This window comes from Ranitomeya variabilis, chromosome 8 (genome assembly GCF_051348905.1).
Source record: "Ranitomeya variabilis isolate aRanVar5 chromosome 8, aRanVar5.hap1, whole genome shotgun sequence".
In the NCBI taxonomy this organism is placed as follows: domain Eukaryota; kingdom Metazoa; phylum Chordata; class Amphibia; order Anura; family Dendrobatidae; genus Ranitomeya; species Ranitomeya variabilis.
The window spans coordinates 147,109,709-147,686,424 of record NC_135239.1 but is presented as its reverse complement, the minus strand read 5'-3'; positions in this window follow the sequence as shown (position 1 = coordinate 147,686,424).

Sequence of the window (576,716 nt, the reverse complement as noted above, 5' to 3'; positions counted from 1 at the left end):
TCACTCTGGATACATTGATGGCCAGCATTAGAATGACTGAGGAGCAAGGTTAAATAGGATACTCCCACATCCTGATAGGAACAGGTGAACTGAGAAGGCAAAGCTTGCAGGACACCAGTACCACAAGAGACCACCGGGGGAGCCCACGAACCGAATCACAACAGTACCCCCCCCTTAAGGAGGGGGCACCGAACCCTCACAAGAACCACCAGGGCGATCTGGATGAGCCCTATGAAAGGCACGGACCAAATCAGAAGCATGAACATCAGAAGCTGTAACCCAAGAATTATCCTCTTGACCGTAGCCCTTCCATTTCACCAGATATTGAAGTCTCCGTCTGGAAACACGGGAGTCCAAGATTTTCTCCACCACGTACTCCAATTCACCCTCAACCAGCACAGGAGCAGGAGGCTCAACAGAAGGCACAAGTGGTACCTCATACCTCCGCAATAATGACCGATGGAAGACATTATGGATAGCAAAGGATGCTGGGAGGTCCAAATGAAAAGACACAGGGTTAAGAATTTCCAAAATCTTATAAGGACCGATGAACCGAGGCTTAAACTTAGGAGAAGAGACCCTCATAGGGACAAAACGGGAGGACAACCACACCAAGTCCCCAACACGAAGACGAGGACCAACACGACGATGGCGATTAGCAAAACATTGAGTCTTCTCCTGGGACAACTCCAAATTGTCCACCACCTGCCCCCAAATACGATGCAACCTATCCACCATGGTATCCACTCCAGGACAATCCGAAGACTCCACCTGACCAGATGAAAAACGAGGATGGAACCCTGAATTGCAAAAGAAAGGGGAGACCAAAGTGGCAGAACTGGCCCGATTATTAAGGGCAAACTCAGCCAACGGCAAAAAGGAGACCCAGTCATCCTGATCAGCAGACACGAAACACCTCAAATAAGTCTCCAAGGTCTGATTAGTACGTTCCATCTGGCCATTTGTCTGGGGATGAAATGCAGACGAAAAAGACAAATCAATGCCCATCCTGGCACAAAACGCCCGCCAAAATCTGGACACAAACTGGGATCCCCTGTCGGAAACAATATTCTCCGGAATACCATGCAGCCGAACCACATTCTGAAAAAACAGGGGCACCAACTCAGATGAGGAAGGCAGCTTGGGCAAGGGCACCAAATGAACCATCTTAGAAAAGCGGTCACACACCACCCAAATGACGGACATCTTCTGAGAAACAGGGAGATCAGAAATAAAATCCATAGAGATGTGTGTCCAAGGCCTCTTAGGAACAGGCAAGGGCAACAACAACCCACTAGCCCGAGAACAACAAGGCTTGGCCCGAGCACAAACATCGCAAGACTGCACAAAAGTACGCACGTCCCGAGACAGGGAAGGCCACCAGAAGGACCTAGCCACCAAATCTCTGGTACCAAAAATTCCCGGATGACCTGCCAACGCAGAAGAATGAACCTCCGAGATGACTCTATTGGTCCACTCATCCGGCACAAACAATCTACCAGGCGGACAACGATCAGGCCGATCCGCCTGAAACTCTTGTAAAGCACGTCGCAGGTCTGGGAAGACAGCAGACAATATCACCCCATCCTTAAGTATACCCGTAGGTTTAGAATCACCAGGGGAATCAGGTTCAAAACTCCTAGAAAGGGCATCCGCCTTCACATTCTTAGTACCTGGCAGATACGAAACCACAAAATTAAACCGGGAGAAAAACAACGACCAGCGCGCCTGTCTAGGATTCAGACGTCTGGCCGACTCAAGATAAATCAAATTTTTGTGATCAGTCAAGACCACCACCTGATGTTTAGCACCCTCAAGCCAATGACGCCACTCCTCGAATGCCCACTTCATCGCCAAAAGCTCTCGATTACCGACGTCATAATTTCGCTCGGCGGGCGAAAATTTTCGAGAAAAGAACGCACAAGGTCTCATCACTGAACAATCTGAACTTTTCTGCGACAAAACCGCCCCCGCTCCGATCTCGGAAGCATCAACTTCCACCTGAAAAGGAAGAGAAACATCAGGCTGGCACAACACCGGAGCAGAAGAAAAACGGCGCTTAAGCTCCCGAAAGGCCTCCACAGCAGCAGGAGACCAATCTGCAACATCAGCACCCTTTTTAGTCAAATCAGTCAAAGGCCTGACAACGCTAGAAAAACCAGTTATGAATCGACGATAAAAGTTAGCAAAGCCCAAAAATTTCTGAAGGCCCTTAAGAGAAGTCGGTTGCGTCCAGTCACAAATAGCCCGAACCTTCACAGGATCCATCTCAATAGAAGAGGGGGAAAAAATGTACCCCAAAAAAGAAATCTTCTGAACCCCAAAAACACACTTTGAACCTTTAACAAACAGAGAATTGGTCCGCAAAACCTGAAAAACCCTCCTAACTTGTTGAACATGAGATTCCCAGTCATCCGAAAAAATCAAGATATCGTCCAAATACACAATCATAAATTTATCCAGATATTCACGAAAAATATTGTGCATAAAAGACTGAAAGACCGAAGGGGCATTTGACAGACCAAAGGCATCACCAAATACTCAAAATGGCCCTCGGGCGTATTAAATGCGGTTTTCCACTCATCCCCCTGCTTAATTCGCACCAAATTATACGCACCGCGAAGATCAATCTTAGAGAACCACTTCGCCCCCTCAATGCGAGCAAATAAATCTGTCAGCAATGGCAAAGGATACTGATACTTGACTGTGATCTTATTCAAGAGTCTATAATCAATACAAGGTCTCAAAGAACCATCGCTTTTAGCTACGAAAAAGAACCCCGCTCCAAGAGGAGACGAAGAAGGACGAATGTGTCCCTTTTCCAAGGACTCCCTAATATACTCTCGCATGGCAGCATGTTCAGGTACAGACAGATTGAATAGACGACCCTTAGGAAATTTACTGCCAGGGATCAAATCTATGGCGCAATCGCAATCTCTGTGAGGAGGAAGAGAATTAAGAGTAGATTCCTCAAAAACCTCACGATAATCAGACAAAAACTCAGGAATTTCAGAGGGAATAGATGAAGCAATGGAGACCAAAGATGTGTCCCCATGATTTCCCTGACATCCCCAGCTTAGTACAGACATTGTTTTCCAGTCAAGGACTGGGTTATGAGTTTGCAACCATGGCAATCCCAGCACCAACACATCATGTAGATTATACAGTACAAGGAAGCGAATCACCTCTTGATGGTCTGGAGTCATACGCATAGTCACTTGTGTCCAGTATTGTGGTTTATTACTAGCCAATGGTGTAGAATCAATACCCTTTAAAGGTATAGGAACTTCCAGAGGCTCTAGATCAAACCCACAGTGCCTGGCAAAGGACCAATCCATAAGACTCAAAGCAGCGCCAGAATCCACATACGCATCCGCAACAATAGAAGATAACGAACAAATTAGAGTTACAGACAAAATAAACTTGGACTGCAAAGTGCCAATAGCAGAGGATTTATCAACTTTCTTTGTTCGTTTAGAGCATGCTGATATAACATGAGTAGAATTTCCACAATAGAAGCACAAATGATTTTTGCGCCTATAAATCTGTCGTTCGCTTCTGGACAGAAAGCTATCACATTGCATACTCTGTGGTGCCTCTTCAAAAGACACCGCCAACTGGTGCACAGGTTTGCGTTCCCGTAAACGCCGATCAATCTGAATTGCCATTGTCATGGACTCATTCAGACCCGTAGGCGCAGGAAACCCCACCATGACGTCTTTTACAGCATCAGAGAGACCTTCTCTGAAAATTGCCGCCAGAGCGCACTCATTCCACTGAGTAAGCACAGACCATTTTCGAAATTTTTGGCAATATATTTCGGCTTCATCTTGCCCCTGAGAGAGGGCTATTAGGGCTTTCTCAGCCTGAATCTCCAAATTTGGTTCCTCATAAAGCAACCCCAAAGCCAGAAAAAACGCATCCACATTGAGCAACGCAGGATCCCCTGGTGCCAATGAAAATGCCCAATTTTGGGGGTCACCCCGCAGTAAAGAAATAACAATTTTTACTTGCTGGGCAGGATCTCCAGCAGAATGAGATCTCAGCGAAAGAAACAATTTACAATTGTATTTAAAATTTAGAAAACAAGATCGATCTCCAGAAAAAAACTCCGGTATAGGAATTTTAGGTTCAGACCGAGGAGCATGTAACAAAAAATCTTGTATATTCTGAACTTTAGAGGCAAGATTATTCAAATTGGTAGCCAGACTCTGGGGATCCATATTTCAACAGATAAAGTCTGAGCCATTCAGGGGTTAAGAGGAGAGGAAAACAGGAGACTGCAATTAGAGCTGGAGTACAACTTCAGAGGAAGTAAAAAAAAAAAAAAGGTTTCACACAGTTCCTTTTCTCTCCTGCTTCAGCCTATAGATTAAACATTTGTGCTGGCCATACTGTTATGGTTTCCAATGGCAAGGAAACATCAGAAGCATAGAATAAACGGACAAGCTCTCGGGTGATGGAAACTAGAGCTGACCGCGATGCTAAACCTACACACCACACTAGAAGTAGCCAGGGGGCATTCCTGCGTTGTCTCTAAATGCCGCGCGCCAGCCGGAGAACTAACTACCCCTGGTAGAAGAAAACACAGTCCTGGCTTGCCTCCAGAGAATGTCCCCACAGGAGATAGCAGCCCCCCACATATAATAACGGTGAGAGCAGATGAAAAGACACACGTAGTATGAAAGCAGATTTAGCACAGAGAGGCCCGCTAACTAAATAGCAAAAAGATACAACAGAGGACTTCGCGGTCAGCTGCAAAACCCTTCAAAACACCATCCTGAAATTACCTTAACTCATGTGACAACTCATGCCACTGGAGTGGTAATTTCAGCCCAACAAGAGCTTCCAGCTGCAGAGATTCACATAAGTGCAAACTGGACAAAACATACAAAAATAGACTTAAGGACTAAAGTGTCCAACTTAGCTGAGCAGAAAACTGGGAGCAGGAACATGCAACAGAATCACTCTGGATACATTGATGGCCAGCATTAGAATGACTGAGGAGCAAGGTTAAATAGGATACTCCCACATCCTGATAGGAACAGGTGAACTGAGAAGGCAAAGCTTGCAGGACACCAGTACCACAAGAGACCACCGGGGGAGCCCACGAACCGAATCACAACAGCCGGGGTCACATTTGCGAGAAACTCACATGAGTCTCTCGTCTCAATACCCGTCACTGCCGCCAGCACTCGGGACCGGAGTGTTCAGCTACATAGAAATACATGCAGCCGCACACTCCGGGCCCACGTGCCGGCGGCAGTGTCAGGTATTGAGGTGCGAGACTCGAGTTTCTTGCAAGTGTGGCTCCGGCCTAACGCAGATTTTGCGTGTTTGTGTCTTTATTTAAGGCCGGTATCACACATGCGAGAAACTCGGACGAGCCTCGCATCTTTATACCCGGCACTGCCGCCGGCACTTGGGAGCGGAGCGTGCGGCTACATAGAAATACATGCAACAGCACGCTCTGCTCCCGAATGCCGTCGGCAGTGCTATGTATTGAGGCGAGACTCGTCCGAGTTTCTCGCATGTGTGATCCCAACCTAACTCTTTAGTACCATTTTATTATATTTATTACTAAACATTGGGCTTGGTATTATCTATCTATCTATCTATCTATCTATCTATATATCTATAGATATATCTATTTAGGTATCGATAGATAAATATTTATAGATTGATAATAGATAGATAGATACGATAGAAAGATAGATACAATAGATATGATAGATAATAGATAGCTACGATAGATAAATACGATAGATACGATAGATCTATCTATCTGAACATGAAATGTGATGCCACGCTTGGGGGTTAGATAACCAGTGATGCTAGACTGAGTGTCACCAGTCACTAAGCATCACAAAGATGGAAACAATAGCAGAAATGGATAAAATAAGTTCCCCTTAATAACTGTAGGGCATGTGTAATCATACAGGTCGGTGCTTACCCTGTTAGTTGTGCACGTGCATACTTTGTATCAGGATGCCTAGAGCGGTATGTCCGGTCGGCGTTGAATATGCAAGAGGGTGGAAGGTCTAGAGTCCGCTGCTTGCTGCTAGAGAGTGTCAGGGACAGGGAGCGGGGAGGCGCGTGACAGCTTGCCATGCTTGTGAGGTCACAACTAGGCACGCGTGAGCAGGTACTGGCAGCCATCTTCCTCCAGCTGTAACCAGGGACGCCTTCGGCTGGGGCTCCCTTGGTGTTGCGCAAGCTGTCACGCGCTCCCCACTCAGCTGTCCCCACTCCCTGTTCCTGACACTCTCCAGCAGCGAGTAGCAAGCAGCGGACTCTAGACCTTCCACCCTCCTGCATATTCAACGCCGACCGGACATACCGCTCTAGGCATCCTGATACAGAGTATGCACGTGCACAACTAACAGGGTAAGCACCGACCTGTATGATTACACATGTACTACAGTTATTTAATAAGGGGAACTTATTTTATCCGTTTCTGCTATTGTTTCCATATTTGTGATGCTTAGTGACTGGTGACACTTAGTCTAGCATCACTGGTTATCTAACCCCCAACGCGGCATCACATTTCGTGTTCAGTATTATCCATATTCGTATACAGGATAGGCACAGATCCTGTTTCTGATCCCAGCAGCTAAGGGTGGTTTATATTCCTTAGGCCGGGATCACACACAGCGATATACGGCCGAGTTTTGCAGGTTAAAACCAATCTCTGGCACCGGCACTCCGGAGCGGAGCGTGCGGCCGCACAGCAATGCATGGAGCTGCACGCTCCGCTCCGGAGTGCCGGCGCCAGAGCTTGTTTTTAACCTGCGAGACTCGGCTGTATCTCGCTGTAGTGTGACTCTGGCCTTATTCTCTCTCTAGGTAGGCAATCGTCCACATTGAGGCGAGCGCCAGTGTGTTTTATCGTTTTCAGATCCATCTATCTATTATCTATCTATCCCATATCTATCTATCTATCATCTATCTATCTCTGTGTGTAAACATTATTCTTCGATGGAGTATGTAAATGAAGAGGTTGGACAAGAAATGACATCACAATTCTTTTTTTTTTGGTATATCTTTATTTAGCTTACAAAAACACACACAAATCTGCATGAAAAAATGAATGAAAAACACATCAAAAACACATGTAAAAACGCATCAAAAATGCAGATGACCTGCCAGTGACCTCAGGTGCAGATTTTACCTCTGTCAAATCCTGAGCAAATCCTGATGCAATCCTATCCTTCCCCAGCACACAGCTGAGTCATGTGAATGGCTGCTGTATCCTGCACATGTGACATGTACAGATGAAACGTATCCTCCTCTACATGCTTCCTGTTATGACCCCAGTGGACAGGGTCTCAGAGGTACGTGTAAGTCCGCGAGATACAAAAATCCAGCTCATAGGGCAGTGGTAACTGGGTCGACCAAATATCTACTCCTAACACCAACACTAGAAGTAGCCGGGGATCATGCCTACGGTGATCGCTAGATGACTCGCGCCAGCCGGAGAATCTAACTACCCCTAGGAGAAGAAAACAAAGACCTCTCTTGCCTCCAGAGAAAGGGACCCCAAAGCAAGATACAAGCCCCCCACAAATAATAACGGTGAGGTAAGAGGAAATGACAAACACAGAAATGAACCAGGTTCAGCAAAGAGAGGCCGGCTTACTAATAGCAGAATAAAGCAAGATAACTTATTTGGTCAACAAAAACCCTATAAAAATCCACGCTGGAGATTCAAGAACCCCCGAACCGTCTAACGGTCCGGGGGGAGAACACCAGCCCCCTAGAGCTTCCAGCAAAGGTCAGGATACAGATTGGAACAAGCTGGACAAAAATACAAAACAAAACCAAAAGCAAAAAGCAAGGAAGAGACTTAGCTTTAACAAGCAGGAACCAGGATCAGTACACAAGAGCACAACAGATTAGCTCTGATTTCAACGATGCCAGGCATAGAACTGAAGGTCCAGAGAGCTTATATAGCAACGCCCCTGAACTAACGGCCCAGGTGAGCATATAGGAGAAGACAGAAGCTCCAGTGTCAAATCACTAATGACCACTAGAGGGAGCAAAACACAAATTCACAACAGCTTCCATAGCTCCATCTAATATATATGTAAAAGCAGAGACACTTAGCAGCATATTCACAGCAATACATGCAGGAGAGGCAGGAGGTATTCGTCATGTCAGCCGCACTCTTGACCTTTTATGCCTCTGCTATACTACCATATAGAAATGACTACCTCCACAGGCCCTGATTGAATTTTTTTGTGAGATATTAAAGTTAAGAAAATGATGAGAAATAAAGTTGTGTTGTGTTTCATCACATGCTGTATTAGGTCGGTATTTTTGCCTAGTAGAAGCATTACTGGAGATCATGACGACCTATAAGGGCACACGGAGCAGTTAGTTTGAGTTTATTCTATTTTTCCAATTTAAAAGTAAAGTCTACACCAGCGCAGTGCCAGGACCATTACAGTACATATAAACCTCTATATAGGGAAAAAGCTGAGCAGAACTCTGGCCGACTTGTTCTTAGTGATTGTAGAGTCAGATCTATGTCATGTCATCCTTGTAATTGTGACATTGCCATCTCCATGTATCTATAACCTAGTGACAAGTAAAATAGAAATTGTAAATAAAATCAGTAAGAAACTGGAAACCTGAACCATCACTGAGATCTTGCACACTATGGAAATGATTCTGTAATATTTATGTTTCAGATCATACAGGGATTATACCTATAGGCCCACCATTAGTTCAGGCTGACTGCAGGTCACTACACTACATTACTATTTCACTGAACATTAAATAAACTGGCTTTTTAGAGAAAAAAAATAACAAAGAGAAAATGGCTCCAGAAATGCTCAGGTCTTACACTCTGCCACTAGAGGGCGCTTATTAAGAAGACAAAATAAATCTTCCAATTAATTGCTGAAATCCTGATACAGGAAAGCTATATATCTTGGTACCGTGTTAGCCAGTAGATGAATGCCTGATGAAGAGACCTGTGTAGTCTCGAAAGCTTGCAATTTGTTACCATCTTTTCAGTTAGCCATTAAAAGGTATCAACCACTGAGAACTCTCAATTCTAAATATTTTGCTGAAATCCTGAAATGCGTCAGTCAGTTATTTCTACTTTTTTTTAGCGATAATACTTATACATAAATTACACTAATGTTTGTAATAAAAATAGTTGTTTCTTTTAACTTTGACACGTATAAATATACTTCTAACATAATATAAACAGCAAAAAATGGGTTCATTTTTTAGTGTATTTTAAAATCCCTAAGCCTAAAAAAGGGGGCAGTATACTAATTAATTGGTAAAAACAAAAAGATGTTAAATTTGTCCACGCAAAGTAATGTTTCAGCTCAACCCCCTGTGAACCTTGATGGAGCTAAAAGAAAACAGTTGGAACTGAAACGCTGCTGTGTGGGCAAATAAAACACCATCTTATCCCTATATTTCTTCACAGGTTAATAGGAGAGTAGAATTTTCTAGACATTTAGATTAAATAGCGCCAACATTCTATGCAGCGCTGTACAGACATGTCATTCTCTTACTTCAGCATTATTGCTAGTGACTGCAATCTGAAAATCTACCTGCCTTAAAGGATGTGACTGTGAATTTATTACAGAATTTGATTCCACCACTAGAGGATTTTTAACAAAGAATTAGAATAATCTAAAAAACTAAACAGAATGATCTAGAAATGGCAGCAGAGTGAGAAAATGATCATAACAGGAACAAGGACGCGTCCTCCCTTCCCCCAGTGCTGAGTGTTGCATGAGCAAATAACAGGAAATGAGCCGACCCTCCCCCACACAGATCAGAGACTGAGCAGAGCAGAAGCCTGAGCACTGAGCCTATCCCTCCCCCACCACAAGGCTGGAAACATGAGCAGCACACAAAGAGAGATAACACCACTCCCTCACTATGGAAGTGTGTAATAAGCAGAGAGCCTGTGCCTCCTCCTTATACAGGGGGTCAGAAGCAGCAATATAACTCTATTGTATGGAATGGTTTTTATGACAAATACTCATTGTGTGCACATACCCTTATACATGGAGATTACAAGCAGCAGTGCAGAGTCCATACCCTCCCCCACATTACAGATAAATCACACAGACATAATACACAACCTCCCTATGACCTACAAAAATAACATTCCCAGCATGCCCGGCTTGTCACACCCTTACATATGACACGGATGTAAAAGCTATCCCTCCCCAGCACACAGCTGAGTCGTGTATGTTTAGTGCATCATCCATGTTTATTGATGGAACATATCCGCCTCTACGTGTGTCCATGGCTTTATCTAATATATAATCAAAAACAGAGCCAGCAGCATATCCACAGCAATACAGCTTGGAATTTGCCATATAGTTTGCTCCTTTCTTGCGAAAGGGGAATTCTCAAGTTTGCAAATTCTTCCCTATTGAAAAGATCAGGGATAAATTCCTGACAGCTGGGGTCCAACTGCTGGAAACCTACAATCTCCAGAACCTGTCATTTGGTTAATTAATTCTTAGCCATGTGCTAAAGACTAGCCTACTCCACTGTCTCTGACAGTACCTGTCACGGTTCACAAGAAGGATACCTTTATCATCCCCACCACTCACGGCAACTTGTCAAGAACAGGGGTTCTTTGGTTGCCCCTGGTTCTTTCTAAAAGGGATTTATCTATAGCCCACTTCCCAGTTCCAGTTTTTAACTTGCAGCTCTCTAGCGCTCCCCTTATCCTCAGGTCACACATGGTACGGCACCTAGGGTAATTAGTCGCCAGAAAGGCTGCCTCCTATGTACTGGCGATTGGGCACGCTGCAGCGAGGGCGATATAACTACTCCCACTAAGGCAGGAACAATAATTATCAAAGCCGTCCGTCGCTACACAGCCTCCCAAACGCACAGGACAAATCTGCTGCCACCAGCTCTGATTACTTAATTATTAACGGGTCGGGAGCCAACCCAGATTAGTAGCTTTATTCACTTCAGAGGACGTGACAGTTCATTATAGAGCAAGGAGAAACAAAGCTAGTAATTTTATATATTTTACTCCAAAAAAGGTAGGCAGTCAGTGATGAGCGAATATACTCATTACTCGAGATTTCTGCCTAGCAACCAGGCAACCCCCACATTTACTTATGCTGGCTAACAGATGTAAATCATTTAGCTGCGGCAAGAAAAAATAAATCTCCAAGCACTAAAAAATACTCAGAGGACCCCCAAGGATGCTCGAGAAATCTCGAGCAACGAGTATATTCTCTCATCACAATAGGCAGTGTTTACAGATGTATAAAAAGGTATTATAAAGAAGCCAATTAGCGTATGTACAGTACAATTATAAATAAAAGGGGATTAAAGTTGAAAAAAAATTACATTTCGTTCATATCATTTCATCTCATGGCTGACCATGTGTTCAGGGGACACATCCAGATGCATATCACACATCTGTATAGCAGCTAGACCCCAGACAAAAGACACTGGAAGACTGGATGTCCCACTCAGTTATCTCCCAGCCCAAAACCAAGGCACTCCCCTAGGTGGTGACCTCAGAGGCTGAATTCTCCCCTTTCTTAGAGCTGTGACAAACCATTTTTATACATAGCTCGCTGTATGAACCTCGTATACGAGCGACACAATGATCAGAATGTGTACCACATCAGGGGGATTCTTTTAAGTGTAAACACGGCATAGTTACATGACCCGCTTATGGAGAAACCTGCTCATTGCACTCGTTGGGTTTAGCTCCTTGCGATTTCCATGAGCTATAGATCTCTCAATGGACATCCGGAATATATAATCTCTAGCCCTGATCAGTTCCAATATACATAACCTTAAAAGAACAATAGAGTCCCATGCAGTTTCTGCACCAGTTTTGGCTGGTATTAGGCGGGGGTTAAAAAACTACAGGCTCAGGAAGACCTAACAGTTGTACTGGCAACTTCTGTCATGTTGGTGTTACGGGGAATGGTTGCCCACCTTCTGTCTGTGGCCACCACATTACTTCTTCCTGCCTGTTGGGGTGCTACGCCTCCCTCCCTCTGTGTGCTGCGGTCCTCGCTCTGCATGTCTTCCTGCCAGGTTGGGTCAGTTACTACATCATCCACCACCTTGTCTTCCACATCTGCACACTTTTCCTCCTCCTGACTTTCTGGCAATTGTGTCTCATCATCATCCACCTCTTGTGACACTTTCCCACAGTCACCTTCGTGTGACTGTGGGTGCTCAAATATTTGGCATCACTACATGCGATCTCATCTTGCCCCGCTTCAAGTGGACTGGGCGAGAGGCCCAAATATATAAATGGAAAAGTGAACAGCTCTTCGGAGTATCCTTTGTGGGATCAGTTGTCTCTGGGCACTCGACATGGTGGGAGGTTTTGGGATAAGTATGTGGTCCAGACTCATGGCTACTGAAACTTGACCTTGTGGAAGACAGGGTGGTGGTGGTGGCAAAGTGACTGGAAGCATTATCCACTTTCGAACCAACAACCTTTTGACACTGCTCTGGGTTCAATAGTGATGTGCTGTGATCCTCTAGTAATTGGGACAGGAAGGTTGGGCAAAAAGATGTGGGTGTTTGTTGTCGCACAATTTCAGCTAGCCCACGGCCTCGGCCTCTGCATGCAACACAGTTTTAAATAGCTGACCTGTAGGTAACTATTTTTAACAGCAAACTGGAGTCAATAACTTCGCTAACACCCTTACTTATATGTGATCCATGTGAGGGACAAACCACAGTTTTAAATAGATTAATTTTTAGTGCTGTAATATGGAAAGGATTTGGCTGTATTCTGCAGTGCCAACAAGCAAATTGAGCAGTAAAACAGTTTTCTCTGGATTGCTTTTTAAGCAAATAATCAGGATTAAGATCCAAGAAAAAATTATTCCTGGCCCCTGATACCTATCTATGTCTGGAAATATCTGTAAAATCAGCAGACAGAACCGGAATTGACCCTCTTGCTACATGCACTGCAGTCTGCCACATACACAGCCTGCCTGCGTAGCACTAATATCTATGCAGTTGGATTAGTCCTCATAAGTAGGGTTGAGCGACTTTTATTTTTATAGGATCGGGTCGGGTTTCACGAAACCCGACTTTCTCAAAAGTCGGGTCGAGTGAAATCGGCCGATCCTATAAAAAAGTCGGGGTCGGGGTCGGCCGAAACGCGAAACCCAATGCAGTGCAATGGGATACTATGGTTCCCAGGGTCTGAAGGAGAGGAAACTCTCCTTCAGGCCCTGGGATGCATATTTAAGTGTAAAACAAAGAATTAAAATAAAAAATATTGATATACTCACCCTCTGACGAGCCCTGGTAGTAATCGGCATCTTCCGTTCCTAAGAATGAGCGCGTCAGGGCCTTAGATGACGTCACGGCTTTGTGATTGGTCGCGGCGGCCCACGTGACCGCTCAGCGACCAATCACAAGCCGTGACGTAATTCTCTCAGGTCCTAAATTCCTCATTCTAGGAATTTAGGCCATGAGAATTACGTCACGGCTTGTGATTGGTCGCTGAGCGGTCACGTGGGCCGCCGCGACCAATCACAAAGCAGTGACGTCATCTAAGGCCCTGAACACGCTCATTCTTAAGAAGGAAGGCTGCCGGAAAGAAGCAGGGCACGTACGAGGGTGAGTATATACCTAATAGGAATATACTCACCCTCGGCTTCTTTCCGGCAGCCTTTCTTCTTAAGAATGAGCGCGTTCAGGGCCTTAGATGACGTCACGGCTTTGTGATTGGTCGCGGCGGCCCACGTGACCGCTCAGCGACCAATCACAAGCCGTGACGTAATTCTCATGGCCTAAATTCCTAGAATGAGGAATTTAGGACCTGAGAGAATTACGTCACGGCTTGTGATTGGTCGCTGAGCGGTCACGTGGGCCGCCGTGACCAATCGCAAAGCCGTGATATCTTCTAAGGCCCTGAATGCGCTCATTCTTAGGAGCGGAAGATGCCGATTACTACCAGGGCTCGTCGGAGAGGTGAGTATATCAATATTTTTTATTTTAATTATTTATTTTACACTTAAATGTGGATTCCGATACCGAGTTCCGATATCGCAAACATATCGGAACTCGGTATCAGAATTCCGATACCAGATTCAGAAGATCGCCGACCTCATGGCCGACCCCACACAGGGGTCGGGTCGGGTTTCATGAAACCCGACTTTGCCAAAAGTCGGCGACTTCTGAAAATGGTCGACCCGTTTCGCTCAACCCTACTCATAAGGACTGTTAGTTGAGATGGATAGGTGTATAATATATTGTGGTATACCTACAATAAGAAACAAGCAAATCTCTCCCTAGCTCAGCAGAACCTCTCCCTACAATGCCTGATTCCGGAGTAAACTGTGACGAGCATGGCGGTGCCAGGTCTGATATAGACCTGATGATGCTGTGCGGCCAGCCAATCACTGTAATGCCACAAACAACATGACTGTGGCATTACAGCGTGTGGCAAACAATCCCTGCATGTTCACTGGATCTCTCAAAAGCGCCAAACATGCAGGGAGGGGACCGGAGCTCCCACCGAGTAACCACAGAAATACTAGGCGAGCTCCAAGCATCTCAAGCAGTGAGATGCTCGGGCGAGTACCGAGGAGTGGCGAGCATGCTTGCTCATCACTACCAATTACCAGAGAGCGTTTGATGCTTGTCAGAATATAGATGCAACAGATGCGCGTCACAAGCTAGCTATAAAAGATACCCTTGAGAAATTGGATGTCAAAGATACACATAATCTAGAAGATGGGCTCAAACAATTTCAAACTCAGATCTCGGCTGCTGTATCACGTTTGCAAACAAAATAAAATAAATTTTAATGTGCAACAGCTCTGCACACAGAACAATTTCAACGTCCCTAAAAGAAAAGGTTGGATATAGCAGGCTGTATCACGTTTATCAACAGAAAAAATAAATATTTTAATGTACTTTAGGTCTGCAGACAGCTTCTTATAACTGCCACAAAATGACATTGTGGGATATGCCAGGATGTATCACATTCAGCAACAGAAAAAAATATTTTTTTTTAATGCTTCTTAGGTCTGCAGACAGGTTCATGTCACCTCCACAACATAACAACATGGGATACAGCGGGCTATATCACATTCATCAACAGAAAAAAATAAAAAAAATTTAATGCGCGTTAGGTCTGCAGACAGGTTCATATCACCTCCACAACATGACAATAAGGGCTACAGCAGGCTGGATCACATTCAGCAACAGAAAAAAATTTCAATTTTTTTAATGCGCGTTAGGTATCTATAACCTAGTGACAAGTAAAATAGAAATTGTAAATAAAATCAATAAGAAACTGGAAACCTGAACCATCACTGAGATCTTGCACAATATGGAAATGATTCTGTAATATTTATGTTTCAGATCATACAGGGATTATACCTATAGGCCCACCATTAGTTCAGGCTGACTGCAGGTCACTACACTACATTACTATTTCACTGAACATTAAATAAACTGGCTTTTTAGAGAAAAAAAATAACAAAGAGAAAATGGCTCCAGAAATGCTCAGGTCTTACACTCTGCCACTAGAGGGCGCTTATTAAGAAGACAAAATAAATCTTCCAATTAATTGCTGAAATCCTGATACAGGAAAGCTATATATCTTGGTACCGTGTTAGCCAGTAGATGAATGCCTGATGAAGAGACCTGTGTAGTCTCGAAAGCTTGCAATTTGTTACCATCTTTTCAGTTAGCCATTAAAAGGTATCAACCACTGAGAACTCTCAATTCTAAATATTTTGCTGAAATCCTGAAATGCGTCAGTCAGTTATTTCTACTTTTTTTTAGCGATAATACTTATACATAAATTACACTAATGTTTGTAATAAAAATAGTTGTTTCTTTTAACTTTGACACGTATAAATATACTTCTAACATAATATAAACAGCAAAAAATGGGTTCATTTTTTAGTGTATTTTAAAATCCCTAAGCCTAAAAAAGGGGGCAGTATACTAATTAATTGGTAAAAACAAAAAGATGTTAAATTTGTCCACGCAAAGTAATGTTTCAGCTCAACCCCCTGTGAACCTTGATGGAGCTAAAAGAAAACAGTTGGAACTGAAACGCTGCTGTGTGGGCAAATAAAACACCATCTTATCCCTATATTTCTTCACAGGTTAATAGGAGAGTAGAATTTTCTAGACATTTAGATTAAATAGCGCCAACATTCTATGCAGCGCTGTACAGACATGTCATTCTCTTACTTCAGCATTATTGCCAGTGACTGCAATCTGAAAATCTACCTGCCTTAAAGGATGTGACTGTGAATTTATTACAGAATTTGATTCCACCACTAGAGGATTTTTAACAAAGAATTAGAATAATCTAAAAGACTAAACAGAATGATCTAGAAATGGCAGCAGAGTGAGAAAACGATCATAACAGGAACAAGGACGCGTCCTCCCTTCCCCCAGTGCTGAATGTTGCATGAGCAAATAACAGGAAATGAGCCGACCCTCCCCCACACAGATCAGGGACTGAGCAGAGCAGAAGCCTGAGCACTGAGCCTATCCCTCCCCCACCACAAGGCTAGAAACATGAGCAGCACACAATGAGAGATAACGCCACTCCCTCACTATGGAAGTGTGTAATAAGCAGAGAGCCTGTGCCTCCTCCTTATACAGGGGGTCAGGAGCAGCAATATAACGCTATTGTATGGAATGGTTTTTATGACAAATACTCATTGTGTGCACATACCCTTATACATGGAGATTACAAGCAGCAGTGCAGAGTCCATACCCTCCCCCACATTACAGATAAATCACACAGACATAATACACAACCTCCCTATGACCTACAAAAATAACATTCCCAGCATGCCCGGCTTGTCACACCCTTACATATGACACGGATGTAAAAGCTATCCCTCCCCAGCACACAGCTGAGTCGTGTATGTTTAGTGCATCATCCATGTTTATTGATGGAACATATCCGCCTTTACGTGTGTCCATGGCGTTATCTAATATATAATCAAAAACAGAGCCAGCAGCATATCCACAGCAATACAGCTTGGAATTTGCCATATAGATTGCTCCTTTCTTGCGAAAGGGGAATTCTCAAGTTTGCAAATTCTTCCCTATTGAAAAGATCAGGGATAAATTCCTGACAGCTGGGGTCCAACTGCTGGAAACCTACAATCTCCAGAACCTGTCATTTGGTTAATTAATTCTTAGCCATGTGCTAAAGACTAGCCTACTCCACTGTCTCTGACAGTACCTGTCACGGTTCACAAGAAGGATACCTTTATCATCCCCACCACTCACGGCAACTTGTCACGAACAGGGGTTCTTTGGTTGCCCCTGGTTCTTTCTGAAAGGGATTTATCTATAGCCCACTTCCCAGTTCCAGTTTTTAACTTGCAGCTCTCTAGCGCTCCCCTTATCCTCAGGTCACACATGGTACTGCACCTAGGGTAATTAGTCGCCAGAAAGGCTGCCTCCTATGTACTGGCGATTGGGCACGCTGCAGCGAGGGCGATATAACTACTCCCACTAAGGCAGGAACAATAATTATCAAAGCCGTCCGTCGCTACACAGCCTCCCAAACGCACAGGACAAATCTGCTGCCACCAGCTCTGATTACTTAATTATTAACGGGTCGGGGGCCAACCCAGATTAGTAGCTTTATTCACTTCAGAGGACGTGACAGTTCATTATAGAGCAAGGAGAAACAAAGCTAGTAATTTTATATATTTTACTCCAAAAAAGGTAGGCAGTCAGTGATGAGCGAATATACTCATTACTCGAGATTTCTGCCTAGCAACCAGGCAACCCCCACATTTACTTATACTGGCTAACAGATGTAAATCATTTAGCTGCGGCAAGAAAAAATAAATCTCCAAGCACTAAAAAATACTCAGAGGACCCCCAAGGATGCTCGAGAAATCTCGAGTAACGAGTATATTCTCTCATCACAATAGGCAGTGTTTACAGATGTATAAAAAGGTGTTATAAAGAAGCCAATTAGCGTATGTACAGTACAATTATAAATAAAAGGGGATTAAAGTTGAAAAAAAATTACATTTCGTTCATATCATTTCATCTCATGGCTGACCATGTGCTCAGGGGACACATCCAGATGCATATCACACATCTGTATAGCAGCTAGACCCCAGACAAAAGACACTGGAAGACTGATGTCCCACTCAGTTATCTCCCACCCCAAAACCAAGGCACTCCCCTAGGTGGTGACATCAGAGGCTGAATTCTCCCCTTTCTTAGAGCTGTGACAAACCATTTTTATACATAGCTCGCTGTATGAACCTCGTATACAAATGACACAATTATCAGAATGTGCACCACATCAGGAGGATTCTTTTAAGTGTAAACACGGCATAGTTACATGACCCGCTTATGGAGAAACCTGCTCATTGCACTCGTTGGGTTTAGCTCCTAGCGATTTCCATGAGCTATAGATCTCTCAATGGACATCCGGAATATATAATCTCTAGCCCTGATCAGTTCCAATATACATAACCTTAAAAGAACAATAGAGTCCCATGCAGTTTCTGTACCAGTTCTGGCTGGTATTAGGCGGGGGTTAAAAAACTACAGGCTCAGGAAGACCTAACAGTTGTACTGGCAACTTCCGTCATGTTGGTGTTATGGGGAAAGGTTGCCCGCCTTCTGTCTGTGGCCACCACATTGCTTCTTCCTGCCTGTTGGGGTGCTACGCCTCCCTCCCCCTGTGTGCTGCGGTCCTCGCTCTGCATGTCTTCCTGCCAGGTTGGGTCAGTTACTACATCATCCACCACCTTGTCTTCCACATCTGCACACTTTTCCTCCTCCTGACTTTCTGGCAATTGTGTCTCATCATCATCCACCTCTTGTGACACTTTCCCACAGTCACCTTCGTGTGACTGTGGGTGCTCAAATATTTGGGCATCACTACATGCTATCTCATCTTGCCCTGCTTCAAGTGGACTGTCATGATCTCCATGGCCAGAGAACTAGCATAAGCCTCTATAGGAACAAGCTCTTGGAAGATGTAACTATACTGACCATGAACTAAACCTACCGCATCATCTAGAAGTAGCCAGGTAGCATGTCCTACTTTTTATCCCTATATGCCCAGCGCCGGCCGGAGAACTAAATAATGCTAGCAGAGGGAAATATAAGACCTGACTCACCTCTAGAGAAATGCCCAAAAAAAGGAGACAGAGGCCCCCCACATATATTGGCGGTGATATGAGATGAAACAACAAACGCAGCAGGAAAATAGTTTTAGCAAATTTGAGGTCCGCTTTCTAGATAGCAGAAGACAGAAAGCGTACTTTCATGGTCAGTAGAAAACCCTAACAAAACACATCCAGAAATTACTTTAGGACTCTGGCATTAACTCATAATACCAGAGTGGCAATTCCTGATCAACAAGAGCTTTCCAGACACAGTAACGAAACTGCAGCTGTGAACTGGAACCAAAATACAAAAACAAAACATGGACGAATGTCCAACTTATCTAGTAGATGTCTGGGAGCAGGAACAAGCACAGAGAGGCTTCTGATAACATTGTTGACCGGCAAGCATCTAACAGAGAAGCCAGGTTATATAGCGACACCCAGATCTAATCAGAACAGGTGAACAGGGAAGATGATGTCACAAGTTCAATTCCACCAGTAGCCACCGGGGGAGCCCAGAATCCAAATTCACAACAGTACCCCCCCCTCAAGGAGGGGGCACCGAACCCTCACCAGAACCACCAGGGCGATCAGGATGGGCCCTATGAAAGGCACGAACCAGATCAGAGGCATGAACATCAGATGCAGTGACCCAAGAATTATCCTCCTGGCCATATCCCTTCCACTTGACCAGATACTGGAGTCTCCGTCTGGAAACACGGGAGTCTAGGATTTTTTCCACAACGTACTCCAACTCACCCTCAACCAACACCGGAGCAGGAGGCTCAACGGAAGGCACAACCGGTGCCTCATACCTGCGCAATAACGACCGATGAAAAACGTTATGAATAGAAAAGGATGCAGGGAGGTCCAAACGGAAGGAAACAGGGTTAAGAATCTCCAATATTTTATACGGACCGATGAACCGAGGCTTAAACTTAGGAGATGAGACCCTCATAGGGACAAAACGAGAAGACAACCACACCAAATCTCCAACACAAAGCCGAGGACCAACACGACGGTGACGGTTGGCAAAAAGCTGAGTCTTCTCCTGGGACAACTTTAAATTGTCCATCACCTGCCCCCAGATATGATGCAATCTCTCCACCACCGCATCCACTCCAGGACAATCCGAGGATTCCAACTGACCGGAGGAAAATCGAGGATGGAACCCCGAATTACAGAAAAACGGGGAAACCAAGGTGGCAGAGCTGGCCCGATTATTGAGGGCGAACTCCGCCAATGGCAAAAAAGCAACCCAATCATCCTGGTCAGCAGACACAAAACACCTCAGATATGTCTCCAGGGTCTGATTAGTCCGCTCGGTCTGGCCATTAGTCTGAGGGTGAAAAGCAGACGAAAAAGACAAATCTATGCCCATCCTAGCACAAAATGCCCGCCAAAATCTAGACACAAATTGGGTTCCTCTGTCAGAAACGATATTCTCAGGAATACCATGCAAACGAACAACATTTTGAAAAAACAGGGGCACCAACTCGGAAGAAGAAGGCAATTTGGGCAGGGGAACCAAATGAACCATCTTAGAAAAACGGTCACACACCACCCAGATGACAGACATCTTCTGAGAAACAGGCAGATCTGAAATAAAATCCATCGAGATGTGTGTCCAAGGCCTCTTAGGAATAGGCAAGGGCAACAATAATCCACTAGCCCAAGAACAACAAGGCTTGGCCCGAGCACAAACGTCACAAGACTGCACAAAGCCTCGCACATCTCGTGACAGGGAAGGCCACCAGAAGGATCTTGCCACCAAATCCCTGGTACCAAAAATTCCAGGATGACCTGCCAACGCAGAAGAATGCACCTCAGAGATGACTTTACTGGTCCAATCATCAGGAACAAACAGCCTATCAGGCGGACAACGATCCGGTCTATCCGCCTGAAACTCCTGCAAGGCCCGCCGCAGGTCTGGAGAAACGGCTGACAAGATAACTCCCTCCTTAAGAATACCTGTGGGGTCAGAGTTGCCAGGTGAATCAGGCTCAAAACTCCTAGAAAGGGCATCCGCCTTAACATTCTTAGAACCTGGTAGGTACGATACCACAAAATTAAACCGAGAAAAAAATAATGACCAGCGCGCCTGTCTAGGATTCAGGCGCCTGGCGGTCTCAAGATAAATCAAATTTTTGTGGTCAGTCAATACCACCACCTGATGTCTGGCCCCCTCGAGCCAATGGCGCCACTCCTCAAACGCCCACTTCATGGCCAAAAGCTCCCGATTCCCAACATCATAATTCCGCTCAGCGGGCGAAAATTTACGGGAAAAGAAGGCACAAGGCCTCATCACGGCGCAGTCAGAACTCCTCTGCGACAACACTGCCCCAGCTCCGATCTCAGAAGCGTCGACCTCAACCTGAAAAGGAAGAGTCACATCAGGCTGACGCAACACAGGGGCAGAAGAAAAACAGCGCTTAAGCTCCTGAAAGGCCTCCACAGCATCAGGGGACCAATTAGCAACATCAGCACCCTGTCTAGTCAAATCGGTCAATGGCTTAACGACATCCGAAAAACCAGAAATAAATCGACGATAAAAGTTGGCAAAGCCCAAAAATTTCTGAAGACTTTTAAGAGAAGAGGGCTGCGTCCAATCACAAATAGCTTGAACCTTGACAGGATCCATCTCAATGGAAGAGGGAGAAAAAATATATCCCAAAAAGGAAATTCTCTGAACCCCAAAAACGCACTTAGAACCCTTGACACACAGAGAATTAGACCGCAAAACCTGAAAAACCCTCTTGACTTGCTGGACATGAGAGTCCCAGTCATCCGAAAAAATCAGAATATCATCCAGATACACTATCATAAATTTATCCAAAAAATCGCGGAAAATATCATGCATAAAGGACTGGAAGACTGAAGGGGCATTAGAAAGACCAAAAGGCATCACCAAATACTCAAAGTGGCCCTCGGGCGTATTAAATGCGGTTTTCCACTCATCCCCCTGCCTGATCCGCACCAAATTATACGCCCCACGGAGATCAATCTTAGAGAACCACTTGGCCCCCTTTATGCGAGCAAACAAATCAGTCAGCAACGGCAATGGGTATTGATATTTAACCGTGATTTTATTCAAAAGCCGATAATCAATACATGGTCTCAAAGAGCCGTCTTTTTTTGACACAAAGAAAAAACCGGCTCCTAAGGGAGATGACGATGGACGAATATGTCCCTTTTCCAAGGACTCCTTTATATATTCTCGCATAGCAGTATGTTCAGGCACAGACAGATTAAATAAACGACCCTTTGGGTATTTACTACCCGGAATTAAATCTATAGCACAATCGCACTCACGGTGCGGAGGTAGTGAACCCAGCTTGGGTTCTTCAAAGACGTCACGATAATCAGACAGGAACTCAGGGATTTCAGAGGGAATAGATGATGAAATGGACACCAAAGGTACGTCCCCATGAGTCCCCTTACATCCCCAGCTCAACACAGACATAGCTCTCCAGTCAAGGACTGGGTTGTGAGACTGCAGCCATGGCAATCCCAGCACCAAATCATCATGTAGATTATACAGCACCAGAAAACGAATAGTCTCCTGGTGATCCGGATTAATACACATAGTCACTTGTGTCCAGTATTGTGGTTTATTATTAGCCAATGGGGTGGAGTCAATCCCCTTCAGAGGAATAAGAGTTTCCAAAGGCTCTAAATCATACCCACAACGATTGGCAAAGGACCAATCCATAAGACTCAAAGCGGCGCCAGAGTCGATATAGGCGTCAGTAGTAATAGATGACAAAGAGCAAATCAGGGTCACAGACAAAATAAATTTAGACTGTAAAGTGCCAATGGAAACGGATTTATCAAGCTTTTTAGTACGCTTAGAGCATGCTGATATAACATGAGTAGAATCCCCACAATAGAAACACAACCCATTTTTCCGTCTAAAATTCTGCCGCTCGCTTCTGGACAGAATTCTATCACACTGCATGCTTTCTGGCGTCTTCTCAGTGGACACCGCCAGATGGTGCACTGGTTTGCGCTCCCGCAGACGCCTATCGATCTGAATGGCCATTGTCATGGACTCATTCAGACCCGCAGGCACAGGGAACCCCACCATAACATCCTTAATGGCATCAGAGAGACCCTCTCTGAAAGTAGCCGCCAAGGCACACTCATTCCACTGAGTAAGCACAGACCATTTACGGAATCTTTGGCAGTAAATTTCAGCTTCATCTTGCCCCTGCGATAGGGACATCAAAGTTTTTTCTGCCTGAAGTTCCAAATGAGGTTCCTCATACAGCAAGCCCAAGGCCAAAAAAAACGCATCCACATTGCGCAACGCAGGATCCCCTGGTGCCAATGCAAAAGCCCAGTCTTGAGGGTCGCCGCGGAGCAAGGAAATCACAATCCCAACCTGCTGTGCAGGGTCTCCAGCAGAACGAGATTTCAGGGACAAAAATAGCTTACAATTATTTCTAAAATTCTGAAAGCTAGATCTATTCCCTGAGAAGAATTCCGGCAAAGGAATTCTCGGCTCAGATACCGGAGCATGAATAATAAAATCTTGCAAATTTTGTACTTTCGTGGTGAGATTATTCAAACCTGCAGTTACACTCTGAAGATCCATTATTAACAGGTGAACACAAAGCCATTCAAAGATTATAAGGAGAGAGAAAAAAAAAGAAAGACTGCAGCATAGACAGACTGGCAAGTGATCCAATTAAGAGCACAGAGAAAAAAAAAAAAAAAAAAAACTCTCAGCAGACTTCTTATTTCTCTCCTTTCTCAGCCAAGGATTTTAACCCTTTAGTGGGCCGGTCAAACTGTCATGATCTCCATGGCCAGAGAACTAGCATAAGCCTCTATAGGAACAAGCTCTTGGAAGATGTAACTATACTGACCATGAACTAAACCTACCGCATCATCTAGAAGTAGCCAGGTAGCATGTCCTACTTTTTATCCCTATATGCCCAGCGCCGGCCGGAGAACTAAATAATGCTAGCAGAGGGAAATATAAGACCTGACTCACCTCTAGAGAAATGCCCAAAAAAAGGAGACAGAGGCCCCCCACATATATTGGCGGTGATATGAGATGAAACAACAAACGCAGCAGGAAAATAGTTTTAGCAAATTTGAGGTCCGCTTTCTAGATAGCAGAAGACAGAAAGCGTACTTTCATGGTCAGTAGAAAACCCTAACAAAACACATCCAGAAATTACTTTAGGACTCTGGCATTAACTCATAATACCAGAGTGGCAATTCCTGATCAACAAGAGCTTTCCAGACACAGTAACGAAACTGCAGCTGTGAACTGGAACCAAAATACAAAAACAAAACATGGACGAATGTCCAACTTATCTAGTAGATGTCTGGGAGCAGGAACAAGCACAGAGAGGCTTCTGATAACATTGTTGACCGGCAAGCATCTAACAGAGAAGCCAGGTTATATAGCGACACCCAGATCTAATCAGAACAGGTGAACAGGGAAGATGATGTCACAAGTTCAATTCCACCAGTAGCCACCGGGGGAGCCCAGAATCCAAATTCACAACAGTGGACTGGGCGAGAGGCCCAAATATATAAATGGAAAAGTGAACAGCTCTTCGGAGTATCCTTTGTGGGATCAGTTGTCTCTGGGCACTCGACATGGTGGGAGGTTTTAGGATCAGTATGTGATCCAGACTCATGGCTACTGAAACTTGACCTTGTGGAAGACAGGGTGGTGGTGGTGGCGGCAAAGTGACTGGAAGCATTATCCACTTTCAAACCAACAACCTTTTGACACTGCTCTGGGTTCAAAAGTGATGTGCTGTGATCCTCTAGTAATTGGGACATGAAGGTTGGGCGAGAAGATGTGGGTGTTTGTTGTCGCACAATTTCAGCTAGCCCACGGCCTTGGCCTCTGCATGCAACACATTTTAAATAGCTGACCTGTAGGTAACTATTTTTAACAGCAAACTGGAGTCAATAACTTCGCTAACACCCTGCAACAAAATTTAAATGGAGGCCAGAGATGGCAGAATTTTGAGCGTACTTATATAAGATTCATGTGAGGGACAAACCACAGTTTTAAATAGATTAATTTTTAGTGCTGTAATATGGAAAGGATTTGGCTGTATTCTGCAGTGCCAACAAGCAAATGGAGCAGTAAAACAGTTTTCTCTGGATTGGTTTTTAAGCAAATAATCAGGATTAAGATCCAAGAAAAAATTATTCCTGGCCCCTGATACCTATCTATGTCTGGAAATATCTGTAAAAGCAGCAGATAGAACTGGAATGGACCCTCTTGCTATATGCACTGCAGTCTGCCACATACACAGCCTGCCTGCGTAGCACTGATATCTATGCAGTTGGATTAGTCCTCATAAGGACTGTTAGTTGAGATGGATATGTGTATAATATATTGTGGTATACCTACACTAAGAAACAAGCAAATCTCTCCCTAGCTGAGCAGAACCTCTACCTACAATGCCTGATTCCGGAGTAAACTGTGGCGAGCATGGCGGTGCCAGGTCTGATATAGACCTGATGATGCTGTGCGGCCAGCCAATCACTGTAATGCCACAAACAACATGGCTGTAGCATTACAGCGTGTGACAAACAATCCCTGCATGTTCACTGGATCTCTCAAAAGCGCCAAACATGCAGGGAGGGGACCGGAGCTCCCACCGAGTAACCACAGATATACTAGGTGAGCTCCAAGCATCTCAAGCAGTGAGATGCTCGGGCAAGTACCGAGCAGTGGCGAGCATGCTTGCTCATCACTGCCAATTACCAGAGAGCGTTTGATGCTTGTCAGAATATAGGTGCAACAGATGCGCGTCACAAGCTAGCTATAAATGATACCCTTGAGAAATTGGATGTCAAAGATACACATAATCTAGAAGATGGGCTCAAACAATTTCAAACTCAGATGTCGGCTGCTGTATCACGTTTGCAAACAAAATAAAATAAATTTTAATGTGCAACAGCTCTGCACACAGAACAATTTCAACGTCCCTAAACGAAAAGGTTGGATATAGCAGGCTGTATCACGTTTATCAACAGAAAAAAAAAATATTTTAATGTACTTTAGGTCGGCAGACAGCTTCTTATAACTGCCACAAAATGACATTGTTGGATATGCCAGGATGTATCACATTCAGCAACAGAAACAATTATTTTTTTTTAATGCTTCTTAGGTCTGCAGACAGGTTCATATCACCTCCACAACATGACAATAAGGGCTACAGCAGGCTGGATCACATTCAGCAGCAGGAAAAATTATAATTTTTTTAATGCGCGTTAGGTATCTATAACCTAGTGACAAGTAAAATAGAAATTGTAAATAAAATCATTAAGAAACTGGAAACCTGAACCATCACTGAGATCTTGCACAATATGGAAATGATTCTGTAATATTTATGTTTCAGATCATACAGGGATTATACCTATAGGCCCACCATTAGTTCAGGCTGACTGCAGGTCACTACACTACATTACTATTTCACTGAACATTAAATAATCTGGCTTTTTAGAGAAAAAAACAAACAAAGAGAAAATGGCTCCAGGAACGCTCAGGTCTTACACTCTGCCACTAGAGGGCGCTTATTAACAAGACAAAATAAATCTTCCAATTAATTGCTGAAATCCTGATAGAGGAAAGCTATATATCTTGGTACCGTGTTAGCCAGTAGATGAATGCCTGATGAAGAGACCTGTGTAGTCTCGAAAGCTTGCAATTTGTTACCATCTTTTCAGTTAGCCATTAAAAGGTATCAACCACTGAGGACTCTCAATTCTAAATATTTTGCTGAAATCCTGAAATGCGTCAGTCATTTCTACTTTTTTTAGCGATAATACTTATACATAGATTACACTAATGTTTGTAATAAAAATAGTTGTTTCTTTTAACTTTGACACGTATAAATATACTTCTAACATAATATAAACAGCAAAAAATGGGTTCATTTTTTAGTGTATTCTAAAATCCCTAAGCCTAAAAAAGGGGGCAGTATACTAATTAATTGGTAAAAACAAAAAGATGTTAAATTTGTCCATGCAAAGTAATGTTTCAGCTCAACCCCCTGTGAACCTGAAGGACGACAGAAGGTGCGCATGTAGTGTTTTTTTTTTACATGGGGACTTCGGCATCGCTGAAGACAGTTTCAGCGATGCCGAAGTCGCTTGGTCGCTGGAGAGAGCTGTCTGTGTGACAGCTCCCCAGCGACCACACAGCAACTTACCAGCGATCACGTCGCTGGTCGCGATCGCTGGTAAGTTGCTTAGTGTAACGGTACCTTCACATTTTTTAGACAATTAGATTAAATAGCACCAACATATTATGCAGCGCTGTACAGACATGTCAATCTCTTACTTCAGCATAATTGCCAGTGACTGCAATCTGAAAATCTACCTGCCTTAGAGGATGTGACTGAATTTATTACACAATTTAATTTCACCACTAGAAAATAACAAAGAATTAGAATAATCTAAAAGACTAAACAGAATGATCTAGAAATGGCAGCAGAGTGAGAAAACGATCATATCAGGAACAAGGACGCGTCCTCCCTTCCCCCAGTGCTGAGTGTTGCATGAGCAAATAACAGGAAATGAGCCGACCCTCCCCCACACAGATCAGGGACTGAGCAGAGCAGAAGCCTGAGCACTGAGCCTATCCCTCCCCCACCACAAGGCTAGAAACATGAGCAGCACACAAAGAGAGATAACGCCACTCCCTCACTATGGAAGTGTGTAATAAGCAGAGAGCCTGTGCCTCCTCCTTATACAGGGGGTCAGGAGCAGCAATATAATGCTATTGTATGGAATGGTTTTTATGACAAATACTCATTGTGTGCACATACCCTTATACATGGAGATTACAAGCAGCAGTGCAGAGTCCATACCCTCCCCCACATTACAGATAAATCACACAGACATAATACACAACCTCCCTATGACCTACAAAAATAACATTCCCAGCATGCCCGGCTTGTCACACCCTTACATTTGACACGGATGTAAAAGCTATCCCTCCCCAGCACACAGCTGAGTCATGTATGTTTAGTGCATCATCCATGTTTATTGATGGAACATATCCGCCTCTACGTGTGTCCATGGCTTTATCTAATATATAATCAAAAACAGAGCACGCAGCATATCCACAGCAATACAGCTTGGAATTTGCCATATAGTTTGCTCCTTTCTTGCGAAAGGGGAATTCTCAAGTTTGCAAATTCTTCCCTATTGAAAAGATCAGGGATAAATTCCTGACAACTGAGGTCCAACTGCTGAAAACCTACAATCTCCAGAACCTGTCATTTGGTTAATTAATTCTTAGCCATGTGCTAAAGACTAGCCTACTCCACTGTCTCTGACAGTACCTGTCACGGTTCACAAGAAGGATAGCTATATCATCCCCACCACTCACACCAACTTGTCACGAACAGGGGTTCTTTGGTTGCCCCTGGTTCTTTCTGAAAGGGATTTATCTATATCCCACTTCCCAGTTCCAGTTTTTAATTTGCAGCTCTCTGGCGCTCCCCTTATCCTCAGGTCACACATGGTACTGCACCTAGGGTAATTAGTCGCCAGAAAGGCTGCCTCCTATGTACTGGCGATTGGGCACGCTGCAGCGAGGGCGATATAACTACTCCCACTAAGGCAGGAACAATAATTATCAAAGCCGTCCGTCGCTACACAGCCTCCCAAACGCACAGGACAAATCTGCTGCCACGAGCTCTGATTTCTTAATTATTAACGGGTCCGGAGCCAACCCAGATTAGTAGCTTTATTCACTTCAGAGGACGTGACAGTTCATTATAGAGCAAGGAGAAACAAAGCTAGTAATTTTATATATTTTACTCCAAAAAAGGTAGGCAGTTAGTGATGAGCGAACATACTCATTACTCGAGATTTCTGCCTAGCAACCAGGCAACCCCCACATGTACTTATGCTGGCTAACAGATGTAAATCATTTAGCTGCGGCAAGAAAAAATAAATCTCCAAGCACTAAAAAATACTCGCAGGACCCCCGAGGATGCTCGAGAAATCTCAAGTAACAAGTATATTCTCTCATCACTATAGGCAGTGTTTACAGAAGTATAAAAGGTATTATAAAGAAGACAATTAGCGTATGTACAGTACAATTATAAATAAAAGGGGATTAAAGTTGAAAAAAATTTTTAATTTCGTTCATATCATTTCATCTCATGGCTGACCATGTGCTCAGGGGACACATCCAGATGCATATCACACATCTGTATAGCAGCTAGACCCCAGACAAAAGACACTGGAAGACTGGATGTCCCACTCAGTTATCTCCCAGCCCAAAACCAAGGCACTCCCCTAGGTGGTGACATCAGAGGCTGAATTCTCCCCTTTCTTAGAGCTGTGACAAACCATTTTTATGCATAGCTCGCTGTATGAACCTCGTATACGAGCGACACAATGATCAGAATGTGAACCACATCAGGGGGATTCTTTTAAGTGTAAACACGGCATAGTTACATGACCCGCTTATGGAGAAACCTGCTCATTGCACTCGTTGGGTTTAGCTCCTAGCGATTTCCATGAGCTATATATCTCTCAATGGACATCCAGAATATATAATCTCTAGCCCTGATCAGTTCCAATATACATAACCTTAAAAGAACAATAGAGTCCCATGCAGTTTCTGTACCAGTTTTGGCTGGTATTAGGCGGGGGTTAAAAAACTACAGGCTCAGGAAGACCTAACAGTTGTACTGGCAACTTCCGTCATGTTGGTGTTATGGTGAACAGTTGCCCACCTTCTGTCTGACGCCACCACATTGCTTCTTCCTGCCTGTTGGGGTGCTACGCCTCCCTCCCCCTGTGTGCTGCGGTCCTCGCTCTGCATGTCTTCCTGCCAGGTTGGGTCAGTTACTACATGATCCACCACCTTGTCTTCCACATCTGCACACTTTTCCTCCTCCTGACTTTCTGGCAATTGTGTCTCATCATCATCCACCTCTTGTGACACTTTCCCACAGTCTCCGTCATGTGACTGTGGGTGCTCAAATATTTGGGCATCACTACATGCGATCTCATCTTGCCCCGCTTCAAGTGGACTGGGCAAGAGGCCCAAATATATAAATGGAAAAGTGAACAGCTCTTCGGAGTATCCTTTGTGGGATCAGTTGTCTCTGGGCACTCAACATGGTGGGAGGTTTTAGGATCAGTATGTGGTCCAGACTCATGGCTACTGAAACTTGACCTTGTGGAAGACAGGGTGGCGGTGGTGGCAAAGTGACTGGAAGCATTATCCACTTTCAAACCAACAACCTTTTGACACTGCTCTGGGTTCAATAGTGATGTGCTGTGATCCTCTAGTAATTGGGACAGGAAGGTTGGGCGAGAAGATGTGGGTGTTTGTTGTTGCACAATTTCAGCTAGCCCACGGCCTCGGCCTCTGCATGCAACACAGTTTTAAATAGCTGACCTGTAGGTAACTATTTTCAACAGCAAACTGGAGTCAATAACTTCGCTAGCACCCTGCAACAAAATTTAAATGGAGGCCAGAAATGGCAGAATTTTGAGCGTACTTATATGTGATCCATGTGAGGGACAAACCACAGTTTTAAATAGATTAATTTTTAGTGCTGTAATATGGAAAGGATTTGGCTGTATTCTGCAGTGCCAACAAGCAAATGGAGCAGTAAAACAGTTTTCTCTGGATTGCTTTTTAAGCAAATAATCAGGATTAAGATCCAAGAAAAAATTATTCCTGGTCCCTGATACCTATCTATGTCTGGAAATGTCTGTAAAAGCAGCAGACAGAACCGGAATGGACCCTCTTGCTATATGCACTGCAGTCTGCCACATACACAGCCTGCCTGCGTAGCACTGATATCTATACAGTTGGATTAGTCCTCATAAGGACTGTTAGTTGAGATGGATATGTGTATAATATATTGTGGTATACCTACACTAAGAAATAAGCAAATCTCTCCCTAGCTCAGCAGAACCTCTCCCTACAATGCCTGATTCCGGAGTAAACTGTGACGAGCATGGCGGTGCCAAGTCTGATATAGACCTGATGATGCTGTGCGGCCAGCCAATCACTGTAATGCCACAAACAACATGGCTGTGGCATTACAGCGTGTGGCAAACAATCCCTGCATGTTCACTGGATCTCTCAAAAGCGCCAAACATGCAGGGAGGGGACCGGAGCTCCCACCGAGTAACCACAGATATACTAGGCGAGCTCCAAGCATCTCAAGCAGTGAGATGCTGGGGCGAGTACCGAGCAGTGGCGAGCATGCTTGCTCATCACTACCAATTACCAGAGAGCGTTTGATGCTTGTCAGAATATAGATGCAACAGATGCGCGTCACAAGCTAGCTATAAAAGATACCCTTGAGAAATTGGATGTCAAAGATACACATAATCTAGAAGATGGGCTCATACAATTTCAAACTCAGATCTCGGCTGCTGTATCACGTTTGCAAACAAAATAAAATAAATTTTAATGTGCAACAGCTCTGCACACAAAACAATTTCAACGTCCCTAAAAGAAAAGGTTGGATATAGCAGGCTGTATCACGTTTATCAACAGAAAAAATAAATATTTTAATGTACTTTAGGTCTGCAGACAGCTTCTTATAACTGCCACAAAATGACATTGTGGGATATGCCAGGATGTATCACATTCAGCAACAGAAACAATTATTTTTTTTTAATGCTTCTTAGGTCTGCAGACAGGTTCATGTCACCTCCACAACATGACAATATGGGATACAGCGGGCTATATCACATTCATCAACAGAAAAAAATATAATTTTTTTAATGCGCGTTAGGTCTGCAGACAGGTTCATATCACCTCCACAACATGACAATAAGAGCTACAGCAGGCTGGATCACATTCAGCAACAGAAAAAATTATAATTTTTTTAATACGCGTTAGGTATCTATAACCTAGTGACAAGTAAAATAGAAATCGTAAATAAAATCAGTAAGAAACTGGAAACCTGAACCATCACTGAGATCTTGCACAATATGGAAATGATTCTGTAATATTTATGTTTCAGATCATACAGGGATTATACCTATAGGCCCACCATTAGTTCAGGCTGACTGCAGGTCACTACACTACATTACTATTTCACTGAACATTAAATAATCTGGCTTTTTAGAGAAAAAAAAAACAAAGAGAAAATGGCTCCAGAAATGCTCAGGTCTTACACTCTGCCACTAGAGGGCGCTTATTAACAAGACAAAATAAATCTTCCAATTAATTGCTGAAATCCTGATAGAGGAAAGCTATATATCTTGGTACCGTGTTAGCCAGTAGATGAATGCCTGATGAAGAGACCTGTGTAGTCTCGAAAGCTTGCAATTTGTTACCATCTTTTCAGTTAGCCATTAAAAGGTATCAACCACTGAGGACTCTCAATTCTAAATATTTTGCTGAAATCCTGAAATGCGTCAGTCAGTTATTTCTACTTTTTTTAGCGATAATAGCGATAATACTTATAAATTACACTAATGTTTGTAATAAAAATAGTTGTTTCTTTTAACTTTGACATGTATAAATATACTTCTAACATAATATAAACAGCAAAAAATGGGTTCATTTTTTAGTGTATTTTAAAATCCCTAAGCCTAAAAAAGGGGGCAGTATACTAATTAATTGGTAAAAACAAAAAGATGTTAAATTTGTCCACGCAAAGTAATGTTTCAGCTCAACCCCCTGTGAACCTTGATGGAGCTAAAAGAAAACAGTTGGAGCTGAAACGCTGCTGTGTGGGCAAATAAAACACCATCTTATCCCTATATTTCTTCACAGGTTAATAGGAGAGCAGAATTTTCTAGACATTTAGATTAAATAGCACCAACATATTATGCAGCGCTGTACAGACATGTCATTCTCTTACTTCAGCATTATTGCCAGTGACTGCAATCTGAAAATCTACCTGCCTTAGAGGATGTGACTGAATTTATTACAGAATTTGATTCCACCACTAGAGGATTTTTAACAACGAATTAGAATAATCTAAAAAACTAAACAGAATGATCTAGAAATGGCAGCAGGGAGAGAAAACGATCATTAACAGGAACAAGGACGCGTCCTCCCTTCCCCCAGTGCTGAATGTTGCATGAGCAAATAACAGGAAATGAGCCGACCCTCCCCCACACAGATCAGGGACTGAGCAGAGCAGAAGCCTGAGCACTGAGCCTATCCCTCCCCCACCACAAGGCTAGAAACATGAGCAGCACACAAAGAGAGATAACGCCACTCCCTCACTATGGAAGTGTGTAATAAGCGGAGAGCCTGTGCCTCCTCCTTATACAGGGGGTCAGAAGCAGCACTATAAGGCTATTGTATGGAATGGTTTTTATGACAAATACTCATTGTGTGCACATACCCTAAGGGTACTGTCTCACAGTGGCACTTTTGTCGCTACGACGGTACAATCCGTGACGTTCCAGCGATATCCATACGATATCGCTGTGTCTGACACGCAGCAGCGATCAGGGACCCTGCTGAGAACCGTACGTCGTAGCAGATCGTTTGGAACTTTCTTTCGTCGCTGGATCTCCCGCTGTCATCGTTGGATCGGTGTGTGTGACACCGATCCAACGATGCGTTCGCTTGTAACCAGGGTAAACATCGGGTTACTAAGCGCAGGGCCGCGCTTAGTAACCCGATGTTTACCCTGGTTACCATCGTAAAAGTAAAAAAAAACAGTACATACTCACATTCCGGTGTCCGTCAGGTCCCTCGCAGTCTGCTTCCCGCTCTGACTGACTGCCGGCCGGAAAGTAAGAGCAGAGCATAGCGGTGACGTCACCACTGTGATCTGCTTTCACTTTACGGCGGCACTCAGTTAGAGCGGGAAGCAGACGGCAAGGGACCTGACGGACACCGGAATGTGAGTATGTACTGTTTGTTTTTTTTTACTTTTACGATGGTAACCAGGGTAAACATCGGGTTACTAAGCGCGGCCCTGCGCTTAGTAACCCGATGTTTACTGTTGTGAATTTGGTTTTTGGGCTCCCCCGGTGGCCACTGGTGGTACTGGACTTGTGTGCTTCACTTTCTCTGTTCACCTGTTTCCATCAGGATATGGGTGTATCCTATTTAGCCTTGCTGCTCAGTTATTCTGGTGCCGGCCATCAATGTAACCAGAGCCTTTCTGTTGCATGTTCCTGCTTCTAGACTACTATCAGCTAAGTTGGACTCTTAGTCCTGAGTTTGTTTTGCATTTTTGTTCCAGTTCACAGTTATGTTATTTTTCTGTAGCTGGAAGCTCTTGTGGGCCGAAATTGCCACTCCGGTGTCATGAGTTGACACATGAGTCTTAAAGTAATTTCGGGATGGTATTTTAATAGGGTTTTCAGCTGACCGTGAAGTTCCCTATTGTATCTTCTTGCTATCTAGTAAGCGGACCTCGCTTTGCTGAACCTACCTTCATACTGCGTATGTCTTTTCCTCTGAACTCACCGTCAATATATGTGGGGGTGCTTCTGTCTCCTTTTTGGGGGAATTTCCCTAGAGGTAAGCCAGGTCTGTCTTTTCCTCTATTAGGGTTAGTTAGACCTCCGGCTGGCGCTAGGCGTCTAGGGATAAAACGTAGGTACGCCACCCGGCCACTGTTAGTTGTGTGGTAGGTTTAGCTCACGGTCAGCTCGAGATTCCATCACCCAAGAGCTAGTCTGTTGTTTAAGTTCTCTGACGTTCCCTTGCCATTGGGAACCATGACAGTATGGCCGGACAAGGGTTAAAACCGTTGGCAGAAGAAAGGAGAGAAAGAGAAGTCTGCAGATTTTTTTTTTTTTTTCTTCTGAGCTTGCTTTTTAGTTGACTCAGTTGCATTTCTGCTCTAATTGCAGCCTTTGTCTCTCTCTCTCCTTCTAATCCTTGAATGGCTCTGATCTCACCTGATTAAAATGGATCCTCAGAGTTTGGCTACAGGTTTGAATAATCTTGCTACGAAGGTTCAAAATTTACAGGATTTTGTTATTCATGCTCCTATATCTGAACCTAGAATTCCTATACCAGAATTTTTCTCCGGGGATAGATCTCGTTTCCTGAATTTCAAAAATAATTGTAAATTATTTCTTTCCCTGAGATCTCGCTCCGCTGGAGATCCCGCACAGCAGGTCAAGATAGTAATTTCCTTGCTGCGGGGTGACCCTCAAAACTGGGCATTTGCATTGGCACCCGGGGATCCTGCGTTGCTCAATGTGGATGCGTTTTTTCTGGCTTTGGGGTTGCTTTATGAGGAACCTAACTTAGAGATTCAGGCTGAAAAAGCCTTGATGGCCCTATCTCAAGGGCAAGATGAAGCTGAAATATACTGCCAAAAATTTCGTAGATGGTCTGTGCTTACTCAGTGGAATGAGTGCGCCCTGGCGGCGAATTTCAGAGAGGGTCTCTCTGATGCCATTAAAGATGTTATGGTGGGGTTCCCTGCTCCTACAGGTCTGAATGAGTCCATGACAATGGCTATTCAGATTGATCGGCGTTTGCGGGAGCGCAAACCTGTGCACCATTTGGTGGTGTCTTCTGAGAAGGCTCCAGAAAATATGCAATGTGATAGAATTCTGTCCAGAAGCGAACGGCAGAATTTTAGGCGAAAGAATGGGTTGTGCTTCTATTGTGGTGATTCGACTCATGTTATATCAGCATGCTCTAAACGTACAAAAAAGGTTGATAAGTCTATTTCAATTTGCACTTTACAGTCTAAGTTTATTCTGTCTGTGACCTTGATTTGTTCATTATCGTCAATTACCGCGGATGCCTATGTCGACTCTGGCGCCGCTTTGAGTCTAATGGATTGGTCCTTTGCCAGGCGCTGTGGGTTTGATCTAGAGCCTCTGGAAGTTCCTATACCTCTGAAGGGTATTGACTCTACACCATTGGCTAGTAATAAACCACAATACTGGACACAAGTGACTATGCGTATGAATCCAGACCATCAGGAGATGATTCGCTTCCTTGTGTTGTACAATCTACATGACGTTTTGGTGCTCGGATTACCATGGTTACAATCTCATAACCCAGTCCTTGACTGGAAAGCTATGTCTGTGTTAAGCTGGGGATGTCAGGGGGCTCATGGGGACGTACCTTTGGTTTCCATTTCGTCATCTATTCCCTCTGAGATTCCGGAATTTTTGTCTGATTATCGTGATGTTTTTGAGGAGCCTAAGCTTGGTTCACTACCTCCTCACAGAGATTGCGATTGTACCATAGATCTGATTCCGGGCAGTAAATTTCCAAAGGGTTGTTTATTTAATCTATCTGTACCTGAACATGCTGCTATGCGAGAATATATTAAGGAGTCCCTGGAAAAGGGACATATTCGTCCTTCTTCATCTCCTTTAGGAGCCGGTTTTTTCTTTGTAGCTAAAAAAGATGGCTCTTTGAGGCCGTGTATTGATTATCGACTCTTGAATAAAATTACAGTCAAATATCAGTATCCTCTGCCACTGCTGACTGATTTGTTTGCTCGAATAAAGGGGGCTAAGTGGTTCTCTAAGATTGATCTCCGTGGGGCGTATAATTTGGTGCGAATTAAGCAGGGGGATGAGTGGAAAACCGCATTTAATACGCCCGAGGGCCATTTTGAGTATTTAGTAATGCCTTTTGGTCTTTCAAATGCCCCTTCAGTCTTTCAGTCCTTTATGCATGACATTTTCCGTGAATATTTGGATAAATTTATGATCGTGTATCTGGATGATATTTTGATTTTTTCGGATGACTGGGATTCTCATGTCCAACAGGTCAGGAGGGTTTTTCAGGTTTTGCGGGCTAATTCCTTGTGTGTGAAGGGTTCTAAGTGTATTTTTGGGGTTCAAAAGATTTCTTTTTTGGGGTACATTTTTTCTCCCTCTTCCATTGAGATGGATCCTGTCAAGGTTTGGGCTATTTGTGATTGGACGCAACCTTCTTCTCTTAAGAGCCTTCAGAAATTTTTGGGCTTTGCTAATTTTTATCGTCGATTTATAACTGGTTTTTCTGATGTTGCTAAACCTTTGACTGATTTGACCAAAAAGGGTGCTGATGTTGCTGATTGGTCCCCTGCTGCTGTGGAGGCCTTTCGGGAGCTTAAGCGCCGCTTTTCTTCCGCCCCTGTGTTGCATCAGCCTGATGTTACTCTTCCTTTTCAGGTTGAGGTCGATGCTTCCGAGATCGGAGCTGGGGCGGTCTTGTCGCAGAAAAGTTCCGACTGCTCCGTGATGAGACCTTGTGCGTTCTTTTCTCGAAAATTTTCGCCCGCCGAGCGAAATTATGATATTGGTAATCGGGAGCTTTTGGCTATGAAGTGGGCTTTTGAGGAGTGGCGTCATTTGCTTGAGGGGGCTAGACATCAGGTGGTGGTATTGACCGATCACAAGAATTTGATTTATCTTGAGTCTGCCAGGCGCCTGAATCCTAGACAGGCGCGCTGGTCGTTGTTTTTCTCTCGGTTTAATTTTGTGGTCTCATACTTACCAGGTTCTAAAAATGTGAAGGCGGATGCCCTTTCTAGGAGTTTTGAGCCTGATTCCCCTAGTGATTCTGAACCTACAGGTATCCTTAAGGATGGGGTGATATTATCTGCTGTTTCCCCAGACCTGCGACGGGCTTTGCAGGAGTTTCAGGCGGATAGACCTGATCGTTGCCCGCCTGGTAGACTGTTTGTTCCTGATGATTGGACCAGTAGAGTCATCTCGGAGGTTCATTCTTCTGTGTTGGCAGGTCATCCCGGGATCTTTGGTACCAGGGATTTGGTGGCTAGGTCCTTCTGGTGGCCTTCCCTGTCTCGAGATGTACGAGTTTTTGTGCAGTCTTGTGATGTTTGTGCTCGGGCCAAACCTTGTTGTTCTCGTGCCAGCGGATTGTTGTTATCTTTGCCTATTCCGAAGAGGCCTTGGACTCACATCTCTATGGATTTTATTTCTGATCTCCCTGTTTCTCAGAAAATGTCTGTCATCTGGGTGGTGTGTGACCGTTTTTCAAAGATGGTCCATTTGGTGCCCTTGCCTAAGTTGCCTTCCTCATCCGAGTTGGTTCCTCTGTTTTTTCAAAATGTGGTTCGCTTGCATGGTATTCCGGAGAATATCGTTTCTGACAGGGGGACCCAGTTCGTGTCTAGATTTTGGCGGGCGTTCTGTGCTAGGATGGGCATTGAATTGTCTTTTTCGTCTGCGTTCCATCCTCAGACTAATGGCCAGACTGAGCGAACTAATCAGACCTTGGAGACTTATTTGAGGTGTTTTGTGTCTGCGGATCAGGATGACTGGGTTGCCTTTTTGCCGTTGGCGGAGTTTGCCCTCAATAATCGGGCTAGTTCTGCCACTTTGGTTTCTCCTTTCTTTTGCAATTCGGGGTTTCATCCTCGTTTTTCTTCCGGTCAGGTGGAGTCTTCGGATTGTCCTGGAGTGGATACTGTGGTGGATAAGTTGCATCGGATTTGGGGACAGGTGGTGGACAATTTGGAGTTGTCCCAGGAGAAGACTCGGCATTTTGCTAACCGCCGTCGTCGTGTTGGTCCTCGTCTTCGTGTTGGGGACTTGGTGTGGTTGTCTTCTCATTTTGTCCCTATGAGGGTTTCTTCTCCTAAGTTTAAGCCTCGGTTCATCGGCCCGTATAAGATTTTGGAGATTCTTAACCCCGTGTCCTTTCGATTGGACCTCCCAGCATCTTTTTCTATCCATAATGTCTTCCATCGGTCATTATTGCGCAGGTATGAGGTACCGGTTGTGCCTTCCGTTGAGCCTCCCGCTCCGGTGTTGGTTGAGGGTGAATTGGAGTACGTTGTGGAGAAGATCTTGGACTCCCGTGTTTCCAGACGGAAACTTCAGTATCTGGTCAAGTGGAAGGGCTACGGTCAGGAGGATAATTCTTGGGTGACAGCCTCTGATGTTCATGCCTCTGATTTGGTCCGTGCCTTTCATAGGGCTCATCCTGATCGCCCTGGTGGTTCTTGTGAGGGTTCGGTGCCCCCTCCTTGAGGGGGGGGTACTGTTGTGAATTTGGTTTTTGGGCTCCCCCGGTGGCCACTGGTGGTACTGGACTTGTGTGCTTCACTTTCTCTGTTCACCTGTTTCCATCAGGATATGGGTGTATCCTATTTAGCCTTGCTGCTCAGTTATTCTGGTGCCGGCCATCAATGTAACCAGAGCCTTTCTGTTGCATGTTCCTGCTTCTAGACTACTATCAGCTAAGTTGGACTCTTAGTCCTGAGTTTGTTTTGCATTTTTGTTCCAGTTCACAGTTATGTTATTTTTCTGTAGCTGGAAGCTCTTGTGGGCCGAAATTGCCACTCCGGTGTCATGAGTTGACACATGAGTCTTAAAGTAATTTCGGGATGGTATTTTAATAGGGTTTTCAGCTGACCGTGAAGTTCCCTATTGTATCTTCTTGCTATCTAGTAAGCGGACCTCGCTTTGCTGAACCTACCTTCATACTGCGTATGTCTTTTCCTCTGAACTCACCGTCAATATATGTGGGGGTGCTTCTGTCTCCTTTTTGGGGGAATTTCCCTAGAGGTAAGCCAGGTCTGTCTTTTCCTCTATTAGGGTTAGTTAGACCTCCGGCTGGCGCTAGGCGTCTAGGGATAAAACGTAGGTACGCCACCCGGCCACTGTTAGTTGTGTGGTAGGTTTAGCTCACGGTCAGCTCGAGATTCCATCACCCAAGAGCTAGTCTGTTGTTTAAGTTCTCTGACATTCCCTTGCCATTGGGAACCATGACAGTTTACCCTGGTTACCCGGGGCCTTCGGCATCGTTGGTCGCTGGAGAGCGGTCTGTGTGACAGCTCTCCAGCGACCACACAACGACTTTCCAACGATCATGGCCAGGTCATATCGCTGGTCGTGATCGTTGGAAAGTTGCAGAGTGTGACAGTACCCTTATACATGGAGATTACAAGCAGCAGTGCAGAGTCCATACCCTCCCCCACATTACAGATAAATCACACAGACATAATACACAACCTCCCTATGACCTACAAAAATAACATTCCCAGCATGCCCGGCTTGTCACACCCTTACATTTGACACGGATGTAAAAGCTATCCCTCCCCAGCACACAGCTGAGTCATGTATGTTTAGTGCATCATCCATGTTTATTGATGGAACATATCCGCCTCTACGTGTGTCGATGGCTTTATCTAATATATAATCAAAAGCAGAGCCAGCAGCATATCCACAGCAATACAGCTTGGAATTTGCCATATAGTTTGCTCCTTTCTTGCGAAAGGGGAATTCTCAAGTTGCAAATTCTTCCCTATTAAAAAGATCAGGGATAAATTCCTGACAGCTGGGGTTCAACTGCTGGAAACCTACAATCTCCAGAACCTGTCATTTGGTTAATTAATTCTTAGCCATGTGCTAAAGACTAGCCTACTCCACTGTCTCTGACAGTACCTGTCACGGTTCACAAGAAGGATACCTATATCATCCCCACCACTCACACCAACTTGTCACGAACAGGGGTTCTTTGGTTGCCCCTGGTTCTTTCTGAAAGGGATTTATCTATATCCCACTTCCCAGTTCCAGTTTTTAACTTGCAGCTCTCTGGCGCTCCCCTTATCCTCAGGTCACACATGGTACTGCACCTAGGGTAATTAGTCGCCAGAAAGGCTGCCTCCTATGTACTGGCGATTGGGCACACTGCAGCGAGGGCGATATAACTACTCCCACTAAGGCGGGAACAATAACTATCAAAGCCGTCCGTCGCTACACAGCCTCCCAAACACACAGGACAAATCCGCTGCCACCAGCTCTGATTTCTTAATTATTAACGGGTCCGGAGCCAACCCAGATTAGTAGCTTTATTCACTTTAGAGGACGTGAGAGTTCATTATAGAGCAAGGAGAAACAAAGCTAGTAATTTTATATATTTTACTCCAAAAAAGGTAGGCAGTTAGTGATGTGCGAATATACTCATTACTCGAGATTTCTGCCTAGCAACCAGGCAACCCCCACATGTATTTATGCTGGCTAACAGATGTAAATCATTTACCTGCGGCAAGAAAAAATAAATCTCCAAGCACTAAAAAATACTCGGAGGACCCCCGAGGATGCTCGAGAAATCTCAAGTAACAAGTATATTCTCTCATCACCATAGGCAGTGTTTACAGAAATATAAAAGGTATTATAAAGAAGACAATTAGCAAATGTACAGTACAGTTATAAATAAAAGGGGATTAAAGTTGAAAAAAAAATTACATTTCGATCATATCATTTCATCTCATGGCTGACCATGTGCTCAGGGGACACATCAAGATGCATATCACACATCTGTATAGCAGCTAGATCCCAGACAAAAGACACTGGAAGACTGGATGTCCCACTCAGTTATCTCCCAGCCCAAAACCAAGGCACTCCCCTAGGTGGTGACCTCAGAGGCTGAATTCTCCCTTTTCTTAGAGCTGTGACAAACCATTTTTATACATAGCTCCCTGTATGAACCTCGTATACGAGCGACACAATGATCAGAATGTGTACCACATCAGGGGGATTCTTTTAAGTGTAAACACGGCATAGTTACATGACCTGCTTATGGAGAAACCTGCTCATTGCACTCGTTGGGTTTAGCTCCTAGCGATTTCCATGAGCTATAGATCTCTCAATGGACATCCGGAATATATAATCTCTAGCCCTGATCAGTTCCAATATACATAACCTTAAAAGAACAATAGAGTCCCATGCAGTTTCTGTACCAGTTTTGGCTGGTATTAGGCGGGGGTTAAAAAACTACAGGCTCAGGAAGACCTAACAGTTGTACTGGCAACTTCCGTCATGTTGGTGTTATGGGGAACAGTTGCCCGCCTTCTGTCTGTGGCCACCACATTGCTTTTTCCTGCCTGTTGGGGTGCTACGCCTCCCTCCCCCTGTGTGCTGCGGTCCTCGCTCTGCATGTCTTCCTGTCAGGTTGGGTCAGTTACTACATCATCCACCACCTTGTCTTCCACATCTGCATACTTTTCCTCCTCCTGACTTTCTGGCAATTGTGTCTCATCATCATCCACCTCTTGTGACACTTTCCCACAGTCACCTTCATGTGGCTGTGGGTGCTCAAATATTTGGGCATCACTACATGCGATCTCATCTTGCCCCGCTTCAAGTGGACTGGGCGAGAGGCCCAAATATATAAATGGAAAAGTGAACAGCTCTTCAGAGTATACTTTGTGGGATCAGTTGTCTCTGGGCACTCGACATGGCGGGAGGTTTTAGGATCAGTATGTGGTCCAGACTCATGGCTACTGAAACTTGACCTTGTGGAAGACAGGGTGGTGGTGGTGGCAAAGTGACTGGAAGCATTATCCACTTTCAAACCAACAACCTTTTGACACTGCTCTGGGTTCAATAGTGATGTGCTGTGATCCTCTAGTAATTGGGACAGGAAGGTTGGGCGAGAAGATGTGGGTATTTGTTGTTGCACAATTTTAGCTAGCCCACGGCCTCGGCCTCTGCATGCAACACAGTTTTAAATAACTGATCTGTAGGTAACTATTTTTAACAGCAATCTGGAGTCAATAACTTCGCTAACACCCTGCAACAAAATTTAAATGGAGGCCAGAAATGGCAGAATTTTGAGCGTACTTATATGTGATCCACGTGAGGGACAAACCACAGTTTTAAATAGATTAATTTTTAGTGCTGTAATATGGAAAGGATTTGGCTGTATTCTGCAGTGCCAACAAGCAAATGGAGCAGTAAAACAGTTTTCTCTGGATTGGTTTTTAAGCAAATAATCAGGATTAAGATCCAAGAAAAAATTATTCCTGGCCCCTGATACCTATCTATGTCTGGAAATATCTGTAAAAGCAGCAGACAGAACCGGAATGGACCTTCTTGCTATATGCACTGCAGTCTGCCACATACACAGCCTGCCTGCGTAGCACTGATATCTATGCAGTTGGTTTAGTCCTCATAAGGACTGTTAGTTGAAATGGATATGTGTATAATATATTGTGGTATACCTACACTAAGAAACAAGCAAATCTCTCCCTAGCTCAGCAGAACCTCTCCTTATAATGCCTGATTCCAGAGTAAACTGTGACGAGCATGGCGGTGCCAGGTCTGATATAGACCTGATGATGCTGTGCGGCCAGCCAATCACTGTAATGCCACAAACAACATGGCGGTGGCATTACAGCGTGTGACAAACAATCCCTGCATGTTCACTGGATCTCTCAAAAGCGCCAAACATGCAGGGAGGGGACCGGAGCTCCCACCGAGTAACCACAGAAATACTAGGCGAGCTCCAAGCATCTCAAGCAGTGAGATGCTGGGGCGAGTACCAAGCAGTGGCGAGCATGCTTGCTCATCACTGCCAATTACCAGAGAGCGTTTGATGCTCGTCAGAATATAGGTGTAACAGATGTGCATCACAAGATAGCTATAAAAGATACCCTTGAGAAATTGGATGTCAAAGATACACATAATCTAGAAGATGGGCTCAAACAATTTCAAACTCAGATCTCGGCTGCTGTATCACGTTTGCAAACAAAATAAAATAAATTTTAATGTGCAACAGCTCTGCACACAAAACAATTTCAACGTCCCTAAAAGAAAAGGTTGGATATAGCAGGCTGTATCACGTTTATCAACAGAAAAAATAAATATTTTAATGTACTTTAGGTCTGCAGACAGCTTCTTATAACTGCCACAAAATGACATTGTGGGATATGCAACAGAAACAATTATTTTTTTTAATGCTTCTTAGGTCTGCAGACAGGTTCATGTCACCTCCACAACATGACAATATGGGATACAGCGGGCTATATCACATTCATTAACAGAAAAAAATATAATTTTTTTAATGCGCGTTAGGTTTGCAGACAGGTTCATATCACCTCCACAACATGACAATAAGGGCTACAGCAGGCTTGATCACATTCAGCAACAGAAAAAAATTATAATTTTTTTAATGCGCGTTAGGTCTGCAGACAGGTTCATATCACTGTCACAACATGATAAGGTGGGATACAGCAGGCTGTTTCATATTTAGCTAGTGAAAAATATTATTTAGAATGCTATACTTGAGCATGGAGCACAATAGAAGCAGCGCACAACACACTTGTAAGACATGTGCCCTGCTGGCTTTGTCTGTGGACCTCAGTAATGGCTAAAAAAAATTTGTTCTGGAAGGTAAATTTTACCCCCACAAAGGACATGAGGTAGCTACTCTATCTGACTGATATACAATCGCCTAGTTAACTAGCTAAAATCTTGCTGCTAATAGTGCCAGCGTCAGGAGCAGCCTCTCTGCACTGTTACAATGTCAAAATGACGCTAAAACAAGATGTCTGTTATTTATATGGAGAGGAACATGTGATTTTAGCAGCCAATGACACAAGCCGTTGTGTCAGGACATTGTGGGTGTTTTCTGCGCCCTGATTGGCTAGCCGCAATGTGCACACATAAAGTTAGGGGGGGAAAAAGACTGAAAGCCATGCCTCTGAGCTCTGCAAACTTCCTCTTGTCATTAAACATGCGCCAAACACTCATGATGCACCACTATTATCGTTGCTAAAGTGCTGAAAATACTTTTGTGGCAACACAAATATTTTCCCTCACTTTTACCGAATGTTACAAATTTTTTCAGATTTTATAAAATTTTGCTTATGTTTCCGATCATGAATCTGAATGTGCCATATTCGTGCCGAATTTATGTTTGGTGATCATTTTCCGAACAAATTCGCTCATCACTAATGTTGATGAAGTTGCATGACTGTAAAAAGAGTAGATATTAAAAACCACATCCCATTTATCAAGTCTCCCAGATTAATCCCATGGATTTTATCAGCAACGCAAAGGAACTATTTAATTTCTCCTTTCCACAATCACTATGTCATACCCTACTAATAAATGAGACATTGTCATCTCCGTGTTACTAAAATCTAGTGGTAACATAAAACTTGTAGGTAAAATCAGAAAGAGACTGTTAGGCTACGTGCACACGTTGCGGTTTAGGTATAGGAATTATTGGTGCGGATTGTGCATCTCTTGGCAGAAAACGCAGGTGCGAATTTGTTTATGTAGCAGATCATACAGGTATTATAACTATAGGCCTATCATTAGTTTAGGCTGACTGCAGGTCACTACACTTCCTGTGTCTTATTTTTATATCTATCCTATTTCCCTGTACATCAATTATATTGAACTAGATGGTGGCCCGATTCTAACGCATCAGGTATTCTAGAATGCACAGCCACGTAGTATATAACACAGTCCACGTGGTATATAGCATAGCCACGTAGTATATTGCACAGCCACATGGTATATAACACACCCCACGCAGTTTATAACACAGCCCACGCAGTATATAACACAGCCCACGCAGTATATAACACAGCCACGTACTATATTGCACAGGCAAGTAGTATATAGCACAGCCTATGCAGTATATAACACAGCCCATGCAGTATATAACACAGGCCACGTAGTACATAACACAGCCCACGTAGTATATAGCAATGTGGGCACCATATCCCTGTTAAAAAAACAATTAAAATAAAAATAGTTATATACTCACCTTCTGTCGGCCCCCAGATCCAGCTGAGGCCTTTCCCGATGCTCCTCGCGACGCTCCGTTCCCAGTAAAGCTTTTCGGCAATAACTTGTGATCATGTAGCGGTCTCGTGAGACCGCTACGTCATCATCTCGCGAGACCGCTACGTGATCTCGAGTCATTGCCACAATGCATTCTTGGGACCGGAGCGCGAGGAGCGGGAAAGGCTGCGGCGGACATCGGAAGGTGAGAATATAATGTTTTTTTTAAATTATTTTTAACATTCTATGTTTTTACTATTGGAGCTGCATAGGCAGGATCAATAGTAAAAAGTGAAGCGATGTTTAACTCCCACCCCAATCTCGCTGATTGGTCGTGGCCAGCCGCGACCAATCAGCGACGCAGGATTTCCGATACGGAAGTTACAGACAAACAGACAGAAGTACCCCTTAGGCAATTATATATATATATATATATATATATATATATATATATATATATATATATATATATATATATATATATTTGCAGAGAAAGAAAATAACAAAGAGAAAATGGCTCCAGAAATGCTTAGATCCTACACTCTGCCACTAGAGGGCGCTTATTAAGAGGAGAAAATAAATTTTCCACATCATTGCTGAAATCCTGAAATGCGTCAGTCACTTATTTGTACTTTTTTTTAGTCATAATACTTTTACCATAAATACCACTAATGCTTGTTATAAAAATAAAGATTTTTTTTAACTTTGACATTGAAATATATTTATATAATATAATATAAATGACAAAAATGTGATCATTTCTTTTCTTATTTATTTTAAAATTCCCAAGTCTAAAAAAAGGGGGCAGGATTCCAATGAATCGCGAAAAAGTGTAGTCTTTGTCTACACAAAGTAATGTTTCAGCTCAACCTCCTGTGAACCTTTGTCAAGCAAAACTATTGAAGCTGAAAAGCTGCTCTGTGGGCAAATAAAACACTGATTAATAGAAGAGCAGAATTTTCTATTAATTTAGATTAAATAGCGCCAACATATTATGCAGCGCTGTACAGACATGTCATTCTCTTACTTCAGTATTATTTGCAGTGACTGCAATCTGAAAATCTACCTGTCTTAAAGGATCTGAATGTGAATTTATTACTGAATTTTATTCCACAACTAGAGGATTTGTAACAAAGAATTAGAATAATCTAAAACACTAAACAGAATGATCTAGAAATGGCAGCAGAGTGAGAAAACGATCATTAACAGGAAGTAGAACGCGTCCTCCCTTCCCCCAGTGCTGAGTGTTGCAGTAGAAATGAGCCGACCCTCCCCCCACACAGATCAGGGACTGAGCAGAGCAGAAACCTGAGCGCTGAGCCTATCCCTCCCCACCACAAGGCTAGAAACATGAGCAGCACACAAAGAACAACTCAGAAAAACACGGAACGCCACTCCCTCACTATGGAAGTGTGTAATAACCAGAGAGCCTGTGCCTCCTCCTCACGCCACGTTTACACTTACAGTATTTTACTTCAGTATTTTACCTCAGTATTTGTAAGTCAAAACCAAGAGTGGGTAATAAATACAGAAGTGGTGACTTGTTTCTATTATACTTTTCCTCCGATTGTTCCAATCCTGGTTTGAGCTTACAAACACTGAGGTAAAAAACTGACCAAATTCTGCACGAGTAAATGTGCCCTTATACACAGGATTAAAAGCAGTACAGAAACATGAGTATTGTGAGCAGCATTTTTCCTGACAACTCTTTTGTTTTTTGTGCTGAAAAAGCAGCTGCAAATACTCCTTGTGTGCATACATCCTTATACATGGAGATCACAAGCAGCAGCATAAAGGCGTCAGTGTCCCTTCCCCAAACTACAGATGAGTCACACAGATATAATACACAACCCCCTATAATCTACAAAATAGAAATGTGCAGCATGTCCGGCCTGTCGCACCCTTACATATGACACAGATACAAAAGCTATCCCTCCCTAGCACACAGCTGAGTCATGTGAATGGCTGCTGTATTCTGCACATGTGCCATGTATAGATGAAATGCTTTCATGGCTCCATCTAATATATATGTAAAAGCAGAGACACTTAGCAGCATATTCACAGCAATACATGCAGGAGAGGCAGGAGGTATTCATCATGTCAGCCGCACTCTTGTCCTTTTATGCCTCTGCTATACTGCCATATATAAATGACTACCTCCACAAGCCCTGATTGAATTTATTTGTGAGAAATTGAAGTCCAGAAAATGATCAGAAATAAAGTTGTGTTTCATCACACCCTGTATTATGTCGGTATTTTTTCCTTAGTAGAAGCATTACTGGAGATCATGACAACATATAAGGGCACACGTAGCAGTTAGTTTGAGTTTATTCTATTTTTCCAATTTAAAAGTAAAGTCTACACCAGCGCAGTGCCAGGACCATTACAGTACATGTAAACCTCCATATAGGGAAAAAGCTGAGCAGAACTCTGGCCGACTTGTTCTTAGATCTGACTCTACAATCACTATGGTAGCACACTGTAGCGCTGAAACATGCAAACATGAAACATGAAAATTTAACTGCATTACTGCACTAGAAATATGAAAAATGAGAGCGTTTAGCGCATAAAAAAGGCCAATTTTATGTGTACCTGGTAGCCACTTTACGGCATCTCTCTTATACCAGGTCCTACGATTTCCTTCCTCACTGAGAATAAACGTCTCCATCTGAATGGGTGCCTATGAAAACCTCTTATGAGACTACCATTCTCTCTCTCTGTTCATATTTCTAGTGCAGTAATGCAGTTAAATTTTCATGTTTCATGTTTGCATGTTTCAGCGCTACAGTGTGCTACCTTATTTGCTTGAATGTATAGGAGTTGGCGACCCTAGGTTTAGCACCTGTTCACACTTAGTCTATGTATGTGCAGCGCCCCAGAGTCCTGGTCGTTGCAGTAACGTCGCTCTGCCACTAAGGGGAGTGATGTTACGTCTGATTGCACTAAAGGAGTTCACCTGACCAGGTATCACACACATTACACTTCACACTCCGGCCACCAGGGGGAGTGGTTCTATCTAGTAGGACACTCCTCACACTCTGGTAAAACTGGGGTTTGGACAACAAGACAGGGAGAAGAGGGAAGAGCTAGAGAGAGGACCTGTCAGGGATGGGATCCTGACAGATTCCTAAGAAAGGACAAACAGTGAGAAAAACGGGAATCCAGCAAAGAGGTGATAGGACCAGAGGGAGTCGTGCTGTAAGATCGAGGCAACATCCTTCTGAGGCGCAAACAGTCGGTGGCCGGAATGCCGAGCAAGTAAGAGACTCTAAGCATTACTGCAAACCACGGCAGGACAGTCAATTATAGGTTGGCTGTCTCACCCAAATCACCTAAGCAGACAACGGAGGCAGCTGTGGGAGAGGGGTGGCTCTAGGGTCCCAGAAGAACTCCAGGCCTACCCCGTCATACGGGTGCGTCCTAACCATATCATCTGGGGGATGGAGAGAATGAAGATCAGAGACAGACAGAATCAGTTGTGAGGACTATCCCGGGGTGCTCAGCAGGGAAGGACTACAACACATAGGCGCTAGAAGGTAGACGCTGATTCCCACCTGTTAAGGGGACTCCTGATGTGCCTTCGGACCGGCCGGTCGCAGACAGCCCGGTTAACAGTGTTCTGGATTGGGTACCTCCAAACCTTCAGTAAAAAGGTAAAGAGACTGCAACCTGGTGTCCTCGTTATTCACCGCGACCTGCACCACACCACAACAACATCACCCTCCACCTTCATTGGACACCCCTCAGCAGGGTCACGGGCCGGGTCTAGCCACAGTGACAACCCCAGAACTGAGACAGAGAGGCCCGGTACCGGGTACCCCTGGGCCCTGCGGCAGTGGGGGCGCTCCAACTTGGCGTCACGAACAGGATCTACTTAAGCCTGAAGAATCAGGTCATGGGTGCCTTGGAACTGTGATTTATTGTGCTTGGACTGTGACTTATTGCAAAGACTGTGCATTGCTAATTGCCGCCAAGAGTTCCCGCCACAATTCGCCATTGCCGTGCACGGAGGGAGGAGCCTTAGCTTCGTGGGTGGAACTGGTCAAGAGAAGCGCGGAACGAGGAAGTGCGGTAAAGTTCCAACTCTGGAAGAGGAACTCCGACCTCCAGCAGGTTAGTGGGAGGAAGGGACAGCCATGTCCGAGTCGGGAGGAGCGGAGGCGGCGGTCGCAGCCGTGGACACAGGGGCAGCTCCGGTCCCCGCAGCGGACGTAGCCGCTGCCCTAATACCACCACCGGTTGCCGCAGAACCCGCTGCCCCCATGAGCCAGTCGGACACTGCTGCTACCACAAAGGCCATAATGCCTTTCTCTATGCCGTACCTGCCCGGAGCGGCCTGGTTCCCACGATACTCCGGGGAGTCGCATACGTTCACTGACTTTAAAGAAGGGATCTGCAGCCTGCTTGAGTTCTATCCCCTGACAGAGCCTCAGAAGGTTCATATGATAATCGGCCAGCTCTTTGGGGCGGCTCTGAGAGAAGTGAAGTCCTGGCCCGCCGCGGATAAGGGAACGGCACAGCAGGTTTTTGCAAAGCTTAAAGCCACCTTCGATACCCGTACTGCTACAGAAATTAAATTGACTTTCTATGGATGCAAACAGAGACCGCAGGCGCAGGATAGCTTTCATCGGGACGGACGACCCATCTGCCACCACTGTCACCAGGTGGGCCACCTTGCAAGGTACTGTCCTTTAAATGAGCAACCCCTGGGGCAAAGGGCCACCCCCCAGGAGTAGGACGATCAGGCCCGCAGCATTGGAGAGCCAAATACGTTGGAGGGCGGCCAGTTCTTCCTGTTGTGATCAACGGTATCCCCATGAACGCTCTGCTGGACACCGGTTCTCAGGTGATGACTATGCCTTACGTGCTTTATAAACGGTATTGGGAGGACACCGATATTACTCGTGGCCCCGATGATGATTTCACCATCATAGCCAGTAATGGTCAGCCGTTGCCACAAGTGGGGTATAAAGAGGTCACCATCAATGTGGGGCGGGTGGAGTTAAAGGCCCAGGGGATTGTAATTGTTGATATTGACCGCCGTGAATGTAATCCCATGATGACTATTGGCACCAATGTTATAGAAAATTGTCTTGCAGAAGTTATCGTCTTGTTGCAACAGGTAGCAGAAACTGCTGGCTACAGTGAACAACGCGCCCTGCAAAAAGAAATCAGAGATCTGATGCAGAGACAGCAGGTAGAGCTGACTGGTGGTGAAATTGGTCGTGTCACTGTGAGTGATTCAAACCCTCTCGCGATACCTCCCAGGAGTGAGATGTTGATATGGTGTCGGGCAGCCATAGGCCTCAGGGGTAAGGACTACCAGGCCCTGGTGGAACCCGTCTATTCAGACAACAGGCCCACTCTCCTAACAGCCAGGGGGTGGTCGACGTCCGCCAGGGGAGGGTGCCCGTACGTGTCCTTAATTGTGGGGAGGAAGAGGTCCACCTCACCAAGTATGCCACGCTTGCCAAACTGTTTGCTGTCAATAATAGTGTGATACAGACACCTGGACCCTTGGCCCCGTCTAACCTGGCGGAGGACAACGGTTCTGCAGGGCACTCGAAAGATTGGTGTCGGGAATTGCATGTGGGCACTGACTCCACCCCATCCCATCAGAAACAGGGGGCCTACAGGGTGGTTCACGAGTACGAGCGGGTATTTAGCAAACACCCCTTAGATTTTGGACAGGTGAAAGGGATCCAACATCATATCCCCACGGGAGATCACCGGCCCATAAAGGAGAGATACCGCCCTGTACCCCCAGCTCATTACCAGTGTGCCAAGGACATGTTGCGAGAAATGAAGGAGGCTGGGGTGGTGAGAGACAGTTGTAGCCCCTGGGCATCTCCATTAGTCCTTGTTAAAAAGAAAGATGGCACAATGAGGATGTGCGTTGATTACAGGCAGTTGAATCGCATTACACATAAGGACGCATACCCACTGCCCAGGATAGAGGAGTCTCTGGCTGCCCTAAAGTCTGCTAACTATTTCTCTACCTTAGATCTCACCAGTGGGTACTGGCAAGTTCCCGTGGCGGAGGCGGACAAAGAGAAGACGGCCTTCACGACACCGATGGGTCTCTACGAATTCAACTACATGCCCTTCGGATTGTGCAATGCCCCGGGGACGTTCCAGAGGATGATGGAGTGCTGTCTGGGGCACAAGAACTTTGAAACCGTACTGCTGTATTTGGATGATGTCATTGTCTTCTCTAAGACCTACGAAGACCATCTGAAGCACCTGGCTGAGGTGTTTGAAGCCCTGTCCAACTTTGGCTTAAAGGTGAAACCATCCAAATGTCATCTGCTGAAACCCAAAGTGCAGTATCTGGGCCATGTGGTGAGCGCTGAAGGAGTAGCCCCAGACCCCGACAAGGTCACGGTGATCCAAGACTGGCTGAAGCCCAGCAACCTCCAGGAAGTCCGGCAGTTTCTCGGGCTGGGTAGGCTATTACCGAAGGTTCATCAAGGACTTCACCAAGAAGGCCGCACCCTTGCAAGACCTGTTGGTGGGCCAATCAAAGAAGACCAAGGGGAAGAACGCCCCATTTGACTGGAACGAGGGGCTGGAAGGATCCTTCACTTGTTTGAAGTCGGAAAAAAACCAGAACACAGGCAGAGATGCTTACCTGTTCAAGGCCTCCAACAATTGCACTAACTAAGATACAAGGACCCTTGACGTGGGTTGGCAGCTTAAATATTGTGGCCATAATATCAACCAATACCTTGCATACATTGTTATGTTTTTGGTGCACTGTATATTTTTCCAGGGTGCTTCTGGGCCCTAGATGGCTCTGTACACTGTGGCCTCTGTTCACACAGGATGCATCATGGTTAGCCCGCCATACATATGGCATCATTAATAGGCTTTGCACCATATACTTTGCATTCCTGTGTGAACATGCCACATACAGACTATTTTTTGCACGGGTGCTCCAAGCGGCCAATTCCTGATTGTAGGTTGGCTGCATAGGTATTATTTGCACCTGTGTATTTGCTATCTCTACTTGGGCCTGGTGCACCCTGGTTAGTGCAATTGTTGGAGGCCTTGAACAGGTAAGCATCTCTGCCTGTGTTCTGGTTTTTTTGCTTAGTATAGTGGAAGTTTTTCCTCTAATGGTGTTTTTTTAGATTAGGACTGCCAAGATACAAGGACCCTTGACGTGGGTTGGCAGCTTAAATATTGTGGCCATAATATCAACCAATACCTTGCATACATTGTTATGTTTTTGGTGCACTGTATATTTTTCCAGGGTGCTTCTGGGCCCTAGATGGCTCTGTACACTGTGGCCTCTGTTCACACAGGATGCATCATGGTTAGCCCGCCATACATATGGCATCATTAATAGGCTTTGCACCATATACTTTGCATTCCTGTGTGAACATGCCACATACAGACTATTTTTTGCACGGGTGCTCCAAGCGGCCAATTCCTGATTGTAGGTTGGCTGCATAGGTATTATTTGCACCTGTGTATTTGCTATCTCTACTTGGGCCTGGTGCACCCTGGTTAGTGCAATTGTTGGAGGCCTTGAACAGGTAAGCATCTCTGCCTCTGTTCTGGTTTTTTTGCTTAGTATAGTGGAGGTTTTTCCTCTAATGGTGTTTTTTTAGATTAGGACTGCCAAGATACAAGGACCCTTGACGTGGGTTGGCAGCTTAAATATTGTGGCCATAATATCAACCAATACCTTGCATACATTGTTATGTTTTTGGTGCACTGTATATTTTTCCAGGGTGCTTCTGGGCCCTAGATGGCTCTGTACACTGTGGCCTCTGTTCACACAGGATGCATCATGGTTAGCCCGCCATACATATGGCGTCATTAATAGGCTTTGCACCATATACTTTGCATTCCTGTGTGAACATGCCACATACAGACTATTTTTTGCACGGGTGCTCCAAGCGGCCAATTCCTGATTGTAGGTTGGCTGCATAGGTATTATTTGCACCTGTGTATTTGCTATCTCTACTTGGGCCTGGTGCACCCTGGTTAGTGCAATTGTTGGAGGCCTTGAACAGGTAAGCATCTCTGCCTGTGTTCTGGTTTTTTTGCTTAGTATAGTGGAGGTTTTTCCTCTAATGGTGTTTTTCTTGTTTGAAGTCGGCACTGACGGGAGAAGAGGTACTGGCCTACCCCGAATACGACCAACCATTTGTGCTGTACACGGATGCCAGCAATGTGGGATTGGGAGCCGTGCTGTCCCAGGTCCAGAAAGGCAAAGAGAGGGTGATCTGTTATGACCCCAATGGCGAGGGTCTCAGAGGAACGTGGAAGTCTGCAGAATACAAAAATCCAGCTCATAGGGCAGTGGTAACTGGGTTGACCATATATCTACTCCTAACGCCAACACTAGAAGTAGCCGGGGATCATTCCTACGTTGATTCTAGATGACACGCGCCAGCCGGAGAATCTAGCTACCCCTAGTAGAGGAAAACAAAAGACCTTTCTTGCCTCCAGAGAAGGGGACCCCAAAGCTGGATAGAAGCCCCCCACAAATAATGACGGTGAGGTAAGAGGAAATGACAAACACAGAAATGAACCAGGTTTAGCACAGAGAGGCCCGCTTACTGATAGCAGAATAAAGAAAGGTAACTTATATGGTCAACAAAAACCCTATCAAAATCCACACTGGAAATTCAAGAACCCCCGAACCGTCTAACGGTCCGGGGGGAGAACACCAGCCCCCTAGAGCTTCCAGCAAAGGTCAGGATATAGATTTGGAACAAGCTGGACAAAAATACAAAACCAAAACAAATAGCAAAAAGCAAAAGGCAGACTTAGCTGATATAACTGGAACCAGGATCAGTAGACAAGAGCACAGCAGACTAGCTCTGATAACTACGTTGCCAGGCATTGAACTGAAGGTCCAGGGAGCTTATATAGCAACACCCCTAACTAACGACCCAGGTGCGGATAAAAGGAATGACAGAAAAACCAGAGTCAAAAAACTAGTAACCACTAGAGGGAGCAAAAAGCAAATTCACAACAGTACCCCCCCCTTAGTGAGGGGTCACCGAACCCTCACCACGACCACCAGGGCGATCAGGATGAGCGGCATGAAAGGCACGAACTAAATCGGCCGCATGAACATCAGAGGCGACCACCCAGGAATTATCCTCCTGACCATAGCCCTTCCACTTGACCAGGTACTGAAGTCTCCGCCTGGAGAGGCGAGAATCCAAGATCTTCTCCACCACGTACTCCAACTCGCCCTCAACCAACACCGGAGTCCTTCTTGGTCATATCCGTCAAAGGTTTCACAATGCTAGAAAAATTAGCGATAAAACGACGGTAGAAGTTAGCGAAGCCCAAGAACTTCTGAAGACTCTTAACTGACGAGGGCTGAGTCCAATCAAGAATAGCTCGGACCTTGACTGGGTCCATCTCCACAGCAGAAGGGGAAAAAATGAACCCCAAAAAGGGAACCTTCTGCACACCAAAGAGACACTTTGAGCCCTTGACAAACAAAGAATTTTCACGCAAAATTTTAAAGACCAACCTGACCTGCTCCACATGCGAATCCCAATTATCAGAAAAAACCAAAATATCATCCAGATAAACAATCAAAAATTTATCCAGATACTTCCGGAAAATGTCATGCATAAAGGACTGAAAAACTGAAGGCGCATTGGAGAGCCCAAAAGGCATCACCAAGTACTCAAAATGACCTTCGGGCGTATTGAATGCGGTTTTCCATTCATCACCTTGCTTAATGCGCACAAGGTTGTACGCACCACGAAGGTCTATCTTGGTGAACCACTTGGCACCCTTAATCCGGGCAAACAAGTCAGACAACAGCGGTAAAGGATACTGAAATTTGACAGTGATCTTATTTAAAAGCCGATAATCAATACAAGGTCTCAAAGATCCGTCCTTTTTTGCCACAAAAAAGAATCCCGCACCAAGAGGGGAAGAAGACGGACGAATATGTCCTTTCTCCAGAGACTCCTTGATATATGAACGCATAGCGGTATGTTCAGGTACCGACAGATTAAACAGTCTTCCCTTAGGAAATTTACTGCCTGGGATCAAATCTATAGCACAGTCACAGTCCCTATGAGGAGGCAGTGCACTGGACTCAGACTCACTGAAGACATCCTGATAATCAGACAAATACTCCGGAACTTCCGAAGGCGTAGAAGAAGCAATAGACACAGGCAGGGAATCCCCATGAATACCACAACAGCCCCAACTTGAGACTGACATAGCCTTCCAGTCCAGGACTGGATTATGGGTCTGTAACCATGGCAGCCCTAAAACGACCAAATCATGCATTTTATGTAAAACCAGGAAACGTATCACCTCGCGGTGTTCAGGAGTCATGCACATGGTAACCTGTGTCCAATACTGCGGTTTATTTGCTGCCAATGGTGTAGCATCAATACCCCTAAGAGGGATAGGATTTTCTAATGGTTCAAGAGTAAAACCACAGCGCTTAGCAAATGAGAGATCCATGAGACTCAGGGCAGCACCTGAATCTACAAACGCCATGACAGGATAAGATGACAGTGAGCAAATCAAAGTTACAGACAGAATAAATTTAGGTTGCAAATTACCAACGGTGACAGGACTAACAACCTTAGCTATACGTTTAGAGCATGCTGAGATAACATGTGTAGAATCACCACAGTAGTAGCACAAGCCATTCCGGCGTCTATGAATTTTCCGCTCATTTCTAGTCAGGATTCTATCACATTGCATTAAATCAGGTGTCTGTTCAGACAACACCATGAGGGAATTTGCGGTTTTTCTATCACATTGCACCGAATTAGGTGTCTGTTCAGACAACACCATGAGGGAATTTGCGGTTTTGCGCTCCCGCAACCGCCGGTCAATTTGAATAGCCAGTGCCATAGTATCATTCAGACCTGTGGGAATGGGAAAACCCACCATAACATTCTTAATGGCTTCAGAAAGGCCATTTCTAAAATTAGCGGCCAGTGCACACTCGTTCCAATGTGTCAGCACGGACCATTTCCGAAATTTTTGGCAATACACTTCAGCCTCGTCCTGCCCCTGAGACATAGCCAGCAAGGCCTTTTCTGCCTGAATCTCAAGATTGGGTTCCTCATAAAGTAAACCGAGCGCCAGAAAAAACGCATCAAGATCAGCCAATGCCGGATCTCCTGGCGCCAGCGAAAAAGCCCAATCCTGAGGGTCGCCCCGTAAGAACGAAATAACAATTTTTACTTGCTGAGCAGAATCTCCAGATGAACAGGGTCTCAGGGACAGAAACAATTTACAATTATTCACGAAATTCCTAAACTTAAACCTGTCTCCGGAAAACAGTTCAGGAATCGGTATTTTAGGTTCTGACCTAGGATTTCTGATAACATAGTCTTGTATGCCCTGCACACGAGTAGCCAGCTGGTCCACACTTGTAATCAAGGTCTGGACATTCATGTCTGCAGCAAGCATAGCCACTCTGAGGTAAAGGGGAAGAAGAAAAAAAAAACTCAGAATCTTCTTTCTTATAATCCCTCTTCTGCAATGCATTAAACATTTAATACTGGCCTGGCAAACTGTTATGACCCCAATGGCGAGGGTCTCAGAGGAACATGGAAGTCTGCAGAATACAAAAATCCAGCTCATAGGGCAGTGGTAACTGGGTTGACCATATATCTACTCCTAACGCCAACACTAGAAGTAGCCGGGGATCATTCCTACGTTGATTCTAGATGACACGCGCCAGCCGGAGAATCTAGCTACCCCTAGTAGAGGAAAACAAAAGACCTTTCTTGCCTCCAGAGAAGGGGACCCCAAAGCTGGATAGAAGCCCCCCACAAATAATGATGGTGAGGTAAGAGGAAATGACAAACACAGAAATGAACCAGGTTTAGCACAGAGAGGCCCGCTTACTGATAGCAGAATAAAGAAAGGTAACTTATATGGTCAACAAAAACCCTATCAAAATCCACACTGGAAATTCAAGAACCCCCGAACCGTCTAACGGTCCGGGGGGAGAACACCAGCCCCCTAGAGCTTCCAGCAAAGGTCAGGATATAGATTTGGAACAAGCTGGACAAAAATACAAAACCAAAACAAATAGCAAAAAGCAAAAGGCAGACTTAGCTGATATAACTGGAACCAGGATCAGTAGACAAGAGCACAGCAGACTAGCTCTGATAACTACGTTGCCAGGCATTGAACTGAAGGTCCAGGGAGCTTATATAGCAACACCCCTAACTAACGACCCAGGTGCGGATAAAAGGAATGACAGAAAAACCAGAGTCAAAAAACTAGTAACCACTAGAGGGAGCAAAAAGCAAATTCACAACAGTGATCGCTTACACCAGCAGGAAGCTCCGTCCCACGGAAAGGAACCCTGACAACTACAGTTCCTTTAAACTGGAGTTCCTTGCCATCGTCTGGGCAGTGACAGAGAGGTTCAAACACTACCTGGTCTCGGCGAAGTTCACCGTCTTCACGGATAATCCGCTGACACACTTGGATACAGCCAAACTCGGGGCCTTGGAACAGCGGTGGATGGCTCGGCTGTCCAACTACGACTTCACCATCAAGTACCGGGCAGGACGCAAGAATGCGAACGACGATGCCTTGTCCCGGATGCCCAATTTGCCAGAAACGGGGGAGGACCCGGAGGCACTTGAAGAGATAGAAATGCCTGCGTTCCATCGCCCCAAAGCCGCTCAGTACTCCCATCATGTGAAGAACCGGTACAAGAACCAACAGAACGCCACGCTGAATCCCCTGCCCCATCACGGATGGGCGGAGACCCAGGATGGTGACCCCGCGGTCCGTCGAGTGAAAGAGCTCCTGACGCAGGCAGGGTTGCATCCCGGCCCAGATGATCCACAGGAGACCCGACAGCTGTGGAAGGGGAGAAGCAAACTGTTTATCCATGATGGCAAGCTGTGCCGGAGGAGTATCGACCCGCGTACTCATGAATTGGTATGGCAGATAGTGGTGCCGAGGCGAGATGCGCCCATGGTTCTGGGAGCCTACCACGATGGAGCCGGACACTTCGGATGGAAGAAGCTGGAGAGGCTACTCCGAGGGAGGTTCTATTGGATTGGCATGAAGAGAGCCATTGAGAAGTGGTGTCGGGAGTGCGGTCCATGTAGCCTACGCAGGAAGGACCGTGACAGCCAACGGGCTCCCTTGCAGCCCATCATCACCAAACGGCCGCTCGAACTGGTCGCGCTGGATCATGTGAAGCTGACACCTAGCCGGTCAGGCTATATCTACGCTCTTACCATCGTAGATCACTACTCCAGATTTTTGGTGGTTCTACCTGTCAAGGATCTAACGGCCAGGACGGCTGCCAAGGCCTTCCAGCAGTACTTTTGTAGGCCCCATGGGTACCCGGAGAAGGTACTGACCGATCAGGGACCAGCATTCGAAGCAGAGGTGTTCCAAGACTTCTGCCATCTGTACGGGTGTAAGAAGATTAGAACCACACCGTACCATCCCCAAACCAACGGGATGTGTGAAAAGATGAACCAAGTGGTGATCGACTTACTGAAGACCTTGCCCGTAGAGGAGCGGAACCTGTGGCCGACAAAATTGCCTGACTTGGTGGACATATACAATCATATCCCAGTAAATTCCACCAACTGCACTCCAGCGTACCTAATGCGAGGAAGATCTAGCAAGTTGCCCGTTGACCTGGACATGGGGGTCCTAGTCCCCGAAGATACCTCGCCGGATGCAGATTGGGATGCAGATTGGGATGCAGAAAGGCAGCGAAAGTACCGCAAAGTACAGGAATGCGTGGAAAGAAGTCTTGCCCAGGCTAGACAAAAACAAGAAAGGGACTACAACCAGCATGCTCCTGCGATTCCCTTGTCACCCGGTGAGCACGTACTCAAACGGAAGAGGAGGCTACACAAACTCGATGACCAATGGGAAGCGGAACCATATACCGTCCTGCCATCCGATTTCGACAACACGAAGGTTTGTCTCATCAGCAAGGATGGAGGGGAGACCTCGACGGCGATATCCAGGGACCACCTTAAAATCTGCCCTGATAAGTTGAGAGAGAGGGAGACGGTGTTATGATCCTAGTGGTAGAGGATCTCAGGAGTTCCAGCTGAGTCCGCAAACACAAAAACCAGCTCATAGGGAAGTGGTAACTTGGCTGACCGCATATCTGATCCTGGCACAACAACTAGAAGTAGCCGGGGAACGTACCTACGTTGATTCTAGACGTCTCGCACCAGCCGGAGAACTAACTAACCCTTTCAGAGAAAATAAGACCTCACTTGCCTCCAGAGAAAAGACCCCAAAGTTATTATACAAGCCCCCAACAAATAATAACGGTGAGGTAAGAAGAAAAGACAAACGTAAGAATGAACTAGATTTAGCAAAGAGAGGCCCACTAATTAATAGCAAAAAATAGGAAGAGGACTTATGGGGTCAGCAAAAAACCCTATAAAAATATCCATGCTGAAGATCCAAGAACCCCCGCACCGACTAACGGTGTGGGGGGAGAATATCAGCCCCCTAGAGCTTCCAGCAAAAACAGAAATCACATTTTGAACAAGCTGGAACAAAATAAGAGCAAATGCAAAAGGACAAAAATAAGAAAGCAGAACTTAGCTTATCTTGCAAAACTCAGGGACCAGGAGTCAGGAGGAAAACAGACATAGACTGATTACATCGATTCCAGGCACTAGACTGAGTTTCCAGGAAGTCTAAATAGGAACACCCAAGGCCTAACGAACCAGGTGGGTACCAACCTGGGGAAAGATAATCCATCCAAGTGCCATACCGCTAGTGACCACAAGAGGGAGCCAACAAATATAGTTCACAACAGTACCCCCCCTTTAAGGAGGGGTCACCGAACCCTCACCAAGACCACCAGGGCGATCAGGATGAGCAGCGTGAAAGGCACGAACCAAATCGGCCGCATGAACATCAGAGGCGGCCACCCAGGAATTATCCTCCTGACCATAGCCCTTCCATTTGACCAGATACTGAAGCCTCCGTCTAGAGAGACGAGAATCTAAGATCTTCTCCACCACGTACTCCAACTCGCCCTCAACCAACACCGGAGCAGGAGGCTCAACAGCAGGAACCATAGGCACAACGTACCGCCGCAACAAAGACCTATGGAACACATTGTGAATGGCAAACGATACAGGAAGATCCAAACGAAAAGACACCGGATTAAGGACTTCCAAAATTTTATAAGGACCAATAAAGCGAGGCTTAAACTTAGGAGAGGAAACCTTCAGAGGGACAAACCGAGAAGACAACCAAACCAAATCCCCAACACGAAGTCGGGGACCCACACCGCGGCGGCGGTTGGCAAAACGCTGAGCCTTCTCCTGTGACAACTTTAAGTTGTCCACCACGATTCCAAATCCGCTGCAACCTATCCACCACGGAATCCACCCCAGGACAGTCAGAAGGTTCAACATGACCAGAGGAAAAACGCGGATGAAAACCAGAGTTGCAGAAAAATGGCGAAACCAAAGTAGCGGAACTAGCCCGATTATTGAGGGCAAACTCAGCCAATGGCAAGAAGGTCACCCAATCATCCTGATCCGCAGAAACAAAACATCTCAAATAAGCCTCCAGCGTCTGATTAGTTCGCTCCGTTTGGCCATTAGTCTGAGGATGAAAGGCAGATGAAAGTGGCAAATCAATGCCCATCTTAGCACAAAAAGATCGCCAGAATCTGGACACAAACTGGGATCCTCTGTCAGACACGATATTCTCAGGAATGCTGTGCAAACGAACCACATTCTGAAAGAACAAAGGAACCAGATCGGAAGAGGAAGGCAACTTAGGCAAGGGCACCAAATGGACCATCTTGGAAAAACGATCACACACCACCCAGATGACAGACATTCCTTGAGACACCGGAAGATCTGAAATGAAATCCATGGAAATGTGCGTCCAAGGACTCTTCGGGACGGGCAAGGGCAAAAGCAACCCGCTGGCACGAGAACAGCAAGGCTTAGCCCGAGCACAAATCCCACAGGACTGCACAAAAGAACGCACATCCTGCGACAGGGAAGGCCACCAAAAGGACCTAGCCACCAAATCTCTGGTACCAAAAATCCCAGGATGCCCTGCCAGCACCGAGGAATGAACCTCAGAGACAACTCTGCTGGTCCATTTATCAGGAACAAACAATCTATCAGGTGGGCAAGGGTCAGGTCTACCAGCCTGAAATCTCTGCAACACACGTCGCAAATCAGGAGAAATGGCCGACAAGATTACTCCCTCTTTAAGAATACCAGCTGGCTCTGAGACGCCGGGAGAGTCAGGCACAAAGCTCCTAGAAAGAGCATCAGCCTTCACATTCTTTGAACCAGGCAGGTACGAGACCACAAAGTCAAAACGGGAGAAAAACAACGACCAACGAGCCTGTCTAGGATTCAGGCGCTTAGCAGACTCGAGATACATCAGATTTTTGTGATCAGTCAAGACCACCACACGATGCTTAGCTCCCTCGAGCCAATGACGCCACTCCTCAAATGCCCACTTCATGGCCAATAACTCCCGATTACCAACATCATAGTTCCGCTCAGCAGGCAAAAATTTCCTAGAGAAAAAAGCACATGGTCTCATCACAGAGCAACCAGGGCCTTTCTGCGACAAAACAGCTCCGGCACCGATCTCAGAAGCATCCACTTCAACCTGAAAGGGAAGTGAGACATCAGGCTGGCACAAAACAGGCGCCGAAGTAAACCGACGCTTCAGCTCCCGAAAAGCCTCCACGGCTGCAGGAGCCCAATTAGCAACATCAGAACCTTTCTTGGTCATATCCGTCAAAGGTTTAACAACGCTAGAAAAATTAGCAATAAAACGACGATAGAAATTAGCAAAACCCAAGAACTTCTGAAGACTCTTAACAGACGTGGGTTGAGTCCAATCATGAATAGCTCGGACCTTGATTGGGTCCATCTCCACAGTAGAAGGGGAGAAAATAAAACCCAAGAAGGATACCTTCTGCACTCCAAAGAGACACTTTGAGCCCTTCACAAACAAAGCATTATCACGCAAAACCTGAAACACCATCCTGACCTGCTTTACATGAGAATCCCAATCATCAGAAATAACCAGAATATCATCCAGATAAACAATCATAAATTTATCTAGATACTACCGGAAGATGTCATGCATAAAGGACTGAAACACTGAAGGAGCATTAGAGAGCCCAAAAGGCATCACCAAGTACTCAAAATGACCTTCGGGCGTATTGAACGCAGTTTTCCATTCATCTCCCTGCCTAATGCGCACAAGGTTGTACGCACCACGAAGATCTATCTTGGTGAACCAACTGGCACCCTTAATCCGAGCAAACAAGTCCGACAATAGTGGCAAAGGATACTGAAATTTGACAGTGATATTATTCAGAAGCCGATAGTCAATACAAGGTCTCAAAGACCCGTCTTTCTTGGCCACAAAAAAGAATCCCGCACCAAGAGGGGAAGAAGATGGACGAATATGTCCCTTCTCCAAAGACTCCTTTATATAAGAACGCATTGCGGCATGCTCAGGTACAGATAGATTAAATAATCGTCACTTAGGAAATTTACTACCAGGAATCAAATCTATAGCGCAGTCACAGTCCCTATGAGGAGGAAGGGCACTGGACCTGGACTCACTGAATACATCCTGATAGTCCAATAAATACTCCGGAACTTCAGAAGGAGTAGAAGAGGCAATAGAGACCGGCGGGGAATCGCAATGAATTCCCTGACAACCCCAACTTGACACAGACATAGCCTTCCAATCCAAAACTGGATTATGGGTCTGTAACCATGGCAGACCCAAAACGACCAAATCATGCATTTTATGCAGAACAAGAAAACGAATCACCTCCCGATGTTCAGGAGTCATGCACATGGTCACTTGTGTCCAATACTGCGGTTTATTCTCCGCCAATGGCGTAGCATCAATTCCTTTAAGAGGAATAGGATTTTCCAAAGGCTCCAGGACAAAACCACAGTGCTTGGCAAACGACAAGTCCATAAGACTCAGGGCTAGGGTTGAGCGAAACGGGTCGGCAATTTTCAGAAGTCGCCGACTTTTGGCAAAGTCGGGTTTCATGAAACCCGACCCGACCCCTGTGTGGGGTCGGCCATGAAGTCGGCGATCTTCTGAATCTGGAATCGGAATTCCGATACCGATTCCCGATATGTTTAAGATATCGGGAATTGGTATCGGAATTCAGATTTAAGTGTAAAATAAAGAATTAAAATAAAAAATATCGCTATACTTACCCTCTGACGGGCCCTGGTACTAAGCGGGAACCTTCCTTCCTTAGAATCAGCCTTCCATGACCTTGCGGTGACGTCACGGTGACGTCGCGGCTTGTGATTGGTCCGCGGCCACCCATGTGACCGCTCGCGCGACCAATCACAAGCCGCGACGTCACCGTGACGTCACCGAAGGTCCTTGAAGGGCTGATTCTTAGGAAGGAAAGCTGCCGGAAAGAAGTAGGGCATGTCCGAGGGTGATTATATACCTAATAGGAATATACTCACCCTCGGCTTCTTTCCGGCAGCCTTCCTTCCTAAGAATCAGCCCTTCAAGGACCTTCGGTGACGTCACGGTGACGTCGCAGCTTGTGATTGGTCCGCGGCCACCCATGTGACCACTCGCACGAGCAGTCACATGGGTGGCCTCGGACCAATCACAAGCCGCGACGTCACCGTGACGTCACCGCAAGGTCATGGAAGGCTGATTCTAAGGAAGGAAGGTTCCCGGTTAGTACCAGGGCCCGTCAGAGGGTAAGTATAGCGATATTTTTTATTTTAATTCTTTATTTTACACTTAAATATGGATCCCAGGGCCTGAAGGAGAGTTTCCGCTCCTTCAGACCCTGGGAACCATTGGAAACCCAATGCACTGCATTGGGTTTCGAGTTTCGGCCGACCCCGACTTTTTTATAGGATCGGCCGATTTCACTCGACCCGACTTTTGAAAAAGTCGGGTTTCTTGAAACCCGACCCAATCCTATAAAAGTAAAGGTCGCTCAACCCTACTCAGGGCAGCACCAGAATCCACAAATGCCATAACAGGGTAGGAAGACAATGAGCAAATTAAAGTCACAGACAGAATAAACTTAGGCTGCAAATTACCAATGGCGACAGGACTAACAACCGTTGTTAGGCGTTTAGAGCATGCTGAGATAACATGTGTAGAGTCACCGCAGTAAAAACACAACCCATTCTGACGTCTATGATTTTGTCGTTCAGTTTTAGTCTGAATTCTATCACATTGCATTGAGTCAGGTGTCCGTTCAGACAATACTGCCAGAGAATTAGCAGATTTGCGCTCCCGCAAACGCCGATCAATCTGAATGGCAAGAGTCATAGAATCATTCAGACTTGTAGGGATGGGAAACCCCACCATCACATTCTTAATGGCCTCAGAAAGGCCATCTCTGAAATTTGCAGCCAGAGCACACTCATTCCATTGAGTAAGCACGGACCATTTCCGAAATTTTTGGCAATACACTTCAGCTTCATCCTGGCCCTGAGAGATAGCCAGCAACGCTTTTTCTGCCTGAATTTCAAGATTAGGCTCCTCATAAAGCAATCCGAGCACCAGAAAAAACGCATCAATATTTGCCAATGCAGGATCTCCTGGCGCCAATGAGAAGGCCCAATCCTGAGGGTCACCACGCAAGAAGGAGATAACAATTTTAACTTGCTGAGCTGAGTCTCCAGACGAACGAGGTCTCAAAGATAGAAACAATGTACAATTATTCCTAAAATTCCTAAATTTAAATCGATCTCCAGAGAACAGCTCAGGAATAGGTATCTTAGGCTCTGACATAGGACTACAAGTAACAAAATCCTGAATGCCCTGCACTCGTGCAGCAAGCTGATCCACACTAGTAATCAGAGTCTGAACATTCATGTCTGCAGCAGGGCTTCAAGCCACTCAGAGAAAAAGGGGAAGGAGAAAAAAAAAACTCAGAACTCTTTTTTTTTCTTTTACTCCCGCTTCAGCAATGCATTAAATATTCTCTTTTTCGGCCTGGAATACTGTTATGATCCTAGTGGTAGAGGATCTCAGGAGTTCCAGCTGAGTCCGCAAACACAAAAACCAGCTCATAGGGAAGTGGTAACTTGGTTGACCGCATATCAGATCCTGGCACAACAACTAGAAGTAGCCGGGGAACGTACCTACGTTGATTCTAGACGTCTCGCACCAGCCGGAGAACTAACTAACCCTTTCAGAGAAAATAAGACCTCACTTGCCTCCAGAGAAAAGACCCCAAAGTTATTATACAAGCCCCCAACAAATAATAACGGTGAGGTAAGAAGAAAAGACAAACGTAAGAATGAACTAGATTTAGCAAAGAGAGGCCCACTAATTAATAGCAGAAAATAGGAAGAGGACTTATGTGGTCAGCAAAAAACCCTATAAAAATATCCACGCTGAAGATCCAAGAACCCCCGCACCGACTAACGGTGTGGGGGGAGAATATCAGCCCCCTAGAGCTTCCAGCAAAAACAGAAATCACATTTTGAACAAGCTGGAACAAAATAAGAGCAAATGCAAAAGGACAAAAATAAGAAAGCAGAACTTAGCTTATCTTGCAAAACTCAGGGACCAGGAGTCAGGAGGAAAACAGACATAGACTGATTACATCGATTCCAGGCACTAGACTGAGTTTCCAGGAAGTCTAAATAGGAACACCCAAGGCCTAACGAACCAGGTGGGTACCAACCTGGGGAAAGATAATCCAAGTACCGCTAGTGACCACAAGAGGGAGCCAACAAATATAGTTCACAACAGACGGATCCAGGAACCTCCCCACCTGTAGAAAAGGAGAAGATGAGAAGTTTAGGCGTGCAGGATTCATTAGTCCTTGCCAGTTGTCCATGGTTGTTGGGAGGTTTTGGTCCTGGTTTTGTTCCTTCTGCCTTCTGCCAAATCAGCAAAGATAAGTGTCTGGTTTTGTTTCTGTGGCACACATGCTGTGTGCTTAATAATTCTGTGCTATTCAGTGTTTTTTGTCCAGCTTAGATTGTGTCAGTATTTTCTCAGTCTTGTTGGATTCTCTGGAGTGGCGGATATACATTCCATGTCTTTAGTTAGATTGTGGAACTTTTTGTATTATCTGCTGTGGATATTTTTGGAAGGGTTTTAATACTGAACGCTTAGTATTCTGTCCTATCTTTCCCTATTTAGCTAGAGTGGCCTCTTTTGCTGAATCCTGTTTTCTGCCTGCGTGTGTCTTTCCTCTCCTACTCACAGTCAATATTTGTGGGGGGCTGCCTATCCTTTGGGGTTCTGCTCTGAGGCAAGGTAGTATTCCTATTTCTATCTATAGGGGTATTTAGTCCTCCGGCTGTGTCGAGGTGTCTAGGGTTTGTTAGGCACACCCCACGGCTACTTCTAGTTGCGGTGTTAGTTCAGGTTTTGTGGTCAGTACAGTTTCCACCTACTCCAGAGAAAGTTCATGCGGCTCCAAAGTCACCGGATCATAACAGAGGACTATCCCGGCGTGCTCAGCAGGGAAGGACTACAACACATAGGCGCTAGAAGGTAGACGCTGATTCCCACCTGTTAAGGGGACTCCTGATGTGCCTTCGGACCGGCCGGTCGCAGACAGCCTGGATAACAGTTTTCTGGATTGGGTACCTGCAAACCCTCAGTAAAAAGGTAAAGATACTGCAACCTGGTGTTTTTGTTATTCACCGCGACCTGCACCACACCACAACAACATCACCCTCCACCTTCATTGGACCCCCCTCAGCAGGGTCACGGGCCGGGTCTAGCCACCATGACAACCCCAGAACTGAGACAGAGGCCCGGTACCGGGTACCCTTGGGCCCGGCGGCAGTGGGGGCGCTCCATATGGATGTGACGGTCAGTTTTTTCAAATGTATTATTTTGCCTTCTGACCGAGCACTCCGCCTCCTAGTCACAGGTGTTTTAATTACAGCAGGTCCATTACCCCTCCACAAAGAGAGAGAATGGTAGTCTCATTAGAGGTTTTCATAGGCACCCACTCAGATGGAGACATTTATTCTCAGTGAGGAAGGAAATCGTAGGACCTGGTATAGGAGAGATGCCGTAAAGTGGTTACCAGGTACACATAAAATTGGCCTTTTTTATGCGCTAAACGCTCTCATTTTTCATATTTCTAGTGCAGTAATGCAGTTAAATTTTCATGTTTCATGTTTGCATGTTTCAGCGCTACAGTGTGCTACCTTATTTGCTTGAATGTATAGGAGTTGGCAACTCTAGGTTTAGCACCTGTTCACACTTAGTCTATGTATGGATGTGACGGTCAGTTTTTTCAAATGTATTATTTTGCCTTCTGACCGAGCACTCCACCTCCTAGTCACAGGTGTTTTAATTACAGCAGGTCCATTACCCCTCCACAGAGAGAGAGAATGGTAGTCTCATAAGAGGTTTTCATAGGCACCCATTCAGATGGAGACGTTTATTCTCAGTGAGGAAGGAAATCGTAGGACCTGGTATAAGAGAGATGCCATAAAGTGGCTACCAGGTACACATAAAATTGGCCTTTTTTATGTGCTAAACGCTCTCATTTTTCATATTTCTAGTGCAGTAATGCAGCTAAATTTTCATGTTTCATGTTTGCATGTTTCAGCGCTACAGTGTGCTACCTTATTTGCTTGAATGTATAGGAGTTGGCGACTCTAGGTTTAGCACCTGTTCACACTTAGTCTATGTATGGATGTGACTGTCAGTTTTTTCAAATGTATTATTTTGCCTTCTGACCGAGCACTCTGCCTCCTAGTCACAGGTGTTTTAATTACAGCAGGTCCATTACCCCTCCACAGAGAGAGAGAATGGTAGTCTCATAAGAGGTTTTCATAGGCACCCATTCAGATGGAGACGTTTATTCTGAGTGAGGAAGGAAATCGTAGGACCTGGTATAAGAGAGATGCCGTAAAGTGGCTACCAGGTACACATAAAATTGGCCTTTTTTATGCGCTAAACGCTCTCATTTTTCATATTTCTAGTGCAGTAATGCAGTTAAATTTTCATGTTTCATGTTTGCATGTTTCAGCGCTACAGTGTGCTACCTTATTTTTCTTGAATGTATAGGAGTTGGCGACTCTAGGTTTAGCACCTGTTCACACTTAGTCTATGTATGGATGTGACGGTCAGTTTTTTCAAATGTATTATTTTGCCTTCTGACCGAGCACTCCGCCTCCTAGTCACAGGTGTTTTAATTACAGCAGGTCCATTACCACTCCACAGAGAGAGAGAATGGTAGTCTCATAAGAGGTTTTCATAGGCACCCATTCAGATGGAGATGTTTATTCTCAGTGAGGAAGGAAATCGTAGGACCTGGTATAAGAGAGATGCCATAAAGTGGCTACCAGGTACACATAAAATTGGCCTTTTTTATGCGCTAAACGCTCTCATTTTTCATATTTCTAGTGCAGTAATGCAGTTAAATTTTCATGCTTTGTGGAAAAAGAAAAAAAAAAGAGCATGAACCGCACATCCCAAAATCATACGTTGATCTAACGCCCTAACGGAGCGGAGCCGTGCGGCGACCACCGCCGCAGCGGCCATGCACCAGCAGGGCGGACCGCCTGTTGCCCCACAGCACCCATGCTGCGAGACTGAGCCCCCAAGACTCCAGACCGCGCCGCCCCACCAGCACAAAGCCACAGCAACAAAGGCCGCCACACAGCACCAGCACAGCTCCGTTAGGGCGTTAGGACCCACTACGAGGTTTGCCGTGAAGGGGCAGTGGGCTTCATACAGTCTGATCAGAATGTTAAACTGAAAACCTCATATTCAGTATTTAAATTTTTGCCTAGCGGCTTTAGATCAACGTATGATTTTGGGATGTGCGGTTCATGCTCTTTTTTTTTCTTTTTCCACAAAGCATGTACTTGTCTCTTTTTTTGGACCAGCACTCCTCCCATTTGGCTCAGGTGATTTTAATTAGCAGGAGACTGCAAAGTAAGGGGTCTAGCCCATTTTGGCTCTCACTGAAGAGCTGGAGGAAGGTGAGTTTAAATGCTCCCTTCATTTTGGTGCTGGTGCTGTGTGGCGGCCATTGTTGCTGTGGCTTTGTGCTGGTGGGGCAGCGCGGTCTGGAGTCTTGGGGGCTCAGTCTCGCAGCATGGGTGCTGTGGGGCAACAGGCCGTCCGCCCTGCTGGTGCATGGCCGCTGCGGCGGTGGTCGCCCACGGCTCCGCTCCGTTAGGGCGTTAGGACCCACTACGAGGTTTGCCGTGAAGGGGCAGTGGGCTTCATACAGTCTGATCAGAATGTTAAACTGAAAACCTCATATTCAGTATTTAAATTTTTGCCTAGCGGCTTTAGATCAACGTATGATTTTGGGATGTGCGGTTCATGCTCTTTTTTTTTTCTTTTTCCACAAAGCAGTTAAATTTTCATGTTTCATGTTTGCATGTTTCAGCGCTACAGTGTGCTACCTTATTTGCTTGAATGTATAGGAGTTGGCGACTCTAGGTTTAGCACCTGTTCACACTTAGTCTATGTATGGATGTGACGGTCAGTTTTTTCAAATGTATTATTTTGCCTTCTGACCGAGCACTCCGCCTCCTAGTCACAGGTGTTTTAATTACAGCAGGTCCATTACCACTCCACAGAGAGAGAGAATGGTAGTCTCATAAGAGGTTTTCATAGGCACCCATTCAGATGGAGATGTTTATTCTCAGTGAGGAAGGAAATCGTAGGACCTGGTATAAGAGAGATGCCATAAAGTGGCTACCAGGTACACATAAAATTGGCCTTTTTTATGTGCTAAACACTCTCATTTTTCATATTTCTAGTGCAGTAATGCAGTTAGATTTTCATGTTTCATGTTTGCATGTTTCAGCGCTACAGTGTGCTACTTTATTTGCTTAAATGTATAGGAGTTGGCGACTGTAGGTTTAGCACCTGTTCACACTTAGTCTATGTATGGATGTGACGGTCAGTTTTTTCAAATGTATTATTTTGCCTTCTGACCGAGCACTCCGCCTCCTAGTCACAGGTGTTTTAATTACAGCAGGTCCATTACCCCTCCACAGAGAGAGAGAATGGTAGTCTCATAAGCGGTTTTCATAGGCACCCATTCAGATGGAGACGTTTATTCTCAGTGAGGAAGGAAATCGTAGGACCTGGTATAAGAGAGATGCCGTAAAGTGGCTACCAGGTACACATAAAATTGGACTTTTTTATGCGCTAAACGCTCTCATTTTTCATATTTCTAGTGCAGTAATGCAGTTAAATTTTCATGTTTGCATGTTTCAGCGCTACAGTGTGCTACCTTATTTGCTTGAATGTATAGGAGTTGGCAACTCTAGGTTTAGCACCTGTTCACACTTAGTCTATGTATGGATGTGACGGTCAGTTTTTTCAAATGTATTATTTTGCCTTCTGACCGAGCACTCCGCCTCCTAGTCACAGGTGTTTTAATTACAGTAGGTCCATTACCCCTCCACAGAGAGAGAGAATGGTAGTCTCATAAGAGGTTTTCATAGGCACCCATTCAGATGGAGACGTTTATTCTGAGTGAGGAAGGAAATCGTAGGACCTGGTATAAGAGAGATGCCGTAAAGTGGCTACCAGGTACACATAAAATTGGCCTTTTTTATGCGCTAAACGCTCTCATTTTTCATATTTCTAGTGCAGTAATGCAGCTAAATTTTCATGTTTCATGTTTGCATGTTTCAGCGCTACAGTGTGCTACCTTATTTGCTTGAATGTATAGGAGTTGGCGACTCTAGGTTTAGCACCTGTTCACACTTAGTCTATGTATGGATGTGACGGTCAGTTTTTTCAAATGTATTATTTTGCCTTCTGACCGAGCACTCTGCCTCCTAGTCACAGGTGTTTTAATTACAGCAGGTCCATTACCCCTCCACAGAGAGAGAGAATGGTAGTCTCATAAGAGGTTTTCATAGGCACCCATTCAGATGGAGACGTTTATTCTCAGTGAGGAAGGAAATCGTAGGACCTGGTATAAGAGAGATGCCGTAAAGTGGCTACCAGGTACACATAAAATTGGCTTTTTTTATGCGCTAAACGCTCTCATTTTTCATATTTCTAGTGCAGTAATGCAGTTAAATTTTCATGTTTCATGTTTGCATGTTTCAGAGCTACAGTGTGCTACTTTATTTGCTTGAATGTATAGGAGTTGGCGACTCTAGGTTTAGCACCTGTTCACACTTAGTCTATGTATGGATGTGACGGTCAGTTTTTTCAAATCTACAATCACTATGTCATGTCCTCCCTGTAATTGTGACATTGCCATCTCCATGTATCTATAACCTAGTGACAAGTAAAATAGAAATTGTAAATAAAATCAGTAAGAAACTGGAAACCTGAACCATCACTGAGATCTTACACAATATGGAAATGATTCTGTAATATGTCATATTTATGTTTCAGATCATACAGGGATTATGCCTATAGGCCCACCATTAGTTTAGGCTGACTGCAGGTCACTACACTACATTACTATTTCACTGAACATTAACCCCTTCCCGACATGTGACGGTATAGTACGTCACATGTCGGGACCCCCGCTTTGATGTGCGCTCCGGCGGTGAGCGCACATCAAAGTCGCGACATGTCAGCTGTTTCTTACAGCTGACATGTGCGCGCAATAGCGGCGGGTGAAATCGCGATCACCCGCCGCTATTAACTAGTTAAATGCCGCTGTCAAACACAGACAGCGGCATTTAACTACCGCATCCGGCCGTGCGGCCGGATATGAGCGCATCGCCGACCCCCGTCACATGATCGGGGGTCGGCGATGCATCAGGACAGTAACCATAGAGGTCCTTGAGACCTCTATGGTTACTGATTGCCGGTGGCTGTGAGCGCCCCCCTGTGGTCGGCGCTCACAGCACACCTGCAATTCTGCTGTGTAGCAGCGATCTTATGATCGGTGCTGCATAGCAGAGCCGATCGGGCTGTGCCTGCTTCTAGCCTCCCATGGAGGCTATTGAAGCATGGCAAAAGTAAAAAAAAAAAGTTTTTAAAAATGTGAAAAAAAAAAAAAAACATAAAAGTTTAAATCACCCCCCTTTCGCCCCAATCAAAATAAATCAATAAAAAAAGCGCCCAACCTACACATATTTGGTATCGCCGCGTTCAGAATCGCCCGATCTATCAATAAAAAAAAAGCATTAACCTGATCGCAAAACGGCGTAACGAGAAAAAAATCGGAACGCCAGAATTACGTTTTTTTGGTCGCCACGGCATTGCATTAAAATGCAATAACGGGCGATCAAAAGAACGTGTCTGCACCAAAATGCTATCATTAAAAACGCCAGCTCGGCATGCAAAAAATAAGCCCTCACCTGACCCCAGATCACGAAAAATGGAGACGCTACGAGTATCGGAAAATGGCGCAATTTTGTTTTGTTTTGTTTTTTGCAAAGTTTGGAATTTTTTTTCACCACTTAGGTGAAAAATAACCTAGTCATGTTAGGTGTCTATGAACTCGTACTGACCTGGAGAATCATAATGGCAGGTCAGTTTTAGCATTTAGTGAACCTAGCAAAATAGGCAAGCAAAAAACAAGTGTGCGATTGCACTTTTTTTGCAATTTCACTGCACTTGGAATTTTTTTCCCGTTTTCTAGTACACGACATGCTAAAACCAATGATGTCGTTGAAAAGTACAACTCGTCCCGCAAAAAATAAGCCCTCACATGGCCATATTGACGGAAAAATAAAAAAGTTATGGCTCTGGGAAGGAGGGGAGCGAAAAACGAAAACGGAAAAACGGAAAAAGCTCCGGGGGTGAAGGGGTTAAATACTGTATATTGGCTTTTTAGAGAAAATAAAATAACAAAGAGAAAATGGCTCCAGAAATGCTCAGGTCTTACACACTACCACTAGAGGGCGCTTATTAAGAAGACAAAATAAATCTTCCAATTAATTGCTGAAATCCTGAAATGCGTCAGTCAGTTAGTTCTACTTTTTTTAATGATAATACTTATACATAAATTACACTAATGTTTGTAATAAAAATAGTTGTTTCTTTTAACCTTGACACGTATAAATATACTTCTAACATAATATAAACAGCAAAAAATGAGTTCATTTTTTATGTCTATTTTAAAATCCCCAAGTCTAAAAAAGGGGGCAGTATTCTAATTAATTGTTAAAAAAATAGGATGTTAAATTTATCCATGCAAAGTAATGTTTCAGCTCAACCCCTGTGAATCTTGATGGAGCTAAAAGAAAACAGTTGGAGCTGAAACGCTGCTGTGTGGTAAATAAAACACTATCTTATCCCTATATTTCTTCACAGGTTAATAGGAGAGTAGAATTTTCTAGACATTTAGATTAAATAGCGCCAACATATTATGCAGCGCTGTACAGACATGTCATTCTCTTACTTCAGCATTATTTGCAGTGACTGCAATCTGAAAATCTACCTGCCTTAAAGGATGTGACTGAATTTATTACAGAATTTGATTCCACCACTAGAGGATTTTTAACAAACAATTAGAATAATCTAAAAGACTAAACAGAATGATCTAGAAATGGCAGCAGAGTGAGAAAACGATCATTAACAGGAACAAGGACGCGTCCTCCCTTCCCCCAGTGCTGAGTGTTGCATGAGCAAATAACAGGAAATGAGCCGACCCTCCCCCACACAGATCAGAGACTGAGCAGAGCAGAAGCCTGAGCACTGAGCCTATCCCTCCCCACCACAAGGCTAGAAACATGAGCAGCACACAAAGAGAGATAACGCCACTCCCTCACTATGGAAGTGTGTAATAAGCAGAGAGCCTGTGCCTCCTCCTTATACAGGGGGTCAGAAGCAGCACTATAACGCTATTGTATGGAATGGTTTTTATGACAAATACTCATTGTGTGCACATACCCTTATACATGGAGATTACAAGCAGCAGTGCAGAGTCCATACCCTCCCCCACATTACAGATAAATCACACAGACATAATACACAACCTCCCTATGACCTACAAAAATAACATTCCCAGCATGCCCGGCTTGTCACACCCTTACATATGACACGGATGTAAAAGCTATCCCTCCCCAGCACACAGCTGAGTCGTGTATGTTTAGTGCATCATCCATGTTTATTGATGGAACATATCCGCCTCTACGTGTGTCCATGGCTTTATCTAATATATAATCAAACGCAGAGCCAGCAGCATGTCCACAGCAATACAGCTTGGAATTTGCCATATAGTTTGCTCCTTTCTTGAGAAAGGGGAATTCTCAAGTTTACAATTTCTTCCCAATTGAAAAGATCAGGGATAAATTCCTGACAGCTGGGGTCCAACTGCTGGAAACCTACAATCTCCAGAACCTGTCATTTGGTTAATTAATTCTTAGCCATGTGCTAAAAACTAGCCTACTCCACTGTCTCTGACAGTATCATTAGGGGCTCATTTCCACTTGCGAGAAACACGTCCGTGTCTCGCATGTGGAAACCAAGCTCTGGCGACGGCACTTTGAAGCGGAGCGTGCAGCTCCATGTGTTCCTATGCGGCCGCACGCTCCGCTCTGGAGTGCCGGCGCCACAGCTTGGTTTCCACATGCAAGACACGGATGTTTATTTCACAAGTGGAAATGAGCCCTAAGACTAAGTTCGCACTAGGCATTTTTGCAGCGTTTTTTTATGCAAAATTTCAGCTGCGTTTTACAGTACCAGCAAAGTTTATGAGATTTCAGAAATCTCATGCACACACCTTGTTTTTCATGTCATCAGGAATTTGTGATTTGCTTTTTGTTTGCACCATGGAGCATGTCACTTCTTTTAGTGTTTTTGCAGCATTTTTTGCTCATTGAAATGAATGGGTGGTGAAGAAACGCACCAATAGACTCAGGTATCGACTTTTGCTGCGTTTTTTTTAGGTCAAAACCTGATTCTATAGAATAGGACTTTTTTCAACACTTTATCATTTTTCAACACTTTATCATGATGCACAAGAGACAAATCTGGCATTCCGAAACCGCAGCAAAAATGCACAAAAAGCGCAAAAAAACAAGCAAAAAGTGTGATTTTTTTTCTGTAGTTTCTTTCCTGCCAAGAGATCATGCTTTGTTACAGAAGAAACGCCCTAAGAGTATGTGCACACGTTGCAGATTTGCCTGTGTAATTTTCTGCTCCGTTTCTTCCTCTCTTAGCAGAAAGCACAGTTGAAAATCCACGCGGATTTGATGCCTTTTTGATGCAGATTTTCATGCATTTTTGTAAACTAAATAAAGATATATTATTTAACAACCTCTTCATTTACATACTCCATTGAAGAATAATGTTTACACATAGATAGATAGATAGATAGATAGATAGATAATAGATACATAGATAAATAGATATAGCTATAGATAGCTATATCTATAGATAGCTAAATAGATATATCTATAGACAGATAGATAGATATAGCTATAGATAGATATAGATAGATAGATCTATAGATAGATAATACCAAGCTCGATGTTTAGTAATAAACATAACAAAATGGTAAATAAAGAGTTAAATAAAGACACACACACAAAAAAATCTGCATTAGGTCGGGGTCACACTTGCGAGAAACTTGCACGAGTCTCGCACCTCAATACCCGGTACTGCCACCGGCACTCTGACTGGTGCATTCAGCTTCATAGAAATACATGCAGCCGCACACTCCGGTTCTGAGTGCCAGCGGCAGTACCGGGTATTGAGGTGCGAGACTCGCGTGAGTCTCGTGTGTCACCCCGGCCTTAAATGCAATAGCTGTTAAAATAAAAAAAAATGGCATTGGCTCCCACGCAATTTTCCAAACCAGAGAGGGAAAGCTAGAGTCTGGGGGCTGATGTTTATAGCCTGGGAAAGGGTTAATACCCATGGAGCTTCCCAGGCTATTAATATAAGCTCACAGCTGTATACTTAGCCTTTACTGGCTACTAAAATAGGGGAGCCACACCAAAAAATGACGTAGGGTAAAACGCTGCAAATCCGCATGGATTTTTCCGCAGCATGTGCACAACAATTCTAGATTTCCCATTGGTTAACATTGGTTGTGCACTACACTGCAGATTTGTTGCAATTCCGTGCTTCCAAAAATGCTGTGGATCCGCATCAAAATCCGCAACGTGTGCACATAACCTAAGTGTTCGTTCACTATAAGTCACTCTGATGTTCATCTGAAAAAGTTGGACAAGTGTCATGCGTATGTCACTTTATATGTCATGCAAGTGCAATGCGAGTGTGCAATTTTTTTGTCGCCTAGTATCCATATGCAATGCATTTTTACCCCACTGTCCAGTGTCACTTTTATATAATAACTCTGGAACGCTTCAACGGATCCCATTGATTCTGAGATTTTTTTTCGTGACATATTGTACTTCATGACAATGATAAAATTTGCTCGATATGACTTGCGTTTATTTGTGAAAAATGTGAATATAAAGCCTTTTACTTATCATCTTGTCTGAAGAATTGATTCACTCCAGCAACGCAGCCCACCTACATGTTTATCCAACTGGATACAATTCTAAAAACATCACCCCTCAAAGCCCTCAAAACCACATTTAAAAAGTTTGTTAACTATTCAGGTGCTTCACAGGAATTAATGGAATGTGGAAGGAAAAATGAAGATTTTACTTTTTTTTCACAAAAGTTTTACTTTAGCCCCAAACTTTTTATTTTCACAAGGGTACCAAGAGAAAATGCACCCCACAACTTGCTGTGCAATTTCTCCTGAGTACGACAATACCCAAAATGTGAAGGAAAACTACTGTTTGGTTGCACGGCAGGGCTCGGAAAGGAAGGAGCTACATTTGACTTTTGAATGCAAGATTGCTAGAATCATTTGTGGATGCCATATTGCGTTTAAAGAGCCACTGATGTAACTAAACAGTGGAAATGCCTCACTGCTGACTGCATTTGGAATTCTGTCTAAATATGCGGTGTGAACCTTGATCACCCAGGTGCTTCACAGAAGTTTAAGAAGTAGAGCCATGAAAATAAAAAAAAACAAAACACTTTTTTCCCACAAAGTCCTTTTGGCCCCAAACTTTTCATTTTCAAAAGGGTAACAGGAGAAAATCAAAGTGAAATTTGTTGTGCAATTTCTTCTGAGTACGCTGAATCCCCATTTATGGAGGAAAACTACTGTAAAGGCGCATGGCAGGGCTCAAAATTGAAGAAGCGCCATTTGACTTTTAACGCAAAATTTGCCAGAATCCTTAGCGGATGCCATGTCGTATGTGGAGCCTCAGATGCGCCAAAATCATGTTACCCTCCCACAAATGACCCATTTTGGAAACTAGATCCATCAAGAAATTTATCTAGATGAGTTGTGAGCACTTTGAACCCCCAGTTGCTTCACAGAAGTTTAGAATGTTGAACTGTGAAAAAGAATAAAAATACATTTTTCCCTGAAAAATGATGGTTTTCCGCCAAATGTTTCATTTTCACAATTGTAACATATACATCATAAGTGGTCAAAAACTATTTTTGAGGCACAGTGGAAAACTCAGAAGAGAAGCGTCATATTGGAGCTCAGATTTTGCTGGAATGGTTTGAGGGTGACATGTCACATTGGCAGAGGACCTGAGGTGACAGAACAGCAGAAACCCCCCATAAGTAAAGTCATTTTACAAACTATAACTTTCAATAAATTCATCTAGGGGTTCAATTAGCATGTTGACACCACATGGGCCTCATAGAAATTTGTATAATTGAGCTGTGAAGAAAGAACAATTACCACTAAAATGCTTTTAGCCCCAAATTTTTTATTTTTATAAGGCCTAATAGGAAACAATAGACCTTTCAGTTTGGTGGGCAATTTCTCCTGAGTCCGCCAGTACCCTACATGTAATCAAGAACTACTTTTGAGGAACAGCGCAAAGCTCAGAAGGGAAAGCACCATATTTTACTGCACATTTTACTGTTATGGTTTTCAGGTTTTATTGGGATAGCCTCTGCGGTGCCAGAACAGCAAAAAAAAAACAACACAAACTACATCTTTAAATGAATTCATATAGGGGTGCAGTGTATTTATACCATTGGGCAGTGAAGAAAAAAATATTTAATGTTTACCACAACAATTTAGTTTTAGCCCCAGATTTTATATTTTCACAATGGAAAATTGTTATAAATGGCAGCAAAAAATCTGCTGAATATGGGAATATCCCATTTGTGACTGTACAGTATTACTTAGCTACTCTCTGAAATTCAGGAGAGATGGAGCGCTATTGCATCCTGGAGCGCAAACTTTCCTAGAAAAGTTTGAAGAATCCACATACAGAGCCCCCAAGTGCTAGAAGAGAAAAATACCCCCTCAAGTAACCCCATTTTCAAAATTATACCCCTTTGAAAAATTATCTACAGGTGTAGTGATGATTTGAGCCTATGGGTGTTTTCCAGAAGCAAGCAGGAGTGGATGTTGCTGAGTGAAAATTGCAAATCTGACATAGTAGTGGCAGGACATTGTAGTACATTATGCCCAGCTTGTGGTTCTGGAGACATGCACCCGTAAATTAGGTGCACCCTGAACACTACAGAAATGCCAAACATTTGGATGTTAAATGTGGTTTAGGCACTCTGTGGGGGATCAGAAGGGAGAGGGGCATTTGACTTTGGTAACACAGAATTCCCTGGATTTCTTTAGGGGACCAGAAGCCATAGCACTTTTCTAGAGCCTTTCTACTACCTGTAAAGTTGAAGCCCCTTATATTTTCTTTGACAGATGATGGACCTGAGTGGGGACTCACTTTTTTATGGATTGAGTTGAAGATTTTATTGGGAACATTTTACATAGCATTTGGGATCACATTTATCCTGCCTTCTACACTGAGCACTATGGGGTTTCCATTTAAATCTCTGAGAGACATAATTCAAATGAAACCTCCGAGGGATCCATATTCAATATAATGAGGCAGCAGAGTTACTCTGGACTCAGTTTAGCCTCTGTTCAGCGGTGTCCTTCTTTTCAGAGGTGCACAGAACTGTGGCGGACCTCATTTTATGCACGCCTAAAAAGACTGACACTGCCAGATCACAGGTCAGACTGCGTCCACAGTGTCCCTATCTGCCTCATTATTGGGAATCTTCCATCAGGGGTTCCGTCTGAAACACATACAGTACAGACCACAAGTTTGGACACACCTTTTCATTTAAAGATTTTTCTGTATTTTCATGACTATGTGTTAGGGGTCGAGTTCCCGTCTCTGCACAGGGGGAATCTCGGGCCATCTCCGCGGCGGTCTTCCATTCTTCTCCTGCCGCAGTGGAGTCTGCTCAGCGGAGACGTCGGTCCCAGCGTCTCGCTCAGTCTGACTCTGTACAGAGAGTTACTGCTGCTTTTCCTGCTTCTGCCATTGAAGTCAGTGCTGGGCAGCGGCGAGCAGACGCTTCTGGGACTAAGTCCTGCTTTTCTCGCTCTGAGCATGCCCAGAGTAAGATCTCTCAGTGGAGATCGAGGGTCACATGATCAGACACTGCAGCTAAGGTCCTGTAGGTGCTCACACTCTGTGGCAGCCTCTCATTGGTCCTTCCAGGAAGGTCCTGTTCGTGCTGCAACTATTTAAGGCTTGCATGGCCACACGGCCATGCACTAGTATTGCTCTTTATTTATGTACTTTGCGCCAGTGTGGTCTTGTATGAGTGTGTTAAGGGACCCGGCTGAAATAAGCCCCTAGAATGCTGGCACCACCGGCGAGGAGTTTGTATGCTTGGGTATTCAGGGACCTGGCCGAAATAAGCCCCTAGAATGCTGGCACCTCCGGCGAGGAGTTTCGTGTGCATGCATGACCACTGACTGCTCTTGTTTAGGCAGTTAGCCTGTGCCTCTGTGGAGTCTAACAGGGTGCAGTGCTTTGAGTTCACGGCTGCTCTGTGAAGTAACAGAGTTAGCTAACACCGCCATTTAGTTCCGCTATTTGCTAGCAGCAGGTTCTCCTGCATGCTGGACCCTGGGCTGCGAAAGCATCTATCATAATAAAATCTATATATTCATTTGGTGCGTTCCGCTAGCCCTAACATAACACTATGAAAATTGTACATTCACACTGAAGGCATCAAAACTATGAATTAACACATGTGGAATTATATACTTAACAAAAAAGTGTGAAACAACTGAAAATATATCTTATATTCTAGGTTCTTCAAAGTAGCCACCTTTTGCTTTGATGACTGATTTGCAAACTCTTATTAATAATAATAATAATAATAATTTTTATTTTTATATAGTGCTATTATATTCCACAGCGCTTTACAGTTTGCACACATTATCATCGCTGTCCCCAATGGGGCTCACAATCTAAATTCCCTATCAGTATTGTCTTTGGAATGTGGGAGGAAACCGGAGAACCCAGAGGAAACCCACTCAAACACGGAGAGAACATACAAACTCTTTGAAGATGTTGTCCAGGGTGGGGCTTGAACCCTGGACTCCAGCGCTGCAAAGCTGCAGTGCTATCCACTGAGCCACCATGCTGCCACTGTTGGCATTCTCATGATGAGCTGCAAAAGGTAGTCACCGGGAATGGTTTTCACTTCACAGGTGTTCCTTGTCAGGTTTAGTAAGTGGGATTTCTTGCCTTATAAATGGGTTGGGACCATCAGTTGTGTTGAGCAGAAGTCTGGTGGATAAACAGCTAATAGTCCTACTGAATAGGCTAAGAATTTGTATTATGGCAAGAAAAAGCAGCTAAGTAAAGAAAAACGGGTGGCCATCATTACTTTAAGAAATGAAGGTCAGTCAGTCCAAAAAATTGGGAAAACTATGAAAGTGTCCCCACGCGTAGTGGTAAAAACCACCAAGCGCTACAAAGAAACTGACTTACATGAGGACCGCCCCAGTAAAGGAAGACCAAGAGTCACCTCTGCTTCTGAGGATAAGTTTATCCAAGTCACCAGCCTCAGAAATCGCAGGTTAACAGCACCACAGATTAGAGACCAGGTCAATGCCACACAGAGTTTTAGCAGCAGACATATCTCTACAACAACTGTTAAAAGGAGACTTTGTGCAGCAGGCCTTCATGGTAAAATAGCTGCTAGGAAACAACTACTAAGGACAGGCAACAAGCAGAAGAGACTTGTTTGGGCTAAATGACACAAGGAATGGACATTAGACCAGTAGAAATCTGTGCTTTGGTCTGATGAGTCCAAATTTGAGATCTTTGGTTCAAACCACCGTGTCTCTCTGCGACGCAGAAAAGGTGAACGGATGGACTCTACATGTCTGGTTCCCACCTTGAAGCATGGAGGAGGAGGTATGATGGTGTGCGGGTGCTTTGCTGGTGACACTGTTGGGGATTTATTCACAATTGAAGGCATACTGAACCAGCATGGCTACCACAGCATCTTGCAGCGGCATGCTATTCCATCCGGTTTGTGTTTAGTTGGACCATCATTTATTTTTCAACAGGACAATGACCCCAAACACACCTCCAGGCTGTGTAAGGGCTATTTGACCAAGAAGGAGAGTGATGGGGTGCTACGCCAGATGACATGGCCTCCACAGTCACCAGACCTGAACCCAATCGAGATGGTTTTGGGTGAGCTGGACCGCAGAATGAAGGCAAAAGGGCCAACAAGTGCTAAGCATCCCTGGGAACTCCTTTAAGATTGTTGGAAGACCATTCCCAGTGACTACCTCTTGAAGCTCATCAAGAGAATGCCAAGAATGTGCAAAGCAGTCATCAAAGCAAAAGGTGGCTACTTTGAAAAACCTAGAATATAAGACATATTTTCAGTTGTTTCACACTTTTTTGTTAAGTATATAATTCCACATGTGTTAATTCATAGTTTTGATACCTTCACTGTGAATGTACAATTTTCATAGTCATGAAAATGCAAAAAAATCTTTAAATGAGAAGGTGTGTCCAAACTTTTGGCCTGTATTGTATTTCAGAGATTTTCATGGAAACCCCGATGTAAGCTCTCAGGGTAGTGCGCAGGATAAATGTGAGTCAAGCTTTACTGCAATCTTTGTGAGGCAGAATGAACAAATCAACAGTAAATCAATAATTGGTTTTATTTATTTTTTAAGTCATTTCTCCTATGGTATAAGTGATTAGATGACTTTACTCCTCGGGTCGGTGCGATTACAGTGATATCAGATTTATATCTTTTTTATATTTGGCTGCTGTCAAACACTGAAAGTCACTTATTATTGCACATTGCCATATTTTGAGAGCTATAATTTTTCCATATTTCTACTGACAAAGTCATGTGCGGGTTGTTTTCTTTGCGGGCCGAGATGACATTTTTATAGGCACCATTTCTGGGAACATGACTTTTTTTTATCATTTTCTGTTCCAATTTTTGGGGGGCAGAATGAACAAAGACCAGCAATTCAGGAATAGGTTTTTTTTATGCTGCTCCGTGTGTGGTAAAATTGATAAATGAAGGAAACTGGGGGCACAACCGATGAAAAGTGGGATCACTCACAGCGACAACATTTTTTTAACATTTTTTTATCTCATTTTATTACACTTTTTGTTCCACAGTATGATGAAAAATTATAGTTTTTTGCCTCTCAATAAGATGCAAAAGCAATGGGATACATCTAAATATGCAAATAGTCAAAAATGGAAAGATCGCTAATAGATACCAATCAGACACCAAAATAGAATTAAATGCACAATTGATAAAGCAAAAACATCAAATAGCTGACAACACCTTAAGATCAAATGACGAACCCCTCGCATCTTGCCAACAAAAGCGTGGCTTCCTCAGGAGTGAAGGTGGTTAACCCCTTCCTGACATGCGCCGTACATAAAACTACTCTGCGAGAGCTGCGTTCCCGCAAGCAGCAGTATGTGTATGATGGCATGATCACTCGGCCTCACGCTGAGCACCGTGGCGATTAGGTGCTGGTGTCAGCTCTGTGTGAGAGCTAACACCACGCAGCAACACCCACGATCGGTGCTAGCACGATTCAGAGCATTTAATCCCTCTGATGCCGCTGTCAGTAGTGAATGGGTTCCCTGCACACTTCCATCAGTAAAACGAGATGCAATCACGTTGCTCTGATGGTCTCCATGGTACTCCCAGCCGTTAGATGCCCGTGAGTTCCTCCTGGGAAGGTGGCTTCGCAGTGCCTGCAGAGAGCAGGACCTGAGATGCCTCCTTCCCACCTGCCAGATTCTGCTCCAATGCTCTGCAGTGCAGAAGCATTGCAGAGGATCAGTTCAGTGATCTGACCCTATACAGTGATGTCCCAAGATGGGACAATGTAAAAAAGTTAAAAAAAAAAGCGTAAAAATATTTCTTTAACCCCTTTCTGACATTGGACGTAATATTCCGTCCATGTGACCTGGGCCTATTTGACCATGGACGGAATATTACATCACCGTGATCGCCCGAGCACACGGGAGGTGCGCGGGTGATTGCTGCCGGGTGTCAGCTGATTCTGACAGCTGACACCCGGAACTAGGTGCCAGGGGCAGTAACAGATTTCTCCTGGCACTTTATCCCCCGAAAAGCTGCGATCGAACATGATCACAGCATTCCAGAAGCTGACAGAGGGCTGCCTTGGCGATATCCAGGTCACCAGAGATAGGAAACTTGCTGATCATGCACAGTGCATGATCAGCAAGTTTCTCTGTCAGTGCAGAGCTGACAGTTTCTATAGCATGCAGATGCTGTTTCAGCTCCATGCTATAGAAGCGATCAGCCTGTAAACAATGATTGTCCCATAGTGGGACTAAGTAAAAAGGTTAGAAAAAGTCTTTAAAAAATTAAATAATTATAAAAATATATTTTTTTAGAAAATAAATAAATTAAAAAAATCAATATATACTGTATATTATACAGTGGGTACTGAAAGTGTTCAGACCCCTTCAAATTTTTCACTCTTTGTTTCATTGCAGCCATTTGGTAAATTCAAAAATGTTAATTTTTTTCTCATTTATGTACACTCTGCACCCCATCTTGACTGAAAAAAAAACAGAAATGTAGATTTTTATGCATATTTATTAAAAAATAAAAACTGAAATATCACATGGTCATAAGTATTCAGAAGTACTGGAAAGGTAAAAAATAAAATTACACCACCAAGATGGCTATTGGATCATAGCTATATACACCAATAGATAGTGCCATTTTCAAATAGATTTTTTTTCTAGCTGAATAACATGAGGGACAGTTTTATTGACACATAAAACATGCGATTATGCTGCAGAGCAGGTGCCACAGCTAGCACCTGCCTGCATAAGGTTTTTTTTTTTTTAATATGTACAGATATTCATTATGTAAACTAGGGTGCAGCTCACTGAGGGATCAGTGACCTGTCAGCAGTCTGCATTATGAATATCTATAATAACACTAGTCCCATAGACATCATCATGGGGCTAAGAAGAGATCCCACAAAATTCATATGAAATAAAAATATTTTTATTGACAATAGATAAAAGATAAAAAAACAATTGATTACGTTACCGGGCCTTATGTGGTCGTTGCAAAGACCCCCGAAAGGGATCCACACCTCAGCTCCTTTTACGTTTCACTCCTTGATGTTATGGAGGAAAGAAAGATTTAAACATTCCCTACAATCCAAAACTTCCTTATTGACGCATATTTTCCATAATCCAGCTTTCCCGCCAGGGTTGGAGCCTCGTCCCTTCCACTGGTGGGTTTCTAGGGGTTTAATTACCCTTAAACATCTTACTTCACCATTTAACATTCTACTTACCAAGCAGGAGTTCATCCAAAAATACTCCCCACCAAACTCTGAAATATTGCGTATCATCCAAATTTTTCACTTTGCCGAACAAATATTGGGACATGGTGTCACCCACCGCCCATCGGGATATGAGCAAATATGTTTAAATGACCCACTGGGCAGGGGAACTATCTCTTTAATATATTCGAATTTGAACGCAACACCAGAGGATGAAAAATTAAAATATATGATACAATGGGAAGGTGACTTTAATAAGACAATGTCCCCATTGGAGTGGCAAAAATGTTGTTGCTCTCTTACTAAGGGCAGTCTCCAAACCTCTATAGTAGAAACATCCATCAAACTCCTACATAGAACATATTTAGTTCCGAGCAAGCTACATGTTATTTACCCAAACTTATCGGACCGGTGTTTCAGAGGGTGTGGTGCCCTGGGCGATCTGAAGCACACGTGGTGGGACTGTCCGGTGGTTTCCACCTTTTGGTCTAAGATCAAATCTATTGTAGAGGAGTTATATGGTGGGGCAATCCAGTTAGATCCAACGGTATTCCTGCTGGGGGCCAGACACCCGGGCTTCTCCAGCAGGCTCCATAATTTAGTCAATCAACTGTTCCTCGCCGCTAAGTTACACATAGCAACGAAATGGAAAACAACTACCCTATCTCTTTCCTCAGTAATTGACAAGATGAACACTATCATGCTATGTGAACGATTACAAGCTACAAGAGACGACTCTTGGGAGCCTTACTTTCATTTATGGAGACCGTGGATTGAAAGGAACCCTAGCAGTAATCTTGACCAAGTCTTAACACTATCTATATGAGACCAATTTAACATCCGATAGTTTTTGTCGGGCTCGCTCCCTGTACCTGACCATTGATTGACTGATTAGTAATACCCTGATGCAGCAATAGATCTCTTACTCCCCCCCTCCCCTCTTGTCTTCTCCAACTACCTGTCTTTGTCTATGTGTTTAATTGTATTGTTTAAAAACCGTTACAATTAATCCGGAATTTGATTATATTCATGTAAATTCCCCTGCGTGGGATTTTGTTGTGAAGCTTTCTTAAATTTTTTTTTTGGAAAAATAAAAACTTGTTGAAACTAAAAAAACAATTGATATATTCTAAGGTAATAGGGGACGCCAATAAATAATATAGACACCAGTACTGAGCATAAGTATATTGCAACTACCTACATTTAATACATGGAAATGGATAACAGAAATCCTATATCAGTGGTGCTAAAAATATACCAGCTAAAGTCTATCCTATAAAGAAATAAATGGAGATCTGCAACAAATCTATATACCCGGGACCCTATGAGAATCTGTATCCCAATACCAAAGTCAGAATATCAAAATTACCCCAAGCCATAATAGGCACCAAATACAATAGGCTAAACCAGCCTCAAAATGCAGGGGAATATTGTGTTCAGTATAATATTGTAGAGTATATATTACCTGCTGCAGAGCTTCTCCAGGCGTCCCCTCACCCCGATGTGCGTTTCGCTGCCAGCTTCTTCCGGGGGCGTGCCAGGGTGAAGGGCGGCCGGATTTTTATATCAGTGATATCCAATAAAAATGGAGGGGTAAGAGTCAGGTGCCGGTGTTATCGGCGCATCGCGCATCTGCCCGCCTCCAGAAAACCTCACTTCCTGCCGCCGCTCAATGACACGAAAGCCGAAGGCTGCGTGTCAGTGTAAGAGCGTCACAGGAAGTGACGGAGGATCAGGACGGCACACATGCGCTCCATCAGCAGCGACTCCACTCCAGCCAGAACAGCGGTCTAAAAGACCAGGGGAGGAAAACCAACAAGGGAGAATATCAATACCGGACCGGGATATACCAATAGCAATGAAGAAATGCATACGAAGCCGATATAAATAAATAAATATACAGAAAATGTTGCTACTAATAAATGGTGCTACTAATAAATCCTGAAGTGATATAATCCAAAGAATATATATATATATATATATATATATATATATATATATATATAGTGGGGCAAAAAAGTATTTAGTCATTCAGCAATAGTGCAAGTTCCACCACTTAAAAAGATGAGAGGCGTCTGTAATTTACATCATAGGTAGACCTCAACTATGGGAGACAAACTGAGAAAAAAAAATCCAGAAAATCGCATTGTCTGTTTTTTTATCATTTTATTTGCATATTATGGTGGAAAATAAGTATTTGGTCAGAAACAAAATTTCATCTCAATACTTTGTAATATATCCTTTGTTAGCAATGACAGAGGTCAAACGTTTTCTGTAAGTCTTCACAAGGTTGCCACACACTGTTGTTGGTATGTTGGCCCATTCCTCCATGCAGATCTCCTCTAGAGCAGTGATGTTTTTGGCTTTTCGCTTGGCAACACGGACTTTCAACTCCCTCCAAAGGTTTTCTATAGGGTTGAGATCTGGAGACTGGCTAGGCCACTCCAGGACCTTGAAATGCTTCTTACGAAGCCACTCCTTCATTGCCCTGGCGGTGTGCTTTGGATCATTGTCATGTTGAAAGACCCAGCCACGTTTCATCTTCAATGCCCTTGCTGATGGAAGGAGGTTTGCACTCAAAATCTCACGATACATGGCCCCATTCATTCTTTCATGTACCCGGATCAGTCGTCCTGGCCCCTTTGCAGAGAAACAGCCCCAAAGCATGATGTTTCCACCACCATGCTTTACAGTAGGTATGGTGTTTGATGGATGCAACTCCGTATTCTTTTTCCTCCAAACACGACAAGTTGTGTTTCTACCAAACAGTTCCAGTTTGGTTTCATCAGACCATAGGACATTCTCCCAAAACTCCTCTGGATCATCCAAATGCTCTCTAGCAAACTTCAGACGGGCCCGGACATGTACTGGCTTAAGCAGTGGGACACGTCTGGCACTGCAGGATCTGAGTCCATGGTGGCGTAGTGTGTTACTTATGGTAGGCCTTGTTACATTGGTCCCAGCTCTCTGCAGTTCATTCACTAGGTCCCCCCGCGTGGTTCTGGGATTTTTGCTCACCGTTCTTGTGATCATTCTGACCCCACGGGGTGGGATTTTGCGTGGAGCCCCAGATCGAGGGAGATTATCAGTGGTCTTGAATGTCTTCCATTTTCTAATTATTGCTCCCACTGTTGATTTCTTCACTCCAAGCTGGTTGGCTATTGCAGATTCAGTCTTCCCAGCCTGGTGCAGGGCTACAATTGTGTTTCTGGTGTCCTTTGACAGCTCTTTGGTCTTCACCATAGTGGAGTTTGGAGTCAGACTGTTTGAGGGTGTGCACAGGTGTCTTTTTATACTGATAACAAGTTTAAACAGGTGCCATTACTACAGGTAATGAGTGGAGGAAAGAGGAGACTCTTAAAGAAGAAGTTACAGGTCTGTGAGAGCCAGAAATCTTGATTGTTTGTTTCTGACCAAATACTTATTTTCCACCATAATATGCAAATAAAATGATAAAAAAACAGACAATGTGATTTTCTGGATTTTTATTTCTCAGTTTGTCTCCCATAGTTGAGGTCTACCTATGATGTAAATTACAGACGCCTCTCATCTTTTTAAGTGGTGGAACTTGCACTATTGCTGAATGACTAAATACTTTTTTGCCCCACTGTGTATATATATATATATATATATATATATATATATATATATATATATATATAATTACATAAAGAAAGTGCATCAAATTCATATAATGTTGCTACTAATAAATAGTGCTACTTCTAAATCCTGAAGTGATGTAATCCAAAGAATATATATAGATATATATATCTATATGTATACAAAATTACATAAACAAAGTGAATCAAATTCATATTGATATTATAAAGCTAGTACAGTACAGACAAAATCAATACGTGCAATACTTATAATGGATCACTAGTTATTTTAAAGTGCATAGTGCTAATTATTCTTTTACCCTAAAGAATAATTAGCAGTGTGCACTTTAAAATAACTAGTGATTCATTATAAGTATTGAACGTATTGATTTTGTCTGTACTGTACTAAGCTTTATAATATCAATATGAATTTGATTCAATTCGTTTATGTAATTTTGTATATATATATTCTTTGGATTACATCACTTCAGGATTTAGTAGTAGCACTATTTATTAGTAGCAACATTATATGAATTTGATGCAGTTTGTTTATGTAATTTTGTATATATATACATATATATACACTCACCGGCCACTTTATTAGGTACACCTGTCCAACTTCTTGTTAACACTTAATTTCTAATCAGCCAATCACATGGCGGCAACTCAGTGCATTTAGGCATGTAGACATGGTCAAAACAATCTCCTGCAGTTCAAACCGAGCATCAGTATGGGGAAGAAAGGTGATTTGAGTGCCTTTGAACGTGGCATGGTTGTTGGTGCCAGAAGGGCTGGTCTGAGTATTTCAGAAACTGCTGATCTACTGGGATTTTCACGCACAACCATCTCTAGGGTTTACAGAGAATGGTCCGAAAAAGAAAAAAAATCCAGTGAGCGGCAGTTCTGTGGGCGGAAATGCCTTGTTGATGCCAGAGGTCAGAGGGGAATGGGCAGACTGGTTCGAGCTGATAGAAAGGCAACAGTGACTCAAATCGCCACCCGTTACAACCAAGGTAGGCCTAAGAGCATCTCTGAACGCACAGTGTGTCGAACTTTGAGGCAGATGGGCTACAGCAGCAGAAGACCACACCGGGTACCACTCCTTTCAGCTAAGAACAGGAAACTGAGGCTACAATTTGTACAAGCTCATCGAAATTGGACAGTAGAAGATTGGAAAAACGTTGCTTGGTCTGATGAGTCTCGATTTCTGCTGCGACATTCGGATGGTAGGGTCAGAATTTGGCGTAAACAACATGAAAGCATGGATCCATCCTGCCTTGTATGGAGCATCTTTGGGATGTGCAGCCGACAAATCTGCGGCAACTGTGTGATGCCATCATGTCAATATGGACCAAAATCTCTGAGGAATGCTTCCAGCACCTTGTTGAATCTATGCCACGAAGAATTGAGGCAGTTCTGAAGGCAAAAGGGGGTCCAACCCGTTACTAGCATGGTGTACCTAATAAAGTGGCCGGTGAGTGTATATATACAGTATATATATATATATATATATATATATATATATATATATAATATATATATGCACAGTATATATACACTGTTTTCCAAAATATTATGCAAATTGGATTTAAGTGTGTATAAGTATAGATTTAATTGTTTTGTTTTTCAAATAAACTCGTGGATGGTATTGTGTCTCATGGCTCAATGGATCACTGAAATCAATTTTAAACACATGGGATAATTAGTTTTCCAGGTGATTCTAATTAAAGGAAAACTACTTAAAAATGATGTTCCACATTATTAAGCAGATCACAGTTTTCAAGTAACATGGGAAAGAAAAAGGATCTCTCTGCTGCTGAAAAGCATCAAATAGTGCAATGCCTTGGTGAAGGGATGAAAACATTAGAAATGTCCCGAAAACTTAAGCGTGATCATCGTACTGTTAACAGATTTGTGGCTGTATCTGAGCACAGATATGTTTGTGCTGATAAAGGCATAATGAGGAAGATTTCTGCCAGGCAAGTTCATCGGATTAAGAGAGCAGCTGCTAAAAAGCCATTACAAAGCAGCAAACAGATATTTGAAGCTGCTGGTGCCTCTGGAGTCCCTCGAACCTCAAGGTGTTGGCTCCTTCAAAGGCTTGCTGTGGTGCATAAACCTACTATTCGGCCACCTTTAAACAGTGTTCACAAGCAGAAATGGTTGCATTGGGCCCACACATACATGAAGACTAATTTCCAAACATTCTTGTTTACTGATAAGTGTTGAGCAACCCTGGATGGTCCAAATGGATGGAGTAGTGGATGGTTGGTGTATGGCCACCATGTCCCAACAAGGCTGCAACAACAGCATGGAGGTGGAGGAGTCATGTTTTGTGCCGAAATCACGGAGAAACAGCTGGTAGGGCCCTTTAAGGTTCCTGAAGGTGTGAAAATGACCTCTGCAAAGTATATAGAGTTTCTGACTGACAACTTTCCTCCATGGCATAAAGAGCAGAAATGTGCCTTCAGGAGCAAAATCATCTTCATTCATGACAAGGCACCATCTCATGCTGCAAAGAAAACCTCTGAGTCATTCATAGCTCCCAACCGTCCCTCATTGTGTGGGACTGTTCCCATTTTGAGCCTTTGCTCCGTTGTCCAGCACGGGACGCTCTGCCTCCAGCAGACAGCAGGAGAAGCAGCCGACACGCCCCCTTGTGTTAAGCCATGCCCCGGGCCCTTACCCTTCTGTACGGCTGCCTGCTTTCTGCACACAGGACCTGTGATGAGGTCACAGGAGGGGAAGAGTCAGGGGTCACATGATCGGGACCTCCGTGGATTGCAGGACTCAGCTGTGCTGGTTGCCAACTTGCCACATGGTGCTGCAGGATGAGGTAAGTAATGCCTTGTGTGGGGTCAGGAGGTGTACAGTGTGTATGTAGCAGAACCATGTGTGTACGAGGTGTAAGGAGTGGAGCCATGTGTGTACGAGGTGTATGGAGTGGAGCCGTGTGTGTACGAGGTGTATGGAGCGGAGCCATGTGTGTGCGAGGTGTATGGAGCAGAGCCGTGTGTGTATGAGGTGCATGGAGCGGAACCGTTTGCGTACGAGGTGTATGGAGCAGAGCCGTGTGTGTACGAGGTGTATGGAGCAGAGCCGTGTGTGTATGAGGTGTATGGAGCGGAACCGTGTGTGTATGAGGTGTATGGAGCGGAGCCGTGTGTGTACGAGGTGTATGGAGTTGAGCCGTGTGTGTATGAGGTGTATGGAGTGGAGCCGTGTGTGTGCGAGGTGTATGGAGCGGAGCCATGTGTGTATGGTGTATAGAGCGGAGCCATGTGTGTGCGAGGTGTATGGAGCGGAGCCGCATGTGTGTATGAGGTGTATGAAGCGGAGCCGTGTGTGTGCGAGGTGTATAGAGCGGAACCGTGTGTGCATGAAATGTATGGAGTGGAGCCGTGTGTTTACAAGGTGTATGGAGCGGAGCCGTGTGTGTGCGAGGTGTATGGAGTGGAACCGTGTGTGTATGAGATGTATGGAGCAGAGCTGTGTGTGTATGAGGTGTATGGAGCGGAGACGTGTGTGCATGAGGTGTATGGAGTGGAGACGTGTATGTATGAGGTGTATGGAGCGGAGCCGTGTGTGTGCGAGGTGTATGGAGCGGAGCCACGTGTGTATGAGGTGTATGGAGCGGAGCCGCATGTGTATGAGGTGTATGGAGCAGAGCCGCATGTGTATTATGTGTATGGAGCGGAGCCGTGTGTGTATGAAGTGTATGGAGCGGAGCCGTGTGTATGAGGTGTATGGAGCTAAATGTGTACGAGGTGTATGGAGTGGAGCTGAATATGTACAAGGTGTGCAGAGCAGAGCCATGTGTGTATGAGGTGTATGGAGCGGAGCTGAATGTGTACGAGGTGTATGAAGCGGAGCGGAATGTGTACGAGGTGTACGGAGCGGAGCCGTGTGTGTATGAGATGTACGGAGCACGTGTGTACGGAGCGGAGCCTTGTGTGCAAAGTGTATGGAGCACAGCCGCGTGTGTAGGAGTAGCTATGTGTGGCCATTATATGGTACGAAGTATCATGTGGGGCTAATATACAGTATTGAGCATCATGTGCGGTCATTATACAGTATGGAGCATCATGTGTGGTCGTTATACAGAATGGAGCATCATGTGGGGCCATTATACAGTATGGAGCATCATGTGCGGTCATTATACAGTATTGAGCATCATGTGGGGTCATTATACAGTATGGAGCATCATGTGCGGTCATTACAGTATGGAACATCATGTGTGGCCCTTATACAGTATGGAGCATCATGTGTGGCCATTATACAGTATGGAGCACTGTGCGGTCATTATACAGTATGGAGCATCATGTGGGGTCATTATACAGTATGTAGCATCATGTGGGGCCATTATACAGTATGGAGCATCATGTGGGGCCCTTATACAGTATGGAGCATCATGTGTGGCCATTATACAGTATGGAGCACTGTGCGGTCATTATACAGTATGGAGCATCATGTGGGGTCATTATACAGTATGGAGCATCATGTGGGGCCATTATACAGTATGGAGCATCATGTGGGGCCATTATACAGATTGGAGCATCATGTGCAGACAATATACAGTATGGAGCATCATGTGCAGTCATTATACAGTATGGAGCATCATGTGCAGCCAGTGTACAGTATGGAGCATCATGTGCAGTCATTATACAGTATGGAGCATCATGTGCAGTCATTATACAGTATGGAGCATCATGTGCAGCCAGTATACAGTATGGAGCATCATGTGGGGCCATTATACAGTATGGAGCATCATGTGCAGCCAATATACAGTATGGAGCATCATGTGCAGTCATTATACAGTATGGAGCATCATGTGCAGCCAGTGTACAGTATGGAGCATCATGTGCAGTCATTATACAGTATGGAGCATCATGTGCAGTCATTATACAGTATGCAGTATCATGTGCGGTCATTATACAGTATGGAGCATCATGTGCAAACAGTATACAGTATGGAGCATCATGTGCAGTCATTATACAGTATGGAGCATCATGTGCAGTCATTATACAGTATGGAACATCTTGTGTGGTCATTATACAGTATGGAGCATCATGTGCGGTCATTATACAGTATGGACCATCATGTGGGGCAATTATACAGTATGGAGCATCATGTGGGGCCATTATACAGTATGGAGCATCATGTGCAGCCAATATACAGTATGGAGCATCATGTGCAGTCATTATACAGTATGGAGCATCATGTGCAGCCAGTGTACAGTATGGAGCATCATGTACAGTCATTATACAGTATGGAGCATCATGTGCAGTCATTATACAGTATGGAGTATCATGTGCGGTCATTATACAGTATGTAGCATCATGTGGGGCCATTATACAGTATGGAGCATCATGTGCAGTCATTATGCAGTATGGAGCATCATCGTGTGCGGTCATTATACAGTATGGAGCATCATGTGCAGCCAGTATACAGTATGGAGCATCATGTGGGGCCATTATACAGTATAAAGCATCATGTGCAGCCAATATACAGTATGGAGCATCATGTGCAGTCATTATACAGTATGGAGCATCATGTGCAGCAAGTGTACAGTATGGAGCATCATGTGCAGTCATTATACAGTATGGAGCATCATGTGCAGTCATTATACAGTATGGAGCATCATGTGCGGTCATTATACAGTATGGAGCATCATGTGCAGACAGTATACAGTATGGAGCATCATGTGCAGTCATTATACAGTATGGAGTATCATGTGCGGTCATTATACAGTATGTAGCATCATGTGGGGCCATTATACAGTATGGAGCATCATGTGCAGTCATTATGCAGTATGGAGCATCATGTGCGGTCATTATACAGTATGGAGCATCATGTGCAGCCAGTATACAGTATGGAGCATCATGTGGGGCCATTATACAGTATAAAGCATCATGTGCAGCCAATATACAGTATGGAGCATCATGTGCAGTCATTATACAGTATGGAGCATCATGTGCAGCAAGTGTACAGTATTGAGCATCATGTGCAGTCATTATACAGTATGGAGCATCATGTGCAGTCATTATACAGTATGGAGCATCATGTGCGGTCATTATACAGTATGGAGCATCATGTGCAGACAGTATACAGTATGGAGCATCATGTGCAGTCATTATACAGTATGGAGCATCATGTGCAGTCATTATACAGTATGGAACATCCTCTGTGGTCATTATACAGTATGGAGCATCATGTGCGGTCATTATACAGTATGGACCATCATGTAGGGCCATTATACAGTATGGAGCATCATGTGGGGCCATTATACAGTATGGAGCATCATGTGCAGCCAATATACAGTATGGAGCATCATGTGCAGTCATTATACAGTATGGAGCATCACGTGCAGCCAGTGTACAGTATGGAGCATCATGTACAGTCATTATACAGTATGGAGCATCATGTGCAGTCATTATACAGTATGGAGTATCATGGGTGGTCATTATACAGTATGGAGCATCATGTGCAGCCAGTATACAGTATGGAGCATCATGTGCAGTCATTATACAGTATGGAGCATCATGTGCGGTCATTATACAGTATGGAGCATCATGTGCGGTCATTACAGTATGGAGCATCATGTGTGGCCCTTATACAGTATGGAGCATTATGTGTGGCCATTATACAGTATGGAGCACTGTGTGGCCATTATACAGTATGGAGCATCATGTGGGGCCATTATATAGTATGGAGAATCATGTGGGGCCATTATACATTATGGAGCATCATGTGGGGTCATTATACAGTATGGACCATCATGTGGGGCCATTATACAGTATGGAGCATCATGTGGGGCCATTATACAGATTGGAGCATCATGTGCAGACAATATACAGTATGGAGCATCAAGTGCAGTCATTATACAGTATGGAGCATCCTGTGCAGCCAGTGTACAGTATGGAGCATCATGTGCAGTCATTATACAGTATGGAGCATCATGTGCAGTCATTATACAGTATGGAGTATCATGTGCGGTCATTATACAGTATGGAGCATCATGTGCAGCCAGTATACAGTATGGAGCATCATGTGGGGCCATTATACAGTATGGAGCATCATGTGCAGCCAATATACAGTATGGAGCATCATGTGCAGTCATTATACAGTATGGAGCATCATTTGCAGCCAGTGTACAGTATGGAGCATCATGTGCAGTCATTATACAGTATGGAGCATCATGTGCAGTCATTATACAGTATGGAGTATCATGTGCGGTCATTATACAGTATGGAGCATCATGTGCAGACAGTATACAGTATGGAGCATCATGTGCAGTCATTATACAGTATCGAGCATCATGTGTGGTCATTATACAGTATGGAGCACTGTGTGACTATTATACAGTATGGAGCATCATGTGCAGCCAATATACAGTATGGAGCATCATGTGCAGTCATTATACAGTATGGAGCATCATGTGCAGTCATTATACAGTATGGAGCATCATGTGCGGTCATTATACAGTATGGAGCATCATGTACAGTCATTATAAAGTATGGAGCATCATGTGCAGTCACTATACAGTACGGAGCATCATGTGCGGTCATTATACAGTACGGAGCATCATGTGCAGTCATTAAACAGTATGGAGCATCATGTGCAGTCATTATACAGTACGGAGCATCATGTGTGGTCATTATACAGTATGGAGCATCATGTTCAGTCATTATACAGTATGGAGCATCATGTGCGGTCATTATTAGTGTTGAGCATTCCGATACCGCAAGTATCGGGTATCGGCCGATACTTGCGGTATCGGAATTCCGATACCGGGATTCCGATACTTGGCGCGTATCGGATACCGGAATCGGAAGTTCCATGATTCAAAATTCAGAAATTCAGCCAATGAGAAAGATTCCAAGTGTGGGCACATCCTGTTTAGCATGGAGGGCATGAAACTACTGGCAAGGCTGTGATTGGCTGCTTAAATGATGTCATGATGCAGTTTAAAAGTCGCTGGCGCCATTTTGCGATCACTCTGCTGTGAATTCAGTTAGTGACAGGACGCTGTTTGCTGACTGAGGGACAGTTTAGAGATAGCGATTTGCTTCTTTGTGCTTTCCAAAGGCTAATTTAGCAACCGCTGTGTTCACCTACTATTCACCTTGCTTTTGCCTTGTAGCGCTGTTTTCACAGCGATCTGCAAGGTCTCTCTGTGTGTGTGTGTGAGTGCAGCCCACTCTCTAGTCTGAGTGCAGCCACATAGGCCATCCATAGCTGGTTGTATTCAGTTCAGGGAGGGTGGTTCATTGCCTCATACTGTCCTTTTTTTTTTTTTTTTTGAAGTAGTGCAGGCTGCTGCACATTTTTTCCAAAAATTCCTATTAGTGTCTTTCCACCCGTCTCCAGCTAATTTGTGGAAAAACACTACATAGGATAAAGTAGAGGAGGGTTTTTGGGCCTTGCAGCGCCGTTTACGGCTGTCTGCACGGTCTCCGTGTGACTGCAGCTCGCCCTGTAGTCTGTGAGCAGCCGTAGCTTGGTTGTCTCCAGCTCAGGGTTGTTCACTGCGTCATACCGCCAAATCAATTTTCATTTTGTTTTCAAGTAGTGTAGTCTGCTGCTAATTAATTTAAAAAAATCCTATTAGTGTCTTTCCACCCGTCTCCAGCTAATTTGTGGAAAAACACTACATAGGATAAAGTAGAGGAGGGTTTTTGGGCCTTGCAGCGCCGTTTACGGCTGTCTGCACGGTCTCCGTGTGACTGCAGCTCGCCCTGTAGTCTGTGAGCAGCCGTAGCTTGGTTGTCTCCAGCTCAGGGTTGTTCACTGCGTCATACCGCCAAATCAATTTTCATTTTGTTTTCAAGTAGTGTAGTCTGCTGCTAATTAATTTAAAAAAATCCTATTAGTGTCTTTCCACCCGTCTCCAGCTAATTTGTGGAAAAACACTACATAGGATAAAGTAGAGGAGGGTTTTTGGGCCTTGCAGCGCCGTTTACGGCTGTCTGCACGGTCTCCGTGTGACTGCAGCTCTATCCGTTGTCAGTTCAGCCCCAAAAAAATAAATAAATAATAAAGTTCACCAAACACACCAGTTACACCACTTTACATTTGTGTAGGCCACATTAGCTCATATTCAAGTCTAGTCCACACTTTAGAAAATTAGTGTGTCTTATACCTGTTAGGAGGAGTTGCTCAGGAATAAGCACACAAAGCCGTTAGTACTTTTCTGCTTATCTTTATCAGTCAACCAAGATGAAGAAGGCAGTGAGTAAGGCACGTGGGCGTGGGCGTGGGCGCGGAGCAGGGAGGGGACGTGGGGATTCTGTGCCTGCTGCGGGCACCGGTGAGTCATCAGCACCCACTTTCACAAGGGAACAGTCGTTCATGCGCAGCTTTGTCGCCGAGCGCCGTACACCGCTGCTGCGTCAAGACCAAATTGAAGCCGTTGTGGGATGGATGGCAGCTAATGCATCAACTTCCATTAGTGCCACATCCTCTCAGACACAGAGCACTGGAGAGCAGCCATCTGTCTCTTCACCACCTGCAAAATTGCCCAGGCAGACAGAGATCCCAGGACAGGAGCAGTCTCTACTTCTGTTCTCTGAATCATCTCTTGGCTTGGAAACAAGGGGCCAGCCAAGCAGCATTGGAGAAATGGAAGAAGAGGCAGGGTGCAGTGATGCCCAACCGCTTTTTCTGTCTTCCTCTGAAGAGGCGGGTGGGCCAGTGGCTCCGGTCACCACCTCGCAGGCCGCATCAGCTGATGATGACACTCAGGTGCCACTTACTGGTGCGTGCTCTGCTGCTGAGACTACCCAGGAGGAGCAGTTGGGGGCAGAGGGTAGTGTAGATGATGAGGTCCTTGACCCATCTTGGCGTCAGGGACAGGAAGGTGGTGGGAGCAGCTCTGAGGAAGAGATTCCCCGTACGGCCCAAAGAGGGAGAGGGAGGGGGAAGACTGCGGATCCTGCAGCCTCCGCTTTGGCACCCGTAAGGAGCATGTCTCTTCCAAAAGTCAAAAGGGGGGCTCCCAAGACTTGCAGTGCCTGGTCCTTTTTTGACACAGTTGCAGATGACATTTGCTATGTCAGATGCAAGGTGTGTCATCAAAAAATCAAAAGAGGTCAAAAAGTCGCCAACCTCAATACCTCCAACATGTGGAAACATGTGCGCAACAGGCACCCGGCGGAGTTAGACAAACACACTGAAGAGCTAGGCCAACCAACAGCGGCAGCTACCACCTCTTCAGCTCGTGTTGCCTCTTCCTCTAGCTCACACGCAGCTGGTTCGGCTTCCTCCCAGGATCGCCGTGGAAGAACCTCTGGCCCTGTTGTCCAGAGACCCGCTGTCATTCCACCCGCAGCACCACTTTCCCAGTCAACCACACACTCCCAGCCCAGTCTACAGCCATCGGTAGTACAGGCATGGGAGAAAAGGCGGCCTTTCTCGTCAAACCACCCACGAGCACAGGCTCTGACTGCAGGCATTGCCAAACTTCTGTCACTGGAAATGCTGTCATTCAGGCTGGTGGAGACTGACAGCTTCCGTGACTTGATGTCATTGGCAGTCCCACAGTACAGTGTGCCCAGCCGCTTTTACTTCAGCAGGCAAGCCATCCCTGCCCTGCACAAGCATGTTGAGGGACACATAAAACACGCGCTACTGAACGCCGTCAGTAGCAAGGTCCACCTCACCACCGATGCGTGGACCAGTCAACATGGACAGGGGCGATACCTTTCCCTCACTGCCCATTGGGTTAATGTAGTTGAGCCGGGTACAGACCGTGCGAGTGGCGCAGGACGTGTCCTGCCCACTCCAAGGATTGCAGGAATCCATTCTGTACGCATTGACTCCTCCTCTTACACCAGTTCCTCAGAATCATCGCTGCAGGAGCCGTCACAGTCCACCTCCACATGGACCCGTGATGAACGTGTACCTGTTACGACCGACATGAGCACAGCCGTGGCCAAACGTCAACAGGCCGTGTTGAAATTAATTTTTTTGGGGAATCGTAGCCACACAGCGCAGGAGCTCTGGAATGCCATCAAGCAGGAGAGCGATGTGTGGTTTGAGCCAGCGAATCTCCAGCCAGGCATGGTAGTGTGTGATAATGGCCGAAATCTGGTGGCAGCCCTGGGCCTCGGCAACCTCACTCACATCCCATGTCTGGCACATGTGCTCAATTTGGTCGTGCAGAGTTTTTTGAGGGACTATCCGGATCTTGATGCACTGCTGCACAAGGTCCGCCTAGAGTGTGCTCACTTGCGGCGTTCCAGCACGGCAAAAGCGCGCATTGCGGCTCTGCAGCGCCGACACCGCCTGCCGGAACATCGCATCATATGTGACCTACCTACCAGGTGGAATTCCACGTTACATATGTTGGAGCGGTTGTGTGAGCAGCAGCAAGCTGTAATGGAGTACCAGCTGTATCAGGCGCAAAAAAGTCGCAGTCAGCGCCGTACAGACTTCACAACCACAGAGTGGGCCACTATGAAGGATGTCTGCCAGGTTTTGCGTCCCTTTGATTATTCCACGCGGATGGCGAGTGCAGATGATGCACTAGTCAGCATGACTGTCCCCCTTATCTGCCTGCTTGAAAAATCACTGCAAGCGTTAAGGGATGATGTTGTGGAAGAGGTGGAGGATGAGGATTCACCACTTCCATCATCTTCTGGACAGTCAGCGCCACGTGGTTCCTCACAAACGCGTAGGCAGGGGACAGTTTGTGAGGAGGATGAGGAGGAGTCAATGGAGGAGGAAGACATCCGTCCAGAGGAGGGAGTTACACAATTGTCCAGTACTCAGTGTGTACAGCGAGGGTGGGGTGATGACGAGCGGGCAGAGATCACGCCTCCAGCTGGGGACAGCGTTTCTTGGGCAGTTGGCAGTCTGCAGCACATGGTGGATTACATGCTGCAGTGCCTGAGAAACAACCGCCGCATCGACCACATTCTCAACATGTCTGATTATTGGGTGTTCACCCTCCTCGATCCTCGCTACCGGGACAACGTAGAAAGCCTCATCACACCGTTGAACCGGGAGCGAAAAATGCGGGAGTACCAAGACACACTGGTCAGTTCCATCATCTTCTCCATTCCAACTGAGAGAAGTGCTGCTACTGCATTCCAAAGCAGCTCAGTGCGTCCAGGCAGTGGTGGAGGCTCTGCACAAAGAGGGAGCAGAAGCAGTGCCTCTGCCCAAGGCAAGACCAGTATGGCCCAACTGTGGCACAGTTTTGTGTGCCCCCCACAAAAGTCTACACCATCACAGACGGCTCCAGTCAGCAGGAGGCAACGGTTCCGTCAGATGGTGACAGACTACATGTCTTGCCCTCTTGCTGTACTCCCAGACGGCTCTTCCCCTTTCAAGTTTTGGGTCTCAAAGCTGGATACATGGCCAGAGCTAAGCCAGTATGCATTGGAGGTGCTGTCTTGCCCTGCGGCCAGTGTATTATCGGAACGTGTCTTTAGTGCTGCAGGTGGTGTACTAACTGACCGTCGCATGCGACTATCCTCCGATAACGTTGACCGGCTTACTTTCCTGAAAATGAACAAGGCCTGGATCTCGCAGGAATTTGCCACTCCTCCTCCTGATTAAAAAATTAGGTCACTGTATACGTTATCCAGGTCTCCTGTTGTGTTCATCTTTCTACCACCTGAACTTAAATTCCTGGGCTCCAACACCGCCAGTTGAGGCTCAGACGTGCCGTCTGCACAGTGAAAACATACGACCCAGTGTTATTGGGTTTCAGTAACGTCAGCTGATCCCCAGCTGTGTAGCCGGCAATGTGTCATGCGACCGCCACGCTGACACAACAACTGAAATGTAAGGGAATCTGTCCCCCCCCCCCCCCAAGGCGTTTGTTACTGAAAGAGCCACCTTGTGCAGCAGTAATGCTGCACAAGGAAAAAGGTAGCTATTTTGGTTTTGCTCCTTGCACACGCAAAACTTAACACTTATAAAATGTGTCCACTGATACCGTAAAACCGTCCCGGAGGTGGGACTTTCCTTCGTAATATGACGCAGCACAGCCGTCATTCCTACCCCCCCGGCGCCGCGCCCCGGCTCCTCAGCGTTGTTTGATTCCGTCCCGGAGCCTGCGCTGTTATGTTATCCCGTGGCCAGGCACACTTAGCGCTGCCCGTCTTCTGGCATCATTTGGTGTCAGGCTGGCTGCGCCTGTGCGGCCACGCTGGCCGAGAGCCCGCCTCGCAGTGTCTTCTGATTTAATCCCACTGGGGGCCTGGGATCTATGGACATGCGCAGTGCATATCTGAACCTCCACCTCTCACTCATCTCCCTATGGCTTCTTCAGACTGTTCGGTGTCAGCTGGTCCCTAATAGCATGCCACGGCCGTGACACCGCACAGTCTGGAAAAGAAGCCGTAGGGAGGGGAGTGAGAGGCGAGGATATGCACTGCGCATGGCCATGGATCCCAGGCCCCCAGTGGGATTACATCAGAAGACACTGCGAGGCGGGCTCTCGGCCAGCGCGGCCGCACAGGCGCAGCCAGCCTGACACCAAATGATGTCAGAAGATGGGCAGCGCTAAGTGTGCCTGGCCACGGGATAACATAACAGCGCAGGCTCCGGGACGGAATCAAACAATGCTGAGGAGCCGGGGCACGGCGGCGGGGGGGTAGTAATGATGGCTGTGCTGCGTCATATTACGAAGGTAAGTCCCACCTCCGGGACGGTTTCACGGCTTCAGGGGACACATTTTATAAGTGTTTAGTTCTGTGTTTGCAAGGAGCATGATGAAAAGAGCCACCTTTTCCTTTTGCATCTTTTGTGCTGCACAAGCTGGCTCTTTCAGCTACAAACGCCTTGGGGGGGGGGTTAAAGGTTCCCTTTCGACTTTCTCAGGCTTCGGCCTACATTGTGTTCCTCTGCTTTTCCACCTGCCCCTGGGCTCCAACACCGCTAGTTGCCGTCCAGAAGTGCTGTACGCACAGTCAACAGTCCCTCCTCTGTTATTGGGGTTCAGTAACGTCAGCTGTTCCCCTGCTGTGTGTGTGGCAATCCCTCCTACCTCCTCCAACCTCCTCCAACCTCCTCCTCCTCCACCTGTCCCTGGGCTCCAACACCGCCAGTTGCCGTCCAGAAGTGCTGTACGCACAGTCAACAGTCGCTCCTCTGTTATTGGGGTTCAGTAACGTCAGCTGTTCCCCTGCTGTGTGTGTGGCAATCCCTCCTACCTCCTCCAACCTCCTCCAACCTCCTCCTCCTCCACCTGTCCCTGGGCTCCAACACCGCCAGTTGCCGTCCAGAAGTGCTGTACGCACAGTCAACAGTCCCTCCTGTTGTGAATTTGGATTCTGGGCTCCCCCGGTGGCCGCTTGTGGAATTGGACTTGTCATCCTCTTTCCTGTTTCACCTGGTTCCATCAGTAGTGGGTGTCGCTATTTAAGCTCATTTCTCTGGTGGTTTCTTGCCGGTCAACAATGTTATCTGATGCCTCTCAGTGCTTGTTCCTGCTTCTAGACTACTACTAGATAAGTTGGACTTTTGTCCATGTTTTGTTTTGCCTATTTGTTCCAGTTCACAGCTGAAGTTTTGTTACTGTGTCTGGAAAGCTCTCGTTGATCAGGGATTGCTACTCTGGCGTTATGAGTTAATGCCAGAGTTTAAGGTAATCTCTGGATGGTGTGTTTTTAGTGTTTTTCTGCTGACCATGAAAGTATACTATCTGTCTTCTGCTATCTAGTAAGCGGACCTCAAATTTGCTAAGACTATTTTCCTGCTGCGTTTGTTGTTTCATCTTAACTCACCGTCATTATATGTGGGGGGCTACTGTCTTCTTTGGAATATTTCTCTAGAGGTGAGCCAGGTCTTATATTTCCCTCTGCTAGCTATTTAGGTCTTAGGCCAGAGCTGGGCATCTAGCGATAAATAGGAAATGCTACCTGGCTATTTCTAGTTGCGCGGCAGGCTTAGTTCATGGTCAGTATAGTTCCATCTTCCGAGAGCTTGTCCCTCTATAGGCTTGCTATGATCTCTGCCTGCAGAGATCATGACAGTTTGACCGGACCCCCTCGAGCCAATAAAGTGTTAAAGACCCAGGTTGAGAAAGGAGAGTTATAAGAAGTCTGCTGGAATTTTTTTTTTTTTTTTTTTTTTTCCTCCAGTCTGCCTTGCTGCAGTCTTTTTTCTCTCTCTCCTCCTAATCTCTGTATGGCTCTGTGTGCACCTGACAATAATGGATCTCCAGAGTGTAACTGCGGGTTTGAATAATCTCATCACGAAAGTACAAAATTTACAAGATTTTGTGGTACATGCTCCGGTATCTGAGCCGAGAATTCCTTTGCCGGAGTTCTTCACAGGGAATAGAGCTAGCTTCCAGAATTTCCGAAATAATTGTAAGCTTTATTTGTCCCTGAAGTCTCGTTCAGCTGGAGACCCTGCTCAGCAGGTTAGGATTGTGATTTCCTTGCTCAGGGGTGACCCTCAAGATTGGGCCTTCTCATTGCCAGCAGGGGATCCTGCGTTACGCGATGTGGATGCGTTTTTTCTGGCCTTGGGCTTGCTTTATGAGGAACCTCATTTGGAACTTCAGGCAGAAAAAACTTTGATGGCACTATCTCAGGGGCAGGACGAAGCTGAAGTTTTCTGCCAAAAATTCCGTAAATGGTCTGTGCTTACTCAGTGGAATGAGTGCGCCTTGGCGGCAACTTTCAGAGAAGGTCTCTCTGATGCCGTTAAGGATGTTATGGTGGGGTTCCCTGTGCCTGCAGGTCTGAATGAGTCCATGACAATGGCTATTCAGATTGATAGGCGTCTGCGGGAGCGCAAACCGGTGCACCATCTGGCGGTGTCTATGGAAAAGACGCCAGAAAGTATGCAGTGTGATAGAATTCTGTCCAGGAGCGAGCGACAGAATTTTAGACGGAAGAATGGATTGTGTTTCTATTGTGGGGATTCTACTCATGTTATATCAGCATGCTCTAGGCGTACAAAGAAGCTTGATAAGTCTATTTCCATTGGCACCATTCAGTCTAAGTTTATTTTGTCTGTAACCCTGATTTGCTCTTTGTCATCCATTGCCACGGACGCCTATGTTGACTCTGGCGCCGCTCTGAGTCTTATGGATTGGTCCTTTGCCAATCGTTGTGGTTTTGATTTAGAGCCTTTGGAGACTCTTATTCCTCTGAAGGGGATTGACTCCACCCCATTGGCTAATAATAAACCACAATACTGGACACAAGTAACCATGCGTATCAATCCGGATCACCAGGAGATTATTCGTTTCCTGGTGCTGTATAATTTACATGACGATTTGGTACTGGGATTGCCATGGTTGCAGTCTCACAATCCAGTCTTGGACTGGAGAGCAATGTCTGTGTTGAGCTGGGGATGTAAGGGTATTCATGGGGACTTACCTTTGGTTTCTATTTCGTCGTCCATTCCCTCTGAAGTCCCTGAGTTCCTCTCTGATTATCAAGACGTCTTTGACGAACCCAAGCTTGGGTCGTTACCTCCGCACCGTGAGTGCGATTGTGCCATAGATTTGATACCGGGTTGTAAATATCCCAGGGGTCGTTTGTTTAATCTGTCTGTGCCGGAACATGCTGCTATGCGGGAATATATAAAGGAGTCTTTGGAAAAGGGACATATTCGTCCATCTTCTTCTCCCTTGGGAGCTGGGTTTTTCTTTGTCTCAAAAAAAGACGGCTCTTTGAGACCATGTATTGATTATCGGCTTCTGAATAAGATCACTGTTAAGTATCAATACCCATTGCCATTGCTTACTGACTTGTTTGCTCGTATAGAGGGTGCTAAGTGGTTCTCTAAAATTGATCTTCGTGGGGCGTATAATTTGGTGCGGATCAGGCAGGGGGATGAGTGGAAGACCGCATTTAATACGCCCGAGGGCCACTTTGAGTATTTGGTCATGCCTTTTGGTCTTTCTAATGCCCCTTCAGTTTTCCAGTCTTTTATGCATGATATTTTCCGCGATTTTCTGGATAAATTTATGATAATATATCTGGATGATATTCTGATTTTTTCTGATGACTGGGACTCTCATGTCCAGCAGGTCAGGAGAGTTTTTCAGGTTCTGCGGTCTAATTCTTTATGTGTGAAGGGGTCTAAGTGCGTTTTTGGGGTCCAGAAAATTTCCTTTTTGGGGTATATTTTTTCTCCCTCTTCCATTGAGATGGATCCCGTCAAGGTGCAAGCTATTTGTGACTGGACTCAGCCCTCCTCTCTTAAGGGTCTTCAGAGATTTTTGGGCTTTGCCAACTTTTACCGCCGATTTATTGCTGGTTTTTCGGATGTCGTTAAACCACTGACTGATTTGACCAGACAAGGCGCTGATGTTGCTAATTGGTCCCCTCATGCTGTAGAGGCCTTTCAGGAGCTTAAGCGCCGTTTTGCCTCTGCCCCTGTGTTGCGTCAGCCTGATGTGAATCTGCCTTTTCAGGTTGAGGTTGACGCTTCGGAGATCGGAGCTGGGGCAGTGTTGTCGCAGAAAGGTTCCGACTGCTCCGTCATTAGGCCTTGTGCCTTCTTTTCTCGCAAATTTTCGCCCGCAGAGCGGAATTATGATGTTGGGAATCGGGAGCTTTTGGCCATGAAGTGGGCGTTTGAGGAGTGGCGCCATTGGCTCGAGGGGGCTAGGCATCAGGTGGTGGTATTGACTGACCACAAAAATTTGATTTATCTTGAGACTGCCAGACGCCTGAATCCTAGACAGGCGCGCTGGTCTTTATTTTTTTCTCGCTTTAATTTTGTGGTGTCATACCTACCGGGTTCTAAGAATGTTAAGGCAGATGCCCTTTCTAGGAGTTTTGACCCGGACTCTCCTGGTAATTCTGAACCCACAGGTATCCTTAGGGAGGGAGTAATTTTGTCGGCCGTTTCTCCTGATCTGCGGCGGTCCTTGCAAGAGTTTCAGGCGGATAGACCGGATCGTTGTCCGCCTGATAGACTGTTTGTTCCGGATGATTGGACCAGCAGAGTCATCTCTGAGGTACATTCTTCTGCATTGGCAGGTCATCCCGGAATTTTTGGTACCAGGGATTTGGTGGCAAGATCCTTCTGGTGGCCTTCCCTGTCACGAGATGTGCGAGTCTTTGTGCAGTCATGTGACGTTTGTGCTCGGGCCAAGTCTTGTAGTTCTCGGGCTAGCGGACTGCTGTTGCCTTTGCCTATTCCTAAGAGGCCTTGGACACACATCTCGATGGATTTTATTTCAGATCTGCCTGTTTCCCAGAAGATGTCTGTCATCTGGGTGGTCTGTGACCGTTTCTCTAAAATGGTCCATTTGGTTCCTCTGCCCAAGTTGCCTTCTTCTTCTGAGTTGGTTCCTCTGTTTTTTCAGAATGTTGTCCGATTGCACGGTATTCCTGAGAATATTGTTTCTGACAGAGGTACCCAATTTGTGTCTAGATTTTGGCGGGCATTCTGTGCTAGGATGGGCATAGATTTGTCTTTTTCATCTGCTTTTCACCCTCAGACTAATGGCCAGACCGAGCGGACTAATCAGACCCTGGAGACATATCTGAGGTGTTTTGTCTCTGCTGACCAGGATGATTGGGTTGCTTTTTTGCCATTGGCAGAGTTCGCCCTCAATAATCGGGCCAGCTCTTCCACCTTGGTGTCCCCGTTTTTCTGTAATTCGGGGTTTCACCCTCGATTTTCCTCCGGTCAGGTGGAATCCTCGGATTGTCCTGGAGTGGATGCGGTGGTGGAGAGATTGCATCACATCTGGGGGCAGGTTATGGACAATTTGAAGTTGTCCCAGGAGAAGACTCAGCGTTTTGCCAACCGTCATCGTCGTGTTGGTTCTCGGCTTTGTGTTGGAGATTTGGTGTGGTTGTCTTCTCGTTTTGTCCCTATGAGGGTCTCTTCTCCTAAGTTTAAACCTCGGTTCATCGGCCCTTATAGAATATTGGAGATTCTTAATCCTGTTTCTTTCCGTTTGGACCTCCCTGCGTCCTTTTCCATTCATAACGTTTTTCATCGGTCGTTATTGCGCAGGTATGAGGTACCTGTGGTACCTTCAGTTGAGCCTCCTGCTCCGGTGTTGGTTGAGGGTGAGTTGGAGTACGTTGTGGAGAAAATTTTGGACTCTCGTGTTTCCAGACGGAGACTCCAGTATCTGGTCAACTGGAAGGGTTACGGCCAGGAGGATAATTCGTGGGTCAATGCATCTGATGTTCATGCTTCTGATCTTGTTCGTGCCTTCCATAGGGCTCATCCTGGTCGCCCTGGTGGATCTGGTGAGGGTTCGGTGCCCCCTCCTTGAGGGGGGGGTACTGTTGTGAATTTGGATTCTGGGCTCCCCCGGTGGCCGCTTGTGGAATTGGACTTGTCATCCTCTTTCCTGTTTCACCTGGTTCCATCAGTAGTGGGTGTCGCTATTTAAGCTCATTTCTCTGGTGGTTTCTTGCCGGTCAACAATGTTATCTGATGCCTCTCAGTGCTTGTTCCTGCTTCTAGACTACTACTAGATAAGTTGGACTTTTGTCCATGTTTTGTTTTGCCTATTTGTTCCAGTTCACAGCTGAAGTTTTGTTACTGTGTCTGGAAAGCTCTCGTTGATCAGGGATTGCTACTCTGGCGTTATGAGTTAATGCCAGAGTTTAAGGTAATCTCTGGATGGTGTTTTTTTAGTGTTTTTCTGCTGACCATGAAAGTATACTATCTGTCTTCTGCTATCTAGTAAGCGGACCTCAAATTTGCTAAGACTATTTTCCTGCTGCGTTTGTTGTTTCATCTTAACTCACCGTCATTATATGTGGGGGGCTACTGTCTTCTTTGGAATATTTCTCTAGAGGTGAGCCAGGTCTTATATTTCCCTCTGCTAGCTATTTAGGTCTTAGGCCAGAGCTGGGCATCTAGCGATAAATAGGAAATGCTACCTGGCTATTTCTAGTTGCGCGGCAGGCTTAGTTCATGGTCAGTATAGTTCCATCTTCCGAGAGCTTGTCCCTCTATAGGCTTGCTATGATCTCTGCCTGCAGAGATCATGACACCCTCCTCTGTTATTGGGGTTCAGTAACGTCAGCTGTTCCCCTGCTGTGTGTGTGGCAATCCCTCCTACCTCCTCCAACCTCCTCCAACCTCCTCCTCCTCCACCTGTCCCTGGGCTCCAACACCGCCAGTTGCCGTCCAGAAGTGCTGTACGCACAGTCAACAGTCGCTCCTCTGTTATTGGGGTTCAGTAACGTCAGCTGTTCCCCTGCTGTGTGTGTGGCAATCCCTCCTACCTCCTCCAACCTCCTCCAACCTCCTCCTCCTCCACCTGTCCCTGGGCTCCAACACCGCCAGTTGCCGTCCAGAAGTGCTGTACGCACAGTCAACAGTCCCTCCTCTGTTATTGGGGTTCAGTAACGTCAGCTGTTCCCCTGCTGTGTGTGTGGCAATCCCTCCTACCTCCTCCAACCTCCTCCAACCTCCTCCTCCTCCACCTGTCCCTGGGCTCCAACACCGCCAGTTGCCGTCCAGAAGTGCTGTACGCACAGTCAACAGTCGCTCCTCTGTTATTGGGGTTCAGTAACGTCAGCTGTTCCCCTGCTGTGTGTGTGGCAATCCCTCCTACCTCCTCCAACCTCCTCCAACCTCCTCCTCCTCCACCTGCCCCTGGGCTCCAACACCGCCAGTTGCCGTCCAGAAGTGCTGTACGCACAGTCAACAGTCCCTCCTCTGTTATTGGGGTTCAGTAACGTCAGCTGTTCCCCTGCTGTGTGTGTGGCAATCCCTCCTACCTCCTCCAACCTCCTCCAACCTCCTCCTCCTCCACCTGTCCCTGGGCTCCAACACCGCCAGTTGCCGTCCAGAAGTGCTGTACGCACAGTCAACAGTCGCTCCTCTGTTATTGGGGTTCAGTAACGTCAGCTGTTCCCCTGCTGTGTGTGTGGCAATCCCTCCTACCTCCTCCAACCTCCTTCAACCTCCTCCTCCTCCACCTGCCCCTGGGCTCCAACACCGCCAGTTGCCGTCCAGAAGTGCTGTACGCACAGTCAACAGTCCCTCCTCTGTTATTGGGGTTCAGTAACGTCAGCTGTTCCCCTGCTGTGTGTGTGGCAATCCCTCCTACCTCCTCCAACCTCCTCCAACCTCCTCCTCCTCCACCTGTCCCTGGGCTCCAACACCGCCAGTTGCCGTCCAGAAGTGCTGTACGCACAGTCAACAGTCGCTCCTCTGTTATTGGGGTTCAGTAACGTCAGCTGTTCCCCTGCTGTGTGTGTGGCAATCCCTCCTACCTCCTCCAACCTCCTCCAACCTCCTCCTCCTCCACCTGTCCCTGGGCTCCAACACCGCCAGTTGCCGTCCAGAAGTGCTGTACGCACAGTCAACAGTCCCTCCTCTGTTATTGGGGTTCAGTAACGTCAGCTGTTCCCCTGCTGTGTGTGTGGCAATCCCTCCTACCTCCTCCAACCTCCTCCAACCTCCTCCTCCTCCACCTGTCCCTGGGCTCCAACACCGCCAGTTGCCGTCCAGAAGTGCTGTACGCACAGTCAACAGTCGCTCCTCTGTTATTGGGGTTCAGTAACGTCAGCTGTTCCCCTGCTGTGTGTGTGGCAATCCCTCCTACCTCCTCCAACCTCCTCCAACCTCCTCCTCCTCCACCTGCCCCTGGGCTCCAACACCGCCAGTTGCCGTCCAGAAGTGCTGTACGCACAGTCAACAGTCCCTCCTCTGTTATTGGGGTTCAGTAACGTCAGCTGTTCCCCTGCTGTGTGTGTGGCAATCCCTCCTACCTCCTCCAACCTCCTCCAACCTCCTCCTCCTCCACCTGTCCCTGGGCTCCAACACCGCCAGTTGCCGTCCAGAAGTGCTGTACGCACAGTCAACAGTCGCTCCTCTGTTATTGGGGTTCAGTAACATCAGCTGTTCCCCTGCTGTGTGTGTGGCAATCCCTCCTACCTCCTCCAACCTCCTCCAACCTCCTCCTCCTCCACCTGCCCCTGGGCTCCAACACCGCCAGTTGCCGTCCAGAAGTGCTGTACGCACAGTCAACAGTCCCTCCTCTGTTATTGGGGTTCAGTAACGTCAGCTGTTCCCCTGCTGTGTGTGTGGCAATCCCTCCTACCTCCTCCAACCTCCTCCAACCTCCTCCTCCTCCACCTGTCCCTGGGCTCCAACACCGCCAGTTGCCGTCCAGAAGTGCTGTACGCACAGTCAACAGTCGCTCCTCTGTTATTGGGGTTCAGTAACGTCAGCTGTTCCCCTGCTGTGTGTGTGGCAATCCCTCCTACCTCCTCCAACCTCCTCCAACCTCCTCCTCCTCCACCTGCCCCTGGGCTCCAACACCGCCAGTTGCCGTCCAGAAGTGCTGTACGCACAGTCAACAGTCCCTCCTCTGTTATTGGGGTTCAGTAACGTCAGCTGTTCCCCTGCTGTGTGTGTGGCAATCCCTCCTACCTCCTCCAACCTCCTCCAACCTCCTCCTCCTCCACCTGTCCCTGGGCTCCAACACCGCCAGTTGCCGTCCAGAAGTGCTGTACGCACAGTCAACAGTCCCTCCTCTGTTATTGGGGTTCAGTAACGTCAGCTGTTCCCCTGCTGTGTGTGTGGCAATCCCTCCTACCTCCTCCAACCTCCTCCAACCTCCTCCTCCTCCACCTGTCCCTGGGCTCCAACACCGCCAGTTGCCGTCCAGAAGTGCTGTACGCACAGTCAACAGTCCCTCCTCTGTTATTGGGGTTCAGTAACGTCAGCTGTTCCCCTGCTGTGTGTGTGGCAATCCCTCCTACCTCCTCCAACCTCCTCCAACCTCCTCCTCCTCCACCTGTCCCTGGGCTCCAACACCGCCAGTTGCCGTCCAGAAGTGCTGTACGCACAGTCAACAGTCCCTCCTCTGTTATTGGGGTTCAGTAACGTCAGCTGTTCCCCTGCTGTGTGTGTGGCAATCCCTCCTACCTCCTCCAACCTCCTCCAACCTCCTCCTCCTCCACCTGTCCCTGGGCTCCAACACCGCCAGTTGCCGCCCAGAAGTGCTGTACGCACAGAGCCAAACACCTCGCCAATGTGTTAGTGGGGTTCAGCACCGCCAGCTGTTCCCCTGCTGTGTATACGGCAACGTGTACTGCGACCGCCACGCAGGCACAACAAGTTAAATTTAAGGGAACCTGTCCCCCCCCCCCCAGGCGTTTGTTACTGAAGGAGCCACCTTGTGCAGCAGTAATGATGCAAAGGGAAAAAGTGCCTCTTTTCGTGGTGCTCCTTGCAGATGCTGAACCTAACACTTATGAAATGTGTCCCCTCACAGCGTTCAACCGTCCGGTAGGTGGAACTTTCCTTTGTCATGTGACGCAGCACAGCCGTCATTTTTACCCCCTTGTCGCCGTGCGCCGCCTCCTCAGCGTTGTTTGAATCTGTCCCGGAGCCTGCGCTGTTAGGTTACCCCTTGGCCATGCACACATTTTGCGCTGCCCGTCTTCTGACATCATTTGCTGTCAGGCTGGCTGCGCCTGTGCGGGTGCGCTGTCCGAGATTCAGCCTCGCGGTGTCGTGTAATGTAATCCCACCGCGGGCCTGGGATCCGTGTCCATGCGCAGTGCATATCCTCGCCTCTCACTCCCCTCCCTACGGCTTCTTCAGACTGTTCGGTGTCAGCTGATCCCTAATAGCATGCCACGGCCGTGACACCGCACAGTCTTAAGAAGCCGTTGGGAGGGGTGTGAGAGGCGAGGATATGCACTGCGCATGGACACGGATCCCAGGCCCGCGGTGGGATTACATTAGACGACACCGCGAGGCTGAATCTCGGACAGCGCACCCGCACAGGCGCAGCCAGCCTGACAGCAAATGATGTCAGAAGACGGGCAGCGCAAAATGTGTGCATGGCCAAGGGGTAACCTAACAGCGCAGGCTCCGGGACAGATTCAAACAACGCTGAGGAGGCGGCGCACGGCGACAAGGGGGTAAAAATGACGGCTGTGCTGCGTCACATGACAAAGGAAAGTTCCACCTACCGGACGGTTGAACGCTGTGAGGGGACACATTTCATAAGTGTTAGGTTCAGCATCTGCAAGGACCATAATTAAAAGAGCTAAGTTCACCTTTTCCAGCATTAGTGCTGTACACGATGGCTCTTCCGGCTACAAACGCCTGGGGGGGGGGTTAAAGGTTTCCTTTCAACTTGCTCCAGTGCAGGCTTCGGCCTACACTCTGCTCCCCCTGCAGAGCCCGGGCTCCAACACCGCCAGTTGGGGCCCGGTACTGCTAGCTGCACAGAGAAAAACACCAGCCAATGTGTCAGTGGGGTTCAGCACCGCCAGCTGTTCCCCTGCTGTGCAGCCGGCAACGTGTCCTGCAACAGCCACGCAGGCACAACAGACCCAAAGCTGCCGCCAGTGCAGGCTTCGGCCTACACTCTGCTCCATCTCCTCCTCCTGCTGACCCCGGGCTCCAACACCGCCAGTTGGGGCCCGGTACTGCTAGCTGCACAGAGAAAAACACCAGCCAATGTGTCAGTGGGGTTCAGCACCGCCAGCTGTTCCCCTGCTGTGCAGCCGGCATCGTGTCCTGCAAAAGCCACGCAGACACCAGAACTGAAATTGAAGGGAACCTGTCCCCCCTCCCCCAGGTGTTTGTACGTTTTTAAGGCCACCTTGTACAGCGGTAATGCTGCATGTGTGCAAGGTGGCTCATAAACGTATTCTCCTCGCACATGTGGAACGGAAAACACGTCTGAAATGTGTCCTCTGTGTGACCATTTAACCGTCCCGGTGGTGTGACTTTCCTTTGTAATGACACGCTGCAACCCCCTTGGTAGCGCTGCCCGTCTTCTGGCATCATTGTTTGGCTGCCTGCGCCTCTGCGGCCGCCCTGACCCACACAACGCCCCTCGGTGTCTTATTTATTGGGACTGCGAGGGTGTGATTGATGGGCAGGATCAGTGCATCAGTTCGCCTGTCCCTCCTCTCCTTCCGCCTTCTTCGGACTGTGCGGCTTCATGGCCGTGGCATGCGATAAGGGATCAGATGACGCCGCACAGTCTGAAGCGGGTGTAAGGACCCGAGTGTGAGAGGCCAACATATGTGCTGCGCCAGGCCCTGAATCCCAGCCCCGCAGTGTTTTAACAATGTTAAGACACTGCGGGGCTGGGATTCATGGGCATCGCGAACCGCACCGGCCGACATTACATGATGCCAGAAGATGGGCAGCGCTAACGGCGCTAGGCCAGGGGATAACACGACAGCGCAGACTCCTGTACAGCAAATAACAACGCTCGGGAGGCTGCACCCAGCACCAAGGTGGGATTCTTGACACCTGTGCTGCGTCTCATTACAAAGGGAACTCTCGCCTCCATTACACAGTTTGACTGTATAAAGGGCTGAATGTTATACGTGTTCCATTCAGCGTGTGCAAGGAGAAAAATTACAAGAGCAACCTTTGACTTGCGCAGCACTGCTGCTGCATAAGCTGTGGCTCTTCTACTTTCTAACCCCTGAGGGGGGGTTAAAGGTGACTTTTGAAATCGGTTCAATTAGGCTTCGGCCTACACTCTGCTCCACCTGCAGAGCCCGGGCTCCAACAACGCTAGTTGCTGTCCGGAAGTGCTGGCTGCACAGAGCCAAACACCTCGCCAATGTGTCAGTGGGGTCCAGCACCGCCAGCTGTTCCCCTGCTGTGTAGCCGGCAACGTGTCCTGCAAAAGCCACGCAGACACAACAGACCCAAAGCTGCCGCCAGTGCAGGCTTCGGCCTACACTCCCCTCCCCCTGCTCCTCCTCCTCCTGCTCCTCCTCCTGCTGTCCCTGGGCTCTAACACACCGCCAGTTGGGGCCCAGATGTGCTAGCTGCACAGAGAAAAACACCAGCCAATGTGTCAGTGGGGTCCAGCACCGCCAGCTGTTCCCCTGCTGTGCAGCCGGCAACGTGTCCTGCAAAAGCCACGCAGACACAAGAACTGAAATTGAAGGGAACCTGTCCCCCCTCCCCCAGGCGTTTTTACGTTATCCAGCCACCTTGTACAGCGGTAATGCTGCATGTGTGCAAGGTGGCTCAGAAACGTATTCTCCTCGCACATGTGGAACTGAAAACACGTCTGAAATGTGTCCTCTGTGTGACCATTTAACCGTCCCGGTGGTGTGACTTTCCTTTGTAATGACACGCTGCAACCCCCTTGGTAGCGCTGCCCGTCTTCTGGCATCATTGTTTGGCTGGCTGCGCCTCTGCGGCCGCCCTGACCCACACAACGCCCCTCGGTGTCTTATTTATTGGGACTGCGAGGGTGTGATTCATGGGCAGGATCAGTGCATCAGTTCGCCTGTCCCTCCTCTCCTTCCGCCTTCTTCGGACTGTGCGGCTTCATGGCCGTGGCATGCGATAAGGGATCAGATGACGCCGCACAGTCTGAAGCGGGTGTAAGGACCCGAGTGTGAGAGGCCAACATATGTGCTGCGCCAGGCCCTGAATCCCAGCCCCGCAGTGTTTTAACAATGTTAAGACACTGCGGGGCTGGGATTCATGGGCATCGCGAACCGCACCGGCCGACATTACATGATGCCAGAAGATGGGCAGCGCTAACGGCGCTAGGCCAGGGGATAACACGACAGCGCAGACTCCTGTACAGCAAATAACAACGCTCGGGAGGCTGCACCCAGCACCAAGGTGGGATTCTTGACACCTGTGCTGCGTCTCATTACAAAGGGAACTCTCGCCTCCATTACACAGTTTGACTGTATAAAGGGCTGAATGTTATACGTGTTCCATTCAGCGTGTGCAAGGAGAAAAATTACAAGAGCAACCTTTGACTTGCGCAGCACTGCTGCTGCATAAGCTGTGGCTCTTCTACTTTCTAACCCCTGAGGGGGGGTTAAAGGTGACTTTTGAAATCGGTTCAATTAGGCTTCGGCCTACACTCTGCTCCACCTGCAGAGCCCGGGCTCCAACAACGCTAGTTGCTGTCCGGAAGTGCTGGCTGCACAGAGCCAAACACCTCGCCAATGTGTCAGTGGGGTCCAGCACCGCCAGCTGTTCCCCTGCTGTGTAGCCGGCAACGTGTCCTGCAAAAGCCACGCAGACACAACAGACCCAAAGCTGCCGCCAGTGCAGGCTTCGGCCTACACTCCCCTCCCCCTGCTCCTCCTCCTCCTGCTCCTCCTCCTGCTGTCCCTGGGCTCTAACACACCGCCAGTTGGGGCCCAGATGTGCTAGCTGCACAGAGAAAAACACCAGCCAATGTGTCAGTGGGGTCCAGCACCGCCAGCTGTTCCCCTGCTGTGCAGCCGGCAACGTGTCCTGCAAAAGCCACGCAGACACAAGAACTGAAATTGAAGGGAACCTGTCCCCCCTCCCCCAGGCGTTTTTACGTTATCCAGCCACCTTGTACAGCGGTAATGCTGCATGTGTGCAAGGTGGCTCAGAAACGTATTCTCCTCGCACATGTGGAACTGAAAACACGTCTGAAATGTGTCCTCTGTGTGACCATTTAACCGTCCCGGTGGTGTGACTTTCCTTTGTAATGACACGCTGCAACCCCCTTGGTAGCGCTGCCCGTCTTCTGGCATCATTGTTTGGCTGGCTGCGCCTCTGCGGCCGCCCTGACCCACACAACGCCCCTCGGTGTCTTATTTATTGGGACTGCGAGGGTGTGATTCATGGGCAGGATCAGTGCATCAGTTCGCCTGTCCCTCCTCTCCTTCCGCCTTCTTCGGACTGTGCGGCTTCATGGCCGTGGCATGCGATAAGGGATCAGATGACGCCGCACAGTCTGAAGCGGGTGTAAGGACCCGAGTGTGAGAGGCCAACATATGTGCTGCGCCAGGCCCTGAATCCCAGCCCCGCAGTGTTTTAACAATGTTAAGACACTGCGGGGCTGGGATTCATGGGCATCGCGAACCGCACCGGCCGACATTACATGATGCCAGAAGATGGGCAGCGCTAACGGCGCTAGGCCAGGGGATAACACGACAACGCAGACTCCTGTACAGCAAATAACAACGCTCGGGAGGCTGCACCCAGCACCAAGGTGGGATTCTTGACACCTGTGCTGCGTCTCATTACAAAGGGAACTCTCGCCTCCATTACACAGTTTGACTGTATAAAGGGCTGAATGTTATACGTGTTCCATTCAGCGTGTGCAAGGAGAAAAATTACAAGAGCAACCTTTGACTTGCGCAGCACTGCTGCTGCATAAGCTGTGGCTCTTCTACTTTGTAACCCCTGAGGGGGGGTTAAAGGTGACTTTTGAAATCGGTTCAATTAGGCTTCGGCCTACACTCTGCTCCACCTGCAGAGCCCGGGCTCCAACAACGCTAGTTGCTGTCCGGAAGTGCTGGCTGCACAGAGCCAAACACCTCGCCAATGTGTCAGTGGGGTCCAGCACCGCCAGCTGTTCCCCTGCTGTGTAGCCGGCAACGTGTCCTGCAAAAGCCACGCAGACACAACAGACCCAAAGCTGCCGCCAGTGCAGGCTTCGGCCTACACTCCCCTCCCCCTGCTCCTCCTCCTCCTGCTCCTCCTCCTGCTGTCCCTGGGCTCTAACACACCGCCAGTTGGGGCCCAGATGTGCTAGCTGCACAGAGAAAAACACCAGCCAATGTGTCAGTGGGGTCCAGCACCGCCAGCTGTTCCCCTGCTGTGCAGCCGGCAACGTGTCCTGCAAAAGCCACGCAGACACAAGAACTGAAATTGAAGGGAACCTGTCCCCCCTCCCCCAGGCGTTTTTACGTTATCCAGCCACCTTGTACAGCGGTAATGCTGCATGTGTGCAAGGTGGCTCAGAAACGTATTCTCCTCGCACATGTGGAACTGAAAACACGTCTGAAATGTGTCCTCTGTGTGACCATTTAACCGTCCCGGTGGTGTGACTTTCCTTTGTAATGACACGCTGCAACCCCCTTGGTAGCGCTGCCCGTCTTCTGGCATCATTGTTTGGCTGGCTGCGCCTCTGCGGCCGCCCTGACCCACACAACGCCCCTCGGTGTCTTATTTATTGGGACTGCGAGGGTGTGATTCATGGGCAGGATCAGTGCATCAGTTCGCCTGTCCCTCCTCTCCTTCCGCCTTCTTCGGACTGTGCGGCTTCATGGCCGTGGCATGCGATAAGGGATCAGATGACGCCGCACAGTCTGAAGCGGGTGTAAGGACCCGAGTGTGAGAGGCCAACATATGTGCTGCGCCAGGCCCTGAATCCCAGCCCCGCAGTGTTTTAACAATGTTAAGACACTGCGGGGCTGGGATTCATGGGCATCGCGAACCGCACCGGCCGACATTACATGATGCCAGAAGATGGGCAGCGCTAACGGCGCTAGGCCAGGGGATAACACGACAGCGCAGACTCCTGTACAGCAAATAACAACGCTCGGGAGGCTGCACCCAGCACCAAGGTGGGATTCTTGACACCTGTGCTGCGTCTCATTACAAAGGGAACTCTCGCCTCCATTACACAGTTTGACTGTATAAAGGGCTGAATGTTATACGTGTTTCATTCAGCGTGTGCAAGGAGAAAAATTAAAAGAGCAACCTTTGACTTGTGCAGCACTACTGCTGCATAAGCTGTGGCTCTTCTACTTTCTAACCCCTGAGGGGGGGTTAAAGGTGACCTTTGAAATCGGTTCAAGTAGGCTTCGGCCTACACTCTGCTCCCCCTGCAGAGCCCGGGCTCCAACACCGATCGTTGCTGTCCGGAAGTGCTGGCTGCACAGAGCCAAACACCTCGCCAATGTGTCAGTGGGGTCCAGCACCGCCAGCTGTTCCCCTGCTGTGTAGCCGGCAACGTGTCCTGCAAAAGCCACGCAGACACAACAGACCCAAAGCTGCCGCCAGTGCAGGCTTCGGCCTACACTCCCCTCCCCCTGCTCCTCCTCCTCCTGCTCCTCCTCCTGCTGACCCTGGGCTCTAACAAACCGCCAGTTGGGGCCCAGATGTGCTAGCTGCACAGAGAAAAACACCTCGCCAATGTGTCAGTGGGGTCCAGCACCGCCAGCTGTTCCCCTGCTGTGCAGCCGGCAACGTGTCCTGCAAAAGCCACGCAGACACAAGAACTGAAATTGAAGGGAACCTGTCCCCCCTCCCCCAGGCGTTTTTACGTTATCCAGCCACCTTGTACAGCGGTAATGCTGCATGTGTGCAAGGTGGCTCAGAAACGTATTCTCCTCGCACATGTGGAACTGAAAACACGTCTGAAATGTGTCCTCTGTGTGACCATTTAACCGTCCCGGTGGTGTGACTTTCCTTTGTAATGACACGCTGCAACCCCCTTGGTAGCGCTGCCCGTCTTCTGGCATCATTGTTTGGCTGGCTGCGCCTCTGCGGCCGCCCTGACCCACACAACGCCCCTCGGTGTCTTATTTATTGGGACTGCGAGGGTGTGATTCATGGGCAGGATCAGTGCATCAGTTCGCCTGTCCCTCCTCTCCTTCCGCCTTCTTCGGACTGTGCGGCTTCATGGCCGTGGCATGCGATAAGGGATCAGATGACGCCGCACAGTCTGAAGCGGGTGTAAGGACCCGAGTGTGAGAGGCCAACATATGTGCTGCGCCAGGCCCTGAATCCCAGCCCCGCAGTGTTTTAACAATGTTAAGACACTGCGGGGCTGGGATTCATGGGCATCGCGAACCGCACCGGCCGACATTACATGATGCCAGAAGATGGGCAGCGCTAACGGCGCTAGGCCAGGGGATAACACGACAGCGCAGACTCCTGTACAGCAAATAACAACGCTCGGGAGGCTGCACCCAGCACCAAGGTGGGATTCTTGACACCTGTGCTGCGTCTCATTACAAAGGGAACTCTCGCCTCCATTACACAGTTTGACTGTATAAAGGGCTGAATGTTATACGTGTTTCATTCAGCGTGTGCAAGGAGAAAAATTAAAAGAGCAACCTTTGACTTGTGCAGCACTACTGCTGCATAAGCTGTGGCTCTTCTACTTTCTAACCCCTGAGGGGGGATTAAAGGTGACCTTTGAAATCGGTTCAAGTAGGCTTCGGCCTACACTCTGCTCCCCCTGCAGAGCCCGGGCTCCAACACCGATCGTTGCTGTCCGGAAGTGCTGGCTGCACAGAGCCAAACACCTCGCCAATGTGTCAGTGGGGTCCAGCACCGCCAGCTGTTCCCCTGCTGTGTAGCCGGCAACGTGTCCTGCAAAAGCCACGCAGACACAACAGACCCAAAGCTGCCGCCAGTGCAGGCTTCGGCCTACACTCCCCTCCCCCTGCTCCTCCTCCTCCTGCTCCTCCTCCTGCTGACCCTGGGCTCTAACAAACCGCCAGTTGGGGCCCAGATGTGCTAGCTGCACAGAGAAAAACACCTCGCCAATGTGTCAGTGGGGTCCAGCACCGCCAGCTGTTCCCCTGCTGTGCAGCCGGCATCGTGTCCTGCAAAAGCCACGCAGACACTTGCTCTTGTACCTTCTGCTCCCCATCCTGGTTCCAGTACCGTCAGCTGGTTCCGGGCAGAGCCTTTGGCTTAGGTGCCTCCCTTTGGTATCCGAGTTCCACCAACGTCAGGTGGTCCTTGGTAGTGCTTTCAGGCACGGGTACCTCCTGCTTAGTAACCGGGTTCCAGTAACGTCAGCTGGTCCTCGGTAGTTCCATTGGCTCTTGGACCTTCGGCTACCCATCCGGGTTCCAGCACCGTCAGCTGGTTCTCGGCAGTGTCTTTTGCTCTTGTACCTTCTGCTCCCCATCCTGGTTCCAGTACCGTCAGCTGGTTCCGGGCAGAGCCTTTGGCTTAGGTGCCTCCCTCTGGGTATCCGAGTTCCACCAACGTCAGGTGGTCCTTGGTAGTGCTTTCAGCACAGGTACCTCCTGCTTAGTAACCGGGTTCCAGTAACGTCAGCTGGTCCTCGGTAGTTCCATTGGCTCTTGGACCTTCGGGTAGCCATCCGAGTTCCAGTTCCATCAGCTGGTTCTCGGCATTTTCTCAGCCTTCTTGTACCTTCTGCTACATTTCCAAGTTCAAGAGACTAAACACAATGACCCAGAAGACCACCCCTAAGATGACGACGACACCAGAGACGACAACCACCGTGATGACGACGACCCTGGAGACGATGACCCCGAAGACCACCCCGATGACGACGACCCCGGAGACGACGACCCTGAAGACCACCCCGATGACGACGACCCCGGAGACGACGACCCTGGAGACGACGACGACCTGGAAGACCGAGAAGCAGAAGAACAAGAGGCTGCAGAACAAAGAGCAGAAGGACATTAAGCATAACACAAAATATCAGAGCAAAAAATATTATGTAAATTATAAGCAGAAGAAGACTAAGCAGTGTATGGGGGTGAGTCCGTTCCTCCTCGTGGTGCCCCTGGATAAAGCCTGATGCTGCAGGCCAAACTGAACGCGGACAAATGTAACTGTTTTGTGACAGGCAGAACGGAAGGTGTAATCTTCAAACTTTTATAGATAACAACTACGGGAATGCCTGTCACAAATAAGAATATGATGAAGAAGTTGAATATGATGAAGATAATAGTAAAATAAAAAGAATATGAACAATGTAACCCAAAAAATAATAGGTAGAAGATGAAGAAGAAGATGAATAAGGTGAAGAAGTTGATGTCAAAGAAGCTGATGATGAGGATAATTAAGAAGAAAGCGTGGGAGAAGTAAAAAAGAAGGTGAAGGGCGTGGAAGTAGTGAAACATCAATATCTGACATAAAAAAAAAAAAAAAACATAGTCAAATTCTTTCTAACGCCGAACTTCATAAAAAAAAATAAAAAATCCTGCTATTCTATTACATTGGGCTAAACCTCTGTCCCTTTAATATCTCCGCCACGTCCCCCAATACATCCTACAATATTCTTAGTTGTTTTCCTTCATGTAGAATGAACCTACAAGTGTATAAAGGGTTTATTTTAATTCCGATATTTTCGTCCCATTGACTTGCATTGGGATCGGGTATCGGTATCGGATTGGATTCCGATACTGTGACGGTATCGGCCGATACTTTCCGATACCGATACTTTCCGATATCGGAAAGTATCGCTCAACACTAGTCATTATACAGTATGGAACATCATGTGCAGTCATTAAACAGTGTGGAGCATCATGTGCGGTCATTATACAGTATGGAGCATCATGTGTGGTCATTATACAGCATGGAGCATCATGTGTGGTCATTATGCAGTATGGAGCATCATGTGTGGTCATTATACAGTATGGAGCATCATATGTGGTCATTATACAGTATGGAGCATCATGTGTGGCCATTATACTGTATGGAGCATCATGTGTGGTCATCATACAGTATGGAGCATCATGTGTGGCCATTATACAGTATGGAGCATCATGTGCGGTCATTATACAGTATTGAGCATCATTTGGGGTCATTATACAGTATGGAGCATCATGTGCGGTCATTACAGCATGGAGCATCATGTGCAGCCAAAATACAGTATGGAGCATCATGTGCAGTCATTATACAGTATGGAGCATCATGTGCAGTCATTATACAGTATGGAGCATCATGTGCAGCCAATATACAGTATGGAGCATCATGTGCAGTCATTATACAGTGTGGAGCATCATGTGCAGTCATTATGCAGTATAGACCATCATGTGCAGCCAGTGTACAGTATGGAGTATCATGTGCAGTCATTATACAGTATGAAGCAACATGTGCAGTCATTATACAGTATGGAGTATCATGTGCGGTCATTATACAGTATGGAGCATCATGTGCAGCCAGTATACAGTATGGAGCATCATGTGCAGTCATTAAACAGTATGGAGCATCATGTGCAGTCATTATACAGTATGGAGAATCATGTGCGATCATTATACAGTATGGAGCATCATGTGCGGTCATTATACAGTATGGAGCATCCTGTGTGGTCATTATACAGTATGGGGCATCATGTGTGGTCATTATACAGTATGGAGCATCATATGTAGTCATTATACAGTATGGAGAATCATGTGCGGTAATTATACAGTAAGGAGCATCATGTGTGGCCATTATACTGTATGGAGCATCATGTGTGGTCATCATACAGTATGGAGCATCATGTGTGGCCATTATACAGTATGGAGCATTATGTGCGGTCATTATACAGTATTGAGCATCATGTGGGGCCATTATACAGTATGGATCATCATGTGCGGTCATTATACGATATGGAGCATCATGTGGGGTCATTATACAGTATGGAGCATCATGTACGATCATTATACAGTATGGATCATGTGGGGTCATTATACAGTATTGAGCATCATGTGGGCCATTATACAGTATGGAGCATCATGTGCAGCCAATATACAGTATAGAGCATCATGTGCAGTCATTATTCAGTATGGAGCATCATGTGCAGCCAATATACAGTATGGAGCATCATGTGCAGTCATTACACAGTATGGAGCATCATGTGCTGTCATTATACAGTATCGAGCATCATGTGTGGTCATTATACAGTATGGAGCATCATGTGTGGTCATTATACAGTACGGAGCACTGTGTGACCATTATACAGTATGGAGCATCATGTGCAGCCAATATACAGTATGGAGCATCATGTGCAGTCATTATACAGTATGGAGCATCATGTGCAGTCATAAAGTATGGATCATCATGTGGGCCATTATACAGTATGGAGCATCATGTGCAGCCAATATACAGTATAGAGCATCATGTGCAGTCATTATACAGTATGGAGCATCATGTGCAGCCAATATACAGTATGGAGCATCATGTGCAGTCATTACACAGTATGGAGCATCATGTGCTGTCATTATACAGTATCGAGCATCATGTGTGGTCATTATACAGTATGGAGCATCATGTGTGGTCATTATACAGTACGGAGCACTGTGTGACCATTATACAGTATGGAGCATCATGTGCAGCCAATATACAGTATGGAGCATCATGTGCAGTCATTATACAGTATGGAGCATCATGTGCAGTCATAAAGTATGGATCATCATGTGCGGTCATTATACAGTATGGAGCATCATGTGCAGTCATTATACAGTATGGAGCATCATGTGCAGTCATTATACAGTATGGAGCATCATGTGCGGTCATTATACAGTATGGAACATCATGTGCAGTCATTAAACAGTGTGGAGCATCATGTGCAGTCATTATACAGTATGGAGCATCATGTGTGGTCATTATGCAGTATGGAGCATCATGTGTGGTCATTATACAGTATGGAGCATCATATGTGGTCATTATACAGTATGGAGCATCATGTGTGGCCATTATACTGTATGGAGCATCATGTGTGCTCATCATACAGTATGGAGCATCATGTGTGGCCATTATACAGTATGGAGCATCATGTGCTGTCATTATACAGTATCGAGCATCATGTGTGGTCATTATACAGTATGGAGCATCATGTGTGGTCATTATACAGTACGGAGCACTGTGTGACCATTATACAGTATGGAGCATCATGTGCAGCCAATATACAGTATGGAGCATCATGTGCAGTCATTATACAGTATGGAGCATCATGTGCAGTCATAAAGTATGGATCATCATGTGCGGTCATTATACAGTATGGAGCATCATGTGCAGTCATTATACAGTATGGAGCATCATGTGCAGTCATTATACAGTATGGAGCATCATGTGCGGTCATTATACAGTATGGAACATCATGTGCAGTCATTAAACAGTGTGGAGCATCATGTGCAGTCATTATACAGTATGGAGCATCATGTGTGGTCATTATGCAGTATGGAGCATCATGTGTGGTCATTATACAGTATGGAGCATCATATGTGGTCATTATACAGTATGGAGCATCATGTGTGGCCATTATACTGTATGGAGCATCATGTGTGGTCATCATACAGTATGGAGCATCATGTGTGGCCATTATACAGTATGGAGCATCATGTGCGGTCATTATACAGTATTGAGCATCATTTGGGGTCATTATACAGTATGGAGCATCATGTGCGGTCATTACAGTATGGAGCATCATGTGTGGCCATTATACAGTATGGAGCATCATGTGTGGCCATTATACAGTATGGAGCACTGTGTGGCCATTATACAGTATGGAGCATCATGTGGGGCCATTATACAGTATGGAGCATCATGTGCGGTCATTATACAGTATGGAGCATCATGTGGGGTCATTATACAGCATGGACCATCATGTGGGGCAATTATACAGTATGGAACATCATGTGCAGCCAATATACAGTATGGAGCATCATGTGCAGTCATTATACAGTATGGAGCATCATGTGCAGTCATTATACAGTATGGAGCATCATGTGCAGCCAGTGTACAGTATGGAGCATCATGTGCAGTCATTATACAGTATGGAGCATCATGTGCAGTCATTATACAGTATGGAGTATCATGTGCGGTCATTATACAGTATGGAGCATCAAATGCAGCCAGTATACAGTATGGAGCATCATGTGCAGTCATTATACAGTATGGAGCATCATGTGCAGTCATTACACAGTATGGAGCATCATGTGCGGTCATTATACAGTATGGAGCATCATGTGTGGTCATTATACAGTATGGAGCATAATGTGTAGTCATTATACTGTATGGAGCATCATGTGTGGTCATCATACAGTATGGAGCATCATGTGTGGCCATTATACAGTATGGAGCATCATATGCGGTCATTATGCAGTATTGAGCATCATGTGGGGTCATTATACAGTATGGAGCATCATGTGCGATCATTACAGTATGGAGCATCATGTGCGGCCATTATACAGTACGGAGCATCATGTGAGGTCATTATACAGCATGGACCATCATGTGGGGCCATTATACAGTATGGAGCATCATGTGCAGCCAATATACAGTATGGAGCATCATGTGCAGTCATTATACAGTACGGAGCATCATGTGCAGCCAGTGTACAGTATGGAGCATTATGTGCAGTCATTATACAGTATGGAGCATCATGTGCAATCATTATACAGTATGGAGCATCATGTGCGGTCATTATACAGTATGGAGCACCATGTGCAGCCAGTATACAGTATGGAGCATCATGTGCAGTCATTATACAGTATGGAGCATCATGTGCGGTCATTATACAGTATGGAGCATCTTGTGTGGTCATTATACAGTATGGAAAATCATATGGGGCCATTATACAGTATGGAGCATCATGTGCGGTCATTATACAGTATTGAGCATCATGTGGGGTCATTATACAGTATGGATCATCATGTGCGGTCATTATTAGTGTTGAGCGATACCGTCCGATACTTGAAAGTATCGGAATCTGAAAGTATCGGCCGATACCGGCAAAGTATCGGATCTAATCCGATACCGATACCCGATACCAATACAAGTCAATGGGACTCAAGTATCGGTCGGTATCCCTGATGGTTCCCAGGGTCTGAAGGAGAGGAAACTCTCCTTCAGGCCCTGGGATCCATATTAATGTGTAAAATAAAGAATTAAAATAAAAAATATTGCTATACTCACCTCTCTGACGCAGCCTGCACCTTACCGAGGAAACCGGCAGCCTTGTTTGCTTAAAATGCGCGCGTTTACTGCCTTCCGTGACGTCACGGCTTGTGATTGGTCGCGTGCCGCCCATGTGACCCGCGACGCGACCAATCACAACAAGCCGTGATGTAATTTTCAGGTCCTGAATGCCTAGAATTAGGCATTCAGGACCTGAAAATTACGTCACGGCTTGTGATTGGTCGCGTCGCGTCACATGGGCGGCACGCGACTAATCACAAGCCGTGACGTAATTTTCAAGTCCTGAATGCCTAGAATTAGGCATTCAGGACCTGAAAATTACGTCACGGCTTGTTGTGATTGGTCGCGTCGCGGTCACATGGGCAACACGCAACCAATCAGAAGCCGTGACGTCACGGAAGGCAGTAAACGCGCGCATTTTAAGCAAACAAGGCTGCCGGTTTCCTCGGTAAGGTGTAGGCTGCGTCGGAGAGGTGAGTATAGCAATATTTTTTATTTTAATTCTTTATTTTACACATTATATCGATCCCGATACCGATTCCCGATACAACAAAAGTATCGGATCTCGGTATCGGAATTCCGATACTGCTAGGTATCGGCCGATACCCGATACTTGCGGTATCGGAATGCTCAACACTAGCCATTATACGATATGGAGCATCATGTGGGGTCATTATACAGTATGGAGCATCATGTACGGTCAATATACAGTATGGAGCATCATGTGGGGTCATTATACAGTATGGAGCATCATGTGGGGCCATTATACAGTATGGAGCATCATGTGTGGTCATTATACAGTATGGGGCATCATGTGTGGTCATTATACAGTATGGAGCATCATATGTAGTCATTATACAGTATGGAGCATAATGTGTGGTCATTATACAGTATGGAGCATCATGTGTGGCCATTATACTGTATGGAGCATCATGTGTGGTCATCATACAGTATGGAGCATCATGTGTGGCCATTATACAGTATGGAGCATCATGTGCGGTCATTATACAGTATTGAGCATCATGTGGGGCCATTATACAGTATGGATCATCATGTGCGGTCATTATACGATATGGAACATCATGTGGGGTCATTATACAGTATAAAGCATCATGTACGATCATTATACAGTATGGATCATGTGGGGTCATTATACAGTATGGAGCATCATGTGGGCCATTATACAGTATGGAGCATCATGTGCAGCCAATATACAGTATAGAGCATCATGTGCAGTCATTATACAGTATGGAGCATCATGTGCAGCCAATATACAGTATGGAGCATCATGTGCAGTCATTACACAGTATGGAGCATCATGTGCTGTCATTATACAGTATCGAGCATCATGTGTGGTGATTATACAGTATGGAGCATCATGTGTGGTCATTATACAGTATGGAGCACTGTGTGACCATTATACAGTATGGAGCATCATGTGCAGCCAATATACAGTATGGAGCATCATGTGCAGTCATTATACAGTATGGAGCATCATGTGCAGTCATTATAAAGTATGGAGCATCATGTGCGGTCATTATACAGTATGGAGCATCATGTGCAGTCATTATACAGTATGGAGCATCATGTGCAGTCATTATACAGTATGGAGCATCATGTGCGGTCATTATACAGTATGGAACATCATGTGCAGTCATTAAACAGTATGGAGCATCATGTGCAGTCATTATACAGTATGGAGCATCATGTGCAGTCATTATACAGTATGGAGCATCATGTGCGGTCATTATACAGTATGGAGCATCATGTGCGGTCATTATACAGTATGGAGCATCATGTGTGGTCATTATACAGTATGGAGCATCATGTGTGGTCATTATGCAGTATGGAGCATCATGTGTGGTCATTATACAGTATGGAGCATCATATGTGGTCATTATACAGTATGGAGCATCATGTGTGGCCATTATACTGTATGGAGCATCATGTGTGGTCATCATACAGTATGGAGCATCATGTGTGGTCATCATACAGTATGGAGCATCATGTGTGGCCATTATACAGTATGGAGCATCATGTGCGGTCATTATACAGTATTGAGCATCATGTGGGGTCATTATACAGTATGGAGCATCATGTGCGGTCATTACAGTATGGAGCATCATGTGTGGCCATTATACAGTATGGAGCATCATGTGTGGCCATTATACAGTATGGAGCACTGTGTGGCCATTATACAGTATGGAGCATCATGTGGGGCCATTATACAGTATGGAGCATCATGTGCGGTCATTATACAGTATGGAGCATCATGTGGGGTCATTATACAGTATGGAGCATCATGTGCGGTCATTATACAGTATGGAGCATCATGTGCGGTCATTATACAGTATGGAGCATCATGTGGGGTCATTATACAGCATGGACCATCATGTGGGGCAATTATACAGTATGGAACATCATGTGCAGCCAATATACAGTATGGAGCATCATGTGCAGTCATTATACAGTATGGAGCATCATGTGCAGTCATTATACAGTATGGAGCATCATGTGCAGCCAGTGTACAGTATGGAGCATCATGTGCAGTCATTATACAGTATGGAGCATCATGTGCAGTCATTATACAGTATGGAGTATCATGTGCGGTCATTATACAGTATGGAGCATCAAATGCAGCCAGTATACAGTATGGAGCATCATGTGCAGTCATTATACAGTATGGAGCATCATGTGCAGTCATTACACAGTATGGAGCATCATGTGCGGTCATTATACAGTATGGAGCATCATGTGTGGTCATTATACAGTATGGAGCATAATGTGTAGTCATTATACTGTATGGAGCATCATGTGTGGTCATCATACAGTATGGAGCATCATGTGTGGCCATTATACAGTATGGAGCATCATATGCGGTCATTATGCAGTATTGAGCATCATGTGGGGTCATTATACAGTATGGAGCATCATGTGCGATCATTACAGTATGGAGCATCATGTGCGGCCATTATACAGTACGGAGCATCATGTGAGGTCATTATACAGCATGGACCATCATGTGGGGCCATTATACAGTATGGAGCATCATGTGCAGCCAATATACAGTATGGAGCATCATGTGCAGTCATTATACAGTACGGAGCATCATGTGCAGCCAGTGTACAGTATGGAGCATTATGTGCAGTCATTATACAGTATGGAGCATCATGTGCAATCATTATACAGTATGGAGCATCATGTGCGGTCATTATACAGTATGGAGCACCATGTGCAGCCAGTATACAGTATGGAGCATCATGTGCAGTCATTATACAGTATGGAGCATCATGTGCGGTCATTATACAGTATGGAGCATCTTGTGTGGTCATTATACAGTATGGAAAATCATATGGGGCCATTATACAGTATGGAGCATCATGTGCGGTCATTATACAGTATTGAGCATCATGTGGGGTCATTATACAGTATGGATCATCATGTGCGGTCATTATTAGTGTTGAGCGATACCGTCCGATACTTGAAAGTATCGGAATCTGAAAGTATCGGCCGATACCGGCAAAGTATCGGATCTAATCCGATACCGATACCCGATACCAATACAAGTCAATGGGACTCAAGTATCGGTCGGTATCCCTGATGGTTCCCAGGGTCTGAAGGAGAGGAAACTCTCCTTCAGGCCCTGGGATCCATATTAATGTGTAAAATAAAGAATTAAAATAAAAAATATTGCTATACTCACCTCTCTGACGCAGCCTGCACCTTACCGAGGAAACCGGCAGCCTTGTTTGCTTAAAATGCGCGCGTTTACTGCCTTCCGTGACGTCACGGCTTGTGATTGGTCGCGTGCCGCCCATGTGACCCGCGACGCGACCAATCACAACAAGCCGTGATGTAATTTTCAGGTCCTGAATGCCTAGAATTAGGCATTCAGGACCTGAAAATTACGTCACGGCTTGTGATTGGTCGCGTCGCGTCACATGGGCGGCACGCGACTAATCACAAGCCGTGACGTAATTTTCAAGTCCTGAATGCCTAGAATTAGGCATTCAGGACCTGAAAATTACGTCACGGCTTGTTGTGATTGGTCGCGTCGCGGTCACATGGGCAACACGCAACCAATCAGAAGCCGTGACGTCACGGAAGGCAGTAAACGCGCGCATTTTAAGCAAACAAGGCTGCCGGTTTCCTCGGTAAGGTGTAGGCTGCGTCGGAGAGGTGAGTATAGCAATATTTTTTATTTTAATTCTTTATTTTACACATTATATCGATCCCGATACCGATTCCCGATACAACAAAAGTATCGGATCTCGGTATCGGAATTCCGATACTGCTAGGTATCGGCCGATACCCGATACTTGCGGTATCGGAATGCTCAACACTAGCCATTATACGATATGGAGCATCATGTGGGGTCATTATACAGTATGGAGCATCATGTACGGTCAATATACAGTATGGAGCATCATGTGGGGTCATTATACAGTATGGAGCATCATGTGGGGCCATTATACAGTATGGAGCATCATGTGTGGTCATTATACAGTATGGGGCATCATGTGTGGTCATTATACAGTATGGAGCATCATATGTAGTCATTATACAGTATGGAGCATAATGTGTGGTCATTATACAGTATGGAGCATCATGTGTGGCCATTATACTGTATGGAGCATCATGTGTGGTCATCATACAGTATGGAGCATCATGTGTGGCCATTATACAGTATGGAGCATCATGTGCGGTCATTATACAGTATTGAGCATCATGTGGGGCCATTATACAGTATGGATCATCATGTGCGGTCATTATACGATATGGAACATCATGTGGGGTCATTATACAGTATAAAGCATCATGTACGATCATTATACAGTATGGATCATGTGGGGTCATTATACAGTATGGAGCATCATGTGGGCCATTATACAGTATGGAGCATCATGTGCAGCCAATATACAGTATAGAGCATCATGTGCAGTCATTATACAGTATGGAGCATCATGTGCAGCCAATATACAGTATGGAGCATCATGTGCAGTCATTACACAGTATGGAGCATCATGTGCTGTCATTATACAGTATCGAGCATCATGTGTGGTGATTATACAGTATGGAGCATCATGTGTGGTCATTATACAGTATGGAGCACTGTGTGACCATTATACAGTATGGAGCATCATGTGCAGCCAATATACAGTATGGAGCATCATGTGCAGTCATTATACAGTATGGAGCATCATGTGCAGTCATTATAAAGTATGGAGCATCATGTGCGGTCATTATACAGTATGGAGCATCATGTGCAGTCATTATACAGTATGGAGCATCATGTGCAGTCATTATACAGTATGGAGCATCATGTGCGGTCATTATACAGTATGGAACATCATGTGCAGTCATTAAACAGTATGGAGCATCATGTGCAGTCATTATACAGTATGGAGCATCATGTGCAGTCATTATACAGTATGGAGCATCATGTGCGGTCATTATACAGTATGGAGCATCATGTGCGGTCATTATACAGTATGGAGCATCATGTGTGGTCATTATACAGTATGGAGCATCATGTGTGGTCATTATGCAGTATGGAGCATCATGTGTGGTCATTATACAGTATGGAGCATCATATGTGGTCATTATACAGTATGGAGCATCATGTGTGGCCATTATACTGTATGGAGCATCATGTGTGGTCATCATACAGTATGGAGCATCATGTGTGGTCATCATACAGTATGGAGCATCATGTGTGGCCATTATACAGTATGGAGCATCATGTGCGGTCATTATACAGTATTGAGCATCATGTGGGGTCATTATACAGTATGGAGCATCATGTGCGGTCATTACAGTATGGAGCATCATGTGTGGCCATTATACAGTATGGAGCATCATGTGTGGCCATTATACAGTATGGAGCACTGTGTGGCCATTATACAGTATGGAGCATCATGTGGGGCCATTATACAGTATGGAGCATCATGTGCGGTCATTATACAGTATGGAGCATCATGTGGGGTCATTATACAGTATGGAGCATCATGTGCGGTCATTATACAGTATGGAGCATCATGTGCGGTCATTATACAGTATGGAGCATCATGTGGGGTCATTATACAGCATGGACCATCATGTGGGGCAATTATACAGTATGGAACATCATGTGCAGCCAATATACAGTATGGAGCATCATGTGCAGTCATTATACAGTATGGAGCATCATGTGCAGTCATTATACAGTATGGAGCATCATGTGCAGCCAGTGTACAGTATGGAGCATCATGTGCAGTCATTATACAGTATGGAGCATCATGTGCAGTCATTATACAGTATGGAGTATCATGTGCGGTCATTATACAGTATGGAGCATCAAATGCAGCCAGTATACAGTATGGAGCATCATGTGCAGTCATTATACAGTATGGAGCATCATGTGCAGTCATTACACAGTATGGAGCATCATGTGCGGTCATTATACAGTATGGAGCATCATGTGTGGTCATTATACAGTATGGAGCATAATGTGTAGTCATTATACTGTATGGAGCATCATGTGTGGTCATCATACAGTATGGAGCATCATGTGTGGCCATTATACAGTATGGAGCATCATATGCGGTCATTATGCAGTATTGAGCATCATGTGGGGTCATTATACAGTATGGAGCATCATGTGCGATCATTACAGTATGGAGCATCATGTGCGGCCATTATACAGTACGGAGCATCATGTGAGGTCATTATACAGCATGGACCATCATGTGGGGCCATTATACAGTATGGAGCATCATGTGCAGCCAATATACAGTATGGAGCATCATGTGCAGTCATTATACAGTACGGAGCATCATGTGCAGCCAGTGTACAGTATGGAGCATTATGTGCAGTCATTATACAGTATGGAGCATCATGTGCAATCATTATACAGTATGGAGCATCATGTGCGGTCATTATACAGTATGGAGCACCATGTGCAGCCAGTATACAGTATGGAGCATCATGTGCAGTCATTATACAGTATGGAGCATCATGTGCGGTCATTATACAGTATGGAGCATCTTGTGTGGTCATTATACAGTATGGAAAATCATATGGGGCCATTATACAGTATGGAGCATCATGTGCGGTCATTATACAGTATTGAGCATCATGTGGGGTCATTATACAGTATGGATCATCATGTGCGGTCATTATTAGTGTTGAGCGATACCGTCCGATACTTGAAAGTATCGGAATCTGAAAGTATCGGCCGATACCGGCAAAGTATCGGATCTAATCCGATACCGATACCCGATACCAATACAAGTCAATGGGACTCAAGTATCGGTCGGTATCCCTGATGGTTCCCAGGGTCTGAAGGAGAGGAAACTCTCCTTCAGGCCCTGGGATCCATATTAATGTGTAAAATAAAGAATTAAAATAAAAAATATTGCTATACTCACCTCTCTGACGCAGCCTGCACCTTACCGAGGAAACCGGCAGCCTTGTTTGCTTAAAATGCGCGCGTTTACTGCCTTCCGTGACGTCACGGCTTGTGATTGGTCGCGTGCCGCCCATGTGACCCGCGACGCGACCAATCACAACAAGCCGTGATGTAATTTTCAGGTCCTGAATGCCTAGAATTAGGCATTCAGGACCTGAAAATTACGTCACGGCTTGTGATTGGTCGCGTCGCGTCACATGGGCGGCACGCGACTAATCACAAGCCGTGACGTAATTTTCAAGTCCTGAATGCCTAGAATTAGGCATTCAGGACCTGAAAATTACGTCACGGCTTGTTGTGATTGGTCGCGTCGCGGTCACATGGGCAACACGCAACCAATCAGAAGCCGTGACGTCACGGAAGGCAGTAAACGCGCGCATTTTAAGCAAACAAGGCTGCCGGTTTCCTCGGTAAGGTGTAGGCTGCGTCGGAGAGGTGAGTATAGCAATATTTTTTATTTTAATTCTTTATTTTACACATTATATCGATCCCGATACCGATTCCCGATACAACAAAAGTATCGGATCTCGGTATCGGAATTCCGATACTGCTAGGTATCGGCCGATACCCGATACTTGCGGTATCGGAATGCTCAACACTAGCCATTATACGATATGGAGCATCATGTGGGGTCATTATACAGTATGGAGCATCATGTACGGTCAATATACAGTATGGAGCATCATGTGGGGTCATTATACAGTATGGAGCATCATGTGGGGCCATTATACAGTATGGAGCATCATGTGTGGTCATTATACAGTATGGGGCATCATGTGTGGTCATTATACAGTATGGAGCATCATATGTAGTCATTATACAGTATGGAGCATAATGTGTGGTCATTATACAGTATGGAGCATCATGTGTGGCCATTATACTGTATGGAGCATCATGTGTGGTCATCATACAGTATGGAGCATCATGTGTGGCCATTATACAGTATGGAGCATCATGTGCGGTCATTATACAGTATTGAGCATCATGTGGGGCCATTATACAGTATGGATCATCATGTGCGGTCATTATACGATATGGAACATCATGTGGGGTCATTATACAGTATAAAGCATCATGTACGATCATTATACAGTATGGATCATGTGGGGTCATTATACAGTATGGAGCATCATGTGGGCCATTATACAGTATGGAGCATCATGTGCAGCCAATATACAGTATAGAGCATCATGTGCAGTCATTATACAGTATGGAGCATCATGTGCAGCCAATATACAGTATGGAGCATCATGTGCAGTCATTACACAGTATGGAGCATCATGTGCTGTCATTATACAGTATCGAGCATCATGTGTGGTGATTATACAGTATGGAGCATCATGTGTGGTCATTATACAGTATGGAGCACTGTGTGACCATTATACAGTATGGAGCATCATGTGCAGCCAATATACAGTATGGAGCATCATGTGCAGTCATTATACAGTATGGAGCATCATGTGCAGTCATTATAAAGTATGGAGCATCATGTGCGGTCATTATACAGTATGGAGCATCATGTGCAGTCATTATACAGTATGGAGCATCATGTGCAGTCATTATACAGTATGGAGCATCATGTGCGGTCATTATACAGTATGGAACATCATGTGCAGTCATTAAACAGTATGGAGCATCATGTGCAGTCATTATACAGTATGGAGCATCATGTGCAGTCATTATACAGTATGGAGCATCATGTGCGGTCATTATACAGTATGGAGCATCATGTGCGGTCATTATAAAGTATGGAGCATCATGTGTGGTCATTATACAGTATGGAGCATCATGTGTGGTCATTATGCAGTATGGAGCATCATGTGTGGTCATTATACAGTATGGAGCATCATATGTGGTCATTATACAGTATGGAGCATCATGTGTGGCCATTATACTGTATGGAGCATCATGTGTGGTCATCATACAGTATGGAGCATCATGTGTGGTCATCATACAGTATGGAGCATCATGTGTGGCCATTATACAGTATGGAGCATCATGTGCGGTCATTATACAGTATTGAGCATCATGTGGGGTCATTATACAGTATGGAGCATCATGTGCGGTCATTACAGTATGGAGCATCATGTGTGGCCATTATACAGTATGGAGCACTGTGTGGCCATTATACAGTATGGAGCATCAAGTGGGGCCATTACACAGTATGGAGCATCATGTGCGGTCATTATACAGAATGGAGCATCATGTGGGGTCATTATACAGCATGGACCATCATGTGGGGCCTTTATACAGTATGGAGCATCATGTGTGGCTATTATACAGTATGGAGCACTGTGTGGCCATTATACAGTATGGAGCATCATGTGGGGCCATTATACAGTATGGAGCATCATGTGCAGTCATTATACAGTATGGAGCATCATGTGGGGTCATTATACAGCTTGGAAAATCATGTGGGGCCATTATACAGTATGGAGCATCATGTGCAGCCAATATACAGTATGGAGCATCATGTGCAGTCATTATACAGTATGGAGCATAATGTGCAGTCATTGTACAGTATGGAGCATCATGTGCAGTCATTATACAGTATGGAGCATCATGTGCGGTCATTATACAGTATGGAGCATCATGTGGGGTCATTATACAGCATGGACCATCATGTGGGGCAATTATACAGTATGGAACATCATGTGCAGCCAATATACAGTATGGAGCATCATGTGCAGTCATTATACAGTATGGAGCATCATGTGCAGTCATTATACAGTATGGAGCATCATGTGCAGCCAGTGTACAGTATGGAGCATCATGTGCAGTCATTATACAGTATGGAGCATCATGTGCAGTCATTATACAGTATGGAGTATCATGTGCGGTCATTATACAGTATGGAGCATCAAATGCAGCCAGTATACAGTATGGAGCATCATGTGCAGTCATTATACAGTATGGAGCATCATGTGCAGTCATTACACAGTATGGAGCATCATGTGCGGTCATTATACAGTATGGAGCATCATGTGTGGTCATTATACAGTATGGAGCATAATGTGTAGTCATTATACTGTATGGAGCATCATGTGTGGTCATCATACAGTATGGAGCATCATGTGTGGCCATTATACAGTATGGAGCATCATATGCGGTCATTATGCAGTATGGAGCATCATGTGGGGTCATTATACAGTATGGAGCATCATGTGCGATCATTACAGTATGGAGCATCATGTGCGGCCATTATACAGTACGGAGCATCATGTGAGGTCATTATACAGCATGGACCATCATGTGGGGCCATTATACAGTATGGAGCATCATGTGCAGCCAATATACAGTATGGAGCATCATGTGCAGTCATTATACAGTACGGAGCATCATGTGCAGCCAGTGTACAGTATGGAGCATTATGTGCAGTCATTATACAGTATGGAGCATCATGTGCAATCATTATACAGTATGGAGCATCATGTGCGGTCATTATACAGTATGGAGCACCATGTGCAGCCAGTATACAGTATGGAGCATCATGTGCAGTCATTATACAGTATGGAGCATCATGTGCGGTCATTATACAGTATGGAGCATCTTGTGTGGTCATTATACAGTATGGAAAATCATATGGGGCCATTATACAGTATGGAGCATCATGTGCGGTCATTATACAGTATTGAGCATCATGTGGGGTCATTATACAGTATGGATCATCATGTGCGGTCATTATTAGTGTTGAGCGATACCGTCCGATACTTGAAAGTATCGGAATCTGAAAGTATCGGCCGATACCGGCAAAGTATCGGATCTAATCCGATACCGATACCCGATACCAATACAAGTCAATGGGACTCAAGTATCGGTCGGTATCCCTGATGGTTCCCAGGGTCTGAAGGAGAGGAAACTCTCCTTCAGGCCCTGGGATCCATATTAATGTGTAAAATAAAGAATTAAAATAAAAAATATTGCTATACTCACCTCTCTGACGCAGCCTGCACCTTACCGAGGAAACCGGCAGCCTTGTTTGCTTAAAATGCGCGCGTTTACTGCCTTCCGTGACGTCACGGCTTGTGATTGGTCGCGTGCCGCCCATGTGACCCGCGACGCGACCAATCACAACAAGCCGTGATGTAATTTTCAGGTCCTGAATGCCTAGAATTAGGCATTCAGGACCTGAAAATTACGTCACGGCTTGTGATTGGTCGCGTCGCGTCACATGGGCGGCACGCGACTAATCACAAGCCGTGACGTAATTTTCAAGTCCTGAATGCCTAGAATTAGGCATTCAGGACCTGAAAATTACGTCACGGCTTGTTGTGATTAGTCGCGTCGCGGTCACATGGGCAACACGCAACCAATCAGAAGCCGTGACGTCACGGAAGGCAGTAAACGCGCGCATTTTAAGCAAACAAGGCTGCCGGTTTCCTCGGTAAGGTGTAGGCTGCGTCGGAGAGGTGAGTATAGCAATATTTTTTATTTTAATTCTTTATTTTACACATTATATCGATCCCGATACCGATTCCCGATACAACAAAAGTATCGGATCTCGGTATCGGAATTCCGATACTGCTAGGTATCGGCCGATACCCGATACTTGCGGTATCGGAATGCTCAACACTAGCCATTATACGATATGGAGCATCATGTGGGGTCATTATACAGTATGGAGCATCATGTACGGTCAATATACAGTATGGAGCATCATGTGGGGTCATTATACAGTATGGAGCATCATGTGGGGCCATTATACAGTATGGAGCATAATGTGTGGTCATTATACAGTATGGAGCATCATGTGTGGCCATTATACTGTATGGAGCATCATGTGTGGTCATCATACAGTATGGAGCATCATGTGTGGCCATTATACAGTATGGAGCATCATGTGCGGTCATTATACAGTATTGAGCATCATGTGGGGCCATTATACAGTATGGATCATCATGTGCGGTCATTATACGATATGGAACATCATGTGGGGTCATTATACAGTATAAAGCATCATGTACGATCATTATACAGTATGGATCATGTGGGGTCATTATACAGTATGGAGCATCATGTGGGCCATTATACAGTATGGAGCATCATGTGCAGCCAATATACAGTATAGAGCATCATGTGCAGTCATTATACAGTATGGAGCATCATGTGCAGCCAATATACAGTATGGAGCATCATGTGCAGTCATTACACAGTATGGAGCATCATGTGCTGTCATTATACAGTATCGAGCATCATGTGTGGTGATTATACAGTATGGAGCATCATGTGTGGTCATTATACAGTATGGAGCACTGTGTGACCATTATACAGTATGGAGCATCATGTGCAGCCAATATACAGTATGGAGCATCATGTGCAGTCATTATACAGTATGGAGCATCATGTGCAGTCATTATAAAGTATGGAGCATCATGTGCGGTCATTATACAGTATGGAGCATCATGTGCAGTCATTATACAGTATGGAGCATCATGTGCAGTCATTATACAGTATGGAGCATCATGTGCGGTCATTATACAGTATGGAACATCATGTGCAGTCATTAAACAGTATGGAGCATCATGTGCAGTCATTATACAGTATGGAGCATCATGTGCAGTCATTATACAGTATGGAGCATCATGTGCGGTCATTATACAGTATGGAGCATCATGTGCGGTCATTATACAGTATGGAGCATCATGTGTGGTCATTATACAGTATGGAGCATCATGTGTGGTCATTATGCAGTATGGAGCATCATGTGTGGTCATTATACAGTATGGAGCATCATATGTGGTCATTATACAGTATGGAGCATCATGTGTGGCCATTATACTGTATGGAGCATCATGTGTGGTCATCATACAGTATGGAGCATCATGTGTGGTCATCATACAGTATGGAGCATCATGTGTGGCCATTATACAGTATGGAGCATCATGTGCGGTCATTATACAGTATTGAGCATCATGTGGGGTCATTATACAGTATGGAGCATCATGTGCGGTCATTACAGTATGGAGCATCATGTGTGGCCATTATACAGTATGGAGCACTGTGTGGCCATTATACAGTATGGAGCATCAAGTGGGGCCATTACACAGTATGGAGCATCATGTGCGGTCATTATACAGAATGGAGCATCATGTGGGGTCATTATACAGCATGGACCATCATGTGGGGCCTTTATACAGTATGGAGCATCATGTGTGGCTATTATACAGTATGGAGCACTGTGTGGCCATTATACAGTATGGAGCATCATGTGGGGCCATTATACAGTATGGAGCATCATGTGCAGTCATTATACAGTATGGAGCATCATGTGGGGTCATTATACAGCTTGGAAAATCATGTGGGGCCATTATACAGTATGGAGCATCATGTGCAGCCAATATACAGTATGGAGCATCATGTGCAGTCATTATACAGTATGGAGCATAATGTGCAGTCATTGTACAGTATGGAGCATCATGTGCAGTCATTATACAGTATGGAGCATCATGTGCAGTCATTATACAGTATGGAGTATCATGTGCGGTCATTATACAGTATGGAGCATCATGTGCAGCCAGTGTACAGTATGGAGCATCATGTGCAGTCATTATACAGTATGGAGCATCATGTGCAGTCATTATACAGTATGGAGCATCATGTGCGGTCTTTATACAGTATGGAGCATCATGTGTGGTCATTATACAGTATGGAGCATCATGTGTGGTCATTATACAGTATGGAGCATCATGTGTGGTCATCATACAGTATGGAGCATCATGTGTGGCCATTATACAGTATGGAGCACTGTGTGGCCATTTTATTTGTTTATAATTATTGTATATGAAACAGTGTGATTAGCAGTGCTAAATGGGTGTGGTTGGGATGTGGATATGGGTGTGACTAATTATAAATGGGTGTGGTCAGTGGTGTGGCCTAAAAGTTGCCGCGGCGCGTTGCACGCCGCAAACTTTGTCCCTCTTTCCCATCTTCAAAAGTTGGGAGGTATGGTGATTGGTTGCTATGGGCATAAAAGGAGATAAACTCATCCTGTGGCCACCATCTTCCGCTGACCTCAACCCTATAGAGAACCTTCGGAGTATCATCAAGCAAAAGATCTATGAGGGTGGGAGGCAGTTCACATCAAAACAGCAGCTCTGGGAGGCTATTCTGACTTCATGCAAAGAAATACAAGCAGAAACTCAATGGATGCAGGAATTGTGAAGATATCAAAGAAGGGTTCCTATGGTAACATGTAACTTGGCCTGTTAGGATGTTTTGGAGTTAAACAGCTTTTTGTTTAGTGAATGTGACCTCCTAATGCTGCAAATTCCACAAATGAGCATTTTCAGTTCTTTAAAACATATCAAATGTTTAGAAATTCTACTGTGCCTAATAATTTGGAACAGTGCATTTTAAGTTTTTATTTATTTTGGAGATTATACTATTACTAGATGGTGGCCCAATTCTAACACATCGGGTATTCTAGAATATGCATGTCCACGTAGTATATTGCACAGCCCACGTAGTATGTTGCCCAGCCACGTAGTATATTGCCCAGTTACGTAGTATATTGCCCAGTGACGTAGTATATTGCCCAGTCACGTAGTATATTGCCCAGTTATGTAGTATATTGTCCACTTACGTAGTATACAGCACAGAGCCACGTAGTATATTGCACAGCGACGTAGTATACAGCACAGAGCCACGTAGTATACTGCACAGCGACATAGTATACAGCACAGAGCCACGTAGTATATTGCCCAGTTACGTAGTATACAGCACAGAGCCACGTAGTATATTGCCCAGTCACGTAGTATATTGGCTGTCATGATTCCCAATGGCAGGGAAACATCAGAACACAAAAATAACGGACGAGCTCTGGGTGATGGAATCTCGAGCTGACCGTGAGCTAAATCTACCACACAACTAATAGTAGCCAGGGAGCATACCTACGACTTCCTAGATGCCACGCGCCAGCCGGAGGACTAACTACGCCTGGTAGAGGAAGGAACAGACCTGGCTTACCTCTAGGGAAGTACCCCAAAAGATGATAGCAGCCCCCCACATGTAATAACGGTGAGTTAAGAGGAAAAGGCATACACAGTATGAAAGTAGATTTAGCAAAGAGAGGTCCACTTACTAGATAGCAGAAGGATACAAAAGAGGACTTCACGGTCAACTGAAAACCCTTTCAAAAAACCATCCTGAAATTACTTTAAGACTCCTGTGTCAACTCATGACACAGGAGTGGCAATTTCAGCCCGCAAGAGCTTCCAGCTACAGAGAATAACAAAAACTGCAAACTGGACAAAAGATACAAAACAAAAGGACAAAGTCCACCTAGCTGATCAGCAGACTAGTAGCAGGAACATGCAACCGAAGGCTCTGGTTACAATGATGACCGGCAAGGAAATGACTGGAGAGCAAGGCTAAATAGGAAACTCCCAAACACTGATGGGAGCAGGTGAACTGAGACAGCAAAGCACACACAAGTCACCAGTACCACCAGCAACCACCAGGGGAGCCCAAAAAGCGGATTCACAACAGTACCCCCCCCCTTAAGGAGGGGGCACCGAACCCTCACGAGAACCGCCAGGGCGATCTGGATGAGCCCTATGAAAGGCACGAACCAAATCCGAGGCATGAACATCAGAGGCAGTTACCCAAGAATTATCTTCCTGACCATAGCCCTTCCATTTAACCAGATATTGAAGTCTCCGTCTGGAAATACGGGAATCCAAGATCTTCTCTACAACGTACTCCAATTCACCCTCCACCAGCACAGGAGCAGGAGGTTCAGTAGAAGGAACCACCGGTACCTCATATCTCCGCAACAACGACCGATGGAATACATTATGGATAGCGAAAGATGCCGGGAGGTCCAAACGAAAGGACACAGGGTTAAGTATCTCCAAAATCCTATAAGGACCGATGAACCGAGGCTTAAACTTAGGAGAAGAAACCCTCATAGGGACAAAACGGGAAGACAACCACACCAAGTCCCCAACACGAAGGCGAGGACCAACACGACGACGGCGGTTAGCAAACTGCTGAGTCCTCTCCTGGGACAACTTCAAATTGTCCACCACTTGTCCCCAAATCTGATGCAACCGATCCACCACCGCATCCACTCCAGGACAATCCGAAGATTCCACCTGACCAGATGAAAAACGAGGATGAAACCCTGAATTGCAAAAGAAAGGAGAAACCAAAGTGGCAGAACTAGCCCGATTATTAAGAGCAAATTCTGCCAACGGCAAAAAGGCAACCCAGTCATCCTGATCCGCAGACACAAAACACCTCAAATAAGTCTCCAAAGTTTGATTAGTTCGCTCCGTCTGGCCATTAGTCTGAGGATGGAATGCAGACGAAAAAGACAAATCAATGCCCAACCTGGCACAGAATGCCCGCCAAAATCTAGACACGAACTGGGTTCCCCTGTCAGAAACGATGTTTTCCGGAATACCATGCAAGCGAACCACATTTTGAAAAAACAGAGGGACCAACTCAGATGAGGAAGGAAACTTAGGCAATGGTACCAAATGAACCATTTTAGAAAAACGGTCACACACCACCCAGATGACAGACATCTTCTGAGAAACAGGGAGATCAGAAATAAAGTCCATAGAGATGTGCGTCCAAGGCCTCTTCGGAACAGGCAAGGGCAACAATAACCCACTAGCCCTAGAACAACAAGGCTTGGCCCGAGCACACACATCACAAGACTGCACAAAAACACGCACATCCCGAGACAGGGAAGGCCACCAGAAGGATCTAGCCACCAAATCTCTGGTACCAAAAATTCCAGGATGACCTGCCAGCGAAGAAGAATGAACTTCCGAGATGACTCTACTGGTCCAATCATCAGGAACAAACAGTCTACCAGGCGGACAACGATCAGGTCTATCCGCCTGAAATTCTTGCAAAGCACGTCGCAGATCTGGGGAGACAGCAGACAAAACCACCCCATCCTTAAGGACACCAGCAGGTTCAGAATCCCCAGGAGAGTCAGGCTCAAAACTCCTAGAAAGAGCATCTGCCTTAACATTTTTAGAACCCGGTAAGTATGAAACCACAAAATTAAACCAAGAAAAAAACAACGACCATCGTGCCTGTCTAGGATTCAGGCGCCTGGCAGACTCTAGATAAATCAGATTCTTGTGATCAGTCAAAACTACCACCTGATGTCTGGCACCCTCAAGCCAATGACGCCACTCCTCAAATGCCCACTTCATGGCCAAAAGCTCCCGATTACCAACATCATAGTTTCGCTCGGCGGCCGAAAATTTTCGAGAAAAGAACGCACAAGGTCTCATCACTGAGCAGTCGGAACTTTTCTGCGACAAAACCGCCCCCGCTCCGATCTCGGAAGCATCGACCTCAACCTGAAAGGGAAGAGAAACATCAGGCTGGCGCAACACAGGGGCAGACAAAAAGCGGCGCTTAAGCTCCCGAAAGGCTTCCACAGCAGCAGGGGACCAATTGGCAACATCAGCACCCTTTTTGGTCAAATCCGTCAGAGGTTTAGCAAAGCCAGAAAAACCAGTTATAAATCGACGATAAAAATTAGCAAAGCCCAAGAATTTCTGAAGACTCTTAAGAGAAGTAGGCTGCGTCCAGTCACAAATAGCCCGAACCTTGACAGGGTCCATCTCAATAGAAGAAGGGGAAAAAATGTACCCCAAAAAGGAAATCTTTTGAACCCCAAAAACACACTTTGAACCCTTTACACACAAAGAATTCTCCCGCAAAACCTGAAAAACCCTCCTGACCTGTTGAACATGAGACTCCCAGTCATCAGAAAAAATCAAAATATCATCCAAATACACAATCATAAATTTATCCAAATATTCACGGAAAATATCATGCATTAAGGACTGAAAGACTGAAGGTGCATTAGAAAGGCCGAAAGGCATTACTAAATACTCAAAATGGCCCTCAGGCGTATTAAATGCGGTTTTCCACTCATCCCCCTGCTTAATTCGCACCAAATTATACGCCCCACGAAGATCAATCTTAGAGAACCACTTAGCCCCCCTTATGCGAGCAAACAAATCAGTCAGCAAAGGCAACGGATACTGATATTTGACTGTAATTTTATTCAGGAGTCGATAATCAATACAAGGCCTCAGAGAGCCATCCTTTTTGGATACAAAGAAAAAACCAGCTCCTAAAGGAGATGAAGAAGGATGAATATGTCCCTTTTCCAGGGACTCCTTAATATACTCTCGCATAGCAACATGTTCAGGTACAGATAAGTTAAACAAACGACCCTTTGGAAATTTACTGCCAGGAATCAGATCTATGGCGCAATCACAATCTCTGTGGGGAGGGAGTGAACCAATTTTAGGCTCCTCAAAAATATCACGATAATCAGACAAAAATGCCGGAATCTCAGAGGGAATAGATGACGAAATGGAAACCAAAGGTATGTCCCCATGAGCCCCCCGACATCCCCAGCTTAACACAGACATTGTTTTCCAGTCAAGGACTGGGTTATGAGATTGTAACCATGGTAATCCAAGCACCATCATGCAAATTGTACAACACAAGGAAGCGAATCACCTCCTGATGGTCTGGAGTCATACGCATAGTCACTTACGTCCAGAATTGTGGTTTATTACAAGCCAAAGGCGTAGAATCAATACCCTTCAGAGGTATAGGGACTTCCAGAGGCTCTAAATCAAACCCACAGCGCCTGGCAAAGGACCAATCCATAAGACTCAGAGCGGCGCCAGAGTCCACATAGGCATCCACGGTAATAACTGATAATGAACAAATCAAGGTTACAGACTGAATAAATTTTGACTGTAAAGTGCCAATTGAAATAGACTTGTCAACCTTCCTTGTACGTTTAGAGCATGCTGATATAACATGAGCAGAATCACCACTGTTATGATTTTCCCAATGGCAGGGAAATCAAAATAACAACGGACTAGCTCTCGGGTGATGGGAACTAAAGTGACCGTGACCTGAACCTGACACGACACTGGAAGTAGCCGGGGAGTGTTTCCTACGATGCCCTAGACACCACGCGCCAGCCGGAGATCTAACTACCCCTATCAGAGGAATATACAGGCCTGCCTTACCTCCAGAGATGAACCCCAAAAGGAGATAGCAGCCCCCCACAGATATTGACGGTGAGTCAAGAGGAAAAGACATACGTAGGATGAACAGCAGATTTAGCACAGTGAGGTCCGCTTACTAGATAGCAGAAGTACAGGAAAGAGTCACTTCACGGTCAACTTCAAAACACTACTCAAAAACACCATCCTGAAATTGCTTTAAAACTCCAGTGACAACTCATGCCACTGGAGTGGCAATTTCAGTCCACGAGAGCTTCCAGCTACAGAGAGTCACATTGCAAATAGCTGGACAAAAATAGCATTAACTAGAAACAAAATTCAACTTAGCTGAACAGGATCTTGAGGCAGGAGAATGCAACAGAATGCTACTGATACATTGTTGGCCGGCATCGGACCAGCAGCCAAGCAGCCTTAAATAGGAAACTCCCCTAATGGGTGTCAACAGGTGATCAAGGATAGAAGAAGGCAAATAAGTGGCACTACCATAAAACACCACCGGGGGAGCCCACAAACAGAATTCACAACAGTACCCCCCCCTTAAGGAGGGGGCACCGAACCCTCACCAGAACCACCAGGGCGATCTGGATGAGCACTATGAAATGCACGAACCAAATCAGGAGCATGAACATCAGATGCTGTCACCCAAGAATTATCCTCCTGACCATAGCCTTTCCACTTAACCAGATACTGAAGTTTCCGTCTGGAAACACGGGAGTCCAAGATCTTTTCCACCACATACTCCAACTCACCCTCAACCAGCACAGGAGCAGGAGGATCAGCAGACGGAACAACCGGCACCTCATACCTCCACAACAATGACCGATGAAAAACATTATGAATAGTAAAAGATGCTGGGAGGTCCAAACGAAAGGACACAGGATTGAGAACCTCCAGAATCCTATAAGGGCCGATAAACCGAGGCTTAAACTTAGGAGACGAGACCTTCATAGGAACAAATCGAGAAGACAACCAAACCAGGTCCCCAACACAAAGACGAGGACCGACACGCCGATGACGATTAGTGAACTGTTGAGTCTTCTCCTGGGACAACTTCAGATTGTCCACAACCTGTCCCCAAATCTGATGCATTCTATCAACCACAGCATCTACTCCAGGACAATCCGAAGACTCCAATTGACCGGACGAAAAGCGAGGGTGAAACCCTGAATTACAAAAAATTGGAGAAACCAAAGTGGCAGAACTGGCCCGATTGTTAAGGGCAAACTCTGCCAATGGCAAAAAATCAAGCCAATCGTCCTGATCAGCGGACACAAAACACCTCAAGTAAGTCTCCAAGGTCTGATTAGTACGCTCAGTCTGGCCATTAGTCTGAGGATGGAATGCAGACGAAAAAGACAAGTCGATGCCCATCCTGGCACAGAACGCCCGCCAAAATCTAGACACAAACTGAGTACCCCTGTCAGACACTATATTCTCAGGAATACCATGCAAACGCACAACATTCTGAAAAAATAGAGGGACCAGCTCAGAGGAGGAGGGCAATTTGGGCAAAGGTACCAAGTGAACCATCTTGGAAAAACGGTCACACACCACCCAGATGACGGACATCCTACGAGAAACAGGAAGGTCAGAAATAAAGTCCATAGAGATGTGCGTCCAAGGCCTCTTAGGAATAGGCAAGGGCAACAACAACCCGCTGGCCCGGGAACAGCAGGGCTTAGCCCGAGCACAAACATCACAAGACTGCACAAAAATACGTACATCTCGAGACAAGGAAGGCCACCAGAAGGACCTAGACACCAGATCCCTGGTGCCAAAAATTCCAGGATGACCTGCCAACGCGGAAGAGTGAACCTCCGAAATAACTCTACTGGTCCAGTCATCAGGGACAAACAGTCTACCAGGCGGACAGCGATCAGGCCTATCCACCTGAAACTCCTGCAAAGAGCGCCGCAGGTCTGGGGAGACAGCTGACAATATCACCCCATCCTTCAGGATGCCAGTAGGTTCGGAATCACCAGGCGAGTCAGGCTCAAAACTCCTAGAGAGGGCATCCGCCCTCACATTCTTAGACCCAGGCAGATATGAAACCACAAAGTTAAATCGAGAGAAAAACAACGACCAGCGCGCCTGTCTAGGATTCAGACGCCTGGCTGACTCAAGATAAATTAGATTTTTGTGGTCAGTCAAGACCACCACCTGGTGTCTAGCACCCTCAAGCCAATGACGCCACTCCTCAAATGCCCACTTCATGGCCAAGAGCTCCCGATTTCCAACATCATAATTTCGCTCAGCGGGCGAAAACTTTCGAGAGAAAAACGCACATGGTCTCATCACTGAGCAGTCAGGACCTTTCTGCGACAAAACTGCACCTGCTCCGATCTCGGAAGCATCTACTTCAACCTGGAACGGGAGCGAAACATCAGGCTGGCGCAACACAGGAGCAGAAGAAAAGTGGCGCTTAAGCTCCCGAAAGGCCTCCACAGCCGCAGAGGACCAATTAGCAACATCAGCACCCTTCTTGGTCAAATCAGTCAAAGGTTTAGCAATGGCAGAAAAACCCGCTATGAATCGGCGATAGAAATTAGCAAATCCCAAGAATTTCTGAAGACTCTTTAGAGAAGTAGGTTGTATCCAATCACAAATAGCCTGAACCTTAACAGGGTCCATCTCCATAGATGAAGGGGAAAAAATATATCCCAAAAAGGAAATTCTCTGAACCCCAAAAATACACTTTGAGCCCTTCACAAATAGAGAATTAGCTCGTAAAACCTGAAAAACTCTCCTGACCTGTTGAACATGAGATTCCCAGTCCTCCGAAAAAATCAAAATATCATCCAAATACACAATCATAAATTTATCCAGATATTCACGGAAAATATCGTGCATAAAGGACTGAAAAACGGAAGGGGCATTCGCGAGACCGAAAGGCATTACCAAATACTCAAAATGGCCTTCAGGCGTATTAAATGCGGTCTTCCACTCATCCCCCTGCTTAATCCGCACCAAATTATACGCACCACGTAGATCGATCTTAGTGAACCACTTCGCCCCCTTTATGCGAGCAAAAAGATCAGTCAGTAAAGGTAACGGGTACTGGTATTTAACTGTAATCTTATTCAGAAGTCGATAGTCGATACAAGGTCTCAATGAACCATCCTTTTTACCCACAAAGAAAAACCCTGCCCCCAGTGGAGACAAAGAGGGGCGAATATGACCCTTTTCCAAAGATTCTCTGATATACTCCCGCATAGCAGTATGTTCAGGTACAGACAAATTAAACAAGCGACCCTTAGGAAATTTACTACCGGGAATCAACTCAATAGCGCAGTCACACTCTCTGTGAGGGGGGAGAGAATCAATTTTAGGCTCCTGAAAGACATCATAAAAATCTGACAGAAATGCTGGGATCTCAGAGGGAGTAGATGAAGAAATGGGAACCAAAGGTGCATCCCCATGAATCCCCCGACATCCCCAGCTCAGCACAGACATTGATCTCCAGTCCAAGACTGGATTATGAATTTGTAACCATGGTAATCCAAGTACTAATACGTCATGTAGATTATATAACACAAGGAAACGAATAATCTCCTGATGGTCTGGGGAAAGATGCATAGTCACTTGTGTCCAATATTGTGGTTTATTGCTAGCCAAAGGTGTAGAATCAATACCCTTTAAGGGAATAGAAACCTCCAGAGGCTCTAAATCAAACCCACAACGCTTGGCAAAGGACCAATCCATGAGACTCAGAGCGGCGCCAGAATCCACATAAGCATCCACAGTAACAGATGATAAAGTACAAATCAATGTCACGGACAAAAGAAATTTAGACTGCAAGGTACCCATAGAAAAAGATTTATCAACCTTTTTATCAACCTTCTTTATGCGTTTAGAGCATGCTGATATAACATGAGCTGGATCTCCACAATAGAAGCACAACCCATTTTTGCGCCTGTAATTCTGTCGTTCGCCTCTAGACAATACACTATCGCATTGCATATGCTCTGGTGCCTTTTCAGAGGTCACCGCCAAATAATGCACAGGTTTTTGCTCAGAAGATACCGCCATATGGTGCACAGGTTTTTGCTCAGCAGATACCGCCATATGGTGCACAGGTTTTTGCTCAAAAGATACCGCCATATGGTGCACAGATTTTTGCTCCGAAGATACCGCCATATTGTGCACAGATTTGCGCTCCCGTAAACGCCGATCAATCTGGATAGCCAATTTCATGGCATCATTCAGACCTGTAGGCACAGGGAACCCCACCATGACATCCTTCACGGCATCAGAGAGACCTTCTCTGAAATTAGCTGCTAGAGCGCACTCATTCCATTTAGTAAGCACCGACCATTTACGAAATTTTTGGCAGTATATCTCAGCTTCATCTTGCCCTTGGGAAAGAGCTATCAAGGCTTTCTCAGCCAAAATCTCTAAATTAGGTTCTTCATAAAGCAACCCCAAAGCCAGAAAAAACGCATCTACATTTAATAACGCAGGATCCCCTGGCGACAATGCAAATGCCCAACTTTGTGGGTCACCCCGCAATAGAGAAATAACAATTTTAACCTGTTGCGCAGGATCACCAGCAGAGTGAGATTTCAGAGACAAAAACAATTTACAATTCTCTCTGAAATTCAAAAAACGGGATCTGTCTCCCGTAAAAAATTCAGGCATAGGGATCTTAGGTTCAGACATTGGAGCACGTATAACAAAATCTTGTAAGTTCTGGACCTTTGTAGCCAGGTTATTCAGACCTGCAACCAAACTCTGTGGATCCATGATTCAAACAGGTGTAACCAAAGCCATTCAGAGATTAAGAGGAGAGGAAAAAAAAAGGCTGAAGACTGCAGTTTAAGCAAGGAGTACAAATAAGCACTACGGTGCACTTTCCAAACACAGAAGGAAAAAAAAAAACCTTTTCATATCCTTTCCTGCTTTAGTGCATAGTTTTAACACATGTGGGCCGGCCAAACTGTTATGATTTTCCCAATGGCAGGGAAATCAAAATAACAACGGACTAGCTCTCGGGTGATGGGAACTAAAGTGACCGTGACCTGAACCTGACACGACACTGGAAGTAGCCGGGGAGTGTTTCCTACGATGCCCTAGACACCACGCGCCAGCCGGAGATCTAACTACCCCTATCAGAGGAATATACAGGCCTGCCTTACCTCCAGAGATGAACCCCAAAAGGAGATAGCAGCCCCCCACAGATATTGACGGTGAGTCAAGAGGAAAAGACATACGTAGGATGAACAGCAGATTTAGCACAGTGAGGTCCGCTTACTAGATAGCAGAAGTACAGGAAAGAGTCACTTCACGGTCAACTTCAAAACACTACTCAAAAACACCATCCTGAAATTACTTTAAAACTCCAGTGACAACTCATGCCACTGGAGTGGCAATTTCAGTCCACGAGAGCTTCCAGCTACAGAGAGTCACATTGCAAATAGCTGGACAAAAATAGCATTAACTAGAAACAAAATTCAACTTAGCTGAACAGGATCTTGAGGCAGGAGAATGCAACAGAATGCTACTGATACATTGTTGGCCGGCATCGGACCAGCAGCCAAGCAGCCTTAAATAGGAAACTCCCCTAATGGGTGTCAACAGGTGATCAAGGATAGAAGAAGGCAAATAAGTGGCACTACCATAAAACACCACCGGGGGAGCCCACAAACAGAATTCACAACACACCACAATAGAAACATAACCCATTTTTACGCCTATAATTCTGCCGCTCACTTCTGGACAGAATTCTGTCACATTGCATTTTCTCTGGCGTATCTTCAGAAGATACCGCCAAATGGTGCACGGGTTTGCGCTCCCGCAAACGCCGATCAATCTGAATAGCCATTGTCATGGACTCATTCAGACCTGTGGGCGCAGGGAACCCGACCATAACATCTTTAACGGCATCAGAAAGGCCCTCTCTGAAATTTGCCGCCAGGGCGCACCCATTCCACTGAGTAAGCACAGACCATCTACAAAATTTTTGGCAGTATATCTCAGCTTCATCTTGCCCTTGAGATAGGGCTATCAAAGCTTTTTCAGCTTGAATCTCCAAATTAGGTTCCTCATAAAGCAACCCTAAAGCCAGAAAAAACGCATCCACATTGAGCAACGCAGGATCCCCTGGTGTCAATGAAAATGCCCAATTTTGAGGGTCACCTCGCAGCAAAGAGATTACAATCTTAACCTGCTGGACAGGATCTCCAGAGGAGTGAGGTCTGAGAGAAAGGAACAATTTACAATTATATTTGAAATTCAGGAACCGAGATCTATCTCCGGAAAACACCTCTGGTGTAGGAATTTTAGGTTCAGACATCGGAGTATGTATAACAAAATCTTGTAAATTTTGAACCTTGGTAGCAAGATTATTTAAACCTACAGCCAAACTCTGAGGGTCCATCTTTAAACAGGTGAGATCAGAGCCATTCAAGGATTAGAAGGAGAGAAAGGCAAAGGCTGTAATTAGAGCTGAAATACAACTGATCCAACTATGGAGCAAGCATAGGGGAAAAAAAAAAAAATCTACAGACTTCTTTTTTCTCTCCTTTCTTCTGCCAATAACTTTAACATTGGCCGGTCATACTGTCATGATTCCCAATGGCAGGGAAACATCAGAACACAAAAATAACGGACGAGCTCTGGGTGATGGAATCTCGAGCTGACCGTGAGCTAAATCTACCACACAACTAATAGTAGCCAGGGAGCATACCTACGACTTCCTAGATGCCACGCGCCAGCCGGAGGACTAACTACGCCTGGTAGAGGAAGGAACAGACCTGGCTTACCTCTAGGGAAGTACCCCAAAAGATGATAGCAGCCCCCCACATGTAATAACGGTGAGTTAAGAGGAAAATACATACACAGTATGAAAGTAGATTTAGCAAAGAGAGGTCCACTTACTAGATAGCAGAAGGATACAAAAGAGGACTTCACGGTCAACTGAAAACCCTTTCAAAAAACCATCCTGAAATTACTTTAAGACTCCTGTGTCAACTCATGACACAGGAGTGGCAATTTCAGCCCGCAAGAGCTTCCAGCTACAGAGAATAACAAAAACTGCAAACTGGACAAAAGATACAAAACAAAAGGACAAAGTCCACCTAGCTGATCAGCAGACTAGTAGCAGGAACATGCAACCGAAGGCTCTGGTTACAATGATGACCAGCAAGGAAATGACTGGAGAGCAAGGCTAAATAGGAAACTCCCAAACACTGATGGGAGCAGGTGAACTGAGACAGCAAAGCACACACAAGTCACCAGTACCACAAGCAACCACCAGGGGAGCCCAAAAAGCGGATTCACAACAATTGGCCAGTCACGTAGTATATTGCCCAGCGACGTAGTATACAGAACAGAGCCACGTAGTATATTGCCCAGCCATGTAGTATACAGCACAGAGCCACGTAGTTTATTGCCCAGCCACGTAGTATACAGCACAGAGCCACGTAGTATATTGCCCAGCTACGTAGTATATTGCGAAGCCATGTATGTCACAGGTTAAAAAATAAAAAATATATAAGAAAAACCTGGCACTCAACTTATATGTAAGCGGTTTATTATTCCAGCAACTAAAAGCGTTTCGGTCATCAATTTGACCTTCATCAGTTACGTATTTATAGATGGTGGTGAGGAAAATGTGCCAGTGTAGGCAAGTAGTAATTAGTTTCCTTGGTCTGTTTAGAGAAGCAGTACTGGTTAGCGTGATAACATCCGCATGTGTGGCGGTGGACACCGTGTCAGCAGCGCCACACATGCGACTGTTATCACGCTAACTAGTACTGCTTCTCTAAACAGACCAAGGAAGCTAATTACTACTTGCCTACACTGGCACGTTTTCCTCACCACCATCTATAAATAGATAACTGATGAAGGTCAAATTGATGACCGAAACGCATAGGCAGCAACAATAGTAAAAACTTGGTCACACAGGGTTAATAGCGGCGGTAACGGAGTGAGTTACCCGCGGCATAACGCAGTCCGTTACCGCTGGCATTAACCCTGTGTGAGCGGTGACTGCGGGGAGTATGGAGCAGGCGCCGGGCACTGACTGCAGGGGAGTAGGGAGGGATTAATCGGACTGTGGCCATCACTGGTCGCGGCAGCCATGACAGGCAGCTGGCGAGACCAATCAGCGAAGCGGGATTTCCGTGACGGAAGTTTCCGACAGAAAGATGGAAGTACCCCTTAGACAATTATATATATAGATCATTGGGAGGTTTATTCAATAAAATTTGATGTATACTCTAACGGGTGATTACTTTTATTAGACTGAATGTCATTTGCACCAACCATTTAGGAAAATCAGAGAAAAATGTAATTTGCATAATAATTTGGAACACAGTGTATATATTCTTTGGATTATATCACTTCAGGATTTATTAGTAGCACTATTTATTAGTAGCAACATTTTCTGTACATTTATTTATTTATATCGCCTTCGTATGCATTTCTTCATTGTTATTGGTATATCCCGGTCCGGTATTGATATTCTCCCTTTTTGGTTTTCCTTCCCTGGTCTTTTAGACCGCTATTCTGGCTGGAGTGGAGTCGCTGCTGATGGAGCGTATGCGTGCTGTCCTAATCCTCTGTCACTTCCTGTGATGCTCTTACACTGACACGCAGCCTTCGGCTTGCGTGTTATTGAGCGGCAGCAGGAAGTGAGGTTTTCTGGAGGCGGGCAGACGCGCTATGCGCCTATAACACCGGCACCTGACTCTTACCCCTCCATTTTTATCGGATATCACTGATATAAAAATCCGCCCGCCCTTCACCCTGGCACGCCCCCGGAAGAAGCTGGCGGTGAAATGCGCGTCGGGGTAAGGGGACGCCTGGAGAAGCTCTGCAGCAGGTAATATATACTCCACAATATAGTTATGCTGAGCACAATATTCCCCTGCATTTTGAGGCTGGTTTAGCCTATTGTATTTGGTGCCTATTATGGCTTGGGGTAATTTTGATATTCTGACTTTGGTATTGGGATCCAGATTCTCATAGGGTCCCGGGTATATAGATTTGTTGCAGATCTCCCTTTATTTCTTTATAGAATAGACTTTAGCTGGTATATTTTTAGCACCACTAATATAGGTTTTCTGTTATCCATTACCATGTCTTAAATGTAGGTAGTTGCTATATACTTATGCTCAGTACTGGTGTCTATATTATTTATTAGCGTCCGCTATTACAGTTATCTTGGAATATATCAACTGTTTTTTATCTTTTATCTATTGTCAATAAAAATATTTTTATTTCATATGAATTTTGTGGGATCTCTTCTTAGCCCCATGATGATGTCTATGGGACTAGTGTTATTATAGTGTTTGAAGTGCCCTAAGTGATTGTTGGGACATTTGGTGATTTATTCATTATGAATATCTTATCAGAGCACCACATAAAGACCCCTGTTATGATCCGGTGACCTTGGAGCCGCATGAGACTTTCTCAGGAGAAGGTGGAACCTGTACTGACCGCAAACCCTAAACTGACACCGCAACTAGAAGTAGCCGTGGGGTGTACCTAACACATCCTAGACACCTCGACACAGCCGGAGGACTAAATACCCCTATAGATGGAAATGGGAATTCTATCTTGCCTCAGAGCAGAACCCCAAAGGATAGGCAGCCCCCCACAAGTATTGACTGTGAGTATAAGAGGAAAGACAAATGCAGGCAGAAATCAGGATTTAGCAAAAGAGGCCATGCTAGCTAAATAGCAAAGGATAGGACAGAATACTAAGCGGTCAGTATTAAAACTCTAAAAATATCCACAGCAGATAATACAAAAATTCCACATCTAACTAAAGACATGAAATGTATCTCTGCATCTCCTGAGAATCCAACTTGACTGAAAATATCCAAACACAGTTTAAGCTGGACAAGAAAAAACAATGAATAGCACTGAATTGTAAAGCACACCGCATGTGTGCAGCAGAAACAAAACCAGACACTTATCTTGGTTGATTTGGCAGCAGGGCAGGAGGAACCAGACAGAGATGCATAACCTCCAAGAACAATGGACAACTGGCAATGGCTAATGAATCCTGCACACCTAAATACCCCAGTCAGAGCTGCAATCAGCAGGAACACCTGCTCAGGATTGCAACCCAGGGACAACTGCATTACCACCAGCAACCACCGGGGGGAACCCAAGAGCAGAATTCACAACAGTAACCCCCCCTTGAGGAGGGGTCACCGAACCCTCACCAGAGCCCCCAGGCCGATCAGGACGAGACGAGCCAGATGAAAGGCACGGACCAAATCAGCAGCATGGACATCAGAGGCAAAAACCCAAGAATTACCCTCCTGGCCATAACCCTTCCATTTGACAAGGTACTGAAGCCTCCGCCTCGAAAAGCGAGAATCCAAAATTTTCTCAACCACATACTCCAACTCCCCATCAACCAACACAGGGGCCGGAGGATCAACAGAGGGAACAACGGGCACCACATATTTCCGCAATAAAGATCTATGGAAGACATTATGGATAGCAAAAGAGGCCGGAAGGGCCAATCGAAAAGACACCGGATTAATAATCTCAGAAATCCTATAAGGACCAATAAACTGAGGCTTAAACTTAGGGGAAGAAACCTTCATAGGAACATGACGGGAAGACAACCAAACCAGATCCCCCACCCAAAGCCGGGAACCAACACACCGATGACGGTGAGCAAAACGTTGAGCCTCCTCCTGGGACAACACCAAATTGTCCACCACATGAGCCCAAATCTGCTGCAACCTGTCAACCACAGAATCCACACCAGGACAGTCCGAAGGCTCAACCTGCCCCGAAGAAAAACGAGGATGAAAACCAAAATGACAAAAGAAAGGCAAAACCAAGGTAGCCGAACTAGCCCGATTATTAAGGGCAAACTCGGCCAATGGCAAGAAAGCCACCCAATCATCCTGATCAGCAGACACAAAGCATCTCAAATAAGTTTCCAAAGTCTGATTAGTTCGCTCGGTCTGGCCATTTGTCTGAGGATGAAATGCGGAAGAAAAAGACAAATCAATGCCCAGCCTAGCACAAAAGGCCCGCCAAAACCTAGAAACAAACTGGGAACCTCTGTCAGACACAATATTCTCCGGAATACCATGCAAACGAATCACATGCTGAAAAAACAACGGAACCAAATCAGAAGAGGAAGGCAATTTAGGCAAAGGCGCCAAATGAACCATCTTAGAGAACCGGTCACAAACAACCCAGATAACAGACATCCTCTGGGAAACCGGAAGATCAGAAATAAAATCCATAGAAATATGCGTCCAAGGCCTCTCAGGGACCGGCAAAGGCAAAAGCAACCTGCTAGCACGGGAACAACAAGGCTTGGCCTGCGCACAAGTCCCACAGGACTGCACAAAAGAACGCACATCACATGACAAAAAAGACCACCAAAAGGACCTACCCACCAAATCTCTGGTACCAAAAATACCAGGATGGCCAGCCAACACAGAACAATGAACCTCAGAAATCACTCTACTAGTCCATCTATCAGGAACAAACAGTTTCCCCGCTGGACAGCGGTCAGGTTTGTCAGCCTGAAATTCCTGAAGAACCCGTCGTAATTCAGGGGAAATGGCAGAAAGAACCACCCCTTCTTTCAGAATGCCGACCGGTTCAAGGACCTCAGGAGAATCGGGCAAAAAACTCCTAGAGAGGGCATCAGCCTTAATGTTCTTAGAACCCGGAAGATACGAGACCACGAAATCATAACGGGAAAAAAACAAGGACCATCGAGCCTGTCTAGGATTCAGCCGCTTGGCAGACTCGAGGTAAATCAGATTTTTATGATCAGTCAAGACCACAATACGATGCTTAGCTCCCTCAAGCCAAAGTCGCCACTCCTCAAATGCCCACTTCATAGCCAACAACTCCCGATTGCCGACATCATAATTGCGTTCAGCAGGCGAAAATTTATGGGAAAAGAATGCACATGGTTTCATCAAGGAACCAACAGGATCCCTCTGAGACAAAACGGCCCCTGCCCCAATCTCAGAAGCGTCAACCTCAACCTGAAACGGAAGAGAAACATCCGGTTGACGCAACACCGGGGCAGAAGTAAATCGGCGTTTAAGCTCCTGAAAGGCAGAGACAGCCACAGAGGACCAATTCATCACACCAGCGCCTTTCTTCATCAAATCGGTCAAGGGTTTAACCACACTGGAGAAGTTAGCAATGAAACGGCGATAAAAATTAGCAAAGCCCAAAAATTTCTGAAGGCTCTTCACGGATGTAGGTTGAATCCAATCATGAATGGCCTGAACCTTAACTGGATCCATCTCTATAGATGAGGGAGAAAAAATGAAGCCCAAAAAAGAAACCTTCTGCACTCCAAAGAGACACTTAGACCCCTTCACAAACAAGGCATTATCACGAAGGATCTGAAATACCATTCTGACCTGTTCCACATGGGACTCCCAATCATCGGAAAAAATTAAAATGTCATCCAAATATACGATCATGAATTTATCAAGTTAAGTCCGGAAGATATTGTGCATGAAGGACTGAAAAACAGATGGAGCATTAGAGAGCCCGAATGGCATCACAAGGTATTCAAAATGGCCTTCGGGCGTATTAAACGCAGTTTTCCATTCATCACCCTGCTTAATTCGAACAAGATTATATGCCCCCCGAAGGTCAATCTTTGTAAACCAGCTAGCCCCCTTAATCCTAGCAAACAAATCAGAAAGCAGAGGTAAAGGGTATTGAAACTTGACCGTGATCTTATTCAAGAGGCGATAATCAATACAGGGTCTCAAGGAGCCATCCTTCTTAGCAACAAAAAAAAAACCCGCTCCCAATGGTGACGAAGATGGCCGAATATGCCCTTTCTCCAAAGACTCCTTAGCATAACTCCGCATGGCGGTATGTTCAGGCACAGACAGGTTGAAATCATCGGTATGTTCAGGCACAGACAGGCCCTTAGGAAACTTACAGCCTGGAATCAAGTCAATTGCACAATCACAGTCCCTATGCGATGGGAGAGAACTGGACCTGGGCTCATCGAATACATCCTGAAAATCAGACAAAAACTCTGGAATTTCAGAAGAGGAAGAAGAGGAGATTGACATCACAGGAACGTCATTATGAACCCCCTGACATCCCCAACTAGTCACAGACATAGACTTCCAATCCAACACAGGATTATGTACCTGCAACCACGGAAAACCCAGCACGATAGCATCATGCAAATTATGCAACACTAGAAATCGACAATCTTCCTGATGGGCTGGCGCCATGCACATGCTCACCTGTGTCCAGAACTGGGGCTTATTTTTAGCCAAAGGTGTAGCATCAATGCCCCTCAAAGGAATAGGGTTCTGCAAAGACTGCAAGTGAAATCCACAACGCCTGGCAAACTCAAAGTCCATTAAGTTCAAAGCGGCACCTGATTCCACAAACGCCATGACAGAAAATGATGACAATGAGCATATCAAGGACACAGATAACAGAAATTTAGGTTGTACAGTACTGATGGTAAATGAAGTAGCGATCCTCTTTGTACGCTTAGGGCAGACTGAAATGACATGAGAAGCATCGCCACAATAAAAACACAACCTATACTGACGTCTGAATCCATGTTGTTCCGTTCTAGACAGAATCCTATCACACTGCATTGGCTCAGGCATCTGCTCTGAGGACAACGCCGCAGCGTGCACAGTTCTGCGCTCCCGCAAGCGCCGATCAATCTGAATGGCCAGAGACATAGAATCACTCAGACCGAAAGGCGTGGGAAACCCCACCATAACATCTTTGACGGATTCAGAAAGACCCTTTCTGAAAATTGCCGCCAAAGCATCATCATTCCATTTAGTCAACACAGACCATTTTCTAAATTTCTGACAATACAACTGTGCTGCTTCTTGACCCTGAACCAGTGCCAACAAGGTCTTCTCCGCTTGATCCACCGAATTTGGTTCATCATATAATAATCCTAAAACCTGAAAAACGGCGTCTACATTAAGCAAGGCCAGATTCCCAGATTCCAGGGAAAATGCCCAATCCTGAGGATCGCCACGCAGCAGGGAGATGACAATTTTAACCTGCTGAACGGAATCACCAGAGGATCGAGGTTTCAGAGCAAAAAACAGTTTACAGTTGTTTTTAAAACTCAAAAACTTGGACCTGTCCCCAAAAAACAAATCAGGAGTAGGAATCCTAGGCTACAAAACTGGAGTCTGAACAATATAATCAGAAATATCCTGTACCCTAGCAGCAAGCTGGTCCACATGAGAAGCCAATCCCTGAACATCCATGCTAGCACACGACTCCTCAGCCACCCAGAAAAAAAGAGGGAAGAAGAGACCAAGCAGACTACAGAAAAAAAAATGGCTCAACACCTTTCTTCCCTTCTTCTGAGATGCATTTAACTCATTGTCGGTCCAGTTGTACTGTTATGATCCGGTGACCTTGGAGCCGCATGAGACTTTCTCAGGAGAAGGTGGAACCTGTACTGACCGCAAACCCTAAACTGACACCGCAACTAGAAGTAGCCGTGGGGTGTACCTAACACATCCTAGACACCTCGACACAGCCGGAGGACTAAATACCCCTATAGATGGAAATGGGAATTCTATCTTGCCTCAGAGCAGAACCCCAAAGGATAGGCAGCCCCCCACAAATATTGACTGTGAGTATAAGAGGAAAGACAAACGCAGAAATCAGGATTTAGCAAAAGAGGCCATGCTAGCTAAATAGCAAAGGATAGGACAGAATACTAAGCGGTCAGTATTAAAACCCTAAAAATATCCACAGCAGATAATACAAAAATTCCACATCTAACTAAAGAGATGAAATGTATCTCTGCATCTCCTGAGAATCCAACTTGACTGAAAATATCCAAACACAGTCTAAGCTGGACAAGAAAAAACAATGAATAGCACTGAATTGTAAAGCACACCGCATGTGTGCAGCAGAAACAAAACCAGACACTTATCTTGGTTGATTTGGCAGCAGGGCAGGAGGAACCAGACAGAGATGCATAACCTCCAAGAACAATGGACAACTGGCAATGGCTAATGAATCCTGCACACCTAAATACCCCAGTCAGAGCTGCAATCAGCAGGAACACCTGCCCAGGATTGCAACCCAGGGACAACTGCATTACCACCAGCAACCACCGGGGGGAACCCAAGAGCAGAATTCACAAAAGACCCCCCTCCGACCCGACCTAGAGCACAAGCATGCAGGAAATAGGAAAGTTCTGACTACTTCAATTACACATGCAGAGCTCTCAGCTGCAGTTCGCTGTGCCTGCGTGTGTAATCCAAAACCCCTCATTCCCCGTTCTTCAAGAATTTTTATGGCTTTGAGCTGCAAAATCAGATCTCCTTAAACTCCTCATTCCCCCCTTCCACCTAATACCAGCCGAAACTGGTACAGAAAGCATGGGATTCTATTGTTGTTTTAAGGTTATATATTGGCACCGATCAGGGCTAGAGGTATAAGGATTATATATTCCAGATGTCCATCGAGAAATCTACAGCTCACAGAGATCGCTAGGAGCTAGCCCAACGAGTACAAGGAGCAGGTTTCTCCATAAGTGGATCATGTAACAAAGCCGTGTTTACACTTAAAAGAATCCCCCTGGCGGGGTACACATCCTGATCATTGTGTCTTTTGTATACGAGGTTCATACAACGAGCTAAGTATAAAAATGTTTGCCATAACTCTAAGAAAAGGGGAGGATTCAGCCTCTAAGTGAGGTCACCACAGGGGGAGTGCCTTGGTTTTAGGCTGGTAAATAAGTGAGTGAAGCAGCAGTCTTTACGTGTTTTTTGTCTGGGGTCTAGCTGAGAGACAGCGGTGATGCATCTGGATATATGCTTGTCCTTCCCCTACAGCACACGGCAGCCATAAGATGAAATGACATAACGAAATGTAAGTGTTTTTCAACTTTAAACCCATTTTATTTGTAATTGTACTGTACATACAATACTTGTCTTCTTTATAAGATCTTTTTATACCTCTGTAAACACTGCCTACCTTTTTTGGAGTAAAATATAAAATTACTAGCTTTTAACTCCTTGCTCTATAATGAACTGTCACATCCTCTGAAGTGAACTATGCTACTAATCTGGTATGGCTCCGGACCCGTTAAGAATTAAGAAATCGGAGATGGTGGCAGTAAGAATTGTCCTCTGCATTTGGGAGGCTTTGTAGCCACCTTTGGTGTTGATAATTATTGCTCCCGCCTGAGTGGGAGTAGTTATATCACCCTCGCTGCAGTGTGCCCATTAGCCAGTACAAAGTAAGGCAGCCTTTCTGGCAATTAATTATCCTAGGTGCAATACCTGGTCTGACCTGAGGGTAAAGGGGGCGCCAGAGAGCTGCAAGTTCCAAACTGGAACTGGGAAGTGGGATATAGATAAATACACTTCAGAAAGAACCAGGGGCAACCAAACAACCCCGGTTTATGACAAATTGGTGTGAATGGTGGGGATGATAACGGTATCCTCCCCGTGAACAGTGATAGAGCATATCATTAACTAAAAATTGAAGGTAAAGATTAAAGAACAAACATAGGATGGATTTCATCAACCAAATTCATCAATTTTAATCAGTATAACGGCACCTACCGACACTGTCTGTAGGTTATTGTGCACAATCCTGCTGACAGGTTCTCTTTAAAGATGGTAAGTGAACATGTGCATCCTTCCACCAACCTAAAAGTAGGTTGGCATAGGAAGGGACGTACCAAGCACCCTGGCTGTACCAGAGACCTGTTTAAATAAAGTACGATCAAAAACAAAATAGTAGTTTTGAAGAACAAGTTGTAACAAGTTAAGAATGAAAGAAACATGAAGTCAATCACCTATTGTTCTTGAATCCAGAAAAAAAGATAGAGCCTGCAGTCCAATGCATGTGTATAAGGACTCAACATTCATCGTGACCAGTAAAGTATTTGAGGGAATGGTAAACCCATCAAGATGAGAAATCAAATGTAAAGAATTGCGTAAAAAAGAACATAAAGAAAGAACAAAAACTTACATAGAAAAATCAAAATACACACATGGGCGTGCGTTCATATAGGCCACCAATCCCGGAGTCAATTGGCCTACCCAGGGTTTCCTGCATAGATTTATGGACTATGGGTAGCATATAAAATGTGGATACCACTGGATATTTTGTAGCTAAGAATTCATGCTCCTTTTTATTGATGGTACCTAAATCATGCACCTGGACCCGTTGAAACGTTGCTATGCAAAATGACCGTCATTTTTTCTACCTCTCCACGCATTCCTCTGTAACCTGCACATCATATGTAACACCCCAGGGTCCTGGTTGTTACAGTGGCATTGCTTTCCTCATGGGGAGAGTGATGTCACGCTTGGAAGCGAAGGAAGATCTCTTTTATCAGGTAATCACAATTCACACAACATGCTCACACTTCAGGCCAGAAGAGGGAGCCCTAAACCTGGTTTAGGGGGAACCTCCCTATTGATATATTTTGGCTTGGAGGAAAAGTCAGTTAGTGCCAGATAGCAGACCGGAGCAGTCTGTGACAGGAGAGCAGTTTGAGGGGCTGTGCAGCCAGAGTTGCTGCAGCTCCTGGGTAGTGATATACCAAAAGAAGAACAGTGTTTAGTGAGCATGCAGGAGAGTGAAGCACAGGAGAGGGACACCAGGGGAGCACAGCAGTGTTAGGGCTACCTCCCTGGCCCAGCGCAGATTCCAGAAGCCGGAAGACCGAGGTTGTGTCGGACTCTAAGAGAAACAGCAGAAACCAACAGGACAGCTGGACTACAAGTAACCTGTCTGCCCTAATACCCAGGAAGCACAGTGGCACATAGAGCCAGGGTCGTGATAGAGACCCTATAAAAAGGCTCAAGCCACCTGTCATATGGGTGTGTATTCTAACCTTCATGAAGGACAAGAGAACTGTGAGGACCTTACCAGAAGCCATAGGCAGTAAGGGACTACAACATCACCGCGCTAATAGGAAGGCTTCGAACTCAACCTGGTAAAGGGGACTCTGAATTTGCTTCCAAGCTGGCCGGACCCTGCCTGTACCTGTGATCTGGTGCCCTGTGTTATGATCCGGTGACCTTGGAGCCGCATGAGAGACTTTCTCAGGAGTAGGTGGTACCTGTACTGACCGCAAACCCTAAACTAACACAGCAACTAGAAGTAGCCGTGGGATGTACCTAACACGTCCTAGACACCTTGACACAGCCGGAGGACTAAATACCCCTATAGATGGAAATGGGAATTCTATCTTGCCTCAGAACAGAACCCCAGAGGATAGGCAGCCCCCCACAAATATTGACTGTGAGTATAAGAGGAAAAAACTCACGCAGGCAGAAAAACAGGATTTAGCAAAAGAGGCACTTCTAGCTAAACAGAAAAGGATAGGACAGAATTCTAAGTGGTCAGTATTAAAATACTAAAAATATCCACAGCAGATAATACAAATATACTACATCTAACTAAAGACATAGAAAGTATATCTGCATCTCCTGAGAATCTAGCATGACTGAAAAATCCAAACAAAGTCTAAGCTGGACAAAAACACAATGAATTGCACTGTATTGCAAAGCACACTGAATGTGTGCACAGAGACAAAAAACAGACACTTATCTTAGCTGAATTGGCAGCAGGGCATGAGGAGCCAGAGAGAGATGCAATCCCTCCAAGTACAATGGACAACTGGCATTGACTCATGGATCCTGCACACCTAAATACCTAATAGAGCTGCAATAAGCAGAAACACCTGCCCTGGATTACAACCGCAAGACAACTGCACTACCACCAACAACCACCGGAGGGAGCCCAAGAGCAGAATTCACAACAGCCCTGGACTGCGGTTGTCTGAAGCCTTCAGTAAACCAGGTAAAGACATTGCAAACCTGTGTCCTCCATTCTTTACTGCACAACTCAACATCCTCATCTATACATCGGGAGCCCTGGGGACCTACTTCACCTGTGGGAAGTTACACCATGTTAGCTGCCATAACATCACCCCAGAGGACCCCTTTAAGCAGCATCGTTCCCTATTGACCGAATATCACAGGTGGCATCACGAACACAAACTTTATTAAACCCCTTAAAGACTTTCCCTTTATTTGGGTGCCCAGTGCCACGGACCGGGTCGCAGCCACCGTGACATCCCCTTTAAGTACCAGACCCGGTACTGAGTACCCTTCGGCCCTGGTGGGCGACTCAACTTTGGCATCATGAACAGGATGGAAAAAATTGGGTCCTGTGTGCCTAAGAGACTGTGATTTGTTTTGGGACAGTGAACTGTGAATTGCTGCCAAAACCGCCGCCATTATAGCACCATGTGGCGTGCAGGAGGAAAAGGGCACATTGTCATGGGTGGCACCTGGAAGAGTGGCGCGAAAACCAAAGCCGCCCCTCATCAATACTACTATGTCCAGGAAATATGCCGAACATATACCCAACAAGAGAGGTCCGCCTCGTAGTCTGGGATGGCGGGGAGAAGAGAAAGATCCACCGACGAAGACGGGCATGGTGGAGAGACTCTGGGGGAAATGAGACCGAGGAGGCAGTGTGGGATAGAGTAGGAGGGCCCCCCATGTGGGACCTGCAAGAGCTGTACCCGTCGCCAATGCTGGATCCGGACCTCCTGCGGAGAGAGGTAGAGGAACTTACCTGGCAGCTCATGAAGATGCAATAGGAGACCGTGACCGGGTGGAGGGAGGCCTTTATTGGGAGCCTTAACAGACGACCGTCGGCAGCCTCGTCTGGTCCGGAGCAGTAAAGAAGTTCAGGATCTCAGGAAGCAGAGGTAAGGGGCATGACCCTGACCACCCTGGCGGCGGAAGGCTCTACAGACATTCCTGACTCCCCTTCACCGCTATATACACCCGATCAGGGTTTTGAGGCCCTCGGTGAAATGCCACCGTACACCGAGGGTACCTAGGCCGCCAGTGCTGCAGCAAACCCTGGGCTCAATGACACACTGCTGGGCCCCCTTCCAATCCCACCGACTCCAACGCCCAGAGGGGTATGTTACCAGCTACCCTGGAAGCGGGAGGACAGTGGCCTGGGTCAGATGGCAGCCCCACTTATCCCAACTTGTGGACCCATGGTTAGCTCTCCGAAACCCATGGTGTTGTAATAATTATAGGGGATAACTCAGGAGACTCTTTGCGTGGAACAAGACAACTACAGGACACAGTTTTATAAGTGGTAAAGTCTATATTATCACACGGTGATTCATACAGGTGCAGAGAGAAACTCAAGTGCATAACACTTGGTGCAAATATCATATGCAGCTCAGCAGTCTATAGGAAACTTCAGAGGAAAATGCAATCACGCAGAAAGTCTATGAAGCACAATTATTCTTGAGGATACTTGACATGAATAAATCCTTGCTTAGTCCAAAACACAGATAGATATGCTTATAAGGCAGTTCAAATAATATCTTAGCTCAACCAGGGAGGTCTGGGTAATAGTCTCAGGTTCTTGCAGAGCAGAAACAGCTTACATGTCCAGCAAATGCAGATGGAATCAAACACGAGCAGCAGATGAAGGAGAATTACTGGAACTGGTGTATGCAGCAGGAACTCAGAGCAGAGTAGCAGGATAACCCCACAGGTTTACAGGAGCAGGTATATAGCCAGGGAGTCACCAGAGGTCAGGAGCTGGATGCAAGGCAGAATACTCTAGCACAGACTGAAGGCTGGGGTGGAGTTTTATAGCAGGAAGACACAGTGCATATGAGACCAAAGACGCCATCTTGGAAAAGGGCAGTAATGCACAAAAAGGTAATAAAAAATGTTCAGAGTCCTGACATTACTCCCTTCTTAGAAGCGGCCTCAGGACGATCCTGGACCTGGTTTCTCAGGGAATCTCTGATGGGCATTGATGTTTTCCACAGGTTCCCAATAGTCTTCCTCAGGGGGATATCCCTGCCATCTTATCAGATATTGGAGCCGATTCCTGCGAATCCTGGAATCAACAATTTCCTCCACCACAAATTGTTCTTGCCCGTCAATCACCACAGGCTGCGGAGGTGGCACAACACGTCCCTGGAAGGTATTAGGAGATACAGGCTTTAGTAAAGATACATGAAAAACTGGGTGTACCTTCATAGTCCTAGGCAGCTTCAGGTGGCAGGCCACAGAGCTCACAATACCGTTGATCTTGAAAGGGCCAATGAATTTCTGTCCAAGTTTTTGTGAAGGAACATTTAATTTCAGGTTCTTAGTTGCTAACCAAACGGAATCTCCTACCTTGAACATGGGTGCAGGTTTACGGAATCTATCAGCCGATCTCTTATAACGTTCTTGAGCCGTGGTCAGGGATTCCTTCAGAACCTCCAGATTTTGTCTCATCGCAGTCAGCCTTTCCTCCACTGCTGGAACCGGAGAATTAATTGGAGATCTAGGTAAAATACACGGATGATAACCCAGATTGGCAAAGAAAGGTGTTAATTTAGTGGATGCGCTCTGAGAATTATTATATGAAAATTCGGCTAACGGCAACAACTCCAACCAATCATCCTGGAGATGGCTGACATAGCATCTTAGATATTGTTCCAGCGTCTGGTTGGTATGCTCAGCCTGACCATTTGTCTGGGGATGGTAAGCAGAAGAGAGACAGACATTAATATTGAGTGCAGAGCAAAACCCCTTCCAGAATCTTGAAGTGAACTGTACTCCACGGTCAGAGATGATCTCATCCGGAACCCCATGCAACCGAAAGACATTCTGTATAACCAAGTTCACTGTATCTTTAGCTGAGGGGAGGCCGGTGCATGGAACAAAATGAGCAGCTTTAGTTAGGCGATCAACTACCACCATGATTGTATTCATGCCCCCCGATGTAGGCAGCTCCACAATAAAGTCCATTGATATAGACCCCCAAGGGCGGGACGGAACAGGTAATGGTTGTAGAAGACCCGTAGGTGCCACATGAGGAGTCTTGTACCGAGCACATACCTCGCAAGAAAGAACATAGTCCTTGGTATCCTTCAGGCAAGTTGGCCACCAGAAGAATCGGCTCAGGAACTCTTGTGTCTTCTGTACCCCCTGTGACCAGCCAACTTGGAGTCATGTACCAACTTGAGGATCTGCAGACGGACGACCTCAGGGACGTAGATACGTCGATCTCTGAACCACATGCCACCCTTAAAGACAAGATTAATATCAACAGGTGGGTTGGCCAGAAATACATCACCATCATAGGCCTCCCTGCACTCCTTCCACAAGTCCTGATCGTGGATAACTCCGATGAAATTGGCATCAGATAGAATGGTCTTGGACGGGGCTCCAGGTACAGAATCCGCAGCATGGATTTGGGATAAAGCATCAGCCTTCCCATTACGAGAACCTGGATGGTACGAGATGAGATAACAAAGTTAAATTGATTTAAAAATAAGTTTCAACGAGCCTGACGAGGAGAAAGACATCTAGCGGATCTAAGGAACTCTAAATTGCGATGGTCAGTTAGCACTATGATCTGTTGTGCAGCTCCTTGCAGATAATGCCTCCATTCTTTGAAAGCCACAATAATAGCCAGCAATTCCTTGTCTCCCACGTCGTAATTAGTGTTGAGCGATACCGTCCGATACTTGAAAGTATCGGTATCGGAAAGTATCGGCCGATACCGCCAAAATATCGGATCCAATCCGATACCGATACCCGATACCAATACAAGTCAATGGGACTCAAGTATCGGACGGTATCCCTGATGGTTCCCAGGGTCTGAAGGAGAGGCAACTCTCCTTCAGGCCCTGGGAACCATATAAATGTGTAAAAGAAAGAATTAAAATAAAAAATATCGCTATACTCACCTGTCCGACGCAGCCGGGACTTCAGCGAGGGAACCGGCAGCGTTGTTTGTTTAAAAATCGCGCTATTACTTGGTTACGTGAATTCCCGGCTTGTGATTGGTCAGGTCGGCCATGTTGCCGGGACGCGGACCAATCACAGCAAGCCGTGACAAAATTACGTCACGGCTTGCTGTGATTGGTCCGCGTCCCGGCAATATGGCCGCCCTGACCAATCACAAGCCGGGACGTCACGGGAGGCTGGACACGCGCTCATTTTAAAATGGGCGCGTGTCCAGCCTCCCGTGACGTCACGGCTTGTGATTGGTTGCGCCGCGATCAACCAATCACAAGCCGGGAGGCTGGACGCGCTCATTTTGAAATGGGCGCGTGTCCAGCCTCCCGTGACGTCACGGCTTGTGATTGGTTGCGCCGCGATCAACCAATCACAAGCCGGGAGGCTGGACGCGCTCATTTTGAAATGGGCGCGTGTCCAGCCTCCCGGCTTGTGATTGGTTGACTGCGACGCAACCAATCACAAGCCGTGACGTCACGGGAGGCTGGACACGCGCCCTTTTTAAAATGAGCGCGTTTCCAGCCTCCCGTGACGTCACGGCTTGTGATTGGTTAATGGCGGCCATGTTGCCGGGACGCGGACCAATCACAGCAAGCCGTGACGTATTTTCGTCACGGCTTGCTGTGATTGGTCCGCGGCCCGGCAACATGGCCGCCCTGACCAATCACAAGCCGGGACTTCGCGTAACCATGTAAAAGCGGGAATTTTAAACAAACAACGCTGCCGGTTCCTGCGCTGAGGTCCCGGCTGCGTCGGACAGGTGAGTATAGCGATATTTTTTATTTTAATTCTCTATTTTACACATTTTAACATTAATGTTGTTCCGATACCCGATACCCGATACCACAAGAGTATCGGAATCCCGGTATCGGAATTCCGATACAGCAAGTATCGGCCGATACCCGATACTTGCAGCATCGGAATGCTCAACACTAGTCGTAATTCTTCTCTGCTGAGGTTAGTCTATGGGAAAAGAAAGCACAAGGATGTAGCAGACCCTTCTCTCCAGTTCTTTGGGAGAGAATAGCCCCCAAAGCATTATCAGAAGTGTCCACCTCCACAATGAAAGAAAGTGTTGGATCTGGGTGTATCAACAGCGGTGCTGATGTGAAACAGATCTTAAGCCGATCAAAAGCTTCTTGAGCCTGTGATGACCACTTAAAGGGCTTTTCCTTCTTTGTCAAGGAAGTAATGGGACGGACAATATCAGAAAAATTTCGAATGAAGCGTCTGTAAAAATTTGAAAAACCAATAAAACAGTAAAAAAAAAGTTGTGTTTCAGCTCACCCCCATCAGCAAATCCATGAAAGTCCACAAAAATGTCAGAGCAAGGAAAATGCCACCGCCCAACGTCCTCTGCCAAGTAAGTAAGGAGAAAATCCAGCTCCGGAGTAAAAAGTCATCAAATTTATTTCCACATATTTAAAATTCGGAAAAAGCTGCTTACAAATAGCTGCACAACTATTCCAGGAAAGAAGCCATAAGTTAGCTGAACGCGTTTCGAGCACGCATGGTGCTCTTTGTCCACAGCATAAACTTGAATAGCCCAGCAAGTCATATAAAAACAAATTTAACAGGTGAATAGCAATGAAAATAATTAACTCCGCCTTAACAAATCCCATTGGATATCTAGAACATGTGACCTTAGGACAGGTAAAAAACACCAAAATCATCAAACACAATTTATATGCACATATCAAGAATACCGCACAGCTAAGTTTAATTACCAACCTGAAAGAAAAAAAAAAATCACAAAATGCTAAAACAATAATAAGATATTAATAGTGCAACAGCATCTCTTTTCTAAGATTTAACCCTGTAGGCACTCTGGTGTTCAATAGATAAATCCAGAAAGCCTCTCTGTCGCGTAATTTGCTTTCTCTGTCACCGCCTCGTATATTTTTATACATTTGTTCTATCGCATAGACCTTTAAATGACTTGTATGTCTGTCATGTTTGTTAATAAAATGTCTTGATACATTTGACACATGACGTAATGTTGGTTGGACAATATCCAATAAATGTTCCCTAAATCTGTCTTTTAATTTCCTTATTGTCGATCCAACATATAGGAGTTTGCATTCCAGACATTCAATAATGTAAACTTACATGGTCGGAGTTGCCATTTATGAAACTTTTTATTGGAAAATTTTTTAGATTGCTAGAACATTGAAAACCTGCGGGTTTTTTTTTAGCATATACGCATGTCTTACAAGGGTGTGAACCACATCTGAAAAAACCTTTCGTTGATAGCCAGTGAGTGGGAGTTTTTGGTTTAATTTGATTCAGAAAACTGGGAGATAATGCATTGCCTAATGTAGGTGCGCGTCTGGAGACTATTTTGATGCCATTCTGTAAAATTGTGTCCATAATTTGATCATCTCTCAGCAAATTCAAATTACGCAATACAATTTCTGAAATAGATTTAAAATATGTAGTATATGTAAGTACTAACACTGGCTGTTCAACAGGCAATTCTGATTTTTTCTGTTCATCATAGACTTCAGTAGTTTGTATAAGACCTGATCTTGTCTTTTTGTCTGCAATGGAAAAAGCACGATCTATGGTCCAATTAGGATTTGCCCTGTTGTTGAGACGTTTTTTAATAATGTTTTTTTCCCGAGTGAAAGCAAGTTCATTATTACAATTTCTTTTGGCTTGTAATGCCTCTCCTACAGGAATTGATTGAATGGTGTGAGGAGGATGAAAACTGCGTGCATGTAGTATAGTATTGCCAGCGGTTTGCTTGCGATATGTTTTACTTTGAATAATGGTGTCAGGAGAACCCTGAAGACATAAATCCAAAAAATTTATAGAAAATTTATCAAAAGTATAAGTAAATTTTAAATTGAATGGATTATTATTTATATAAAAAATAAATTGTTCCAAGCAATTCTGATCGCCCTTCCAGACCATTAATAAGTCGTCGATATATCTTAAATACCATTCAATATCTTGAAAAAAAGGGTTATTATCACTAAAAATTTACATTTCCTCCCACCAAGCCATTACCAGATTTGCTACTGAGGATGAGAATTTAGCCCCCATGGAAACTCCCTTACTTTGGATGAAAAATATATTATCAAATAAAAAATAGTTATGAGATAATAAAAAGGATAAGACTGTCCCAATGAATATTTGTAAGTCATAAGTTAAATTACTATACTTATTTAGATGAAATTGTACAGCCACTAATGCAATTTTATGTGGAATAGATGTGTAAAGTGCAACTACGTCGCAGGTAAGCCATGTCCAATGCGAATTCCAGGTTACATTATCTAGCATGCTTAGAACATCTCTGGAGTCTTTCAGGTGTCCCGGGACTCTCTGTGCTAATGGTTGGAGAACAGTATCCACCCATTCCCCTAAAGGCTCGCTATAAGAACCTATACCCAAAATTATGGGTATAGCATGCATGAATGGTATTTTAGGATTAGCGACATACAAATATTCAGCCTGTCCTTTAGAAAAAAAACCCTGTTGGAAACCATCCTCTATGATACTTTTACATTGTGACAAAAACTCAGCAGTGGGATCAAAATCCAATTGAATATAAGTATCATTTTCAGAAAGCATTTTATGAATAGACTCAAAATAATCAGATCTATTGATAACGACAACAGATCCCCCTTTGTCCGACATTTTTATGACTAGATCATTTTTATTTTTAATCTCTTCCAAAGTATCTCGTTCTTTTCTAGTCAGGTTGAGTTTAGGGGAACTGATGGTAGAGTTCAGAAGGAGATTGCAAATGTCCCTTTCCACATTTTCCTGAAAGCGATCCATAGATTCTGTTGTAGTGTGGACTGGATAAAAAGAAGGGTTTTTAGTTCTGAAGGAAGAAATCATATTAATGTCCTGTGATATTGTGTTTTCCGTATCTAAGTCCATGAGGCATAAGAGTCTGTTTTGTTCAGAAAAATTTCTGTTCATGAATTCATTAGTGTGAACTGGTGCTGGCAGTGGTGGCGTTTCTTTTTCCATGAAAAAATGTTTTTTTACTGTCAAATTTCTGACAAATTTGTTTATGTCTTTCAAGGTAGAAAAAACATCCAGGTTAGTATTGGTGGGCACAAAGTTTAATCCTCGAGATAATAATTTTCTTTCACTGTCTGTGAGAGTATGGGAGGATAAATTTATGACATCTAACGAAACATCCTGTTGTAACTCCTCAATCGATTCCGAAATACCGAGGGAGCGTTTGTGATGTTTTCTACCGCTCCTTCTGGTACGTTTTTTGAGATGTTTTTTGATTGTCCTGAAGTGTTTCTTTTAGATTTACGGTAATAACTAGTCTGATTAGTGGTTGCTTGTCGTGTAGTATTATCTCGACTGCCCGATTCCACCGAAACATCAGACGACTCTGGATCAGATGATGAAAAAGTCACCTGGTTGCGATTGAAAGGAGTACGATTTCGTTTTTTCAGGATAGATCTGGGTGTAGCTTTTTCCATTGCAGATAAAAAGACAAGATCAGGTCTTATACAAACTACTGATGTCTATGATGAACAGAAAAAATCAGAATTGCCTGTTGAACAGCCAGTGTTAGTACTTACATATACTACATATTTTAAATCTATTTCAGAAATTGTATTGCGTAATTTGAATTTGCTGAGAGATGATCAAATTATGGACACAATTTTACAGAATGGCATCAAAATAGTCTCCAGACGCGCACCTACATTAGGCAATGCATTATCTCCCAGTTTTCTGAATCGAATTAAACCAAAAACTCCCACTCACTGGCTATCAACGAAAGGTTTTTTCAGATGTGGTTCACACCCTTGTAAGGGTATGTGTCCATGATCAGGATGGCCGGCGGTATCGTCGGAGCGGCAAACCCGCTCGGCGCTAAGCCCCGCCCCCTTCTGGGACGCGATGATGCCGGATGTGTTCATTGCATACATCCGGCATCATCGCACCCGTTGCATAGGGCCCTGTGTTATTCCTTGCGGTGGCGCAGCGTCGCCGCAAGAACACGGACATGCTGCGACGCGCAGGATGTCCGGAGTCACAGGGCCGACGGATACGTGTTACCACGCATAGTGGACACGGGATTTCATAAAATTTCTTCCACTATGCTGGAACATCTGGACACTGCTTGTTTGACGCTGCAGCCCCACGCAGCGTCAAACACGCAGTGTTTCCTGAACGTGGACAAGTACCCTAAGACATGCGTATATGCTAAAAAAAACCGCAGGTTTTCAATGTTCTAGCAATCTAAAAAATGTTCCGATAAAAAGTTTCTTAAAATGCAACTCCGACCATGTAGTTTACATTATTGAATGTCTGGAATGAAAACTCCTATATGTTGGATCGACAATAAGGAAACTAAAAGACAGATTTAGGAAACATTTATTGGATATTGTCCAACAAACATTACGTCATGTGTCAAATGTATCAAGACATTTTATTAACAAACATGACAGACATACAAGTCATTTAAAGGTCTATGCGATAGAACAAATGTATAAAAATATACGAGGCGGTGACAGAGAAAGCAAATTACGTGACAGAGAGGCTTTCTGGATTTATCTATTGAGCACCAGAGTGCCTACAGGGTTAAATCTTAGAAAAGAGATGATGTTGCACTATTAATATCTTATTATTGTTTTTGCATTTAGTGATTTTTTTTTTTTCTTTCAGATTGGTAATTACACTTAGCTGTGCGGTATTCTTGATATGTGCATATAAATTGTGTTTGATGATTTTGGTGTTTTTTACCTGTCCTAAGGTCACATGTTCTAGATATCCAATGGGATTTGTTAAGGCGGAGTTAATTATTTTCATTGCTATTCACCTGTTAAATTTGTTTTTATATGACTTGCCGGGCTATTCAAGTTTATGCTGTGGACAAAGAGCACCATGCGCGCTCGAAACGCATTCAGCTAACTTATGGCTTATTTTCTGGAATAGTTGTGCAGCTATTTGTAAGCAGCTTTTTCCACATTTTAAATATGTGGAAATAAATTTGATGACTTAAAACCAATAAAACGTTGGACCTCCTTAACGTTCTTGGGTACCGGCCAGTCAAGGATAGCCTGAATCTTATTAGATTCCATGTTCAGCCCCTGGAGAGAGATGATATAACCTAAGAATTGTATCTCAGAACGATGGAACTCGCATTTCTCCAGCTTAATATACAGATGGTTCTCTTTCAGACGTCTTAAAACAGTTTTGACATGTTCTTCATGTTCCTGTAGAGAGTCAGAAAAGATTAGTATATCGTCCAAATAGATCACTACAAACTGGTCCAACAAATCTCTGAAAAGTGTCATTAGCAAGGTGTTGAAACGTTGCAGGGGCATTACAAAGCCCGAAGGGCATCACAAGAGATTCAAAGTGTCCATACCGGCATCTGAATGCTGTCTTCCACTCATCCGCTGGACGAATACGCACCAAATTATAAGCCCCACGAAGATCCAGTTTAGAGAACACCTTAGCATGGCGGACCCTTTCCAGTAATTTGGGAATCAGAGGCAAAGGGTAACGGTTTCGTACGGTTACCTTATTGAGTTCCCGATAGTCATCACAGGGTCTCAGGGTCCCATCCTTCTTCTTTACAAAAAAGATAGGTGCCCCTGCTGGTGAGGAAGAAGGACGTATGAAGCCTTTGGCCAGATTTTCATCAATATACTCCTTTAAGGCTTGAAGCTCAGGTGACGCCAAAGGTTATACATTACCAAAAAGAATAGCTGCCTCAGGAAGCAACTCAATGGGACAGTCATAATGCGTGTGTGGAGGAAGCTGATGTGCATTCTTCTTGTCACAGATGTCACTCTTTATATGCTGGAGGTAAAGAAAATACCTGTACATGTGGTTCCGTAGCCGTGGACTCAGGGACAGCTTCTGTTAACGCTGAGTTGCTCCTTGTTGGAAAGATAATCTCCTTGGTCTCCCAGTTGATAATTGGGTTCTGAGAATACAACCAAGGAATGCCTAAAATCACAGGAAAATGAGGAGAAGAAATTAGCAAGAAAGAAAGTTGCTCCTGATGATTAGGCTCCAACAAAATTTCAAGAGGTATGGTCTCCTGATCCACAGGCCCAGAGAATAAAGGTGACCCATCCACTGTTTCCATTGTAATTGGAGAGGCTCTATGCTGAATTTCAATACCATGTTCCTTGGCAAATGCGATATCCATGAAATTGCCACCTGCACCAGAGTCAATCATAGCTGCACTGGAAATCCACTGTCCTGAACACAGGATCTTAATAGGGAGAGAACAGTGAGAGTTCTTTTCCTTAAGCTCCTTGGGTGGTGAAGTCATAGAAAGTGAATGGAATACAGCGTTTAAAGGCAGGCTACATTCAGAGATGTCAGATTCATCATCACAGTTGTCATACTCCCCTACTGCTGCTAGCACCTTGTTAGGCCGTCTAGGACACTTAGGACAATTGATCAAGAAGTGGTCAGACTGGCCGCAGTAGAAACATAGACTTTCACGAAGGCGATGCTCCCGGCGCTCATTGATCTCGCGCCTCTGAACGGAATCAATTTGCATGGGCACCTCCTCCACCTCCCGAGATGTTTTACCTGCAGGCTCTTTGGAAAGAAGGGAAAAGTTAAAAATACGGTTATATGCAGCAAACTTCTGCTGCCTACGCTCAGTAAGGCGAATGTCAATGCGCACACAATGCTGTATAAATGTCTCTAGCTCTTGTGGTGACACAGAGCGAGCTAGTTCATCTTTTACAATACTAGACAGACCCCTTTTAAAAATAGGCAATTGTGCATAACTGTCCCAATTGGTATCTACCACTAATCTCCTGAATTCAGTAGCATACTCAATAACAGAACGTTTTGCCTGGCGTAAAGACAATAAAGCAGATTCAGCAGTTACACGGCGATTAGGGTCATCAAACATTAATGCCATAGCAGCCAAGAAATCATCCAAGTTATTTAACCGTGGGTCACGAGACTCAATCATCGGATTCGCCCAGGCGAGCACTCGTGCGGTCAGCTGCATTATTACACACAATACTTTGGATCTATCATTAGGAAAACGATCAGCATGCACATCAAAATATAGCATACATTGATTCAGAAAGCCACGAAATTTGTCATGATCACCATTAAATCTGAATGGGGGCAACTTAGGTGGGCTAGCTGGTGGCGGTTGCCCAGAAGGAAAAGTCGCTTGTGCAGCTACAGTGGGGCAAAAAAGTATTTAGTCAGTCAGCAATAGTGCAAGTTCCACCACTTAAAAAGATGAGAGGCGTCTGTAATTTACATCATAGGTAGACCTCAACTATGGGAGACAAACTGAGAAAAAAAAATCCAGAAAATCACATTGTCTGTTTTTTTATCATTTTATTTGCATATTATGGTGGAAAATAAGTATTTGGTCAGAAACAAAATTTCATCTCAATACTTTGTAATATATCCTTTGTTGGCAATGACAGAGGTCAAACGTTTTCTGTAAGTCTTCACAAGGTTGCCACACACTGTTGTTGGTATGTTGGCCCATTCCTCCATGCAGATCTCCTCTAGAGCAGTGATGTTGTTGGCTTTTCGCTTGGCAACACAGACTTTCAACTCCCTCCAAAGGTTTTCTATAGGGTTGAGATCTGGAGACTGGCTAGGCCACTCCAGGACCTTGAAATGCTTCCTACGAAGTCACTCCTTCGTTGCCCTGGTGGTGTGCTTTGGATCATTGTCATGTTGAAAGACCCAGCCACGTTTCATCTTCAATGCCCTTGCTGATGGAAGGAGGTTTGCACTCAAAATCTCACGATACATGGCCCCATTCATTCTTTCATGTACCCGGATCAGTCGTCCTGGCCCCTTTGCAGAGAAACAGCCCCAAAGCATGATGTTTCCACCACCATGCTTTACAGTAGGTATGGTGTTTGATGGATGCAACTCAGTATTCTTTTTCCTCCAAACACGACAAGTTGTGTTTCTACCAAACAGTTCCAGTTTGGTTTCATCAGACCATAGGACATTCTCCCAAAACTCCTCTGGATCATCCAAATGCTCTCTAGCAAACTTCAGACGGGCCCGGACATGTACTGGCTTAAGCAGTGGGACACGTCTGGCACTGCAGGATCTGAGTCCATGGTGGCGTAGTGTGTTACTTATGGTAGGCCTTGTTACATTGGTCCCAGCTCTCTGCAGTTCATTCACTAGGTCCCCCCGCGTGGTTCTGGGATTTTTGCTCACCGTTCTTGTGATCATTCTGACCCCACGGGGTGGGATTTTGCGTGGAGCCCCAGATCGAGGGAGATTATCAGTGGTCTTGAATGTCTTCCATTTTCTAATTATTGCTCCCACTGTTGATTTCTTCACTCCAAGATGGTTGGCTATTGCAGATTCAGTCTTCCCAGCCTGGTGCAGGGCTACAATTTTGTTTCTGGTGTCCTTTGACAGCTCTTTGGTCTTCACCATAGTGGAGTTTGGAGTCAGACTGTTTGAGGGTGTGCACAGGTGTCTTTTTATATTGATAACAAGTTTACACAGGTGCCATTACTACAGGTAATGAGTGGAGGAAAGAGGAGACTCTTAAAGAAGAAGTTACAGGTCTGTGAGAGCCAGAAATCTTGATTGTTTGTTTCTGACCAAATACTTATTTTCCACCATAATATGCAAATAAAATGATAAAAAAACAGACAATGTGATTTTCTGGATTTTTTTTTCTCAGTTTGTCTCCCATAGTTGAGGTCTACCTATGATGTAAATTACAGACGCCTCTCATCTTTTTAAGTGGTGGAACTTGCACTATTGCTGACTGACTAAATACTTTTTTGCCCCACTGTATTTGCGTGCTTTTGTCCTGAAAAGCCCGTCCATACTGGGACTCTATGCCAGCAAGTTTGTTTTCCTGGGCTGCCATGCGGGCGCTTAAGTCCTGCAAAGTCTGTCCAAACACTTGTTGATTGAGTTCAAAGCTTCCAAACTTCTTTTGCAGACCTTCCACATCTTTCTGCAGTGATCTAATTATGGAAAACACCTGCTCTAGTCTGCTTTCTGCAGTCATTGTTCCAGCAGTCTCTTTTTTTTTTTTTTAGGCTATGGTATCCTGTAATAATTATAAGAGATAACTCAGGAGACTCTTTGCGTGGAACAAGACAACTACAGGACACAGTTTTATAAGTGGTAAAGTCTATATTATCACACGGTTATTCAAACAGGTGCAGAGAGAAACCAACACTTGGTGCAAATATCAAATGCAGCTCAGCAGTCTATCGGAAACTTCAGAGGAAAATGCAATCACGCAGAAAGTCTATGAAGCACAATTATTCTTAAGGATACTTGAGACAAATAAGTCCTTGCTTAGTCCAAAACACAGATAGATATGCTTATAAGGCAGTTCAAATAATATCTTAGCTCAACCAGGGAGGTCTGGGTAATAGTCTCAGGTTCTTGCAGAGCAGAAACAGCTTACATGTCCAGCAAATGCAGATGGAAGCAAACACGAGCAGCAGATGAAGGAGGATTACTGGAACTGGTGTATGCAGCAGGAACTCAGAGCAGAGTAGCAGGATAACCCCACAGGTTCACAGGAGCAGGTATATAGCCAGGGAGTCACCAGAGGTCAGGAGCTGGATGCAAGGCAGAATACTCTAGCACAGACTGAAGGCTGGGGTGGAGTTTTATAGTAGGAAGACACAGTGCACATGAGACCAAAGACGCCATCTTGGAAAAGGGCAGTAATGCACAAAAAGGTAATAAAAAATGTTCAGAGTCCTGACAGGTGTTCACAGAGGGTCCCGCGGAGGAGGACATGATTGCGCTCCAGTGGAAGATCCACATGATAACCTGGAGGGAGCATTGTAGATGTCGGGAGGAACAGGAGAGACAGCAATTCCTGGCCTGGCAGGCGTAAGAGAAAATAGAGAATTTCTGAATGTTAAAGTGTCTGTGAATAGTTAAAAGTTTGAAAGTTCAATTACCCTGGCCAGGTATCCGTTGACAGTTCATTCGTTTATTTGAAAAAACAGTGAGGCCATGGACAGTGAATGGTCCACAAACTTTCCTGTAAACAGTTAGCACTTTCAAGGTGCACTCTTGGTTCTACCCACATTCCCAGCGTGGGTAGGGCCTTGTTTGTTCCTGAGACCCGAAGAGCAAAACCGTCTGGCATGGCTGAACACCGGGTCTGGATAACATGTCTTGTAGCCCGCTCAAGCCAATGTTGGGGGTTTATGATGGGTCCCCCGCATCATTGCTGCTGTTTAAAATGTTATTGAGTTAATGCCTGAATAATATTAGTTGCACTTTTGAATAAGACAATGTGAATATGTTGCACTTAAAAATCACGAAAATGTTTATTGTTGTCAGAATATGTAGTCCAAGAAGTTACCCTGTAAGGGAAATAGATAGTGTTTTGCATGTGAGATAGGAAAAGTACTCAGATAGTGTTGAAGAAGTATAGTAAGCATCAGTAAATGAAAGAGAAGCTAATGTTGGTTTTTGTACTTTAAGTAAAGAGAATCTTAAGTAGTATACCCTTAAGGCCATGTGCACACGTTCAGGATTTTTCGCTTTTTTTTCGCGTTTTTTCGCTATAAAAACGTGATAAAAATACAAAATAAACGCTTACATATGCCTCCTATTATTTACAGGGTATTACGAAATTTTTTGTGCAAATCTTGCATTTTTTTCCGCGAAAAAATCGCATTGCGGAAAAAAAAGCAACATGTTCATTAAAAATGCGGAATTGCGGGGATTCCGCACACCTAGGAGTGCATTGATCTGCTTACTTCCCGCACGGGGCTATGCCCACCATGCGGGAAGTAAGCAGATTATGTGCAGTTGGTACCCAGGGTGGAGGAGAGGAGACTCTCCTCCACGGACTGGGCACCATATAATTGGTAAAAAAAAATAAAAAATAGTGATATACTCACCCTCTGATGGCCCCCAAAGTGTTCCCGCCTCTCCGGTGCATGCTTTCTCTTCCGTTTCTATAGATGGTGTGGTTCAGGACCTGTGATGACGTCGCTGTCTTGTGATTGGTCGCGTGACCGCTCATGTGACTCATGCGACCAATCACAAGCCGCGACGTCATCGAAGGTCCTGAACCACACCGGCATCTATAGGAACGGACGCCGCTGAGGAGATTGGCTGTCTGCAGAGGGTGAGTATAACCATTTTTTTATTTTTTTTATTATTTTTAAACATTCTATCTTTTACTATAGATGCTGCATAAGCAGCATCTATAGTAAAAAGTTGGTCACACTTGTCAAACAGTATGTTTGACAAGTGTGACCAACTTGTCAGTCAGTTTTCCAAGCGATGCTACAGATCGCTTGGAAAATTTTATAAATACTTTATAAATACTTTAAAGCTAATTACGCTTGCAGAATGCTAAAAAAAACGCGAAAAAAACGGAAAAAAAACGCAAAAAAATGTGGATTTCTTGCAGAAAATTTCCGGTTTTCTTCAGGAAATTTCTGCAAGAAATCCGGACGTGTGCACATACCCTAAGGGTAGTCGCTGTTTCATAGTAAAAGATCTATTTTTGAAAGTTAATTATATTTATATATATATGTTCCTGTAACGTTACAAGTATTAATTACCTTCCATAAAGGGAAGCCAAAGTTTACATTAATTAACCTGTTTTACCTGTTTACATGTATTTAAAAATGTTGTATGTCTTTTAGTAACTTGTATTGTTGTTCTTCTTTTCTTAGTCTGGGAGTACTGGATTTAACGGTGGGGAGTGTAACACCCCAGGGTCCTGGTTGTTACCGTGGCATTGCTTTCCTCACAGGGAGAGTGAAGTCATGCTTTGAAGTGAAGGAAGATCTGTTTTATCAGGTAATCTGTTGTGAATTCTGTTTGTGGGCTCCCCCGGTGGTGTTTTATGGTAGTGCCACTTATTTGCCTTCTTCTATCCTTGATCACCTGTTGACACCCATTAGGGGAGTTTCCTATTTAAGGCTGCTTGGCTGCTGGTCCGATGCCGGCCAACAATGTATCAGTAGCATTCTGTTGCATTCTCCTGCCTCAAGATCCTGTTCAGCTAAGTTGAATTTTGTTTCTAGTTAATGCTATTTTTGTCCAGCTATTTGCAATGTGACTCTCTGTAGCTGGAAGCTCTCGTGGACTGAAATTGCCACTCCAGTGGCATGAGTTGTCACTGGAGTTTTAAAGTAATTTCAGGATGGTGTTTTTGAGTAGTGTTTTGAAGTTGACCGTGAAGTGACTCTTTCCTGTACTTCTGCTATCTAGTAAGCGGACCTCACTGTGCTAAATCTGCTGTTCATCCTACGTATGTCTTTTCCTCTTGACTCACCGTCAATATCTGTGGGGGGCTGCTATCTCCTTTTGGGGTTCATCTCTGGAGGTAAGGCAGGCCTGTATATTCCTCTGATAGGGGTAGTTAGATCTCCGGCTGGCGCGTGGTGTCTAGGGCATCGTAGGAAACACTCCCCGGCTACTTCCAGTGTCGTGTCAGGTTCAGGTCACGGTCACTTTAGTTCCCATCACCCGAGAGCTAGTCCGTTGTTATTTTGATTTCCCTGCCATTGGGAAAATCATAACAGTAATCACAATGCACACAACATGTTCACACTCTGGGCCAGAAGGGGGAGCTCTAAACATGTTTTAGGGCGAACTTCCCTATTGATATATTCTGGCTTGGAGGGTAAGTCAGTTAGTGCCAGACAGCAGACTGGAGCAGTCTGTGACAGGAGAGCAGTGTGAGGGGCCGTGCAGCCAGAGGTGCTGCAGCTCCTGAATAGTGATATACCAAAGGAAGAACAGTGTTTAGTGAGCATGCAGGAGAGCAAAGCACAGGAGAGGGACACCAGGGGAGCACAGCAGCATTTGGGCTACCTCCCTGGCTGAGCGAAGATTCCGGAAGCCAGAACACCGAGGTTGTGTCGGACTCTAAGAGGCACAGCAGAAACAGGCAGGACAGCTGCACTACAAGTAACCTGTCTGCCCTAATACCCAGGAGGCACAGTGGCACAGAGAGCCCGGGTCGTGATAGAGACCCTATAAAAAGGCTTGAGCCACCTGTCATACGGGTGTGTATCCTAACCTTCATGGAGGACAAGAGAACTGTGAGGACCTTGCCAGAAGCCATAGGCAGTAAGGGACTACAGCATCACTGCGCTAATAGGAAGGCTTCGAACTCCACCTGGTAAAGGGGACTCTGAATTTGCTTCCAAGCCAGCCAGACCCTGCCTGTACCTGTGATCTGGTGCCCTGGACTGCGGTTGCCTGAAGCCTTCAGTAAACCAGGTAAAGAGACTGCAAACCTGTGTCCTCCGTTCTTTACTGCACAACTCACCATCCTCATCTATACACCGGGAGTCCTGAGGACCTACTTCACCTGTGGGAAGCTACACCATCTTAGCTGCCATAAAATCACCCCAGAGACCCCTTTAAGCAGCGTCGGTCCCTACTGACCGAATACCACAGGTGGCGTCACGAACACAAACTTTATTAAACCCCTTAAAGACTTTTCCTTTATTTGGGCGCCCAGGGCCAAGGACCTGGTCGCAGCCATCGTGACATCCCCTTTTAGTACCGGACCCGTTACCGAGTACCCCACGGCCCTGGCAGGCGACTCACATACCTTTGTCCATGTCCTGGAATACAGAATAAAGGACTTCCACATTTAACTGAATCGGTTAGTGCCACATATTCTTTTTTCTTCAGTTTTCATTACCTAAATCAAAGTCCATGCCAAAAGTTTATAAATGTTGTTCTTAAATGTATCTGTCAAGTCAGATGGTAACACTCAGTAGTAATTTGCATTTCTAAACTGCTTTTGTGCCTCTTTGGTGTACAAATCCACTGGCCAAAGGACCACATTCCCTCCTCGGCCTCTCTTATGAGGAATGAATCATTGTTCTTAAGACTAGTAAAGGCTTGCTTTTTTTCAAAGCTTAGATTGTTCTGTTTATGAGCATCTACTTGCATGTTCTGGATATCACAAAAAGTAGCATTATAAAATATCTACACTTAATGAGGAAGAGCATCAATGATGGGAAGTTGGTTGTCACGACTCAGCTGTCGGGTGACCCGGGACCAGGAGCTCCTTCCCTGTCCCTACCACTAGTGGGTGCCCTGGCTTGCCCTATTCCCCGGGATATTTCTGAAGGTGAAGATGCTGAGGCCGCCACCCTTGCCTTATCTCCTGAGTTAGCCCTCCGTCTGTTCTCTTCCTCCATCCAGGAAAGGCTACCATGCACCTCAGTACACCAACCCGACGAACAAGGCAACACAAACAAGGGTAAGCTGAAAATACCAAGCATACAAATATTCACTCACATGTAACAGAGGAATGCACTGGGGAGTGGAGGATGGGGGGAAAACCAAAGTAAGAGAAGGGAAGGGAATTACCACATTACAACATAGCCAATTAACTCCTGTTCTGTCAAAAGAGATAAACACCATATAAAAAGCAGGAAAAATGCTTCTTTTCAGTGCAGGAGTAGGCGCAATCAGACGCTGCGGTCTTCTGGCTCCTCTCTGTTGAGGTAACACCATGATACTGGTGATGTAACAGCTTGAATGTGATCTGTCTGCAGAAAATATATAAATATTTGGATAATTCAAATGTATACAAGACTTTTTGGAGAGAATGAAAGGCTCCTGTTCTGCCAAAAGAGATAAGCACCATATAAAAAGCAGGAAAAATGCTTCTTTTCAGTGCAGGAGTAGGCGCAATCAGACGCTGTGGTCTTCTGGCTCCTCTCTGTTGAGGTAACACCATGATACTGGTGATGTAACAGCTTGAATGTGATCTGTCCGCAGAAAATATATAAATATTTGGTTAATTCAAATGTATACAAGACTTTTTGGAGAGAATGAAAGGCCCTTAGACAGAAGCTCTATTTCATGTTCGGAAAGTGGGTATTGTTGATAGATTTATCATTTGCAGGTTACCTAAAGTTTCTTGCAGCGTGTTTACAGTCTCCGATTCTGTCTTGATTCTCCCTTGTATGATGGAGACCATGTTTGGAACCATCTGTTTTTTTCATGGGGGGGGAGGGATTTTCTGGGCTTACATTTGCCATTCCTGATGGGATTTTTTGGTCGCTGGTGTCAGAGGACAAAAAAAATCGCTGGATCAGGGTTCCCGAATTGCTGAGATGGAATCAATGCTTCTGTTAGGGTTCCAGCTGGTTTTGTTGGTCCTATAGTTATCAAAATGTGTCCACCTGAAAGCTTTCTTCTCATCAAAATAATTTTTGACACGGGAAAATTTGTCTTTTTTTTGCCCCAAAAAATCTACTCAAATTTGTCTATGTTATCCTTTACTCATTGTTGAAAGGGTAAGGCTACTGTTTCAAAGTCAAAAGACTTAAATTTTACCTCATCATTTTCAATATCCTTTTTTCTATTTAATAAGTAGTGCTTTATCATGTTCAATGTGCATGTTAATGATGATTGTGGAACATTTCTGTAGACCTGTTTCCCAAATGAGTTTAAAATCAGAGTCCACCTCTTAGGCCAGAGACACACTGGTGCGAGATACGGCCGAGTCTCGCTGGTTAAAAGCAAGCTGTGGCACCGGCACTCCGGAGCGGAGCGTGCAGCTGCATAGCAATACATGGAGCCGCACGCTCCGCTCCAGAGTGCCGGTGCCACAGCTTGCTTTTAACCAGCGAGACTCGGACGTATCTCGCACCAGTGTGTCTCCGGCCTTAATAAGGGCTGTCCCACACGTCCAGATAATTCCGGTACCGGAATAAATCGGTACCGGAGTTATCCGTGTCCGTGTGCCTGGGAACTCACGGAGGCCATACCTGCGGCACACGTGTGCCGCCCGTATGGCGAGTGGGTACCACACGGAGCGTGTGGTACCCACTCTGCATGGTGCTGAAGCTGCGATTCATATCCTCTCTGCAGTAACGTTTGCTGCAGAGAAAATATGAAGAATAGTGTTAAAAATAAAGATTTAGGTGTCCGCCGCCCCCCCACCCCCTGTGCGCCCCCCCGCTGGTCAGAAAATACTTACCCGGGTCCCCCGTCGGCTGTCGCTCCTTCTTGATCTTGCCGCGGCTTCTCCTGCATGCGGTCACGTGGGCCCGATCATTTACAGTCATGAATATGTGGCTCCACCTCCCATAGGGGCGGAGCCGACTATTCATGATTGTAATTGATCGGCCCCACGTGACCGCATACAGTAGGAGGCGCGGCCAGACCAGGAAGGAGCGAGGGAGCGGGTAAGTATTTTCTGACCAGTGGGGGGGGCGCACAGGGGGTGGGGGGGCGGCGGACACATGGATCTTTATTTTTAACACTATTCTTCATATTTTCTCTATAGCAAACGCTGCTACAGGGAAGATATGAATCGCGGCTTCAGCACCATGTGGGGGGGACAGCGCTTACTGTAGCGCTGTCTCCGGCACGCACACGGACCCCAGGCGGAGAATGTCCGTGTGAGGTCCGTGTTTTACGCGGACCCATTGACTCTATTGGGTCCGTGTAAAACGTGCGCTCCCACGAACACTGACATGTCTCCGTGTTTGGCACACGGAGACACGGTCCGCACACGGTCCGCAAAAAATCAATGACATCTGAACAGATGCATTGATTTTAATGTGTCTACGTGTGTCAGTGTCTCCGGTACGTGAGGAAACTGTCACCTCACGTACCGGAGCCACTGACGTGTGAAACCGGCCTAAGGGAAACTTTGTACCCTAAGGCCCCTAGATACCAGTCCCAATTTGAGATACTCCTCCAAGCTTTTGCTTTTCCACCAGGTTTTAGCTACAGATTGATTTGTGATGATGGAATAAATCAGATGAAAGTTTAAGAAAAGAATTATCCACTTTGTCATTCAAAAGATTTGCATTAAAAATGCCAGAAACCTGATTGATCCAAGCTGCTTCCCTTACCTCTATATCCATACTGGTAAAAAAAAATGTGTGCCACCACTCCGGGAATTGGAGATATGAATAATCACCAAAAACAAGCAATAGATAAAGGAAACTGAGGACACAACCAGTGAAAAGTGGGATCACTGATTACACACTGAAAGAACATATGCAACAAAAGAAAGAAGTGTGTATGCAATAATCAGGATCAGCAATTATAAACAGGCTCGGACTGGCCCACAGGGTAACAGGGGAATCCCCCGGTGGGCCCCTGTGTAAATCTGGGCCCCCAACCACACTGTATGGGCAGTACTTGGCACAATTCCCTTGATTCACTCTGTATAGAAAAAATCAGCATCTCATCATTCATTAACCACGCTACCTAGTTTATTAATATATAGAGAGATAGGTACATTTGTGAACAAAGGTAGTATAATATTTGCATGCAGGTGAAAAATGCCCCCCCCCCCCCCCAAAGCCAATGTTACTGGTGGGCCCTTGTCACCCCAGTCCGACACTGATTATAAAGATATACATTTTACTGATGAACAAACAGACATGATTAAAAACAATTTAAAAAGCCAAAAAAGGCTAAATGAAAAACCAAAAATCCATTTAAGGACTGGGAATCCTCCTGCAATATGCACACTGAGGGAAAATCCACATCAATAATTAAGTTATTAATGAGAATTTTAATAAGCAAGGTAATGTGAAGGCAGAGTTAACTCAGAATTTAGCACTGTTTGAAATATACAAAGCAATGTGCAAATGGGTAAGATAATGACATGAATCTGTGGCCATAAAGTCCCACATCTTATTGCGTTTTTATCTACTTTTTGTTCAGCACTGTGATGAAAAATTATAGGTTTTTGCCTGTTTTTTTTAACGGTGTGGTGCAGTAAAAGGTGTAGTCCTAGAAGGAAGATATATTTCTCCCAGCAGGATAAAATTTGGCCTTGTTTTTCCCTAAGGTTGAGGACCTGCAGTGATGTCACGATCACGTGACCAGCCCATGTGATAGGTACCTCACCTGTGGGTGTGGTTATAGGCTATGTAATGGAGTTTCTTGTTTGGCACATGGTCTGTGTGCAGAGTGTGTGAAGAGCTAGGATGAAGTTAGCCTGATCTGTTTTTTTGTTGGATTACACATGCTGCAAAGTTCCTGACCAGACTCATAGCAACCCTGGGAATGGCACCTGGCGGATGCCGCTGACCAGGCAGCCACTTAGTTAAGCCCGTCCCATGCAAGGGTGAGTCTGAGACCAGTGGTTCTCCAAGCTGGAGTATGTTTGTGTTTTTTTTCTTACTTTCTGCTGCCTACTGTTTAAAGTGTTAATAAACCACTGAAGTTTGGACTCTAAGCCTGTGTGTTGCCTCATTACTGCGGCCCTGCCACTGCCTACCAGAGCAAATCCCTACAATTTGGTGGAGAATGCGGGCATACGCAGTGAGGCCAGGCTGTTTTTGCTTGTCCTTTGTGAAAGGAGTGGCACAGACCCAGTCGGGGAACTCAGAAATGGAGGCCATAATATACTGCGTTTTACAATTGCAGCAAAAGCTATAAGATTTTAGAAATCTCATGCACACACATTGAGTTTTTTCCTGACTACATTTGAAAACTGCATTATATCACTTCTTTCAGTGTTTTTGCAGCTTTATTTTCACCAGTAGAAAGCAATGAGTAAATGCAAAATCACAGGTATCAAGTTTTGCTGTGTTTTTGGTTTGGAACATTCACAAAACAACAGGTACTAAACTGCATCAGCATGCACAAGAGACAAATGAACTTGGAAAATGCAGGAGAAAACACCACAAAACCTGCTTTTTTAAGCAGCCTCTATACTGAAAAGAAAGCAGGTTTTGCCTGAAAAAAAAAAAACGCAGGAAAAACGCAATATGTGCACATAGCCTAACTTATACCAAAATGCAATATACCAAAAAAGATAATGTACAGCACCTCCAGAAATTATACATTGATTTAATGCTGCTAGGCAAAAAATTATATAACTGAACATGACGTTCTAAGTTTAACATTTTGATCAGACTGTTTGAAGCCCACTGCCACTTCACGGTGAACCTCTTTGTGGGTCCTAACTTCTATTGCCTTAAAGGAGTGTCGGCGTGAGCTAACCACCAGCGACAATGTACACAAGAAGGTCTGGCGGCCTTGGTGCCTCACAGCTCCCATGCTGCAAGACTGCATTTCCATGACTCTATACCGCACCACCCCACAAGCACAAAACCACAGTAACAATGGCTACCACTAATGTTGAGCGAACACGCTCACCACTACTCGTTACTCGTAGTATCACGGTACTCGTCATACTCAGCGAGCACCGAGCATTTCTGGGATTACTCGGTGTCTCCACCCAGCATTTTTGGCGGACATTAGAGACCCAATTACGCTGCAGGGATTGTCTGCCAGGCCATGAAACACCGCAGCCTTCTTTGTGGTCCTGCAGTGATTGGCTTGGCCGCACAGCATCATCACCAGTAGGGTTGAGTGACTTTTCCTTTTTTTTGAGATCGAGTCGGGTTTCGCGAAACCCGACTTTCTCAAAAGTCGAGTGAAATCGGCCGATCTTCTTGAAAAGTCGGGGTCGGGGGATCGGCCGAAACACGAAACCCAATGCAAGTCATTGGGAAATCTATATATTTTTATATTTACTTCAGCGCGATATATGTGAAAAGCCGGTAATTCAATTGCCGGCTTTTCATTTCTCCTGCCTAAACCCGACATGATATGAGACATGGTTTACATACAGTAAACCATGTCATATCCCCCTTTTTTTTTGCATATTCCACACTACTAATGTTAGTAGTGTGTATGTGCAAAATTTGGGGGCTCTAGCTATTAAATTTAAGGGTTAAATCACGGAAAAATTTGGCGTGGGCTCCCGCGCAATTTTCTCTGCCAGAGTGGTAAAGCCAGTGACTGAGGGCAGATATTAATAGCCTAGAGAGGGTCCATGGTTATTGGCCCCCCCTGGCTACAAACATCTGCCCCAGCCACCCCAGAAAAGGTACATCTGGAAGATGCGCCTGTTCTGGCACTTAGCCACTCTCTTCCCACTCCCGTGTAGCGGTGGGATATGTGGTAATGAAGGGTTAATGTCACCTTTCTATTGTAAGGTGACATTAAGCCAGATTAATAATGGAGAGGCGTCAATTATGACACCTATCCATTATTAATCCAATTGTATGAAATGGTAAAAAAAACCACACACAATATTGCAAAGTATTTTAATGAAATAAACACACAGGTTGTTGTAATATTTTATTGCTCTCTCAATCCACCTGAAGACCATCGTTCTGTAACAAATTAAAAATAATAAACCAACAATATACATACCTTCCGTAGATCTGTAACGTCCCACAATGTAAATCCATCTGAAGGGGTTAAAATATTTTACAGGCAGGAGCTCTGCTATAATGCAGCTGTGCTCGTGCCTGTAAACCCCGGCGAATGAATGAAATGCAGGGTGACCTGTAGTTACCTTCATTCGCGGTGATGCGCCCTCTGCTGGATGTTCTCATATGACCTCGAGCGTGGGAACTTTTACCAGGCTCCAGTTCATGAGGACATACAGCAGAGGGTGCATCACCGCAACTGAAGGTAACTATAGGTCATTGACCTACATTACCTTCATTCCCCGGGGTTTACAGGCACGAGCACAGTTGTATTATAGCAGAGCTCCTGCCTGTAAAATATTTTAACCCCTTCAGATGGATTTACATCATGGGACGTTACAGATCTACGGAAGGTATGTTGGTTTATTATTTTTAATTTGTTACAGAACAATGGTCTTCAGGTGGATTGAGAGAGCAATAAAATATTACAACAACCTGTGTGTTTATTTCATTAAAATACTTTGCAATATTGTGTGTGGTTTTTTTTAACCATTTCATACAATTGGATTAATAATGGATAGGTGTCATAATTGACGCCTCTCCATTATTAATTTGGCTTAATGTCACCTTACAATAGCAAGGTGACATTAACCCTTCATTACCCCATATCCCACCGCTACACAGGAATGGGAAGAGAGAGGCCAAGTGCCAGAATAGGCGCATCTTCCAGATGTGCCTTTTCTGGGGTGGCTGGGGGCAGATGTCAATTTTTTCCGCGATTTAACCCTTAAATTTAATAGTTACAGTGCCGAAATTTTGCACATACACACTACTAACATTAGTAGTGTGGAATATGCAAAAAAAAGGGGGATATGACATGGTTTACTGTATGTAAACCATGTCTCATATCATGTCGGGTTTAGGCAGGAGAAATGAAAAGCCAGCAATTGAATTACCGGCTTTTCACATATATCGCGCTGAAGTAAATATAAATATATATATATATATATATATATATATATGTGTCTCAATGACATATATATATATATATATATATATATATATATATATATATATATATATATATAACGAAACCCCACTTTGGAGCGAAGATCGCCGACCGCCGACCCGATCCCACAGTGAGATCGGGTCGAGTTTCACGAAACCCGACTTTGCGAAAAGTCGGCGACTTTTGAAATTGGCCGATCTGTTTCACTCAACCCTAATCACCAGTATAAGAGACCTGGCACCACCCTGCTCACCGGATTCAGCGAAGGTAGGGAGAGCTGCTGCTGAGATAGGGTCAGAATCGTGCTTTTAAGAGTTAGTGTAGGTCTGCAACTGTTCAGTCCCCAACTCCTGAGAAATCAAGTCTTTTTTAGAGCTAATTCGTGTGTCTCGAGATTGCAGCGCTAGACAGGCAGGGCACAGCATCAGTGCAAGGCCTGCAGGCACTGTATGTGCTGTAAGACTACTCTTACTGAGTGTATTGGGGGACACTCGCTTGGCCGCGATATTCAGCACACGGGCACGGGTTTTTAAAACAAAACAGTCCATACGGTTTATTATGCCTCATAAACCATACCATGAGCAGTCCATTTACATACTGAACCAGGACATCACTTCTTTGGTTCAGACCCTTTTTCTGTGGCAACTAAACACGCTGGTCCTCACTGACCAGTTGCCCTGGGTTACCACACAGTTCATGTTACAAGCACCAACAGTTTATGGAGGTACCTTATGGGAGCTCCTGCTCCATCTGCTGACTCCTTGTCAGTCCTCTCTCCTGGGGAAACTGCCTTACAGGGTTCACCAACTTGCCTGGCCGGCACACAACAGTCAGTCCAGAGCCACCGAAGGCCGGTAGCTTCCCCAACACCGATCATCCAGGTCCACAGTCTCTCAGGTGCTCCAAGAAGACTCCACTCACCGGAGCTTCTCGCACAGACTGTCCAGGACCATGATCACACTGTGGTCTTCAGGACGTCCATCCCACCTGGGACCGTCCACCACAGAGGCATGTGGCCGGACTGGGTGCTATTCAGGACTTAGTCCAACACCACAGGCCACCAGGTCCAAGCCATGTGCTTTCCAGGAAGCCTCCTCCCAGGTCTTCCAACACAGGCCTCCAGGACCTTGCACTTGGACCATTCAGATCCAAACACTGGAACCACACAGGAACCACACAGAAGACCATGTGACCCACACCCTGGCCACATTATGTACCCGTAAGCACACCCACAGTAATGGATCACCTGGGCTGGTCACGTGATCCTGACATCACTGCAGGTCGATTCTCACGGCCTCAATACGACTCCGTGCACATACCGGGGAGACCATGCAGCACCCCCTACCTGTTACAGGGGTCACTGCATCACAGTGCATACATAGCTCCCACTGCATCCCTCCCAAAGCTCCATAACTCTGCTGCTGCTTATTTACTATATACCTAGCTCCAGTTTTCTTTTTTTTTTTCACAAATTCACTCAAAAAAATAATTATACAGTCTGTTATATCACACTGAAGCCTGGTGTATCTGTTTAAAAATCATAGTTTTGCAGGCATACGTAGCATAGTTTTGTGTGCTAGCCTTGTTCTACTTTTCTTTTTTTTTTATAAAGTCACCCAAAAGCAAAACAAAATTAAATACTGTTATGTCAGGCTGAGGGCTGGTGTTTCTGTTTTAGAAAAATTGTATTTCCGCAGGCATATGTAACATAGTTCTTTCTGCTAGCCTTGTTCCACTCTTTTTTTTTATTTTAAAAATTCTCCAAAACCCCCCAAAAAGTTAATACAGTCTGTTATGTCAGAGTCCTCTTGTATCTGTGGTGGAAAAATCGCAGCTTGACAGGCATAAATTTCATAGTTCTGTCTGATAGGCTTGTTCCACTCTTTTATTCATTTTAAAAATTCTACAAAACCCTAAAAAAATGTAATACAGTCTGTTATGTCAGGCTGAGGCCTGTTGTGTCTGTGTTAGAAAAATTGTAGCTTGACAGGCATACGTTTCATAATTCTGTCTGCTAGCCTTGTTCCACTCTTTTTTTTATTTTTAAAATTCTACAAAACCCTAAAAAAAATGAATACAGTCTGATATGTCAGGCTGAGGCCTGTTGTATCTGTGTTGGAAAAATCATAGCTTGACAGGCATAAGTTTCATAGTTCTGCCCTTCATCTCTAAACTCCTGGAACGCTTGGTCCACTCTCGTCTAATCCGCTATCTCTAGGAAAACTCTCTTCTCGACTCCTTACAATCTGGTTTCCGCTCTTTACACTCCACTGAAACTGCCCTCACTAAAGTCTCTAATGATCTAATAACAGCTAAATCCAAAGTTCAGTGCTCCCTGCTGATTCTCCTGGATCTCTCTGCAGCATTTGACACTGTGGATCACCAGCTCCTCCTCACTAGGCTCAGCTCTATAGGCCTCAAGAACACAGCCCTCTCCTGGTTCTCCTCCTACCTCTCTGACCGCTCATTCACTGTATCTTTTGCCGGCTCCTCTTCCTCTCCTCGTCCCCTTACTATCGGGGTTCTGCAGGGCTCAGTCCTAGGCCCCCTCTTCTCTCTATACACTGCCCCTATTGGAAAACCAATTAGCAGATTTGGGTTCCAGTATCATCTCTATGCTGATGACACCCAATTATACACTTCTTCCCCTGACATCACCCCTACCCTAATTCAAAATACCAAGGATTGTCTTTCTGCTGTCTCTAACATCATGTCCTCCCTCTATCTGAAACTAAATCTCTCCAAAACGGAACTTCTTGTGTTTCTCCCTTCTACTAACCTCACTCTACCCAACATCGAAATTACCCTGGAGGGTTCAACCATAAATCCCAAGCAGCATGCCCGCTGTCTTGGGGTCATATTCGACACAGAACTTTCCATTACTCCCTATATCCGATCACTGACTCGCTCTTGTCCCCTGCATCTTAAAAACATCTCCAGAATCCGACCTTTTCTCACCTTTGAAACTGCTAAGACTCTTACTGACGCTATTATTCATTCTCGACTGGACTATTCCAACTCTCTTCTGATCGGCCTCCCTATCACCAAACTTTCTCCTCTCCAATCCATCTTGAAAGCGGCAGCCAGGGTATATTTCTGTCTAGCCGCTTCACCGATGCCTCCATCTTGTGCCAGTCATTACACTGGCTACCCATTCGCTACAGGGTCCAGTATAAACTCATCTCTCTCACCCAAAAATCTCTCCACAGTTCTGCACTGCCTTATATCTCCTCTCTCATCTCTGTCTATCGCTCTACACGTGCCCTCAGTTCTACAAATGACCTAAGACTAACATTCCCCGTAATCGGAACCTCACAACTCCGTCTCCAAGACTTCTCTCGTGCTGCGTCAGCTCTCTGGCATGCACTTCTCCAGACGATCCGACTGATACCTAGCCCCGACCTATTCAAGCAGACTTTGAAAACCCATCTCTTCAAACAAGCCTACCACATCAACTACTCAGTAAACTAACTTTGCCCTGTTCCCTCCTTCCAAATATTATTCATAATCTGCACCCTACTATTCATCTGTCTCCACACAATCCATGCACATGATAACTGCACTTGATACTTGACTATTGCACTTAAACACACGGGCTGATGACCGGGTCATGCAGCTTTATATGAATATCCCTATTTATTATAATTGCCAGACCTGAAATAACAAGCACTTTTCACCTATTGCGTCCCCCCATTTCCTTGTAGATTGTAAGCTTGCGAGCAGGGACCTCACCCCTAATGTCACTGTTTAAATTGTCTTAACTTTTATTGAATTCATTGTATGTACATGTACATTAATTGTAAAGTGCTGCGGAATATGTTGGCGCTATATAAATAAAAATGATTATCATTATTCTGTCTGCTAGCCTTGTTCCACTCTTTTTTTATTTAAAAAATTCTACAAAACCCTAAAAAAATTGAAAACAGTCTGTTATGTCAGGCTGAGGCCTCTTGTATCTGTGTTGGGAAAAATCATAGCTTGACAGGCATAAGTTTCATAGTTCTGTCTGCTAGCTGTGTTCCACTCTTTTTTTTAATTTTAAAAATTCTACAAAACCCTAAAAAAAATTAATACAGTCTGTTATGTCAGGCTGAGGCCTGGTGTTTGTGTTTGAAATATCGTAGCTTTGCAGGCATACTGATCAGATATAATTTAGCTCCAAATAAATACATTTGTGTTGAGCTTTTGAAATAGTGCAGTAGTCCATTTAAAATGGGAAAGGGATGGAGAAGTGGAATTGATGCTGATGGTGCATGCAGAGGAGGAGGCCGTGGTCAAGGTGAAAGTGGGCCACAATAAAGACCCACATCTTCTCGTCCGACCTTCCTGTACCATTTACTAGGGGACCGCAGCACACCACTATTGAAGCCAGAGCAGTGTGAAACGGTTGTTGGTTGGATAGCGGATAATGCTTGCAGTCACTTACCCACCATCACCACCACCATGTCTCCACACGGTCAAATCTGAGTAGCCGTGAGTGTGGCCCGGATATTCCTCACCCTGATCCTCCTTCCTCCCACCATGCCGAGTGCCCTGAGACAACTGATCCCACACTTGGACACTCTGAAGAGCTGTTCAGTTTTCCATTTCAAGATTCCAGACTCTCGGCTGGTAAACTTGAAGTGAGGACAGATGAGATTGCATGTAGCGATGCCCAAAGCTTTGACCAGCCCCAGTCACATGAAGGCGATGGTGGGAAAGTGTCAGAAGAGGTGGACGATGATGAGACACAATTGCCAGAAAGTCAGGAGGAGGAGCAGGGTGCGGATGTGGAAGACGAGGTGGTGGATGGAATAGTGACTGACCCAACCTGGCAGGAGGATATGCAGAGCGAGGACAGCAGCACACATGGGGAAGGATGCATATCAGTCCAACAGGCAGGAAGAAGCAGTGTGGTGGCCACAGACAGAAGGCGTGCATCCGTTCCCCGTAACACCAACATGAGGGAAGTTGCTATTCCAACTGTTAGATTTTCCCGAGTCTGGTTATTTTTTAAATGCATGTAGGATAGCTGCGGAGACACCATCACGTGTTTCTCGACGCAAGCAGTGAATAGCCAGACCTTTCCCCGGGAGGGAACAACCACGGGAAGGGCAGCATCCAATAAAGGAAAACATCCAATACAGGAAAACCACCTATGCCAAGCATGGTATCCATCCACAGACAGCTGTTTCGGGGTGTTTGCCCCTCATCAGTGTGGAGTAGGAATCTGGCTATTAGGAGCAGTGCCTAGTAAAAGGCTGTGAAGGAACAGATGATTGGCCTCGGGGAGACCAAAACATCCAACACCGCGGAGACACCATCACGTGTTTCTCAACGCAGTGATCCAGAACACTGCCCCCATCCCTTATGGGAAATATGCAAATGCATGTAGGATAGCTGCGGAGACACCATCACGTGTTTCTCAACGCAAGCAGTGAATAGCCAGACCTTTCCCCGGGAGGGAACAACCACGGGAAGGGCAGCATCCAATAAAGGAAAACATCCAATACAGGAAAACCACCTATGCCAAGCATGGTATCCATCCACAGACAGCTGTTTCGGGGTGTTTGCCCCTCATCAGTGTGGAGTAGGAATCTGGCTATTAGGAGCAGTGCCTAGTAAAAGGCTGTGAAGGAACAGATGATTGGCCTCGGGGAGACCAAAACATCCAACACCGCGGAGACACCATCACGTGTTTCTCAACGCAGTGATCCAGAACACTGCCCCCATCCCTTATGGGAAATATGCAAATGCATGTAGGATAGCTGCGGAGACACCATCACGTGTTTCTCGACGCAAGCAGTGAATAGCCAGACCTTTCCCCGGGAGGGAACAACCACGGGAAGGGCAGCATCCAATAAAGGAAAACATCCAATACAGGAAAACCACCTATGCCAAGCATGGTATCCATCCACAGACAGCTGTTTCAGGGTGTTTGCCCCTCATCAGTGTGGAGTAGGAATCTGGCTATTAGGAGCAGTGCCTAGTAAAAGGCTGTGAAGGAACAGATGATTGGCCTCGGGGAGACCAAAACATCCAACACCGCGGAGACACCATCACGTGTTTCTCAACGCAGTGATCCAGAACACTGCCCCCATCCCTTATGGGAAATATGCAAATGCATGTAGGATAGCTGCAGAGACACCATCACGTGTTTCTCGACGCAAGCAGTGAATAGCCAGACCTTTCCCCGGGAGGGAACAACCACGGGAAGGGCAGCATCCAATAAAGGAAAACATCCAATACAGGAAAACCACCTATGCCAAGCATGGTATCCATCCACAGACAGCTGTTTCGGGGTGTTTGCCCCTCATCAGTGTGGAGTAGGAATCTGGCTATTAGGAGCAGTGCCTAGTAAAAGGCTGTGAAGGAACAGATGATTGGCCTCGGGGAGACCAAAACATCCAACACCGCGGAGACACCATCACGTGTTTCTCAACGCAGTGATCCAGAACACTGCCCCCATCCCTTATGGGAAATATGCAAATGCATGTAGGATAGCTGCGGAGACACCATCACGTGTTTCTCGACGCAAGCAGTGAATAGCCAGACCTTTCCCCGGGAGGGAACAACCACGGGAAGGGCAGCATCCAATAAAGGAAAACATCCAATACAGGAAAACCACCTATGCCAAGCATGGTATCCATCCACAGACAGCTGTTTCGGGGTGTTTGCCCCTCATCAGTGTGGAGTAGGAATCTGGCTATTAGGAGCAGTGCCTAGTAAAAGGCTGTGAAGGAACAGATGATTGGCCTCGGGGAGACCAAAACATCCAACACCGCGGAGACACCATCACGTGTTTCTCAACGCAGTGATCCAGAACACTGCCCCCATCCCTTATGGGAAATATGAAAATGCATGTAGGATAGCTGCGGAGACACCATCACGTGTTTCTCGACGCAAGCAGTGAATAGCCAGACCTTTCCCCGGGAGGGAACAACCACGGGAAGGGCAGCATCCAATAAAGGAAAACATCCAATACAGGAAAACCACCTATGCCAAGCATGGTATCCATCCACAGGCAGCTGTTTCGGGGTGTTTGCCCCTCATCAGTGTGGAGTAGGAATCTGGCTATTAGGAGCAGTGCCTAGTAAAAGGCTGTGAAGGAACAGATGATTGGCCTCGGGGAGACCAAAACATCTAACACCGCGGAGACACCATCACGTGTTTCTCAACGCAGTGATCCAGAACACTGCCCCCATCCCTTATGGGAAATATGCAAATGCATGTAGGATAGCTGCGGAGACACCATCACGTGTTTCTCGACGCAAGCAGTGAATAGCCAGACCTTTCCCCGGGAGGGAACAACCACGGGAAGGGCAGCATCCAATAAAGGAAAACATCCAATACAGGAAAACCACCTATGCCAAGCATGGTATCCATCCACAGACAGCTGTTTCGGGGTGTTTGCCCCTCATCAGTGTGGAGTAGGAATCTGGCTATTAGGAGCAGTGCCTAGTAAAAGGCTGTGAAGGAACAGATGATTGGCCTCGGGGAGACCAAAACATCCAACACCGCGGAGACACCATCACGTGTTTCTCAACGCAGTTAAAGACTCTGCCAATAACTCCAAACAGGCCATTTGCAGCACCTGCCATGCCCGCATAAGCAGGGATAGCAAAACTACCAGCCTGACCACCACCAGCATGATCAGGCACATGGCAGCAAAGCACCCGACTTTGTGGGCCGAACCCCAGGCTCCAGGAACACTGTCTGCAGGTGACACCACTGCTTCTTCCACTGTTTTGGGTAGAAGCCAATCCCCAGTCCACCGTACATGTGAAGATGCCTCTAGCCCTGCACCTGTTGTTGCCCACAGTCAAGCAGCCCCATCATCAAGCCCGTCCACGTCCTTGTCCCAGCACAGCATTCAGTTTTCCATACCCCAGTCATTGGAACGCAAGCAGAAATACCCAGCTAATGCCCCACAAGCCAAAGTCCTAAATTCTAACAATTCTCTTCTGCTTGTGCTCGAAATGTTGCCTTTTAGGCTCGTTGAGATGGAAGCTTTCCGCAACCTGATGGCAGCGACCATCTCAAGGTACTCGGTCCCAAGTCGCCACTATTTCTCCTGGTGTGCTGTACCAGCATTACACAAGCATGTGTCCCACAAATTTACCCGTGCCCTCAACAATTCTGTTACAGGGAAAGTCCACCTAACCATGGAGACGTCGACAAGTGCTTGTGGCCAGGGACTGTACATCTCACTGACGGCACACTGGGTTAACATAGTGGAAGCCTAGACCCAGTCGGACCTTGGAATGGAACACATCCTCCCCACGCTAAGGATCATTGGCCCTACATCAATCAGGGTTGCCCCCACAGTCTACAGCTCCTGCACCTCCTCCTCTTCAGCCTCCATCTCTGAAATCAACACATCAGTCTGAAGCTGGAAGCACTGCAGTACTGCCTTAGCCTAGCGGCAACAGGCTGTGCTGAAGCTAATCTGCATAGGTGACAAACCGCACAATGCAGAAGAGTTGTGGACAGTGCTGAAAGAGCAGTCAGATATTTGGATGACACCGCTGAACCTACAGCCAGGCATGGTTGTGTGTGACAATGGCTGGAACCTGGTGGCAGCTCTGAGGCAAGGTAAGCTCACACACGTACCTTTCTTAGCCCATGTGCTTAACCTCGAGGTTCAATGTTTTCTGAAAAGCTACCTGGAGCTGCCGGATCTGCTAGTGAAAGTACGCCATCTGTCTGCCCATTTTAGAAAGTCAGCTACAGCTTCAGCAGCCCTTGCCGTACTTCAACAGCATTTGCATCTTCCGGCTCACCGACTGGTGTGTGATGTCCCCACACGCTGGATCTCTACACTGCATATGTTGGAAAGGATTTGTGAGCAGAAGAGGTCAGTTGTTGACTACCAATATCAACAAGGCCGTCGATATTCAGTTCAGACCGCACATAAGACCTCAGGAGTGGACATGGATGTCAGACATATGTACCATCCTACAAAACTTTGAGGACTGCACCAAGATGGTGAGCGGCGATGATGCCATAATTAGTGTCACCATCCCGCTTCTCAGCATTCTGAAAACCTCTCTGCTCACAATTAAAGAGGATGCATTGCAGGCAGAGCACGAGGACATAGATTAAGGAACCATACAAGTGGATTACACTCAGCCCAGTCTCATGTCTTCCCAACATGGATTGGTAGGCAATGAGGAGAAGGAGGAGGAGGAGGAAGAACAGGAGCTACTTTCATGCACTATAGATGGTACTACAAGCAAAGCTGTCATTCTGTCTGTTCAGCGGGGATGGCCTGAGGACAGGGAGGTGGAAGATGAGGATGAGGAGGACAGCATGGTCAATCGTTCTGTTGGTGAAGACACGGAAATCTTGCCTGTTAGCAGTCTGGCACGCATAGCTGACTTTATGTTGTGCTGAGTTTCACGTGACTCTCGCATTACAACATTTTTTGGTGACACTCATTACTGGTTAGTGACATTTCTAGACTCACGCTACAAGGAGAACTTTCAATCTCTTCTGCCAGAGGCAGTGAGGTGTACTAAAATGTTGCAGTACCAGAGGGCCCTTGTAGCGGAATTACTTAGAAAATTCCCATGTGATACCCCCCATTGGGGAATTGTTTGTCAGCTCATGCACTCCATTACAAGTCTCAGAGACCCACAACCCTACATTGGGCCTACTTCTTAACTCGGTTTCCTGCAATGTCTCTTTCTTACCTGCCACTAGATGACCAGGGTTAACGTGCTCTGTAGTGTTATAGGCCACTAAATTTTGGGCAAGGGGGGCTGTGATGGCACTAGTTTATTTACTAAAAAAAGATACCCCCATTGGGGAATTGTTTGTCAGCTCATGCACTCCATTACAAGTCTCAGAGACCCACACTCCTACATTGGGCCTACTTCTTAACTCGGTTTCCGGCAATGTCTCTTCCTTATCTCCGACTACATGACCAGGGTTAACGTGCTCTGTACTGTTATAGGCCGGTGAATTTTGGGCAAGGGGGGCTGTGATGACTATAGTATATTTTTAAGAAAGGTACTGTCATGTCGGACGCTGTTCAGACCAGGTCGTCCGACAGACAGCGGTAATTCCGCTTTTGACCACTATTTGCTCATTGGCGTCTGCTAGATTTTATCTAGCTGTTCCGGGGTTAATTTACCTAATACTCGGATTGGAAGCTGGGCCATTCCCATGGCCTTTAAATAGTTTAAATAGTTCTCCTGTTCATTGGGCGTCGCCGATTATAGCTTCTGTCTTGTGCGTTATCTCGGTCTGGAGTGGAGAGCTGGTTGTTGGAGTATTTTCCTCTGTCTTATTTACTCCTTCCTATATTTGTATTTATTTTGCCCTGCACATTTATAGTGTATTCCTGAGTGACTGCAGCATGGTGTATATTTTCCTTTATCCTTGTCTGTGCTAACTGTGGGTATTGGAATATTACCTCTTCACTGGGTGGAGGGCGGTGGTATCACCGTGGTGGTATAAAACAGGAGTCAGGGTGAGGTTCGAGGCCTGGACATGCACACCATCAGTGTAAACTCCAGGTAGAGGGTCAGTCAGGATTTCCCTAGTCTGAGGGAAACTGCAGGGGCCCGGGTTTTTAGCTCTCACTCACCTAGACTCTGCGTGACATTATAATCGGCCCAACAACAACACCAAAAAAAGGGGGTTTCTTTTTTTGTGTTTTGTCATGGATCCCATGCCTTCCATAACCCGCCAGTTGAGGGCGCTGTCCCTACAGGTCACTGAGTTGAGGTGGGCAGTGCAGCAACAGGGACTAACAGTATCTAATGTGCAGGCTGGAGCGACAGGAAGAGTTGCTGAGCCTAAATTTCCTTTGCCTGAAAGATTTACTGGGGAACGCAGTAAATTTGTTTCTTTTCGTGAGACTTGCAAACTATATTTCCGCATGCGCCCGATCTCCTCGGGTAATGAGGCCCAGCGTGTGGGCCTGGTGTTGTCATTGTTAAGCGGGGATCCCCAAGCATGGGCGTTTTCTTTGCCATCTGATTCTGTTGCATTTGACTCTGTGGAGAGTTTTTTTTCTTCTCTTGGGAAAATCTACGATGAACCTGACAGAATGGCTCTAGCAGAATCTAAGATACGCACTATTTGCCAGGGGGAGCGAGTTGCAGAGGATTACTGTTCTGAATTTCGTCACTGGGCGATCGATACACAATGGGATGATCCAGCATTGCGGAGTCAGTTTATACATGGGATTTTTGGAAGGGTTATAAAAGCTCTTCTGATGTACGAGACTCCTGCTTCTCTGGATTCCGCCATGAGTCTGGTTGTCCGCATTGATCGTCGTTTGCGTCAGGGGGAGCATGAGACGCCGCCTGTGAGAGAAGGTTTAGGTTCACGTGAGGTTGCTGCAGGTGAGCCCACGGAACCTATGCAAATCGCAGGGGTGTCACATGTCAAGCGTCAAACCCCTGAGCTCAAGAAGCAGGGAGCCTGTTTTTACTGTGGTAAAACTGGTCATTTTATTAACATCTGTCCTCTGCTGTCTAAGAAAAACGCAACGGCGGAAAACTTCTAAGCTCAGAGGGTGCGGAGGAGACCAATCTGAGCTTATGTATATCCTCCATGGTGATTTCTCAATGCATGCTCCCTGCTAAGGTGTTGTGAATTGGACTTTTTGGCTCCCTCTTGTGGTCACTAGCGACATGACACTTTGAGCTTCTTTCTCTAGCTTGGTACCCACCTGGCTCGTTAGTCCAGGGGTGTTGCTATTTAAGCTTCCTGGATTTTCAGTCTGGTGCCTGGCATCGTTGTAATCAGTTCCTTTCTGTTGCTCCTGTCTGCTGGTCCTGGTTCTTGCAAAATAAGCTAAGTCCTGCTTCCTTATTTTTTGGTTATTTGCATTTGCTCTTATTTCTGTCCAGCTTGTACCAAATGTGATTCCTGATATAGCTGGAAGCTCTAGGGGGCTGATATTCTCCCCCCGTGCCGTTAGACGGTTCGGGGGTTCTTGAATATTCAGCGTGGAAATTTTGATAGGGTTTTTGCTGACCGTATAAGTCATCTTCCTATATTCTGCTATTAGTCAGTGGGCCTCTCTTTGCTAAAACCTAGTTCATTCTTACGTTTGTCTTTTCTTCTTACCTCACCGTTATTATTTGTTGGGGGCTTGTATCCAACTTTTGGGGTCTTTTCTCTGGAGGCAAGAAAGGTCTATTGTTTCCCTTCTAGGGTTAGTTAGTTCTCCGGCTGGCGCGAGACGTCTAGAACCAACGTAGGTACGTTCCCCGGCTACTGCTATTTGTTGTGCTAGGATCAGTTATACGGTCAGCCTAGTTACCACTGCCCTATGAGCTGGTTTTTTGTGTGTGCAGACTTGGTAATAACCTCTGAGACCCTCTGCCATTGGGGTCATAACAGTATGCCAGGCCAAAAGTAATACTTAATGCATTGCAGAAGTGGGATTATAAGAAAGGAAATTCTGAGTTTTTTTTTTTTTTTTTTCTTTCTTCCTCCCCTTTATCTCTGAGTGGCTTGAGCTTGCTGCAGACATGAATGTCCAGACTTTGATTACTAGTGTGGATCAGCTTGCTGCTCGTGTGCAGGGCATTCAAGATTTTGTTACTTGTAGTCCTATGTCAGAACCTAAAATACCTATTCCTTAACTGTTCTCTGGAGACCGATTTAAGTTTAGGAATTTCAGGAATAATTGTAAATTGTTTCTATCTCTGAGACCTCGTTCGTCTGGAGACTCAGCTCAGCAAGTAAAAATTGTTATCTCTTTCTTGCGGGGCGACCCTCAGGATTGGGCCTTCTCGTTAGCGCCAGGAGATCCGGCATTGGCAAATATTGATGCGTTTTTTCTGGCGCTCGGGTTGCTTTACGAGGAGCCCAATCTTGAAATTCAGGCAGAAAAAGCTTTGCTGGCTATCTCTCAGGGCCAGGATGAAGCTGAAGTGTATTGCCAAAAATTTCGGAAATGGTCCGTGCTTACTCAGTGGAATGAGTGTGCTCTGGCCGCAAATTTCAGAAATGGCCTTTCTGAAGCCATTAAGAATGTGATGGTGGGTTTCTCCATTCCTACAAGTCTGAATGATTCCATGGCGCTGGCTATTCAAATTGACCGGCGTTTGCGGGAGCGCAAAGCCGCTAATCCTCTGGTGGTGTTGTCTGAACAAACACCTGATTTAATGCAATGTGGTAGAATTCAGACTAGAAATGAACGGAAAAATCATAGACGTCAGAATGGGTTGTGTTTTTACTGTGGTGATCCTACACATGTTATATCAGCATGCTCTAAACGCTTAACAAAGGTGGTTAGTCCTGTCGCCATTGGTAATTTGCAACCTAAATTTATTTTGTCTGTGACTTTAATTTGCTCATTGTCTTCCTACCCTGTTATGGCGTTTGTGGATTCAGGTGCTGCCCTGAGTCTTATGGATTTTTCATTTGCCAAACGCTGTGGTTTTGTTCTTGAGCCGTTGGTAAATCCTATCCCTCTTAGAGGTATTGATGCTACGCCATTGGCGGAAAATAAGCCGCAGTTTTGGACACAGGTAACCATGTGCATGACTCCTGAACATCGGGAGGTGATTCGTTTTCTGGTTCTGCATAAAATGCATGATTTGGTCGTTTTGGGTCTACCATGGTTACAGACCCATAATCCAGTTTTAGATTGGAAGGCAATGTCTGTGTCAAGTTGGGGCTGTCAGGGAATTCATGGCGATTCCCCGCCGGTGTCTATTGCTTCCTCTACTCCTTTGGAAGTTCCTGAGTATTTGTCTGATTATCAGGATGTATTCAGCGAGTCCAGGTCCAGTGCTCTTCCTCCTCATAGGGACTGTGACTGCGCTATAGATTTGATTCCGGGTAGTAAATTTCCTAAGGGAAGATTATTTAATCTGTCTGTACCTGAGCATACCGCAATGCGTTCGTATATCAAGGAGTCTCTGGAGAAGGGGCATATTCGTCCATCCTCTTCCCCTCTTGGTGCGGGATTCTTTTTTGTGGCCAAGAAGGACGGATCTTTGAGACCTTGTATAGACTATCTGCTTCTGAATAAAATCACTGTTAAATTTCAGTATCCTTTGCCTCTGTTGTCGGACTTGTTTGCCCGGATTAAGGGTGCCAAGTGGTTCACCAAGATAGATCTTCGTGGTGCGTACAACCTTGTGCGCATTAAGCAGGGAGATGAATGGAAAACTGCATTTAATACGCCCGAAGGTCATTTTGAGTACTTGGTGATGCCTTTTGGGCTCTCTAATGCCCCTTCAGTGTTTCAGTCCTTTATGCATGATATTTTCCGGAAGTACCTGGATAAATTTATGATCGTTTATCTGGATGATATTGTGGTTTTTTCTGATGATTGGGACTCCCATGTAAAGCAGGTCAGGATGGTGTTTCAGGTTTTGCGTGAGAATGCTTTGTTTGTCAAGGGCTCAAAGTGTCTCTTTGGAGTGCAGAAGGTTCCCTTTTTGGGTTTTATTTTATCCCCTTCTGCGGTGGAGATGGACCCAGTCAAGGTCCGAGCTATTCATGATTGAACTCAACCCACGTCAGTTAAGAGTCTTCAGAAGTTCTTGGGTTTTGCTAACTTCTACCGTCGTTTTATCGCTAACTTTTCTAGCGTTGTTAAACCTTTGACGGATATGACCAAGAAAGGTTCTGATGTTGCTAACTGGGCTCCTGCAGCCGTGGAAGCTTTCCAAGAGCTGAAGCACCGGTTTACTTCGGCGCCTGTTTTTTGTCAGCCTGATGTCTTACTCCCTTTTTAGGTTGAAGTGGATGCTTCTGAGATCGGTGCAGGGGCCGTTTTGTCGCAGAGAGACCCTGGTTGCTCTATAATGAGACCATGTGCTTTTTTTTCTAGGAAGTTTTCACCTGCTGAGCGGAACTATGATGTTGGCAATAGGGAGTTGTTGGCCATGAAGTGGGCATTTGAGGAGTGGCATCATTGGCTCGAGGGTGCTAAGCATCGTGTGGTGGTCTTGACTGATCACAAAAATCTGATGTATCTCGAGTCTGCTAAACGCCTGAATCCTAGACAGGCCCGTTGGTCATTGTTTTTCTCCCGTTTTGACTTTGTGGTCTCGTACCTACCGGGTTCAAAGAATGTGAAGGCTGATGCTCTTTCTAGGAGCTTTGTGCCTGACTCTCCTGGAGTCTCAGAGCCAGCTGGTATTCTTAAAGAGGGAGTTATCTTGTCGGCCATTTCTCCGGATTTGCGACGTGTGTTGCAGAGATTTCAGGCTGGTAGACCTGACTCTTGTCCACCTGACAGACTGTTTGTTCCTGATAAATGGACCAGCAGAGTCATTTCCGAGGTTCATTCCTCGGTGTTGGCAGGGCATCCGGGGATTTTTGGCACCAGAGATTTGGTGGCTAGGTCCTTTTGGTGGCCTTCCTTGTCACGGGATGTGCGGTCGTTTGTGCAGTCCTGTGGGACTTGTGCTCGAGCTAAGCCTTGCTGTTCTCGTGCCAGCGGGTTGCTCTTGCCCTTGCCTGTCCCGAAGAGGCCTTGGACACACATTTCCATGGATTTCATTTCAGATCTTCCGGTGTCTCAGGGCATGTCTGTCATCTGGGTGGTATGTGATCGTTTTTCCAAGATGGTCCATTTGGTGTCCTTGCCTAAGCTGCCTTCCTCTTCCGATCTGGTTCCTTTATTCTTTCAGAATGTGGTTCGTTTGCACGGCATTCCTGAGAATATCGTGTCTGACAGAGGATCCCAGTTTGTTTCCAGGTTCTGGCGATCCTTTTGTGCTAAGATGGGCATTGATTTGTCGTTTTCATCTGCCTTTCATCCTCAGACTAATGGCCAAACTGAGCGAACAAATCAGACTCTAGAGGCTTATTTGAGGTGTTTTGTTTCTGCAGATCAGGATGATTGGGTGACCTTCTTGCCATTGGCTGAGTTTGCCCTTAATAATCGGGCTAGTTCCGCTACTTTGGTTTCGCCATTTTTCTGCAACTCTGGTTTTCATCCTCGTTTTTCCTCGGGACATGTTGAGCCCTCTGACTGTCCTGGGGTAGATTCTGTGGTGGATAGGTTGCAGCGGATTTGGAATCATGTGGTGGACAACTTAAAGTTGTCACAGGAGAAGGCTCAGCGTTTTGCCAACCGCCGCCGCGGTGTGGGTCCCCGACGTCACGTTGGGGATTTGGTGTGGCTGTCTTCTCGGTTTGTTCCTATGAAGGTCTCCTCTCCTAAATTTAAGCCTCGCTTCATCGGTCCTTATAAGATTTTGGAAATCCTTAATCCAGTGTCCTTTCGCTTGGATCTTCCGGTGTCGTTTGCCATTCACAACATGTTCCATAGGTCTTTGTTGCGGCGGTACGTTGTGCCGGTGGTTCCTTCTGTTGAGCCTCCTGCTCCGGTGTTGGTTGAGGGCGAGTTGGAGTACGTAGTGGAGAAGATCTTGGATTCTCGTCTCTCCAGATGGAGGCTTCAGTATCTGGTCAAGTGGAAGGGCTATGGTCAGGAGGATAATTCCTGGGTGGTCGCCTCTGATGTTCATGCGGCCGATTTGGTTCGTGCCTTTCACGCTGCTCATCCTGATCGCCCTGGTGGTCTTGGTGAGGGTTCGGTGACCCCTCCTTAAGGGGGGGGTACTGTTGTGAATTGAACTTTTTGGCTCCCTCTTGTGGTCACTAGCGACATGACACTTTGATTTTCTTTCCCCAGCTTGGTACCCACCTGGTTCGTTAGTCCAGGGGTGTTGCTATTTAAACTCCCTGGATTCTCAGTCTGGTGCCTGGCATCGTTGTAATCAGTTCCTTTCTGTTTGCTCCTGTCTGCTGGTCCTGTTCTTTGCAAAATAAGCTAAGTCCTGCTTCCTTATTTTTTGGTTATTTGCATTGCTCTTATTTTTGTCCAGCTTGTACTAAATGTGATTCCTGATATCTCTGGAAGCTCTAGGGGGCTGATATTCTCCCCCCGTGCCGTTAGACGGTTCGGGGGTTCTTGAATATTCAGCGTGGAAATTTTGATAGGGTTTTTGCTGACCGTATAAGTCATCTTCCTATATTCTGCTATTAGTCAGTGGGCCTCTCTTTGCTAAAACCTAGTTCATTCTTACGTTTGTCTTTTCTTCTTACCTCACCGTTATTATTTGTTGGGGGCTTGTATCCAACTTTTGGGGTCTTTTCTCTGGAGGCAAGAAAGGTCTATTGTTTCCCTTCTAGGTTTAGTTAGTTCTCCGGCTGGCGCGAGACGTCTAGAACCAACGTAGGTACGTTCCCCGGCTACTGCTATTTGTTGTGCTAGGATCAGTTATACGGTCAGCCTAGTTACCACTGCCCTATGAGCTGGTTTTTTGTGTGTGCAGACTTGGTAATAACCTCTGAGACCCTCTGCCATTGGGGTCATAACAGAGCTCCATTTGACTTTTGAATGAAAAATTAGCTCCAATCGTTAGCAGACACCATGTCACGTTTGGAGAGCCCCTGTGTGCCTAAACATTAGAGCTCCCCCACAAGTGACCCCATTTTGGAAACTAGACCCCCCAAGGAACTTATCTAGAAGCATAGTGAGCACGTTGAACCCCCAGGTGCTTCACAAATTGATCCATAAAAAATCAAAAAGTACTTTTTTTTCACAAAAAATTTCTTTTAGCCTCAATTTGTTCATTTCCACATGGGCAACAGGATAAAATGGATCCTAAAATTTATTGCGCAATTTCTCCTGAGTACACTGATACCTCACATGTGGGGGTAAACCACTGTTTGGGCACACGGCAGGGCTCGGAAGGGAAGGAGCGCCATTTGACTTTTTGAATGAAAAATTAGCTCCAATCTTTAGCGGACACCATGTCGCGTTTGGAGAGCCCCTGTGTGCCTTAACATTGGAGCTCCCCCACATGTGACCCCATTTTGGAAACTAGACCCCCCAAGGAACTTATCTAGATGCATAGTGAGCACTTTGAACCCCAAGGTGCTTCACAAATTGATCCGTAAAAATTAAATAGTACTTTTTTTTTCACAAAAAATTTATTTTAGCCTCAATTTGTTCATTTCCACATGGGCAGCAGGATAAAATGGATCCTAAAATGTATTGGGAAATTTCTCCTGAGTACACTGATACCTCACATGTGGGGGTAAACCACTGTTTGGGCACACGGCAGGGCTCAGAAGGGAAGGAGCGCCATTTGACTTTTTGAATGAAAAATTAGCTCCAATTGTTAGCGGACACCATGTTGCGTTTGGAGAGCCCCTGTGTGCCTAAACATTGGAGCTCCCCCACATGTGACCCCATTTTGGAAACTAGATCTCCCATGGAACTAATCTTGATGTGTGGTGACCACTTTAAACCCCCAAGTGCTTCACATAAGTTTATAACGCAGAGCCGTGAAAATAAAAAATCTTTTTTCTTTCCTCCAAAATTGTTTTTTAGCCCACAATTTTTTATTTTCACAAGAGTAACAGGAGAAATTGGACCCCAAAAGTTGTTGTCCAGTTTGTCCTGAGTACGCTGATACCCCATACATGTGGTGGAACCACTGTTTTGGCACACGTCGGGGCTCGGAAGGGAAGTAGTGACGTTTTGGAATGCAGACTTTGATGGAATGGTCTGCGGGCATCATGTTGTTTGCAGAGCCCCTGATGTGCCCAAACAGTAGAAACCCCCCACAAGTGACCCCATTTTGGAAACTAGACCCCCCAAGGAACTTATCTAGATATGTGGTGAGCACTTTGAACCCCCAAGTGCTTCACAGAAGTTTACAACGCAGAGTCGTGAAAATAAAAAATCATTTTTCTTTCCTCAAAAATGATGTTTTAGCAAGCAATTTTTCATTTTCACAAGGTTGAAAAGGAGAAATTGGACCCCAAAAGTTGTTGTCCAGTTTGTCCTGAGTATGCTGATACCCCATATGTGGGGGGAAACCACTGTTATGGCACACGTCGGGGCTCGGAAGGGAAGTAGTGACGTTTTGGAATGCAGACTTTGATGGAATGGTCTGCGGGCATCATGTTATGTTTGCAGAGCCCCTGATGTACCTAAACAGTAGAAACCCCCCACAAGTGACCCTATTTTGGAAACTAGACCCCCAAAGGAACTTATCTAGATATTTGGTGAGCACTTTGAACCCCCAAGTGCTTCACAGAAGTTTACAACGCAGGGCCGTGAAAATATAAAATAATTTTTCTTTCCTCAAATATGATGTTTTAGCAAGCAATTTTTTTATTTTCACAAGGGTAACAGGAGAAATTGGACCCCAATAATTGTTGCCCAGTTTGTCCCGAGTATGCTGGTACCCCATATGTGGGGGTAAACCACTGTTTGGGCGCACGTCGGGGCTCGGAAAGGAGGGAGCACCATTTGACTTTTTGAGCGCAAGATTGGCTGGAATCAATGGTGGCGCCATGTTGCGTTTGGAGACCCCTGATGTGCCTAAACAGTGGAAACCCCTCAATTCTAACTCCAACACTAACCCCAACACACCCCTAACCCTAATCCCAACTCTAGCCATAACCCTAACCACAACCCTAACCCCAACACACCCCTAACCACAACCCTAACCCCAACACACCCCTAACCCTAATCCCTAATCCTAACCCTAACCACAACCCTAACCCCAACACACCCATAACCCTAACCACAAGCCTAATCTTAACCCTATTTCCAACCCTAGCCCTAATTCCAACCCTAACTCTAATTCCATCTCTAACCCTAAGGCTATGTGCCCACGTTGCGGATTCGTGTGAAATTTTTCCGCACCATTTTTGAAAAATCCGCAGGTAAAAGGCAATGCATTTTACCTGCGGATTTACTGCGGATTTCCAGTGTTTTTTGTGCGGATTTCACCTGCGGATTCCTATTGAGGAACAGGTGTAAAACGCTGCATAATCCGCACAAAGAATTGACATGCTGCGGAAAATACAACGCAGCGTTCCCGCGCTGTATTTTCCGCACCATGGGCACAGCGGATTTGGTTTTCCATAGGTTTACATGGAACTGTAAACCTGATGGAACACTGCTACGAATCCACAGCGGCCAATCCACTGCGGATACGCATCCAAATCCGCACCGTGTGCACATAGCCTAATTCTAAGGCTATGTGCACACGCTGCGGAAAACGCTGCGGATCTGCAGTGTTTCCGCAGCTGCGGGTACGCAGCAGTTTCCCGTGACTTTATAGTTCAATGTAAACCTATGGGAAACAAAAAACCCTGTGCCCATGCTGCGGGAAAAAATGCACGGAAACGCAGCGGTTTACATTCTGGAGCATGTCACTTTCTGCGGATTCCGCAGCGGTTTTACACCTGCTCTAATAGAAAACCGCAGTTGTAAAACCGCAGTGAAATCCGCAGAAAAACCAGGGTGAATCCGCGATAAATCCGCAGCAGTTTTGCACTGCGGATTTAACAAATCTGCTGCGGAAAAATCCGCAGAGGACCAGAATACGTGTGCACATACCCTAACCCTAGTTCTAACCCTAACCCTAGTTCTAACCCTAACCCTAGTTCTAACCCTAACCCTAGTTCTAACCCTAACCCTAACCCTAGTTCTAACCCTAACCCTAACCCTAGTTCTAACCCTAACCCTAGCTCTAACCCTAACACTAACCCTAACCCTAGTTCTAACTTTAGTGGGGGAAAAAATAAAAAATATATATTTTCTTTATTTTATTGTTGTCCTAACCTATGGGGGTGATAAAGGGGGGGTTCATTTACTATTTTTTTATTTTGATCACTGTGATAGGTTTTATCACAGTGCTCAAAATGTACATCGAACGAATCTGCCGCCCGGCAGATTCGGTGGGCGTACTGCGCATGCGCCCACCATTTTTGAAGATGGCGGCGCCCAGGGAGAAGACGGATGGACACCGGGAAGCTCGGTAAGTATGAAGGGGGGAGATCGGGGCACGGGGGGTGGATCGCAGAATGGGGGGAGCAGACAGGAGGACGGGGGAGCGGACAGGACCACCGAACGGAGGACTGGGGAGTAGATCGGTGCGGGGGGGGGCAGACCAGTATTTCCAGCCATGGCCGATGATATTGCAGCATCGGCCATGGCTGGATTGCAATATTTCACCAGTTTTTTAGGTGAAATATTACAAATTGCTCTGATTGGCTGTTGCACTTTCAACAGCCAATCAGAGCAATCGTAGCCATGGGGGGGTGAAGCCACCCCCCCTGGGCTGAAGTACCACTCCCCCTGTCCCTGCAGATCGGGTGAAATTGGAGTTAACCCTTTCACACGATCTGCAGGGACGCGATCATTCTGTGACACAGCATATGCGTCACAGGTCGGATTGGCACCGACTTTCATGACGCATACGCTGTGTCACAGGTCGGGAAGGGGTTAAGAAGAAGTTTAGATGTTTGTGCCTGGTGTTGTATTACTGTGAGGAGGGTGGGGCTTATATAGGGGAGGCAACTATGGCTCTCCCTCTTTCTCTCACAGGATGGACAGGAGGAAACATTACCCGCCCTGTTTATAATCTTTGTCCTTAAACTTTTTAATTATTGCTTGTATAATGATAAATGTTTTATTGTATTTTTGAATTTGTCATTGTATATCTTGTACCATATTCAATTGTATATTGGCTATAAAGAGTTATTATTTGTGGTAACCTTCTAAGCCCAAGGGAAGGGCAATCCGTCAGCCATGGTTCCCTGGTGGTTTCCTCCACAGGAGGTTTTTCCTCTCCTGAGTGCTGTAGGATGACTCTTTGTGAGTCGGGGGTTTGCCAAGTTAAGTCCCATTAATGCTTTTGCAGGGACTTCTTGTTAGGGGTCGAGGTCCCGCCTCTGCACAGGGGGAATCTCGGGCCATCTCCGCTGCGGTCTCCCATTCTTCTCCTGCCGCAGTGGAGCCTGCTCAGCAGAGACGTCGGTCCCAGCGTCTTGCTCAGTCCCACTCTGTACAAAGAGTTACTGCTGCTTTTCCTGCTTCTGCCATTGAAGTCAGTGCTAGGCAGCGGCGAGCAGACGCTTCTGGGACTAAGTCCTGCTTTTCTCGATCTGAGCATGCCCTGAGTAAGATCTCTCAGTGGAGATCAAGGGTCACATGGTTAGATACTGCAGCTAAGTCCATTGGTCCCTTCAGGAAGGTCCTGTAGGTGCTAGGACTAAGTCCTGCTTTGCACACACTGAGCATACCCAGGGCAAGATCTCTCAGTGGAGATTTAGGGTCACATGCTCAGGTATGGCAGTCTCTCATTGGTCCTTCTAGGAAGGTATTTTTCTTGCTGCAGCTATATAAGGCTCGCATGGCCGCATGGCCATGCGCTAGTATCAATTCATATATGTGCTTTGCGCCAATGTGGTTATGCATGAGTGTGTTCAGGGACCCGGCTGAAATAAGCCCCTAGAATACCGGCTTCTCCGGTGAGGAGATTGCATGTTGCATAACCACTGACTGCTATCAGCTTGGCAGTAAGCTTGTGCTCCTGTGAGGCTAACAGGGCGCAGTGCTTCCCCTTTCACGGCTATTCTGTGGAGTAACAGAGCTAGTCTATACCGCCAAACAGTGCTGCCATTCGCTAGCAGCAGGTTCCTCCTGCACGGCGGACCCCGGGCTGCGAACGCACCCATTATAATAAACATCTCTATTTACTCGGTGCATTCTGCTAGCCCTAACAGTATACTAGCACCAGGGTCTGGGTAGTAAATGGCGGACGATCAGCGGTTACAGCGCTACATCCAGCAGCTGGAGGGTAGGTTGGCGGCTCTCGAGCGCACAACCTCAGCTGTGGATGTTACCGCAGTCGCTGTTCAGGCTGCAAGTGTAGCTGCAGCCAGTTTGTCCTCTTCCACCCCTGTTCCGACTTTATCCCGTCTCCCGCTTCCAGGCAAGTTTGCTGGTGACAGTAAGCAATGTCGGGGATTCGTGAGTCAGTGCTCCATACATCTTGAGCTTCTGGCTGCACGTTTTCCTACGGAACGGGCAAAAGTGGGATTTGTTTTATCCCTTTTGTCGGTCAGGGCGTTGGAGTGGGCAACGCCGCTATGGGAGCGCAATGATCGTGTGGTGCAGAGTGCTCTTCTCTTTCTGGACGCTCTGAAACAGGTCTTTTTGGGACCTCGTGTCACCCACGATACCGCGCTCCAATTGTTGGCAACAACCCAGGGTTCGTCCATGGTCAGCCAGTTCGCCGTCCAATTCCAGACTCTGGTCTCAGAGCTGGAGTGGCCGGATAAAGTCCTTATTCCGGTGTTCTGGAGAGGACTGGCAGACCATGTGAAGGACGCCTTGGCCACCAGGGAAATTCCCGCCACACTGGAGGAGCTTATTTCTATATCTACCCGCATCGACCTCCGTTTTAACGAGCGGAGGTTGGAGCGGGCCCAGTGTGTTATGATCCTAGTGGCAAGGATCGCAGGTCAGACTAGCTAAGTAACTGAACAGACTACTAGCTCTGGGGAAGTGGTAACTAGATTGACCGCAACCTGATCCTATCCGCAAACAACTATAGGCAGCCGTGGAACGTTACCTAAAAATCCTAGACGTCTCGTCACGGCCTGAGAAACTGACTATTCCTGGAGGGAAAGTAAGTCCTCACTTGCCTCAGTGGAAGACCCCAAAGATATAGAATAGCCCCCCACAAATATTAACGGAGAGTTAAGGGGAAAGCACAAACGCAGAGATGAAATCAGATTTAGCAAATGAGGCCCGCTAATACTAGATAGCAGAAAATAGGAAGGAAACTGTGCGGTCAATAAAAAACCCTATTCAAAATATCCACGCAGAGATTGCTCGAGCCCCCGCACCAACTAACGGTGTGGGGGAAGCAACTCCGTACCCCAGAGCTTACCAGCAAAAAGAAATCACATGTTAGCAAGCTGGACTAGACTCATCATACACAGAAATCATATTGCAGGCAGATGAGCAAAAAATATTCAAACAGAACTTAGCTTATCCTGAAGAGGCAGAAAACGAGATAATCAGGAGTAATCAGAATAGCACTGAATACATTGACAGCCGGCAACAAGTGGAAGTGAAGCAGAGCTAAATAGGAGCCTCCCTGGTGAATAACGAGGCAGCTGATCCAGCAGACCCGCAGGATAATAAGCCAAACCACCAGGGGGAGCCAAAAAACCAAAGTCACACAATACCATCTGTGACCACAAGAGGGAGCCTGAAAACGGAGTTCACAACACCAGTGTAGGCAGAGGTTTCGGCTGGCACCCACCTTGCTAGACCTCTAGAATCTTCCGTTCAGGCGTCCGACTCCCATGAGGTCATGGAGGTTTCTCGAGCGGGACCTAAGTCTCGGACCGCTCGAGTACCCGTGGTTTGCAAAAATTGCCAACAAGAAGGACTTTATGCCAATAAATGTCCACGGCAGTTGGGTAAACAATCGCCTCTAGTAACCATTGGAGGGGGTTCTCTAGACACAGCGGCATTTTCCTCCAAGCTGTCCTTCAAGGGGACAATCATATTAGGCTCTTACTCTCTAACAGTCGAGCTTTGTGTGGACTCTGGAGCAGAGGGGAATTTCATGTCCTCGGCTTTTGCTCTGCGCCATGCAATACCTCTGGTGATGCTCGCCAAACCGGTGACTGTTAGAGTAGTGAACTGGTCAACACTTCCATCTCAGATCACACACCAGACTGTCCCTTTCACGTTAGCTATGTCCCCATCCCACCAGGAGATAATTTCCCTTCTTGTCCTTCCCGAGGGAATGGATGAGATTCTGCTGGGAATACCCTGGCTCCGTTTCCACTCCCCACATATTGAGTGGACCTCTGGGAGGATATTGGGTTGGAGTGAATCCTGTAAGGGCAGATGTGTGAAAGAGTGCGTTCAGGTTTCCACCACTGAGATACCCGCAGATCTCTCTTCTCTTCCCAAATACTATTGGTCCTATACAGACGTCTTCTCTAAAAAGGCTGCGGAGATCCTTCCGCCTCACCGTCCCTATGACTGTCCTATAGATCTCTTGCCTGGAGCAGAACCTCCTCGGGGACGTGTCTATCCCCTCTCTCTTCCGGAAATGGAGGCCATGTCCCAATACATCCAGGAGAATTTGGCAAGAGGGTTCATTAGGAAGTCTGTGTCACCAGCAGGAGCAGGGTTCTTCTTCGTGCAGAAGAAGAACGGAGAATTACGTCCTTGCATAGTTTACAGGGGTCTTAACGCCATCACCATTAAGAATAAGTACCCGCTGCCCCTAATTTCTGAGCTTTTTGATAGGCTACGGGGAGCTAAGGTATTTACCAAATTAGATCTGCGGGGTGCTTATAACCTGATTCGCATTCGTGAGGGGGACGAATGGAAGACGGCGTTTAACACCAGAGATGGGTAGAGTTGAGCGACTTTCATTTTTTTAAGATCGAGTCTGGTTTTGTGAAACCCGATTTAGTCCAGAGTCGAGTCGAGTGAAGTCGGCCGATTATCGCTAAAAGTCGGGGATCGACCGAAACACGAAACCCAATGCAAGTCAATGGGGAAGCATAGCCGGCAGTGAGTGGAGGCCAGGAAAACACCTACAGTGCACATTTTACTGCCAAAAACATCCATTCTTGTTTTCTGAAGCTTGTCAATCTTAATTAACTTTATAATAATAGTTGGGCACTGGAAATTGGGGGTCATTTGGCAAAAGTTGTGGGGGTAGGGCTGGTTCAAGGTTTTAGTGGGCCCAGGAAACATGGACTACGTCATGGCGGTGGAGCAGGGAGAGGTAAGTATTTCAACGTTGCAAGTGCTGTGATCCTGAGCAAGCAGGGGGGGCCCACTCGATCGCATTGGCACTGGCACAGGGCCCCTCAAAGTACGGCGGTGTGTTTGCATGGCGGGGGCGCCTCCCACCAGCAGCGACACTTTTGCGTACTCTGAGTGGCCCTGTGCCAGTGACGTCGCCAACGAGTATGCCCTCCCACCTGATGAAGGAACCTGCACTTTCATCTGCACCTTCCTCTTTGTCCCTGTGTAAGGTGGTATAATATGCGGGAAGGGGAACCTTACTTTCAGCAGGGTCAGATTCTGGCTGTGTAGAGTACAAGGGGAATGTAGTGGTCTAGGTCAATGTACCAGCAGACTCATCTAGCAGTGGCTGGGCAATGGGCAGGATGATGAGGAAACAGATATAGGGCCAAAGAATAAAGTAGGCTAAATGCAGATCAAAATTGGTAACAGGACTAAACAGGCGGCATTGCTTTGTTCAGTGGAGTAGCAAACCCAAGAGCAGCAGACACTGTTTCAAGGGCCTAACCACACTAGTAGGCCAAATGCAGTTTAATATCTGATAGTATAGGCCGAAAGCCAGAATGTGGAAGCTCAGCTTTGTTCAGTTGAGGACAACACCAGGGAGGGGCAGACACCGTTAGTAGGCCCTAACCACCATTTTGTTTTTTAAAAAACACTTAATGAGAGCCAGAAGGTTGAAGCTCAGCTTTATTCAGTTGAGGGCAACACCAGGGAGGGGCAGACACCGTTAGTAGGCCCTAAACACCATTTTGTTTTTTAAAAAACACTTAATGAGAGCCAGAAGGTTGAAGCTCAGCTTTATTCAGTTGAGGGCAACACCAGGCAGGGGCAGACACCGTTAGTAGGCCGGAACCACCATTTTGTTTTTTAAAAAACACTTAATGAGAGCCAGAAGGTTGAAGCTCAGCTTTATTCAGTTGAGGGCAACACCAGGCAGGGGCAGACACCGTTAGTAGGCCGGAACCAGCAATGTGTTTAAAAACAGCAGTTAATCAGAGCCGGAAGGTAGAAGCTCAGCTTTATTCAGATGAGGGCAACACCAGGGAGGGGCAGAAGCCGTTAGTAGGCCCTAACCACCATTTTGTTTTTTAAAAAACACTTAATGAGAGCCAGAAGGTTGAAGCTCAGCTTTATTCAGTTGAGGGCAACACCAGGCAGGGGCAGACACCGTTAGTAGGCCGGAACCACCATTTTGTTTTTTAAAAAACACTTAATGAGAGCCAGAAGGTTGAAGCTCAGCTTTATTCAGTTGAGGGCAACACCAGGGAGGGGCAGACACCGTTAGTAGGCCCTAAACACCATTTTGTTTTTTAAAAAACACTTAATGAGAGCCAGAAGGTTGAAGCTCAGCTTTATTCAGTTGAGGGCAACACCAGGCAGGGGCAGACACCGTTAGTAGGCCGGAACCACCATTTTGTTTTTTAAAAAACACTTAATGAGAGCCAGAAGGTTGAAGCTCAGCTTTATTCAGTTGAGGGCAACACCAGGCAGGGGCAGACACCGTTAGTAGGCCGGAACCAGCAATGTGTTTAAAAACAGCAGTTAATCAGAGCCGGAAGGTAGAAGCTCAGCTTTATTCAGTTGAGGGCAACACCAGGGAGGGGCAGAAGCCGTTAGTAGGCCCTAACCACCATTTTGTTTTTTAAAAAACACTTAATGAGAGCCAGAAGGTTGAAGCTCAGCTTTATTCAGTTGAGGGCAACACCAGGCAGGGGCAGACACCGTTGGTAGGCCGGAACCAGCAATGTGTTTAAAAACAGCAGTTAATCAGAGCCGGAAGGTAGAAGCTCAGCTTTATTCAGTTGAGGGCAACACCAGGGAGGGGCAGAAGCCGTTAGTAGGCCCTAACCACCATTTTGTTTTTTAAAAAACACTTAATGAGAGCCAGAAGGTTGAAGCTCAGCTTTATTCAGTTGAGGGCAACACCAGGCAGGGGCAGACACCGTTAGTAGGCCGGAACCAGCAATGTGTTTAAAAACAGCAGTTAATCAGAGCCGGAAGGTAGAAGCTCAGCTTTATTCAGTTGAGGGCAACACCAGGGAGGGGCAGAAGCCGTTAGTAGGCCCTAACCACCATTTTGTTTTTTAAAAAACGCTTAATGAGAGCCAGAAGGTTGAAGCTCAGCTTTATTCAGTTGAGGGCAACACCAGGCAGGGGCAGACACCGTTAGTAGGCCGGAACCAGCAATGTGTTTAAAAACAGCAGTTAATCAGAGCCGGAAGGTAGAAGCTCAGCTTTATTCAGTTGAGGGCAACACCAGGGAGGGGCAGAAGCCGTTAGTAGGCCCTAACCACCATTTTGTTTTTTAAAAAACACTTAATGAGAGCCAGAAGGTTGAAGCTCAGCTTTATTCAGTTGAGGACAACTTGAATTAGGGACTGCATACAGACTTAGCAGGCTGTCCCCTGTGTGGACCATGCATCCAATACATTAACCCATTGAGCCACAAAGGACACGTAACCTTCCGTGGCCATGCCTACAGGTCCATGTGTCTGTTGTCAGGTGTACCTTTGTCAGTGTAGGCCTATTGGAAGGAGGGACCGCAGACAGGCTTCGAAGGCCTAACACAATAAAATGGGCTGGCTGTAGGCACTTTAAAATTGGTTCCAGGGGTACACGGGCAGCAGTGGTCTGGTCAGTGGAGGCCTAGTGGAAGGAGGGACCGCAGACAGGCTTCGAAGGCCTAACACAATAAAATGGGCTGGCTGTAGGCACTTTAAAATTGGTTCCAGGGGTACACGGGCAGCAGTGGTCTGGTCAGTGGAGGCCTAGTGGAAGGAGGGACCGCAGACAGGCTTCGAAGGCCTAACACAATAAAATGGGCTGGCTGTAGGCACTTTAAAATTGGTTCCAGGGGTACACGGGCAGCAGTGGTCTGGTCAGTGGAGGCCTAGTGGAAGGAGGGACCGCAGACAGGCTTCGAAGGCCTAAAATAACAAACAATAGGCTCATGGCAGTTTTACAGCGGTTACATGGATACACGGGCAGGCAGCTTGGTGGTGAGTGGAGGAGTATTTAAAGTAGGGACCGCAGACAGGCTATCAAAGGCCTAAAATAACAAACAATAGGCTCATGGCAGTTTTACAGCGGTTACATGGATACACGGGCAGGCAGCTTGGTGGTGAGTGGAGGAGTATTTAAAGTAGGGACCGCAGACAGGCTATCAAAGGCCTAAAATAACAAACAATAGGCTCATGGCAGTTTTACAGCGGTTACATGGATACACGGGCAGGCAGCTTGGTGGTGAGTGGAGGAGTATTTAAAGTAGGGACCGCAGACAGGCTATCAAAGGCCTAAAATAACAAACAATAGGCTCATGGCAGTTTTACAGCGGTTACATGGATACACGGGCAGGCAGCTGGTGATGAGTGGAGGAGTATTTAAAGTAGGGACCGCAGACAGGCTATCAAAGGCCTAAAATAACAAACAATAGGCTCATGGCAGCTTTACAGCGGTTACATGGATACACAGGCAGCTTGGTGGTGAGTGGAGGAGTAGTGCAAGGAGTGTCTGTCCCAGTACTCCCAAAATATAAATAGATGTTAATGTCTCGCAAAACAACCAAAACAAAAAAAAAGGTGGCATACTTAGGTACAGGGGTGGGCTCATCTACTGAGTTTCTGACATAGTAATTTGGCAGTAACTATTTAATGGTGCCAATATAGGACACAGACACAGACTACTTTAAGTTGCATCATAGATGTCTACAAATTTGTATTGTCAGTGCCAGACATTGAATGATGTCAGCGAATAGACTAAAGATTGGTGGAGCTGTGCGACATAATTTTGCACGTGGTAGAGCACATTTTGAGCTGGGGTAGGGGGGAACTCTCTTGAGGCCGGCGGGACCGCCCCAGGGCCCCTCATGTTACAACGGTGTGTCTGACGTTGGGTGCGCACCACCACCGCCAGAGACACTACATTGTATTATGAGGGACCCAGTAGCAATGCCGTCAACCAAAAGCAAGCACACCCACCTCTTCAGACAAACAGCAGTCTCACGGGTGCTTGCGCTAAGTCGCGATACCACGGCCCCGTGTGGGGAGTTTTGCCATTTAGGGAGGTGTAAACATGTCGTATGCTGTACAATCAGCTGCAGCAAATTAGACATTAGAAAAGTAATTCACAGGCAAGAGCTTTTCATAGGAAAGCTAGGTGTCGGCCGGGCAAGGTGGGGCAAAAGATTTCGAAATCCAGTTGTGGTTCATTTTAATGAATGTTAGATCGTCAACATTTTGGGTAGCCAGACGAGTCCTTTTTTCGGTTAATATTGAACCTGCAGCACTGAATACTCTTTCTGATAGGACACTTGCTGCCGGGCAAGCAAGCTCCTGCAATGCATATTCTGCCAATTCTGGCCAGGTGTCTAATTTGGAGGCCCAGTAATCAAATGGGAATGACGGTTGAGGGAGAACATCGATAAGGGATGAAAAATAGTTAGTAACCATACTGGACAAATGTTGTCTCCTGTCACTTTCAATTGATGCAGCAGTACCTGTCCTGTCTGCGGTCATAGCAAAATCACTCCACAACCTGATCAGAAAACCCCTCTGTCCAACGCCACTTCTGATGTGTGCACCCCTAACACTCCTAGTCTGCTGCCCCCTGGAGCTCGTGTGAGAACGATCACGTGCGCTGTGTGCTGGGAATGCCTGAAGCAAACGGTCAACAAGAGTTGATTGTTTGGTTGCTAATATTAGTTCCAAGTTCTCATGTGGCATAATATTTTGCAATTTGCCTTTATAGCGTGGATCAAGGAGGCAGGCCAACCAGTAATCGTCATCGTTCATCATTTTCGTAATGCGTGTGTCCCTTTTTAGGATACGTAAGGCATAATCCGCCATGTGGGCCAAAGTTCCAGTTGTCAAATCTCCGGTTGTGATTGGTTGAGGGGCAGTTGCAGGCAAATCTGTTATGGTTCTCAATGGCAAGAGAACATAGCCCAGCAAACATAAGTACTAGCTCTTGGAAGGATGGAAACTAAACTGACCATGAACTAAACCTGCCGCACAACTAACAGTAGCCGGGTAGCGTTGCCTACGTTTTTTATCCCTAGACGCCCAGCGCCGGCCGGAGGACTAACTAATCCTGGCAGAGGAAAATATAGTCCTGGCTCACCTCTAGAGAAATTTCCCCGATAGGCAGACAGAGGCCCCCACATATATTGGCGGTGATTTTAGATGAAATGACAAACGTAGTATGAAAATAGGTTTAGCAAAATTGAGGTCCGCTTACTAGATAGCAGGAAGACAGAAAGGGCACTTTCATGGTCAGCTGAAAACCCTATCAAAATACCATCCTGAAATTACTTTAAGACTCTAGTATTAACTCATAACATCAGAGTGGCAATTTCAGATCACAAGAGCTTTCCAGACACAGAAACGAAACTACAGCTGTGAACTGGAACAAAATGCAAAAACAAACGAGGACAAAAGTCCAACTTAGCTGGGAGTTGTCTAGAAGCAGGAACATGCACAGAAAGGCTTCTGATTACAATGTTGACCGGCATGGAAGTGACAGAGGAGCAAGGTTAAATAGCGACTCCCACATCCTGATGAAAACAGGTGAACAGAGGGGATGATGCACACCAGTTCAATTCCACCAGTGGCCACCGGGGGAGCCCAAAATCCAATTTCACAACAGTACCCCCCCCTCAAGGAGGGGGCACCGAACCCTCACCAGAACCACCAGGGCGATCAGGATGAGCCCTATGAAAGGCACGGACCAGATCGGAGGCATGAACATCAGAGGCAGTCACCCAAGAATTATCCTCCTGACCGTATCCCTTCCATTTGACCAGATACTGGAGTTTCCGTCTGGAAACACGGGAGTCCAAGATTTTTTCCACAACGTACTCCAACTCGCCCTCAACCAACACCGGAGCAGGAGGCTCAACGGAAGGCACAACCGGTACCTCATACCTGCGCAACAATGACCGATGAAAAACATTATGAATAGAAAAAGATGCAGGGAGGTCCAAACGGAAGGACACAGGGTTAAGAATCTCCAATATCTTGTACGGGCCGATGAACCGAGGCTTAAACTTAGGAGAAGAAACCCTCATAGGGACAAAACGAGAAGACAACCACACCAAGTCCCCAACACAAAGCCGAGGACCAACCCGACGCCGGCGGTTGGCAAAAAGCTGAGTCTTCTCCTGGGACAACTTCAAATTGTCCACTACCTGCCCCCAAATCTGATGCAACCTCTCCACCACAGCATCCACACCAGGACAATCCGAAGATTCCACCTGACCAGAAGAAAATCGAGGATGAAACCCCGAATTACAGAAAAAAGGAGACACCAAGGTGGCAGAGCTGGCCCGATTATTGAGGGCAAACTCCGCTAAAGGCAAAAAAGCAACCCAATCATCCTGATCTGCAGACACAAAACACCTCAAATATGTCTCCAAGGTCTGATTCGTCCGCTCGGTCTGGCCATTAGTCTGAGGATGGAAAGCAGACGAGAAAGACAAATCTATGCCCATCCTAGCACAGAATGCTCGCCAAAATCTAGACACGAACTGGGTTCCTCTGTCAGAAACGATATTCTCCGGAATACCATGCAAACGGACCACATTTTGAAAAAACAGAGGAACCAACTCGGAAGAAGAAGGCAACTTAGGCAGGGGAACCAAATGGACCATCTTAGAGAAACGGTCACACACCACCCAGATGACAGACATCTTCTGAGAAACAGGAAGATCCGAAATAAAATCCATCGAGATGTGCGTCCAGGGCCTCTTCGGGATAGGCAAGGGCAACAACAATCCATTAGCCCGAGAACAACAAGGCTTGGCCCGAGCACAAACGTCACAAGACTGCACAAAGCCTCGCACATCTCGAGACAGGGAAGGCCACCAGAAGGACCTTGCCACCAAATCCCTGGTACCAAAGATTCCAGGATGACCTGTCAACGCAGAAGAATGAACCTCAGAAATGACTTTACTGGTCCAATCATCAGGAACAAACAGTCTACCAGGTGGGCAACGATCAGGTCTATCCGCCTGAAACTCCTGCAAGGCCCGCCGCAGGTCTGGAGAAACGGCAGACAATATCACTCCATCCTTAAGGATACCTGTAGGTTCAGAGTTACCAGGGGAGTCAGGCTCAAAACTCCTAGAAAGGGCATCCGCCTTAACATTCTTAGAACCCGGCAGGTAGGACACCACAAAATTAAACCGAGAGAAAAACAACGACCAGCGCGCCTGTCTAGGATTCAGGCGTCTGGCGGACTCAAGATAAATTAGATTTTTGTGGTCAGTCAATACCACCACCTGATGTCTAGCCCCCTCAAGCCAATGACGCCACTCCTCAAAAGCCCACTTCATGGCCAAAAGCTCCCGATTCCCAACATCATAATTCCGCTCGGCGGGCGAAAATTTACGCGAGAAAAAGGCACAAGGTCTCATCACGGAACAATCGGAACTTCTCTGCGACAAAACTGCCCCAGCTCCGATTTCAGAAGCGTCGACCTCAACCTGAAAAGGAAGAGCAACATCAGGCTGACGCAACACAGGGGCGGAAGAAAAGCGGCGCTTAAGCTCCCGAAAGGCCTCCACAGCAGCAGGGGACCAATCAGCAACATCAGCACCCTTCTTAGTCAAATCAGTCAATGGTTTAACAACATCAGAAAAACCAGCAATAAATCGACGATAAAAGTTAGCAAAGCCCAAAAATTTCTGAAGACTCTTAAGAGAAGAGGGTTGCGTCCAATCACAAATAGCCTGAACCTTGACAGGATCCATCTCGATGGAAGAGGGGGAAAAAATATATCCCAAAAAGGAAATCTTTTGAACCCCAAAAACGCACTTAGAACCCTTCACACACAAGGAATTAGACCGCAAAACCTGAAAAACCCTCCTGACCTGCTGGACATGAGAGTCCCAGTCATCCGAAAAAATCAAAATATCATCCAGATACACAATCATAAATTTATCCAAATAATCACGGAAAATGTCATGCATAAAGGACTGAAAGACTGAAGGGGCATTTGAAAGACCAAAAGGCATCACCAAATACTCAAAGTGGCCCTCGGGCGTATTAAATGCGGTCTTCCACTCATCCCCCTGCTTAATTCGCACCAAATTATACGCCCCACGGAGATCTATCTTAGAGAACCACTTGGCCCCCTTTATGCGAGCAAACAAATCAGTCAGCAGTGGCAACGGATATTGATATTTAACCGTGATTTTATTCAAAAGCCGATAATCAATACACGGTCTCAAAGAGCCATCTTTCTTAGCCACAAAGAAAAAACCGGCTCCTAAGGGAGATGACGAAGGACGAATATGTCCCTTTTCCAAGGACTCCTTTATATATTCTCGCATAGCAGCATGTTCAGGCACAGACAGATTAAATAAACGACCCTTAGGGTATTTACTACCCGGAATCAAATCTATGGCACAATCGCACTCCCGGTGCGGAGGTAATGAACCAAGCTTAGGTTCTTCAAAAACGTCACGAAATTCAGTCAAGAATTCAGGAATCTCAGAGGGAATAGATGATGAAATGGAAACCACAGGTACGTCCCCATGCGTCCCCTTACATCCCCAGCTTAACACAGACATAGCTTTCCAGTCAAGGACTGGGTTATGAGATTGCAGCCATGGCAATCCAAGCACCAACACATCATGTAGGTTATACAGCACAAGAAAGCGAATAATCTCCTGATGATCCGGATTAATCTGCATAGTTACTTGTGTCCAGTATTGTGGTTTATTACTAGCCAATGGGGTGGAGTCAATCCCCTTCAGGGGTATAGGAGTTTCAAGAGGCTCCAAATCATACCCACAGCGTTTGGCAAAGGACCAATCCATAAGACTCAAAGCGGCGCCAGAGTCGACATAGGCATCCGCGGCAATAGATGATAAAGAACAAATCAGGGTCACAGATAGAATAAACTTAGACTGTAAAGTGCCAATTGAAACAGACTTATCAAGCTTCTTAGTACGCTTAGAGCATGCTGATATAACATGAGTTGAATCACCGCAATAGAAGCACAACCCATTTTTTCGTCTTAAATTCTGCCGTTCACTTCTGGACAGAATTCTATCACATTGCATATTCTCTGGCGTCTTCTCAGTAGACACCGCCAAATGGTGCACAGGTTTGCGCTCCCGCAGACGCCTATCGATCTGGATAGCCATTGTCATGGACTCATTCAGACCCGCAGGCACAGGGAACCCCACCATAACATCCTTAATGGCATCAGAGAGACCCTCTCTGAAATTCGCCGCCAGGGCGCACTCATTCCACTGAGTAAGCACAGCCCATTTACGGAATTTCTGGCAGTATATTTCAGCTTCGTCTTGCCCCTGAGATAGGGACATCAAGGCCTTTTCCGCCTGAAGCTCTAACTGAGGTTCCTCATAAAGCAACCCCAAGGCCAGAAAAAACGCATCCACATTGAGCAACGCAGGATCCCCTGGAGCCAATGCAAAAGCCCAATCCTGAGGGTCGCCCCGGAGCAAGGAAATCACAATCCTGACCTGCTGAGCAGGATCTCCAGCAGAGCGAGATTTCAGGGACAAAAACAACTTGCAATTATTTTTAAAATTTTGAAAGCACGATCTATTCCCCGAGAAAAATTCAGGCAAAGGAATTCTAGGTTCAGATATAGGAACATGAACAACAAAATCTTGTAAATTTTGAACTTTCGTGGTGAGATTATTCAAACCTGCAGCTAAACTCTGAATATCCATTTTAAACAGGTGAACACAGAGCCATTCCAGGATTAGAAGGAGAGAGAGAGAGAAAGGCTGCAATATAGGCAGACTTGCAAGAGATTCAATTACAAGCACACTCAGAACTGAAGGGAAGGGGAAAAAAAAAAAAAAATCTTCAGCAGACTTCTCTTTTCTCTCCTTTCTCTGTCAATTAATTTAACCCTTTTTCGCCGGTCAAACTGTTATGGTTCTCAATGGCAAGAGAACATAGCCCAGCAAACATAAGTACTAGCTCTTGGAAGGATGGAAACTAAACTGACCATGAACTAAACCTGCCGCACAACTAACAGTAGCCGGGTAGCGTTGCCTACGTTTTTTATCCCTAGACGCCCAGCGCCGGCCGGAGGACTAACTAATCCTGGCAGAGGAAAATATAGTCCTGGCTCACCTCTAGAGAAATTTCCCCGATAGGCAGACAGAGGCCCCCACATATATTGGCGGTGATTTTAGATGAAATGACAAACGTAGTATGAAAATAGGTTTAGCAAAATTGAGGTCCGCTTACTAGATAGCAGGAAGACAGAAAGGGCACTTTCATGGTCAGCTGAAAACCCTATCAAAATACCATCCTGAAATTACTTTAAGACTCTAGTATTAACTCATAACATCAGAGTGGCAATTTCAGATCACAAGAGCTTTCCAGACACAGAAACGAAACTACAGCTGTGAACTGGAACAAAATGCAAAAACAAACGAGGACAAAAGTCCAACTTAGCTGGGAGTTGTCTAGAAGCAGGAACATGCACAGAAAGGCTTCTGATTACAATGTTGACCGGCATGGAAGTGACAGAGGAGCAAGGTTAAATAGCGACTCCCACATCCTGATGAAAACAGGTGAACAGAGGGGATGATGCACACCAGTTCAATTCCACCAGTGGCCACCGGGGGAGCCCAAAATCCAATTTCACAACACAAATCTACGTCACTTGTGTCCCTCAAAAAACCAGAACCCGGCCGTGACACGCAACCAATTTCCTGTGCCCCCGGGAAAGGTTCGGCATTAAAAATATACTCATCCCCATCATCCTCCTCGTCCTCCACCTCCTCTTCGCCCGCTACCTCGTCCTGTACACTGCCCTGACCAGACAATGGCTGACTGTCATCAAGGCTTTCCTCTTCCTCTGGTTTAGACGCCTGCTCCTTTATGTGCGTCAAACTTTGCATCAGCAGACGCATTAGGGGGATGCTCATGCTTATTACGGCGTTGTCTGCACTAACCAGCCGTGTGCATTCCTCAAAACACTGAAGGACTTGACACATGTCTTGTATCTTAGACCACTGCACACCTGACAACTCCATGTCTGCCATCCTACTGCCTGCCCGTGTATCCTCCCACAAATAAATAACAGCACGCCTCTGTTCGCACAGTCTCTGAAGCATGTGCAGTGTTGAGTTCCACCTTGTTGCAACGCCTATGATTAGGCGATGCTGGGGAAGGTTCAAAGACCGCTGATAGGTCTGCATACGGCTGGCGTGTACAGGCGAACGTCGGATATGTGAGCAAAGTGCACGCACTTTGAGGAGCAGGTCGGAGAACCCAGGATAAGTTTTCAATAAGCACTGCACCACCAGGTTTAAGGTGTGAGCCAGGCAAGGAATGTGTTTCAGTTGGGAAAGGGAGATGGCAGCCATGAAATTCCTTCCGTTATCACTCACTACCTTGCCTGCCTCAAGATCTACTGTGCCCAGCCACGACTGCGTTTCTTGTTGCAAGAACTCGGACAGAACTTCCGCGGTGTGTCTGTTGTCGCCCAAACACTTCATAGCCAATACAGCCTGCTGACGCTTGGCAGTAGCTGGCCCATAATGGGACAACTGGTGTGCAACAGTGTCATCTGCCGATGGAGTGGTTGGCAGACTGCGTTCTGTGGAAGAGCTGTAGCTTCTGCAGGAGGACGAGGAGGAGGAGGAGGAGGGGGTGCGAACGCCTACAGCCAACTGTTTCCTAGACCGTGGGCTAGGCACAACTGTCCCTAAATTGATGTCGCCTGTGGACCCTGCATCCACCACATTCACCCAGTGTGCCGTGATGGACACATAACGTCCCTGGCCATGCCTACTGGTCCATGCATCTGTAGTCAGGTGCACCTTTGTACTCACAGATTGCCTGAGTGCATGGACGATGCGCTGTTTAACATGCTGGTGCAGGGCTGGGATGGCTTTTCTGGAAAAAAAGTGTCGACTGGGTAGCTCGTATCGTGGTTCAGCGTACTCCATCAGGGCTTTGAAAGCTTCGCTTTCAACTAACCGGTAGGGCATCATCTCTAACGAGATTAGTCTAGCTATGTGGGCGTTAAAACCCTGTGTACGCGGATGCGAGGATAAGTACTTCCTTTTTCTAACCAGAGTGTCATGTAGGGTGAGCTGGACTGGAGAGCTGGAGATCGTGGAACTTTCGGGTGTGCCGGTGTACATGGCAGACTGAGAGACGGTTGGAGACGGTATTGTTTCCGCCGGTGCCCTAGATGCAATATTTCCTCCTACAAAACTGGTGGTTCCCTGACCCTGACTGCTTTTGGCTGGCAAAGAAACCTGCACAGATACTGCCGGTGGTGCGGAAAATGGTGGCCTTACAGTGACGGAAGGGATGTTGCGTTGCTGACTAGCTTCATTGGCCGAGGGTGCTACAACCTTGAGGGACGTTTGGTAGTTAGTCCAGGCTTGAAAATGCATGGTGGTTAAGTGTCTATGCATGCAACTAGTATTTAGACTTTTCAGATTCTGACCTCTGCTTAAGCTAGTTGAACATTTTTGACAGATGACTTTGCGCTGATCAGTTGGATGTTGTTTAAAAAAATGCCAGACTGCACTCTTCCTAGACTCGGATCCCTTTTCAGGGATTGCAGACTGAGCTTTAACCGGATGGCCACGCTGTCCTCCAACAGGTTTTGGCTTTGACACACGTTTTGGGCCAGATACGGGCCCGGCAGATGGAACCTGTTGCGATGTTGATGCCTGCTGCGGCCCCTCCTCCACCTCCGCTTCTGAACTACTGCCGCCTGCACCCTGTTCCCCCAATGGCTGCCAATCGGGGTCAATAACTGGGTCATCTATTACCTCCTCTTCGAGCTCGTGTGCAACTTCGTCTGTGTCACTGTGTCGGTCGGTGGTATAGCGTTCGTGGCGGGGCAACATAGTCTCATCAGGGTCTGATTGTGGATCTGTACCCTGAGAGGGCAATGTGGTGGTCTGAGTCAAAGGAGCAGCATAGTACTCTGGCTGTGGCTGTGCATCAGTGCACTCCATGTCAGAATCTACTTGTAATGGGCATGGCCTGTTAAATGTTTCACTTTCTAAGCCAGGGACGGTATGTGTAAAGAGCTCCATGGAGTGACCCGTTGTGTCGCCTGCTGCATCCTTCTCTCTTGTAGTTTTTGCTGAGGAGGACAAGGAAGCGACTTGTCCCTGACCGTGAACATCCACAAGCGACGCGCTGCTTTTACATTTACCAGTTTCGGAAGAGGAGGCAAAAGAGCTAGAGGCTGAGTCTGCAATGTAAGCCAAAACTTGCTGTTGCTGCTCCGCCTTTAAAAGCGGTTTTCCTACTCCCAGAAAAGAGAGCGTTCGAGGCCTTGTGTAGCCTGACGACGAAACTGGCTCCACAGCTCCAGACTTAGGTGGAATATTTTTATCCCCACGACCACCTGATGCTCTACTACCACTACCATCATTACCAGCTGACAATGAACGCCCACGACGACCTCTTGCACCAGACTTCCTCATTGTTTTAAAATCTTAACCAAAGTAACTTTATTTGTTGCTGTCAAACAACTTACACGGTGAGCTATAACTTCAGTATGATTTCAATATCCCTTAACAGGTTGGTGAGACCACAAGGAAAATCAGGCACAATGTTACACACTCTGTTTTCTGTGGCACAAAATCACAGAGATGACACACACGCAGGACTGTCACTCAAGCACTAATGTCAATATTAATCTCCCACCTAATTTATTTATTTTTTTTTCTCAGGGAGACTTTAGAAACCAAATAATATTAAAAAAAAAAAAAAAAAAAAAGGCTTTCTATGGCCCACAATTAGAGAGAGAGAGGTGGCACACCCAGGAGTCAAGACTGGCGCACAAGCTGAAAGGGCAATATTACTCTCCCACTGTTTTTTTAAGTTTTTTTTCTTTTATTTTCAGGGAGACTTTAGAAACCAAATAATATTAAAAAAACCAAAAAAATAAATAGCCTTTCTATGGCCCACTGAATGAGAGAGAGAGGTGGCACACCCAGGAGTCAAGACTGGCACACAAGCTGAAAGGGCAATATTACTCTCCCACTGTTTTTTTATGTTTTTTTTTTTTTCAGGGAGACTTTAGAAACCAAATAATAAGAAAAAAAAATAAATAAATAAATAGGCTTTCTATAGCCCACTGAATGAGAGATAGCACACACAGCAGTGGCACACAAGCCCTGACTGAGGCCAATATTTTTCTCCCACTGATTGATGTAGTGTTTTTGTGTTGAGGTAGATTTTAGAACACAAATCAAGGAAAAAAAAAAATAAATGCTTTCTATGGCCCACTGAATGAGAGAGAGGTGGCACACCCAGGAGTCAAGACTGGCACACAAGCTGAAAGGGCAATATTACTCTCCCACTGTTTTTTTATGTATTTTTTGTTTTTTAAGGGAGACTTTAGAAACCCAATAATATTTAAAAAAATAAATAAATAGGCTTTCTATGGCCCACTGAATGAGAGGGAGAGAGGTGGCACACCCAGGAGTCAAGACTGGCACACAAGCTGAAAGGGCAATATTACTCTCCCACTGTTTTTTTATGTTTTTTTTTTTTTTCAGGGAGACTTTAGAAACCAAATAATATTAAAAAAACCAAAAAAATAAATAGCCTTTCTATGGCCCACTGAATGAGAGAGAGAGGTGGCACACCCAGGAGTCAAGACTGGCACACAAGCTGAAAGGGCAATATTACTCTCCCACTGTTTTTTTATGTATTTTTTGTTTTTTAAGGGAGACTTTAGAAACCAAATAATATAAAAAAAAAACAAAAAAAAAAGGCTTTCTATGGCCCACAATTAGAGAGAGAGAGGTGGCACACCCAGGAGTCAAGACTGGCGCACAAGCTGAAAGGGCAATATTACTCTCCCACTGTTTTTTTAAGTTTTTTTTCTTTTATTTTCAGGGAGACTTTAGAAACCAAATAATATTAAAAAAACCAAAAAAATAAATAGCCTTTCTATGGCCCACTGAATGAGAGAGAGGTGGCACACCCAGGAGTCAAGACTGGCACACAAGCTGAAAGGGCAATATTACTCTCCCACTGTTTTTTTAGGTATTTTTTTTTTCAGGGAGACTTTAGAAACCAAATAATAAGAAAAAAAATAAATAAATAAATAGGCTTTCTATAGCCCACTGAATGAGAGATAGCACACACAGCAGTGGCACACAAGCCCTGACTGAGGCCAATATTTTTCTCCCACTGATTGATGTAGTGTTTTTGTGTTGAGGTAGATTTTAGAACACAAATCAAGGAAAAAAAAAATAAATGCTTTCTATGGCCCACTGAATGAGAGAGAGGTGGCACACCCAGGAGTCAAGACTGGCACACAAGCTGAAAGGGCAATATTACTCTCCCACTGTTTTTTTATGTATTTTTTGTTTTTTAAGGGAGACTTTAGAAACCCAATAATATTTTAAAAAAAAATAAATAGGCTTTCTATGGCCCACTGAATGAGAGGGAGAGAGGTGGCACACCCAGGAGTCAAGACTGGCACACAAGCTGAAAGGGCAATATTACTCTCCCACTGTTTTTTTATGTTTTTTTTTTTTTTCAGGGAGACTTTAGAAACCAAATAATATTAAAAAAACCAAAAAAATAAATAGCCTTTCTATGGCCCACTGAATGAGAGAGAGAGGTGGCACACCCAGGAGTCAAGACTGGCACACAAGCTGAAAGGGCAATATTACTCTCCCACTGTTTTTTTATGTATTTTTTGTTTTTTAAGGGAGACTTTAGAAACCAAATAATATTAAAAAAAAAACAACAAAAAAAAGGCTTTCTATGGCCCACAATTAGAGAGAGAGAGGTGGCACACCCAGGAGTCAAGACTGGCGCACAAGCTGAAAGGGCAATATTACTCTCCCACTGTTTTTTTAAGTTTTTTTTTTTTTATTTTCAGGGAGACTTTAGAAACCAAATAATATTAAAAAAACCAAAAAAATAAATAGCCTTTCTATGGCCCACTGAATGAGAGAGAGAGGTGGCACACCCAGGAGTCAAGACTGGCACACAAGCTGAAAGGGCAATATTACTCTCCCACTGTTTTTTTATGTTTTGTTTTTTTTCAGGGAGACTTTAGAAACCAAATAATATTAAAAAAACCAAAAAAATAAATAGCCTTTCTATGGCCCACTGAATGAGAGAGAGAGGTGGCACACCCAGGAGTCAAGACTGGCACACAAGCTGAAAGGGCAATATTACTCTCCCACTGTTTTTTTATGTATTTTTTGTTTTTTAAGGGAGACTTTAGAAACCAAATAATATTAAAAAAAAACAAAAAAAAAAAGGCTTTCTATGGCCCACAATTAGAGAGAGAGGTGGCACACCCAGGAGTCAAGACTGGCACACAAGCTGAAAGGGCAATATTACTCTCCCACTGTTTTTTTATGTATTTTTTGTTTTTTAAGGGAGACTTTAGAAACCCAATAATATTTAAAAAAATAAATAAATAGGCTTTCTATGGCCCACTGAATGAGAGGGAGAGAGGTGGCACACCCAGGAGTCAAGACTGGCACACAAGCTGAAAGGGCAATATTACTCTCCCACTGTTTTTTTATGTTTTCTTTTTTTCAGGGAGACTTTAGAAACCAAATAATATTAAAAAAACCAAAAAAATAAATAGCCTTTCTATGGCCCACTGAATGAGAGAGAGAGGTGGCACACCCAGGAGTCAAGACTGGCACACAAGCTGAAAGGGCAATATTACTCTCCCACTGTTTTTTTATGTATTTTTTGTTTTTTAAGGGAGACTTTAGAAACCAAATAATATTAAAAAAAACAAAAAAAAAAGGCTTTCTATGGCCCACAATTAGAGAGAGAGAGGTGGCACACCCAGGAGTCAAGACTGGCGCACAAGCTGAAAGGGCAATATTACTCTCCCACTGTTTTTTTAAGTTTTTTTTTTTTTATTTTCAGGGAGACTTTAGAAACCAATTAATATTAAAAAAACCAAAAAAATAAATAGCCTTTCTATGGCCCACTGAATGAGAGAGAGAGGTGGCACACCCAGGAGTCAAGACTGGCACACAAGCTGAAAGGGCAATATTACTCTCCCACTGTTTTTTTTATGTATTTTTTGTTTTTTAAGGGAGACTTTAGAAACCAAATAATATAAAAAAAAAAACAAAAAAAAAAAGGCTTTCTATGGCCCACAATTAGAGAGAGAGAGGTGGCACACCCAGGAGTCAAGACTGGCGCACAAGCTGAAAGGGCAATATTACTCTCCCACTGTTTTTTTAAGTTTTTTTTTTATTATTTTCAGGGAGACTTTAGAAACCAAATAATATTAAAAAAACCAAAAAAATAAATAGCCTTTCTATGGCCCACTGAATGAGAGAGAGAGGTGGCACACCCAGGAGTCAAGACTGGCACACAAGCTGAAAGGGCAATATTACTCTCCCACTGTTTTTTTATGTTTTTTTTTTTTTTCAGGGAGACTTTAGAAACCAAATAATATTAAAAAAAACAAAAAAATAAATAGCCTTTCTATGGCCCACTGAATGAGAGAGAGAGGTGGCACACCCAGGAGTCAAGACTGGCACACAAGCTGAAAGGGCAATATTACTCTCCCACTGTTTTTTTATGTATTTTTTGTTTTTTAAGGGAGACTTTAGAAACCAAATAATATTAAAAAAAAAAAAAAAAGGCTTTCTATGGCCCACAATTAGAGAGAGAGGTGGCACACCCAGGAGTCAAGACTGGCACACAAGCTGAAAGGGCAATATTACTCTCCCACTGTTTTTTTATGTATTTTTTGTTTTTTAAGGGAGACTTTAGAAACCCAATAATATTTAAAAAAAAAAAAAAAAAAAAGGCTTTCTATGGCCCACAATTAGAGAGAGAGGTGGCACACCCAGGAGTCAAGACTGGCACACAAGCTGAAAGGGCAATATTACTCTCCCACTGTTTTTTTATTTATTTTTTTTTTTTTTCAGGGAGACTTTAGAAACCAAATAATAAGAAAAAAAATAAATAAATAAATAGGCTTTCTATAGCCCACTGAATAAGAGATAGCACACACAGCAGTGGCACACAAGCCCTGACTGAGGCCAATATTTTTCTACCACTGATTGATGTAGTGTTTTCGTGTTGAGGTAGAATTTAGAACACAAATCACGGAAAAAATAAATAGGCTTTCTATGGCCCACTCAGTGAGAGATGGCACACACAGGGATGGCACTGTAGCAGAAATGCCAATCTTAATCTCCCACAAAAAAAAAAAAAAAAAAAAAAAAAAAAACAGGGACTGTCCTACAATTACTATCTCCCTGCAGTAATCTAAGCCAGGTATGGCAGGCAGCAATAGGAGTGGACTGATGCACAAATTAACCCCTTAACGACCGCCGATACGCCTTTTAACGGCGGCCGCTAAGGGTACTTAAACCACAGCGCCGTTAATTAACGGCGCTGTGGAAAAAGTGAATAGCGCCCCCCAGAGTCGGATTTTCTCTGGGGTCTCGGTTGCCGAGGGTAGCCGAGACCCCAGAGAACATGATTCGGGGGTTTTTTACCGACCCCCGAGTTGCGATCGCCGGTAATTAACCGTTTACCGGCGGTCGCAACAAAAAAAAAAAAACGCAATGTGCCGTTTAATTTCTCTGTCCTCCGATGTGATCGCACATCGGAGGACAGAGAAATAGGGTCCCCGATGGCCCCCAATAGCCCCCCGATACTTACCTACCTCCCCCGGTGCTCCTCGTGGGTCCCCATGGGCGCCGCCATCTTGTTTCCGGGAAAAAATGGCGGGCGCACGCGCAGTACGCCCGCCGCCCGGCACCCGGCAGATCTTTGGGGTCTCGGCTGCCGGGGGTAGCCGAGACCCCAAAGAACATGATCGGGGTCGGTTTGCACCGACCCCTGTTTTGCGATCGCCGGTAATTAACAGTTTACCGGCGACCGCAAAAAAAAAAAAAAAGCGATCTGTATTTCTCTGTCCTCTGATGTGATCACACATCAGAGGACAGAGAAATAGGGGGATTCGGGGACCCTAACATACTCACCCGGGGTCCCTGGGTCCTCTTCTGTCTTCTCCTGCCAGCCGGCTTTTTCCTTATGGCGGGCGCATGCGCAGTGCGCCCGCCATCTGCTGCCATCTGCTGGCCGGCAGGAGAAGACGAGTTGGGGCTAAAATTAGGGTTAGGGTTAGGGTTAGAGTTAGGGTTAGGGTTAGAGTTAGGGTTAGGGTTAGGGTTAGGGTTAGAGTTAGGGTTAGGGCTAGAGTTAGGGTTAGGGTTAGGGTTAGGGTTAGGGCTAGAGTTAGGGTTAGGGTTAGGGTTAGGGCTAGAGTTAGGGATAGGGTTAGGGCTAGAGTTAGGGTTAGGGTTAGGGCTAGGGTTAGGGTTGGGGCTAAATTTAGGGTTAGGGTTAGGGCTAGGGTTAGGGTTAGGCTACTTTCACACTAGCGTTTTTTGGCTTCCGTCGCAATGCGTCGGAGAAAAAACGCATCCTGCAAAAGTGCTTGCAGGATGCGTTTTTTCTCCATTGGCTTGCATTAGCGACGCATTGCGACGGATTGCCACATGTCGCATCCGTCGTGCGACGGATGCGTCGTGCTTTGGCGGACCGTCGGCACAAAAAAAGCTACATGTAACTTTTTTGTGCGACGTGTCCGCCATTTCCGACCGCGCATGCGCGGCCGGAACTCCGCCCCCGCCTCCCCTCACAATGGGGCAGCGGATGCGTTGAAAAAACAGCATCCGCTGCACCCATTGTGCGGCGCTTACAACGCTAGCGTCGGTACGTCGGCCCAGCACACTGCGATGGGCCGAGTACGACGCTAGTGTGAAAGTAGCCTTAGGCTTCTATCACACTTGCGTCGGTACGGGGCGGTCGCAATGCGTCGGCCCGACGTACCGACGCACGTTGTGAAAATTGTGCACAACGCGCGCAGCGGATGCAGTTTTTCAACGCATCCGCTGCCCAGTCTATGTCCTGGGGAGGAGGGGGCAGAGTTACGGCCACGCATGCGCGGAAATGGCGGACGCGACGTACAAAAAAAAGGTTACATTGAACTTTTTTTGTGACGACGGGGCTAAAGTTATGGTTAGGGTTGGGGCTAAAGTTAGGGTTAGGGTTGGGGCTAAAGTTAGGGTTAGAGTTGGGATTAGGGTTTGGATTAGGGTTGGGATTAGGGTTACGTTTGGGATTAGGGTTAGGGGTGTGTTGGATTTAGGGTTTTGATTAGGGTTATGGTTAGGGTTGAGATTAGGGCTGTTTTGGGGTTAGGGTTGTGATTATCGTTAGGGTTGTGATTAGGATTATGGATCGGGTTAAGATTAGGGTTAGGGGTGTGTTGGAGTTAGGGTTGGAGTTATAATTTGGGGGTTTCCACTGTTTAGGTACATCAGGGGGGTCTCCAAACACGACAGCCAATTTTGCGCTAAAAAAGTCTAATGGTGCTCCCTCCCTTCTGAGCTCTGCCGTGCGCCCAAACAGTGGTTTACCCCCACATATGGGGCATCAGCGTACTCGGGATAAATTGGACAACAACTTTTGGGGTCCAATTTCTCCTGTTACCCTTGTGAAAATAAAAACTTGGGGGCTAAAAATCTTTTTTGTGGGAAAAAAAAATATTTTTTTATTTTCACTACTCTGCATTATAAACTTCTGTGAAGCACTTGAGCATTCAAAGTTCTCACCACATATCTAGATAAGTTCCTTAGGGGGTCTAGTTTCCAAAATTTGGTCACTTGTGGGGGGTTTCTACTGTTTAGGTACATCAGGGGCTCTGCAAACGCAACATAACACCCACAGACAATTCTATCAAAGTCTGCATTCCAAAATGGCGCTCCTTCCCTTCCGAGCTCTGCCGTGCGCCCAAGCAGTGGTTTACCCCCACATATGGGGTACCAGCATACTCAGGACAAATTGGACAACAACTTTTGGGGTCCAATTTCTCTTGTTACCCTTGTGAAAATAAAAATTTGGGGGCTAAAAAAATCTTTTTTGTGGGAAAAAAAAATATTTTTTATTTTCACTACTATGCATTATAAACTTCTAAGAAGCACTTGGGCATTCAAAGTTCTCACCACATATTTAGATAAGTTCCTTAGGGGGCCTAGTTTCCAAAATTTGGTCACTTGTGGGGGGTTTCTACTGTTTAGGTACATCAGGGGCTCTGCAAACGCAACATAACACCCACAGACAATTCTATCAAAGTCTGCATTCCAAAATGGCGCTCCTTCCCTTCCGAGCTCTGCCGTGCGCCCAAGCAGTGGTTTACCCCCACATATGGGGTACCAGCATACTCAGGACAAATTGGACAACAACTTTTGGGGTCCAATTTCTCTTGTTACCCTTGTGAAAATAAAAATTTGGGGGCTAAAAAAATCTTTTTTGTGGGAAAAAAAATATTTTTTATTTTCACTACTATGCATTATAAACTTCTGTGAAGCACTTGGGCATTCAAAGTTCTCACCACATATCTAGATAAGTTCCTTGGGGGGTCTATTTTCCAAAATGGGGTCACTTGTTGGGAGTTTCTACTGTTTAGGTACATTAGGGGTCTGCAAACGCAACATAACGCCCGCAGACAATTCTATCAAAGTCTGCATTCCAAAATGGCGTTCCTTCCCTTCCGAGCTCTGCCGTGCGCCCAAGCAGTGGTTTACCCCCACATATGGGGTACCAGCATACTCAGGACAAATTGGACAACAACTTTTGGTGTCCAATTTCTCTTGTTACCCTTGTGAAAATAAAAACTTGGGGGCTAAAAATCTTTATTGTTAAAAAAAAAATATTTTTTATTTTCACGACTCTGCATTATAAACTTCTGTGATGCACTTGGGCATTCAAAGTTCTCACTACATATCTAGATAAGTTCCATGGGGGGTCTAGTTTCCAAAATGGGGTCACTTTTGGGGGGTTTCTACTGTTTAGGCACATCAGGGGCTCTCCAAACGCGACATGGCGTCCGATCTCAATTCCAGTCAATTTTGCATTGAAAAGTCAAATGGCGCTCCTTTGCTTCCGAGCTCAGCCATGCACCCAAACAGTGGTTTACCCCCACATACGGGGTGTCGGCGTACTCAAGACAAATTGTACAACAACTTCTGGTGTCCATTTTCTCCTGTTACCCTTGGTAAAATAAAAATTTGGAGGCAAAAAGATCATTTTTGTAGAAAAAATGCGATTTTTTTATTTTCACGGCTCTACGTTATAAACTTCTGTGAAGCACCTGGGGGTTTAAAGTGCTCACCACACATCTAGATAAGTTCCTTAAGGGGTCTAGTTTCCAAAATGGTGTCATTTGTGGGGGGTCTCCACTGTTTAGGCACATCAGCGGCTCTCCAAACGTGACATGGCGTCCGATCTCAATTCCAGCCAATTCTACATTGAAAAAGTAAAACGACACTCCTTCTCTTCCAAGCTCTGCGGTGCGCCCAAACAGTGGTTTACCCCCACATATGGGGTATTGACGTACTCAGGAGAAATTGCACAACAACTTTTGTGGTCTAATTTCTCCTGTTACCCTTGTGAAAATAAAAATTTGGGGGCAAAAAGATCATTTTTGTAGAAAAAATGCGATTTTTTATTTTCACGGCTTTACGTTATAAACTTCTGTGAAGCACTTGGGGGTTCAAAGTGCTCACCGAATATCTAGATAAGTTCCTTAAGGGGTCTAGTTTCCAAAATGGTATCACTTGTGGGGGGTTTCCACTGTTTAGGCACATCAGGGGCTCTCCAAACGTGACATGGCATCCGATCTCAATTCCAGCCAATTCTGCATTGAAAAAGTCAAACGGTGCTCCTTCATTTCCAAGCTCTGCGGTGCGCCCAAACAGTGGTTTACCCCCACATATGGGGTATTGACGTACTCAGGAGAAATTGCACAACAACTTTTGTGGTCTAATTTCTCCTGTTACCCTTGTGAAAATAAGAATTTGTGGGCGAAAAAATCATTTTTGTGAAAACAAATGCGATTTTTTATTTTCACGGCTCTACGTTATAAACTTCTGTGAAGCACTTGGGGGTTCAAAGTGCTCACCACACATCTAGATAAGTTCCTTAAGGGGTCTAGTTTCCAAAATGGTATCACTTGTGGGGGGTTTCCACTGTTTAGGCACATTAGGGGCTCCCGAAACGCGACATGGCGTCCGATCTCAATTCCAGCCAATTCTGCATTGAAACAGTCAAACGGCGCTCCTTCACTTCCAAGCTCTGCGGTGCGCCCAAACAGTGGTTTACCTCCACATATGGGGTATCGGCGTACTCAGGAGAAATTGTACAACAAAATTTGTGGTTAAATTTCTGTTTTTACACTTAAAAAAAATGGTTCTGAAGTAAAATGTTTGCAAAAAAAAGTTAAATGTTCATTTTTTTCTTCCACATTGTTTCAGTTCCTGTGAAGTACGTAAAGGGTTAATAAACTTCTTGAATGTGGTTTTGAGCAGCTTGAGGGGTGCAGTTTTTAGAATGGTGTCACACTTGGTTATTTTCTATCATATAGACCCCTCAAAATGACTTCAAATGAGATGTGGTCCCTAAAAAAAAAATGGTGTTGTAAAAATGAGAAATTGTTGGTCAACTTTTAACCCTTATAACTCCCTAACAAAAAAAAAAATTGTTTCCAAAATTGTGCTAATGTAAAGTAGACATGTGGGAAATGTTATTTATTAACTATTTTTTGTGACATATCTCTCTGATTTAAGGGCATAAAAATACAAAGTTTGAAAATTGCAAAATTTTAAAAATTTTCGCCATATTTCCATTTTTTTCATAAATAATCGCAAGTAATATCGAAGAAATGTTACCACTAACTTGAAGTACAATATGTCACGAAAAAACAGTCTCAGAATCAGTGGGATCCGATAAAGCGTTCCAGAGTTATAACCTCTTAAAGTGACAGTGGTCAGAATTGTAAAAATTGGCTCGGTCATTAAGTACCAAATTGGCTCTGTCACTAAGGGGTTAAATAAAAAGTGTGGACAAACAAAAAAGATAGCTGTGCAGAAAGGAACAAGAGGATATGTGCTTTGAAAAAAGCAGTTGGTTTCCACAGTGGCGTACACACAGCAATACAGCTATCACGGAGCCTTCTAGGGCAGCCCAATGAGCTACAGCGCTGAGGGAAAAAAAAAAAAAAAATAGCTTCCACTGTTCCTGCACACCGAAGGTGGTGTTGGACAGTGGAAATCGCTACAGCACAAGCGGTTTGGTGGTTAGTGGACCCTGCCTAACGCTCTCCCTGCTTCTGACGAAGCGGCAGCAACCTCTCCCTAAGCTCAGATCAGCAGCAGTAAGATGGCGGTCGGCGGGAACGCCCCTTTATAGCCCCTGTGACGCCGCAGACAGCAAGCCAATCACTGCAATGCCCTTCTCTAAGATGGTGGAGACCAGGATCTATGTCATCACGCTGCCCACACTCTGCGTTCACCTTCATTGGCTGAGAAATGGCGCTTTTCGCGTCATTGAAACGCGACTTTGGCGCGAAAGTCGCGTACCGCATGGCCGACAAGCACAGGGGTCGGATCGGGTTTCATGAGACGCCGACTTAGCCAAAAGTCGGCGACTTTTGAAAATGATCGACCCGTTTCGCTCAACCCTAGAGATGGGCACTATGAGTATCTGGTGATGCCCTTCGGGCTCTGTAATGCCCCAGCCGTTTTCCAAGACTTTGTCAACGACATCTTCCGGGATATGCTTTCCACCTCGGTCGTAGTCTATCTGGATGATATTCTCATCTTTTCTCCAGATATTGACTCCCACCGGAGAGATGCTGGCAGAGTCTTCGACCTCTTACAGGCAAATTCTCTCTATGCTAAGTTGGAGAAGTGTATGTTTGAGCAGGAGTCTTTATCTTTCCTGGGCTGTATCATCTCCGCCCAGGGATTGGCTATGGATCCTGCCAAACTACAGGCTGTGATGGACTGGCAAGAACCCCATTCTCTTAAAGCAGTGCAGCGCTTTATGGGGTTCATTAATTATTACCACCAGTTCATTCCCCACTTCTCAACTTTGGTAGCTCCCTTGGTAGCCCTCACCAAGAAGGGAGCAAATCCCAAATTGTGGTCTGAAGAGGTCTCCAGGGCCTTTTCTTCTATTAAGCCTAATTTTACTAGCGCTCCCATCCTAGATCGTCCCGATGTTGATAAGCCATTCATAATGGAGGTGGATGCCTCTTCCGTTGGTGCAGGAGCGATCCTCTTCCAAAAGGATGCTCAAGGTCGGAAGCATCCATGCTTCTTCTTCTCCAAGACCTTCACACCTGCGGAGAGGAATTATTCCATTGGGGACAGGGAGTTGCTAGCGATGAAGCTGGCTTTCTTGGAATGGAGACATCTCTTGGAGGGGGCTCGTTTTCCCTTTCAAGTGTTCACGGACCACAAAAATTTGTTATATCTGCAAACAGCCCAGTGGCTAAATTCTCGCCAGGCCAGATGGTCCTTGTTCTTCTCCCAGTTCCACTTCACTCTTCATTATCTCGCTGGGGAGAAGAACATTCGTGCTGACGCTCTCTCTCGCTCTGTTGTGTCATCTGAGGAGGAGGAAGGGGAGCCTCGGTTATTGTCCTTTCAGAGAGCCTGAGAACTGTAGCGCCGGATTCGCTAGAGTCTGTGCCTCCGGGCAAGACTTTTGTGCCCATTAATTTGCGACCGGAGGTTCTCTCTTGGGCTCATTCGTCCAGGGTGGGTGGACACTTTGGGACAAAGAGGACATCTGAGCTGCTGGCGAGGACGTACTGGAGGCCACATATGGTCCGGGATGTCAGAGATTATATTCAGGTGTGTGTCTCCTGCGCCAAAAATAAATCTCCTCGTCAAAGGCCAGCTGGGTTACTCTATCCCTTGCTGGTGGCAGACAGGCCCTGGGAGATGGTCGGGATGGACTTTGTGGTGGGTTTACCCAAGTCTCGCGGCTGTACCATCATTTGGGTCATCACCGATCATTTCTCGAAAATGGTGCATTTGGTGCCGCTACCATGGTTACCTTCTGCACGGGCCTTGGCAGCGTTGTTCATAAAACACATCTTCCGCCTAAACGGTATGCCAGACAAAATTGTCAGTGACCGGGGTCCCCAGTTCGCGTCTCGGTTCTGGAGAGAGCTTTGTTTTCTTCTCAGCATTGAGTTAAATCTCTCTTCTGCATATCATCCCGAGACAAATGGGTTGGTAAAGAGGGCCAACCAGACCTTGGTCACATATCTGCGACATTTTGTCTCAGCCAGGCAGGATGACTGGGCATCCTTGCTATCGTGGGCAGAGTTTGCACTGAACAACGCCGTAGCCGACTCCACTGGACAAACCCCATTCCTCCTCAATTATGGTTAGCATCCGCGGGTACCTGTGCCTATGCCCGTTTCTTCCACCGACTTCAGGGTGGCAGACTGGGCTGTGGAGGCACGGGATATTTGGGACCGCACTCAGGATGCCATTCGGGCCTCCAAGGAGAGAATGAGGTCCTCCGCCGATGCACATCGGCGCCCCTCTCTGACCTTTGCTCCTGGCGACTTGGTGTGGCTCTCCGCCCGTAACATCAGGCTGTGAGTTGAGTCCACTAAATTTGCACCTCGCTACTTGGGTCCCTTCAAGGTCCTCGAGCAGGTTAATCCTGTGGTCTATCGTTTGGCCCTTCCGCCACGCCTGGGTATCACCGACACCTTTCATGTGTCCCTCTTGAAACCCGTATACATGTCCTGGTTTTCCGAGTCATCTGCTGGGACATCGGGTTCGTCTACGGACGATTACGAGGTGAACGCTATTTTGGGGTGCAAGGTGGTACGTGGCAAAAAATATAATTTGGTGGATTGGAAGGGTTATGGTCCTGAGAGCCTGCTGAGCACATTCGGGCTCCGCAGCTCATTGCCGCCTTCGAGCGTAGCGAGGTCCAAAGAGGGGGGGTAATGTTAGGGGTCGAGTTCCCGCCTCTGCACAGGGGGAATCTCGGGCCATCTCCGCTGCGGTCTCCCATTCTTCTCCTGCCGCAGTGGAGCCTGCTCAGCAGAGACGTTGGTCCCAGTGTCTTGCTCAGTCCCACTCTGTACAAAGAGTTACTGCTGCTTTTCCTGCTTCTGCCATTGAAGTCAGTGCTGGGCAGCGGCGAGCAGACGCTTCTGGGACTGTCCTGCTTTTCTCGTTCTGAGCATGCCCTGAGTAAGATCTCTTAGTGGAGATCGAGGGTCACATGGTCAGATACTGCAGCTAAGTCCATTGGTCCCTTCAGGAAGGTCCTGTAGGTGCTAGGACTAAGTCCTGCTTTGCACACACTGAGCATACCCAGGGCAAGATCTCTCAGTGGAGATTTAGGGTCACATGCTCAGGTATGGCAGTCTCTCATTGGTCCTTCTAGGAAGGTCTTTTTCTTGCTGCAGCTATATAAGGCTCGCATGGCCGCATGGCCATGCGCTAGTATCAATTCATATATGTGCTTTGCGCTAATGTGGTTATGCATGAGTGTGTTCAGGGACCCGGCTGAAATAAGCCCCTAGAATACCGGCTCCTCCGGTGAGGAGACTGTATGAGTGTGTTCAGGGACCCGGCTGAAATAAGCCCCTAGAATACCGGCTTCTCCGGTGAGGAGATTGCATGTTGCATAACCACTGACTGCTATCAGCTTGGCAGTAGGCTTGTGCTCCTGTGAGGCTAACAGGGCGCAGTGCTTCCCCTTTCACGGCTATTCTGTGGAGTAACAGAGCTAGTCTATACCGCCAAACAGTGCTGCCATTCGCTAGCAGCAGGTTCCTCCTGCACGGTGGACCCCGGGCTGCGAACGCACCCAGTATAATAAACATCTCTATTTACTCGGTGCGTTCCGCTAGCCCTAACACTTCTAGTTTTTAAGTTTACAAAAATGATTTAATTATTAAAAAAAAAAAAAAGTGTCAAATGAGACTTGGAATTTATAACCCGTGACGGCTTTGCGGTTTAGGAGTCAGGTGGAAGTTGCAAACAAGTTAAGGTGAACTCATTTTAATTAATAGAGGATGTAAAACCTCATGGTGGTGAGCAGGCTCGGCTTTGGTGGCCAGCCTCAAGGACGTTGTAATGGTAACGTCAATCAGGGGCAGGCACAGTGGTTAAGCACAGGAGTGAGGATAATAGGGTCATTGGTGCCCTGAAAGTTTACTGGCTCTGCTTGAATGGCAAGCCAGTGCGTGCGGCCCCTTTATGGCTGTCTGTCCTGGTGCTGTATGTCAGACAGCTGGGGATATCGCAGTACTTGTGAATCCCAATGTACTAGCACTCCACCTGACTCCTACTGTGATTATTTAATCCTGTGATTTGAATAAAAGCTGTGGCCATTTTGACAACCAAAATAATGTGTTTTGTGTATTTATTTTAGTACCTAGGTTTACAGTAGTTATGGTCATTTTAAGAAGGAGTGGGGTCCATCCCATATCCAAAAGTCATGGAAGACTCTAGCAAAATGTAAGTATACAAGCTATATGTCTGCCTGTCTGTTTTTCTCTCTGCAGTCTGTAATCATTTATATCTTTCTTGCAGCATTCCTCATCATGTCCTCCAGTGCAGAGAAGACCTCACAGAGTGGACCGGAAACTGAAGTGAGTATATTTGCTGCTGATTTGTAAGTATTCACTGTCACTATTATACAAGTGGCAAAATATTTATTTTTATTTTTACAGAATCCTTCCAGTGCAGATGAACAGGAGCAGCAGACTCTGGCCCAAGCTCCAGTGGTAAGACGGCGTGTAAGTATTCTTGACTATTTTTATTTATTTTTGACTGTTGTTAGTACTCTTGCCTTTTTTAATTTATTCTTGACTGTTTTGGGGACGCTTGACTTTTTTTTTTGACCGTTTTTGTTTTAAGGGCAGAGACTCACAGCCGTATTCCTCGTGCGATAATCGCATCGCACTGCACAGACTGGCCCGCACTGCACAGACTGGCTGGCACCTCTCCTGACCCTAGCATGACAGCATGATGGATTACTATGCAGCTGTCAAGCTCAGATCAGGAGACCCGACAGCCAGTACGAGTTTTACAATGCGATTCTCCCACGAGAAATACAGCAGTGTGTCTCTGCCCTAGTGTTTTATCTTTCTAACATTTTTTTTTTTCATTTCTAGGTCTCACAACGGGAGGAGGAATACATATATAACGACCACCTCATCATCGTGGTGCAGGAGTGAGTTCCGTTGTGGTTCACCCGGGAGCAGCAGCACTTAGACGCTGTGGTGATTCGGCGGCTGTGGACTGAGGTGGCCAAAGCGTGATGGATGACTGGGACAATGCCCCGTCACATATCAGAAAGGCTTTTCATAAATATTGCAGTGTGGGCTGATGCGGCAGTGAACCTGAAGGTCAAGATCACACAACCGTGTGTGATGCGATAAACTTCTGCGAGTTTTTCGCATCACACACCGTTGTGGGATCCCTGCCTAAAGTGCGTTGTTTAACAATTTTTTTTTCCTATTCACAGTGATCAAAGTCAAAACCCGTTGGCGTTCGATGAAGGATCGCTTCAACAAGGAGCTGAGACAGGAGATCCAAGTTCGCAGTGGTGCTGCAGCAAGGATAGGGAAATACAAATACCACTGAGTGCTGAATTTCCTGAGGCCTGTCCTTGCTCAGAGAACGTAAGTATTTTTGTGTTGTATTCCATTGTGTTGTGTTCCTTAATCTGAATTTTTTCTATTCCACAGGAGTTGCCGCTTTTACAATTGTTATTTTTTGGTAGTAATGTTTTTCTTTTCTTTTCACAGAACCTGTAGCAGCACCCTCGAACCTGGATCTTCCTCTGGAGCAGTCCCTCACCAAACTGCCACGGACCAGTCCCAACCATCCACCAGTGAAGCAGCAAGTGGGTTGGCGTCACAGGCTGGAGAACAGGCAGCTGGTCCTTCAGGTGTTCCCCTGTCCCAGTCCTCTGCCTCTTTTTTGGGGGGGGGTTCTTTCTGCCAGCAGCAGAAGGCCTTGGACAGTTCACTCATGCCCGAGTTTATTCACTTGAGCTCGGTCTTCTAGAAAGGCTAAAAGGCGCTGGGAGATAGACTGGAAAGTGGTCTGACCCATATTAACACACTTTTCCAGGATGTCAACCAGCACCTTAACCGTCTGGAAGCTGACCTCCAGAGACCAGCACACCATTTTTTTAACAAGATAGAGCAGGGCATGTCGGAACACCTTACGCCTGAACTCCAGCTCAATGTGATGCAGGCCTGCAAAGCTGCTTACATTCAGGCTATGCAGAAGACTCGGTACTACCACCAGGCACAGGTGGCATTTCCACCTGTACCAACAATTACACACTTAACCTCTATACCGAGTTCTGGTGCATACCACTGTATGGCCACCACCATGCCCAGTCCTGCCGCACACCGCCACCACCATGACAGGTGCTGCTGCAATCCACTCCATCACCATCATGCCGAGTCCTGCTCCTGCATGGCTGACCACCGCCACCATCAGTAGGCCGCTGGAAGATCCTGCACGGCTGCCCACCTCCACCACCACTACGCTGCCAGCAGTAAATGCACAGCTGCCAACCGCCACCACCAGTAGGCCGCAACAAGTACCTGCACGGCTGCCCACCGCCACCACTAGTAGGCAGCCAGAAGCACCTGCACGGCTGTCCACAGCCATTACCAAGCCGGGTCGAGGAGATACACGCCCTGCTGACCCCACCACTCCCACTTTCCCAAGGAGAAACAAAAAAAGGAGGATGTCACAGAAAAGTGGACATAAATTAAAAAGGACTAAAAGCTCGTGCTACCTCCACCCTCAGCTCCCAATGTGTCTGTGTTGTCCAGTTTTTCTCTCCCTTCCAATGTGTCTCTCCCATCCCATGCTTCCACTCCTAATGTGTCTACTTCCATCCTTGACCTCCCTGACCTCAAAAGTTTAGTTACCCCTTCCCCTGGAACCCCTTCATCATCCACCCGTAGTCAATCCTCCCAGCTCCGCACCCACCAGGTCCATAACATTTCCCACTCAGTTCATAAAAATTGATTTATTTTTTCTTGTAAGTAAATTTGTGTTGTTTTCCCCAAATTACCAATCCTCCCAGCTCAACAACCCCCAGGTCCATAACATTTCCCACTCAGTTGGTAAAAGTTGATTTTTTTTTTTTTTGTAAATAAATTTGTGTTGTTTTCCCCAAATTACTGCTTGATCTTTGTCTCTATCGTCACCGGCAACACACACCATGCGCCGTCAACACACATGTCACCGTATACACACACTGTGTTTTTGCCACCTCATATCTCCATGACACACAATCTACAGCTCCTCTTTTTTATTTGCATTCCTTCTTGTGTGTGTATTGGAGCTATGAGGTGCAAAAACACAAAGAGGAATGAAAATTCTCAAAAAATATATATTAATACAGCAAAAAAGGTCAGGGGTCAACAATGCTCACCTGCACAGGTGTTAGCACTAGGATGCAGTGTTTTCTACATCCTGAGTGCACTAGTTCTGACACATGGGCAGGTGAGTAAAGATATGAGGTGGATTAGCTCCATCATCACTTCAGTCTGCTGTAATATATACAACCCTGGTAAAAATTATGGAATCACCAGCCCTGGAGGATGTTCATTCAGTTGTTTAATTTTGTAGAAAAAAAGCAGATCACAGACATGGCACAAAACTAAAGTCATTTCAAATGGCAACTTTCTGGCTTTAAGAAACACTAAAAAAAAAATCAAGAGCAAAAATAGAATTAGACCTACCGGTAATTCGGTTTCTAGGAGCCTTCCACGACAGCCCAGGAGGTTGTCTCCATACCCTAAAGGGGGACAGGAAGCACAAGAGGTTAAAATCCCCTCCCACCTCCCATTAACCAGTGACTTACAACTGAAACCATAGCACCGGTTACCTTTAGGTTCTCCGAAATGTATCCAAGAATGTCGGGAGGGAATTAGTGCTGTTGTGGAAGGCTCCTAGAAACCGAATTATCAGTAGGTCTAATTCTATTTTCTCTAGTTGCCTTCCACGACAGCCCAGGAGGAATGCCAACCAATTCTGCACTAGGGTGGGACCACGGCTTGGAGCACTTTCTGGCCGAAGACTAGATCCCGATTGGACCAGAAGTCCAGTCTATAGTGTTTAGTAAGGGTGTGAGGAGAAGACCATGTTGCGGCCCTGCAAATCTGCTCAGTAGAAGCTCCAGCCCTTTCAACCCAGGAGACAGAAGTAGATCTGGTAGATTGAGCTCTTAGGCCTGCAGGCACTATGACATCCTGAGCTTGGTATGCTTCAGTTATGGCCTTTTTTATCCAGTTGGCAATTGTATTCTTCGCTACTTTTTTGCCCTTGTTTCGGCCAGAAAAATGAACAAAGAGATTTTGGTCAATTCTGAAAGATTTGGATTGCTCTAAATAATATAGGATTATGCGTCGGACATCCAAAGTATGGAATTTTTGTTCCTCCGGATTTGCTGGATTCTGGCAGAAATACGGGAGGACTATGTCCTGTGATTGGTGAAAGTCTGATACCACCTTTGGAAGAAAAACTGGATCAGGACGAAACACAATGGAATCATCCCTAATACTGAGGTAAGGTTCTCTGATAGATAGGGCTTGTATTTCCCCTTCTCGTCTTGCCGTAGATATGGCAACCAGGAAGGCTGCTTTGCAGGATCGGAGCTGTGGGGTACACGAAGACAGAGGCTCGAATGGAGGAGCTGTGAGACCTCTTAGAACTAGGTTTAAGTCCCATGAGGGGACAAAGATTTGTCGTTTGGGATAAGGTCTAAGTGCTGAAACCATAAATCTTTTTATTCTCCGATGACCGGCTAGATCTTGGTCAAAAACAAAACTTAAAGCTGATACCTGGACTTTCAGTGTGCTCGGCTTCAACCCCAATTCCAGCCCTTTTTGTAAAAAGTCTAATATTTGAGAGATATTAGGGTGGAAGGGGTCAGGATCATTAGGGTGACACCATGAGGAGAACCTTTTCCAAATTTTGTTATATATGGCATTAGTAATAGGTTTCCTAGATTTTTGCAGAGTGGAGATCACTGATTCTAAGAGTCCTCTACCTGTGCATTTTGACTTGAGGCTAACAGTTCTATCTCGGGTAGACCCAATCTGACCGTCAATATGTTGAAGACTTCCGTTTTCAGACTCCATTCTCCTGGTTGTAGGTCGTGACGGCTTAAGGTACCTTCACACGAAACGACTTTGTAACGATATCGCTAGCGATCCGTGACGTTGCAGCGTCCTCGCTAGCGATATCGTTTCGTTTGACACGCAGCAGCGATCAGAATCCTGCTGTGATGTCGCTGGTCGCTGAATAAAGTCCAGAACTTTATTTGGTCGTCCGATCGCCGTGTATCGTTGTGTTTGAAAGCAAAAGCAACGATACCAGCGATATTTTACACTGGTAACCAGGGTAAACATCGGGTTACCAAGCGCAGGGCCGCACTTAGTAACCCGATGTTTACCCTGGTTACCAGCGTAAAAGTAAAAAAAACAAACAGTACATGCTCACCTGCGCGTCCCCCAGCGTCTGCTTCCTGACTCTTACTGAGCGCCGGCCCTAAAGTGAAAGTGAAAGCACAGCGGTGACGTCACCGCTCTGCTGTTAGGGCCGGAGCTCAGTCAGTGTCAGGAAGCAGACGCTGGGGGATGCGCAGGTGAGCATGTACTGTTTGTTTTTTTTACTTTTACGCTGGTAACCAGGGTAAACATCGGGTTACTAAGCGCGGCCCTGCGCTTAGCAACCCGATGTTTACCCTGGTTACCCGGGGACCTCGGCATCGTTGGTCGCTGGAGAGCGGTCTGTGTGACAGCTCCCCAGCGATCAAACAGCGACGCTGCAGCAATCGGCATCGTTGTCGCTATCGCTGCAGCGTCACTTCGTGTGAAGGTACCTTTAGGAGATCTGTTTGAATATTTACAGACCCCCCCCCCTTCAGGTGTATTGCGGACAAAGAGAGGAGATGTTTCTCTGCCCAGGAACAGATTCTGTTCGATACTACCTTCAGATAGTTGAATTTTGGGCTCCCTTGATGCTTGAGATGGGCTACAGTCATCATGTTGTCCGAGTATACTCGGACATGACAACCTGTGATTAGACTGCACGATGCCAGAAGAGCCTTCTCTCTGAAATTAGAGAACTTGGTACTTCTCTCTTTGATTCCAGTGTCCCTGGAATGGAAATTGTAGCACTACAGCTCCCCAGCCTCTCCTGCTGGTGTCCGTTGTTACTGTTACCAGGGGAGTTTGTATCCAGTCTACACCCCTGAGAAGATTTGTTTGATTTAGCCACCAGGTCAAGGAGGCTTTCACTCTTCCTGATGTGTGCATCCTTCTGTTTAAGAAGTTTGGATTTCCTTTCCAGCTTTCCAGAATGTGTGCCTTTGTTCCCTGAAGTTTAGAGCTTTGGCTATCAGGTTTACTCGATGATCTTCTGGTAACCGAGACCTCTGATTTGCCGAGTCCAGGAGTACCCCAAAAAATCTTATTGTCTTTAGTGGGTAAAGTTGGGATTTTTTCAGATTGGGCATCTAACCTAGATTTTGTAGAATACTCAGAGTTTTGGATACCCTCTGCTGGAGGACCTCGGCAAAAGGACCAATGATTAGCAGGTCGTCTAGGTAGGGTACTATGGTGATGTCCTGCCTTCGAATGTGTGACACTGCTTCCGCCATGACTCTGGAGAAGACCCTTGGGGCTGAGGAGATCCCAAAGGGAAGTACATTGTACTGGAAATGAAAAACTCTCTGATTTAACCGGACCACTAACTTTAGATACTTCCTGCAGCAAGGATGTATAGGGATATGAAAGTAGGCATCTTTGAGATCTATAGTGGCCATATACGAGTGTGCGCCTATCAGTGCAATAGCTGATTTTATGGATTCCATCTTGAATTTGCGGTAGATGATGTAATGATTGAGAGATTTTAGATTTATTATAATCTAAAGCCTGTCCCGAGGGTTTTTTCACCATAAATATACGGGAATATTTTCCCTTTCCCTGATCGTTTACTGGAACTGTAGAGATCGCTCTTGAGGCTACCAGCTCCCATAGCCCTGACAACATCAAATTTTGAGTCTCCCGGGATGACGGGGAGGTGACTCAGGATCCTGGTAGGGGGGTTTCGAATTCTAATAAAAGACCTTCCTGAATAACATTTAGGACCCAGGAGTTGTTGGAAATACTCTGCCAGCTTTGAACAAACTTCGAAAGCCTCCCCCCCACCGGATCGGAGTCATTGCTTTTCTTGCTGTGGCTGCTGGGAGATAAGAATATTCTTAGGTTTCCCCTTGGCATAGCTCCATCGACCAGCTTTTCCTTTACCCCTAGCCTGGGAGGGCTGAGACTGGGAGGGCCGAAAAAAATGCTTCCTGGGAGTTTTCTGTTCAGGAAGAGCCTTTTTCCTATCCGTGGCTTTCTCCAGGATATCATCTAAAGATGGTCTAAACCAGGGCCGGCGTCAGTACCCGGGCAAGTGCCGGGGCCCTGGCGAGACAGGGGGGCCCATTCAGGGCCGGCGCTAGGGGCAGGCAGCTGCCAGTGCCTAGGGCCCCTGCTCCCCCAGGGGCCCTCAGATAGCGGCACATCACGCAGCTGCTATTGGGCCCCTGTGAGGCAGGGGGGCCCGCCTGTCGCAAGCGCCAACTGCCCCGCTGCCGCTTTGAACTTTACCGGCGTCTACCTTTGACACTGCCGCTGCGGGTGCGCGATTACGTCATCGCACACTCGCTGTGTGTCAGGCAGTGCAGTGGCAGCCGCCGAGACCAGAGCAGGGAGGGAGCAGCACGGCACGGGAACGTTAAGAGGTGAGGAGTGTTTTTTTTGGGGGGTAACTATAACAGTACTGGACTATGGGGCCATTCTTGGGGGGAGGGGAGCTGTGCTGTATACTACATGTCTGTGCTGTATACTACATGGCTGTTCTATATACTACATGGCTGTGCTATATACTACGTGGGCCGTGTTATATACTACATGGGCTGTTATATACTACGTGGCTGTGTTATATGCTACGTGGGCTGTTATATACTACATCTATTTTTGGAATACCCCATTTTATTAGATCCTCATCCAGGGGAAACCTGTGCTCAAAATCTGAGGGGGTGGTTAACCGTTTCTCTGGAAGTTCCCATTCCCAATTAATCATATCAATGATACTTTTATGCACAGGAAACCCCATTTGTTTATCTGTATGCATACCAAATAACTCATCCTGTATGGTCTGAGGGACAGATTCCTCTTTTAACCGCATAGTATTTCGCACAGCGGATACCAATTCTTCTATATGTTCAGAAGAAGAAAGATATTTTCTGATCTCAGGAGTCTTATGGGGTAGAGAATCATCCCATGTAACTGAGGACGACCCATAAGAGACGTCCGATTCTGAATCAGAATATTCCTGGAATTTTCTTTTCTTGGGAAGCGATGGCCCAGGAGAAGGTGGTGGAGGGGGAGGGGTGAGTGTAGCTTATGAGGTTTGAACCTCCTGCTTAACCAACGAACGTATCTCCTCGATTAGTGAGGGATGTTCAGCTCTGACCACTTTATCCGTACAGGACTGGCATAACTTTTTCTCCCATTTAAGAGGTAGCTTCTCATTACATATGGCACATTTGTGTTAGTTGGTGGTTTTATCGGTAGACTTGTCTCCCTGAAAATAGAGGGAGAGAGGTATGAGAAGGTATTTCTAAGACCCAAAACCTTAAATGGGGCCCATCCCTGCCACACTTAAAGGGGCTTGGGGAGCGCCGGGCTCTGCAGCTGCAGGGCAAGACGTGTTCTCCATGCTGGAAAAGCCTTACCTGGGAGGTGTCCTCAGGAAGGTTTGTATAGAAAATAAATGCTGCCCCAGCGCTAGGCAATTAGCCTTCCCCTCCCCCTCCCCAGTCCCAGGCAGGTGTGCAGTGTGCCACGCACACCGTTCGGAGGTCCCAGGATCCCGGAAGTGTGAGCGCTCCTATGTAGAAGCGCTAGATCCGGAAGTGAAACGCTACAGCACCGCGTGACTTCCGGGTCACCGAAAAGCACGCCAGGAGGGGGAGACGTCGGAGAGCTCAGGGAGGCCTCCGGGAGGGAATCGCTGGTCCACTTTACCCCCGCAAAGGGGACGCATGTGGACCAGAAGAGCGGTCCCAGAATCACAGGGAGACAGGAGCAGAACGGAGGAGGAAGCCAGGGGCCGACCACCACTGCCCGGCACAAATTCAAACAGGTATCACTGCTAGAGCCGGCCATGCAGCGTACCTAGAACCTCTCCATGCCCCATGGGGACAGGAACAACACTGGTTAATGGGAAGTGGGAGGGGTTTTTAACCTCTTGTGCTTCCTGTCCCTCATGAGGGTAAGGAGACAACATCCTGGGCTGTAGTGGAAGGCAACGAAAAATGTGGCAGTCAGTAATGGTTACTTTTCCAGTTCACCACCTGACAGCACCATTGGAGGATGTCCTTCTTATGCTCAGTGGGACAGGAACAGCAAGCGGTTAAAAGGACCCTCCCCTTACCACCCACCAGTGTTTTTCCTGTCCCACTGTGGATAGGAATGGCAAGCATGTCCTCCGATGGTGCTGTGCAGATGGTGGGGATCAGGGGGCCCAGCCTTTCCCTTCCCCACCGCAAGATAACTGTGGCTGATACCTGCGATGGGGGGTCCCTCAGCCTCCCCAGTGTAGCGCTGCTCCAGGGGTCGGGTCCGCTTCCTCCACGTTGGAGGCTCTCGGTCCTGGCGCCAGTTGCTGGGGGTGTAGCAGCCGCTTCCAGGAACCACAGCGGCCGCATCTCCTCCAGGCCGCAGCGGTCACGTCACTTCCGGCCGCAGTGGCCATGTCACTTCTGGCCGCGACGACCGCATCACTCTCGGTTGATGGGGCACTCAGCGTCTGCTGGTGCGCAGATTCCAGAGACAATGATACGTCAGGAGGTTCAGGCTTCCATCTCAAGTCTGAATCTTCCCCAGACCAGCCAGACAGAATCGCAGACATCGCGGAAAAGACCGAGGGAGTCCAGCCCTTCTTCTGATGAAGAAGATTGGAGAGTCGGATCAAGAAGATAGACAAGACTCTAAAGGAAGAGGAAAGAAATATCTTTTCTTGGCTACAGATACGGATGAGCTCCTGCAGGCAGTTCGCAACACCATGCAGTTACAGGACACCCCAGAGGAAACCTTGATCCAGGATGAGATGTTTGGCGGCCTACATGCTCATGTTACTAGAGTTTTTCCGGTGAATAATCACATCCGCTCCATGATATTGGAAGAATGACAGGAAGCGGAGAAGAGACTAGTGGTGCCTAGAGACTTTAGACTTCGTTTGCCCTTTAATCTACAGGATATAAAGGTTTGGGATGAACTTCCCAAGATAGATGTGCCATTGGCTAAGGTGGTGAGGAAGACGGCGATTCCATTTCAGGACTCCTCTGCGTTGAAGGAACCAATGGATCGCAAGGCGGATGGACTGCTTAGGAGAACTTGGGAATCCTCAGTAGCAATAATACGGGCAAATATAGCAGCAACCTCTGTAGCCTGGTCCATGCATCTATGGATGAACAATTTGGAGGAACATCTTAAGGCTAAAACCTCTAGAGATGTCATCCTCAAATCCTTGCCATTACTAAAGCTTGCAACAGGATTCATGGCGGATGCTTCAGCGGAGTCGGAGCAATTTGCTTCCAGAAGCGAGTCTTTGTCCAATGCAGCCAGAAGAGCTATCTGGCTAGAAACTTGGTCAGGGGATATTCAATCAAAGAATAAACTTTGTGGGATCCCATTCTCAGGGGGTAAAGTGTTTGGGCCAATTCAAGATGACATATTAGAAAAAGCCTCAGACAAAAAGAAAGGGTTCCCTGAGGAAAATACAAAAAAATACCAGCCCTTTTCGTAGGTCCCGACCCAGTCAGAAGACAGACTACAGGGAAAACTGGGAGATGGTCTTATCCTAAAGGTGGAAAAGGTAGAGACTCCATCTTCCTGGGTCCTTTTTCAGGGAAGCCTAACAAATGACATCAGAGTGGGAGGTCGGTTACAAAAATATCTAAGGGGTTGGCAGAATATATCCAAAAATCCATGGATTCTTCAAGTAATCGGTCAGGATTACAAGCTAGAGTTCCCAGCCTTCCTCCAGAAAGGTTCACAGTAACCAGATCCTATCCCCTCTTAAACTCCCCTATGTGGCCAGACATCCAGGAGTTATTAAAAGTAGAGGCAATTGTCCCAGTACCCATCCCAGAGAGAGGCAAGGGTCATTATTCAGACCTCTTTTCAATAAAAAAACATCCGGAGACTCCCGGACGATTATAAATCTCAAACTCCTGAACAGGTGGATAAGATACAGGAGATTCAGGATGGAGTCTATAAAGTCCACAATACCTCTGATAGACAAGGACATGGTGATGTGCACCTTTGATCTAAAGAGTGCATACTACCATGTCCCAATCCATGCTTCCTACCAGAAATTCCTGAGATTCGCTCTGATGAACAAGGGAGTAATTTATCATTTTCAATTCAGATGTCTCCCCTTCGGCCTAGCCTCGGCCCCCAGGATATTTACCAAACTGATGTCAGAAGTAGTAGCCTACTTAAGGAGTCAAGGTAGTTCCATAGTACCAAACCTGGACGACTTTTTAATAATGGCGAAATCCGAGAATCTTCTCAGGATCGATTGGAATTTCTCACTCTCCATTCTACAAGAACTGGGGTGGATTGTGAATTGGGAGAAATCAAATCTAGTCCCACATTCCAGAATAACATTTTTGAGGGTCATATTAGATTCCCACACCAGAACATCTTTTCTGCCAGAAGAGAGACAGGTGACATTAATCGAGAGTGTACGCCGGTTCAGAAAGAACCCTGCCTCTATAAGGGAGGCAATGAGCATTCTAGACTTAATGACGGCCTGTATTCCCTCTGTGAAGTGGAGTCAATTTCACTCATGGGGGTTACAGAAGGACATTCTGAAAATTAGGGACAGAAGGCAAAGTTCTCTGGAAAAGAAGATGACTCTTTCTCCTTCAGGAAGGAATTCTCTAACCTGGTGGACCATCCCGAAAAACCTGAAGGTGGGAGTTCCTTGGGTCCTTTATCCCTGTGTCACCATTACCACAGACATCAGTCAGTACGAATGGGGCGGACATATAGGAAGAACATACTACCAGGGGAAGTGGAGTCCGGAGATGATAACCAAATCATCAAATTTCAGAGAACTTCATGCGATTTGGAAAGTGCTTTATCAAGCCCAGTCACAGGTCAGAGACAAACACGTAAGGAGATTGTCCGGCAATGTGACAGCAGTGGCGTTTGAGGCATCAGGGAGGCCCGATACATCCATCTCTACAGCACCTAGCAGACCAGATTTTCAAATGGGCAGAAAAATCCGTCAGATCCATCTCGGTGGTCCACCTGGAAGGTGCCAAAAATCAGTTGGCAGACTTTTTGAGCAGAACGCCAATAGATCCCAGAGAGTGGGAGTTAAATCCAGAAGTGTTCAGCAGCATATGCCAACAGTGGGGAACGCCTTGAGTGGATCTCTTTGCCACCAGGTCAAATGCAAAGACCAGAATATTTTTTTCTATCAATCCCCGAAAGGGAGCAGTGGGAGTCAACGCTCTGTCTCAACCTTGGGGAGAAGGTCTGCTGTACGCTTTTCCACCTCTGCCACTGATCCTGAGAACACTCGGGAAGATACAAGACGAGGAAGCAACAGTAATCATGGTGGTTCCCTTCTGGCCAAGGAGAAGCTGGTTTTCTCTACTATCCAGAATGTCGACAGAAAGACCTATGCTTCTACCGAAGAGACAGGATCTGCTGTACCAAAGTCCGGTGTTCCACAGCTACCCGGACTCACTCCAGCTATCTGCTTGGATCCTGAACGCCTAACCCTAAGAACTAGAGGCCTGTCAGAGGACGTGATTTCCACGCTCCAAACAAGTAGGAAGCCGGTGACTTGAGCAATCTAGAATAAGATCTTGAAGTGATTTTGTTCTTTTTTAGGTGAAGTCCCAGTAGATACTTCGAATCCAGACATCCCTAGGATACTTGACTTCCTACAACTAGGTTTTAAAAAAGGCCTACGGCCTAGCACTTTAAAAGTACAGATTGCGGCCCTTAGTGTCTTCTTTGACTCCTCTCTGGCTTCATCTCCACCCTGCGACTTAAATTTAGTCCTCAATGCCCTGTGTAGATCCCCATACCTGTTATCAGAAGACATGGACATAGCCAATCTCTCTTTTAAAAACAGCCTTTTTGATAGCCATCTCTTCAGCTAAGAGATTAGAGGAAATGCAGGCAGGACAGATTAGTCTTAAGACTTAACCTGGCATTTCTCCCCAAAGTAGTTTCATCTACAAATATGAACCAGGATTCCAGTAAGTAATCCTTCCCTCATTCTGCCAACATCCTAGAAACTCATAAGAGGGCATCTATCATAACCTGGACGTTAGAGAGACTGTTTTAAAATATCTAAGGGTGACAGAAGGTTGGAGACGAGACACAAACCTGTTCGTACAGTACGGAGAACCAAATAAAGGTTGCAAGTCAGCAAAGTCTACCATTGCTAGGTGTTTGAAAACTACTGTAGACCTAGCGTATAGAGCCCAAGGGAAAGATCCCCTTGACATCCTTAGAGCATATTCAACCCGAGCTATAGCTATGTCATGGGCAGAAAGGGGGGGAGCTTCGGCAGAGCAGATCTGTAGGGCAGCGACTTGGACCAGTCTTTCTACCTTTGCTAGACACTATAAGCTAGATGTCTCATCAGAGCAGTTAGCCTTTGGTAGGAAAGTATTGCATACAATAGTCCCACTCTAAGATTACCATTCTTTGGTATTTCTTCAATGGTGCTGTCAGGTGGTGAACTGGAAAATGGTAATTAGACCTACCGGTAATTGTATTTCCAGGAATGCATCCTGACAGCACTACTAGTTCCCTCCCACTGCAAAATTGTATTATATACTAAGGTGATGTAACATTTGTGTAGAATTTGTTAATAAACTTTCTTGTTTTGCATCCATCCAGATGTGGTACTTTGGAAAATCACTGGTGGGTGGTAAGGGGAGGGTCCTTTTAACCGCTTGTTGTTCCTGTCCCACTGAGGGTAAGAAGAGCGTCCTCCAATGGTGCTGTCAGGATGGATTCCTGGAAATACAATTACCAGTAGGTCTAATTACCGTTTTTTTAACCAAGCATAGGGGAAAAATTATGGAATCACTCAATTCTGAGGAAAAAAATTATGGAATCATCCTGTAAATTTTCATACCCAAAAATAACACTTGCATCAAATTAGATCTGCTCATTAGTCTGCATCTAAAAAGGAGTTATCACACCTTGGACAGCTGTTGCACCAAGTGGACTGACATGAATCATGGCTCCAACATGAGAGATGTCAATTAAAACAAAGGAGAGGATTATCAATCTCTTAAAAGAGGGTAAATCACCACGCAATGTTGCAAAAGATGTTGGTTGTTCACAGTCATCTGTGTCTAAAATCTGGACCAAATACAAACAACATGGGAAGGTTGTTAAAGGCAAACATACTGGTAGACCAAGGAGGACATCAAAGCATCAAGACCGAAAACTTAAAGAAATAGGTCTCCAAAAGAGGAAATGCACAACAAAACAAATTAGGAACGAATGGGTGGAAACTGGAGTCAATGTCTGTGACCGAACTGTAAGAAACCGCCTAAAGGAAATGGGATTTACATACAGAAAAGCTAAATGAAAGCCATCATTAACACCTAAACAGAAAAAAACAAGGTTACAATGGGCTAAGGAAAAGCAATCGTGGGCTGTGGATGACTGGATGAAAGTCATATTCAGTGATGAATCATGAATCTGCATCAGGCAAGGTGATGATGCTGGAACTTTTGTTTGGTGCTATTACAATGAGATTTATAAAGATGACTGCCTAAAGAGAACATGCAAATTTCCACAGTCATTGATTATATGGGGCTGCATGTCAGGTAAAGGCACTGGGGAGATGCCTGTCATTACATCTTCAATATATGCACAAGGTTATGTTAATATTTTGGACACTTTTCTTATCCCATCAATTGAAAGGATGTTTGTGAATAATGAAATCGTTTTTCAAGATGATAATTCATCCTGCCATAGAGCAAAAACTGTAAAAACATTCCTTGAAAAAAGACACATAAGGTCAATGTCATGGCCTGCAAATAGTCCGGATCTCAATCCAATTGAAAATCTTTGGTGGAAGTTGAAGAAAATGGTCCATGACAAGGCTCCAACCTGCAAAGCTGATCTGGCAACAGTAACCAGAGAAACTTGGAGCCAGATTGATGAAGAGTACTGCTTGACACTCATTAAGTCCATGCCTCAGAGACTGCAAGCTGTTATAAAAGCCAGAGATGGTGCAACAAAATACTACTGATGTTTTGGAGTGTTTTTTTTGTTTGTTTATTTTTCATGATTCCATATTTTTTTCCCTCATAATTGAGTGATTCCATATTTTTTTCCGTATGCTTGGTTAAAAAAGTAACCATTTCTGAATACCAAATTTTTTGTTCTTGATTTCTGTTAGTGTTTCTTAAAGGCAGAAAGTTGCCATTTGAAATGACTTTAGTTTTGTGCCATGTCTGTGATCTGCTTTTTTTCTACAAAATTAAACAACTGAATGAACATCTTCCAAGGCCCGTGATTCCATAATGTTTGCCAGGGGTTGTAGAAATAGAGTAAAGCAGACTGAAGAGACGATGGAGCTAATCCAATGTCACCCTCCATAGCACTAACCTCAGAAAGGAGAGGTGTAGTGTAAAGCATGGGTTGCATAACCCAATTTAGTTATAATCCAATCCCTGTCTCATGCAATCTGCATGATACAGAGAGTGAACTATATAAAAACTGCAGTTGTGAACCGGTGATTACCTTATTGACCTCTAAAAATTATTATTCTAATATAGAGGACACTTGGAACAGATGTTTAACTATAGGTGTTCTATTGCTAGCAAACATTAAATTAAATTTTAATAATTACAGGTACATAACATTGCACAACATTACAAGAACACTAAAGTATGACAGCTTGCCAGGACAGACGTCCACTCTCAGAAACAAAGTAGGACGCAAATGTATCTCTTATTTGGGCAACTTCAATGGTTGTCCTGAAAGGGTGATGATGGTAATCTGGCAATGGGTTAGAAACAGGTTCATCAAGTTCAATGTTGGGTCACTCTTTAGCCATTTTATAATTGTGCAGCATCACACACGCCTTGACCACCTCATCGACTGTCTCAATTTTTAGATTAATAGTTGTCCCTAAAATGCGCCATTTTGAGACAAGGATACCAAAGGCACACTCAACAGTTCTACTTGTCCTGGTCAGTCTGTAATTAAAAATCCTTTTTGTGGGGTTCAAGTCCCGACTGGAGTATGGTTTAAGGAGGTTTCCACACATCTGAAAGGCCTCATCCCCAACCACAACAAATGGCATTGGTGGGCTTTGAGTGTTGGGAAGAGGTTGTGGCAGGGGAAATTAAAATGATTCCCATACAACCTTTGGCCCATGTCCGAATTTTTAAATGTCTGGGAGTCATTACCACGACCAAAAGATCCAATGTCCACAGCGACAAACCTACAGTCCGCAGCTGCAATCGCCATGAGCACTATGGAAAAATATTTTTCATAATTAAAGTACTCTGATCCAGTTCCAGCCGGTTTGGTAATCCTGATATGTTTTCCATCCACTGCTCCCAAACTGTTGGGGAAATCACAAACTTGCAAAAATTAGTCTGCAGTTTGCTGCCTGATTTCCGTGGTGGGTAGGGGGATAAATTCCACACGGAGAACATCCCACAAAGCCCGGCAGGTGTCTGCGACAATCCCAGAGAGTGTGGAAATTCTTATCTGGAACTGGAAATGGAGCGATGATAGGTTCTCTGTAGTGACTGTTAGTTTTCCGAGAAATAATTATTCTGAACAGCCTGTGGCCTCCTTGGTTGATCGTTGCTCAATTGTGTAGTTGTCTGGACGATAGGGGCGAGCTGAGAGCTCACGCTCCAAAGATCACAGTGGGTGGTTCTGCATGACTCCCGGTCTGTGATCTCTGTGTCAATTGGATGGCCAGTCCAATCTATTGGCCATGGAAATGTAGCCTTTATGCCTTGTGGATACAGATGGTTTACGAAAACTGATGGCCGTCGCAGTCCCCCAGTACCAGTTGCCCATGTGCCTGCGCTACACCAGCATGTTGCAGACAACATCAACCATTCCATGAAAAAATCTGTTTGACAGGGTGCATTTCAACACTGACACCTGGACAAGCAAGGATCTCGCTGACAGGGCCCTAGGTGACTGTGGTGGCTGTTTGAGCAGGCGGGGAATAGGTTGGTCCACAAGTCTTGGAATCCCAGAAGCTTGCAGGGCACTTGTGGATGGAGAACTAAACCACTACACACCATAAAAAGGAGAACTAAACTACTTGACAACAGAGGTTGGAGAACTAAAATACTAAACACCCAGGGTTGGATAACTAAACCACTACACACCTGAAGACGGAGAACTAAACTAGACAACAGGGCATGGAGAAAAACTACTAAACATCTAAAGTGGGATAACTAAACCACTAGACAGAAGAAGATGGAGAACTAAACTACTAGACAACAGGGGTTAGAGAACTAAAGTACTTAACACCTAGTTTTGGAAAACTAAACCCCTACACACCAAGGGATGGTGAACTTAAACACTAAACACCAAGATGTCACTAGACAGCAAATATTTGAATCCCCATGGCTTGCAGGACAAAGCTCTGTATTATAATTATTATTATTATTATGATGATTTACAGTTACGTACATACACTCACTGGCCACTTTATTAGGTACACCTGTCCAACTTCTTGTTAACACTTAATTTCTAATCAGCCAATCACATGGCGGCAACTCAGTGCATTTAGGCATGTAGACATGGTCAAGACAATCTCCTGCAGTTCAAACCGAGCATCAGTATGGGGAAGAAAGGTGATTTGAGTGCCTTTGAACGTGGCATGGTTGTTGGTGCCAGAAGGGCTGGTCTGAGTATTTCAGAAACTGCTGATCTACTGGGATTTTCACGCACAACCATCTCTAGGGTTTACAGAGAATGGTCCGAAAAAGAAAAAAAATCCAGTGAGCGGCAGTTCTGTGGGCAGAAATGCCTTGTTGATGCCAGAGGTCAGAGGAGAATGGGCAGACTGGTTCGAGCTGATAGAAAGGCAACAGTGACTCAAATCGCCACCCGTTACAACCAAGGTAGGCCTAAGAGCATCTCTGAACGCACAGTGCGTCGAACTTTGAGGCAGATGGGCTACAGCAGCAGAAGACCACACCGGGTACCACTCCTTTCAGCTAAGAACAGGAAACTGAGGCTACAATTTGCACAAGCTCATCGAAATTGGACAGTAGAAGATTGGAAAAACGTTGCTTGGTCTGATGAGTCTCGATTTCTGCTGCGACATTCGGATGGTAGGGTCAGAATTTGGCGTAAACAACATGAAATCTTTGGGATGTGGTGGAATGGGAGATTCGCATCAGGGATGTGCAGCCGACAAATATGCGGCAACTGTGTGATGCCATCATGTCAATATGTACCAAAATCTCTGAGGAATGCTTCCAGCACCTTGTTGAATCTATGCCACGAAGAATTGAGGCAGTTCTGAAGGCAAAAGGGGTCCAACCCGTTACTAGCATGGTGTACCTAATAAAGTGGCCAGTGAGTGTATATATTTGGACAGAGACAACATTTTTCTAATTTTGGTTATAGACATTACCACAATGAATTTTAAACAAAACAATTCAGATGCAGTTGAAGTTCAGACTTTCATTTGAGGGTATCCACATTAAAATTGGATGAAGAGTTTAAGAGTTTCAGCTCCTTAACATGTGCCACCCTGTTTTTAAAGGGACCAAAAGTAATTGGACAGATTAAATAATTTTAAATAAAATGTTCATTTCTAGTACTTGGTTGAAAACCCTTTGTTGGTAATGACTGCCTGAAGTCTTGAACTCATGGACATCATCAGACGCTGTATTTCCTCCTTTTTGATGCTCTGCCAGGCCTTCACTGCGGTGGTTTTCAGTTACTGTTTGTTTGTGGGCCTTTCTGTCTGAAGATTAGTCTTTAACAAGTGATATGCATGCTCAATTGGGTTGAGATCAGGTGACTGACTTGACCATTCAAGAATATTCCCCTTCTTTGCTTTAATAAATTCCTGGGTTGCTTTGGCTTTATGTTTTGGGTCATTGTCCATCTGTAGTATGAAACGATGACCAATCAGTTTGGCTGCATTTGGCTGGATCTGAGCACACAGTATGTCTCTGAATACCTCAGAATTAATTCGGCTGCTTCTGTCCTGTGTCACATCATCAGTAAATACTAGTGACCCAGTGCCACTGGCAGCCATGCATGCCCAAGCCATCACACTGCCTCCACCGTGTTTTACAGATGATGTGGTATGTTTTCGATCATGAGCTGTACCACACCTTCGCCATACTTTTCTCTTTCCATCATTCGGGTAGAGGTTGATCTTAGTTTTATCTGTCCAAAGAATGTTCTTCCAGAACTGTGCTGGCTTTTTTAGATGTTTTTTAGCAAAGTCCAGTCTAGCATTTTTATTCTTGATGCTTATGAGTGGCTTGCAGTGAACCCTCTGTATTTACTTTCATGCAGTCTTCTCTTTATGGTAGATTTGGATATTGATATGTCTACCTCCTGGAGAGTGTTGTTCACTTGGTTGGCTGTTGTGAAGGGGTTTCTCTTCACCATGGAGATTATTCTGCGATCATTCACCACTGTTGTCTTCCGTGGGCACCCAGGTCTTTTTGCATTGATGAGTTCACCAGTGCTTTCTTTCTTTCTCAGGATGTACCAAACAGTAGATTTTGCCACTCCTAATATTGTAGCAATTTCTTGAATGGGTTTTTTCTGTTTTCGCAGCTTAAGGATGGCTTGTTTCACCTGCAAGTAGAGCTCCTTTGACTGCATGTTTACTTCACAGCAAAACCTTCCAAATGCAAGCACCACATCTCAAATCAACTCCAGGCCTTTTATCTGCTTAATTGAGAATTACATAACTAAGGGATTGCCCACACCTGTTCATGAAATAGCCTTGAAGTCAATTGTCCAATTACATTTGGTCCCTTTAAAAACAGGGTGGCACATGTTAAGGAGCTGAAACTCCAAAACCCTTCTGTCACAGGTTCCTTCTCCGGTATCACACAATCAACAGAGCCAGCGAAGAGTGAACAATCCCAAGACCTTTATTTAGGCAAAAGTACGAAAGGTCCATATACAATCCACCACACAAAGGATACAAATATTCCAGAACACAAATGCAGTTCAGTTACAGGATAAAAGCCCAACAATCCAGCACAGAGGATAACAGTCCATATTCCCTTCTTTCTCTCTATGACTTGCTGTGTTCCCTTCATAGTTCCAAACAAGACTGATCTGTGTCTCACCTCCCCATTCACAGGTTAGGGGGGTGGGTCGCAGGGGCTCATTGTTTCAACAAGCTAGGTCAACATGTCATTAGCATATTAGCAAACAACATTATTCACTGACCCTGTGGAGAGATAACAATACAGAACTGTGGGGAGAATATCAGATGGCAAATAACAACTCAACACCATGAAAATAAGTAAAATAGAAATATACACAAAATGTTACCCACATAGCATATCACACCATCACACCTTCATCCAATTTTAATGTGGATACCCTCAAATGAAAGCTGAAAGTCTGAACTTCAACTGCATCTGAATTGTGGTGTTTAAAATTCATTGTGGTAATGTCTATAACCAAAATTAGAAAAATGTTGTCTCTCTCCAAATATATATGGACTTAACTGTATATAGCACCATTGATTCCAAGAGGGGCAAGGACCCTGCCCTTCCGAGCTTGCATTCTACAAGATGGAGGGGAAGGAGACAGCAGGTTGGGGGGTTGCAGCAGCTTCTGTGTTGGTGAGGCGGTATAGTGGTAAGGAGGCAGCGTGACCCCGCAGGTTGTAAGCTTTCCTGAAGAGGTGGGTTTTCAGGTTCCATCTGAAGAATCCGAATATGGTTGATAGTCAGACGTGTTGGGGCAAAGAATTCCAGAGGATGGGGGATATTCGGGAGAAGTCTTGGAGGCGGTTGGGTGAGGAACAAATAAGTGTGGAGGAGAGAAGGAGTTCTTGGGAGGATCGGAGATTACGTGAGGGTAGATATCGGGAGATTAGTTCAGAGATATATGGAGGAGACAGGTTGTGGATGGCTTTGTAGGTCAGTATTAGTAATTTGAACTGTATACGCTGAGGGAATGGGAGCCAGTGAAGAGATTTGCAGAAGGGAGAAGCAGAGGAGTAGCAAGAAGAAAGATGAATTAGTCTGGCAGCAGAATCAAGGATGGACTGGAGAGGTGCGAGGGTGTTAGCAGGTGGGCTGTTATGATCCGGTGACCGTGGATCCACATGAGAGACTTTCTTAGGAGTAGGTGGTACCTGTACTGACCGCAAACCCTAAACTAACACCGCAACTAGAAGTAGCCGTGGGATGTACCTAACAAGTCCTAGACACCTCGACACAGCCGGAGGACTAAATACCCCTATAGATGGAAATGGGAATTCTATCTTGCCTCAGAGCAGAACCCCAAAGGATAGAGCCCCCCACAAATATTGACTGTGAGTATAAGAGGAAAGACACACGCAGGCAGAAAAACAGGATTTAGCAAAAGAGGCACTTCTAGCTAAATAGAAAAGGACAGGACAGAATTCTAAGCGGTCAGTATTAAAATCCTAAAAATATCCACAGCAGATAATACAAATATTCTACATCTAACTAAAGACATAGAAAGTATATCTGCATCTCCTGAGAATCCAGCATGACTGAAAAATCCAAACAAAGTCTAAGCTGGACAAAAACACAATGAATTGCAATGAATTGCAAAGCACACTGCATGTGTGCACAGAGACAAAAAAACAGACACTTATCTTAGCTGAATTGGCAGCAGGGCATGAGGAGCCAGAGAGAGATGCAATCCCTCCAGGTACAATGGACAACTGGCAAGGAGTCATGGATCCTGCACACCTAAATACCTAGTAGAGCTGCAATCAGCAGAAACACCTGCCCTGGATTACAATCCCAAGACAACTGCACTACCACCAACAACCACCGGAGGGAGCCCAAGAGCAGAATTCACAACAGTACCCCCCCTTGAAGAGGGGTCACCGAACCCTCACCAGAGCCCTCAGGCCGATCAGGACGAGCCAGATGAAAGGCACGGACCAAATCAGCAGCATGGACATCAGAGGCAAAAACCCAAGAATTATCCTCCTGGCCATAACCCTTCCATTTGACAAGGTACTGAAGCCTCCGCTTCGAAAAGCGAGAATCCAAAATCTTCTCAACCACATACTCCAACTCCCCATCAACCAACACAGGGGCCGGAGGATCAACAGAGGGAACAACGGGCACCACATATTTCCGCAATTAAGATCTATGGAAAACATTATGGATGGCAAAAGAGGCCGGAAGGGCCAAACGAAAAGACACCGGATTGATAATCTCAGAAATCTTATAAGGAACAATAAACCGAGGCTTAAACTTAGGGGAAGAAACCTTCATAGGAACATGACGGGAAGACAACCAGACCAAATCCCCAACCCGAAGCCGGGAACCAACACACCGACGACGGTTAGCAAAACGCTGAGCCTCCTCCTGAGACAACACCAAATTGTCCACCACATGAGCCCAAATCTGCTGCAACCTATCAACCACAGAATCCACACCAGGACAATCAGAAGGTTTAACTTCCCCGAAGAAAAACGAGGATGAAAACCAAAATTACAAAAGAAGGGCGAAACCAAGGTAGCCGAACTAGCCCGATTATTAAGGGCAAACTCGGCCAATGGCAAGAAAGCCACCCAATCATCCTGATCAGCAGACACAAAGCATCTCAAATAAGTTTCCAAAGTCTGATTAGTTCGCTCGGTCTGGCCATTTGTCTGAGGATGAAATGCGGAAGAAAAAGACAAATCAATGCCCAGCCTAGCACAAAAGGCCCGCCAAAACCTAGAAACAAACTGGGAACCTCTGTCGGACACAATATTCTCCGGAATACCATGCAAACGAACCACATGCTGAAAAAACAACGGAACCAAATCAGAAGAGGAAGGCAATTTAGGCAAAGGCACCAAATGAACCATCTTAGAAAACCGCTCACAAACCACCCAGATAACCGACATCCTCTGGGAAACCGGAAGATCCGAAATAAAATCCATAGAAATATGCGTCCAGGGCCTCTCAGGGACCGGCAAAGGCAAAAGCAACCCACTAGCACGGGAACAACAAGGCTTGGCCCGCGCACAAGTCCCACAGGACTGCACAAAAGAACGCACATCACGTGACAAAGAAGGCCACCAAAAGGACCTACCAACCAAATCTCAGGTACCAAAAATACCAGGATCGCCAGCCAACACAGAACAATGAACCTCAGAAATCACTCTACTAGTCCATCTATCAGGAACAAACAGTTTCCCCACTGGACAGCGGTCAGGTTTGTCAGCCTGAAATTCCTGCGGAACCCGTCACAAATCAGGGGAAATGGCAGAAAGGACCACCCCTTCCTTCAGAATGCCGACCGGCTCAAGTACCTCAGGAGAATCAGGCAAAAAACTCCTAGAGAGGGCATCAGCCTTAATATTCTTAGAACCCGGAAGATACGAGACCACAAAATCAAAACGGGAGAAAAACAGAGACCATCGAGCCTGTCTAGGATTCAGCCGTTTGGCAGATTTGAGGTAAATCAGATTTTTATGATCGGTCAAGACCACAATACGGTGCTTGGCTCCCTCAAGCCAATGTCGCCATTCCTCAAACGCCCACTTCATAGCCAACAACTCCCGATTGCCGACATCATAATTGCGTTCAGCAGGCGAAAACTTACGGGAAAAGAAGGCACACGGTTTCATCAAGGAACCATCAGAATTCCTCTGAGACAAAACGGCCCCTGCCCCAATCTCAGAAGCGTCAACCTCAACCTGAAACGGAAGAGAAACATCCGGCTGACGCAACAGAGGGGCAGAAGTAAATTGGCGTTTAAGCTCCTGAAAGGCAGAGACAGCCACAGAGGACCAATTCGTTACATCAGCGCCTTTCTTCGTCAAATCGGTCAGGGGTTTAACCACACTGGAGAAGTTAGCAATGAAACGGCGATAAAAATTAGCAAAGCCCAAAAATTTCTGAAGGCTCTTCACGGATGTGGGCTGAATCCAATCATGAATGGCCTGAACCTTAACCGGATCCATCTCTATAGATGAGGGAGAAAAAATGAAGCCCAAAAAAGAAACCTTCTGCACTCCAAAGAGACACTTAGACCCCTTCACAAACAAAGCATTATCACGAAGGATCTGAAATACCATCCTGACCTGTTTCACATGAGACTCCCAATCATCGGAAAAAATTAAGATTTCATCCAAATATACAATCATGAATTTATCAAGATAATTCCGGAAGATATCATGCATGAAGGACTGAAAAACAGATGGAGCATTAGAGAGCCCGAATGGCATCACAAGGTATTCAAAATGGCCTTCGGGTGTATTAAACGCAGTTTTCCATTCGTCACCCTGCTTAATACGAACAAGATTATATGCCCCCCGAAGGTCATTTTTAGTAAACCAACTAGCCCCCTTAATCCTGGCAAACAAATCGGAAAGCAAAGGAAAAGGGTATTGAAACTTCACCGTGATCTTATTCAAGAGGCGATAATCAATACAGAGTCTCAAGGAGCCATCCTTCTTAGCAACAAAAAAAAATCCCGCTCCCAACGGTGAAGAAGATGGCTGAATATGCCCTTTCTCCAAAGACTCCTTAACATAACTCCGCATGGCGGTATGTTCAGGCATAGACAGGTTAAAAAGTCGGCCCTTAGGAAACTTACAGCCTGGCATCAAGTCAATAGCACAATCACAGTCCGTATGCGGTGGAAGGGAACTGGACTTGGGCTCATCGAATACATCCTGAAAATCAGACAAAAACTCTGGAACTTCAGAAGAGGAGGAAGAGGAGATTGACATCACAGGAACGTCATTATGAACCCCCTGACAACCCCAACTAGTCACAGATATAGACTTCCAATCCAACACAGGATTATGTATCTGCAACCATGGAAAACCCAGCACAATAGCATCATGCAAATTATGCAACACCAGAAAACGACAATCTTCCTGATGGGCTGGCGCCATGCACATGGTCACCTGTGTCCAAAACTGGAGTTTATTTTTAGCCAAAGGTGTAGCATCGATGCCCCTTAATGGAATAGGTTTCTGCAAAGACTGTAAGGGAAAACCACAACGCCTGGCAAACTCAAAGTCCATTAAGTTCAAAGCGGCGCCTGAATCCACAAACGCCATGACATAAAATGACGACAATGAGCAGATCAAGGTCACAGATAACAGAAATTTAGGTTGTACAGTTCCAATGGTAACTGAACTAGCAATTCTCTTTGTACGCTTTGGGCAGACTGAAATGACATGAGAAGCATCGCCACAATAAAAACACAACCTATTCTGACGTCTGAATCCTTGTCGTTCCGTTCTAGACAGAATCCTATCGCACTGCATAGGCTCAGGCATCTGCTCTGAGGACAATGCTACAGCGCGCACAGTTCTGCGCTCCCGCAAGCGCCGATCAATCTGAATGGCCAGAGACATAGAATCACTCAGACCAACAGGCGTGGGAAACCCCACCATAACATCTTTAACAGATTCAGAAAGACCCTTTCTGAAAATTGCCACCAAAGCATCCTCATTCCATTTAGTCAGCACAGACCATTTTCTAAATTTCTGACAATACAATTCTGCCGCTTCTTGACCCTGAGACAGGGCCAACAAGGTCTTCTCCGCTTGATCCACAGAATTTGGTTCATCATATAATAATCCTAGAGCCTGAAAAAAGGCATCTCCATTAAGCAAGGCCGGATTCCCAGATTCCAGGGAAAATGCCCAATCCTGAGGGTCGCCACGCAGCAGGGAGATGACAATTTTAACCTGCTGAATGGGATCACCAGAGGAACGAGGCTTCAGAGCAAAAAACAGTTTACAGTTGTTTTCAAAACTCAAAAATTTGGACCTGTCCCCAAAAAACAAATCAGGAGTAGGAATCCTAGGCTCTAAAAGCGGAGTCTGAACAATATAATCAGAAATACCCTGTACCCTAGCAGCAAGCTGGTCTACACGAGAAACTAATCCCTGAACATCCATGCTAGCACAAGACTCCTCAGTCACCCAGAGGAAAAGAGGGAAGAAAAGACAAAGCAGGCTACAGAAAAAAAAATGGCTCTTTCTTCCCTTCTTCTGAGATGCATTTAACTCATTGTTGGCCAGTTGTACTGTTATGATCCGGTGACCGTGGAGCCGCATGAGAGACTTTCTCAGGAGTAGGTGGTACCTGTACTGATCGCAAATCCTAAACTAACACCGCAACTAGAAGTAGCCATGGGATGTACCTAACAAGTCCTAGACACCTCGACACAGCCGGAGGACTAAATACCCCTATAGATGGAAATGGGAATTCTATCTTGCCTCAGAGCAGAACCCCAAAGGATAGGCAGCCCCCCACAAATATTGACTGTGAGTATAAGAGGAAAGACACACGCAGGCAGAAAAACAGGATTTAGCAAAAGTGGCACTTCTAGCTAAATAGAAAAGGACAGGACAGAATTCTAAGCGGTCAGTATTAAAATCCTAAAAATATCCACAGCAGATAATACAAATATTCTACATCTAACTAAAGACATAGAAAGTATATCTGCATCTCCTGAGAATCCAGCATGACTGAAAAATCCAAACAAAGTCTAAGCTGGACAAAAACACAATGAATTGCACTGAATTGCAAAGCACACTGCATGTGTGCACAGAGACAAAAAAACAGACACTTATCTTAGCTGAATTGGCAGCAGGGCATGAGGAGCCAGAGAGAGATGCAATCCCTCCAGGTACAATGGACAACTGGCAAGGAGTCATGGATCCTGCACACCTAAATACCTAGTAGAGCTGCAATCAGCAGAAACACCTGCCCTGGATTACAACCCCAAGACAACTGCACTACCACCAACAACCACCGGAGGGAGCCCAAGAGCAGAATTCACAACAGTAGGCCACAGGAAAGGATGTTGCAGTAGTCGAGGTGGGAGATGATGAGGACATGCACAAGCATTTTAGTAGATTGAGGGTTGAGGAAAGGATGGATTCTGGAGATATTTTTGAGCTGGAGGTGACAGGAGGTGGAAAGAGTTTGGATGTGCGGTTTGAAGGACAGGGCAGGGTCAAGGGTTACTCCGAGGCAGCAGACTTCTTGTATGGGGGAAAGCGTGATGTTGTTAATTATGATAGATAGGTCAGGCAAGGAAGATCTGTGAGATGGAGGAAAGCTGATGAGTTCAGATTTGTCTACATTGAGTTTGAGGAAGCGAGAGGAGAAGAAGGAGGATATGGCTGATAGACACTGTATCTAACCCTTCCTCCACTGCTTCTGCTTCCTCCACCTCCTGTAGGGCCTCCGCCTGTGTCCTCAACCTCCCCATTAATGAGTCACGCTTCCCAACAGTGTAGAAACAATCCCCCCATCTCCGTACTGTGCAGCCAGGGAAAACCGCAATCAAGCAGTGTGTAAATTAACATGTCTTGGAGAAGAAAATCACACAGCTCAAGCATTGTGGACAGCTATCCATGCTGAGTTTGAGCAATGTCTGTCTCCACTGAACCTGGAGTCAGTGAAGGCAGTGTGCGATAATGGTGAGAACAAGGTGGCGGACCTACGCCTGGACAACCTCATACACATGCCTTGCATGCCTCACATCCTCAACCTGGTGGTACAGCAATTTCTCTACCACTATCCCAGCCTAGATGCCATGCTGCAGAAAGCACAGCCGCTGTGTGCTCATTTCTGGCTTCTACACCACTTGTGTCATCGACTTACTGATATCATTACAGAGGTCTTTTGGGCTGCCGGACAGCTGGTTTATATTCGCTGTGCCAACATCGTGATTTCCACTTTGCACATGTTGAAGTGACTGTGGCAGCAGCGATGACCCCTGGTAAAGTGTGACATTTTGCTAGACTTGCTCAGCGCGTTACGAAAATGTAACAAATCACACTTGCGGATTGGGCACAAATGAAGGACCTCTGCATCCTTTAACACAGTTTCAAAATGGCTACTAAGATGGTTAGTGCTGATGTTGCCATCATCAGCATTGCCATTCCTGTCATTTACATGCTGGAGCATAGTTTGAATAGTCTGCAGGAGGAGGTGGTGGTCGCAATGGAAGAGGAGGAAGCAGAGTACTGTCATCACACAGGTGGGTGCCATGGGAGGGTGGATTATAGCAATCGAGGAGGGCTCAAGGTACCAGATAAGCTGTTAGTAAAGGTGCAGGAGTCAAGGAACAAATGGAGGAGGAGGAGGAGAAAGAGGTAATGAGTAGGGTTGAGCGAAACGGGTCGTTCATTTTCAAAAGTCGCCGACTTTTGGCAAAGTCGGCGTCTCATGAAACCCGACCCGATCCCTGTGGGGGTCGGCCATGCGGTACGCGATCTTGGCGCCAAAGTCGCGTTTCGTATGACGCGATTAGCGCCATTTTTTCAGCCAATGAATGAGCGTGGGCAGAGTGATGACATAGGTGTTAGGGGAGGGAACGCCTATCGTCATGTTATCGCTTGTGCGCAGTAGCGATTTGGAATGTGCAAATCGAAATTTTCTGTTCTGGGACGGAGGGGGAGAGAGAGAGAGAGAGAGAGAGAGAGAGAAAAAAAAAAAATATATATATATATATATAATAATATCTTCACTGGGTTTCGTGTTTCGGCCGAAACCCGACTTTTCACTGTGGTCGGCCGATTTCACTCGACTCGACTTTTAAGACAGTCGGGTTTCACAAAACCCGACTCGACCCTAAAAATCTAAAGGTCGCTCAACCCTAGTAATGAGCACACAACAATCAGGAGATTAAGAGGATAATGATCCCCTCTCTATTGTCCATTGTTGGCAGGAGAGGACGGAGGAAGCAAGATTAAGTATTTCTACACCACCAACACACCATGTACTTAGACCTCATGGAAGCAGCCGACACATGAGTGCACTATCTGCAATATGATTGTTGGCCGTATTGTTTGGACTAGAAATAGTGCTGATTTCTGGGTTGCCGCTCTGTTAGGTCCACAATATGAGAGTAAATTTTTCCAAATGCTTCACCCCCTCGAAAGGGACTTGAGCATGCTGGAGTATCAGAACACTCTTATAGACTATCTTAAGAGTGGTTTTTCCCAAGACAGCAGTGAGGCACACAGTGTGCATAGCTGTTATAGACTTCCAACCCCGGTAATGTCGAGTCATCTACGCAAAAACATTAGCAGCAGCAGTGTAAGTGAGAGAAGAATCACGGTGGCTTAGTGGTTAACACTGCAGCCTTGTAGCACTAGGGTCCTGGGATAAAACCCCACCAAGGACCACATCTGCAAGAAGCTGGTATGTTCTCCAAATGTTTGCATGAGTTTCCCCCCTGGTACTTCGGATTTCTCCCACACTCCAAAGATATACTGATAGGGAATTTAGATTGTGAGCCCCAATTGGGACAGTGCTAAAAATGTCTGTGAAGCGACGTGTAATTAATGGCGCTATATAAGAGAGTAAAATAACTAAAAATAAAAATTAAGAAATTTCTGTGAGTCATTTAACACTTTTTTAGACCAGCTCGTGCAACAGCAGAACAGAGTACAAGTCTGACACGTAATGAACGAATGGAGAAGATGGTGCAGGAGTATCTCGAGCTCAATATCAATGCCATCACAAAGGGTTTGAACTCTTTGCATTTTGGTCTTCAAAAATGGAATAGTGGCCGCAGCTTTCCTGTCACGTCTTGAAGGTTTTGTCATGCCCGGCAGGCAGCGTTCTCTCAGAACATGTCTTCAGCGCTGCTGGTGGTGTCCTGACAGATAAGAGCAGCAGCCTGTCCCCTGACAGTGTCGACCACCTAACTTTCCTTAAGATGAACAAGTCATGGATCTCCAATGACTTTTGCACCCCAGTCGCAGACTGAGCAGACTAGGTGATGGTGTTGTTTTTAGTATATTGCATTGATCTCATGTTATTACAGTCTGTGACACCTTTGACGTGGCTTCTGTATCTGCTGTTTCTACTGCTGATGATGTTACAAACAATTTTATGAAATGTGGAGATTCCACGTTGGGTCTCCATCTAGTGGGCTGCATGTAGTGGAAGTGGTGTCAGAGCCCCATTATACTATTTCTACTCTGGGGAAATTGATAATGTCTGTAAAGTGCTGTGGAATTAATGGTGCTATATTAAGTGAGTAAAATAAATAAGTAAAATAAATTGATGCCACTTTAGTAGTGTCTGCCCCTAGTTTTTTAAAATGTTTGGACTCCAAGTTGGGTCTCCATCATGTGTCTTGCCTGAATTTTGCAGGGCTTTCAGACCACCAGGCCTACACCTGTCACTCATCCACTTGTTACTGGTCAATGTTTAAGCTAGAAATGCTGCTAGAAACTTTGTCCTACGCCCTGTTTATGCTGAAATGTGGCCTGCTGGCTGGAGCACACAATTAGCACAAAGGATTTATATACTGAAATGAAGACTGCTTTCTGTAGAACGCTATTTGTCCAAACAATTTAAATACAGAAATGTGGACTCCTGGCTGGAGAAAAACTAGTTGCACTAAATATTTATATAATTAAATGTGGCCTTGTTTCGGGAACATGCTAAATAAATGTTGACTCCTGCATGGCCAAAAGTATTACTAGCAATAATTATTTTTCTGGAGAAATGTGTCTTCAGTTTATTACCACAAAGAATATATATTTTGAAATGTGAACTGCCGCCAAAATATTACCAGCACAACGTATTATTCTGTCAAAATGTGGCATTGTTAAAGGACTACGGGATTGGCACAAATAATTTATATTTTGAAATAAGGACTTCTGCTTAGGCCATAATGTTATCAGCACAAAATATTATTATGCAGACATATGGCATGCCTTTTGGAGTACGCTACTAGAACAAACTATTTCGATTCTCAAATCTAGACTGCTGGACGGAGCAAAAATATCAGCACAAAATGATTCGATACTGAACTATCCTGTGCTTTCAGGAGCACTGTAGAACATAAAAAAAAATTAAATGTGGACTATTGGACGGAGCAAAAATATGAACACAAAATTATTAGAAGCTAAAATGTTGCCTGCTTTCTGAAAGACAGAATTACAACAAACAAACTAGATTCTCTAATGTGGACTCCTGGCCCAAGCACAATATTAGCAGCACAAAAGAATTATATGCTGAAATGTGCCCTGGTGTCACACACAAAGAGCAAAAACGATTGATAGGCTGGAAGGCCAGTTTCACAACCACACATTATCCTATGCATCTGAACTAGCCGGCTGACTATCAACAGCCTAGATATGTTTCTGATTACCCTGTAGCAGCAGCAAGAGCGGCCTCTATGCACTGCTACACTGACAAAATGGCGCTAAAACAACATGCCCGCCCTTTATTTGGAGAGGGACATGTGGCTTCGGCAGCCAATGACTCAAGCCCTTGAGTCTGGATGTTGTGGATGGTGTATGTGCCCTGATTGGCTGCCAGAATTAAACACACAAAGTTAAGAGAAAAAAATATAGCGCCACTCCTCTAACCTTTCCACACTCTCCTCTAACCTCTCCACACCCCCTCCCTTCATCAAACACGTCCCCCTGTCCCACCCACTCATCATACAGCATCACTATCCTAGCCAAAGTATCCTAGCCAAACAAATGCTTAGTGGAAACGTGATGATTTATCGAACTGTGACTGAATTTTGATGACTGAGTGAAAATGCTTGTAAAAGCGAACACGAATCTGAATATACTGTGTTCGTGCCGAATTTGAAATTGGCCAGCGTTTTCCAAACACGTTAGCTCATCTCTACTACAGAATGCTACTTTATTTGGGTACACCTTGATACTGGTGGCATGGTTTTTATGCTTTTTTTGATCAAAAGCTGTGCTTGCTGTGTGCCCTATGTTGTTTATCTGCACTATTACTCTTGCTTGTTTGCTTACAGCAGTGTAAGGGTTTGTGTTTAGTTGTTGGCTTGTAATAATTATAGGGGATAACTCAGGAGACTCTTTGCGTGGAACAAGACAACTACAGGACACAGTTTTATAAGTGGTAAAGTCTATATTATCACACGGTGATTCAAACAGGTGCAGAGAGAAACTCAAGTCTACAACACTTGGTGCAAATATCAAATGCAGCTCAGCAGTCTATAGGAAACTTCAGAGGGAAATGCAATCACGCAGAAAGTCTATGAAGCACAATTATTCTTGAGGATACTTGACACGAATAAGTCCTTGCTTAGTCCACAACACAGATAGATATGCTTATAAGGCAGTTCAAATAATATCTTAGCTCAACCAAGGAGGTCTGGGTAATAGTCTCAGGTTCTTGCAGAGCAGAAACAGCTTACATGTCCAGCAAATGCAGATGGAAGCAAACTCAAGCAGCAGATGAAGGAGGATTACTGGAACTGGTGTATGCAGCAGGAACTCAGAGCAGAGTAGCAGGATAACCCCACAGGTTCACAGGAGCAGGTATATAGCCAGGGAGTCACCAGAGGTCAGGAGCTGGATGCAAGGCAGAATACTCTAGCACAGACTGAAGGCTGGGGTGGAGTTTTATAGCAGGAAGACACAGTGCACATGAGACCAAAGACGCCATCTTGGAAAAGGGCAGTAATGCACAAAAAGGTAATAAAAAATGTTCAGAGTCCTGACATTACTCCCTCCTTAGAAGCTGCAGACATTCCACACGCCGCTCTTGGTGGATAACAGTATCTGGACCAATCTATTCTTATGCAAACTCCTGAAGGAGTCACATGCTCTTCTTGTCGGTTTTTTTCTGTTGCTGCATTTAGTGTCTGATGAAGGTCGAATAGACCGAAACGTTACAAATTGACTTTTTGGGATCATCAAATACAGTAAATATAATTGCATGATATTCTGAGTGCCGGATTTTTTCTTTTATATTGGATATAGGGGTTGGCATCCCTTCTCTGAGCACCAGATATACTTAATATAAGGAGTGCCATGACAGACAATTTAAATTCCTCAGGGGGATATCCCTACCATCTTATCAGATATTGGAGCCGATTCCTGCGAATCCTGGAATCAACAATTTCCTCCACCACAATTTGTTCTTGCCCATCAATCAGGCTGCGGAGGTGGCACAACACATCCCTGGAAGGTATTAGGAGATACAGGCTTTAGTAAAGATACATGAAAAACTGGGTGTACCTTCATAGTCCTAGGCAGCTTCAACCAGCAGGCCACAGAGCTCACAATACCGTTGATCTTGAAAGGGCCAATGAATTTCTGTCCAAGTTTTTGTGAAGGAACGTTTAACTTCAGATTCTTAGTTGCTAACCACATGGAATCTCCTACCTTGAACATGGGTGCAGGTTTACGGAATCTATTAGCAGATCTCTCATAACATTCTTGAGCTGTGGTCAGGGATTCCTTCAGAACCTCCAGATTTTGCCTCATCGCAGTCAGCCTTTCCTCCACTGCCATAACCGGAGAATTAATTGGAGACCTAGGTAACATACACGAATGATAACCCAGATTGGCAAAGAAAGGTATAAATTTAGTGGAGGCGCTCTGAGAATTGTTATATGAAAATTCGGCTAACGGCAGCAACTCCAACCAATCATCCTGGAGATGGCTGACATAGCATCTTAGATATTGTTCCAGCATCTGGTTGGTACGCTCAGTCTGACCATTTGTCTGGGGATAGTAAGCGGAAGAAAGACAGACATTAATATTGAGTGCAGAGCAAAACCCCTTCCAGAATCTTGAAGTGAACTGCACTCCACGGTCAGAGATGATCTCATCCGGAACCCCATGCAACCGAAAGACAATCTGTATAACCAAGTTCACTGTATCTTTAGCTGAGGGGAGGCCGGTGTACAGAACAAAATGAGCAGCCTTAGTCAGGCGATCAACTACCACCATGATTGTATTCATGCCTCCTGATGTAGGCAGCTCCACAATAAAGTCCATTGATATAGACCCCCAAGGGTGGGACGGTACAGGTAATGGTTGTAGAAGACCCGTAGGTGCCACATGAGGAGTCTTGTAACGAGCACATACCTCGCAAGAGAGAACATAATCCTTGGTATCCTTCAGGCAAGTTGGCCACCAGAAGATTCGGCTCAGGAACTCTTGTGTCTTCTGTACCCCCCTGTGACCAGCCAACTTGGAGTCATGTACCAACTTGAGGATCTGCAGACGGACAACCTCAGGGACGTAGATACGTCGATCTCTGAACCACATGCCACCCTTAAAGACAAGATTAATATCCACAGGTGGGTTGGCCAGAAATACATCACCTTCATAGGCCTCCCTGCACTCCTTCCACAAGTCCTGATCGTGGATAACTCAGATGAAATTGGCATCAGACAGAATGGTCTTGGACGGGGCTCCAGGTACGGAATCCACAGCATGGATAAAGCATCAGCCTTCCCTTTACGAGAACCTGGACGGTACGAGATAACAAAGTTAAATTGATTTAAAAATAAGTTCCAACGAGCCTGATGAGGAGAAAGACATCTAGCAGATCTAAGGAACTCTAAATTGCGATGGTCAGAGAGCACTATGATCTGTTGTGCAGCTCCTTGCAGATGATGCCTCCATTCTTTGAAAGCCGCAATAATAGCCAGCAATTCCTTGTCTCCCATGTCGTAATTCTTCTCTGCTGAGGTTAGTCTACGGGAAAAGAAAGCACAAGGATGTAGCAGACCCTTCTCTCCAGTTCTTTGGGAGAGAATGGCCCCCAAAGCATTATCAGAAGCGTCCACCTCCACACTGAAAGAAAGTGTTGGATCTGGGTGTATCAACAGCGTTGCTGATGTGAAACAGATCTTAAGCCGATCAAAAGCTTCTTGAGCCTGTGATGACCACTTAAAGGGCTTTTCCTTCTTTGTCAAGGAAGTAATGGGATGGACAATATCAGAAAAATATCGAATGAAGCGTCTGTAGAAATTTGCAAAACCAAAAAAAAGTTGGACCTCCTTAACGTTCTTGGATACCGGCCAGTCAACGATAGCCTGAATCTTACCAGATTCCATGTTCAGCCCCTGGGGAGAGATGATATAACCTAAGAACTGTATCTCAGAACGATGGAACTCGCATTGCTCCGGCTTAATATACAGATGGTTCTCTTTCAGACATCTTAAAACAGTTTTGACATGTTCTTCATGTTCCTGTAGAGAGTCAGAAAAGATTAATATATCATCCAAATAGCTCACTACAAACTGGTCCAACAAATCTCTGAAAATGTCATTAGCAAGGTGTTGAAATGTTGCAGGGGCGTTACAAAGCCCGTAGAGCATCACAAGAGATTCAAAGTGTCCATACCGGCATCTGAATGCTGTCTTCCACTCATCCCCTGAACGAATACGCACCAAATTATAAGCCCCACGAAGATCCAGTATAGAGAACACCTTAGCATGGCGGACTCTTTCCAGTAATTCGGGAATCAGAGGCAAAGGGTAACGGTTTCGTACGGTTACCTTATTGAGTTCCCGATAGTCAACACAGGGTCTCAGGGTCCCATCCTTCTTCTTTACAAAAAAGATAGGTGCCACTGCTGGTGAGGAAGAAGGATGTATGAAGCCTTTGGCCAGATTTTCATCAATATTCTCCGTTAAGGCTTGAAGCTCAGGTGCCGCCAAAGGGTATACGTTACCAAAAGGAATAGCTGCCCCAGGAAGCAACTCAATGGGACAGTCATAATGCCTGTGTGGAGGAAGCTGATCTGCATTCTTCTTGTCACAGATGTCAGAGAACTCTTTATATGCTGGAGGTAAAGAAAATACCTGTACATGTGGTTCCGTAGCCGTGGACTCAGGGACAGCTTCTGTTAACGCTGAGTTGCTCCTTGTTGGAAAGATAATCTCCTTGGTCTCCCAGTTGATAATTGGGTTCTGAGAACGTAACCAAGGAATGCCTAAAATCACAGGAAAATGAGGAGACGAAATTAGCAAGAAAGAAAGTTGCTCCTGATGATTAGGCTCCAACAAAATTTCAAGGGGTACGGTCTCCTGATCCACAGGCCCAGAGATTAAAGGTGATCCATCCACTGTTTCCATGGTAATTGGAGAGGCTCTTTGCTGAATTTCAATACCATGTTCCTTGGCAAATGCGATATCCATGAAATTGCCACCTGCACCAGAGTCAATCATAGCTGCTCTGGAAATCTACTGTCCTGAACACAGGATCTTAATAGGGAGAGAACAGTGAGAGTTCTTTTCCTGAAGCTCCTTGGGGGGTGAAGTCATAGAAAGTGAATGGAATACAGCATTTAAAGGCAGGCTACATTCAGAGATGTCAGATTCATCATCGCAGTTGTCATACTCCCCTACTGCTGCTAGCACCTTGTTAGGCTGTCTAGGACACTTAGGACAATTGATCAAGAAGTGGTCAGACTGGCCGCAGTAGAAACATAGACTTTCACGAAGGCGATGCTCCCGGTGCTCATTGATCTCGCGCCTCTGAACGGAATCAATTTGCATGGGCACCTCCTCCACCTCCCGAGATGTTTTACCTGCAGGCTCTTTGGAAGGAAGGGAAAAGTTAGAAATACGGTTATATGCAGCAAACTTCTCCTGCCTACGCTCAGTAAGGCGAATGTCAATAACAGAACGTTTTGCCTGGCGTAAAGACAATAAAGCGGATTCAGCGGTTGCACGGTGATTAGGGTCATCAAACATTAATGCCATAGCGGCCAAGAAATCATCCAAGTTATTTAACCGTGGGTCACGAGACTCAATCATCAGATTCGCCCAGGCGAGCGTTCGTGCGGTCAGCAGCATTATTATACACGATACTTTGGATCTATCATTAGGAAAATGGTCAGCATGCACATCAAAATATAGCATACATTGATTCACAAAGCCACAAAATTTGTCGCGATCACCATTAAATCTGAATGAGGGCAACTTAGGTGGGCCAGCTGGTGGCGGTTGCCCAGAGGGAAAAGTCGCTTGTGCAGCTATTTGCGTGCTTATGTCCTGAAAAGCCCGTCCTGTTGTGAACTCCGTTTTCAGGCTCCCTCTTGTGGTCACAGATGGTATTGTGTGACTTTGGTTTTTTGGCTCCCCCTGGTGGTTTGGTTTATTATCCTGTGGGTCTGCTGGATCAGCTGCCTCGTTATTCACCAGGGAGGCTCCTATTTAGCTCTGCTTCACTTCCACTTGTTGCCGGCTGTCAATGTATTCAGTGCTATTCTGATTACTCCTGATTATCTCGTTTTCTGCCTCTTCAGGATAAGCTAAGTTCTGTTTGAATATTTTTTGCTCATCTGCCTGCAATATGATTTCTGTGTATGATGAGTCTAGTCCAGCTTGCTAACATGTGATTTCTTTTTGCTGGTAAGCTCTGGGGTACGGAGTTGCTTCCTCCGCACCGTTAGTTGGTGCGGGAGCTCGAGCAATCTCTGCGTGGATATTTTGAATAGGGTTTTTTATTGACCGCACAGTTTCCTTCCTATTTTCTGCTATCTAGTATTAGTGGGCCTCATTTGCTAAATCTGATTTCATCTCTGCGTTTGTGCTTTCCCCTTAACTCACCGTTAATATTTGTGGGGGGCTATTCTATATCTTTGGGGTCTTCCACTGAGGCAAGTGAGGACTTACTTTTCCTCCAGGAATAGTCAGTTTCTCAGGCCGTGACGAGACATCTAGGATTTTTTAGGTAACGTTCCAATGCTGCCTATAGTTGTTTGCAGATAGGATCAGGTTGCGGTCAATCTAGTTACCACTTCCCCAGAGCTAGTAGTCTGTTCAGTTACTTAGCTAGTCCGACCTGCGATCCTTGCCACTAGGATCATAACACGTCCATACTGGGACTCTATGCCAACAAGTTTGTTTTCCTGGGCTACCATGCGGGTGCTTAAGTCCTGCAAAGTCTGTCCAAACACTTGTTGATTGAGTTCAAAGCTTCCAAACTTCTTTTGCAGACCTTCCACATCTTTCTTCAGTGATGTAATTATGTAAAACACCAGCTCTAGTCTGCTTTCTGCAGTCATTGTTCCAGCAGTGTCCTTTTTTTTTTTTAGGCTAGAGTATCCTGTAATAATTATAGGGGATAACTCAGGAGACTCTTTGCGTGGAACAAGACAACTACAGGACACAGTTTTATAAGTGGTAAAGTCTATATTATCACACGGTGATTCAAACAGGTGCAGAGAGAAACTCAAGTCCACAATACTTGGTGCAAATATCAAATGCAGCTCAGCAGTCTATAGGAAACTTCAGAGGGAAATGCAATCACGCAGAAAGTCTATGAAGCACAATTATTCTTGAGGATACTTGACACGAATAAGTCCTTGCTTAGTCCACAACACAGATAGATATGCTTATAAGGCAGTTCAAATAATATCTTAGCTCCACCAGGGAGGTCTGGGTAATAGTCTCAGGTTCTTGCAGAGCAGAAACAGCTTACATGTCCAGCAAATGCAAATGGAAGCAAACACGAGCAGCAGATGAAGGAGGATTACTAGAACTGGTGTATGCAGCAGGAACTCAGAGCAGAGTAGCAGGATAACCCCACAGGTTCACAGGAGCAGGTATATAGCCAGAGAGTCACCAGAGGTCAGGAGCTGGATGCAAGGCAGAATACTCTAGCACAGAGTGAAGGCTGGGGTGGAGTTTTATAGCAGGAAGACACAGTGCACATGAGATCAAAGACGCCATCTTGGAAAAGGGCAGTAATGCACAAAAAGGTAATAAAAAATGTTCAGAGTCCTGACATGGCTTGTGTTTCAGGGGTTGATGCTGTTGGTCTCTATCTGGTTATGAGAGGGCTTTAAATAGCCTCTATTTGGCTTCATTCCTTGTCAGTTATACTTCTGCCCTTGGCTGAGTTAGTTGAAACCTGTGTGCTTGTGCCTTATGCATGCTTTTCATATGATCTCCTATTTCTGACCCGGTCTGTCTCCCCGTTTAGCATTCATCTGTTGATTCAGTACTGTCTGTTTGTTTACCTGGTTTCTGACTTCTGCTACACCTAGACTGCCCGTTTTGCCTGTTCCCCTTGTACCTCTGTAGCCCTCCATGGTTTCTGACACTTGGCTTGTACCTGACCTCTCTTCTGTATCTCGAACTTGTACCTCACTGTCCTTCCAGTATTGACCTCAGCTCTCTTGACCTTTCTTCTGTCCTGCCGGTCTCCACCACTCTTCTACCTCCTTCGGAAGTTCGCGGGCTGGCTTCGCCCCGGTCCCTCTCTTGCTGCATGGCAATTACAACCGAACAAACCAGAACAAGAGGCCACTGAGAACCATACGCACACCACCAAAAATATTTATCAAAAAAGAATGACTTTATTGGAAGTAAATTAAAAACAGTTAAAACCTGATACAAACACCATCTGCCCCCCCTGCGGACCAGGACAACACGGTGTGTGCTGCATACATGGCACAGAAAAATGTGACAAATGTTCCACAAAATCATAAAAATGAATAACTGTTAGGACACACTGCAAGGGAACAGAATATAATACTTAACATGGGCACAGCCACGGGTAGAGGACATCAAAACTCAAATAAATGAATAATCCCCCATAGTTCTATCTGATGCACAAAGATATACGATCAAAGATTGGCGTACCATAACATGTTTAAAGTGTAAAGAAAGAAACACAGCCCATGTCACCTCTAAATGGAGGTGGATGCTAAAGAACTCCAAAGAGGAGAGGTATCCCAGATACAGCAGTGTGAGTCCCAGTCACCCTGTACTACCTGAGATTAGGGAGGGCGACGCCGCAGCCAAAAGTGTGCCAGGCCCGGGGGGGCAGGTGAACCCAACGCGTGTCGTGGTCACACAGACCGCTTCGTCAGGGGAAGTCCAATTGGCAATTACAACCTTTACTACAAAAAGATACCTGTTTACAATCCATATTTCCAGACCCACCCCACTACTGTGTTTCAGCCAGCCCCCAAATCAAATAAGTATTATTGTCAGAAGCTCCCTGTCCTCTCTAACAGCTACAGGACAACAGCTTATGGTACCTTGCAACCAGAAAAAAAATGTAAAACCTGTCCATTTATAATGACCACAGACAAGATAAATATCCCCAACTTACGTCAGGACTACAAGATCCCAGGTACTTTTAGCTGCTTCTTATCTAATGTGGTGTACCTAATTATATGTACCAAATGTCCAGCGGGTGGTCTGTGTGTAGGGGAGACAGTGCAAAAACCAAGAACAAGGATGAATTCTCATCGCCACACACTATGAGAAAAAAGAATGGATCTACCTGTGGCCAAACATTTTTGTCTCCCTGATCACAGCACCATGGACTTGAAATTACTTGTATTAAAAGGTAAGTTCAAATCTCAGAGAGACAGAAGGGTCTGGGAGTATAAACTTATGACAACCTTTGACACACTCAGTGCAGGAATGTATGTGTCGCATAGATTTATGTCTTTTCACAACAATTAAGGAATTTGCTCCTCAGACCTTGTGGGTGTATCACAACAGAGAACCAGACCCCAATCAGAGGACAATAAAACTTTCACACTCCTTATCTATAAACTGTTCCAATATTTATGGACACAACTGTTTATCCCTCTCCCATAATGATAGTTCCGCTTCAGTCACTTGTCGTATCTATTGCATTATTTCTGTGCTGTGTTGTGTACAAATATGTGATTCTTCAGATTTTGTATTAGCCTATGCCTGATGAACAGACCTGAGCAGTCTTGAAAGCTTGCAATTTGTTACCATCTTTTCAGTTAGGCATTAAAAGGTAGAAACCACTGAGGACTCTCAATTCTAAATAAAGGGTAAAGAAGAAATTTATATGAGAGATATCAGATTAGAGAAGAGTGGAACAAGTGCATCAGAAGTTTAGAGATGAAAGGGAGATTAGAGATAGGTCTGTAGTTAGCAGTTCTGGTCAGAGGATTTTTTTTTAGTAATGGATTTATGATTGCATGTTTGAAGGAGGAGGGAAAGATACCAGAAAAATAAAAGAGAGGTTAAATATTTTAGTTAGGTGGGTGGCGACAGAGATGGACTGAAGAAGGTGAGAGAGAATAGGGTCACTGGTGTAGGTAGTAGGGAGAGAAGAAACAAGGAATCGGGTAACCTTTACTTCTGTGAACATTACAAAGACAAAAGTGAACTTTATGAAATGTAGTAGAGATGAGGATCCATGATATTGGGGGATTTGGAGGCAATTTCCTCTCAGATATGATCAATTTGTTCTTTGAAATATTTTGTCAGACCGTCAGCCCTGAGGTTGGTGATCGAGGTCTGTACTTTAGTACTTAGAAGGGAGTGAAAAGTGTCTGAGTCGCTTAGGATTGTTGGCGGTGAAGTAGACTTGTTTACAGAGGTTAAGGACAGAGTTATGTGTTTTAAGAATACATTTATAATGGATGAAATCTTTGGTCAAAAGTAGTGTTGAGCATTCCGATACCGCAAGTATCGGGTATCGGCCGATACTTAGCGGTATCGGAATTCCGATACCGAGATCCGATACTTGCCGCGTATCGGATACCGGAATCGGAAGTTCCCAGGATTCAAACTGCACAAATTTGTACGAAATCAGCCAATGAGAATGATTCCAAGTGTGGGCACATCCTGTTCAGCATGGAGGGCCTGAAACTACTGGCAAGGCTGTGATTGGCTGCTGAAATGATGTCATGATGCAGTTTAAAAGTCGCTGGCGCCATTTTGCGCTCACTCTGCTGTGAATTCAGTTAGTGACAGGACGCTGTTTGCTGACTGAGGGCCAGTTTAGAGATAGCGATTTGCTTCTTTGTGCTTTTCAAAGGCTAATTTAGCAACCGCTGTGTTCACCTACTAATCACCTTGCTTTTGCCTTGTAGCGCTGTTTTCACAGCGATCTGCAAGGTCTGTGTGTGTGTGTGTGTGAGTGCAGCCCACTCTCTAGTCTGAGTGCAGCCATAGGCCATCCATAGCTGGTTGTATTCAGTTCAGGGAGGGTGGTTCATTGCCTCATACTGTTCTTTTTTTTTTTTTCAAGTAGTGTAGTCTGCTGCTCATTTTTTCAAAAAATTCCTATTAGTGTCTTTCCACCCGTCTCCAGCTAACTTGTGGAAAAACACTACATAGGATAATGTAGAGGAGGGTTTTTGGGCCTTGCAGCGCCATTTACGGCTGTCTGCACGGTCTCCGTGTGACTGCAGCTCTCTCTGTTGTCAGTTCAGCCCCCCAAAAATAAATAAATAATAAAGTTCACCAAACACACCAGTGACACCACTTTACATTTGTGTAGGCCACATTAGCTCATATTAAAGTCTAGTCCACACTTTAGAAAATTAGTGTTTCTTATACCTGTTAGGAGTTGTTCAGGAATAAGCACACAAAGCCGTTAGTACTTTTCTGCTTATCTTTATCAGTCAACCAAGATGAAGAAGGCAGTGAGTAAGGCACGTGGGCGTGGGCGCGGAGCAGGGAGAGGACGTGGGGATTCTGTGCCTGCTGCGGGCACCGGTGACTCATCAGCACCCACTTTCACCAGGGAACAGTCCTTCATGCGCAGCTTTGTCGCAGAGCGCCGTACACCGCTGCTGCGTGAAGAACAAATTGAAGCCGTTGTCGGATGGATGGCAGCTAATGCATCAACTTCAATTAGTGCCACATCCTCTCAGACACAGAGCACTGGAGAGCAGCCATCTGTCTCTTCACCACCTGCCAAATTGCCCAGGCAGACAGAGATCCCAGGACAGGAGCCGTCACTACTTCTGTTCTCTGAATCTCTTGGCTTGGAAACAGGGGGCCAGCCAAGCAGCATTGGAGAAATGGAAGAAGAGGCAGGGTGCAGTGATGCCCAACCGCTTTTTCTCTCTTCCTCTGAAGAGGCGGGTGGGCCAGTGCCTCCGGTCACCACATCGCAGGACGCATCCGCTGATGACACTCAGGTGCCACTTTCTGGTGCGTGCTCTGCTGCTGAGACTACCCAGGAGGAGCAGTTGGGGGCAGAGGGTAGTGTAGATGATGAGGTCCTTGACCCATCTTGGCGTGAGGGACAGGAAGGTGGTGGGAGCAGCTCTGAGGAAGAGATTCCCCGTACGGCCCAAAGAGGGAGAGGGAGGGGGAAGACTGCGGATCCTGCAGCCTCCGCTTTGGCACCCGTTAGGAGCATGTCTCTTCCAAAAGCCAAAAAGGGCGCTCCCAAGACTTGCAGTGCCTGGTCCTTTTTTGACACAGTTGCAGATGACATTTGCTATGTCAAATGCAAGGTGTGTCATCACAAAGTCAAAAGAGGTCGAAATGTCAGCAACCTCAATACCTCCAACATGTGGAAACATGTGCGCACCAGGCACGAGGCGGAGTTAGAAAGACACACTGAAGAGCTAGGCCAACCAACAGAGGCAGCTACCACCTCTTCAGCTCGTGTTGCCTCTTCCTCCAGCTCACACGCAGCTGGTTCGGCTTCCTCCCAGGATCGCCGTGGAAGAACCTCTGGCCCTGTTGTCCAGAGACCCGCTGTAATTCCACCCGCAGCACCACTTTCCCAGTCATCCACACACTCTCAGCCCAGTGTACAGCCATCGGTAGTACAGGCATGGGAGAAAAGGCGGCCTTTCTCGTCAAACCACCCACGAGCACAGGCTCTGACTGCAGGCATTGCCAAACTTCTGTCACTGGAAATGCTGTCATTCAGGCTGTTGGAGACTGACAGCTTCCGTGACTTGATGTCATTGGCAGTCCCACAGTACAATGTGCCCAGCCGCTTTTACTTCAGCAGGCAAGCTGTCCCTGCCCTGCACAAGCATGTGGAGGGACACATAAAACACGCGCTACTGAATGCCGTCAGTAGCAAGGTCCACCTCACCACCGATGCGTGGACCAGTCAACATGGACAGGGGCGATACCTTTCCCTCACTGCCCATTGGGTTAATGTCGTTGAGCCGGGTACAGATGGTGCGAGTGGCGCAGGACGTGTCCTGCCCACTCCAAGGATTGCAGGAATCCATTCTGTACGCATTGACTCCTCCTCTTACACCAGTTCCTCAGAATCATCGCTGCAGAAGCCGTCACAGTCCACCTCCACATGGACCCGTGATGAACGTTTACCTGTTACGACCGACATGAGCACAGCCGTGGCCAAACGTCAACAGGCCGTCTTGAAATTAATTTCTTTGGGGAATCGAAGCCACACAGCGCAGGAGCTCTAGAATGCCATCAAGCAGGAGAGCGATGTGTGGTTTGTGCCAGCGAATCCCCAGCCAGGCATGGTAGTGTGTGATAATGGCCGAAATCTGGTGGCAGCTCTGGGCCTCGGCAACCTCACTCACATCCCATGTCTGGCACATGTGCTCAATTTGGTCGTGCAGAGTTTTTTGAGGGACTATCCGGATCTTGATGCACTGCTGCACAAGGTCTGCCTAGAGTGTGCTCACTTGCGGCGTTCCAGCATGGCAAAAGCGCGCATTGCGGCTCTGCAGCGCCGACACCGCCTGCCGGAACATCGCAACACATGTGACCTACCTACCAGGTGGAATTCCATGTTACATATGTTGGAGCGGTTGTGTGAGCAGCAGCAAGCTGTAATGGAGTACCAGCTGCTTCAGGCGCAAAGAAGTCGCACTCAGCGCCGTTCAGACTTCACAACCACAGAGTGGGCCACTATGAATGACGTCTGCCAGGTTTTGCGTCCCTTCGATTATTCCACGCGGATGGTGAGTGCAGATGATGCACTAGTCAGCATGACTGTCCCCCTTATCTGCCTGCTTGAAAAATCACTGCAAGCGCTAAGGGATAATGTTGTGGAAGAGGTGGAGGATGAGGATTCACCATTTCCATCATCTTCTGGACAGTCAGCGCCACGTGGTTCCTCACAAACGCGTAGGCAGGGGACAGTTTGTGAGGAGGATGAGGAGGAGTCAATGGAGGAGGAAGACATCCATCCAGAGGAGGGAGTTACACAATTGTCCAGTAGTCAGTGTGTACAGCGAGGGTGGGGTGATGACGAGCGGGCAGAGATCACGCCTCCAGCAGGGGACAGCATTTCTTGGGCAGTTGGCAGTCTGCAGCACATGGTGGATTACATGCTGCAGTGCCTGAGAAACGACCGTCGCATCGTCCACATTCTCAACATGTCTGATTATTGGGTGTTCACCCTCCTCGATCCTCGCTACCGGGACAACGTAGAAAGCCTCATCACACCATTGAACCAGGAGCGAAAAATGCGGGAGTACCAAGACACACTGGTGAATTCCATGATCTTCTCCATTCCAAGTGAGAGAAGTGCTGCTAGTGCATTACAAAGCAGCTCAGTGCGTCCAGGCAGTGGTGGAGGCTCTGCACAAAGAGGGAGCAGAAGCTGTGCCTCTGCCCAAGGCAAGACCAGTATGGCCCAACTGTGGCACAGTTTTCTGTGCCCGCCACAAAAGTCTACACCATCACAGACGGCTCCAGTCAGCAGGAGGCAACGGTTCCGTCAGATGGTGACAGACTACATGTCTTGCCCTCTTGCTGTACTCCCAGACGGCTCTTCACCTTTCAAGTTTTGGGTCTCAAAGCTGGATACATGGCCAGAGCTAAGCCAGTATGCATTGGAGGTGCTGGCTTGCCCTGCGGCTAGTGTATTATCGGAACGCGTCTTTAGTGCTGCAGGTGGTGTACTAACTGACCGTCGCATGCGACTATCCTCCGATAACGTTGACCGGCTTACTTTCCTGAAAATGAACAAGGCCTGGATCTCGCAGGAATTTGCCACTCCTCTTCCTGATTAAATAATTAGGTGACTGTCTACGTTATCCAGGTCTCCTGTTGTGTTCATCTTTCTACAACCTGAACTTAAATTCCTGGGCTCCAACACCGCCAGTTGAGGCTCTGAAGTGCCGTCTCCACAGTCAAAACATACGACCCAGTGTTATTGGGTTTCAGTAACGTCAGCTGATCCCCAGCTGTGTAGCCGGCAATGTGTCCTGCGACCGCCACGCTGACACAACAACTGAAATGTAAGGGAACCTGTCCCCCCCCCCCCCAAGGCGTTTGTTACTGAAAGAGCCACCTTGTGCAGCAGTAATGCTGCACAAGGAAAAGGTAGCTATTTTTGTTTAGCTCCTTGCACACGCAGAACTTAACACTTATAAAATGTGTCCACTGATACCGTAAAACCGTCCCGGAGGTGGGACTTTCCTTCGTAATATGACGCAGCACAGCTGTCATTCCTACCCCCTTGGCACCGTGCCCCGGCTCCTCAGCGTTGTTTGATTCCATCCCGGAGCCTGCGCTGTTATGTTATACCTTGGCCAGGCACACTTAGCGCTGCCCATCTTCTGACATCATTTGGTGTCAGGCTGGCTGCGCCTGTGCGGCCGCGCTGGCCGAGAGCCCGCCTCGCATTGTCTTCTGATTTAATCCCACTGGGGGCCTGAGATCCATGGACATGCGCAGTGCATATCTGAACCTCCGCCTCTCACTCATCTCCCTACGCCTTCTTCAGACTGTGCGCCGTCAGCTGATCCCTAATAGCATGCCACGGCCGTGACGCCGCACAGTCTGAAGAAGCCGTAGGGAGGGGAGTGAGAGGCGAGGATATGCACTGCGCATGGCCACGGATCCCAGGCCCGCGGTGGGATTACATTAGACAACACTGCTAGGCGGGCTCTCGGCCAGCGCGGCCGCACAGGCGCAGCCAGCCTGACACCAAATGATGTCAGAAGATGGGCAGCGCTAAGTGTGCCTGGCCAAGGGATAACATAACAGCGCAGGCTCCGGGACGGAATCAAACAACGCTGAGGAGCCGGGGCACGGCGCCGGGGGGGGTAAGAATGACGGCTGTGCTGCGTCATATTACGAAGGAAAGTCCGACCTCCGGGATGGTCTCACGGTTTCAGGGGACACATTTTATAAGTGTTTAGTTCTGTGTTTGCAAGGAGCATAATGAAAAGAGCAACCTTTTCCTTTTGCATCTTTTATGCTGCACAAGCTGGCTCTTTCAGCTACAAACGCCTTGGGGGGGGGTTAAAGGTTCCCTTTCGACTTTCTCCAATCAGGCATCGGCCTACATTGTGTTCCTCTGCTTCTCCTGCTGTCCCTGGGCTCCAACACTGCTAGTTGTTGCCTGGTAGTGCTCTACGCACAGTCAACAGTCGCTCCTCTGTTATTGGGGTTCAGTAACGTCAGCTGTTCCCCAGCTGTGTGTGTGGCAATCCCTCCTATCTCCTCCACCTCCTCCTCCTCCTGTCCCTGGGCTCCAACACCGCTAGTTGCCGTCCAGAAGTGCTGCCCGCACAGTCCCAACAGTCCCTCCTCTGTTATTGGGGTTCAGTAACGTCAGCTGTTCCCCAGCTGTGTGTGTGGCAATCCCTCCTATCTCCTCCACCTCCTCCTCCTCCTGTTCCTGGGCTCCAACACCGCTAGTTGCCGTCCAGAAGTGCTGCCCGCACAGTCCCAACAGTCCCTCCTCTGTTATTGGGGTTCAGTAACGTCAGCTGTTCCCCAGCTGTGTGTGTGGCAATCCCTCCTATCTCCTCCACCTCCTCCTCCTCCTGTCCCTAGGCTCCAACACCGCTAGTTGCCGTCCAGAAGTGCTGCCCGCACAGTCCCAACAGTCCCTCCTCTGTTATTGGGGTTCAGTAACGTCAGCTGTTCCCCAGCTGTGTGTGTGGCAATCCCTCCTATCTCCTCCACCTCCTCCTCCTCCTGTCCCTGGGCTCCAACACCGCTAGTTGCCGTCCAGAAGTGCTGCCCGCACAGTCCCAACAGTCCCTCCTCTGTTATTGGGGTTCAGTAACGTCAGCTGTTCCCCAGCTGTGTGTGTGGCAATCCCTCCTATCTCCTCCACCTCCTCCTCCTCCTGTCCCTGGGCTCCAACACTGCTAGTTGCCGTCCAGAAGTGCTGCCCGCACAGTCCCAACAGTCCCTCCTCTGTTATTGGGGTTCAGTAACGTCAGCTGTTCCCCAGCTGTGTGTGTGGCAATCCCTCCTATCTCCTCCACCTCCTCCTCCTCCTGTCCCTGGGCTCCAACACCGCTAGTTGCCGTCCAGAAGTGCTGCCCGCACAGTCCCAACAGTCCCTCCTCTGTTATTGGGGTTCAGTAACGTCAGCTGTTCCCCAGCTGTGTGTGTGGCAATCCCTCCTATCTCCTCCACCTCCTCCTCCTCCTGTCCCTGGGCTCCAACACCGCTAGTTGCCGTCCAGAAGTGCTGCCCGCACAGTCCCAACAGTCCCTCCTCTGTTATTGGGGTTCAGTAACGTCAGCTGTTCCCCAGCTGTGTGTGTGGCAATCCCTCCTATCTCCTCCACCTCCTCCTCCTCCTGTCCCTGGGCTCCAACACCGCTAGTTGCCATCCAGAAGTGCTGCCCGCACAGTCCCAACAGTCCCTCCTCTGTTATTGGGGTTCAGTAACGTCAGCTGTTCCCCAGCTGTGTGTGTGGCAATCCCTCCTATCTCCTCCACCTCCTCCTCCTCCTGTCCCTGGGCTCCAACACCGCTAGTTGCCGTCCAGAAGTGCTGCCCGCACAGTCCCAACAGTCCCTCCTCTGTTATTGGGGTTCTAACGTCAGCTGTTCCCCAGCTGTGTGTGTGGCAATCCCTCCTATCTCCTCCACCAGCTCCTCCTCCTGTCCCTGGGCTCCAACACCGCTAGTTGCCGTCCAGAAGTGCTGCCCGCACAGTCCCAACAGTCCCTCCTCTGTTATTGGGGTTCAGTAACGTCAGCTGTTCCCCAGCTGTGTGTGTGGCAATCCCTCCTATCTCCTCCACCTCCTCCTCCTCCTGTCCCTGGGCTCCAACATCGCTAGTTGCCGTCCAGAAGTGCTGCCCGCACAGTCCCAACAGTCCCTCCTCTGTTATTGGGGTTCAGTAACGTCAGCTGTTCCCCAGCTGTGTGTGTGGCAATCCCTCCTATCTCCTCCACCTCCTCCTCCTCCTGTCCCTGGGCTCCAACACCGCTAGTTGCTGTCCAGAAGTGCTGCCCGCACAGTCCCAACAGTCCCTCCTCTGTTATTGGGGTTCAGTAACGTCAGCTGTTCCCCAGCTGTGTGTGTGGCAATCCCTCCTATCTCCTCCACCTCCTCCTCCTCCTGTCCCTGGGCTCCAACACCGCTAGTTGCCGTCCAGAAGTGCTGCCCGCACAGTCCCAACAGTCCCTCCTCTGTTATTGGGGTTCAGTAACGTCAGCTGTTCCCCAGCTGTGTGTGTGGCAATCCCTCCTATCTCCTCCACCTCCTCCTCCTCCTGTCCCTGGGCTCCAACACCGCTAGTTGCCGTCCAGAAGTGCTGCCCGCACAGTCCCAACAGTCCCTCCTCTGTTATTGGGGTTCAGTAACGTCAGCTGTTCCCCAGCTGTGTGTGTGGCAATCCCTCCTATCTCCTCCACCTCCTCCTCCTCCTGTCCCTGGGCTCCAACACCGCTAGTTGCCATCCAGAAGTGCTGTCCGCACAGAGCCAAACACCTCGCCAATGTGTTAGTGGGGTTCAGTAATGCCTGCTGCTCCCCTGCTGTGTATACGGCAACGTGTCCTGCGACCGCCACGCAGGCACAACAAGTTACATTTAAGGTAACCTGTCCCCCCCCCCCAGGCGTTTGTTACTGAAGGAGACACCTTGTGCAGCAGTAATGATGCAAAGGGAAAAAGTGCCTCTTTTCGTGGTGCTCCTTGCACATGCTGAACCTAACACTTATGAAATGTGTCCCCTCACACGGTTAAACCGTCCGGTCGGTGGAACTTTCCTTTGTCATGTGACGCAGCACAGCCGTCATTCTTACCCCCTTGGCGCCGTGCGCCTCCTCCTCAGCGTTGTTTGAATCTGTCCCGGAGTCTGCGCTGTTATGTTATCCCTTGGCCAGGCACACTTAGCGCTGCCCATCTTCTGACATCATTTGGTGTCAGGATGGCTGTGCCTGTGCGGCCGCGCTGGACGAGATCCCGCCTCGTAGTGTCTTCTGATTTAATCCCACTGCGGACCTGTGATCCATGGACATTAGCAGTGCATATCTGAACCTCCGCCTCTCACTCATCTCCCTACGCCTTCTTCAGACTGTGCGCTGTCAGCTGATCCCTAATAGCATGCCACGGCCGTGACGCCGCACAGTCCGAAGAAGCCGTAGGGAGAGGAGTGAGAGGCGAGGATATGCACTGCTCATGCCCATGGATCACAGGTCCGCAGTGATTACATTAGATGACACAGCGAGGCGGGATCTCATCCAGCGCGGCCGCACAGGCACAGCCATCCTGACACCAAATGATGTCAGAAGACGGGCAGCGCTAACTGTGCCTGGCCAAGGGATAACATAACAGCGCAGACTCCGGGACAGATTCAAACAACGCTGAGGAGGAGGCGCACGGCGCCAAGGGGGTAAGAATGATGGCTGTGCTGCGTCACATGACAAAGGAAAGTTCCACCGACCGGACGGTTTAACCGTGTGAGGGGACACATTTCAAAAGTGTTAGGTTCAGCATGTGCAAGGACCATAATTAAAAGAGCTAAGTTTACCTTTTCCAGCATTAGTGCTGTACAAGATGGCTCTTTCAGCTACAAACGCCTGGGGGGGGGGGTTAAAGGTTCCCTTTCAACTTGCTCCAGCGCAGGCTGCGGCCTACACTCTGCTCCACCTGCAGAGCCCGGGCTCCAACACCGCTAGTTGCTGTCCGGAAGTGCTGGCTGCACAGAGAAAAACACCTCGCCAATGTGTCAGTGGGGTTCAGCACCGCCAGCTGTTCCCCTGCTGTGTAGCCGGCAACGTGTCCTGCAACAGCCACGCAGACACAACAGACCCAAAGCTGCCGCCAGTGCAGGCTTCGGCCTACACTCTGCTCCCCCTGCTCCTCCTGCTGACCCTGGGCTCTAACACCGCCTGTTGGTGCCCGGTACTGCTAGCTGCACAGAGCCAAACACCTCGCCAATGTGTCAGTGGGGTTCAGCACCACCAGCTGTTCCCCTGCTGTGTAGCCGGCATCGTGTCCTGCAAAAGCCACGCAGACACAAGAACTGAAATTGAAGGGAACCTGTCCCCCCTCCCCCAGGCGTTTGTATGTTTCACAGCCACCTTGTACAGCAGTAATGCTGCATGTGTGCAAGGTGGCTCAGAAACTTATTCCCCTTGCACATGTGGAACTGAACACGTCTAAAATGTGTCCTCTGTGACCATTAAACCGTCCCTGAGGTGTGACTTTCCTTTGTAATGACACGCTGCAACCCCCTTGGTAGCGCTGCCCGTCTTCTGGCATCATTGTTTGGCTGCCTGCGCCTCTGCGGCAGCCCTGCCCGACACAACGCCCCTCGGTGTCTAATTTCTTTAGACTGCGAGGGTGTGATTGATGGGCATGACCAGTGCCTATCTTCGCCTGGCACTTATCTCCTTCCGCCTTCTTCACACTGTGCGGCCTCATGGCCGTGGCATGCCATAAGGGATCAGCTGGCGCCGCACAGTCTGAAGCAGGTGTAAGGACCCGAGTGTGAGAGGCGAACATATGTACTGCGCCAGGCCATGAATCCCAGCCCCGCAGTGTTTTAACAATGTAAAGACACTGCGGGGCTGGGATTCATGGTCATCGCGAACCGCACCGGCCAAGATTAAATGATGTCAGAAGATGGGCAGTGCTAACAGCGCAAGGCCAAGGGATAACACGACAGCGCAGACTCCTGTGCAGCAAATAACGATGCTCAGGAGGCCGCGCCCAGCACCAAGGTGGGATTTTTGACAGCTGTGCTGCGTCTCATTACAAAGGGAACTCACGCCTCCAAAACAGTTTGACTGCTTAAGGGCCTAAATGTTATACGTGTTTCTTTCTGCGTGTGCAAGGAGCAAAATTAAAAGAGCAACCTTTGACTTGTGCAGCATTACTGCTGCCCAAGCTGTGGCTCTTGTAGTTTGTAACCCCTGAGGGGGGGTTAAAGGTTACCTTTAAAATCGGTTCAATTAGGCTTCGGCCTACACTCTGCTCCACCTGCAGAGCCCGGGCTCCAACACCGCTAGTTGCTGTCCGGAAGTGCTGGCTGCACAGAGCAAAACACACGCCACTCTGTCAGTGGGGTTCAGCACCGCCAGCTGTTCCCCTGCTGTGTAGCCGGCATCGTGTCCTGCAACAGCCACGCAGACACAAAGCTTCCACCAGTGCAGGCTTCGGCCTACACTCTGCTCCCTCTACTCCTCCTGCTGACCCTGGGCTCTAACACAGCCAGTTGGCGCCCGGTACTGCTAGCTGCACAGAGAAAAACACCAGCCAATGTGTCAGTGGGGTTCAGCACCGCCAGCTGTTCCCCTGCTGTGTAGCCGGCATCGTGTCCTGCAAAAGCCACGCAGACACAAGAACTGAAATTGAAGGGAACCTGCCCCCCCTCCCCCAGGTGTTTGTGTGTTTTACAGCCACCTTGTACAGCAGTAATGCTGCATGTGTGCAAGGTGGCTCATAAACTTATTCTCCTTGCACCCGTGGAACGGAACACGTCTACAATGTGTCCCCTGAGACCATTAAAACGTCCCTGAGGTGTGACTTTCCTTTGTAATCACACGCAGCAACCCCCTTGGTAGCGCTGCCCGTCTTCTCACATCATTGTTTGGCTGGCTGCGCCTCTGCGGCAGCCCTGCCCGACACAACGCCCCTCGGTGTCTAATTTCTTTAGACTGCGAGGGTGTGATTGATGGGCATGAGCAGTGCCTATCTTCGCCTGGCACTTATCTCCTTCTGCCTTCTTCACACTGTGCAGCCTCATGGCCGTGGCATGCCATAAGGGATCAGCTGGCGCCGCACAGTCTGAAGCAGGTGTAAGGACCCGAGCGAGAGGCGAAGATATGTACTGCGCCAGGCCATGAATCCCAGCCCCGCAGTGTGAAACACTGTAAAGACACTGCGGGGCTGGGATTCATGGGCATCGCGAACCGCACCAGCCGACATGAAATGGTGTCAGAAGACGGGCAGCGCATGGCCAAGGGATAACGCAACAACGCAGACTCCTGTACAGCAAAATGCGATGCTCAGGAGGCCGCGCCAAGCACCAAGGTGGTATTTTTGCCAGCTGTGCTGCGTCTCATTACGAAGGGAACTCCTGCCTCCAAGACAGATTGACTGTATAAGGGCCAATATGTTGTACGTGTTTCATTCAGCTTGTGCAAGGAACAAAATTAAAAGAGCAACCTTTCACTTCTGCAGCACTACTGCTGCATAAGGCGTGGCTCTTCTAGTGTGTAACACCTGAGGGGGGGTTAAAGGTTACCTTTAAAATTGGTTCAATTAGGCTTCGGCCTACACTCTGCTCCCCCTGCAGAGCCTGGGCTCTAACACCGCCAGTTGGTGCCCCGAAGTGCTGGCTGCACAGAGAAAAACACCCGCCAATGTGTGAGTGGGGTTCAGCACCGCCAGCTGTTCCCCTGCTGTGTAGCTGGCAACGTGTCCTGCAAAAGCCACGCAGACACAAAGCTGCCGCCAGTGCAGGCTTCGGCCTACACTCTGCTCCCTCTCCTCCTGCTGACACTGGGCTCTAACACCGCCAGTTGGTGCCCGGTAATGCTAGCTGCACAGAGAAAAACACCAGCCAATGTGTCAGTGGGGTTCAGCAACGCCAGCTGTTCCCCTGCTGTGTAGCCGGCATCGTGTCCTGCAAAAGCCACGCAGACACAAGAACTGAAATTGAAGGGAACCTGTCCCCCCCCCAGGCTTTTGTATGTATAACAGCCACCTTGTACAGCAGTAATGCTGCATTTGTACAAGGTAGCTCACTAAGTTATTCTCCTTGCACACGCCGAACGTAACACGTCTACAATGTGTCCCCTGAGACCATTAAACCGTCCCTGAGGTGTGACTTTCCTTTGTAATGACACGCTGCAACCCCCTTGGTAGCGCTGCCCGTCTTCTGACATCATTGTTTGGCTGGCTGCGCCTCTGCGGCCACCCTGCCCGACACAACGCCCCTCGGTGTCTTATTTATTTTGACTGCGAGGGTGTGATTGATGGGCATGAGCAGTGCATATCTTCGCCTGTTGTCACTCATCTCCTTCCGCCTTCTTCAGACTGTGCGGCTTCATGGCCGTGGCATGCGATAAGGGATCAGCTGACGCCGCACAGTCTGTAGCAGGTGTAAGGACCCGAGCGAGAGGCGAACATATGTACTGCGCCACGCCATGAATCCCAGCCCCGCAGTGTGAAACACTGTAAAGGCACTGTGGGGCTGGGATTCATGGTCATCGCGAACCGCACCGGCCGACATTAAATGATGTCAGGAGACGGGCAGCGCTAACAGCGCAAGGCCAAGGGATAACACGACAGCGCAGACTCCTGTACAGCAAATAACGACGCTCAGGAGGCCGCGCCCAGCACCAAGGTGGGATTCTTGACATTTGTGCTGCATCTCATTAAGAAGGAAACTCCCGCCTCCAAGACAGTTTTGATTGTTTAAGGGGCTAAATGTCATACGTGTTTCATTCAGCGTGTGCAAGGAACAGAATTTAAAAGAGCAACCTTTGACTTGTGCAGCATTACTGCTGCCCAAGTTGTGGCTCTTCTAGTTTATAACCCCTGAGGGGGGGTTAAAGGTTACCTTTAAAATTGGTTCAATTAGGCTTCGGCCTACACTCTGCTCCTCCCGCAGATCCTGGGCTCTAACACCGCCAGTTGGTGCCCCGAAGTGCTGGCTGCACAGAGAAAAACACCTCGCCAATGTGTCAGTGGGGTTCAGCACCGCCAGCTGTTCCCCTGCTGTGTAGCCGGCAACGTGTCCTGCAACAGCCACGCAGACACAAAGCTGCCGCCAGTGCAGGCTTCGGCCTACACTCTGCTCCCTCTCCTCCTCCTGCTGACCCTGGGCTCTAACACCGCCAGTTGGTGCCCGGTACTGCTAGCTGCACAGAGAAAAACACCAGCCAATGTGTCAGTGGGGTTCAGCACCGCCAGCTGTTCCCCTGCTGTGTAGCCGGCAACGTGTCCTGCAACAGCCACGCAGACACAAGAACTGAAATTGAAGGGAACCTGTCCCCCCTCCCCCAGGCGTTTGTATGTTTTACAGCCACCTTGTACAGCGGTAATGCTGCATGTGTGCAAGGTGGCTCATAAACTTATTCTCCTTGCACATGTGGAACTGAACACGTCAAAAATGTGTCCTCTGTGACCATTTAACCGTCCCGGAGGTGTGACTTTCCTTTGTAATGACACGCTGCAACCCCCTTGGTAGCGCTGCCCGTCTTCTGGCATCATTGTTTGGCTGGCTGCGCCTCTGCGGCCGCCCTGACCCACACAACGCCCCTCGGTGTCTTATTTATTTTGACTGCGAGGGTGTGATTGATGGGCATGAGCAGTGCATATGTTCGCCTGTCCCTCATCTCCTTCCGCCTTCTTCAGACTGTGCGGCTTCATGGCCGTGGCTGTTGTGAATTTGGTTTCTGGGCTCCCCCGGTGGTTTCTGGTGGTACTGCACTTGCGTGCTTCATCTCCTCTGTTCACCTGTTTCCATCAGGATGTGGGAGTTTTCTATTTAACCTTGCTCCTCAGTCATTTCTATGCCGGCCAACAATGTTACCAGAAGCCTTTCTGTTGCATGTTCCTGCTCCTAGACTACTATCAGCTAAGTTGGACTTGTAGTCCTAAGTTTGTTTTGCATTTTTGTTCCAGTTCTCTGCGATTGATTATTTCTGAGGCTGGAAGCTCTTGTGAGCTGAAATTGCCACTCTGGTGTCATGAGTTGATATTAGAGTCTTAAAGTAATTTCAGGATGGTTTTGAAAGGGTTTTCAGCTGACTGTGAAGTTCCCTTTTCTGTCTTCCTACTATCTAGTAAGCGGACCTCAATTTGCTAAACCTATCTTCATACTTCGTATGTCAATTTCCTCTGAAATCACCGACAATATATGTGGGGGCTACTGTCTGCCTTTTGGGGAAAATTTCTCTAGAGGTAAGCCAGGTCTGTATTTTCCTCTGCTAGGGTCAGTCAGTTCTCCGGCTGGCGCTGGGCGTCTAGGGATAAAACGTAGGCACGCTACCCGGCCACTGTTAGTTGTGCGGTAGGTTTAGCTCACAGTCAGCTCGAGTTCCCATCTTCCAAGAGCTAGTCCTTTTTGTATGCTTTACTATGTTCTCTTGCCATTGAGAACCATGACAGTTTGGCCGGCCAAGGGTTAAAATAATTGGCAGAAGAAAGGAGAGTAAAGAACTCTGCAGAGAATTATTTTTTTTTTTTTCCTGAGTTTGCTCATTAGTTGATTCACTTGCATCTCTGCTTACTGCAGCCTTCGTCTCTCTCTCCTTCTAATCCTTGAATGGTTCTGATTTCACCTGATTAATATGGATCCTCAGAGTTTAGCTACTGGTTTGGATAATCTCGCTGGGAAGGTTCAAAGTTTACAGGATTTTGTTATTCATGCTCCTATATCTGAACCTAGAATTCCTTTACCTGAATTTTTCTCCGGGGATAGATCTCGCTTCCAGAATTTCAAACATAATTGTAAATTATTTTTGTCTCTGAGATCTCGCTCCGCTGGAGATCCTGCACAGCAGGTCAGGATTGTAATTTCCTTGCTCCGGGGCGACCCTCAGGACTGGGCATTTGCTTTGGCACCAGGGGATCCTGCGTTGCTCAATGTGGATGCGTTTTTCCTGGCTTTGGGGTTGCTTTATGAGGAACCTCATTTAGAGATTCAGGCTGAAAAAGCCTTAATGGCCCTGTCTCAAGGGCAAGATGAGGCTGAAATATACTGCCAAAAATTTCGTAAGTGGTCTGTGCTTACTCAGTGGAATGAGTGCGCCCTGGCGGCGCATTTCAGAGAGGGTCTCTCTGATGCCATTAAGGATGTTATGGTGGGGTTCCCTGTGCCTACAGGTCTGAATGAGTCCATGACAATGGCTATTCAGATTGATCGGCGTTTGCGGGAGCGCAAACCTGTGCACCATTTGGCGGTGTCTACTGAGAAGGCACCAGAGATTATGCAATGTGATAGAATTCTGTCCAGAAGCGAACGACAGAATTTTAGGCGAAAAAATGGGTTATGCTTCTATTGTGGTGATTCAACTCATGTTATATCAGCATGCTCTAAACGTACTAAGAAGGTTGATAAGTCTGTTTCAATTGGCACTTTACAGTCTAAGTTTATTCTATCTGTGACCCTGATTTGCTCTTTATCGTCTATTACCGCGGACGCCTATGTCGACTCTGGCGCCGCTTTGAGTCTTATGGATTGGTCCTTTGCCAAACGCTGTGGGTTTGATTTAGAGCCTCTGGAAGTTCCTATACCTCTGAAGGGTATTGACTCCACGCCATTGGCTAGTAATAAACCACAATACTGGACACAAGTAAATATGCATATTAATCCGGATCACCAGGAGATTATTCGCTTCCTTGTGTTGTATAATCTACATGATGTGTTGGTGCTTGGATTGCCATGGCTGCAATCTCATAACCCAGTCCTCGACTGGAAAGCAATGTCTGTGTTAAGCTGGGGATGTCAGGGGACTCATGGGGACGTACCTTTGGTTTCCATTTCGTCATCTATTCCCTCTGAGATTCCGGAATTTTTACCTGATTATCGTGACGTTTTTGAGGAGCCTAAAATTGGTTCACTACCTCCGCACAGAGAGTGCGATTGTACTATAGATCTGATTCCGGGCAGTAAGTTTCCAAAGGGTCGTTTATTTAATCTATCTGTGCCTGAACATGCTGCTATGCGGGAATATATTAAGGAGTCCTTGGAAAAGGGACATATTCGTCCTTCGTCATCTCCCTTAGGAGCCGGTTTTTTCTTTGTATCTAAAAAAGATGGCTCTTTGAGGCCGTGTATTGATTATCGGCTTTTGAATAAAATCACGGTTAAATATCAGTATCCTTTGCCACTGCTTACTGATTTGTTTGCTCGTATAAAGGGGGCCAAGTGGTTCTCTAAGATTGATCTTCGTGGGGCGTATAATTTAGTGCGAATTAAGCAGGGGGATGAGTGGAAAACCGCATTTAATACGCCTGAGGGCCATTTTGAGTATTTAGTAATGCCTTTTGGTCTTTCAAATGCCCCTTCAGTCTTTCAGTCCTTTATGCATGACATTTTCCGTGAATATTTGGATAAATTTTTGATTGTGTATCTGGATGATATTTTGATTTTTTCGGAGGACTGGGACTCTCATGTCCAACAGGTCAGGAGAGTTTTTCAGGTTTTGCGCTCTAATTCCTTGTGTGTAAAGGGTTCTAAGTGCGTTTTTGGGGTTCAAAAGATTTTGTTTTTGGGGTACATTTTTTCCCCCTCTTCCATTGAGATGGACCCTGTCAAGGTTCAGGCTATTTGTGATTGGACGCAACCCTCTTCTCTTAAGAGCCTTCAGAAGTTTTTGGGCTTTGCTAATTTTTATCGTCGATTTATAACTGGTTTTTCTGATGTCGCTAAACCGTTGACTGATTTGACTAAGAAGGGTGCTGATGTTGCTGAGTGGTCCCCTGCTGCTGTGGAGGCCTTTCGGGAGCTTAAGCGCCGCTTTTCTTCCGCCCCTGTATTGCGTCAGCCTGATGTTACTCTTCCTTTTCAGGTTGAGGTCGACGCTTCAGAAATTGGAGCTGGGGCGGTTTTGTCGCAGAAAAGTTCCGACTGCTCCGTGATGAGACCTTGTGCGTTCTTTTCTCGTAAGTTTTCGCCCGCTGAGCGAAATTATGATATTGGTAATCGGGAGCTCTTGGCTATGAAGTGGGCTTTTGAGGAGTGGCGTCATTGGCTTGAGGGGGCTAGACATCAGGTGGTGGTATTGACCGACCACAAGAATTTGCTTTATCTTGAGTCCGCCAGGCGCCTGAATCCTAGACAGGCGCGCTGGTCGTTATTTTTCTCTCGGTTTAATTTTGTGGTTTCTTACCTACCGGGTTCTAAAAATGTGAAGGCAGATGCCCTTTCTAGGAGTTTTGAGCCTGATTCCCCTGGTAATTCTGAACCTACAGGTATCCTTAAGGATGGAGTGATATTATCTGCTGTTTCCCCAGATTTGCGACGGGTCTTGCAGGAGTTTCAGGCGGATAGACCTGATCGTTGCCCGCCTGGTAGATTGTTTGTTCCTGATGATTGGACCAGTAGAGTCATCTCGGAGGTCCATTCTTCTGCGTTAGCGGGTCATCCTGGAATCTTTGGTACCAGGGATTTGGTGGCTAGGTCCTTCTGGTGGCCTTCCCTGTCGCGAGATGTGCGAGGTTTTGTGCAGTCCTGTGATGTTTGTGCTCGGGCCAAGCCTTGTTGTTCTCGGGCTAGTGGATTGTTGTTATCCTTGCCTATTCCGAAGAGGCCTTGGACTCACATCTCCATGGATTTTATTTCTGATCTCCCTGTTTCTCAGAAGATGTCTGTCATCTGGGTGGTGTGTGACCGTTTCTCTAAGATGGTCCATTTGGTTCCCTTGCCTAAATTGCCTTCTTCATCCGAGCTGGTTCCTCTGTTTTTTCAAAATGTGGTGCGCTTGCATGGTATTCCGGAGAATATCGTTTCTGACAGGGGAACCCAATTCGTGTCTAGATTTTGGCGAGCGTTCTGTGCTAGGATGGGCATTGATTTGTCTTTTTCGTCTGCTTTCCACCCTCAGACTAATGGCCAGACTGAGAGAACTAATCAGACCTTGGAGACTTATTTGAGGTGTTTTGTGTCTGCGGATCAGGATGATTGGGTTGCCTTTTTGCCCTTGGCGGAGTTTGCCCTCAATAATCGGGCTAGTTCTGCCACCTTGGTTTCTCCTTTCTTCTGTAATTCGGGGTTTCATCCTCGTTTCTCTTCCGGTCAGGTGGAGTCTTCGGATTGTCCTGGAGTGGATGCTGTGGTGGAGAGGTTGCATCAGATTTGGGGGCATGTGGTGGACAATTTGAAGTTGTCCCAGGAGAAGACTCAGCATTTTGCCAACCGCCGTCGTCGTGTTGGTCCTCGTCTTTGTGTTGGGGACTTGGTGTGGTTATCTTCTCGTTTTGTCCCTATGAAGGTTTCTTCTCCTAAGTTTAAGCCTCGGTTCATCGGCCCGTACAAGATATTGGAGATTCTTAACCCTGTGTCCTTTCGTTTGGACCTCCCTGCATCTTTTTCTATTCATAATGTCTTCCATCGGTCATTGTTGCGCAGGTATGAGGTACCGGTTGTGCCTTCCGTTGAGCCTCCTGCTCCGGTGTTGGTTGAGGGTGAGTTGGAGTACGTTGTCGAGAAGATCTTGGACTCCCGTGTTTCCAGACGGAGACTTCAGTATCTGGTCAAGTGGAAGGGCTACGGTCAGGAGGATAACTCTTGGGTGACAGCCTCTGATGTTCATGCCTCCGATTTGGTCCGTGCCTTTCATAGGGCTCATCCTGATCGCCCTGGTGGTTCTGGTGAGGGTTCGGTGCCCCCTCCTTGAGGGGGGGGTACTGTTGTGAATTTGGTTTCTGGGCTCCCCCGGTGGTTTCTGGTGGTACTGCACTTGCATGCTTCATCTCCTCTGTTCACCTGTTTCCATCAGGATGTGGGAGTTTTCTATTTAACCTTGCTCCTCAGTCATTTCTATGCCGGCCAACAATGTTACCAGAAGCCTTTCTGTTGCATGTTCCTGCTCCTAGACTACTATCAGCTAAGTTGGACTTGTAGTCCTAAGTTTGTTTTGCATTTTTGTTCCAGTTCTCTGCGATTGATTATTTCTGAGGCTGGAAGCTCTTGTGAGCTGAAATTGCCACTCTGGTGTCATGAGTTGATATTAGAGTCTTAAAGTAATTTCAGGATGGTTTTGAAAGGGTTTTCAGCTGACTGTGAAGTTCCCTTTTCTGTCTTCCTACTATCTAGTAAGCGGACCTCAATTTGCTAAACCTATCTTCATACTTCGTATGTCAATTTCCTCTGAAATCACCGACAATATATGTGGGGGCTACTGTCTGCCTTTTGGGGAAAATTTCTCTAGAGGTAAGCCAGGTCTGTATTTTCCTCTGCTAGGGTCAGTCAGTTCTCCGGCTGGCGCTGGGCGTCTAGGGATAAAACGTAGGCACGCTACCCGGCCACTGTTAGTTGTGCGGTAGGTTTAGCTCACAGTCAGCTCGAGTTCCCATCTTCCAAGAGCTAGTTCTTTTTGTATGCTTTACTATGTTCTCTTGCCATTGAGAACCATGACACGTGGCATGCGATAAGGGATCAGCTGACGCCGCACAGTCTGTAGCAGGTGTAAAGACACGAGCGAGAGGCGAACCTATGTACTGCGCCAGGCCATGAATCCCAGCCCCGCAGTGTTTTAACTATGTAAAGACACTGCGGGGCTGGGATTCATGGTCATCGCGAACCGCAACGACTGACATTAAATGATGTCAGAAGATGGGCAGCGATAACAGCGCAAGGCCAAGGGATATCACGACAGCGCAGACTCCTGTACAGCAAATAACAACACTCAGGAGGCTGCGCCCAGCACCAAGGTGGGATTTTTGACATCTGTGCTGCGTCTCATTACGAAGGGAACTCTCGCCTCCAACAAAGTTTGACTGTATAAAGGGCTAAATGTTATACGTGTTTCATTCAGCGTGTGCAAGGAGAAAAATTAAAAGAGCAACCTTTGACTTGTGCAGCACTACTGCTGCATAAGGCGTGGCTCTTCTAGTTTGTAACCCCTGAGGGGGGGTTAAAGGTTACCTTTAAAATTGGTTAAATTAGGCTTCGGCCTACACTCTGCTCCCCCTGCAGATCCTGGGCTCTAACACCGCCAGTTGGTGCCCCGAAGTGCTGGCTGCACAGAGAAAAACACCTCGCCAATGTGTCAGTGGGGTTCAGCACCGCCAGCTGTTCCCCTGCTGTGTAGCCGGCAACGTGTCCTGCAACAGCCACGCAGACACAAAGCTGCCGCCAGTGCAGGCTTCGGCCTACACTCTGCTCCCTCTCCTCCTCCTGCTGACCCTGGGCTCTAACACCGCCAGTTGGTGCCCCGAAGTGCTGGCTGCACAGAGAAAAACACCTCGCCAATGTGTCAGTGGGGTTCAGCACCGCCAGCTGTTCCCCTGCTGTGTAGCCGGCAACGTGTCCTGCAACAGCCACGCAGACACAAAGCTGCCGCCAGTGCAGGCTTCGGCCTACACTCTGCTCCCTCTCCTCCTCCTGCTGACCCTGGGCTCTAACACCGCCAGTTGGTGTCCGGTACTGCTAGCTGCACAGAGAAAAACACCAGCCAATGTGTCAGTGGGGTTCAGCACCGCCAGCTGTTCCCCTGCTGTGTAGCCGGCAACGTGTCCTGCAACAGCCACGCAGACACAAGAACTGAAATTGAAGGGAACCTTTCCCCCCTCCCCCAGGCGTTTGTATGTTTTACAGCCACCTTGTACAGCGGTAATGCTGCATGTGTGCAAGGTGGCTCATAAACTTATTCTCCTTGCACATGTGGAACTGAACACGTCAAAAATGTGTCCTCTGTGACCATTTAACCGTCCCGGAGGTGTGACTTTCCTTTGTAATGACACGCTGCAACCCCCTTGGTAGCGCTGCCCGTCTTCTGGCATCATTGTTTGGCTGGCTGCGCCTCTGCGGCCGCCCTGACCCACACAATGCCCCTCGGTGTCTTATTTATTTTGACTGCGAGGGTGTGATTGATGGGCATGAGCAGTGCATATGTTCGCCTGTCCCTCATCTCCTTCCGCCTTCTTCAGACTGTGCAGCTTCATGGCCGTGGCATGCGATAAGGGATCAGCTGACGCCGCACAGTCTGTAGCAGGTGTAAGGACACGAGCGAGAGGCAAACCTATGTACTGCGCCAGGCCATGAATCCCAGCCCCGCAGTGTTTTAACTATGTAAAGACACTGCGGGGCTGGGATTCATGGTCATCGCGAACCGCAACGGCCGACATTAAATGATGTCAGAAGATGGGCAGCGCTAACAGCGCAAGGCCAAGGGATAACACGACAGCGCAGACTCCTGTACAGCAAATAACAATGCTCAGGAGGCTGCGCCCAGCACCAAGGTGGGATTTTTGACATCTGTGCTACATCTCATTACGAAGGGAACTCTCGCCTCCAACACAGTTTGACTGTATAAAGGGCTAAATGTTATACGTGTTTCATTCAGCGTGTGCAAGGAGAAAAATTAAAAGAGCAACCTTTGACTTGTGCAGCACTACTGCTGCATAAGGCGTGGCTCTTCTAGTTTGTAACCCCTGAGGGGGGGTTAAAGGTTACCTTTAAAATTGGTTCAATTAGGCTTCGGCCTACACTCTGCTCCCCCTGCAGATCCTGGGCTCTAACACCACCAGTTGGTGCCCCGAAGTGCTGGCTGCACAGAGAAAAACACCTCGCCAATGTGTCAGTGGGGTTCAGCACCGCCAGCTGTTCCCCTGCTGTGTAGCCGGCAACGTGTCCTGCAACAGCCAGGCAGACACAAAGCTGCCGCCAGTGCAGGCTTCGGCCTACACTCTGCTCCCTCTCCTCCTCCTGCTGACCCTGGGCTCTAACACCGCCAGTTGGTGCCAGGTACTGCTAGCTGCACAGAGAAAAACACCAGCCAATGTGTCAGTGGGGTTCAGCACCGCCAGCTGTTCCCCTGCTGTGTAGCCGGCATCGTGTCCTGCAAAAGCCACGCAGACACAAGAACTGAAATTGAAGGGATCCTGTCGCCCCACCCCCAGGTGTTTGTATGTTTTACAGCCACCTCGTACAGCAGTAATGCTGCATGTGTGCAAGGTGGCTCATAAACTTATTCTCCTTGCACCCGTGGAACAGAACACGTCTACAATGTGTCCCCTGAGACCATTAAAACGTCCCTGAGGTGTGACTTTCCTTTGTAATGACACGCAACGACCCCCTTGGTAGCACAGCCCTTCTTCTGACATCATTGTTTGGCTGGCTGCGCCTCTGCGGCCGCCCTGCCCGACACAACGCCCCTCGGTGTCTTATTTATTTTGACTGCGAGGGTGTGATTGACGGGCATGAGCAGTGCATATCTTCGCCAGGCTGTCACTCAGCTCCTTCCGCCTTCTTCAGACGGTGCGGCTTCATGGCCGCGGCATGCGATAAGGGATCAGCTGACGCCGCACAGTCTGTAGCAGGTGTAAGGACACGAGCGAGAGGCGAACCTATGTACTGCGCCAGGCCATGAATCCCAGCCCCGCAGTGTGAAACACTGTAAAGACACTGCGGGGCTGGGATTCATGGGCATCGCGAACCGCACCAGCCGACATGAAATGATGTCAGAAGACGGGCAGCGCATGGCCAAGGGATAACGCAACAACGCAGACTCCTGTACATCAAAATGCGATGCTCAGGAGGCCCAAGCACCAAGGTGGTATTTTTGCCAGCTGTGCTGCGTCTCATTACAATGGGAACTCCCGCCTCCAAGACAGATTGACTCTATAAGGGCCACAATGTTGTACGTGTTTCATTCAGCTTGTGCAAGGAACAAAATTAAAAGAGCAACCTTTGACTTGTGCAGCACCACTGCTGCATAAGGCGTGGCTCTTCTACTTTGTAACACCTGAGGGGGGGTTAAAGGTTACCTTTAAAATTGGTTCAATTAGGCTTCGGCCTACACTCTGCTCCCTCTACTCCTCCTGCTGACCCTGGGCTCTAACACCGCCAGTTGGGGCCCGGTACTGCTAGCTGCACAGAGAAAAACACCAGCCAATGTGTCAGTGGGGTTCAGCACCGCCAGCTGTTCCCCTGCTGTGTAGCCGGCAACGTGTCCTGAAAATGCCATGCAGACACAACAGACCTACAAATGCCTCCAGTGCAGGCTTCGGCCTACACTCTGCTCCCCCTGCGGACCCTTTGCTCCAACACCGCTACTTGGGGCTCTAGGAAGACAAGCTTGAATAGGTCCCCATCCTGGTTCCAGCACCGTCAGCTGTTTCCGGGCAGAGCCTTTGGCTTAGGTGCCTCCCTCTGGGTATCCGAGTTCCACCAACGTCAGGTGGTCCTTGGTAGTGCTTTCAGGCACGGGTACCTCCTGCTTAGTAACCGGGTTCCAGTAACGTCAGCTGGTCCTCCGTAGTTCCATTGGCTCTTGGACCTTCGGCTACCCATCCGGGTTCCAGTACCGTCAGCTGGTTCTCGGCAGTGTCTTTTGCTCTTGTACCTTCTGCTCCCCATCCTGGTTCCAGTACCGTCAGCTGGTTCCGGGCAGAGCCTTTGGCTTAGGTGCCTCCCTCTGGGTATCTGAGTTCCACCAACGTCAGGTGGTCCTTGGTAGTGCTTTCAGCACGGGTACCTCCTGCTTAGTAACCGGGTTCCAGTAACGTCAGCTGGTCCTCGGTAGTTCCATTGGCTCTTGGACCTTCGGGTAGCCATCCGAGTTCCAGTTCCATCAGCTGTTTCTCGGCATTTTCTCAGCCTACTTGTACCTTCTGCTACATTTCCAAGTTCAAGACCCTAAAGACGACAACCTGGAAGACCACCCCTAAGATGACGACGACACCAGAGACGACAACCACTGAGATGACGACGACCCTGGAGACGATGACCCTGAAGACCACCCCGATGACGACGACCCCGGAGACGACGACCCTGGAGACGACGACGACCTGGAAGACCGAGAAGCAGAAGAACAAGAGGCTGCAGAACAAAGAGCAGAAGAACATTAAGCATAAGACTAAATATCAGAGCAAAAGATATTATCTAAATTATAAGCAGAAGAAGACTAAGCAGTGTATGGGGGTGAGTCCGTTCCTCCTCGTGGTGCCCCTGGATAAAGCCTGATGCTGCAGGCCAAACTGAACGCGGACAAATGTAACTGTTTTGTGACAGGCAGAACGGAAGATGTAATCTTCAAACTTTTATAGATAACAACTACGGGAATGCCTGTCACAAATAAGAATATGATGAAGAAGTTGAATATGAAGAAGATAATAGTAAAATAAAAAGAATATGAACAATGTAACAAAAAAAATAATAGGTAGAAGATGAAGAAGAAGATGAATAAGGTGAAGAAGTTGATGTCAAAGAAGCTGATGATGAGGATAATGAAGAAGAAAGTGTGGGAGAAGTAAAAAAGAAGGTGAAGGGCGTGGAAGTAGTGAAACATCAATATCTGACAAAATAAAAAAAAAATTAACATAGTCAAAATCTTTCTAACGCCGAACGTCATAAAAAACAAAACAAAATCCTGCTATTCTATTAGATTGGGCTAAACCTCTGTGCCTTTAATGTCTCCGCCACGTCCCCCAATACATCCTACATTATTCTTAGTTGCTTTCCTTCATGTAGAATGAACCTACAAGTTAAGAAAGGGTTTATTTTAATTCCGATATTTTCGTCCCATTGACTTGCATTGGGATCGGGTATCGGTATCGGATTAGATCCGATACTTTGACGGTATCGGCCAATACTTTCCGATACCGATACTTTCCGATATCGGAAAGTATCGCTCAACACTAGTCAAAAGTGATTTTCATCACACCTATAGCACTGCCGGAGAAAACATGTTTGCATCATATGCAAAGATTGTCGCTGTCTGTGCCAAAATGTTCCGTGTGTTGAGGGTGCAGCTTCATCAAGGGCACTTTCCAGTGTTTTATTATAACACTAGCTGAAGAGCCTGGCGTTGCCTGGGCATAGTAAATATCTGTGGTTAGTTATAGCACCTCACTTCTCTTATTTTCCCATCACGCCTCTCATTTTCCCCATCATATCTTTCATTTTCCCCCTCACATCTCTCATTTTCTCCCTCACACCTCTCATTTTCCCCCTCACTCCTCTTATTTTCCCCCTCACTCCTCTCATTCCCCCTAACACTCATTTTCCAATCACTCCACTATTTTCCCTCACTCCTCTCATTTTGCACTCACACCTTTTCATTTTCACCTCACGCCTCTCATTTTCACCTCAGTATATACATGTTTGTCATCTCCCTTATATATAGTATACACCTGTATGTCATCTCCTGTATATAGTATATACCTGTATGTCATCTCCCCTGTATATAGTATATACCTGCTGTGTGTCATCTCCCCTGTATATAGTATATACCAGTATGTCATCTCCTCCTATATATAGTATATACCTGTATGTAATCTCCTCCTGTATATAGTATATACCTGTGTGTCATCTCACCTATATATAGTATATATCTGTGTGTCATCTCCTCCTGTATATAGAATATACCTGTATGTCATCTCCTCCTATACATAGCATATACCTGTATGTCATCTCCTGTATATACTATATACCTGTAGGTAATCTGCTCCTGTATATAGTATATACCTGTGTGTCATCTCCTCCTGTATATAGTATATACCTGTATGTCATCTCCTCCTGTATGTAGTATGTACCTGTATGTCATCTCCTCCTCTATATAGTATATACCTGTGTGTCATCTCTCCTGTGTATAGTATATATCTGTGTGTCATCTCCTCCTGTATATAGTATATACCTGTGGGTCATCTCCCCTGTAAATAGTATATACCTGTGTGTCATCTCCTCCTGTATAGAGTATGTATCTGTATGTCACCTCCTCCTGTATTAGACCTCGTTCACACGTTATTTGGTCAGTATTTTTACCTCAGTATTTGTAAGCTAAATTGGCAGCCTGATAAATCCCCAGCCAACAGTAAGCCCACCCCCTGGCAGTATATATTAGCTCACACATACACATAATAGACTGGTCATGTGACTGACAGCTGCCGGATTCCTATATGGTACATTTGTTGCTCTTGTAGTTTGTCTGCTTATTAATCAGATTTTTATTTTTGAAGGATAATACCAGACTTGTGTGTGTTTTAGGGCGAGTTTCGTGTGTCAAGTTGTGTGTGTTGAGTTGCGTGTGGCGACATGCATGTAGGAACTTTTTGTGTGTCGAGTTGCATGTGACAGGTTAGTGTAGCAAGTTGTGTGCAGCAAGTTTTGCGCATGGCGAGTTTTGCGCGTGGCGAGTTTTATGTGTGGTGCCTTTTGAGTATGTGCAAGTTTTGTGTGAGGCAACTTTTGCATGTGTTGCAACTTTTGTGCATGTGGCAATTTTTCCGCGTGTGCAAGTTTTGCTTGTGGCGAGTTTTCCATGAGGTGAGTTTTGCACGTGTGGCGAGTTTTGCATGTGGAGAGTTTTGCGCGTGGCGAGTTTTGAGCGGCGACTTTTGTGTTTCAACTTTTATGTGGCGAGGTTGGTGTATGTGTGGTGAAATGTGCGCTGAGGGTGGTATATGTGTTCGAGCACGTGGTAGTGTGTGGCGCATTTTGTGTTTGTGTTCATATCCCCGTGGTGGTGTGGTGATTATCCCATGTCGGGGCCCCACCTTAGCAACTGTACAGTATATACTCTTTGGCGCCATCGCTCTCATTCTTTAAGTCCCCCTTGTTCACATCTGGCAGCTGTTAATTTGCCTCCAACACTTTTCCTTTCATTTTTTCCCCATTATGTAGATAGGGGCAAAATTGTTTGGTGAATTGGAAAGCGCGGGGTTAAAATTTCACCTCACAACATAGCTTTGACGCTCTCGGGGTCCAGACGTGTGACTGTGCAAAATTTTGTGCCTGTAGCTGCAATGCCTCCAACACTTTTCCTTTCACTTTTTCCCCATTATGTAGATAGGGGCAAAATTGTTTGGTGAATTGGAAAGCGCGGGGTTAAAATTTCACCTCACAACATAGCTTTGACGCTCTCGGGGTCCAGACATGTGACTGTGCAAAATTTTGTGCCTGTAGCTGCGACACCTCCAACACTTTTCCTTTCACTTTTTCCCCATTATGTAGATAGGGGCAAAATTGTTTGGTGAATTGGAAAGCGCGGGGTTAAAATTTCACCTCACAACATAGCCTATGACGCTCTCGGGGTCCAGACGTGTGACTGTGCAAAATTTTGTGGCTGTAGCTGCGACGGTTCAGATGCCAATCCCGGACATACCCACATACACACATACACACATTCAGCTTTATATATTAGATTTCAAAGCTGAATCGAAAAATGAGAAAGGAAAATGATGAATGCAAATTTTCCATACGTTACTGGGTATTGATTGAACGTAAATTTCTGTTAGTATGGTAAGTATGCGTTTTCTGAGCAGGGCAACAGTATTTGACAGAAATAGGAAAAAAAGATTGTGGTGGGAAAAAGGGGTTAGTTAGATTAATCACTGTGCAGAGATGGGAGAAAACCAGGTCCAGTTTATTCCCGTTCTCATGTTTAGGAGAGTTAAAAATAATCTTTCAGCAGGTTTTTGGCATGCAATCTGAAGATAGCAGGAGATAGAGGCTGAGTAACAGATTTCAGGGATGTGTCACTTGTCAAAGTGACAGCTGATGTTCACTAACTGTGAAAGATTTATCACTAAGCGATTAACATTGCAGGACTAGTCCAGCAACTAAGCACTTCATTGTCAATGCTCTTTTTACATGGAGAGCCTGTTGTGGGAGGGGTAAGCTTTCTTGGCTCTGCTGCATTGCTAAATCTAAATGCTCTGATTGTGTAAGAGCAGCTGTACCCAGTAATCTAATGATGCATGATTGGATTCAGCTTCTCTTTGCCTACATCAGGCAGCTCTCAGATGAGGTAGCAAAAACCTGCTGAAAGATTCCCTTTAATAAGTTGTGAAAGGCTCAAAGAAGAAGTTAGAGATAAAAGATGAGTGGCTGATGGAGAGAGCGGATTATTGATTGGGATGTTTATGTCTCCCAAGATGAGAGTAGGAATGTCACATGATAGAAAGTAAGGTAACCAGTTGGCAAGCAATCCAGGAACCGGTAGGAGGGGCCCAGAGGGCAGTACGCAACTGGCACTTACAAGGAAAAGGTGGAAAAAAGTATAACCGTGTGGACCTCAATAGAAAAAAAGATAAGTATGAGAGAATAAGAGAAACAGGCCATTACTTCCATCTTGTCTGTTCTCAGGTCTAGAGGTATGCACAACAATATAAGCCACCATGCAAGAGAGAGGCAATGGAGGTAGTATCTGGGTGCTTAATCCAGGTTTCAGTAAGACACAGACTATTAAGAGAATTTGAAAGGAGAAAATCATGGATTTAGAGGATTTTGTTACAAACTGATCTGGTGTTCCAGAGGGCACAGTAAATGTAAACAGGAAAAAACAAAGCTATTGTGTGCAGCAGAGAAAAAAATAAATTTACTAGTTCACGGAGTGCCTGGTTTTGGGGAGATGTCTCTGGAAACTAGGAGAAGAAGAATAGAGAGAGTGAAGAGATGGTTCATTGATTTATGAGAGAGTCTCTTGAGTTTTAGGATAAGAGTCATGGATTTCCCTGCTTTAAGAATGTGAAAAGAGCATGTGAGCAACACATGATAGAGAGGAGAAAGTGTCAAATTAAAATAGATTTCTGTATCAACAAATTAGATCAGTGGCAATAATTGGCCCAGTTTGCTATGGGCACAGTGTCATTTCCAGCTTTCAGTATAATGTCATAGAGGGTGTTCAGCATGGATGGTGGATTTGTCACACTAAATGTCATACTAAATGGACCAGGATATCAGCTACAAGTGTGAAAAACCTAATATTTGTAAAAATGGATAAGACATGGATCAGTGCAGATATTCAGGCACCATTGTCTGATGCCATTGGCTAACCCCTTTACTCCTGAGGGTGGTTTGCACGTTAATTAATTTTTAAAATTCTGACTGCTGTCCATTTATGAGGTTAAAACTCTGGAATGCTTCAACGGATCCTGTTGATTCTGACATTGTTTTCTCGTGACATATTGTACTTCATGACAGTGTAAAATTTCTTTGATATGACTAGCGTTGAAAGGATATCGTTTCCGCTGGCTATTCCCTTTCGGAATCTTCGTTACCGCAGAAGATAAAAGAATTCAAGCCCGGACATCAGCAGACATCAGAGAACTATGTAAAACCTTAAATATCAACCTGGATTCTTATCCAGACCTGGAAACGTTCCACACAGCATCACAGCTACAACCACTTCTAGCTCCAACCCCATGGCATCTTGCAGGGACCCCTAAGGCCATGTGCACACGTTCAGGATTTTTCGCGGTTTTTTTTCGCGTTTTTTCGCTATAAAAACGTGATAAAAACGCGAAAAAAACGCTAACCTATGCCTCCTATTATTTACAGTGTATTCCGCATTTTTTGTGCAAATGTTGCGATTTTTTCCGCGAAAAAAACGCATCGCGGAAAAAAAAGCAACATGTTCATTAAAAGTGCGGAATTGCGGGGATTCCGCACACCTAGGAGTCCATTGATCTGCTTACTTCCCGCACGGGGCTGTGCACACCATGCGGGAAGTAAGCAGATTATGTGCGGTTGGTACCCAGGGTGGAGGAGAGGAGACTCTCCTCCACGGACTGGGCACCATATAAGTGGTAAAAAAAAAAGAATTAAAATAAAAAATAGTGATATACTCACCTTCGATGTCTTCCCGCCTCTCAGGTGCATGCTGCCGCTTCGGTTCCTGTAGCTGGTGTGCGGTGAAGGACCTGCGATGACGTCACAGTCCTGTGATTGGTCGAGACCGGTCATGTGACCGCTCACGTGACCGCGACGTCATGAAAGGTCCTGCGTGCACACACCATCTATACGGAACGGACGCCGCTGAGGTCTGCAGGTGAGTATAAGCATTTTTTTAATTTTTTTATTATTTTTAAACATTTTATCTTTTACTATAGATGCTGCATAAGCAGCATCTATAGTAAAAAGTTGGTCACATTTGTCAAACACTATGTTTGACAAGTGTGACCAACCTGTCAGTCAGTTTTCCAAGCGATGCTACAGATCGCTTGGAAAACTTTAGCATTCTGCAAGCTAATTACGCTTGCAGAATGCTAAAAAAAAACGCGAAAAAAACGGAAAAAAAACGCAAAAAAAAAAATGCGGATTTCTTGCAGAAAATTTCCGGTTTTCTTCAGGAAATTTCTGCAAGAAATCCGGACGTGTGCACATACCCTAAATCACAAAGACTGAAAAGAAAATCAACAAAGACACCACCTTCAAAAGGAGACCCTGAGATAACCTGAACGCTGATCTTGCCTACAGTGATGGTTATACATATATTGAGATTTAAACCAGTATTGGTTCAAAACGGCTAATCATTGATCCTAACCCTCTTCCCCCAATGTCACCCCAACCCTCTTCCCATTTTTATCCTTCCCCCTTCCCCCCCCTTACCCCACCTCTTCCCCCCCCCCTTTCTTTTTTCCCATACCATACCCTACCCCAACCTTCAAATTCATCTTTTACCCAGGCTTCGGAAATATGTTATGAATCTCCCTCAAAGAAAGCCTACAAGTTTAGTCATGATAGCTGACTCTATGTTTACCAAAGTTAATTTTTTCATTAATATGTTGCATATTAACTATGCTTTGTTTCTTGTCTCTTCTATTTCTATGCTTTTTCTACTTTCTTACCCCTTCCCCTCCCCTTCCAATCACCACCTTAATAACAGCACCTTGCCACCAAGGAAACATCAGATGAAGACCTCTCAGCGACTCCTTGATTCTACTGACCACAACACAAATGGCAGCACAGGATAAGGTATTTACCATTGCTTCATTCAACGCAAACAGCCTAAACTCACCGTCCAATAGACGTCACACACTAGACTTCCTCAAGAGACAAAAAGCAGACATCCTTTTCATTCAGGAAACACACTTTAAGCCTGATAAACTGCCCAACTTCGAACGCAATCATTATGACACATGGTTCCACGCCACCACTCCACAAGTAGGATCTAGAGGGACATCAATTGCGATAGCAAAAGGAATCCCTTTCCAACCCCACGCTATCCTTACGGATCCTAACGGCAGATTCATAATGATCAAGGGCTTATTAGCGGGGAACTTGATTACCCTATGTAGCGTATATGCTCCTAATAAAAAACACTTAAAATGGCTACTATCGTTGCTCAGGAAAATAGAAGATTTCAGAGAAGGTTCCCTCATACTAGGGGGGGATTTAAATATTGCCTTAGAACCTTTGATAGACACATCCACCAAAAAAAGTACTATCTCTACAAGAGATCTAGTTAGGATTAAAACAAAACTCGGGTCAATGCAAATATTAGACATATGGAGGCAATTACATCCTACTGAACTTGACTTTACCTATTACTCCCATCCCCACAGATCCTACCACAGACTCGATTATATTTTCGTACCCAGGCAATTACTGCCAAATGTAATAAGCTCAAAAATCCTCCCTAATGTTCACTCAGATCACTCCATAGTGTTACTTCAAACGAAGCTTCTCAGACCCCTGTCAATTAGTAGATCTTGGCAACTGAACGAATCCATTTTAAACTCCCCAGAAGTTGTTAGATGTGCTACAAAAAAGCTCAACCAATATTTTGAACAAAATGATACTGATGAGGTCTCGATCCCAACTCTTTGGGAAGCACATAAGTCGGTAATTAGAGGAGAACTGATCTCTATCTCCTCGTACCTCAACAAACAAAGACAACAAGAGCTTAAGGTACCGTCACACTAGGCGATATCGCCAGCGATCTGTGACGTTGCAGCGTCCTAGGTAGCGATATCGCTGTATTTGACACGCAGCAGCGATCTGGATCCCGCTGTGAAATTGCTGGTCGCTGCTAGAAGGTCTGCACATTATTTGGTCGCTAGGTCGCCGTGTATCGCCGTGTTTGACAGCAAAAGCGACGATACCAGCGATATTTTACACTGGTAACCAGGGTAAACATCGGGTTACTAAGCGCAGGGCCGCGCTTAGTAACCCGATGTTTACCCTGGTTACCAGCGTAAAAGTAAAAAAAACAAACAGCACATACTTACATGCGTCCCCCAGCGTCTGCTTCCTGATACTGACTGAGCTCCGGCCCTAAAGTGAAAGTGAAAGCAACAGCGGTGACGTCACCGCTGTGCTGTTAGGGCCGGAGCTCAGTCAGTGTCAGGAAGCAGAGGCTGGGGGACGCGCTGGTGAGTATGTACTGTTTGTTTTTTTTACTTTTACTCTGGTAACCAGGGTAAACATCGGGTTACTAAGCGCGGCCCTGCGCTTAGCAACCCGATGTTTACCCTGGTTACCCGGGGACCTCGGCATCGCTGGTCGCTGGAGAGCGGTCTGTATGACAGCTCTCCAGCGACCAAACAGCGACGCTGCAGCGATCGACATCGCTGTCGCTATCGCTGCAGCGTCGCTTAGTGTGACGGTACCCTAAGAGACTTATATGCCGAGATATTTGAACTAGAAACACAACACAAAAAACAGCAGGAACAACATACCCTAGATGAACTTACAAAAAAAAGACAACGATTGAAAGAAATCTTGAACTTAAATTCTGCTAAATGGTACACCTCTTGGCGAAACAAAATGTTCGTACATGGCGATAGAGCTTCTAAGTTAATGATAACCAAACTAAAACGACGCCAAACACGCACATATATCCATACCATCAAATCTTCAAATAGTCAGAGCACCCAAAACTATAAACAAATTGAATCTGAATTCCTAAATTATTATAAAAAGCTTTACAACCTACGCCCAAAAGAGAACGACAATGACAAATCCAAAAGATTACTAGCTATTAAAACCTTTCTGACACGTCTAAATCTCCCCCAGTTGACAACCTCTCAGCAGCATTCCCTAACCAAACCATTCCAACTAAATGAACTCCGGTCCGCCCTGTCGGGGAGCCCTTCTGGGATAGCCCCCGGTCCCGACGGTTTACCCATAATATACTATAAGTCTTTTCCCCAAGTATTACTCCCACGACTATTAAACATGTGTAACTCAGTATTGAACGGCGAACAATTCCTTACGCAGGCCTTGAAAGCCAAGATTTCACTAATTTACAAGGAAGGCAAGGACCCAGAGCAATGCAGTAGCTATAGGCCAATTTCGTTATTAAACGTGGACCTGAAGCTATTTGCAAGCATGATAGCACGCAGAATAGCAGGATTTTTGCCTTCATTGATTTCTTTAAACCAAACAGGCTTTGTCAAGGGAAGAGAAGGGAAAGATAATGCTTATAAAATATTGCACCTTATGCACTATGCTAGAGAAAGAACACTACCTTTAGTTCTCCTAGGGACTGATGCGGAGAAGGCCTTCGACAGGGTGGACTGGACTTACCTGAGAGAGACCTTGACCTGCTTTGGATTCCCTCACCAACTAACTTCTTCAGTAATGAGTATGTATCGAGAACCCAAGGCACGCATTAGAATAAATGGCTCCCTGACAGACACGTTTACTATCTCAAATGGCACTCGCCAGGGTTGCCCCCTGTCGCCGATACTCTTCGTGTTAGCGATGGAACCCCTACTAAGTGCTATTCAGCAGAGCCCTGAAATTGAGGGCATTAAGATAGGAAAAACACAGTACAAAACGGCGGCCTTTGCGGACGACCTTCTTGTTCTGATGACTAGACCACTCAAAAGCTTCCCAACTTTGATGTCTTTACTGGAGGAATATAGTACCCTAGCAAACTTTAAAGTTAATCTTTCTAAATCAGAAGCTCTAGATCTCAACATACCTACTCACACCTTTGCTAAATTGAAAAAATTATACCCCTTCACCTGGCCCAAACAATACATCACGTACCTTGGAATTAGGATACCCAGAAACCACAAAGACCTATTTAAACTTAATTATGACCCGCTAATTGACAAAGCTAAGACTACCATGCAATCCTGGAGAGACCAATTCCTATCATGGTCAGGGAGAAAAAATATACTAAAAAGTTTAATACTTCCCAAGTTTGTATACCTGTTTCAAATGCTACCTATACACATCCCAGACTCTTACCTAGCCAAGGTGAACTCAATGTTCCTCAAGTATATTTGGAAAAATATCAAACCACGAATAACTTACCGCACGCTAGTATTGGCTAAATCTAACGGCGGAATGGGCGCACCAGATGCCAGGAAATACTACCACGCTGCAATATTGGCGCGCTCAGTGGACCAAATACGCGTCACACAAAGTAAACAGTGGCTTACGATAGAGAATGAGCTCTCACCTCAGCCTATCAGATCGCTTCTGATGATTTATGTTAAGAAGCGACCTCCCCCCTCACAATCCAACCCACTCACACATGCACTCATCAGGATCTGGATGAAGGTACATAACATACTAATACCCCCTTCATCACCACTACTCAAACTTTCAGACATCCTAACCCACACAATCAAAACTGACAATAAAGTACATAGCAGCCAGAAAGGCCCAAACACACCCATAGACCAGCTATTTGGGGAGGGAGTGCTTCTGCCCCTCTCTGAAATTAAAAAACTAACGGGCCTACCGAATTTTAATTTTATACAGTACAACGCCCTCAAAGAATCTCTGAGAATAATGCAATACAACTCCGACACCACCCGAAATCTCACAACCTTCGAAACACAATGCGCCAGAGTATCCAAACCACCAAAAACGCTATCCACCCTATACCAAACTCTCCTGACTGAAGACCATTGCTTAAAAAGAGCATATATAACAAGCTGGGAAAAAGACTTGGGATATACTTTTAATAAATACCAGGTCCAACACATCTACAAAAATTCACATGGCCCCACGTGCTGCGTGAAAACGCAGGAAAATTCCTTTAAAATAGTATCCAGGTGGTACACTTCACAAACCCAAATCCGAATCTGGAAACCTGACACCTCTACCTCATGTTGGAGATGCAAAAAAGGAACAGGTGACTATTTTCACTTATGGTGGTCTTGCCCCATCCTACAACAATTTTGGTCTCTTGTGGAGACGACTATCCTGGATATCGTAGGTAAAAAATTGAAGCTAACACCAGAGTCTGTTCTTTTAAACCTACCCATTTGCCCCAATCTACCTCGCCGCTCCTCTTCCTTAGCCTACAACATCATACCGGCTGCTAAGCTACTGGTGCCGACACTCTGGAAATCAACAAAAATACCCACACTCCCACAACTATTATCCAAAATTGACCAACTTTACAGATTAGCTGAATTAGCAGCCTCCGTGAACCATACGATCCCATCATTCAAAGAAACATGGCTCCCTTGGGCCCTCTATAGATCTAACAAACATCTGATGTCTGAAGACATACCTTAAACAAGGCCGACTGCAGAACAAGGTGCTACCCCCCCCCCCTCCCTATCTTTATCCCTGAATTCTGATCCCTTCTTTTCTACCTCCTTTTCTTCTCTAAATTCTTTCTCCTTTAATTGTGTTTTAATCTTTCGACGACCAGCATTATTAGACGGAACATAATTAATGTCTGATTGCAGGAACACCTTCCTACCTCTTAATATAAAAGAAGTTTTTTGTATCCTCCAATTGACAACTACTTATCATTCATATAATACAATTGTCTTACCTACATATAATCTGAGTGACCTCAAAGCTCTATGTTTGTCCTAAGAGCTTTTACTCGAAGTTTATCTAATGTCGTTCTATTAACTGTTCTCTTTTTTGTATTTTATACATGTTTGTACATCTGTTCTTTAATGAAAATCAATAAAAAGAACATTGAAAAGAAAAGATATGACTAGCGTTTATTTGTTTGTTTTTTTTAAAAAAAAAAGGAAATTTGGCAAAAAATTCGCAATTTTCCAACTTTGAATTTTCATGCCCTTAAATCACATTGATATGTCACACAAAATACATAATAAGTAACATTTCCCACATGTCTACTTTACGTCAGCACAATTTTGGAACCACATTTTTTTTGTTAGGGAGTTATAAGGGTTAAAAGTTGACCAGCGATTCTCATTTTTACAACACCATTTTTTTTTTAGGGACCACATTACATTTGAAGTCACTTTGAGGGATCTATATGATAGAAAATACCCAAAAGTGACAACATTCTAAAACCTGCACCCCTCATAGCCTTGAGGTGCATCACAGGAATTTTTAGAATATTTTTTAAAAAATGAAAATTTAACTTTTTCACAAAAAATTTAGTTCAGATCCAATTTGTTTTATTTTACCAAGGGTAACAAGTGCCGTTTGACTTTTCAATGCAAAATTGGCTGGAATTGAGATGGAACGCCATGTCACGTTTGGAGAGCCCCTGATGTGCCTAAAAAGTGGAAACCCCCCACAAGTGACACCATTTTGGAAAGTAGACCCCCAAGGAACTTATCTAGATGTGTGGTGAGCAATTTGAACCCCCAAGTGCTTCACAGAAGTTTAAAATGTAGAACAGTAAAGATAAAAAATCATTTTTTTCACAAAAATGATATTTTTTGCCCCTAATTTTTTATTTTCCTAAGGGTAACAGGAGAAATTGGACCCCAAAAGTTGATGTGCAATTTGTCCTGAGTATTCTGATACCCCATTTGTGGGGGAAAACCACTGTTTGGGCGCATGGCAGAGCTCGGAAGGGATGGAGCTCCGTTTTGGAATGCAGACTTTGATGGAATGGTCTGCTAGCACCACATTGAGTTTGCAGAGCCCCTGATGTACCTAAACAGTAGACACCCCCCACAAATTACCCCATATTGGAAACTAGACCCCCAAGGAACTTATCTAGATGTGTTGTGAGAACTTTGAACCCACAAGTGTTTCACTAAAGTTTATAATGCAGAGCCGTGAAAATAAAAATTCATTTTTTTTCCACAAAAATTATTTTTAGCCCCCAATAGTTTTATTTTCCCAAGGGTAGCAAGAGAAATTGGACAGCAAAAGTTGTTGTCCAATTTGTCCTGAGTACGCTGATACTGCATATGTGGGGTTAAACCACTGTTTGGGCGCACAGTAGAACTCAGAAGGGAAGGAGCACCGTTTTATTTTTTCAACGCAGAATTGGCTGGAATTGAGCTTGGATACCATGTTGGATTTTAAGAGCCCCCGATGTGCCTAAACAGTAGAAACCCACCGAATCTAACTCCAACCTTAACCTCAACACACCCCTAACCCTAATCCCAAACCTAACCATAACCACACCCCAAACCCAAACACACCCTTAACCCTAATCCCAACACTAACCACAATCCTAACCCCAACACACCCCTAACCCCAACACACCTCTAACCCTAATACCAACCCTAACCACAATCCTAACCCCAACACACCTCTAACCCTATTCCCAACCCTAACCACAACCCTAACCCCAACACACCCCAACCCTAACCCTGACACATCCCTAACCCTAATCCCAGCCACAAATGTAAGCCTAACTTTAGCCCCAACCCTAACCCTAACTTTAGCCCCAATTGTATCCCAAACTTTAGCCCTAACCCTATCTTTAACTCCAACCCTAACCTAATGGGAAAATGGAAATAAATATTTTTTTTTATTTTATTATTTTTCCCTAAGGGAGTAATAATGGGGACTGTTAGGGGTCGAGTTCCCGCCTCTGCACAGGGGGAATCCCGGGCCATCTCCGCTGCGGTCTCCCATTCTTGTGCCGCAGTGGAGGCTGCTCAGCGGAGACGTCGGTCTCAGCGTCTCGCTCAATCTGACTCTGTGAGGAGGATTACTGCTGCTTTTCCAGCTTCTGCTATTGTAGTCAGTGCTGGGCAGCGGCGAGCAGACGCTTTTGGGACTAAGTCTTGCTTTTCTCCTTCTGAGCATGCCCAGGGTAAGATCTCTCATTGGAGATCGAGGGTCACATGCTTGGATACTGCAGCAAAGCCCATTGGTCCTCCAAGAAGGTCCTGAAGGTGCTCAGGCTTTGCGGCAGCTTCTCATTGGTCCTTCTAGGAAGGTCCTGTTCTGGCTGCAGCTATAAAAGGCTCGCATGGCCGCACGGCCATGCGCTAGTGTCTTTCTAAATTGTGCCAGTGAGGTCATGTATGATTGTGCTCAGGGACCCGGCTGAAATAAGCCCCTAGAATGCTGGCACCTCCGGCGAGGAGTTTGTGTGTTTGAGTACATTCAGGGTCCTGGCTGAAATAAGCCCCTAGAATGCTGGCACCTCTGGCGAGGAGTTTTGGGTGCATGCATGACCACTGACTGCTCTCTCTTGGGTAGTTAGCCTGTGCTCCTGTGAAGTTAATAGGGCGCAGAGCTTTGCTTTCACGGCTGCTCTGTGAGTTAACCGAGCTAGCCAATACTGCCATATAGTGCTGCCATTTGTCTAGCAGCAGGCTCTCCTGCACGGTGGACCCCGGGCTGCGAACGCACCAATAACAATAAAAACTATTTTCCTCGGTGCGTTCCGCTAGCCCTAACAGGGGCATTGATTTGCAATTTATAGCGAGTTTTTATATCGAGTAATGGGGCCTGTCCATTCCCCTATTCCTCTCCAGGAAACAAGGGACGCAGTCTTGACAGTTCTGGACTCGGCGCAGCACAGGCACCCGCAGCCCAGTCTTCCTGAGTCAGTACATATCTGGCCAATCTGTTCTTTAATGCAAGCATCATAGAAGGCATGTTCTAATTTTCTAGAGCAAATTGTACATTACATCCAGAACAGTTTCACTTTGAAGGACTTTGTGGCTCACATTAATCCACAAGATGATACTAGTCTCATACTTCAAAATTTCAGTGGTAAATCATTGCCACACAGATAGGATGTATGTTCTGATTTCTGTAACATCTTTTGGGTGATGATTATTCATACCTATTTGCTTCATAATATATTCATCATCTTCTTCAAGGCTTTGGAATATAATGTTGTAAAAGTGAAAGCAAGTGTGCTGTAACTCATTTGTGAAAGTAATTGTAATCTTTACTATTTCTCCATTGTGTATGCGGCTAACCACCTCATTGATCTTATTTAGTTGCTTTGGCAAGAAAAGAACAGCTTCATCAATACCACGTGCTTTTCCTATTAATTCATCATGCTGGTAAAGTAGAGGTGAGATTAGGGATCTAGATAACATCTGTGGACTGTAGTCAACATGCCACTCTGACAAGACCCACTGGGTCTAGCTATTAATTTGACCTAGTTTATGCACATTTGAACAGAGTTGAGAGAAAAAACAGATTTTGATTCAATGACATGTTGGATGGATTGTATAGTGGAAACACCCATATCATAGATGTCACATGTACGACCACCATGCTCTCCAATTGACACATCTTGAAATCCAGCCGAAATGTCAAAATCTCTAGCTTCTGTTCTTGAAACTGCTGGGGCCCCTTTTTGACGTCCTCATCCAACAAGTTCAGTATTAGTAGGTGATGGATTGTCAGAATCCAGCCCAGGAACACCAGGCTTTGGTAATTGTGAGTCCTGGCCCCATAATCTTCCACGTGCTTTTGCTCTTCCAGTCATGATTTAATCTAGAAGATTTTGCCTTCATAATCCAGAGACAGAGTACAATACCACCCAAGTATTCACCCTCTACTCCTCAGACTTTCTATCTGCTCAGTAACTGCCTCTAGGCAGAAGATGATGATGGTGGTAGTAGTTGGTGCATTTAAGACAGTCATGAAGCAGCCATAACAATTTGAAACAGAAGTATATTTACTGAGATACCACACTGCTCAATATGTGGCCTGTATGTTTGTTTTTTTACAGCAAAATAGTGTTTAGAGCTAGGGTAACACACAGCAAAAACAGTTCAATGGAGCCCTCAGATGAAACAAATTGTAGCCCACAGATACATGAGGCGTGTCACGGAGATACCATGCTCTAAAATATGTGGCCTGTGTTTTTATTTTTTACCCCAAAATAGTGTACTGACCTAGCATAACAGACAGCAAACACAGTGGAATGTAGGCCTGAAATGCCACAATTTGTAGCCCCCAGATAGATCAGGCGTCTGACGGCGATACCAGACTGTTCAATATGTGGCCTGCATTTTTTTATTTTTGCCCCCAAAGTAGTGTATAGAAATAGGGTAACAGACAGTAAAAAAGGTGACTGGAAGCCTGCATTTTTTTCCAACAAAATTGTGTCAATATGTACGCTATGACACTACAAAAAAAATTATTTGGCTGACTGAAAGTATAAAATATTTAGCGCAATGATATGCGATCTGTGTGGCGGACAAAAAACACAGTGTTAAATATATGAACTGAAGCTAAATATTTTTTTGCCAGGTACATAATTTTTTGGCAGCTAAATATTTTTTGGCAGCTACATATCATATTTTTTTGGCAGCTAAATATTTTTTCCCAGCTAAATATTTTTTTGCCACCTAAATATTTTTGGGGCAGCTAAATATATTTTGGCAGCCAAATGGTGTAAAAAAATTTTTATAAGACACTCCAAAAAATACTACAGTACCACAAAAAAATGCCAGAATTTTCTGTGCACTCAGGTGTGATGCCTGGGACAGGCAAAGCAGTTTAAAATTGCTGGATTTTCATGCTGTACTATTAAAAGGATCTGGCTGTAGTCTGCAGTGTCAACAAGCAAATGGAGGGAAAAAAGGGCTCTGGATTGTTTTGGAATAAAATAATCTGGATTAAAGTGCAAAAAAATATATATTCCTGATACTGATATCCACTGATTCCTGGGCTAGGTATATATGTAATAGGCGGCAGAACACAGTAAAGGACCCTTTTCATGTATGCAATGATATCTAGATACCCACGTACAGTGCCTGTAAGCTTTGCACTGATATGTAAAGAGCCACATATACTTCCCTGCCTACCAAGCATTGCAATCTAGATACTCCGTAATTAGTCCTTAGAAGGACTGTTGGTTTAACTGGATTTGTGGATTCTGTGATGGTATACCCACACTAACTAATAAATTCCCACATCTGACCCTATCTCAGCAGCAGCTCTCCCTACACTGTCTGAATCCGGAGCTGAATGCGACGAGCAGCGCGGCGACAGCCTGATGATGCTGTTCGGCCAGCAAGTCACTGTAATACCTCAACAAAGATGGATGCGGCATTACAGTGCGTGGCACACAATCCCTGCATGTTGATTGGCTCTCTAAAGAGGGCCAAACCTGCAGGGAGGGAACTTGAGTTCACGCTGAGCAATCCCGGAAATGCTCGGTGCTCGCCAAGTACCGCAAATATAGTGATTGTCTTACCTCTGTCTCCAACATCATGTCCTCACTCTATCTGAAACTGAACCTGTCAAAAACTGAACTCCTTGTGTTTCCTCCCTCTACTAACCTACCTATGCCCAACATTGCCATTTCCGTGTGTGGTTCTACCATTACTTCCCAGCAACATGCCCTCTGTCTTGGGGTCATACTTGATTCAGAGATATCATTCACCCCCCACATCCGATCACTGGCTCGCTCTTGTTTTCTGCACCTCAAAAACATTTCTAGAATTTGACCTTTTCTTACTTTCGACTCTGCAAAAACTCTTACTGTTTCTCTTATTCATTCTCATCTGGACTATTGTAAGTCTCTGCTAATCGGTCTCCCTCTTACCAAACTTTCCCCTCTCCAGTCTGTCTTGAATGCAGCAGCCAGGATCACATTCCTCACCAATTGTTACACCGATGCTTCTACCTTGTGCCAGTCATTACACTGGTTACTCATCCACTCCAGAATACAGTATAAACATATTACCCTCACCCACAAAGCACTCCATGGCTCAGCACCACCTTACATCTCCTCCTTCATCTCAGTCTACCACCCTACACATGCCCTCCGTTCTGCTAATGACCTGAGGTTAACATAATCAATAATCAGAACCTCCCACTCCCGTCTCCAAGACTTTTCATGTGCTGCACCAATTTTTTGGAATGCACTACCCAGGTTAATTCGATTAATTCCCAATACCCATCGGTTTTAAGCGTGCCCTAAAAGCGCATTTCTTCAGACTGGCCTACCACCTCAATGCATTAATCCAACTATTCCTGTGTTGCCCATTCAACACATTTTTACCATAACCAGGTTCCTGGTATCATGTTCTCATATGCTTTATGCATTTAATAGTCCTCTTTGTCTGTGCTGTTACATACTTAGGCTGATTACCGGTTCATGCAGCATTACATGAACACCCAATTTCTTACATTATGGTCGGTATGAACAATGAAAGCAATTGTTACCATCCACCTTTCGTGTCTCCCCTATTTCCTCATAGATTGCAAGCTTGCGAGCAGGGCCCTCTTGGTATCTATTGATCGATGTTATTATTGCTATGCTGCAATGTCTACTGTCTGTACAAGTCCCCTCTAAAATGTAAAGTGCTGTGGAATATGTTGGCGCTATAGAAATAAAATTATTAAATTAAGTTAAATTCTGTGTAAATCACTGAAATACGTGATTCAGACAGAACCCCCGGTGGAAGATTTCCTATAATGAGACAGATGGAGGCACTGTGGGCGCCATAGGACCTGTGAACCGGTGGTATCCGTCTTTTTAGAAATGCATACAAGTGCCATCAGCCGCAGTTTTGTGTACTTATGAAGAGGACACCTCTGAACAGAGGTCAGAGTAATTCTGCTGCTTCATTATAGTGAATGGATCCATCGGGGGTTACATCTGTCATGTCTGTTAGGTGTCGAGTTCCCGCTGCTGCACAGGGGGAATCTCGAACCATGTCCACTGCAGTCTCCCATTCTCCTCCAGCTGCAGTGGAACCTGCTCAGCAGAGACGTCAATCCCAGAGTCTGGCTCAAGCTGATACTGTGTGCTTGGGTACTGCTAGTTCTGCTTTTTTAGCCAGCACTGTTCAGCGGCAAGCAGGTGTTTCAGGGACTAAGACCTGCTTTTCCCACACTGAGCATGCCCACGGGGCGACCTCCCATTGAAGGTCAGGGGTCACATGCTCAGGTCCTGTTGCAGCTCCTATTGGACCATCAGGAAGGTCCTGGAGCGCTACTGCTATAAAAGGTTTGCATGGCCAATCGGCCATGTGCTAGTGTAAACCTTGACAATATGTGTGTAGATGAATAACTGTCGATGGATGAAAGCTCCTTAATCATTTCCATTCCTCATGTTGTTGACTGCTCACGAATGGTGGAAGCTATCTAGCGCATGACAGTGCTATCTGCACACTAAGCACACGTTGCAGTGCCCGTCTCTACGGCACCATGTGCCATCAGCGCGCTCTCCTGCCAACCGTCAGTATAGGGTGGGAATTCCCACTTGGTCTGTGCATCTGACTCGGGGCGTCCTCAGGCGCGGGCTCAAAAGCCACCGAGGGTCAGAGCCAGTTCAATCACCAGATTAGTGGGGGTGATTCTTAGGGATCCCACTAGTGTCTTGCAGCTGCACCTTGTGACTGGTAACAGGGTGCAGCGTATCGTGCGACTCTGTGAAGCAACAGAGCTCGCTACCATTTCACACGGGGTGAAGTCTAACCCACATGTGAGCTAAGTGTCCATCCGCCATTATATAGCAGCAGGTACCATCTCTGCACGGTGGACCCCAGGCTGAGAACGCACCTCGTAACAATCTCTTTATTATTTGGTGCGTTCCGCTAGCCCTAACAATGTCACTCGGAGATTTAGATGGAAACCCCGATGTAAGTGCTCAGCATAGGGTGCCAGATAAATCTACTATATAATTGTCTAAGGGTCACTTCCGTCTGTCTGTCTGTCCTTCTGTCTGTCTGTTGCGGATATTCATTGGTCGCGGCTAGGGTTGAGCGACCTTTAGTTTTTTAGGGTCGAGTCAGGTTTTGTGAAACCCGACTGTCTTAAAAGTCGAGTCGAGTGAAATCGGCCGACCACCGTGAAAAGTCGGGTTTCGGCCGAAACACGAAACCCAATGAAGGAAAAATTTTTTTTTTCTCTCTCTCTCTCTCTCTCTCTCCCCCTCCATCCCAGCACAGAAAATTTCGTATTGCACATTCCAAATCCCTACTGCGCACAAGCGATAACATGACGATAGGCGTTCACTCCCCTAAGACCTATGTCATCACTCTGCCCACGCTCATTCATTGGCTGAAAAAATGGCGCTAAACGCGTCATACGAAATGCGACTTTGGCGCCAAGATCGCGTACTGCATGGCCGACCCCGTACAGGGATCGGGTCGGGTTTCATGAGACGCCGACATTGCCAAAAGTCGGCGACTTATGAAAATGAACGACCCGTTTCGCTCAACCCTAGTCGCGGCCTCTGTCTGTCATGTAAATCCAAGTCGCTGATTGGTCGCGGCAAAACGGCCACGACCAATCAGCGACGGGCACAGTCGGGCGGCAAAATGGCCGCTCCTTCCTCCCCGCAGTCAGTGCCCGCTCCATAATCCCCTCCAGTCAGTGCTCACACAGGTTAATTGCAGCGGTAACGGACCGCGTTATGCCACGGGTAACACACTCCGTTACCGCTGCTATTAACCCTGTGTGACCAACTTTTTACTATTGATGCTGCCTATGCGGCATCAATAGTTAAAAGATCTAATGTTAAAAATAATTTAAAAAATAAAAAATCGTTATATACTCACTGTCTGTCGGCCCCTCGGATCCAGAACAGGCCTTTCCCGCTCCTCGCGATGCTCCGGTGACCGCTCCATGCATTGCGGTCTCGCAAGATGATGACGTAGCGGTCTCGCGAGACCGCTACGTCATCATCTCGCGAGACCGCAATGCACACTTGGGACCGGAGCGCGCTTCGCCTGCATCCGGGGCCAATGGAAGGTGAGTATATCACTGTTTTTTATTTTAATTCTTTTTTTTAACAGGGATATGATGCCCACATTGCTATATACTGCGTGGGCTATCCAATATACTATGTGGGCTGTGCAATATAATACGTGGGCTGTGCTATATAATACGTGGGCTGTGTAATATAATACGTGGGCTGTGCAATATAATACGTGGGCTGTGCTATATAATACGTGGGCTGTGCTGTATAATACGTGGGCTGTGCAATATAATACGTGGGCTGTGCACTATAATACGTGGGCTGTGCAATGTACTGCGTGGGCTGTGCAATATACTATGTGGGCTGTGAAATATACTATGTGGGCTGTGCAATATACTACGTGGGCTGTGCTATATACTGCGTGGGCTGTGCAATATACTACGTGGGCTGTGCTATATACTACGTGGGCTGTGCATTATACTACGTGGGCTGTGCAATGTACTACGTGGGCTGTGCAATATACTACATGGGCTGTGCAATATACTATGTGGGCTGTGCAATATACTACGTGGGCTGTGCAATGTACTACATGGGCTGTGCAATATACTACGTGGGCTGTGTTATACACTACGTGGCCTGTGTTATACACTATATGGCCTGTGTTATACACTACGTGGGCTGTGTTATATACTGCGTGCATGGACTGTTATATACTACGTGAGCTGTGTTATATGCTAGGTGGGCTGTTATAAACTACGTGGCTGTGTTATATGCTATGTGGGCTGTTATACACTCCGTGGGCTGTGCTATATACTATGTGGCTGTGCTATGTACTCTGTGGGCTGTGTTATATACTACATAGCTGTGCTATATACTCTGTGGGCTGTGCTATATACTCTGTGGGCTGTGCTATATACTACGTGGCTGTGCAATATACTACGTGGCTGTGCAATATACTACGTGGCTGTGCTATTTACTACGTGGGCTGTTATATACTACATGGCCGGCCGCGAACAATCAGCGACAGGCGCAGTCCGGCGAATTGGCGCGGGATTTGAACCACGCTTTGCTAATTGGTCGTGGCCGGCCGAATCCTGTGTATTCAATGTATTATTCTAAAATCTTCATAAATAAACTACATACATATTCTAGAATACCCGATGCGTTTGAATCGGGCTACCACCTAGTGTGATCATAAATGCTATGATAAATGTTCCCAATAAAAGCTTCAACTCATTCCACAAAAAAGGAAGCCCTCACTCAGGTCCATCATCTGTTAACAGAAATATAGGTGCTTCCACAATACTGGTAGTACAAAGGCTCTGGAAAAGCGAAATGGCTCCTTGCCCCCCAAAAGAAATTCAGCAAATTCTCTGCTCCCAAATCCAAATGTCCCCCTCCCTAATGAGCCTCGGTGTGCCTAAACCACATTTAGCGCCCACATGTTTGGCATTTCTGTAGTGATAAGAGCCAATCTAATCTACAGGTGCGTGTCTCCAGAAGTACAGGCTAGGCATAATGTACTGGTGACTGCAATGTACTGGTTACTACAGCGTACTGGTCACTACAATGGCAGCTTGCAATTTTTGCTCAACAACATCTACTGCTGCTTGTTTCTGGAATCCGCCCATGGAGTCAAAAGCGTCACTACATTTGTAGATAAATTCCCGAAGGGTTATAATATCCAAAATGGGGTCACTTGAGGGGGATTCTGCTTTTCTAGCACTTAGAGATTCTTTAGGCCAGTCTCACACGTCCAGATAATTCCGGTACCGGAGAAAATGGTACCGGAGTTATCCGTGTCCGTGTGCTCATGTGGCACATCAGTGTGGCACACGTGTGGCAGCCGTGTGCCGCCTGAGGACCACATGCCTATGGGAGGTGGAGCCGCATATTCATCACTGTAATGAGAGGTACTACGTGACCGCTCACACAGGACAAGCTGCCGGTGCTGAGAGGAAGCATTGCGGGAGCTGGGTGAGTATTTCTCTGCAAGCAGGCGGATGCGCTGTGGGTGGGGAGGGGTGGGACATGGGAGGTGACCCCAAACTTTATTTTTAACAAAAAAAAACCTTGATCTTTCATCCCTTCTCTCCTGCAAGCGCTGCTTTTAGCCGAGCAGGACAGAAGGGAAAGGAGCCACTGACGTGTGAAACCGGCCTTATATGGAATCTGCAAACAATTCTAGGCAAATCTGCGTCCCTCCTAAGTCTCTCCGTATGGCTAAGTAGTACTTTACAACCACATATGTGGTATTACCATGTTCAGTAGAAATTGTGGGATAAATTTTGGTGCCGTTTTTACCCATTTCACATTATGAAAATTAAAACTTGGGGCTAACACACAATCTTGGTGGGAAAAATGTAAATTATTTTATCTTCACTGCCCAATGGTATAAAATTCTGTTACACACCTGTGGTGTCAATATAATCACTGCACCCCTAGATGAATTCATTGAGAGGTTTAGTTTTAGTTTGTAAAATGGGGTCACATATGGGGATTCTGCTGTGTTGGCACCTCAGGGGCTCTGCCAATGTAGCATGGCACCCTCAAACAAGTGCAGTAAGATCTGCACTATAATATGTTGTCTGTTATCTTCTCAGCTTTGAACTGTGCCTGAAAAGTAGTTTGCAACGACATGAGGGATATTTGTGAACTCAGAAGTTGTACAGAAATTTTGGGGTCCATTTTCTCCTTTTATCCTTGTGAAAATACAAAATTTGGAGCTAAAAAAGATTTTTGCAGGAAATATGTGATTTTTTTATTTTCACAGCTTAACGTTATAAACTTCTTTGAAGCACCTGGAGGTTCGAGGTGCTCAACACACATCCAGATAAGTTTCTTAAGGGGTCTAGTTTCCAAAATGGTGTCATTTGTTGGGGGTTTCCACTGTTTAGGCACATCAGGGGCTCTCCAAACGCAACATGGCATCTCCTAATTATTCCAGAAAATTTTACATTCAAAAAGTCAAATGGTGCTCCTTCCCTTCCAAGCCCTGCCGTGCGTCCAAAAAGTTATTTTCCTCCACATATTAGGTATCGGCACACTCAGGATAAATTGCACAACAAATTGTATGGAGCAATTTCTCCTGTTATCCTTATGAAAGTGCAAAATTTGGAGATAAAAAAGATTTATCTGGGAAAAAATGTGATTTTTTTATTTTCACGGCTTAACGTTATAAACTTCTGTGAAGCACCTGTAGAATTAAGGTGCTCAAAACACATCTAGCTAAGTTCCCTAAGGGGTCTAGTTTCCAAAATGGTGTCACGTGTGGAGTTTCCACTGTTTAGGCACATCAGGGGGCCTCCAAATGCGACATGACATCTGCTAATTATTCCAGCAAATTTTACAATCGAAAAGTCAAATGGCGCTCCTTCCCTTCCGAGCCCTGCCGTGTGACCAAACAGTAGATTTCCCACATACTGGGTATCGGCATGCTCAGGAGAAATTTCACGACAAATTGTATGGTACATTTTCTACTGCTACCCTTGCAAAAGTAAAAAAAATTGGCCTGCAGGAAAATTTTTGTGAAAGAAAAAGTAATGTTTATTTTTTCCTTCTATATTCCAAAAATTCCTGTGAAGCACCTGAAGGGTTAATAAACTTCTTGAATGTGGTTTTGAGCACCTTGAGGGGTGCAATTTTTAGAATGTTGTCACTTTTGTGTAATTTCTGTCATATCGGCCCCGCAAAGTCACTTCAAATTTGAGGTGGCTCCAAAAAAATGTTTTTTCAAATTTTGTTGTAAAAATTAGAAATCGTTGGTCAACTTTTAACCCTTATAACGTCCTGACAAAAAAATTGTTTCAAAAATTGTGCTAATATAAATTAGACATATGGGAAATGTTATTTATTAACTATTTTGTGCGATATGACTCTCCGATTTAAGGGCATAAAAATGAAAAGTATGAAAATTGCGAAATTTTCAAAATGTTGGCAAAATTTCCATTTTTTTCACAATTAAACGCAAGTCATAGCAAAGAAATTTTACTACTAACATGCAATACATATGTCAAAGAGAAAACAATCTCAGAATCAGTGGGATCCATTGAAGTGTTGCAGAGTTATGACCTCATAAAGTGACAGTAGTCAGAATTGTAAAATTTGGCCTGGTCAGCAAGGAGAAAACAGGTTTTGGGGCGAATGGGTTAATTTCAGCTCAATAGAAGTTGCTTCCTCAGTATTATGCGGGTATCTTTGCCTAGAAGCATCACTGGAGAATAAAATGCTGTATAAAGGCACATGGTGCTCTTAAGTTCAGGTTGGGTGGTGTTATTTCACATTAAAAGTGAAGTCTCCACTCACGTGGTGCCAGTACAAAAAAATAACATGTAAATGTAAGGAAACTTTTGTAAAAAAAAAGCATGTATTACAAATACCCTGTGACAACTCCCCTCCCCCCCTCACCCCCGAAATGATGTTACATAGGTTGAAAAAAGACCTAGGTCCATCAAGTTCACCCTTTCTCCACCAATTGTTCATTTTGTCACTTAATTAACTATAACCCACAATGTTATGTCTGAAGCATAATGGGATGTAATGTAGTTATTGAAGATCTTTATGGTCACAGAACTTAAATTCATTCCTCCTCTGCTGTGAGTGGGATCCAAGTGTCATGCGTCTGTGCTCCGAGCCTCTCGCACAGGGAGGATCGGAGCACAGCTGCGGAGGAGGCGGAGAAATGAATTTCTCCATCTCCTCCATTGCGGGGTCAGCATATATCGCACAGCACTTGGATGATATCTGAGTGATGTGCGTTGTCTCACTCGCACCCATAGGCTTATTACGAAGAGAAAATAAATCTTCCACCTACATGTTAATTAATTGGTGAACGCCTGAAATGCGTCAGTCAGTTATTTGTACTTTTTTAATGATAATACTTATACCATAAATGACACTAATGTTTGTAATAAAATAGTTTTTTCTTTTAACTTTGACATATATAAATATATTTCTAACATAATATAAACAGCAAAATAGTGTTCATTTTTTATGTGTATTTTAAAATCCCCAAGTCTAAAACAAGGGGCAGTATTCTAATTAATTGGTAAAAAAAAAAGATGTTAAATTTGTCCACGTAAAGTAATGTTTCAGCTCAACCCCCTGTGAACCTTGATGGAGCTAAAAGAAAACAGTTGGAGCTAAAACGCTGCTGTGTGGGCAAATAAAACACCGTATCTTATCCCATAGCTCCCGACCGTCCCTCATTGTGCGGGACTGTCCCGGTTTTGATGCTTTTCCCCGCTGTCCCGCACGGGACACTCTGCTTCCCGCAGACAACAGGAGAAGCAGCCGTCACACGCCCCCTTGTGTCAGGCCACACCCCTTCCCCTTCCGTATGTTCCTGAGTCTTCCAGTGTGCGTGTGCAGTACAGTTCAGAGAGGGAGAGAGAGGGGACACTTCTTTGAGGTACGTAACACAGTCACCACCTTACCAGGGCTTACCTGCTGAACACAACCTGGGTGCCACAATGTAAGCAGCAAAAATTACAAGCAGCTCCGCTTGGTACACACACACGTGGCTCCGCTCGGTACACTTCATACACACACACGGCTCTGCTCGGTACACCTCGTACACACACATGGCTCCGCTCGGTACACCTCGTACACACACGCGCGGCTCCACTCGGAGGTGTATGGAGCGGAGCCGTGTGTGTATGAGGTGTATGGAGCGGAGCTGAATGTGTACGAGGTGTACGGAGCGGAGCCGTGTGTGTACAAGGTATATGGAGCAGAGCTGAATGTGTATGAGGTGTACAGAGCGGAGCCGTGTGTGTATGAGGTGTATGGAGCGGAGCTGAATGTGTATGAGGTGTATGGAGCAGAGCCGTGTGTGTACGAGGTGTACGGAGTGGAACTGTGTGTGTATAAGGTGTATGGAGCGGAGACGTGTGTGTATCAGGTGTATAGAGCAGAGCTGAATGTGTACGAGGTGTACGGAGCGGAGCCGTGTGTGTACAAGGTATATGGAGCAGAGCTGAATGTGTATGAGGTGTACAGAGCGGAGCCGTGTGTGTATGAGGTGTATGGAGCGGAGCTGAATGTGTATGAGGTGTATGGAGCAGAGCCGTGTGTGTACGAGGTGTACGGAGTGGAACTGTGTGTGTATAAGGTGTATGGAGCGGAGACGTGTGTGTATCAGGTGTATAGAGCAGAGCTGAATGTGTACGAGGTGTACGGAGCAGAGCCGTGTGTGTATGAGGTGTATGGAGCAGAGCCGTGTGTGTACAAGGTGTATGGAGCGGAGTGTGTGTGTATGAGGTGTATGGAGTGGAGCCGTGTGTGTATGAGGTGTATGGAGCAAAGCTAAATGTGTACAAGGTGTACGGAGCGGAGCCGCATGTGCACGAGGTGTACAGAGTGGAGCCGCGTGTGTACGAGGTGTATGGAGCGGAGCGCGTGTGTACAGAGCAGCGCCATGTGTGCAAAGTGTACGGAGCGCAGCCGCGTGTCCAAAGTGTACGGAGCGCAGCCACGTGTGTAGGAGTAGCTATGTGTGGCCATTATATGGTACAAAGTATCATGTGCGGCCAATAGACTGTATGGAGCATCATGTGCGATCATTATACAGTATGGAGCATCATGTGTGGCCATTATACAGAATGGAGCATTGTGGGGCTATTATACAGTATTTATCATCATGTGTGGCCATATTTTTTTGTTTATAATTATTCTTTATGAAACAGTGTGATCAGCAGTGCTAAATGGGTGTGGTTGGGACGTAGATATGGGTGTGATTAGTTATGAATGGGTGTGATCAGAGGCGTGGCCTCAAATTTGTCGCTGCGCCCTATTTCCCATCTTCAAAAGTTGGGAGGTATGCTTATCCCTATATTTCTTCACAGCTTAATAGGAGAGTAGAATTTTCTAGACATTTAGATTAACCCCTTTACCCCCAAGGGTGGTTTGCACGTTAATGACCGGGCCAATTTTTACAATTCTGACCACTGTCCCTTTATGAGGTTATAACTCTGGAACGCTTTAGCGGATCCTGGTGATTCTGACACGGTTTTCTTGTGACATATTGTATTTCATAATAGTTGTAAAATTTCTTTGATATTACCTGCGTTTATTTGTGAAAAAAATGGAAATTTGGCAAAAATTTTGAAAATTTCGAATTTTCTAAATTTGAATTTTTATACAATTAAATCACAGAGATATGTCACACAAAATACTTAATAAGTTACATTTCCCATATGTCTACTTTACATCAGCACAATTTTGGAACCAAATTTTTTTTTTGTTAGGGAGTTATAAGGGTTAAAAGTTGACCAGCAATTTCTCATTTTTACAACACCATTTTTTTTGGGGACCACATCTCATTTGAAGTTATTTTGAGGGGTCTATATGATAGAACATACCCAAGTGTGACACCATTCTAAAAACTGCACCCCTCAAGGTGCTTGAAACCACATTCAAGAAGTTTATTAACCCTTCAGGTGTTTCACAGGAATTTTTGGAATGTTTAAATAAAAATGAACATTTAACTTTTTTACACAAAAAATTTACTTCAGCTCCAATTTGTTTTATTTTACCAAGGGTAACAGGAGAAAATGGACCCCAAAAGTTGTTGCACAATTTGTCCTGAGTATGCCGATACCCCATATGTTGGGGTAAACTGTTTGGATGCATGGCAGAGCTCGGAAGCGAAGGAGCGCCATTTGACTTTTCAATGCAAAATTGACTGGAATTCAGATGGGACGCCATGTTGCGTTTGGAGAGCCCCTGATGTGCCTAAACATTGAAACCCCCCACAAGTGACACCGTTTTGGAAAGTAGACCCCCTAAGGAACTTATCTAGATGTGTGGTGAGCACTTTGACCCATTAAGTGATTCACAGAAGTTTATAATGCAGAGCCGTAAAAATAAAAAATCATATTTTTTCACAAAAATGATTTTTCGCCCCCAATTTTTTATTTTACCAAGGGTAAGAGAAGAAATTGGACCACAAAGTTGTTGTCCAATTTGTCCTCAGTACGCTGATACCCCATATGTTGGGGTAAACCCCTGTTTGTGCGCACGGGAGAGCTCGGAAGGGAAGGAGCATAGTTTTACTTTTTCAACGCAGAATTGGCTGGAATTGAGATCGGATGCAATGTCACGTTTGGAGAGCCCCTGATGTGCCTAAGCAGTGGAAACCCCCCAATTATAACTGAAACCCTAATCCAAACACACGCCTAACCCTAATCTCAACTGTAACCCTAACCACTCCCCTAACCCTGACACACCCCTAACCCTAATCCCAACCCTATTCCCAAACGTAAATGTAATCCAAACCCTAACCCTTACTTTAGCCCCAACCCTAACGTTAGCCCCAACCCTAACGTTTGCCCCAACCCTAACTGTAGCCCTAACCCTAGCCCCAACCCTAGCCCTAGCCCTAGCCCTAGCCCTAACCCTAACCCTAACCCTAGCCCTAACACTAGTCCTAACCCTAACACTAGTCCTAACCCTAACCCTAGCCCTAACCCTAACCCTAATGGGAAAATGGAAATAAAATATATTTTTTCAATTTTAAAATTTTTCGTAGCTAAGGGGGTGATGAAGGAGGGTTTGATTTACTATTTATAGCACGTTTTCTAGCGGATTTTTGATTGGCAGCCGTCACACACTAAAAGAAGCTTTTTATTGCAAAAAATGTTTTTTGCGTCACCACATTTTCGGGCATGTGACATTTTTTGATCGCTTTTTATTCCGATTTTTGTGAGGCAGAATGACCAAAAACCAGCTATTCATGAATTTCTTCACAGCTCCAGGCTTCCCGGCGCCTGCTCTGAGCAGGCGCTGGGAAGCCACCTCCCTGCAGGACCCGGATTCAGCCCCGTGGCCATTTTGGATCCGGGGATGGAAGGGAGGAGACGCTCGGTACAAGGTGAGCACATCGCCTTGTACCGAGCGTCTCAGGGTAGCACGCAGAGAGCCCCCTGCCTGCGCGATGCTTCCCTGTACCGCCGAAACACTGTGATCATGTTTGATCGCAGTGTGCCGGGGGTTAATGTGCCGGGGGCGGTCCGTGACCGCTCCTGGCACATAGTGCCGGATGTCAGCTGCGATAGTCAGCTGACACCCGGCAGCGATCGGCCGCGCTCCCCCCATGAGTGCGGCCGATCGCTCTGGACGTACTATTCCATCCTTGGGAAGTAGGGCCCACCCCACATGGACGGAATAGTACAACCAATGGCAGAAAGGGGTTAAATAGCGCCAACATACTATGCAGCGCTGTACAGACATGTCATTCTCTTAGGGTACCGTCTCACAGTGGCACTTTGGTCACTACGACGGCACGATCCATGACTTTCTAGTGATATACTTACGATCTCGTTGTGTCTGACACGTTACTGCGATCAGGGACCCGCTGAGAATCTTACGTCGTAGCAGATCGTTTGAAACTTTCTTTCGTCGCTGGATCAACCGCTGCCATCGCTGGATCGGTGTGTGTGACACCGATCCAGCGATGTGTTCGCTTGTAACCAGGGTAAACATCGGGTTACTAAGCACAGGGCCGCGCTTAGTAACCCGATGTTTACCCTGGTTACCATTGTAAATGTAAAAAAAAAAAACCACTACATACTCACATTCTGATGTCTGTCACGTCCCTCGCCGTCAGCTTCCCGCACTGACTGTGAGCGCCGGCCGTAAAGTAAAAGCAGAGCACAGCGGTGACGTCACCGCTGTGCTGTGCTTCACGGCCGGAACTGACACAGTCAGTGCGGGAAGCTGACGGCGGGGGACGTGACAGACACCGGAATGTGAGTATGTAGTGGTTTTTTTTTTTTACATTTACAATGGTAACCAGGGTAAACATCGGGTTACTAAGCGCGGCCCTGCGCTTAGTAACCCGATGGTTACCCGGGGACTTCGGCATCGTTGGTCGCTGGAGAGCTGTCTGTGTGACAGCTCTCCAGCGACCACACAACGACTTACCAACGATCACGGCCAGGTCGTATCGCTGGTCGTGATCGTTGGTAAATCGTTTAGTGTAACGGTACCCTTACTTCAGCATTATTTGCAGTGACTGCAATCTGAAAATCTACCTGCCATAAAGGATGTGACTGTGAATTTATTACAGAATTTGATTCCACCACTAGAGGATTTTTAACCCTAGAACGCATACCCATAGAAATCTACACATTCACGCACCTGGGGCCTTTTAGGCCTGTTTACAATTATCATGGAATAACTCAAATAAAAATACTTTTTAAAGTTTATTGCAAGGTAAGGATGCATTCCCACTAGCGCAGGGGTCCGCCAGGATGGGATTCCGTAATGGATCTGACCTCCTGGTGACCCCAGCTAAGGCTGGCGGACGCATACCTGGGGCCTCGCAGGCCAGGTTACTTGTTTTCTATTTTCTGTAAAATTACTTTAGTTAGAATTTTGAAACTCTAGGTATTCCTCAGGTATATAGTTGTTAGTAATTTCCAGTTGTTCATATATTTTTATGTTATAGGCATTTCGGTATAACAACCTTTTTTTGGGACTACCCCATATTCACGCACCTGGGGCCTTTTAGGCCTGTGTGCAAATAACACGGAATAACTCAAATAAAAATACATTTAAAAATTTATTTTACAATTGCAAGGTAAGGATGCATTCCAACTAGCGCTGGGGTCCGCCAGGAGGGGATCCGTAATGGATCTGACCTCCTGGTGACCCCAGCTAAGGCTGGCGGAATCCTGCCATTCCGACAGCCTTAGCTGGAGTTACCAGGAGGTCAGATCCATTATGGATCCCCTTCTGGCGAACCCCAGCGCTACTGGGAACACAGCCTAAGATGTGCATATTTCAAAACATAATTATGTGCATAAAACAACAAAAAAGTAAGTAAACGGGCACGCCAAATATAGGCATTCTATATGCAATTTTTTTATGAAAACATTTTTTGGTTGTAGCAAACTTGGTGCAGGAATATTTATTTGTAACTTTACACATTTCCCCGACAATTCTCGCATATTATTTTTTCGGCTGAATGTTCCTTGCATACATTTTGTCCGCAAGTAGAACAGAAACGCTCCGAATTTATTTCCTTCTTTGCTGGACAAATATAGCGGCGCTTTCTTTTTTTTTTCTCTTTGCTCTGGATGTTCCAGAAAGCGTATTCCACATCGGATCATTGCCTCCGTAATTTGCCTTGATAAGCATATCATGCTGCTTCTCTCCATCATAGTAGGCATCAAAAGTTCATAACAAAGTTCTGTCAAAAATAGACGTCTCTTGTCTTTCCTGTTGGCATGGAATTCTGGATTAGTTTGACAATAAACAATGTAGTTATTGAGCGCTGACACATCAAGGATATTGGAAAAAAGGGAATGCAGAATCCAGACTCTTCCCAGCAATAGCAGCAATAGCAGAGTCATAAAAGTTCTTCCCCAGCAACAATACAGACAAAAAGACTGAGTATCACATGTAAACCTAGTACAAGCCTAAAAGGCCCCAAGGTGCGTGAATATGGGGTAGTCCCAAAAAAAGGTTGTTATACCGAAATGTCTGTAACATAAAAATATATGAATAACTGGAAATTACTAACAACTATATACCTGAGGATTACCTAGATTTTCAAAATTCTAACTAAAGTACTTTTACAGAAAATAGAAAACAAGTAACCTGGCAGGCCTGCGAGGCCCCAGGTATGCGTTCTAGGGTTAACAAAGAATTAGAATAATCTAAAAGACTAAACAGAATGATCTAGAAACGGCAGCAGGGTGAGAAAACGATCTTTAACAGGAACAAATAAAGAGAAAAAGAACCCATGCAATGAAACATGCACACCTGCTACAATTTTATGGAAAATATAAAGAACAATTTTTATTACAAGCAAAAAAACACATTACAACCATAAAATCAATTAAAAGCAGTATAAATACAGCGATACGCGTGGGATTTTTCCACCCCCTACATCTTGGCCCTGACATGCATGAGTGATGCTGGTATATATTTCTTGGCTGTCTTTATCCTGAGGCACCGTTTATTGCAGGTTGTTTCATGCTTTCCCTGTGGTCCACTTTACCATGCTGACCATGTTACCAGGCTTCAGGTCTTATTTATCTACCTGATTTTCTTTAATTATCCCTCCATTGTGGTTCCCAGGGGTGGTTTGCAGGCTTGCACGCCGCGAGCATTATTCTTTTGCGGCACTTGTTCACCCTTTCAGGGCCAGTGACATATTTCATTACTCTATAAGCCATATGCTTATCTTTTTGGCACTATTCAGGACACATATAGGGACGCCTATTATGTGGTATTTATAGGGCTTGCTTTGGCCATTGTTATACTTGTTGCAAAGTTCATGCTGATTTACTCCATATTATGTGATACTGATTTATTTATATTTAGTCCATTAGTATAAGACATACAGCGTGTGTTTGCACATTTTTTGCCAATTACATTTGATTGATGTTTGGGGGTGTTTTGTATTTATACTGCTTTTAATTGATTTTATGGTTGTAATGTGTTTTTTTGCTTGTAATAAAAATTGTTCTTTATATTTTCCATAAAATTGTAGCAGGTGTGCATGTTTCATTGCATGGGTTCTTTTTCTCTTTATTTGATTCTAATTGCTTCTCCCATGCTTAATGTAGCACCCTGCTGTTTCATTATTGAATTCTTTATATTGTAAGTGGTGCACCCGCCATTATTATTTTTACTTTAACAGGAACAAGCGCAAGTCCTCCCTTCCCACAGTGCTGAATGTTGCATGAGCATATAACAGGAAATGAGCCGACACTCCCCCACACAGATGGGACTGAGCAGAGCAGAAGCCTGAGCGCTGAGCCTATCCCTCCCCCACCACAAGGCTGGAAACATGAGCTGCACACAAAGAGAGATAATGCCACTCCCTCACTATGAAAATCTGAAATAAGGCTACTTTCACACATCAGGCTTTTTGTTTCAGGCACAATCCGGCAATTTTTGGAAAAAACTGATCCTTTTTTTTCACGCCGGATCCGTTTTTTCCCATAGAGTTGTATTAGCGCCAGATTGTGCCTGATGGCCAGACGTTTCATCCGTTTTTTCCGGATCCGTCCAAATAGTCGTTTCCGGCGAACGGAGAAAACATCCACAGCAACGTTTTTTTGTCTGGCGAAAAAAAACGCACAGTGACGGAAGTGGCCGAAAACACATGAAACGGAGGTGTGAAACAATGAATCCGGTGCCCGGATCCGGTTTTCAAAGTATTTTCCATACAAATCATGCAGATTTTCCGTTTTGGTCTCTCTCTCTCTCGTCCCCGAAACAGGAAGTCAAAAATCCATGCGCATTAAAGAAGGCCGGATCCAGCTAAAAAACGGATCCGGCGCATCAGTTTTTCACAATTTGCGCCGGATCCGTTTTTTTACAAATTTGCTGTATTTAGCCTGAAAACAAAAAACTGATGTGCGAAACTAGCCTAAGCAGAGCCTGTGCCTCCTCCTTAGGGCTCATACTCACTTGGGAGAAACTCGGGTAAGTCTCGGCACTGCACCCGGCACTCAGGCGCTCCGATCTGAGTGCCGGCAGCAGCGCCGGGTATTAACCTGCGAGACTCATCCGAGTTTCTCGCAAGTGAGTATGAGCCCTTATACAGGGGATTAAGGGCAGTACGAGAACATGAGTATTGTATGGAGCGTTTTTTCCTGACAACAATGTGTTTTTTTGGCGAGAAATAAAGTTGTGTCGTGTTTCATCACATGCTGTATTATGTCGGTAATTTTCCCTAGTAGAAGCGTTACTGGAGATCATGACGATCTATAAGGGCACATGGAGCAGTGAGTGAGTTTATTCTATTTTTCCAATTTAATTGTAAAGTCTCCACTAGCGCGGTGCCAGGACCATTACAGTACATGAAAACCTCTATATAGGGAAAAATCTGAGCAGAACTCTGGCCGACTTGTTCTTAGATCTAACTCTACAATCACTATGTCATGTTCTCCTTATAATTATGATATTGTTATCTCAGTGCAGCTACAAACTAGTGACAAGTAAAATAGAAATTGTAAATAAAATCAGTAAGAAACCGTAAACCTGAACCTTCACGGAGATCTTACACAATATGGAAATGATTCTGCAATATGTAATATTTATGTAGCAGATCATACAGATATTATACCTATATGCCCATCATTAGTTTAGGCTGACTGTAGGTCACTATACTTCCTATGACTTGTTTATATCTATTCTATTCCTTGTTCATCAATTATACTGGATTTTTAGAAAAAAAATCAATAATAAAGAGAAAATGGCTCCAGCAATGCTCAGGTCTTACACTCTGCCACTAGAGGGTGCTTCTTGAGGCAAGAAAATAAAACTTCCACCTATCTGTCAATTAAATGGTGAAATCCTGAAATGCATCTGGTCAGTTATTTGTACTCTTTGTAATGGTAATACTGAGACATAAATAACACTAATGTTTTTAATAAAAATAATAAGCTTTATTAAAGAACACATAATCATAAAAACTGGGCAGTAACCAAGAGTGCAGCAGCAAGGTGGGAACACCACAAGGACGACCTCTATATAAAAAGTATATATGCACCAAGTGATGCTATAAATAGTGTTGAGCGATACCGTCCGATACTTGAAAGTATCGGTATCGGAAAGTATCGGCCGATACCGGCAAAGTATCGGATCTCACCGATACCGATACCCGATACCAATACAAGTCAATGGGACTCAAGTATTGGAAGGTATCCCTGATGGTTCCCAGGGTCTGAAGGAGAGGAAACTCTCCTTCAGGCCCTGGGATCCATATGAATGTGTAAAATAAAGAATTAAAATAAAAAATATTGATATACTCACCTCTCCGACGCAGCCTGGACCTTACCGCTGTGAACCGGCAGCCTTCTTTGCTTAAAATAAGCGCGTTCAGTACCTTCCATGACATCACGGCTTCTGATTGGTCGCGTGCCGCTCATGTGACCGCCACGCGACCAATCAGAAGCCGTGACGTCATCCCTCAGGTCCTAAATTCCTAGAAGGGATTTTAGGACCTGAGGGATGACGTCACGGCTTCTGATTGGTCGCGTGCCGCTCATGTGACCGCCACGCGACCAATCAGAAGCCGTGACGTCATGGAAGGTGCTGAACGCGCTCATTTTAAGCAAAGCAGGCTGCCGGTTACTACCAGGGCGCGTCAGAGGGTGAGTATATCCCTATTTTTTATTTTAATTCTTTATTTTTTACATGGATATGGATCCCAGGGCCTGAAGGAGAGTTTCCTCTCCTTCAGACCCTGGGAACCATACACTGGGAACTTCCGATTCCCAATACCACAAAAGTATCGGATCTCGGTATCGGAATTCCGATACCGCAAGTATCGGCCGATACCCGATACTTGCGGTATCGGAATGCTCAACACTAGCTATAAATATACAAAGTATAGCAGTAACATAAAAAATAGTACATATCTCAACACTTAATAAGTGCAGAGTAAACAAAACAAGTTATAAGACATGTGAGGGAATCAAAAATACATGATCAATATAAACATCACACATAACTACAAATAATGGCGTTCATATGGTACTGATGACTATGTAGGAACATCAGTTGAACAACCCAATACAATATATAGAACATATAGCTACTGCATAGATGTAAATTGAAGGTATAGTTACCTAGAGGGAGAACCCGGCTGCATAGTATGTTGGCGCTATTTAACCCCTTTCTGCCATTGGACGTACTATTCCGTCCATGTGGGGTGGGCCCTGTTATGACCCCAATGGCAGAGGGTCTCAGGAATAATGCTAAGTCTGTAAATACAGAAAACCAGCTCATAGGGCAGTGGTAACTGGGCTGACCATATAACTAATCCTAGCACCACAACTACCAGCAGCCGGGGAACGTTCCTACGTTGATCCTAGATGTCTCGCGCCAGCCGGAGAGCTAACTACCCCTAGAAGGGAAAAGAAAGACCTTTCTTGCCTCCAGAGGAAATACCCCAAAAAGTAGGATAGAAGCCCCCCCACAAATAATAACGGTGAGGTAAGAGGAAAAGACAAACACAAGAATGAGCTAGGTATTTAGCAAAGAGAGGCCCACTAACTAATAGCAGAATAAAGAAAGATAACTTATATGGTCAGCAAAAAATCCTATCAAAAATATCCACACTGGAAATTCAAGAACCCCCGAACCATCTAACGGCCCGGGGGGAGAACACCAGCCCCCTAGAGCTTCCAGCAAGGACAGGAATCACATTTAGTACAAGCTGGACAAAAATAATAGCAAACAACCCAAAAAACAAAGAAGCAAGACTTAGCTTAATTTAGCACGAACCAGGACCAGCAAACAGGAGCAAACAGAATGTGTCTGATAACACCGATGCCAGGCACTGGACTAAGGTTCCAGGAGGTTTATATAGCAACACCCCTGAAGTAACGACCCAGCTGAGTGCAAACTGAGGGAAGGAAATCCCAGAGTCATATCACTAGTAACCACAAGAGGGAGCCAAAAAAGTCTAATTCACAACAGGGCCCTACTTCCCAAGGACGGAATAGTACGTCCAGAACGATCGGCCGCACTCATGGGGGGAGCGCGGCCGATCGCGGCCGGGTGTCAGCTGACTATCGCAGCTGACATCCGGCACTATGTGCCAGGAGCGGTCACGGACCGCCCCCGGCACATTAACCCCCGGCACACTGCGATCAAACATGATCGCAGTGTTCCGGCGGTACAGGGAAGCATCGCGCAGGGAGGGGGCTCCCTGCATGCTTCACTGAGACGATCGGTACAAGGCGATGTGCTCACCTTGTACCGAGCGTCTCCTCCCTTCCATCCCCGGATCCAAAATGGCCGCGGGGCTGCATCCGGGTCCTGCAGGGAGGTGGCTTCCCAGCGCCTGCTCAGAGCAGGCGCCGGGAAGCCTGGAGCTGTGAAGAAATTCATGAATAGCTTGTTTTTGGTCATTCTGCCTCAAAAAAATCGGAATAAAAAGCGATCAAAAAATGTCACATGCCCGAAAATGTTACCAATAAAAACGTCAACTCGTCCCGCAAAAAACAAGACCTCACATAGTCATCAGTACCATATGAACGCCATTATTTGTAGTTATGTGTGATGTTTATATTGATCATGTATTTTTGATTCCCTCACATGTCTTATAACTTGTTTCATTTACTCTGCACTTATTAAGTGTTGAGATATGTACTATTTTTTATGTTACTGCTGTACTTTGTATATTTATAGCATCAATTGGTGCATATATACTTTTTATATGGAGGTCGCCCCTGTGGTGTTCCCACCTTGCTGCTGCACTCGTGGTTACTGCCCAGTTTTTATGATTATGTGTTCTTTAATAAAGCTTATACATTTTTAAACTACATCTTGGTCTTGTGTGAAGGTGTTCTCTTTGGTATTGATTTATTGCAGTACCTTCATGGCCCTGTAAGGGATATTATTCTGTGTTGTTTTTTTTAATAAAAATAATAGTTTTATAGATTTTATATGTATTTATATATATTGCTAACATAATATAATCTAAGGGCTGGAGCTGCAACGCTGCTGTGTGTGAGCAATTACGAAGAGCTGAGTTTTTTCAGAAATTTGTACATTTAGTCGAGGGACCTGAAGGTTTCCAGCGCTCGGGTTTTACTATTTGGACTGTAACATTTGGATTTAGATTACACTCCGATGTATTTAATCCTGTTGCACATAACATCACACACAGTTTACTCTTGAAGTAAATAATATACAGTATTCCTTCAATTCTCAAATTGGAAATAAATTCCCACCTACTTCCGAAGAATACAAGAGTACAGAGAGCCAAGCTAGGAGTAATGAGTAATGTGGCCGCCTTTATCTGGGGCTCAGGTCACCCTGCAGCTTAAATCAGTATTGGCAGCAGACTTTTCTATTGGAAAAACGCTGCATTAAATAAGTGTGTTCTTGTGTCCATTTTTATGCACTTTTAACCCCTTTCTGCCATTAGACGTACTATTCCGTCCATGTGACCCGGGCCCTACTTCCCATTGGGGGGAGCGCGGCCGATCGCCACCGGGTGTCAGCTTATTATTACAGCTGACATCCAGCACTATGTGCCAGGAGTGGTCATGGACCGCTCCCGGCACATTAACCTCCGGAACACTACGATCAAACATGATTGCAGTGTTCCAGCGGCATAGGGAAGCATCGCACAGGGAGAGGGCTCCCTGCGTGCTTTCCTGAGACCCCCGGAGCAACACGATGTGATCGCGTTGATCAGAGGGTCTCCTACGTCCTCCGCCCTGCAGGCCCTGGATCCAAAATGACCACGGGGCTTCTTCCGGGTCCTGCAGGGAGGTGGCTTGCAAGCGCAGGCGTAGGCAAGCCTGGAGCACTGCCTGTCACATCGCTGATCTGACACAGTGCTTTGCAAAGTGTCAGATCAGCGATCTCACACTATAGCATGATGTCCCACCCTGGGACAAAGTAAAAAAGTTTAAAAAAATATATATTTACAAGTGTAAAAAAAAAAAATCCTAAATAATGAAAAAAAAAATTGTTCCAATAAATACATTTCTTTATCTAAATAATAAAAAAAAACAATAAAAGTTCACATATTTAGTATTGCCGCGTCCGTAACAACCTGAACTATAAAACTGTCCCACTAGTTAACCCCTTCAGTGATAAAAAAGAGGCAAAAAACAATGCTTTATTATCATACCGCCAAACAAAAAGTGGAATAACATGCAATCAAAATGACGGATATAAATAAACATGGTACCGCTGAAAACATCATCTTGTCCCACAAAAAATGAGCCGCCATACAGCGTCATCAGTGAAAAAATAAAAAAGTTATAGTCCTCAGAATAAAGTGAGGCAAAAATAATTATTTTTTCTATAAAATAGTTTTTATCGTATAAAAGCGCCAAGACATAAAAAAATGATATAAATGAGGTATGGCTGTAATCGTACTGACCCGAAGAATACAACTGCTTTATCAATTTTACCAAACGTGGAATGGTATAAGCTCCCCCCCCCAAAAAAAAAAAGAAATTCATGAATAGCTGGTCGGAATAAAAAGCGATCAAAAAAGTCACGTGCCCGATGGCGTCCGATCTCAATTCTAGCCAATTCTGCGTTGAAAAAGTAAAACAGTGCTCCTTCCCTTCCGAGCTCTCCCGTGCGCCCAAACAGGGGTTTACCCCAACAAATGGGGTATCAGCGTACTCAGAACAAATTGTACAACAACTCTTGGGGTCCAATTTCTCTGGTTACCCTTGGGAAAATAAAAATTTGGGGGCTAAAAAATCATTTTTGTGGGAAAAAAATGAGTTTTTATTTTCATGGCTCTGCGTTATAAACTGCAATGAAACACTTGGGGGTTCAAAGTTCTCACAACACTTCTAGATAAGTTCCTTGGGGGGTCTAATTTCCAATATGGGGTCACTTGTGGGGGGTTTCTACTGTTTAGGTACATCAGGGGCTCTGCAAATGCAATGTGTTGCCTGCAGACCATTCCATCTAAGTCGGCATTCCAAATGGTGCTCCTTCCCTTCCGAGCTCTGCCATGCGCCCAAACAGTAGTTTTCTCCCACATATGGGGTATCAGCGTACTCAGGACAAATTGGACAACAACCTTTGGGGTCCAATTTCTCCTGTTACCCTTGGGAAAATACAAAACTGTGGGCTAAAAAATAAATTTTTGTGGAAAAAGAAAAATAATTTTTATTTTCATGGCGCTGCGTTATAAACTGTAGTTAAACACTTGGGTGTTCAAAGTGCTCATCACACAGCTAGATAAGATCCTTAGGAGGTCTAATTTCCAAAATGGTGTCACTTGTGGGGGGTTTCAATGTTTAGGCACATCAGGGGCTCTCCAAACCCAACATGGCGTCCTATCTCAATTCCTGTCAATTTTGCATTGAAAAGTCAAATGGCGCTCCTTCCCTTCTGAGCTCTGCCATGCGCCCAAACAGTGGTTTACCCCCACATATGGGGTATCCGCATACTCAGAACAAATTGTACAACACCGTTTGGAGTACAATTTCTCCTGTTACCCTTGGTAAAATAAAACAAATTGGAGCTGAAGTAAATTTTTTGTGAAAAAAAGTTAAATGTTCTTTTTTTAAAACATTCCAACTTCTTGAATGTGGTTTTGAGCACCTTGAGGAGTGCAGTTTTTAGAATGGTATCACACTTGGGTATTTTCTAATATATAGACCTCTCACAGTGACTTCAAATGTGATGTAGTCCCTAAAATAAAATGGTGTTGTAAAAATGAGAAATTGCTGGTCAACTTTTAACCCTTAACAAAAAAAATTTGGTTCCAAAATTGTGCTGATGTAAAGTAGACATGTGGGAAAGATGGTGCATCACCACATTATGGGTGTCAGATCCGAGCATTCCTACATGAACAGTTTCCTGGAAAGTAGATTGGTCGTAGTGGGTCAGTTGAATGGCCACCAAGGTCTCCCGATCTAACCCCTGTAGACTTTTCTCCTTGGGGTCATCTGAAGGCAATTGTCTATGCTGTGAAGATACGAGATGTGCAGCATCTGAAACAACGAATAAAGGAAGCCTGTGCTAGCATTTCTTCTGCGGTGTTGTTGTCAGTGTGTCAAGAGTGGGAGAAAGAGGGTTTCATTGACAATCCAACACAATGGGCAGCACTTTGAACACATTTTATAAGTGGTCATAAACTTGTGAATAACTCATGAAAGAATAAAGCTACGTTACAACCAAGCACACCATTGTTTTTCTTGTGAAATTCTGAATAATTTTGATGTGCACATGACCCTCTTCCCATTGAAAAAAATTAAGTTGGATCCAAAATGTCCGACTTCAAAATGGCCGCCATGGTCACCACCCATCTTGAAAAGTTTTCCCCCTCCAATATACTAATGTGCCACAAACAGGAAATTGATATCACCAACCATTCCCATTTTATTTAGGTGTATCCATATAAATGGCCCACCCTGTACTTGCACCAAATTAGAAAAGTGTTACAGGGAATGAGAATTACGTTTTACCACTCCAGTGTATTGCATCATGTTGTATATTTCATATAAGATTTTAAATAAAGAAATAGAATGATTTAGAAACATCAGCAAACCCAGAAAATAATCCTTAGCAGGAACAAAGAGTCCTCCCTTCCCCCAGTGCAGGGTTTTGCATAACCATTTTCCATCCCTCCCCCCACACAGATCAGAGACTGAGCAGAGCAGAAATCAGAGCACTGAGCCTATCCCTCCCCCACCACAAGGCTAGAAACATGAGCAGCAAACAAAGAACAACTCAGAGAGATAATGCCGCTCCCTCACTATGGAAGTGTGTAATAAGCAGAGTCTGTGCCTCCTCCTTACACAGAGGATTAAGGGCAGTACAAGAACAATGAGCATGGTATGGAGCGTTTTTCCTGACACTGTTTTTTGGTGCAAAAAAAATAAGCTGCAACTACTCAATGTGTGCACACACTCTTAGGCCGGCGTCACACTAGGCGTATGAAAATACGGTCCGTTTTTTACGGCCGTGATACACAGTAATTGTCCCAAAACACTGTTCCGCATTCAATGCAAGGATGCGATTTTTACGCACAAATTTATCCGTGTGTCATCCGTATGGCATCCGTATGGCTTCCGTATGGCGATTTTTTTTTTGCGCAGGCTTGCAAAATGGACATATCATGGATTCATTGGCTCAAATATTCTTAAAAACATATATACAGTCTATATATTTATATATATATATTTATTTATGTTTAATACAGTGCTAGATAGCAGAAAAACCAGTAATTCAATTGCCGGCTTTTCCTATCTCCTTCACAAACCCGACATGATATGAGACATGGTTTACATACAGTAAACCATCTCATATCCCTTCTTTTATTATATATTCCTCTTTACTAATGTAACAAGTGTCTCTGTGTAAAATTTGGGGTCTCTAGCTATTAAATTAAAGGGTTAAATCCTGGAAAAAATTGGCATGGGCTCCCGCGCATTTTTCTCTGCCAGAGTGGGATAGCTAGTGACTGAGGGCAGATATTAATAGCCTAGAGAGAGACCATGGTTATAGGACCCCCCTGGCTGAAAACATTTGCCCCCAGCCACCCCAGAAAAGGCATATCTGTAAGGCTACTTTCACACTAGCGTTAACTGCAGCGACGGATGCGTCGGGACACGTCGTACGACGCAATGCAGCGCTGCAATACGTTTTTTTACACTGAGCATGCTCAGAAGCTGGATTTTGTTGCCAATTGGCCAGACACCCCCAAATCTATATAAACCTGGCCTGGGCCTTCAACCCCAAATATATGGCCACGTATATACGTGGCACGTATATACGTGGCACTTATATAAGTGCCACGTATATAAGTGCCACGTATATAAGTGCCACGTATTTAAGTGCCACGTATATAAGTGCCACGTATATAAGTGCCACGTATTTAATTGCCACATATTTATGTGCCACGTATTTAAGTGCCACGTATTTAAGTGCCACGTATATAAGTGCCACGTATTTAAGTGCCACGTACATAAGTGCCATGTATATAAGTGCCACGTATATAAGTGCCACGTATTTAAGTGCCACGTATTTAAGTGCCACGTATTTAAGTGCCACGTATTTAAGTGCCACGATATTTCAGTGCCACGTATAACCACGTAGTTATAGTATTTATAGTACGTGGCACTGAAATACGTGGCACTATGACTGTCAGAAAATGTTCATTAAACGGTTAGGTGTGAGGTTAGGGGTAGGGTTAGGGTTTGGATCCCTTTATCATCATCCGTAGTTCATTAATCGGATGAATCCACAGTCGTCTCCGTCTCCGTTGCTGCAGAAGCATCCTACGTCTTTCCGCTGCCGCCTCCTTCTCCCGCACTATGATATCCAGGCGATTCGTCTCAAAGATAACGTCGGTAACCAAACTAGCAATCCTCACAAGAACACCTTCCATCGCTGCCACAAAACTAAAACCCTCAAAGATGGGCTGTAAAAACAGTAACTATATAGTTTTCCATATTTTCCAGTAGCCAATCAAATTTGGGAGCCTCCCATTTTAAAAACGGATCCGTCGTAAAAACGGATGCAACGGATGGTAAAAACGGATGCAACGTATGCAACGCATCCAGTATTTTCGACGGAAACGTTTAGCGGATTTGCGACGGATCTGTCGAAATGCTGTATGAGTTGCATACGTTTTTCACTTTTTTTGACGCATCCGTTTTTTCGGCAAAAAACGGATTTGCGACGTAATGCAGTTAACGCTAGTGTGAAAGTAGCCTAAGATGCGCCTATTCTGGCACTTAGCCTCTCTCTTCCCACTCCCATGTAGCGGTGGGATATGGGGTAATGAAGGGTTAATGTCACCTTGCTATTGTACAATAGCAAGGTGACATTAACCCTTCATTACCCCATATCCCACCACTACACGGGAGTGGGAAGAGAGAGGCTAAGTGCCAGAATAGGCGCATCTTACAGATGTGCCTTTTCTGGGGTGGCTGGGGGCAGATATTTTTAGCCAGGGGGGGTCCTATAACCATGGTCCCTCTCTAGGCTATTAATACCTGCCCTCAGTCACTGGCTTTCCTACTCTGGCAGAGAAAATTGCGCGGGAGCCCACGCCAATTTTTTCCAGCATTTAATCCTTTAATTTAATAGCTAGAGCCCCCAAATTTTACACAGAGACACTAGTTAGATTAGTAAAGAGGAACATGTAATAAAAGAAGGGATATGAGATGGTTTACTGTATGTAAACCATGTCTCATATCCTGTCGGGTTTGTGAATGAGATAGCAAAAGCCAGCAATTGAATTACCGGCTTTTCTGCTATCTAGCGCTGAATTAAATATAAATATATATGTGTCTCAGTGACATATATATATATATATATATATATATATATATATATATATATATATATATATATATATATATATACCTATTCTATGTGTACACATTTATTCTACCTATTCTATTCTATTCTGTCAGTGTGATTTTACTGTACACCGCACTGAATTACCGGCTTTTCTTTAGAACATCGGTGCGTATTTCTCGCAAGTCACACGCATGGTCCGTGTGTAATCCATAATTTTCTCGCCCCCATAGACTTTCATTGGCTTTTTTTTGCGCAATACGCTGACAAACGCAGCATGCTGCGATTTTCTACGCCTGTAACATACCGTATATTACGGATGCGTAATATACGGCAGATAGGAGCTGGGCCATAGAGAATCATTGGGCCGTGTGCAATACGTATTTTCTGGACGTATTTTCTGCGCTCATACGTCCGTAAAACTTGCTAGTGTGACGCTGGCCTTATACATGTAGGTCACAAGCAGCAGCACAGAATCCATACCCCTCCCCCACATTACAGATGAATCACACAGATATAATACACAACCCCTTGTGACCTACAAAATAGAAATGTGCAGCATGTCCGGCTTGTCACACCCTTAAAGGGACTCTGTCACCTGAATTTGGTGGGCCCTGTTTACGGTCCGATGGGCAGTGTTTTCTGTTCTTTCTTTCATCCCTTCCTTGCCCGCTGGCCGCAATATTGTCTTGAATTTGATTAGGTTTCCTTCGTAGAACACGCGTGCGCAAGGCAATCTTGCCTTGCGCACGTGCAGTATGCTTTGCCCAACTGCGGGCAAAGCCGGAAAGCATTAGTGCGCATGCGCCGGCGCACTATATCCCGGAACACAGCAAAATACTTCCGGGACATAGTGCGCCGACGCATGCGCACTAATGCTTTTCGGATTTCCTAGAAAGCCTACAGCCTGCAATAACCATTCTGCTGCCTCACCATCGCCAGAGCAGCCGCCTCACCACCGCCAGAGCTGCTGCACCTCCGACCTTCTGTCTCTTCCCCACTATCCCATAGAATGTAAGTCCGCAAGGACAGGGTCCTCTCCCCTCTGTACCAGTCTGTCACTGTAAACTTGTTTACTGTAAATGATATTTATAACCCTGTATGTAACCCCTTTCTCATGTACAGCACCATGGAATTAATGGTGCTATATAAATAAATAATAATAATAAATATGAAATGGATATAAAAGCTATCCTTCCCCAGCACACAGCTGAGTCATGTGAATGGCTGCTGTATCCTAAACATGTGACATGCACATATGAAACATTTCCACCTCTACATGCTTCCATGGTTGCATCTAATATATAAGGAAAAGCAGAAAGACTCTAAGACCGGGGTCACACTAGGCCGTAATACGGATGAGTGCTATGCGACAAAAAATAAAAATTGCATACCACTCGGACCAATGTTAATCTATGGGGCAGCTCCTACCGTCCGTTGTTTTCTCGGCCGTATTATACGTGCGAGGGAAATCGCAGCATTTCTCCGTATATCGGCCGAGAAACACCAATAAAAGTCTATGGGTGCGAGAAAAACTCGCACACCACACGGACCATCAGTGTGACTTGCGAGAAATACGCAGCGGTGTCCTATAGAGAAGCCGGCAATTCAGTGCGGTGTACAGTAAAATCACACTGACAGGTTACAATAGAATAGATAAAATAAATGTCTACACTCGTATATATTGAATACAGAGCTAGATGGCAGAAAAGCCGACTTTGGCTAAAACCTTACCGAACCCGACAGGATATGAGACATGGTTTACATACAGTAAACCATTTCATAAGCGTTAGATTTTTATATATCCCTCACTAATAATGTTAGGCGTGTTTGTGTGTAAAATTTGGGAGCTCTAGGTGTTAAATTAAAGGGTTAATTCATGGAAAAAACTGGCGTGGGCTCCCGCGCAATTTTCTCCGCCAGAGAGGGAAAGCCAGTGACTGAGGGCAGATATTAATAGCCTAGAGAGGGACCATGGTTATTGGCCCCCTCCTGACTAAAAACAACTGCCCCCAGCCACCCCAGAAAAGGCATATCTGTAAGATGCGCTTAATCTGGCACTTAGCCTCTCTCTTCCCTCTGCCCTGTGGCATTGGCATATGGGGTAATAAGGGGTTAATGTCACCTTGCTATTGTAAGGTGACATTAAGCCTGGTTAATAATGGAGAGGTGTCAATAAGACACGTATCCATTATTAAGCCACTCGTCTGAAAGAGTTAAAAAACACACACATTAAGAATAAAGTATTTTAAAGAAATAAACACATAGGTTTCCTTATCTTTAGTGTATGCTCAATTCAACTGAAGACCCTCGTTCTCCTGTAAAAAATTCCAAAATAAAAAAGCCACAATATCCTATACCTGTCCGCCGTACATTCATGTCCCACACTGTAAATCCATCTCAAGGGGTTAAATACACTGCTCAAAAAAATGAAGGGAACACTAAAATCCCACATCCTAGATATCACTGAATGAAATATTCCAGTTGTAAATGTTTATTCATTACATAGTGGAATATGTTGAGAGCAATAAAACCTAAAAATGATCAACGCAAAATCACAACTAATATCTCACGGAGGTCTGGAGTTGGAATGATGCACAAAATCAAAGTGGAAAATGAAGTTACAGGCTGATCCAACTTCAGTGGAAATGCCTCAAGACAAGGAACTGATGCTTAGTACTGTGTGTGGCCTCCACGTGCCTATATGACCTCCCTACAACACCTGGGCATGCTCCTGATGGAGTGGCGGATGGTCTCCTAAGTGATCTCGCCCCAGACCTGGACTAAAGCATCTGCGAACTCCTGGACAGTCTGTGGTGCAACATGATGTTGGTGGATGGTGCGAGACATGATGCCTCAGATGTGTTCAATCGGATTATGGTCTGGGGAATGGGCGGGCCAGTCCATAGCTTCAATGCCTTCATCTTGCAGGAAATGCTGACACACTCCAGCCACATGAGGTCTGGCATTGCCCTGCATTAGGAGGAACCCAGGGTCAACTGCACCAGCATATGGTCTCACAGGGGTCTGAGGATCTCATCTCGGTACCTGAAGGCAGTCAGGCTTCCTCTTGGGGGCACATGAAAGGCTGTGCGGCCCTCCAAAGAAATACCACCCCACACCATTACTGACCTACTGCCAAACCGGTCATGCTGAAGGATGCTGCAGGCAGCAGATCACTCTCCAAAGCATCTCCAGACTCTGTCATGTCTGTCACATGTGCTCAGTGTGAACCTGCTTTCATCTGTGATGAGCACAGGGCGCCAGTGGCTAATTTGCCAATCCTGGTGTTCTGTGGCAAATGCCATTTGTCCTGCACGGTGTTGGGCTGTGAGCACAACCCCCATCTGTGGACGTCGGGCACTCAGACCATCCTCATGGAGTCGGTTTCTAACCGTATGTGCAGACACATGCACATTTGTGCCCTGTTTGAGGTCATTTTGCAGGGCTCTGGCAGTGCTCCTCCTGTTCCTCCTTGCCAAAGGCTGAGGTAGCGGTCCTGCTGCTGGGTTGTTGCCCTCCTGCGACCCCCTGCACGTCTCCTGGTGTACTGGCCTGTCTTCTGGTAGCGCCTCCAGCCTCTGGACACTACACTGATAAACACAGCAAACCTTCTTGCCACAGCTCGCATTGATGTTCCATCCTTCATGAGCTGCACTACCTGAGCAACTTGTGTGGGTTGTAGAGTCTGTCTTATACTACTACGAGTGTGAAAGCAAAATCAACATTCAAAGGTGACCAAAACATCAGCCAGAAAGCATTGGTACTGAGATGTGGTCTGTGGTCCTCACCTGCAGAACCACTCCTTTATTGAGTGTGTCTTGATAATTGCCAATAATTTCCATCTGTTGTCTATTTCATTTGCACAACAGAACAGCATGTGAAATCGATTGTCAAACTGTGTTGCTTCCTAAGTGCACAGTTTGATTTCACAGAAGTTTGATTTACTTGGAGTTATATTCTGTTGTTTAAGTGTTCCCTTTATTTTTTTGAGCAGTGTAATATATATATATATATATATATATATATATATATATATATATATATATATATATATATATATATATATATATATATATACAGTATATATATATGTGTGTGTTTTGAAGAATATTTAGTTTTAAAACGATGTGTAAATGACAGAGAACTACTATATGTAATAGCTCATGTTAAAATCGCATTGCATACGGATTGCATACAGATGTCATATGGATACATAGATGTGAGGAAATCGCATTATCATATTGCAAATGGATGACACACAGATGACCCTACTGAGAACACTCGTGCGACTCTCGACCGAGAGACTTGGACCGATTTTTAATACGTTAAGTGTGACGCCAACCTAACCAGCATATCCACAGCAATACATGCAGGAGTTAGTCATATTCCATTCCTGTTAAAGGGGTCCTCTCACATTTCGAAGTTATCATTTATTCGTGGGATAGGCGATAACTTCCTTATCACTGGGTCCCTCACTGATCCCAATAACAGGTCATCTGCTCTATTCTTATGGGAATCCCACACATTGGCTGAGAGCAGCACTTACCTATCTCTGACAGTCCCATGAAGGCCGGAGTCACACTAGCGTATAACACGGACGAGTGCAATGCGAGAAAACATTGCATAGCACTCGGACTACTGTTAATCTATGGGGAAGCTCATATCAGCATTTTTTTCCCTCAGGCTTATTCTATGTGCGAGTGAAATCACAGCATGCTGCGATTTTATGAGTATATCGGCCGAGTCTCGCCAATGCAAGTCTATGGGTGCGAGAAAAAAATCGTACACCACACAGACCATCAGTGTGACGTGCAAGAAATACACACACATTTTCCTCATTTCAGCCCATTGTGCCATTAAATTCATTTGGGGATAAGCAGTGAGAAATGTAAAGCTATATGCATGTCATACGTATTCCATACGGATGTCATACGGATACATAGATATCGCATTGCAAACGCATTACACATGGATGACCATAAGGAGAACACATGTGCGACTCTTGGCCAAAAAAAATCTGACCGATTATCCATACATTAATAGTGACGCCGGCCTAAGAATGAATAAGGTGGCAGTACACATGATCGAACTCTGCTTCTTCTTTTACACTTTAGAAAACCTCTTTAATCCAGGCCACGTCATCGAGAAATCATTGTGTCCTCAAGCCCTATAGTCCTGCATGCTACTGCCTATTATTATTATTATTATTATTTATTTATATAGCACCATTGATTCCATGGTGCTGTACATGAGAAGGGGTTACATACAAATTACAGATATCACTTACAGTAAGCGAACTAACAATCACAGACTGATACAGAGGGGTGACGACCCTGCCCTTGCGGGCTTACATTCTACAGGATGGTGGGGATGGAGACAATAGGTTGAGGGTTGTAGGAGCTCCGGTGTTGGTGAGGCGGTAGCTTCGGTAGTGGTGAGGAGGCAGCATGGTCATTGCAGGCTGTAGGCTTCCCTGAAGAGGTGGATTTTCAGGTTCCGTCTGAATGATCCGAATGTGGTTATGGTTAATAGTCGGACGTGTTGGGGCAAAGAATTCCAGAGGATGGTGGATATTTGGGAGAAGTCTTGGAGGTGGTTGGGTGAGGAGAGAATAAGTGTGGTGGAGAGAAGGAGGTCTTGGGAGGACCGGAGATTACGTGAGGTAAGATATCGGGAGATTTGTTCAGAGATATATGGAAGAAACAGATTATGGATGGCTTTGTAGGTCAGTATTAGTAATTTGAACTGGATACGCTGAGGGAAAGGGAGCCAGTGAAGAGATTTACAAAGGGGAGAAGCGGAGGGGTAGCTGTGAGAAAGATGAATTAGTCGAGCGACAGAGGTAAGGATGGACTGGAGCCCCTAACAAACAGCTATATAGTGGCAAACACTAGATTTATTCTGCTGACGTACAAGGCATGTACAAAAGCCTTTGGCTGTCGACAAGAATGATCTCATTAACTGACAACAAGCAGAGATTTTAAAAGTATATTAGATAGTAGCTTTGTCTGCGCTTGTGCTGTGCAATACGGTCACTAACATTTGGCCAGAAAGCCCCTTTAACTACTGATAACATTTCCCCTAAATTTCCAGTGGTTATCGCATGTGAAGCCCCATCTGCCACCAGCGTTTGGGTGATTGGTAGAAGACACAGACTATGATCACTGCAGGCAATAATTCCTCCACTTCCAGACCTTTCCAGCCACAATCACAGTGATTGTATGTGTATCAGGCCTGAATTAGCCGCGTCTGCCCTATGTGCCCGGACTGTGAATTACAGCCTATTTGTGTAGGCACTGGCAATGTCACTGTTTCTTTGTTTAGCAGGAAAGAGCACACAGCTGCTGCTCTGCCAATGGAAGGGGCTGGATAAAACCGGTTTCAGCCGGCTCAGGCAATTTCGTCAGCTGAAACAGCCGCAGCAGATGGAATACGTGGAGCAGACTCTGACTACAAGCTGAAGTGGAATGGGACCGATGTGTAGCAAGGCCTGTAGTCTGCAGAAAACTCTGCTATGGATCCAGGACACGTCATTGCTCTCCAACACAAATGATGATACGTAAGAGAGGAAATGCCATACGGAAAGGCAAAACTACCAAACCATGACACCGCTATACCAGAACAGACTAATATAATGCTCCATTCAGAATGGGCCCCGTGGCCCCATATAATACTACATACAGAATGGGCCCCATATAATGCTCCATAGAGAATGGACTTCATATAATACTACATACACAAAGGGCCCTACATAATACTCCACTAAGCTTATTGTCCTTATGCTATGTTCTATGCTATTGCTAAACCACTTAATATATAAACAGTACTTATGCTACCATAAGCTAATCCTATGCTTATCCTGCACTGTACATTACTCTCATTATACATTAACACTTTGCATGACGTATATGACTGTACTTTACCATAATACATTACATAAGACACACAAAACTATTACATATGACACTATACACATGGCGTGATTGTTGTCCTCTGAGGCAGAAACAGGGTAACAGAGTCGTCATCCCTACACACTGATGAAACATATCTCCAGATGCTTCCATGGCTTTATGTAATATATGAGAAGAAGACACTTAGCAGCATATCCGCAGCAGCACAGTCAGGAGAAGCAGGAGGTATTCATCATGTCAGCACCACTCTTGTATTTGTACACCTCTGCTATACTGCCATAAAGAAATAGCTAGCTCCATAAGCCCTGATTCTACGTCACTGCCAACAATTGAAATCAGAAAAACCCTGTTTAATTTCAGTTCAATAGAAGTTGTTTCCTCAGTATTATGCAGATATCTTGGCCTAGAAACATCACTGGAGAATAATTGCTGTATATAGGCACATGGTGCTCTTAAGACCTAGGTCCATCAAGTTCAACCTTTCTCCACCAATTGTTCATTTTGTCACTAAATTAACTATAACTCACACTGTTATGTCTGAAGCATAATGGGATGTAATGTACAGTACAGACCAAAAGTTTGGACACACCTTCTCATTTAAAGATTTTTCTGTATTTTCTTGACTATGAAAATTGTACATTCACACTGAAGGCATCAAAACTATGAATTAACACATGTGGAATTATATACTTAACAAAAAAGTGTGAAACAACTGAAATTATGTCTTATATTCTAGATTCTTCAAAGTAGCCACCTTTTGCTTTGATGACTGCTTTGCACACTCTTGGCATTACCTTGATGAGCTTCAAGAGGTAGTCCCCGGGAATGGTTTTCAATTCACAAGTGTGCCCTGTCAGGTTTAATGAGTGGGATTTCTTGCCTTATAAATGGGATTGGGACCATCAGTTGTATTGTGCAGAAGTCTGGTGGATACACAGCTGATAGTCCTACTGAATAGACTGTTAGAATTTGTATTATGGCAAGAAAAAAGCAGCTAAGTAAAGGAAAAACGAGTGGCCATCATTACTTTAAGAAATGAAGGTCAGTCAGTCCGAAAAATTGGGCAAACCTTGAAAGTGTCCCCAAGTGCAGTGGCAAAAACCATCAAGCGCTACAAAAAAACTGGCTCACAGGAAAGGAAGACCAACAGTCACCCCTGCTTCTGAGGATAAGTTTATCCGAGTCACCAGCCTCAGAAATCGCAGGGTAACAGCAGCTCAGATTAAAGAACAGGTCAATGCCACACAGAGTTCTAGCAGCAGACATATCTCTACAACAACTGTTAAGAGGAGACCTTGTGCAGCAGGCCTTCATGGTAAAATAGCTGCTAGGAAACCGCTGCTAAGGACAAGCAACAAGCAGAAGAGACTTGTTTGGGCTAAAGAACACAAGGAATGGACATTAGACCAGTGGAAATCTGTGCTTTGGTCTGATGAGTCCAAATTTGAGATCTTTGGTTCCAACCACCGTGTCTTTGTGCGATGCAGAAAAGGTGAACAGATGGACTCTACATGCCTGGTTCCCACCGTGAAGCATGGAGGAGGAGGTGTGATGGTGTCGGGGTGCTTTGCTGGTGACGCTGTTGGGGATTATTCAAAATTGAAGGCATACAGAACCAGCATGGCTACCACAGCATCTTGCAGCGGCATGCTATTCTATCTGGTTTGCGTTTAGTTGGACAATCATTTAATTTTCAACACGACAATGACCCAATACACACCTCCAGGCTGTGTAAAGGCTATTTGACCAAGAAGGAGAGTGATGGGGTGATACGCCAGATGACCTGGCCTCCACAGTCACCAGACCTGAACCCAATCGAGATGGTTTGGGGTGAGCTGGACCACGGAGTGAAGGCAAAAGGGCCAACACGTGCTAAGCATCTCTGGGAACTCCTTCAAGATTGTTGGAAGACCATTCCTGGTGACTACCTCTTGAAGCTCATCAAGAGAATGCCAAGAGTGTGTAAAGCAGTCATCAAAGCAAAAGGTGGCTACTTTGAAGAACCTAGAATATAAGACATAATTTCAGTTGTTTCACACTTTTTTTGTTAAGTATATAATTCCACATGTGTTAATTCATAGTTTTGATGCCTTCAGTGTGAATGTACAATTTTCATAGTCATGAAAATACAGAAAAATCTTTAAATGAGAGAGTGTGTCCAAACTTTTGGTCTATACTGTAGTTATTGAAGATCTTAATGGTCACAGACACTTAAATTCATTTAAACATATTGAGAGTGACCAGGAGAATCACTATAGAGGAAAAAAGCTGAGCAGAACTCTGACCTAGAGTTGAGCGACTTTTACTTTTTTCGGATCGAGTCAAGTTTCCCAAAACCCGACTTTGTCAAAAGTCAGGTCGGGTGAATTCGGCCGATTATTGCGAAAAGTCGGGGGCCGACTAAAACACGAAACCCAATGCAAGTCAATGGGGAATCAAAGTCGGCAGTGAGTGGAGGACAGGAAAACATCTACAGTGCCCATTTTAATGCCAAAAACATCAATTCTTATTACTTAAGCTTGTCAATCTTAATTTACTTTATAATAATAGTTAGGCATTGAAAACTGGGGGACATTTGGTTAAAGTTGTGGGGGGTAGGGCTGGTTCAAGATTTTCATGGGCCCAGGAATACATCATGGCGGTGGAGCAGGGAGAGGTAAATATTTCAACTTTGCAAGTGCTGTGATCCTGAGCAAGCAGGGGGGGCCCACTCGTTGGCACTGGCACAGGGCCCCTCATAGTACGGTGTGTTTGACGGCAGGTGGCGCCTCCCACTGGCAGAGACACTTTTGCATACTATGAGGGGCCCTGTGCCAGTGACGTCGCCAATGAGTATGCCCCCCCACCTGATGGAGAAACCTGCACTTTCATCTGCACCTTCCTCTTTGTCCCCGTGTAAGGTGGTATAGTATGCGGGAAGGGGAACCTGACTTTCAGCAGGGTCAGATTCTGGCTGTGTAGAGTGCAAGGGGAATGTAGTGGTCTGGGTCAATGTACCAGCAGACTCACCTAGCAGTGGCTGGGCAATGGGCAGGATGAGGAGGAAACACACCTAGTAGGCCCAAATAATAAAGTAGGCTAAATGCAGTTCAAATGTGGTAACAGGACTAAACAGGCTGCATTGCTTTGTTCAGTGGAGGAAAACTGTAATGAGTGGCAGACACAGTTAGTAGGCCCAAATAATAAAGTAGGCTAAATGCAGTTCAAATGTGGTAACAGGACTAAACAGGCGGAATTGCTTTGTTCAGTGGAGGAAAACTGTAATGAGTGGCAGACACAGTTAGTAGGCCCAAATAATAAAGTGGGCTAAATGTCTGCCAAAAAATTGTTCATAAACAGGCGACATTGCTTTGCTCAGTGTCGGAAAATTGTAATGAGTAGCAGACTAAGTAGTAGGCCCAAATAATAAAGTGGGCTAAATGTCTGCCAAAAAATTGTTCATAAATAAACAGGTGGCAAAGCTAGGTACAGGGGTGGGCTCCTCTGCTGAGTAGCAGACAGTGGTAGTAGGCGCAAAGTATTAACTGGTCTAAATGGAGGCCAGGACCCCTGTATATTTTAACTATCATCTATCATTTCAACAAATTTGTATTGGCAGTGCCATTGAAGGATTTAACAACACAGACTACACAGTGGTGGAGCAGGGAGAGGTAAGTATTGCAAGTGGTAGAGCACTGTTCAAGCTGAGGGGAACACTCTCTCGTGGGCGGCGGTACTGGCACGGGGCCCCTCATATTACGAAGGTGTGTCTGACGTTGGTTGTGCACCACCACCGTCAGAGACACTTCACTGTACTATGAGGGACCCTGTGCCAGTGCCGTCGCCCAAGAGTGGGCCCACCCACCTGTCCACTGACGACTCGCTGCTTTTATATTTGGAACTTTCTGAAGAGGAGGCGAAAGAGCTAGAGGCTGAGTCAGCAAGGAAAGCCAAAACTTTTTCCTGCTGCTCCGGCTTTAAAAGCTGTTTTCCTACTCCCAGATAAGGGAGCCTTCGAGACCTTGTGTAGCCAGACGATGACGCTGGCTCAACACCTCCAGCCTTAGGTGCTATTGTGCTTTTGCCACTACCACCAGATGCACCACCACCACCACCATCAGTACCAGCTGGCAACTACCGCCAACGGGCTCTTCCACCAGACTTCCTCATTTTTTGGAAAATCTAACCAAAATAACAACCGCTATAGGGTACTGCAAAACAAGGTAGAAGGTGTATATAAACTTGTTGAGAATTTAAATCTCCCTTTTTTTGTGGGAGACTGAACCAAAACTCAGGCGCTGTGCATAAAACAACACAATGTAAGTGGCAGAAAGTGGCTGACTCATATACGACAAACTAACAGGACTGAAGTATTTCCACTTTGTGAGAATTTGAATCTCACTTTTTTGGGGGGGGAGACTGAACCAAAACTCAGGCCCAGTGTATAAAACAACACAATGTAAGTGGCAGAAAGTGGCTGGAAGATATATGAAAAAATAAAAGGACTGTAGTACAATTTCAATCTCCCTACAATGATCTCAGGACAAGTATGGAAGCAATAAAAAGGACTGCTGCACACAAAAGTGTGGACAAATAAACAAGATAACTGTGCAGAAAGGAGCAACAGGATTTTTGCTTTTAACCCCTTCACCCCCAAGGGTGGTTTGCACGTTAATGACCGGGCCAATTTTTACAATTCTGACCACTGTCCCTTTATGAGGCTATAACTCTGGAACGCTTTGACGGATCTTGGCGATTCTGACATTGTTTTCTCGTGACATATTGTACTTCATGTTAGTGGTAAAATTTATTCGATATAACTTGCATTTATTTGTGAAAAAAACGAATATTTGGCGAAAATTTTGAAAATTTCGCAATTTTCCAACTTTGAATTTTTATGCCCTTAAATCACAGACATATGTCACGCAAAATACTTAATAAGTAACATTTCCCACATGTCTACTTTACATCAGTACAATTTTGGAACCAAAATTTTTTTTTGTGACGGAGTTATAAGGGTTAAAAGTTGACCAGCAATTTCTCATTTTTACAACACCATTTTTTTTTAGGGACCACATCTCATTTGAAGTCATTTTGAGGGGTCTATATGATAGAAAATACTCAAGTGTGACACCATTCTAAAAACTGCACCCCTCAAGGTGCTCAAAACCACATTCAAGAAGTTTATTAACCCTTCAGGTGTTTCACAGGAATTTTTTGAATGTTTAAATAAAAATGAGCATTTAACTTTTTTTCACACACAATTTATTTCAGCTCCAATTTGTTTTATTTTACCAAGGGTAACAGGAGAAAATGGACCCCCAAAGTTGTTGTACAATTTGTCCTGAGTACGCTGATACCCCATATGTGAGGGTAAACCACTGTTTGGGCGTATGGCAGAGCTCGGAAGGAAAGGAGCGCCATTTGACTTTTCAATGCAAAATTGACTGGAATTGAGATGGGACGCCATGTTGCGTTTGGAGAGCCCCTGATGTGCCTAAACACTGAAACCCCCTACAAGTGACACCATTTTGGAAAGTAGACCCCCTAAGGAACTTATCTTGATGTGTGGTGAGCACTTTGACCCACCAAGTGCTTCACAGAAGTTTATAATGCAGAGCCGTAAAAATAAAAAATCATATTTTTTCACAAAAATGATCTTTTTGCCCCCAATTTTTTATTTTCCCAAGGGTAAGAGAAGAAATTGGACCCCAAAAAATGTTGTGCAATTTGTCCTGAGTACGCTGATACCCCATATGTGGGTGTAAACCATTGTTTGGGCGCATGGCAGAGCTTGGAAGGGAAGGAGCGCCATTTGACTTTTCAATGCAAAATTGACTGGAATTGAGATGGGACGCCATGTTGCGTTTGGAGAGCCCCTGATGTGCCTAAACATTGAAACTCCCTACAAGTGACACCATTTTGGAAAGTAGACCCCCTAAGGAACTTATCTAGATGTGTGGTGAGCACTTTGACCCACCAAGTGCTTCACAGAAGTTTATAATGCAGAGCCGTAAAAATAAAAAATCATATTTTTTCACAAAAATGATCTTTTTGCCCCCAATTTTTTATTTTCCCAAGGGTAAGAGAAGAAATTGGACCCCAAAAAATGTTGTGCAATTTGTCCTGAGTACGCTGATACCCCATATGTGGGTGTAAACCATTGTTTGGGCGCATGGCAGAGCTTGGAAGGGAAGGAGCGCCATTTGACTTTTCAATGCAAAATTGACTGGAATTGAGATGGGACGCCATGTTGCGTTTGGAGAGCCCCTGATGTGCCTAAACACTGAAACCCCCTACAAGTGACACCATTTTGGAAAGTAGACCCCCTAAGGAACTTATCTTGATGTGTGGTGAGCACTTTGACCCACCAAGTGCTTCACAGAAGTTTATAATGCAGAGCCGTAAAAATAAAAAATCATATTTTTTCACAAAAATGATCTTTTCGCCCCCAATTTTTTATTTTCCCAAGGGTAAGAGAAGAAATTGGACCCCAAAAAATGTTGTGCAATTTGTCCTGAGTACGCTGATACCCCATATGTGGGTGTAAACCATTGTTTGGGCGCATGGTAGAGCTTGGAAGGGAAGGAGCGCCATTTGACTTTTCAATGCAAAATTGACTGGAATTGAGATGGGACGCCATGTTGCGTTTGGAGAGCCCCTGATGTGCCTAAACATTGAAACTCCCTACAAGTGACACCATTTTGGAAAGTAGACCCCCTAAGGAACTTATCTAGATGTGTGGTGAGCACTTTGACCCACCAAGTGCTTCACAGAAGTTTATAATGCAGAGCCGTAAAAATAAAAAATCATATTTTTTCACAAAAATGATCTTTTTGCCCCCAATTTTTTATTTTCCCAAGGGTAAGAGAAGAAATTGGACCCCAAAAAATGTTGTGCAATTTGTCCTGAGTACGCTGATACCCCATATGTGGGTGTAAACCATTGTTTGGGCGCATGGCAGAGCTTGGAAGGGAAGGAGCGCCATTTGACTTTTCAATGCAAAATTGACTGGAATTGAGATGGGACGCCATGTTGCGTTTGGAGAGCCCCTGATGTGCCTAAACATTGAAACTCCCTACAAGTGACACCATTTTGGAAAGTAGACCCCCTAAGGAACTTATCTAGATGTGTTTTGAGAGCTTTGAACCCCCAAGTGTTTCACTACAGATTATAACGCAGAGCCGTGAAAATAATTTTTATTTTTTTTCTCAAAAATGATTTTTTAGCACCCAGCTTTGTATTTTTACAAGGGTAACAGAATAAATTGGACCCCAAAATTTGTTTTCCAATTTGTCCTGAGTACGCTGATACCCCATATGTGGGGGGGAACCACTGTTTGGGCGCATGACAGAGCTCGGAAGGGAAGGAGCGCCATTTGGAATGCAGACTTAAATGGATTGGTCAGCAGCCGTCACGTTGCATTTGCAGAGCCCCTGATGTACCCAAACAGTACAAACCCCCCACAAGTGACCCCATATTGGAAACTAGACCTCCCAAAGAACTTATCTAGATGTGTTTTGAGAACTTTGAACCCCCAAGTGTTTCACTAAAGTTTATAGCGCAAAGCCGTGAAAATAAAAATTCTTTTTTTTTTTCACAAAAATGATTTTTTAGCCCCCAGTTTTGTATTTTCACAAGGGTAACAGGATAAATTAGACCCCAAAAGTTGTTGTCCAATTTGTCCTGAGTACGCTGATACCCCATATGTGGGGGGGAACCACTGTTTGGGTGCATGACAGAGCTCGGAAGGGAAGGAGCGCCATTTGGAATGCAGCCTTAAATGGATTGGTCTGCAGGCGTCACGTTGCATTTGCAGAGCCCCTGATGTACCCAAACAGTACAAACCCCCCACAAGTGACCCCATATTGGAAACTAGACCTCCCAAGGAACTTATCTAGATGTGTTGTGAGAACTTTGAACCCCCAAGTGTTTCACTACAGTTTATAACGCAGAGCCGTGAAAATAAAACATCTTTTTTTTCCCACAAAAATGATTTTTAGCCCCCCAAATTTTTATTTTCCTAAGGATAACAAGAGAACTTGGACCCCAGAAGTTGTTGTTCAATTTGTCCCGAGTACGCTGATAACACATATGTTGGGGTAAACCCCTTTTTGGGCGCACGGGAGAGCTCGGAAGGGAAGGAGCACTGTTTTACTTTTTCAACGCAGAATTGGCTGGAATTGAGATTGGACGCCATGTCGCGCTTGTAGAGCCCCTGATGTGCCTGGACAGTGGAAACTCCCCAATTCTACCTGAAACCCTAACCCAAACACACCCCTAACCCTAATCCCAACGGTAACCCTAACCACACCCCTAGCCCTGACACACCCATAATTCTAATCCCAACCCTAATCCAAACGTAAATGTAATCCAAACCCTAACCCTAACTTTAGCCCCAACCCTAACTTTAGCCCCAACCCTAACTTTACCTCCAACCCTAGCCCTAACCCTAACCCTAACCCTACCCCTAACCCTAACCCTAAACGTGACTGAAATACGTGGCACTGAAATACGTGGCACTGAAATACGTGGCACTGAAATACGTGGCACTGAAATACGTGGCACTGAAATACGTGGCACTGAAATACGTGATACGTGGCACTTAAATACGTGGCACTGAAACACGTGGCACTGAAATACGTGATACGTGGCACTGAAATACGTGGCACTGAAATACGTGGCACTGAAATACGTGGCACTGAAATACGTGGCACTGAAATACGTGGCACTGAAATATGTGATACGTGGCACTGAAATACGTGGCACTGAAATACGTGGCACTGAAATACGTGGCACTGAAATACGTGGCACTGAAATACGTGGCACTGAAATACGTGATACGTGGCACTGAAATACGTGGCACTGAAATACGTGGCACTGAAATACGTGATACGTGGCACTTAAATACGTGGCACTGAAACACGTGGCACTGAAATACGTGATACGTGGCACTGAAATACGTGGCACTAAAATACGTGGCACTGAAATACGTGGCACTGAAATACGTGGCACTGAAATACGTGATACGTGGCACTGAAATACGTGGCACTGAAATACGTGGCACTGAAATACGTGGCACTGAAATACGTGGCACTGAAATACGTGGCACTGAAATACGTGGTACTAAAATATGTGGCACTGAAATACGTGATACGTGGCACTGAAATACGTGATACGTGGCACTGAAATATGTGATACGTGGCACTGAAATACGTGGCACTGAAACACGTGGCACTGAAATACGTGGCACTGAAATACGTGGCACTGAAATACGTGGCACTATGACTGTCAGAAAATGTTCATTAAACGGTTAGGGGTGAGGTTAGGGGTAGAGTTAGGGTTAGGGTTTGGATCCCTTTATCACCTTGATGGTGGTGGGTGGCTTTTCAGTGTGTTTAAATGCATGCGTTTTTAACGCAAACAAACGCATGTGCTTAAAAACGCAAGAAAATACTGCAGGTTGTATTTCTGAAAATGAACGCATGCAGAAAAAAAACGCATGCGTTTGAAAACGCGACCAAACGCGTACAAAAAAACCGCATGCGTTTTCAATGTTAAATATAGGGAAAAAACGCATGCGTTTTTTTGTGCAAAAAACGCTGCAGACAAAAACGCAAGTGTGAAACCAGCGACGCTTTTTATAGCAAAAAAGTTTTTGCGTCTCCACATTTTGAGACCTATAATTTTTCCACATTTTGCTCCACAGAGTCATGTGAGGTCTTGTTTTTTGCGGGACGAGTTGACGTTTTTATTGGTAACATTTTCGGACACGTGACCGTTTTTGATCGCTTTTTATTCCGATTTTTGTGAGGCAGAATGACCAAAAACCAGCTATTCATGAATTTCTTTTGGGGGAGGCGTTTATACCGTTCCGCGTTTGGTAAAATTGATAAAGCAGTTTTATTCTTCGGGTCAGTACGATTACAGCGATATCTCATTTATATCATTTTTTTATGTTTTGGCGCTTTTATACGATAAAAACTAAAATATAGAAAAAATAATTATTTTCGTATCGCTTTATTCTCAGGACTATAACTTTTTTATTTTTTTGCTGATAATGTTGTATGGCGGCTTGTTTTTTGCGGGACAAGATGACGTTTTCAGCGGTACCATGGATATTTATATCAGTCTTTTTGATCGCGTGTTATTCCACTTTTTGTTCGGCGGTATGGTAATAAAGCGTTGTTTTTTGCCTCGTTTTTTTTTTTTTTTTCTTACGGTGTTTACTGAAGGGGTTAACTAGTGGGGCAGTTTTATAGGTTGGGTCGTTACGGACGCGGCGATACTAAATATGTGTACTTTTATTGTTTTGTTTTTTTTATTTAGATAAAGAAATGTATTTATGGGAATAATATATATTTTTTTTTTATTATTTATTTAGGATTTTTTTTTTTTTTACACATGTGGAAAAATTTTTTTTTTACTTTTTTACTTTGTCCCAGGGGGGGACATCACAGATCATTGATCTGGCAGTGTGCACAGCACTCTGCCAGATCGACGATCTGCTGTGCAGGGCTGCAGGCTTACCAAGTGTCTGCTCTGAGCAGACACTCGGTAAGCCACCTCCTTCCCTGCAGGACCCGGATGCCGCGGCCATCTTGGATCCGGGACCTGCAGCCAGGAAGGAGGTAGGAGACCCTCGCAGCAACGCGATCACATCGCGTTGCTCCGGGGGTCTCAGGGAAGCCCGCAGGGAGCCCCCTCCCTGCGCGATGCTTCCCTATACCGCCGGTACACTGCGATCATGTTTGATCGCGGTGTGCCGGGGGTTAATGTGCCGGGGGCGGTCCGTGACCGCTCCTGGCACATAGTGCCGGATGTCAGCTGCGATATGCAGCTGACACCCGGCCGCGATCGGCCGCGCTCCCCCCGTGAGCGCCGCTGATCGGTGATGACGTACTATCCCGTCGGCGGTCATACGGGCCCACCCCACCTCGACGGGATAGTACGTCAAATGTCGGGAAGGGGTTAAAAAAGCAGTTGGTTTGCACAGCAGCGTGCAAACAGCAATGCAGCTATCAGGGAGCTTTATAAGGCAGCCTAATAAGCTACAGAGCTGATGCACAAAAATATACCCTCCACTGTCCCTGCAAAAAAAAGGTGGTGTTGGACAGTGGAAATCGCTACAGCACAAGCAGTTTGGGGGTTAGTCTTCCCTCCCTAACTATATCCCTTCTTCTGACGAAGCTGCAGCAACCTCTCCCTATGCTAAGATCGGCAGAAGTAAGATGGCGGTCGGCGTGCACGCCCCTTTATAGCCCTTGTGACGCCGCAGAAAGGAAGTCAATCACTGTCATGCCCTTCTCTAAGATGGTGGGGACCGAGTCCTATGTCATCACGCTGCCCACACTCTGCGTCCTCCCTCATTGGCTGAAAAATGGCGCTGAAAGCAACATATGAAACGCGACTTTTGCGCGCAGATCGGCGACCTCATGGCCGATCCCACACTAGGATCGGGTCGGGTTTCATGAAACCCGACTTTGCCGAAAGTCGGCGATTTTTGAATTTGTCCGATCCGTTTCCCTCAACCCTACTCTGGCCGACTTGTTCTTAGATCTGACTCTACAATCACTGTCATGTCCTCCTTTTAATTGTGATATTGTCATCTCTGTGTAGTTACAACCTAGTGACAAGTAAAATAGAAATTGTAAGAAAAATAAGAAACTGTAAACCTGAACCATCAGTGAGATCTCACGCAATATGGAAATGATTTTATAATATGTAATATTTAGTAGCAGCTCATACAGATACAGGTGCTTCTCAGAAAATTAGAATATCATCAAAAAGTTAATTTATTTCAGTTCTTCAATATAAAAAGTGAATCTCATATAATATAGAGTTATCTATTTCAAGTGTTTATTTCTGTTAATGTTGATTATTATGGCTTACAGTCAATGAAAACCCTAAAGTCAGTATCTCAGTAAATTAGAATAATTAACAAAAACACCTGCAAAGGCTTCCTAAGCATTTAAAAAGGTCCCTTAGTCTGTTTCAGTAGGCTCCACAATCATGGGGAAGACTGCTGACTTGACAGATGTCCAGAAGGCAGTCATTAACAAACTCCACAAAGAGGGTAAGCCACAAAAGGTCATTACTAAAGGAGCTGGCTGTTCACAGAGTGCTGTATCCAAGCATATTAATGGAAAGTTGAGTGGAAGGAAAAAGTGTGCTAGAAAAGATACACAAGTAACCATGATCACCGCAACCTTGAAAGGATTGTTAAGAAAAGGTCATTCAAAAATTTGGGGGAGATTCACAACGAGTGGACTGCTGCTGGAGTCATTGCTTCAAGAGCCACCACACACAGACGTATCCAGGACATGGGCTACAAGTGTCGCATTCCTTGTGTCAAGCCACTCATGACCAATAGACAACGCCAGAAGCGTCTTACCTGGGAAAAGTAAAAATAAAACTGGACTGTTGCTCAGTGGTCCAAGGTGTTTTCAGATGAAAGTAAATTTTTCATTTCACTTGGAAATCAAGGTCCCAAAGTCTGGAGGAAGAGTGGAGAGGCCACAATCCAAGCTGCTTGAGGTCTAGTGTGAAGTTTCCACAATCAGTGATGGTTTGGGGAGCCATGTCATCTGCTGGTGTAGGTCCACTGTGTCTTATCAAGACCAAAGTCAGTGCAGCCGTCTACCAGGAAATTTTAGAGCACTTCATGCTTCCCTCTGCTGACAAGATTTTTGGAGATGCAAATTTCATCGTCCAGCAGGACTTGACACCTGTCCACACTGCCAAAAGTACCAATACCTGGTTTAAAAACAACAGTATCACTGTGCTTGATTGTCAAACAAACTCGCCTGACCTTAACCCCATAGAGAATCTATGGGGTATTGTCAAGAGGAAGATGAGAGACAACTGACCCAACAATGCAAACGAGCTGATGTTTTTTATCAAAGCAACCTGGGATTCCATAACACCTCAGCAGTACAACAGGCGGATCACCTCCATTCCATGCTGCATTGATGCAGTAATTGATGCAAAAGGAGCACAGGCCAAGTGTTGAGTGTATTTACTGAACATACATTTCAGTAGGCCAACATTTTGGATTTCAAAATAATTTTTCAAGCTGGTGTTATAAAGTATTCTAATTTACTGAGATAATTACTTTGGGGTTTTCATTGGCTGTAAGACATAATCATCAACATTAACAGAAATAAACACTTATAATAGATCACTCTGTTTGTATTGACTTTATATAATAAATGAGTTTAATTTTTTGTATTGAAGAACTGAAATAAATAAAATTTTTGATGGCATTCTAATTTTGTGAGAAGAACCTGTATTATACCAATAGGCCTATCATTAGTTTAGACTGACTGCAGGTCAGCACACTACATTATTATTTCACTGAACATTAAATATATTGGCGTTTTACAGAAAACAAAATAATAACAGAAGAGAAGATGGCTCCAGAAATGCTCAGGTCTAAGGCTGCCGTCACACTAGCAGTATTTGGTCAGTATTTAACATCAGTATTTGTAAGCCAAAACCAGGAGTGGGTGATAAATGCAGAAGTGGTGCACATGTTTCTATTATACTTTTCCTCTATTTGTTCCAATCCTGGTTTTGGCTTACAAATGCTGATGTAAAATACTGACAAAATACTGCTAGTGTGACGGCAGCCTTACACTCTGCCACTAGAGGGCGTTTATTAAGAAGAGAAAATAAATATTCCACCTATATATTAATTAACTGCTGAAATCCTGAAATGCGTCAGTCAGTTATTTGTACTTTTTTTTAGTGATAATACTTATACATAAGTTACACTGTTTGTAATAAAATAGTTGTTTTTTTAACTTTGACACATATAAATATATTTCTAACATAATATAAACAGCATAAAATGTGTTGATTTGTTATGTCTATTTTAAAATCCATAAGTCTAAAAAAAGGGGCAGTATTCTAATTAATCGGTAAAAAAAACAGGATGTTAAATTTGTCCACGCAAAGTAATCTTTTAGCTCAACCCCCTGTGAACCTTGATGGAGCTAAAAGAAAACAGTTGGAGCTGAAACGCTGCTGTGTGGTAAATAAAACACCATCTTATCCCTATATTTCTTCACAGGTTAATAGGAGAGCAAAATTTTCTAGACATTTAGATTAAATAGCACCAACATATTATGCAGCGCTGTACAGACATGTCATTCTCTTACTTCAGCATTATTTGCAGTGACTGCAATCTGAAAATCTACCTGCCTTAGAGGATGTGACTGAATTTATTACAGAATTTGATTCCACCACTAGAGGATTTGTAACAAAGAATTAGAATAATCTAAAAGACTAAACAGAATGATCTAGAAATGGCAGCAGGGTGAGAAAACGATCATTAACAGAAACAAGGACGCGTCCTCCCTTCCCCCAGTGCTGAGTGTTGCATGAGCAAATAACAGGAAATGAGCCGACCCTCCCCCACACAGATCAGAGACTGAGCAGAGCAGAAGCCTGAGCACTGAGCCTATCCCTCCCCCACCACAAGGCTAGAAACATGAGCAGCACACAAAGAGAGATAACGCCACTCCCTCACTATGGAAGTGTGTAATAAGCAGAGTCTGTGCCTCCTCCATAGGCCAGGGTCACAGAATAGATAATAATAATCTTTATTTATATAGATCCAACATATTCCGCAGCGCTTTACTGTTTAAGGCTGCCGTCACACTAGCAGTATTTGGTCAGTATTTTACATCAGTATTTGTAAGCCAAAACCAGAACAAGAACCAGTACAAGAACATGAGTATTGTATGGAGCATTTTTTCCTGACAACAATGTGTTTTTTTGGTGAAAAATAAAGTTGTGTCATGTTTCATCACACGCTGTATTAGGCTACTTTCACACTTCCGTCTTTTTTGCTCCGTCGCAATCCGTCGTTATGGGCAAAAAACGGATCCTGGAAATGTGCTTGCAGGATGCATTTTTTGCCCATAGACTTGAATAAGTGACGGATGCGCCGTGTTTTGGCGGATGCGACGCACAATAAAACGTTCAATGTAACTTTTTGTGCGACGTGTGCGCCATTTCCGACTGCGCATGTGCGGCCGGAACTCCGCCCCCTCCTCCTTGCTCATCACACTGGGCAGCGGATGCGTTGGAAAACTGCATTCGCTGCCCACGTTGTGCAAAATTTAGCACAACGTCCGTCGGTACGTCGGGCCGACGGTTTGCGACGGCCCCGTACCGACGGAAGTTTGAAACTACCCTTATGTTGGTATTTTTCCTAGTAGAAGCATTACTGGAGATCATGATGACCTATAAGGGCACACGTTGTGGTCTGTCTGAGTTTATTCTATTTTTCCAGTTTAAATGTAAAGTCTCCACCAGCGCAGTGCCAGGACCATTACAGTACATGAAAACCTCTATATAGGGAAAAAGCTGAGCAGAACTTGTTCTTAGATCTGACTCTACAATCACTATGTCATGTTCTCCTTGTAATTATGATATTGTTATCTCCGTGCAGCTAAAAACTAGTGACAAGTAAAATAGAAATTGTAAATAAAATCAGTAAGAAACTGTAAACCTGAACCATCATTGAGATCTTACACAATATGGAAATGATTCTGTAATATGTAATATTTATGTAGCAGATCATACAGATATTATACCTATAGGCCCATCATTAGTTTAGGCTGACTGTAGGTCATTATACTTCCTATGTCTTGTTTATATCTAGTCTGTTTCCTTGTTCATCAATTATACTGGATTTTTAGAAAAAAAAACAATAATAAAGAGAAAATGGCTCCAGAAAGGCTCAGGTTTTGCACTCTACCACTAGAGGGCGCTTCTTACGGCAAGAAAATAAACCTTCCACCTATCTGTCAATTAAATGGTGAAACCCTGAAATGTGTCAGGTCAGTTATTTGTACTCTTTGTAATGGTAATACTGAGACATAAATAACACTAATGTTTTTAATAAAAATAATAGTTTTATAACTTTTATATATATTTATATATATTGCTAATATAATATAATCTAGGGGCTGGAGCTGAAACGCTGCTGTGTGTAAGCAATTACGAAGAGCTGAGTTTTTTCAGAAATTTGTACATTTAGTCGAGGGACCTGAAGGTTTCCAGCGCTCCGGTTTTACTATTTGGACTGTAACATTTGGATTTAGATTACACTCCGATGTATTTAATCCTGTTGCACATAACATCACACACAGTTTACTCTTGAAGTAAATAATATACAGTATTCCTTCAATTCTCAGATTGGAAATATATTCCCACCTACTTCCAAAGAATACAGGTGTACAGAGAGCCAAGCTAGGAGTAATGAGTAATGTGGCCGCCTTTATCTGGGGCTCAGGTCACCCTGCAGCTCAAATCCCTCATGGGCGCTGCCAAACAGTAATGTACATGCAGCCAATTACTCGCAGGCAATGTGTGGCGCATGGCTTCCATTAACCCTTCGGCTTTGTGCACATGTTTAGTATTCGCAGCAGACTTTTCTGTTGCAATATATAGACTGTTGGCAGGAAAACGCTGCATCAAATAAGTGTGTTTTTGGGTCCATTTTGTATGCACTTAATTGTTTTTTATTTCTCATTCATTTGAATGGGTGCAAGTTGGTGCGAAACCACTGACTGTATTCACTTGTTCCACATTTTAAAACATTATTTGAAGGTTCAAATCTGTAAGTAAAAATAAGCAACGTGTACATGAGATTTCGGAAGTCTCATTCACTTTGCTGGTACTATGCTGTTATTCCGTGGCATAACCACAATGGAGGCAAAAACACATTGTATGTACAGGCTCTTAGTGGGATCATTTTCTGGCTACTTTAAAAAAAAAAATTCAAAATATATATAGAATTCTGGGAGCAAATATAATAAGTTCCTTACAACAAAATATGACACTGCAGTATTATTGATGATATGATTATGATATGATATGGTGTCATGGTCATTCTTTGATATCAGCATTATTTGCAATCCGCTGATCTACTTGCATCAAATCAGAAAAGTGTTGCAGGAAATAAGACTTATGTTTTACCACTCTGATGTATTGCATCATGCTCTATATTTCATATAAGATTTTAAATAAATAGAATGATCTAGAAAACAAACAGAATAATCTAGAAACAGCAGCAAACCCAGAAAATAATCCTTAGCAGGAACAAGAATGAGTCCTCCCTTCCCACAGTGCAGGGTTTGGCATAACCATTTTCCATCCCTCCCCCACACAGATCAGGGACTGAGCAGAGCAGAAGCCTGAGCACTGAGCCTATCCCTCCCCCACCACAAGGCTAGAAACAAGAGCAGCACACAAAGAGAGATAACGCCACTCCCTCACTATGGAAGTGTGTAATAAGCGGAGCCTGTGCCTCCTCCTTATACAGGGGATCAGGAGCACAGAGTCCGTGTCCCCCCACCTTACAGATGAATCACACAGATATAATACACAACCCCCCTATGACCAACAAAATAGAAATGTGCAGCATGTCCGGCCTGTCACACCCTTACATATGACACGGATATAAAAGCTGTCCCTGCCCAGCACACAGCTGAGTCATGTGAATGGCTGCTGTATCCTGCACATGTGACATTTATTTATTTATTTTACTCGCTTATATAGCGCCATGTACAGATGAAACATTTCTGCCTCTACATGCTTCCGCTATTATATCTAATGTATAAGGAAAAGCAGGAGACTCTAACCAGCATATCCACAGCAATACATGCCGGAGTTAGTCATATTCCATTTCTGTTGAAGGGATCTTCTCACATTTGGAAGTTATCATTTACTTGTGGAATAGGCGATAACTTCCTTATCACTGGGACCCTCACTGATCCCAAGAACGTGTCATCTGCTCTATTCATTCTTCTGGGAATCCCACAGATCGTCCGAGATCAGTGCTTACTAGTGATGAGCGAGTATACTCGGTACTCAAGATTTTCCGAGCACGCTCGGGTGTCCTCCGAGTATTTGTAAGTACTTGGAGATTTAGTTTTCAGCACCGCAGCTGAATGATTTACATCTGTTACCCAGGCTGAGTACATGTGGGGGTTGCCTGGTTGCTAGGGAATCCTCACATGTAATTAAGCTGGCTAACAGATGTAAATCATTCAGCTGCGGCGCTGAAAACTAAATCTCCGAGTACTTACAAATACTCGGAGGACACCCGAGCGTGCTCGGGAAATCTCGAGTAACGAGTATATTCGCTCATCACTAGTGCCTACCTATCTCCAACAGTCCCATTAAGAATGAATAAGGTGGCAGTGCACATGATCGAACACCACTTCTCCAGAGCCACAAGTCTCATGATTGGTGGGGGCATCAGCAGTCGGACCCCCAACGATCAGGAATTAATAAAGCTTCCACAGTTTAGAAAACCTCTTTAATCCAGGCCACGCCATGGAGAAATCATTTCCTCCGTAAGCAATGACTGTCTGTAGTCCTACGTGCTACTACATAAGAAGCAATATCACTGCTGGTGCTAATGAGCGACCGTTCTATACGTACAGATACGGTTACATACACTGGGATTTGTTGTTCAGCCCTTGCAGAACTCGGCTGATAACACAACTCTATGAACCTAGAGATTCTGTGCTTTATCACTGGCTGAACAGACAGGATAACAATGAGTAAGATAAGTACATGTGGGGGTTGCCTGGTTGCTAGGGAATCCCCACATGTAATCAAGCTGTCTAACAGATGTAAATCATTCAGCTGCAGTGCTGAAAACTAAATCTCCGAGTACTTACAAATACTCGGAGGACACCCGAGCGTGCTCGGGAAATCTCAAGTACAGAGTATATTCGCTCATCACTATTAATAGGAACCTATGTTATGGGCTGGTTTTAGTGGACCTTCATAGAGCGGGTGGAAGGAAGTCCACCGTATCTCGACCTGCAGCGTCCTGAAAGGACCTATGTGAAGTCAAGGTCATGTGACCATCGTATGGGATGTTAAACCATGATAGTCAGGCTGTGTTCTTTTGCGAGAACAAGAACTCCCACATAGCTCCAGGAGGAGCTGAGGACTGTGCGGGTTAACTGTAGGTGAACACTGCAGCAGGGAATGGACTCATAGGAATTGTGTTTTGTTTGTTTTACCATTATGCCAGCAAGGCGCTGTTTATTTTACTGAACCCTGCCAAGGTTTATGCTATCCACAATAAACCAGCAGCTGATCTTCTACCAGAACGGTTCCTGTGTCTACCTGGGAAAGAAGCTGAGTGTGTCAACCTCTCGCTCCAACTGTAACATGTACCTGTACCAAACCAATTGGATTGTTAATGACTTTGCCACAGATGCTGTGTATAATGTGGTAAATGCTAGATTTATGCTGCTGTCGCACAAGGCGTGTACGAAAGCCTTTGGCTGTCAACAAGAAAGATCTCATTCACTGACAACAAGCAGAGATATTAAAAGTATATTAGATAGTAGCTTTGTCTACGCTTGTACAGTGCAATACGGTCACTAACATTTGGCCAGAAAGCCCCTTTAACTACTGATAACTAGTGATGAGCAAACGTGCTTGCCGCTACTCGTTACTCACCCGAGTATCACTATGCTCGGTGTACTCGGCGAGCATCGAGCATTTCCGGGATTATTCGGCGGTAACTGGTGTCTCCCCCAGCATTTTTGCCAGACTTTAGAGACCCAATCACGCTGCAGGGATTGTCTGCCAGGCCATGAAACACCGCAGCCATCTTTGTTGTGGTCGTGCAGTGATTGGCTGGGCCGCACAGCATCATCCCGAGTATAAGAGACCTGGCGCCGCCCTGCTCACCGAATTCTGCTCCGGATTCAGTGAGAGTAGGGAGAGCTGCTGCCAAGATAGGGTCAGAATCGTGGTTTTTATAGTTAGTGTAGGTCTGCAACTCTTACATCCACAACTCCTGAGAAACCAACAGTCCTTTTTAGGGCTAATTAGTGGGTCCTGATATTGCAGCGGTAGGTAGGCACGGCATATCCACATCAGTGCAAGGCCTGCAGGTACTGTATGTGCGTACATTGCTCCAACTGTGTCCCTCTCAAAGCTCCAAAACTATCTGCGGCTGCTGCAGCTTCTTTACTATATACCTAGTTTCCTTTTTTTTCCCCAAAAATTCACCCCCACAAAAAAATATACAGTGTATTCTGTCAGACTGAGGCCTGTGTAAAAATCATAGTTTGTCAGGCATATGTAGCATAGTTGTGTGTGCTAGCCTTGTGCCACTTTTTTTTTTGGTGTTTTAAATTCAACACAGAAGGCCCCATATATCTGCGGGCTCCAAGTTTTGGCATTTTAGGCCATTTTGCCACTGTTTTTGCTGTCTGTTTCTCTAATCTATTTGGCATTTAAAAAAAAAAACAGGCCACATATTTGCCAGTGTGGTATTTCCATGACAGCCCTCATATATCTGCGTGCTCCAAGTTTGGTAAATGTAGGCCGGTGGACCACTTTTTATGCTGTCTGATACTCTAATTAAATGCAGCACTATTTAGCATAAAAAATATAAGAAGGCCACAAATTTGCCAGTGTAGTATTTCCGTGACAGCCCTCATATATCTGCGTGCTCCAAGTTTGGGCATTGTAGGCCGGTGTACCACTTTGTTTGCTCTGTTACTCTAATTATATACAGCACTATTTAGCATAAAAATATATGAAAAGGCCACACCACATATTTGCCAGTGTGGTATTTCCATCACAGCCCTCATATATCTGCGTGCTCCAAGTTTGGTAAATGTAGGCCGGTGGACCACTTTTTATGCTGTCTGATACTCTAATTAAATGCAATTAAATGTAACCACCGATCAACCAAACAGCTGCATGACCAGCTCTATCCTCACCTACTGTATTCTCACCCATCCCTTGTAGATTGTGAGCCTTCGCGGGCAGGGTCCTCTCTCCTCCTGTACCAGTTCTGACTTGTATTGTTTAAGATTATTGTACTTGTTTTTATTATGTATACCCCTCCGAACATGTAAAGCGCCATGGAGGCGCTATAACAATAAATAATAATAATAATAATATATCTGCATTCTCCAAGTTTGGGCATTGTAGGCCGTTGTACCACTTTTTTGCTGTCTGTTACTCTATATACAGCACTATTTAGCTTCAAAAAATATGAAAAGGCCATATATTTGCCAGTGTGGCATTTCCGTGACAGCCCTCATGTATCTGCATGCTCCAAGTTTGGGCATTGTAGGCCGTTGTACCACTTTTTTGCTGTCTGTTACTCTATATACAGCACTATTTAGCTTCAAAAAATATGAAAAGGCCACATATTTGCCAGTGTGGCATTTCCGTGACAACCCTCGTATATCTGAGTGCTCCAAGTTTGGGCATTGTAGGCCGGTGTACCACTTTTTTTGCTGTCTGTTACTCTAATTATATACAGCACTAATTAGCATAAAAAATATAAAAAGGCCACATATTTGCCAGTGTGGTATTTTCGTGGCAGCCTTCATTTATCTGTGTGCTCCAAGTTTGGGCATTGTAGGTTGGTGGACCACTTCTTTTGCTGTCTGTTACTCTACTTATATACAGCACTATTTTGCATAAATTAACTTCACAAAATAGCTCCCAAAAATTGAATACAGTCTGTTATATCAGGCTGACGCCTGCCTGATGTTTGGATTTGAAAAATCGTAGATTTGCAGGCATACTGATTTGATATTATTTCACTACTAATAAATATATTTGTGTTGAGCATTTGAAATAGTGCAGTAGTCCATTCAAAATGGGCAAGGCAAGGGATGGGGAAGTGAACGTGATGATGATGGTGCATGCAGAGGACGAGGCCATGGCCAAGGTGAAAGTGGGCAACAACAAAGACCCACATCTTCTCGCTCGACCTTCCTGTCCAAGTTTCTAGGGGACCGAAGCACACCACTATTGGAGCCAGAGCAGTGTGAAACGGTTGTTGGTTGGATAGCGGATAATGCTTCCAGTCACTTAGCCACCACCATCACCATGTCTTCCACACGGTTAAGTTTGAGTAGCCGTGAGTGTGGACCGGATATTCCTCACCCTGATCCTCTTTCCTCCCACCATGCCGAGTGCCCTGAGACAACTGATCCCACACTTGGACACTCTGAAGAGCTGTTCAGTTTTCCATTTCAAGATTCAGAACTCTCGGCCAATCAACTTGAAGTGGGGACAGATGAGATCGTATGTAGAGATGCCCAAAGCTTTGGCCAGCCCCGGTCACATGAAGGCGATGGTGGGAAAGTGTCAAAAGAGGTGGATGATGATGAGACACAATTGCCAGAAAGTCAGCAGGAGGAGCAGGGTGCGGGTGTGGAAGACGAGCTGGTGGATGACTATGTGACTGACCCAATCTGGCAGGAGGACATGCAGAGCGAGAGCAGCAGCAGACATGGGGAAGGAGGCATATCACCCCAACAGGCAGGAAGAGGCAGTGTGGTGGCCACAGACAGAAGGCGTGCATACATTCCCCGTAACACCAACATGAGGGAAGTTGCCATTAAAAATGTTAGATCTTCCCTAGTCTGGTTATTTTTTAAAGACTCTGCCGATAATCCCAAACAAGCCAGCAAAACAACCAGACTGACCACCACCAGCATGATTATGCACATGGCAGCAAAGCACCCGACTTTGTTGGAGGAACCCCAGGCTCCAGGACCACTGCCTGCAGGTCACATCACTGCTTCTTCCACTGTTTTGCATAGAAGCCAATCCCCTGTATACCATGCATGTGAAGATGCCTCTAGCCCTGCACCTGTTGTGGCCCACAGTCAAACAGCACTGTCATGATCTCAATGGCAAGAGATCATAGCATCAGCATATAAAGGAACTAGCTCTTGGAAGATGGGAACTGAGCTGACCATGAACTAAACCTAACGCACAACTAGCAGTGGCCGGGTAGCATGCCTACGTTGATTCTAGATGCCCAGCACCAGCAGGAGGACTAAATAATGCTAGCAGAGGAAAATATTAGTCCTAGCTCACCTCTAGAGAAATACCCCGAAAGGAGACAGAGGCCCCCCACATGTATTGGCGGTGAATTAAGATGAAATAACAAACGTAGTATGAAAATAGGTTTAGCAAATTTGAGGTCCACTTACTACATAGCAGAAGACAGAAAGGACACTTTCATGGTCAGCTGAAAACCCTATCAAAACACCATCCAGAAATTACTTTAAAACTCTGGCATTAACTCATAACACCAGAGTGGCAATTCCTGTTCACAAGAGCTTTCCAGACACAGTAACGAAACTACAGCTGTGAACTGGAACAAAAATGCAAAAACAAACATGGACAAGAGTCCAACTTATCTAGTAGTTGTCTAGGAGCAGGAACAAGCACAGAGAGGCTTCTGATAACATTGTTGACCGGCAAGCAACTAACAGAGCAGCAAGGTTATATAGCGACTCCCACATCTTGATGGGAACAGGTGAACAGAGAAGATGAAGACACCAGTTCAATTCCACCAGTAGCCACCGGGGGAGCCCAGAATCCAAATTCACAACAGTACCCCCCCCTCAAGGAGGGGGCACCGAACCCTCACCAGAACCACCAGGGCGATCAGGATGGGCCCTATGAAAGGCACGAACCAGATCAGAGGCATGAACATCAGATGCATTCACCCAAGAATTATCCTCCTGGCCGTATCCCTTCCACTTGACCAGATACTGGAGTCTCCGTCTGGAAACACGAGAGTCTAAGATTTTCTCCACAACGTACTCCAACTCACCCTCAACCAACACCGGAGCAGGAGGCTCAACGGAAGGCACAACCGGTACCTCATACCTGCGCAATAATGACCGATGAAAAACGTTATGAATAGAAAAGGATGCAGGGAGATCCAAACGGAAGGAAACAGGGTTAAGAATCTCCAATATCTTATACGGGCCGATGAACCGAGGCTTAAACTTAGGAGAAGAGACCCTCATAGGGACAAAACGAGAAGACAACCACACCAAATCCCCAACACAAAGCCGAGGACCAACACGACGGTGGCGGTTGGCAAAAAGCTGAGTCTTCTCCTGGGACAACCTCAAATTGTCCACCACCTGCCCCCAGATCTGATGCAATCTCTCCACCACAGCATCCACTCCAGGACACTCCGAAGATTCCACCTGACCAGAGGAAAATCGAGGATGAAACCCCGAATTACAGAAAAACGGGGACACCAAAGTGGCAGAGCTGGCCCGATTATTGAGAGCGAACTCCGCCAATGGCAAAAAAGCAACCCAATCATCCTGGTCAGCAGACACAAAACACCTCAGATATGTCTCCAGGGTCTGATTAATCCGCTCGGTCTGGCCATTCGTCTGAGGATGGAAAGCGGACGAAAAAGACAAATCTATGCCCATCCTAGCACAGAATGCCCGCCAAAATCTAGACACGAATTGGGTCCCTCTGTCAGAAACGATATTCTCAGGAATACCATGCAAACGAACAACATTTTGAAAAAACAGAGGAACCAACTCGGAAGAAGAAGGCAACTTGGGCAGAGGAACCAAATGGACCATCTTAGAGAAACGGTCACACACCACCCAGATGACAGACATCTTCTGAGAAACAGGCAAATCTGAAATAAAATCCATCGAGATGTGCGTCCAAGGCCTCTTAGGAATAGGCAAGGGCAATAACAATCCACTAGCCCGAGAACAACAAGGCTTGGCCCGAGCACAAACGTCACAAGACTGCACAAAGCCTCGCACATCTCGTGACAGGGAAGGCCACCAGAAGGACCTTGCCACCAAATCCCTGGTACCAAAAATGCCAGGATGACCTGCCAACGCAGAAGAATGAACCTCAGAGATGACTCTACTGGTCCAATCATCAGGAACAAATAGTTTATCAGGTGGGCAACGATCAGGTCTATCCGCCTGAAACTCCTGCAAGGCCCGCCGCAGGTCTGGAGAAACGGCTGACAATACTACTCCATCCTTAAGGATACCTGTGGGCTCAGAGTTACCAGGCGAGTCAGGCTCAAAACTCCTAGAAAGGGCATCCGCCTTAACATTCTTAGAACCCGGTAGGTATGACACCACAAAATTAAACCGAGAGAAAAATAATGACCAGCGCGCCTGTCTAGGATTCAGGCGCCTGGCGGTCTCAAGATAAATCAAATTTTTGTGGTCAGTCAATACCACCACCTGATGTCTGGCCCCCTCAAGCCAATGGCGCCACTCCTCAAAAGCCCACTTCATGGCCAAAAGCTCCCGATTCCCAACATCATAATTCCGCTCAGCGGGCGAAAATTTACGGGAAAAGAAGGCACAAGGCCTCATCACGGAGCAGTCAGAACTTTTCTGCGACAACACTGCCCCAGCTCCGATCTCAGAAGCGTCGACCTCAACCTGAAAAGGTAGAGCAACATCAGGCTGACGCAACACAGGGGCAGAGGAAAAACGGCGCTTGAGCTCCCGAAAGGCCTCCACAGCATCAGGGGACCAATCGGCAACATCAGCACCCTTCTTAGTCAAATCGGTCAATGGCTTAGCAATATCCGAAAAACCAGCAATAAATCGACGATAAAAGTTAGCAAAGCCCAAAAATTTCTGAAGACTCTTAAGAGAAGAGGGCTGCGTCCAATCACAAATAGCTTGTACCTTGACAGGATCCATTTCAATGGAAGAGGGGGAAAAAATATATCCCAAAAAGGAAATCCTCTGTACCCCAAAAACACACTTAGAACCCTTCACACACAAAGAATTAGACCGCAAAACCTGAAAAACCCTCTTGACTTGCTGGACATGAGAGTCCCAGTCATCCGAAAAAATCAGAATATCATCCAGATACACAATCATAAATTTATCCAAATAATCGCGAAAAATATCATGCATAAAGGACTGGAAAACTGACGGAGCATTTGAAAGACCAAAAGGCATCACTAAATACTCAAAATGGCCCTCGGGCGTATTAAATGCGGTTTTCCACTCATCCCCCTGCCTGATTCGCACCAAATTATACGCCCCACGAAGGTCAATCTTAGAGAACCACTTGGACCCCTTTATGCGAGCAAACAAATCAGTCAGCAACGGCAATGGGTATTGATATTTAACAGTGATTTTATTCAAAAGCCGATAATCAATACATGGTCTCAAAGAGCCGTCTTTTTTTGACACAAAGAAAAAACCGGCTCCTAAGGGAGATGACGATGGACGAATATGTCCCTTTTCCAAGGACTCCTTTATATATTCTCGCATAGCAGCATGTTCAGGCACAGACAGATTAAATAAACGACCCTTTGGGTATTTACTACCCGGGATTAAATCTGTGGCACAATCGCACTCTCGGTGCGGAGGTAACGAACCAAGCTTGGATTCTTCAAAGACGTCACGATAGTCAGACAGGAACTCAGGAATTTCAGAGGGAATAGATGATGAAATGGAAACCACAGGTACATCCCCATGAGCCCCCTTACATCCCCAGCTCAACACAGACATAGCTCTCCAGTCGAGGACTGGGTTGTGAGATTGCAGCCAAGGCAATCCTAGCACCAAATCATCATGTAGATTACACAGCACCAGAAAGCGAATAATCTCCTGGTGATCCGGATTAATACGCATAGTTACTTGTGTCCAGTATTGTGGTTTATTATTAGCCAATGGGGTGGAGTCAATCCCCTTCAGAGGAATAGGAGTCTCCAAAGGCTCTAAATCATACCCACAGCGTTTGGCAAAGGACCAATCCATAAGACTCAACGCGGCGCCAGAGTCGACATAGGCGTCCGTGGTAATAGATGACAAAGAGCAAATCAGGGTCACAGATAGAATAAACTTAGACGGTAAGGTGCAAATGGAAACAGATTTACCAAGCTTTTTAGTGCGCTTAGAGCATGCTGATATAACATGAGTAGAATCACCACAATAGAAACACAACCCATTTTTCCGTCTAAAATTCTGCCGCTCGCTTCGGGACAGAATTCTATCACACTGCATACTCTCTGGCGATTTCTCAGTGGACACCGCCAGATGGTGCACTGGTTTGCGCTCCCGCAAACGCCTATCGATCTGAATAGCCATTGTCATGGACTCATTCAGACCCGCAGGCACAGGGAACCCCACCATAACATCCTTAATGGCATCAGAGAGACCCTCTCTGAAAGTCGCCGCCAGGGCGCACTCATTCCACTGAGTAAGCACAGACCATTTACGGAATCTTTGGCAGTAAATTTCCGCTTCATCTTGCCCCTGAGATAGGGACATCAAAGTTTTTTCTGCCTGAAGCTCCAAATGAGGTTCGTCATAAAGCAACCCCAAGGCCAGAAAAAACGCATCCACATTGAGCAACGCAGGATCCCCTGGTGTCAATGAAAAAGCCCAGTCTTGAGGGTCGCCCCGGAGCAAGGAAATCACAATCCTGACCTGCTGTGCAGGGTCTCCGGCAGAGCGAGATTTCAGGGACAAAAATAATTTGCAATTATTTCGAAAATTCTGAAACCCAGATCTATTCCCCGAGAAAAATTCCGGCAAAGGAATTCTCGGCTCAGATACAGGTGCATGACAAACAAAATCTTGCAAATTTTGTACCTTCGTGGCGAGATTATTCAAACCTGCAGTTACACTCTGAAGATCCATTACAAACAGGTGGACACAGAACCATTCAAAGATTAGAAGGAGAGAAAAAAAAAAAAAAATTTCAGCAGACTACTTATTTCTCTCCTTTCTCAGCCAAGGATTTTAACCCTTTAGTGGGCCGGTCAAACTGTCATGATCTCAATGGCAAGAGATCATAGCATCAGCATATAAAGGAACTAGCTCTTGGAAGATGGGAACTGAGCTGACCATGAACTAAACCTAACGCACAACTAGCAGTGGCCGGGTAGCATGCCTACGTTGATTCTAGATGCCCAGCACCAGCCGGAGGACTAAATAATGCTAGCAGAGGAAAATATTAGTCCTAGCTCACCTCTAGAGAAATACCCCGAAAGGAGACAGAGGCCCCCCACATGTATTGGCGGTGAATTAAGATGAAATAACAAACGTAGTATGAAAATAGGTTTAGCAAATTTGAGGTCCACTTACTACATAGCAGAAGACAGAAAGGACACTTTCATGGTCAGCTGAAAACCCTATCAAAACACCATCCAGAAATTACTTTAAAACTCTGGCATTAACTCATAACACCAGAGTGGCAATTCCTGTTCACAAGAGCTTTCCAGACACAGTAACGAAACTACAGCTGTGAACTGGAACAAAAATGCAAAAACAAACATGGACAAAAGTCCAACTTATCTAGTAGTTGTCTAGGAGCAGGAACAAGCACAGAGAGGCTTCTGATAACATTGTTGACCGGCAAGCAACTAACAGAGCAGCAAGGTTATATAGCGACTCCCACATCTTGATGGGAACAGGTGAACAGAGAAGATGAAGACACCAGTTCAATTCCACCAGTAGGCACCGGGGGAGCCCAGAATCCAAATTCACAACACAGCACCATCATCAAGCCCATCCATGCCCTTGTCCCAGCACAGCCTTCAGTTGTCTATAACCCAGTCTTTGGAACACAAGCAGAAATACCCCGCCAACGCCCCACAGGCCACAGTCCTAAATTCTATTTTTTCTCTTCTGCTTGTGCTAGAAATGCTGCCTTTTAGGCTCGTTGAGATGGAAGCTTTCCGCAACCTGATGGCGGCGGCCATCCCAAGGTACTCGGTTCCAAGTCGACACTATTTCTCCTGGTGTACCATAAAGGCATTACACCAGCATGTGTCCCACAACATTACCCGTGCCCTCAACAATGCTGTTACCGGGAAAGTCCACCTAACCACAGACACGTGGACAAGTACTTGATGGCAGGGACGGTACATCTCACTGACGGCACACTGGGTTAACATAGTGGAAGCTGGGACCCAGTCGGACCTTGGGATGGAACACATCCTCCCCACTCCAAGGATTGCTGACCCTATGTCAGTCAGGGTTGCCTCCACAGTCTACAGCTCCTGCACCTCCTCCTCTTCATCCTCCATCTCTGAAATCAACACATCAGTCAGAAGCTGGAAGCACTGCAGCACTGCCTCAGCCAAGCGACAACAGGCTGTGCTGAAGCTAATCTGCATAGGTGACAAACCTCACAATGCAGAAGAGTTGTGGACAGCGCTGAAAGAGTAGACAGATGTTTGGATGACACTGCTGAAACTACAGCCAGGCATGGTCATGTGTGACAATGGCCGTAACCTGGTGGCGGCTCTGAGGCAAGGTGAGCTCACACACATACCTTGATTGGCCCATGTGCTTATCCTTGTGGATCAACATTATCTGAAAAGCTACCCAGAGTTGCCAGATCTGCTAGTGAAAGTACGCCGTCTGTCTGCCCATTTTAGAAAGTTAGCTACAGCTTCAGTCGCCCTTGCCGTACTTCAGCAACGTTTGTGGCTTCCAGCTCACCGGCTGGTGTGTGATTTCCCCACGCGCTGGAACTCTACGCTGCATATGTTGGAAAGGATTTGTGAGCAGAAGAAGGCAGTTGTTGACTACCAACATCAACAAGGCCATCGATATTCAGTTCTGACTCCACACATAAGACCTCAGGAGTGGACATGGATGTCCAACATATGTACCATCCAACAAAACTTTGAGGACTGCACCAAGATGGTGAGCGGTGATGACGCCATAATGAGTGTCACCATACTGCTTCTCAGCATTCTGAACACCTCTCTGCTCACAATTAGAGGATGCATTGCAGGCAGAGCACGAGGACATGGAGCAAGGAACCATACAGGGGGATTACACACAGCCCAACCTTATGTCTTCTCAATGTGGATTGGTAGGCAATGAGGAGGAGGAGGAAGAACAGGAGCTACTTTCATGCGCTATAGATGGTACTGCAAACACAGCTGTCATACCGTCTGTTCAGCGGGGATGGCCTGAGGACAGGGAGAAGGAGGATGCGGATGAGGAGGAGGATGACAGTATGGTCAGTCGTCCTGTTGGTGAAGACACGGAAGTCTTGCCTGTTAGCAGTCTGGCACGCATGGCTGACTTTATGTTGCGCTGCGTTTCATGTGACCCTCGCATTATAAAAATTTTGGGTGCATTACTGGTTGGTGATACTTCTAGACCCACCCTACAAGGAGAACTTTCAATCTCTTCTACCAGAGGCAGAGAGGTGTACTAAAATGTTGCAGTACCAGAGGGCCCTTGAAGCGAAATTACTTAGAAAATTCCCATGTGAGAACACTGGCAGCAGACGTCAGAGTTTGTTGTACAACCAAGGAGTCCAAGCGAGAGAGACAGAAGTACAATCCAGCTCAGGCAGGGGAACAATGGCAAAGTTCTGGGACAGTTTTCTCAAACCCTCCCATCGTGACGGCACAGAGGCAAGGGGTGCTGTTATGATCCTAGTGTTAGAGGATCTCTGGTATTCCGGCTAAGTCTGCAAAAACATTGAACTGCTCTAGGGAGGTGGAAACTGGGCTAACCGCATATCTGATCCTAACACACAACTAGAAGTAGCCGGTGAACGTGCCTACGTTGATTCTAGACGTCTCGAGCCAGCCGGAGAACTGACTACCCCTAAAGGGAAAATAAGACCTCACTTGCCTCCAGAGAAATTAACCCCAAAGATATAGGAAGCCCCCAACAAATAATAACGGTGAGGTAAGAGGAAAACACAAACGTAGAGATGAACTAGATTCAGCAAAGTGAGGCCCACTAATCTAGATAGACAGAAAATAGAAAGTGAACTATGCGGTCAGCAGAAAACCCTGGAAAAACATCCACGCTGAATATTCAAGAACCCCCGCACCGACTGACGGTGTGAGGGGAGAATATCAGCACCCTAGAGCTTCCAGCGAGCTAGTAAATCACATTTTGAGCAAGCTGGACAAAAAACACTGATAATGCAAATGATCCAAAGTATGCAAACAGGACTTAGCTTTTCTTGCATGAGACAGATGGCAAGGAATCAGGAGGAGACCAAATTGGACTGAATACATCGATACCAGGCAAGAGACTGAGTCCTAAGGAGGACTAAATAGGGAACACCCCCAGCTTAATGAAACAGCTGAAACCCAGGCCTGCAAAAAGACATGACTCATACAATACCACTCGTGACCACAAGAGGGAGCCCAGAAACACAGTCCACAACAGTACCCCCCCCTTTGAGGAGGGGTCACCGAACCCTCACCAAGGCCCCCAGGGCGATCAGGATGAGCAGCGTGAAAGGCATGAACCAAATCAGCCACATGAACATCAGAGGCAACAACCCAGGAATTATCCTCCTGACCATAGCCCTTCCACTTAACCAAATACTGAAGTCTTCGTCTAGAGATACAAGAATCCAAGATCTTCTCTACTACGTATTCCAACTCGCCCTCAACCAAAACCGGGGCAGGAGGCTCAACAGCAGGAGCCACAGGCACCACGTACCGCCGCAACAAGGACCTATGGAACACATTATGAATAGCAAATGACGCTGGAAGGTCCAAACGAAAAGACACCGGGTTAAGGATTTCCAAAATTTTATAATGACCGATAAAGCGAGGCTTGAACTTAGGAGAGGAAACCTTCAAAGGAACATGCCGAGAAGACAACCAAACCAAATCCCCAACACGAAGTCGGGGACCCACACCGCGGCGGCGGTTGGCAAAACGCTGAGCCTTCTCCTGTGACAATTTCAAATTGTCCACCACATGGTTCCAAATCCGCTGCAACCTATCCACCACAGAATCAACCCCAGGACAGTCAGAAGGTTCAACCTGGCCTGAGGAAAAACGAGGATGAAAACCAGAATTGCAGAAAAAGGGCGAAACGAAAGTGTCAGAACTAGCCCTATTAATATATTATTATAAAGGTCACCCAATCATCCTGATCAGCAGAAACAAAACATCTTAAATAAGTTTCCAACGTCTGATTAGTTCGCTCGGTTTGGCCATTAGTCTGAGGATGAAAAGCCGACGAGAACGACAAGTCAATACCCATCTTAGCACAAAAGGATCGCCAGAATCTGGACACAAACTGGGATCCTCTGTCAGACACAATATTCTCAGGGATGCCGTGCAAACGAACCACATTCTGAAAAAAACAAAGGAACCAAATCGGAGGAGGAAGGCAACTTAGGTAAGGGCACCAAATGGACCATTTTAGAAAAACGATCACACACCACCCAGATGACATACATCTTCTGAGATACTGGAAGACCCGAAATGAAATCCATGGAAATGTGCGTCCAAGGCCTCTTCGGGATAGGCAAGGGCAAAAGCAACCCGCTGGCACGAGAACAGCAAGGCTTAGCCCGAGCACAAATCCCACAGGACTGCACAAAGGAACGCACATCCCGCAACAAGGAAGGCCACCAAAAGGACCTAGCCACCAAATCTCTGGTACCAAAAATCCCAGGATGCCCCGCCAACACCGAAGAATGAACCTCGGAAATAACTCTGCTGGTCCATCTATCAGGGACAAACAGTCTCTCTGGTGGGCAACGATCAGGTCTATCAGCCTGAAATTTCTGCAGCACTCGTCGCAAATCTGGGGAAATGGCAGACAAAATCACTCCCTCTCTGAGAATACCAGCCGGTTCTGAGACTCCCGGAGAGTCAGGCACAAAACTCCTAGAAAGCGCATCAGCCTTCACGTTCTTCGAACCAGGCAGGTATGAGACCACAAAGTCAAAACGGGAGAAAAACAATGACCAACGAGCCTGTCTAGGATTCAGACGCTTGGCAGACTCAAGATAAATCAGATTTTTATGATCAGTCAAGACCACCACACGATGCTTAGCTCCCTCGAGCCAATGTCGCCACTCCTCAAATGCCCACTTCATAGCCAACAACTCCCGATTACCAACATCATAGTTCCGCTCAGCAGGCGAACATTTTCTTGAAAAGAAAGCACATGGCTTCATCACAGAGCCATCAGAGCTTCTCTGTGTCAAAACGGCCCCCGCACCAATCTCAGAAGCATCAACTTTAACCTGGAAGGGAAGAGAGACATCCAGCTGGCACAAGACTGGCGCTGAAGTAAACCGGCGCTTCAGCTCCCGAAAAGCCTCCACGGCCGCAGGAGACCAATTAGCAACATCAGAATCTTTCTTGGTCATATCCGTCAAAGGTTTAACTACGCTAGAAAAATTAGCGATAAAACGACGGTAAAAATTTGCAAAGCCCAAGAACTTCTGAAGGCTCTTAACAGACGTGGCCTGAGTCCAGTCATGAATGGAACGGACCTTGACTGGGTCCATCTCCACAGAAGAAGGGGAAAAAATAAAACCCAAAAAAGAAACCTTCTGTACTCCAAAGAGACATTTCGAGCCCTTCACAAATAAAGCATTATCACGCAGAACCTGAAACACCATCCTGACCTGGTTCACATGGGACTCCCAATCATCAGAAAAAAACAAAATATCATCCAGATAAACAATCATAAATTTATCCAGATATTTCCGGAAGATGTCATGCATGAAGGACTGAAAAACAGAAGGAGCATTAGAGAGTCCAAAAGGCATCACCAAGTACTCAAAATGACCCTCGGGCGTATTAAATGCTGTTTTCCATTCATCTCCCTGCTTAATGCGCACAAGGTTATACGCACCACGAAGATCTATCTTGGTGAATCAACTGGCACCCTTAATCCGAGCAAACAAATCAGACAACAATGGCAAAGGATACTGAAATTTGACCGTGATCTTATTCAGAAGACGATAATCTATACAAGGTCTCAAAGACCCGTCCTTCTTGGCCACAAAAAAGAATCCTGCACCAAGAGGGGAAGAGGATGGGCGAATATGTCCCTTCTCCAAAGACTCCTTTATATAACTCCGCATCGCGGCATGCTCTGGTACAGATAAATTAAAGAGTCGACCCTTAGGAAACTTACTACCAGGAATCAAATTTATAGCACAATCACAGTCCCTATGAGGAGGAAGGGCACTGGACCTGGGCTCACTAAATACATCCTGGTAATCCGACAAAAACTCAGGGGTCTCAGAAGGAGTGGAAGAAGCAATAGACACCAACGGAGTATCGCCATGAACCCCCCGACAACCCTAACTTGACACAGTCATAGCTTTCCAATCCAAAACTGGATTATGGGTCTGTAGCCATGGCAGACCCAAAATGACAACATCATGCAAATTATGCAGAACAAGGAAGCGAATCACCTCCTGATGTACAGGAGTCATGCACATGGTCACCTGCGTCCAATACTGAGGTTTATTCTCCACCAATGGCGTAGCATCAATTCCTCTAAGAGGAATAGGAAATTCCAAAGGCTCCAGGACAAAACCACAGCGCCTGGCAAACGACAAATCCATCAGACTCAGAGCAGCACCAGAATCCACAAAAGCCATGACTGAGTAAGAAGATAATGAACAAATTAAGGTCACAGACAAAATAAATTTAGGCTGTAAAGTAGTAATGGCGACAGGATTAACAACTCTTTTTAAGCGCTTAGAGCATGCTGAGATAACATGCGTTGAATCACCACAGTAAAAACACAACCCATTTTGACGTCTATGATTTTGCCGTTAGGCTCTGGTCAGAATTCTGTCACATTGCATAGGGTCAGGTGTCCGTTCAGACAGCACCGCCAAAGAATTAGCAGATTTGCGCTCCCGCAAACGCCGATCAATTTGAATGGCCAGAGCCATTGAATCATTCAGACCTGTAGGGATAGGAAACCCCACCATCACATTCTTAATGGCTTCAGAAAGACCATTTCTGAAATTTGCGGCCAGGGCACACTCATTCCATTGAGTAAGCACGGACCATTTCCGAAATTTTTGACAATACACCTCAGCTTCGTCCTGACCTTGAGAGATAGCTAGCAATGCCTTTTCAGCTTGATTTTCAAGATTAGGCTCCTCATAAAGCAAACCAAGCGCCAGAAAAAACGCATCAACATTCACCAATGCAGGATCTCCTGGCGCCAGAGAGAAGGCCCAATCTTGAGGGTCGCCACGCAAGAAGGAGATAACAATTTTAACTTGCTGAGTGGAATCACCAGAGGAACGAGGTCTCAGAGACAGAAACAATTTACAATTATTCCTAAAATTCAGGAACTTAGATCTATCTCCAAAAAACAGCTCAGGGATAGGTATTTTTGGTTCAGACATAGGACTATGAGTGACAAAATCCTGAATGCTTTGCACCCTTGCAGCAAGCTGATCCACACTAGAAGTCAGGGTCTGAAAATCCATGTCTGCAGCAGAGCTCAAAGCCACTCAAAGTATAAGGGGATGAAAGAAGCTAGACAGACTACAGCAAGGAAAAACAACACAAAAAAAAAAAAAAAAATACTCAGAACTTCTTTTTAATCCCGCTTCTGCGATGCATTAAACATTTCTTTTTGGCCTGGTATACTGTTATGATCCTAGTGTTAGAGGATCTCTGGTATTCCGGCTAAGTCTGCAAAAACATTGAACTGCTCTAGGGAGGTGGAAATTGGGCTAACCGCATATCTGATCCTAACACACAACTAGAAGTAGCCGGTGAACGTGCCTACGTTGATTCTAGACGTCTTGAGCCAGCCGGAGAACTGACTACCCCTAAAGGGAAAATAAGACCTCACTTGCCTCCAGAGAAATTAACCCCAAAGATATAGGAAGCCCCCAACAAATAATAACGGTGAGGTAAGAGGAAAACACAAACGTAGAGATGAACTAGATTCAGCAAAGTGAGGCCCACTAATCTAGATAGACAGAAAATAGAAAGTGAACTATGCGGTCAGCAGAAAACCCTGCAAAACCATCCACGCTGAATATTCAAGAACCCCCGCACCGACTGACGGTGTGAGGGGAGAATATCAGCACCCTAGAGCTTCCAGCGAGCTAGAAAATCACATTTTGAGCAAGCTGGACAAAAAACACTGATAATGCAAATGATCCAAAGTATGCAAACAGGACTTAGCTTTTCTTGCATGAGACAGATGGCAAGGAATCAGGAGGAGACCAAATTGGACTGAATACATCGATACCAGGCAAGAGACTGAGTCCTAAGGAGGACTAAATAGGGAACACCCCCAGCTTAATGAAACAGCTGAAACCCAGGCCTGCAAAAAGACATGACTCATACAATACCACTCGTGACCACAAGAGGGAGCCCAGAAACACAGTCCACAACAGGGTGGTGTCACAAGAAGTGCAATGTTTGGGAAGACGGTGAGGGAGTACCTTGCAGATTGTAAAAATGTCCTCCATGATTCATCTGTGCCTTTCAATTATTGGGTATCCCAGCTGGACACGTGGCATGAACTGGCTCTCTACGACTTGGAGGTCCTGGCCTGCCCTGCTGCTAGTGTTCTGTCAGAGCGGGTTTTTAGTGCCGCTGGTGGAATTATAACAGAAAAGCGCATCCAGCTGTCAACTGAAAATGATGGAAAGAAGGAATATAAACCAGCTCACCTATGATGCATAAACCAATCTTCGGGAGCATGGACCCGCTGTGTCCAAGCGTATAAAGTCCAAAAAAGAAGAGAATGTCCAGCTTCACCGAATCCGTAAAAAAGAGTTTCTTTATTCACAAACTTTAAATATGGAGGATACAGACTTCAGCACAAACCATATGGGCAAGAATCTCAACGCGTTTCTAGAGACTAAGCTCCCTTAATCATGACCATGTCCTGATTAAGGGAGCTTAGTCTCCAGAAATGCGTGAATAAAGAAAACTCTTTTTTACGGATAACGGTGAAGCTGGACATTCTCTTCTTTTTTGAACTGAAAATGATGACAGGCTGACTCTTATAAAAATGAACAAGGGCTGGATTGGGAAAGACTTCTGTATACCACCAAGTGAAAACCGCACAACATAACCTCAAACACATTCTCTTTTGGGGAGGTATATTCTCATGCACCTCTTCACAACCACACATGGGTATACGCTTCGAGATTTGGTCTGTTTGTTGTTATCCTCCTCCTTATCCTCATCTGTTGTGAATCCGCTTTTGGGCTCCCCTGGTGGTTGCTGGTGGTACTGGTGACTTGTGTGTCTTTGCTGTCTCAGTTCACCTGCTCCCATCAGTGTTTGGGAGTTTCCTATTTAGCCTTGCTCTCCAGTCATTTCCTTGCCGGTCATCATTGTAACCAGAGCCTTCGGTTGCATGTTCCTGCTACTAGTCTGCTGATCAGCTAAGTGGACTTTGTCCTTTTGTTTTGTATCTTTTGTCCAGTTTGCAGTTTTTTTATTCTCTGTAGCTGGAAGCTCTTGTGGGCTGAAATTGCCACTCCTGTGTCATGAGTTGACACAGGAGTCTTAAAGAGAACCTATCACCCCGTTTTTTTCAGTATGAGATTAAAATACTGTTAAATAGGGTCTGAGCTGTGCATTACAATAGTGTAGTTTGTGGACCCCGATTCCCCACCTATGCTGCCGAAATACGTTACCAAAGTAGTCATTTTCGCCTGTCAATCAGGCTGGTCAGGTCGGATGGGCGTGGCTTCTTCCCCCAGATATTGCATAGTTTTCCGTTGGTGGCGTAGTGGTGTGCGCATGTCCAACGTCCCCAATCCTGCACGGGGGGGTGAAAATAGCAGCGATGTCCGTTATTCCATTGGTGGTCGGTGGGCGCGGCCATCTTCCTTTGGCCGCGCGTGCGCAGAAGCGGCGCTCTGCTGGCCGCGGCTTCAGGAAAATGGCCGCCGCGATCTCCATCTGCGCACGCGCGGCATCCCGCGGCCATTTTCCTGAAGCCGCGGCCAGCAGAGCGCCGCTTCTGCGCACGCGCGGCCAAAGGAAGATGGCCGCGCCCACCGACCACCAATGGAATAACGGACATCGCTGCTATTTTCACCCCCCCGTGCAGGATTGGGGACGTTGGACATGCGCACACCACTACGCCACCAACGGAAAACTACGCAATATCTGGGGGAAGAAGCCACGCCCATCCGACCTGACCAGCCTGATTGACAGGCGAAAATGACTACTTTGGTAACGTATTTCGGCAGCATAGGTGGGGAATCGGGGTCCACAAACTACACTATTGTAATGCACAGCTCAGGCCCTATTTAACAGTATTTTTATCTCATACCGAAAAAAACGGGGTGATAGGTTCCCTTTAAAGTAATTTCAGGATGGTTTTTTGATAGGGTTTTCAGTTGACCGTGAAGTCCTCTTTTGTATCCTTCTGCTATCTAGTAAGTGGACCTCTCTTTGCTAAATCTACCTTCATACTGTGTATGTCTTTTCCTCTAAACTCACCGTCATTACATGTGGGGGGCTGCTATCATCTTTTGGGGTATTTCCCTAGAGGTAAGCCAGGTCTGTTCCTTCCTCTACCAGGGGTAGTTAGTCCTCCGGCTGGCGCGTGGCATCTAGGGTTAATCAGGTATGCTCCCTGGCTACTATTAGTTGTGTGGTAGATTTAGCTCACGGTCAGCTCGAGATTCCATCACCCAGAGCTCGTCCGTTATCTTTGTGTTTTGATGATTCCCTGCCATTGGGAATCATGACAGTATGACCGGCCCGTGTTAAAGTTACTGGCAGAAGAAAGGAGAGAAAAAGAAGTCTGTAGAGTTTTTTTTTTTTTTCCTATGTTTGCTCCATAGTTGGATCAGTTGTATTTCAGCTCTAATTACAGCCTTTGCCTTTCTCTCCTTCTAATCCTTGAATGGCTCTGATCTCACCTGTTTAAAGATGGATCCTCAGAGCTTGGCTGCAGGTTTAAATAATCTTGCTACTAAGGTTCAAAATTTACAAGAATTTGTTATACATACTCCGATGTCTGAACCTAAGATTCCTACACCAGAGGTGTTTTCCGGAGATAGATCTCGGTTTCTGAATTTCAAATATAATTGTAAATTATTCCTTTCTCTTAGACCTCACTCCTCTTGAGATCCTGTCCAGCAGGTTAAGATTGTGATTTCTTTGCTGCGAGGTGACCCTCAAAACTGGGCATTTTCATTGACACCAGGGGATCCTGCGTTGCTCAATGTGGATGCCTTTTTTCTGGCTTTAGGCTTGCTTTATGAGGAACCTAATTTGGAGATTCAAGCTGAAAAAGCTTTGATAGCCCTATCTCAAGGGCAAGATGAAGCTGAGATATACTGCCAAAAATTTCGTAAATGGTCTGTGCTTACTCAGTGGAATGAGTGCGCCCTAGCGGCAAATTTCAGAGAGGGCCTCTCTGATGCCGTTAAGGATGTTATGGTCGGGTTCCCTGCGCCTACAGGTCTGAATGAGTCCATGACAATGGCTATTCAGATTGATCGGCGTTTGCGGGAGCGCAAGCCTGTGCACCATTTGGCGGTATCTTCTGAAAAGTCGCCAGAGAATATGCAATGTGACAGAACTCTGTCCAGAAGCGAGCGGCAGAATTACAGGCGTAAAAATGGGTTATGTTTCTATTGTGGTGATTCTGCTCATGTTATATCAGCATGCTCTAAATGCACAAAGAAGGCTGACAAATCTATTTGCACTTTACAGTCTAAATTTATTCTGTCTGTAACCTTGATTTGTTCATTATCAGTTATTACTGTGGATGCCTATGTGGACTCTGGCGCCGCCCTGAGTCTTATGGATTGGTCCTTTGCCAGGCGCTGTGGGTTTGATTTAGAGCCACTGGAAGTCCCTATACCTCTGAAGGGTATTGATTCTACCCCTTTGGCTAGTAATAAACCACAATTCTGGACGCAAGTGACTATGCGTATGACTCCAGACCATCAGGAGGTGATTCGCTTCCTTGTGTTGTACAATTTACACGATGTTTTAGTGCTTGGATTACCATGGTTACAATCTCATAACCCAGTCCTTGACTGGAAAACAATGTCTGTGATAAGCTGGGGATGTCGGGGGGCTCATGGGGATGTACCTTTGGTTTCCATTTCGTCATTTACTCCCTCTGAGATTCCAGCATTTTTGTCTGATTATCGTGATGTTTTTGAAGAGCCTAAGATTGGTTCTCTCCCTCCCCACAGAGATTGTGATTGCGCCATAGATCTGATTCCTGGCAGTAAATTTCCAAAGGGTCGTTTGTTTAATTTATCTGTGCCTGAACATGCTGCTATGCGAGAGTATATTAAGGAGTCCCTGGAAAAGGGACATATTCGTCCTTCTTCATCTCCTTTAGGAGCTGGTTTTTTCTTTGTGTCTAAGAAGGATGGCTCTCTGAGGCCTTGTATTGATTATCGACTCCTGAATAAAATTACAGTCAAATATCAGTATCCGTTGCCTTTGTTGACTGATTTGTTTGCTCGCATAAGAGGGGCTAAGTGGTTCTTTAAGATTGATCTTCGTGGGGCGTATAATTTGGTGCGAATTAAGCAGGGGGATGAGTGGAAAACCGCATTTAATACGCCTGAGGGCCATTTTGAGTATTTAGTAATGCCTTTCGGCCTTTCAAATGCACCTTCGGTCTTTCAGTCCTTTCTGCATGATATTTTCCGTGAATATTTGGATTAATTTATGATTGTGTATTTGGACGATATTTTGATTTTTTCTGATGACTGGGAGTCTCATGTTCAACAGGTCAGGAGGGTTTTTCAGGTTTTGCGGACTAGTTCCTTGTGTGTAAAGGGTTCAAAGTGTGTTTTTGGGGTTCAAAAGATTTCTTTTTTGGGGTACATTTTTTCCCCTTCTTCTGTTGAGATGGACCCTGTTAAGGTTCGGGCTATTTGTGACTGGGCGCAGCCTACTTCTCTTAAGAGTCTTCAGAAATTCTTGGGCTTTGCTAATTTCTATCGTCGATTTATAACTGGGTTTTCTGGCGTTGCTAAACCTTTGACTGATTTGACTAGAAAGGGTGCTGATGTTGCCGATTGGTCCCCTGCTGCTGTGGAGGCCTTTCGGGAGCTTAAGCGCCGCTTTTCGTCTGCTCCTGTGTTGCGCCAGCCTGATGTTTCTCTTCCCTTTCAAGTTGAGGTCGATGCTTCCGAGATCGGAGCAGGGGCGGTTTTGTCGCAGAAAAGTTCCGATTGCTCAGTGATGAGACCTTGTGCGTTCTTTTCTCGTAAATTTTCGGCCGCCGAGCGAAACTATGATGTTGGTAATCGGGAGCTTTTGGCCATGAAGTGGGCGTTTGAGGAGTGGCGTCATTGGCTTGAGGGTGCCAGACATCAGGTGGTGGTTTTGACTGATCACAAGAATCTGATTTATCTGGAGTCTGCCAGGCGCCTGAATCCTAGACAGGCACGCTGGTCGTTGTTTTTTTCTCGGTTTAATTTTGTGGTCTCATACTTACCGGGTTCTAAAAATGTGAAGGCAGATGCTCTTTCTAGGAGTTTTGAGCCTGACTCTCCTGGGGATTCTGAACCTGCTGGTATCCTTAAGGATGGGGTGGTTTTGTCTGCTGTCTCCCCAGACTTGCGACGTGCTTTGCAAGAATTTCAGGCAGATAGACCTGATCGTTGTCCACCTGGTAGACTGTTTGTTCCTGATGATTGGACCAGTAGAGTCATCTCGGAAGTTCATTCTTCTACTCTGGCAGGTCATCCTGGAATTTTTGGTACTAGAGATTTGGTGGCTAGGTCCTTCTGGTGGCCTTCCCTGTCTCGAGATGTGCGTGTTTTTGTGCAGTCTTGTGATGTTTGTGCTCGGGCCAAGCCTTGTTGTTCTAGGGCTACTGGGTTATTGTTGCCCTTGCCTATTCCGAAGAGGCCTTGGACGCACATCTCTATGGACTTTATTTCTGATCTCCCTGTTTCTCAGAAGATGTCTGTCATCTGGGTGGTGTGTGACCGTTTTTCTAAAATGGTCCATTTGGTGCCATTGCCTAAGTTGCCTTCCTCATCTGAATTGGTCCCTCTGTTTTTTCAAAATGTGGTTCGCCTGCATGGGATTCCGGAAAACATCGTTTCTGACAGGGGAACCCAGTTCGTGTCTAGATTTTGGCGGACATTCTGTTCCAGGTTGGGAATTGATTTGTCTTTTTCGTCTGCATTCCATCCTCAGACTAATGGCCAGACGGAGCGAGCTAATCAAACTTTGGAGACTTATTTGAGGTGTTTTGTGTCTGCGGATCAGGATGACTGGGTTGCCTTTTTGCCGTTGGCAGAGTTTGCTCTTAATAATCGGGCTAGTTCTGCCACTTTGGTTTCCCCTTTCTTTTGCAATTCAGGGTTTCACCCTCGTTTTTCATCTGGTCAGGTGGAATCTTCGGATTGTCCGGGAGTTGATGCTGTGGTGGATCGGTTGCATCGGATTTGGGGACAAGTGGTGGACAATTTGAAGTTGTCCCAGGAGAGGACTCAGCAGTTTGCTAACCGCCGGCGTCGTGTTGGTCCTCGCCTTCGTGTTGGGGACTTGGTGTGGTTGTCTTCCCGTTTTGTCCCTATGAGGGTTTCTTCTCCTAAGTTTAAGCCCCGGTTCATCGGTCCTTATAGGATTTTGGAGATTCTTAACCCTGTATCCTTTCGTTTGGACCTCCCGGCATCTTTCGCTATCCATAATGTATTCCATCGGTCGTTGTTGCGGAGGTATGAGGTACCGGTGGTTCCTTCTACTGAACCTCCTGCTCCTGTGCTGGTAGGGGGTGAATTGGAGTACGCTGTGGAGAAGATCCTGGACTCCCGTATTTCCAGACGGAGACTTCAGTATCTGGTTAAATGGAAGGGCTATGGTCAAGAAGATAATTCTTGGGTAACTGCCTCTGATGTTCATGCCTCGGATTTGGTTTGTGCCTTTCATAGGGCTCATCCAGATCGTCCTGGTGGTTCTCGTGAGGGTTCGGTGCCCCCTCCCTAAGGGGGGGGTACTGTTGTGAATCCGCTTTTGGGCTCCCCTGGTGGTTGCTGGTGGTACTGGTGACTTGTGTGTCTTTGCTGTCTCAGTTCACCTGCTCCCATCAGTGTTTGGGAGTTTCCTATTTAGCCTTGCTCTCCAGTCATTTCCTTGCCGGTCATCATTGTAACCAGAGCCTTCGGTTGCATGTTCCTGCTACTAGTCTGCTGATCAGCTAAGTGGACTTTGTCCTTTTGTTTTGTATCTTTTGTCCAGTTTGCAGTTTTGTTATTCTCTGTAGCTGGAAGCTCTTGTGGGCTGAAATTGCCACTCCTGTGTCATGAGTTGACACAGGAGTCTTAAAGTAATTTCAGGATGGTTTTTTGATAGGGTTTTCAGTTGACCGTGAAGTCCTCTTTTGTATCCTTCTGCTATCTAGTAAGTGGACCTCTCTTTGCTAAATCTACCTTCATACTGTGTATGTCTTTTCCTCTAAACTCACCGTCATTACATGTGGGGGGCTGCTATCATCTTTTGGGGTATTTCCCTAGAGGTAAGCCAGGTCTGTTCCTTCCTCTACCAGGGGTAGTTAGTCCTCCGGCTGGCGCGTGGCATCTAGGGTTAATCAGGTATGCTCCCTGGCTACTATTAGTTGTGTGGTAGATTTAGCTCACGGTCAGCTCGAGATTCCATCACCCAGAGCTCGTCCGTTATCTTTGTGTTTTGATGTTTCCCTGCCATTGGGAATCATGACACTCATCCTTATCATCCAGAACCACTAGATGACCAGGGTGAACGTGCTCTGTACTGTTGTAGGCCAGTGTATTTTGGGGAAGGGGGCTGTGATGGCACTATTTTATTTAGTAAAAACAGGACCCCACATTGGGGAGTTGAGCATTACATTACATTGGGCCTACTTCTTAACTCTGTCTCCTGCAATGTGTTCTTTACCTGCCACTAGATCACCAGGGTGAACGTGCACTGTACGGTGAATTTTGGGCAAGGGGGCTGTGATGGCACTATTTTTTTTAGTAAAAACAGGACCCCACATTGGGGAGTTGAGCATTACATTACATTGGGCCTACTTCTTAACTCTGTCTCATGCAATGTGTTCTTTACCTGCCACTGGATCACCAGGGTGAACCTGCTCTGTACAGTGAATTTTGGGCAAGTGGGCTGTGATGGCACTCCTGTTTATTAAAAAAAGGACCCCACATTGGGGATTGTTTGTCAGCTCATGCCCTCCATTACAAGTCTCAGAGACCCACATCCCTACATTGGGCCTACTTCTTAACTCTGTTTCCTGCATTGTCTCTTCCTTATCTACGATGACATGACCTGGGTGAACATGTTCTGTACTTTTATAGGCCACAAAATTTTGAGCAAGGGGGGCTGTGATGGCAATAGTATATTTTTAAAAAAGGTACCCCCCATTGGTGAAAACACATCCTTGTTGGCAAAAACCTTTTGTGTACCTTAAAGAGCTCACTCGAAAAGCTCCTTTTTGTGTTGCCTGGTTGCTCACATTGGACACAATACACTTCATATAAATTTGATAAAGCAATGCTGTTAGTTTGGCTCAGTAGTTCATTACAAATATTTCTTTGTCGACTATATTAGTTTCTCTCCTTCAGAGCGATAACTTTGGCTGCCTAAAATGTACAAATGGCGAATATCCAAATGGCGATTTGGAATCCAGATTAAAATACTGTATACCGAATGCATTCAGACAATCACATAGCTGCATTTCTTGTAAAACATTTACAGATGTGACAGACGATGCTCATAGTGACACAATCTTGAGAAATGTTTGTTTCTTTACTTCACAAAGAGTTCTAAGCCTCTATATGCTTGCTGTTTGTCATTGTAAAATATTAAGGTTTACTGAAACTCTGCCTGTGGTGGTTTGATCTAAATCCTTGTGGCTTTTATTTTCTAGGGGTTTTGGCCCCTCATCTGATGACTCATGATATCTCAGTTTCATACAACTTTAAAAGCTATCAACTTGAATGTCTGGGTGAAACTAGAGTTACTACATAGTGTAAATCACTATATAAGACCAGAGAAACATGACTAAGACAGATGCCAAAACTGGGGTACCTGTACATGTACATTGTGCTGATACCTGCATAATTGGGGACGTCCATGCAGTGCAGGTAATCTCCCAGGGGTTTTCCATCTTGGTCTTGCATCTCTGATATTCCAGATGATGATGTTTAAAAGCCTCTTGTGGATGATGTAAGTATACTGTATGTAGCTAATCTTCATATATACGTAATCACTCTATGTATTTAATCCTTATATGTACTTATTAACCTTTGTATGTTAACATATACAAAAGTGTACGCATTCACACTATTCAATCATACTATTCCTTGAATTTTGTAGTTTGAAATAAAAATTGTGTTGTATTGCAAGTATTAGCCTTATTTAAAGCCGTATCTGAACTTTGGTGTTAAAAACATGGCCAATAAAATTGCCAAATTCTCCTGTAAATAATTCTGTAAAGAGGGAACCATCATACCATTAAAAAATAAGAGTGGATTTTCATGGGCCCATCCAGTATGTGGGTTCCAAGGCGTAATGGGGTGCATATAACTATGCAGCAGGGCTGGCCTTGCTGCCAATGTGTAAATCAAAGGAGTTTGGGTGTACAAAATGCATATTGTGAAGTGGATTTTCATGGGCCCATGCAGTATGTGGGTTCCAAGGTGTAATGGGGTGCATATGACTGACTATGCAGCAGGGCTGGCCTTTCTGCCAATGTGTAAATCAAAGTAGTACGGAGTACAAAATGTATATTGTGAAGTGGATTTTCATGGGCCCATCCAGTATGTGGGTTCCAACTCATAATGAGGTGCATATGACTGACTATGCAGCAGGACTGGCCTTGCTGCCAATGTGTAAAACAAAGGAGTACGGGAGTACAAAATGCATATTGTGAAGTGGATTTTCATGGGCCCATCCAGTATGTGGGTTCCAAGGCATAATGGGGTGCATATGACTGACTATACAGCAGGGCTGGACTTGCTGCCAATGTGTAAAACAAAGGAGTACGGAAAATGTATATTGTGAAGTGGATTTTCGTGGGCCCATAGAGTATGTGGGTTCCAACGTGTAATGAGGTGCATATGACTGACTATGCAGCAGGACTGGCCTTGCTGCCAATGTGTAAAACAAAGGAGTACGGGAGTACAAAATGCATATTGTGAAGTGGATTTTCATGGGCCCATGCAGTATGTGGGTTCCAAGGCGTAATGGGGTGCATATGACTGACTATGCAGCAGGGCTAGCCTTGCTGCCAATGTGTAAAACAAAGGAGTACGAAGTACAAAATGCATATTGTGAGGTGGATTTACATGGGCCCATCCAGTATGTGGATTCAAAGGCTTATTGGGGTGCATATGAATTGGTAGCAGGAGAGGCCTTGAATTCAATGCCACACTTTTTCAGGAGTCCCCCCTGGACATCTTATGAAAGGGGTACTGGGGTGCGTCGTAATTCTTGGCAGCCCATCCACTCACAGCCTAGGCTACAACAGCTTAGGAGACCCACTGTTTAATAATGGCCCTTTAAGAAGATTAATGCCGCCTCATGCACCAGTAAAAATAGGCTCTGTGACTTTAGGACTCCCTCTTTCATAAATGAAACAAGATGGGTCTACTTATGTGTCACACACCACATAGCCAGCTAGGGTTGTTAAATGTTACAGTGACATTTCCCAGTGAATGCATTTGTAGTGGTTGAAAGCAATGTTAAAGTTGAAAAACGCTTCAAAAAACGCTGCATCTGAACTAAGCCTAAGTGGGGAGGAAATTTTTGGTCTGGGGTTAAAAATGTGGCCTTACAGGCAAGTCATTAACCTGCAAAGGATGTACCTTGACTAGTGTTGAGCGATACCGTCCGATACTTGAAAGTATCGGTATCGGAAAGTATCGGCAAAGTATCGGATCTCGCCGATACCGATACCGATACCCGATACCAATACAAGTCAATGGGACTCAAGTATCGGAAGGTATCCCTGATGGTTCCCAGGGTCTGAAGGAGAGGAAACTCTCCTTCAGGCCCTGGGATCCATATGAATGCGTAAAATAAAGAATTAAAATAAAAAATATTGATATACTCACCTCTCCGACGCAGCCTGGACCTTACCGCTGTGAACCGGCAGCCTTCTTTGCTTAAAATGAGCGCGTTCAGTACCTTCCATGTCGTCACGGCTTCTGATTGGTCGCGTGCCGCTCATGTGACCGCCACGCGACCAATCAGAAGCCGTGACGTCATCCCTCAGGTCCTAAATTCCTAGAAGGGAATTTAGGACCTGAGGGATGATGTCGCGGCTTGTGATTGGTCGCGTGGCAGTCACATGAGCGGCACGAGACCAATCAGAAGCCGTGACGTCATGGAAGGTGCTGAACGCGCTCATTTTAAGCAAAGCAGGCTGCCGGTTACTACCAGGGCGCGTCAGAGGGTGAGTATATCCCTATTTTTTATTTTAATTCTTTATTTTTTAAATGGATATGGATCCCAGGGCCTGAAGGAGAGTTTCCTCTCCTTCAGACCCTGGGAACCATACACTGGGAACTTCCGATTCCGATTCCCGATACCACAAAAGTATCGGATCTCGGTATCGGAATTCCGATACAGCAAATATCTTCCGATACCAGATACTTGCGGTATCGGAATGCTCAACACTAACCTTGACATATTTCCAAGCAAAACCCGTTTTGGTTTTAGTGTGTTTTTTGTTGCACCAGGAAAAATGGCATGAATGTAGGAAAAAACTGTTTACAGCTGTTAACTGGGAGTCAGGAATGCTTCCAGGGGCGATCCCCATGATGTCCCTGTGTCTTTTAAGCAGTGTTTCCATCATTTTCAGATGTTTTTAGACCTTAAAAGGACCCCCGGGGGATTGCAGTAAAAATACTCGGGTTTCCCATAGATTTACATTGGGCTCGTTGTTCTGGCCGAGTACCCGAGTATTACAATGTGCTCGACACGAGCAACTGAGCATTTTAGTGCTCGCCCATCACTACTGATAACATTTCCCCTAAATTCCCGGAGGTTATCGCATGTGAAGCCCCATCTGCCACCAGCGTTTGGGTGATTGGTAGAAGACACAGACTATGATCACTGCAGGCAATTATTCCTCCATTTCCAGACCTTTCCAGCCACAATCACAGTGATTGTATGTCTATCAGGCCTGAATTAGCCGCGTCTGCTCTATGTGCCCGGACTGTGAATTACAGCCTATTTGTGTAGGCACTGGCAATGTCACTGTTTCTTTGTTTAGCAGGAAAGAGCACACAGCTGCTGCTCTGCCAATGGAAGGGGCTGGATAAAACCGGTTTCAGCCGGCTCAGGCAATTTCGTCAGCTGAAACAGCCGCAGCAGATGGAATACATGGAGCAGACTCTGACTACAAGCTGAAGTGGAATGGGACCGATGTGTAGCAAGGCCTGTAGTCTGCAGAAAACTCTGCTATGGATCCAGGACATGTGTTGTGATTCGGTTCGTGGGCTCCCCCGGTGGTCTCTTGTGGTACTGGTGTCCTGCAAGCTTTGCCTTCTCAGTTCACCTGTTCCTATCAGGATGTGGGAGTATCCTATTTAACCTTGCTCCTCAGTCATTCTAATTCTGGCCATCAATGTATCCAGAGTGATTCTGTTGCATGTTCCTGCTCCCAGTTTTCTGCTCAGCTAAGTTGGACACTTTAGTCCTTAAGTCTATTTTTGTATGTTTTGTCCAGTTTGCACTTATGTGAATCTCTGCAGCTGGAAGTTCTTGTTGGGCTGAAATTACCACTCCAGTGGCATGAGTTGTCACATGAGTTAAGGTAATTTCAGGATGGTGTTTTGAAGGGTTTTGCAGCTGACCGCGAAGTCCTCTGTTGTATCTTTCTGCTATTTAGTTAGCGGGCCTCTCTGTGCTAAATCTGCTTTCATACTACGTGTGTCTTTTCATCTGCTCTCACCGTTATTATATGTGGGGGGCTGCTATCTCCTGTGGGGACATTCTCTGGAGGCAAGCCAGGACTGTGTTTTCTTCTACCAGGGGTAGTTAGTTCTCCGGCTGGCGCGCGGCATCTAGAGACAACGCAGGAATGCCCCCTGGCTACTTCTAGTGTGGTGTGTAGGTTTAGCATCGCGGTCAGCTCTAGTTTCCATCACCCGAGAGCTTGTCCGTTTATTCTATGCTTCTGATGTTTCCTTGCCATTGGAAACCATAACAGTATGGCCAGCCCAAATGTTTAATCTATAGGCTGAAGCAGGAGAGAAAAGGAACTGTGTGACACCTTTTTTTTTTTTTTTTTTTCCTTCCGCTGAAGTTGCACTCCAGCTCTAATTGCAGTCTCCTGTTTTCCTCTCCTCTTAACCCCTGAATGGCTCAGACTTTATCTGTTGAATTATGGATCCCCAGAGTCTGGCTACCAATTTGAATAATCTTGCCTCTAAAGTTCAGAATATACAAGATTTTTTGTTACATGCTCCTCGGTCTGAAACTAAAATTCCTATACCGGAGTTTTTTTCTGGAGATCGATCTTGTTTTCTAAATTTTAAATACAATTGTAAATTGTTTCTTTCGCTGAGATCTCATTCTGCTGGAGATCCTGCCCAGCAAGTAAAAATTGTTATTTCTTTACTGCGGGGTGACCCCCAAAATAGGGCATTTTCATTGGCACCAGGGGATCCTGCGTTGCTCAATGTGGATGCGTTTTTTCTGGCTTTGGGGTTGCTTTATGAGGAACCAAATTTGGAGATTCAGGCTGAGAAAGCCCTAATAGCCCTCTCTCATGGGCAAGATGAAGCCGAAATATATTGCCAAAAATTTCGAAAATGGTCTGTGCTTACTCAGTGGAATGAGTGCGCTCTGGCGGCAATTTTCAGAGAAGGTCTCTCTGATGCTGTAAAAGACGTCATGGTGGGGTTTCCTGCGCCTACGGGTCTGAATGAGTCCATGACAATGGCAATTCAGATTGATCGGCGTTTACGGGAACGCAAACCTGTGCACCAGTTGGCGGTGTCTTCTGAAGAGGCACCACAGAGTATGCAATGTGATAGCTTTCTGTCCAGAAGCGAACGACAGATTTATAGGTGCAAAAATCATTTGTGCTTCTATTGTGGAAATTCTACTCATGTTATATCAGCATGCTCTAAACGAACAAAGAAAGTTGATAAATCCTCTGCTATTGGCACTTTGCAGTCCAAGTTTATTTTGTCTGTAACTCTAATTTGTTCGTTATCTTCTATTGTTGCGGATGCGTATGTGGATTCTGGCGCCGCTTTGAGTCTTATGGATTGGTCCTTTGCCAGGCGCTGTGGGTTTGATCTAGAGCCTCTGGAAGTTCCTATACCTTTAAAGGGTATTGATTCTACACCATTGGCTAGTAATAAACCACAATACTGGACACAAGTGACTATGCGTATGACTCCAGACCATCAAGAGGTGATTCGCTTCCTTGTACTGTATAATCTACATGATGTGTTGGTGCTGGGATTGCCATGGTTGCAAACTCATAACCCAGTCCTTGACTGGAAAACAATGTCTGTACTAAGCTGGGGATGTCAGGGAAATCATGGGGACACATTTTTGGTCTCCATTGCTTCATCTATTCCCTCTGAAATTCCTGAGTTTTTGTCTGATTATCGTGAGGTTTTTGAGGAATCTACTCTTAATTCTCTTCCTCCTCACAGAGATTGCGATTGCGCCATAGATTTGATCCCTGGCAGTAAATTTCCTAAGGGTCGTCTATTCAATCTGTCTGTACCTGAACATGCTGCCATGCGAGAGTATATTAGGGAGTCCTTGGAAAAGGGACATATTCGTCCTTCTTCGTCTCCTCTTGGAGCGGGGTTCTTTTTCGTAGCTAAAAGCGATGGTTCTTTGAGACCTTGTATTGATTATAGACTCTTGAATAAGATCACAGTCAAGTATCAGTATCCTTTGCCATTGCTGACAGATTTGTTTGCTCGCATTGAGGGGGCGAAGTGGTTCTCTAAGATTGATCTTCGCGGTGCGTATAATTTGGTGCGAATTAAGCAGGGGGATGAGTGGAAAACCGCATTTAATACGCCCGAGGGCCATTTTGAGTATTTGGTGATGCCTTTTGGTCTGTCAAATGCCCCTTCGGTCTTTCAGTCTTTTATGCACAATATTTTCCGTGAATATCTGGATAAATTTATGATTGTGTATTTGGACGATATCTTGATTTTTTCGGATGACTGGGAATCTCATGTTCAACAAGTTAGGAGGGTTTTTCAGGTTTTGCGGACCAATTCTCTGTTTGTTAAAGGTTCAAAGTGTGTTTTTGGGGTTCAGAAGATTTCTTTTTTGGGGTACATTTTTTCCCCCTCTTCTATTGAGATGGATCCTGTGAAGGTTCGGGCTATTTGTGACTGGACGCAACCGACTTCTCTTAAGGGCCTTCAGAAATTTTTGGGCTTTGCTAACTTTTATCGTCGATTCATAACTGGTTTTTCTAGCGTTGTCAGGCCTTTGACTGATTTGACTAAAAAGGGTGCTGATGTTGCAGATTGGTCTCCTGCTGCTGTGGAGGCCTTTCGGGAGCTTAAGCGCCGTTTTTCTTCTGCTCCAGTGTTGTGCCAGCCTGATGTTTCTCTTCCTTTTCAGGTGGAAGTTGATGCTTCCGAGATCGGAGCGGGGGCGGTTTTGTCGCAGAAAAGTTCAGATTGTTCAGTGATGAAACCTTGTGCGTTCTTTTCTCGAAAATTTTCGCCCGCCGAGCGAAATTATGACGTCGGTAATCGGGAGCTTTTGGCGATGAAGTGGGCATTCGAGGAGTGGCGTCATTGGCTTGAGGGTGCTAAACATCAGGTGGTGGTCTTGACTGATCACAAAAATTTGATTTATCTTGAGTCGGCCAGACGTCTGAATCCTAGACAGGCGCGCTGGTCGTTGTTTTTCTCCCGGTTTAATTTTGTGGTTTCGTATCTGCCAGGTACTAAGAATGTGAAGGCGGATGCCCTTTCTAGGAGTTTTGAACCTGATTCCCCTGGTGATTCTAAACCTACGGGTATACTTAAGGATGGGGTGATATTGTCTGCTGTCTTCCCAGACCTGCGACGTGCTTTACAAGAGTTTCAGGCGGATCGGCCTGATCGTTGTCCGCCTGGTAGATTGTTTGTGCCGGATGAGTGGACCAATAGAGTCATCTCGGAGGTTCATTCTTCTGCGTTGGCAGGTCATCCGGGAATTTTTGGTACCAGAGATTTGGTGGCTAGGTCCTTCTGGTGGCCTTCCCTGTCTCGGGACGTGCGTACTTTTGTGCAGTCTTGCGATGTTTGTGCTCGGGCCAAGCCTTGTTGTTCTCGGGCTAGTGGGTTGTTGTTGCCCTTGCCTGTTCCTAAGAGGCCTTGGACACACATCTCTATGGATTTTATTTCTGATCTCCCTGTTTCTCAGAAGATGTCCGTCATTTGGGTGGTGTGTGACCGCTTTTCTAAGATGGTTCATTTGGTGCCCTTGCCCAAGCTGCCTTCCTCATCTGAGTTGGTGCCCCTGTTTTTTCAGAATGTGGTTCGGCTGCATGGTATTCCGGAGAATATCGTTTCCGACAGGGGATCCCAGTTTGTGTCCAGATTTTGGCGAGCGTTTTGTGCCAGGATGGGCATTGATTTGTCTTTTTCGTCTGCATTTCATCCCCAGACAAATGGCCAGACGGAACGTACTAATCAGACCTTGGAGACTTATTTGAGGTGTTTCGTGTCTGCTGATCAGGATGACTGAGTCTCCTTTTTGCCGTTGGCTGAGTTTGCCCTTAATAATCGGGCCAGTTCTGCCACTTTGGTCTCCCCTTTCTTTTGCAATTCAGGGTTCCATCCTCGTTTTTCATCTGGTCAGGTGGAGTCTTCAGATTGTCCTGGAGTGGATACCATGGTGGATAGGTTGCATCGTATTTGGGGGCAGGTGGTGGACAATTTGGAGTTGTCCCAGGAGAAGACTCAACGTTTTGCTAATCGCCATCGTCGTGTTGGTCCTCGTCTTCGTGTTGGGGACTTGGTGTGGTTGTCCTCCCGTTTTGTCCCTATGAGGGTCTCTTCTCCTAAGTTTAAGCCTCGGTTCATCGGTCCTTATAAGATTTTGGAAATTCTTAACCCTGTGTCTTTTCGTTTGGACCTCCCAGCATCCTTTGCTATCCATAATGTCTTCCATCGGTCATTATTGCGGAGGTATGAGGTACCACTTGTGCCTTCTGTTGAGCCTCCTGCTCCTGTGCTGGTTGAGGGTGAATTGGAGTACGTGGTGGAGAAAATCTTGGACTCCCGTGTTTCCAGACGGAGACTTCAATATCTGGTGAAATGGAAGGGCTACGGTCAAGAGGATAATTCTTGGGTTACAGCTTCTGATGTTCATGCTTCTGATTTGGTCCGTGCCTTTCATAGGGCTCATCCAGATCGCCCTGGTGGTTCTTGCGAGGGTTCGGTGCCCCCTCCTTAAGGGGGGGGTACTGTTGTGATTCGGTTCGTGGGCTCCCCCGGTGGTCTCTTGTGGTACTGGTGTCCTGCAAGCTTTGCCTTCTCAGTTCACCTGTTCCTATCAGGATGTGGGAGTATCCTATTTAACCTTGCTCCTCAGTCATTCTAATGCTGGCCATCAATGTATCCAGAGTGATTCTGTTGCATGTTCCTGCTCCCAGTTTTCTGCTCAGCTAAGTTGGACACTTTAGTCCTTAAGTCTATTTTTGTATGTTTTGTCCAGTTTGCACTTATGTGAATCTCTGCAGCTGGAAGCTCTTGTTGGGCTGAAATTACCACTCCAGTGGCATGAGTTGTCACATGAGTTAAGGTAATTTCAGGATGGTGTTTTGAAGGGTTTTGCAGCTGACCGCGAAGTCCTCTGTTGTATCTTTCTGCTATTTAGTTAGCGGGCCTCTCTGTGCTAAATCTGCTTTCATACTACGTGTGTCTTTTCATCTGCTCTCACCGTTATTATATGTGGGGGGCTGCTATCTCCTGTGGGGACATTCTCTGGAGGCAAGCCAGGACTGTGTTTTCTTCTACCAGGGGTAGTTAGTTCTCCGGCTGGCGCGCGGCATCTAGAGACAACGCAGGAATGCCCCCTGGCTACTTCTAGTGTGGTGTGTAGGTTTAGCATCGCGGTCAGCTCTAGTTTCCATCACCCAAGAGCTTGTCCGTTTATTCTATGCTTCTGATGTTTCCTTGCCATTGGAAACCATAACAGTGCCCCCAGACGCAGGGCCGCGGGGTACTCGGTACCGGGCCTCTCTGTCTCGGTCCTGGGGTTGTCACGGTGGCTAGACCCGGTCTGTGACCCTGCTAAGGGGCGTCCAATTAAAGGTGGTGGTGCGTGGTGCAAGGCGCGATGAAATAACGAGGACACAGGGTTGCAGTCTCTTTACCGCTTTACTGAAGGCTTCGGCATCCGCAATCCAGAGCACTGCTACCATGGCTGGCTGAGACCGGCCGGTCCGAAGGCACATCCAGAGCTCCCTTTGCAGGTGGAAATCAGTGCCTACCTACTAGCACCTGGGTGTTGTAGTACTTCCCTGCTGAGCACCACGGGATAGTCCTTACAACTGTCATGTATGTTTCTGTTCTTTTCTCTCTCTCCGTCCCCCAGATGATATGGATAGGATGCACCCGTATGACGGGGTAGGCCTGGAGCTATTTTATAGGGACCCTAGAGACGCCCCTCTCCCACAATTGCCTCCGTTGTCTGCTTAGGTGATTTAGGTGAGACAGCCAACCTAAAGTTAACTGTCCTGCCGTGGGTTTGAAGTAATGCGTAGAGCCTATTACTTCCTCGGCGTTCCGGCCACTGGCTACGCGCCTCAGAAGGATGTTGCCACGATCTTAGGGCACGACTCCTTCTCGTTCTTTCTCCTTTGTGCTGTGATCTCGTTTCTCACTTCTCCACAGTATACTTCGCTTCGTGTCCTTTCTTAAGATGCCACCGCAATGAAGTGCAGGCACGGCTCCGTAACGATCTGTCCTTTCGCTAGGCCACTGTCAGGATCCCAACCCTGACAGGGACCCCCCTGAATCTTCCCAGTCACCTCCTCTCTCACAGGATGTTACCTGGGCAAAACCCAGTCAGCTTCTCTCTAACTTCCTATCCAACCCCCAGTTTTACCCGAGTGTGAGGAGTGGCCTAATACATAGAACCCTTTGCTCCCCCTGGTGGCCGGAATGTGAAGTGTAATGTGTGACTGTGATACCTGGCCAGGTGAACTCCTTTAGTGCAATCAGACGTAACATCACTCCCCTTAGTGGCAGAGCGACATTACTGCAACGACCAGGACTCTGGGGCGCTGCATACATTTAACATGAGTGGGGAAAAAGCAAGGTCATGGTGGAAGTGAGAATAGGCTTGGTGTTCAACATGTATGTGAGTTAGGTGGTAATGTTACTGAAAGCTCTACTGAACAAACACTGTCTCATCCTACCCAAAGACAACTAATAACATCTGTTACTGGAAGGGCTACAACTCCCTTTCTTTGGCAGCGGATCAGGGATACTCCTTGTAGATGAGAGCCAGAAAGAGCCAGTGGAAGGGAAGTGCTGCATCAAGTGAACCGAATAAAAGAAAAAAAGAAAAAATAAACATCCGCACTGCTGTCATTTTTGGCCAGACTCTATTGTTTTTATCACCCAATTAGTGAGCCGATTTTATGTCCTTTTTTATGCTACGGGTGCATCTTGCGAAGTATTACATCAAAGTCCATGAAAAGATTAAAAAAAGTGCACTTACCCATATATGCAAAAAGTCACAACTTTATTCGGACAACATTATAACAAAAGCAAGGGAGAGTGTAGAAAAAATGCGGACAACGATCGTTTCGTGCCTCAGCACTTCAACGGGTCCAAACCATGTCCGAATAAAGTTGTGACTTTTTGCATATCTTTTCATGAACTTTGCTGCATCAAGTGGCTTCTCCTCTTCCCACAGTGTACAATCCTCAGAGGTGGCAACTCAATTACCCTTGTTTCCCTCCACGTCTCAACTAATCAAACGCCCAAATGACTGTGGAGAACCAGTCTCCATGCATTATCAACATGACTTATATATCTAATATATAAAGCTGAATGTGTGTGTGTGTGTATGTATGTATGTATGTATGTATGTCCGGGATTGGCATCTGAACCGTAGCAGCTACAGCCACAAAATTTTGCACAGTCACACGTCTGGACCCCGAGAGCGTCATAGGCTATGTTGTGAGGTGAAATTTTAACCCCGCGCTTTCCAATTCACCAAACAATTTTGCCCCTATCTACATAATGGGGAAAAAGTGAAAGGAAAAGTGTTGGAGGCGTCGCAGCTACAGGCACAAAATTTTGCACAGTCACACGTCTGGACCCTGAGAGCGTCAAAGCTATATTGTGAGGTGAAATTTTAACCCCGCGCTTTCCAAGTCACCAAACAATTTTGCCCCTATCTACATAATGGGGAAAAAATGAAAGGAAAAGTGTTGGAGGCAAATTAACAGCTGCCAGATGTGAACAAGGGGGACTTAAAGAATGACAGCGATGGCACCAAAGAGTATATACTGTACAGTTGCTAAGGTGGGGCCCCAACATGGGATAATCACACCACCACGGTGATATGAACACACACACAAAATGCGCCACACACTACCACGTGCTCGAACACATATACCACCCTCAGTGCACATTTCACCACACATACACCAACCTCGCCACATAAAAGTAGAAACACAAAAGTCGCCGCTCAAAACTCGCCACGCGCAAAACTCTCCACATGCAAAACTCGCCACACGTGCAAAACTCGCCACACGCAAAACTTGCACACGCAGAAAAATTGCCACACGCAGAAAAATTGCCACATGCACAAAAGTTGCAACACATGCAAAAGTTGCCTCACACAAAACTTGCACATACTCAAAAGGCACCACACATAAAACTCGCCACGCGCAAAACTCGCCATGCGCAAAACTTGCTGCACACAACTTGCTACACTAACCTGTCACATGCAACTCGACACACAAAAAGTTGCTACACGCATGTCGCCACACAAAACTCATCTCACAAAAGTCCCTACATGCATGTCGCCACACGCAACTCAACACACACAACTTGACACACGAAACTCGCCCTAAAACACACACAAGTCTGGTATCCTTCAAAAATAAAAATCTGATTAATAAGCAGACAAACTACAAGAGCAACAAATGTACCATATAGGAATCCGGCAGCTGTCAGTCACATGACCAGTCTATTATGTGTATGTGTGAGCTAATATATACTGCCAGGGGGTGGGCTTACTGTTGGCTGGGGATTTATCAGGCTGCCATTTTAGCTTACAAATACTGAGGTAAAAATACTGACCAAATAACGTGTGAACGAGGGCTAATACAGGAGGAGATGGCATACAGCTATATACTATATACAGGAGATGACACACAGGTATATACTATTTACAGGGGAGATGACACACAGGTATATACTATATACAGGAGGAGATGACACACAGATATATACTATATACAGGAGAGATGACACACAGGTATATACTATATAGAGGAGGAGATGACATACAGGTACATACTACATACAGGAGGAGATGACATACAGGTATATACTATATACAGGAGGAGATGACACACAGGTATATACTATATACAGGAGCAGATTACCTACAGGTATATAGTATATACAGGAGGAGATGACACAGGTATATGCTATGTATAGGAGGAGATGACATACAGGTATATACTATATACAGGAGATGACACACAGATATATACTATATATAGGTGAGATGACACACAGGTATATACTATATACAGGAGATTACATACAGGTATATCTAATATATAAAGCTGAATGTGTGTATGTATGTATGTGTGTATGTCCGGGATTGGCATCTGTACCGTCGCAGCTACAGCCACAAAATTTTGCACAGTCACACGTCTGGACCCCGAGAGCGTCATAGGCTATGTTGTGAGGTGAAATTTTAACCCCGCGCGTTCCAATTCACCAAACAATTTTGCTCCTATCTACATAATGGGGAAAAAGTGAAGGGAAAAGTGTTGGAGGAAAATTGACAGCTGCCAGATGTGAACAATGAGGACTTAAAGAATGAGAGCGATGGCGACAAAGAGTATATACCGTACAGTTGCTAAGGTGGGGCCCCGACATGGGATACTCACCACACACGGGGATATGAACACAAACACAAAATGCGCCACACACTACCACGTGCTTGAACACATATACCACCCTCAGCACACATTTCACCACACACACACACCAACCTCGCCACATAAAAGTCGAAACACAAAAGTCACCACTCAAAACTCGCTACATGCAAAACTCGCCATATGCAAAACTAGGCTCACGCAAAACTCGCCACACGTGCAAAACTCACCTCATGGAAAACTCACCTCATGCAAAACTTGCACACACAGAAAAATTGCCACATGTACAAAAGTTGCACCACATGCAAAAGTTGCCTCACACAAAACTTGCACATACTCAAAATGCACCACACATAAAACTCGCCACGCGCAAAACTCGCCATGCACAAATCTTGCTGCACACAACTTGCTACACTAACCTGTCACATGCAACTCAACACACAAAATGTTGCTACACGCATGTCGCCACACAAAACTCATCTCACAAAAGTCGCTACATGCATGTCGCCACACGCAACTCAACACACACAACTTGACACATAAAACTCGCCCTAAAACACACACAAGTCTGGTATTGTCCTTCAAAAATAAAAATCTGATTAATAAGCAAACTACAAGAGCAACAAATGTACCATATAGGAAATACGGCAGCTGTCAGTCACATGACCTGTCTATTATGTGTATGTGTGAGCTAATATATACTGCCAGGGGGGAGGGCTTCCTGTTGGCTGGGGATTTATCAGGCTGCCAATAGCAACCAATCACAGCTCAGCTTCTATTTTGCTACAGTTAATTAACCTGAGCTCTGATTGGTTAATATAGGCAACAAAGACATTCTCAGTATAACAAAGCTAATATATGTTGTGAAATGCTTCTATTTGCTTAGTTTTTGCCTTTTAATAATTACATTTCTATCTATTTGTTTTGTGGTTTTTGTGTGCAGAATAAATTTTTGTTAACACATTCTATTTTGCTAACAGCAGTCATTAACCCGGGCGAAGCCGGGTAGTACAGCTAGTTACATATAAGTCTGATTTCCTAAGGGAGGCTAAAATCCTGGATCAGAGGTTTGAACAGAGAGGTTATCCGAAGAACCTCATTAGGGACGCCCACAAAAAAGCCAATTCTTTGACACAGAAGGAGTGTATTGATAGCATTAGGAGGAAATTGACGGAGCCTCTCCCCTCTAGAACTACATTTAGCAAGTGGAGCTTCATTACCACTTTCAGTCTCATGTAATGTTAAAAAAATTCTATCAAAATACTGGTTCATTTTGAAGGGGGATCCAGTGCTTTCGAAACATTTACCTCCCCACCCCATAACCATATTTCGAAGAAACCAGACTTTAGGGAATAACGTTGCACCCAGTAACACGTCAATAGTCCCTTTCATATCAAGACCTTGTGCGTCTCTGAATTCGGGCTGTTAGCCATGTGGGAGTACCAAATGTTTGTGTTGCATCTCTATTGGGAAAAGTGCTCGTAAATTCAAATCCAACATGACGGGCAATATGTTTTTAATCAATTCATCTGTTAACTGTCAAACTACTCATGTAGTCTATTTGATTGAATGTGATTGCGGTCTACAATATGTAGGCCGCACCATACAAACGATGCATGTGAAACTAAATAAAAATAGACAGAACATAAAAAATGGCTTCATGCTACACAGCCTATCGAAGCATTTTTTATTGATGCACCCAAAAAATTGGAAAGCAATGCAGCTAACAATTATTGACCATATACCTGAGTATGTAACAGACCGTCTAAGGAGTTCAATAAAAAAAAAAGCTTCTGGATTTTTAAGCTTGGTACACTGGCCCCTGAGGGTCTGAACCTCATGATTGAGAAAGTTACTAACTAGATGTCTATTTGTATTTTTTTCCTTATTTTTCATGATAATTTTTTATGCTGATTTGTTATGCTGATTTTTTATTATTACTTTGGTGATTATTTTAATTTTTTATTCTTATTTTTCTTTTAATTGGTTTTTATTAGGCAATTTGTTGCTGCTAAAATCTTGAATGATTGAATGAAGTAACAAATGATGCATGCCCACTATCTGTACTTTATATTTGCTGCTTTGCTGCTAAAATGTTGTAATAAATGATACATGCCCACTTTTTGTATGTTACATTTGCATATGTAATTACCATTGTTCTGTGATTTGTCCTTGTAAGGTTAAATACTGCTTCCTTGCATAGCATTAATAAATATCCACTGGAAGAAGACGGCGCACGCCGTTGAAACGCGTTGTGGTTTTTCCCTAACTGGTGTCTGTGTTCTTCTGCGCTCCTGAGACCAGCTATTCTGTTCCTGTTGCAAGTCTTTCTCCCCCGTTGTGGGGTATGCGGCTGGAGCTGCGGGGACCTGCGCACTTATTTCCTCCTTATTGGGACGGCCGCCAGCGCTCCTTCTACAAACTGCCATTTGTTGTTTTACATCAACATGACTTAGTCTCAGAATCTCACTATGCTAAAATGTAAATTAACAGGCCTTGCCAACCACCGGTGGTCCCATCAACTGCATCTGCTGCTTCTTCCTCCTCCTCAATAACAGTGTCAAGCGTCCTCTCCCAGGACTTTGGCAGCAGAATCTCCACTTATTTACCCCCTACAATCGGGGTGAGTGAGAGCCCGTCAGCTGTTATGGAAGTGGAGATGCCTGCTGTTTTTGTTTCAATGAGCTCACCACATCTTTCTCCATCCACCATAACATCTCCGCCTGCACCTCACTCACAGTCCAGCAGTTTGTCGTGTTCACCCTACTCCACCCTCTCTCAGCACAGCAGCTAGCCCTCAGTCCCACAGTTGTGGTCACGTAAAAGAATGTTACCTCTTACACATGCCAAAGCTAAGAGCTTGAACTCCACCATCTCCAATCTGTTTGCAATGGAAATGCTGCCTTTCTGCCTGGTGGATACAGACAGTTTCCAAAAGCTGATGGCCGTCGCAGTCGTCCATTACAAGTTGCCCAGTCCCAATTACTTCTCTAAGAATGCTGTGCCTGCACTACACCAGCATGTTGCAGATAACATTACCCATTCCTTGAAAAAAATCTATGTCAGCCAGGATGCATTTCACCACTGACATATGGACGAGCAACCATGGCCAGGGGCATTACATCTCACTGCCTGAGCACTGGGTGACTCTGGTGGCTGTCTACTGAAATGCTCGCTGCTCCTAATTAAATAGGAGGCTTTGCAGGCAGGGAAAAATTAGATGGAGCAAGAAATTATACTGAGTGGTGCTACACAGCCCAGCCTCATCTCATCTTCTCAAAGCTGATTGGGTGATGAGGAGTAGGAACAGGGCTGGTTGACTGTGTAACAAATGGTAGTACCCACACCACCTTCATCCCATCCGTCCAGCGTGGATGGCCTATAGATGAGGAGGGCAAGGAGGACAACATGGACAGTCTTCCTCTTGGTGGGGACAGTGAAGTCTTGGCTGTTGGCAGCCTGGCAAATATGGATGACTTTATGTTCTGCTCCCTTTCTTGTGACCCTCGCGTTGTACGCATTTTGGCCAACACTAATTACAGATTGGTCACCTTTTTAGACGATACAAAGAGAACGTTACATGTTGTGAATTCTGCTCTTGGGCTCCCTCCGGTGGTTATAAGTGGTAGCACTGCTGTCTCTGGATCGCAGCATTTATCAGGTGTTTTCACTTTTTGCAATTCTGACTGGGCTATTTAGTCTTGCTTGACCCTTTTGTCAGTGCCAGTTGTCCATTGTTCCTGGAGGATTCACATCCCTGCCTGGTCTCTCCTGCTTTGCTGTTCTTTTCAACAAAGATAAGTTCTGACCTTGATTTTTGCTGTCCACATGCTGTGGCCTTATTGTTTAGTTCTTTTCCATGTTTTTGTCTTGTCCAGCTTGGTCTGTATAAGGATTTGTTTAGCCAAGCTGGTATCTCTGGAGATGCAGATATACTCTCCATATCTTTACTTAGATTTGGAGATTTTGTATTTTCTGTGGTGGATATTTTCTAGTGTTTTAATACTGACCGCATAGTACTCTGTCCTATCCTTTCTATTTAGCTAGAAGTGGCCTTCTTTGCTAAATTCTGATTTCACTCTGTGTATGTTTTTTCCCTCTCCTCTCACAGTCAATATTTGTGGGGGGCTGTCTATCCTTTGGGGATTTTCTCTGAGGCAAGATAGTTTTCCCTTTTCTATCTCTAGGGGTAATTAGTCCTCCGGCTGTGTCAAGATGTCTAGGGAGTGATAGGTACATTCCACGGCTACTTCTAGTTGCGGTGTTAAGTTCAGGGTCTGCGGTCAGTACAGGTACCACCTTCTCCGGAGTACGTCTCATGCTGCTCTTAGGCCACCAGATCATAACAGTACAACTGGCCAACAATGAGTTAACCGCATCTCAGAAGAAGGGAAGGAAAGTGCTGAGCCATTTTTTTTTTCTGTAGTCTGTTGTGGTTTTTTTTCCCTCTTTACCTCTGGGTGGCTCAGGAGTTCGGCGCTGGTATGGATGTTCAGGGATTGGCTTTTCATTTGGATCAACTTGCTGCTAGAGTACAGGGTATTTCCGATTATATCGTTCAGACTCCGGTTTTAGAGCCTACAATTCCAACTCCTGATTTGTTTTTTGGGGACAGGTCCAAATTTTTGAGCTTTAAAAATAACTGTAAACTGTTTTTTGCTCTGAAACCCCGTTCCTCTGGTGATCCCATCCAGCAGGTTAAAATTGTTATTTCTCTGCTGCGTGGTGACCCACAGGATTGGGCATTTGCCCTGGAACCTGGGAATCCGGCGTTGTTTAATGTAGACACCTTTTTCCAGGCGCTTGGGTTATTATATGATGAACCTAATTCAGTGGATCATGCTGAGAATACCTTGTTGGCCCTGTGTCAGGGTCAAGAAGCGGCAGAATCATATTGCCAGAAATTTAGAAAATGGTCTGTACTGACTAAATGGAATGAGGATGCCTTGGCGGCAATTTTCAGAAAGGGTCTTTCTGAATCCGTTAAAGATGTTATGGTGGGGTTCCCCACGCCTGCTGGTCTGAGTGATTCTATGTCTCTGGCCATTCAGATTGATCGGCGCTTGCGCGAGCACAGAGTTGTGCACACTATGGCATTGTCTTCCGAGCGGAGTCCTGAGCCTATGCAGTGTGATAGGATTGTGTCTAGAGCTGAACGACATGGATTCAGACGTCAGAATAGGTTGTGTTTTTACTGCGGCGATTCTGCTCATGGTATTCTGATTTCCCTAAGCGTACCAAGAGAATCGCTAGTTCTGTTACCATCAGTACTGTACAACCTAAATTTCTGTTATCTGTGACCCTGATCTGCTCATTATCGTCATTTTCTGTCATGGCATTTGTGGATTCAGGCGCCGCTCTAAACCTAATGGACTTAGAATTTGCCAGACATTGTGGTTTCCCCTTGCAGCCTTTGCAGAGTCCTATTCCTTTGAGGGGCATTGATGCTACACCGTTGGCTAAAAATAAACCTCAGTTTTGGACACAGCTGACCATGTGCATGGCACCAGCCCATCAGGAAGATTGTCGTTTTCTGGTGTTGCATAATTTGCATGATGCTATTGTGCTGGGTTTCCCATGGTTACAGGTGCATAATCTGGTATTAGATTGGAAATCTATGTCTGTGACTAGTTAGGGTTGTCAGGGGGTTCATGGTGACGTTCCTTTGATGTCAATTGCCTCCTCCCCCTCTTCTGAAATTCCTGAGTTTTTGTCAGATTTCCAGGATGTATTCAGTGAGCCCAAGTCCAGTTCCCTTCCACTGCATAGGGACTGTGATTGTGCTATTGACTTGATTCCAGGCTGTAAGTTCCCTAAGGGCCGACCTTTCAACCTGTCTGTGCCAGAACATACCGCCATGCGGAGCTATGTTAAGGAGTCCTTGGAGAAGGGGCATATTCGGCCATCTTCTTCACCATTGGGAGCAGGTTTTTTTTTGTTGCCAAGAAGGATGGCTCCTTGAGACCCTGTATTGATTATCGCCTCTTGAATAAGATCACGGTCAAATTCCAATACCCTTTGCCTTTGCTTTCTGACCTGTTTGCTAGGATTAAGGGGGCTAGTTGGTTTACTAAGATTGACCTTCGAGGGGCATATAATCTTGTTCATATTAAGCAGGGTGACGAATGGAAAACTGCGTTTAATACGCCCGAAGGCAATTTTGAATACCTTGTGATGCCATTCGGACTCTCTAATGCTCCATCTGTGTTTCAGTCCTTCATGCATGATATATTTCGGAATTATCTTGATAAATTCATGATTGTATATTTGGATGATATTTTGATTTTTTCAGATGATTGGGAGTTTCATGTGAAACAAGTCAGGATGGTATTTCAGATCCCTCGTGATAATGCCTTGTTTGTGAAGGGGTCTAAGTGCCTCTTTGGAGTACAGAAGATTTCTTTTTTGGGCTTCATTTTTTCTCCCTCATCTATAGAAATGGATCCGGTTAAGGTTCAGGCCATTCATGATTGGATCCAGCCCACATCCGTGAAGAGCCTTCAGAAATTTTTGGGCTTTGCTAATTTTTATCGCTGTTTCATTGCCAACTTCTCCAGTGTGGTTAAACCCTTGACCGATTTGACAAAGAAAGGCGCTGATGTGACGAATTGGTCCTCTGCAGCTGTTTCTGCCTTTCAGGAGCTTAAACGCCGATTTACTTCTGCCCCTGTGTTGCGTCAGCCGGATGTTTCTCTTCCTTTCAGGTTGAGGTTGACGCTTCTGAGATTGGGGCAGGGGCCGTTTTGTCTCAGAGGAATTCTGATGGTTCCTTGATGAAACCGTGTGCCTTCTTTTCTCGAAAGTTTTCTCCTGCGGAACGCAATTATGATGTCGGCAATCGTGAGTTGTTGGCTATGAAGTGGGCATTTGAGGAGTGGCGACATTGGCTTGAGGGGGCCAAGCACCGTATTGTGGTCTTGACCGATCATAAGAATCTGATTTACCTCGAGTCTGCCAAATGGCTGAATCCCAGACAGGCCCGATGGTTCCTGTTTTTCTCCCGTTTTGATTTTGTGGTATCGTATCTTCCGGGTTCTAAGAATGTTAAGGCTGATGCCCTCTCTAGGAGCTTTTTGCCTGATTCTCCTGGGGTCCTTGAGCCAGTCGGCATTCTGAAGGAAGGGGTGATTCTTTCTGCCATCTCCACTGATTTACGACGGGTTCTTCAGGAATTTCAGGCTGATAAACCTGACCGCTGTCCAGTGGGGAAACTGTTTGTTCCTGACAGATGGACTAGTAAAGTGATTTCGGAGGTTCATTGTTCTGTGTTGGCTGGTCATCCTGGGATTTTTGGTACCAGAGATTTGGTTGGTAGGTCCGTTTGGTGGCCTTCTTTGTCACGGGATGTGCGTTCTTTTGTGCAGTCCTGTGGGACTTGTGCGCGGGCCAAGCCTTGCTGTTCCCGCGCTAATGGGTTGCTTTTGCCTTTGCCGGTCCCTGAGAGGCCTTGAACGCAAATTTCTATGGATTTTATTTCGGATCTTCCGGTTTCCCAGAGGATGTCAGTTATCAGGGTGGTTTGTGACCGGTTTTCTAAGATGGTTCATTTGGTACCTTTGCCTAAATTGCCTTCCTCTTATGATTTGGTTCCGTTGTTTTTTCAGCATGTGGTTCGTTTGCATGGCATTCCGGAGAATATTGTGTCCGATAGAGGTTCCCAGTTTGTTTCAAGGTTTTGGCGGGCCTTTTGTGCTAGGCTGGGCATTGATTTGTCTTTTTCTTCCGCATTTCATCCTCAGACAAATGGCCAAACCGAGCGAACTAATCAGACTTTGGAAACTTATTTGAGATGCTTTGTCTGCTGATCAGGATGATTGGGTGGCTTTCTTGCCATTGGCTGAGTTTGCCCTTAATAATCGAGCTAGTTCTGCTACCTTGGTTTCACCCTTCTTTTGTAACTCTGGTTTTCATCCTCGTTTTTCTTCAGGACAGGTTGAGCCTTCTGATTGTCCTGGGGTGGACTCTGTGGTTGACACGTTGCAGCAAATTTGGGCTCAGATTGTTGACAATTTGGTGTTGTCTCAGGAGGGGGTCAGTGTTTTGCTAACCGTCGTCGGTGTGTTGGTTACCGGCTTCGGGTTGGGGATTTGGTCTGGTTGTCTTCCCGTCATGTTCCTATGAAAGTTTCTTCCCCTAAGGTTAAGCCTCGATTTATTGGCCCTTATAGGATTTCTGAGATTATCAATCCAGTGTCTTTTCGTTTGGCCCTTCCAGCCTCTTTTTCCATCCATAATGTTTTTCATAGAACTTTGTTGCGGAAATATGTGGTGCCCGTTGTTCCCTCTGTTGATCCTCCTGCCCCGGTGTTGATTGATGGGGAGTTGGAGTATGTGGTTGAGAAGATTTTGGATTCTCGTTTTTCGAGGCGGAAGCTTCAGTATCTTGTCAAATGGAAGGGTTATGGCCAGGAGGATAATTCTTGGGTTGTTGCCTCCGATGTTCATGCTGAGGATTTGGTTCGTGCCATTCGTTTGGCTCGTCCGGATCGGCCTGGGGGCTCTGGTGAGGGTTCGGTGACCCCTCCTCAAGGGGGGGTACTGTTGTGAATTCTGCTCTTGGGCTCCCTCCGGTGGTTATAAGTGGTAGCACTGCTGTCTCTGGATCGCAGCATTTATCAGGTGTTTTCGCTTTTTGCAATTCTGACTGGGCTATTTAGTCTTGCTTGACCCTTTAGTCAGTGTCAGTTGTCCATTGTTCCTGGAGGATTCACATCCCTGCCTGGTCTCTCCTGCTTTGCTGTTCTTTTCAACAAAGATAAGTTCTGGCCTTGATTTTTGCTGTCCACATGCTGTGGCCTTATTGTTCAGTTCTTTTCCATGTTTTTGTCTTGTCCAGCTTGGTCTGTATAAGAATTTGTTTAGCCAAGCTGGTATCTCTGGAGATGCAGATATACCCTCCATATCTTTAGTTAGATTTGGAGATTTTGTATTTTCTGTGGTGGATATTTTCTAGTGTTTTAATACTGACCGCATAGTACTCTGTCCTATCCTTTCTATTTAGCTAGAAGTGGCCTCCTTTGCTAAATTCTGATTTCAGTCTGTGTATGTTTTTTCCCTCTCCTCTCACAGTCAATATTTGTGGGGGGCTGTCTATCCTTTGGGGATTTTCTCTGAGGCAAGATAGTTTTCCCTTTTCTATCTCTAGGGGTAATTAGTCCTCCGGCTGTGTCAAGATGTCTAGAAAGTGATAGGTACATTCCACGGCTACTTCTAGTTGCGGTGTTAAGTTCAGGGTCTGCGGTCAGTACAGGTACCACCTTCTCCGGAGTACGTCTCATGCTGCTCTTAGGCCACCAGATCATAACAGTTACATCTCTCCTTCCCATAACAGAAAGGTATAATAAAATGTTGCAGTACCAGAAGACCCTAGTTAGAAAAGGGAGACACACACAAGATGCATCAGAGACAGAAGACAGTTTTATCAGATCCTCCCATCACCCAGTCTCTGATGCCCGGGTACTCTGACAAGGACAGAAAAGTTTTGGAAGATGCTGATCGAATACCATGCTGACCGTATCTGTAATTCCTCTGTGCCTTACCACTATTGGGTATCCAAGCTAGACACGTGGCATGAACTGTCTCTCTACACCTTGGAGGTCTTGGCCTGCCCTGCTGCTAGCGTTTTGTCAGAGCCAGTTTTTAGTTCCACTGGGGGTATTATAATTGGTAGGTGCATCCACATATCAACTGAGAATGCTGACAAGCTGTCTCTTATAAAAATGAACAAGGGCTGGATTGGGTCAGACTTCTCTACCACACTGAATGACTGCAGCATAACAAACTCAAATCCAGTGTTTTTTTTTAATGTTTTTGTGGTCTATTCCCATGCACCTCTTCCCACACAAACATGGGTATATGCTTCAGGATTTTGTCTTTTTTGTGTCATCCTTCTCCTACACTGCCATATCAACAGGGTGAACATGGTACACTCGCTATAAATTTTTTAAGGGTGTTTATGATGCCTGTATTAACAATTTTTAAAGGCCTACCTCTAACATTCTTTTATTTTTATATATATATATATATATATATATATATATATATATATATATATGTATATATTGTGGCATAGCGACTGGTCATGTGATTGATGGACGGTGTGTGTTGTGAATTCCGTTCTCGAACTCCCTCCTGTGGTCATGAATGGTACTTCGGCGAGTTCTGTCCGTGGACTCCCTCTGGTGGCTGTGAGTGGAACTGCTGGTTCTGAGGTTGTTTCCTCAGCTGCCCTCGTTTGCGGCTAGGCTGGCTTTTCTATTTAACTCCACTCAGATCGTTACTTCATGCCAGCTGTCAATGTATCGGTACTGGTTCAGATCTCTCTCGGATCTTTCTGATGACCTGTCTACTCCAGCAGAAGCTAAGTCCCTGCTAGTTCATTTGTTGTTCATTGTGTACTGAATATATTTATTAGTACTTGCTAAGTTCTAGTCCAGCTTGCTAATATGATATTGCCTTGCTAGCTGGAAGCTCTGGGGTGCAGAGTGGCACCTCCGCACCGTGAGTCGGTGTGGGGGTCTTTTTGCACACTCTGCGTGGCTTTTTGTAGTTTTTTGTGCTGACCGCATAGATCCCTTTCCTATCCTCAGTCTATTTAGTAAGTCTGGCCTCCTTTGCTGAAAACCTGTTTCATTCCTGTGTTTGTGACTTTCCTCTTAACTCACAGTCAATATTTGTGGGGGGCTGCCTTTTCCTTTGGGGAATTTCTCTGAGGCAAGGTAAGGCTATATTTTCTATCTTTAGTGGTAGTTAGCTCTTAGGCTGTGAAGAGGCATATAGGGAGAGTTAGGTACGCTCCACGGCTATTTCTAGTGTGTGCGATAGGATTAGAGTTTGCGGTCAGCAGAGATCCCACTCCCAAGAGCTTGTCCTGTCTTCTAGTTTAACCATCAGGTCATTCCAGGTGCTCCTAAACACCAGGTCATAACAGGTGTGTATCGCAGAGGTGGGTGACCCTGTGATGGAAGCTTGGGTATGTTTTGCTCAAGCAGATCTACTGCTGAGGGATTTGTTTACATTGGGAAGGCTTCCAGGTGATTGGAGAGATGGGTGGGTTCAGTCACCTACAAACCCTGCCAAAGAGGCGTGTCTGAACACGTAAGATGGTTTTGTTGAAGGACCTGTGGTGATGTCACGCTCACCTGACTAGCCATGTGACAGGTACCTGGATGTGGTTACACCTATGTAAAAAAGGTGTGTGTAGCACATGGGGAGTGTGTGGGTGTGTGTGAGGGTGGACACACTTCCATGTGTCCTGGCTGGACACTGCAGAGTGGCCTGTGTGTTGAACGGTTCCATGTGGGGACAGACGTCCTGAACAACACACAGAGACCATTTAGGCTGGAGAGCCTACGTGCTGGACATAGCACGACCTGTGTGCCTACAGGTCTGAGAGAGAGCGGAGCTCTACTATGGACATTGAGGATTAATCTGTCTGACGTAAGACTGTTTACCAGTTGTTCCTGTTGCAATGTGGTTTATGGAGCAATAAACCCTGTGAACTTTTAAAGAAACGTGTCTCCTGAGTGTCATCCGCCGCACCTAAGCGAGTGTCCCCTAGACCCGTAGCGGGTGAAATGCTACTATATATATATACGTATATATATATATATATATATATATATATATATATATATATATATGTATATACTCCCAAGGATAAATGGTCTTTAGCCTATGCACTTAGTGCATGTACATAACCATGCTACCATTTTTGTCCTGGGGTCTAGCTGCTATACAGGGGTGATGCATCTGGATATATGCTCACCATCTTCCACAGCCCACAGTCAGTCATGATGATATGAAATGATCTGAACGATATGTGTTTTTTCCATTTTGATCCTTTTTTTTTATTTGTAATTGTATTGTATATATAATAATGGTCTCCTTTATAATATCTTTTTATACTTTGTAAACACTGCCTACCTTTTTTTGGAGTATAATATACAATTTATTAGCTTGTCTCTCCTTGTTCTATAGCAAACGGTCGCATCCTCTGAGGTGAATTACTCTGCTGATTTGGATTGGCGCCAGACCCGTCAATACTTGGAAAATCGGAGCTGGTGGCAGCATACCTTGTCCTGTGCAATTGGGCATCTTTGCAGCTACTAGCGGCGTTAATAATTATTGTTCCTGCCTGTGTGGGAGTAGTTATATCGCCCTCACTGCAGCGTTCCCAATAGCCTGTACATAGCAGGCAGCCCTTCTGGTGACTAATTACCCTAGGTGCAGTACCTTGACTAACCTGAGAGTAAGGGGCACCAGAGAGCTGCAAGTTCCTAACCGGAACTGGGAAGTGGGATATAGATAAATCCCCTTCAGAAGGAACCAGGGGCAACCAAACAACCCCGGTTCGTGACAAATTGGTGAGAGCGGTGGGGATAATAAACGTATCTTCCCTGTGAACCGTGACAGATTGGTGGGATCCCTGACATATCCGGTGTGATCCGTGACATATTGGTGGAATGTAAGCCCGCAAGGGCAGAGTCCTCTCCCCTCTGTATTAGTCTGTCATTGTTAGTTTACTGTGATATTTGTATTTTGATGTAACCCCATCTAATGTACAGCACTGTGGAATTAATGGTGCTATATCAATAAATAATGATAATAATTCTAGGATTCCCACTCCTTAATAATGGGGAAAAAAAATTCTGAGGTCCTTCACTACATCTCTTGAAAGGGATATTGGAGTGTCCAATTCTAATTTTTGACAACTTTTGCACTTAGTGCATACGTTTTACCAGTGTAGGAAACCCACACCTTAGTAATGGGAATGCTTTTATGAGGCTCCACTTTCTAGTTGAGGGAACATTTTTGGAAACCAAGAGAGCCGAAAGGTTCTTTTAGTATATGTTCCAGTACTTTGTTGTGTGCTATCAGGTGGTCGTCACATAGGTGGTTCTCACATTGCATATAGGATTTCATAGCCGGGACAGGAGACTTTGTACAGTAAGTAGATAAGAACCTGGTCCTCTCCATATCAGTCTAAGTAGATGCAAAATGCTTCACTATATTTCCCAGCAGTAAAGATGGGCAAACCCGAACAGTAAAGTTCGGCATCCGTACTGAACACCTACTGTTCCAGCACGGACACCGAACATGGACGTCACCAGGAAGTCCGTGTTACTGTTCGGGTTCGGCTGCCCGAAAACCGGTTGTTTGTCGCTCTGTAATGTGCATGACAGCGCGGCAAACACCACTTCTGATTGGCGGTGAAATCATCCCTGCCGGTCAGAGAACCGCGGTTTCCACACTGTCAGAAGACAGCGCGAGCGCTCAGCTGTGATCGAAGGCATAAAGTTTACCTCCGATCACTGGTATCAGCTGATGGGAAAACTACGGATGGCAGTATTCATCAGCCTCTCCTGCGCTGTAAATAAATAATAAAAAAAATGCTGCATGGGTTCCCCTGTATTTTTGTTAACCAGCCAGGCAAAAACTCACAGCTGGGGGCTGCAACCCTCAGCTGTCAGCTTCAGCAAGGCTAGTTATCAAGAATAGAGGGGTCCTCTCGCCGTATTTTTTAATTTTTTATAATAGCAACCAGCAGCTGCCCAGAAAAGGCACATCTACTAGATGCACCAATTCTGGCGCTTTGCCCGGCTCTTACCACTTGCCCTGTAGCTGTGTCAAGTGGGGTGATAGTTAGGGGGTTTGATGTCACCTTTGTATTGTCCGGTGACATCAAGCCCTGAGGTTAGTAATGGAGAGGTGCTTATAAGACGCCCCCATTACTAACCCCATAGTCACATTGAATGAAAACACAGACAACAAGAATAAAGTCCTGTAACTGAAAAAATGACAGACTCCTTTAATAATCTCAAATAAACCATACTTACGACCTCGTCTAATTCCACCGAAGCACTCGTTCTTTGGTGATAAACCAAAAATAATAAAACAACAACATACCATACCTGTCAGCTGTTCTGTCCCACGCCGTAATCCATGTCTGGGGGTAAAACAGTGTTCAACCTGGATGGTGTCAAGATGTGACTGTCCAGGCTGAGAACCACTGGGGAATTAACTGCTTCGAGTGCAGCATCATGACTAGCGGTGACGTCACTGAGGCTGCGTTCCCAGCCAGGCTGAACTGACGTGACCTAAGTGATATTCTCGCTAGCACCGTGAGAGTTTATTATGTTTGGTTTATTACAGCAGAACGAGGGCTTCGGTGGAATTAGGTGAGGTTGTAAGTATGGTTTAATTGAGATTATTAAAGGAGTCTGTGTCATTTCTTCAATTACAGGACTTTATTCTTGGTGTCTGTGTTTTCATGCATTGTGACTATGAAGTTAGTAATGGGGGATTATAGACGCCTCTCCATTACTAACCTCAGGGCTTGATGTCACCGGACAATACAAAGGTGACATCAAACCCCCTATCACCCCACTTGACACAGCTAGAGGGCAAGTGGTAAGAGCCGGGCAAAGCACCAGAATTGGTGCATCTAGTAGATGTGCCTTTTCTGGGCAGCTGCGGGATGCTATTCTTAGGCTGGGGGGCCAATGTCCTTGGCCCCTTACCAGCCTGAGAATACCATTGACGAATTCATGTTTTTTACTGTGATCTGTACTCAGAAATTCATCAAGCTGCCAGTGTTACTTGCGTTCCTCAAGAGTTTGCTGCTGCCACGTGCAAAAAAAACCTTTTCAAGGCAAGTTCAAATCCCTTCTATATTCTACAATAATACCTCACTTATCTGCAATTCATCTACTGTGAGGTTTTGCAGTAGGTATAGCATATGACAGGCAGTTAGTCAGGTGTTGTGAATTCTGCTTTTGGGCTCCCTCCGGTGGTTGTAGGTGGTAATGCAGTTGCCCCTGAGTTGCAGTCCTGGTCAGGTGTATCTGCTGATTGCAGTTCTGACTGGGGTATTTAGGCGTGCAGGATTCATTAGTCCTTGCCAGTTGTCCATGGTTGTTGGGAGGTTTTGGTCCTGGTTTGGTTCCTTCTGCCTTCTGCCAAATCAGCAAAGATAAGTGTCTGGTTTTGTTTCTTTGGCACACATGCTGTGTGCTTAATAATTCTGTGCTATTCAGTGTTTTTTTGTCCAGCTTAGATTGTGTCAGTATTTTCTCAGTCTTGTTGGATTCTCTGGAGTGGCAGATATACATTCCATGTCTTTAGTTAGATTGTGGAACTTTTTGTATTATCTGCTGTGGATATTTTTGGAAGGGTTTTAATACTGACCGCTTAGTATTCTGTCCTATCTTTCCCTATTTAGCTAGAGTGGCCTCTTTTGCTGAATCCTGTTTTCTGCCTGTGTGTGTCTTTCCTCTCCTACTCACAGTCAATATTCGTGGGGGGCTGCCTGTCCTTTGGGGTTCTGCTCTGAGGCAAGGTAGTATTCCTATTTCTATCTATAGGGGTATTTAGTCCTCCGGCTGTGTCGAGGTGTCTAGGGTTTGTTAGACACACCCCACGGCTACTTCTAGTTGCGGTGTTAGTTCAGGTTTTGCGGTCAGTACAGTTTCCACCTACTCCAGAGAAAGTTCATGCGGCTCCAAAGTCACCGGATCATAACAGTCAGGGACTATTGAGATAAAATCTAAGTCTTGCCTCTGCCTTCTTCCATGGACTCACTGACTGATTCATGCTTTTTATGATGTTATGATGTTCAGTTCTCAGAAACTCATCAAGGCAGGCAAAATTAACTGATTTAATGTGTCCATTCACAGTTTCTCTATAGCATCTGAATGTAAGAGGTAGTGGTGGGACACTTTACGCTACTGGAGCTGGAATTATCACTTCTGAACTCTGGAGTGCTCAATTTCCATCTTTTCTGGATGCTTCTTTAAGTATGTTTGGGGTCATTGTCCTGCTGAAAGATCCATAACCTAGGATGTAAACCCAGTTTTCTTTTATTTGTAGGCCTCATTCCATTTACAGTGAACAGTAGAATGATGTGCTTTACCAAAAAACTCTATCTTTATCTCATGTGAGATTGCAGCACACCTCAAATGGTCCTACTTTCCCTTGCGCGTTACGGAGATACTGCTGTCTCCTTCAGCAGATGAAGGAGACAGCACTATCTCCGTAACGCGTAAGGGAAAGTACGACCCTTTGGGAGTCCGCGTACACGGGCAATGAGTGATGACATATGCCGACTGCTCCTACACGCGGCACGAACCACATCGGGTGAGTCACCGCCCTGGACTCTTCTGCTTTGAGGTGTGCTGCAATGAACTTCTGAGACTTTTTTCCACCAACTTGTGTGAGTATCTTCCCTATACCCTAGGAAATCTCAATGTAAGGTATTTACCACAAGGATACCTATTTGTGTTACAAGTTTAACACCGTGCTTCACTATTTGCAAGCATCAATGGCAAGCCACTGACACATGTCTTTTATAGTCTGTGCTGCATAGAATTGTAACAGGATTAAATGTTAGTTTATTTTGCTGTCCTGTGGCTATGGCAACACAAATATCAAAACTGTGGATGCCTATTGAACTGTGTCTGTCAGCTGTGGCTAATAACTATTAAAGAATTGTCCCTATAAAGGGTTTAACTAAAATCAACAAAAATTATTATATGGACAGCTCCATTAACGATTGGTTTTGGTAAATAATGAACTGTGCTTGCCAAACGTGGTATTCACTTTATCAACTACAGCTATTGGATAACGAATTATCATTGCATGGTGTTTGATGTTTAACCCCCTAACGACCGCCGATACGCATTTTAACGGCGGCAGTTAATTGTACTTAAACCACAGCGCCGTTAATTAACGATGCTGTGGAAAAAGTGAATAGCGCCCCCCAGAGTCGGATTTTCTCTGAGGTCTCGGTTACTGGGGGTAGCCGAGACCCAAGAGAACATGATTCGGGGTTTTATTACCGACCCCCGAGTTGCGATCGCTGGTAATAAGCATTCATTATAACCTCATAAAGTGACAGTGGTCAGAATTGTAAAAATTGGCTCGGTCATTAAGTACCAAATTGGCTCTGTCACTAAGGGGTTAACACTATATGTGTTTGTTGTTTTGAATGTATCCTTTTTTATTGCAATTTGCTATTTGTGACTAACAATTCAAATTATCAAGCAGACATTTGCACAATTGATGGGGATTAGTGTGAATGGTACCTTATAGGACTAAATACCGTTCATTCTAATTTTAAACTTCAAAAAAATGTCTTCATTACTTTACATCTATTTTAAAATTCCCAAGTTTAAAAAAATGGCAGCATTCCAATTAATCGAGAAAAATAGAGTGTTATATGTGTCCACACAAAATAATGTTTTAGTTTGAACCCCTGAGAACCTTCTTTAAGCAAAAAACAATCTAGGGATTGGAGCTGAATAACTGCTGTGTGTGAGCAAATATGAATCCCTATATTATCACTATCTTTTTTCACAGATAAATTCAAGAGGTGAATATTTTTCATAAATTTGTATGTTTAGTCAAGGGACCTGAAGGTTTTCAGCTCTTGGGTTTTACTATTTGGATTGTAAAATTTGGATTTGTATTACACTCCCATGTATTGAATCCTTTTGTATATTTCATATAAGATTTTAATCAAAGAAATAGAATGATCTAGAAAACAAACAAAATGGTCTAGAAACAGCAGCAAACCCAGAAAAGAATCCTTAGCAGGAACAAGGACTAGTCCTCCCTTCCCCCAGTGCAGGGTTTTGCATAACCAATTTCCATCCCTCCCCCACACAGATCAGAGACTGAGCAGAGCAGAAGCCTGAGCACTGAGCCTATCCCTCCCCCACCACAAGGCTAGAAACATGAGCAGCACACAAAGAACAGCTCACAGAGAGATAACGCCACTCCCTCACTATGGAAGTGTGTAATAAGCGGAGCCTGTGCCTCCTCCTTATACAGGGGGTCAGGAGCACAGAGAGCCTGTCCCCCCACCTTACAGATGAATCACACAGATATAATACACAACCCCCCTATGACCAACAAAATAGAAATGTGCAGCATGTCCGGCCTGTCACACCCTTACATATGACACGGATATAAAAGCTATCCTTCCCCAGCACACAGCTGAGTCATGTGAATGGCTGCTGTATCCTGCACATGTGCCATGTACAGATGAAAAGTATCCTCCTCTACATGCTTCCATGGCTGCATCTAATGTATAAGGAAAAGCAGAAAGACTCTAACCAGCATATCCACAGGAATACATGCAGGAGTTAGTTGTGTTCCATTTTTGTTAAAGGGGTCTTCTCACATTTGGAAGTTATCCTTTATTCGTGGGATAGGTGATAACTTACTTATCACTGGGACCCTCACTGATCCCAAGAACGAAGTAGGCTAGTTTCACACTAGCGTTTTGAGGAGCTGCGGAGGGCTGCGGACTTCCTCCATGAAGCCCCGCCCTCGGCCACATCCCCGGAGGCGGGGGTGCGGCCAAGGGCGGGGCTTCATGGAGGAATTCCGCAGCTCCTCCAAATGCTAATGTGAAATCGGCCTTATCTGTTCTAGTCATTCTTATGGGAATCCCACAGATCGGCCGAGATCAGTGCTTGCCTATCTCCAACAGTCCCATTAAGAATGAATAAGGTGGCAGTGCACATGATCGAACACCGCTTCTCCAGAGCCACAAGTCTCATGATTGGTGGGGGCATCAGCAGTCGGACCCCCAACTATCAAGAATTAATAAAGCTTCCACACTTTAGAAAACCTCTTTAATCCAGGCCACACCATGGAGAAATCATTGCCTCCGTAAGCAGTGACTGCCTGTAGTCCTACGTGCTACTACATAAGAAGCAATATCACTGCTGGTGCTAATGAGCGACCGTTCTATACGTACAGATACGGTTACATACACTGGGATTTGTTGTTCAGCCCTTGCAGAACTCGGCTGATAACACAACTCTATGGACCTAGAGATTCTGTGCTTTCTCACTGGCTGAACAGACAGGATAACAATGTAGTAATCAGCTCTGGAAGGGAACAGGTAAGAGGCTGACGACTGATGAGCAGTAGAATACTCCTCATTAAAGACTCGGCTCCTACAGGCTCTGACATGCGCCTATTATTTTGTATTACCCTTGGCCAAATTCCATTAAAAAGAGAAGTTCTGATTTGTGAATTTTTATTAATATTATACAATTTTGATGTATTCAATTACTGTGGTTTATTTGTCAATAGATGAAAATCACTAAAGGCAGCAGATGATGTCAGGGGAATGAGGGATATTTGTGCTTTTGTTCTCCCGGATACACAGGTGTTTGGCAGCGGCTTACTCTACACTCATTTAAAACAAATGGATGCTCAGCCAAACAGAGCATGCAAGTGTATGTTTGGCCGAGGAGATATAACCAGCTATAACAGGTACCTGTACCAGGTCATTAGGATTGTTAATGACTATGCCACAGATGCTGGGTATATTGTGGCAAACACTAGATTTATGCTGCTGACGTACAAGGCATGTATAATCCTTTGGCTGTGGACAAGAATGATCTCATTCTCTGACAACAAGCAGACATTTTAAAAGTATATTAGACAGTAGCTTTGTCTGCGCTTGTACAGTGCAATACGGTCACTAACATTTGGCCAGAAAGCCCCTTTAACTACTGATAACATTTCCCCTAAATTCCCGGAGGTTATCGCATGTGAAGCCCCATCTGCCACCAGCGTTTGGGTGATTGGTAGAAGACACAGACTGTGATCACTGCAGGCAATTATTCCTCCATTTCCAGACCTTTCCAGCCACAATCACAGTGATTGTATGTGTATCAGGCCTGAATTAGCCGCGTCTGCCCTATGTGCCCGGACTGTGAATTACAGCCTATTTGTGTAGGCACTGGCAATGTCACTGTTTCTTTGTTTAGCAGGAAAGAGCACACAGCTGCTGCTCTGCCAATGGAAGGGGCTGGATAAAACCGGTTTCACCCGGCTCAGGCAATTTCGTCAGCTTAAACAGCCGCAGCAGATGGAATACGTGGAGCAGACTCTGACTACAAGCTGAAGTGGAATGGGACCGATGTGTAGCAAGGCCTGTAGTCTGCAGAAAACTCTGCTATGGATCCAGGACACATCATTGCTCTCCGACACAAATGATGTTATGTGAGAGAGAAAATGCCATACGGAAAGGCAAAACTACCAAACCATGACACCGCTATACCAGAGCAGACTAATAGCTCCACAATGCTGCAGCAGCATGTTACAGAATTGCACACAGAGCAGTTGCTTCATATAGAATAGTTTCAGAAAATTTTCACTCCCGGCTGCAGTTTGATATAAAAAATGATCATTCCTTTACTCACTGTCTCCAGGTTCAGCACTGAGTGTCTCGAGCTGCTCCCGATATCCTGTCCCGGTACCCACTGTCTGCCATTATCATCTATAACCGCCACACCGTCTGCCCCTATAAACCAAGGCCTATGCCATGGCTGTCCCCTCTCCACTGTTTTCCTTTACACTCTCTATAGCTCCACACTGTCCCACTGCCATGCTAATCTATCTCCATACTGTGCCCCAATTTCAGGCTGCCCCCTCTCCATATTCATACTGTGCCCATTTTTCACACTATGTCCTCATCTTGCCCACCACACTGTCCTGTACAAACTATACCCCCTCCTCACATTGTCCTCTTACACAGTATGATGGTCACCACAGCCGCCCATACAGTATGATATCAACAACAGCCCCCAATATACATTATGATGTCCATCACAGCCCCCAATATACATTATGATGTGCACCACAACCCCCATTATATAGTATATGATACAGAATTATGCCCTCCCTGTCACTGATACTGTATAATTTCCCGACAGTCTCGTATATACAGTATAGTTGGAGCGCCCCCACTGTCGCAGGGCCGAGGGGTACCCGGTATCGGGCCTCTCTGTCTCGGTTCTGGGGTTGTCACAGTGGCTAGACCCGGTCTGTGACCCTGCTGAGGGGCGTCCAGTAGAAGTTGAGAGTGATGATGTGTGGTGCAGGGTGCGATGAATAACGAGGACACAAGGTTGCAGTCTCTTTACCTCTTTACTGAAGGCTTCAGGATCCTCAATCCAAAGTACGGTTAACAGGGCTGTCTGAGACCGGCCGGTCCGATGGCACTTCCAGAGTTCCCTTTGCAGGTGGAAATCTGTGCCTTCCTTCTAGCGCTTGTGTGTTGTAGTCCTTCCCTGCTGAGCACCACGGGATAGTCCTCACAACTGTTGTGTCTGTTTCTGATGTTCCCTCACAACTGATTCTGATGTTCTTCTCCGTCCCCCAGATGATATGGCTAGGACGCACCCGTATGACGGGTAGGCCTGGAGTTCTTCCGGGACCCTAGATTCGCCCCTCTCCCACTGTTGCCCCCTATGTCTGCTTAGGTGACTTAGGTGAGACAGCCCACCTATAACTGACTGTCCTGCCGTAGGTTTGAAGTAAGGCTTGGAGCTCAATACTTCCTCGGCGTTCCGGCCACCGGCTACGCGCCTCAGTAGGATGTTGCCTCGGTCTTACAGCACGACTCCTACTGACGTTATCTCCTTGTTGCGTTGATCTCGTTTCTCACTCTTCACAACAAACCTCGCTTGTTGTCCTTTCTTGGGGTACCGCCGCAATGAAGTGCAGGCGCGGTCCCGTAACATTCTTTCTGTTCGCTAGGCCTCTGTCAGGATCCCACCCCTGACAGGGACCCCTCTGAATCTTCCCCTGCAACACCCTCTGCCACAGGATGTTGCTTTGTTCAAACCCAGTCAGCTTCTGACTAACTTCCTATCTAACCCCTAGTTTTACCAGATTGTGAGGAGTGGCCTAATACATAGCACCCTGTTATGGACCTGGTGGTTAGGAGCACTAGGAATGACCTGATGAGTAAACTCAAAAAACGGAACTAGCTCTGGGAAGTGGGAACTCTGCTGACCGCAAACTCTACTCCTATCGCACACACTAGAAATAGCCGTGGAGCGTACCTAACTTTCCCTAGACGCCTCTTCACAGCCTAAGAGCTAACTACCCCTAAAGATAGAAATAGAAGCCTAACCTTGCCTCAGAGAAATTCCCCAAAGATAAAGGCAGCCCCCCACATATATTGACTGTGAGTTAAGAGGAAAGTCACAAACACAGAAATGAAACAGGTTTTAGCATAGGAGGCCAGACTTACTAAATAGTCAGAGGATAGAAAAGAATACTATGCGGTCAGCATAAAAAAAATACAAAACCACGCAGAGTATGCAAAAAGACCCCCGCACCGACTCACGGTGTGGAGGTGCAACACTGCACCCCAGAGCTTCCAGCTAGCAAGGAAACATCATGATAGCAAGCTGGACTAGAATTTAGCAGAGCTAAGAAATGTATTCAGGTAGCAGTAACAACAAATGAACTAGCAGGGACTTAGCTTCTGCTGGAGTAGACAGGTCCTCAGAGAAGTCCAAGAGAGATCTGAACCAATTCTGATACATTGACAGCTGGCATCAGGTAACGATCTGAGTGGAGTTAAATAGGGAAGCAGCATAGCAACATAACGAGAGCAGCTGATAAACTCAACCTAGTGACCAGCAGTTCCGCTCGAAGCCACCAGAGGGAGCCCAAGAGCAGAACTAACCAAAGTACCATTCATGACTAGTGTTGAGCATTCCGATACCGCAAGTGTCGGGTATCGGCCGATACTTGCGGGTATCGGAATTCCGATACCGAGATCCGATACTTTTGTGGTATCGGGTATCGGTATCGAAACAACATTAATGTGTAAAAGAAAGAATTAAAATAAAAAATATTGCTATACTCACCTCTCCGACGCAGCCTGGAGCTTACCGAGGGAACCGGCAGCGTTCTTTTCTTAAAATGCGTGCTTTTCCTTCCTTCCGTGACGTCACGGCTTCTGATTGGTCGCGTGCTGCCCATGTGGCTGCGACGCGACCAATCACAGCAAGCCGTGACGTAATTTTCAGGTCCTTCTAGGCATTCAGTATTTTAAAATTACGTTCCGGCGTTGTGATTGGTCGCGTCGCGGTCACATGGGCGACGCGACCAATCACAAGCCGTGACGTCACGGGAGGCAGGAGACGCGCGCATTTTAAAATGCGCGTATGTCCAGCCTCCCGTGACGTCACGGCTTGTGATTGGTCGCGTCGCCCATGTGACCGCGACGCGACCAATCACAACGCTGGAACGTAATTTTAAAATCCTGAAGGACCTGAAATTACGTCACGGCTTGCTGTGATTGGTTGCGTCGCGGCCACATGGGCGACGCGACCAATCACAAGCCGTGACGTCATGGGAGGCTGGACACGCGCGCATTTTAAAATGCGCGCGTCTCCTGCCTCCCGTGACGTCACGGCTTGTGATTGGTCGCGTCGCCCATGTGACCGCGACGCGACAAATCACAACGCCGGAACGTAATTTTAAAATCCTGAAGGACCTGAAATTACGTCACAGCTTGCTGTGATTGGTCGCGTCGCGGCCACATGGGCGGCGCACGACCAATCACAAGCCGGGACTTCACGTAAGGAAGTTAAAGCGCGAATTTTAAGCAAACAACGCTGCCGGTTCCCTCGCTGAAGTCCAGGCTGCGTCGGAGAGGTGAGTATAACAATATTTTTTATTTTAATTCTTTATTTTACACATTAATATGGTTCCCAGGGCCTGAAGGAGAGTTTCCTCTCCTTCAGACCCTGGGAACCATCAGGAATACCGTCCGATACATGAGTCCCATTGACTTGTATTGGTATCGGGTATCGGTATCGGATTAGATCCGATACTTTGCCGGTATCGGCCGATACTTTCCGATACCGATACTTTCAAGTATCGGACGGTATCGCTCAACACTATTCATGACCACAGGAGGGAGTCCGAGAACGGAATTCAAAACAGTACCCCCCCCTTGAGCAGGGGTCACCGAACCCTCACCAGGGCCCCCAGGCCGATCAGGACGAGCCAAATGAAAGGCACGAACTAAATCGGCAGCATGGACATCGGAGGCAACAACCCAGGAATTATCCTCCTGACCATAGCCCTTCCACTTAACCAGGTACTGAAGCTTCTGTCTCGAAATACGAGAATCCAAAATCTTTTCCACCACATACTCCAACTCCCCCTCAACCAACACCGGAGCAGGAGGATCAACGGAGGGAACCATAGGCGCCACGTACCTCCGCAACAACGACCTATGGAACACATTATGGATAGCAAAATAAGCTGGAAGGACCAAACGAAATGATACAGGGTTGAGAATTTCAGAAATCTTATAAGGACCAATGAAACGAGGCTTAAACTTAGGAGAAGAAACCTTCATAGGAACATAACGAGAAGACAACCAAACCAAATCCCCAACACGAAGTCGGGGACCAACACAACGACGGCGGTTAGCGAAACGTTGAGCCTTCTCCTGGGACAACGTCAGATTGTCCACTACGTGAATCCAAATTTGCTGCAACCTGTCCACCACAGAATCCACACCAGGACAGTCAGAAGGCTCAACCTGCCCCGAAGAAAAACGAGGATGAAAACCAGAATTGCAAAAAAAAGGCAAAACCAAAGTAGCCAAACTAGCCCGATTATTAAGGGCGAACTCAGCCAATGGCAAGAAGGTCACCCAATCATCCTGATCAGCAGAAACAAAGCATCTCAGATAGGTTTCCAAAGTCTGGTTGGTTCGTTCGGTTTGGCCATTTGTTTAAGGATGGAAAGCCGAAAAAAAAGACAAATCAATGCCCAGCTTAGCACAAAAGGACCGCCAAAACCTAGAGACAAACTGGGAACCTCTGTCCGACACAATGTTCTCCGGAATGCCATGCAAACGAACCACATGTTGAAAAAATAATGGCAGCAAATCAGAGGAAGAAGGTAATTTAGGCAAGGGTACCAAATGGACAATCTTAGAAAAGCGATCACAAACCACCCAGATGACAGACATCCTTTGAGAGATAGGAAGATCTGAAATAAAATCCATTGAAACATGCGTCCAAGGCCTTTTTGGGACTGGCAAGGGCAAAAGCAACCCACTGGCACGAGAACAGCAGGGCTTAGCCCGAGCACAAGTCCCACAGGACTGCACAAAAGAACGCACATCCCGTGACAAGGAAGGCCACCAAAAGGACCTAGCCACCAAATCTCTGGTACCAAAAATCCCAGGATGACCAGCCAACACTGAGCAATGAACCTCAGAAATTACTCTGCTAGTCCATCTATCAGGGACAAACAATTTCTCCGCTGGACAACGGTCAGGTCTATCAGCCTGAAACTCCTGCAGCGCCCGCCGCAAATCAGGGGAGATGGCAGACAGAATTACCCCCTCTTTGAGAATACCAGCCGGCTCAGGGACTCCCGGAGAATCAGGCACAAAACTCCTAGAAAGGGCATCCGCCTTCACATTCTTAGAACCTGGAAGGTATGAGACCACAAAATCGAAGCGGGAGAAAAACAGCGACCATCGAGCTTGTCTAGGATTCAACCGCTTGGCAGACTCGAGATAAGTCAGATTTTTGTGATCCGTCAAGACCACCACGCGGTGCTTGGCCCCCTCAAGCCAATGTCGCCACTCCTCGAATGCCCACTTCATAGCCAGCAGCTCCCGATTGCCAACATCATAATTACGCTCAGCAGGCGAAAACTTTCTAGAAAAGAAGGCACATGGCTTCATCACAGAGCCATCAGAACTTCTTTGAGACAAAACAGCCCCTGCTCCAATCTCAGAAGCATCAACCTCGACCTGAAAAGGGAGCGAAACATCTGGCTGACGCAACACAGGGGCCAAAGAAAAACGACGTTTCAGCTCCTGAAAAGCCTCAACGGCTGCAGAGGACCAATTCACCACATCAGCACCTTTCTTTGTCAAATCAGTCAAAGGTTTAACCACACTAGAAAAATTAGCGATGAAGCGACGGTAAAAATTAGCAAAGCCCAGGAATTTCTGGAGGCTCTTCACAGATGTAGGTTGAGTCCAATCATAAATGGCCTGAACTTTAACAGGATCCATCTCGATAGTAGAAGGGGAAAAAATGAAGCCCAAAAAGGAAACCTTCTGAACTCCGAAGAGACATTTAGACTCCTTCACAAACAAGGAATTAGCACGAAGGACCTGGAATACCATTCTGACCTGTTTCACATGATACTTCCAATCATCCGAAAAGACCAAAATATCATCCAAATATACAATCATGAATCTATCCAAATACTTTCGGAAGATGTCATGCGTAAAGGACTGAAACACAGATGGAGCATTTGAAAGCCCGAATGGCATTACCAGGTACTCAAAATGGCCCTCGGGCGTATTAAATGCTGTTTTCCATTCATCGCCCTGTTTAATACGTACAAGGTTATACGCCCCTCGAAGATCTATCTTGGTGAACCAACTAGCCCCCTTAATCCGAGCAAACAAATCAGACAGCAGAGGCAAAGGGTACTGAAATTTGACTGTGATTTTATTGAGAAGGCGGTAATCTATACAGGGTCTCAGAGAACCATCCTTCTTGGCCACAAAAAAGAACCCTGCTCCCAATGGTGATGAAGACGGGCGAATATGCCCTTTCTCCAGGGACTCCTTCACATAAGTCCGCATAGCGGCGTGCTCTGGAATGGATAAATTGAAAAGTCGGCCCTTAGGAAACTTACTACCAGGAATCAAATTAATAGCACAATCACAATCCCTATGAGGGGGTAGGGCACTGGATTTGGGCTCATCAAATACATCCTGGTAATCCGACAGAAACTCAGGGACTTCAGAAGGAGTGGAAGCAGAAATTGACACCAATGGAACATCGCCATGTACCCCTTGACAACCCCAACTAGACACAGACATTGATTTCCAATCCAATACTGGATTATGAACCTGTAGCCATGGCAAACCCAACACGACCACATCATGCAAATTATGCAACACGAAAAAGCGAACATCTTCCCGATGTGCAGGAGCCATGCACATGGTCAACTGAGTCCAGTACTGAGGTTTATTCTTGGCCAACGGCGTGGCATCAATTCCCCTTAATGGAATAGGATACTGCAAAGGCTCCAAGAAAAAACCACAGCGCCTGGCAAACTCCAAGTCCATCAAATTCAGGGCAGCGCCTGAATCCACAAATGCCATAACCGAGTAGGATGACAAAGAGCAAATCAGAGTAACAGACAAAAGAAATTTAGGCTGTACAGTACCAATGGTGACAGACCTAGCGAACCGCTTAGTGCGCTTAGGACAATCAGAGATAGCATGAGTGGGGTCACCACAGTAAAAACACAGCCTATTCTGACGTCTGTGTTCTTGCCGTTCAGTTCTGGTCAAAGTTCTATCACATTGCATAGGCTCAGGCCTCTGCTCAGAGGACACCGCCAAACTGTGCACAATGTTGCGCTCGCGCAAACGCCGATCAATTTGGATGGCCAAGGACATTGACTCATTCAGACCAGCAGGCGTGGGGAATCCCACCATAACATCCTTAAGGGCTTCAGAAAGACCCTTTCTAAAAATTGCTGCCAGGGCACACTCATTCCATTGAGTAAGCACAGACCATTTTCTAAACTTCTGACAATATATCTCCGCTTCATCCTGACCCTGACACAAAGCTAGCAAAATTTTCTCTGCCTGATCCACTGAATTCGGTTCGTCATAAAGCAATCCAAGCGCCAGAAAAAACGCATCTACATTAAGCAATGCAGGATCTCCTGGCGCAAGGGAGAATGCCCAGTCTTGAGGGTCGCCACGCAACAAAGAAATAATAATTTTTACTTGCTGAATTGTTATGACCCCAATGGCGAGGGTCTCAGAGGAACAAGTAAGTCTGCGAAGTACAAAAATCCAGCTCATAGGGCAGTGGTAACTGGGTTGACCATATATCTACTCCTAACGCCAACACTAGAAGTAGCCGGGGAACATGCCTACGTTGGTCGCTAGATGTCTCGCGCCAGCCGGAGGACTAACTACCCCTAGAAGAGGAAAACAAAGACCTCTCTTGCCTCCAGATAATAGACCCCAAAAGTTGGATACAAGCCCCCCACAAATAATAACGGTGAGGTAAGAGGAAATGACAAACACAGAGATGAACTAGGTTTAGCAAAGAGAGGCCCACTTACTAATAGCAGAATGTAGTAAGATAACTTATATGGTCAACAAAAACCCTATCAAAATTCCACACTGGAAATTCAAGAACCCCCGAACCGTCTAACGGCCCGGGGGGAGAACTCCAGCCTCCCTAGAGCTTCCAGCAAGGTTAGGATACAGATTATGTACAAGCTGGACAAAAATGCAAACAAAAACAAATAGCAAAAAGCAAGAAAGCAGACTTAGCTTAATCTAGCAGGAACCAGGATCAGTAGACAAGAGCACAACAGATTAGCTCTGATTACAACGTTGCCAGGCATTGAACTGAAGGTCCAGGGAGCTTATATAGCAACACCCCTGAACTAACGGCCCAGGTGAGCATACAAGGGATGACTGACATACCCAGAGTCAAATCACTAGTAACCACTAGAGGGAGCCAAAAAGCAAATTCACAACACTGAATGGGGTCACCAGAGGAGCGGTGTTTCAAAGCAAGAAACAGTTTACAATTATTTTTGAAATTCAGAAACTTAGATCTATCCCCAGAAAACAACTCAGGAATTGGAATTCTAGGCTCTAACATCGGATTCTGAACTACATAATCTTGAATGCTTTGTACCCTTGCAGTGAGATGATCCACACAAGAGGACAGACCTTGAATATCCATATCTACACCTGTGTCCTGAACCACCCAGGGGTTAAGGGGAAAAGAGAGACAAAACACACTGCAAAGAAAAAAAAATGGGTTCAGAACTTCTCTTATCCCTCTTTTGAGATGCATTAACACTTTATGGGCCAGCTGTACTGTTATGGACCTGGTGGTTAGGAGCACTAGGAATGACCTGATGAGTAAACTCAAAAAACGGAACTAGCTCTGGGAAGTGGGAACTCTGCTGACCGCAAACTCTACTCCTATCGCACACACTAGAAATAGCCATGGAGCGTACCTAACTCTCCCTAGACGCCTCTTCACAGCCTAAGAGCTAACTACCCCTAAAGATAGAAATAGAAGCCTAACCTTGCCTCAGAGAAATTCCCCAAAGATAAAGGCAGCCCCCCACATATATTGACTGTGAGTTAAGAGGAAAGTCACAAACACAGAAATGAAACAGGTTTTAGCATAGGAGGCCAGACTTACTAAATAGTCAGAGGATAGAAAAGAATACTATGCGGTCAGCATAAAAAAAACTACAAAACCACACAGAGTATGCAAAAAGACCCCCGCACCGACTCACGGTGTGGAGGTGCAACACTGCACCCCAGAGCTTCCAGCTAGCAAGGAAACATCATGATAGCAAGCTGGACTAGAATTTAGCAGAGCTAAGAAATATATTCAGGTAGCAGTAACAACAAATGAACTAGCAGGGACTTAGCTTCTGCTGCAGTAGACAGGTCCTCAGAGAAGTCCAAGAGAGATCTGAACCAATTCTGATACATTGACAGCTGGCATCAGGTAATGATCTGAGTGGAGTTAAATAGGGAAGCAGCATAGCAACATAATGAGAGCAGCTGATAAAGTCAACCTAGTGACCAGCAGTTCCGCTCCAAGCCACCAGAGGGAGCCCAAGAGCAGAACTAACCAAAGTACCATTCATGACCACAGGAGGGAGTCCGAGAACGGAATTCACAACAGCACCCTTAGCTCCCCCTGGAGGCCAGACTGTGAAGTGTATTGGTGTCTGTGATACCTGGTCAGGTGAACTCCTTCAGCGCCATTAGACGTACCATAGCCCCCCTTAGTGGCGGAGCAAAAGTACTGCAACCACCAGGACTCTGGGGCGCTGCACTCCCCCCCGGTTAAATCCAGTACTCCTGGACTGGGAAGAAAACAACAATACATGTCAGCAAAAAGACATACAATTTCTAGAAATGCAAAAACAAGTAAACTTTAACAGAGCTTCCCTTTATGGGAGGTGAGAACACTTGAACGTTACAAACATGGTTAAATATTTTAAATAACATCCTATAAATAACTACTCTTACCCAACTGGGTATTCTACTTAGTGCAGTTTCTGAACAATAATTTAACATTGCCTTTAAGGACGTATAAGCTGAATCCACTAAAGGTTTACTATAAAACACTACAATGCTAATCAACTTTTCTTCATTTTTCCAACTTTACATTCGCAGGACCGCCTGTCTATCTGCCCCAGGCCTACTGCCTCTCGCTCTTTTGCAGGACCGCCTCGTTCCTCGTCTGGGCCTACTGCCTTTCTCTTTCTATACACAGTATAGGACTTATCAACCTTCTCTCAGCACAAAATCACTGAGCCATCTCTGTATGGCTCCTAGGAGGACTCACCAATTAACCCCGTACGGGTTCACTTCCTGTCCTCATTCTCTAACACATTATTAAACATTTCCTACAATCAACTAACTGACTACATATAACTTTTACATATAAGCATTATTATTACTCCTTTTAAGGCATCATTATACTTTAAGTGCTATTAGAGAACGTTCCCTTTAAGAGGGAACCAAGTCTCTCTGAGGTAGCGCAACCTCTCAGGCTGCAAATCCGTTTGCAGCAGGAATTTCTGTACTGTTTCCAGGAACAGTTTCTTCACAAAGAGTCCTTTTTCTTGTAAAACCAGTAGGGGGCACCTTTAAGAAGGTGCAAACTATTTACAATAAGTTTGTAATCATGCAGTGTTCATGATCCAGCAGTTCTTTTCAACAGTGATAAACGAAAGCAAAACAAACAGGCAAAAATAAGGATCCGGGTAAACTAAGGGATCCCTTTAGGAGTTAACCCTAGTCGGGTTGTAGCAGCAGAAAGCAGGGAAAGAATCAGTTAACTATTTACATGTTCAGGTTTCCGAGGTTTACTTGGACGGCTTCCAGGGCTGCACCTGGCCCTTAACCCTTCTTAGCCTGGGAAAAGTGAGGTCCAGGGTTACACCCAGTGCTGGACAAACGCCGTTAATCCGTCTTTCATGTACGGTTAAATCATGCGCAGCGATGGAGGTCTGCGCAGCTTGAGTATGGGCATTTGCTGCAGCAGAGGTAGTGGCTGCTGCAAGATCAGTCACTGGAACGGAGTCAGCAGCTGTGGCACTAGCAGTCACTGGAGTGGTGTCGGTCATCAGGGCAGGGTCTTCCTTCATGCCTGCTTCAGATGCAGTCCCTCCGGTGCCGGTCTGCTCCTTCTCCGCTGGGGTCTGGAACGATGGTTGCAGGGCCTTGTGCTGCGACGTTGTCATCTCTGCTTGCAGCATCCCGCTTTCCGGCAGGGCCTTGATTTCCAGCTTCGGAGCGCTGGAACTTCTTTCCTGCTCCAGACCAGACGAGGCTGCCGACAGGCATCTGGTGAGGCTCCCGATGAAGGTCTTCTTCCACCCGGCCTCAGTGCTCAGCTGCGTCCGCAGGAGTTGGTCGCTGAGCTCTTCCACACCGGCCTGCAGGAAATCAGCATCAGCGGTGGAGGCCTGGTTACGGTGCCCCTCCGGATAGCTGGGGGAGTCCTCTGCTCCGACCCCATGCTCCGGGTGGCTAGCCATGGCATCCTCCACGTTTCTGACTTCTTCTTCGTCCTTTTCCCGCTCTCTCCTTCCTGGGCGGTTTCGCTTTCTTTGTCTCCGCCCTCCATTGAGAATCAGTAGGCGGATCTCGGCTGCTGACGGACAGGTCCTCAAGGGACAGAAATACTTAGACTGGGCGGCCATTGTCTTTCGCGTTCTCCAGCTTGTCTACGCCTACTCCACGTCCTTCTTTTTCTCCTGCGCTCTCCTTAGCGCTGTAATGGCGGCGGTTTTGGCGGGAACTTCTGGCGGCAAGTGGCAATACACAGTCTTTGCAATAAGTCACAGTCCAAGCACAATAAATCACAGTTCCAAGGCACACATGACCTGGTTCTTCAGGCTTAAGTAAATCCTGTTTGTGACCCCAAGTTGGAGCGCCCCCACTGTCGCAGGGCCGAGGGGTACCCGGTACCGGGCCTCTCTGTCTCGGTTCTGGGATTGTCACGGTGGCTAGACCCGGTCCGTGACCCTGCTGAGGGGCGTCCAGTAGAAGTTGAGAGTGATGATGTGTGGTGCAGGGTGCGATGAATAACGAGGACACAAGGTTGCAGTCTCTTTACCTCTTTACTGAAGGCTTCAGGATCCTCAATCCAAAGTACGGTTAACAGGGCTGTCTGAGACCGGCCGGTCCGATGGCACTTCCAGAGTTCCCTTTGCAGGTGGAAATCTGTGCCTTCCTTCTAGCGCTTGTGTGTTGTAGTCCTTCCCTGCTGAGCACCACAGGATAGTCCTCACAACTGTTGTGTCTGTTTCTGATGTTCCTTCACAACTGATTCTGATGTTCTTCTCCGTCCCCCAGATGATATGGCTAGGACGCACCCATATGACGGGTAGGCCTGGAGTTCTTCCGGGACCCTAGAGTCGCCCCTCTCCCACTGTTGCCCCCTATGTCTGCTTAGGTGATTTAGGTGAGACAGCCCGCCTATAACTGACTGTCCTGCCGTAAGTTTGAAGTAAGGCTTGGAGCTCAATACTTCCACGGCGTTCCGGCCACCGGCTACGCGCCTCAGTAGGATGTTGCCTCGATCTTACAGCACGACTCCTACTGGCGTTATCTCCTTGTTGCGTTGATCTCGTTTCTCACTCTTCACAATAAACCTCGCTTCTTGTCCTTTCTTGGGGTACCGCCGCAATGAAGTGCAGGCGCGGTCCCGTAACGTTCTTTCTGTTCGCTAGGCCTCTGTCAGGATCCCACCCCTGACAGGGACCCCCTGAATCTTCCCCTGCAACACCCTCTGCCACAGGATGTTGCCTGGTTCCAACCCAGTCAGCTTCTGACTAACTTCCTATCTAACCCCCAGTTTTACCAGATTGTGAGGAGTGGCCTAATAGCACCCTTAGCTCCCCTGGAGGCCAGACTGTGAAGTGTATTGGTGTCTGTGATACCTGGTCAGGTGAACTCCTTCAGTGCCATCAGACGTACCATAGCCCCCCTTAGTGGCGGAGCAACAGTACTGCAAAGACCAGGACTCTGGGGCGCTGCATAATGTTCACACAAAACCCCACACAGTATGATATCCACCACAGGCTCCAACATACAGTATAATGTCCTACACAGCCCCCTTTACATTATGGTTACCACAGCCCCCAATATAAGATCCCTAATAGCACCCAAAACAGTATGGTCACCCTCATCTTATGTCCCCACAGCGCCTCTTATAATATCCTCATAGCCAGCCCCCTCTTGTAATGTCTCTACAGCCAGCACCTCTTGAAATGGGCTCACAGTCCCTAGGTATAGTAGCCTCCATTCATTAGGAAAATAACAGAATAAAAATTAAAAAAAAAGCTTATACTCACCTAATTCAGGCTCCCTATCCAGCGCAACAACATCTCCTTTTCCATCTGGTGCGGCAGTGGGCACTGGACGGCACATGTTACGGTTTGGAGGTTTTGTCCTCTTAGAACGTGTCTTCAGTGCTGCTGGTGGTGTCCTGACAGATAAGCGCATCTGTGTCTCCCCTGAAAGTGAAGACTGCCTAACTTTCACCAAAATGAACACTTCCTGGATATCCAAAGACTTTTATACCCCAGTCTCAGACTGTGCAGACTAGGCAATGGTGTACTTTTTAGTGTCATGCATTGATATGGCGTTATTGCAGTCTGTATCTTCTGTTGCTATTGCTTCTGATGTTACAATTTTTCGAAATGTGGAGACTCGAACTTGGGTCTCCATCTGGTGGGTTGCGTGTCTACTCTAAAAATTAATGCCACTTTTATCATGTGTGACAATAATTTTTTGAAATGTGGAGACTCGAAGTTGGGTCTCCATCTGGAGGGTTGCCTGTAATGAAAGGTGTGTCAGAAGCCTTTTATACTGTTTCTACTCTGTTTAAATTGATGACACTTTTGTGGTGTGAGACAATAATTTTTTGAAATGTGGATAATTCAAGATGGGTCTCCTTCATGTGTGTTGCCTGTACAAGTAGAGCTCCCAGACAGGCAGGTCTGCAGTTACTTTCACTGTAACCACCGATAGACCAAACCGCTACACGACCAGCTCTATCCTCACCCACTGTATCCTCACCCATCCCTTGCAGATTGTGAGCCCTCGCGGGCAGGGTCCTCTCTCTTTATGTACCAGTCATGACTTGTATTGATTACGATTATTGTACTTGTCTTATATGTATACCCCTCCTCCCATGTAAGCGCTATGGAATAAATGGCGCTATAATAATAATAAATTATAATAATTACTACCTGGGTTACTTTCCTTACATTTTTCTACCAATAGTACTGCGTGAAACTAATGTTTGTGCCATCTGAGTGTGCCTGGGAAAAAAAAATTGGAGTTGTTGCATAAGGTATCAGGGCTTTCAGAAAAGAAGCCTTACACCGCTCCCATAACCACCAGGTCTTCATTAAAATTTCAATTAATCGCTCTAAATGCTGGCCCAGACCCTGATACAACAGGCATGGCCCATGGCTTACTGCTTCTACGCCATCATAAAAGGTTCTACTGTCGGTCAATTAATCAGTCAAATGCCTGTTTTAATTTCCTTACATTTTTCTATCAATAGTACTGTATGAAACTGATATTTGTGCCATCTGAGGGTGGCTGGGAAAAAAAACTGGAGCTATCGCATGCGGTATCAGGGCTTCCAGCAAAGAAGGATTACACCATTCCCTTAACCACCAGGTCTTAATTGAAACCTCAATTCAAAGCTGTAAACATACCTCCCAACTTTTGAAGATGGGAAAGAGGGACAAAGTTTGCGGTGCGCGAAGTGCGCCGTGGCAAATTTTAGGCCACGCCTCTGACCACACCCATTCATAATTAGTCACACCCATATCCACGTCCCAAGCACACCCATTTTGCACTGCTGATCACACTGTTTCATATACAATAATTATAAACAAAAAAATATGGCCACACAGTGCTCCATACTGTATAATGGCCACACATGATGCTCCATACTGTATGATGACCACACATGATGCTCCATACTGTATAATGACTGCACATGATGCTCCATACTGTATAATGACCGCACATGATGCTGCATACTGTATAATGACCCCACATGATGCTCAATACTGTATAATGACCGCATATGATGCTCCATACTGTATAATGGCCACACATGATGCTCCATACTGTATAATGGCCCCATATGATTCTCCATACTGTATAATGACCGCACATGATGCTCCATACTGTATAATGACCGCACATGATGCTCCATACTGTAAAATGACCGCTTATGATGCTCCATACTGTATAATGACCGCACATGATGCTGCATACTGTATAATGACCGCACATGATGCTCCATACTGTATAATGACCGCACATGATGCTCCATACTGTATAATGACCGCACATGATGCTCCATACTGTATAATGACCGCACATGATGCTCCATACTGTATAATGGCCCCACATGATGCTCCATTCTGTATAATGACCGCACATGATGCTGCATACTGTATAATGACCGCACATGTTGCTCCATACTGTATAATGACTGCACATGATGCTCCATACTGTATAATGGCCCCACATGATGCTCCATTCTGTATAATGACCGCACATGATGCTCCATACTGTATACTGGCTGCACATGATGCTCCATACTGTATAATGGCCACACATGATGCTCCATACTGTATAATGACCGCACATGATGCTCCATACTGTATACTGGCTGCACATGATGCCCCATACTGTATAATGGCCACACAGTTCTCCATACTGTATAATGATCCCACGTGATGCTTAATACTGTATAATGACCCCCCCCTGTATGCATGGCTCATATTCCCCCCTGTCCTGTATGCATGGCTCATCTCTCCACACGCTCCCCCCACGCTCCCATCTTGAATGGTGCGGCTTACCATCCTCCTTCATCCCCCCTACCCTGTCCCCCGTCCCTCATACTTACCTGTTCCTCACCGCGCGGCCATCCCTCTCGCTCTGTCCCGACTCCCGACTCAGCAGCACCTTCTTCCTGGGTGAGCGGTCAGGTGATACCTCATTAAGGTCATGAATATGCGCATATTCATGACCTATAATGAGCGGTACCACGTGACCGCTCATTCAGGAGCGCTGTAGAAGCCGAGACCATCGCTGGAGCAGGGTGAGTATCGTCTTCAAAGAGGGTGGGTGGGAGGCGGCCGGGGGGGCGGGGTCGGTCATGAGGTGACCCAGCTTTTATAAAAAAAAAAAAAACCCGCCACAAACCTTGCTCAGGTGCCGCCCCCTGCATTGTCCCTGCCCTAGGCACATAATGCGGGACAACTAATGTCCCTCCCGGGATCGCGGGGCTGACTGTCAAAATCAGGACAGTCCCGCGGCATCCGGGACGGTTGGGAGGCATGTGTAAATGCTGGGCTAGACCCTTATACCTCATGCATGGAAGATGGCTGACTGCTTCTGTGCCATTAGCAAATTTCTACTGCGGGTCAATTGATACCACTTTTCATGGTGTCTGCCTCTAATTTTAGCTGTTTGTGAAGCTTTTTGTCATTCCTTAAGGTGTTGCGTTTATGTTTAGTTTGGTTTGGCCTCCCATTGAATTTAATGGGGTTCGGGTACGTTCGGCGAACCAAACCAAACCTTGAAAGGTTCACTTATCTCTACTGGAGAAGATGAACATATATGCAGCCAGTTATATAGCAGTCAATGTGCCGCGGGATGATGCTATTTAGGTTTCCCAAAAAAAGAACAGAAACAAAATAGTTTATAGGTTCGGTTAACCCTTAATAGGTACTCTTATTTTATAAAACAAATGAAATATGATACTGTGGATTACTTTCTACTACACTATGGCGCTGCAATATTATTCATCAAATGATTAAATAACACCCACATTTTTTTCAACGATTTAGAAATTTCTGGAAAACACAACAGAATGATCTAGAAATGGCAGCAGAGTGAGAAAACAAAGATTAACAGGAACAAGCACAAGTCCTCCCTTTCCCCAGTGCAGAGTGTTGCATGTGGCAGTGAGAGGAAATAAGCCGACCATCCCCCACACAGATCAGAGACTGAGCAGAGCAGAAACCTGAGGGCTGAGCCTATCCCTCCCCACCACAAGGCTAGAAACATGAGCAGCACACAAAGAACAGCTCAGAGAGACAGATAACACCACTCCCTCACTAAAGGTACCGTCACATTAAGCGACGCTGCAGCGATAGCGACAGCAATGCCGATCGCTGCAGCGTCGCTGTTTGGTCGCTGGAGAGCTGTCACACAGACCGCTCTCCAGCGACCAACGATGCCGAGGTCCCCGGGTAACCAGGGTAAGCATCGGGTTGCTAAGCGCAGGGCCGCGCTTAGTAACCTGATGTTTACCCTGGTTACCAGCGTAAAAGTTAAAAAAACAAACAGCACATACTCACCAGCGCGTCCCCCAGCCTCTGCTTCCCGACACTGACTGAGCTCCGGCCCTAACAGCAGAGCGGTGACGTCACCGCTGTGCTTTCACTTTCAGTTTAGGGCCGGCGCTCAGTCAGTGTCAGGAAGCAGAGGCTGGGGGACGCGCTGGTGAGTATGTGCTGTTTGTTTTTTTAACTTTTACGCTGGTAACCAGGGTAAACATCGGGTTACTAAGCGCGGCCCTGCGCTTAGTAACCCGATGTTTACCCTGGTTACCAGTGTAAAATATCGCTGGTATCCTTGCTTTTGCTGTCAAACACGGCGATACACGGCGACCTAGCGACCAAATAAAGTGCAGACCTTCTAGCAGCGACCAGCAATTTCACAGCGGGATCCAGATCGCTGCTGCGTGTCAAATACAGCAATATCGCTATCCAGGTCGCTGCAACGTCACGGATCGCTGGCGATATCGCCTAGTGTGACGGTACCTTAAGGAAGTGTGTAATAACCAGAGAGCCTGTGCCTCCTCCTTATACAGGGGGACCCCACTATGACCTACAAAAAACACATTCCCAGCATGTCAGGCCTGTCACACCCTTATAGATGATATGGATCAGAAAGCTATCCCTCCCCAGCTTACAGCTGAGTCATGTATGTTTAGTGCATCATTCATATGTACTTATAACGTGCTGCAGAGTGGTAGTCATGACTAGAGATGAGCGAACTTGTTCGGAAAACGTTTGCCAATCTCAAATTCGGCATGAACATGGCACATTCAGATTTGTGTTCAGATTCCCGAGCATTTTACCTCAAAGTTGACAAAATTCGGACACAGTTTGGTAAATGATTGCGTTTCCACTAATGCTTTTGTTATGACTTTGACTAGGATAGTGGTGCTGTATAATGAGCGGGATTGATTTGATAAGGGGAGGGGCAAGAGATGGGGAGTAGCTGCGGACTGTAATTTTTTTTAACATAATAGGTGGAGATTATGGCAGCCAGAGTGCAGAAACCATCCACAATGACCAGGCACAAGAGCTTCTGTCATTGGCTGCCAGAATCACATGTCCCTCTTCATATAAAAGCAGACATGTTGTTAAGGCGCCACTTTGTCACTCTAACAATGCACAGAGGTGGCTCCTGCTGCAAGTAGTGAGTTAAATAAGGGGTTTATTGCCAGCTTGTTCAGCTAGATAGGATCCTGTGTGAAATCGTCCTTCCAGCATTTAACTCATATGTGATAATATAGTGTGGTGCAGGCAGGAGGCCACATTTCCTAATCTAACTCGTTTATGCTAAAATTGTAGTGCAGGCAGGAGGCCACATTTCCTAATCTAAATCATTTGTGATAGTAGTGTAGTGCAGGCAGAAGTTCAGATTTCTTAATCTAACTCGTTTGTGCTAATATTGTGTCCCAGGAAGGAAACCACATTTCATATTCTAAATCGTTTGTGCTAATATTGTGGTGCAGGCAGGAGGCCTCATTTTCTAGTCTAACTAATTTGTGCTAATGATGTGGTGCAGACACCAGGCCACATTTCATAATCTAAATAGTTTGTGCTAATACTGTGGTGCAGGCACTAGGTCACATTTCCTAATCCAACTCATTTGTGCTAATATTGTGCTGCAGGCAGGAGGCCACATTTTCTAATCCACCTGAGGAAGGTAGCAGTCCGCTGCCGAAACGCGTAGTGGTTTAATAAAAGTTTTGTTTACCACTAATCTATTGCAGTGTGCTTTATAGCCATAGCGCTCCTTAAATTGACCACATACAAATATTTTTCCAAAAAACATTGATATTCCTTTTGAGGGATTGTGGCTGGAGCAGCTTGGGGCCATAGAGTTTATCTGCAGGCAACAGGACCTGAAGTGACATCACATCCTGTGAAGTGGCATCACGTGACTGGATTTTGGGCCCACGTGACCAGACCAGGAAGCACAGCATAGGAGCAGTCCCGAAGCAGCAGAGCCGGAGTGCCCGGAGACGTCCGCTACCGGAGTTGTGCAGGGGTGCACAACCCTTCAAGGTGAGAGGCTAATCCCCCACCTTTCATTGAAACATCCCAATTAAACCATCAGGAAATGTGAAGAAACATACGGCAACACTCACCGGTCCAAGTGTGGTACAAATTCTTTATTGAAGCCTTAAGAAACCATCTTGTTCACGGCCCGGGACGGTGGAACAGGAAAGGAGGTGAGCAGAATGTTTCTTCACATTTCCTGATGGTTTACCTTTTTCCATACAAGCACCTCTACCGTGATGTCAGGTTCACGCTCATAACTGGTAATTAATATTACTCATAACTAATATTTTCTAATAGAAATCATTTGTTCTAATATTGTGGTGCAGTCAGGAGTCCTCATTTCCTAATCTAAATTGTTTTTGGTATTATTGTGATGCAGGCGGGAGGCCACATTTCCTAATCTAAATCGTTTGTGCTTATACTGTAGTGTAGGCAGGAGGCCACATTTCCTATTCTAAATCATTTGTAATAATAGTGGGGAGCAGGCAGGAGTCCACATTTCTTAATCCAACTCATAGGTGCTAATGTGGTTCAGACAGGAGGCCACATTTCCTATTCTAAGTCAATTGTGCTAATATTGTGGTGCAGGCAGGATGCTACATTTCCTAATTCAAATTGTTTGTGCTAATATTGTGGTGCAGGCAGGAGGCCACATTTCCTAATCTAATTCATTTGCACTAATATTGTGGTCCAGGCAGGAGGCCACATTTCCAAATTCAAATCGTTTGTGCTAATATTGTGGTGCAAGCAGGAGGATATATTTCCTAATCTAAATTGTTTGTGCTAATACTATGATGCAGGAACCAGGCCACATTTCATAATCTAAATTATTTGTGTATTTTGTTCTAATATTGTGATGTAGGAATTAGGCAACATTTTATTTTCTAAATAGTTTGTGCTAATATTGTGGTGCATGCAGGAGGCCACATTTCCTAATCTAAGGGTACCTTCACACGAAGCGACGCTGCAGCGATAGCGACAACGATGCCGATCGCTGCAGCGTCGCTCTTTGATCGCTGGAGAGCTGTCACACAGACTGCTCTCCAGCGACCAACGATGCCGAGGTCCCCGGGTAACCAGGGTAAACATCGGGTTGCTAAGCGCAGGGCCGCGCTTAGTAACCCGATGTTTATCCTGGTTACCAGCGTAAAAGTAAAAAAAACAAACAGCACATACTTACATGCGTCCCCCAGCGTCTGCTTCCTGACACTGACTGAGCTCCGGCCCTAACAGCACAGCGGTGACGTCACCGCTGTGCTTTCACTTTCACTTTTAGGGCCGGCGCTCAGTAAGTGTCAGGAAGCAGACGCTGGGGGACGCATGTAAGTATGTGCTGTTTGTTTTTTTTACTTTTACGCTGGTAACCAGGGTAAACATCGGGTTACTAAGCACGGCCCTGTGCTTGGTAACCCGATGTTTACCCTGGTTACCAGTGTAAAACATCGCTGGTATCGTTGCTTTTGCTTTCAAACACAACGATACACAGCGATCGGACGACCAAATAAAGTTCTGGACTTTATTCAGCGACCAGCGACATCACAGCAGGATCCTGATCGCTGCTGCGTGTCAAACGAAACGATATCGCTAGCCAGGACGCTGCAACGTCACGGATCGCTAGCGATGTCGTTTCGTGTGAAGGTACCTTAACTCATGTGTGTCAATACTGTAGTTCAGGCAGGAAGCCACATTTCAGAATCTGAATCATTTGTTTTAATACTGTGGTCCAGACACCAGATCACATTTCTGAATCTAAATAATTTCTGCTAATTCTGTGGTCCAGACACACTATTTCAGCAAATAAATACTGATTGTTAATTTAGTCACAGGTGACTGGCAGGTCTGGGCCTAGGGCTGTGAAATAGCTGGTTAAAAGAGGGGAAGAGTACATCCAACATGAGTGGGGAAAAGCGAGGTCATGGTGGAAGTGAGAATAGGCTTGGTGTTCAACATGTATGTGAGTTAGGTGGTAATGTTACTGAAAGCTCTACTGAACAAACACTGTTTCATCCTACCCAAAGACAACTGATAACATCTGTTACTGGGAGGGCTACAACTCCTTTTCTTTGGCAGCGGAACAGCGGTACTCCTTGTAGATGAGAGGCAGAAAGAGCCAGTGGAAGGGAAGTGCTGCATCAAGTGGCTTCTCCTCTTCCCACAATGTACAATCCTCAGAGGTGGCAACTCAATTACCCTTGTTTCCCTCCACGTCTCAACTAATCAAACGCCCAAATGACTGTGGGGAACCAGTCTCCATGCATTATCCGGCACATGCGTTATCAACATGACTTATATATTACATATAAGTCTGATTTCCTAAGGGAAACTAAAATCCTGGATCAGAGGTTTGAACAGAGAGGTTATCCGAAGAACCTCGTTAGGGACGCCCACAAAAAAGCCAATTCTTTGACACAGAAGGAGTGTATTGATAGCATTAGGAGGAAATTGACGGAGCCTCTCCCCTCTAGAACACCATTTAGCAAGTGGAGCTTCATTACCACTTTCAGTCTCATGTAATGGTTAAAAAAATTCTATCAAAATATTGGTTCATTTTGAAGGGGGATCCAGTGCTTTCGAAACATTTACCTCCCCACCCCATAACCATATTTCGAAGAAACCAGACTTTAGGGAATGAGGTTGCACCCAGTAACACGTCAATAGTCCCTTTCATATCAAGACCTTGTGCGTCTCTGAATTCGGGCTGTTAGCCATGTGGGAGTACCAAATGTTTGTGTTGCATCTCTACTGGGAAAGGTGCACATAAATTCAAATCTAACATGACGGCCAATATGTTTTTAATCAATTCATAAGTTAACTGTCAAACTACTCATGTAGTCTATTTGGTTGAATGTGATTGCGGTCTACAATATGTAGGCCGCACCATACAAACGATGCATGCGAGACTAAATAAACATAGACAGAACGTAAAAAATGGCTTCATGCTACACAGCCTATCGAAGCATTTTTTATTGATGCACCAAAAAAAAATGGAAAGCGATGCAGCTAACAATTATTGACCATATACCTGAGTATGTAACAGACCGTCTAAGGAGTTCAATAAAAAAAAAAAGCTTCTGGATTTTTAAGCTTGGTACAGTGACCCCTGAGGGTCCGAACCTCATGATTGAGAAAGTTACTAACTAGACGTCTATTTGTCTTTTTTTCCTTATTTTTTATGATAATTTTTTATGCTGATTTGTTATGCTGATTTTTTATTATTACTTTGGTGATTAATTTTATTTTTTATTCTTATTTTTCTTTTAATTGGTTTTTATTAGGCAATTTGTTGCTGCTAAAATCTTGTAACAAATGATGCATGCCCACTATCTGTACGTTATATTTGCTGCTTTGCTGCTAAAATGTTATAATAAATGATACATGCCCACTTTTTGTATGTTACATTTGCATATGTATTACCATTGTTCTGTGATTTGTCCTTGTAAGGTTAAATACTGCTTCCTTGCATATCATTAATAAATATCCACCTGAAGAAGACAGCGCACACCGTTGAAACGCGTTGTGGTTTTACCCTAACTAATGTCTGTGTTCTCCTTCTGCGCTCCTGAGACCGGCTATTCTGTTCCTGTTGCAAGTCTTTCTCCCCCGTTGTGGGGTATCCGGCTGGAGCTGCGGGGACCTGCGCACTTATTTCCTCCTTATTGGGACGGCCGCCAGCGCTCCTTCTACAAACTGCCATTTGTTGTTTTACATCAACATGACTTAGTCTCAGAATCTCACTATGCTAAAATGTGAATTAACAGGCCTTGCCAACCACCGGTGGTCCCATCAACTGCATCTGCAGCTTCTTCCTCCTCCCTAACAGTGTCAAGCATCCTCTCCCAGGACTTTGGCAGCAGAATCTCCACTTATTTACCCCCTACAATCGGGGTGAGTGAGAGCCCGTCAGCTGTTATGGAAGTGGAGATGCCTGCTGTTTTTGTTTCAATGAGCTCACCACATCTTTCTCCATCCACCATAACATCTCCGCCTGCACCTCACTCACAGTCCAGCAGTTTGTTGTGTTCACCCTACTCCACCCTCTCTCAGCACAGCAGCTAGCCTTCAGTCCCACAGTTGTGGTCACGTAAAAGAATGTTTCCTCTTACACATGCCAAAGCTAAGAGCTTGAACTCCACCATCTCCAATCTGTTTGCAATGGAAATGCTGCCTTTCTGCCTGGTGGATACAGACAGTTTCCAAAAGCTGATGGCCATCGCAGTCGTCCATTACCAGTTGCCCAGTCCCAATTACTTCTCTAAGAATGCTGTGCCTGCACTACACCAGCATGTTGCAGATAACATTACCCATTCCTTGAAAAAAATCTATGTCAGCCAGGGTGCATTTCACCACTGACATATGGACGAGCAACCATGGCCAGGGGCATTACATCTCACTGCCTGAGCACTGGGTGACTCTGGTGGCTGTCTACTGAAATGCTCGCTGCTCCTAATTAAATAGGAGGCTTTGCAGGCAGGGAAAAATTAGATGGAGCAAGAAATTATACTGAGTGGTGCTACACAGCCCAGCCTCATCTCATCTTCTCAAAGCTGATTGGGTGATGAGGAGTAGGAACAGGGCTGGTTGACTGTGTAACAAATGGTAGTACCCACACCACCTTCATCCCATCTGTCCAGCGTGGATGGCCTATAGATGAGGAGGGCAAGGAGGACAACATGGACAGTCTTCCTCTTTCAACACCCTCATCACCTCACTGTCCAATAACCCTAAATGTCTCTTCGACACTTTCCAGTCCCTACTCAACCCAAGAGAGCAGGCCCCAACCACAGATCTCCGCGCTGACGATCTGGCCAATAACTTCAAAGAAAAAATTTACCACATTCGACAGGAAATCATCTCCCAATCTCTTCATACCAGGCACTGTCCTCCCTCCCCCACTGCATCTAGTTCACTCTCTGACTTTGAACCAGTTACAGAAGAAGAAGTAAGCAGGCTCTTTGCATCTTCTCGCCCGACCACTTGCACCAGTGACCCCATTCCATCACATCTCCTCCAGTCCCTTTCCCCAGCTGTCGCCTCTCACATAACAAAAATATTCAACCTTTCCCTCACTTCCAGTATTTTTCCCTCCTCATTTAAGCATGCCATCATACATCCATTACTTAAAAAACCCTCCCTAGACCAAAACTGTGCCGCTAATTATAGACCTGTCTCTAATCTTCCCTTCATCTCTAAACTCCTGGAACGCCTGGTCCACTCCCGTCTTACCCGCTATCCCTCAGATAACTCTCTTCTCGACCCTCTTCAATCTGGCTTCCGCTCTTTACACTCTACTGAAACTGCCCTCACTAAAGTCTCTAATGACCTACTAACAGCTAAATCTAATGGTCACTACTCCATGCTAATTCTCTTGGATCTTTCCGCAGCATTCAACACTGTGGATCATCAGCTCCTCCTCACTATGCTCCGCTCCATCGGCATCAAGGACACCGTTCTCGGTTCTCCTCCTATCTCTCTGACCGATCCTTCACTGTATGTTTTGCTGGTTCCTCCTCCTCTCCCCTTCCCCTTACTGTTGGGGTTCCTCAAGGATCAGTCCTAGGCCCCCTCCTCTTCTCTTTGTATACTGCCCCTATTGGACAAACAATCAATAGATTTGGTTTCCAGTACCATCTCTATGCTGACGACACCCAATTATACACCTCTTCTCCTGCTTTCACTCCGACCTTCTTAGAAAACACCAGTGATTGTCTTACCGCTGTCTCTAACATCATGTCCTCCCTCTATCTGAAACTGAACCTGTCAAAAACTGAACTCCTCGTGTTCTCTCCCTCTACTAACCTACCTTTGCCTGACATTGCCATCTCCGTGTGCGGTTCCACCATTACTCCCAAGCAACATGCCCGCTGCCTTGGGGTCATCCTTGATTCCGAGCTTTCATTCACCCCCCACATCCGATCACTGGCTCGCTCTTCTTATCTGCATCTCAAAAATATTTCTAGAATTCGCCCGTTTCTTACTTTCGACTCTGCAAAAACTCTTACTGTCTCACTTATTCATTCTCGTCTGGACTATTGTAACTCTCTACTAATCGGCCTCGCTCTTACCAAACTCTCCCCGCTCCAATCTGTCCTGAATGCTGCTGTAGGATCATATTCCTCACCAACCGTTACACCGATGCCTCTAACTTGTACCAGTCATTACACTGGCTACCCATCCACTCCAGAATCCAGTACAAAACTACTACCCTCATCCACAAAGCACTCCATGGCTCAGCACCACCCTACATCTCCTCTCTGGTCTCAGTCTACCACCCTACCCGTGCCCTCCGCTCCGCTAATGACCTCAGGTTAGCATCCTCAATAATCAGAACCTCCCATTCCCGTCTCCAAGACTTTACACATTCTTTGGAATGCACTACCTAGGTTAATACGATTAAATCCCCAATCCCCACAGTTTTAAGCGTGCCCTAAAAACGCATTTGTTCACACTGGCCTACCGCCTCAACGCATTAACCTAAATATCCCTGTGTGGCCTAATAAAAAAAAAAACATAATCAGGTTTCTCTCATCATGTTCTCATACACTTTATGCAGTTAATAGCACTCTATGTCTGTACTGCTACATACTTAGGCTGTTAACTGGTTCATGCAGCTTTACATGAACACCCGAGCCTTACACTATGGCTGGTCCAAATAACTAAAGCAATTGTTACCATCCACCTCTCGTGTCTCCCCTTTTCCTCATAGTTTGTAAGCTTGCGAGCAGGGCCCCATTCCTTGAAAAAAATCTATGTCAGCCAGGGTGCATTTCACCACTGACATATGGACGAGCAACCATGGCCAGGGGCATTACATCTCACTGCCTGAGCACTGGGTGACTCTGGTGGCTGTCTACTGAAATGCTCGCTGCTCCTAATTAAATAGGAGGCTTTGCAGGCAGGGAAAAATTAGATGGAGCAAGAAATTATACTGAGTGGTGCTACACAGCCCAGCCTCATCTCATCTTCTCAAAGCTGATTGGGTGATGAGGAGTAGGAACAGGGCTGGTTGACTGTGTAACAAATGGTAGTACCCACACCACCTTCATCCCATCTGTCCAGCGTGGATGGCCTATAGATGAGGAGGGCAAGGAGGACAACATGGACAGTCTTCCTCTTTCAACACCCTCATCACCTCACTGTCCAATAACCCTAAACGTCTCTTCGACACTTTCCAGTCCCTACTCAACCCAAGAGAGCAGGCCCCAACCACAGATCTCCGCGCTGACGATCTGGCCAATTACTTCAAAGAAAAAATTTACCACATTCGACAGGAAATCATCTCCCAATCTCTTCATACCAGGCACTGTCCTCCCTCCCCCACTGCATCTAGTTCACTCTCTGACTTTGAACCAGTTACAGAAGAAGAAGTAAGCAGGCTCTTTGCATCTTCTCGCCCGACCACTTGCACCAGTGACCCCATTCCGTCACATCTCCTCCAGTCCCTTTCCCCAGCTGTCACCTCTCACATAACAAAAATATTCAACCTTTCCCTCACTTCCAGTATTTTTCCCTCCTCATTTAAGCATGCCATCATACATCCATTACTTAAAAAACCCTCCCTAGACCAAAACTGTGCCGCTAATTATAGACCCGTCTCTAATCTTCCCTTCATCTCTAAACTCCTGGAACGCCTGGTCCACTCCCGTCTTACCCGCTATCCCTCAGATAACTCTCTTCTCGACCCTCTTCAATCTGGCTTCCGCTCTTTACACTCTACTGAAACTGCCCTCACTAAAGTCTCTAATGACCTACTAACAGCTAAATCTAATGGTCACTACTCCATGCTAATTCTCTTGGATCTTTCCGCAGCATTCGACACTGTGGATCATCAGCTCCTCCTCACTATGCTCCGCTCCATCGGCATCAAGGACACCGTTCTCGGTTCTCCTCCTATCTCTCTGACCGATCCTTCACTGTATGTTTTGCTGGTTCCTCCTCCTCTCCCCTTCCCCTTACTGTTGGGGTTCCTCAAGGATCAGTCCTAGGCCCCCTCCTCTTCTCTTTGTATACTGCCCCTATTGGACAAACAATCAATAGATTTGGTTTCCAGTACCATCTCTATGCTGACGACACCCAATTATACACCTCTTCTCCTGCTTTCACTCCGACCTTCTTAGAAAACACCAGTGATTGTCTTACCGCTGTCTCTAACATCATGTCCTCCCTCTATCTGAAACTGAACCTGTCAAAAACTGAACTCCTCGTGTTCTCTCCCTCTACTAACCTACCTTTGCCTGACATTGCCATCTCCGTGTGCGGTTCCACCATTACTCCCAAGCAACATGCCCGCTGCCTTGGGGTCATCCTTGATTCCGAGCTTTCATTCACCCCCCACATCCGATCACTGGCTCGCTCTTCTTATCTGCATCTCAAAAATATTTCTAGAATTCGCCCGTTTCTTACTTTCGACTCTGCAAAAACTCTTACTGTCTCACTTATTCATTCTCGTCTGGACTATTGTAACTCTCTACTAATCGGCCTCGCTCTTACCAAACTCTCCCCGCTCCAATCTGTCTTGAATGCTGCTGTAGGATCATATTCCTCACCAACCGTTACACCGATGCCTCTAACTTGTACCAGTCATTACACTGGCTACCCATCCACTCCAGAATCCAGTACAAAACTACTACCCTCATCCACAAAGCACTCCATGGCTCAGCACCACCCTACATCTCCTCTCTGGTCTCAGTCTACCACCCTACCCGTGCCCTCCGCTCCGCTAATGACCTCAGGTTAGCATCCTCAATAATCAGAACCTCCCATTCCCGTCTCCAAGACTTTACACATTCTTTGGAATGCACTACCTAGGTTAATACGATTAATCCCCAATCCCCACAGTTTTAAGCGTGCCCTAAAAACGCATTTGTTCACACTGGCCTACCGCCTCAACGCATTAACCTAAATATCCCTGTGTGGCCTAATAAAAAAAAAAACATAATCAGGTTTCTCTCATCATGTTCTCATACACTTTATGCAGTTAATAGCACTCTATGTCTGTACTGCTACATACTTAGGCTGTTAACTGGTTCATGCAGCTTTACATGAACACCCGAGCCTTACACTATGGCTGGTCCAAATAACTAAAGCAATTGTTACCATCCACCTCTCATATCTCCCCTTTTCCTCATAGTTTGTAAGCTTGCGAGCAGGGCCCTCATTCCTCCTGGTATCTGTTTTGAACTGTGATTTCTGTCATGCTGTAATGTCTATTGTCTGTACAAGTCCCCTCTATAAGTTGTAAAGCGCTGCGGAATATGTTGGTGCTATATAAATAAAATTATTATTATTATTATTGGTGGGGACAGGGAAGTCTTGGCTGTTGGCAGCCTGGCAAATATGGATGACTTTATGTTCTTCTCCCTTTCTTGTGACCCTCGCGTTGTATGCATTTTGGCCAACACTATTTACAGGTTGGTCACCTTTTTAGACGATACAAAGAGAACTTGACATCTCTCCTTCCCATAACAGAACGGTATAATAAAATGTTGCAGTACTAGAAGACCCTAGTTAGAAAAGGGAGACACACACAAGATGCATCAGAGACAGAAGACAGTTTTCTCAGATCCTCCCATCACCCAGTCTCTGATGCCCGGGTACTCTGACAAGGACAGAAAAGTTTTGGAAGATGCTGATGGAGTATCATGCTGACCGTATCTGTGATTCCTCTGTGCCTTACCACTATTGGGTATCCAAGCTAGACACGTGGTATGAACTGTCTCTCTACACCTTGGAGGTCTTGGCCTGCCCTGCTGCTAGCCTTTTGTCAGAGCCAGTTTTCAGTTCCACTGGGGGTATTATAATTGATAGGTGCATCCACATATCAACTGAAAATGCTGACAAGCTGTCTCTTATAAAAATGAACAAGGGCTGGATTGGGTCAGACTTCTCTACCACACTGAATGACTGCAGCATAACATAAACTCAAATCCAGTGTTTTGTTTTTTTTTGTGGTCTATTCCCATACACCCCTTCCCACACAAACATGGGTTTTGTCTTTTTTGTGTTATCCTTCTCCTACACTGCCAAATCAACAGGGTGAACATGGTACACTCGCTATAAATTTTTTAAGGGCGCTTATGATGCCTGTACTAATAATTTTTAAAGGCCTACCTCTAACATTCTTATATATATATATATACATATATATATATATATATATATATATATATATATATATATATATATATATATATATACATATATATATATATATATATATACATATATACCCCCAGGGATAAATGGTTTTTAGCCTATGCACTTAGTGCATGTACATAACCATGCTACCATTTTTGTTCGGGGGTCTAGATGCTATACAGAGGTGATGCATCTGGATATATGCTCACCATCTTCCACAGCCCACAATCAGTCATGATGATATGAAATGATCTGAACGCTATGCGTTTTTTTCCATTTTCATCCTTTTTTTTATTTGTAATTGTATTGTATATATAATAATGGTCTCCTTTATAATATCTTTTTATACTTTGTAAACACTGCCTACCTTTTTTTGGAGTATAATATACAATTTATTAGCTTGTCTCTCATTGTTCTATAGCGAACTGTCACATCCTCTAAGGTGAATTACACTGCTGATTTGGATTGGCGCCAGACCCGTCAATACTTTGAAAATCGGAGCTGGTGGCAGCATACCTTGTCCTGTGCAATTGGGCATCTTTGCAGCGACCAGCGGCGTTGATAATTATTGTTCCTGCCTGTGTGGGAGTAGTTATATCGCCCTCACTGCAGCGTTCCCAATAGCCAGTACATAGCAGGCAGCCCTTCTGGTGACTAATTACCCTAGGTGCAGTACCCTGACTAACCTGAGAGTAAGGCTACTTTCACACTAGCATCGTTTGGCCTCCGTCGCAATGCGTCGTTTTGGAGAAAAAACGCATCCTGCAAAAGTGCTTGCAGGATGCGTTTTTTCTCCATTGACTTGCATTAGCGACGCATTGCGACGGATTGCCACACGTCGCATCTGTCGTGCCACAGATGCATCGTGCTTTGGCGGACCGTCGGCACAAAATAAGCTACATGTAACTTTTTTTGTGCCGACGGTCCGCCATTTCCGACCGCGCATGTGCGGCCGGAACTCCGCCCCCTCCTCCCCGGACCTTACAATGGGGAAGCGGATGCGTTGAAAAACTGCATCCACTGCCCCCGTTGTGCGGCACTTGCACAGTATGCGTCTGTACGTCGGGCCGATGCAACGCGACGGCCCTGTACCGACCCTAGTGTGAAAGTAGCCTAAGGGGCGCCAGAGAGCTGCAAGTTCCAAACCGGAACTGGGAAGTGGGATATAGATAAATCCCCTTCAGAAGGAACCAGGGGCAACCAAACAACCCCGGTTCTTGACAAATTGGTGAGAGCGGTGGGGATAATAAACGTATATTCCCTGTGAACCGTGACAGATTGGTGGGATCCCTGACATATGCGGTGTGATCCGTGACATATTGGTGGAATGTAAGCCCGCAAGGGCAGGGTCCTCTCCCCTCTGTATCAGTCTGTCATTATTAGTTTACTGTGATATTTGTATTTTGATGTAACCCCATCTAATGTACAGCACCATGGAATTAATGGTGCTATATCAATAAATAATAATAATAATTCTAGGATTCCCACTCCATAATAATGGGGAAAAAAATTCTGAGGCCTTCCACTACATCTCTTGAAAGGGATATTGGAGTGTCTAATTCTAATTTTTGACATCTTTTACACTTAGTGCATACGTTTTACAACTGTAGGAAACCCACTCCTTAGTAATGGGAATGCTTTTATGAGGCTCCACTTTCTAGTTGAGGGAACATTTTTGGAAACCAAGAGAGCTGAAAGGTTCTTTTAGTATATGTTACAGTACTTTGTTGTGTGCTATCAGGTGGTCGTCACATAGGGAGCTCTCACATTGCATATAGGATTTCATAGCCGGGACAGGAGACTTTGTACAGTAAGTAGATTAGAACCTGGTCCTCTCCATATCAGTCTGAGTAGATGCAAAATGCTCCACTATATTTCCCAGCAGTAAAGATGGGCAAACCCGAACAGTAAAGTTCGGCATCCGTACTGAACACCTACTGTTCCAGCACGGACACCGAACATGGACGTCACCAGGAAGTCCGTGTTACTGTTCGGGTTCGGCTGCCCGAAAACCAGTTGTTTGTCGCTCTGTGATGTGCATGACAGCGCGGCAAACACCACTTCTCATTGGCGGTGAAATCATCCCTGCCGGTCAGAGAACCGCGGTTTCCACACTGTCAGAAGACAGCACGAGCGCTCAGCTGTGATCGAAGGTATAAAGTTTACCTCTGATCACTAGTATTAGCTGATGGGACAACTACGGATGGCAGTATTCATCAGCCTCTCCTGCGCTGTAAATAAATAATAAAAAAATGCTGCATGGGTTCCCCTGTATTTTTGTTAACCAGCCAGGCAAAAACTCACAGCTGGGGGCTGCAACCCTCAGCTGTCAGCTTCAGCAAGGCTAGTTATCAAGAATAGAGGGGTCCTCTCGCCGTATTTTTTTATTATTTATAATAGCAACCCGCAGCTGCCCAGAAAAGGCACATCTACTAGATGCACCAATTCTGGCACTTTGCCCGGCTCATACCACTTGCCCTGTAGCTGTGTCAAGTGGGGTGATAGTTAGGGGGTTTGACGTCACCTTTGTATTGTCCAGTGACATCAAGCCCTGAGGTTAGTAATGGAGAGGTGTTTATAAGACGCCCCCATTACTAACCCCATAGTCACATTGAATGAAAACACAGACAACAAGAATAAAGTCCTGTAACTGAAAAAATAACACAGACTCCTTTAATAATCTCAATTAAACCATACTTACGACCTCGTCTAATTCCACCGAAGCGCTCGTTCTTTGGTAATAAACTAAAAATAATAAAACAACAACATACCATACCTGTCAGTTGTTCTGTCCCACACCGTAATCCATGTCTGGGGGTAAAACAGTGTTCAACCTGGATGGTGTCAAGATGTGACTGTCCAGGCTGAGAACCACTGGGGAATGAACTGCTTCGAGTGCAGCATCATGACTAGCGGTGACGTCACTGAGGCTGCGTTCCCAGCCAGGCTGAACTGCCGTGACCTAAGTGATATTCCCGCTAGCACCGTGAGAGTTTATTATGTTTGGTTTATTACAGCAGAACGAGGGCTTTGGTGTAATTAGGTGAGGTTGTAAGTATGGTTTAATTGAGATTATTAAAGGAGTCTGTGTCATTTCTTCAATTACAGGACTTTATTCTTGGTGTCTGTGTTTTCATGCAATGTGACTATGAGGTTAGTAATGGGGGATTATAGACGCCTCTCCATTACTAACCTCAGGGCTTGATGTCACCGGACAATACAAAGGTGACATCAAACCCCCTAACTATCACCCCACTTGACACAGCTACAGGGCAAGTGGTAACAGCCGGGCAAAGCGCCAGAATTGGTGCAACTAGTAGATGTGCCTTTTCTGGGCAGCTGCAGGATGCTATTTTTAAGCTGGGGGGCCAATATCCTTGGCCCCTTACCAGCTTGAGAATACCAGCCCCCAGCTGTCTGCTTTAGCAAGGTTTGTTGTCAAAAATGGGGGGACCCCATTCATTTTTTTTATACTTTTTTTTTAAATAATTCAAAAATACGGTGTGGGAACCCCTCTATTCTTGATAACTAGCCTTACAGAAGCTGACAACTGAGAGTTGCAGCCCCAGCTGTGAGTTTTGCCTGGCTGGTTAACAAAAATACAGGGGAACACATGCTGTTTTTTTTTTAATATATTTACAGCGCAGAAGCAGCTGATGAATACTCCAATCCCCTGCTCCTGCTCTCGCTGTTATTAGGGGCAGCATGTTTCGGATGATGGGAGCAGTTGTCCCATTAGCTGACACCAGTGACCAGAGGTAAACCTCTGATCACAGCTGAGCACTCACGCTGTCTTCTGACAGACACTTAGGTAGGAGAAAAAAGGATCATCCCCGCGCTGCCGCAAGAAGAATTCCAAAATTTGTAGAGGTTTCAAAGTGGTTTATTCTACGCGTTTCAGGGTTCAGGTGACCCCTTCATCAGGACATACCACAGATATTTGTGGTATGTCCTGATGAAGGGGTCACCTGAACCCTGAATTGCGTAGTATAAACCACGTTGAAACCTCTACAATTTTTGGAATTCTTCTTGCGGCAGCGCGGGGATGATCCTTTTTTCTCCTACCTAAGTGTGTGTTTCAATCAGGTCCTGCACTGACCTGTGGATCTGCAGTAGCCACCATTAATATATGTCCTTCCTTCAATCTCACCAGGTGAGTAGTTCTCTTGGTGGGCAACTTTGTGTAATTTTTGATAAGACCCTATTTGCGCTTTTGTGTCTCCCTCTTTTCTCTGACTGTCTTCTGACAGTGTGAGAACTGTGGCTCCCTGACCGGCGGGGATGATTTCACTGCCGATCAGATGCGGTGTTTGCCACGCTGTCATGCACATGACAGTGTAGCAAACACTGGATGTTCGGGCCCCCCATTCAAGTGAAGGGGGTCCGGGTTCAGGTGCGGGTACTGTTCTGGTACCAGAACCCAAACTTTTTGTAACTCTTTGGCCGAACCCGCCAGACCTGAACATCCAGGTGTCCGCCCATCTCTACCCAGCAGGGTTGATTAAATGACAGTTCTTGATGCTGCTAAATTAAACTAATCACTTTTTTCAGGACTAATTCAAATGGAATCTATTCTGTTACAATAACTCTTATCTGCACTTTGTCTATGGTGAGGTGTGGCAGTAGGGATAGTGTATGACAAGCATCTAGTCAGGGATTATTGCCTTATAAATTCTAAGCCTTGCTGCTGTTTTTTCCATACACTCATTGACGAATTCATGTTTTTTACTGTGATGTGTAATCAGAAATTCATCAAGCTGCCAGTGTTACTTGCGTTCCTCAAGAGTTTGCTGCTGCCATGTGCAAAAAAAACCTTTTCAAGGTAAGTTCAAATCCCTTCTATATTCTACAATAAAACCTCTCTGATCTGCAATTCGTCTACTGTGAGGTTTTGCAGTAGGTATAGCATATGACAGGCATTTAGTCTGGGACTATTGACATAAAATCTAAGTCTTGACTCTGCCTTCTTCCATGGACTCACGGACTGATTCATGCTTTTTATGATGTTATGATGTTCAGTTCTCAGAAACTCATCAAGGCAGGCAAAATTAACTGATTTAATGTGTCCATTCACAGTTTCTCTATAGCATCTGAATGTAAGAGGTAGTGGTGGGACACTTTACGCTACTGGAGCTGGAATTATCACTTCTGAACTCTGGAGTGCTCAATTTCCATCTTTTCTGGATGCTTCTTTAAGTATGTTTGGGGTCACTGTCCTGCTGAAAGATCCATAACCTAGGATGTAAACCCAGTTTTCAGACCCCAGGCAGTAGATTGCAACCCAAAGTCCTTTGGAAATCTTCACATTTCATCATGTCTTGCACACAGTCAAACCACCCAGGGCCAGAGGCAGCAAAACAACCTCAAAATATCTTTGAACGTCCATCATATTTCACTGGAACTACTGTGTTCTTTTATTTGTAGGCCTCATTCCATTTACAGTGAACAGTAGAATGATGTGCTTTACCAAAAAACTCTATCTTTATCTCATGTGAGATTTCAGCACACCTCAAATGGTCACCGGAATGTAAGTATGTACTGTTTGTTTTTTTTACGTTTACGCTGGTGACCAGGGTAAACATCGGGTTACTAAGCGCGGCCCTGCGCTTAGTAACCTGATGCTTACCCTGGTTACCCGGGGACTTCGGCATCGCTCCAGCGCTGTGATTGCAAAGTGTGACCGCAGTCTACGACGCTGGAGCGATAATCATACGACGCTGCGACGTCACGGATCGTGCCGTCGTAGCGATGAAAATGGCATTGTGTGACAGTACCCTAAGGGAAAGTACGACCCTTTGGGAGTCCGCGTACATGGGCAATGAGTGATGACATATGCCGACTGCTTCTACACGAGGCACGAACCACATCGGGTGAGTCACCGCCCTGGACTCTCCTGCTTTGAGGTGTGCTGCAATGAACTTTTTTCCACCAACTTGTGTGAGTATCTTCCCTATACCCTTGGAAATCTCAATGTAAGGTATTTACCACAAGGATACCTATTTGTGTTACAAGTTTAACACCGTGCTTCACTATTTGCAAGCATCAATGGCAAGCCACTGACACATGTCTTTTATAGTCTGTGCTGCATAGAACTGTAACAGGATTAAATGTTAGTTTATTTTGCTGTCCTGTGGCTTTGGCAACACAAATATCAAAACTGTGGATGCCTATTGAACTGTGTCTGTCAGCTGTGGCTAATAACTATTAAAGAATTGTCCCTATAAAGGGTTTAACTAAAATCAACAAAAATTATTATATGGACAGCTCCATTAACGATTGATTTTGGTAAATAATGAACTATGCTTGCCAAACGTGGTATTCACTTTATCAACTATGGCTAGTGGATAATGAATTATCATTGCATGGTGTTTGATGGTTAACCCCTTAACGACCGCCGATATGCCTTTTAACAGCGGCAGTTAAGGGTACTTAAACCACAGCGCCGTTAATTAATGGCGCTGTGGAAAAAGTGAATAGCGCCCCCCAGCGTCGGATTTTCTCTGGGGTCTCGGTTACCGGGGGTAGCTGAGACCCCAGAGAACATGATTCGAGGTTTTTTTTACCAACCCCCGAGTTGCGATCGCCGGTAATTAACCGTTTACCGGCAGTCACAGAAAAAAACCCAATGCGATTTCCCATTTAATTTCTCTGTCCTCCTATGTGATCGCACATGGACAGAGAAATGGGGTCCCCGATAGCCACCGATAGCCCCCCGATACTCACCTGTCTCCCCTGGTGCTCCTCGTGGCTCCCGATGGGCGCCGCCATCTTGTTCCGGCCAAAAAATGGAGGGCGCATGCGCAGTGCGCCCGTCGGCTGGCACCCGGAAGATCTTTGGGGTCTCAGGTGCCGGGGGTAGCCGAGACCCCAAAGAACATGTTCGGGGTCGGTTTTTACCGACCCCTGTTTTGTGATCGCCGGTAATTAACTGTTTACAGGCGACCACAAAAAAAAAAAAAACGCGATGTGTAATTCTCTGTCCTCTGATGTGATCGCACATCAGAGGACTGAGAAATAGGGGGATTAGAGGAGCTATCCCCTAGAGGAGTTGGGGCTAAAATTAGGTTTAGGGTTAGGGTTGGGGCTAAAGTTAGGGTTAGGGTTGGGGCTAAAATTAGGGTTAGGGTTGGGGCTAAATTTAGGGTTAGGGTTAGGGTTGGGGCTAAATTTAGGGGTAGGGTTAGGGTTGGAGCTAAATTTAGGGTTTGGATTAGGGTTATGGTTGGGGCTAAAGTTAGGGTTAGGGTTGGGGCTAAACTTAGGGTTAAGGTTGGGGCTAAATTTAGGGTTAGGGTTGGGGCTAAAGTTAGAGTTAGGGTTGGGGCTAACGTTAGGACTAGCGTTGCGGCTAAAGTTAGGGTTAGAGTTGGGATTAGGGTTAGGGTTTGGATTAGGGTTGGCATTAGGGTTACGTTTGGAATTAGGGTTAGGTTTGGGATTAGGGTTAAGATTAGGGTTGGGATTAGGGTTAGGGGTGTATTGGGATTGGGGTTAGGTTTGAGGTTAGGGTTGAGATTAGGATTAGGGGTGTGTTGGATTTAGGGTTCTAATTAGGGTTATGGTTGTTTTGGGGTTAGGGTTGTGATTATCGTTAGGGTTGCAATTAGGATTATGGATTGGGTTGGGATTAGGGTTAGGGGTGTGTTGGCGTTAGGGTTGGAGTTAGAATTGGGGGGTTTCCACTGTTTAGGTACATGAGGGGGTCTCTAAACGCCACAGCCAATTTTGCGCTCAAAAAGTCAAATGGTGCTCCCTCCCTTCTGAGCTCTGCCGTGCGCCCAAACAGTGGTTTACCACCACATATGGGGCATCAGCGTACTCGGGATAAATTGGACAACAACTTTTGGGGTCCAATTTCTCCTGTTACCCTTGTGAAAATAAAAACTTTGGGGCTAAAAAATCTTTTTTGTGGAAAAAAAAAATATTTTTTATTTTCACGACTTATAAACTTCTGTGAAGCACTTGGGCATTCAAAGTTCTCACAACACATCTAGATAAGTTCCTTGGGGGGTCTAGTTTCCAAAATGGGGTCACTTGTGGGGGATTTCTACTGTTTAGGTACATCAGGGGCTCTGCAAACGCAACATAACGCCCACAGACCATTCTATCAAAGTCTGCATTCCAAAACGGCGCTCCTTCCCTTCCGAGCTCTGCCATGCGCCCAAACAGTGGTTTACCCCCACATATGGGGTATCAGCCTACTCAGCATAAATTGCACAATAAATTTTGGGGTCCAATTTCTCCTGTTACTCTTGTGAAAGTAAAAATTGGAGGGTGAAAAGATCATTTTTGTGGAAAAAATATGATTTTTTTAATTTTCATGGCTCTACATTATAAACTTCTGTGAAGCAGTTGGGGGTTCATAGTGCTCACCACACATCTAGATAAGCTCTTTGTGGGGTCTAGTTTCCAAAATGGTGTCACTTGTGGGGGGTTTCTACTGTTTAGGTACATCAGGAGCTCTGCAAATGCAACATGACGCCCGCAGACCATCCCATCAAAGTCTGCATTCCAAGCGGCGCTCCTTCCCTTCCGAGCCCCGATGGGTGCCCAAACAGTGCCTCCCCACATATGGGGTATCAGCGTACTCAGGACAAACTGCTCAACAGATTTTGGGGTCCAATGTCTCCTGTTACCCTTGAGAAAATAAAAAATTGCAGGCTAAAAAATCATTTTTGAGGAAAAAAAAAGGATTTTTTATTTTCACAGCTCTACGTTATAAATTTCTGTGAAGCACTTGGGGTTTAAAGTGCTCACCATACATCTAGATAAGTTCCTTAAGGGGTCTAGTTTCCAAAATGGGGTCATTTGTGGGGGGTTTCTACTGTTTAGGCACATCAGGGGCTCTCCAAACGCGACATGGTATCCAATCTCAATTCCAGCCAATTCTACATTGAAAAAGTAAAACGGCACTCCTTCACTTCCAAGCTCTGCGGTGCGCCCAAACAGTGGTTTACCCCCACATATGGGGTATCGACGTACTAAGGAGAAATTGCACAACAATGTTTGTGGTCTAATTTCTCCTTTTACCCTTGTCAAAATAAAAATTTGGGGGCAAAATTATCCTTTTTTTACAAAAAATTTGATTTTTTTATTTTCATGGCTCTACGTTATAAATTTCCGTGAAGCACCTGAGGGTTTAAAGTGCTCAACACACATCTAGATAAGTTCCTTAAGGGGTCTAGTTTCCAAAATGGTGTCACTTGTGGGAGGTTTCCACTGTTTAGGCACATCAGGGGCTCTCCAAACGCGACATGGTGTCCGATCTCAATTCCAGCCAAATCTACATTGAAAAACTAAAAAGGCACTCCTTCTCTTCCAAGCTCTGCCGTGCGCCCAAACAGTGGTTTACTCCCACATATGGGGTATCTGCATATTCAGGAGAAATTGCACAACAAAATTTATGGTGACATTTCTGTTTTTACACTTGTGAAAATAAAAAAAAATGGTTCTGAAGTAAAATGTTTGCAAAAAAAAGTTAAATGTTCATTTTTTCCTTCCACATTGTTTCAGTTCCTGTGAAGCACGTAAAGGGTTAATAGACTTCTTGAATATGGTTTTCAGCACCTTGAGGGGTGCAGTTTTTAGAATGGTGTCAAACTTGGTTATTTTCTATCATATAGACCCCTCAAAATGACTTCAAATGGTGTTGTAAAAATGAGAAATTGGTGGTCAAATTTTAACCCTTATAACTCCCTAACAAAAAAAAAAATTGTTTCCAAAATTGTGCTGATGTAAAGTAGACATGTGGGAAATGTTATTTATTAACAATTTTTTTGTGACATATCTCTCTGATTTAAGGGAATAAAAATACAAAATTTGAAAATTGCAAAATTTTAAAAATTTTCGCCATATTTCCGTTTTTCTCATAAATAATCGCAAGTAATATCGAAGAAATGTTACCACTAACATGAAGTAAAATATGTCACGAAAAAACATTCTCAGAATCAGCAGGATCTGTTAAAGCATTCCAGAGTTATAAACTCATAAAATGACAGTGGTCAGAATTGTAAAAATTGGCTCGGTCACTAAGGGGTTAACTATATGTGTTTGTTGTTTTGAATGTATCCTTTTTTATTGCAATTTGCTATTTGTGACTAACAATTCAAATGATCAAGCAGGCATTTGCACAATTGATGGGGATTAGTGTGAATGGTACCTTATAGGACTAAATACCGTTCATTCTAATTTTAAACTTCAAAAAAATGTCTTCATTACTTTACATCTATTTTAAAATTCCCAAGTTTAAAAAAATGGCAGCATTCCAATTAATCGAGAAAAATAGAGTGTTATATGTGTCCACACAAAATAATGTTTTAGCTTGAACCCCTGAGAACCTTCTTTAAGCAAAAAACAATCTAGGGATTGGAGCTGAATCGCTGCTGTGTGTGAGCAAATATGAATCCCTATATTATCACTATCTTTTTTCACAGATAAATTCAAGAGGTGAATATTTTTCATAAATTTGTATGTTTAGTCAACGGACCTGAAGGTTTTCAGCTCTTGGGTTTTACTATTTGGATTGTAAAATTTGGATTTGTATTACACTCCCATGTATTGAATCCTTTTGTATATTTCATATAAGATTTTAATCAAAGAAATAGAATGATCTAGAAAACAAACAAAATGGTCTAGAAACAGCAGCAAACCCAGAAAAGAATCCTTAGCAGGAACAAGGACTAGTCCTCCCTTCCCCCAGTGCAGCGTTCTGCATAACCAATTTCCATCCCTCCTCCACACAGATCAGAGACTGAGCAGAGCAGAAGCCTGAGCACTGAGCCTATCCCTCCCCCACCACAAGGCTAGAAACATGAGCAGCACACAAAGAACAGCTCACAGAGAGATAACGCCACTCCCTCACTATGGAAGTGTGTAATAAGCGGAGCCTGTGCCTCCTCCTTATACAGGGGGTCAGGAGCACAGAGAGCCTGTCCCCCCACCTTACAGATGAATCACACAGATATAATACACAACCCCCCTATGACCAACAAAATAGAAATGTGCAGCATGTCCGGCCTGTCACACCCTTACATATGACCCGGATATAAAAGCTATCCCTCCCCAGCACACAGCTGAGTCATGTGAATGGCTGCTGTATCCTGCACGTGTGACATGTACAGATGAAACGTATCCTCCTCTACATGCTTCCATGGCTGCATCTAATGTATAAGGAAAAGCAGAAAGACTCTAACCAGCATATCCACAGGAATACATGCAGGAGTTAGTTGTTAGTTAGGGATCTTCTCACATGTGGAAGCTATCCTTTATTCGTGGGATAGGTGATAACTTACTTATCACTGGGACCCTCACTGATCCCAAGAACGGGGTAGGCTAGTTTCACACTAGTGTTTTGAGGAGCTGCGGAGGGCTGCAGACTTCCTCCGTGAAGCCCAGCCCTCGGCCACACCTCCGCCGCTAGCTCCGCCTACTTCTGCATTCGGCCTGCGTACCTATCTTTAACATTAGGTGCGCAGGTCGTGCCACTGTATGCGGAAGCTTCCGCATACGTTGTTTTGAAGATGCGTAGAAAAAAACAAATTGCTACAAGCTGCGTCCTACGCTGGTCGCCGCATCGTCAAAACGACGCATGCGGAAGCATCCGCATACAGCGGCATGACCTGTGTACCTAATGTTAAAGATAGGTACACAGGCTGCATGCCAGCCGCATGCAGAAGTAGGCGGGGCTAGAGGCGGAGGTGCGGCCGAGGGCGGGGCTTCATGGAGGAATTCCGCAGCTCCTCCAAACGCTAATGTGAAACCGGCCTTATCTGTTCTAGTCATTCTTATGGGAATCCCACAGATCGGCCGAGATCAGTGCTTGCCTTTCTCCAACAGTCCCATTAAGAATGAATAAGGTGGCAGTGCACATGATCGAACACCGCTTCTTCAGAGCCACAAGTCTCATGATTGGTGGGGGCATCAGCAGTCGGACCCCCAGCGATCAGGAATTAATAAAGCTTCCACACTTTAGAAAACCTCTTTAATCCAGGCCACACCATGGAGAAATCATTGCCTCCGTAAGCAGTGACTGCCTGTAGTCCTACGTGCTACTACATAAGAAGCAATATCACTGCTGGTGCTAATGAGCGACCGTTCTATACGTACAGATACGGTTACATACACTGGGATTTGTTGTTCAGCCCTTGCAGAACTCGGCTGATAACACAACTCTATGGACCTAGAGATTCTGTGCTTTCTCACTGGCTGAACAGACAGGATAACAATGAGTAATCAGCTCTGGGAGGGAACAGGTAAGAGGCTGACGACTGATGAGCAGTAGAATACTCCTCATTAAAGACTCGGCTCCTACAGGCTCTGACATGCGCCTATTATTTTGTATTACCCTTGGCCAAATTCCATTAAAAAGAGAAGTTCTGATTTGTGAATTTTTATTAATATTATACAATTTTGATGTATTCAATTACTGTGGTTTATTTGTCAATAGATGAAAATCACTAAAGGCAGCAGATGATGTCAGGGGAATGAGGGATATTTGTGCTTTTGTTCTCCCGGATACACAGGTGTTTGGCAGCGGCTTACTCTACACTCATTTAAAACAAATGGATGCTCAGCCAAACAGAGCATGCAAGTGTATGTTTGGCCGAGGAGATATAACCAGCTATAACAGGTACCTGTACCAGGTCATTAGGATTGTTAATGACTATGCCACAGATGCTGGGTATATTGTGGCAAACACTAGATTTATGCTGCTGACGTACAAGGCAGATTTGTATAATCCTTTGGCTGTGGACAAGAATGATCTCATTCTCTGACAACAAGCAGACATTTTAAAAGTATATTAGACAGTAGCTTTGTCTGCGCTTGTACAGTGCAATACGGTCACTAACATTTGGCCAGAAAGCCCCTTTAACTACTGATAACATTTCCCCTAAATTCCCGGAGGTTATCGCATGTGAAGCCCCATCTGCCACCAGCGTTTGGGTGATTGGTAGAAGACACAGACTATGATCACTGCAGGCAATAATTCCTCCATTTCCAGACCTTTCCAGCCACAATCACAGTGATTGTATGTGTATCAGGCCTGAATTAGCCGCGTCTGCCCTATGTGCCCGGACTGTGAATTACAGCCTATTTGTGTAGGCACTGGCAATGTCACTGTTTCTTTGTTTAGCAGGAAAGAGCACACAGCTGCTGCTCTGCCAATGGAAGGGGCTGGATAAAACCGGTTTCACCCGGCTCAGGCAATTTCGTCAGCTGAAACAGCCGCAGCAGATGGAATACGTGGAGCAGACTCTGACTACAAGCTGAAGTGGAATGGGACCGATGTGTAGCAAGGCCTGTAGTCTGCAGAAAACTCTGCTATGGATCCAGGACACATCATTGCTCTCCGACACAAATGATGTTATGTGAGAGAGAAAATGCCATACAGAAAGGCAAAACTACCAAACCATGACACCGCTATACCAGAGCAGACTAATAGCTCCACAATGCTGCAGCAGTATGTTACAGAATTGCACACAGAGCAGTTGCTTCATATAGAATAGTTTCAGAAAATATTCACTCCCGGCTGCAGTTCGATATAAAAAATGATCAGTCCTTTACTCACTGTCTCCAGGTTCAGCACTGAGTGTCTCGAGCTGCTCCCGATATCCTGTCCCGGTACCCACTGTCTGCCATTATTATCTATAACCGCCACACCGTCTGCCCCTATAAACCAAGGCCTATGCCATGGCTGTCCCCTCTCCACTGTTTTCCTTTACACTCTCTATAGCTCCACACTGTCCCACTGCCATGCTAACCTATCTCCATACTGTGCCCCCATTTCAGGCTGCCCCCTCTCCATATTCATACTGTGCCCATTTTTCACACTATGTCCTCATCTTGCCCACCACACTGTCCTGTACAAACTATACCCCCTCCTCACATTGTCCTCTTACACAGTATGATGGTCACCACAGCTGACCATACAGTATGATATCGACAACAGCCCCCAATATACATTATGATGTGCACCACAGCCCCCAATATACATTATGATGTCCATCACAGCCCCCAATATACATTATGACGTGCACCACAACCCCCATTATATAGTATATGATACAGAATTATGCCCTCCCTGTCACTGATACTGTATAATTTCCCGACAGTCTCGTATATACAGTATAGTTGGAGCGCCCCCACTGTCGCAGGGCCGAGGGGTACCCGGTATCGGGCCTCTCTGTCTCGGTTCTGGGATTGTCACTGTGGCTAGACCCGGTCCGTGACCCTGCTGAGGGGCGTCCAGTAGAAGTTGAGAGTGATGATGTGTGGTGCAGGGTGCGATGAATAACGAGGACACAAGGTTGCAGTCTCTTTACCTCTTTACTGAAGGCTTCAGGATCCTCAATCCAAAGTACGGTTAACAGGGCTGTCTGAGACCGGCCGGTCCGATGGCACTTCCAGATTTCCCTTTGCAGGTGGAAATCTGTGCCTTCCTTCTAGCGCTTGTGTGTTGTAGTCCTTCCCTGCTGAGCACCACAGGATAGTCCTCACAACTGTTGTGTCTGTTTCTGATGTTCCCTCACAACTGATTCTGATGTTCTTCTCCGTCCCCCAGATGATATGGCTAGGACGCACCCATATGACGGGTAGGCCTGGAGTTCTTCCGGGACCCTAGAGTCGCCCCTCTCCCACTGTTGCCCCCTATGTCTGCTTAGGTGATTTAGGTGAGACAGCCCGCCTATAACTGACTGTCCTGCCGTAAGTTTGAAGTAAGGCTTGGAGCTCAATACTTCCTCGGCGTTCCGGCCACCAGCTACGCGCCTCAGTAGGATGTTGCCTCGGTCTTACAGCACGACTCCTACTGGCGTTATCTCCTTGTTGCGTTGATCTCGTTTCTCACTCTTCACAATAAACCTTGCTTCTTGTCCTTTCTTGGGGTACCGCCGCAATGAAGTGCAGGCGCGGTCCCGTAACGTTCTTTCTGTTCGCTAGGCCTCTGTCAGGATCCCACCCCTGACAGGGACCCCCCTGAATCTTCCCCTGCAACACCCTCTGCCACAGGATGTTGCCTGGTTCCAACCCAGTCAGCTTCTGACTAACTTCCTATCTAACCCCCAGTTTTACCAGATTGTGAGGAGTGGCCTAATACATAGCACCCTTAGCTCCCCCTGGAGGCCAGACTGTGAAGTGTATTGGTGTCTGTGATACATGGTCAGGTGAACTCCTTCAGTGCCATCAGACGTACCATAGCCCCTTCTTAGTGGCAGAGCAACAGTACTGCAAAGACCAGGACTCTGGGGCGCTGCATAATGTTCACACAAAACCCCACACAGTATGATATTCACCACAGGCTCCAACATACAGTATAATGTCCTACACAGCCCCCTTTACATTATGGTTACCACAGCCCCCAATATAAGATCCCTAATGGCACCCAAAACAGTATGGTCACCCTCATCTTATGTCCCCACAGCACCTCTTATAATATCCTCATAGCCAGCCCCCTCTTGTAATGTCCCTTCAGCCAGCACCTCTTGAAATGGGCTCACAGTCCCTAGGTATAGTAGCCTCCATTCATTAGGAAAATAACAGAATAAAAATAAAAAAAAAGCTTATACTCACCTAATTCAGGCTCCCTATCCAGCGCAACAACATCTCCTTTTCCATCTGGTGCGGCGGTGGGCACTGGACGGCACATGTTACGGTTTGGAGGTTTTGTCCTCTTAGAACGTGTCTTCAGTGCTGCTGGTGGTGTCCTGACAGATAAGCGCATCTGTGTCTCCCCTGAAAGTGAAGACTGCCTAACTTTCACCAAAATGAACAGTTCCTGGATATCCAAAGACTTTTATACCCCAGTCTCAGACTGTGCAGACTAGGCAATGGTGTAATTTTTAGTGTCATGCATTGATATGGCGTGATTGCAGTCTGTATCTTCTGTTGCTATTGCTTCTGATGTTACAATTTTTCGAAATGTGGAGACTCGAACTTGGGTCTCCATCTGGTGGGTTGCGTGTCTACTCTAAAAATTAATGCCACTTTTATCATGTGTGACAATAATTTTTTGAAATGTGGAGACTCGAAGTTGGGTCTCCATCTGGAGGGTTGCCTATAATGAAAGGTGTGTCAGAAGCCTTTTATACTGTTTCTACTCTGTTTAAATTGATGACACTTTTGTGGTGTGAGACAATAATTTTTTGAAATGTGGATAATTCAAGATGGGTCTCCTTCATGTGTGTTGCCTGTACAAGTAGAGCTCCCAGACAGGCAGGTCTGCAGTTACTTTCACTGTAACCACCGATAGACCAAACCGCTACACGACCAGCTCTATCCTCACCCACTGTATCCTCACCCATCCCTTGCAGATTGTGAGCCCTCGCGGGCAGGGTCCTCTCTCTTTATGTACCAGTCATGACTTGTATTGATTACGATTATTGTACTTGTCTTATATGTATACCCCTCCTCCCATGTAAGCGCTATGGAATAAATGGCGCTATAATAATAATAAATTATAATAATTACTACCTGGGTTACTTTCCTTACATTTTTCTACCAATAGTACTGCGTGAAACTAATGTTTGTGCCATCTGAGTGTGCCTGGGAAAAAAAAATTGGAGTTGTTGCATAAGGTATCAGGGCTTTCAGAAAAGAAGCCTTACACCGCTCCCATAACCACCAGGTCATCATTAAAATTTCAATTAATCGCTCTAAATGCTGGCCCAGACCCTGATACAACAGGCATGGCCCATGGCTTACTGCTTCTACGCCATCATAAAAGGTTCTACTGTCGGTCAATTAATCAGTCAAATGCCTGTTTTAATTTCCTTACATTTTTCTATCAATAGTACTGTATGAAACTGATATTTGTGCCATCTGAGGGTGGCTGGGAAAAAAAACTGGAGCTATCGCATGCGGTATCAGGGCTTCCAGCAAAGAAGGATTACACCATTCCCTTAACCACCAGGTCTTAATTGAAACCTCAATTCAAAGCTGTAAACATACCTCCCAACTTTTGAAGATGGGAAAGAGGGACAAAGTTTGCGGTGCGCGAAGTGCGCCGTGGCAAATTTTAGGCCACGCCTCTGACCACACCCATTCATAATTAGTCACACCCATATCCACGTCCCAAGCACACCCATTTTGCACTGCTGATCACACTGTTTCATATACAATAATTATAAACAAAAAAATATGGCCACACAGTGCTCCATACTGTATAATGGCCACACATGATGCTCCATACTGTATGATGACCACACATGATGCTCCATACTGTATAATGACTGCACATGATGCTCCATACTGTATAATGACCGCACATGATGCTGCATACTGTATAATGACCCCACATGATGCTCAATACTGTATAATGACCGCATATGATGCTCCATACTGTATAATGGCCACACATGATGCTCCATACTGTATAATGGCCCCACATGATTCTCCATACTGTATAATGACCGCACATGATGCTCCATACTGTATAATGACCGCACATGATGCTCCATACTGTAAAATGACCGCTTATGATGCTCCATACTGTATAATGACCGCACATGATGCTCCATACTGTATAATGACCGCACATGATGCTGCATACTGTATAATGACCGCACATGATGCTCCATACTGTATAATGACCGCACATGATGCTCCATACTGTATAATGACCGCACATGATGCTCCATACTGTATAATGACCGCACATGATGCTCCATACTGTATAATGGCCCCACATGATGCTCCATTCTGTATAATGACCGCACATGATGCTGCATACTGTATAATGACCGCACATGATGCTCCATTCTGTATAATGACTGCACATGATGCTCCATACTGTATAATGGCCCCACATGATGCTCCATTCTGTATAATGACCGCACATGATGCTCCATACTGTATACTGGCTGCACATGATGCTCCATACTGTATAATGGCCACACATGATGCTCCATACTGTATAATGACCGCACATGATGCTCCATACTGTATACTGGCTGCACATGATGCCCCATACTGTATAATGGCCACACAGTTCTCCATACTGTATAATGATCCCACGTGATGCTTAATACTGTATAATGACCCCCCCCTGTATGCATGGCTCATATTCCCCCCTGTCCTGTATGCATGGCTCATCTCTCCACACGCTCCCCCCACGCTCCCATCTTGAATGGTGCGGCTTACCATCCTCCTTCATCCCCCCTACCCTGTCCCCCGTCCCTCATACTTACCTGTTCCTCACCGCGCGGCCATCCCTCTCGCTCTGTCCCGACTCCCGACTCAGCAGCACCTTCTTCCTGGGTGAGCGGTCAGGTGATACCTCATTAAGGTCATGAATATGCGCATATTCATGACCTATAATGAGCGGTACCACGTGACCGCTCATTCAGGAGCGCTGCAGAAGCCGAGACCATCGCTGGAGCAGGGTGAGTATCGTCTTCAAAGAGGGTGGGTGGGAGGCGGCCGGGGGGGCGGGGTCGGTCATGAGGTGACCCAGCTTTTATATAAAAAAAAAAAACCCGCCACAAACCTTGCTCAGGTGCCGCCCCCTGCATTGTCCCTGCCCTAGGCACATAATGCGGGACAACTAATGTCCCTCCCGGGATCGCGGGGCTGACTGTCAAAATCAGGACAGTCCCGCGGCATCCGGGACGGTTGGGAGGCATGTGTAAATGCTGGGCTAGACCCTTATACCTCATGCATGGAAGATGGCTGACTTCTTCTGTGCCATTAGCAAATTTCTACTGCGGGTCAATTGATACCACTTTTCATGGTGTCTGCCTCTAATTTTAGCTGTTTGTGAAGCTTTTTGTCATTCCTTAAGGTGTTGCGTTTATGTTTAGTTTGGTTTGGCCTCCCATTGAATTTAATGGGGTTCAGGTACGTTCGGCGAACCAAACCAAACCTTGAAAGGTTCACTTATCTCTACTGGAGAAGATGAACATATATGCAGCCAGTTATATAGCAGTCAATGTGCCGCGGGATGATGCTATTTAGGTTTCCCAAAAAAAGAACAGAAACAAAATAGTTTATAGGTTCGGTTAACCCTTAATAGGTACTCTTATTTTATAAAACAAATGAAATATGATACTGTGGATTACTTTCTACTACACTATGGCGCTGCAATATTATTCATCAAATGATTAAATAACACCCACATTTTTTTCAACGATTTAGAAATTTCTGGAAAACACAACAGAATGATCTAGAAATGGCAGCAGAGTGAGAAAACAAAGATTAACAGGAACAAGCACAAGTCCTCCCTTCCCCCAGTGCAGAGTGTTGCATGTGGCAGTGAGAGGAAATAAGCCGACCATCCCCCACACAGATCAGGGACTGAGCAGAGCAGAAACCTGAGGGCTGAGCCTATCCCTCCCCACCACAAGGCTAGAAACATGAGCAGCACACAAAGAACAACTCAGAGAGACAGATAACACCACTCCCTCACTAAGGAAGTGTGTAATAACCAGAGAGCCTGTGCCTCCTCCTTATACAGGGGGACCCCACTATGACCTACAAAAAACACATTCCCAGCATGTCAGGCCTGTCACACCCTTATAGATGATATGGATCAGAAAGCTATCCCTCCCCAGCTTACAGCTGAGTCATGTATGTTTAGTGCATCATTCATATGTACTTATAACGTGCTGCAGAGTGGTATTCATGACTAGAGATGAGCGAACTTGTTCGGAAAACGTTTGCCAATCTCAAATTCGGCATGAACATGGCACATTCAGATTTGTGTTCAGATTCCCGAGCATTTTACCTCAAAGTTGACAAAATTCGGACACAGTTTGGTAAATGATTGCGTTTCCACTAATGCTTTTGTTATGACTTTGACTAGGATAGTGGTGCTGTATAATGAGCGGGATTGATTTGATAAGGGGAGGGGCAAGAGATGGGGAGTAGCTGCGGACTGTAATTTTTTTTAACATAATAGGTGGAGATTATGGCAGCCAGAGTGCAGAAACCATCCACAATGACCAGGCACAAGAGCTTCTGTCATTGGCTGCCAGAATCACATGTCCCTCTTCATATAAAAGCAGACATGTTGTTAAGGCGCCACTTTGTCACTCTAACAATGCACAGAGGTGGCTCCTGCTGCAAGTAGTGAGTTAAATAAGGGGTTTATTGCCAGCTTGTTCAGCTAGATAGGATCCTGTGTGAAATCGTCCTTCCAGCATTTAACTCATATGTGATAATATAGTGTGGTGCAGGCAGGAGGCCACATTTCCTAATCTAACTCGTTTATGCTAAAATTGTAGTGCAGGCAGGAGGCCACATTTCCTAATCTAAATCATTTGTGATAGTAGTGTAGTGCAGGCAGAAGTTCAGATTTCTTAATCTAACTCGTTTGTGCTAATATTGTGTCCCAGGAAGGAAACCACATTTCATATTCTAAATCGTTTGTGCTAATATTGTGGTGCAGGCAGGAGGCCTCATTTTCTAGTCTAACTAATTTGTGCTAATGATGTGGTGCAGACACCAGGCCACATTTCATAATCTAAATAGTTTGTGCTAATACTGTGGTGCAGGCACTAGGTCACATTTCCTAATCCAACTCATTTGTGCTAATATTGTGCTGCAGGCAGGAGGCCACATTTTCTAATCCACCTGAGGAAGGTAGCAGTCCGCTGCCGAAACGCGTAGTGGTTTAATAAAAGTTTTGTTTACAACTAATCTATTGCAGTGTGCTTTATAGCCATAGCGCTCCTTAAATTGACCACATACAAATATTTTTCCAAAAAACATTGATATTCCTTTTGAGGGATTGTGGCTGGAGCAGCTTGGGGCCATAGAGTTTATCTGCAGGCAACAGGACCTGAAGTGACATCACATCCTGTGAAGTGGCATCACGTGACTGGATTTTGGGCCCACGTGACCAGACCAGGAAGCACAGCATAGGAGCAGTCCCGAAGCAGCAGAGCCGGAGTGCCCGGAGACGTCCGCTACCGGAGTTGTGCAGGGTGTTGTGATTTTGCTTTTTGCTCCCTCTAGTGGTCATTAGTGATTTGACTCTGGAGCGTCTGTCTTTTTCTATATCCTCACCTGGGCCGTTAGTTCAGGGGCGTTGCTATATAAGCTCCCTGGACCTTCAGTTCAATGCCTGGCATCGTTGAAATCAGAGCTAATCTGTTGTGCTCTTGTCCTCTGATCCTGGTTCCTGTTTTCCAAGCTAAGTCTGCTTCTTTGCTTTTTGCTTTTGTTTTGTTTGGTATTTTTGTCCAGCTTGTTCCTATCTGTATCCTGACCTTTGCTGGAAGCTCTAGGGGGCTGGTGTTCTCCCCCCGGACCGTTAGACGGTTCGGGGGTTGTTGAATCTCCAGCGTGGATTTTTATAGGGTTTTTGTTGACCAGATAAGTTATCTTGCTATATTCTGCTATTAGTAAGCTGGCCTCTCTTTGCTGAACCTAGTTCATTTCTGTGTTTGTCATTTCCTCTTACCTCACCGTTATTATTTGTGGGGGGCTTGTATCTTGCTTTGGGGTCCCTTTCTCTGGAGGCAAGAGAGGTCTTTGTTTTCTTCTCCTAGGGGTAGTTAGATTCTCCGGCTGGCGCGTGTCATCTAGCGATCACCGTAGGCATGATCCCCGGCTACTTCTAGTGTTGGCGTTAGGAGTAGCTATTTGGTCAACCCAGTTACCACAGCCCTATGAGCTGGATTTTTGTATCTTGCAGACTTACACGTTCCTCTGAGACCCTGTCCACTGGGGTCATAACAGCAGGGGTGCACAACCCTTCAAGGTGAGAGGCTAATCCCCCACCTTTCATTGAAACATCCCAATTAAACCATCAGGAAATGTGAAGAAACATACGGCAACACTCACCGGTCCAAGTGTGGTACAAATTCTTTATTGAAGCCTTAAGAAACCATCTTGTTCACGGCCCGGGACGGTGGAACAGGAAAGGAGGTGAGCAGAATGTTTCTTCACATTTCCTGATGGTTTACCTTTTTCCATACAAGCACCTCTACCGTGATGTCAGGTTCACGCTCATAACTGGAGGGACCGTAATCAGTTATTGATCCAGCAGCAGCTGTGCGGTCGTGCTTTTTTTTTTTTTTTCTTTTGTGTGGATCCCAATTAAACCACCTGGTGCTTCTCATCCTGCGCTCTTCCATGTTTATTGTTTTATATACATAACAATATTGTGGTGAAGGCAGGAGGACATATTTTCTAATAGAAATCATTTGTTCTAATATTGTGGTGCAGTCAGGAGTCCTCATTTCCTAATCTAAATTGTTTTTGGTATTATTGTGATGCAGGCGGGAGGCCACATTTCCTAATCTAAATCGTTTGTGCTTATACTGTAGTGTAGGCAGGAGGCCACATTTCCTATTCTAAATCATTTGTAATAATAGTGGGGAGCAGGCAGGAGTCCACATTTCTTAATCCAACTCATAGGTGCTAATGTGGTTCAGACAGGAGGCCACATTTCCTATTCTAAGTCAATTGTGCTAATATTGTGGTGCAGGCAGGATGCTACATTTCCTAATTCAAATTGTTTGTGCTAATATTGTGGTGCAGGCAGGAGGCCACATTTCCTAATCTAATTCATTTGCACTAATATTGTGGTCCAGGCAGGAGGCCACATTTCCAAATTCAAATCGTTTGTGCTAATATTGTGGTGCAAGCAGGAGGATATATTTCCTAATCTAAATTGTTTGTGCTAATACTATGATGCAGGAACCAGGCCACATTTCATAATCTAAATTATTTGTGTATTTTGTTCTAATATTGTGATGTAGGAATTAGGCAACATTTTATTTTCTAAATAGTTTGTGCTAATATTGTGGTGCATGCAGGAGGCCACATTGCCTAATCTAAGGGTACCTTCACACGTAGCGACGCTGCAGCGATAGCGACAACGATGCCGATCGCTGCAGCGTCGCTCTTTGATCGCTGGAGAGCTGTCACACAGACTGCTCTCCAGCGACCAACGATGCCGAGGTCCCCGGGTAACCAGGGTAAACATCGGGTTGCTAAGCGCAGGGCCGCGCTTAGTAACCCGATGTTTATCCTGGTTACCAGCGTAAAAGTAAAAAAAACAAACAGCACATACTTACATGCGTCCCCCAGCGTCTGCTTCCTGACACTGACTGAGCTCCGGCCCTAACAGCACAGCGGTGACGTCACCGCTGTGCTTTCACTTTCACTTTTAGGGCCGGCGCTCAGTAAGTGTCAGGAAGCAGACGCTGGGGGACGCATGTAAGTATGTGCTGTTTGTTTTTTTTACTTTTACGCTGGTAACCAGGGTAAACATCGGGTTACTAAGCACGGCCCTGCGCTTGGTAACCCGATGTTTACCCTGGTTACCAGTGTAAAACATCGCTGGTATCGTTGCTTTTGCTTTCAAACACAACGATACACAGCGATCGGACGACCAAATAAAGTTCTGGACTTTATTCAGCGACCAGCGACATCACAGCAGGATCCTGATCGCTGCTGCGTGTCAAACGAAACGATATCGCTAGCCAGGACGCTGCAACGTCACGGATAGCTAGCGATGTCGTTTCGTGTGAAGGTACCTTAACTCATGTGTGTCAATACTGTAGTTCAGGCAGGAAGCCACATTTCAGAATCTGAATCATTTGTTTTAATACTGTGGTCCAGACACCAGATCACATTTCTGAATCTAAATAATTTCTGCTAATTCTGTGGTCCAGACACACTATTTCAGCAAATAAATACTGATTGTTAATTTAGTCACAGGTGACTGGCAGGTCTGGGCCTAGGGCTGTGAAATAGCTGGTTAAAAGAGGGGAAGAGTACATCCAACATGAGTGGGGAAAAGCGAGGTCATGGTGGAAGTGAGAATAGGCTTGGTGTTCAACATGTATGTTAGTTAGGTGGTAATGTTACTGAAAGCTCTACTGAACAAACACTGTTTCATCCTACCCAAAGACAACTGATAACATCTGTTACTGGGAGGGCTACAACTCCTTTTCTTTGGCAGCGGAACAGCGGTACTCCTTGTAGATGAGAGGCAGAAAGAGCCAGTGGAAGGGAAGTGCTGCATCAAGTGGCTTCTCCTCTTCCCACAATGTACAATCCTCAGAGGTGGCAACTCAATTACCCTTGTTTCCCTCCACGTCTCAACTAATCAAACGCCCAAATGACTGTGGGGAACCAGTCTCCATGCATTATCCGGCACATGCGTTATCAACATGACTTATATATTACATATAAGTCTGATTTCCTAAGGGAAACTAAAATCCTGGATCAGAGGTTTGAACAGAGAGGTTATCCGAAGAACCTCGTTAGGGACGCCCACAAAAAAGCCAATTCTTTGACACAGAAGGAGTGTATTGATAGCATTAGGAGGAAATTGACGGAGCCTCTCCCCTCTAGAACACCATTTAGCAAGTGGAGCTTCATTACCACTTTCAGTCTCATGTAATGGTTAAAAAAATTCTATCAAAATATTGGTTCATTTTGAAGGGGGATCCAGTGCTTTCGAAACATTTACCTCCCCACCCCATAACCATATTTCGAAGAAACCAGACTTTAGGGAATGAGGTTGCACCCAGTAACACGTCAATAGTCCCTTTCATATCAAGACCTTGTGCGTCTCTGAATTCGGGCTGTTAGCCATGTGGGAGTACCAAATGTTTGTGTTGCATCTCTACTGGGAAAGGTGCACATAAATTCAAATCTAACATGACGGCCAATATGTTTTTAATCAATTCATAAGTTAACTGTCAAACTACTCATGTAGTCTATTTGATTGAATGTGATTGCGGTCTACAATATGTAGGCCGCACCATACAAACGATGCATGCGAGACTAAATAAACATAGACAGAACATAAAAAATGGCTTCATGCTACACAGCCTATCGAAGCATTTTTTATTGATGCACCAAAAAAAAATGGAAAGCGATGCAGCTAACAATTATTGACCATATACCTGAGTATGTAACAGACCGTCTAAGGAGTTCAATAAAAAAAAAAAGCTTCTGGATTTTTAAGCTTGGTACAGTGGCCCCTGAGGGTCCGAACCTCATGATTGAGAAAGTTACTAACTAGACGTCTATTTGTCTTTTTTTCCTTATTTTTTATGATAATTTTTTATGCTGATTTGTTATGCTGATTTTTTATTATTACTTTGGTGATTAATTTTATTTTTTATTCTTATTTTTCTTTTAATTGGTTTTTATTAGGCAATTTGTTGCTGCTAAAATCTTGTAACAAATGATGCATGCCCACTATCTGTACGTTATATTTGCTGCTTTGCTGCTAAAATGTTATAATAAATGATACATGCCCACTTTTTGTATGTTACATTTGCATATGTATTACCATTGTTCTGTGATTTGTCCTTGTAAGGTTAAATACTGCTTCCTTGCATATCATTAATAAATATCCACCTGAAGAAGACAGCGCACACCGTTGAAACGCGTTGTGGTTTTACCCTAACTAATGTCTGTGTTCTCCTTCTGCGCTCCTGAGACCGGCTATTCTGTTCCTGTTGCAAGTCTTTCTCCCCCGTTGTGGGGTATCCGGCTGGAGCTGCGGGGACCTGCGCACTTATTTCCTCCTTATTGGGACGGCCGCCAGCGCTCCTTCTACAAACTGCCATTTGTTGTTTTACATCAACATGACTTAGTCTCAGAATCTCACTATGCTAAAATGTGAATTAACAGGCCTTGCCAACCACCGGTGGTCCCATCAACTGCATCTGCAGCTTCTTCCTCCTCCCTAACAGTGTCAAGCATCCTCTCCCAGGACTTTGGCAGCAGAATCTCCACTTATTTACCCCCTACAATCGGGGTGAGTGAGAGCCCGTCAGCTGTTATGGAAGTGGAGATGCCTGCTGTTTTTGTTTCAATGAGCTCACCACATCTTTCTCCATCCACCATAACATCTCCGCCTGCACCTCACTCACAGTCCAGCAGTTTGTTGTGTTCACCCTACTCCACCCTCTCTCAGCACAGCAGCTAGTCTTCAGTCCCACAGTTGTGGTCACGTAAAAGAATGTTTCCTCTTACACATGCCAAAGCTTAGAGCTTGAACTCCACCATCTCCAATCTGTTTGCAATGGAAATGCTGCCTTTCTGCCTGGTGGATACAGACAGTTTCCAAAAGCTGATGGCCATCGCAGTCGTCCATTACCAGTTGCCCAGTCCCAATTACTTCTCTAAGAATGCTGTGCCTGCACTACACCAGCATGTTGCAGATAACATTACCCATTCCTTGAAAAAAATCTATGTCAGCCAGGGTGCATTTCACCACTGACATATGGACGAGCAACCATGGCCAGGGGCATTACATCTCACTGCCTGAGCACTGGGTGACTCTGGTGGCTGTCTACTGAAATGCTCGCTGCTCCTAATTACATAGGAGGCTTTGCAGGCAGGGAAAAATTAGATGGAGCAAGAAATTATACTGAGAGGTGCTACACAGCCCAGCCTCATCTCATCTTCTCAAAGCTGATTGGGTGATGAGGAGTAGGAACAGGGCTGGTTGACTGTGTAACAAATGGTAGTACCCACACCACCTTCATCCCATCTGTCCAGCGTGGTTGGCCTATAGATGAGGAGGGCAAGGAGGACAACATGGACAGTCTTCCTCTTTCAACACCCTCATCACCTCACTGTCCAATAACCCTAAACGTCTCTTCGACACTTTCCAGTCCCTACTCAACCCAAGAGAGCAGGCCCCAACCACAGATCTCCGCGCTGACGATCTGGCCAATAACTTCAAAGAAAAAATTTACCACATTCGACAGGAAATCATCTCCCAATCTCTTCATACCAGGCACTGTCCTCCCTCCCCCACTGCATCTAGTTCACTCTCTGACTTTGAACCAGTTGCAGAAGAAGAAGTAAGCAGGCTCTTTGCATCTTCTCGCCCGACCACTTGCACCAGTGACCCCATTCCGTCACATCTCCTCCAGTCCCTTTCCCCAGCTGTCGCCTCTCACATAACAAAAATATTCAACCTTTCCCTCACTTCCAGTATTTTTCCCTCCTCATTTAAGCATGCCATCATACATCCATTACTTAAAAAACCCTCCCTAGACCAAAACTGTGCCGCTAATTATAGACCTGTCTCTAATCTTCCCTTCATCTCTAAACTCCTGGAACGCCTGGTCCACTCCCGTCTTACCCGCTATCCCTCAGATAACTCTCTTCTCGACCCTCTTCAATCTGGCTTCCGCTCTTTACACTCTACTGAAACTGCCCTCACTAAAGTCTCTAATGACCTACTAACAGCTAAATCTAATGGTCACTACTCCATGCTAATTCTCTTGGATCTTTCCGCAGCATTCGACACTGTGGATCATCAGCTCCTCCTCACTATGCTCCGCTCCATCGGCATCAAGGACACCGTTCTCGGTTCTCCTCCTATCTCTCTGACCGATCCTTCACTGTATGTTTTGCTGGTTCCTCCTCCTCTCCCCTTCCCCTTACTGTTGGGGTTCCTCAAGGATCAGTCCTAGGCCCCCTCCTCTTCTCTTTGTATACTGCCCCTATTGGACAAACAATCAATAGATTTGGTTTCCAGTACCATCTCTATGCTGACGACACCCAATTATACACCTCTTTGTTGTGAATTTGCTTTTTGCTCCCTCTAGTGGTTACTAGTTTTTTGACTCTGGTTTTTCTGTCATTCCTTTTATCCGCACCTGGGTCGTTAGTTAGGGGTGTTGCTATATAAGCTCCCTGGACCTTCAGTTCAATGCCTGGCAACGTAGTTATCAGAGCTAGTCTGCTGTGCTCTTGTCTACTGATCCTGGTTCCAGTTATATCAGCTAAGTCTGCCTTTTGCTTTTTGCTATTTGTTTTGGTTTTGTATTTTTGTCCAGCTTGTTCCAAATCTATATCCTGACCTTTGCTGGAAGCTCTAGGGGGCTGGTGTTCTCCCCCCGGACCGTTAGACGGTTCGGGGGTTCTTGAATTTCCAGTGTGGATTTTGATAGGGTTTTTGTTGACCATATAAGTTACCTTTCTTTATTCTGCTATCAGTAAGCGGGCCTCTCTGTGCTAAACCTGGTTCATTTCTGTGTTTGTCATTTCCTCTTACCTCACCGTCATTATTTGTGGGGGGCTTCTATCCAGCTTTGGGGTCCCCTTCTCTGGAGGCAAGAAAGGTCTTTGTTTTCCTCTACTAGGGGTAGCTAGATTCTCCGGCTGGCGCGTGTCATCTAGAATCAACGTAGGAATGATCCCCGGCTACTTCTAGTGTTGGCGTTAGGAGTAGATATATGGTCAACCCAGTTACCACTGCCCTATGAGCTGGATTTTTGTATTCTGCAGACTTCCACGTTCCTCTGAGACCCTCGCCATTGGGGTCATAACACCTCTTCTCCTGCTTTCACTCCGACCTTCTTAGAAAACACCAGTGATTGTCTTACCGCTGTCTCTAACATCATGTCCTCCCTCTATCTGAAACTGAACCTGTCAAAAACTGAACTCCTCGTGTTCTCTCCCTCTACTAACCTACCTTTGCCTGACATTGCCATCTCCGTGTGCGGTTCCACCATTACTCCCAAGCAACATGCCCGCTGCCTTGGGGTCATCCTTGATTCCGAGCTTTCATTCACCCCCCACATCCGATCACTGGCTCGCTCTTCTTATCTGCATCTCAAAAATATTTCTAGAATTCGCCCGTTTCTTACTTTCGACTCTGCAAAAACTCTTACTGTCTCACTTATTCATTCTCGTCTGGACTATTGTAACTCTCTACTAATCGGCCTCGCTCTTACCAAACTCTCCCCGCTCCAATCTGTCCTGAATGCTGCTGTAGGATCATATTCCTCACCAACCGTTACACCGATGCCTCTAACTTGTACCAGTCATTACACTGGCTACCCATCCACTCCAGAATCCAGTACAAAACTACTACCCTCATCCACAAAGCACTCCATGGCTCAGCACCACCCTACATCTCCTCTCTGGTCTCAGTCTACCACCCTACCCGTGCCCTCCGCTCCGCTAATGACCTCAGGTTAGCATCCTCAATAATCAGAACCTCCCATTCCCGTCTCCAAGACTTTACACATTCTTTGGAATGCACTACCTAGGTTAATACGATTAATCCCCAATCCCCACAGTTTTAAGCGTGCCCTAAAAACGCATTTGTTCACACTGGCCTACCGCCTCAACGCATTAACCTAAATATCCCTGTGTGGCCTAATAAAAAAAAAAAACATAATCAGGTTTCTCTCATCATGTTCTCATACACTTTATGCAGTTAATAGCACTCTATGTCTGTACTGCTACATACTTAGGCTGTTAACTGGTTCATGCAGCTTTACATGAACACCCGAGCCTTACACTATGGCTGGTCCAAATAACTAAAGCAATTGTTACCATCCACCTCTCGTGTCTCCCCTTTTCCTCATAGTTTGTAAGCTTGCGAGCAGGGCCCCATTCCTTGAAAAAAATCTATGTCAGCCAGGGTGCATTTCACCACTGACATATGGACGAGCAACCATGGCCAGGGGCATTACATCTCACTGCCTGAGCACTGGGTGACTCTGGTGGCTGTCTACTGAAATGCTCGCTGCTCCTAATTAAATAGGAGGCTTTGCAGGCAGGGAAAAATTAGATGGAGCAAGAAATTATACTGAGTGGTGCTACACAGCCCAGCCTCATCTCATCTTCTCAAAGCTGATTGGGTGATGAGGAGTAGGAACAGGGCTGGTTGACTGTGTAACAAATGGTAGTACCCACACCACCTTCATCCCATCTGTCCAGCGTGGATGGCCTATAGATAAGGAGGGCAAGGAGGACAACATGGACAGTCTTCCTCTTTCAACACCCTCATCACCTCACTGTCCAATAACCCTAAACGTCTCTTCGACACTTTCCAGTCCCTACTCAACCCAAGAGAGCAGGCCCCAACCACAGATCTCCGCGCTGACGATCTGGCCAATTACTTCAAAGAAAAAATTTACCACATTCGACAGGAAATCATCTCCCAATCTCTTCATACCAGGCACTGTCCTCCCTCCCCCACTGCATCTAGTTCACTCTCTGACTTTGAACCAGTTACAGAAGAAGAAGTAAGCAGGCTCTTTGCATCTTCTCGCCCGACCACTTGCACCAGTGACCCCATTCCGTCACATCTCCTCCAGTCCCTTTCCCCAGCTGTCACCTCTCACATAACAAAAATATTCAACCTTTCCCTCACTTCCAGTATTTTTCCCTCCTCATTTAAGCATGCCATCATACATCCATTACTTAAAAAACCCTCCCTAGACCAAAACTGTGCCGCTAATTATAGACCTGTCTCTAATCTTCCCTTCATCTCTAAACTCCTGGAACGCCTGGTCCACTCCCGTCTTACCCGCTATCCCTCAGATAACTCTCTTCTCGACCCTCTTCAATCTGGCTTCCGCTCTTTACACTCTACTGAAACTGCCCTCACTAAAGTCTCTAATGACCTACTAACAGCTAAATCTAATGGTCACTACTCCATGCTAATTCTCTTGGATCTTTCCGCAGCATTCGACACTGTGGATCATCAGCTCCTCCTCACTATGCTCCGCTCCATCGGCATCAAGGACACCGTTCTCGGTTCTCCTCCTATCTCTCTGACCGATCCTTTACTGTATGTTTTGCTGGTTCCTCCTCCTCTCCCCTTCCCCTTACTGTTGGGGTTCCTCAAGGATCAGTCCTAGGCCCCCTCCTCTTCTCTTTGTATACTGCCCCTATTGGACAAACAATCAATAGATTTGGTTTCCAGTACCATCTCTATGCTGACGACACCCAATTATACACCTCTTCTCCTGCTTTCACTCCGACCTTCTTAGAAAACACCAGTGATTGTCTTACCGCTGTCTCTAACATCATGTCCTCCCTCTATCTGAAACTGAACCTGTCAAAAACTGAACTCCTCGTGTTCTCTCCCTCTACTAACCTACCTTTGCCTGACATTGCCATCTCCGTGTGCGGTTCCACCATTACTCCCAAGCAACATGCCCGCTGCCTTGGGGTCATCCTTGATTCCGAGCTTTCATTCACCCCCCACATCCGATCACTGGCTCGCTCTTCTTATCTGCATCTCAAAAATATTTCTAGAATTTGCCCGTTTCTTACTTTCGACTCTGCAAAAACTCTTACTGTCTCACTTATTCATTCTCGTCTGGACTATTGTAACTCTCTACTAATCGGCCTCGCTCTTACCAAACTCTCCCCGCTCCAATCTGTCTTGAATGCTGCTGTAGGATCATATTCCTCACCAACCGTTACACCGATGCCTCTAACTTGTACCAGTCATTACACTGGCTACCCATCCACTCCAGAATCCAGTACAAAACTACTACCCTCATCCACAAAGCACTCCATGGCTCAGCACCACCCTACATCTCCTCTCTGGTCTCAGTCTACCACACTACCCGTGCCCTCCGCTCCGCTAATGACCTCAGGTTAGCATCCTCAATAATCAGAACCTCCCATTCCCGTCTCCAAGACTTTACACATTCTTTGGAATGCACTACCTAGGTTAATACGATTAATCCCCAATCCCCACAGTTTTAAGCGTGCCCTAAAAACGCATTTGTTCACACTGGCCTACCGCCTCAACGCATTAACCTAAATATCCCTGTGTGGCCTAATAAAAAAAAAAACATAATCAGGTTTCTCTCATCATGTTCTCATACACTTTATGCAGTTAATAGCACTCTATGTCTGTACTGCTACATACTTAGGCTGTTAACTGGTTCATGCAGCTTTACATGAACACCCGAGCCTTACACTATGGCTGGTCCAAATAACTAAAGCAATTGTTACCATCCACCTCTCATATCTCCCCTTTTCCTCATAGTTTGTAAGCTTGCGAGCAGGGCCCTCATTCCTCCTGGTATCTGTTTTGAACTGTGATTTCTGTCATGCTGTAATGTCTATTGTCTGTACAAGTCCCCTCTATAAGTTGTAAAGCGCTGCGGAATATGTTGGCGCTATATAAATAAAATTATTATTATTATTATTGGTGGGGACAGGGAAGTCTTGGCTGTTGGCAGCCTGGCAAATATGGATGACTTTATGTTCTTCTCCCTTTCTTGTGACCCTCGCGTTGTATGCATTTTGGCCAACACTATTTACAGGTTGGTCACCTTTTTAGACGATACAAAGAGAACTTGACATCTCTCCTTCCCATAACAGAACGGTATAATAAAATGTTGCAGTACTAGAAGACCCTAGTTAGAAAAGGGAGACACACACAAGATGCATCAGAGACAGAAGACAGTTTTCTCAGATCCTCCCATCACCCAGTCTCTGATGCCCGGGTACTCTGACAAGGACAGAAAAGTTTTGGAAGATGCTGATGGAGTATCATGCTGACCGTATCTGTGATTCCTCTGTGCCTTACCACTATTGGGTATCCAAGCTAGACACGTGGCATGAACTGTCTCTCTACACCTTGGAGGTCTTGGCCTGCCCTGCTGCTAGCCTTTTGTCAGAGCCAGTTTTCAGTTCCACTGGGGGTATTATAATTGATAGGTGCATCCACATATCAACTGAAAATGCTGACAAGCTGTCTCTTATAAAAATGAACAAGGGCTGGATTGGGTCAGACTTCTCTACCACACTGAATGACTGCAGCATAACATAAACTCAAATCCAGTGTTTTGTTTTTTTTTGTGGTCTATTCCCATACACCCCTTCCCACACAAACATGGGTTTTGTCTTTTTTGTGTTATCCTTCTCCTACACTGCCAAATCAACAGGGTGAACATGGTACACTCGCTATAAATTTTTTAAGGGCGCTTATGATGCCTGTACTAATAATTTTTAAAGGCCTACCTCTAACATTCTTATATATATACATATACAGTGGGGCAAAAAAGTATTTAGTCAGTCAGCAATAGTGCAAGTTCCACCACTTAAAAAGATGAGAGGCGTCTGTAATTTACATCATAGGTAGACCTCAACTATGGGAGACAAACTGAGAAAAAAAAATCCAGAAAATCACATTGTCTGTTTTTTTTATCATTTTATTTGCATTTTATGGTGGAAAATAAGTATTTGGTCAGAAACAAAATTTCATCTCAATACTTTGTAATACATCCTTTGTTGGCAATGACAGAGGTCAAACGTTTTCTGTAAGTCTTCACAAGGTTGCCACACACTGTTGTTGGTATGTTGGCCCATTCCTCCATGCAGATCTCCTCTAGAGCAGTGATGTTTTTGTCTTTTCGCACCACCCTACATCTCCTCTCTGGTCTCAGTCTACCACCCTACCCGTGCCCTCCGCTCCGCTAATGACCTCAGGTTAGCATCCTCAATAATCAGAACCTCCCACTCCCGTCTCCAAGACTTTACACGTGCTGCGCCGATTCTTTGGAATGCACTACCTAGGTTAATACGATTAATCCCCAATCCCCACAGTTTTAAGCGTGCCCTAAAAACTCATTTGTTCAGACTGGCCTACCGCCTCAACACATTAACCTAATTATCCCTGTGTGGCCTATTAAAAATAGAAAAAACAAAACACATAATCAGGTTCCTTGCATCGTGTTCTCATACACTTTATGCAGTTAATAGCCCTCTGTGTCTGTACTGCTACATACTTAGGCTGTTAACTGGTTCATGCAGCTTTACATGAACACCCGAGCCTTACACTATGGCTGGTCCAAATAACTAAAGCAATTGTTACCATCCACCTCTCGTGTCTCCCCTTTTCCTCATAGTTTGTAAGCTTGCGAGCAGGGCCCTCATTCCTCCTGGTATCTATTTTGAACTGTGATTTCTGTTATGCTGTAATGTCTATTGTCCGTAGAAGTCCCCTCTATAATTTGTAAAGCGCTGCGGAATATGTTGGCGCTATATAAATAAAAATTATTATTATTATTATTATTATTATTCGCTTGGCAACACGGACTTTCAACTCCCTCCAAAGGTTTTCTATAGGGTTGAGATCTGGAGACTGGCTAGGCCACTCCAGGACCTTGAAATGCTTCTTACGAAGCCACTCCTTCGTTGCCCTGGCGGTGTGCTTTGGATCATTGTCATGTTGAAAGACCCAGCCACGTTTCATCTTCAATGCCCTTGCTGATGGAAGGAGGTTTGCACTCAAAATCTCACAAAACATGGCCCTATTCATTCTTTCATGTACCCGGATCAGTCGTCCTGGCCCCTTTGCAGAGAAACAGCCCCAAAGCATGATGTTTCCACCACCATGCTTTACAGTAGGTATGGTGTTTGATGGATGCAACTCAGTATTCTTTTTCCTCCAAACACGACAAGTTGTGTTTCTACCAAACAGTTCCAGTTTGGTTTCATCAGACCATAGGACATTCTCCCAAAACTCCTCTGGATCATCCAAATGCTCTCTAGCAAACTTCAGACGGGCCCGGACATGTACTGGCTTAAGCAGTGGGACACGTCTGGCACTGCAGGATCTGAGTACCTGGTGGTGTAGTGTGTTACTTATGGTAAGCCTTGTTACATTGGTCCCAGCTCTCTGCAGTTCATTCACTAGGTCCCCCCGCGTGGTTCTGGGATTTTTGCTCACCGTTCTTGTGATCATTCTGACCCCACGGGGTGGGATTTTGCGTGGAGCCCCAGATCGAGGGAGATTATCAGTGGTCTTGTATGTCTTCCATTTTCTAATTATTGCTCCCACTGTTGATTTCTTCACTCCAAGCTGGTTGGCTATTGCAGATTCAGTCTTCCCAGCCTGGTGCAGGGCTACAATTTTGTTTCTGGTGTCCTTTGACAGCTCTTTGGTCTTCACCATAGTGGAGTTTGGAGTCAGACTGTTTGAGGGTGTGCACAGGTGTCTTTTTATACTGATAACAAGTTTAAACAGGTGCCATTACTACAGGTAATGAGTGGAGGAAAGAGGAGACACTTAAAGAAGAAGTTACAGGTCTGTGAGAGCCAGAACTCTTGATTGTTTGTTTCTGACCAAATACTTATTTTCCACCATAAAATGCAAATAAAATGATAAAAAAACAGACAATGTGATTTTCTGGATTTTTTTTTCTCAGTTTGTCTCCCATAGTTGAGGTCTACCTATGATGTAAATTACAGACGCCTCTCATCTTTTTAAGTGGTGGAACTTGCACTATTGCTGACTGACTAAATACTTTTTTGCCCCACTGTATATATATACATATATATACATATATATATATATATATATACATATATACCCCCATGGATAAATGGTTTTTAGCCTATGCACTTAGTGCATGTACATAACCATGCTACCATTTTTGTTCGGGGGTCTAGATGCTATACAGAGGTGATGCATCTGGATATATGCTCACCATCTTCCACAGCCCACAATCAGTCATAATGATATGAAATGATCTGAACGCTATGCGTTTTTTTCCATTTTCATCCTTTTTTTTATTTGTAATTGTATTGTATATATAATAATGGTCTCCTTTATAATATCTTTTTATACTTTGTAAACACTGCCTACCTTTTTTTGGAGTATAATATACAATTTATTAGCTTGTCTCTCCTTGTTCTATAGCGAACTGTCACATCCTCTAAGGTGAATTACACTGCTGATTTGGATTGGCGCCAGACCCGTCAATACTTTGAAAATCGGAGCTGGTGGCAGCATACCTTGTCCTGTGCAATTGGGCATCTTTGCAGCGACCAGCGGCGTTGATAATTATTGTTCCTGCCTGTGTGGGAGTAGTTATATCGCCCTCACTGCAGCGTTCCCAATAGCCAGTACATAGCAGGCAGCCCTTCTGGTGACTAATTACCCTAGGTGCAGTACCCTGACTAACCTGAGAGTAAGGCTACTTTCACACTAGCATCGTTTGGCCTCCGTCACAATGCGTCGTTTTGGAGAAAAAATGCATCCTGCAAAAGTGCTTGCAGGATGCGTTTTTTCTCCATTGACTTGCATTAGCGACGCATTGCGACGGATTGCCACACGTCGCATCTGTCGTGCCACAGATGCATCGTGCTTTGGCGGACCGTCGGCACAAAATAAGCTACATGTAACTTTTTTTGTGCCGACGGTCCGCCATTTCCGACCGCGCATGTGCGGCTGGAACTCCGCCCCCTCCTCCCCGGACCTTACAATGGGGAAGTGGATGCGTTGAAAAACTGCATCCATTGCCCCCGTTGTGCGGCACTTGCACAGTATGCGTCTGTACGTCGGGCCGACGCAACGCGACGGCCCTGTACCGACCCTAGTGTGAAAGTAGCCTAAGGGGCGCCAGAGAGCTGCAAGTTCCAAACCGGAACTGGGAAGTGGGATATAGATAAATCCCCTTCAGAAGGAACCAGGGGCAACCAAACAACCCCGGTTCTTGACAAATTGGTGAGAGCGGTGGGGATAATAAACGTATATTCCCTGTGAACCGTGACAGATTGGTGGGATCCCTGACATATGCGGTGTGATCCGTGACATATTGGTGGAATTTAAGCCCGCAAGGGCAGGGTCCTCTCCCCTCTGTATCAGTCTGTCATTATTAGTTTACTGTGATATTTGTATTTTGATGTAACCCCATCTAATGTACAGCACCATGGAATTAATGGTGCTATATCAATAAATAATAATAATAATTCTAGGATTCCCACTCCGTAATAATGGGGAAAAAAATTCTGAGGCCTTCCACTACATCTCTTGAAAGGGATATTGGAGTGTCTAATTCTAATTTTTGACATCTTTTACACTTAGTGCATACGTTTTACAACTGTAGGAAACCCACTCCTTAGTAATGGGAATGCTTTTATGAGGCTCCACTTTCTAGTTGAGGGAACATTTTTGGAAACCAAGAGAGCTGAAAGGTTCTTTTAGTATATGTTACAGTACTTTGTTGTGTGCTATCAGGTGGTCGTCACATAGGGAGCTCTCACATTGCATATAGGATTTCATAGCCGGGACAGGAGACTTTGTACAGTAAGTAGATTAGAACCTGGTCCTCTCCATATCAGTCTGAGTAGATGCAAAATGCTCCACTATATTTCCCAGCAGTAAAGATGGGCAAACCCGAACAGTAAAGTTCGGCATCCGTACTGAACACCTACTGTTCCAGCACGGACACCGAACATGGACGTCACCAGGAAGTCCGTGTTACTGTTCGGGTTCGGCTGCCCGAAAACCAGTTGTTTGTCGCTCTGTGATGTGCATGACAGCGCGGCAAACACCACTTCTCATTGGCGGTGAAATCATCCCTGCCGGTCAGAGAACCGCGGTTTCCACACTGTCAGAAGACAGCACGAGCGCTCAGCTGTGATCGAAGGTATAAAGTTTACCTCTGATCACTAGTATTAGCTGATGGGACAACTACGGATGGCAGTATTCATCAGCCTCTCCTGCGCTGTAAATAAATAATAAAAAAATGCTGCATGGGTTCCCCTGTATTTTTGTTAACCAGCCAGGCAAAAACTCACAGCTGGGGGCTGCAACCCTCAGCTGTCAGCTTCAGCAAGGCTAGTTATCAAGAATAGAGGGGTCCTCTCGCCGTATTTTTTTATTATTTATAATAGCAACCCGCAGCTGCCCAGAAAAGGCACATCTACTAGATGCACCAATTCTGGCACTTTGCCCGGCTCATACCACTTGCCCTGTAGCTGTGTCAAGTGGGGTGATAGTTAGGGGGTTTGACGTCACCTTTGTATTGTCCAGTGACATCAAGCCCTGAGGTTAGTAATGGAGAGGTGTTTATAAGACGCCCCCATTACTAACCCCATAGTCACATTGAATGAAAACACAGACAACAAGAATAAAGTCCTGTAACTGAAAAAATAACACAGACTCCTTTAATAATCTCAATTAAACCATACTTACGACCTCGTCTAATTCCACCGAAGCGCTCGTTCTTTGGTAATAAACTAAAAATAATAAAACAACAACATACCATACCTGTCAGTTGTTCTGTCCCACACCGTAATCCATGTCTGGGGGTAAAACAGTGTTCAACCTGGATGGTGTCAAGATGTGACTGTCCAGGCTGAGAACCACTGGGGAATGAACTGCTTCGAGTGCAGCATCATGACTAGCGGTGACGTCACTGAGGCTGCGTTCCCAGCCAGGCTGAACTGCCGTGACCTAAGTGATATTCCCGCTAGCACCGTGAGAGTTTATTATGTTTGGTTTATTACAGCAGAACGAGGGCTTTGGTGTAATTAGGTGAGGTGTAAGTATGGTTTAATTGAGATTATTAAAGGAGTCTGTGTCATTTCTTCAATTACAGGACTTTATTCTTGGTGTCTGTGTTTTCATGCAATGTGACTATGAGGTTAGTAATGGGGGATTATAGACGCCTCTCCATTACTAACCTCAGGGCTTGATGTCACCGGACAATACAAAGGTGACATCAAACCCCCTAACTATCACCCCACTTGACACAGCTACAGGGCAAGTGGTAACAGCCGGGCAAAGCGCCAGAATTGGTGCAACTAGTAGATGTGCCTTTTCTGGGCAGCTGCAGGATGCTATTTTTAAGCTGGGGGGCCAATATCCTTGGCCCCTTACCAGCTTGAGAATACCAGCCCCCAGCTGTCTGCTTTAGCAAGGTTTGTTGTCAAAAATGGGGGGACCCCATTCATTTTTTTATACTTTTTTTTTAAATAATTCAAAAATACGGTGTGGGAACCCCTCTATTCTTGATAACTAGCCTTACAGAAGCTGACAACTGAGAGTTGCAGCCCCAGCTGTGAGTTTTGCCTGGCTGGTTAACAAAAATACAGGGGAACACATGCTGTTTTTTTTTAATATATTTACAGCGCAGAAGCAGCTGATGAATACTCCAATCCCCTGCTCCTGCTCTCGCTGTTATTAGGGGCAGCATGTTTCGGATGATGGGAGCAGTTGTCCCATTAGCTGACACCAGTGACCAGAGGTAAACCTCTGATCACAGCTGAGCACTCACGCTGTCTTCTGACAGACACTTAGGTAGGAGAAAAAAGGATCATCCCCGCGCTGCCGCAAGAAGAATTCCAAAAATTGTAGAGGTTTCAAAGTGGTTTATTCTACGCGTTTCAGGGTTCAGGTGACCCCTTCATCAGGACATACCACAGATATTTGTGGTATGTCCTGATGAAGGGGTCACCTGAACCCTGAATTGCGTAGTATAAACCACGTTGAAACCTCTACAATTTTTGGAATTCTTCTTGCGGCAGCGCGGGGATGATCCTTTTTTCTCCTACCTAAGTGTGTGTTTCAATCAGGTCCTGCACTGACCTGTGGATCTGCAGTAGCCACCATTAATATATGTCCTTCCTTCAATCTCACCAGGTGAGTAGTTCTCTTGGTGGGCAACTTTGTGTAATTTTTGATAAGACCCTATTTGCGCTTTTGTGTCTCCCTCTTTTCTCTGACTGTCTTCTGACAGTGTGAGAACTGTGGCTCCCTGACCGGCGGGGATGATTTCACTGCCGATCAGATGCGGTGTTTGCCACGCTGTCATGCACATGACAGTGCAGCAAACACTGGATGTTCGGGCCCCCCATTCAAGTGAAGGGGGTCCGGGTTCAGGTGCGGGTACTGTTCTGGTACCAGAACCCAAACTTTTTGTAACTCTTTGGCCAAACCCGCCAGACCTGAACATCCAGGTGTCCGCCCATCTCTACCCAGCAGGGTTGATTAAATGACAGTTCTTGATGTTGCTAAATTAAACTAATCACTTTTTTCAGGACTAATTCAAATGGAATCTATTCTGTTACAATAACTCTTATCTGCACTTTGTCTATGGTGAGGTGTGGCAGTAGGGATAGTGTATGACAAGCATCTAGTCACGGATTATTGCCTTATAAATTCTAAGCCTTGCTGCTGTTTTTTCCAGACACTCATTGACGAATTCATGTTTTTTACTGTGATGTGTAATCAGAAATTCATCAAGCTGCCAGTGTTACTTGCGTTCCTCAAGAGTTTGCTGCTGCCATGTGCAAAAAAAACCTTTTCAAGGTAAGTTCAAATCCCTTCTATATTCTACAATAAAACCTCTCTGATCTGCAATTCGTCTACTGTGAGGTTTTGCAGTAGGTATAGCATATGACAGGCATTTAGTCTGGGACTATTGACATAAAATCTAAGTCTTGACTCTGCCTTCTTCCATGGACTCACGGACTGATTCATGCTTTTTATGATGTTATGATGTTCAGTTCTCAGAAACTCATCAAGGCAGGCAAAATTAACTGATTTAATGTGTCCATTCACAGTTTCTCTATAGCATCTGAATGTAAGAGGTAGTGGTGGGACACTTTACGCTACTGGAGCTGGAATTATCACTTCTGAACTCTGGAGTGCTCAATTTCCATCTTTTCTGGATGCTTCTTTAAGTATGTTTGGGGTCACTGTCCTGCTGAAAGATCCATAACCTAGGATGTAAACCCAGTTTTCAGACCCCAGGCAGTAGATTGCAACCCAAAGTCCTTTGGAAATCTTCACATTTCATCATGTCTTGCACACAGTCAAACCACCCAGGGCCAGAGGCAGCAAAACAACCTCAAAATATCTTTGAACGTCCATCATATTTCACTGGAACTACTGTGTTCTTTTATTTGTAGGCCTCATTCCATTTACAGTGAACAGTAGAATGATGTGCTTTACCAAAAAACTCTATCTTTATCTCATGTGAGATTTCAGCACACCTCAAATGGTCCTACTTTCCCTTACGCGTTACGGAGATACTGCTGTCTCCTTCAGTAGATGAAGGAGACAGCACTATCTCGGTAACGCGTAAGGGTACCGTCACACAGTGCCATTTTCATCGCTACGACGGTACGATTCGTGACGTTCTAGCGATATTGTTACGATATCGCAGTGTCTGACACGCAGCAGCGATCAGGGACCCTGCTGAGAATCGTACGTCGTAGCAGATCGTTTGGAACTTTCTTTCGTCGCTTGATCACCCGCTGACATCGCTGGATCGTTGTGTGTGACACCGATCCAGCGATGTGTTCGCTTGTAACCAGGGTAAACATCGGGTAACTAAGCGCAGGGCCGCGCTTAGTAACCCGATGTTTACCCTGGTTACCAGCGTAAACGTAAAAAAAACAAACAGTACATACTCACATTCCGGTGTCTGTCCTCCGGCGTCTCAGCTTCTCTGCACTGTGAGCGCCTGCTGGCCGGAAAGCGAGCACAGCGGTGACGTCACCACTGTGCTTTCCGGCTATGGTGCTTACACAGTGGAGAGAAGCAGAATGCCGGGGGACAGACACCGGAATGTAAGTATGTACTGTTTGTTTTTTTTACGTTTACGCTGGTGACCAGGGTAAACATCGGGTTACTAAGCGCGGCCCTGCGCTTAGTAACCCGATGTTTACCCTGGTTACCCGGGGACTTCGGCATCGCTCCAGCGCTGTGATTGCAAAGTGTGACCGCAGTCTACGACGCTGGAGCGATAATCATACGACGCTGCGACGTCACGGATCGTGCCGTCGTAGCGATGAAAATGGCATTGTGTGACAGTACCCTATGGGAAAGTACGACCCTTTGGGAGTCCGCGTACATGGGCAATGAGTGATGACATATGCCGACTGCTCCTACACGAGGCACGAACCACATCGGGTGAGTCACCGCCCTGGACTCTCCTGCTTTGAGGTGTGCTGCAATGAACTTTTTTCCACCAACTTGTGTGAGTATCTTCCCTATACCCTTGGAAATCTCAATGTAAGGTATTTACCACAAGGATACCTATTTGTGTTACAAGTTTAACACCGTGCTTCACTATTTGCAAGCATCAATGGCAAGCCACTGACACATGTCTTTTATAGTCTGTGCTGCATAGAACTGTAACAGAATTAAATGTTAGTTTATTTTGCTGTCCTGTGGCTTTGGCAACACAAATATCAAAACTGTGGATGCCTATTGAACTGTGTCTGTCAGCTGTGGCTAATAACTATTAAAGAATTGTCCCTATAAAGGGTTTAACTAAAATCAACAAAAATTATTATATGGACAGCTCCATTAACGATTGATTTTGGTAAATAATGAACTATGTTTGCCAAACGTGGTATTCACTTTATCAACTATGGCTAGTGGATAATGAATTATCATTGCATGGTGTTTGATGGTTAACCCCTTAACGACCGCCGATATGCCTTTTAACAGCGGCAGTTAAGGGTACTTAAACCACAGCGCCGTTAATTAATGGCGCTGTGGAAAAAGTGAATAGCGCCCCCCAGCGTCGGATTTTCTCTGGGGTCTCGGTTACCGGGGGTAGCTGAGACCCCAGAGAACATGATTCGGAGGGTTTTTTACCAACCCCCGAGTTGCGATCGCCGGTAATTAACCGTTTACCGGCAGTCACAAAAAAAACCCAATGCGATTTCCCATTTAATTTCTCTGTCCTCCGATGTGATCGCACATGGACAGAGAAATGGGGTCCCCGATAGCCACCGATAGCCCCCCGATACTCACCTGTCTCCCCTGGTGCTCCTCGTGGCTCCCGATGGGCGCCGCCATCTTGTTCCGGCCAAAAAATGGCGGGCGCATGCGCAGTGCGCCCGTCGGCTGGCACCCGGAAGATCTTTGGGGTCTCAGGTGCCGGGGGTAGCCGAGACCCCAAAGAACATGTTCGGGGTCGGTTTTTACCGACCCCTGTTTTGTGATCGCCGGTAATTAACTGTTTACAGGCGACCACAAAAAAAAAAAAAAAACGCGATGTGTAATTCTCTGTCCTCTGATGTGATCGCACATCAGAGGACTGAGAAATAGGGGGATTAGAGGAGCTATCCCCTAGAGGAGTTGGGGCTAAAATTAGGTTTAGGGTTAGGGTTGGGGCTAAAGTTAGGGTTAGGGTTGGGGCTAAAATTAGGGTTAGGGTTGGGGCTAAATTTAGGGTTAGGGTTAGGGTTGGGGCTAAATTTAGGGGTAGGGTTAGGGTTGGAGCTAAATTTAGGGTTTGGATTAGGGTTATGGTTGGGGCTAAAGTTAGGGTTAGGGTTGGGGCTAAACTTAGGGTTAAGGTTGGGGCTAAATTTAGGGTTAGGGTTGGGGCTAAAGTTAGAGTTAGGGTTGGGGCTAACGTTAGGACTAGCGTTGCGGCTAAAGTTAGGGTTAGAGTTGGGATTAGGGTTAGGGTTTGGATTAGGGTTGGCATTAGGGTTACGTTTGGAATTAGGGTTAGGTTTGGGATTAGGGTTAAGATTAGGGTTGGGATTAGGGTTAGGGGTGTATTGGGATTGGGGTTAGGTTTGAGGTTAGGGTTGAGATTAGGATTAGGGGTGTGTTGGATTTAGGGTTCTAATTAGGGTTATGGTTGTTTTGGGGTTAGGGTTGTGATTATCGTTAGGGTTGCAATTAGGATTATGGATTGGGTTGGGATTAGGGTTAGGGGTGTGTTGGCGTTAGGGTTGGAGTTAGAATTGGGGGGTTTCCACTGTTTAGGGTCTCTAAACGCCACAGCCAATTTTGCGCTCAAAAAGTCAAATGGTGCTCCCTCCCTTCTGAGCTCTGCCGTGCGCCCAAACAGTGGTTTACCACCACATATGGGGCATCAGCGTACTCGGGATAAATTGGACAACAACTTTTGGGGTCCAATTTCTCCTGTTACCCTTGTGAAAATAAAAACTTTGGGGCTAAAAAATCTTTTTTGTGGAAAAAAAAATATTTTTTATTTTCACGACTTATAAACTTCTGTGAAGCACTTGGGCATTCAAAGTTCTCACAACACATCTAGATAAGTTCCTTGGGGGGTCTAGTTTCCAAAATGGGGTCACTTGTGGGGGATTTCTACTGTTTAGGTACATCAGGGGCTCTGCAAACGCAACATAACGCCCACAGACCATTCTATCAAAGTCTGCATTCCAAAACGGCGCTCCTTCCCTTCCGAGCTCTGCCATGCGCCCAAACAGTGGTTTACCCCCACATATGGGGTATCAGCCTACTCAGCATAAATTGCACAATAAATTTTGGGGTCCAATTTCTCCTGTTACTCTTGTGAAAGTAAAAATTGGAGGGTGAAAAGATCATTTTTGTGGAAAAAATATGATTTTTTTAATTTTCATGGCTCTACATTATAAACTTCTGTGAAGCAGTTGGGGGTTCATAGTGCACTGCTCACCACACATCTAGATAAGCTCTTTGTGGGGTCTAGTTTCCAAAATGGTGTCACTTGTGGGGGGTTTCTACTGTTTAGGTACATCAGGAGCTCTGCAAATGCAACATGACGCCCGCAGACCATCCCATCAAAGTCTGCATTCCAAGCGGCGATCCTTCCCTTCCGAGCCCCGATGGGTGCCCAAACAGTGCCTCCCCACATATGGGGTATCAGCGTACTCAGGACAAACTGCTCAACAGATTTTGGGGTCCAATGTCTCCTGTTACCCTTGAGAAAATAAAAAATTGCAGGCTAAAAAATCATTTTTGAGGAAAAAAAAAGGATTTTTTATTTTCACGGCTCTACGTTATAAATTTCTGTGAAGCACTTGGGGTTTAAAGTGCTCACCATACATCTAGATAAGTTCCTTAAGGGGTCTAGTTTCCAAAATGGGGTCATTTGTGGGGGGTTTCTACTGTTTAGGCACATCAGGGGCTCTCCAAACGTGACATGGTATCCAATCTCAATTCCAGCCAATTCTACATTGAAAAAGTAAAACGGCACTCCTTCACTTCCAAGCTCTGCGGTGCGCCCAAACAGTGGTTTACCCCCACATATGGGGTATCGACGTACTAAGGAGAAATTGCACAACAATGTTTGTGGTCTAATTTCTCCTGTTACCCTTGTCAAAATAAAAATTTGGGGGCAAAATTATCCTTTTTTTTACAAAAAATTTGATTTTTTTATTTTCACGGCTCTACGTTATAAATTTCCGTGAAGCACCTGAGGGTTTAAAGTGCTCACCACACATCTAGATAAGTTCCTTAAGGGGTCTAGTTTCCAAAATGGTGTCACTTGTGGGAGGTTTCCACTGTTTAGGCACATCAGGGGCTCTCCAAACGCGACATGGCGTCCGATCTCAATTCCAGCCAAATCTACATTGAAAAACTAAAAAGGCACTCCTTCTCTTCCAAGCTCTGCCGTGCGCCCAAACAGTGGTTTACTCCCACATATGGGGTATCTGCATATTCAGGAGAAATTGCACAACAAAATTTATGGTGACATTTCTGTTTTTACACTTGTGAAAATAAAAAAAATGGTTCTGAAGTAAAATGTTTGCAAAAAAAAGTTAAATGTTCATTTTTTCCTTCCACATTGTTTCAGTTCCTGTGAAGCACGTAAAGGGTTAATAGACTTCTTGAATATGGTTTTCAGCACCTTGAGGGGTGCAGTTTTTAGAATGGTGTCAAACTTGGTTATTTTCTATCATATAGACCCCTCAAAATGACTTCAAATGGTGTTGTAAAAATGAGAAATTGGTGGTCAAATTTTAACCCTTATAACTCCCTAACAAAAAAAAAAATTGTTTCCAAAATTGTGCTGATGTAAAGTAGACATGTGGGAAATGTTATTTATTAACAATTTTTTTGTGACATATCTCTCTGATTTAAGGGAATAAAAATACAAAATTTGAAAATTGCAAAATTTTAAAAATTTTCGCCATATTTCCGTTTTTCTCATAAATAATCGCAAGTAATATCGAAGAAATGTTACCACTAACATGAAGTAAAATATGTCAGGAAAAAACATTCTCAGAATCAGCAGGATCTGTTAAAGCATTCCAGAGTTATAAACTCATAAAATGACAGTGGTCAGAATTGTAAAAATTGGCTCGGTCACTAAGGGGTTAACTATATGTGTTTGTTGTTTTGAATGTATCCTTTTTTATTGCAATTTGCTATTTGTGACTAACAATTCAAATGATCAAGCAGGCATTTGCACAATTGATGGGGATTAGTGTGAATGGTACCTTATAGGACTAAATACCGTTCATTCTAATTTTAAACTTCAAAAAAATGTCTTCATTACTTTACATCTATTTTAAAATTCCCAAGTTTAAAAAAATGGCAGCATTCCAATTAATCGAGAAAAATAGAGTGTTATATGTGTCCACACAAAATAATGTTTTAGCTTGAACCCCTGAGAACCTTCTTTAAGCAAAAAACAATCTAGGGATTGGAGCTGAATCGCTGCTGTGTGTGAGCAAATATGAATCCCTATATTATCACTATCTTTTTTCACAGATAAATTCAAGAGGTGAATATTTTTCATAAATTTGTATGTTTAGTCAACGGACCTGAAGGTTTTCAGCTCTTGGGTTTTACTATTTGGATTGTAAAATTTGGATTTGTATTACACTCCCATGTATTGAATCCTTTTGTATATTTCATATAAGATTTTAATCAAAGAAATAGAATGATCTAGAAAACAAACAAAATGGTCTAGAAACAGCAGCAAACCCAGAAAAGAATCCTTAGCAGGAACAAGGACTAGTCCTCCCTTCCCCCAGTGCAGCGTTCTGCATAACCAATTTCCATCCCTCCTCCACACAGATCAGAGACTGAGCAGAGCAGAAGCCTGAGCACTGAGCCTATCCCTCCCCCACCACAAGGCTAGAAACATGAGCAGCACACAAAGAACAGCTCACAGAGAGATAACGCCACTCCCTCACTATGGAAGTGTGTAATAAGCGGAGCCTGTGCCTCCTCCTTATACAGGGGATCAGGAGCACAGAGTCCGTGTCCCCCCACCTTACAGATGAATCACACAGATATAATACACAACCCCCCTATGACCAACAAAATAGAAATGTGCAGCATGTCCGGCCTGTCACACCCTTACATATGACCCGGATATAAAAGCTATCCCTCCCCAGCACACAGCTGAGTCATGTGAATGGCTGCTGTATCCTGCACGTGTGACATGTACAGATGAAACGTATCCTCCTCTACATGCTTCCATGGCTGCATCTAATGTATAAGGAAAAGCAGAAAGACTCTAACCAGCATATCCACAGGAATACATGCAGGAGTTAGTTGTTAGTTAGGGATCTTCTCACATGTGGAAGCTATCCTTTATTCGTGGGATAGGTGATAACTTACTTATCACTGGGACCCTCACTGATCCCAAGAACGGGGTAGGCTAGTTTCACACTAGTGTTTTGAGGAGCTGCGGAGGGCTGCAGACTTCCTCCGTGAAGCCCAGCCCTCGGCCACACCTCCGCCGCTAGCTCCGCCTACTTCTGCATTCGGCCTGCGTACCTATCTTTAACATTAGGTGCGCAGGTCGTGCCACTGTATGCGGAAGCTTCCGCATGAGTTGTTTTGAAGATGCGGAGAAAAAAACAAATTGCTACAAGCTGCTTCCTACGCTGGTTGCTGCATCGTCAAAACGACGCATGTGGAAGCATCCGCATACAGCGGCATGACCTGTGTACCTAATGTGTTAAAGATAGGTACGCAGGCTGCATGCCAGCCGCATGCAGAAGTAGGCGGGGCTAGAGGCGGAGGTGCGGCCGAGGGCGGGGCTTCATGGAGGAATTCCACAGCTCCTCCAAACGCTAATGTGAAACCGGCCTTATCTGTTCTAGTCATTCTTATGGGAATCCCACAGATCGGCCGAGATCAGTGCTTGCTTATCTCCAACAGTCCCATTAAGAATGAATAAGGTGGCAGTGCACATGATCGAACACCGCTTCTTCAGAGCCACAAGTGTCATGATTGGTGGGGGCATCAGCAGTCGGACCCCCAGCGATCAGGAATTAATAAAGCTTCCACACTTTAGAAAACCTCTTTAAAGCAGGCCACGCCATGGAGAAATCATTGCCTCCGTAAGCAGTGACTGCCTGTAGTCCTACGTGCTACTACATAAGAAGCAATATCACTGCTGGTGCCAATGAGCGACCGTTCTATACGTACAGATACTCTATGAACCTAGAGATTCTGTGCTTTATCACTGGCTGAACAGACTGGATAACAATGAGTAATCAGCTCTGGGAGGGAACAGGTAAGGCTACTTTCACACTAGCGTCGTATTCGGCCCGTCGCAGAGTGTCGGGCCGACGTACCGACGCTAGCGTTGTTTGTGCTGCACAACGGGTGCAGCGGATGCTGATTTTCAGCGCATCCGCTGCCCCATTGTGAGGTGCGAGGAGGAGGGGGCGGAGTCCCGGCCGCACATGCTCGGTCGGAAAAAGCGGACACGTCGCACAAAAAAAGTTACATGTAGCGTTTTTTTGTGCCGACGGTCTGCCAAAGCACGACGCATCCGTCGCACGACGGTTGCGACGTGTGTCAATGCGTCGCAATGCGTCGCTAATGTTAGTCAATGGGGAAAAAACGCATCCTGCAGACAACTTTGCAGGATGCGTTTTTTCGCCAAAACGACGCATTGTGACGTATTGCAAAAAACGCTAGTGTGAAAGTAGCCTAAGAGGCTGACGACTGATGAGCAGTAGAATACTCCTCATTAAAGACTCGGCTCCTACAGGCTCTGACATGCGCCTATTATTTTGTATTACCCTTGGCCAAATTCCATTAAAAAGAGAAGTTCTGATTTGTGAATTTTTCTTAATATTATACAATTTTGATGTATTCAATTACTGTGGTTTATTTGTCAATAGATGAAAATCACTAAAGGCAGCAGATGATGTCAGGGGAATGAGGGATATTTGTGCTTTTGTTCTCCCGGATACACAGGTGTTTGGCAGCGGCTTACTCTACACTCATTTAAAACAAATGGATGCTCAGCCAAACAGAGCATGCAAGTGTATGTTTGGCCGAGGAGATATAACCAGCTATAACAGGTACCTGTACCAGGTCATTAGGATTGTTAATGACTATGCCACAGATGCTGGGTATATTGTGGCAAACACTAGATTTATGCTGCTGACGTACAAGGCAGATTTGTATAAGCCTTTGGCTGTCGACAAGAATGATCTCATTCACTGACAACAAGCAGAGATTTTAAAAGTATATTAGATAGTAGCTTTGTCTGCGCTTGTGCTGTGCAATACGGTCACTAACATTTGGCCAGAAAGCCCCTTTAACTACTGATAACATTTCCCCTAAATTCCCGGAGGTTATCGCATGTGAAGCCCCATCTGCCACCAGCGTTTGGGTGATTGGTAGAAGACACAGACTATGATCACTGCAGGCAATAATTCCTCCATTTCCAGACCCTTCCAGCCACAATCACAGTGATTGTATGTGTATCAGGCCTGAATTAGCCGTGTCTGCCCTATGTGCCCGGACTGTGAATTACAGCCTATTTGTGTAGGCACTGGCAATGTCACTGTTTCTTTGTTTAGCAGGAAAGAGCACACAGCTGCTGCTCTGCCAATGGAAGGAACTGGATAAAACCGGTTTCACCCGGCTCAGGCAATTTCGTCAGCTTAAACAGCCGCAGCAGATGGAATACGTGGAGCAGACTCTGACTACAAGCTGAAGTGGAATGGGACCGATGTGTAGCAAGGCCTGTAGTCTGCAGAAAACTCTGCTATGGATCCAGGACACGTCATTGCTCTCCGACACAAATGATGTTATGTGAGAGAGAAAATGCCATACGGAAAGGCAAAACTACCAAACCATGACACCGCTATACCAGAGCAGACTAATAGCTCCACAATGCTGCAGCAGTATGTTACAGAATTGCACACAGAGCAGTTGCTTCATATAGAATAGTTTCAGAAAATTTTCACTCCCGGCTGCAGTTCGATATAAAAAATGATCATTCCTTTACTCACTGTCCCCAGGTTCAGCACTGAGTGTCTCGAGCTGCTCCCGATATCCTGTCCCGGTACCCACTGTCTGCCATTATCATCTATAACCGCCACACCGTCTGCCCCTATAAACCAAGGCCTATACCATGGCTGTCCCCTCTCCACTGTTTTCCTTTACACTCTCTATAGCTCCACACTGTCCCACTGCCATGCTAACCTATCTCCATACTGTGCCCCCATTTCAGGCTGCCCCCTCTCCATATTCATACTGTGCCCATTTTTCACACTATGTCCTCATCTTGCCCACCACACTGTCCTGTACAAACTATACCCCCTCCTCACATTGTCCTCTTACACAGTATGATGGTCACCACAGCTGACCATACAGTATGATATCGACAACAGCCCCCAATATACATTATGATGTGCACCACAACCCCCATTATATAGTATATGATACAGAATTATGCCCTCCCTGTCACTGATACTGTATAATTTCCCGACAGTCTCGTATATACAGTATAATGTTCACACAACACCCCACACAGTATGATATCCACCACAGGCTCCAACATACAGTATAATGTCCTACACAGTCCCCTTTACATTATGGTCACCACAGCCCCCAAGATAAGATCCCTAATAGCACCCAAAACAGTATGGTCACCCTCATGTTATGTCCCCACAGCGCCTCTTATAATATCCTCATAGCCAGCCCCCTCTTGTAATGTCCCTACAGCCAGCACCTCTTGAAATGGGCTCACAGTCCCTAGGTACAGTAGCCTCCATTCATTAGGAAAATAACAGAATAAAATTTTAAAAAAGCTTATACTCACCTAATTCAGGCTCCCTATCCAGCGCAACAACATCTCCTTTTCCATCTGGTGCGGCAGTGGGCACTGGACGGCGCATGTCACGGTTTGGAGGTTTTGTCCTGCCCGGCAGCCAGCGTTCTCTTAGAACGTGTCTTCAGTGCGTCTGGTGGTGTCCTGACGGATAAGCGCATCTGTGTCTCCCCTGAAAGTGAAGACTGCCTAACGTTCACCAAAATGAACACGTCATGGATATCCAAAGACTTTTACACCCCAGTCTCAGACTGTGCAGACTAGGCAATGGTGTACTTTTTAGTGTCATGCATTGATATGGCGTTATTGCAGTCTGTATCTTCTGTTGCTATTGCTTCTGATGTTACAATTTTTCGAAATGTGGAGACTCGAACTTGGGTCTCCATCTGGTGGGTTGCGTGTCTACTCTAAAAATTAATGCCACTTTTATGATGTGTGACAATAATTTTTTGAAATGTGGAGACTCGAAGTTGGGTCTCCATCTGGAGGGTTGCCTGTAATGAAAGGTGTGTCAGAAGCCTTTTATACTGCTTCTACTCTGTTTAAATTGATGACACTTTTGTGGTGTGAGACAATAATTTTTTGAAATGTGGATAATTCAAGTTGGGTCTCCTTCATGTGTTTTGCCTGTACAAGTAGAGCTCCCAGACAGGCAGGTCTGCAGTTACTTTCACTGTAACCACCAATAGACCAAACGGCTACACGACCAGCTCTATCCTCACCCACTGTATCCTCACCCATCCCTTGTAGATTGTGAGCCCTCGCGGGCAGGCCCCTCTCTCTTTATGTGCCAGTCATGACTTGTAGTGACTAAGATTATTGTACTTGTCTTTTATGTATACCCCTCCTCCCATGTAAGCGCTATGGAATAAATGGCGCTATAATAATAAATAATAATAATAACTACCTGGGTTACTTTCCTTACATTTTTCTACCAATAGTACTGTGTGAAACTAATGTTTGTGCCATCTGAGTGTGCCTGGGGAAAAAAATTGGAGTTGTTGCAACAGGTATCAGGGCTTTCAGAAAAGAAGCCTTACACCGCTCCCATAACCACCAGGTCTTCATTAAAATTTCAATTAATTGCTCTAAATGCTGGCCCAGACCCTGATATAACAGGCATGGCCCATGGCTTACTGTTTCTACGCCATCATAAAAGGTTCTACTGTCGGTCAATTAATCAGTCAAATACCTGTTTTAATTTCCTTACATTTTCCTATCAATAGTACTGTATGAAACTGATATTTGTGCCATCTGAGGGTGGCTGGGAAAAAATATTGGAGCTATCGCATGTCGTATCGGGGCTTCCCGCAAAGAAGGATTACACCACTCCCTTAACCACCAGGTCTTAATTGAAACTTCAATTCAAAGCTGTAAATGCTGGGCCAGACCCTGATACCTCATGCATGGCTCATGGCTGACTGCTTCTGTGCCATTAGCAAATTTCTACTCTGGGTCAATTGACACCATTTTTCATGGTGTCTGCCTATAATTTTAGCTGTTTGCGAAACTTTTTGTCATTCCTTAAGGTGTTGCGTATATGTTTGGTCTCCCATTGAATTTAATGGGGTTCGGGTACATTCGGCGAACCAAACCTAACCTTGAAAGGTTCACTTATCTCTACTGGAGAAGATGAACATATATGCAGCCAGTTACATAGCAGTCAATGTGCCGCGGGATGATGCTATTTAGGTTTCCCAAAAAAAAGAACAGAAACAAAATAGTTTATGGGTTCAGTTAACCCTTAATAGGTACTCTTATTTTATAAAACTAATGAAATATGATACAGCAGATTATTTTCTACTACACTATGGGCTGCAATATTATTCATCAAATGATTAAATAACACCCACATTTTTTGCAAAGAATTAGAAATTTCTGGAAAACACAACAGAATGATCTAGAAATGGCAGCAGAGTGAGAAAACAAAGATTAACAGGAACAAGCACAAGTCCTCCCTTCCCCCAGTGCAGAGTGTTGTATGTGGCAGTGAGAGGAAATGATCCGACCATCCCCCACACAAATCAGAGACTGAGCAGAGCAGGAACCTGAGGGCTGAGCCTATCCCTCCCCACCACAAGGCTAGAAACATGAGCAGCACACAAAGAACAGCTCAGGCTGCTTTCACACTAGCGTCGGTACGGGGTCGTCACGCTGCGTCAGCCCGACGTACCGACGCAAACTGTGAAGAAAATGCCTGACGTTGACAGCTTCCGCTGCTTCATTGTAAGGTACGGGGAGGAGGGGGCGGAGTTTCGGCCGAGCATGCGCGGTCGAAAATGGCGGTCCCGACGCACAAAAAAGTTACATGGCGGAGAGCCAAAACACGACGCAACCATCGCACGACGGTTGCAACGTGTGGCACTGCGTCGCAATGCGTCGGTAATGTTAGTCTATGGGGAAAAAAACTTTTCAGGATGTGTTTTTTCTCCACATCGACGCATTGCGACGTGCAGTGCACAACGCTAGTGTGAAAGTAGCCTCAGAGAGACAGATAATACCACTCCCTCACTAAGGAAGTATGTAATAACCAGAGAGCCTGTGCCTCCTCCTTATACAGGGGGACCCCACTATGACCTACAAAAAACACATTCCCAGCATGTCAGGCCTGTCACACCCTTATAGATGATATGGATCAGAAAGCTATCCCTCCCCAGCTTACAGCTGAGTCATGTATGTTTAGTGCATCATTCATATGTACTTATAACGTGCTGCAGAGTGGTAGTCATGACTAGAGATGAGCGAACTTGTTCGGAAAACGTTTGCCAATCTCAAGTTCGGCATGAATGTAGAGCATTCGGGTTTGTGTTCAGATTCCCGAGCATTTTACCTCAAAGTTGACAAAATTCGGACACAGTTTGGTAAATGATTGCGTTTCCACTAATGCTTTTGTTATGACTTTGGCTAGGATAGTGGTGCTGTATAATGAGCGGGATGGGTTTGATAAGGGGAGGGGCGGGAGAGGGGGAGTAGCTGCGGACTGTAATTTTTTTTAACATAATAGGTGGAGATTAGGGTTCAGCGAAACGGGTCGATCATTTTCAAAAGTCGCCGACTTTTGGCTAAGTCGGCGTCTCATGAAACCCGATCCGACCCCTGTGCTTGTCGGCCATGCGGTACGCGACTTTCGCGCCAAAGTCGCGTTTCAATGACGCGAAAAGCGCCATTTCTCAGCCAATGAAGGTGAACGCAGAGTGTGGGCAGCGTGATGACATAGATCCTGGTCCCCACCATCTTAGAGAAGGGCATTGCAGTGATTGGCTTGCTGTCTGCGGCGTCACAGGGGCTATAAAGGGGCGTTCCCGCCGACCGCCATCTTACTGCTGCTGATCTGAGCTTAGGGACAGGTTGCTGCCGCTTCATCAGAAGCAGGGAGAGCGTTAGGCAGGGTCCACTAACCACCAAACCGCTTGTGCTGCAGCGATTTCCACTGTCCAACACCACCTTCGGTGTGCAGGGACTGTGGAAGCTATTTTTTTTTTTTTTTCCCCTCAGCGCTGTAGCTCATTGGGCTGCCCTAGAAGGCTCCGTGATAGCTGTATTGCTGTGTGTACGCCACTGTGGAAACCAACTGCTTTTTTCAAAGCACATATCCTCTTGTTCCTTCCTTTCTGCACAGCTATCTTTTCTGTTTTTCCACACTTTTTATTTAATTTGTGCATCAGTCCACTCCTATTGCTGCCTGCCATACCTGGCTTACATTACTGCAGGGAGATAGTAATTGTAGGACAGTTTTTTTTTTTTTTTTGTTTTTTTTTTTTGTGGGAGATTAAGATTGGCATTTCTGCTACAGTGCCATCCCTGTGTGTGCCATCTCTCACTGAGTGGGCCATAGAAAGCCTATTTATTTTTTCCGTGATTTGTGTTCTAAAATCTACCTCAACACAAAAACAGTACATCAATCAGTGGGAGAAAAATATTGGCCTCAGTCAGGGCTTGTGTGCCACTGCTGTGTGTGCTATCTCTCATTCAGTGGGCTATAGCAAGCCTATTTTTTTTTTTTTTTTTTAATATTATTTGGTTTCTAATTCTCCCTGAAAAAAAAAAAAAAAACCTAAAAAAACAGTGGGAGAATAATATTGCCCTTTCAGCTTGTGTGCCAGTCTTGACTCCTGGGTGTGCCACCTCTCTCCCTCTCATTCAGTGGGCCATAGAAAGCCTATTTATTTTTTTTTTTAAATATTATTGGGTTTCTAAAGTCTCCCTGAAAAAACAAAAAATACATAAAAAAACAGTGGGAGAGTAATATTGCCCTTTCAGCTTGTGTGCCAGTCTTGACTCCTGGGTGTGCCACCTCTCTCCCTTTCATTCAGTGGGCCATAGAAAGCCTATTTATTTTTTCCGTGATTTGTGTTCTAAAATCTACCTCAACACAAAAACACTACATCAATCAGTGGGAGAAAAATATTGGCCTCAGTCAGGGCTTGTGTGCCACTGCTGTGTGTGCTATCTCTCATTCAGTGGGCTATAGCAAGCCTATTTTTTTTTTTTTTTTTTTTTTTTTAATATTATTTGGTTTCTAAAGTCTCCCTGAAAAAAAAAAAAAAACATAAAAAAACAGTGGGAGAGTAATATTGCCCTTTCAGCTTGTGTGCCAGTCTTGACTCCTGGGTGTGCCACCTCTCTCCCTTTCATTCAGTGGGCCATAGAAAGCCTATTTATTTTTTGGTTTTTTTAATATTATTTGGTTTCTAAAGTCTCCCTGAAAATAAAAAAAAAAAATACATAAAAAAACAGTGGGAGAGTAATATTGCCATTTCAGCTTGTGTGCCAGTCTTGACTCCTGGGTGTGCCACCTCTCTCCCTCTCATTCAGTGGGCCATAGAAAGCCTTGTTTTTTTGTTTTTTTTTTAATATTATTTGGTTTCTAAAGTCTCCCTGAAAATAAAAAAAAAAAACATAAAAAAACAGTGGGAGAGTAATATTGCCATTTCAGCTTGTGTGCCAGTCTTGACTCCTGGGTGTGCCACCTCTCTCTCTAATTGTGGGCCATAGAAAGCCTATTTATTTTTTGGTTTTTTTAATATTATTTGGTTTCTAAAGTCTCCCTGAAAATAAAAAAAAAAAATACATAAAAAAACAGTGGGAGAGTAATATTGCCCTTTCAGCTTGTGTGCCAGTCTTGACTCCTGGGTGTGCCACCTCTCTCCCTTTCATTCAGTGGGCCATAGAAAGCCTATTTATTTTTTGGTTTTTTTAATATTATTTGGTTTCTAAAGTCTCCCTGAAAATAAAAAAAAAAAATACATAAAAAAACAGTGGGAGAGTAATATTGCCATTTCAGCTTGTGTGCCAGTCTTGACTCCTGGGTGTGCCACCTCTCTCCCTCTCATTCAGTGGGCCATAGAAAGCCTTGTTTTTTTGTTTTTTTTTTAATATTATTTGGTTTCTAAAGTCTCCCTGAAAATAAAAAAAAAAAACATAAAAAAACAGTGGGAGAGTAATATTGCCATTTCAGCTTGTGTGCCAGTCTTGACTCCTGGGTGTGCCACCTCTCTCTCTAATTGTGGGCCATAGAAAGCCTATTTATTTTTTGGTTTTTTTTAATATTATTTGGTTTCTAAAGTCTCCCTGAAAATAAAAAAAAAAAATACATAAAAAAACAGTGGGAGAGTAATATTGCCCTTTCAGCTTGTGTGCCAGTCTTGACTCCTGGGTGTGCCACCTCTCTCCCTTTCATTCAGTGGGCCATAGAAAGCCTATTTATTTTTTGGTTTTTTTAATATTATTTGGTTTCTAAAGTCTCCCTGAAAATAAAAAAAAAAAATACATAAAAAAACAGTGGGAGAGTAATATTGCCATTTCAGCTTGTGTGCCAGTCTTGACTCCTGGGTGTGCCACCTCTCTCCCTCTCATTCAGTGGGCCATAGAAAGCCTTGTTTTTTTGTTTTTTTTTTAATATTATTTGGTTTCTAAAGTCTCCCTGAAAATAAAAAAAAAAAACATAAAAAAACAGTGGGAGAGTAATATTGCCATTTCAGCTTGTGTGCCAGTCTTGACTCCTGGGTGTGCCACCTCTCTCTCTAATTGTGGGCCATAGAAAGCCTATTTATTTTTTGGTTTTTTTAATATTATTTGGTTTCTAAAGTCTCCCTGAAAATAAAAAAAAAAAATACATAAAAAAACAGTGGGAGAGTAATATTGCCCTTTCAGCTTGTGTGCCAGTCTTGACTCCTGGGTGTGCCACCTCTCTCCCTTTCATTCAGTGGGCCATAGAAAGCCTATTTATTTTTTGGTTTTTTTAATATTATTTGGTTTCTAAAGTCTCCCTGAAAATAAAAAAAAAAAATACATAAAAAAACAGTGGGAGAGTAATATTGCCATTTCAGCTTGTGTGCCAGTCTTGACTCCTGGGTGTGCCACCTCTGTCCCTCTCATTCAGTGGGCCATAGAAAGCCTTGTTTTTTTTTTTTTTTTAAATATTATTTGGTTTCTAAAGTCTCCCTGAAAATAAAAAAAAAATACATAAAAAAACAGTGGGAGAGTAATATTGCCATTTCAGCTTGTGTGCCAGTCTTGACTCCTGGGTGTGCCACCTCTCTCTCTAATTGTGGGCCATAGAAAGCCTTTTTATTTTTTTCCTTCATTTGTGTTTTAAAATCAACCTCAACACAAAAACACTACATCAATCAGTGGGAGAAAAATATTGGCCTCAGTCAGGGCTTGTGTGCCACTCCTGTGCGTGCCATCTCTCATTCAGTGGGCCATAGAAAGCCTTGTTTTTTTGTTTTTTTTTTAAATATTATTTGGTTTCTAAAGTCTCACAGAGAAAAAAAAAAAAATAAATTAGGTGGGAGATTAATATTGACATTAGTGCTTGAGTGACAGTCCTGCGTGTGTGTCATCTCTGTGATTTGGTGTCACAGAAAACAGAGTGTGTAACATTGTGCCTGATTTTCCTTGTGGTCTCACCAACCTGTTAAGGGATATTGAAATCATACTGAAGTTATAGCTCACCGTGTAAGTTGTTTGACAGCAACAAATAAAGTTAGTTTGGTTACGATTTTTAAACAATGAGGAAGTCTGGTGCAAGAGGTCGTCGTGGGCGTTCATTGTCAGCTGGTAATGATGGTAGTGGTAGTGGAGCATCAGGTGGTCGTGGGGATAAAAATATTCCACCTAAGTCTGGAGCTGTGGAGCCAGTTTCGTCGTCAGGCTACACAAGGCCTCGAACGCTCTCTTTTCTGGGAGTAGGAAAACCGCTTTTAAAGGCTGAGCAGCAACAGCAAGTTTTGGCTTACATTGCAGACTCAGCCTCTAGCTCTTTTGCCTCCTCTTCCGAAACTGGTAAATGTAAAAGCAGCGCGTCGCTTGTGGATGTTCACAGTCAGGGACAAGTCGCTTCCTTGTCCTCCTCAGCAAAAACTACAACAAGAGAGAAGGATGCAGCAGGCGACACAACGGGTCACTCCATGGAGCTCTTTACACATACCGTCCCTGGCTTAGAAAGTGAAACATTTAACAGGCCATGCCCATTACAAGTAGATTCTGACATGGAGTGCACTGATGCACAGCCACAGCCAGAGTACTATGCTGCTCCTTTGACTCAGACCACCACATTGCCCTCTCAGGGTACAGATCCACAATCAGACCCTGATGAGACTATGTTGCCCCGCCACGAACGCTATACCACCGACCGACACAGTGACACAGACGAAGTTGCACACGAGCTCGAAGAGGAGGTAATAGATGACCCAGTTATTGACCCCGATTGGCAGCCATTGGGGGAACAGGGTGCAGGCGGCAGTAGTTCAGAAGCGGAGGTGGAGGAGGGGCCGCAGCAGGCATCAACATCGCAACAGGTTCCATCTGCCGGGCCCGTATCTGGCCCAAAACGCGTGTCAAAGCCAAAACCTGTTGGAGGACAGCGTGGCCATCCGGTTAAAGCTCAGTCTGCAATCCCTGAAAAGGGATCCGAGTCTAGGAAGAGTGCAGTCTGGCATTTTTTTAAACAACATCCAACTGATCAGCGCAAAGTCATCTGTCAAAAATGTTCAACTAGCTTAAGCAGAGGTCAGAATCTGAAAAGTCTAAATACTAGTTGCATGCATAGACACTTAACCACCATGCATTTTCAAGCCTGGACTAACTACCAAACGTCCCTTAAGGTTGTAGCACCCTCGGCCAATGAAGCTAGTCAGCAACGCAACATCCCTTCCGTCACTGTAAGGCCACCATTTTCCGCACCACCGGCAGTATCTGTGCAGGTTTTTTTGCCAGCCAAAAGCAGTCAGGGTCAGGGAATCACCAGTTTAGTAGGAGGAAATATTGCATCTAGGGCACCGGCGGAAACAATACCGTCTCCAACCGTCTCTCAGTCTGCCATGTACACCGGCACACCCGAAAGTTCCACGATCTCCTGCTCTCCAGTCCAGCTCACCCTACATGAGACTCTGGTTAGAAAAAGGAAGTACTTATCCTCGCATCCGCGTACACAGGGTTTTAACGCCCACATAGCTAGACTAATCTCGTTAGAGATGATGCCCTACCGTTTAGTTGAAAGCGAAGCTTTTAAAGCCCTGATGGAGTACGCTGAACCACGATACGAGCTACCTAGTCGACACTTTTTTTCCAGAAAAGCCATCCCAGCCCTGCACCAGCATGTTAAACAGCGCATCGTCCATGCACTTAGGCAATCTGTGAGTACAAAGGTGCACCTGACTACAGATGCATGGACCAGTAGGCATGGCCAGGGACGTTATGTGTCCATCACGGCACACTGGGTGAATGTGGTGGATGCAGGGTCCACAGGCGACATCAATTTAGGGACAGTTGTGCCTAGCCCACGGTCTAGGAAACAGTTGGCTGTAGGCGTTCGCACCCCCTCCTCCTCCTCCTCGTCCTCCTGCAGAAGCTACAGCTCTTCCACAGAACGCAGTCGGCCAACCACTCCATCGGCAGATGACACTGTTGCACACCAGTTGTCCCATTATGGGCCAGCTACTGCCAAGCGTCAGCAGGCTGTATTGGCTATGAAGTGTTTGGGCGACAACAGACACACCGCGGAAGTTCTGTCCGAGTTCTTGCAACAAGAAACGCAGTCGTGGCTGGGCACAGTAGATCTTGAGGCAGGCAAGGTAGTGAGTGATAACGGAAGGAATTTCATGGCTGCCATCTCCCTTTCCCAACTGAAACACATTCCTTGCCTGGCTCACACCTTAAACCTGGTGGTGCAGTGCTTATTGAAAACTTATCCTGGGTTCTCCGACCTGCTCCTCAAAGTGCGTGCACTTTGCTCACATATCCGACGTTCGCCTGTACACGCCAGCCGTATGCAGACCTATCAGCGGTCTTTGAACCTTCCCCAGCATCGCCTAATCATAGACGTTGCAACAAGGTGGAACTCAACACTGCACATGCTTCAGAGACTGTGCGAACAGAGGCGTGCTGTTATTTATTTGTGGGAGGATACACGGGCAGGCAGTAGGATGGCAGACATGGAGTTGTCAGGTGTGCAGTGGTCGAAGATACAAGACATGTGTCAAGTCCTTCAGTGTTTTGAGGAATGCACACGGCTGGTTAGTGCAGACAACGCCGTAATAAGCATGAGCATCCCCCTAATGCGTCTGCTGATGCAAAGTTTGACGCACATAAAGGAGCAGGCGTCTGCACCAGAGGAAGAGGGAAGCCTTGATGACAGTCAGCCATTGTCTGGTCAGGGCAGTGTACAGGACGAGGTAGCGGGCGAAGAGGAGGTGGAGGACGAGGAGGATGATGGGGATGAGTATATTTTTAATGCGGAAACTTTCACGGGGGCACAGGAAATTGGTTGCGTGTCACGGCCGGGTTCTGGTTTTTTGAGGGACACAAGTGACGTAGATTTGCCTGCAACTGCCCCTCAACCAATCACAACCGGAGATTTGACAACTGGAACTTTGGCCCACATGGCGGATTATGCCTTACGTATCCTAAAAAGGGACACACGCATTACGAAAATGATGAACGATGACGATTACTGGTTGGCCTGCCTCCTTGATCCACGCTATAAAGGCAAATTGCAAAATATTATGCCACATGAGAACTTGGAACTAATATTAGCAACCAAACAATCAACTCTTGTTGACCGTTTGCTTCAGGCATTCCCAGCACACAGCGCACGTGATCGTTCTCACACAAGCTCCAGGGGGCAGCAGACTAGGAGTGTTAGGGGTGCACACATCAGAAGTGGCGTTGGACAGAGGGGTTTTCTGACCAGGTTGTGGAGTGATTTTGCTATGACCGCAGACAGGACAGGTACTGCTGCATCAATTGAAAGTGACAGGAGACAACATTTGTCCAGTATGGTTACTAACTATTTTTCATCCCTTATCGATGTTCTCCCTCAACCGTCATTCCCATTTGATTACTGGGCCTCCAAATTAGACACCTGGCCAGAATTGGCAGAATATGCATTGCAGGAGCTTGCTTGCCCGGCAGCAAGTGTCCTATCAGAAAGAGTATTCAGTGCTGCAGGTTCAATATTAACCGAAAAAAGGACTCGTCTGGCTACCCAAAATGTTGACGATCTAACATTCATTAAAATGAACCACAACTGGATTTCGAAATCTTTTGCCCCACCTTGCCCGGCCGACACCTAGCTTTCCTATGAAAAGCTCTTGCCTGTGAATTACTTTTCTAATGTCTAATTTGCTGCAGCTGATTGTACAGCATACGACATGTTTACACCTCCCTAAATGGCAAAACTCCCCACACGGGGCCGTGGTATCGCGACTTGGCGCAAGCACCCGTGAGACTGCTGTTTGTCTGAAGAGGTGGGTGTGCTCGCTTTTGGTTGACGGCATTGCTACTGGGTCCCTCATAGTACAATGTAGTGTCTCTGGCGGTGGTGGTGCGCACCCAACGTCAGACACACCGTTGTAACATGAGGGGCCCTGGGGCGGTCCCGCCGGCCTCAAGAGAGTTCCCCCCTACCCCAGCTCAAAATGTGCTCTACCACGTGCAAAATTATGTCGCACAGCTCCACCAATCTTTAGTCTATTCGCTGACATCATTCAATGTCTGGCACTGACAATACAAATTTGTAGACATCTATGATGCAACTTAAAGTAGTCTGTGTCTGTGTCCTATATTGGCACCATTAAATAGTTACTGCCAAATTACAATGTCAGAAACTCAGTAGATGAGCCCACCCCTGTACCTAAGTATGCCACCTTTTTTTTTTGTTTTGGTTGTTTTGCGAGACATTAACATCTATTTATATTTTGGGAGTACTGGGACAGACACTCCTTGCACTACTCCTCCACTCACCACCAAGCTGCCTGTGTATCCATGTAACCGCTGTAAAACTGCCATGAGCCTATTGTTTGTTATTTTAGGCCTTTGATAGCCTGTCTGCGGTCCCTACTTTAAATACTCCTCCACTGACCACCAAGCTGCCTGCCCGTGTATCCATGTAACCGCTGTGAAACTGCCATGAGCCTATTGTTTGTTATGTTAGGCCTTTGATAGCCTGTCTGCGGTCCCTACTTTAAATACTCCTCCACTGACCAGACCACTGCTGCCCGTGTACCCCTGGAACCAATTATAAAGTGCCTACAGCCAGCCCATTTTCTTATGTTAGGCCTTTGAAGCCTGTCTGCGGTCCCTACTTTAAATACTCCTCCACTGACCAGACCACTGCTGCCCGTGTACCCCTGGAACCAATTATAAAGTGCCTACAGCCAGCCCATTTTCTTATGTTAGGCCTTTGAAGCCTTTCTGCGGTCCCTACTTTAAATACTCCTCCACTCACCACCACCAAGCTGCCTGCCCGTGTATCCATGTAACCGCTGTGAAACTGCCATGAGCCTATTGTTTGTTATTTTAGGCCTTTGATAGCCTGTCTGCGGTCCCTACTTTAAATACTCCTCCACTCACCACCAAGCTGCCTGTGTATCCATGTAACCGCTGTAAAACTGCCATGAGCCTATTGTTTGTTATTTTAGGCCTTTGATAGCCTGTCTGCGGTCCCTACTTTAAATACTCCTCCACTGACCAGACCACTGCTGCCCGTGTACCCCTGGAACCAATTATAAAGTGCCTACAGCCAGCCCATTTTCTTATGTTAGGCCTTTGAAGCCTGTCTGCGGTCCCTACTTTAAATACTCCTCCACTCACCACCACCAAGCTGCCTGCCCGTGTATCCATGTAACCGCTGTGAAACTGCCATGAGCCTATTGTTTGTTATTTTAGGCCTTTGATAGCCTGTCTGCGGTCCCTACTTTAAATACTCCTCCACTCACCACCAAGCTGCCTGCCCGTGTATCCATGTAACCGCTGTGAAACTGCCATGAGCCTATTGTTTGTTATGTTAGGCCTTTGATAGCCTGTCTGCGGTCCCTACTTTAAATACTCCTCCACTGACCAGACCACTGCTGCCCGTGTACCCCTGGAACCAATTATAAAGTGCCTACAGCCAGCCCATTTTCTTATGTTAGGCCTTTGAAGCCTGTCTGCGGTCCCTACTTTAAATACTCCTCCACTCACCACCAAGCTGCCTGTGTATCCATGTAACCGCTGTAAAACTGCCATGAGCCTATTGTTTGTTATTTTAGGCCTTTGATAGCCTGTCTGCGGTCCCTACTTTAAATACTCCTCCACTGACCAGACCACTGCTGCCCGTGTACCCCTGGAACCAATTATAAAGTGCCTACAGCCAGCCCATTTTCTTATGTTAGGCCTTTGAAGCCTGTCTGCGGTCCCTACTTTAAATACTCCTCCACTCACCACCACCAAGCTGCCTGCCCGTGTATCCATGTAACCGCTGTGAAACTGCCATGAGCCTATTGTTTGTTATTTTAGGCCTTTGATAGCCTGTCTGCGGTCCCTACTTTAAATACTCCTCCACTCACCACCAAGCTGCCTGCCCGTGTATCCATGTAACCGCTGTGAAACTGCCATGAGCCTATTGTTTGTTATGTTAGGCCTTTGATAGCCTGTCTGCGGTCCCTACTTTAAATACTCCTCCACTGACCAGACCACTGCTGCCCGTGTACCCCTGGAACCAATTATAAAGTGCCTACAGCCAGCCCATTTTCTTATGTTAGGCCTTTGAAGCCTGTCTGCGGTCCCTACTTTAAATACTCCTCCACTGACCAGACCACTGCTGCCCGTGTACCCCTGGAACCAATTATAAAGTGCCTACAGCCAGCCCATTTTCTTATGTTAGGCCTTTGAAGCCTGTCTGCGGTCCCTACTTTAAATACTCCTCCACTCACCACCACCAAGCTGCCTGCCCGTGTATCCATGTAACCGCTGTGAAACTGCCATCATGAGCCTATTGTTTGTTATGTTAGGCCTTTGATAGCCTGTCTGCGGTCCCTACTTTAAATACTCCTCCACTGACCAGACCACTGCTGCCCGTGTACCCCTGGAACCAATTATAAAGTGCCTACAGCCAGCCCATTTTCTTATGTTAGGCCTTTGATAGCCTGTCTGCGGTCCCTACTTTAAATACTCCTCCACTCACCACCAAGCTGCCTGCCCGTGTATCCATGTAACCGCTGTGAAACTGCCATCATGAGCCTATTGTTTGTTATGTTAGGCCTTTGATAGCCTGTCTGCGGTCCCTACTTTAAATACTCCTCCACTGACCAGACCACTGCTGCCCGTGTACCCCTGGAACCAATTATAAAGTGCCTACAGCCAGCCCATTTTCTTATGTTAGGCCTTTGAAGCCTGTCTGCGGTCCCTACTTTAAATACTCCTCCACTCACCACCACCAAGCTGCCTGCCCGTGTATCCATGTAACCGCTGTGAAACTGCCATGAGCCTATTGTTTGTTATTTTAGGCCTTTGATAGCCTGTGTGCGGTCCCTACTTTAAATACTCCTCCACTCACCACCAAGCTGCCTGCCCGTGTATCCATGTAACCGCTGTGAAACTGCCATGAGCCTATTGTTTGTTATTTTAGGCCTTTGATAGCCTGTGTGCGGTCCCTACTTTAAATACTCCTCCACTCACCACCAAGCTGCCTGCCCGTGTATCCATGTAACCGCTGTGAAACTGCCATGAGCCTATTGTTTGTTATGTTAGGCCTTTGATAGCCTGTCTGCGGTCCCTACTTTAAATACTCCTCCACTGACCAGACCACTGCTGCCCGTGTACCCCTGGAACCAATTATAAAGTGCCTACAGCCAGCCCATTTTCTTATGTTAGGCCTTTGAAGCCTGTCTGCGGTCCCTACTTTAAATACTCCTCCACTGACCAGACCACTGCTGCCCGTGTACCCCTGGAACCAATTATAAAGTGCCTACAGCCAGCCCATTTTCTTATGTTAGGCCTTTGAAGCCTGTCTGCGGTCCCTACTTTAAATACTCCTCCACTCACCACCACCAAGCTGCCTGCCCGTGTATCCATGTAACCGCTGTGAAACTGCCATGAGCCTATTGTTTGTTATTTTAGGCCTTTGATAGCCTGTCTGCGGTCCCTACTTTAAATACTCCTCCACTCACCACCAAGCTGCCTGCCCGTGTATCCATGTAACCGCTGTGAAACTGCCATCATGAGCCTATTGTTTGTTATGTTAGGCCTTTGATAGCCTGTCTGCGGTCCCTACTTTAAATACTCCTCCACTGACCAGACCACTGCTGCCCGTGTACCCCTGGAACCAATTATAAAGTGCCTACAGCCAGCCCATTTTCTTATGTTAGGCCTTTGATAGCCTGTCTGCGGTCCCTACTTTAAATACTCCTCCACTCACCACCAAGCTGCCTGCCCGTGTATCCATGTAACCGCTGTGAAACTGCCATCATGAGCCTATTGTTTGTTATGTTAGGCCTTTGATAGCCTGTCTGCGGTCCCTACTTTAAATACTCCTCCACTGACCAGACCACTGCTGCCCGTGTACCCCTGGAACCAATTATAAAGTGCCTACAGCCAGCCCATTTTCTTATGTTAGGCCTTTGAAGCCTGTCTGCGGTCCCTACTTTAAATACTCCTCCACTCACCACCACCAAGCTGCCTGCCCGTGTATCCATGTAACCGCTGTGAAACTGCCATGAGCCTATTGTTTGTTATTTTAGGCCTTTGATAGCCTGTGTGCGGTCCCTACTTTAAATACTCCTCCACTCACCACCAAGCTGCCTGCCCGTGTATCCATGTAACCGCTGTGAAACTGCCATGAGCCTATTGTTTGTTATTTTAGGCCTTTGATAGCCTGTGTGCGGTCCCTACTTTAAATACTCCTCCACTCACCACCAAGCTGCCTGCCCGTGTATCCATGTAACCGCTGTGAAACTGCCATGAGCCTATTGTTTGTTATGTTAGGCCTTTGATAGCCTGTCTGCGGTCCCTACTTTAAATACTCCTCCACTGACCAGACCACTGCTGCCCGTGTACCCCTGGAACCAATTATAAAGTGCCTACAGCCAGCCCATTTTCTTATGTTAGGCCTTTGAAGCCTGTCTGCGGTCCCTACTTTAAATACTCCTCCACTGACCAGACCACTGCTGCCCGTGTACCCCTGGAACCAATTATAAAGTGCCTACAGCCAGCCCATTTTCTTATGTTAGGCCTTTGAAGCCTGTCTGCGGTCCCTACTTTAAATACTCCTCCACTCACCACCACCAAGCTGCCTGCCCGTGTATCCATGTAACCGCTGTGAAACTGCCATGAGCCTATTGTTTGTTATTTTAGGCCTTTGATAGCCTGTCTGCGGTCCCTACTTTAAATACTCCTCCACTCACCACCAAGCTGCCTGCCCGTGTATCCATGTAACCGCTGTGAAACTGCCATCATGAGCCTATTGTTTGTTATGTTAGGCCTTTGATAGCCTGTCTGCGGTCCCTACTTTAAATACTCCTCCACTGACCAGACCACTGCTGCCCGTGTACCCCTGGAACCAATTATAAAGTGCCTACAGCCAGCCCATTTTCTTATGTTAGGCCTTTGAAGCCTGTCTGCGGTCCCTACTTTAAATACTCCTCCACTGACCAGACCACTGCTGCCCGTGTACCCCTGGAACCAATTATAAAGTGCCTACAGCCAGCCCATTTTCTTATGTTAGGCCTTTGAAGCCTGTCTGCGGTCCCTACTTTAAATACTCCTCCACTCACCACCACCAAGCTGCCTGCCCGTCTATCCATGTAACCGCTGTAAAACTGCAATGAGCCTATTGTTTGTTATTTTAGGCCTTTGATAGCCTGTCTGCGGCCCCTACTTGCAATACTCCTCCACTGACCACAATGCTGCCTGGAGTGCCTGCCTGTGTATCCATGTAACCGATGTAAAACTGCCATGACTGCCTACTGTTTGTTATTTTAGGCCTTTGATAGCCTGTCTGCAGCCCCTACTTGCAATACTCCTCCACTGACCACACCAATGCTGCCCGTGTACCCCTGGAACCTATTTAAAAGTTCATAGAGCCTAGTTATATATTTTATTTACTATTAATAAGGCCATGATGGACTACGCTGTACCACGCTACAAGCTAACCAGTCGACACTTCTTTTGCGAGAAAAGCCATCCCAACCCTCCACCAGCATGTAGAAGACCGCATTGTCCATGCACTCTGGCAATCTGTGAGTACAAAGGTGCACCTGACAACAGACGCATGGACCTGTAGGCATGGCCACGGAAGATTACGTGTCCATTACGGCGCAATGGGTTAATGTGGTGGATGCATGGTCCACAGGGGACAGCCTACTAAGTCTGTCTGCAGTCCCTAATTCAAATTGTGCTCCACTGTCTAAATCGGAACTTCCACCTTCTGGCTTTCGGCCTATAGTATCAGAAATTAAACTGCATTTGGCCTTCAACTTTGGTTAGGGCCTACTAACGGCTTCTGCCCCTCCCTGGTGTTGCCCTCAACTAAATAAAGCTGAGCTTCAACCTTCTGCTCCAAATTACCATTTTGAAAAATGCAATAGGCTTTTCAGGCCTACTAAAGGAGTCTGTCTGTGTGCCCCTCCCTGGTGTTGTCCTCAACTAAATAAAGCTGAGCTTCAACCTTCCGGCTCTCATTATGTGGTTTTAAAAAAAAAAAAGGTGGTTAGGGCCTACTAACGGCTTCTGCCCCTCCCTGGTGTTGTCCTCAACTAAATAAAGCTGAGCTTCAACCTTCCGGCTCTCATTATGTGGTTTTAAAAAAAAAAAAGGTGGTTAGGGCCTACTAACGGCTTCTGCCCCTCCCTGGTGTTGTCCTCAACTAAATAAAGCTGAGCTTCAACCTTCCGGCTCTCATTATGTGGTTTTAAAAAAAAAAATGGTGGTTAGGGCCTACTAACGGCTTCTGCCCCTCCCTGGTGTTGTCCTCAACTAAATAAAGCTGAGCTTCAACCTTCCGGCTCTCATTATGTGGTTTTAAAAAAAAAAAAGGTGGTTAGGGCCTACTAACGGCTTCTGCCCCTCCCTGGTGTTGTCCTCAACTAAATAAAGCTGAGCTTCAACCTTCCGGCTCTCATTATGTGGTTTTAAAAAAAAAAATGGTGGTTAGGGCCTACTAACGGCTTCTGCCCCTCCCTGGTGTTGTCCTCAACTAAATAAAGCTGAGCTTCAACCTTCCGGCTCTCATTATGTGGTTTTAAAAAAAAAAAAGGTGGTTAGGGCCTACTAACGGCTTCTGCCCCTCCCTGGTGTTGTCCTCAACTAAATAAAGCTGAGCTTCAACCTTCCGGCTCTCATTATGTGGTTTTAAAAAAAAAAAGGTGGTTAGGGCCTACTAACGGCTTCTGCCCCTCCCTGGTGTTGTCCTCAACTAAATAAAGCTGAGCTTCAACCTTCCGGCTCTCATTATGTGGTTTTAAAAAAAAAAAATGGTGGTTAGGGCCTACTAACGGCTTCTGCCCCTCCCTGGTGTTGTCCTCAACTAAATAAAGCTGAGCTTCAACCTTCCGGCTCTCATTAAGTGGTTTTAAAAAAAAAATGGTGGTTAGGGCCTACTAACGGCTTCTGCCCCTCCCTGGTGTTGCCCTCAACTAAATAAAGCTGAGCTTCAACCTTCTGCTCCAAATTACCATTTTAAAAAATGCAATAGGCTTTTCCGGCCTACTAAAGGTGTCTGCCCCTCCCTGGTGTTGTCCTCAACTGAACAAAGCTGAGCTTCCACATTCTGGCTTTCGCCCTATACTATCAGATATTAAACTGCATTTGGCCTACTAGTGTGGTTAGGCCCTTGAAACAGTGTCTGCTGCTCTTGGGTTTGCTACTCCACTGAACAAAGCAATGCCGCCTGTTTAGTCCTGTTACCAATTTTGAACTGCATGTAGCCTACTTTATTCTTTGGCCCTATATCTGTTTCCTCCTCATCCTGCCCATTGCCCAGCCACTGCTAAATGAGTCTGCTGGTACATTGACCGAGACCACTACATTCCCCTTGTACTCTACACAGCCAGAATCTGTCCCTGCTGAAAGTAAGGTTCCCCTTCCCGCATGTTATACCACCTTACACAGGGACAAAGAGGAAGGTGCAGATGAAAGTGCAGGTTCCTTCATCAGGTGGGGGGGCATACTCGTTGGCGACGTCACTGGCACAGGGCCCCTCAGAGTACGCAAAAGTGTCGCTGCTGGTGGGAGGCGCCCCCGCCATGCAAACACACCGCCGTACTTTGAGGGGCCCTGTGCCAGTGGCAATGCGAACGAGTGGGCCCCCCCCCTGCTTGCTCAGGATCACAGCACTTGCAACTTTTAAATAATTACCTTTCCCTGCAACACCGCCGTGACGTAGTCCGCATTTCCTGGGCCCACGAAAAACTTGAGCCGGCCCTACTCCCCCCACAACTTTTGCCAAATGACCCCCAATTCCCTATGCCCAACTATTATTATAAAGTTAATTAAGATTGACAAGCTTCAGAAACAAGAATGGATGTTTTTGGCATTAAAATGGGCACTGTAGGTGTTTTCCTGGCCTCCACTCACTGCCGACTATGCTTCCCCATTGACTTGCATTGGGTTTCGTGTTTCGGTCGATCCCCGACTTTTAGCGATAATCGGCCGACTGCACTCGACTCGACTCTGGACAAAATCGGGTTTCCCAAAACCCTACTCGATCTTAAAAAAATGAAAGTCGCTCAACCCTAGTGGAGATTATGGCAGCCAATCAGAGTGCAGAAATCATACACAATGACCAGGCACAAGAGATTCTGTCATTGGCTGCCAGAATCACATGTCCCTCTTCATATAAAAGCAGACATGTTGTTAAGGCGCCACTTTGTCCCTCTAACAATGCACAGAGGTTGCTCCTGCTGCAAGTAGTCAGTTAAATAGGGGGTTTATTGCCAGCTTGTTCAGCTAGATAGGATCCTGTGTGAAATCGTCCTTCCAGCATTTAACTCGTATGAGATAATAGTGTGGTGCAGGCAGGAGGCCACATTTCCTAATCTAAATCATTTGTGATAGTAGTGTAGTGCAGGCAGAAGTTCAGATTTCCTAATCTAACTCGTTTGTGCTAATATTGTGTCCCAGGAAGGAAACCACATTTCATATTCTAAATCATGTGTACTAATATTGTGGTGCAGGCAGGAGGCCTCATTTTCTAGTCTAACTAATTTGTGCTAATGCTGTGGTGCAGACACCAGGCCACATTTCATAATCTAAATAGTTTGTGCTAATACTGTGGTGCAGGCACTAGGCCACATTTCCTAATCCAACTCATTTGTGGTAATATTGTGCTGCAGGCAGGAGGCCACATTTCCTAATCCACCTGAGGAAGGTAGCAGTCCGCTGCCGAAATGCGTAGTGATTTAATAAAAGGTTTGTTTACCACTAATCTATTGCAGTGCGCTTTATAGCCATAGCGCTCCTTAAATTGACCAAATACATATATTTTTCCAAAAAACGTTGATATTCCTTTTGAGGGATTTTGGCTGGAGCAGCTTGGGTTCAAAGAGTTCACCTCCAGGCAACAGGTGGGTGAGTGAGCCTGGGGGCCGGTATATGACAGCTACTCTGAGGCAGAGGGGACGAAAGAGCCTGATGGTGTGGACCTCAAAAGAAGGTGAATGAGAGTGATGGAGCTGGGGGGATGACCTGGAAAGTGCATTGTGGGGACAGAAGTATGCCGACTCCATACATATATTTTTTTCTAAAAAACGATGATATTCCCCTTGAGGGACTGTGGCTGCAGCAGCTTAGGGCCATAGAATTCATCTGCTGGCAACAGGACCTGAAGTGACATCACATCCTGTGAAGTGGCATCACGTGACTGGATTTTGGGCCCACATGACCAGACCAGGAAGCACAGCATAGGAGCAGTCCCGGAGCAGCAGAGCAGGAGTGCCTGGAGACATCCGCTACTGGAGTTGTGCAGGGGTGCACAACCCTTCCAGGTGAGAGGCTAATCCCCCATCTTTCATTGAAACATCCCAATTAAACCACCTGGTGCTTCTTATCCTGCGCTCTTCCATGTTTATTGTTTTATATACATAACAATATTGTGGTGAAGGCAGGAGGACATATTTCCTAATATAAATCATTTGTTCTAAAATTGTGGTGCAGTCAGGAGTCCTCATTTCCTAATCTAAATTGTTTGTGCTAATATTGTGATGCAGGCGGGAGGCCACATTTCCTAATCTAAATCGTTTGTGCTTATACTGTGGTGTAGGCAGCAGGCCACATTTCCTATTCTAGATCATTTGTAATAATAGTGGGGAGCAGGCAGGAGTCCACATTTCTTAATCTAACTCATAGGTGCTAATGTGGTCCAGGCAGGAGGCCACATTTCCTAATCTAATTCATTTGTACTAATATTGTGGTCCAGGCAGGAGGCCACATTTCCAAATTCAAATCGTTTGTGCTAATATTGTGGTGCAAGCAGGAGCATATATTTCCTAATCTAAATTGTTTGTGCTAATACTATGATGCAGGAACCAGGCCACACTTCATAATCTAAAATATTTGTGTATTTCGTTCTAATAATGTGATGTAGGAATGAGGCCACATTTTCTATTCTAAATAGTTTGTGCTAATATTGTGGTGCATGCAGGAGGCCACATTTCCTAATCTAACTCATGTGTGTCAATACTGTAGTGCAGGCAGGAAGCCACATTTCAGAATCTAAATCATTTGTTTTAATACTATGGTCCAGACACCAGTTCACATTTCTGAATCTAAATAATTTCTGCTAATTCTGTGGTCCAGACACACTATTTCAGCAAATAAATACTGATTGTTAATTTAGTCACAGGTGACTGGCAGGTCTGGGCATAGGGCTGTGAAATAGCTGGTTAAAAGAGGGGAAGAGTACATCCAACATGAGTGGGGAAAAAGCGAGGTCATAGTTGAAGTGAGAATAGGCTTGGTGTTCAACATGTATTGTATGTCAGTTAGGTGGTAATGTTACTGAAAGCTCTACTGAACAAACACTGTCTCATCCTACCCAAAGACAACTGATAACATCTGTTACTGGAAGGGCTACAACTTCCTTTCTTTGGCAGCCGAACAGCGGTACTCCTTGTAGACGAGAGCCAGAAAGAGCCAGTGGAAGGGAAGTGCTGCATCAAGTGGCTTCTCCTCTTCCCACAAAGTACAATCCTCAGAGGTGGCAACTCAATTACCCTTGTTTCCCTCCACGTCTCAACTAATCAAACGCCCAAATGACTGTGGGGAACCAGTCTCCATGCATTATCCGGCACATGCGTTATCAACATGACTTATATATAGTGTTGAGCGATACCTTCCGATATTTGAAAGTATCGGTATCGGATTTGATCGTCCGATATCCAAAAAATATCGGATACCGCTGATACCGATACTTTGGACACAAATATCGGAAGTGATCCTGGATGGTTCCCAGGGTCTGAAGGAGAGGAAACTCTCCTTCAGGCCCTGGGATCCATATTGATGTAAAAAATAAAGAATAAAAATAAAAAATATGGATATACTCACCCTCGGACGGCAACTGGCTGTCACCGCTGCAAGCGTCTGCCTCCGTTCCTAAGAATGCAGAGAGAAGGACTTTCGATGACGTCGCGGCTTGTGATTGGTCGCGTGACCGCTCATGTGACCGCTCACGCGACCAATCACAAGCCGCGACGTCATCGCAGGTCCTACACTCACTGCATTCTTAGGAACGGAGGCGCCCGGTTGCACGGCTGAGGTCCGGGTCCGTCGGAGGGGTGAGTATATCCAGATTTTTTATTTTTATTCTTTATTTTTCACATGAATATGGATCCCAGGGCCTGAAGGAGAGTCTCCTCTCCTCCAGACCCTGGGAACCATACGCACCGCACACGCCTGGGAGCTTATAGGAACTTTCTATTCCAATTTCCGATATCACAAAAATATCGGAACTCGGTATCGGAATTCCGATACAGCGAATATCGGCCGATACCCGATATTTGCAGTATCGGAATGCTCAACACTACTTATATATTACATATAAGTCTGATTTCCTAAGGGAGGCTAAAATCCTGGATAAGAGGTTTGAACAGAGAGCTTATACGAAGAACCTAGTTAGGGACGCCAACAAAAAAGCCAATTCTTTGACACAGAAGGAGTGTATTGATAGCAATAGGAGGAAATTGACAGAGCCTCTCACCTCTAGAACTACATTTAGCAAGTGGAGCTTCATTACCACTTTCAGTCTCATGTAATGGTTAAAAAAATTATATCAAAATATTGGTTCATTTTGAAGGGGGATCAAGTGCTTTTGAAAAACATTTACCTCCCCACCCCATAACCATATTTCGAAGAAACCAGACTTTAGGGAATAAGATTGCACCCAGTAACACGTCAATAGTCCCTTTCATATCAAGACCTTGTGCGTCTCTGAATTTGGGCTGTTTGCCATGTGGGAGTACCAAATGTTTGTGTTGCATCACTATTGGGAAAGGTGCACGTAAATTCAAATCCAACACGATGGGCAATATGTTTTTAATCAATTCATCTGTTAACTGTCAAACTATTCATGTAGTCTATTTGATTTAATGTGATTGCGGTCTACAATATGTAGGCCGCACCATACAAACGATGCATGCGAGACTAAATAAACATAGACAAAACATAAAAAATGGCTTCATGCTACACAGCCTATCGAAGCATTTTTTTATTGATGCACCAAAAAAATTGGAAAGCGATGCAGCTAACAATTATTGACCATATACCTGAGTATGTAACAGACTGTCTGAGGAGTTCAATAAAAAAAGAAAGCTTCTTGTCAGAACTCTGAACATTTTTTATTGCCTTTTGTGCATTACTGCCCTTTTCCAAGATGGCGTCTTTGGTCTCATGTGCACTGTGTCTTCCTGCTATAAAACTCCACCCCAGCCTTCAGTCTGTGCTAGAGTATTCTGCCTTGCATCCAGCTCCTGACCTCTGATGACTCCCTGGCTTTGCACCTGCACCTGCTCCTGTGAACCTGTGTGGAGATCCTGCTACTCAGCTTTGAGTTCCTGCTGCATACACCAGTTCCAGTAATCCTCCTTAATCTGCTGCTCGTGTTTACTCCCGTCTGCATTTGCTGGACATGTAAGCTGTTTCTGCTCTTCAAGAACCTGAGACTATTAACCAGGCTTCCCTGGTTGAGCTAAGATATTATTTGAACTGCCTTATAAGCATATCTATCTGTGTTTTGGACTAAGCAAGGACTTATTCGTGTCAAGTATCCTCAAGAATAATTGTGCTTCATAGACTTTCTGCGTGATTGCATTTTCCTCTGACGTTTCCTATACACTGCTAAGCTGCATTTAATATTTACTCCAAGTGTTGTGGACTTGAGTTTCTCTCTGCACCTGTTTGAATCACCGTGTGATAATAAAGACTACCACTTATAAAACTGTGTCCTGTAGTTGTCTTGTTCCACGCAAAGAGTCTCCTGAGTTATCCCCTATAATTATTACACTTCTGGCTTTTTAAGCTTGGTACACTGGCCCTTGAGGGTCTGAATCTCATGATTGAGAAAGCTACTAACTAGACGTCCATTTGAATTTTTTTCCTTATTTTTTATGATAATTGTTTGTGCTGATTTGTTATGCTGATTTTTTTATTATTACTTTCGTGATTATTTTTATTTTTTATTCTTATTTTTCTTTTAATTGGTTTTTATTAGGCAATTTGTTGCTGCTAAAATCTTGTAACAAATGATACATGCCCCCTATCTGTACGTTATATTTGCTGCTTTGCTGCTAAAATGTTTTAATAAATGATATATGCCCACTTTTTGTATGTTACATTTTCATATGTAATTACCATTGTTCTGTGATTTGTCCTTGTAAGGTTAAATGCTGCTTCCTTGCATATCATTAATAAATATCCACCTGAAGAAGACGGCGCACGCCGTAGAAATGCGTTGTGGTTTTACCCTAACTGGTGTCTGTGTTCTCCTTCTGCGCTCCTGAGACCGGCTATTCTGTTCCTGTTGCAAGTCTTTCTCCCCCATTGTGGGGTATCCGGCTGGAGCTGCAGGGACCTGCGCACTTATTTCCTCCTTATTGGGACAGTCGCCAGCGCTCCTTCTACAAACTGCCAATTGTTGTTTTACATCAACATGACTTAGTTTCAGAATCTCACTATGCTAAAATGCGAATTAACGGGCCTTGCCAACCATCGGTGGTCCCATCAACTGCATCTGCTGCTTCTTCCTCCTCCATAACAGTGTCATGCGTCCTCTCCCAGGACTTTGGCAGCAGAATCTCCACTTATTTACCCCCTACAATCAGGGTGAGTGAGAGCCCGTCAGCTGTTATGGAAGTGGAGATGCCTGCTGTTTTTGTTTCAATGAGCTCACCACATCTTTCTCCATCCACCATAACATCTCTGCCTGCACCTCACTCACAGTCCAGCAGTTTGTCGTGTTCACCCTACTCCACCCTCTCTCAGCACAGCAGCTAGCCCTCAGTCCCACAGTTGTGGTCACGTAAAAGAATGTTGTTCGGTCAGTTTTCTTATATTTACTATGTATTATTTTTCTGGCTTGAACGCTCCGCCCTTCACCATGCTGTGATTTTAATTACATCCTAACACAGTTGGTTCTGAGCTTCCTATAAAAGCAGGCTTTACCATGTTATTAGCCATAGGTAAGTGTTCACACTAGGCAGTCAGCTCAGTTACCCATCCGATCTGAGATTACCTTGACGTTTGGTGGATGGGCTCACAACTTTTGGCCAAATCTTGTGCTAAGAATCTCATGTGTTTTTTCATAAATTTCCCTAGCCATTATGCTATTTACATTTCACATATTGCACATTTCCTTGCCTTAGCACAGTAAATTTTGAGTACAGCCATTGATCTATTTGCTATATAACTTTTTTGGTTATGCACCAGTTCAGATTAGATTGCTGTTCGGTCAGTTTTCTTATATTTACTATGTATTATTTTTCTGGCTTGAACGCTAAGCCCTTCACCATGCTGTGATTTTAATTACATCCTAACACAGTTGGTTCTGAGCTTCCTATAAAAGCAGGCTTTACCATGTTATTAGCCATAGGTAAGTGTTCACACTAGGCAGTCAGCTCAGTTACCCATCCGATCTGAGATTACCTTGACGTTTGGTGGATGGGCTCACAACGTTTGGCCAAATCTTGTGCTAAGAATCTCATGTGTTTTTTCATAAATTTCCCTAGCCATTATGCTATTCACATTTCACATATTGCACATGTCCTTGCCTTAGCACAGTAAATTTTGAGTGCAGCCATTGATCTATTTGCTATATGACTTTTTTGGTTATGCACCAGTTCACATTAGATTGCTGTTCGGTCACTTTTCTTATATATTTACCATATCAACAGGGTGAACATGGTACACTCGCTATAAAAAATTTTTAAGGGTGCTTATGATGCCTATATTAACAATTTTTAAAGGCCTACCTTTAACATTCTTTTATATATATATATATATATATATATATATATATATATATATATATATATACAGTGAGGTACCAAGGGGAGAAGTACTAGAAAACAGATATGTTTCTCCCCGTTTCATTTCCTATGTTTCCAGGTATTAATTGTGAAGCTGTTTTTTCAATGTAATCCAGTCCTGGTTTCTTTAGTGATCAGCGTGAAAAGGACTGGTGCCTCCCCTCCACACATACAATCCAGGTTTTGACTCCTGACTGTTTTCAGCTGATATAATCAGGAGCTGCTGGGATCTCAGTCTCATCTGCTGGTCTGGGAGAGCTGACACAGTAAGACTGCATGAACTTCTTTGTTATTTGTAGGTTTATTTTGTAGTTAGAATCTTGTTGTTAGTGGCCAGACGGCCTTAGACATTTTATTTCATGTTTGATAAGTGCAACATTGTATGACAAGTGTGCACAATAAATACACCTGGCTCATACCTGTGTGGAACTCGCCAACCTGCTATTGTCCATTGTGACTCCATAGCCACCTGCTTGGGCCAAAGAAAAGATCCCTGCCGAATCCTATTCCCACAAATGGTGTTGAGAATGCGGGCATAGTGGCTGTTGGACTGTGATTGCAGAGAAAGCGCTCTGTGTATGTCCTGGCTGAAAGCTCCGGTGCTTTTGAAGAGCCAAGAGTCCAGTAATATGGAGGAACTAGTGAAACAGTTATTGCAGGCAAATGTTCAACAACAGCAGACCAATACTTACTTCCAGCAAGCCCTGGACCAGCAAAACCAGATTCAGCAAGAGCAGTTGAATGCAATAAAGCAGGCTTTGGTTTGGCAACCCCGAGATGAGGAAAACCGTACACAAAGTGTTGCTAGTGCGCGGAAAGCCGTACAAAAGACTCTGCTTAAAATGACTGCTGACGATGATGTGGAAGCGTATCTCACCGTATCTGAACGTATTGCAGAACGTGAGCATTTACCGGTGGACAGATGGGCTGAAGTGGTTGCTCCATTTCTGAGTGGAGATCCACAAAAGGCCTATTACGATCTAAGTGGAGTGGATGCTATGGATTATACCAAACTAAAAGGCGAAATCCTGGCAAGGCTAGGAGTAAACACATATGTATGAGCACAGAGGGTACATTTGTGGACTTTTGTGGAGCATCAGCCAGCCCGCTCACAAATGCATGATCTCATCCATTTAGTAAAAAAAATGACTACAACCAGAGACTTTGACATCCGCACAGATGGTGGAACGTGTTGTTCTAGACAAGTACCTACGGTCCTTACCTGCTAAGATCCAGAGGTGGGTTGGACAGGGGGACACATCTACAGCAGACAAGTTGGTGAATATGGTCAAACGCTACAATGCTTCTGAAAGCCTACTCCAAGGGAAGTTATCACCTCGCTGGGCTCCCAAGAAATCGCCAGAAAATCCTGCGAAACCTACTTCATTTTCAAAAGAAGAGAACGTTGCAATGAAGGGTAGCTGACCCACAAAGGACTATGGAGGTGGTACGGACTCACAGCAAGCCAGCAGACCCTATCTGGGGTCCCCAGCGAGAAGGCAAGGACCTATACAGTGTTCGCGATGTCGCGGGCTTGGCCATGTAGCAGCTAACTGCCCAATGACTACAGAGCCAATGGACTGTAAAACTATGAGGCGTCTTTCGTTACATGTACAGTCGGTCTGTGTTGCAGAGGTCCTTACAGGAAACGAACGACACGTGTGTTGCCTTGAGGTCGACGGCCATAGTGTGAATGCTGTCTTGGATTCTGGCAGTCAAGTAACTCTGGTACATGCCAGTTTGGTGGACCTTAGAGCCCTAACAAACTTAACCGTGGGCATTAGTTGCATCCATGGCGATATTAAAAACTACCCCACTGCCTGGGTCACCCTTGCCACGCCAGTGGGAACCAAAAGACATCAAGCGGCAGTCCTAAAGTCTATGGGACATGACGTAATATTGGGGAGAGACTTTCCCTTATTTTGGGACTTGTGGAGCCTTAAAAATGGCAAGAACACTCTAGTTGAAGACGGTGCTGTGGGGCTACCCCCTGACCCATTGCAGCAAGATGAAAGGGGGCCCATCTCAGAGGAAACTCCAGAATCTGTAGACTCTCCTCTAGCTGTATATGCAGGTGAGGCAGATGAACTAGACAAGGCTATAGAAATGCCAGGCCTTGAGCTGACCCGTGGTAAGTTCGGGACCGCTCAACACCAGGATCCTACTCTGGCAAGGGCATGGGAAAATGTAAAGGTCTCTGAGGGAAGACCATTGTACCCAGGGGCTCAAAATGAGTTCCCACATGTGGCGGTGCAACAGGGTATTCTGTATCACATAGACAAAGTGCGAGGAGTGGTGGTAGAGCAACTAGTGGTGCACAAGTCCTTTTGCCAGGTAATTTTGGATCTGGCACATAAACATCCCTTGGGGGGACACCTGGCCGGAGAAGAAACAAAATACCGTATTCTGCAACGTTTCTTTTGGCCGGGTCTAGGGGGAGACGTGACCCAGTATTGTCAGTCCTGTCCTACGTGTCAATTGACCGCACCCATGTCACATTTTAGAAGCCCTCTTGTGCCCTTACCAATAATAGAGGTGCCCTTTGAGAGGATAGCAATGGATATACACTCACTGGCCACTTTATTAGGTACACCTGTCCAACTTCTTGTTAACACTTAATTTCTAATCAGCCAATCACATGGCGGCAACTCAGTGCATTTAGGCATGTAGACATGGTCAAGACAATCTCCTGCAGTTCAAACCGAGCATCAGTATGGGGAAGAAAGGTGATTTGAGTGCCTTTGAACGTGGCATGGTTGTTGGTGCCAGAAGGGCTGGTCTGAGTATTTCAGAAACTGCTGATCTACTGGGATTTTCACGCACAACCATCTCTAGGGTTTACAGAGAATGGTCCGAAAAAGAAAAAAAATCCAGTGAGCGGCATTTCTGTGGGCGGAAATGCCTTGTTGATGCCAGAGGTCAGAGGAGAATGAGCAGACTGGTTCGAGCTGATAGAAAGGCAACAGTGACTCAAATCGCCACCCGTTACAACCAAGGTAAGCCTAAGAGCATCTCTGAACGCACATTGCGTCGAACTTTGAGGCAGATGGGCTACAGCAGCAGAAGACCACACCGGGTACCACTCCTTTCAGCTAAGAACAGGAAACTGAGGCTACAATTTGTACAAGCTCATCGAAATTGGACAGTAGAAGATTGGAAAAACGTTGCTTGGTCTGATGAGTCTCGATTTCTGCTGCGACATTCGGATGGTAGGGTCAGAATTTGGCGTAAACAACATGAAAGCATGGATCCATCCTGCCTTGTATGGAGCATCTTTGGGATGTGCAGCCGACAAATCTGCGGCAACTGTGTGATGCCATCATGTCAATATGGACCAAAATCTCTGAGGAATGCTTCCAGCACCTTGTTGAATCTATGCCACGAAGAATTGAGGCAGTTCTGAAGGCAAAAGGGGGTCCAACCCGTTACTAGCATGGTGTACCTAATAAAGTGGCCAGTGAGTGTAGTTGGTCCATTAGTTAAATCTGCCAGGGGTCATCAGTACATTTTGGTAGTACTAGATTATGCCACTCGTTATCCTGAAGCAGTACCCCTGCAGAATGCCAATGCGAAAGCAACTTCAAAGGAACTTGTTAATATGTTTTCTCGCACTGGCATTCTGAGGGAAATACTAATGGATCAGGGGACCCCCTTTATGTCTCGTATACTTAAGGACTTATGTAAACTATTAAAAAATTTCCCACTTGCGTACTTCAGTATATCACCCTCAGACTGACGGATTGGTGGAGCGATTTAATAAAACCCTGAAGGGAATGTTGAAAAGGGTGGTAGACAAGGACGGGAGGGATTGGGATACTCTCCTACCATATCTCCTGTTCGCTATACGTGAGGTACCCCAATCCTCCACAGGCTTTTCGCCTTTTGAGTTAGTTTATGGACGATGTCCTAGAGGCCTGTTAGACATTGCCAAAGAGACTTGGGAACAAGAGGTGACTCCTTATCGTAGTGTAATTGAACACATAATGCTTATGCAAGATAGAATTGAGGCAGTCATGCCAATAGTTAAGGAATGTTTAGAACGCGCACAACATGCCCAAAGCACGGTATACAACCGAGCGGCTAAAACACGAGTCTTTCAACCCGGAGACAGGGTGTTAGTATTAGTACCTACTGTAGAAAATAAATTTCTTGCGAAGTGGCAGGGCCCATACGAGGTCTTGGACAGAATAGGTGAAGTGAATTATAAGATACACCAACCAGATAAGAGGAAAACCGAACAAATCTACCACATAAACTTGCTTAAAGCCTGGCGGGACAGGGAAAGCCTAATGGCAGGAGCTGCCCTTGATGATGGACCTCGAAGGGCACCACCATCTATGGTAAATGACCCCCAGGTAGTACTGCCAGAAGTGGGTATTGCAGAGACACTATCCGAAAGTAAAAAACGAGAGACCAAGGAATTCCTACAGAGAAACGCAGAAGTTTTCTCAGAACTTCCTGGCCATACTCACTTAATTAAACATGACATTGTTACTGATCCACAGGCGCGGGTACGGCTAAAACCATATCGAATTCCAGAGGCTCGGAGACAAGCCATTGCCCAGGAAGTCGAGAAAATGTTAGAGCTAGGGGTCATTGAGGAGTCCTGGAGCGGTTGGGCTAGCAGGGGTCAGGAACCTTGGCCCTCCAGCTGTGGGAGAACTACAATTCCCAGCATGCCTCAACTGCTGCAAGTTGCTAGGGCATGCTGGGAGTTGTAGTTTTATAACAGCTGGAGAGCCGAGGTTCCCCACCCCTGGGCTAGCCCAATCGTACTGGTGCCCCAACCTGATAGGACTATTCGATTTTGTAATGATTTTCGGAAATTAAATGAGGTATCGAAATTTGATGCCTACCCGATGCCAAGAGTTGATGAACTTATAGAGAGACTGGGTTCGGCCAGGTACATGTCTACTATTGACTTAACAAAAGGTTATTGGCAGATTCCCCTCACGGATTCAGCCAAGGAGAAAACTGCCTTTGTCACGCCCCAGGGACTGTTCCAGTACCGTGATATGCCATTTGGGTTGCACGGTGCCGCAGCCACCTTCCAACGTCTAATGGATATTGTCCTAAAACCCCATGTCCAGTATGCGTCCGCATACTTGGACGATATCATTGTCTTTAGTGATGACTGGGACACACATTTGTCAAAAGTACAAGCTGTCTTGGACTCGCTAAAAACGGCTGGGTTGACTGCCAATCCCAAGAAATGTACTTTGGGATTGGAAGAGGCTCGCTATCTGGGATATAGCATAGGGCGAGGAGTCGTAAAGCCACAGTCCAATAAAGTGGACGCTATTCAGAATTGGCCACGACCGGTCACCAAAAAACAAGTTGGTGCTTTTTTAGGGATCTTTGGTTATTATAGGCGCTTCATCAAACATTTTGCCACCATCGCTGCCCCTCTCACAGATCTTACCAAGGGGTCGAAATCTGTCACAGTAAAGTGAAACGCAGAAGCAGAGGAGGCCTTTCAGAATTTGAAAACGGTCCTCTGTGTCCAACCAGTGTTGGTTGCCCCTGACTTTAAACGGGAGTTTGTTTTCCAAACGGATGCCTCTGGTGTTGGCCTCGGTGCGGTGTTGTCACAGGAAGTGAATGGCGAGGAACACCCAGTGGGTTATCTAAGCAGAAAACTTACGAGGGCAGAAAAGAATTACAGCGTGGTTGAGCGGGAAGCCCTGGCTGTGAAATGGGCCCTATATACCTTACGCTATTATTTACTAGGTTGCCAATTTAGGCTAGTGACGGACCATTCACCCTAACGTGGATGTCCAGGGCAAAAGAGGGCAATGCGAGGGTGACACGCTGGTTCTTAGCATTGCAAGGTTTTAAATTTTCCGTTGAGCACAGGGCAGGCGCAGCGCACGGGAATGCAGATGTGTTGTCTAGAACGCACTGCTTAGTGACTCGTCGTGTCCGACCCTACGGGCTCGAACAGAGGAAGGGGGTGTGTGAGGTACCAAGGGGAGAAGTACTAGAAAACAGATATGTTTCTCCCCGTTTCATTTCCTATGTTTCCAGGTATTAATTGTGAAGCTGTTTTTTCAATGTAATCCAGTCCTGGTTTCTTTAGTGATCAGCGTGAAAAGGACTGGTGCCTCCCCTCCACACATACAATCCAGGTTTTGACTCCTGACTGTTTTCAGCTGATATAATCAGGAGCTGCTGGGATCTCAGTCTCATCTGCTGGTCTGAGAGAGCTGACACAGTAAGACTGCATGAACTTCTTTGTTATTTGTAGGTTTATTTTATAGTTAGAATCTTGTTGTTAGTTAGTGGCCAGACGGCCTTAGACATTTTATTTCATGTTTGATAAGTGCAACATTGTATGACAAGTGTGCACAATAAATACGCCTGGCTCATACCTGTGTGGAACTCGCCAACCTGCTATTGTCCATTGTGACTCCATAGCCACCTGCTTGGGCCAAAGCAAAGATCCCTGCCGAATCCTATTCCCACAATATATATATATATATAGGGATAGATGGTTTTTAGCCTATGCACTTAGTGCATGTACATTGCCATTCTACCATTTTTGTCCGGGGATCCAGCTGCTATACAGGGGTGATGCATCTGGATATATGCTCACCATCTTCCACAGCCCACAGTCAGTCATGATGATATGAAATGATCTGAACGCTATATTTTTTTTTCCATTGTAATCCTTTTTTATTTGTAATTGTATTCTACATATAATAATGGTCTCCTTTATAATATCTTTTTATACTTTGTAAACACTGCCTACCTTTTTTTTGGAATAAAATGTACAATTTATTAGCTTGTCTTTCCTTGTTCTACAGCGAACTGTCGCATCCTCTGCTGAGGTGAGTTACGCTGCTGATTTGGATTGGCGCCGGACCCGTCAATACTTGGAAAATCGGAGCTGGTGGCAGCATACCTTGTACTGTGCAATTGGGCATCTTTGCAGCGACCAGCGGCATTGATAATTATTGTTCCTGCCTGTGTGGGAGTAGTTATATCGCCCTCACTGCAGCGTTCCCAACAGCCAGTACATAGCAGGCAGCCCTTCTGGCGACTAATTACCCTAGGTGCAGTACCTTGACTAACCTGAGAGTAAGGGGCGCCAGAGAGCTGCAAGTTCCAAACCGGGACTGGGAAGTGGGATATAGATAAATCCCCTTCAGAAGGAACCAGGGGCAACCAAACAACCCCGGTTCGTGACAAATTGGTGAGAGCGGTGGGGATAATAAACGTATATTCCCTGTGAACCGTGAGAGATTGGTGGGATCCCTGACATATCCGGTGCAATCCGTGACATATTGGTGGAATGTAAGCCTGCAAGGGCAGGGTCCTCTCCCTTCTATATTAGTCTGTCATTGTTAGTTTACTGTAAGTGATATTTGTATTTTGATGTAACCCCATCTAATGTACAGCACCATGGAATTAATGGTGCTATATCAATAAATAATAATAATAATTCTAGGATTCCCACTCCTTAATAATGGGGAAAAAAATTCTGAGGCCCTCCACTACATCTCTTGAAAGGGATATTGGAGTGTCTAATTCTAATTTTTGACATCTTTTGCACTTAGTGCATACGTTTTACCAGTGTAGGAAACCCACTCCTTAGTAATGGGAAAGCTTTTATGAAGCTCCACTTTCTAGTTGAGGGAACATTTTTGGAAACCAAGAGAGCCGATAGGTTCTTTTAGTATATGTTCCAGTACTTTGTTGTGTGCTATCAGGTGGTCGTCACAGAGGGAGTTCTCACATTGCATATAGGATTTCATAGCCGGGACAGGAGACTTTGTACAGTAAGTAGATTAGAACCTGGTCCTCTCCATATCAGTCTGAGTAGATGCAAAATGCTCCACTATATTTCCCAGCAGTAGAGATGGGCAAACCCGAACAGTAAAGTTCGGCATCCGTACTGAACACCTACTGTTCCAGCACGGACACCGAACATGGACGTCACCAGGAAGTCCGTGTTACTGTTCGGGTTCGGCTGCCCGAAAACCAGTTGTTTGTCCCCCTGTAATGTGCATGACAGCACGGCAAACACCACTTCTGATTGGCAGTAAAATCATAACAGCCGGTCAGAGAACCGCGGTTTCCACGCTGTCAGAAGACCGCGCGAGCGCTCAGCTGTGATTGAAGGTATATATAGCAAATAGATAATGGCTGCACTCAATTTTACTGTGCTAAAGCAAGGAAATGTGCAATATATGAAATGTGAATAGCATACTGGCTTGTGAAATCTATGAAAAAACACATGAGATGCTTAGCACAAGATTTGGCCAAAAATTGTGAGCCCATCCACCAAACGTCAAGATAATCTCAGATCGGATGGGTAACTAACCTGTCTGCCTAGTGTGAACACTTACCTATGGCTAATAACATGGTAAAGCCTGCATTTATAGGAAGGTCAGAACCAACTGACCTTTGGATGTAATTAAAGCTCTCCTCTTTTCTAACTTGAACGCCCCGCCCTTCACATGCTGTGATTTTAATTACATCCAAACACAGTTGGTTCTGACCTTCCTATAAATGCAGGCTTTACCATGTTATTAGCCATAGGTAAGTGTTCACACTAGGCAGACAGGTTAGTTAACCATCCGATCTGAAATTACCTTGACGTTTGGTGGATGGGCTCACCAAACGTCACGGGTCCTCTCGCCATATTTTTTAATTATTTATAATAGCAACCTGCAGCTGCCCAGAAAAGGCACATCTACTAGATGCACCAATTCTGGCGCTTTGCCCGGCTCTTACCACTTGCCCTGTAGCTGTGGGGCTGTGGGGTGATAGTTAGGGGGTTTGATGTCACCTTTGTATTGTCCAGTGACATAAAGCCCTGAGGTTAGTAATGGAGAGGTGTCTATAAGATGCCCCCATTACTAACCCCATAGTCACATTGAATGAAAACACAAACAACAAGAATAAAGTCCTGTAACTGAAAAAATGACACAGACTCCTAAATGATCTCAATTAAACCATACTTACGACCTCGTCTAATTCCACCGAAGCACTCGTTCTTTGGTAATAAACCAAAAATAATAAAACAACAACATACCATACCTGTCAGTTGTTCTGTCCCACGCCGTAATCCATGTCTGGGGGTAAAACAGTGTTCAACCTGGATGGTGTCAAGATGTGACTGTCCAGACTGAGAACCACTAGGAATGAACTGCTTCGAGTGCAGTGTCATGACTAGCGGTGACGTCACTGAGGCTGCGTTCCCAGCCAGGCTGAACTTTAGTGACCTAAGTGATATTCCCGCTAGCACCGTGAGAGTTTATTATGTTTGGTTTATTACAGCAGAACGAGGGCTTCGGTGGAATTAGACGAGGTTGTAAGTATGGTTTAATTGAGTTTATTAAAGGAGTCTGTGTTATTTCTTCAATTACAGGACTTTATTCTTGGTGTCTGTGTATTCATGCAAAGTGACTATGAGGTTAGTAATGGGGGATTCTTATAGACGTCTCTCCGTTACTAACCTCAGGGCTTGATGTCACCGGACATTACAAAGGTGACATCAAACCCCCTAACTCTCACCCCACTTGACACAGCTACAGGGCAAGTGGTAAGAGCCGGGCATAGCACCAGAATTGGTGCATCTAGTAGATGTGCCATTTCTGGGCAGCTATTTTTAGGCTGGGGGGCCAATATCCTTGGCCCCTTACCAGCCTGAGAATACCAGCCCCCAGCTGTCTGCTTTAGCAAGGTTTGCTGTCAAAAATGGGGGGGACCCCATTCCTTTTTTTTAAATAATTCAAAAATATGGTTTGGGGACCCCTCTACTCTTGATAACTAGCTTTGCTGAAGCTGACAACTGAGAGCTGCAGCCCCAGCAGTGAGTTTTGCCTGGCTGGTTAACAAAAATACAGGGGAACACATGCTGGGTTTTTTTTAAATATATTTACAGAGCAGAAGCAGCTGATGAATATTCCAATCCGCTGCTCCTGCTCTCGCTGTTATTAGGGGCAGCATGTTTCGGATGATGGGAGCAGTTGTCCCATTAGCTGACACCAGTGTCCGGAGGTAAACTTTATACCTCCGATCACAGCTGAGCACTCACGCTGTCTTCTGACAGTGTGAGAACCGTGGCTCACTGACCGGCGGGGATGATTTCACTGCCGATCAGATGCGGTGTTTGCCACTCTGTCATGCACATGACAGTGCAACAGACACTGGATGTTTGGGCCCCCCATTCACGTGAAGAGGGTTCGGGTATGGGAACTGTTCTGGTACCAGAACCCAAACTTTTTGCAACTGTTTGGCCGAACCCGCCAGACCTGATCATCCAGGTGTCCGCCCATCTCTACCCAGCAGGGTTGATGAAATGACAGTTCTTGATGCTGCTAAATTAAACTGATCACTTTTTTCAGGACTAATTCAAATGGATTCTATTCTGTTATAATAACTCTTATCTGCACTTTGTCTATGGTGAGGTGTGGCAGTAGGGATACTGTATGACAAGCATCTAGTCAGGGATTATTGCCTTATAAATTCTAAGCCTTGCTGCTGTTTTTTTCCATATACTCATTGATGGATTCATGTTTTTTTACTGTGATCTGTACTCAGAAATTCATCAAAACTGCTAGTGTTACTTGCGTTCCTCAAGAGTTTGCTGCTGCCACGTGCAAAAAAAACCTTTTCAAGGCAAGTTCAAATCCCTTCTATATTCTACAATAATACCTCTTATACCTCTCTTCTCTGCAATTCGTCTACTGTGAGGTTTTGCAGTAGGTATAGAATATAACAGGCTTTTAGTCACAGACAATTGACATAAAATCTAAGGCTTGCCTCTACCTTCTTCCATGGACTCACTGACTGAGTCATGCTTTTTATGATGTTCGGTTCTCAGAAGTTCATCAAGGCAGGCAAAATTAACTGATTTAATGTGTCCATTCACAGTTTCTCTAAAGCATCTGAATGTAAGAGGTAGTGGTGGGACACTTTACGCTACTGGAGCTGGAATTATCACTTCTGAACTCTGGAGTGCTCAATTTCCATCTTTTTCTGGATGCTTCTTTAAGTATGTTTGGGGTCATTGTCCTGCTGAAAGATCCATAACCTAGGCTGTAAATCCAGTTTTCAGACCCCAAGCAGTAGATTGCAACCCAAAGTCCTTTGGAAATCTTCACATTTCATCATGTCTTGCACACAGTCAAACCACCCAGGGCCAGAGGCAGCAAAACAACCTCAAAATATCATTGAAAGCCCATCATATTTCACTGGAACTACTGTGTTCTTTTGTGTAGGCCTCATTCCATTTACAGTGAACAGTAGAATGATGTGCTTTACCAAAAAACTCTATCTTTATCTCATGTGAGATTGCAGCACACCTCAAATGGTCCTACTTTCCCAGCAGATGAAGGAGACAGCACTATCTCCGTAACGCGTAAGGGAAAGTACGACCCTTTGGGAGTCCACGTTCACGGGCAATGAGTGATGACATATGCCGACTGCTCCTACACGCGGCATGAACCACATCGGGTGTCACCGCCCTGGACTCCCCTGCTTTGAGGTGTGCTGCAATGAACTTCTGAGACTTTATTCCACCAATTTGTGTATCTTCCCTATACCCTTGGAAATCTCAATGTCAGGTATTTACCACAAGGATACCTATTTGTGTTACAAGTTTAACACCGTGCTTCACTATTTGCAAGCATCAGTGGCAAGCCACTGACACATGACTTTTATAGTCTGTGCTGCATAGAACTGTAACAGGATTAAATGTTAGTTTATTTTGCTGTCCTGTGGCTATGGCAACACAAAGATCAAAACTGTGGACGCCTATTGAACTGTGTCTGTCAGCTGTGGTTAATAACTATTAAAGAATTGTCCCTATAAAGGGTTTAACTAAAATCAACAAAAATTATTATATGGACAGCTCCATTAACGATTGGTTTTGGTAAATAATGAACAGTGCTTGCCAAACGTGGTATTCACTTTATCAACTACGGCTATTGGATAACGAATTATCATTGCATGGTGTTTGATGTTTAACTATATGTGTTTGTTGTTTAGAATGTATCTTTTTTTATTGCAATTTGCTATTCGTGACTAACAATTCAAATGATCAAGCAGGCATTTGCACAATTGATGGGGATTAGTGTGAATGGTATCTTATAGGACTAAATACCGTTCATTCTAATTTTAAAGTTCAAAAAAATGTCTTCATTACTTATTATTATTATTATTTATTGTTATAGCGCCATTTATTCCATGGCGCTTTACAAGTGAGGAGGGGTATACATAATAAAAACAAGTACAATAATCTTGAACAATACAAGTCATAACTGGTACAGTAGGAGAGAGGACCCTGCCCGCGAAGGCTCACAATCTACAAGGGATGGGTGAGAATACAGTAGGTGAGGGTAGAGCTGGTCATGCAGCGGTTTGGTCGATCGGTGGTTACTGCAGGTTGTAGGCTTGTCGGAAGAGGTGGGTCTTCAGATTCTTTTTGAAGGTTTCGATGGTGGGCGAGAGTCTGATGTGTTGTGGTAGAGGGTTCCAGAGTAGGGGTGATACGCGAGAGAAATCGTGTATACGATTGTGGGAAGAGGAGATAAGAGGGGAGTAGAGAAGGAGATCTTGTGAGGATCGGAGGTTGCGTGTAGGAAAGTACCGGGAGATGAGGTCACAGATGTAAGGAGGAGACAGGTTGTGGATGGCTTTGTACGTCATGGTTAGGGTTTTGTACTGGAGTCTCTGGGCAATGGGGAGCCATTGAAGGGATTGACAGAGGGGAGAGGCCGGAGAATAGTGGGGGGACAGGTGGATTAGTCGGGCAGCAGAGTTTAGAATAGATTGGAGGGGTGCGAGAGTGTTTAAGGGGAGGCCACAGAGCAGGAGGTTGCAGTAGTCAAGGCGAGAGATGATGAGGGCATGGACTAGGGTTTTTGCAGATTCTTGGTTGAGGAATGAACGGATTCGTGCAATATTTTTGAGTTGAAGTCGGCAGGAAGTGGAAAGGGCTTGGATATGTGGTTTGAAGGAGAGATCAGCGTCAAGGATAACCCCGAGGCAGCGAGCTTGTGGGACTGGGGAGAGTGGGCAGCCATTTACTGTAATGGATAGGTTCATTGGGGGGGTCACGTGAGATGGGGGAAAGATGATGAATTCTGTTTTGTCCATGTTAAGTTTCAGAAATCTAGCGGAGAAGAAGGATGAAATAGTGGACAGACATTGAGGGATTCTGGTTAGTAGGGAGGTGATATCTGGTCCAGAAATGTAGATCTGTGTATCATCAGCATAGAGGTGATACTGAAAGCCATGAGATTCTATGAGCTGTCCCAGGCCAAAGGTGTAAATGGAGAAGAGCAGGGGCCCAAGGACTGAACCTTGTGGGACTCCGACAGATAAGGGGCGAGGTGAGGAGGTGGTGTGGGAGTGGGAGACGCTGAATGTCCGGTCTGTTAGGTATGATGAGATCCAGGATAGGGCCAAGTCTGTGATGCCAAGGGATGAGAGGGTCTGTAATAATAGGGAATGGTCCACTGTGTCAAAGGCAGCCGACAGGTCGAGGAGGAGGAGAACAGAGTAGTGTCGCTTGCTCTTGGCGGTTAAGAGGTCATTGGTGACCTTAGTTAGGGCAGTTTCAGTGGAATGGTGTGACCGGAAGCCAGATTGTAAGCGGTCAAAGAGGGAGCAAGAAGAGAGATGGGAGGACAGTTCAAGGTAGACGTGTTGTTCCAGTAGTTTTGAGGCAAAGGGGAGAAGTGATATAGGGCGATAGCTAGATACAGAGGATGGGTCGAGAGGGCTTTTTGAGGATAGGTGTGATGGAGGCATGTTTAAAGCTTGAGGGGAAAACACCAGTTGTTAGTGATAGGTTGAAGAGGTGGGTTAGGGTTGGGATGAAGATTGTGGTGAGGTTTGGGATGAGGTGGGATGGGAGCGGGTCAAGTGCACAGGTGGTGAGATGCGATCTTGAGAGTAGAGTGGCGAGTTGATCTTCTGTAATGGTGGAGTAGTTGGTTTTGGAGGTGGAGGGTAGGGAAGTTGGGAGAAAGGGCTCTGGGGCTTGTTGACCAAAACTGTCTCTGATGTTATCAATCTTCTGCTTGAAGAATGAGGCAAAGTCTTCAGCAGAGATAAGTAGGGAGGGAGGAGGTGCTGTGGGACGGAGGAGAGAATTGAAGGTGTTGAATAACTGTTTAGGGTTGTGAGACAGGGAGGATATGAGAGATGAGAAGTAGGTTTGTTTAGCTGTGGCGAGTGTGGTCTTGAAAGCAGTGAGGGACTGTTTGAATGCGATTAAGTGGTCGTTGGAGTGGGATCTTTTCCATCTGCGCTCAGCAGCCCTGGAAGCTCGCCTCAGTTCTTTGGTCAGGCTGGTGTGCCAGGGCTGTCTGTTGATTTTGAGAGCTTTGGTATGTGTAAGTGGGGCAGCAGATTCCAAAGCTACAGCTATTGTGGTGTTATATAGAGCGGCAGCGTCATCTGCATTGTGTATGGAACTTATGTCTGTGAGAGGGAGGAGGGATTCAGAGAATGAATGTAGGTCAAGATGTTTAAGATTTCTGCGAGGGTGTGAAAGTTTGTGGGGTGGGGACTCTAGACATGGAGTGGAGAGAGATGAGAATGTGAGAAGGTTGTGGTCAGAGAGTGGAAGAGGTGAGTTAGAGAGGTTAGATAGGGAGAAGAGGCGGGTGAAGATGAGGTCCAGTGTGTGACCATCTTTGTGAGTGGCTGCAGAAGATCATTGAGTGAGGCCGAAGGAGGAAGAGAGAGATAGAAGTTTAGTGGCAGCTGAGAGAGAAGTGTCAATGGGGATGTTGAAATCGCACATGATGATAGTGGGGATGTCTGCAGAAAGGAAATGAAGTAGCCAGGTGGTGAAGTGGTCAAAGAAGATGGTGGCTGGCCCTGGGGTGCGGTAAATGACAGCCAGTTGGAGGTTGGAGGGGGAGTAGATGCGCACAGAGTGCACCTCAAAGGAAGGGAGGGTAACAGAGGGTGGCAGTGGGATTGGGGTGAAGGAGCAGTTATCTGACAGGAGAAAACCAACTCCTCCACCATGCTTGCTGCTGGGGCGGGGTGTGTGAGAAAGGTGGAAGCCACCGTAAGAGAGTGCAGCAGGAGAGGTTGTGTCAGAAGGGGTGAGCCAGGTTTCGGTGATGGCGAGGAAGGAAAGTTTGGTAGTAACAAAAAGATCATGGATGTAGGAAAGCTTGTTACAGACAGAGCGAGCGTTCCACAGAGCTCCTGTTAGTGGGACTGGGGAAGCGGGGGCTGGGCGAATGGGTATAAGGTTAGAGAGGTTACGGAAGTTTGTGATGGAGCGTGGATGGGAGGTAGAAATGACTGTGGGAATGTGGTGAGGAGGACCAGGATTTGGAGAGATATCACCAACAGTGAGAAGGAGCAGAGATAGTGTTAGCAGGTGGGAGCAGGAGAGGGCATGAGGGGGCTGCCTGTGTTTTGAGACAGAGGATTGTATGTTAAGGAACAGTTCTGAGGAGGAGGTGAGATGGATGGGGAGGATTGAAGAGGAGATGAACAGTTCCTTACTTGGTGTGGGGATTGGGGGAGGTAGCAGAAAGTGAAAGATTATAGGGGTAAAAGTGACAACAAACAGAAACATTGTTTGCAGTGACAGGCCAGTTACCTTCAGTTCCCTTCAGGTTCAATTCAGGTTTTAATTCTAATGTAATGATGTAATGTACTTTACATCTATTTTAAAATTCCCAAGTTTAAAAAAAAATGGCAGCATTCCAATTAATCGAGAAAAATAGTGTTATATGTGTCCACACAAAATAATGTTTTAGTTTGAACCCCTGAGAACCTTCTTTAAGCAAAAAGCAATCTAGGGATTGGAGCTGAATCGCTGCTGTGTGTGAGCAAATATGAATCCCTATATTATCACCATCTTTTTTCAAGATAAATTCAAGACGTGAATATTTTTCATAAATTTGTATGTTTAGTCAACGGACCTGAAGGTTTTCAGCTCTCGGGTTTTACTACTTGGATTGTAAAATTTGGATTTGTATTGCACTCCCATGTATTGAATCCTTTTGTATATTTCATATAAGATTTTAATCAAAGAAATAGAATGATCTAGAAAACAAACAAAATGGTCTAGAAACCGCAGCAAACCCAGAAAATAATCCTTAGCAGGAACAAGGACTAGTCCTCCCTTCCCCCAGTGCAGCGTTTTGCATAACCAATTTCCATCCCTCCCCCACACAGATCAGAGACTGAGCAGAGCAGAAGCCTGAGCACTGAGCCTATCCCTCCCCCACCACAAGGCTAGAAACATGAGCAGCACACAAAGAGAGATAACGCCACTCCCTCACTATGGAAGTGTGTAATAAGCGGAGCCTGTGCCTCCTCCTTATACAGGGGATCAGGAGCACAGAGTCCGTGTCCTCCCACCTTACAGATGAATCACACAGATATAATACACAACCCCCCTATGACCAACAAAATAGAAATGTGCAGCATGTCCGGCCTGTCGCACCCTTACATATGACACGGATATAAAAGCTATCCTTCCCCAGCACACAGCTGAGTCATGTGAATGGCTGCTGTATCCTGCACATGTGACATGTACAGATGAAAAGTATCCTCCTCTACATGCTTCCATGGCTGCATCTAATGTATAAGGAAAAGCAGAAAGACTCTAACCAGCATATCCACAGCAATACATGCAGGAGTTAGTTGTATTCCATTTCTGTTAAACGGATCTTCTCACATGTGGAAGTTATCCTTTATTCGTGGGATAGATGATAACTTACTTATCACTGGGACCCTCACTGATCCCAAGAACGGGGTAGGCTAGTTTCACACTAGCGTTTTGAGGAGCTGCGGAGGGCTGCGGACTTCCTCCGTGAAGCCCCGCTCTCGGCCACATCCCTGGAGGCGGAGGTGCGGCCGAGGGTGGGGCTTCACAGAGGAAGTCCGCAGCTCCTCCAAATGCTAATGTGAAATCGGCCTTATCTGTTCTAGTCATTCTTAGGGTACGTTCACACATGACTTTTTTGCTGCTTTTTTTTGCTGCTTTTTTTATGCTACTTTAGGTGCGTATTTGGTGCGTTTTTTGGGTACGTTCACACAGGACTTTTTTGCTGCAGATTTTTGCTGCAGTTTTTTGCTACAGATTTTTGCTGCAGTTTTTTTTTTATGCCAATTTTCAGCTGCTAGGACACCTCACAATGGCTCTTCACACCTCACAATGGCTCTTCACACCTTACTACCAGGAACTCCCTCACAATAGATCACAATCAGGACACCTCACAATGGCTCTTCACACCTCACTAACCACACCCCTAAGCTCTTGGCTGTGAGATCCCTTCCTGCTGGCCATGATTTTCTGCACAAAAAACGCAGCAAATAATGCTACATGCGTTTTTGCAGCGTTTTTTTCATCACCCATTCAAGTCAATGGGTGAAAAAAGGCTGCAAAAACGCAGCAAAAACGCTGAAAGAAGTGACATGCCCTATGTCCAAAAAAAGCAACAAAGCAGAAAATACTGATCAAACAAAAAACCAACGTGTGTGCATGAGATTTCTGAAATCTCATAGGCTTTAATGGTACTGTAAAAAGCAGCTGAAAATTAGCATAAAAAAAAGCAGCAAAAAAAAGCAGCAAAAAAGTCCTGTGTGAACGTACCCTTAGGGTACCGTCACACAGTGAAATTTCCATCGCTACGACGGTACGATTCGTGACGTTCTAGCGATATCGTTACGATATCGCAGTGTCTGACACGCAGCAGCGATCAGGGATCCTGCTGAGAATCGTACGTCGTAGCAGATCGTTTGGAACTTTCTTTCGTCGCTTGATCACCCGCTGACATCGCTGGATCGTTGTGTGTGTGACAGCGATGTGTTCGCTTGTAACCAGGGTAAACATCGGGTAACTAAGCGCAGGGCCGCGCTTAGTAACCCGATGTTTACCCTGGTTACAAGCGTAAACGTAAAAAAAAAACAGTACATACTTACATTCCGGTGTCAGTCCTCCGGCGTCTCAGCTTCTCCGCACTGTGAGCGCCTGCCGGCCGGAAAGCGAGCACAGCGGTGACGCGGTGACGTCACCGCTCTCCTTTCCGGCTATGGCGCTTACACAGTGGAGAGAAGCAGAACGCCGGGGACAGACACCGGAATGTGAGTATGTACTGTTTGGTTTTTTTACGTTAACGCTGGTAACCAGGGTAAACATCGGGTTACTAAGCGCGGCCCTGCGCTTAGTAACCCGATGTTTACCCTGGTTACCCGGGGACTTCGGCATCGCTCCAGCGCCGTGATTGCAACGTGTGACCGCAGTCTATGACGCTGGAGCGATGATCATACGACGCTGCGACGTCACGAATCGTGCCGTCGCAGCGATGGAAATTTCACTGTGTGACGGTACCCTTATGGGAATCCCACAGATCGGCCGAGATCAGTGCTTGCCTATCTCCAACAGTCCCATTAAGAATGAATAAGGTGGCAGTGCACATGATCGAACACCGCTTCTCCAGAGCCACAAGTCTCATGATTGGTGGGGGCATCAGCAGTCGGACCCCCAACTATCAAGAATTAATAAAGCTTCCACACTTTAGAAAACCTCTTTAATCCAGGCCACACCATGGAGAAATCATTGCCTCCGTAAGCAGTGACTGCCTGTAGTCCTACGTGCTACTACATAAGAAGCAATATCACTGCTGGTGCTAATGAGCGACCGTTCTATACGTACAGATACGGTTACATACACTGGGATTTGTTGTTCAGCCCTTGCAGAACTCGGCTGATAACACAACTCTATGGACCTAGAGATTCTGTGCTTTCTCACTGGCTGAACAGACAGGATAACAATGAGTAATCAGCTCTGGGAGGGAACAGGTAAGAGGCTGACGACTGATGAGCAGTAGAATACTCCTCATTAAAGACTCGGCTCCTACAGGCTCTGACATGCGCCTATTATTTTGTATTACCCTTGGCCAAATTCCACTAAAAAGAGAAGTTCTGATTTGTGAATTTTTATTAATATTATACAATTTTGATGTATTCAATTACTGTGGTTTATTTGTCAATAGATGAAAATCACTAAAGGCAGCAGATGATGTCAGGGGAATGAGGGATATTTGTGCTTTTGTTCTCCCGGATACACAGGTGTTTGGCAGCGGCTTACTCTACACTCATTTAAAACAAATGGATGCTCAGCCAAACAGAGCATGCAAGTGTATGTTTGGCCGAGGAGATATAACCAGCTATAACAGGTACCTGTACCAGGTCATTAGGATTGTTAATGACTATGCCACAGATGCTGGGTATATTGTGGCAAATGCTAGATTTATGCTGCTGACGTACAAGGCAGATTTGTATAATCCTTTGGCTGTGGACAAGAATGATCTCATTCACTGACAACAAGCAGAGATTTTAAAAGTATATTAGACAGTAGCTTTGTCTGCGCTTGTACAGTGCAATACGGTCACTAACATTTGGCCAGAAAGCCCCTTTAACTACTGATAACATTTCCCCTAAATTCCCGGAGGTTATCGCATGTGAAGCCCCATCTGCCACCAGCGTTTGGGTGATTGGTAGAAGACACAGACTATGATCACTGCAGGCAATAATTCCTCCATTTCCAGACCCTTCCAGCCACAATCACAGTGATTGTATGTGTATCAGGCCTGAATTAGCCGCGTCTGCCCTATGTGCCCGGACTGTGAATTACAGCCTATTTGTGTAGGCACTGGCAATGTCACTGTTTCTTTGTTTAGCAGGAAAGAGCACACAGCTGCTGCTCTGCCAATGGAAGGAACTGGATAAAACCGGTTTCAGCCGGCTCAGGCAATTTCGTCAGCTTAAACAGCCGCAGCAGATGGAATACGTGGAGCAGACTCTGACTACAAGCTGAAGTGGAATGGGACCGATGTGTAGCAAGGCCTGTAGTCTGCAGAAAACTCTGCTATGGATCCAGGACACGTCATTGCTCTCCGACACAAACGATGTTATGTGAGAGAGAAAATGCCATACAGAAAGGCAAAACTACCAAACCATGACACCGCTATACCAGAGCAGACTAATAGCTCCACAATGCTGCAGCAGTATGTTACAGAATTGCACACAGAGCAGTTGCTTCATATAGAATAGTTTCAGAAAATGTTCACTCCCGGCTGCAGTTCGATATAAAAAATGATCAGTCCTTTACTCACTGTCTCCAGGTTCAGCACTGAGTGTCTCGAGCTGCTCCCGATATCCTGTCCCGGTACCCACTGTCTGCCATTATCATCTATAACCACCACACCGTCTGCCCCTATAAACCAAGGCCTATACCATGGCTGTCCCCTCTCCACTGTTTTCCTTTACACTCTCTATAGCTCCACACTGTCCCACTGCCATGCTATTTCCCGACAGTCTAGTATATACAGTATAATGTTCCCACAACACCCCACACAGTATGATATCCACCACAGGCTCCAACATACAGTATAATGTCCAACACAGCCCCCTTTACATTATGGTCACCACAGCCCCCAAGATAAGATCCCTAATAGCACCCAAAACAGTATGGTCACCCTCATGTTATGTCCCCACAGCGCCTCTTATAATATCCTCATAGCCAGCCCCCTCTTGTAATGTCCCTACAGCCAGCACCTCTTGAAATGGGCTCACAGTCCCTAGGTACAGTAGCCTCCATTCATTAGGAAAATAACAGAATAAAAATTTAAAAAAGCTTATACTCACCTAATTCAGGCTCCCTATCCAGCGCAACTACATCTCCTTTTCCATCTGGTGCGGCAGTGGGCACTGGACGGCGCATGTCACGGTTTGGAGGTTTTGTCCTGCCCGGCAGCCAGCGTTCTCTTAGAACGTGTCTTCAGTGCTGCTGGTGGTGTCCTGACGGATAAGCGCATCTGTGTCTCCCCTGAAAGTGAATACTGCCTAACTTTCCCCAAAATGAACACGTCATGGATATCCAAAGACTTTTACACCCCAGTCTCAGACTGTGCAGACTAGGCAATGGTGTACTTTTTAGTGTCATGCATTGATATGGCGTTATTGCAGTCTGTATCTTCTGTTGCTATTGCTTCTGATGTTACAATTTTTTGAAATGTGGAGACTCGAACTTGGGTCTCCATCTGGTGGGTTGCGTGTCTACTCTAAAAATTAATGCCACTTTTATCATGTGTGACAATAATTTTTTGAAATGTGGAGACTCGAAGTTGGGTCTCCATCTGGAGGGTTGCCTGTAATGAAAGGTGTGTCAGAAGCCTTTTATACTGCTTCTACTCTGTTTAAATTGATGACACTTTTGTGGTGTGAGACAATTTTTTGAAATGTGGATAATTCAAGTTGGGTCTCCTTCATGTGTGTTGCCTGTACAAGTAGAGCTCCCAGACAGGCAGGTCTGCAGTTACTTTCACTGTAACCACCGATAGACCAAACCGCTACACGACCAGCTCTATCCTCACCCACTGTATCCTCACCCATCCCTTGTAGATTGTGAGCCCTCGCGGGCAGGGTCCTCTCTCTTTATGTACCAGTCATGACTTGTATTGATTAAGATTATTGTACTTGTCTTATATGTATACCCCTCCTCACATGTAAGCGCATGGAATAAATGGCGCTATAATAATAAATAATAATAATAACTACCTGGGTTATTTTCCTTACATTTTTCTACCAATAGTACTGCGTGAAACTAATGTTTGTGCCATCTGAGTGTGCCTGGGAAGAAAAATTGAAGTTGTTGTGCAGCGCCCCAGAGTCCTGGTCGTTGCAGCACTGTTGCTCTGCCACTAAGGGGAGTGATGGTACGTCTGATTGCACTAAAGGAGTTCACCTGACCAGGTAACACACACCCACAATACACTTCACACTCCGGCCACCAGGGGGGGTGGTTCTATCTATTAGACCACTCCTCACACTTGGGTAAAACTGGGGGTTGGACAGGAAGTCAGGGAGAAAGGAGCTGGGAAGAGCTCGAGAGAGGACCTGTCAGGTGTGGGATCCTGGCAGAGCCCTAGTGAACAGGAAAGAACTTTACGGAGCCGTGCCAGCGCTTACAGCGGCAGTCTCCTAAGAAAGGACAGGAAGCGAGGGGTATTGTGAAGGAGTGCGAAACGGGAATACAGCAAAGGTGATAAGACCAGAAGGAGTCGTGCTGTAAGATCGAGGCAACATCCTTCTGAGGCGCAAAGTCGGTGGCCGGAACGCCGAGAAAGTAAGAGACTCTAAGCATTACTTCAAACCACGGCAGGACAGCCAATTATAGGTTGGCTGCCTCACTTAAACACCTAAGCAGACAGCGGAGGCAGCTGTGGGAGAGGGGTGACTCTAGGGTCCCGGAAGAACTCCAGGCCTACCCCGTCATACGGGTGCGTCCTAGCCATATCATCTGGGGGACGGAGAGAACAAACATCAGAGACAGACACCACAGTTGTGAGGACTATCCCAGGGTGCTCAGCAGGGAAGTACTACAACACACAGGTGCTAGAAGGTAGACACTGATTCCCACCTGCTAAGGGAATTCCGGATGTGCCTTTGGACCGGCCGGTCTCAGCCAGCCGTGTTAACAGTGCTCTGGATTGAGTATCTCGAAACCTTCAGTAAAGAGGTAAAGAGACTGCAACCCTGTGTCCTCGTTATTCATCGCACCCTGCACCACATATTACCACTCTCAACTTTCACTGGACGCCCCTCAGCAGGGTCACGGACCGGGTCTAGCCACCGTGACAATCCCAGAACCGAGACAGAGAAGTCCGGTACCGGGTACCCCTCAGCCCTGCGACTGTGGGGGCGCTCCAACTTGGCGTCACGAACAGGATCTACTTAAGCCTGAAGAATCAGGTCATGTGTGCCTTGGAACTGTGATTTGTTGTGCTTGGACTGTGACTTATTGCAAGGACTGTGAATCGCCACTTGCCGCCAAGAGTTCCCACCACAATTTTTCCATCGCCGCGCACGGAGGGAGGAGCCTTAGCTTCGTGGGCAGAACCGGTCAAAAGGAGCGCGGAACAAGAAAGCGCGGTAAAGTGCCAACCCCGGAAGAGGAACCCCGACCTCCAGCAGGTTAGTAGGAGGAAGGGACGGCCATGTCTGAGTCGGGAGGAGTGGAGGCGGCGGTCGCAGCCGTGGACACAGAGGCAGCTCCGGTCCCTGCAGCGGACGTAGCCGCGGCCCTCATACCACCACCGGTTGCCGCAGAGCCCGCTGCCCCCATCAGCCAGTCGGAGACTGCCGCCACCACAACGGCCATAATGCCCTTCTCTATGCCGTACCTGCCCGGAGCGGCCTGGCTCCCGCGATACTCCGGGGAGTCGCATACATTAACTGACTTTAAAGAAGGGTTCTGCAGCCTGCTCGAGTTCTACCCCTTGACAGAGCCTCAGAAGGTTCATATGATAACAAACCAACTCTTTGGGGCGGCTTTGAGAGAAGTGAAGTCCTGGCCCGCCGCGGATAAGGGAACTGCACAGCAGGTTTTTGCAAAGCTTAAAGCCACTTTTGATACCCGTACTGCAACAAAAATAATTGACTTTCTATGGATGCAAACAGAGACCGCAGGATAGCTTACGGGAATATGCCCTTAATCTCCAGGAGGCGCTGCGTGCCATTAAGCAGAGTGACCCCGGCAGCATGCAAGATGAGGATAAACTCCTGAAAGAGCGGTTCATTGAGGGGCTCCTGTGCAGCCACCAAAGGGGCCAATTGCACTTCCTGGCCATGCAAAATCCAGACCTGACTTTTGCGCAGTTCAAGCATAAAGCCATCCAGGCGCTGCAGGAGCGACAGCCCAGCCATGCGGTACCCCCCAGGTGTCAAGCCCTCATGTACCACCAGGAGGTGGCGCCAGATGCCCCAGTCACGGCCGAGGCCGATGCCCAGAGCTTAGAGGACGACTCCCCCGCAGGACTCCAGATGCAGGAGCTGACCAAGAGCGTTGCTGCCCTAGCCCGGACTGTGCAGTCCCTACAGGAGGCCCCCAAGGAGAATAATAATAAATAATAATAATAATATTTTTATTTATATAGCGCCAACATATTCCGCAGCGCTTTACAACTTATAGAGGGGACTTGTACAGACAATAGACATTACAGCATAACAGAAATCACATTTTAAAACAGATACCAGTAGGAATGAGGGCCCTGCTCGCAAGCTTACAAACTATGAGGAAAAGGGGGAGACACGAGAGGTGGATGGTAACAATCGCTTTAGTTATTCGGACCAGCCATAGTGTAAGGCTCGGGTGTTCATGTAAAGCTGCATGAACCAGTTAACTGCCTAAGTATGTAGCAGTACAGACACAGAGTGCTATTAACTGCATAAAGTGTATGAGCACATGATGCGAGGAACCTGATTATGTTTTTTTTTTTTTTTTTTTATTAGTCTACACAGGGATAGTTAGGTTAATGCATTGAGGTGGTAGGCCAGTCTGAACAAATGCGTTTTTAGGGCACGCTTAAAACTGTGGGGATTGGGGATTAATCGTATGAACCTAGGTAGTGCATTCCAAAGAATCGGCGCAGCACGTGTAAAGTCTTGGAGACAGGAATGGGAGGTTCTGATTATTGAGGATGCTAACCTGAGGTCATTAGCGGAGCGGAGGGCACGGGTAGGGTGGTAGACTGAGACCAGAGAGAAGATGTAGGGTGGTGCTGAGCCATGGAGTGCTTTGTGGATGAGGGTAGTAGTTTTGTACTGGATTCTGGAGTGGATGGGTAGCCAGTGTAATGACTGGCACAAGGTAGAGGCATCGGTGTAACGGTTGGTGAGGAATATGATCCTGGCAGCAGCATTCAGGACAGATTGGAGCGGGGAGAGTTTGGTAAGAGGGAGGCGGATTAGTAGAGAGTTACAATAGTCCAGACGAGAATGAACAAGTGAGACAGTAAGAGTTTTTGCAGAGTCGAAAGTAAGAAAAGGGCGAATTCTAGAAATATTTTTGAGATGCAGATAAGAAGAGCGAGCCAGTGATCGGATGTGGGGGGTGAAGGAAAGCTCGGAATCAAGGATGACCCCAAGGCAGCGGGCATGTTGCTTTGGAGTAATGGTGGAACCGCACACGGAGATGGCAATGTCAGGCAAAGGTAGGTTAGTAGAGGGAGAGAACACGAGGAGTTCAGTTTTTGACAGGTTCAGTTTCAGATAGAGGGAGGACATGATGTTAGAGACAGCGGTAAGACAATCACTGGTGTTTTCTAAGAAGGTCGGAGTGAAAGCAGGAGAAGAGGTGTATAATTGGGTGTCGTCAGCATAGAGATGGTACTGGAAACCAAATCTACTGATTGTTTGTCCAATAGGGGCAGTATACAAAGAGAAGAGGAGGGGGCCTAGGACTGATCCTTGAGGAACCCCAACAGTAAGGGGAAGGGGAGAGGAGGAGGAACCAGCAAAACATACAGTGAAGGATCGGTCAGAGAGATAGGAGGAGAACCAAGAGAGAACGGTGTCCTTGATGCCGATGGAGTGGAGCATAGTGAGGAGGAGCTGATGATCCACAGTATCGAATGCTGCGGAGAGATCCAAGAGAATTAGCATGGAGTAGTGACCATTAGATTTAGCTGTTAGTAGGTCATTAGAGACTTTAGTGAGGGCAGTTTCAGTAGAGTGTAAAGAGCGGAAGCCAGATTGAAGAGGGTCGAGAAGGGAGTTATCTGAGAGATAGCGGGTAAGACGGGAGTGGACCAGGCGTTCCAGGAGTTTAGAGATGAAGGGAAGATTAGAGACAGGTCTATAATTAGCGGCACAGTTTTGGTCGAGGGAGGGTTTTTTAAGTAATGGATGTATGATGGCATGCTTAAATAAGGAGGGAAAAATACCGGAAGTGAGGGAAAGGTTGAATATTTTTGTTATGTGAGAGGTGACAGCCGGGGAAAGGGACTGGAGGAGATGTGACGGAATGGGGTCACTGGTGCAAGTGGTCGGGCGAGAAGATGCAAGGAGCCTGCTTACTTCTTCTTCTGTAACTGGTTCAAAGTCAGAGAGTGAACTAGATGCAGTGGGGGAGGGAGGACAGTGCCTGGTATGAAGAGATTGGGAGATGATTTCCTGTCGAATGTGGTCAATTTTTTCTTTGAAGTAATTGGCCAGATCGTCAGCGCGGAGATCTGTGGTTGGGGCCTGCTCTCTTGGGGTGAGTAGGGACTGGAAAGTGTTGAAGAGACGTTTAGGGTTATTGGACAGTGAGGTGATGAGGGTGTTGAAATAGGTTTGTTTGGAGAGGTGAAGGGCAGAGTTGTATGTTTTTAGCATGAACTTATAATGGATGAAATCTTCGGGTAGATTAGATTTTCTCCACAGACGTTCGGTGCACCTGGAGCACCGCTGCAGGAAACGTGTTTGCAGCGTTTGCCACGGTTGTCGCCGTCTGTGTCGAGTTGCTCTATGTATAGGAGGAGCAGCTTCATCCAGGGCACTTTGCAGGGTTTCATTGTAATGCTTCAGAGCAGAATCAGGACATGAGATAGAGGAGATTGGGGCCAATGAGGACTGCAAGTTCTTCATAAGTTTCTGGGTGTTAATGGCCTGTATGTTTCTATAAGTGTGGAAAGTGGGGGTGACCTGAGCGGGATGGCAGTTCTTGATAGAGAATGAAAGAAGGTTGTGGTAAGAGAGCGGGAGAGGGGAGTTTGTGAAATCATCCACTGAGCAAAGCCGGGAGAAGACCAAGTCAAGGGAGTTTCCATCTTCATGCGTTGGAAAGTTAGTATGCTGCGAGAGGCCGAAAGAGGAGGTTAGAGATAAAAGGTGAGAAGCAGATGGGGAGAGGGGAGAAGCAATGGGGATGTTGAAATCACCCATGATAAGGGTGGGGGTGTCACAGGAGAGAAAGTGTGGAAGCCAGGTGGCAAAATGATCCAGGAACTGATGAGAGGGGCCAGGAGGACGATACACCACCGCCACTCGCATGGAGAAGGGGACGTAGAGTCTGACAGCATGGACCTCAAAGGAAGGGAAGACAAGGGAGGGTACTTGGGGGATAACTTGGAAGGTACATTTGGGTGAAAGGAGCAGACCAACGCCTCCACCTGCTCTGTTGTCTGATCTTGGGGTATGAGAAAAGTGTAGTCCACCATATGAGAGAGCAGCAGCAGCGGTGGTGTCTGACTGCTGGATCCAGGTTTCAGTAAGAGCCAGGAGATTAAGAGAATTAGAAAGGAAGAAGTCATGAATGAAGGAGAGTTTATTACACACAGAGCGAGAATTCGAAAAGGCACAATTGAAAGAGACAGAAGGCATGCATGGAATATTAATAAGGTTAGAGGGGTTTCTGGGTGTAGCAGTTGGGAGGTTTGACTGACTATAACATGGGGGGCCTGCGTTTGGAGAGATGTCTCCAGCGACTAGGAGAAGGAGGATAGAAAGAGTGAGCAGATGGTTAAGTGATTTGTGAGAGCGTCTCTTGTGTTGTATGGTGGGACTGAATGGATCTGCGCTGTTAAGCAATGTGAACAGAGCATGTGTGCTATACATAGGAGAGGCAAGGACAGAGGGGCCGATATGGATGGAGTTTAAAGAGTTTATGCAAGGGCGGTGAGTGAATGCAGCAGCCAGGATATAGATTATACAGATACATATGGTGAATATTTGTTCTGTTCCAAATGAATAGGGAATTGTTTTAGTTTTTCTTACCTGTCTCCTGCCCTGTCTAACTGCCATGTTATAACTGCTGCATACTTAGAAAAAAATACTTTGAATAAAAGTACACGAATAATAGTGCACGAAAGCACCCCTGCATGAATGCATCCCCAAGCTATGTCTACATTTATAGAAGGCTAGCTCTTAGATCTCATTTTTTTTTTTTTTAAAGGGTGTTTCTCCCCCTCTTGTTATCAATCTAACTCACTTGAGACAGCAGGACACAATAAATGTAGTGATCATATAAACAAATGTCCAGGTCTACATGGATCATAAACCCCTTTGAAACAGTTATGTGATCTCTCTACATAGGGACAAGCAAAAGTGAGTTAAATATCTATAAACACAAACAAATGCATAATAACATGACTAACATATATAGATATATGCAGGATTCAATGCCGAAGATAGAATGACTCAGATACCATCCAAGCCGCTTGCTGTCAGGGAATGGAGCAATAGACATGCATGATATTTCAGTTCAGGGAATGAATGATATGTTTACCATCCAAGCCGCTTGCTGTCAGGGAATGGAGCAATAGACATGCAGGATATTTCAGTTCAGGGAATGAATGATATGTTTACCATCCAAGCCGCTTGCTGTCAGGGAATGGAGCAATAGACATGCAGGATATTTCAGTTCAGGGAATGAATGATATGTTTACCTGTATGAAGAGAAGAGAGATGCTTGTTATATTCTGCCATGTTATAACTGCTGCATGCTTAGAAAAAAATACTTTGAATAAAAGTACACGAATAATAGTGCACGAATGCACCCCTGCAAGATCCAGCTGGCCTCCAGACCAGAGGATGTCCCCTGGATGCGACAGAGGAGGACTCCGCCAACCAGAGGCTGGGACGACGATCGCTTCCATCGGGACGGACGACCTATCTGCCGCCGCTGTCACCAGGTGGGCCACCTTGCAAGGTACTGTCCTTTAAACAAGCAACCCCTGGGGCAAAGGGCCAACCCCCAGGAGTAGGACGATCAGGCCCGCAGCATTGGAGAGCCAAATACGTTGGGGGGGCGACCAGTTCTTCCTGTTGTGATCGACGGTATCCCCATGAACGCTCGGCTGGACACCAGTTCTCAGGTGACGACTATGCCTTACGTGCTTTATAAACGGTATTGGGAGGACACCGATATTACTCGTGGCCCCGATGACGATTTCACCATAATAGCCAGTAATGGTCAGCCATTGCCACAAGTGGGGTATAAAGATGTCACCATCAAGGTGGGGCGGGTGGAATTGAAGGCCCAAGGGATTGTAATTGTTGATATTGTCCGCCGTGAATGTAATCCCATGATGACTATCGGTACCAATGTTATAGAAAATTGTCTTGCAGAAGTTATTGTCTTGTTACAACAGGTAGCAGAAACCGCTGGCTACAGTGAACAACGCGCCCTGCAAAAAGAAATCAGAGCTCTGATGCAGAGACAGCAGGTAGAGCTGACTGGTGGTGAAATTGGTCGTGTCACTGTGAGCGATTCAAACCCTATCGCGATACCCCCCAGGAGTGAGATGTTAATATGGTGTCGGGCAGCCATAGGCCTCAGGGGTAAGGACTACCAGGCCCTGGTAGAACCCGTATATTCAGACAATAGGCCTACTCTCCTAACAGCCAGGGGGGTGGTCGACGTCTGCCAGGGGAGGGTGCCAGTACGTGTCCTTAATTGTGGGGAGGAAGAGGTCCATCTCACCAAGTATGCCATGCTCGCCAAACTGTTCGCTGTCAATAATAGTGTGATACAGACACCTGGACCCTTGGTCCCGTCTAACCTGGCGGAGGACAACGGTTCTGCAGGGCACTCGAAAGATTGGTGTTGGGAATTGCATGTGGGCACTGACTCTACCCCATCCCACCAGAAACAGGGGGCCTATAGGGTGGTCCACGAGTACGAGCGGGTATTTAGCAAACACCCCTTAGATTTTGGACAGGTGAAAGGGATCCAACATCATATCCCCACAGGACATCATCGGCCCATAAAAGAGAGATACCGCCCTGTACCCCCAGCTCATTACCAGTGTGCCAAGGACATGTTGCGAGAAATGAAGGAAGCTGGGGTGGTGAGAGACAGTTGTAGCCCCTGGGCAGCTCCATTAGTCCTTGCTAAAAAGAAAGATGGCACAATGAGGATGTGTGTTGATTACAGGCAGTTGAATCGCATTACACATAAGGATGCATACCCACTGCCCAGGATAGAGTAGTCTCTGGCTGCCTTAAAATCTGCTAACTACTTCTCTACCTTAGATCTCACCAGTGGGTACTGGCAGGTTCCCGTGGCGGAGGCGGACAAAGAGAAGACGGCCTTCACGACACAGATGGGGCTCTGCAAATTCAACTACAAGCCCTTCGGATTGTGCAATGCCCCAGGGACGTTCCAGAGGATGATGAAGTGCTGTCTGGGGCACAAGAACTTTGAAACCGTACTGCTGTATTTGCATGATGTCATTGTCTTCTCTAAGACCTACGAAGACCATCTGAAGCACCTGGCTGAGGTGTTTGAAGCCCTGTCCAACTTTGGCTTAAAGGTGAAACCGTCCAAATGCCATCTGCTGAAACCCAAAGTGCAGTACCTGGGCCATGTGGTGAGTGCTGAAGGAGTGGCCCCAGACCCCGACAAGGTCACGGTGATCCAGGACTGGCCGAAGCCCAGCAACCTCCACGAAGTCCGGCAGTTCCTCGGGCTGGTAGGCTATTACCGAAGGTTCATTAAGGACTTCACCAAGAAGGCCGCGCCCTTGCAAGACCTGTTGGTGGGCCAATCAAAGAAGACCAAGGGGAAGAATGCCCCATTTGATTGGAACGAGGGGCTGGAAGGATCGTTCACTTGCTTGAAGTCGGCACTGATGGGAGAAGAGGTACTGGCCTACCCTGAATACGACCAACCGTTTGTGCTGTATACGGATGCCAGCAATGTAGGATTGGGGGCCGTGCTGTCCCAGGTCCAGAAAGGCAAGAAGAGGGTGATCGCTTACGCCAGCAGGAAGCTTCATCCCACGGAAAGGAACCCTGACAACTACAGTTCCTTTAAGCTGGAGTTCCTTGCCATCGTCTGGGCAGTGAGAGAGAGGTTCAAACACTACCTGGCCTCAGCGAAATTCACCATCTTCACAGATAACAATCCGCTGACGCACTTGGATACAGCCAAACTCGGGGCCTTGGAACAGCGGTGGATGGCCCGGCTGTCAAACTACGACTTCACCATCAAGTACCGGGCAGGATGCAAGAATGCGAATGCCGATGCCTTGTCCCGGATGCCCAATTTGCCAGAAACGGGGGAGGACCCGGAGGCACTTGAAGAGGTAGAGCTGCCCGCATTCCATCGCCCCAAAGCCGCTCAGTACTCCCATCATGTGAAGAACAGGCACAAGAACCAACAGAATGCCACGCTGAATCCCCTGCCCCATCACGGATGGGCGGAGACCCAGGATGGTGACCCAGCGGTCCATTGGGTGAAAGAGCTCTTGACGCAGCCAGGGTTGCATCCCGGACCAGATGATCCACAGGAGACACGACAGCTGTGGAAGGGGAGAAGCAAACTGTTTATTCACGATGGTAAGCTGTGCCGGAGGAGCATCGACCCACGTACTCATGAATTGGTATGGCAGATAGTGGTGCCAAGGCGAGATGCGCCCATGGTTCTGGGAGCCTACCACGATGGAGCCGGACACTTCGGATGGAGGAAGCTGGAGAGGCTACTCCGAGGGAGGTTCTATTGGATTGGCATGAAGAGAGCCATTGAGAAGTGGTGTCGGGAGTGCGGTCCATGTAGCCTATGCAGGAAGGACCGTGACAGCCAATGGGCTCCCTTGCAGCCCATCATCACCAAACGGCCGCTCGAACTGGTCGCGCTGGATCATGTGAAGCTGACGCCTAGCCGGTCAGGCTATATCTACGCCCTTACCATCGTAGATCACTACTCCAGATTTTTGGTGGTTGTACCTGTCAAGGATCTAACGGCCCGGAAGGCCGCCAAGGCCTTCCAACAGTACTTTTGTAGGCCCCATGGGTACCCGGAGAAGGTACTGACCGATCAGGGGCCAGCATTCAAAGCAGAGGTGTTCCAAGAGTTCTGCCATCTGTACGGGTGTAAGAAGATCAGAACCACACCGTACCATCCCCAAACCAACGGGATGTGTGAAAAGATGAACCAAGTGGTGATCGACTTACTGAAGACCTTGCCCGTAGAGGAACGGAACCTGTGGCCAACCAAGTTGCCTGACTTGGTGGACATGTACAATCACATTCCAGTGAATTCCACCAACTGCACTCCAGCGTACCTGATGCGAGGAAGATCTAGCAAGTTACCCGTTAATCTGGACATGGGGGTCCTAACCCCCGAAGATACCACGCAGGATACAGATTGGGATGCAGAGAGGCAGCAAAGGTACCGCCAAGTACAGGAATGCGTGGAAAGAAGTCTCGCTCAGGCCAGACAGAAACAAGAAGAGACTACAACCAGCATGCTCCTGCGATTCCCTTGTCACCTGGTGAGCAAGTACTCAAACGAAAGAGGAGACTACACAAACTCAATGACCAATGGGAAGCGGAACCGTATACCATCCTGCCATCCGATTTCGACAACACGAAGGTCTGTCTCAGCAGCAAGGATGGAGGGGAGACCTCGACGGCGATATCCAGGGACCAACTTAAAGTCTGCCCTGATAAGTTGAGAGAGAGGGAAACGGCTCCAGGAACCTCCCCACCTGTAGAAGAGGAGAAGATGATACACACTGTTCTTGGTGATTTTCCCCAGTCCTGGACTCAGATAAATCAGGCCATCGTGGTACCTGTCCTAACGTTCCGTCAACCAGAACTAATTGTGGTGCCAGATCATCCAGGCCCGCAATCACAGCAGATCCTACCTGAAGATGCCATGCCAACCGTTGAACCGGCAAGTCCTCCCTCTGCTATCGGCGAATCTGCCGTACCCACTGATGGTAGCAGCAGCCCTGAGAGCTCCAGCCTGCCAGTGCTACCCAGACTCACTAGAAGCGTAGCTAGAAGACAGTGCACTACACCAACGGTAGCAAGCATACCGGGCCCTGTTAGGCCAATAGCAACCCCTGCACTGCGGAGATCGACACGCAGCACCAAGAATCAACCTCCACTCCGCTACAAAACTTGGAGGTATTAATGAGGGCTGCTATTTAGTTGAAAATGTTTGTGTGCATATCTTTTGTTACAGGTGTAAAAATGGACAACGGAGTAATGGACAGTGAATTGCTCCAAAAACTTCCAAAAAGGGGACCCCTTTGTTTACCCGGGGTCCCCGCTGTTTCAACCACTGGACTGGGAGTCAAACTGTGCATGACCCAAGATTTGCGTAACGTTCAAGTGTCCTCACCTCCCATAAACGGAAGCATTGTTATATA